The following is a 576,716-nucleotide window of genomic DNA, read 5'->3' as shown; positions in this document are numbered from 1 at the left end:
GCTTGAGTCCAAAGAAAATAAAAGTCCCCAAATGACTGCAATGCAATAATTTCTCAAGATGTTTCTTGAACTTATAATCCTGATAAATACAGGAAGAAAGAACCGAACAGAAAGGGCCGGGCACTGCAACGCGAAGCTGGGTAGAAACAAGAAACGATAGCCTCCATTCAAGACGACTTATCCAGTGTTTGTTCACTCGTCTGTTTTCATCTGCCGAACTGTATAACGTGTGTTCTGTGTTTCATATAAGTATGTCTGAGAGAAAGCCGAATTATATGAAGGAAATATTGCTCTCAGATGCGTGGTCTATTAATAATCCGACATTTAAAACTTTTGACAATTTAAATGGCTTTATGATTTATTTTTCAGTAATTTTTTCCCATAATGTCATTCCACATTAAGTGGATTATTTATTAACGTAAGTGGCGCTGGCTACTTGACCTGGAGGTCCTCTCTTCCCAATGGAATAATTGAATACTTTCATTCAAGCGTAAATGTAGCAACATCCAATAGGACAAGGCGTATATCCTGGTAATTTGTTTCCTTCGTAACAGAGAGCCGGTCTTTTCTGAATTACACTGATATGAAAATAATTGAAATTTGCCCCCATCAATATCCACGCCCCAGACGCTAGGCTGATTTGGGTGATTAGTATTAAGTTAGGGTTTATGAATGCTCCGTGGTAGACGTATCCATGCAACCATCGTGTATTACTAATGAATAACAAAGAATTTAGCAATTTAAGCGGTCCTAACTCTCTGTTCATTCAATGTAAAATAGATAAGCCACTTTTTCGGTAAACGCTCTAAAAAGGGACCAATTTTCATATCATCAAACGACTATTTAGGAACCGGATATAAGGCCTCGGACGAAACACTGTCATCTAGAGAGAATTTACTTCTTCTTTTTCTTCAGTCATTGTCCCGTTCACAAGCGGGGTCAGCTCATCGTGATCGGTTTCGCCATTTGGCTCTATTAAATGCCTGATTTGGATGGAATCTCGAGACTTTCAAATCCCCATCCAGCGTATCAAGCCACCATTGTTTCGGCCGATCTTTTGGTCATTTCGATGTTCAGACCATCTAGAGAGAATTTACGTTTCCTTTAATATCTAGTACTTGGAGATGCTAACTCTTTCTAACATTCTAACGAAGAAGGCGAGTTGAACTTTAACGTCTTGATATTTTGCAATTTTGAGTTCCACCCGGAAACAGTCTGAACTTGTGCAATTCAGAGGTACCAATTATTTATTTATTTATTTAATTAACGGACAACAAACAGAGAGAATTTCAATTAATTATTGTCCTCAGGAGGAGGAGAAAGCAAAAAACTTATCCTACATTGAAAACTATTTAAAGTAGGGAAGTTAAAAGGACCAAGCTGTTTTGCATTATAATTTCGGCAAAGCCTGGGAATCGGGGAATGAAAATAGACTTCGAGCTCCGCGAAGGGCACGTTGAAAATATCTGCGTTACGTGTGTTATAAGACGCAGGACGGCAGGTGATCTCGTCAGCGGCGGAGCAGTCCATCAGGCCCGAGGAAAGTTTAAAGAATGTGCATAGATCCAGATAGGATCTACGCTGTTGTAGGAAGGGAAGGTTTAGAAAGCGGAGGCGGGAGGGGTAATCCACACGAGGGAAGCTTTTCTTAAAGAAGAGAGAACGGGTGAATTTACGTTGCACATTTTCAAGGGCAAGACAATCACAGTTACGAGTGGGTGACCAGATCACGGAGCAATACTCGAGGGTATTCCTCACAAGGGAATTGAAGAGAGCTAAGGAGGGTTGGATGGAGTCAAAATCAGAAGAGGAGCGAAGAATAAAGCCTGACAATTTTGCTGCTCGATTGATAACATCGAGGCAATGGGTGTCAAAGCGGAGCTTATTGTCGAAAGTGACTCCGAGGTCTTGAGTGGAATTTAAGCAGGATAAGGAATGTCCGTTAAGCGAGTAGGAGAAAGAAGTCGATGAGGATTTTAGGGAGTAGCACATAGAGTGACACTTTCTGACGTTTAGCGCTAAACCATTAGTCGAGCACCAACGAACCAGAGTGTCCAGGTTATTCTGAAGGGAAACACAGTCCATAGGCGACGATATAGCGGAAAACAGCTTAAGGTCGTCTGCATAGAGCAAACAGGGACAAGTAAGGAGGGGAGGAAGGTCGTTGATAAAAAATAAAAATAGCAAAGGACCCAGAATAGACCCCTGTGGGACGCCAGAAGAGGGGGAGAAGGAGCGGGAAGTACAGCCGTCAAAAGAGACGCGGCAGGATCGGTTGGAAAGGTAAGAGGCAAGCCATAAAACTAGTGGTATGGGAACGTTTAGGGACGAGAGTTTGGATAGAAGTATCTTGTGATTTACAGTGTCGAAGGCTTTCGCGAAGTCAGTGTAAATGGTATGCACTTCTTGCCGTGAATTTAGACATTTGGCGACAAAGTTGGTAAAGTCAAGCAGGTTGGAGGCAGTGGACCTACGTTTAACGAAGCCGTGTTGTTCTTTCACTATGTGTTGGCCAAAGTGGGCGGACAACCAGTCGCTGACATATCTTTCCAGGATTTTGGAACAGGTGGAGAGGAGGGAAATGGGACGGTAATTCTCGGCAAGCGAACGATCGCCACTTTTGTCAATGGGGATAATGAGAGCCTCTTTCCACAAGCTGGGAAAATGATTCTCTTCAAGGCTTTTGTTGAAAATAAGAGATAGGGGGAGGGAGATGGACTTACCAGTTTTGATCAAAAAGACGTTTGGAAGACCATCGTAGCCAGGTCCGACCTTGGCATCAAATTCGCCAATGAGGTATTCGACAAGGATAGGACTAAGAAGGGGAATGGTAGGCGATGCGGGGCAGGCTACATCTACTATCGGGAGGGATTCGGAGGAAGGAGGAGGAACATAGACTGACGAAAAGTAGCGGCTGAGTAAATCACAAGATCGTTGGGGGGAGTTAGCTGAGAAGCCAGAGAATTTAATGGACGGAGGGGATAACTGGGCGGGGCAGCGGGAGTTGCGAATGTGGGACCAGAAAGGTTTCAGATTTCCGCGCTTTAGTGAGTCTTCCACGCTGGACAAATATTCCTGTCTGGACTTACGTATTAAAGATTTGACCGAGGAACGAAGGGATTTGAAAAAAACTAAGTCAGCAACATTTCTAGAAGACAGGAACTTCTTTCTCGCAGTCTGTTTTTGACGTAATTTTTTGCGAATTTCAGTGGTGAACCAGACGGGGTAAGAGCGTAAGCACTTAGGAGAGGAGGGAACATAACAAGGAAGAAGATCAGATAAAATGGTATAGAAAGTGTTGAGTGCTTGGTCACATGTAAATGGAGAGAGCAGGGGGACCCAGTTGAGCCTTACGAAAGTTGAACTTGGTAGGCTTGCGAGCGACAGGAGAGTGGAGTCGGATATCTGAACATCGAACTCGAGAGCAGGATGATGGGCGTCAGGGGCAACGTAAGACGGAGCATGAAGGGATTGGGAAAGATAACGTACAGGAAGGTTAGAGAGGACAAGGTCAAGAGTGCGATCTAAGTGGTTTCTAGAAAGGTTAAATTGGAGGGCCCCACAGGTGTACATGAAAGTGGATAGAGGAAGGGAAGGGTGGGTCGAGTTATTAGGGAGGGAGGGAAGGTCAGGTGTAACGGGCCAGGAGAGCATAGGAAGATTAAAGTCACCACAGAGGATGAAAGGAAGTGAGGGAAACAAAACGGTTAGGGCCTCTGATAATCTGTCGAAGAAATCCTCGTACAGAGAAGGCGGGCTTAGGCAGGGAAAATATACACACGATATGATAATGGGACATACGTTTGGCGGAAGGGCACGTATGGTAACGGAATCGTAGGAGGAGGAGGAGGAGGAAAAGATGATTTCGGCACGGAGAGGGGACTTAACAGCTATTAGGGCACCTCCGCCAGTTGTCTTGCCAAGCGCAACGCAGTCTCTGTCACAACGAAAGACAGAGTAACCTTCGAGGAGCTCAGAATCTAAAATCCTGTCATCCAGCCAGGTTTCAGAAATGCAGATGACATGATGTTGGAATGCTAAGGCAGACAGTTTGAAATCCGACAGCTTGATCTTAGACCCCTTACATTTTGATAAAATAGCGTAAAGTTATTGGAATCATTCAAGTTCGGCGAAGCAGGCGGGCGGGCCGGAAATTTTCACGAATCTTAGACCTCTGATAAGGCTTAACGAAGACCCCCTGTGGCCAAAAGGAGGATTGGACGATAGCATCGAAGTCATGGGGATATGTCACTTTGAAGGAAGCTATCACTCGTTCAGGAGAGCCATCCTTTGTCAGCTTCACACAGGAAAGAGGTGACAAAGTTGAGTTGCTTTTGGTTCTGACATAGGCCAGAATTTCGTCGGGCGTAGTGGAGTACGCTAGCCTTGACACGAACAGCTGTTTCGGTGGCGAGGCGACCTTCAATTGGGGGCCGTTCGGACGACATGAGGTCGGAAGGGCCTGCGGTTCAGCGGTGGCGGGCGTCGATGATACACAGGAGGAAGCGTGCGGTGGTGCTAATGTAGCGACTGTAGGATAAACGCCAGAACTTCGTAGCGCATCCGATGTTGCGTAGGGAACTTGTCCCTCGGATGGAGGATTTTTCAGTAGGCTAGCGGACGTCATCGGGTTAATACTATCTTTTATGGACACACTGGAATTAAGCGAGGCAGATAGAGGCAGAGAATTAGAATTAATCGACCGGGGCGACTTAGGTATGGTGCCAGTTTTGTTGGCTGCAGTCGCCGGCGAGGTATAAGCAGAGCCAGTCAGCGGCATCTCAGGAGCTGAGACTACGTTGGTGCTCGATAAGGCAGCAGCTTGCGGGGGCAGAATTGTCGGCGATTTTGAAACTGCAAGTTGAATCGATGCCAAAGTCGCCGTGTGTTGATGCAGCAGCTGAATTGCATCCGATAACGTGGTACCGCAGCAGGCGTTACAGCCATAGGTAACGTTAGGGGAAAATTTAGCCCGAATGTCTATAAACGCAAAGGGAATACCCAAGCACTCGGCGTGGAAGGTCGCACCACAGTACCCATCGCAGTCTAAAAATTTGGAGCGAATAGATTCCGGCTCCTTACAAATGGCACACAGAGTACCATAAATCGGTGAGGAAGTTGCCATAATAAATTTGAAAAAAGTTGATTAAACGCACAAGCCACGGGAGTGTAGTCACAATAGTTTATCGATAATAGTAATATGAAGTTCAATTGAGAATGAAATTACGCGCACTAAATCACTGCACTTCAAACTAAAGGTAATTGACCGGGGAACAGTAATTCCAAAATTAGATGCAAAATATTGTTTTCGGAAGAAAATTTTAAGTCTTCGAGAGCACACAAGAAGCGCGAGAATTAGCCGTTTCACTTGCGCGAGGTATTGATACAACGCACAGCACCAGGTTTCTCAGGGAAAGGCTCAGAGAATAAGGCAAAAGGAAACAGCAGAGTAATCGCGATAAAAAGTCTGTTTAGCACGTCCGTTCGACTCAAAGTTCACAGGAAAAAAAAAAAAATTATGGTACAATCGTCCAAGGAGACCGCAGTCGCCTAGAGAACTGCACTTTACTATCAAGAAGTTCTTTGAAATTCGCCCAATCTGTTTTTCCAGGATTCCATCTTTATATTACAGACCGATCCCCCATAAGAATGTAGCTAAATTCTAAGTAACAGATTCTGACAGTAAGACAGGATCCAGCGCTCTTCTAGTTCTTGTTTCGGTGGAGGACACTGAGAATCATTGGTTAAGTGCACTGAGGCAAATATTATGTTTCTCCTTTGCCATTAACTTGGTATTGTAAACTGATCGCAGCTGGATGCATAATGGTCCCAGCATGATTATTTTTAACAATTTTGACAACAGGATATAGGATCTCTGACTTTTGGATCTTTCCTTGCAGATTAACTAATAAAATACCACAGATTTGCACCAAAAAGATGTTGCCATGCTGCAGGTTGATTTGCCCAGTCTTCATACATTTTGCTATATGTGGAGTCTTATGTGATGGAAAATAGCTAGAAGAGTATGCCCCGGTCAATTTAGATCCCACTGGTGTGACCTGGTTACTTTCACGCTTTAGCACGATATCGTCAATCACTCGGTCCATTTATGATCGATTTCCCTGAAAATTGTCTTATTTGGTTGTACAACAGTGTTCATATCCTCTAGTTTTGCTTTAGTGTCTTCTCTGATTCGCTGTGTCCAGTTAGCACAGATCTGATTCCACCAATCGGTATCGTAGTAGCTCCGTTCGCATCTCTAGCTTCTCTTTCCCCAGCTTCTTCCATTGAAGATTTGGGAGGAGGTTCTATGTTATCTGACTGTATGTGATTGTGTGATACTGACATTTTATCTTTCGGTTCAATGAATTCACGCAGAAAAAACTACTTGCCTTACCATGACTTCATTAACAATAGTAGGGTTTGTAGGATTTCCGCAAAACTTTCCAGTATTGTGTTATGCTCACATTGTTGCAAAATATTGTACTTCCAAGGTGAGCTTAAGGGGGCTTTGCAGACAATTTTTAAAATACAGTAATATACTATTGTTTATTTTCATCTTGGCTGGCTATCGCTGCTTCTTTTTCAACCATAGATATTTCCCTTATTATTTTTATTTCCGTATTATCACAAACTCGGCAGATGTCGGATTTTACCTAATACTAGTGTTAACTGCTGAGCATTTGGATTGGGATGATCCTCCGTACTTCAAAGGTAAAGGCTGGTGGTGACCGATGGTAGGCTCCGTCGAGAATTCCCCGCAGCATCGAGCACGTGCCCAAAATGGTGTAATTCCGCTTGGTTTGAACCAGACAGTGTGAGAGTTCCAGGATATCAAAGGAAGTCGTGAGGGATTTAGGTACAATACCTGTAGCTGGCAATATTATAGGAACTTCAACCACAGCGACCCGTCTTATCAACTACATGTTGTAAGCGGAACTATTAAGTACTGGTTGCGGCTAATACTGGTAAACCGGATATGTTTCCTTGACAGATTTTGATAGATCATGGATTACATACAGTATTATATCTGTTCGTGTATTGCGCCGGTGCCATTACAGTGCAGCCAGGAAAGAGATGGTCCAACGTCTCTAATGCTGTTCCTATCATTCACTGGTCGTTCTTCACTCGCTTTTTCATTATGAGCTTTTTGTAAGCTCGGGTGGCATCCTGAATGGCACGCATGAATCCCTCCGCCTCAGCAAAGAGCTCTCCAGCACACAGGCATCTGTTCGACAAATGACCACTAGAGGCAGTTCACGTGTTTATTATGCATGCGGTGATGTTGTGCTGCAACGTCAACAACGCCCCTGTTTCCGATACCACGAGGCAGGTTCATTCGCTCAACGGCAGAGTTTGGATTGAATTCGGAATTTCAACACAGTAGTCAGCACCCGACGTTTGACGTATTTCAAATCGGTCTTCATCCACGGCAATATTCCAAAGGCAGAAAACAGTGAAGAGATAGCGAACTTATTTTATTTTTCTCCGAGAGATGCAATTTCAACACCAGCTTACAGGTGGCAGGAATTTGGACAGCAGAACAAATCAAATCACCAACTCGATCATGACTTTCCTGGCAAGATTATTGTCTGGCGCAGTAAGAACTTTGACCCTATAGTGAGATGTTTCAAGCGGAACAGTAAGCTGTGACATTGTTGGTTGAAAAATCTGCCATCCGCTGTAATGCACGCTATCGAAGCCGACGTATAGTCTGAATACGGGCTCCATCTCTACTTGGCTGTTAAAATTTCCAAGTGTGATCTACCAAGGGCATGCTTCTAGGGCTCCTTCCATTACCTTGTAAAATGTATCCTTCTCCGACTCTGTAATCCCTTCTGTATAGGCGTAAATGCTAATGGAATTTATATTTAAAAATTCGCCTCATAGGCACAAAATGCGTAGCTATTTTTTTTTATTTATGCAAATATCGGACGAGTCTCAGTTTGATGATTTATTCCCCTCTTTCTCTCAACAATAACGCATAGAATATCGGCAGTGGCGCGAGATACTGAAGCCCATTGTCAGTACTGTATTTATTAATACTTGGCCTCAGTCCCTTGCACGACTGCATTTGAATTCGTTGTAACCAGGCCTGAGGAATGTGGAAAGGGGCGATTCCCCCGAAGCCGGAGTTTTTTTAAGGGGCCCGCAGTAGAAATTGCGAAAAAAGGAATAATCCACATAATTTTCACCATGGGTCCATTTTTATGATTAATTTCCACCCCCGGGTCCGAGTTTCCTTTATATGGCCCTGGTTGTTACTCATTCTATAGCCTACCTTTATTCGAGAAAATACTGAGATCACACAACAACTCGTGACTTCTTTTTTTGTTGCTGCATCGGTGGCAAGTACGCAGAGCAGTAGTTAGCTGGTGAAAGGTTCCGTTGCGGTTCTTCGTTTCAGGCTGATTCCAGTTAACCCGTCGGGGAATCCCGTCCCCACGTACTCGAGGAGGGTGATCAGACCCGAGTCTGCTAGGGACTCACCTGAAGTGGCTCTGCCACGATGCCTCACCGGAGGTTATCTGGTACCATGGGAACCGGGATGGACCTCTGAGAGCATATGCCCCAGGAGAATTCCTGGAGGATGTGTTCACGGCCCGGTTATTTACGGTTGGCGTCCTAGTGGGAGTTTCATGGTGGTTGGGCTCAAGCGTGGAGTTGCGCTGTGCAACTCGGGTGCCGTATCCCTTAGTTGCGGCAGAGGTGTTAGATAGGCTTCGCGTCCAGTGGTATGAATGCTGAGCTTGCACTTAGTATAAACCAGTACCGCTGTGCTAGTCATGGCGGGGCTCTGATTGTCGTCCCAAAATCAATCCGTGTCCGATGAGGACCGTGGGATTATGCCTACACGGCAGGTACTCACGTTAAACCCCCAGAACTTTCATGCATCGGTGGCATAAACCGCGATCCATTCACGTTTGGTTTCCCCAGCTGTCCTGTTCGGCCCATTTCAGACTTCTAGCCTTCTAGTTGAGCAATGACCCTCGTGAGATACCATTATGTCGGAAACTTCCCTGAAACATATATATATTTTTGAGAAGCCATTATTGGCAGACGGGTTTTCTGTCACTAGTTTATAAGAGAATGGTGAAATTCTTTTAAGCCTACTCAACTCTTTGGTTGCTAGGACATGGGCAGTGTGGAATGGTGCTGATTTGGTTAGCCCCCAGGCACCTTTTAAGCTGGGTGGCAACTACAGAATTTACTTTATTGTCCAGATATTCGGGTGATTCAACAGTAGAAGTGGCAGGGTAATCGAAAACCGGTCTAACCACTACTTGAAACAGTTTAACCGCTTCTTTGGGTTTGAGGCCACAGGAGAAGCCCGTAGAGAAGTTGATAATTCTTTCCACATTTATCGCCTTTCCGATTATATTGGTGGTGCGACTTTTCATTGACAGAGAAGCAGTTATTGTCCTACCCAAAAAAAAATTTGCCTAAGCAGGGTTCGGTTGAACAAAATGTGACATGGTGCGATTTTGCTTTTTTTGAAAGTGATTACACTGAACTTGTCAAGAGGTACGCTAAGGTAGGTAAAATTAAAATCGTGGTTGAGGCGATAGAGGATAGTATACAACATAAGAAACTTTTTGAATTTTTGATTTCAGATTACTACAACTGGAGATGTGCTTCCTACCAGCAACCGAGCTTTTTTTTTGAGGAGCCCACTTTGACCGTGAAAATACAATAAATATAAGCGATTGACAAATTCGTTATCTCAAAATTTTATATTATATTTCAAGACTCCGATAATAAGACGTAAGAAGATTGAAAAGATTATATTTACTTTTCTTGTCGAAAAAAATTATGAAAAATCTAGCGTCACATAGGAAAACCCCCCGCGCACATAGGCAGTAGTTGGGTCGGCTTAAAGAGGATCATACCTCTTGCATTTACCTCAGCATCACGGACTATTATCTCGAGGGCCAGGTTAAAGAGGATACATTACTAGCGGAAATTTGCCATTTGATACCAAAGGTGTCTCCATTCAGGAAAAAACTGCCAAACCTACTGCTGGATTCATGACTTAACAAAACCCAGATACCCAGGAAAATCTAGGGAAAGGTGAAAATGTATAAATGAATTAACCGTAAGACGCAACAAATTAGAGAACGCGGTTATTAGACTCAGACTAGTGGAGCTGTATTGAAATGAGTCCAAAATTAAAAGAAATTGTGGAGCTTCAGAGAAGAAAAGCAAATTGCACTTCGTGGTTGCTTTCTGTTCCGCGATTTGATCTTTGCTGCAAGAGCCGCTGTCACAAAAGAACCAAACGTTTTTCAGCCATTTTAGGGCTCCGATATTGCGAGAGGAGGAGGATCAGCAGCAGATTGGTCTACTATCGCCACCAACTCAATGGAGTATGTCAGCAACTGATCCTTCGAAAGGCCAAAGAGTCTCCACTTGAAATATTTGATAGTGCAATAACCCAATTTAAATATTGGCCTCAATACGCCTTAGAGTGCCTTATTTCTAAACCTTAAAAATTCTGCCTTCGCCAGGGATTGTTATCCTGATTTTGAATCTGCTGAGTCTAATATAATGGTGGTCAAAGGGTAGTATAGGTCCCAGGGCGAAACGTAGATTGGTACCCACGATGGAGCATAAAACCTGGGAAATGCCTGCTGAACCAACACCAACAGCTCTACTACCAAACCCTATCTCCACCTCCACGTGGTGACCGCTGGGAGCTCTTTCTTAACGAAAAGCTGCAGACGGAGAAGGATGAAGGCGAGTCTCCCGCGCCTAAAAACGGGACAAATTGTACCAACTGGTCCTCCAGGTTGGGGGTTGGGTAGGGCTGACAACCCTACACGGAAAACAACTGGTTACGAAGCCACAACAGGAGCCTCGGACAGGACGGACTTTAAAACGACGGACCCGGCAACGACAACGGATCAACGATTTGCGCATTTTCTCATGAAACGTGCGCTCCCTGTACAGAGATGAAGCTGATGAGCAGCTAGCCGATACCCTGTCCCAATATAGGGCTGATATAACAGCGTTACAGGAGATGCGATGGACAGGGACTGGTTTCCTGGAGAAGAGCCACTACACCATATATTATAGCGGTCATCCAGTAAACCATGTGCTCGGAGTAGGTTTCCTAGTCAGCCAAAAAATGAAACCTGCTGTTATCGGCTTTGAAAACATAAGCGAACGGCTATGCACTCTGCGCTTGCGAGGCAAGTTTAGAAATATAAGCCTCATAAACGTTCACGCCCCTACAGAGGAGACTGCAGAGTCGGAGAAGGATACCTTCTACGAGGCAGTAGAACGAACCCTCGAAGCCTGTCCCAGATATGATATCAAAATCATACTTGGGGATTTTAACAGCCAAGTAGGGAAGGAGCCCGTATTCAGGCGATACGTTGGCTCCCATAGCTTACACGAAAAAACAAATGATAACGGACTGCGGATTATTCAACCAGCAGGGTCACACGAAATGGTTGTTGGAAGTACCTGGTTTGCGCAGAAAGCGGTCCACAAACATACGTGGGCCTCTCCAGACGGGGCCACTTTCAACCAAATTGACCACGTGTTGATCGAACGCCGCCACCTCTCAGCCTTGATGAATGTCAGAACATATAGGGGGGCCAATATAGACTCGGATCACTATCTCGTTGGCATGGTGCTCCGAGCTCGAATAACAATACCGCCTAGAATCCCCTCTGACAATCAGGTGAGAGTGAACACTGAAGCCATCCACAACACAACCCTCCGCGACACCTATAAGAGGGAAATGGATGCCGCAATAACCGCAGTCAATAGAGGACCTGGAGATGACGCATCAACAAATGACCTTCACAATCACCTGAAGAATGTTATTATGGATACGGCCACAAGCATACTTGGCCCCAGCCGCAAAAGGAGTCAGAACGGCTGGTTTGACGATGAATGTAAGCTAGCAACGGAACGGAAGAATGCCGCATACCGAGTAATGTTGCATTCTCAAAGAACGCGGGCACGCGCGGAGACTTATCACGAACTCCGTCGAGCGGAGAAGCGACTTCACAGACGGAAAAAGGAAGCCTGGGAGAACCAACAAGTCTGTGAACTAGAAAAGTACAGGGAGCAACCGCACCAGGCGCGCAAGTTTTACCAACAAGTCAGCAGGATGAAGTCTTACACACCTCAATGCTCATCCTGCCGAGACAAAGAGGGAAATCTGATTTCCGACAGAATAGGCATATTAGAGCGATGGGTTGAGTACTTTGATGAACTACTGAACAACCACAACATCGGGGAGTTGGAGGTCCCGCCAACTGAAGACGACGGACAAATACTGCCACCACCAAGTTTAGGAGAAACAGTCCGTGCAATTCATCGGCTAAAAAATCATAAGTCGCCAGGAGCCGATGGAATTACAGCCGAATTGGTTAAATATGGAGGCGACCAATTACACCAAGTGGTTCATCAACTTGTGCTCAAGGTATGGGACAGCGAATCAATGCCTGACGATTGGCAGCGAGGCATTATCTGTCTCATACATAAAAAGGGAGATATCACACAGTGCAGAAATTATAGAGGTATCACGTTGCTGAGTACCATCTATAAGATATTCTCCACAATCTTGCTAGGCCGGATAGCCCCATACGCCCAGAACATCAGTGGCCCATACCAAAGAGGCTTCACTCCAGGCAAATCAGCAACAGATCAGATTTTCTCTCTGCGGCAAGCAGAGGTGAAGCAGCGTCTGACGATTTGCCTCTGTCCAGGTAAGAAACAGTAAAGCCATCATCGCTTGACTTTTTTGAATGGGAAAACTGTTGGAATATGGACAACAGTTGCACCATCTGTTCATCGTCTTTAAAGCCGCCTATGATAGCATAGCCAGGGTAAAACTGTACACGGCCATGAGAGAATTCGGTATCCCGGCGAAATTAATAAGACTGACTAGGCTGACCCTGACCAATGTGCGAGGCCAGATAAAAGCAGCAGGATCACTCTCAAGACCATTCGACATCAACAACGGTCTACGACAAGGGGATGCGCTATCATGCGTCCTCTTTAACCTGGCCCTCGAGAAAGTGATCCGTAATGCTGAGGTAAATGCAAGAGGTACGATCCTCCTCAAGTCCACCCAACTACTGGCCTATGCTGACGATATCGACATCATGGGAAGAACCACCCGAGACGTACAAACTGCCTTCATCCAGATCGAGCAGGCGGCGCGAGATCTTGGGCTGCACACCAATGAAGGCAAGACAAAATATATGGTGGCAACGTCAGCACCGAAGACGAATCAACCAACAACATCAAACCGCACTGGTCAAACACAAAGAAGAATAAGGATAGGAGAATACAACTTTGAGACCGTTGACAATTTCTCCTATCTAGGGTCGAAAATCACAACCGATAACAACTACGATGATGAAATCCGCGCACGGTTGTTGTCAGTCAACAGAGTCTATTTCAGCTTACAAAGACTGTTCCGCTCGAAACGTCTCACCATAGGGTCAAAGCTCTTACTGTACAAGACTATGATCTTGCCAGTCCTTATGTATTCCTCGGAAACTTGGGTTCTTAGCAAAAAAAATTGCGAACTCTTGGCCGCGTTCGAGAGAAGAATCCTCCGAAGAATTTTTGGCCCCCTACATGAGGATGGACGATTCCATAGCCTACACAATGACGAAATCTATGAGCGATACCATGACCATCCGGTTGTGGATAAAGTCCGGCTCAACAGGTTGCGGTGGGCGGGTCACTTAATCCGTATGGATGAGGATGATCCCACCCGGAAAGTCTATAAGAGCAATATCTATGGTAGAAAAAGAAGACGAGGCAGACCCTGTCTAAGATGGAGCGATGGCGTAGGTCAGGACGCCAGACAGCTTTTGGGAATATCGAATTGGTGGACCTCGGCGCAAAACCGGGATGTTTGGAGTTCCTTATTAAGGCAGGCCTAGACCGGATAACGGTTGTTGCGCCGTTGATGATGATGATGATGATGATGATGATGAGTCTAATATCCAAATTCCAAATTTTAGACGAGACCTTCAGTTTTGACAATTTATTGTTTTGATCTAGACATATTTATAAAAACCCTCGATTCTCTGCTTATTACCAAACTTTAATCATATAATTTCCTTAAGCAAAATTGCGATTACTTTAAAGTCATATGATGCATGTGCTTTTCATTAATTTTTTAGACGTCTTCTCACCGAACTTTTCATCAAATCACTTATTCTGATAACACCTAGCGATACAAAGAATATCCAGTTGACAGATACATCTATGTCTTCTATCTCCTGCTCGTTGATTCATTTAGCGGCATGAAAGATAGTGAAAATTAGTAACGGAAAACAATCTGTTTATAATAACCAATTTTCTGGAGGATTGACATGGTTAGATCGTACACTTATTTCGGAATAAGAACTTTCCCACCACAAAAGGATTTATTCGCTCCTAACGAAGCCTCCTTCACATGGTGTTTCAAACTTTTACCATTACTCCTAGGTCTGCTATCGTAAGAAACGAGATTTATTTCCAAAATAAATTTTCGTTGGTAATGTTAAATTAAATTTCGCCTGCATCAGTTGACGAAGAAAACTTGGAATTGAAAGTATTATTTTGCTTCTGCTTCCACTTTTATTCCACATGGCATTTCGATTCATTGTGTAGAATGGCATAGACTTCACGGTCTTTGTCTGTAAATATAGTAACCTTCCTTCGCTACTCCTTTGCCGAATGACTGAATAGGCAAAATCTTAAGAACACAGGGAAACGTAACGAAGAAAAAACGATGGAGTTGAATACATGAAACCCCAAACCTAACCTCTGCGCCGCCAGTCGAGCTGAAAGAAGTTCATACATTTTCAAAATCCTCAAAATCGAATCTTATATCTAAATCTGGGCTTAGAATCGCGTTCAACCATTATTTATTCGGGATTAGGATAAAATCCCCTTAAAACTGAAACTTCCCTTCGCATCTCAAGACTGCTCGCATCTTTAGTTTTTGGGCAGAGAACAGATTTTCAATGTTTCAGATGCGACACGGCGAACTGGCATAGCGGGAAACTGGAAGATTTGTGTGGTAGAGGGTTGGATTTCAGAATATTCTGTGTTTTTGCTGAAGGAGTAGGTACGCTATCACATGATGATTGTACTTGGACGTAGATATGTAGGCCTATAAGCTTCGGTATGCATGGATTTGTTGCCGTTCCACGGGAAGTAATCCTTAGAAGGCGGAAACTTTCGTAATTAACAGCCTCCTAAGTATTCAACACCTCTTTTAACGCAAAGTAGTTGGTGAGGTCATTCAACGTAAATTGATGTATGTGCAAAATTTTATTCAGATTTATTCAAATTCATGCTGAAGCGCTTTGAGGGGTAAACAGTATTTATTCTTTTGGCTATACTATATGTGTACTGTCACATGAAAATTTAAGATTATGGGTGCCAGACATAGTTTTAAAGTACTGGGGAAGCAACGGAGTTGACATAGTATCATTCTTGACATAGTAAATGTCAAATTAGGGCGTACTTTTCTACCACCACCTGAAGGACCCAAAAGTGTTGAAGATTCAATTTTTCTCTTGTTGATTATGATTACATATAGAGAGAGAGTTGCTATAGAAGCATTGTGAAAAGTGCTAGGCTTGCACATTTAGTCCTTCTTGGGGCCTATTTGGAAATCAATAATCCAAAATAGATTCGGACGCGATGGTAAATTGTCTGTAAAGCCCAGAACTGAGCGGCATCCTAAGTAGAGTTCGGTGGGGTTTACTACTGTCATAAATGTACCCTGCAATTGCAGGAAGCTAAATAAAAGGTCTCAAACTGAAACTGCATCATCAAACAGAACTACTAAATTTTCCTGAAGTAGTAGGAATTGTACATATTCTGGTGAATGGTATGACTACAACCAGAGAGCACCATGTAAATATGTGCAGGGAACAGTAAAGTTATCCTTCCCGTGCTTGCAATTTCTGCTGCATTCGAGAACGAAAACGAATAGCCTCGTGCTCATTCCCGACACTTCTTTCCATCATACGAACGTTCATGCTAAGCCGTTTAACGTGAGGAGCTACTGCGTTATTTCTGGAGTAGAGTACTAACAATGGTTATTACCCACCTGTTTTATTACCGAATAATATTGTTAAAACGACGGAGCGTACAACAGCGCTTTCTACTCCCTATAAGTAAGCGAGTATGATAATGTGGGCTAGGGATCCAGCACAGTACGGCAGGACTACGACGGTATGGCGTAACCGAATCCCAAATTGCATAGTCCTTGTTGTTGCTTCCAACTGCGATATTTGTTTAAATCGAGGACAAAGTATATGAACTGAGTAGCATGCAATGTATGCGAAATTCTCAGAGCAGGATCGGTTTTGTGACAAAGAACGGGTATTTTCGTTTGTTGAATTGAAATTTCAATTTTGTGAGGTACAATAGGACTGAAAATGTGGAAGTTGAACAAGCATTGCATTGCTTGTCGATATCAGGGATAACCGTTTTTCGTTCCAATTCTAAGGGATAAACTCAAAAGGATTACCTTTTAAATGTCGATTTCAAAACTGATGAAGTCGCATAATGCAAACGCATGCAATGTGTAACAAATAAGTTCCCTAACTCCCGCATTTAAGAGAATAAAGGCGATTCAGCAATCAAATTTGAAGGACAGATTCAGGATATTGCCATTTTCGATGCTCACCTGAATACTGCGGAGAACCCTTTGAAGATGTATCTCAAGTCGGCAACCGTGGATATTCTGGTTCCGCCAAATCTGTCAAATCATTTTTGGGACTCAAGTTTAAGAAAAAACTGAACCCACGATTTCCTATGAACTAAGGGTTCTTGTTCCAAAGACCACTAGCAAAGAATAGCTGACGGTTTCGTCCGGGGTAGTAGCAACTCGCCAGACGTTGCCTCATCAAATTAAAATCGACCATCGTAGTGGAAAGAATTTATACTGAAGTCGAAACGACAAATTAGATCTACTATAACTCTCTTAATAATAATGCAATTTTCACCAAACAGCAGGATCATTCATTATATTATGCAATTCAGAATTCATGATTCTAGTATGAATTTAAGAAGAATCCTTTGTTTTGCGCATTGGGGCCTAATGGCATTATAATGTCTTATTTCTTAGAAAATGACAGGGAGGAGACGATTAAGGTCATTTCGGAGTGTCAAATATTAACCGATATATTAATGTGGGAAATATGTGGTCCTGGACACCATCACATGGTAGAAAAGGCAAGGGGAATCTCTACGCCATGTTATTGCCAGGTTTGGAAACGTTAAATGGCCGCCCAGATTGCGCAATTCGAGCCTGTAGACTAGGTGTGACTATGTGAAAGATTGCTCCCCCTCGGACACCACCTTGTCGTGGTGGGGGAGCCTGTAGTAGTTTACTACTACACTAAGGGTGTCCAAAAATATGAATATGGAAACGATGGATATAAACTCTCCAAGTGGTAAGAAGTCACAGACTTCGAATCCACCCGCGACCATGAGCAATCATGTCGCGGCCGAGGCGCGGATTTTGGAGGCCTCACCACGTTCATATTTGCCTATAGAGCAATCTGTAGAAGGCATGCTTTCCGACTCAGTGGAAAGTTTGCATTTAGTGCCTACGGCGAAGTTAGCCAGAAAGGAAAGTACGGAAACTCTCAAATTGGGAGAAACTGGAAATCCGACTACGGCCGGCCCGTCCGCGGTACTACGGCCCAAATCTACCCGCAAGCGGAAGAGAAAGGCCCGGCAGAAGGGAACTGCGGCCACTAAGGAGGGGGGACTACAGGCTGAATTCTACCTGTCAGAACCTTCTCCGCCATCCTTATTGGGAAGACCGGAAGAACGGGAAGCTGGTGACGTGGACGCTCCTGGTTCAACGCCTGTATGTGGAAATGGATCCAAGCGGTCCGAACACCGTGAACCTGGAAAGGCCCTAAGCCGACGGCAGAAGAGAGCACTGCGAAGGAAGATGAAGCACCTTGGGAATGAGGACATGGACGTGGCTGTACCACTAGGCGCGGTAACGCCCAGAAAAATCGGACGCAAGGTAGCGGAATCTCCGGCGGAAGGTGGGGATAAACTGGAAACCCCGGTAAAATCCACACTGGACGCACCAGACTCTTCAGTCAGCGGTAATGCGCGCAAGAAGCGTAAGACCAACACATCTGCTGTGGCCGACGCTTTATTGTGCTCCGCACCAGGGCTTACATCCACGCGTCTCGCGGGGATTAGGACCGGTGTGCCGGGAGGTGATCAAATCAGCGAGAGATATCTCAATGAAGCTGGTCCCTCCCACAGGAATACGAACACGAAGGCGGGAAGGAAGAGGACGTATGCGCAAGCTGCGGCCTCTGTTCTGACTGCTGCCGTGGGAGTTTCCTCCAAGGATGGAAAAATGTCAGAGGGACAATTTACCATCCTCCAGGAATGCCTGTGGAAGAAAATGATGGAGCCTGGAACGAAGCCACGATTTAACGATCAAGGTTTTCGTGATGGGCTTCTACATTTGGAGTGCGCTGACGAGGCTGCCTTAAAGTGGTTCCAGCAGGTAATCCCAACTTTAAGTTCCGGCGGTCGGTCCAAGTTCACTATTCTGAACACTGAGCTACACAGGACAGAACATGTCGGATGTTGGCTACCGGGCCCTCGAAGGAAGGCAGAGGACATCATCCGCTTGCTGGGTGAACAGAACCCGGGCATGGACTTTGGGCACTGGAGGGTAAAGTTCATGAATGCCAGGAAGGACCAATCTACAAACGTGGAGGGCTTCAACTTGGTATTCGAACTGGACCAACAGAGTCTGAATGTGCTCAGGGGAAGTCACCATATGGTGCTCCACTTTTTCCTATATAGACTGAAATTCAGTCATATCAGGAAACTGTAGGGCATCATCTCCATTTTGAGAGCGAAGAACAATGATGGTCTTCGACTCACACAACATAGAGCAAATTGCAGCATCTTCGGTGCGCCCTCCCACAATGGAGACGTGCGCGGAGGATAGTGCATACAGGGGCGGAACCCCCGTATGGGGGCTCGCACTGGGGAAGGGACTACAGAGTGAATCCTACCTGCTAGTAACTTCTCCTACACCTTCAAAGGAACAAGCGGAAGGAAGGGAAGCCAGAGACGTGAACGAAACTGACTTGATGCCAGTTCGAGTGATCGAATCTATGCAACCCGGACACCGCAAACCAAGTAAGGTGCTAAGTAGAAAACAGACAAATGCTCTGCGGGATGAGGTGAGATCTTTCGTGGATGAGAACATGGGAATTGCGGTACTCCCAAGTACGGCTTTTCTCAGAGAAATCAATCACGAGGGGATCGAGTCTCTAGCGGTACGGTGTGGGGGAAACCCCATCATACGCGGACTGCCGCATATGCTTCTAACTGTTTTCCATAAGACAATAGACTAAGTTTATGTCGAAAAACATAAAGATTGGTCAAATCAACCTGCAGCATGCCAAAGCTTCCTCCTACCTGTTGGCAGCGAGAATGACTAAGCTACAGCATTTCCCCTATATCTTTCTGGTGCAAGAACCATGGGTTCGATTTAACAGAATCTGTGGTATTGGATCAGTAAAGGGGGCTAGGATCTTCTACGACGAAAGATCCATAAGACCGAGAGCTTGCGTCCTGATGTCAAGACGGTTAGAGGCAACTACGCTGAGACAATATTGTTCCCAGGACTTAGCTACGGTCATCATACAATACCAGATAAATGGCGAGAGGAAAAGCATCATAGTTGCCTCCGCTTATTTACCCTATGATTCTTTGTATCCTCCACCGACGCAAGAACTTAGGGATCTGGTGGCGTATGCAGAATCAAGTGGTCTCGAACTCTTAATAGGTTGCGATGCGAATGCTCAACATATTTGTTGGGGCAGTAGCAAATGCAATCCAAGAGGAGAGAAGCTATTTGATTTCATCACTTCAGCTGGTCTTATGACTGCAAACGTGGGGTGCGCCTCTACGTTCGTGGGACCGAGAAGAAGCGAAGTAATTGACCTAACAATCTGTACCCCAAAATTGTTAGAGTTGATTACAAACTGGCGAGTGCTAGACGAGGTCTCACTGTCAGATCACCGATATCTAGAATTCAATCTGACTATTGCGGGCGAACAGTCTGCAGTACAAAGACGGAACCCTAGGAAAACGGATTGGGCAAAGTTCAATGAACTTCTTGGCAATAAAGTACAGTTCCCTAGGCGACTAAGGACTCCTTTGGTGCTGGAAGATGAATTGAAAGCTCTAAACTACACACTTTTAGAGTGTTATGAAGAGGCTTGTCCTATTTCCCGAGGCCAAAGCGGTAAAACAGTTCCTTGGTGGAACCGAGAACTGCAAAAACTCAGGAAATCAACCAGGCGACTTCTAAATCGTGCTTGCAAAAGTAACAAGAACGAGGAGGGGGAGTTTACTGGGGGGAACCGCAGCTCCGAGCACTCACGTTATTGTTAGGCCCATTGTACTATTCCCGTAAATCGCCTATTCAATGGCTTCCCGCCTACGGCGTTCATAGGCTTTAGCGAATCTGAGAAAATTCTCCAGAGGCAGAGAGTGGGTGCAGATTCTTTATTGATAAAAACCTTACCAAGGTGTCTTCGTCTGAGATCTGAGGAAGCGGGGCAGCTGCATAAAAAGTGCAGGGCCGTCTCTTCCTCCTCCTCACATTGGCTGGACATAGCCGAAATCACCACCCTAATCTTTTCCACATGGTGGTTTAAGGAACAGTGTCCCGTTAAAAACCCTACAAGGGTTTTCATGTGCCACTTCTTAAGGGACAACAAAAATGCCGCTCTAGTGGCCCTAGGCTCCTTCACAAGGATTTTCGCTTGCCGACAAGAGTCCAAATTTCTCCACTCGGTTGCGTGAATCCTTGCAAGACACACAGTATTGCAACGAAGGTGTGGCGGCCTAGTTCAACAGCCTGACTCAACGCTTGAGCCCACAAGGAGCTCTGCCAGTGAAAATATGCTGTGGAAGGGCTATGCTCGTTTCCATGGTTCTAGATAACCTCCGGTGGGGCTTCCTTGCAAGTCACTTCAGATGAGCTCCTTGCAACCCTCCTCGAGTATGTGACCATTCTATCTTTTATCAAATAAAATAGTGTTTTTCGCATCATATAACATAATAACAGCACGATTTCTTTCAAACTTTCTAGATAGTTGCCCTATATTTCTGTCAAAATTTGAATGAATTCGCAGGAGGTTTCTAGTAATTTTGTAAAATACATTTTCGTTTTGTTCGTACCCTACGGTGGAAAATTTTAGAAAGACACCTCCACTCCAAATTAGCCGGTAGAACGACCGAGTTAGAACGGGCGCGTGTAGGATCCCAACCTACTAAAAACCAATAACGATCCTTTCCAAGAATGGACATATGGTTTACGTCGATATCCTCCGGGAAGTGAAAGCCGATCCGGAGTTGATCGACTTTCACGGTGGTTTGAGTCGTACCAAGTGAGCGCAGAAAGGGAACCTGATGTTGGGGCGAGATAAACCCAGGTTCGGCCGTGCGCCGGTTTAAGGGTTAAGTATCTCCCGTTAGATGCTTCAAGTGCCTCGATGCATTAGTTGGCAAAATTGTGTGTAGAGAAGAGGGCCATCTTATGAAAGATTGTACCGGAGATCCACAATGCATGTGTTGCAAAGGGAAAGGGAAAGGGAAGGTGAACGACTGACACCTTGCAGGTGATGGCATGCCTGCGCAGTATAGGAGGGAACCGCATCTTAGGGCTAAATAGGGTTAACATGAATTAACCTCTACCATTGTGAGATAGTTCAAGACCTGTTTTCGCAGACCTTTCGAGGGTCGAATGTGTACGTGGCGATAATCTACGAGTGTTTTCAAAATTACCGTTGTATTACGTGGATAAAGATATATTGTACTACGTGGATAAAGTACGGGCATGTGGAAGGCAAGCCATATAAGAAACAAAGGTATTCCGGGGGCCGACTTTGTAAGAACAAAAGTCCATATCTACAGCTGTAAGCCCCTCCTAGTGCAACAATAGCGCATCATGAGGAGACGTTAGATAACTTGGAGTTCGAAGTTAAAGACCGTAGCTCTTAAATTATTGCTGGCGTTTTCAACGCGTGGACCTTAGACTTTAGAAGCCGAATGATAAATACAAGGGAACGAATCCTACTTGAAATCTCCGCGGAGCTGGACATTGTACCCGGTAAAGTTGGATACGTCCCCACCTTCTGATGCAGAGCGTTAGGCTTGTACATCGATCTGATTAACTCCAGCACATTGTTAGTCTGAAGGATAATCTGCCGGGTGAGCGAACATTGCAGCCACAGTGCCCACTAGGCCATTTTTATCCGATAAGGATAAGAGGGAACCCTAAACATGAGCAGATGGAGAAAAAATACGGTGAACTTCAAAATAGCTTTAAGAAGACTATACGGCAAGTTAAGCAGAATTGCTATAGCCAGCTGTGTCTGACCATTAACACCCCTCACGAGATATTTGCGATCACATTTGAGATCCTCCGCAATCTGGTGTCCAATTCTACAGCCACTGCTTCAGTTTCCACTCCCCTGACCAACGCAGAGACAAATTCGCTTTTGTCGAGCACATAACGCTCGCCATGGCTCGCAGTCAATAGAGACAGTAGAGCCTCCAATCCATTCCAATCATTGACCTGCTTCCACCACAGGATCAAAGGTCTTACTGTATTAGAATCCTCCGAAGAATTTTTGCCCTCCACATGAGGATGGACAATTCCGTAGCCTACATAACGACGAAATTTATGAGCGATACGAAGACCGTCTGGTTGTGGATAAAATCCGGCTCAATAGGTTACGGCGGGCAACCCAATCCGTATGGATGAGGCAGGCCTAGACCGAATACCGGTTGTTGCGCCATAGATGATGGTGAAGATTTACAAATCTGCAGGTTGTTAGTCCACGGATTTCTATCCCTCGCTTTTGGAGACCTAGGCCCCTTTCTAGATTTTCCACATTATTCCCTTTACCGATGGCCCATGTGCGGCTAAAATGCCTTAATCAGACTGACGAAAAATTTGCTACAAGGTGCAAGTTCTGCTGTGATACAACATACCTGCGTGGGTGATGTTGACAATGCAGGAAGTACTGCTCTCCCCAGCGGGCCAATCTAGTCTGCTTTGTGACATTTATCTAGCATTTATAGCGATCAAATTATTGTTGATTCTGATTCGCCAGATGTAATTCACACTCTCATAGACTATCACTAATCATCCCATTAAATTTAATTTTGTGTTTTTCTTATAACTGGAGAACCGGTACCAGACAGAATATTAACTCAAAAATGAGGAAAATTTCAATAGGACAATGCTACGCCAACGGACACGAGAATGAGTCTCTCTATGACAAATTGAACTCAGTCCTAAAAAGGCTCAATTTCTTAACCTTCAGAGTAGACTTGACAGTAGATGGCCGGATTCCAAAAGCTGGTTCTGGCCACACCATTGTGGATCTAGGTCCTCGGCAAGCCAGTCTGTCAGCCTCCTCATTACCAGCGATGTTAGAGTGCGCCGATACCCACATCAGAAATGTTTCGTTCAGTCGGCCAAGTTTCAGTAGCACCTGATGACAACTCCACATCAACTGGCTTGATATGTCGTTGCTATTTAGTGCTGATAATGCCGCCCGACTGTCGGAACAGATTCGAATGGTGCGACCCCTCCATTTTTGTCGCAGACATTCTTCTGCTGTCGATGAAATGGCATATATCTCCGCCTGGAATATGGTCGTCATTTTTCCAAGGGGTCGGGCCAGTTCTATAATCGGATTACCCGAGAACACCGCCGCGCCCGATCCGTGAAGATTATTAAGTCTGTAATCTGAAAAGGCTCACGGCCATTTGTCAAGCATTCTTCTCTTTCGGTGATTACGACAGTGTATGTCTTTTCAAAGACGATTTTGGAAACCACGTGGTTGGTCGTCATCAGAGCTACACGGATGTTTGTCAAGGAATTTCCAGATAGACGCATGACCGTTTGATTGGCCGTCTTTCCACGCCCCAATGATATCTAGCCTATATGCGTCCTTGGCTGCTTTCCGTTTCACCTCCAAGTGAATGATTAAGGATAGCTTCAAGTGCCGCAACCGGCGTGTTACTCATTGCTCCAGTAATACTAAGGCAACCAAGTCTCTGAATTTTCGTTAGCAGCTTCCTGCTGTTAGCAAAATTCAGTCTCGGCCACCAGACGATGCATGCATACATCAAAATGGGTTTTATTATGGTTGTAATTATTACGGCTAGGTCGTCCGCAAATGCTTGCGCCAAGACTTTTTTGTCCTCCAGGAGCCATAGCAGGGTATCCATTACCAAGAGCCATAACAGTGGAGAGGGAACCGGTCCCCCTCCCAGCCCATAAGACATCCTGCTTTAATAGACTTCTGGCCGACCGATATGTGGATTTTTCTCCACTCTAGCATGTGAAGGATCAAACTGATTAGCAGCAGTTCAATTCCATGCTTTCTTGCCGCATCACAAATTGTCGCAAATGAGGCATAATTGAATTCGATGATTGTTGGCCCCGATATTAGATTTTGGATGCTGCTTGGGGAGTGCACTTCAAGCAAATGGTTTGCCGTTTCTTCATTACTTTCTGTGTACCTCCCGTTCTGTAAACGTAAATAACCTAGTTTCTGGCTACGTTCTTTGACCAGGACCCGCTTCAGCTTTGAGGTTGCCTCAAGAAAGTTAGTATCTTCGCAAAAGCATCTCCATGATGATCGTTTAGCTGATCTTATGCTCTTCTTTAGAGCCTTCTGTGCCTCTTTATAGCGATTCCAGCTAGCGTCTGAATCACACTTCTGAGCATGATTGAGGAGCATCCTTGTCGTTCTCCTCTCTCTGTTTTGCCAAATCCGAGTTCCCCCATGGTGTTTTAGCCTTCTTTGGCATCTTGATTGGATGGCTTTCTTCGAAAGCTTCTCTCATGCTTGTTATGATCATCTGGGTTGTCTTTTCAATTCCAGCAATGGATTTGATGCCCATTACGAAATCAATGCGTCTGTGATCCGAGAGTGTGATATCGTTTGATACTCTCCACTCTCCGACCAGAGCCGCGAAGGTCAGGGGATGCCATCGTGATGTCGATGACCTCTCGCCTGACCACGTTGAAGAAAGTGGGTTCATTACCCAGAATAAGGATATGCAAATCGGTTTCTACAAGATACTTCAGTAGTCTCGATCCTCTTTCATTTTTGTTGAAACTTCCCCCATATCTTACCCCTCACATCTTAACCTCTGTGACCATGCAGCCCTCGGCACGGTAGTCACACCTTGACTTGGGGTTTTGATTACCTCTTGGCTTCAGGTGTCACTTCCCGTTTCCTGGAGGATCTTCCTTACTGAGCTCCCTCACCACGACAAGGTAGATAATCGCCGAATGGAGATTAGTAGACTGTGTAGTGAAACCAATTTGCTGAGCGAAATTGACGGTTTGACCGTTTTAAGGCCAGGCGGTTCAGTTAATTTAATTATTCGAAATGAAATACCAAATTATCTATTTTAAGAAATGTATAATACATAGTTTATGCACATATGTGATCCAATGTAGAAGTTCACCCCCTCCTTGACTACCGTACGATTCTAAAGTAGAATTTGATTCACAAAGCATATAATTAGCGCCAGTAGTACTGACTTAGGTGAATATTATTTTTCAAGCGAAGATAATTCATATGCATATTTCTAAATTAGGACAGCACACCTGCAAGCACCTACATTTATCATATGTTGGAAAAGCAACCAAGAGCCGGTACCGTAAAGACTATTTTCCGTCGCTAGGCTGGTGTAATGCCAGAAACGAATTAAAACAAGAAAATTTAATTAAAACTCTGTGTTCGCTAAGACACGAACAATTATTCCGTATTTCACTCAACATCAACATGTACTAGTAGAGAAGAGTTTTATTATTAAAATTTCATCCATGTTTCATCCTTTAATAAATTTTAATTTTCATCTTTATATCCATACAGTGTTAAAGTATGCATGCATGTTTCAGTATATGTAGATTGTGTGTGACGAAGAAAAGTTCTCACAGGCACTTTTATGTGGTTAGAATCCTGTGCTGTGCAACACATACATTTGTACTACGGACGAGGATACGCCACCCCCGTTTTCATATTCATATGCATAATGCGGGAAACGAACCAGAGAGAGATTATCACTGACAAGCAAATTTGTCGAAAGGTTTGAAGGTGGGTGTCTAATTCATATGTGGCTTCCATTTCTGAAGATAATCGCTTCACATCAACACCCAAAAGTATTTCGATGCCAAAGCATGAGGGGATGTCGCGACGTTGCGGGGGCTCTCTTTAAGGATTAGCACCAATTCCAAGATGGGGAAGAAAATTCGTCTTTATTATATCCAATAGCTGGTTAGTGATGGTATATATTTCCTTCATGTATATCCGATTTCAATCTTTTTATAAACATTTGGCCTTACTTGACTATTTACTTGAATGATACACTGTCATGGAGTTCACTTCAAACGAAGTCATATGAAACTTTCCTCCAACACCCCGTTCAGTGAACAGCCTATACGTAGAGTCTTCTATATTAAAAATTAGATATGGATGTGTGTATGCGATAGCTGGATAGGTAGGTCTAACCATGTGTATCCTTTCATGTCTACACTGTTGTGAAACCTTGTTAATTAGTCAGTCGAACTTGCTCCGGCTATAATGAGCTAATTAATCCTGAAAGCATCAGATTTCCCAACAACTCCATGATTCCGGACAACATAAATACTCCAAGGAGTACATACTACATTCTACAATGTCGCATCGCAGGCTAGGGAATACACAGTCTTACACTACACACACACATAATTTACAACGCACTTTCATCAGAAGAGTATCATTTTTACTCCACATTCCTTTACGAACAAGACATAAGACTAAGATCCGATGGCTGGATCGAATGAAAGGACTGCGAATATTATCCGGGCATTCTTTCACTCACTTGAATTATGGACAAATACAATAAATAAAGGTTTTCATTCGTTTTGCAACCATGGTCTCGGATGAAAAAAGGAAAGTACTCTGAAAACTACGACGCTAGAAAGCCCATTAGTTTTGCTAGTTTAATCGAGCGGTTCCTTTCAAGCGTGGCGGAAACCCGAAGCTCCGTCCAAGCTCTTCTCCGTTTCCATTCTCTTCGAGGGCATAATATCATCTATAGCCGATTAAACTTCTGTAAGAACTGATGCTTATTACATGAGACATACTTAAAACCTAATGTTAATAAAATATTTCCTAGCAAAGAGGGCTTTTATGCTCACAGACCGGCTACGGATGGAGTTGCTAGAGGCGATGGAGTAGCCATGAATAGAAGACGCTCCAAGGGCAGTTTGGACGCTTTCCAGAAAAGTTATTATTTAAGGGTATTTTTGGCGAACAGCATTCGTTTCATGTAGACATCTAAAAATTCCTCTATTCTGAAAAGTTGTTCGAGTTATTTGGCAAATATTACATGACCTATTTGTGTGACTCCTCAACAATGGCATCAATCGTTTTTATTTTTCCGGTGGAATGTCTTCCATCTCGTCATCGTAGGGAAATGTATGCATAGATCATAACGTTACACCGGAAAGAAAAACACTTGATAATAATTAAAATGTCATAACGTTATTGATATTCATCTACGAAAATCACTCAACCCAAATAAGAATAATAATTGTTGGCGCGGCTGAGTCGACTAGTATTTGACATCCAGTCAAACCCCCCCTGTCACCAGTGAGATTCTAACCCCATCCGAACACACTCATTTCAAATGCTTCTTAAAAATTGCACTAACCCGTGTCTATGCCACCAATAAATTTGCTGCCAAAAGTATTATAATTTAGCTTAGTTTTATGGGGGAGCAACTGCTCCAAACACTGAGATTGTTTGTTAGGCCCATTGTATTAAAATTGCCTATTCAACGGGCACTCGACTTCTGTCAATCTCAGAACATCCTCTAGAGACAGAGAGTGCACAGGTTTTTCGTCGAAGAAAATTTTACCGAGATATCTGATATCTGAGGAGACCCGACAGTTTCATGTGAAGTGTGGGGCCGCCTCCTCTTCCTCCTCAAATTGGTTACATATAGTTGAGACGACGACCCTAAATTTTCTCATGTGGTAGTTTAAGGAGAGGTGTCCCGTTAAAAGCCTTAGTAAGATTCGTAGATCCCACTTGTTAAGGGACAGGAAAAATGCCACTCGAACCGTCCCGGATTTTTTCATGAAGGTTTTCGCCTACCAGAAAAAAACCAAATTTCTCCATTCGACTACGGCACCCTTCAGAGTAGACTTGACAGTGGGTCTGGATGGTGTCAGCTGCAACGCTACCACCCCCGAAGCGCCCTCCAGTTCGATTTTGCCTGTTCCAAGAGCTTCGTCGAACTTCCCGATGTTCACCCTCGCAATATTCCACAGGCAGAGGGAGCGCGGGGTTGGTGCACACCGGCAAGTAGAGTCAACCATTTCGAAGGCGATGTACTGGTGGTCAAAGGGTAGTATAGGTCCCGGGGCGAAACGTGGATTGGTACCCACGATGGAGCATAAAACCTGGGAAATGCCTGCTGAACCAACACCAACAGCTCTACTACCAAACCCTATCTCCACCTCCACGTGGTGACCGCTGGGAGCTCTTTCTTGACGAAAAGCTGCAGACGGAGAAGGATGAAGGCGAGTCTCCCGCGTCTAAAAACGGGACAAATTGTACCAACTGGTCCTCCAGGTTGGGGGTTGGGTAGGGCTGACAACCCTACACGGAAAACAACCTGTTACGAAGCCACAACAGGAGCCTCGGATAGGACGGATGTTAAAACGACGGACCCGGCAACGACAAAGAAACAACGATTTGCGCATTTTCTCATGAAACGTGCGCTCCCTGTACAGAGATGAAGCTGATAAGCAGCTAGCCGATACCCTGTCCCAATATAGGGCTGATGTAACAGCGTTGCAAGAGATGCGATGGACAGGGACCGGTTTCCTGGAGAAGAGCCACTACACCATATATTATAGCGGCCATCCAGTAAACCATGTGCTCGGAGTAGGTTTCTTAGTCAGCCAAAAAATGAAACCTGCTGTTATCGGCTTTGAAAGTATAAGCGAACGGCTATGCACTCTGCGCTTGCGAGGCAAGTTTAGAAATATAAGCCTCATAAACGTTCACGCTCCTACAGAGGAAACTGCAGAGTCGGAGAAGGATACCTTCTACGAGGCAGTAGAAAGAACCCTCGAAGCCTGTCCCAGAGATGATATCAAAATCATACTTGGGGATTTTAACAGCCAAGTAGGGAAGGAGCCCGTATTCAGGCGATACGTTGGCTCCCATAGCTTACACGAAAAAACAAATGATAACGGACTGCGGACTATTCAATTAGCAGGGTCACACGAAATAGTTGTTGGAAGTACCTGGTTTGCGCGGAAAGCGGTCCACAAACATACGTGGGCCTCTTCAGACGGGACCACTTTCAACCAAATTGACCACATGTTGATCTAACGCCGCCACCTCTCAGCCTTGATGAATGTCAGAACATATAGGGGGGCCAATATAGACTCGGATCACTATCTCGTTGGCATGGTGCTCCGAGCTCGAATAACAATACCACCTAGAATCCCCTCTGACAATCAGGTGAGAGTGAACACTGAAGCCATCCACAACACAACCCTCCGCGACACCTATAAGAGGGAAATGGATGCCGCAATAACCGCAGTCAATAGAGGACCTGGAGATGAAGCATCAACTAATGATCTTCACAACCACCTGAAGAACGTTATCATGGATACGGCCACAAATATACTTGGCCCCAGCCGCAAAAGGAGTCGGAACGGCTGGTTTGACGATCAATGTAAGCTAGCAACGGAACGGAAGAATGCCGCATACCGAGTAATGTTGCATTCTCAAAGAACGCGGGCACGCGCAGAGACTTATCACGAACTCCGTCGAGCGGAGAAGCGACTTCACAGACAGAAAAAGGAAGCCTGGGAGAACCAACAAGTCTGTGAACTAGAAAAGTACAGGGAGCAACCGCACCAGGCGTGGAAGTTTTACCAACAAGTCAGCAGGATGAAACCTTATACACCTCGATGCTCATCCTGCCGAGACAAAGAGGGAAATCTGATTTCCGACAGAATGGGCATATTAGAGCGATGGGTTGAGTACTTTGATGAGCTACTGAACAACCAGAACATCGGCGGGTTGAGGTCCCGCCAACTGAAGACGACGGACAAATACTGCCACCACCAAGTTTAGGAGAAACAGTCCGTGCAATTCATCGGCTGAAAAATCATAAGTCGCCAGGAGCCGATGGAATTACAGCCGAATTGGTTAAATGTGGAGGCGACCAGTTACACCAAGGGGTTCATCAACTTGTGCTCAAGGTATGGGACAGCGAATCAATGCCTGACGATTGGCAGCGAGGCATAATTTGTCTCATACATAAAAAGGGAGATATCACACAGTGCAGCAATTATAGAGGTATCACGTTGCTGAGTACCATCTATAAGATATTCTCCACTATCTTGCTAGACCGGATAGCCCCATACGCCCAGAACATCATTGGCCCATACCAAAGAGGCTTCACTCCAGGCAAATCAGCAACAGATCAGATTTTCTCTCTGCGGCAGGCGATGGAAAAACTGTTGGAATATGGACAACAGTTGCACCATCTGTTCATCGACTTTAAAGCCGCCTATGATAGCATAGCCAGGGTAAAACTGTACACGGCCATGAGAGAATTCGGTATCCCGACGAAATTAATAAGACTGACTAGGCTGACCCTGACCAATGTGCGAGGCCAGATAAAAGCAGCAGGATCACTCTCAAGACCATTCGACATCAACAACGGTCTACGACAAGGGGATGCCCTATCATGCGTCCTCTTTAACCTGGCCCTCGAGAAGGTGATCCGTGATGCTGAGGTGAATGCAAGAGGTACGATCCTCTTCAAGTCCACCCAACTACTGGCCTATGCTGACGATATCGACATCATGGGAAGAACCACCCGAGACGTTCAAACTGCCTTCATCCAGATCGAGCAGGCGGCGCGAGATCTTGGGCTGCACATCAATGAAGGCAAGACAAAATACATGGTGGCAACGTCAGCACCGAAGACGAATCACCCAACAACATCAAACCGCACTCGTCAAACACAAGCACGAACAAGAATAAGGATAGGGAAATACAACTTTGAGACCGTTGACAATTTCTCCTATCTAGGGTGGAAAATCACAACCGATAACAACTACGATGATGAAATCCGCGCACGGTTGTTGTCAGCCAACAGAGCCTACTTCAGCTTACAAAGACTGTTCCGCTCGAAACGTCTCACCGTAGAGTCAAAGCTCTTACTGTACAAGACTATGATCTTGCCAGTCCTCATGTATTCCTCGGAAACTTGGGTTCTTAGCAAGAAAAATTGCGAACTCTTGGCCGCGTTCGAGAGAAGAATCCTCCGAAGAATTTTTGGCCCCCTACATGAGGATGGACGATTCCGTAGCCTACACAATGACGAAATCTATGAGCGATACCATGACCGTCCGGTTGTGGATAAAATCCGGCTCAATAGGTTACGGTGGGCGGGTCACTTAATTCGTATGGATGAAGATGATCCCACCCGGAAAGTCTATAAGGGCAACATTTATGGTAGGAAAAGAAGACGAGGCAGACCCTGCCTAAGATGGAGCGATGGCGTGGGCCAGGACGCCAGACAGCTTTTAGGGATATCGAATTGGTGGACCTCGGCGCAAAACCGGGATGTCTGGACTTCCTTATTAAGGCAGGCCTAGACCGGATACCGGTTGTTGCGCCGTTGATGATGATAATGTACTGGTGATTACTTGCCGAAAAGTATTCCAGGAGTCGCCATCCGTCTACCGATGGTGTCAGAGATTCCGACGCAAAAATGATGTCAGGGATGCTTCCCTCGCAGCCAGGGCACGGAAACGGGAGCGTGGATACGGTGTTTAAAATGTCTAGCCCGGTTCCGCCATTTCCAGGATCCGTTTCCCTCTGGAGTCTGGCTGAGGTATGCCCCATTCAAGGGGCCTAGCTTTAAAGTCATCGCCTACCAGGATTTGCCCCTCCATGCCTGAAACGTGTCCTACAGAGCATCCATCCGGTGCCGAAAGTCCGGCATCGTCTCATTTGGCATCGAATATACGCTGAAAAACGTTATCCCTAAACACCGGATCCAGACAAAGCCAACTCCTTGGTGTTGGGCAAGGACACGAAATCGAACGTCGTTCCGAACCCAGATGGCAGCGGTACCCGATAAGTCGAGATGCCATGAAGGCAGATTTTTGTTTCGGTGTTGCTTCCTGATTAGCATTAGATCAGCCTTCATTTAAGCAGTACAATGCGGGTCATTCTTTTCGCACCCTAGCTCTTTCCAATTCCGCCCTAAAAATTGGACACCGTCCCGAGCCTGCAGTGTGTGCCACGTTTTCACCAAATGCGCACGATCCCTGCAGAGAACGCAACTTTTGCTTTCAATGCAGGTCTTGCTTGGTGACCTACCTGATCGCATCTCTGGCATGCTGTCCTCCTGTCCGGTCCCTTGCAAGTTGCTGATGTGTATCCATAGTCCAGACACATGTAGCACTTAATGGGGACTATCCGCATTGGCGCCCTGCATACTACCCATTTAATTTTGATTTTCCCGTTGCTAAAGAGTTTCCTAGAGCATTTATAGAGGTGATATCTATCCGGGGACTGCTTACCTCTGGACATTCACGCTTTAGGGCCTCTTCCACTTCGATCTTTTTTGATGGGGCAGTCAAGATCTCGGATTTCTAGAGAGCACATAGGCTCTAGACTAGAAACAAGAGCCCTCTCCCCCAGTAACAACTTCACCGCTTCGCAGAACGAACTCTTGTTAGTAGTTTTCGGGCCCAATTCGACGAGGGCTCCGCCATCCTTTGCTTCCCGTATGGAAGATTCCGCTATTGCATTGTCTTCGGATTTCATCCTGCAGCGGATTTCAGTAAAGACTTCCGCAAATGTCTTACTTTCCGTCGGAATAATGAGATGAGCCGACGGTCTAGACCTTGTCTTCGTTTGTTCGTCTTTTCTGCTACTGGTTTTTGATTTGTAGCCTCCTGTCTTTGGACAGACGGGTCTTCGGCGGCGTAGTCAGTTGTTGCCTTTTATTCTTCTTTTTTTGGGTCTTGGAAACTACTTCGATTAAGTCTCCTTCAGCCACGTCGTCCTCTTTAGGCGTTGCAGTGGGCTGTCTGCGATCCGTTTGGCGCTAGCAGTGTTCTCAGCAAGAAGTGCGACTGTTTTGCTTTTCAATCGTCTTCCGCTGCTCTCCACATTCGCTTGTGGAGGAAGATGCCACCCGGCTGCGAAATGCGAGCTCTATATAGTAGATCTAATAAGGGTCTCAAAACGGTGTAAGTTTTATCCTGTTTGAGAGTTTTCTTGTCCTACGCGGTGAGAACCAGATTAGATTTAACGCAATATTTGCTTTAACTATGACTTCACTCATTGATCTTAATAGAAATGGGACCCCCTTTTGCAAGGCGGTTTCGTTGAATCAGTTTATAAAAGCAGTATAGGGGGTTGAATTTCCGTAATTTGTTAAGGCTATTTTTGTACATCACTAAGGATGGAACGAGCTGTAGGGTAAATGAAAGCGAATACAGCATTCTATGAGCAGTAGGCCTTAGACCTTACTTTACCAAAGGAAGTCAAATACGAACCTTCTTCACTGAATATTTCGCAGTCGGGGATAGCTGGTTGAATCGGACGAAATCTCAATGATATTCGGTTGTGCCAATTCCGGCGGCTATGATACAGCGGACTTGTTGGCCCCCACCCAAGAATCTAAACACGAAAGCTAATTAACAAGCTGGAGCTAATACTAAATACAAATTTGGGCACCATCTGGACCATATCTCTGCAATAATGATAACTAGAAGGGAGTACAAAATGAAAGGTGAGAAGTCGAGATCACCCGACAAGTTCGGAATGCTCCGAAGCTCAGCAATGAAAATACTAAGGTAGCATAGAATGGGTTAAAGTTATCAAACCGAGAATCCTACCGAAGTCGATTTCGAAGCAAGAAATAGAAAACCAAGCTCAATGGGTGTGTACATAGACATACATCAGCCTAGCGTCATATGCACTGCATACACTGTTCGCGTGTAAAAATAGAGGCAAATGCAAATTGCTCGGAGTTGCCAAAGAAATGGACACCGATAGGACATAAGTTTGCTGCCTGGTAAGGAGTAGTAGCTGGATGGTGTTAACTCAAACATACAAAGGATCAAGGCGGCTAGCAAGTCACAAGCTCCTCCCTTGTCATACCAAATTCGGAAAAACAGACAGTGAACTCCGTAACACATAGGCTGCCCCTATATTTCTAAATAATAATAACACCACGGAGGACTACATTGCGTCCTGAAGAAATAAATCAGTTCTATAATTGACCGAAATTCTAGAAGATTCCTTATTTCTAGGTATTCTAGCCTTGTTTTTGTATTAGGTATTCTCCCAAATGTGTCATTGTTCTCCGAACAAAATCTGCAGACAGTGCAGCCTAAATAACCTAAAATAACCTATGAGCATTCCTAATTTGATCTTAAGGATCTCCTTGGTAAGATGCAAACAATACAGTATCCAGACAAATTTATCAAAACATTCCTATATCAATCTTGAGTTCATCTGACCAGATCAGTGTGCTTGGATAGACGCTTGGCTGTCAATTAGAGTAACAATGTTCTGCTCCCACAATTCCCTTGGAAGTTAAAGTAGGCACATCTATCTGAACCGAACGTTCCCGCCAGATATGTTTACTTAGTAGTTCAAAGTACTTTTTCCTTGGAGCAATGACCCCTTCCCAGTACAGTAGACACTTGTCTGCTCTCCCAATCTAAACAGTTTCAAGAATTTGGAATGGAATTTGGAATTAGAATTTGGAATATTACTGGCTTAAGAACTTAAGCGAAAATATGTACGTAATTTGGCATACATTTTATGAAAACCAGTAGCTTACATAATCCTAACGGTGCGTTGGTTGAGAGGTTGAGCGTTGGCCTCCCAGTCTCGGGATACTGAAACTGAAGCGCAACCTGACTGTGTGGATACCTTCCACCAAGGAGTGAACAGGAAACACTACATAATCGTGTCCTTCTGAATTTCCATCTGGAGACCTTGCAGCGGAAGTTGGCGGAGTTCCAAGCACAAAAGGCTGCATATTGACTTACATTTCAAGAGACAGCTCCTGATAGACTCCTAGCGCCTATGAATATTTGTAAGTGCTACCTCCTCTAGGAGATAGATGCTTTAAAATAAGCTAGTGAATGTATATCGCACTAAAAAACAACCAAGAACTGTCCACAGGATGGAATACTTTCAAAACTATTATGGAAAAAAGTACAGAGTTATATGACTATACCGCGTGATCCGTCTACCTAACGCAGATCGCCATAGTGCCTTTCACTGCAAAGCTAAAGCTAGAAAACTTGAGCGAGATTAGGCTACAAAGTAGGACCAATAATTATTGACAGAAAATGGAGGAGGATAAAGAGGAAGCCGACAAATGGCAGGTAGTGGTAACAACAACTTTAAGGAGAAACGTCAACATCTTATAATCTGTCAAAGATAAGTCCAACGAATGTAATGTTAAAAGTTGTGTAATCTATGGTTAAATTGGCTTTGAAGTGAAAGAAAATTTCAGCCTAGAGTTCATAGTCAATTCAACATTCAACGGAAAGGGATGGAATAAAAATATTTTTTTATGGTTACCATTTACCCAATGGTGGAGTATAGCACGTTACTTGAAATGAACTTTAGCATTTCCGACATCCGCACATCTCCTCTGCTATACTGAACTGATCGACGCCTTCGATGCTGTACCCATTAACGCAAATAGAGAGAGGGCGATAACTAGTTCCTCTGGAATGCCTGAATATTTTATTTTTGTCATCTTTGCTTCCACTACCTACTCTACTAATTCTTGAGAGTTCAGCCGAACGCAGCAGACGTCTTTGGACAGCAGCAGAGTGGTAAAAGTTTTTGAGAATTTCTAATAACCATTTTTTATTTCTTTTTACAGGAGTGGATATTTTTTAGGTACCTTTTAGTGATAAGCGTGGATAGTGTTAAGTTTTTGTGAATAGAAAATAGTTTTGTTTTTGAAGAGCTTTTTCAGCAGAAATCGTAATGGAGACGAGGGCCCAGAAAGCCCCAGAGGTCCGATTACTATCGGACCAAACCCAAGAAAAGAGTTTAATCGCCAGTCTGTAACGCAGTCTGGAAGAAATTAACAAGCAGCTAGCCGCTGCAAGAATTGAGATAGAGGAGCAGCGGAAGCAGAACGAGGGTCTGACAGCCCTCATCAAGAGCTTGCAGGAGTCAATGGACCTGCAAAACCGGGAGAAGAAAGAAAACGGCAAGCATTTACGTATCGAGAGTCCACAAGTGTCGGACTCTGAAAGTAACTCCTCACCGGAAGAGGAGATGTCCACCCACAACACGGACAACACCGCCACCGAGGAGGAGGAAGATGTGGACTTTCCACCTCTGCCGCCACCGAAACCAGTGCCAACTCTTCCGCCCATTTTTAAAAAAGCAGTAGTGAAGTCACCGGAAAAGCCAAAGCCTTCAGGACAGGAAAGTCCTAAGGCTAAAGAAGCCGAAAAGGGTACGGTACCCGCGATTTTAAGGCAGTCATCAAAATGGCCAGCCATTGAGAAAGAATTGAGAAAAAGGAAAATTAATATCCTTCACACGAGGGGGATACGCCTGGGAGTGAGAATAACTCCAGACCACCCGAGCGACCACCGGAAGATCAGCAAATTTTTTAGAGAAAGTGGAATTCAATTCCACACATATCTTCTCCCAGAAGAGAAGAACATTAACATTATAATCCGGGGGCTCGAGGGAATAGCGCGGAACGAACCCTCCAGACTATTAAAAGTGTTAATGCCGAAAAATGAAGCCGGCATATACAATGTCAAATCGATCTGCCACTTGGTTTTGAAAATCGAGTCCCAAAAACCGAGGACTTCGCAATCGCAGTGCCATAACTGTCAGCAGTTTGGACACTCTGCGAACAACTGTTTCGCCGACGCACGTTGCGTTAAATGCGAGGGATCGCATCACTTTTCAAAATGCGAGAGGAAACAGGAGCAGAAGGCAACCTGCACCAACTGCAAAGGGGATCATCCAGCCAGCTACGGCGGATGTCCAAAAAATCCTAAAAATATTAAGAAAACCTTCGCCCAGATGGCGAATTCTAACCCTTCTCCACAGGTATCACAGGTAACACAACCAATCAACAAACCGACAGAAAAAACCCCAACAGCACCAAAAACTCCCTCTTCCACAGCGAACCCGAACCCCGTACAAATGGATCAAGTGCTGAGCAGCATGCAAGCACAGATCCAAAACATGATGGAGTCAATGATGACCAAAATGATTCAAAACCTGTTTAGCTCGCAGATCCCTCTAGGCAACCCAACTAAGAACCAGCATGGTAAGCACTAAGCTTAACATTATCTCGTGAAACGCAAATTCCGTAAAAGGAAAAATCGGGGAATTGAAAGAATTCCTTTACGAGGCAGAAGTAGACATACTACCCAGCCAGGAAACGTTCCTCAAACCAACAGACCCACTTAAAGTACCCAACTACGAAATATATAGAAACGACCGACTTACTGGCCGTGGAGGAGGAACCGCAGTCCTCATCAAGAGAAACATCACCGCCTGGAAACACCACTCATCACTGGAATGGAAGCTACAGTCATCGAGGCAAGGACAGGACCAGCTGATGTAAAAATTATATCAGCCTACCGTCCACCATCAGCAGATAATTTTTCAGAGGACCTTCAACTGCTACTCAACTAGGACAACGCGTCATCGAGACTGGGGAGCAACCCGAAACACCAAAGCGGGGAGAGAACTGCTCACTTTCCTAAACGGAAACGGAGCAACTATTCACGCACCAGAGGAACCAACACATTATGGACGCAGCATGACCGGCACCATAATCGATGTGGCTCTAACAAAGAATTACAACAACCACATCACAATTAACGTGTTGGACGACCTCTCGTCGGACCACAAACCGGTGCTATTTTCAATATACAACATATATATTGAAAATCCGCCGAAAATGATCAAAAGCACCAACTGGGACACTTACTGCCACATTCTAAGACAATACACCACAACGACAAAACTGGAAACATCGGAACAGGTAGAGACAGAAATTCAAAACCTAACCGCCCAACTAACTTCAGCCAAACAGGAGAGCTCAACGGAGACAGAAGCAAACGACCAACAATACTACCGGCTCCCAAGAAATATTAAAGAAAGAATAAGGGAGAGAAATCGTATCAGAAAAAGAGGAATAATGACAGGAGATCCCAATCTGAAAAGAGAAGCAAATCGGCTTGCTAACGTCATTAGAGATGACATTGACCGATTCAGGAACGAACAGTGGGAATACTTCCTCTAAAACTTAGAGCCGGGAAACAACAACTCCTGGCGGCTCAGCAAATATTTTAAAAGAGGCTTGAGAAGGCAAATGCCTACAATTCATGGTCCCAATGGCCTTGAATTCTATAAGGAGGGAAAGGCCGAAGCGTTCGCGGACTCACTCGAACTCCAGTTCAGGGAGAACGCTACATCGGACGATGAATCTGAAGAAGATTACGAGTCAGAAACAGAGACACAAGATGACTCAACACAAAGAGAAGACTGGGAACTGCAAACAGACCAACTGGAAGTCTAAACCATCATCCATGGACTAAGCAGCAAAAAAGCCCCAGGATGGGATATGCTTACAAACGAGTGCATCAAGAACGTACCGAATAACATCGGCGAATCAATCACCGCAGTAATAAATGGAGTACTCCGTCTCAGAACATATCCAAAAGCATGGAAAAAATCCATCATCACCCTTCTGCCGAAACCGGGAAAGAACCTAACCTTCCCACAGAACTGGAGACCCATCAGCCTACTTCCAACAATTGGAAAAATTGCAGAAAGGATAATACGGAGCAGACTGCCGGATCAACTCAACGAGCTCAACATCATCCCAGAGGAACAATACGGACTCCAACGAGAGTATTCATGCGAGCTTCAACTGGCCACAGTAGTTCAGCACATTCGCAGTGGATTAAACAAGCGGAAATCGACCGGGCTAATAATGTTCGATATATCGAAAGCTTTCGATAAAGTCTGGCACGCAGGGCTCGTAGCCAAACGGAAGAAATTCACTGATAGGACTAATCCAATCCTTTATTACAGATCGAAGTTTTAGGGTGGCACTGGAGGGGCACCAATCAACAGAAAGAAGAATAGAGGCAGGAGTACCCCAAGGATCGCCGCTTTCACCGCTGTTATACACAGTATTCACGGCGGACATTCCAAGACAATTCAACCGCTTCACAGGGATCTCCTTATTCGCGGACGACACATGCCTCTTCCACACTTCGAAACAGGCACGCCTCATCACAAGCAATCTTCAGAAGGCAACCAACACAACGTTGGAATACTTCAAAAAATGAAAGATAAAAATAAACCTGGAGAAGACCCAGGCAATCTTCATCACAAGAAAGAGAAAACAGAAACCGGGAAAAATCAAAATCGACAATCAGCCCATCGATTGGAAACCAACAGCGAAATATTTAGGACTGACTTTCGACAGCAGACTAAATTGGAAAAAACACATCAAGTCGAAACGCGAAGCATGCACAGGTACATTGAATTCCCTTTACCCTTTAATTAGATCTAAGAAACTAAACATTAAGAATAGACTTTTAATTTATAAGCAATTAATTCGCCCATCTCTGCTATACGGGAGCAGTATTTTTTTGCCAAACGTGTAAGACATATAAAAAACAACTGGAAATATGTCAGAATATAGCTGTAAGAAAAATTGTTTAATGTCCCGCATTATATAAGAAATCTAGACATACATAGCGATCTAAGATTAGAACCTATAGATAAGTATCATATATTAAAGATAAAGCCCTGAAATTGTAAAAAAAAATGATTCCCACAAGAATAAAACCCTAAATATTTTAAAAACAGAAAATCAAAAAAAAATGAAACTTATCCTAGTTTAAGGGCACTAGTCTTCTTCTTTTTCTTCTTTTTCTTCAGCCTTTGTCCCGTTCACAAGCGGGGTCGGCTCGTCGTGACCGGCTTCGCCATTTGGCTCTATCGGATGCCTGATCTGGGTGCAATCTCGAGGCTTTCAAATTCCCATCCAGCATATCAAGCCACCGTTGCTTAGGTCTCCCTTTTGGTCGTTTACCATCGACTTCGATGTTCAGACCAATCTTTGCAAGTGAATTCTCGTTTGTACGAATTGCGTGACCATACCATCGAAGACGCCTCTATCGCAACTTTTCCACGATCGGTGCAACCCCATAACGATCGCGGATATCCTCATTTCGGATGTGATCTAAACGTGTGACGCCACTAGTCCAACGTAGCATCTTCGTCTCCATTACCGCAAGACGCCGTTCATTGTCTTTTATGGTCGGCCAACACTCAGAACCATAGAGAGCGACTGCACGGACGACATTGCGGTAAATTTTAGATTTGAGACGTTCGTTGATACGTCGATCACAAAGGACACCAGTTGTGGAACGCCACTTCATCCAGGTTGCGTTAATGCGTGAAGCAATTTCATAACGCAGCTCTCCATTGGCTGATAGCGTTGACCCGAGGTATTTAAATCGCTCAGTTCTGGGCAGATCACTGCCGCTGACAGTGATTGTGCCTGTTTCATGGGGATCGGTCGTCAAAAATTCAGTTTTGTTTAAATTCAATCTGAGACCGTGTTGCATGAGGCGATCATTCCATTTTTGAACAAGTTGCTCGAGATCATTTTTGCTATCAGATGCTAGGAAAACATCATCTGCATAAAGCAGTGTGTAGGGCGCTGGACGTTGGATATCCCGTGTGCCGGTGTCCATAACAAGGACAAAGAGGAGTGGTGAGAGGGCACTTCCTTGATGAACTCCAACAGAGACACGAAGCGGTTTTGATACACCCGCCATACTTCGAACTTTACTTTTCGGATCGTGGTAGAGCAATTGAACCCAGCGCACGAGTTCTTCTGGCACGAAGTGTTGTCGTAAAGCATACCAGATGAGTTCGTGTGGTACACGGTCAAACGCTTTCTCTAGAAATATCGGTGTCACTAAATCCATTTCTCAAGAGAGCAAAACAGTGTGTCGGCCCAGGGACTCGTTTGGTGGTCATCCTACCCATACTGTTACTTTTTCATTACGATTCACACTTGAGTGCATGCTCCCACACAGGTCGTGCTTATAATAGGGTAGAGCAAACTTCTCCGCCCAGGACATCATTCCTGCTAATTATACGCCGGCATTAGCCCTAGAATACGGCTATGTTAGCGAAGGCATTTTTCCCCCGGGCTTCTGGCCATCAATATCTAAAGATCGCAGTGTCTCAGTAGTGGGAGCCTTGGCTACTGTGGGATCAAATGGCATAAGGTGCAGCGATCAATTGGGAGCCGACCGGAAGTTATTATCATCTCTAAACAAGAATGAGAGGGTCAAGTCTAACCCAGAACTTACCAATTTGGTGGATAATGTTAGCCGTATTAGATGGTTTTAGAAAGGAGACTGTATGTTGGAGCTCAAGAAGTTCAAGGATATAATAGCAGAAAAGTTCTTAAGTTAAACTGAGAAGTCTTCAGGACAGGAAGCCAAAATCAAGGCTGGCAGGTCGGAGATCTTTATAGTCTGCAAGGAGATAGATGAGGTCACCGCAGGAGGAGGTTTGCGAGGCTTTGGAGACGGAGTTCGACCTTATTGCACTTCCAGAGTCAGCGGTTAAGACGGCACGGAAAGCCTACGATGGGACAAAAACCGCCATCATCAGTTTACCAGTGGAGGCAGCACTCAAACTGTTGGCAGCAGAGAGAGGGCCATTTCAGCAAGAACTGTACAGCAGACCCGAATTGCTTATTGTGCAAAGAGAAAGCGGAGGTCAACATCGGCGCATTGCAGACAGCAGCAGGTACCAGGAATTTAGGAGAGCCCTCACCGCAAGTTGCAGATGAGGTTGATATAAATCAACCTCAACCACTACCAGCAGCTAACTTAATACATGGAATTAAATTAATAAAATCTGCTTGCGTAGTTTGTACCGTAGGTAATGCGCTGTACCTGGAGAAAAGATTACAAAAAAACTCCAATCGTTGTATATTGCTTATTTGAGCGAAAGGTTGAGAGGTGGGGTGAGAATGGAAGTGGATGAGGAAAAGCCGGAGCCGTTTTGTTTGGGTGGAAGTACATTATGAAAACGGCGATAGCGATCGGTGTAAAGGACTACTCTACCTTCTCTGTCTAACAGTCGGTTATCACTGTTACAGGAAAGAAGGAGTTGCGGGAATTATTTCTTATGGAGGAAATATTTCTCATCGAACTCGATCTGCAAACATTCGGAAATTAGAGGAATGAGATGTAATTGACACCTCTCTAGGAATTTGACTACGTATCTGGCTATTGCGGTATCGATGCGCGGCGTATAGGAGAAATCATGGAACATTTGGTTTTTTAAATATACAGTGGCGGAAAATTTGTCTTTCCTTGATGCGTAGCCTCTACATATGTCTAGGGGACATACCGTCCAGAAGATGTCTAAAGCAGAAAATTGAATTTAAACAAAACTGAATTTTTGACGACCGATCCCCATGAAACAGGCACAATCACTGTCAGCGGCAGTGATCTGCCCAGAACTCAGCGATTTAAATACCTCGGGTCAACGCTATCAGCCAATGGAGAACTGCGTTATGAAATTGCATCACGCATTAACGCAACCTGGATGAAGTGGCGTTCCACAACTGGTGTCCTTTGTGATCGACGTATCAACGAACGTCTCAAATCTAAAATTTACAACAATGTCGTCCGTCCTGTCGCTCTCTATAGTTCTGAGTGTTGGCCAACCATAAAAGACAATGAACGGCGTCTTGCGGTAATGGAGACAAAGATGCTACGTTGGACTAGTGGCGTCACACGTTTAGATCATATCCGAAGTGAGGATATCCGCGATCGTTATGGGGTTGCACCGATCGTGGAAAAGTTGCGAAAGAGGCGTCTTCGATGGTATAGTCACGCAATTCGTGCAAACGAGAATTCACTTGCCAAGATTGGTCTGAACATTGAAGTCGATGGTAAACGACCAAAAGGCAGACCTAAACAACGGTGGCTTGATACGCTGGATGGGATTTTGAAAGCCCCGAGATTGCACCCAGATCAGGCATTCGATAGAGCCAAATGGCGAAGCCGGTTACGACGAGCCGACCCCGCTTGTGAACGGGACAAAGGCTGAAGAAAAAGAAGAAAGCAGAAAATTTTGACCTTTGGTGTAGTGAGTTTAGTAAATCGAAGGAATGGGAATTGAGTTGATATTGAGAGACAGGTTTTTTGCTACAGAAGACATTTTCGGAGTCATCCTCATTTTATTCCCGCGGAAGACAATGGTTGAAGATTGAGGGTACGTTCCACTTGGTAAAGTATCGGTAAAGCTCGTCAAAATAGAAATTCAGACGAGCTTGCCCGCAGATTATGTCCTTCATTACGGTGTAAACTATGAGGTCATCGGCATATTGTAGGATCTTGATAGGACTGGTGCAAGGAACGGGCTTGGGAATGTTCGCTGGGAAGAGCGAGAAGGGGTTGCGTAAGGGATGGAACCTTTGGGATTTCAGTAGGGCTGGTATATGACGAGAAGAATTGTTGCTAAAATTTGACTTTGGATTGCAGGCCACCTAGAAGGCTAAAGATTAGCTTGCAGAAGTGCGGGTGAAAATTAAGGATGTTGCTGAACTTATATACTAGTCTGTATTGACATAATTAAGACTTGCTTTTTCTTATCGCTAGTAATATTTACTAACCTCACAAATGCCGAACCACGTGTTCCCTTCATCAGTGCTACAAGTTTTCTCACATTTGTCGTTCGAAATACCGCGAGATTACACTTAGATGGTCCATATTGCCATACGTAGTCGAAAGCTTTCTTTGTATCCAACAGACAGGCTATTGTGGGTGTTTTGCTGTTAATCCCGAGTAAAATATCGTACAGTGCTCATAGATGATTAATTTGACGGTCCGTTTGCAGATTTTGGCGGAGATTGAAAGAATGGAGATGGGCTTGTAGCTATCAGGAAGGAGAGAATTTTCATTTTTCTTTTGGATAGAATTTTTTTCAAGCACATTTCCAGTTCGCGGGAAAGTGGGAGTCCAGTAAGCAATGGTTAATCAGAGAAGCCAGGAAGGGACTGATAGTCGCAGAGCATTTTTTGAGGATAATGGTTGGAATTTTATCCCACCCAGTCGACTTTTTATTTTTACTCTGCTGAATGGATATGTGGATGAGTTTTGGATTTGACGACGTTAATTGGTGAGATAGAGCCGGTAAGTCTGGGTGCCAAAAATGGATGCTGGAATAGACTGGATTGGTTGCTTGTTTCGGAATATGATGTAGTGTATTTTAAAGTTTTTGATGTATTAACTTCGGCTTCGAAGCGAAGAGTGTGGAATGGTGGGCTCAGGAGGACATTTGCTTTTTCAGGAGGAAAAATTTTTTGGGGCAGGATGTCATTGCGACTGGCAGCTTTACCAAATCCCGGGGTGACCGGAGTTTTCTGTATATATTTGGATTGAGTTCAATATTAGACAGGTAGTTATGGATATGGTTGGTACACACGGTGGGCTCCTATCACGGATAGAAGAATCGAGATAGTGGATCTCGTTTTTTAGAATGGAATACTACGGAGAAAATTTATTTTTAAGTAGTCTCCGCCCTAGGGTCTGCTGTAATGCATGTCTGAAAGCATATTGCCCGAGAGGGATATAAGGTTTCGATAGTCGAAGGTGCAAGCTGGCAAGCTCGTTCCATACTTCCTGAATAGCCTCAGTGTAATGACAAACCGTGCTATCAATGATATCATTTGAGACTCGGTTATTTTGAGGAAGTTGGATTTGGAATAGTTTGTGTCTAAGTGATTGGTTAATAAGCCGCCAGTACGCGTTTCTGAAATCAGGTGCTGTTAAAGGCAGTGGTCGCATAACTCTATCGGGAGTTTGAATATTAAGAATAATGGCATATTCACTGATGTCAGGTACGTGTAAAATGGGAGATGTTACATGCAACAGGATTTAATGAAGGCAGCGGTGAAATTCACGACTATTGTTGTTTATATAGAAGTGAAACCAGAAAGTATGTCTGGCGTTTAAGTTGCCTCCCAAGACTAGCGACCAGGATTTTCTAGTTGAGCGAAGTTGATCCTCACGGAAGGATATGATGGTGGAGAGGTCGTTCGGTTTAAAGAACTTATTGGGACAGTATAGGGAAACGATGTATGTGAAGTTAGACGGTTGACGGTTTCCATTGGGGCGATAGTCACCTGGAAGGATTTAAGGCAGAAGGAGTTATGTGGCTAAGAATTTTTTGGAAACTAATATTGCAGCGCATCCTGGCAGGTATGTGATTGATAGAATGGGATGATGTCTGTCGGTTTTTAAAATTGGTAAATGAGGGTCTATCACGGTAATGGATCATGGTTCCACACAGGAGAACTATTTGAGAATTGTGTTCACCGAGAAATGCTTCAAGCTTGCGCCTACGAGCTGCTTACAGAATTGATTTCCAACTCAATGATTCTCCATCTTTAGATATTGCTCGGTCGTTAAATGTACAAAAAACCATTCTTGTCGAAAGTGTGCGAAATTGAAGACATAAACATCGAACTGTTGCCATTGCGGCGAAACGAGGCATCGCGTCAGTTACCGCGGGTGTCCTGCAAATAAAGACATGGTTTCCAGAAAGAAGCGGGTGAAATAAAAAAATAAGCAAAGTGACATGAGCCAGCAAACAGTGTAGAAAATGTCACAAAGTTTAACCAAACTGGGTGTTTTTTTTATGCCAAACCTGGTAAAGAGTATCTTCCTAAATTTGTGGCTCTACCTATCTCTAGTCCTTTTTCTGTCAATGCCTTCCATAATTTGGTCGAAGCTCTTTCTTCAGCTCAAAATACTGAACAGCAACAGTTCGCTGCTATCAAACTTATAATGAATTATTGGTTGATTTTCTAAGAGCAGATTTCTCCTGCATTTCAGAACCTCATCTCAGCATAATGTCAACTTCTCCGGATATAACACTATCGGGAATGACTACAACACGGGCCCTGCGTTTTTAGTCAGGAAACACTATGATTTTGAAAAAGTTCTCATAGGGAGCCGTCGATGTGGTGAGAGCGATTTTTCAGTGAAATTCTCCTGTTAAAACGCATGCTTGTCGTTTGGGTTTAGCTCCTTTGTTAATACGATCTTGTCCGGATGTATATCCAAATCCTTTCACAAAATACGTTGCAACGACATGTGAGATAGATATAAAGAGATAGTTCCAAATGAATAGAAACAATGGATATGCGTCTGAAAATCCCAGGGCATTTGGAGGGATGCAAACTGTTCAGAATAATGAGGTTGGAGAATCCCCGTTTAGAAGAGCTAGTCTAAGATTTAGAATTGATCTGAGCTAAATACTTTTGGAAATAACCTGTGTATTTATTTATTTATTTATTTATTTAATGAGGACAATACACAGAAAGCAAATTTCTTATTACATATTGTCCTCAGAGGGAGGAGCAAGTAAATGGCATATTTTGCGCTTAAAGCTAGAGAGGGACATAGAGCCAAAGGAACCAAGCTGTAGGGCACTGTAGGACCGGCAAAACCTCGGGATCGGAGAGTGAAAGTAAATCTCGAGCTCGGCGAAGGGTACATCAAAAATGTCCGCATTACGTGTGTTATGAGACGAGGCGATACGGAAAGTAATATCCGAGTTGGCGGAGCAATCCATCAGACCATTGCAGAGCTTGAAAAGAGTACACATATCAAGGAAGATACGGCGTTGCTGTAGGGAGGGGAGATTGAGGGTGTGGAGTCGTGACGGATAATCAACCCGTGGAAGGTTCTTTTTATAAAAGAGGGACCGGGTGAATTTGCGTTGTACGGCTTCAAGAGCGCGGCCGTCACGGATGCGGTAGGGGGACCAGACTACACAGCAATATTCAAGGATGTTTTTGAGAAGGGAATTGAAGAGTGTTAAGGAGGGCTGCATTGAGGTAAAGTCGGACGAGGAACGAAGGATAAAACCAGACATTTTGGAAGCTCTATTGATGATGTCAACGAAGTGGGAATTGAAACGAAGTTTATCGTCGAATATTACACCCAGGTCTTTGAAGGAGGTCAGTAGTGAAAGGGGTTGACCACTGAGAGAATAGGAAGAGGATAATGAGGACGGTTTAAGGGAATAGCGCATCCAGTGGCATTTGTTGACATTCAGTGTTAGCTTGTTGACCGAACACCAACGGGCTAAATTATCAAGGTTGGATTGTAAGAGAGCGCAGTCCAATAGAGACGAAACAGAGGCAAACAATTTAAGATCGGCTGCGTAAAGCAAATACGGACAGGTGAGGATGGAGGCAAGGTCATTGATAAAAAACAGGAAGAGTAGGGGCCCAAGTGTAGAGATTTCGGGAACACCAGAGGAAGGAGAGAAGGAACCAGATAAGTGACCATGAAAAGAAACTTTGCAGGAACGGTATGAGAGATAGGAGGAAAGCGAGGAGACGACTGAGGGAGGGAAGTCTAGCGAAGAAAGTTTAGAGAGGAGAATGTTATGGTCAACGGCTTGACTTTGGCTTTGGAGAAATCAATATAAACAGCATGTACCTCCTGTCATGAATTCAAGCGTTTAACAACAAAGTTGGTAAAAACCAGAAGATTTGAAGCCGTTGATCTATGTTTCACGAAACCATGCTGCTCTTTGACAATGAGGTGACCGAAGTGCGCGGTCAACCAGTCGTTGACATATCTTTCTAGGATTTTGGAGCAAGAGGAGAGAAGGGAAATGGGGCGGTAGCTCACAGCAAGGGAAGGGTCTCCGCTCTTGAGGATAGGAATGATAAGGGCCTCTTTCCAGAGACGGGGAAAGTAGCATTCGTCTAGACTTTTGTTGTAGATTATACACAGGGGGAGGGAAATGTGTTTTCTACAGTTAAGGGGGAAGAGATTAGGAAGCTCATCGGGGCCAGGTCCGACATTGGGGTCAAGGTTACCAGTGAGGAACTCAACCAAGGAAGGCGTAAGGAGAGGAATGGCTAGTGATTCGGAGGAGTCTGTAGTTATGAAAGGTGTAGAGGATGAAGGGCACGAGGGAGAAAACACTGAAGAGAAGTAGATGCAGAGAAGGTCGCAGGATTGTTGTGGGGAGTTGGCAGTGGAGTCATCGAAGCTGTTAGAAGAGGGGACAGATTGAGTTGGATTATGAGAGTTGCGAGCGTGAGACCAAAAGGGTTTTAAGTTACCGCGGTCAAGGGCAGCTTCGACGCTCAATAGGTACCTTTTACGCGCTTTTCTGACCATTGACTTCACAGTAGATCGTATAGCCTTAAAGTGAGCAAGGTCGGCGTCATTTTTAGGAGCCCGAAACTTCTTCCGCAGTGTATGTTTCAAGCGAATGTTAATATGAAGTTCCGTTGTGAACCAAGTTGGGTACGAACGTAGGCAGGGAGGGGAAGAAAGGACATAACAGGAGAGGAGATCAGAAAGGATATTGTAGAAGGTGTTAAGAGCTTGATCACACGATGAATTACTTAATATATGTACCCAGTTGAAGGACGCTAAAGCTGAGTTCAGACCGTCAAAATTGGCTTTGCGGAAGTTGAACTTAGTGGGTTTACGCTTGGTTTTGGGTTTTGAACGAGGGAGCTCCGCTTCAAATTCAACCGCGGGATGGTGAGCGTCGGTTTTTACATACGAGGATGTGCCAGGAAATAAAGAGAGGGAGAGGAGGAGAGGAAGAGATCGAGAGTGCGGCCCAAGGAGTTTTTGGTGGTATTGAAATTCAGGGCAGAGCAAGTATACATAAAGGAAGAAAGTGCGAGGGAAGAATGGGAGAGGTTGTTGGAAGGAATTGGAAGCCTAGGACGATTAGGCCAGTTGAGCATGGGGAGGTTGAAATCTCCACAAAGGAAGAAAGGGAGGGATGGGAATCTGACGGTAAGGAGTTCAGACAAACTGTCAAACAATTCTTCATACAGGTGAGAAGGGCTAGCACAGGGGACATATACACAAGAAACAATGAACGGGAGGAAGTTGGGCGGGGAAACACGAAGAGCAACACTATCAAAAGGAAAGCCAGAGGAGGAGAAGACAAGTTCAGCGGGGAGTGAATCTTTTATAGCAATTAGGACTCCACCGCCAGTGGACTTACGAGAAGTATCCCGGTCCCTGTCACAACGGAAAGTGGAGTACCCTTCGGGGAGCTCGGAGTATAATATGGTATCGTCTAGCCAGGTTTCGGAGATACAGATGGCATGGTGTTGCTGAGCCAGCGCGGATAAATTGAAGGCCCCCAGCTTGGTTCTTAAACCCCTGACGTTCTGATAAAACAGACGGACAGTGAACATTATTATTAATTAAAAATTATATTTCTATGCAAGCGGGTTTGATGTAACTATAACGACATCTTTTAATTGTTGATGAATCTTTTCTAATTTTTCGAGAGCATAATGGAATATCTCAAATGTGAATGACTATGCTATAAGGAAATGAAGATATGCACATAGATTTGGACAAAACGGGTAGCTTAACGATAACATACCTGCGAGACGGTTTTGCATCTTCTGCAAGCCTAAAACCATCCATTTTTTTCATTCACGGCTATTTGTATTGTCTTTTTAGTCAAAAAACCATTTAAAAGTCGCGCGGCCATTCAATTGTTTGAAGTGTCCCGCCATGCAACGCAATAGCTTGAAAAAAATTTCCCTATTGTTTTATTGTTTGTGAATTGTCTTAAGGAATTGTCTGAACGGAGCGAGAAGTCCATTTTGACCTACCACGAAACGAAGGAAACTACAAACGTAATAATCATATGAATATGAATTATGGCGGTCCATAAATGACAAAGGCACGTTTTAGCAAAACAAAAGGTAGCGCGCTATTTTGCATTTGAAGTGGGTCAAAGAAAATGTTTTCAAATTTTGACAGTTTTGCATATTTTACAAGGCACATAAATCATAAAATGTGACTTCTTGGTCTACTAGGCGATTTCGTAATCTGAAACAGAATTGCTATCATACAAAGAAGATGACTTTTTTATCGGAATAGGAAGCACAACATGAGACGACCGTTACTATGGTATAACGAGGCCAAGTCATGTGCATTGCCATATGCATAATACGCCTGATGAGAAACCATAACCTCTGCATTCGATTCAGACAGTCTAGAGAAGTCAACTACCAAATGAAAACACAACCTTGGGCAAGGTCCTGGAATTGAATCGCCATAAATTCCTTGGGTGTGATACGCGTGAGTACGAGAGGTTTCTTCAATGGAATAGTAACTGGGAGCCCGGCTCTTTATGGGAAATTTTATGCCCCTTGATGCTCTGTAAACAGGTCATAATCGTAAAAGAATCAAAACAAATCGTAAATTCAGAGAATATGGGGTGTAAATTGGTTCAGTGTTTGAATTCCCAAAGCAGAGCCAGGTTCTCCGTGTCAGTGTTGTTAGAATGTAAGTATTCAATCAATTTAACGTAGGTTACTTTGCGGATTGGCTCATGACATTAATATTCATATTTGCAGTCTTATCTGCTCCTGGCCAATTGGTTAAAAGGGATGGAAAATTGTAATAGTGTTGAGGGTTGGAATATTAAATTCGGGAAATTCCACGCGTAGAATTTGTGTTTTTTCACTTCAAAAGCGAGAGAGCAATTCAGATAGTGGGAACATGGGAGCTGGATTGGATTTCGAAATTATGCTACCCTGAATTGAATATTCCATGCCATAGAACCAATATTTGGCAACACCACAAAATATATAACCAAAAGACGATTGCCAGTCACGTGCAATTTCACCCATATCCCATATTTTAAGATTAGAAATCAATGTACCCCTGGACGTGCAAGAATCCGATTTCCTCCAGCCATGCTAAACGATCCGTCATTCACAAACAGTTGGAATGATTAAAGTGAACCCACCCTCCGAAGGACGGTTCCACCTCAGCCATTCCGTCGATCCAGCATCGAAGCACTGTTGTTTCCGTTCAAACTTCAATTTTGATGGATTCGGGTCAATCATGGAGTCACAAGAATGTCTGTTTTTTCAGTTCACCATAATTCGGTATCGGAAAAATATTAGAGTATCGATTGAGCAGCCAGCACGGCTACAGAATCAAGTAAATGTTAATTTATAGCTGTTATTTGATTTTGGTTGTTGGTTGTTGGATGTTGGAAGTTGGAAGTTGGAAGGAGCTGTACTTGAATGCGAGTTCTTGTGTTTCTGACTCAAGAGAAATTTATGGCTACGTTACGCAAGTTGAAATTTTTGGAGAAAATTTATCATGTGGAACTAACTTGATGATTATTGGTTCGGTTGAAGAGCCTCATTCGATTGTATATCACTGGAAACGAGTGGACGTATTGGGTGGCTGTTCAGAAAGTATAGCATAGTCGGTGAAGCCGTCTCCTCTTTTTTATGCTATTATGTACACATGAAAAATATACTAAACAAGCTTTGGGTTTTTTGACAATCCTTTTTTTTTTTGTGCGTACACGGAGGTGGAAAATCTTAGAAAGACACGTCCGCCGCAGCTCTGCCGCTCGAACGGCGGAACTACAGCGGGCGCGTGTGGGATTCACACCCACTAAAAACCACCCTCGGTCTCTCCAGCACCAGCCCCGCGGGACCACCATTGAGATATTACTTCGCAGGGTAGGTTTGCTCTTAGGCACTCATCCTTCTCCTATTTGCGGCTTTCCTCCTTCTTTGTTCCTTCAGCAACTCCTCCTGCATTTCGATGATTGCGGAGCCAACCGCAAGCTACTTCTCCTCGGACTCCAGCATCTCAGTAACCAAGCTCTCCGGGGTCCGGCTCCTGCCCAGCACCTGGTTTAAGCTCCTTCTCTCCATCGCAAATCGTGGGCAGTGAAACATCACATGCTCTGGATCCTCCGGTATGCCATCGCATCTGGGACAATTCGGAGAATCATCCAACCCAAAGCGGTGCAGATACTGCCTGTAACAACCACCGTGTCCCGTGAGGAACTGGATAATGTGGTAGTTGGTCTCCCCATGTTTTCGCTCAAGCCACACCCTAATGCTGGGAATGAGCCTTTGCGTCCACCGACCTTTCGTAGACTTGTCCCATCTGCGTTGCCAGAGATTAAGCGACTCTGGCCTTGCCGCATGTCTATGCTGTGCATGCCCCTCCATATGTCTTGCATTGTACAAGACACTCATTTCTTTTGCCAGAATGTCAACCGGGATCATGCCTGCCACCACCAATACTGCCTCATCTGATGTGGTTCTAAAAGCACTGCAAACCCTCAAAGCCATCCGCCGGTAAACCGAGGTCACCTGCTTCCGTCTCTGAGAGTTTGCAAACGCCTCTGCCCACACAGGCGACGAGTAGAACAGGATGGAGCGCACCACTCCGGCTAACACCAACCTCCGGCAATGTTTCGGTCCGCCAATATTTGGCAACATTTTCGCAAGTGTCGTGGTGGCACCGACTGACTTTTGGCATGCATACTCTAAGTGTTCTCTAAAACTCAATTTGGGGTCAATTATTACCCCAGGTATTTAATAGCCGGCTTTGATACGACCGTATGTCCACCGACCTCCACTTTCACAGTGTTATTTTTTCTGCGGTTCGTTACTAAGACAGCTGCCGTTTTCGCGTCCGCCAAGGTCAGCCCGGCCTTTTCTAGCCAGGACTTTACCGCTCTCACTGTTTCCGTTGCGTAAACCTCCACATCTTCTGGGTGTTTTGCTGCAACAACCACAGCTAGGTCATCAGCACAGCCGACAATCGTAGTCCCCTCTGGGACGGGAAGAGCAAGCACCCCATTATACATGATATTCCACAACAGGGGACCAAGTACCGATCCCTGTGGTACCCCGGCTGTGACAATGTACTCTTTGGAGCCCTCATCCGTCCCGTACCAGAGAGTCCTCTCTGAGAGGTAGTTTTCCACCAAATTCGCTAAGTATCCGGGGACACCTATGACAGCCAACGCCCCTTTAATTCTATTCCAGTTGGCCGAATTGAATGCGTTTTACACATCCAAAGCCACCACGGCAGAGCAGCCGCCAGAAATCAGTGCACCTTTTGCGAGGTTTACCACCATGCCAATTGCGTCCACCGTAGAGTGGGCGCGTCGGAAACCAAACTGGCGTTCCGACAAACCATTGCTGGCTTCGACAGGAGTCTGTTGTAGATGACTCTCTCCACCATCTTCCCCATTGTATCCAACAAGCAGATAGGACGGTACGACGCTGGGTTTCTAGGTGGCTTGCCAGGCTTCGGAAGCAACACCAACTTTTGCTTTTTCCACTGGGCAGGGAATATTCCTTCTTTTAGGCACGCCTCGAAGGTGTTGGCGAAAAGGTCGGGCCTAGTCTTCACTGCCAGTTTCAAAGCTCGGTTGGGGATGCCATACAAACCTGGGGCCTTGTTGTCACCGAACCTACCACATATTTCCCGCAGCTCCTCCACAGTTACAGGCGGTATTATGCCGTCATTTAGTTGGACAAAAATTTGCCTTCCCCTATTTTCGTGGTGAGGGAATAGAGTGGTAACAATCTGTTTCAGGAGGCGCGGACAGGTCACCTGAGGTGATTTCCGCAGCCTTTTCATCACCACTCTGAAAGCCTCGCTCCAAGGGTTTATGTCGACATGGTCGCACAATTGTTTGAAGCAGTTCTTTTTGCTCCTCCGAATGGCTTCCTTTAGGCGGCCACGCAATTGCTTGTGTGCCTCCTCTGGACCGTCGCCACCGGGTTTTCCCCTGAGCCTCTGGCAAAGCTTCCTTGCCCGAAAACATGCGGCTCGCAAACTTGTTATTTCGTTGTTCCACCAGTAGTTGGGTTGCTTACTGGGGAGCAATCGCCTTCTGGGCATAGTAACATCGCATGCTTCCGTCACCCATCGAGTGATCTGGGTGGCTTTCTCTCTAGCTGTACCATTCAGGGATATGTCGGATTTGAGCACCGCGGAAAACGTGTAAAACGTGTCCCCCTCGAAAGCTTTCACTGTCAAGCCAAGCATAACACCCCGCATTCTGCGAAAACTCTTTTTCGAGCTCGATCCACCCTTGATCTCTATGCAGATTGCCTGGTGGTCGCTGTGAGTATAGTCCTCACTGACGATCCTCCAAGCGATTTTACTGGCTAAAGTGGCACTCTAGACACTCTAGACACTAGACCCCAGGCCCCTTCCCCGGAAAGTGTACGAAGACCCAACATTCGCCAGTACCACGTCCAGCTCCGCGATTGCTTCGAGGAGAACACGTCTCCTGACATTAGTTATCCGGCTGCCCCATTCAAGAGCCCATGCTTTGAAATCGCCTCCTATTATGATCGGCCAACGTCCTCTTGCATCCAAAACAAGAGCGGCAAGCATCCGCTCATACTCGACGAGTGTAGCGCTGGGAGCATAGCAGCTGTAGATGTGGATGCCCTTCACCTTCGCTCTGATGAAGCCCTCCTCCGGGTGCTCCATTATTTCCTGGAAGGCTTGTTTTCCACAAGTCCACAGCGCTGCTTGGCCCGTTTGGTGTTTGACCCAAACGCTACCACCGTGGTTTCGGTATGGTTCACTTAGTATGGACATATCGATGTTTTCTCGCGGATGGTTTGCGCGAGTAGATCCTGCGCCGCCTCGCAATGGTTGAGGTTGATTTGTATCAACCTCATCTGCGATTTGTGCTAAGGGCTCTCCTGTATTCCGGGCACCTGCTGCTGCCCGCAATGTGCCGATGGTCCACACCCTCCTTTCCTTTGCACAGTAGACAATTTGGGTCAGCTCCGCAGTCCTTGCTGGTATGGCTTTTCACTCCGCATCTCCTGCATTGCTTTGACCTGTCATTTGGGATAGTGCATGCCTTCGCAATGTAACCAAAGCCAAGGCATCTAAAGCACCGTTTTAACGCCACCTGTTCCCTAAGGCGACACATAACCCAGCCTATTCTCACTGTCCCTGCTGCTAACAGTTTGAGTGCGTTCTCCACTGGTAGGCTGATGATGGCGGTTTGTGTTCCCCGATAGGCTTTCCTTAGCGTTTTCACCACTGACTCTTGTAGTTCCAAGATCGAACTGTTTCTCCAACGCTTCACGAACCTCCTCCTTCGTCGTGATTTCATCTATAACTTTGCAGATTATAGATATCTCCGGCCTACTAGCTCTTATATCGGCTTCCTGCCTTAAAGTCTTCCCGATTTGGCTTAAGAATTTGTCCGCAGTTACATCCTTGGATTTCTTAAGTTCCAACATAAGATCTCCCTTCTGGGACCGCCTAATGCGGCTGACGTTGTCTCCCAAATTGGTGAGTTCGGGGTCTGCCTTCACTTTCCTGAGAATGTCGGCGTATGACCCTTCGCCTCGTTTGGAAATGAAAACCACCTCCGGTCTAATCTTCCTCCGATAATTCCTTTTCCGCGGTTCTACTTCCTCCAAGCTTCCGCATCCGCTTTTGAAGGTCCGATCCCTTTTCTCGAGGTAGCCACTGCAGTATTTTCACTGGCAGTTTCAGACGTACTTTTCATGAATTCCGCCTTTTTGGGAGTTGAGTCCTTTTTCTTTTCGGGGTTTGCTGGCCTGTTGAGTCATTCAGCTTCTCGCGCAGCCTCTTCCCCGGTTTCTCCCCTTTTGTGTTTTGAACCGGCGTTACTTGAGTTGCCTGGTTCACTTTTCCAATCGGCGACTTGCCTACTCGTTCATTCTGGGCCTTGCCGTACGTCAAACGGATGCCTCTTATCATGGCCCTTATATTTTGGTGAATGTTCCTGCGCTTCTTTATAAACTCACACAGCTCCATGATCTTTTTACCGAGGGCAGTAAAGGCAGCTCCAGACTGATCATTGCCCAAAACATCGCTCGGGTGAATCGGCGTCAGTGATTCTTCCTCATCGAAGACTCCCGCTATACGTTTCCCACTGGGGGTAGCGATCGTGGGGGCTTGTGCCCGTGTGGGAGGGGATCCGCGAAAAATCGAGCTCCTTCTGAACGGGTCCATCACTGGAGCCAGTTCAAGTTCCTCCTGTACGCTTGTAACATTAGATGCACGAAGGGACGTGTCTGATGGGAGATTTGGCAACTCCACACAGGACAATCCTAGAACCCAGTGTGCATATAGTGGTCCCCCTAAGCCTTTCAGTTTTAGCCCCTAATAGCAGTTTCATTGGTGAAAATGCTACATAGGCTACTTTATTTCGAAGCGCATCTATTCGTAGGACTCCATAACAAAATCATACCTTTCCTCCGGTATTCACTCAAAACCTCATTAAACTTACATCAATTTCCCGATAACTTACATATGCAGATAAAAGTTAGCATTGCTGGCGAGAATGAACATTCTAACATAATGCTAGCAGCAAGTTGCGCTGCTTTTGATTAATTAAGAGCAACAAATCACAGGGACAACAACTCGCATACGTGCTGGCAGTAAATTGTGGTATGGATTATCGTGCGTTTTGATCAGTTTATCGCCAAATTATCGGACAATAAAATTAGCTGACGGCAATTTATGTCAGCCAGTCGCATGAATCGTGCTCTTGGCGTTTCACCGTGCAGCATTTCGAATGCAAGCCAAGTGCATTTTCACAAGGCATTTTCTGATGGAATTTGATTAGTTGCAGCTACGCGTGAGAGGATTTCATTTGGCGCATCTTCAAAGCGACAGCACCCGGCGTGACGCGCATCACCATGGAATGTTACTTTGAATCTGATAAGAGAAACAAACGATGGTCTTTTACTTTCATTATATCTCCGTTAAATCTAAGTATCTTTTTAAGGCGGGTATTTAGTAATAGTCCAAATATGATCGAAGTTGGTCTAATTCTGAGGTGAACTGTTGGTCTGGTGGTTTGCCTTAAAGTAAAGCATAAGGAACAGTGAAATCCTCATCCTTCCTTTATTCTATCCATTATGGATTTGCCGTCAAGTTAATTTGTCTCCCAGCGCGTTTGCTATCTTTCAACTCTAGGGCTTTTATGTAAAAATCGGCAGACCTTTGCATGCGGAGTTCCTATTTTGGAATAAACTGCATTTTTATAAAGTCATATTTTTTTTACTTTCAAGAAGAATGATAGCTGCATGTAAATCCAAAGTAATTAAGGCCACCGCGTCCTGTCCTGTCTATGATGAACATACATAGAATTCGAGAAACGTGTGTATTTCCTCAGAAAGGATATTTGATTGAACATTCATCCTAGTTGTACCTAGGTCGCAATGTATTTACATATAGGTACATATTATGTCAGATTTTTCGGTTGTGTACCTTCTGAAAATGGGTCCATGAAAGGAATGATCAATTTCCAGATGCCGCTCTCCCACTTTTTGTATTAAATGTCAAAAGTGAAGCCAGCTTTGGAAAGTACTAATCAAGACCTTTAATTTGATACCCCACACAACTATATCTGTGCTAAAAATGTTCACCCCCCTTTTGGCATGTGGCAACGTTGAAAAATGTTACTCGCTGCATGTGTGGGGGTTTACAATTCCCACCCACCCTTTGGTGTCAATAGGTGCAACCGTTTCTGACGAAAATGCATGTGACAGACAGACAGAGAGTAAACCAAACACTTTGATTCCTCACATGTCATTTCACCTATCGAAATAAAGAACACGCGATCTGAATCTGGAAATTAAAAAAAAATACGGAACCGTGTGTCGCGATCGAAAAGGAAGATCCACGATACGTCAGATGTATTGTGAAGCGAGGCCTCTGAGGTTTCCGCCCTGCCTTAACATCCTCAGGCTGGAAACCTAAAAACGGGACAAAATATGCCAACTAATCCTCCAGGCTGGAGTTGGGTAGGGCTGAAAACCCTACCCCAAAAACATCTTGTTACGAAACCACAAAAGGAGCCTCGGATTGGATTGACGACACAACGACGAACCCGGCAACGACAACGGAATAATGATTTGCGCATTTTCTCATGGAACGTGCACTCCCTGTATAGAGATGGTGCTGCCAAGCAGCTAGTCGATACCCTGTCCCAATAAAGGGCTGATGTGACAGCGTTGCAGGAAACGCGTTGGACAGCGACCGGTTTCTTGGAGAGGAGCCACTACAGCGTATATTGGCCATCCAGTAAATCATGTGCTCGGGTAGGTTCCTTAGTTAGGAAAAAATGAAACCTGCTGTTATCGGCTTTGGAAACATAAGCGAACGGCTATGCACTCTGCGTTTGCGAGGCAAATTTAGAAATATAAGCCTCATAAACGTTCACGCCTCTACAGAGGAGACTGCAGACTCGGGGAAGGATACCTTCTACGAGGCAATTGAGCTGACCCTCGCCCACTCTTGTCCCAAGTATGATATCAAACTCATACTTGCAGATTTCATCAGTCAAGTAGGGACGGAGCCCGTATTCAGGCGATACGTCAGCTCCCATAGCTTACATAAGGAAACCAATGATAATGGACTGCGGATTATTCATTTAGCAGTATCGCATGAAATGGTTGTTGGAAGTACCTGGTTTGTGCGGAAAGCGGTCCACAAACATACATGGGCCTCTCCAGACTTTCCACCAAATTGACCGCGCTGATTGAACGCCGCCACCTCTCAGCCTTGATAAATGTCAGAACATATAGGGGGGCCAGTATAGACTCGGATCTCTATCTCGATGGCATAGTGCTCCGGGCTCGAATTACAACACCACCTACAATCCTCTCTGACTCTGATCGAATTACAGCTCAATTGGTTAAAAATTTGGGGCGACCAATTACACCAAATGGTTCATCAACTTGTGCTTAAGGTATGGAACAGCGAATCAATGCCTCACGACTGGCAAAGAGGCATTATCTGTCCCATACATATAAAGGGATATAGGACGCAGTACAGCAATTATAAAGGTATCACATTGCTGAATACCATCTAGAAGATATTCTCCTCTATCTTGCTAGGCCGTATAGCCCCATACGCTTAGAACATCATTGGACCATAGCAAAGAGGCTTCATTCCAGGCAATTCAGCAACATCAGATTTTCTCTCTGTGGCAAGCGATGGAAAAACTGTTGGAACATGGATATCAGTTGCACCATCTTTTCATCGACTTTAAAGCCGCCAATGACATCATAGGCAGAATAAAACTGTACACGGCCATGAGAGAATTCGGTGTGCCGACGAAATTAATATGACTGACTAGGCTGACCCATTCTAAATCAATAACGGTCTAAGACTAGGGGATGCGTCCTCTTCAACCTAGCCCTGGAGAAAGTGATTCGCGATGCAGACGTAAATGCGAGAGGCACCATATTCTTCAAGTCCATCCAACTACTGGCCAATGCTGACGATATTGACCTTATAGGAAGAATAGCCCGAGATGAACAGTCTACCTACATCCAGATAGAGCAGGAGGCGCGAGATCTCGGGGTGCACATTAATGAAAGCAAGACGAAATACATGGTGGCAACGTCAGCACCAAAACCAAAAGAACGAACAACATCGAATCACACTGGTCAAACGAAAACAATGAAGATAGGAGACTACAATTTTGAGATTGTTGAAAATTGCTCACAACCGATAATAGCTATGACGATGAAATGCCCGCATGGTTATTGGCTGTCAACAGAGCCTATTTCAACTTACAAAAACTGTTTCGCTCGAAACGTCTGACCATAGGGTCAAAGTTCTTACTGTATAAGGCTACGATCTTGCCAGTCCTTATGTATTCCTCGGAAACCTGGGAGCAAGGAACCGCGGTTGAGTTGCACAACGTTCGTTTGCCTAGGTGCGATCGCGTAGAGATCGCTAAAGTATTGTTTGCAGTCAAATCTTTCAGTGAACTAAACAAACAAGCACAATCAAAACTCTGAAACTGCGTCATGTGTTCGGAGCAGGTGTTTAGGCAGCAAAATCAAGCGACCTCGTAAATGGCGAAACGTCATCAGGAAGTCCTGGGACGTAACAAAAAGGGGGTGGCGGCTGGAGCCATAGCGAATGGCGCAAGCGTTAAGTTAGAGACGATTCGAAAATTAGCGACGCAGCAAATGCCACCTGTGGACGATTTCGTCAACAGTATTCATAACTACCCTCAATGCATCATCCTCGTTACTCTTGGAGATATCAAAAACATTTACTAAACCATCGGTTGAGCCGAAATTAACGAATCCAGATTCATTGAATGGAACTAATGTCTTTTATGTCATCTTCATGAAGTTCACAATAACCACATAGCTCTTTTTCTCTGACGTATGTCGAAGAACAGTAGGAACGCATCACTAATGACTCCTTCCGATCCAGCGCAAAATATTCGTCCATTTGATTTGGAATCGAAACACGGGATTGGTATCGGTTTAGCATCTAATTCTCGTTGTCTTGAAAAGTCTGAAGTCTGAAAACTGTTCCTTTTTAAATATTTAACTCCACTAATTGTTGTCTAACTAGTTCGCATTATTCACCTTTGATAAACTTCCCTCAGCAATTAACAAAACTTCTATTGAAATTTGAAATGTACCAGCGCCCACTTGGCCAAAAGCATCATTCGCTGCTTGAGTCCGCATCCACCAGTACACCGTCTTCCTTTCTACTTAAGTCCTTTTTTATTTTACGAAAGCAGAAACACCATTTCACTTTAACTACAATTCTACTATCCCGTACAACACAACTTCAACTCCCCGGTTCAGCTGTTCCACTGCAATCGATCAGCCGGTCCTGACTCCTCTAATTTTCATGTAAAATGCATTTTTACTCGCCTCAACCAGATCAACCGTTAGGCCTTGAATCACTCTACGAACCCTAATCTCTAAAAAGGGCTCGCTACAAGACCATGCAGACACAGGACTTCCAACCGTTTATAAATTCATAATATCCGTTATAAGTGGAAGGATCAATGCTAATGATATTCTGCCCAAGAATCAGAAAGGCTGTAGAGTTAGATCAAGGATTATAAAGAGGAAATCTTCGTCGACGATGTCCTCTATTTGGAGCGCAGTGATCTAAAACTATTAAAGCTTTTGATGAAAGTCGCATCCTGTCAGTGCGTACATTTTAGGAAACTAACGTCTCAGGGAGGTTTATTGAGTCCCCTTTTGCTTTGCATGACTACTGACAGATGCTAGATGCTGGTTTTGCAATCAAACATGGCCTACGTGCTAAGTGCAATATTGATATGCTGGTGACCATCTTGGAATTGTGTTGAGCAGACTTGACCTGGTTAGCCGTGATATTCGAATAGAATTTGATCTAGACGAATGTCTACAATGGTAATCAGAAGCGAATGCGGGACATACTTGATCACAAAATACACAAAGTCCTCATCAACTGCAACGTACTTATGCCAACGCCTGATCTAGTCCTTGAAACATTTTTAAAACCCCATATTAGGTATCTCCATTAGGGTCATCTTCGATTTTTCCATTATCTCCTCTCGGTTACTGAAACGCGTTCCTTTCAGTGGTTTTTTGATCCGATGGAAGAGGAAGAAATCGCATGGGGCCAAATCAGGTTGTTTTTAGCCAAAAATCTCGGATAATGATGGCAGTGTGAGACGGTGCATTATCGTGGTACATGATCCACGAGTTGTTCGCCCACAAATGCTTACATTTTTGGCGGACTGATTCATGCGAACGTCTCAAAAGATACAAATATAATAGTATTCCTTGTTGACAGTCTGGCCTTCTTCTTTGACTGGAAATGACGCGGTTTCGTCGGTCTCGGTTCATCCGACTCGCGCCATTCACTTGCCTGATGTGTGGACTGCGTGTCTTTGGCGATGTGCACATGGTCCTTCTTTTGCATGAAATTATCGAAAAACGTGAACACGGTCAGAAACACATGTTCTCAACTCGGCATAACTTTCACAACTGATGATGAAATAACGCCAAAATTTGGCCGCAATATCAGTGACAGTTGAGAAACACACAAATACATAAAAAGAAAGACAGCCGAGTACTAGGAGCGCCACACGGCGATCATTCCGGAAACTTTTTGAGCAAGGTATTATATCCAAGTTACGATAGTTGTGTGTAGCTACAATTATCTCGGAATTGTGGAAGGAACCCATGCTTAAGTTTGAATTCCTGCGAGGTGTGAATCTGATGAAGAAATGGCATCATCGATCATGCAAACGCCCAGCAACAAATAAGGGCTATTGTGTTCGAATTCCGAAAGCATCATTCAAGTTCTGCAGTGGAGTGGATGAACTTACCTCGTGATATCGGAGGTAGGGAGAGCGCAACATCCCCGTTATGCTGAATCGCTACGTGCTTATTTGTATTGTAAGGAGCAGGCGAGTCCCTTGCATACTACTCTTTTTAAGGGAGATTACGAATTGATTTCTCTTAACTTGAAAGACCGACGTTTGAATCCTCTGAGTGGGGTGAAGTCAGATAGATGAGTGAAAATCGAAGGCAATGCACGATAAACAGGTCAGATGCCTCTGGTAGCCATTTATCGATGTCCATTTGCTGGGCAGCTCTTTGCTGAGATGGAGAGATTTACATGTGCCATCATGAAGAAAGAGCGGGTGAACTCATAAAGAAAGACCGGGTGAAGGATGATTAATCCAAAGTGTATCGTATCCATCTTATTTTCACTGGTGCAATACAACGATAGGCTGTACGTAAGGTGGTTTACCAGAGCTTTGCATACAAGCATGGCTGTTCACGGGAACATATCCGATATGAACTGCAGGCAATACTCCATCCATCCATACTCCATGAAGGAACTAGGATGTGGGTTGGGATGGGGGCATGCGGGAGGGGCTTGGGAAAGGAAGCTAGGAGTGGCGCTAAGGATGGGTAGGTTTTGAAAACTGGGATGAGGAGTAGATGCGGTTGTAGAAGATTACTCTACCGCCGGGGTCGAAAAGGAGGTTACGGGACTGGAGAGATAAGAGGATTTGAGGGAACAGATGAGTTCGTAGAAGATTCTCTTCGACGATCTCGATCTACATGACCTGGGAGATAAGTGGATTTGGGTGGGATATGGATTTTTCCAGGAATTTGAGGGCATGACGGGCTAGGACGGGGTCAATGCGGGGCGTTTGAGAGGAGTCGTAGAGGATCTGGTTGGAGATGTATTTGGAGCGGTCTTCGTTCTTGTGGATATTTGTACAGTAGCGGAGGATTCTGCGCTCTTTGCAGCGGAGTCGTTCGATTTGGTGGGGGGAAGCGTCGCACCAGAAGATGAAACCGAAAACGAGGAGGGGACGGATAAGATGTTTGTAGCAAAACAGCTTGACTTTCTGAGGTGTTGGGCTAGTGTATTTTAGGATTGGGTAGAGGGATTTGAAGGCACCTGTTGCACGGTTCAGTGCCTTCGTGATATGTGGGACATGGGATACGCGGGAATTGATTGTCACCCCGAGGTAGGTGACTTCTTTGACGGTTGGGATGGTGTCGTTGTGGATCTTCAGGGATAGGGTTGAAACGTCGTTCCTCATTTTCGGCGTCACCTTAGCGGTACCACGGAATACGATGGTTTCGCATTTTTGTGGATTTAGGGACAGTTTCCAGCGGGTGAAATACCGGTAGAGCTAGTCCAAATAGGAATTCAGGCGGGCTTCACCGGCAGGGATGTTTCTTGTGGAGGTGTAGAGGATGAGATCATCCGCATATTGAAGGATTCGGATTGGATTTGGGTGAGGAGTTGGTTTAGGAAGGTCTGCGATAAACAGAGAAAAGAGGGTAGCAGAGAGGACTGACCCCTGAGGGATGCCAGCCGGGCTAGAATATGGGGTGGAGAGGTGTTCACGGAGTTGGACTTGGGATTTCCACCCATCAAGAAAGCTAAGAATTAGCTTGCAGAGGTGCGCATGGAACTGGAGGACTTCAGACAGCTTCTATGCGAGACGGTATTGCCATACGGAGTCGAAAGCCTTCTTTATGTCGAGGAAACAGGCTATGGTCGGTGCGTTCCGGTTGAGGCCGAGAAAGACGTCCAATTTGAGCACGAGTAGTGCATGCTCGACTGAATGTTTGGGGCGGTTGGCGAATTGGAGGCCAATACCACCATAGTCTCCCTATTCTTGTTAAATAGGTAGGATCGTCCCAGCTTAACTACTTGGCACTAAGTGCGAGTGTTAGACCAAATCCGGCATCTGTCGAGTTTGTTACAACTTAGAAATAATAGTAATTTCGGTAGGATCCGCCCACATTGGTTCATCCATTCTGTTAGTTGGTCAGCTTAGGGTGTTAGGGTGCTTTACATTGTCCTCTGTAAAGGCTTAATGGGAATTTGAATTCGACGCTTCAATGATTCTACTGAATTAAATCCACTCAACTCTTCGACATTTTGATTCAATGATATAATGCAGTCCCGCTCGATGCTATGCAGTTGAATTATGCCATCACAGCCATGCTTAAGAACTTGTAAACTGCTTAGTCTGGTGCTTTTTTCCTATCAAATCAAGAACCTTTTTCACGCTCTAACACCCTCCAAGGGCCTTGATTCTTCCATGTTCGTTCACAGAGTGCATAATACACATGTTTGGAAATAAAAGACAGTGAAAAAACAGAAAATAATATCTTTTGCATAGCACTCCATAAATCTAGTGTGTGCTCAATATTGTTTCGACTCATAAATCATATCGGCATTTGTGCGCTCGTATTTTGTATAAGCGCGCAGCCGGCACAGCTTAAAATCGGGACTGCATGCAAATTCACTCGACATGTCGTTCCATATGAGTATGTGCATAGGCGGCGTGTATGATATACATGTTTTTGACCATTTCGCTGACTCTAATACACCGGCCCCGAACCCAGAATCCAACTCTCGACGTAAGTGCATTTTCAAATAATTTCGTTTTTAAAGCATTCAGCAACGGCGATCTATGGTGCACTATCAGATTCCGAAATGAAATCTAAACGAGAGGACTTGCACTCTTATAAATATCGTCTAGCAGGGTACAGTGATGCTGGGAAATTGCATCAAGGGAAAGATACTTTGCAAGTTGCGATGAACGATTAGGTGAACGAATAAGCAGAGTCAATGAAAATCAACAAGTCTTGTGCGGTGTCCATTAGTTACCCCCACAGCATTAGAACGTGTCAAAAAGTCGCTGCCATTTAAGGAATTTTATGATAAAGCTGTTTTGAAACGTTACTGTTCGTATATCACATCCGTCAAGATTATATCGTCCTTGCAAGTGGCACTGGAATCGATATTCCAGTAGTCTGGTCGTGAGTGACGTGATTGATGAGTGATTGGGAGAGATTTCGCACTGGTTTTTTTTCCATCAAACTTCCGATTGTTGTTAAATAGGGGCTGTCTCTCTATTTTTCTATTGCAATGTACATGATGCATGTAACGCATATATTCACAAATCTATGTATATATGACACCAACCCGAATATAGCTAACGTTACATTGCATGTACGCACATCCTCCTCTCCTCGTCTCAGATGCTGGAGCCAAAAATTTATAAATTTGCAGAGGAAACTCATCCATGTGGCTGGACATAGAAGATTTATGAATTGATCACGTCTCCCACAACCGGTGTGCCGCCATCCTGCCCTGAGCTGCAGGCACTAGTGCCGGAGGAATAGATATATGTAAGGGTTGTTTCCTGTCGGACCATCTCCCTCCCAGTTCGTTTGATAAATGCACCACGACCCTCGTCCTTTTGTATCCAAGGCCAAATGCACTTTAAACCGTACGGTGCATGATGCACATACTCGTTTTGCACCAACAATACACATACCTATCCGACGATTGTAGTGGCAGAGCTTAAAATGTATTTCCATAATTTCCGTGATGGACACGATGCCATGTATCAAAGCATCAAATAATCGATGCCAACCAGTTATTTGGGTATTCTGAGATAGTATCGAATTCCCAAAATTTATTCGTCCCGTCAACTTGTCGAGAGCATGGCACAAAAATTGCAATTTAATTACGAGGCTGACAGCACAAGCGGAAGGTAGATTTTAGATAGGCGAGTGAAAATTGTGTAGAGTTTGGAGCTCAATTAGTGAAATTTGGAAATTGATGTGTGCAGTCAAGCTGCACAAATTGCTTAAAATTGATTTTTTCATCTGTTTTGCACACCCGAACCAAAGTTCTGACTAAACCTGCATATAGGTAAGGTTACTCCTTGTAACTTTTAAAGTAGCGATATAGTTACTATTGTTGCTATATTCTGGATAATTTAGAGACATCCAGACATTTAGGAGAACGTAGACCGTGAGGTCCAGGAGAAAAATATGAAAAGCGACATATCTATGAACTTTAGGTCAGAGAAGGTGTGATCACGGCATTTGGGTTTGCAAGTTTTTCGACCCTGCGTGATAATTCGCTCTTACTTTTTTCGTTCTTTCTTTTCTGGCACCTCTTTGGTAAGCGGTTTTCGCGAAATATATTGGTAATAGATCTCTCCTCTCTTCTCTCTGACACTTCAGTGGATTTGCACTTGGATACTGGCAGACGTACACGCTACTGTTTGTTTCCGGGTAGTTTTACCATACGATTTTTTATAGTCAATTGCTGGAAAATCCTGCGAATTCTAAACCCCCAGCAGATTCTTTTTTCATAATAGTTGACTGGGCCAAGAAGAGCTTGAACGTCTTTTTGGTCATCCGAAGTCCCGAAGCTGGTCCTTCGTGGAGCCTGGTGCCTCCGGCGTTAATTTGGTCGACCAAATAATTAATTGTTCAGTTGTAGAATTGACTTTTATCGATTTATACGTGAAAACTCATTTTCCCCATTCTGCGGAAACTCTATTTGTGTAAACGTTGAACTACTTGGTGCAAGCGTAAATGTTGCTTTGATCTGACTGGTGGCATGATGAGAATGTTTACGAAGAGAAAGTGGCGATTTTTTGTTGCGCAGCCCTAAAAAAATGGCCTATTCTTCGCCTCACTGTGCTGCTTCTAGGTAAGCATTTTATTGAAGTGGATCTCTAAGTGTTTCATACCGCTTAATTGGGGTGAAGTGTTGTGAATTTTCATTTAAGGACAGGCTCTTTCGAGTTACAAGAACTGTGCGTCTAGGTATTACCGGCACAGGTCTAAATGCATTACTCAATTTGCAGTCCTTTGATTTGTTTATTTAGACCACTGCACTGAACAGCTCATAGACTGAGTCCACTTTTTGCAATGCCTTCTGATTCTCGGATCGCTATACATCTGTTTGGTAGACAATAGAAAATAGATGATACGAATTTATCTTAAAACGTAGAGAACCAGAATGCGTTGCAGGATATACTGACGTCTTCTAAGCCGATGGCTAAAAAACGATCAGGGTTCTTCCTGTTAGAACCAAATAAACATACTGCAAAGCTGATCCTCGCAAAAAGCTGGAATGATTACAAGGGTACTGTAGGCATTCTGACTAGCCATAATTAACTAGTCCGACTCTACTTGCCGCTTGTTCTAAATTCAGAGCCATTGACCAAGGATGTCATCAGAGTAGTCGAGGTGTTTGAAGTAAGATGTCTTCGTCCATTCAATTCCCCTACGTCCTCCGGACAGAGTAGCATGAAGAACGTCGCCGATAATAAGAAGAAATAATATCGGTGACAGGATGCAACCCTGGCGGACTCCGCTCTGGACCTCAAAATTCTTCGAAATTTTACCTCGGTGCACCACCTGACATTCTTTTACGCCATCATATGTCGCTCTAATAATAGCTATTACTTTCTCCGGAATGTCCCATTTGCGTAGAGCATTCCAAATACACTTCTTGTTCCCTATCGAAAGTTTTCTCGAAATAGATGAAGGGCAGGTGAAGCCAAAATCTTAACTCCATGCATTGTTCCAAAATGATTCATAGGATGTTGATGTGGTGAATGCAGGATTGGGAACCAGCCTACTCTTTGTCAATCAAGCTTTTAAGAGATTCTCTTTGATGCGTTCTAGAATTATTTTGCCTTTATTTTTACGACAGTGAGGGACACGGGTCTCTTTCTTTGGAATCTTAATGATCATCCCCTTCGTCCACTCTTTGGGAAAGGTCTGGGATTACAATTGTAGCAATATATAACTCTGGGAGGGACCGTCAAGCCAGCAGGTTTTACTCCTTTTGACTGCATTGATGGCCAAAATGATTTGTCTTCTGCTTCGAGGATCAATCAGTATCCGCATGTTACGCACCATCGAAAGATTTGCGGCCACATGCAAGCTCTTTCGTGATACATTTCTAAAATTATTGCGTCCTTCAGCATCTTCCGCTTTCCTGACCAGCGCAATAGCAAATTCTCTATTGTCGCAGCGTACACTACGATGGACTTCTCGAGATTTCGCTCGGTATCGGAGTTCGAACGCGTCACGCCCTCCATTACTCGGAGCGATCAATAGAACCTTCCATTCATCGATCCGCTTCAACAATTCCGCAGTCAGCCAGATCTTATGAGCCCCCTTCGGGAGGAGGCCGACTACCTGTGTAGCACCCCAGAACAAATCATTTTTTATGGCAGTCTAATGCTCACTGATATCTCAGGCGGATTACTCAATATATCTGCCGTCCGGTCAGAAAGATAGCTCTCCCACTGTCGAGCGAGTTGCATCATACAAAGGGTCGATGTTGAACTTAAAGGCTCGCAGCTTTCCAACCTTGCGGGTAGTGGCGGGAACAACACGTAAGCAAACACCTCTCTTGTTACGTACGTCTAGGAGACAATTCCTAAAATTGAATTGGATTCTTCAAGATGATACTACAGGGTAGGAACCCTGTTACGAGGAAGCCGTATCCACTGATCATTGTGCCCCATCTATGAACGCATCAGACATCAGACTTTTAGTGCCGTCTCTCCTCCTGGATTGGTTGTGAGAGTTCCTTAGCTAACAATGATAAGTACTGGTTCAACAAATGGTATTTTGGGCTGATTTTTGTCCAGGTTGTTGTTTATGTTGAACGAAATTTTGCCGATTTCTTTGTTCTATGTTCACTAATTGTGAAGTTGTGTACTGAAGCTCATTGTATACTATAATTATTACGAGAAAGTAGCCTGAAGATAGCTCTTAGATCTTCGATGGCCGACTATGTTTTACTGATCTGGTGTTTCACATCTAAGCAAAATGCCTCTGGTTTTCTCTTCCAGATGTTAAGCATCATAAAAGGTGGAGCTAAGAAAATTAAACACATTACTTTTTTTGCAGATTCGTTTGGATCTTATGTTGTAACGTCCGCAGAAAAATAAAAAGGTGTAGATGCCGATGACTAATAAGTTATCGGAGCAAGAGGGGGGGGAGCTATTGTGTCAAGTCCAGGTTTCATTGCTACTGAGGCCGGGTTGCAATGAACCCTCGAGCATCGCATGCACCTTGTTGAATATAATTTTTACTAAATCGTTCACAGCCTTGTAGTAATTGCATGGATATGGTAGTCATCATGGCATGGTAGTCCGTGCATAAATGAAAAACGAGGAAACCCTTTATATTGTTCAATGTGAGATTATTGAAATCAGGCATTCTTCTCGGCCGCTTTTGCGATCATTTTGTTATTGGAATTTCTTGATGGTTATGAATTTGGAATTTAATCGGCCCAAATGTCTCGTTCGACTATACGAGCCTCCTCTGTCCAATAGTAGACTTATCGCAAACATTTTTCACCTATGCCATTATGTGTGATTTCACTCAAGTTAAAGACCCAGCATTTCTATAGTAAGGAACCCAGCAATTCACATTTGTTTTTTTTGTTGCCTTCATTCAAGACTGAGCTATAGCACGTCAACCACGCTCTTAGTTCACTGAAATGCACTTGAGCTTTATGACTTTCAGGGGCATTTTCACTTCACCTTCACTGTTCCTGGGGCGACTTCCACTATCCTAACTTGAGATGGTGGATTCTACTGTGTAGCATAACCAGCAATCGGATTGTTGCAGTTCCTTAATGCACCACCTAAGTGCTGCCACTTTACCTCCTGATCAACTCGTCCATGGGTAGTTGGCGTCTGTGTTGACCAAGTTGACACATCGGAAATAAGTGTTGACGAAGACTTGAAGCTTTTGAGTAACAGTCGCGGTCACTTTCCATGTGTTACTCCTCTATAAGAATGCAGAAAGAACATTATCACAGAACAGTCTCAACTTGATATTGGTGTAGAAATAACTCCATTTTCAGATTTCAGACAAAACAGCAACCGCGATTATAGATCAAGTTTGGTTCTACCGATGGCAGAATCGCCGCTTTCCAGATATACCAATTGTTCAACGCCCAGTCAGATTGATAATCTTGGTTTCGTTGGTCTTTATCTTCAGCCCAACTCTACTTGCAGTGCAAACAGATATTATCTGCGTAGTCGAGGTTGTAGAGGAAAGATGCAACCTTAACGGAATCCTCTTTGGACCTGAAATTCCTCTGGGATTTTACCTCAGTGCAGCACGTGATATTTTGTGCCATCATGTTGCTCTAATAATGACTATTAATTTTTCTGGAATGCCCTTCCGCCTAGGGCACTCCAGATACACTCCTTGTTTACACTGTCGAAAACCTTTTCGAACTCGGTCAAGAGCAGGTGAAGCCAAGATCTAAATACCACGCACTGCTCCAAAAAGATCCGTAGGGTATTGATGTGGTCAATAATGAAAAATCGAGAGCAGAAATCAGCCTGTTCTCTGTTGATCAAGCCTCCAAGATGTTTCTAGATATGTTCTACTATTATTTTAGAAATGTGTTCATTGTATGATGTATCAAGGCGTTACATTTCAGACACCACGGAACTATCTATGAAACTATTGCAGAGTTTGAAGGGAACATATGCGTCAATTAGAAATCATCAGAGCTGCAGAGAGCACACACCTAGGAAAAGTTTAGGATCAGGATAATTAATAATTAGTCAAAGGGTAGTATAGGTCCCGGGGCGAAACGTGGATTGGTACCCACGATGGAGCATAAAACCTGGGAAATGCCTGCTGAACCAACACCAACAGCTCTGCTACCAAACCCTATCTCCACCTCCACGTGGTGACCGCTGGGAGCTCTTTCTTGACGAAAAGCTGCAGACGGAGAAGGATGAAGGCGAGTCTCCCGCGCCTAAAAACGGGACAAATTGTACCAACTGGTCCTCCAGGTTGGGGGTTGGGTAGGGCTGACAACCCTACACGGAAAACAACCGTTACGAAGCCACAACAGGAGCCTCGGATAGGATGGATATTAAAACGACGGACCCGGCAACGACAAAGGAACAACGATTTGCGCATTTTCTCATGGAACGTGCGCTCCCTGTACAGAGATGAAGCTGATAAGCAGCTAGCCGATACCCTGTCCCAATATAGGGCTGATGTAACAGCGTTGCAAGAGATGCGATGGACAGGGACCGGTTTCCTGGAGAAGAGCCACTACACCATATATTATAGCGGCCATCCAGTAAACCATGTGCTCGGAGTAGGTTTCTTAGTCAGCCAAAAAATGAAACCTGCTGTTATCGGCTTTGAAAGTATAAGCGAACGGCTATGCACTCTGCGCTTGCGAGGCAAGTTTAGAAATATAAGCCTCATAAACGTTCACGCCCCTACAGAGGAGACTGCAGAGTCGGAGAAGGATACCTTCTACGAGGCAGTAGAAAGAACCCTCGAAGCCTGTCCCAGATATGATATCAAAATCATACTTGGGGATTTTAACAGCCAAGTAGGGAAGGAGCCCGTATTCAGGCGATACGTTGGCTCCCATAGCTTACACGAAAAAACAAATGATAACGGACTGCGGACTATTCAATTAGCAGGATCACACGAAATGGTTGTTGGAAGTACCTGGTTTGCGCGGAAAGCGGTCCACAAACATACGTGGGCCTCTCCAGACGGGACCACTTTCAACCAAATTGACCACGTGTTGATCGAACGCCGCCACCTCTCAGCCTTGATGAATGTCAGAACATATAGGGGGGCCAATATAGACTCGGATCACTATCTCGTTGGCATGGTGCTCCGAGCGCGAATAACAATACCACCTAGAATCCCCTCTGACAATCAGGTGAGAGTGAACACTGAAGCCATCCACAACACAACCCTCCGCGACACCTATAAGAGGGAAATGGATGCCGCAATAACCGCAGTAAATAGAGGACCTGGAGATGAAGCATCAACTAATGATCTTCACAACCACCTGAAGAACGTTATCATGGATACGGCCACAAATATACTTGGCCCCAGCCGCAAAAGGAGTCGGAACGGTTGGATTGACGATGAATGTAAGCTAGCAACGGAACGTAAGAATGCCGCATACCGAGTAATGTTGCATTCTCAAAGAACGCGGGCACGCGCAGAGACTTATCACGAACTCCGTCGAGCGGAGAAGCGACTTCACAGACGGAAAAAGGAGGCCTGGGAGAACCAACAAGTCTGTGAACTAGAAAAGTACAGGGAGCAACCGCACCAGGCGCGGAAGTTTTACCAACAAGTCAGCAGGATGAAGCCTTATACACCTCGATGCTCATCCTGCCGAGACAAAGAGGGAAATCTGATTTCCGACAGAACGGGCATATTAGAGCGATGGGTTGAGTACTTTGATGAGCTACTGAACAACCAGAACATCGGCGAGTTGGAGGTCCCGCCAACTGAAGACGACGGACAAATACTGCCACCACCAAGTTTAGGAGAAACAGTCCGTGCAATTCATCGGCTAAAAAATCGTAAGTCGCCAGGAGCCGATGGAATTACAGCCGAATTGGTTAAATATGGAGGCGACCAGTTACACCAAGTGGTTCATCAACTTGTGCTCAAGGTATGGGACAGCGAATCAATGCCTGACGATTGGCAGCGAGGCATAATCTGTCTCATACATAAAAAGGGAGATATCACACAGTGCAGCAATTATAGAGGTATCACGTTGCTGAGTACCATCTATAAGATATTCTCCACTATCTTGCTAGGCCGGATAGCCCCATACGCCCAGAACATCATTGGCCCATACCAAAGAGGCTTCACTCCACGCAAATCAGCAACAGATCAGATTTTCTCTCTGCGGCAGGCGATGGAAAAACTGTTGGAATATGGACAACAGTTGCACCATCTGTTCATCGACTTTAAAGCCGCCTATGATAGCATAGCCAGGGTAAAACTGTACACAGCCATGAGGGAATTCGGTATCCCGACGAAATTAATAAGACTGACTAGGCTGACCCTGACCAATGTGCGAGGCCAGATAAAAGCAGCAGGATCACTCTCAAGACCATTCGACATCAACAACGGTCTACGACAAGAGGATGCCCTATCATGCGTCCCCTTTAACCTGGCACTCGAGAAAGTGATCCGTGATGCTGATGTAAATGTAATAGGTACGATCCTCTTTAAGTCCACCCAACTGCTGGCCAATACTGACGATATCGACATCATGGGAAGAACCACCCGAGACGTTCAAACTGCCTTCATCCAGATCGAGCAGGCGGCGCGAGATCTTGGGCTGCACATCAATGAAGGCAAGACAAAATACATGGTGGCAACGTCAGCACCGAAGACGAATCAACCAACAACATCAAACCGCACTGGTCAAACACAAGCACGAACAAGAATAAGGATAGGAGAATACAACTTTGAGACCGTTGACAATTTCTCCTATCTAGGGTCGAAAATCACAACCGATAACAACTCCGATGATGAAATCCGCGCACGGTTGTTGTCAGCCAACAGAGCCTACTTCAGCTTACAAAGACTGTTCCGCTCGAAACGTCTCACCATAGGGTCAAAGCTCTTACTGTACAAGACTATGATCTTGCCAGTCCTCATGTATTCCTCGGAAACTTGGGTTCTTAGCAAGAAAAATTGCGAACTCTTGGCCGCGTTCGAGAGAAGAATCCTCCGAAGAATTTTTGGCCCCCTACATGAGGATGGACGATTCCGTAGCCTACACAATGACGAAATCTATGAGCGATACCATGACCGTCCGGTTGTGGATAAAATCCGGCTCAATAGGTTACGGTGGGCGGGTCACTTAATCCGTATGGATGAAGACGATCCCACCCGGAAAGTCTATAAGGGCAATATCTATGGTAGGAAAAGAAGACGAGGCAGACCCTGCCTAAGATGGAGCGATGGCGTGGGCCAGGACGCCAGACAGCTTTTAGGGATATCGAATTGGTGGACCTCGGCGCAAAACCGGGATGTCTGGAGTTCCTTATTAAGGCAGGCCTAGACCGGATACCGGTTGTTGCGCCGTTGATGATGATGATGATGAAGATTCTCTTTGAAGAAAATAGAACAAGTGAACTTCCTTTGACTGGTCCAATTGTATGACCATCACAATTACAGTAAGAGCACCCTATTACGTACGGATGAGAAGATGACCGCTTAGTGGACGTCTGTCAACTGGAAGGAAGGACAAAGAATGAAATAAGATGTTATAGAAGTTCCATTGAGGATGAAGATTACATAAAACGAAGTTGCTGTCAAAAGCAAACCGGGATCCTTTGCGTATAGAATGGGCAAGTAAGTGAGGAGGAAAGATTATTTATGAGGAATCAGAACAAGAAAGGATTGAGGAAGAAATCTAGATGAGGGAAGCCACTACGAATGAAGAAACCAGCTACCACTTTAGTAGAACCTCAATCAGGTGAGAATAGTAGATGGAAACCCCTTACGATTGCATTCTTTTCAGAAGTGGGGGTAGGTAACACATCGTTCAATAAGTCCCGAGACTAGCGTAGAAATGACGCTAATAGTGCCATTTATATACCAAGGTTCAGAAGTACCAACCTTCAGATAAGATGGGTCAAAATTTGATGTAATTCGAAACATAACCAAGAAAGCTATAGCGGTTAAACTGACGCTACCTTTGCAATCGTGAAAAAATGGACCAATACGAGTTTCGTGTGTTGATAAAACATTGTTTTCTAATGGGGAAAAAACACTGTTCAAGCTCAGCAATGGCTTGAAAAACGTTATCCGGACTCTACTTCGTCGAAAACAACCATTTGTCGGTGGTTTTCGACGTGAAACGCGGTCGTGCTGATACAAATGATGCGGAACGTTCGGGTCGGCCAAATGAGGGAGTAACTCCCGAAAACACCAAGCAAGTATTGAAAATCGTGATGGGTGACCGCAAAATGAAAGTGCGCGAGATAGTTAAGATGGTGAACATATCAACTGGTAGTGCATTTACTATTTTGCACCAAAAATTGGCTATGAAAAAGGTTTTTTCCAAATGGCTGCCGCGTTTGCTCACAATGGAACAAAAGCAACAACGTATCAATGATTCGGAAAGCTGTTTGGCACTGTTTACTCGCAATAAACAGGATTTTTTGCGTCAATATGTGACAGTGGACGAAACATAGATTCACCATTTCACTCCAGAGTCAAGTCGGCAATCAGCTGAATGGCGTACGACCGGTAAAAGCCGCCCGAAGCGTCCAAAAACACAACAGTCGGCCGGCAAAGTGATGGCGTCCGTATTATGGGATGCGAATGGTATAATTTTCATTGACTACCTCGAAAAAGGAAAAACCACCAACAGCGACTACTACATGGTGTTATTGGATCGTTTGAAGGCCGAAATAGCGAAAAAACGCCCACACATGAAGAAGAAGAAAGTTATCTTTCATCAAGACAACGCACCGTGCCACAAGTCAATCAAAACGTTGACCAAATTCAACGAATTAGGCTTCCAACTGCTTCCTCATCCTCCGTACTCGCCGGATCTGGCCCCCAGCGACTGCTGGCTCTTTGCGGATCTCAAAAAGATGCTCCAGGGAAAAAGATTTGGCTCAAATGAGGAGGTGATCGCTGCTACAAAGGCTCATTTCTTCTCTACTCCCTATTCTAATAAAATGCTAATATCATACCATGATGCGTTAAATAATATACAATATTACCTACTAGTTACGAACAAATAGGATCGTTGTGTATATTAGCGCAATGAAATAGGTTCTATGAGCGATTTGAATATCTCGGATCAATACTATGAGCAATGGTGAACTGTGGCATTCCATAACATCTCAAATCGAAAAGTTCCCGCTGTGCCGTCTGCCTTATCGCTCTCTATGGTTCTAAGTGCTGGTCGATTATAACAGATAATGAATGACTCCCCGCGGTCAAAATTGTCGTGTTGGACCAGTAGTGTATCACTTTATGATTACACCAAAGATCAGAATATCCGCAATTGACATGGGTTTGCATCGATCGTGGAGAAATTACGAAAGTAACGACTTCGATGGTATGGGTATGTAATTCACGCTGATTAAAACTCAGTTGCCCATCCCGGTGGGAAATGATCAAAAGACCGACCGAAATAACGAAATAATACGTTGGATGGCAATTTGAAATCCTCTCGACTCCATCCAGATCAGACCTTTGACAAAGCAAAATGCCCAATCAAGACCCCGCTTCTCAAAAAGGCAAACGTTGAGGAAGTCAAAACCTTTCACACCTGAAGCGGCGAGCTACCGGTTTTCGACTTGTTTGTGTAAAAGAGTGGTACGAGCCCCTCTCCTATTTAGAAGGTACCTTCTAATAGACTTCTGTTGAAACTGATGGCAAGAGGAAGAAAAATGTAATGTTTATATTTTCCAAGAGAACAATTTGGAAACCCACCGCGACCACTACTGCCAACAACAGCGAACCTATCAATAAGAAATTTGACAATGGCAGTAATCAGAATAGAAACTGGAGGTGTATAGGGTGAGACAGGGGAATGGAAATTTGAAATTTTGCTGGCAGGCGAAAATTTTTGTGAAAGAACCCGGGGTTGCTAGAGCAGCATTTTTGTTGTCCCTTAAGAAGCGGGATATGAAAACCCTAGTAGAGTTTTTAACGGGACACTATTCTTTAAACTACATCATGGAAAAATCGGAGTGTAAGGAAGAGGAAGGGACGGCCCTGAACCTAGTATGCAATTGCCGGGCCTCTTCAGAGCTCAGACAAAGATACCATGGTAAGGGTTTCAACGAAGAGTCTGCGCATTCTGTGGAGAATGTTCTCAAACTCGTGAAAGCCTGCGCACGCCGTAGGCGAGAGGCTAATGAATATGCAATCTCCGGGGATAGTACAATGGGCCTAATAAAGGCCTTAGCGCTTGAAGCTGCGGCTCCCCCCATTAAACTAAACTAACTAAACTAGTTGTATCTACATACAAACCAATAATCTTATATTCTTAGGAATAAGGGTTCTAACCTTATCAGTTAACAAACACACTCTTCACGAAGAAATGGATTTAAAATTCTAAATATGTTGATATGATTTTTCTCATTTAATTGGCTACACTTTCTGTGCTACATCATTATAGTGTCCATTTCGTGTTCAGGTGACTTAATTAGATCTTATGCGAACACAGTATGGGTGAACATCTCTCAAGTTGCACTAAAATGCCTGAAAAATCAAAGACCATTCACGAATGCCTTAAATCATATTCTCAAGTGAAACTTCCACCCATTATTTACCTACTAAAAACTGCATGGACTAAGCAGAAATCCCCATATGGGCGAACTGCACGAAACCAACAATTTATGGGGGTTTTATTAAGTGGTTGAGCAAATGCTTGCGATATGCATCGCACTATTGTAAACTGTCCAACAATGGCCAGGCTGGCTGCTGCCGATGGTGATCCTTTTCGCTTTCTTTTTACATTTGATTTTGCATAAATGATGGATGGATTGTGTAATTGAAGCATTTGGCCGCGCGCTCCACTAGCCAACCCGGTCTACATGTGACCATTTTGTCCGGTTGTGGAATTGGCGACGACACGATGTTATCATGAGCACGTTTCCATGCTATTCACTCTATCGACTAGAGCCATCGAATTAAGATTGGGACCTCTGATCCAATTTGTGCGAAATGGTTTGGTATCTAATTTATGACGCTTCGCGACATTATTTAATATATCGGTCTCTGGGTCAATGTTCGCTGGGGTGTTTTTGAGAGTATACCAGAGCAAGTGACAAGTCACTTAAATCTCTGTGACTTGCAACACTGCTTATGGTAATTAAGCTAGTGAAGGATATTTGTGAAAAGATAAGCAAATACATTTGATTTTGAATATTACCCAGTTCTAGCCTATTCACCATCTAATACTAATAATTCGGCACGGTGTCTTCTTTCTTCTTCTTCAGCCTTTGTCCCGTTCACAAGCGGGGTCGGCTCGTCGTGATCGGCTTCGCCATTTGGCTCTATCGAATGCCGTTGTTTAGGCCGGCCTTTTGGTCGTTTACCATCGACTTCGATGTTCAGACCAATCTCGGCCAAGTGAATTCTCGTTAGCACGAATTGCGTGACCATACCATCGAAGACGCCTCTATCGCAACTTTTCCACAATCGATGCAACCCCATAACGATCGCGGATATCCTCATTTTGGATGTGATCAAAACGCCACTAGTCCAACGGAACATCTTCGTCTCCATTACCGCAAGACGCCGTTCATTGTCTTTTATAGTTGGCCAACACTCAGAACCATAGAGAGCGACAGGACGGACAACATTGCGGTAAATTTTCGATTTGAGACGTTCGTTGATACGTCGATCACAAAGACCACCAGTTGTGGAACGCCACTTCATCCAGGTTGCGTTAATGCGTGAAGCAATTTCATAACGCAGTTCTCCATTGGCTGATAGCATTGACCCGAGATATTTAAATCACTCAGTTCTCGGCAGATCACTGCTGCTGACAGTGATTGTGCTTGTTTCAGGGGGATCGGTCGTCAAAAATTTAGTTTCGTTTAGATTCAATCTGAGACCGTGTTTCATGAGGCGATCATTCCATTTTTGGACAAGTTGCTCAAGATCAGATGCTAGGACAATATCATCTGCATAAAGCAGTGTGTAGGGCGCTGGACGTTGGATATCCCGTGTGACGGTGTCCATAACAAGAACAACGAGGAGTGGTGAGAGGGCGCTTCCTTGATGAACACCAACCGAGACGCGAAGCGGATTTGATACACCCGCCATACTTCGAACTTTACTTTTCGGATCGTGGTAGAGCAATTGAACCCAGCGCACGAGTTCTTCTGGCACGAAGTGTTGTCGTAAAGCATACCAGATGAGTTCGTGTGGTACACGGTCAAACGCTTTCTCTAGATCCGGAAATGCAATGTAAAGAAGGCGATGCTTGTCTCGGTGTTTCTCCATGAGTAACCGTGCAGCGTGTATAGCGTCAGTAGTTCCGCAGTTCTTGACAAATCCGGCTTGATTCACGGTTATTTCAACGATTTCGCGAATACGGTTGTCAAGAATGCGTTCAAAAATCTTCATGGTATGGGAAAGTAATCGGATCGGACGGTAATTTGAACATTCTGCTGGACTACCCCTCTTTTTCCATATTGGAACTGTGGTACTTTCTTGCCAGCCAGATGGTGTTCTTCCTTCCTGAATAACCCGATTAAAGAATTCACTGAGCCACAGTGTTGGGTCCCAGCTCTTCGCTTTCCAGAGCTCAGATGCGATGTCGTCAGGCCCTGTGGTTTTCCCCGATTTCATTCATTTTATTGCCTCCTCGACTTCAGTTCCGCTGACAGATAAGTCCTTGAATGTTTTACGTAGGTACCTGTCGTGGAAACTTAATCCTACGGTCTTCTTAATACACGGATTGATTTTGGGACCACAATCAGAGCCCCGCTGTGACGAGCAACAACATGCCAGTCTATCCCAAGTGCATGGCTTAGCATTCATACTGGTGAATGCAAGACCTGCCTAAATCTCTACGGAACTAAGGAGTTCAGCACCTGTGTTGAAACGCAGTACCACGCCGAGACCCGAAGGTCCCTTCTCGCTTGAGCATCACCAACAGCCCCCATGAAGCTCCAACTAGGAGGCCAACCGCAAGCAATCGAGCTGTACTTATATACTACAGGAATTCTCCCGAAGTATATGAGTCCAGGGGCTAACCCGGTTCCCATGGTACCAGTATATCCCTGGTAAGGTTTTGTGGCCGAAGCCACTTCAAATGAGTCCCCGTGCAGACTCGGGTCTGATCGCCCCAATTAAGCCTTGGAGCATTCGGCTACTGCATCACGGCCGGCAAGCCAATGCGATACAGCCTTTTCCGGTGCCACCACGTGGAGGTTCTCCTCGGCCACTTGGTTTTGGTTTAGCCGACAGGGTTGCCGCCCCGTCTTCCTCACCGCCACCTCTGAGCACCAAGAGTTGCGCTGACAGGTGGAACTGGTCCAAACGTCGACAATGATTGTGAAAGTGGAGGATGAGCAAATTCTTCAGTTGAAATCTGCTCGAAGTATTCTCGCCATCTATCCGTTGCGGCAAGTAGCAAGCAAAGCAAAGCAAAATACCGTTCTTGTCATTAACGCAACAGAAGTGTTCTATATCCTGTGTACGTTCGTTACGGCTTTTAGCAAGTCGATACAGATCTCTCTCGCCATCCCGAGTGTCCAGTTTATCATAAAGATTTGTGTAATGGTTCGCTCGGGTGACAGCGACCGCTTTCTTTGCTTCCCGGTTGGCATTCTTATAAATTTGCCAATTAGCAGGCGTTTTACCGTCGATAAATTTGTGGTAGAGGCGTTTCTTTTCACGGACCTTCATTTCAACATTATCATTCCAAAGCCAAGTATCTCGGTTGATGTACCGCTTACCCAGCTTGGTGACCCCGAGGGTTGCAAAGGCCGCTTTATGGATTATGTCTCTCATTTGTGAAATGATTTCTTCTTTCTTCTCACCAAATCGCCACCATTTGATGCGCCGCGAGCCAGTGCGTTTCTGGCGCTGTTTTATCGGTGGCTTAATTCGCAGGACGGCAATCAACGGTCGATGTTGAGGTGCGATGGTCTCATAGGGAACGACTTATGACTTATGTCGGCGTCTTATGAGAATATAGTCGATTTGCGTTTTACTGTTCTCACTATAAAATGTAGGAAGATGAGACAATCATTTGATGAACGTTGTATTCGTAAGTATAACGTCATGGGTGTCCGCAAAATTGATTATATGCTCGCCACCCTCATTGCGCGCTCCGAACCCCTTTCCCCCATGGCTTCTGTTACCGTCTGCCTTTTCACCCACATCACCATTAAGGTCGCCGGCAATAATAATATAGTCATCAGCAGACAGGTGACAAGTCTTTTCATCGAGAAGTTGCCAGAAGGCATCTTTCTCGGCATCAGGTCGGCCTGTCTGTGGTGCATACGCGGTGAAGAAGTGAATAGTGCGATCAGCTGATATAATGGTGAGCTTCATCAGCTGATCATCAAATCGTTCGACTTCTTTAATGGCATCACGGAAACCCTCTGAGATGGTAATGCCAACACCATATTGAGTGTGTGGGGTACCAAAATAGAGAAGTTTATAGCCATTTTTACCGCATTCGCGTTCAATGTCGCAGCTTTTGGCACCAGACCATTGGGTTTCCAGCAGAGCGCAGATATCAATGCACCTTTTCCGAAGGGCTCTTGCGGGTTCCTCCGTCTTTCCAGTTAGGGTACCAACATTTGGCGTGCAGACACGTATTTGTTTTGTTTGTTTTGTTCGGACTAACTTGCTTACGTCCTGACGCCGTCCATGCGTCAAGAACCCTTGCCCATTTCTGGACAGACCGGGGCCCGTCCTGCCGCGTCGACTGAGGTGGACGCCCTAGCATTTCTCTGAGGCTTGTGACTCAATCCGATCATCATGTTTGTAACGACATTTTCTCGGTCGGCCTGTCGCGGGACCTGTCACTAAGAGAGATCAGGTAGGATTTAGCACAGTATAATAACTCCAACTATACTCTATTTATCTCTTTCCCTGATCTCAGCATTCTATTTTTGTTTTACTGAGGGTAGTGCAGAGTACGTTGCCTCAGACCCTCCTCCTTTACCTGGGCTTGGAGCCAGCATACTATCAAAAGAATTATCATGACAACAAGCAAGTTGTATTTGCCGACGGCATTTCTTACGCTCCACACGAATTCATGGCTCATCCTGAGGACGTTATGCATTCTCATAATTTACATTGTGGGAAACCCCACTTCATTATACAACACGGCACTTGCTCATTGCCAAAGTTAATAAACTCTGAGAATTCGACGTCTATTGATTTCTCGCTTCCTCGGAATCATTGCTTACGCTGTCACCCTCAGTTCTACTTTCCGCTTTGCAAGAAGCTTTAATAGCTTTAAGAAGGATGTTCGTCTGAGAAAATGAAAGTTCGAAGGTGGTAAATTACCGGAGGGAAAGTAGACGGTTGGAATCGGGTTGGGGACGGCGAGGGACTGACGAAGAGTTTTCTGCATTTTTGCAATTACACACAAAACTGGTTTTATTTCGCACCAACCCGCAATAAATCTTAACTTCTTCGCCATTTTTCTCTCTATATTTCACCTTTTCCTTGGCCTCCTTCTCAAGGAGGATGACTTCAAGCCGAGAGAGATGTGGACCGACGCGGGTGGGTGGCGCAGCACTGGATGGAGTTAAGTCTTGGTCTCTCGTGATAAATGGGAAGGTCCCGGAATTTATTTTCCACGCCATCATAAATCTCACTTATGTCCCAGTACTGATTATACACCTCCTGTAACCTACTTGCCTCCTCTCCCAGCTCCCATTCTCGAGCAATTTCCAAACTTTCCTGCCCACTTTCCTTCTAAAACACCAAACAAAAAAAATAAGAATGATATCTTGAGAAAGTCCTACTTTTTTCTGATCAGTTGATTGCGCTGCGACTTATAGAATGGATAATCTGTCGTCCTGATCAACGCATTGAATCAGGTTCGAAGGGTTAATGGCAACACTACACTTCACATTCATCACGTCCCAGAATGGATAACAAAAAAGAAAGTAATTCAGGGAAAAATCAAATAGAAGGACAAATGAAAGAAAAAAATGGGGAAACTTTCTCTTCATCTGTCCTTTTCGGCCAGGCTTCCCACTTTCCACCCTGCAAGCAATTCCTCTTGAATGGTTTACGACCGCAGGAACAGACGCACACTAATGAGAAATAAGGACATGTGTACAGTTTGGTGCTTGTGTTGCCGACTGGACGGAAAGCGGTATGGCTCAGAATGCGATGAGTTCTTGAAATTGAATTGCTTCCCGCTCACCTGCATTGATTAATTAATGCAGTGCAGCATGCGTGACCACTTCCAGCATTTCTAGACAAATTAGTCTAATCTCGGTCGCCACCGCATAGTCCATATGTTTAAATCCCAGCACAATTTCCATTAAAACGAATTTTCCCCCGACCTGCGACACGACAACCCATCCACGACTCATCCCGACTAACCCAACTGAAAGAACCAACAAAGCCATCAGCTCCTTGCTGCCGCACGCACACAACCTCGCCAGGCGGGCACGCAGTTCATAAATCATCTTGGATCTCGGAGTCACTCACTCAAGAGGTTTTTTCGTTTTTCCCATCTCCCATTTAAAATGCTTTATGGCCGCTATCCTTCCCTCTTGCGCACTCGCCACGGCCCGGGCCCGGCCTCTTCGCACCATGCTTTATGGCCGCGACCAATGCTTTATTGCTGCCATTAACATGGAAGCGGGGCGTGTGTGGCTGCGAGTGTGTGAAGGCCATAAAGCATTCGCAAGTGGAACAGGGACAGGAAGTGGCCGAAAATGAGTCTCCGCCTTTGCGATTTTTCCCACCTCGCGGGGAGACGGTTTTTCCTTTTTTCCTGGATTTTCTACTCACCCCCGGCCGCAGGAGCAGGACGCAGTACAGCGTCTGTCTCGTTCCACGCACTGAAGGGGATCCCGCGTCCAATGAGGGGCAATATAGCATGGGAAAAAGCACGTGGTTTCCGAGCGCCTGATTCACTGACTGCCAACAGTTTTGACATGTTTATGGGCGTAAACAATATGCAAGGACTCGAGGGGGCGTATGGTGGTGTGTGTGACAAACGACCTCCAAGGAGGGGAGCGAGCACCTCACTCTGGAGAGTTTTCGAATGCGCGTGGCTGGAGCCGGAAGTGGGGAATCTGTTGTTGCTGGAATCCATGCGGGGGGTGAAAGGGGCGGTGGCGACCGCGACAGAAGAGAATAATGGGAAACAGCTGAGCCAGGAAGGGGCCTGTGAACTTGAAAAGTGCGCGGCGTATTTATGAGGACACGCTCGCAGTTCGCTGCAGCGACTGCGAGACCGGGGCCCATCTGGCCACGACACTCGAAACTGGATATTTTGACAAACGGCGAGGCGTCTTCTTGAAATTCCTTGGCAGCGCGGACTAATGATTTTTCTCAGCTTGGTGGCCATTAAATGTGATATTAATTAATTGGACACTTAATTTAATGACATTTTGTGATACAAAACAATCTTTTTTTATTTATTGCATGATTAATTGGTGTTGTCACGCTGCGCCTGAGCGATTATGTCTAGTTTTTGTAATGCTCGCGACTAGTTTCGCTTTGTTGACAAAAAAAAATTAATTCGCTTCACTTTTGGTTTTATTCTGACACCTTTTAGTGTACACGTCCCTCCAAATCGTGATGGATGCCCATGTCGCCCGGCCCAGACTCGGTTTGTTTGTCCGCTGCATGTGAAATGTTTGTCGGAATTAATTGATACTGATATTAGAATAGAGATTTACAATATTTATGGCCTTTTTAAAATACGGTATTTTTTGGGCAGATGACGCTTTGTACGGTCAGCATGAATCACTTGGGCCAACACAATTCCACACAGCAAAATTTAAATAAAAAAGTGATAATTGAGGAGTATTAGATTTATGGAAGTGTTCAAACGCTTTGGAATGCTTAAGCTGCGGATAACTCGGTTGAGCAAATTGAATTGACCCGTTCCTGGACCATTTGCCATGTTCGAAGATGCCCAGCTTAATGTCGTGTCGCGTTTTTGGGTAAATCATATTTTTAAGGTTTTGTGTGAAACAAAACCTTATTAGAATCTAATTCGATGTCTGTCTGTCTGTCTTCTTTTTTTCTTTTTTTTTTCGGCGTTGGAAGGTGGAAAGGTTCAAAACCTACTGCTGGCTCCTGCCACGCAGTTATGTGAGACTTCTACTCACTAAAACCACCTCCTTCTCATTCCACTCTCCCCACGGAACTCCTATCAAGTATTGCATCGCGGGGTTGGATCAGCTTTTAACTGCGGCTCATTATGGTTCTCTCCCTTCTTTGTTTTCGTCGTAGTTCTTCCTGCCTAAGCTGTTGGTGAATAGCTTGCAGTTCCCTTACAACCTGGTTCCAGGCATCCGTTGACTCCAGCATAAACTCCACAATGTTTTCGGGTGTTAAACGTCTGTCTGCGACCGCTTCCATTCTTGTTCGGTGCGCGGTGAACCTGGGGCAATCAAATATGACATGCTCCGCATTTTCAGCCACGTTACCACATCTTGGGCAGCATGGTGATTCGTCGTGACCAAATCGATGTAAATAAGCACGATAACCTCCATGTCCACTCAAGAATTGTGTTAACTCGTAGCTTAATTCCCCATGGTTTCGTTCAAACCATCTCCGAATATCCGGAATGATGCGGTATGTCCAACGACCAGTTTGGGACTCGTCCCATCGCTGTTGCCACCGTTCGATAGATTCCCACCGTGCCAGCTGCCGTCGAAATGCGCTAGACTCTCCAGCTGCATACGTTTTGTCGTAAAGTCGCCGACTTTCCTTCGCCAAGATGTCTATGGGGAGCATCCCTGCTAGTACATATGCCGCTTCTCCTGATGTTGTCCGATATGCACTGCATACCCGGAGTGCACTTAACCGATACGCCATTCCCAATTTTCGGCAGTTCACTTTGTTATTCAGAGCAGTTGCCTAAACTGGAGCTGCGTAGAGTAGCACGGAGCTGACTACCCTGGAGAGCAGAAGACGTCGACTTTGTCTTGGCCCACCAATGTTCGGTAGTATCCTCGAGATCGTTGTAGCGATGGAAGACGCTTTAGTTGCGGCGTACTCAATGTGTCTTTTGAAGTTGAGTCTTCTGTCAATAATTACTCCCAAGTATTTGAGCGATGGTTGGGAGTAAATTGTTTTTCCGCCAACTTTGATTTTTACAGTTGTGTTCTTTCTTCTCTTGCTAATGAGAACTACTTCTGTTTTATGCTCGGCAAGTGAAAGGCCAGAATTTCTCAACCAGGAATTGATCTCCCATATCGCTTCATTTGCATAGATCTCGATCTCGTCTTGGTGCTTTGCAACCACAGTTATTCCGATATCATCGGCGAAGCCAATAGTTGTCACGTTGTCCGGTAGGCGTAGCGTCAACACTCCATCGTACATAACTAGCCACAGCAAGGGACCCAGAACAGAACCCTGTGGCACTCCGCAAGTTGTCGGGGATATATTTTTAGCCCATCGTCCGAGTCGCAATAAAGTCTTCTCCCAAGGAGAAAGTCGACCACAATGCGTACAATGTACTTCGGGGCTTGTATCTTGTCGAGCGCCTCAATGATTTTTTTCCATTTTGCACTATTGAACGCATTTTTTACGTCGAGGGTTATTACTGCACAGCATTTTCCTTCTTCTATTGCAGCCTGAGCCAAGCCAGTCAGCATGCTGATTGCGTCGACAGTTGATTTTGCCTCACGAAATCCGAATTGTTTGTCGAAAAGGCCTCCTTCCTTTTCCGCAACAGCGAGCAGTCTGTTACATATTACTCGTTCAAATAGTTTGCCAATGGTATTGACCAGACATATCGGCCTATATGAGGAGGGGTCACCCAATGGTTTACCTGCTTTCGGGATGAGTATTAGCTTTTGTACCTTCCATTGCTCGGGGAATTCTCCTTCCCTAAGGCATGCCGTGAAAACTTGGGCAAACATACCTGGTGCTGTCCTGGCGGCTACCTTCAGGGCAATGTTAGGAATTCCATCCGGTCCTGGAGTCTTTTTTTCAATCAATCTTTTTGCTGCGTCTAGAACCTCCTCATTTTCCACTATCGGAACTTCGTCGGGATTTAACTGTACTGCAGGCAGACTTGTACCATTCAGATCCACTGGGAATAGAGTGTTCACTATATTCTGCAACAACTCTGGGCAAGTAATCGGTGGGGAGCGCTCGCCTTTTAGTGATGACATCACCGACCTATATGCGCCACCCCATGGGTCGGAATCAGCTTCAGTACACATCCGCTTGAAATGTTCGGATTTGCTCCTTGCGATAGCTACTTGCAACTTTTTCCTCGCATTTTTATATTGCACGTGTAGCTCCTCGAACTCAGGTCGGTTTCTTCTGGCCTGGGAGCGTCTCCTAGCTTTGATACACTTTTCCCGGCATTCCTCAATTTCGGAATTCCACCAAAAATTAGGATTTCGTCTTCGGAAAGTGCTACGTCGAGGCATAGCGGCATCGCATGCCCGCTGCAATTTTTCCACGACCTGTGAAACTTTGTTTTGTGCGCTTCCCGATAGCAATGTATCTTCCATAAGTACCTCCTTGAACATTTCTGCGTCGAACACAATTCTGTCTGTCTGTCTATCCGTCTGTCTGTCTGTCCGTCTGTCTGTCTGTCTGTCACAGCCGATTTATTCGGAAACGGCTGGACCGATCGACAGGAAAATTGGTAGGACTATGTGATCTGCCGTTCCCTTTACATGCAGCAACTGACGCCATTTTGTATTAAGTTTAAGGGGGGGGGGGGCTCCCCATACATGTGAAAGGAGGGTACAACATTTTTTTTTCACAGAATGTAGCCATGTGGGGTATCAAATGAAAGGTCTCAATTAGTACTGGTTCAATATTTGATACTGGGTGAAACATAGGGGAGTGAGGGCTCAAAATACGACCCCCAAAAAGTGTAACAGGTCTCGTTCTCAGAACCTATTCACCCGAAAAATCTGAAAAAAATCGCGATGGTGCATCTCTACGAAATCTAGGCCTCAAAATATATCCGGTTCCGATATCTGCACAAATAAAGTTAATAATAATATATTTCCACATTTTAGAAATTTACCCGCCGCCCCCCTTATGTTCATCCCAGAAGTACAAAATGGCAAATGGCATGCGTATAAAGAAGAACATATTGCACAATTTGGTGAAGTTTGAAGAAAATCAAACTATTATTAACAAAGTTATAGGGGGTGAAACTTTACCTTTTTTTTGAATTTCGTGCACTCTGCAACTTTCATGACGTCATCATCACATATCAATTCGTCAATACCACAATGAAATGAGTTCTTATGAATTCGGTCGCAGAGAATTATTTTGTTTTAGTTTTCTAGTTATTTGTCAACCAAACATGTATGTATGTAGGTATATAGTATATGCGTGCTAATGATCTTTGCGGATAGTGCCTAATTCAGATAGATGCAATATAAGAAGTAAATCGGAAATAAGGGTACGACTAATTTATATACGTGCATATATGTGTACAGTATTGGGAAATAGACAGTTTGTTTGTTTAGGGTGAGCGTAATATCTACGTACTATCTACGTATCTCGTAGTTTGGAAAAATATGAAGGATTATTTTGGATTTGTAGCTATATACGGATAGAAAAATGTGCGTTGAAATTTCTTACATCAGATGAACACAAAACCTTTATACCCGAAGCGCGAGGTTCCGGTATTCCGACTTGTTTATACTTGTTGACATAACTGGATAATGGGAAATGTCTATTCTCGTTTCTACCATTATCTATCATAAAGCAACTGAGTACAAATTTGGGTGGAATATCACAGAATTCGGAAATCTACTGTTGATGGTTTTGTCCCAAAAGAGTCTCTGGTCGACCTGTAAAATAGGCATGCTTGAGGAGCAGGATAGCCAAAGGTCCAGTCGGATGTATTGCACTTGCTGCATAAAGCGAATTAAGCGGAAACGGGTAAATCGGTCAGGTGTCATCCTTACCTAGAACAAATTCATACAACCTTGGAGGTCAGCAAAGGACATGGTCAAACATAAATCGAGTTATGCCCAAATTTAAATTTGAGAGGTACGTGCTCCTTTTAGAGGTTTGTATTGAACAAAACCTTATTAGAATCGATTCGATGTGTGCCTGTCCATCTGTTTGTCTTTTTTGGAGGAGATGGAAATCTTCACAAGTCACTGGTCTGGAATTCTTACCCACTAAAACCAACGGAATAACGATTTGCACGTTTTCTTATGAGACATGCGTTCCCTGTACAGACCGAGGGCTGCTCAGTACCTAGCCGATATCCTGTGCCAATATAAGGCTGATATAACAGCGCTACAAGCCCTCAAACAGCTGTTGGTCTTCCCCTTTACATATGGTCCCTAAGCTAAATGGCGAATGGCGTCCCTGTGGGGATTACAGAAGGCTAAACGCACAGACTGTTCCTGACCGATATCCGATTCCACTCATCCACGACTTTGCGCATCACCTCGCGAATTGCCGCATCTTTTCGACCTTGGACTTAGCCAAGGCATACCACTAAATCCCAGTAGCTCCTGAAGACATTCCAAAGACGGCAATATGCACACCCTTTGGACTCTTTGAGTTCACCCGAATGACTTTCGGATTGTGCAATGCGGCGCAAACCTTTCAAAGGTTCATTCACTCAATCCTGCGAAACCTCGATTTCTGTTTCGTCTATTTGGATGATGTTTTGGTCGCTTCTTCCACTGAGTCTGAGCACTTAGCCCATCTCGAGTGCATTTTTCAACGTCTCCTTGAGGCCGGTTTAGTCCTAAACGTTGAGAAATGCAAATTCCTTCAACAACAGGTGAGATTCCTCGGCCACTCCATTTCCTCTGAAGGAATACAGCCCGACCCAGACAAGGTGCAAGCAATCACAAGCTTCCCGCGTCCAAAAACAGTGAGGGAGTTGAGGAGGTTCTTGAGCATGCTAAACTTCTACCGTCGTTTCCTGCCCAAGGCCGCCCATCACCAGTCCGTTTTGAACGCGTACTTGTCTGGCCCCAAAACAAAAGACACACGAGAGATTGTGTGGTCTGAAGGGGCTGTCTGCGCGTTCAATAAATCCCGACAGCAACTGGCTGATGCTACACTTTTGGCATTTCCTCAGCAAGATGCACCCCTAGCCGTTTTTGTTGATGCCTCTGACATCGCAGTAGGTGCTGCCCTTCACCAAAAGGTGGATCAAGTTTGGCAGCCGTTGAGCTTCTTCTTGAAACAGTTGAATTCCGCTCAACGGAACTACAGTACCTACGATCGCGAACTGCTCGCCGCGTACTTGTCCATCAAATACTTCCGTTTCTCCCTAGAAGGCAGGCCGTTCACAGTGTTCACGGACCATAAGCCTCTCACATATGCTTTGAAACAAAAGCCCGACAAAGCGTCCCCTCGTCAGCTTCGACACCTGAGCTTCATAAGCCAGTTTACGTCAGACATCCAGCACGTGTCCGGCAAGGACAACATAGTTGCTGATGCTTTGTCTCGTGTCTCCGAGGTTAACATCCCCACCTCGCTCGATTTCTCGGCTATTGCCAAGGCGCAGGAGGATGACGCAGCACTTCAGAGCCTCAAGTCCAACCCTAAATACAAATTTCGGGAGTTGCCCATCTTCGGCTCAAACCTCTCGCTCTGCTGCGAAGACTCGGAAAAGGGACCTCGGCCATACATTCGGCCACATTTCGCAAGGAAGTGTTCCACGCAGTTCACGACTTGGCGCATCCCGGCATCAGGACAACAAACCGGTTAGTCACCGGAAAATACTTCTGGCCCTCCATGAACAAGGATATCAATTCCTGGGCCAGAGAGTGCATCGCATGCCAAAAGTGTAAAGTCTCCAGGCATGTAAGGAAAGAAGTGGGCTCATTCCCCCGCACTACCAATCGTTTCCACACGATACACCTCGACATAATAGGACCTTTGCGAGACTCGCACGGTTACAAGTATTGCCTCACAATTATCGACAGGTTCACGCGGTGGCCTGAGGCAATACCTCTGAAAGACATTACGGCGCAATCTTGTGCCGAAGCCCTCTGTCGAGAGTGGATACCTCGCTTTGGGGTCCCTGCAGTGGTCATCACTGACCAGGGAATGCAATTTGAATCCACCCTTTTCTCGGAGTTAGGCAAACTCCTGGGTTTTAAACGCCAGCGGACTACGGCATACCACCCGCAATCCAATGGGATGCTGGAACGTTGGCACCGGACGCTGAAAGCCGCCATTATGGCACGCGACGACCCGTCCTGGACTCAAGTCTTGCTTCTCGTCCTACTCGGCCTTCGTACAACCCGCCGAGAGGAATTTGCTGCCAGCCCCGCGGAGCTGGTATACGGAGAGAACCCAAGACTCCCAAGCGATCTGGTCTTCGACAAGAGATCGGGTCTCACGGAGTCGGGGTTGGTGCGTCTGCTGAGGGACAATCTCCGACGCATCAAAGCGCCACCACCCACTCGACACTCGTCCATACCTGTTTGTTCGCCCAAGGAACTGGACACATGCACGCACGTGCTGATCAGGACAGATGCCGTCCGGAAGCCGCTGCAGCCTCCCTATGAGGGCCCGTACCGCGTTCTCGAGAGGGGGAGAACATTTCTTCCAGCTCGAGATCGGTGGTCACAAAAAGGCGGTCTCTTTGTCCAGGCTGAAACCCGTGTGCGCCCCGAAGCAGCGTCGTGTCCGCTTTGTGGATTAACAGGGAACGAAGTTCCGGGATCCGTCGCCGAAACCCCCTAGGTTTCGTCTGGGGGCGGAGTGATGTGGCGCGGCAGGATCTGCAGCATTCGAAATTTCTTTCGAATGTTGCGGATGCGGACGGGTAGATGGCGCGAAACTCTCCACTCACTCATTTTTAGAACGCACCAAGGGAGTGGAGAATTAGCGGTGGAAAAATGCCGTTGGTTGGGACAGTAAAGACCGCATGGAAATAAGCCGGTCTCTTCTGTTTCAACCGCGACGGTGTAAACACCTAAAGTAATTGGTAATATTTGAAAAGGTTTTTTAAAGTAAAAGGTTTTTAAAGTTAGAGTTTAAAGTTTAAGTTAGTAAATTCGAATTGGTTTTTAAAATGCGTTGGACAGGGACCGATTTCCTGGAGAAGAATCACTACACCATATATTATCGCGACCATCCAGTAAACCATGTGTCAGCCAAAAAATGAAACCTGCTAAGGAGACTGCAGAGTCGGAGAAGGATACCTTCTGCGTGGCAGACCCTCGAAGCCTGTCTCAAGTATGACATCAAAATCATACTTGGGGATTTTAACAGCCAATTAAGGACCTAGGCTTCATTCAGGCCATACGTCGGCTCCCATAGCTTACATAGGGATACCAATGATAACGGACTGTGGATTATTCAGTTAGCAGTATCGCACGAAATGGTTGTTGGAAGTACCTGTTTTGCGTGGAAAGCGGTCCACAAACATACGTGGGCCTCTCGTTAGCATAGTGTTCCGGGCTCGAATTACAACACAACCCAGAATTTGCTCTGACAATCAGATGAGAGTTAACACTGAAGCCATCCACAATACAGCCCTCCGCAACACCTATAAGAGGGAAATGGATGCCGCAATAACCGCAGCCAACAGACATCCTGGAGATGAAGCATCACCAAATGATCTTCACAATCACCTGAAGAACGTTATCATAAATACGACCACAAACATACTTGGCCCCAGCCGCAAATAGAGTCGGAACGGTTGGTTCGATAATGAATGTAAGCTAACAACGGAACGGAAGAATGTCGCATACCGAGTAATGTTGCATCCTCAAAGGACGCGGGCACGTGCGGAGACTTATCACGAACTCTGTCGGGCGGAGAAATGACTTAATAGACGGAAAAAGGAAGCCTGGAACTACCAACAAGTCTATGAACTCGAAAAGTACGGGGAGCAACCGCACCAGGCGCGGTAGTTTTACCAACAAGTCAGCAGGATGAAGCCTTATACACCTCGATGCTCATCCTGCGGAGACAAAGAGAGACATCTGATTTCCGACAGAATGGGCATATCGGAGCGATGGGTTAAGTATTTTGATGAACTGCTCAACAACCAAAATATTGGCGAGTTGGAGGTCCCGCTAACTGACGACGACGGACAAATAATGCCCCAAGAAGCATAGAAGAAAAAGTCCGTGCAATCGACCGACTTAAAAACCATAAGTCGCCAAGAGCTGATGGAATTACAGCCGATTTGGTTAAATATGGAGGCGACCAGCTATATCAAGCAGTTCATCAACCAGCGCTCAAGGTGTTGGACAGCGAATTAATGGCTGCCCATACATAAAAAGGTAGATATCACGTGATGCAGCAATCATAGGGGTATCACGTTGTTGAATACCATCCATAAGATATTCTTCCCTATTTGCTAGGCCGGATCGCCCCATACGTCCAGAACATCATTGGCCCATGCCAAAGAGGCTTCACTCCAGGCAAATCAGCAACAGATCAGATTTTCTCTCTGCGGCAAGCGATGGAAAAACTGTTGGAATATGGACAACAGTCGCACCATCTATTTATCGACTTTAAAGCAGCCTATGATAACATAGCCAGGGTAAAACGGTACACGGCCGTGAGGGAATTCGGTATCCCGACGAAATTAATAAGACTGACTAGGCTGACCCTGACAAATGTGCGAGGCCAGATAAAAGCAGCAGGATCACTCTCAAGACCATTCGACATCAACAACGGTCTACGGGAATGGGATGCCCTATCATGCGCCTTCTTTAACCTGGCCCTGGAAAAAGTGATTCATGATGCAGATGCAAATGTAAGAGGCACTATCTTCTTCAAGTCCACTCAACTACTGGCCTACGCTGACGATATTAAGATTATGGGAAAAAAGACGCGAGACGTACAAACTGCCTTCATCCAGATCGAGCAGGCGGCAATCGAGGCGAGATCTTGGGCTGCACATCAATGAAGGCAAGACAAAGTTTATGGTGGCAACTTTAGTACCAAAAACCAACCAACCAACAACATCAAACTGTACTGGTCAAACGAGAAGAATAAAGATAGGAGACTATACCGAAAATCGCAACCGATAACAGCTACGACGACTGTTGGCAGCCAACAGAGCCTATTTCAGGTTACAAAAACTGTTCCGCTGGAAACGTCTCACTCTCACTCATAGGGTCAAAGCTCTTACTGTACAAGACAATGATCTTGCCAATCCTCATGTATTCCTCGGAGACTTGAGAGAAGAATCCTCCGAAGAATTTTTGACCGCTTATATGAGTATGGATGGCTTCGTAGACTACATAACGAAGAAATCTATGAGCGATACCATGACCATCAGGTTGTGGATAAAATCAGGCTCAATAGGTTTCGGTGGGCTGATCACTTAATCCGTATGGATGAGAATGATCTAGCCTGAAAAGTCTATAAGGGCAATATCTATGGCAGAAAAAGAAGACGAGGCAGACCCTGTCTGAGATGGAGCGATGGCGTAGGTCAGGACGCCAGACAGCTTTTAGGGATACCGAATTGGTGGACCTCGGCACAAAACCGGGATGTCTGGAGTTCCTTATTAAGGCAGACCAGGACCGAATACCGGTTGTTGCGCCCTTGATGATGATGAAGGATCCAAAATTAACAATAATCTGATAAAAATATCCCTATTACATTCGGTTCTAGTGAATTTTCTCGAAAAATTCAGTCGAAATTGCCTGAAGTTCTTATTGTGGCATTCTTTTCTTCTTCTGATAATTGGTCCATTGGTAGTACCGCAGGTCTTATAACTTCGGCTCAATACATTAAAATGTTGTGGACCGTAGGTGACATAGGCTGCCACTCATATAATTCCACATATTTTTGGCTTCTTCGTTAGAGTAAATAAACTTTTTCGACGTCAGTATTGTTTCCGCAGGAAATTATTTTTAATATCATATGACGCTCATTTGATTGATGAGGTATTTTCTCGATTGATGAATTTTAGGGGCGTCTTTATTTCCGTCATACTAATGTAGAGGTGACCCGTCAGACTCTGCCTGACCTCTACCCTGGGAGCAGCATGACCAAAGCCGTTCGCAGATGTTAAACGCTCTATTATATAGTTTACAGAACATAACATGGCTACTAATTATATTGAGCGTAAATCCAAAATATTGAGGGATCCTAATTCCGTAGACGAAATGGGGAGCAACTTGTTTCCTCCTTTTTTGGTCCACGGACCCTTCATTTGGGCTTAGCACTCAAGTTCCCAAGTAGCTTTTGTTTTCGAACTTTGAAAATTAATAATAATATAATAATTTCGATAAATTAAATTGATTAAAAAATAATTCAACTCCTACTTTATTATAAATTAGGATTATATCTTTTTATGTGCCTTGAAAAACGTGATTTCTCAAAAGCCTCAGCATTTTTTGAGTTTAACAGACTTTCGATATTCTTTTTACTATTCTTAAGTTTTAATTTCGCGTTTTAAATTTAAAAAAAAAAGTGTTATTTTTACCGAAATCCTATTTTTTTCACAGAGTGGTTCATTTATCACGTTTTCATTTATATTATTCAAACAAATGAAGAAATCAGCATTATAGTGATTGTGGTCCTTACACTAGGATAGTTGATTTCTAATAAATAACTTTTTCGATTTTCTAAACTTCTTTTTAAAAGCTAGCACGAGTGACCTACCGTTACCATTAAAACACCTGACTATTTAAGGGTTAATAATGGCTACAAAAAACGCAATGACCATGAGGAAAAAAACCTTTTTTTTTAAAAAAAAAAACCATTTATATAATATATATAAATTTGGACGCAAAAAATACAAATACAAATTACAAAATATACTTGCCTTTACAGAACTACAGAAAAGTTTTTTCTATTAAAGAAATTAAAAAAAAAATCTTTTCGGGAAAAGAAAAGTTTTTCACCTTCGGAGATCTTAACTTAAACGTGTCTTAATTTTCGCAAAACATAGAGCGTAATAGCCTGGCTGAGTTTTCTTCGTACCACTTTCTGCTGCGGGTTATAATTAGGTGGCGGTTTCTGACAACCGTCATCCTTTGCCGCATTTTCCGTTGATCATATTTTCCAATGTTGACGTGGTCAAAGGGACACAAAGGGGAATGAACGGGATGACGAACTTTCCAAGCGGCGAGCACAGTCTGTGTCCCGCTGGCGGCTGTTAGGTGTAGAATCTACTCGCAGATGGCGGAGGCTCACCACCTGTGCCAAGTCAAGACGGTTTGGCCCGCCTATAACAAATTTCGATCGCGGGGATTCTTATCCCAGACAATATATTACAAGATTACGGCGATTTGCACGAGATACTCGCCTATAGGGGACCATGGCATCAAACTCTCCATACCTTACAATTCGCAATACCGCAGGTGCGGAAAAGAGGAGAAACTCTACGGCACTTCCTTTGCGATTACCAGTTCTAGCTAGATTCGATAGCTGATAAAGAGAAATAAATTCAGGAAGAACCGGAATTTGAAATATTTGAGGGAGTCCAATAACATGCAATTTCCCAACTTTAGGCACAAATTGACCCCTGCGAATACCAAATCAAAGGTTAGTGAAACCAAATCGCCGAAATGGCGTCTCAGTTGGATGGTCTTAGGACGTTAACAAGGACATCAGAGAAATCAATCGAATGACGACATATTATGACAGCCAATGAGGCAGGTACTTAGCGAACAAAATACAATTGTTTCTTGATCAACGTTGGAGCACTGCATCACGCTGGACACATAATAAGGATAATAGGCATAATAGTACTGAAGTGTAATGATTAGAAGTGTATGCACGTGCTCTGTGTTATTACAAGGTATTGTCTAAATTAGTCTGAAATTCATAGAAGGACGTGGTTTCCGGTTTCAGTGCATTTACAAGTTCTTTCGGGCCGGTTATATCATATATTGTCCAGTTACCGACGATTCTTAGCATATGATCATTTCCGGTTGGCGACTTATCGGAAACTTGACGCTGAATGATCCTCACTTGAGGCGGACGTGCTCTTAAAGTTTAGACAGGCTTGGGAATATAGCCGCCACTGTCAACGAGTCTAGTTGTAACGCCATATATGAGGAATGCCTTCAGTTCCGCGAGGCGATCCGACTTGTTCATCTTCGCTGCCACGTTCATAGTCATCTTCTACGACTATTAGAAAACTATGAAAGGCAAACAGTGTATTGAATCTTCTCATATAATGGTTTGGTGTGGTTTGAGATGACCGATGAATTACACCTAGTCAAATATTAATTCGATTGAACAAGTCTAGCACAAATTGGGTTAGCAGTGGCCGAGCTGATTGAAGACAGGATTCCATCCGCTATGTAGTTATTTAAATTCCCGGTCCGGTATTTGATATGGGCCATTTGATAATGAGAACGATTCCCGTTGGCCTTATCTATGGTGTCGGAATACATTTGAAGGGTTGCTAATAGCATCCGTCTACGGCTCTGTCAAGGATCGCTGATTTTAACAGGAGCTGATCACATGGTTCTTCATGCCGCTGACCGGAGATCTATATATGTACTTCCAAAACGTGGGGAACAAAAGAAAGCGATGGCTCCTGAGGATAGAGCTTGCATCTCCGTTGCAACGCAACCATTTGGGTGATTAAATCGAGGGGTAGGTGCACTGCATAAGTCATCAGCGACATACAAACTCTCCCAAAATCGGAAAATCACGGTTGTCCTCCTATATTAAGTGCAAGGATTGGCGATGTTACAATTTTTTCTTCTGTAGAAACTGTGAACGTCATCGTCACCGCCTTCATGTCAACATGTGGAGCCGAGTAGCACGTTGCACTCAAGGCGTTCTTAATACGAAAGGGCGGTGATAGATAGTAAAGGCATAGATGAGACTTCCTGAACTACAGGTTTGGTGCCCCTAAACTGGGAGGACCCTGTCCAATGCAATGCCTTAAGCGGTTCCAAATCAGTGCTCTAGTGGTAGGGGAAGGCGTATTTAATGGACAGCTGCCTCAAAACAGAAGTGTATGGTAGAAGTCAGTTTGGTAAATTATAATACAAGTGGATTTTGGTTGGTTCAACATTTTCTAAAATAGTACGACTAGTTTTCCAAAAAATCTTCAATAGTTACTTAAAGTACGGAAGGCTAGATAGATTGGATGAGTGTTGATTTTTTTTTTAACTTGAAAATGTTGATTGGGTTCTTTAAATCTCGCTAGTCATTCTACATTCCGTTCATAACGTTAGATTTTATATACATATATTTTTCGCCGTCTCAATTTTTTCCTTTGACTTTATTTATATTCATATTCCAGTGTTTGCAAATGCTTTTACTAATTTGAAAGGTCGTATCAACCGGCGTGATGGTTGTATTGGTTGAGCGTCTGCTTCTCACTGTCGTTGTTCGTATCGGAGAAAAACTAAAGTCAAGTTGCGCTCAGGTGCTGGCAGACTTTCAAGATCAATTTCGTTTTAGGATAGCTTAGCCCTAGTGGTTGATATTTGACAACTCAAATGGTTATTGGCCGTTAGTCATGACAAGGATTTCTTTAAAGTATTGGCAAAATAATCTTTATCATCGGGCTACCCATGTAAGATGATTAGATTCAGAAGTATTCTGAAAAAATGCGAGGATGGAGCTGGCCTTCGGCACCAAACCATTCATTGTTATTTCTTTCTGAAGGACAAAGTCGCAAGAATGCATGTAGGCAAATGAAGAAATTTCAATTCTTGTTGACAGGCTAAAATTTTTGTGTGTTTTTTGGTCCTGAGGGACATGGCTTCTAAGGAGTTAGTTCAAACTATCAGCAGAAAAAAATGGAGTGGTCAGCTTGGTTACTTTATAATAAAAGGGCGCTTCGGATGTAGTTGCCCAGCTTTCTCAAACTTAGGATGAACTCACCTCTAAAAAATTTTTTTAACAAGGAATCTGCTCTTTTTCTGACTCCTAAAGGGGTCCCTATATTCTCGAAAGCCTAGTGACAGAAAATGACCTGAACAGATATACCAGCGAAGGCTGAAATAATCCTGATATTCCATGAGGACTGAGGGCTTCAACGACTGCACCTTCCCCCTCTCCCCCCATTTACATCTGCCTACCTATCTCTTTAACATTCTCAAATTAGTTATCCAAACTTTAGTTTATACCAACTTGGTTAGTTATGGCTGATATTAATTCATAATAATATCCGAAAATAGATTTGAGGCTGAATTGTCACAGACATTTCAAATTCGTTGCCCATTAGACAAATATCAATACATCACATACTCGTAGGTGAAAGGATTTTCATATTTTGGGACATCCCATTCATGTAGATTATGGCGTATTATACACCCACATGAGTATATTATTCTCCTCATGCGAACTAACATATAAATTCTCCATTCGCTTGACTCCATAACGACATGGTTCGAAAGCCTCTCTGATAAATTTCACAAAACATGTCGCTGTCTTCTCTGATTGTAAAAAATGACTTGAAGATGAGTTGTGTGCGAAAATACAATCTTGCATCCATCCCCGTACTATCGACAGATCCGCAGTATACTTATGATCGAAGACTGGGCGGACATGGGGCTTTGTTGGCACCTTTATTCCATATATGATGGAAATCGAGCAAAACACGTTTTTCAATCTGGACGTAATTTATATATGTATCATACGAGCAACCCATTTGGAAAAGAGGGAACCTCCTGCGCAAGGAGCAATTTTGTTGCAACAGAATTTAAAAATATCTTTCACTGAGGACATCTAGTTTTCTTAGGATTTACTTTTGCAGCCACATCAGGCATTAACCTTTGTAGTGTATTTACTTAACATCTTCAACCTAATGCTTACTGGGAAGGACTTATCAAGGGGGCCAAACATGATCCAGTGTTTCCCGCAGGGAATCTGTTTCCGACAATGCTTGCAAAAAGACAAAAGATATTTCGGTCGAAATCCAAAGATGATAGATGTAAGGTGTTGTATCGAAAATAATAATGACATTACGATATCTTTCCTCAGAAATTTATATGTTAGAAATTTATGTTCGCGACGGAGACTTAGAGTGTCTCATTCCGGAAAGCTTTTTCGCAATAAAAGAGGATTTTTCTGAAGCATTGCAATCCACACAAAACTGACATAGAAATTCATAAATCGTCCGGCCCTGTGTATTATTGTCGCACATTTATCATTCCCCAGAAATTCTTCTTGCCGAACTGCTGGAAGCTGGAGCTTAGGGAGTCTGCAGCCAAACGATGATGGTGGGACTTCTTTCACATCGCATTGCACCACAGACTCTTATCGATGTATGAACAGTTTTGTTTTACTTTTGGCATGTAATGCATCTAGATACGGATATTCTAGATTTCATGCTTTTTCATTCATTTTCCTCGCCTTTTCTGGCTGATGCTCTACAACACATCGCTCTCGTGCAGTTGCGCGCTCAACCAAAAGAGAAAAATAAGCGAAAAATCTCCAACGGATTTTCACTAAAGTCATAAATCTTATAACTGGTTCCAAATGTCTAAGAATTGGAAAAAATTTGCTCAGACAATTTTAATACTGCGCAACATAAATCATTGGAGATATCTTCCTATGTGTGATGTCTTACATGTCTGCAGAATAAATGATGCCAAGATATCTTATCTGATTAGAAGAGGGTGTGCTGATAGTGAAATTTCATTGAATACAAGCACGTCCATAACAGAATCTCTCGAAGATGCGGTTGATGTGCAATTATTTATCAATAGCTAGGTTCAGAGCAGATACGGGAATTCCTAGAATATCTAAGTGGTTGACAAAATCGAAGTATTGAATGGTCACTACAAGGTAACATTTTCCTCCACTCATGCACTAGTTTGAAATAAAACGCGACATAATTCCTCTGGTCTGCAGAAGTTCAGACTCCAAACTAGCTCCTGGCAGTATGCGCGGTTATATTTGCTATCTGTATATGTCCTTCTACCTCAGTCGCTAGAGTATAAACCTAATCTTCGAAAAATATGTACATTTATTTCCATAGCTGGCGGGAGCGTCCTAAATATATGTTGTATTTTTCGTCCCTTCTCATAATTATATGTTTTCGAGGCAACAAATGCTAGATAACAATTTGCTCAGTGTGGGCGAAATGGTTGCCCAAAATACATACCTGTTTCTATCATGGCACAGTTTATTTAGAATATATAAAGGTGCACGAACAGCCACTACCACGATTATGACTTTCATTAGCGCCATTATAATGACGCTCATACATCTGCTTCTTTTTCAGACTTTCCATTTTATTTTTCATAATTTTTTTATTGGACTTTTCAAGCCTTATCTCATTTCTCTCGACATTAATAATAATGAGAGCCGCCGCATAAATCATGATTGATAATTTACATGGGCCTCTCACCTGGACATGGGATCTGGGTGTGCTCAAGCACTCATTCTGGGTCTTCATGGAACGCAAGCAGTAACACAACCTTCCAAAGAAGATTTCTGTTTAGGTGTCGTCTTTCAATTTTTGCCTGGATTTATGGTTGATCGTCTGAAAAGTGAAATGGAATAAATCAATCCCTGCACACTTAAAGGTGAAAGGTAGAGAAATTAATGACGGTTGCAAGAAGGTAAAATCGAGGTATTCTCAAAGAATTTTTTCCATGTAATGTTGGTGTGAAATTAGCTCGCAATCACGTATATGTCTAGATGACAAAATAATGGTGTATTGATAAAAATTGAAATTTATTGGACTGCTTAAACAAAAGTAGTTTGTGTCTTTAACTTTTTGGGACACCATGACTCTTTTCAATGACATTTACTTTAAAGCGGGACAATAATCTGTTCAAAAATTTTAATTTCGCCAAATCATCGCCATCAGAAGCCAAGCGAACTTAAGAAAAATATCATCATCATCAACGGCGCAACAACCGGTATCCGGTCTAGGCCTGGCTTAATAAGGAACTCCAGACATCCTGGTTTTGCGCCGAGGTCCACCAATTCGATATCCCTAAAAGCTGTCTGGCGTCCTGACCTACGCCATCGCTCCATCTTAGGCAGGGTCTGCCTCGTCTTCTTTTCCTACCATAGATATTGCCCTTATAGACTTTCCGGGTGGGATCATCCTCATCCATACGGATTAAGTGGCCCGCCCACCGTAACCTATTGAGCCGGATTTTATCCACAACCGGACGGTCATGATATCGCTCATAGATTTCGTCATTGTGTAGGCTACGGAATCGTCCATCCTCATGTAAGGGGCCAAAAATTCTTCGGAGCATTCTTCTCTCGAACGCGGCCAGGAGTTCGCAATTTTCCTTGCTAAGAACGCAAGTTTCCGAGGAATACATGAGGACTGGCAAGATCATAGTCTTGTACAGTAAGAGCTTTGACCCTACGGTGAGACGTTTCGAGCGGAACAGTCTTTGTAAGCTGAAATAGGCTCTGTTGGCTGACAACAACCGTGCGCGGATTTCATCATCGTAGTTGTTATCGGTTGTGATTTTCCACCCTACATAGGAGAAATTGTCAACGGTCTCAAAGTGGTATTCTCCTATTCTTATTCTTCTTCGCGTTTGTGTTTGACCAGTGCGGTTTGATGTTGTTGGTTGATTCGTCTTCGGTGCTGACGTTGCCACCATATATTTTGTCCTGCCTTCATTGATGTGCAGCCCAAGATCCCGCGCCGCCTGCTCGATCTGGATGAAGGCTGTTTGTACATCTCGGGTCGTTCTTCCCATGATGTCGATATCGTCAGCATAGGCCAGTAGTTGGGTGGACTTGAAGACGATCGTACCTCTTGCATTTACATCGGTATCACGGATCAATAGCGCATCCCCTTGTCGTAGACCGTTGTTGATGTCGAATGGTCTTGAGAGTGATCCTGCTGCTTTGATCTGGCCTCACACATTGGTCAGGGTCAGCCTAGTCAGTCTTATTAATTTCGTCGGGATACCGAATTCTCTCATGGCCGTGTACAGTTTTACCCTGGCTATGCTATCATAGGCGGCTTTAAAGTCGATGAACAGATGGTGCAACTGTTGTCCATATTCCAACAGTTTTTCCATCGCCTGCCGCACAGAGAAAATCTGATCTGTTGCTGATTTGCCTGGAGTGAAGCCTCTTTGGTATGGGCCAATGATGTTCTGGGCGTATGGGGCTATCCGGCCTAGTAAGATAGTGGAGAATATCTTATAGATGGTACTCAGCAACGTGATACCTCTATAATTCCTCCACTGTGTGATATCTCCCTTTTTATGTATGAGACAGATAATGTCTCGTTCCCAATCGTCAGGCATTGATTCGCTGTCCCATACCTTCAGCACAAGTTGATGAACCACTTGGTGTAACTGGTCGCCTCCATATTTAACCAGTTCGGCTGTAATTCCGTCGGCTCCTGGCGACTTATGATTTTTTAGCCGATGAATTTCACGGACTGTTTCTCCTAAACTTGGTGGTGGCAGTATTTGTCCGTCGTCTTCAGTTGGCGGGACCCCCCCCCAACTCGCCGATGTTCTGGTTGTTCAGTAGCTCATCAAAGTACTCAACCCATCGCTCTAATATGCCCATTCTGTCGGAAATCAGATTTCCTTCTTTGTCTCGGCAGGATGAGCATCGAGGTGTATAAGACTTCATCCTGCTGACTTGTTGGTAAAACTTCCGCGCCTGGTGCGGTTGCTCCCTGTACTTTTCTAGTTCATAGACTTGTTGGTTCTCCCAGGCTTCCTTTTTCCGTCTGTGAAGTCGCTTCTCCACTCGTCGGAGTTCGTGATAAGTCTCTGTGCGTGCCCGCGTTCTTTGAGAATGCAATATTACTCGGTATGCGGCATTCTTCCGTTCCGTTGCTAGCTTACATTCATCGTCAAACCAGCCGTTCCGACTCCTTTTGCGGCTGGGGCCAAGTATGTTTGTGGCCGTATCCATGATAACGTTCTTCAGGTGATTGTGAGGATCATTTGTTGATGCTTCATCGCCAGGTCCTCTGTTGACTGCGGTTATTGCGGCATCCATTTCCCTCTTATAGGTGTCGCGGAGGGTTGTGTTGTGGATGGCTTCACTGTTCACTCTCACCTGATTGTCAGAGGGGATTCTAGGTGGTATTGTTATTCGAGCTCGGAGCACCATGCCAACGAGATAGTGATCCGAGTCTATATTGGCCCCCCTATATGTTCTGACATTCATCAAGGCTGAGGGGTGGCGGCGTTCGATCAACACGTGGTCAATTTGGTTGAAAGTTGTCCCGTCTGGAGAGGCCCACGTATGTTTGTGGACCGCTTTCCGCGCAAACCAGTCACTTCCAACAACCATTTCGTGTGACCCTGCTAATTGAATAGTCCGCAGTCCGTTATCATTTGTTTTTTCGTGTAAGCTATGGGAGCCAACGTATCGCCTGAATACGGGCTCCTTCCCTACTTGGCTGTTAAAATCCCCAAGTATGATTTTGATATCATATTTGGGACAGGCTTCGAGGGTTCTTTCTACTGCCTCGTAGAAGGTATCCTTCTCCGACTCTGCAGTCTCCTCTGTAGGGGCGTGAACGTTTATGAGGCTTATATTTCTAAACTTGCCTCGCAAGCGCAGAGTGCATAGCCGTTCGCTTATATTTTCAAAGCCGATAACAGCAGGTTTAATTTTTTGGCTGACTAAGAAACCTACTCCGAGCACATGGTTTACTGGATGACCGTTATAATATATAGTGTAGTGGCTCTTCTGCAGGAAACTGGCCCCTGTCCATTGCATCTCTTGCAACGCTGTTATATCAGCCCTATATTGGGACAGGGTATCGGCTAGCTGCTTGTCAGCTTCATCTCTGTACAGGGAGCGCACGTTCCATGAGAAAATGCGCAAATCTTTATTCCGTGTTCGTTGCCGGGTTCGTCGTTTTAAAATCCGTCCTGTCCGAGGCTCCTGTTGTGGCTTCGTAACGAGTTATTTTCCGTGTAGGGTTGTCAGCCCTACCCAACCCCCAACCTGGAGGACCAGTTGGTACAATTTGTCCCGTTTTTAGGTGCGGGAGACTCGCCTTCATCCTTCTCCGTCTGCAGCTTTTCGTTAAGAAAGAGCTCCCAGCGGTCACCAGGTGGAGGTGGAGATAGGGTTTGGTAGGAGAGCTGTTGGTGTTGGTTCAGCAGGCATTTCCCAGGTTTTATACTCCATCGTGGGTACTAATCCACGTTTCGCCCTGGGACCTATACTACCCTTTGACCACCTAACACTCATCTAAGATACCGTTTTCATTATACTCAACACACACTGTCGAAACTCATTCTCCCACCCAACTAACTTCTTAATTTATAGGAAATATTTATAGCCAAAAAGCACTGATTCAGTGCTCAGTCAACACTCCGGTCTGAGTTTTTTCCGCGTGGTAAGAGGCTGCATCTTAACCTAATTCGTTCTTACCCCCACCCACCTTTTTAAGGTTCCGTGCAAAACAAAACCTTATTAAAATCGGTTTAACGTCTGGTTGTCTGTCCTTCTGTCTGTCCGTCTGTTTCTCTGCCTGAAACACGCATTTTTCTCGGAGACGGTTATAGCTATTGACACAAAATTTATTGGAAAGGCATACAGTGAGTTATATCCTCCTACATCGAATTAAAGGGGGGTCCATACATGCAAAAGGGGGTTGTAAATTTCGTTTTCACCAAATGTAGTCATGTGGGGCATTAAATGAAAGGTATCAATTAGTAATTTCCAATGCCGGTCTTAGTTTTGAGGTTTGTTTTAAACGTGGGGAGTGCGGTGGGTCGAAAGTGATAATTTTTTAACGAACCCATTTTCAGAAACTACTGAACCGAAAAATCTGAACAAAAATCACAAGGCTGACACCCCATAGGCTCCGAAATACCATTTATATCAATATCTGTTCAATTAAGTTAATAATAGTATGTTATTATAATTTTTAGTATTTGGCTAGAAAAACCCCTTAACTGCGTAGAGCATGATTCTACCAAGTTTGGTGGAAATTGCACCATTAGTAACAAAGTTCTAATAGATCAAGCTTGTCGCTCCTTTGCAAATTCAAGACTTCGAATGTCAATATCACGTGAAAGTGGATATTTCCACATAGTGTATGCATTTACTACGTATTAGGTACTAATGGGGCAAAAACACACTCAAAAGTTTTTATAGAAAAAACTACAAAACCTTTCATACCTGAAGCAACCAGCTTCTGGTTTACTGATTTGTTTATAAATTTGCTAGTAAACCTGTACCACCTTCATGTTTTTGCAAGTCTAGAACAAGTTGTAGGAGGACAATTCAGAATCATTTCGCGATTTTCACCTTAAACAAATTATATTAATAATTATAGTTAATTAGCAACTTCAAACAACATCAAACTTTTTTGCACCGAATAAGAAAGTAACCAACGATTGAAGTGAATTGAAGGCAACGTTTGGACTCTATACTATACATGACAAATTTCTCAAAGACACCTATCTTGAATTATATCAACTTTTTGCGACAATCTCACTCATAAGAGATCCCAACGATAGAAACATGTTTCGACAGAATGTTCATAAATCTTTCGCCAACATTTGAGAAATTTCCGAGCTATATTTTTCGGGGTGAAATCTCTCAAGGAAAGGTAACCTCACAAAGACTATGGTCCAGTATCGTTTCTCCACAAAAAAGATAGATTTCATTTGAAAAAGCAAATCATCCTCCAACAACATTCTCCCAGACGCATTCTAGGTTGTATCAGATGTAAATCCTCTTAAAAGCACAATAGGAGTTATACAATATTCAAAAGTCATACAGTAATTCGGGGTAAATGTACCAAAGTGTGAAAAGGGAAGTTGGTAAATTTATCAATCGGATAGATTTCATTGCGAAATTTTAGTGACCTTCTAATAGAAACTTGTCCTTTAAGCTGCCGAAATAAAACTGAAAGATGTGACTACACATTGTCGGTTCCATAAGACCGCGAGTCAGTTTGTTTTCGTTCCTTTTATTTTTGAATACTACTTTCCCCTAATAAAATAATCCACCACCATTAAAAATATATCCAGAACAAACGCACATGTAACAACATTCGCTCCAGACTCAACCTCAAACCTTCCTCAAACCATGTAGCTGACATTTAGAAGTTATGTAAATTTTGTGATTTATTAATAAGAAAATATCCTCGTTCTTTGCTCTTTTTCTAACTCAAAAAACTTCATTTCTTGTTCTCTTTCAAAAGAAAGAAAAAGGTTTTATTTTCATTTATTCTTAGTCAGAATCAGAAAAAGGAGTCATTTATCATTTGGTCAGTTTTGTGCGTCTTTACAGTCACCTAGTTCTTGGCCGCCTCGAATGATTCACTGCAGATGCGAACTTGATAAGGAGTCGAGAACGAAAGTCTGATGTGAGGCGGTCTTAATTTTTCTTAGCCTCGTACGAACTGCGTCTATTACTTACCTGTATTATCATTCTAGTACCTGTGCACGCCTTTCGCCGTCTCACGGGGTCATATGTCTCGAATGCTTCTCGAAAGAGGACGCATTTATTTATCCCTGGATAATGGGAATCTTAAACGGGTCCATGGGTGTGTCACCTTCACTCGTTTTCAGAGTTTGCCAGGTTTCGGTTCCCTTTCACCCCCTGCCAGAACGAGCCACTTCAGTGATATAATGTCGGTATTAGCAGGTAATAAAATTTCTGGAAATCTCACTCAGAATGAATGGAATGCGATGCCATCTTGGTTATTTGACTTGTTAACCGCCAAAAGGGTAGATATTACATTGCAGATGGTATTTTGTCTGATGAATTATTTTCCACTTTTTTCGACGTGTTATAAATTTTAATGGTAACTTTTTTGAATTTTTGATTAATAGGAGGCGTAGTGGGATATCCAGGAAGGATAGGGGATTATCTCTGGGTGGTGGATATTATTTTTTCCCAAATTCTCCAAATTGTAAATGCACCATTGATATATTGTGAACGAAGCTGTAGTTTGCTTTCGATATTTTGACAGACCATTATTATTATTCTGTTAAGGGAAAGTCGCACCGCATCCTTGAAGAACTATTGTTCTCCTTTTACTGCTTATAGTGTACCTATTGATCATAGTATCTCAAGCAGGCCTATAACCGTTAGGAACTTTAGTATGTTCCCCACTTCCAGATGTTTCAGCTTTACATCTGGTATTAAGTGTTCTCCCAGATGCCTCGATCTACTTTGCACAAGTGCCGGACACTGTCCCAGAACGTGTATAAAGGTTTCGTCCTCCTCCTCACAAAAACCTGCAGGCAATGCCCGTAGCTATCCCTAGCTTCCCTAGGTGTTAGTTCAGCTGACAATGACCAATGAGAATTCCCACTATGATTCGGAGGTTCTTTTTGGTGAGGTTTAAGCAATCCTTTGTGCGCATGGGTTCGTATCCCCCAATAAGCTCCCTGGACTGCTCCATCCCTGGTAGGCTCGCCCAGTATAGTTCCCTCAACCGTTCCTCTTCATTTCTTAGGATCAGAAGGGTTCTGGATCGTGTAAAGGCGTCCCTGCTCCCTTCTTGGCTAGTTCGTCCGCTGCCTCGTTGATTTCCAACCCAGCATGGTCTAGAACCCAAAATATCCAGACCTTGTTGGACGAGCCGAGTGTATCAGTCTCTCAAGGCATTCCCATACCAGTTTAGAGTTCACCTAGTTGGACCTAAGTGCTTTGATCGCTGCTTGGCTATCGGTGAGAATAGCTATGTTCTGCCCCCTGTAGTTCCTTTGCAGATTAAAGGAGGCATATTTGTCTATGTCGTATATTTCTTCCTGGAATATGCTAGTTTACTTGCCCATTGGCTCAAAGTACATTTTCCTTGGACCAATGACACCGGCATCCGCTCCCTCTGCTGTGAGGGATCCGTCAGTGTACCAAGTAATCAGTTGCTGGTTTAAGCCGTATGTCGCAGCCACGCTCTCCCAGTTTGCCTTGTTACTCCAACATGGTTGAAACTTCTTATCGAAGTGAAACCTCGTTGTCATGTTATCCCTTGGTATCAGTAATTCGGGATACCGCCTAGAAAGAATATCAATCTTCCCTCGATTTAGGCAGCTCGCCGCCTCACTCATACTACCGGCTATTGATCCCCTTGCCTGCATCTGTATGTGCAGATGGAGAAGGGTTAATCCCAGAAGGACCTCCAGGGATGCCGTTGGGCATGTTCTCAAATGCCCACTGATACACAGGCAAGCCAGCCTTTGGAGCTTATGTAATTCCCTGGCTGTTTGTCGTTTCACCTCCATATCATGTAATGTTATGGCTCTCAGGTGATCAAGCTTACGCCTCCTAGTGAATGGTACTATGGTGGTTTTGGCTGGGTTGATCCGCAGTCCCATCTTCCTGCACCAGGCACTAGTAACCCTTAGTCCAGTTTGGATTCTATCACATAGGGTATCTTCATATTTGCCCCTACAGATTAAAACAATGTCGTCCGCATAACCCTGGACTTGTATTCCAGTATTTGTTAACACGTCCAGAAGTTCATCCACTACCATACTCCACATCAGCGGCGATAGTACCCCACCCTGTGGACAGCCTCGAGTGGTGTTCATGAGAATAGAATTTGTACCTGTCGGTACCTCTATTTGCCTGCTTTCTAGCATTTTTCCCATCCAGAGTGCCAGAGTGTTTCCCACTCCTTTACGGCTCAGGGCATCCTGTACCACTGTGTGCGATGTGTTGTCGAATGCTCCTTCGATATCCAAAAACGCGCACAGTGCAATTTCTTTTGTTTCTATGGCGTCCCGTAGTACCTCTGTCAGCTGATACAGAGCAGTTTCAGTTGACCGTCCTGCCCGGTAAGGGTGTTGACAGTGATATAGGGGATTACGCTTTAGAACACTAGTTCTAATAGAGTTGTCTATGACCTTCTCCACCGTTTTGAGTATGGACGATGTTAGGCAGATTGGTCTGAAAGATTTAGGGTGAAAAGGATCCTTTTTACCCGCTTTCGGAATAAAGACCACTTTTGCCCGTCTCCATGCCCTTGGTATGTATCCCAGTGTTATGTTCCCCCCTACCACCCTCAGAAGAGACTCTAAGATAATTCCTAGGCCTCTCTGGATAACTGCTGGGAAAATGCCATCTACTCCGGGCGATTTCAGTGGTTTAAAAGTGCCCACTGCCCATCTTAGTCTAGCTTCTGAGCATACCTCTTTTGCTAGTTTCCAGCTCTCCTTCCTTCCCTTTCTATTCATTGTTGGGGTTTCAGGCAGAATGTTGTCGCCTACCACCGAGGGGTAGGACCCCGGGAAATGAGTTCTAAGAAGCAGGTGTACCTTGTCCTCCTCATTCTCGGTAAATGTCCGATCTTCCTTTTTCAAGCAGACAGGATATTCCCCCATTTTTGGCCACAGCCTTGTATAGCCTGGTTGCTTCTGTGATCTGTTCGATCCCTTCACAGAATTCCTTGAAGCTGTTCCGTTTTGCTTCCCTGATCGCGTTACTATAAGCAGTCAGTGCATTTTTGTACCTCTGCCAGGCCCCGGTGTGTTTTGGCCGATTAAAGAGTTTTCGTGCCTCTGTTCTCATTCTGGCTAGGTTCTTGTTCCACCATGGTACATCCCTTGATTACTTGATTGTCTTAGACGGACAGTTGGCCTCATATGCGTCAATGACGATTCTGTTGAGGTTTTCCACCACCGTTTCTAATTCCAATTCGCTCCAGCTGTCACCGCCCCCTTGAAGGTGGATAATGTTGTTGCTCAAGTGCGCTGCGTAGGATTCCCAATCCGTTCTCTTGGGATTCTTTATTATTCTTTCTATCTCGGAGTTACCCTCAATGTCGAATCTGATTATCCTGTGATCAGACATTGAGGGTTCATCCGACACCCTCCAATTCCTGACCATTCCGTTCATTAGAGTATTTCCTGGAGTTATATCTAGTACATCCTGTCTGGTGCTGGTCACAAATGTTGGAATGTTCCCTACGTTGTATTTTTCTAATTTATTGCTAACAATAAATTCAAGAAGGTACTCACCTCTACGATTGGTCTCGCTGCTTCCCCAGACTTCGTGGTGGGCGTTGGCATCGCAGCCGAGAAGAAGTGGTAACGCCCTCTCCTCGCAATACTTCGTCAGTTTTGCGACTTGTTCCGGTGGATCCCGGATTTCGCCTCTTGGGGAAGTATCCCGATGCCACAACTGCCTCTCGAGTGCTCCTCCCGGCTTCCAATGAGACTTGGATAGCCACAAGGTCCCCGGTTAAGAACTCTGAAAGACATATGTATTTTAAATTACGTTTAAGAATTATGCAAGCTCTTGGTTTTTCACAAAAGGAGTCCCAAATTACCTGCATTCTTCCTCCTGGCAGACGCCGAATCTGCCCCCGGTACACCCAGGGCTCCTGAGCCAGCACTATTCCAATGTTCTCCTTGGAACTTGCCCTTGCAATCACTGCAATGCAGCTCTCGCATGGTGGAGGTTTATCTGGGCTATCTTAGTGCTGGCCATTGGCTCCGTTATTGTTTGGAGCTCTTCTCCACTGCCGGAGTGTCACCCTCCTCCTCCGACATGACACTTTCCTGCGCGTCACTGTCCACCCTGAGCCCTAGGAGTCCTAGGTCTAGGTCGTCCAGCTTCTGCTCTTCACTGGGCAGCAGGTCAATTTCGCTGGTTGATCCAGTCCTTTCCGCCTCTATGGCTTTCGATACTTCTTCAGGAACCTCGGTATGTTTTCCACCCGGTGCCTCCTCTGAGGTATCTTTCCTCGGCTTTTCCCTGTGCACATGCACGGGTAAGTTGCCAAATCGGTAGTTGATATTACAACTCCAACGTTTAATTGCCTTCAGGGATCGGTCATCTATCCCGATCGTGAGGAGTTTACCCTTGCCCTCCACCTTGCTTTTGAAGACTCTCCATAGTCGGGTATGGAGATCTTCATTCTAAGCAATTAGGAGACTCATAAGGTCTTCCGTTTCTATTGTCGCGGCTTTTGGCGCGGCTTCCTGGATCCTGCCTTCACTCCTGACCTGCCCGGGTTTTCTCCCCTCTTGAGTTCAGGTTTGGATTTTTTGGGAGCATTCCTTTCATGCGGGCTGATCTTTGCTGCTCGCCGCTATCTCGGCTCCGGTAGAGATGGCTTAAGTCTATCCTGAGCCTTCTTAAGGGCCTCTTCTGGTTTCAGGCCTTCCTTCAGATAGCGCAGATACCCTTTAACACCGGCGCCACTGAGACCTGTCTCCTTCCTGACGTCTGTTATATTTATCTCAGACGTGCTTTTGTAGGGTCACGTCGTACAGGGTGTGGCTATCACCACTCACTAATGGTCTTGGTAGACGAGAGGCTTGGCCCCTGAAAAGGCACGCATCGTCCCAGAGAAGAGACAGCTCCTTCTTCATCCTCAGAGAGAGATTGGTTGGCCTCAGGGAGCTATGTTCCGCATCAGTCTATCCTGCAGTGCACTGCTTGACCCCCTTGACAGAGCATGTTTGCTTCTACCGTGCCCAAGGATTTATTTATAATTCACAGGAGCCGACTCTAGATGTCAAAACATACCATTGGCCAACGTCACCTATACTTAATCATCCAGGGACACGCGAATAGATTTGCTCTTTTGCCGAGAGTACGCCCGGCAATCACACTCACTCACTGCAATTATTCATTTTCCTACTCATGTAGCATTACCTATCGGAAGTCACATTTCATGCCGCCAATAAAAATCCGGGCCACGTAATAAAGCCGGGACACATAAATCCAAAGTTTATATCGAAATTGATAATAAACGATAATTTGATTCAATTTGATGTAAACGCATAATAATTTTGCGATTATGCGCGAACTTATGCACATTTGCTGATGTGCACTGAAAAGCTTTCGCGCGATTGCAAATAATTGCATTGTTGCACCTCACCTGCCCGGGCATAACGTGCTCGCCCATTGCATGAGAATTGTGCATTGAACGGTGTGCATAGCGTCGTCCCCTCACCCATTCCTTCACCTTGTGCAAGGCCATTCGCTTACTTGACTATTTTTCAGAGTGTTGATGTATTGAGTGCAAAATTGTCATAAATTTTCATGGAGCAAATATAGTGAGTCGCAGGCCTGGGTCGAGATTGAATTATGGCTCTTAGAACGAACCGTTTTTGTTGCCTCCATTAGTTATGGTCCCAAATTGAATACAAATATTAACATAATTAGTTTCTCACGATAAATTAGAAATCCAAATGTTTTAATTCAATTCGGGAAGTTAGATTAAATGGATTGAGTCGCAAACAAAGATGACATTTTACGCAACGAATTCGATATTTTAGGAATTTGCAGGTTCAAGTCTGACTTATGGGTCCGGAAAGTGCTTGAGAGGCACACGGTCAATCCGATGTCATTAGTAATCAACGCGGTGTGCTGATAACCCACTTCATCTTGGGCTTAACCATAAATGCATTTAGAATATTATTATCAGAAATCGAAGAGTGCACTATAGTTTACGGTCCCTGGGCTTTGTGATGTGGTATACTTTTCCTCATGTTTTCCCAATAAATTTACGTCTTTCCGGCATGGACCTAAGCCAAGTTTGATCGAGACAACCTGCCCAGTGGCCTTGTTGGCTACTGACTTCTATTACATGACATGGCAAGAATTGTAAGTGCCTCTTTTCATCAACATATATGTACATATATTGCCAAACCATTATTTTATTTCTTCAATTTGATTGATGCAAGCGCCTTTATTTCCTTGTATGGGGATAAAAGCGCTTTCAAACTGCTAGGCATTTAGAAAGTAAAAGCATCGACAAAGGCTTCAACAGTCTCTCAAATAAGTTAATGAAGAAATGCTGTCCTAACTGAAAATTATCAATAACGGTCAAAAGTGTAGATCATTCTGAATCAGGTTTACTTTTCTTTTTGAATAAAACAATGTGCTAGACATAGTGATGTAAACTTTTTGGCTAGCTGGAACATTTTTGTCTTCTCAATTTTTAAGGTTGTTTTGAAACTGCATCAAAATCATCTTTAGACAATTTGTTTTACCTGTCTCCTGCCTGCTGCTGCCTTAAATCCTAGCACTTTATTCAATTATACCAGCGGCTCCGGGTTAAAGGTAGTTGCCCCACCAAAACATCTGTTTGTTTCCAGGCTTGCGTTCGGCACTTCTATGGACGAGGTACTGGATTACATAAAAAGCAACATCGGTGCACTTTCACCGTCGTCTTGTGTCAAACTGACAAAGGAATGCAACCCCGACCAAGTGATAGCTTTTTTTAAAGTCACTTATCCGTTCAAATGTGACATAATCGGCAATCCTTCTTTCCGACTTGAAGATGTGTTTATTAAGCCGTACAAGCGTGCCACCTCGAGAATAAACTGCAGGTCACCCCACTTGCCTCGGCGATTAATGTAACTAGTTCTGTGTTCACTGACCATCTGTTTTATCAAAGTCTTAGGGGCTTAAAAACCAAGCTAGGGGCCTTCAATTCATCCGCGCTGGTTCAGCCTCATTATGTAATTTGCATTTCCGTTGGGACAGAGACCATGCTGTGTCGGATAAGTCCACTGGTGGTGGAGTCCTAATTGCAATTAAGGATCAACTCCGCACTGAAATTGTCTTTTCCTTCTCTGGCGCAGCATATGATTTCAACCTCCCCATGCTCAATTGGCCTAGTAGTCCTAGCCTTCCGATCGTTTCCAGCAACCTCCTCCAATCTTCTCTTCTACTTTCTTCCTTTATGAATACTTGTTCTGCCCTGAATTTTAACACCTCCAAAAACTTCTTGGGCCGAACTCTCGGTATCTTTCTTTCGAATCTCCCCGAGCGCCACCTTTTCCTACTTCCTTGCCCATCCCCTATGTAAAAACTGACACTCACACCGCCCCCCCCCCCCCCCGCTTGAGTCTGATGCAGAGCTCTACCGCTCAGATGCGGAAACCGCGAGTAATTTTGTAAAATTCAACTTCCAGAAAGCAAACTTTAACGGTCTAAATTCAGCCTTAGAGTCAATCAAAAGGACCATATATTATAAACTTCTATGTGTGATCAAGCTGTTGTCACCTTTTATATCATCCTGTCCAATCTCCTCTCCTGTAACGTCCCTTCTTCTCCTACTTGCTTTCGTTCCTACCCAATTTAGTTCACTACGGAGATCCTTACTAAGATCCGCCTGAAACGTGGTTTACGGAAGAAGTTTCAGACTTCAAAGAATGACACCGAGCTTAGTCATTTCAAGGACGTGCGCTCCACTGTGAAGTGATGATGATGATTAAAATAACGCATAAGAGATTCTTGTTGAGCTTCGAGGCCGCCCTTGCCCGCGGTAATTTGAAACCGTTTTGATCCCACACTCACTATTACCGTAACTCCACCCAAACTTTTCCTTTTTCCATTAGCTTTGCTGATTCTACTGCCAACTACCTACAAAAATCCAGCGACTTTCTTTGTTCTTACTTCTCTTCTGTGTTTACTCCCTTAACCACTGCGTCTACTCTACACCTCTTCTTGATCCAGGCTGCTTGGTATCTCTCTCCATTGCTCTTCACACGCTCTCCTTAGTTAAGTTCCTCATTGGTAATCTTGACACCAATGTTGGCCCTGGTCCCGATAGGCTTCCTAACCTTTTCGTTGTTAACTGTAAACAACACATTTTCCTCCTTCTGCAACAAAAGTTTCGAAGAACGCTACTTTCCTTATCATAGTTAGATCCCCTTATTATTACTATCCTCAAGCGCGGTGACTCTTCATTAGCTGTGAACTACCGTCCTATCTCTATTCTTTTTTTGATCTTTACCAGCTTCGTTGCTAAATACCTTAATTCACGACAGGAAGTACATGCTATTTATACCGATTTCGCCAAAGCCTTTGATACAGTTGACCACAATGTTTTCCTCTCCAAACTCACTCTACTCAACTTTCCCGTTCAATCATCTTTTGACTTGTTTCCTACCTCTTATACCGTTCCTGCAAATTTCTGTTCATTGACACTCATCGTATTCCCCAAGTTTCCATTCTTGGTCCCCTCCTATTCCCGTTTTGTGTCAAAGACTTCCCCTCCCCTTATTGTATGCTGACGACCTTAAATGATTTGCCTCTGTTTCACCTCCAATCCAACCTTGACTCTTTGGTTCGTTGGTGCTTGATTAACAAGGAGGCTCCGAATGTCAGAAACTGGATGTGCTATTCAGCCAAAACTTCCGCAATATTCCATCTCTACTCCCTTGGGGGAAAACTCCTTTCACTACTGATCTCCACACAAGAATTGGGTGTAATCTTCGATGACGAACTTCGTTTCAGTTCGCACTTCGTTTGACACCATTAATCGACCTTCCAAAATGTCTGGTTTTATTTTACGTTCCTCTTCCCACTTTGCATCGATTCAGCCTTCCTTAACAATTTTCAACTCTGTCAGAAACATTTTTGCATTCTTGAATATTACTGTGTAATCTGGCCCCCTTCCGCAACCGTAATAGTGGCGCTCTTGAAACTGTACAACGTAAATTCACTCAGACCCTCTTTTTCAAAAAGGACTTCCCCGGGTGTACTATCTGCCACGGCTCCGCACCGTCAGCCTCCCTAATTTGCAGCAACGCCGCATCTTCCTTGATATGTGTACCCTTTTCAAACTCTTGCCTGATGAACTCTTAATTGCCTGATGAACCGCTTTGTCAACTCCGATATTATTTTCCGCATCGCCTTTCGGAGTACACGTAATGCGGATATTTTTGAAGAACCCTTCAAGGAGCCCGACACATACTTTCACACCCCGATCCCGATATCGGCCCTACAACGCCCTACAGCTTGGGTCCTTTGGCTTCCTTAGCTTTAAGCACATGTTAATCCATTTACTTACTTCTCCCTCTGAGGACAATATTTAATTAGGAATACCATTTTCTGTATACTGCCTTAATCAAATAAATAAATAAATAAGATAATCAATAATCAATCAAAATATCTCACTCAGAGCTGTGTTTGATCACATTTTCCATAAGTTAATTTCGGACATTTGTTTCTTCACCCTCTGAATAATAGCAACTTATATTGTGTATGAGGGGGGGGGGGGGGAGAGGAAAACCCTCTGAGCACTCAGACCCTACTGGTCCATTGTAGTCGAAATCTCAAACAAAAATAAAAAATTAAAGAATAAGTCTGTTAGTGCCACATTCTATTAATTATTGTACCAATCATCTGACGCCATCCCTTGATGAGCCCCTCCGTCTTCACCTCTTGCAGACGACATCTCGCTTGGAACACAACTTGCCGAACTTCTGGTCTGCGAAAAGTTACGAAGCCAGGCGTTCACATATTCGCACAAAGAGATTGCTTCGTTGTGTTTACTGGTTGCTTGATTCTTTCATAAATTCGGGTATTATATATCTCGGGAATCACTTGTTCCCTTCATCAGCGCTAACAAGTAAGAGTTGTAAGCACTGATGAATTGTCTTTGTTAGACCAATAAATAACACTAGCGTATTAAACTATTTCAAATAATTTAATCACTAGAAACACCGCGTAATTACACTTGGGTGAAAGAAAGATGTCTGAATTCGCAGCTAAGAGGATAACAATTGTGACTTTCTTTCAATGCTGGTATGATTCTGAGTGCGAATCAAAATTTGGTATTAACAAAGTCAGCATAGCTTCTTGCATTTTCAAAAGGACGTTCGCGAAAGTTGGGACTCCATGCGTAAATGATACTAGGAAGGTACACAGCCATAAGTCGTCAGACCTTCATTTAGGGTTCTATGGTGTGGTGTTCAATGTTAAGCAGGCAATAGAATGGAACCAAGCTTAACAGGCTCCAAAAGCAAATTCCAAAAAAGCCATAAATGGGCGATGGAATTTTCTCAATACACGGTCTCAAGGTACAATTGCACCTCGTTTCCCTCGACCTTGATATTAAATATATTGCATCGTGCAGTGCTGGCAAGCTTCATGATCACAATGCCCAGTTACATGAGATCTTATGGTTTTTGTTTTTTTTTTTCTCCAATGGATTAAATCTCACACTTGTTGTTCAGAGGTATTCTGTTCGGTTAATGCCTGAATATAGACAACTGCTTTCTCCCCAGATTTTCGCAGGATACATGCTATTCTATTAACAGTACTGACAGTAAAGAATTTTGTCTGCACGCATTCGCCCGGAAAACTCTTTTGAGTCGTGTCCTCTCTCTAGAAATACCTTCTTTCTTTTCGAATATGGTAGTGAATTTTCTGGGTTGGCTTAATGTACGAAAAAAAAGACGCTTTCCAGTTTGTCAACGTCTTACATCATGAAAAGACAGATTACTACGTTAAATTTTTAATTGAAATTTTCTACACAAATACTACGAATTTTGGTTTTTCATAGACAAACCATATTTTCTAGGTCCGTAAGGAATTATTGCTGGCATATAGTTGTAATATTTTCCCCTTTCTTGAAGAAACAAACTTTCGATTTCCATTTTATCAATCATCCAGGCCCATGCGGTGCAGACCGTGCACTGGTTCATGGAAAAATTTTGTGGCGAACGTCATCCTCCTTACGTTACCTGTTTGAATCCAGAGAAAACGTTTGACCACTTGGTAAAATCTATTTCTAGAGAAACACGTCCACTAGGTTAAACTGCTTCAACATGACTAAAGACCAGAATTCTATGTGTGGTAGTTGCACCAAATTGCTTCTGTGTCCGTCGGTGTTTCCAAAGAAACCGCTTTTCACTACTCGCCTTTATTCGCATTATGAGCGGCACCCTTTCTTTAGCGCCTTACAACCAAACTGATATTGAGTAAGATGTCCAAGTTCGATGACCAATCCCAATGAGATCGACGTAATTGCGACAATGACCTGTTCAGAAATAAAAGCTTAAAGTATCTTGAATTAATTTTCTCAGCCAATTCAGAATTGCGCCGTGGAAATACTTTCCACTTCCGTGCAAACCAGACCAAAAATGTTCCACAGCTTGAAACTTTTCCGATCGGGGCGTGGTCGTTCTATGATTCCGAATGCTGAACAGCCGCCACAAGCAATGAATGCCGCATTCCAGTGAGAAGAGCGATGACGAAATTTCCTTAACTAAAAGTGGTCTAAACATCCAAATCGAGGAAAAATGATTTGAAGGTCATGCAAAGTAAAGCTGGTCTGAGCCGGTAAACAATGGTTTTAAGAACTCTAGACTTCACCCGCATCAAGCTGATGATTTAGAAAAGTGGGCCAACCTCCGAGAATAGTTCTTTTATGTGCCTCCTGTTCAATACTTCTTGATAGTAGCAGCAAACCAGGCACAAAGTTGAACACAAGCGTCTATAAGAATCGGGATTCGATCCCGGGGCCTGACTTCAAGTCCAACCAATTGAAACCGTTTGGCAAATTGCATTTATTACCCACTATGGCGTTGATGATAATGATATCAAAGAACCAGATTTGTTTGCTTTTTCTGACATAGGTGGACCGTGACAAATTTTTTGTCAGCTATTGTTATTTATTTATATTCTCTATTGACTTCCATGGATAAATATATTTGAGTTAATGGACTCACGGAATATAAATTTCGGTGTTTGATAACGTAAACCAAATACAAAGTATTACTATGTCCAGAAATTGTTGCCGAAGTGTAAACCTTTGCCTTTTTTATTTATAGGAATGTTTATTTAACGTAATATGTTCCCTGATCACTCCTTTAAAGATAACTCTTATCCTCAATTTCACTTGGACTCTCAGATTGGGTGTCTTCTTAGACAAAAGAGGATGATACTCGCAATGCCACCTACAATCGCAAGCATATTAGTTTCAATTACACCTTTACGAGTGTCGAAATACATCTTAAGAATTAAATTACGCTGAAATATAATCTTCTGAAAACGAGCACAACACGAGAACGATATAATATATTGTACATGCCGGCACGGACAAATTTTCGGAACTTCATTAAAGGAAAATGAAAAATCGCGTGACCTTGTCCAATTAATTTTCCACTTACGTCATCCATAATGTGAGAGTTTTTACTCTACCCGGGCATCGTTGCCGTCATCCAAGTCCTAACGATAAAGGGTTTCCCTTTCCTGAAAAGCCCTCACACCTTTCTCAAATGATATATTTACGCTCCTGGATGCTGAGATTACATCAGCGAGGAACAGTAGGACCTAGAATAAGTGGGTTCGAACTCCATGGAGGGGTTAGCTATTGGGTACTATACGAAACGAAGGATTTGAACGTTTGGGAGTTAATGGGAGTATTGTACAAGAGAAATTTTAGGGTGGTCAATCCTTTTGCGTGTTCTGCAATAATTTTGAACAGCTTCAGGCTATGATTCGTTCAGCACACGCACCATCTCGTATGTGTATACATATGTATGTATTTCTAACATGGCGATTCGTATGTATCTCTAAGTTATATATTGTCCTTTGCTGTCAGATATTCTTTTCTGAATATACACATGTGATATATTCCCAAATTAAACAACTATCAAATTCAAGTTCAGGATCTAAGCCGGAATTAATATCTATTTTTGTTTATATTTGCCAACGTCCTAATTACGAATTACAATTAAGTCGTTCTGATTGTGTGGCTGACTTGCGATCACTGATTTAAAAACGGAAATATTATATATAAGTAGTCAACTCTCAAAGTAAGTCGGGCTATCATGCTTCTTTCCTCATAGCTGGGAAGAAGCAAGGTGCTTCGAATACACTCGTAAATTTATACAAAAATATAAATTTAAACAAGTCGGAATACCGGAAGCTCACGCTTTAGGTATAAAGGTTCCCATGCCAAATTTTATAATTCTGGGATGAATATAAGGGGGGTTGCCGGGTAAATTTCTAAAATGTGGAAATATACTAGCATTAACTTTATTTGTGTAGATATCGGAACCGGATGTATTTTGAGGCCTAGATTTCGTAGAGATGCAGTACTGTAATTTTTTTTCCAGATTTTTCGGTTGGATAGGTTCTGAGAACGAGACCTGTTACACTTTTTGGGGGTCATATTTTGAACCCTCACTCTCCTATGCTTCACCCGATGTTAAATATTGAACTAGTTTTGAAAAGTACTAATTGAGGCCTTTCATTTGATACCCCACATAGCCACGTTTTATGAAAAAAAAAATTGGACCCTCCATTCACATGTATGGGGACCCCCCTTAAACTTAATACAAAATGGTGCCACTTGCTGCATGTAAAGGGAACAGCGGACTCACACTCTGACCAATTTTCGTGACATTCGGTTAAGCCGTTTCCGAATAAATTGGGTGTGACAGACAGACAGACAGGCACAAAGGAGACTCCGCAGCCCCGTAAAAGACCGAGAGAGTCTAATGGGGAACCGGAATCTCCTCGACGCAGCCAAAAACGCAAAATGGAGAAAACGCCTCCACGGCAAATTCGCGAAAGACTACCAGACCCTACGGCGAAAGACGGTAACTGCAATCAAGGTTCCACTTGGACTACGGTGGAAAAGAAGAAAAAGCTGCAGAAGAAAAGCCGGCCCGATGCGCTAATAATAACAAAAACAAGTCAGCTTACATACGCTGATATTCTGCGCAAGGTCAAAACAGACGGCTCGTTAATGGAGCTAGATGAAAGTGTGAATGGCATAAGGCGAACACAGAAGGGCGACCTATTGCTGGAATTCAAACCAAGCAAAAGCAAGTCAAAAGACTTACAGAAAAAATCGAGTCCTCACTGGGTGAGGCAGCAGAAGTGAAGCTCAGTCAAAATCGTGTGGTTATTGAGTGTAAAGACTTGAACGAGATCACAACGAAGGAAGAAACTTGTCAAGCCCTACGATCCCAGTTGAGAATACAGTCGGTCCAGGAGCGAGATATTCTAGGGCTGAGGAAGGCATATGGCGGCACACAAACTACGTCCATAAGTCTAACACTTGAAGCGGCCAAAAGGGCCATCAACGCCAGTAAAGTTCGGATTGGCTGGGTCGTCTGCCGACTACGAGAGCAGATAACTCTGGAAAGATGCTTCAGGTGTTTGGAATTTGGGCACGTGGCGAAAAAATGTACTAGCGTTCACGATAGGTCCAACCTGTGTCGTAAATGCGAAAATAAAGGCCACATTGCAAAAGCCTGCGAAAAAAACCCAATTGTCTGTTCTGCAGGCAAATAAACGACATTGACAGCGCCCATATCACAGGCAGCAGTACATGTCCGGTGTATAGGAAGGCGATTGGCACTATGCGCAAATGAGGTTCCTACAGCTAAACCTGAACCATTGCCAAGCGGTTCAGGACCTGCTCTCCCAGACGATATTGGAAAACAAAATCGATGTTGCTATTATCTGTGAGCAGTACAAAAAAATCTAGACAGTGGAGTATGGGTCGCGGATAAGAGCGGAAAGACAGCGATATGGACATGCAGAAATCGGGCCATGGAAGGAACAACAGCTGTTATGCGGCTCCAAGCCTTACGACAGAGGAGTTCCATTCGTTGGTGGAGAGGCTAGCAACAGATGCACACAACCATAGCCATAAGATAGTGGCTGGAGATTTCAACGCATGGGCTGACAAACGGGGCAGCAGAGAAACGAACGCAATAGGACGTATATTACTCGAAGCTCTTTCTCGTCTGAATCCTGTAGTTGCTAACACTGGATGCGTGAACAGTTTCCGTAAAAGAGATGATAGATGTCTTTTTTGTTAGCGATATTTTAGCCAAGGATCTGCAGTGGTATGTTAGTGACAAATATACACATAGCGACCACCAGACCATCATTTTTGAAACCAGGCATGGTAAACGAATGAAACAGTCTCGGACGAGACCTAAAAGGTGGGCAGCTAATAAGTTTGATGAGAAGATTTTCGAAGAAGTTCTGCAGCAAAATACAGCGCTTGAAGGAAGCGCAAAAAATAAAGCTTTACAGATTGGCAAAAAGCTGCGACGAGTATGTGACGCATCCATGCCAAGGTATGTTGTATCACAGAAGCGAGTTCCGAACTTTTGGCGGAATTCTGAAATCGGAGAATGCCGCAAGGCCTGCCCCAAGGCCAGAAGGCGCAGTCAGCGAAATAGAAACCGATCTGGATACGAGCAACTACATGAAGACTATAAAAACGCTCGGAAGAAATTACATGTGGCCATCATGAAAAGTAAAAGCGAATATTTTAAGCGACTGTGTAATGAAGTTGACACGAACCCCTGTCAAAGGCAAACGCTCCCCACCGATCTCTTCCCCTGCTCTGCTTGATGAAATAGTAACGGATCTTTTCCCACAGAATGTGAGTACCGCTAACCTTCCCACTGTCGAAATAGCCACCGCCGAAGTTCCCATGGTAATCAAAAAGGAGGTCCTCGAAGCTGCGGATAAAATTGTTGGAAATAAAGTACCTGGCTTGGATAGCATCCCCAATAAAGCTCTCAAAGCAGCAGTCAAAATAGGTCCAAATCTATTTGCCGAGGCGTTCACCACATGCCTTAAAGAAGGAGCATTTCCTATACAATGGAAGAAGCAGAAATTAATTCTAGTCCCCAAGCCAAACAAAACTTTGGGTGAAGCTTCGTCCTACAGACCGATATGCCTTCTAAATAATACTGGCAAACTATTCGAACGAGTAATCTATAACAGATTAATTCGAATTGCCGAAAGGATGGCGGTCTCTACGAAAATCAGTTCGGTTTTCCAAAGGAGAGGTCTACAACGGATGCACTTGTCCTAGTAGCTAACACAGCTAAGACCGCACTTGACGAGGGCAAATGTTGTGCAGTGATTACACTTGATGTGAAGAATGCCCTCAATTCCGCTAGATGGAGCAAGATACTTGAGTCCCTAATTAACTTAGGCGTGGCGAAGTACCTGGTGCGTATCGTTGCTGAGATGAAGGAAGGAAATCATACCAAACGACATTCGGAGTCCTACAAGGGTCTGTCCTAGGGCCACTCTTGTGGATTATTATGTATAACGGGGCACTGACGTTAGACCTTCCTACTGGTGTCGCCTCCATTGGTTTCGCAGACGATGTTGGTGTGACGGTTGTTGCACGTCTTCTCGAAGAAGTTGAGCTTTATACAAATGAAGCAGTCTAAGAGATTAAATCCTGGTTAGAGAATGCTGGTCTACAGCTCGCAGAGCATAAGACGGAAGTAGTACTTATCACCAAGCGGAGAAAATGCACTTCCATGAAGATCAATGTTGGAAGGCAAACAATTCATTCCAAGCCTGCACTTAAATACTTAGGTGTAATGATTGACCAGAGGTTAAATTTCAGATTGCATGTGCAGGGTGCAGCAACCAAAGCATATAACATCGAAGGACTGGTAACGAGAATGCTACCAAATATAAGTGGCCCAAGGCCGAGCCGTCGATTCCTTATGTCGAGGGTGGTCAGTTCGATCCTACTGTATGCAGCCCCAGTATGGGAAGATGCGCTGGAAAATATAGCAAATAAGAGAAAGATTGGAGCTGCGTATCGCATAAGTGTACTCCGAACATGTTGCGCTTACAGAACAATATCTAATGAAGCAGCTTGCGTGATAGCAGGAATGGTTCCGATTGAGATTCTGGCGAAAGAAATACAACGACTTTACGACTGAATGTACCTCTCCGGAGAGTCTCCTGCCCGTCGTCGACAGTTCGCACGAACTGAAGCTGTCGAGAAGTGGGACGAGTCAGAAAAGGGCCGCTGGACTCACAAAATCATATGGGATATCCGGAAATGGATCGAGCGTTCCCACGGCGAAGTAGGTTTCGACCTAACTCAATTCTTGAGCGGAGACGGAGGCTATCGAGCATATCTGTATCGATTTTGGCTAAATGATTCGCCATATTGCCCAAAGTGCCTAAATATTGCAGAGGACGCAGAATACGTTTTTTTTTTCATTGCCCCAGATTCGAAGCTCAAAGGGCTACATTAGAAGCTACAACCGGGGAGCACCACTTTACACCCCAAAATATCATGGAACTTATGGTGAAAGCCAAGGGGATATGGACCGAAGTGGAAAAAGTGATTACAGTCATCGGAAAGAAGCTTAGGCAGGAAGAAGTCATCCGAAAGAATGAGCGCGAGAGGAACACGAATATTGACATGAGCGCAGAATAAATTCTGACAGACAGACAGACAGACAGACAGACGGACACCGTCTCGATTCTAATAAGGTTTTGTTACACACAAAACCTTAAAAAGGGAGTACGAAGAAAAATTTTGCTCTTAGCTCGAAGGATACTCATAGTTAGATAGATAGTAAGATATTTATATAAACGGCGTGCATTTAATGATATCAAACTTTATTTTATTGGACAGAATTCATAGTTACCACAACTGTGGAGTACTTTTGTTACATTCATGAAGGCATGAACCGGAGGCATTTCTACTTTAACAATTGAATTTACTTTTTCCTACCATTTACCCTAAAAAAGGATGTGTCAGTTTATCAAATGACCCGTCGTTCTGTGTATTCATTAAAATCTTACTGTGTTTTGGCGGACTTGGAAAAAGATGCCAACCTTTCCCAAATAAATGTGTAAGTTTGATTAATTGAGAAAGAGAAAATTTCACCCTAAGCTCGCCTTATTCCTTGATTCACGGTTGAGTGTTTTTCGGTTGTATTTCCATTACATGAGGAGCGATAAGAACGTTACCAAGTTTTTAAAAAATTCTATACAATATACATACAAACGATAAGAACTGGAATTGGTACAAGATATGCGCATGAGAAAGATATATGAAAAATAAGAAGGGCCGAGTGTCTTGAGAAACGCCATGAAGAAATACTGGCTAGGAGAAAGATTTACGATCAAATTAAATTTCTGACAGGATTTATTACTCTATCTTTTCAGCCTGCTCGGTGCGCACATAAACAACTATGCCACCAATACATCTTTCCCCCAAAAATACGAGAGGAGAGAAAAAGGAAAAAGGGAACAACACACTCACGTTTGCTTTGTATAGTGAAGCAATCACACAAACCAGACATAAATTTCTCAGATTACTTCTTGCAAGGAATCCACATAAAAAGGAGGTTTCTTCTTCGCACATAGGCTGTTCCCTGCTCCCTGGCATTCACCAAAATTCGCGCAAGAAATAGAGATCATTTGTAAGCTCTTTCGGTACTCAAGACTCTCGAGGAGTACCCGTGAAAGCCATGAGGAAAAGTTTTGCACTCCTATTTCACCTATCCATTAAAATGGAGAAAACAATTTACATACGAAATAAACAGACGTATATCCCTTTTTATTTATTATCTGAACACGTGGACATAAATATCAGGGAATTTCCTGTATGTAGTCTGGTGAATTGTAGTTGAATGAAACATCACGACAACGATCAATGATTCAGCGTTTCGTAAACAGTTCTATTTACATAGACAAAGTGGGCATGGTATGCCAGCACTTGTCAATGCTTACGATTTCAGAAAAGGTATACCTAGGAAAGCAAATTTTGCAAAGGTTGCAATATGAGAGTCATTTTGGTATAATATGGCACCCGCCACCCATATCATAAAAAGAAGATAACCTAATCAGGTACCGATGCGCTCAAGGACGGCATTTCTCTTTTTTTATTTCACCTGCAAAAATTTCGAAATTTTTTGTTGGCTCTATTTTCAATCAGGAAAATTCTATACTTTACCAGGACCACAAAAAGATGTGTAATCACAAAAGTGATGAGTACTGACAATGATAGTTTCAGTTCACCGTGTCTGTCGCTAATGAACTACTTTTAAGGACCCTTTGGAAAAGACGCTTGGCAAGTAGCTCCATTGCCAAAAAATAGGACGTGGGGCACAATAAGCCGAACCACGGTTAGGAATTATTCCATTTTGGAGCATAATCCCTCAATATGGTGTCACCATCGCAAAACGCCGCAAAAGAAGTCTACTTGGTGAAGACTACGATGGGTTCAGGCAGTCGCAAAGTCTCTTTCTTTTGTCAACTTAAAGGACGTCCTCCGGCCACTGCTGAACTCAAGGGCTAGAGACTTAGTGCAAATATTATGTAAATGCTGCTTGAAATTCAGCCTCGCATTTACCATCACTCCAAGGTATTTGATTACTGGTTTTGAAGTGGTGATAAGCACCCCCATTTTGATATGAACAGTGATTTCCTTACGTCGCTTCGTAATAAGCACCGTCTATGTTTTGTCCTCTGCGAGTGCAACACTTGCAGCAGCCACTTCTTTATAGCAGCAACTGCTTCGAAAAAATACAATTCCACATCCGCGAGATGTTTTTCAACAACAATCACCGCTATGTCATCCGTATAACTCACTATTGTGGTCTTCCTAGCACCTAGGATGTTAAGGACAACGTTATAAATGATACTCCACATTATGGGTCTTTGTACAGAACACTCGCGAAGGCACTATATCCTGAGGGTCTATTATCTGTGTGGTATCAGAACTTTCTACCAATTAAATATTTGCCGACAAGCGCAGTTAAGTAACTATGTATACCAATCGCCGCCAAAGGCTCCCTTATATAGTTCTAACTGGCCGAGTTGAACGCAGTAACGCAATACCTGCTAAGCCAGTGATCAATTTGATGGCGTCGCAGGTTGATTTGGTTGCACATAAACCGAACTGTCCGTGGGATAAGCCTCCCAGACTATTCCAATACAGAAGTAGGTCTGTAGGAAGAGGGCTCGCCAGGAGGCTTACCAGGTTTTTTCAACACCATTAACCTTTGTCGTTCTAGGGAAGATCTGTTTCTTCAAATATGTTTTAAACAGCTCTGTCTGATCTCGACTTAATAGCCAGCTTAAGACCTTTGTTTAGCATACCGTCAAGGTCCGCTGTTTGGTTGCCTCACAGTCTACTGCAAATCTCCAGTACTTTTTCCGTCGTTACTGGCGGTCTTATAGTCACATCTAAAGATGTCTGCAGACTGTAACCGCTCGTAAGGAAACAAAACTTGAACAATTTTGGGCTGGAGATCGGGACATGTAATTTACAGAGCTGCCTTTAACTCTATCAACACCCTGTACCGCTTCCCCATGGGTCTGTATCCGCTTCTACGCAGAGTTGTCTAAAGCAGTCTGTTTTGCTTCCCTGTATAACTAGTTTCTGGTTTCTTCAAGCTTCCTTATAGACACTTTGCTTCATCTCCTAGTCAATCCTATCCGTTGTTATTTGCTTCAATCGAAATTAAGAATAACTTTTCTGGGTCGGAATTCTGTTTCATAGCCTCGATTTTTTCCCATATTTTGAGGCATTAATAGGGTTCCTTTGGTCTACGTCTTTTGGCGCCTTGGATATTCGAAGTCATTCCATAATCGTTTAGCTTTCTCTAACGGATCCGGCTCTCAATCCTGAAGGAGCTTCCCCTAACCTCTTACATCCGGATGCGGTTGGTATCACTACTGTTTTTGGCGCCCATCACTCTCTGTTGGGCACATCTCTCTGTTTTTTCGTTATCGGTGTTCTAGGGAGCGCTCCTTTGTCTAAGCTACTTGTAGCATTAGATGCAATGGTGACCAAGTTGTCGACTACCGCGGCACTGCAGGGAAGGGATATCGACGCCCGGGGTTGCTTCTCTGCCGTCTGTCTGTTTGGGTTTTTTTTTCTGTTTATAGAGGTTGAAACCATCGACAGCCACAGTGCGGGACTTGAACCCTCTAAAACCGCCTCTCCTTACCCACTGTACCTCACGGAACTATCTGCAGGTATTACATCGTGGGGCGGATTAAAGCCCTGTGGACCTCACCGTAGAAGCAGGTGATAGTTGTTCCGTCCCTACTGCTTTTTCATAAGTACTTTAAACTTCGAAGCTCCTCCGGAGTACGCTTATCCGCTTACTGGATTCCATAATTGTTAGAGTTCGAGCATTTGCCAAATTATCGTCTCCACTTGTAAAGTTCTTCTCAAGAGTGGTTCAAGCTGCTCCCACTCACTTACAAATCTCCGGAATACGAAGAGAATATGCTCTGGGTCCTCAAATTCACTGACACATTCAGGACAGAACGAGGAATTGTCATGTCCGAAACGATATAAACACCGGCGATATGTGCCATACCCGGCGAGAAACTGGTTCAATTGATAGTGGACATTCCCAAGGCGAGATATTTCAAACCGACCTGTGCGTTCTCTCTCTCTCCGTTTGTGAGAATTATCACAACGTTCCTGCCACAGTCTGATTGTGCGCGCTCTCTCTTTCTTTCGTCGCTCTTTGGAATTGTAGTCGCCCCGTAACTTACAACTATGCAGTCCTTCCATCTCGTTAGCCAAAATGTTAATAGGCACCACTCCCGCAACTACAAAAGCTGCCTCGTCTAACATCGTTCGGGTTGCGCTAGTCCAAACGATATACTGCTAATAATTTTCTCCTATACGTCTTAATACTAAGTGCTTGCGTCCAAACTACTGCTGCATAAAAAAGAATGAATGAGCACGCTACGTCTCGCTACAATCTTCTCAGTAGTTTAGGTCCTGCAATATTACTCATTACACGAGGTCCTTTCTGTGCTTTCTCGTTCGCGTGAGTCAAGTGCTCCTCCAAGATTAATCGATGATCTAGCATAAGATCGAGATACGAAACCTTAGGCCTTTTCTTAACTTGGAACAGTTCAGCTCCAGTCTAGTGTTCCGCCAACTCTAACCCATGTGATACCAGCAATTTCTTAATTTGCCTGACGGATGTCCCATATGCCTAGACAACATCCTCAAGATGATTGTCTGTTATCACAATTGTGATATCGCCAGTATTGCCCATAAAGATAACTTCTCTCGGTAGTTTGATGCGTAGCACCGATCTTTGAGGCGCTCCGCAGGTTTCCAAAAGATTTGCTCAGATTTTTCTTTCGCTGTACCTGTTGGCGTGGAACTTTCCTTATGTGTCTCAGCGTACATTTTCGCGTTAAACATCTTTGACCTCCACTGCTTTGCCCGACCTGATTTTGTGACTCTCGGATACTCTATTCTCTTGCTCTGCATTATATTAATCACAGGACTCACTAACTCGTCAGGTGAAGTATGTATCAACGCACTGCTCACGAGGGTAATATCTATCAGTGAGCCTATTTTTCCTTTACGAAAGGTGTAGGCACTTCTGATTTGTGCAAGCACAATGCGCGACAAAGGAAAAGCTTCCAGCAATAACAGCCTCCTGTTATTAGAAACTTTGCTTCCCCACTCGTTCGACCATGCGTTGAAGTCTCCCGCGATGAAAATGAGGGATCGTACGCTTGTGTCTTACACTAATTAATACAATATTCGCTCAAATTCCACACTTGTTGCGTTTGGCGGAGCGTAACAACTGCAGGCATGAATACCCAACAAACTCATTCTCAGGTGTTGCAGTTATTTTTTCGAATGGGTATCTTCCTGTAATCCTTTTTCAGTGTCCTATACCGCCGCGTGTTTTTCTCTGTATGTTCGCTAATAACCGCCATGTTCGTTTTGAGGTCTTGGACCCCAGTGGTTGAATAAACTTAATTTGCTCCCTGTTTTCGGATCCATCCTAGAGATCGGACATTTTCTGCTTCCTGTATAGTGGCTCTCAAACTCTGCCTCTGCACAGCAAGCATTCAGGACCTCTTTCGCGCTTCCTTGCCAGGTGGCCTTTAGCATCACATCATCTGCATCGATCAGATCTATCGTGTTTGCCTATACCAGATTGGGGTATACTACCCTACTCCAGAAAAAAACAGATTGCTGGAGATATTTTACCTCAAAACCTTTGGACCACCCAGTCGACTTTGCCCGCTTCCGACAACTAGGTTGCCCAAACGTATTCTTTCGGCAAGTTTTTTATTGCGTTGAAACTTCCGTCTGGAATTTGAAATTACTGCACGGATTCCATCCATATGTTCTCCTTGATCGTAATCTCTTCGAGATCCCTGAACTCCACAACTACGCTGTGGGTCAATTGCTTCACCGTTACCAGATTGCTATTCCTTAGCACCAACTGTTATGCGCATCAAGCGAGATTAATGTTGATGATTTCACGAGAATTGAAACACATGACTACCAGCCATCACAAGAGGAGAATGAGCTCGGAAGATGATCAAATACCCAATATGAAGTGTCTATGGCTAACCACTTGGATGAAGATGTACTTTGATACTACTTAGACTTCCCCAAAGCCCTCCTCCCTCTTCGCTCGGTTCCCCGCCCTCTTAGTTCGGTCCGATTCGGGTTGGTTTCTCATCTGATCATTCTCTAACCTTCGTACTTATTATAAAAGGCTTGTACAATTGCCAGAGCCACTAAGCCCGGTAAGAACTTCCTCAATTGGGGCAGAATTTGCTCAAATAGAGAACAACAGCAGCGTCAAAGAAATAAAGCCAGGACATTTCAGTTAACCTCGTGAAAAAGAAAAATGTTGAATTCGGAATTATTGCATACGATGAAGCCTTTCCAGCGTATGTCCAAAAAGTACGTGTGCCATTCATAGTCTTCCCCGGAATAAAATCAGAGAACTAAGCTTCGAGAAAATTTCCGGCCCGCCTTCCTGCCTCGCCGAACTTAAATGATTCTCACAATTTTACACTGTTTCATCAAAATGGTCCTTAAACCAAGCTGTCAGGTTTCAAACTGTCTGCCTTAGTATTTCAACATTACGTCATCTGCATTTCTGAAACCTGGTTGGGTGACAGGATTTTAGACTCCGAGCTCTTCGAAGGTTACTCTATCTTTCGTTGTGACAGAGACTGCACTGCGCTTGGCAAAACAACCGGCGGAGGTAACCTAATAGCTGTTGAGTCCCCTCTCCGTGCCAAGATATTCTTTCCCTTCTCCTTCATCTCTGATTCAGTCAGTATACGAGTCATTCCGCCAAACGTATGCCCCTTTATCATATCCTGTTTTATATACAAAATTTTATTTTTTCAAATCTCTCGCTTGGAGTGTATTATTTACTCAATAAACCTTCATATTTGGCGTGAAGCGTATGCACAGAAGTTTGATTACAAAAATTGTGTGTAACCATAAAATATGTAAAGGGGCTTTGTCGTGCCGAAGAAAGAAGGCGGTGGCTGGTAGCTTTATTGCCTATGTATTCCACAATGGAGCCACCAGCATTTCTATTGAAAGACAAAGTCCCCTATCTGCCTGTTGGATACAATGGGGAAAGTGATGGAGAGAGTCATCTACAACAGACTCCTGCCCATTGTCGAAGCCAGTAATGGTTTGTCGGAACGCCAGTTTGGTTTCCGACGCGCCCACTCTACGGTGGACGCAATTAACATGGTGGTAAATTTGGCAAAAGGTGCACTGATTTCTGGCGGCTGCTGTGCCGTGGTGGCGTTGGATGTCAAAAACGCATTCAACTCGGCCAACTGGAATAGAATTAAACGGGCGTTGGCTGACATAGGTGTCCCCGGCTACTTAGCGAATTTGGTGGAAAACTACCTCTCAGAGAGGACTCTCTGGTACGGGACGGATGAGGGCCCCAAAGAGTACATTGTCACAGCCGGGGTACCACAGGGATCGGTACTTGGTCCCCGGTTGTGGAATATCATGTATAATGGGGTGCTTGCTCTTCCCGTCCCAGAGGGGACTACGATTGTCGGCTTTGCTGATGACCTAGCTGTGGTTGTTGCAGCAAAATACCCAGAAGATGTGGAGGTTTACGCAACAGAAACAGTGAGACCGGTAAAGTCCTGGTTAGAAAAGGCCGGGCTGACCTTGGCGGACGCGAAAGCGGAAGCGGTCTTAATAACGAAACGCAGGAAAAATAACACTGTAAAAGTGGAGGTCGGTGGACATACGGTCTTATCAAAGCCGGCTATCAAATACCTGGGGGTAATAATTGACACAAAATTGAGTTTTAGGGAACACCTAGAGTATACATGCCAAAAGGCAGCCATTGCAAAAATGTTGCCAAATATTGGTGGACCGAAACATTGCCGGAGGTTGGTGCTAGCCGGAGTGGTGCGCTCCATCCTGCTCTACTCATCGCCTGTGTGGGCAGAGGCACTTGCAAACTCTCAGAGACGGAAGCAGGTGAACTCGGTTTACCGGCGGATGGCTTTGAGGGTTTGCAGTGCTTTTAAAACCACATCAGATGAGGCAGTATTGGTGGTGGAAGGCATGATCCCGGTTGACATTCTGGCCAAAGAAATGAGTGTCCTGTACAGTGCAAGACATATGGAGGGGCATGCACAGCGTAGAAATGCGGCAAGGCCAGATTCGCTTGATCTCTGGCAACGCAGATGGGACGAGTCTGCGAAAGGTCGGTGGACGCACAGGCTCATTCCCAAGATTAGGTTGTGGCTTGAGCGAAAACATTGGGAGACCAACTACCACATTACCCAGTTCCTCACGGGGCACGGTGGTTGCTACAGGCAGTATCTGCACCGCTTTGGGTTGGATGATTCTCCGAATTGTCCCAGATGCGATGGCATACCGGAGGATCCAGAGCATGTGATGTTTCACTGCCCACGATTTGCGATGGAGAGAAGGAGCTTAAACCAGGTGCTGGGCAGGAGCGGGACCCCGGAGAGCTTGGTTACTCAGATGCTGGAGTCCGAGGAGAAGTGGCTTGCGGTTGGCTCCGCAATCATCCAAATACAGGAGGAGTTGCTGAAGGAACAAAGAAGGAGGAAAGCTGCAAATAGGAGAAGGATGAGTGTCTAAGAGCAAACCTACCCCACGAAGTAATACCTCAATGGTGGTTCCGCGGGGCTGGGGCTGGGGCTGGGGAGACCGGGGGTGGTTTTTAGTGAGTGTGAATCCCACACGCGCCCGCTGTAGTTCCGCCGTTCAGGCTGCGGCGGACGTGTCTTTCTAAGATTTTCCACCTCCGTGTACGCACAAAAAAAACAAAAAAAAATATATATATATATTGACTGTAAAAATAAAATAAAAAATGTAAGATGCCTATTCGAATTGTCTACCCGAGTTTGTATGCCGAAAAATAGCCTAGAGCCTATTTCTGTAATCGTTATCCGTGTCAAGATTATACTGCTCAATTACTATTGGCCATTGAAATCCTTTACTTTACTTTTTCAGGGGATTCCACTGACGTACTGTAAACTAAGTCTTTTCTGTGAACCAAAATGTTAAAGTTACATAGGGTCAACTCTGAACATTTTGCCGGCTAGGGTATCAGATCACAACGACGCTCTGCTTAGCTTATCTTCAGTTAAAGGGGCCATCTCTGAGGTAGTGACTGCGCTGTTTATATCATATGTCTCCGCCCACTCAGTAGTAAATTTTTGAATATGGAGGAGAGCTAACTGCAGAAAAAGATTGTATAGGTGACCCGATTTAATTTTTTCAACAGGTCGTTCTACAAATAGATATGTGAGCCTAATATATCATCATCATCGCCACACTGGTATCCGATCTAGACCAGTATTAGGAAGAAACTCCAGGCATCTCGGTTTTGCCCCGAGTACCACCAATTCAACACCCCTAAAAGCTGTCTGGCGTCCTGACCTACACCATCGCTTCATCTGAGGAAGGGTCTGCCATACGGGTTAAATGACCCGCCCACCGCAAATTGAAATGAGTTGAATTTTATCCACAACCGTAGGTAGTGGAATTTTCTCTTGCAGAGGACCAAAAATTCATCTGAGGATTCTTCTCTCGAACCTAAGAACTAAGAAATCTTCGAGGAGTAAATGGGAACTGAGAAGATCATTGTCTTGTCCAGTATGAGCTTTGACCTTATGGTGAAACTTTTCGAGTTGTAGTTCTCTGTTTTTATTGTTCTCATTTGATTAGTGTGATTTGATGTCGTTGCTTCTTTGTTCTTTGGTTTTGACGTTGCCTACAAGTTGCCTTTATAACCTTAGTAAAAGACAATAAGTTCAGATATACTAGGCTTGAAAACTTTACCACTAGAATTGGTGCGTTCTTCTTATCTTCCTATGGTGACAAACTGGATCTTGATAAGGATGGACAGTATTGTCCATCGCATGGGCAGAGGTTCTGCTCCATTTTCACAGAATTTCTTTGAATTTCGGCCCAAAAACTGCGGCAAGTACTTTTCTTAGTGTCAAAACTTGTTGTTATTCACTATCATCCGGTACTGGTTGACGACGTTCTCTTGACATGACATAGTTCCAGAAACCGGGCTCTGAATGCGACATGGAGTCGGTATTTCTGTACCCTGATGGATTCCGTTCAAAATCCGTGACATGGTAACAGGCGTGGACGATAAATTCGTTGAGTTGATTCATTTAAACCATACGACGCTAAGTCTTCCGTCGCTGATGGTTGACGGCATAACCGCCAAAACATCCAAGGACGAAGGGCCGTTCTGATGCTGTTAAACGCTTCTTAACCGTGTTAGGTACTGTTTTCGTGTCCCTGGGGTCCCATTAAAATTATTTAAAACATAACCAATTTTTTCTACGAGTATTGGCGAAGTAGTCAATCCTGCCCAACGTTGCAATATCCCATGGTTGGAGGGAAGGAATTATGAAACAAGTGGGGAAACCGGAAGCGAGGCACTTCAGATATGAAAGGTTTTGTTTGCTTCTTCTGTGAGTATATTATTGACTTAATTTGAACATATATCAATATGGAGAGTATTTTGAGGCCTGGGCACCATATAGAGGCAGCTTCATTATTTTTTTCAGATTTTTCGGTTGGGTAGTTTCTGAGAATGGGTCCGTTAAAGAAATCATCAATTTCGACCCTTCCCACTCCCCGCCTTTCTCATAAATCTCAAAACTAAAACTGGCTTCGAAGAGTACTAATCAAGACTTTGATACCCCAAATGACTATATTCGGTTAAAAAAATGTTTACACCCCCCTTTTACATGTATGGGGACCTACCTAAATCTAAACGTAGAAGGATAATGCCCACTGCATGTCTGGGGGTCCACAGTTCCCACCTTCTCATCAAATTTCGTGCTACTCGGTATAGCCGTTTCTGAGAAAAGTTCCTGTGACAGACAGACAGACAGACATCATATACAATGATTTGCTTAACCTTCCGGTTCCAGAGGTGATGGGTTACGCCGATGACATAGCACTGGTTGTGGTCGCAAAGCATCTCAAGGATGCTGAGTTGTACTCAAGCGAAGCAATCAGTGTTGTTAAGGCTTGGCTAGAGAGTGCTGGACTGGCACTCGCTGAGGAAAAGGCGGAAGTGGTCCTCATCACTAAGCGCCGCAAAAGGAATTACGCCTGGATTAGAATCGAGAATCGTATCATCACTTCCAAGCCGGCCATCAAATATTTGGGGGGGATGATAGACGGAAAACTTAATTTTAAGCAGCACATAGAGCATACTTGTAAAAAAGCATCCACCACGAGTATGGCTCTCGCAAGGATGATGCCGAACGTAGGAGGACCGCGGCATACTTGCAGGCTGCTCATAGCCAGGGTGGTGAGTTCTATCATGCTGTATGCAGTCCCAGTTTAGGGAAACGCGCTGCAGGTTTTAGGCAATGCATATAAACTGTGTTCTGCCTTCAGGACCATCTCAGACGTTGCAGCGTTCGACATCTCGGGAATGATGCCAATTGACATCCTGGCAACCGAAATGATGAACGTTTATAACACCAGGTTCATCTCTCCTTTATCGCAGGTGAAAAAAACCGAAAGAGAGAGATTCATAAGCAGATGGCAACAGCGATGGGACCAGTCAGAAAAGGGTCATTGGAGAGATCAATTATAATCTCACCCAATTTTTCACCGGCTATAGAGGATACCATCAATATCTGTACAGGTTTAAATTGGACACCTCACCTAATTATCCAAACTGCGACGGGGTCCCAGAGGCCCCAGCGCACGTATTATTCCAATGTCCTAGGTTTGTGGAAAAAAGAAGGAACCTAGAGGAAACTCTAGCTGAAGTGCTATCACCGGAAAATTTTGTCCGGAGAATGGTAGCTTGCCAAGAAGACTGGGATGCGATCAATCGGGTTTGGTTTTAGTGGGTAAAAATCCTACATTCTCGCGTGTCCAGGCCAGAATCTTTTAAAGATTTCCACCTCCTTAAAAAAAAAGACAGACAGACAGACATTGAACCGATTTTAATAAGGTTTTGTTTTGCAAACACACATCAAGTTAACTTTCACACTTTTTCCCCATTTTTGAAAAAGAGAAAAAGCCGCGCCTTTTTCCAATCCATCGCTGCATCCTTTTCTGTAAATTTCTTAAGAAAAAAAAAACAAAATTAATTAATAGATTGCCAGCACAACAAGTATTTCAAACCCAGCCCAATAGTAGCTCCAACCTCAAGTACATACTGTTCAAAGTAAATGATCATGTAGTGGTCATTGCAAAATACTTAATAATTAATAGCGTGTCACTTACATCTGAATATAAGAATCAACAATCGCATTTAAAATATGTTAAACACATGTTTAAAGAGATAAATTGTTTTTGGTTTCCCTTAAATGTATTTTACATCACTAAATTTGCATTAAACATTATAGTACCAACGTTTTTCGTTGTCGTAGGGTTACCAGAAAGGTAAGAGTGAGACCAAGATGCCAAATTGTAGACTAGGTCTCGAGGAAACCCAGTGATTTTTGGAAAAATTATTCATCCGGGTTGGAGACATATAGTGTTCGTCGCAAAAATTATCAGGACTAGCTAGGAGAATAGGAGTTATTCTAAGATTCTATGCAGAAATTCAAATGGGCAAAACCAAGAAAGTCCTTGTTGAGACTGACAAAATTTTAACAGCCTCAAAATGTGGAGCATCTGGGACAAGTTATTAAGTTATTTAATGCAAGCCATTAGTTGAGATTTTTCCATGGAATAAGTTTGGTATGCTATATGTATCTGTCAACCCTCGAAAAAAATCCACGTCTGTAGATATGTACCATATATATGCAATGTCAGTGCAGAGACGCAACCGAAAATTTATTTGCGAATTTTCAGAATGACACAAATCGTATATTGACTACAATTTTGCAATTTTTCGCTATTGTTGCAAGCATTTTAAGACTGCTCAAACGGAGAGCATAAATAAAAACGAACCTCACAGTCAGAGTCAGTAATTTGTCCACGGAGAAACTTTTCCTGCTGCCCCGCACCTTTGGTAGTACTCAAACACGATGTGTACGAAGATCTTTTTCCCAAAACCCTGTGTTGCCCCACGTTGCTGTTGCTGGTACTGCGAAAATGACATTGATTTATAGCGCAAAACTTTATTAATATGAGTTTCATGCGTATATAAAATTGTTTAATGGTTCAATGTAGGTACGCGGCTGGTGGATGGCTGGTGTCTATTTTATTGAGTCTGGTGTATGGTGGATGGCATTATGTATCCAACTCACATACCTACACGTGGTATTGGACATTTATAAATGTAACACCAGAGAGTTTTAACAGTTTTAACAGAGAGATAAATTTTTGTGACAGCACCCAGTTATTTATGAGCTTCCCTATGTATAAATTATATAACACCGTGAAATGAGAAATAAATTATTGAGTCCGAATTAAGGCTATGTAAAACGCTATAAATTTTTATTGTACACCCCCAGCGCACAGCCGGACATGCTGTCATTGCAACACTCTATTTGTCTGAAAAATACATCCATATCAAATAAACTTTAAAATTCTACGCTCCACTTTGGCTAAAGTATGTGTTTCGATGCAAGTCGATTATCCTCCATTTGAATTTTATGAGCACAATTAATTATCACTACACCTACACACGTACTTGCTTACTCACTATGCGGGTTTAGATGCATTTCACCCAAATATGCTGATTTCGCTGAGCAAATTGATTAGGTTCACAGATATCTGAAACTCGGGCAAAGTAAGCACCTCTAGTTAGACTATCAGCTCTGATTTCCTATTGAATACGGAATGCCATTATTAAATATCCAAAAACAGAAAAAAATGGTTTTAATCAATTCTGTTGACAAATGGATACGTATAACTAACTACTAATACACAATTAATGTGTTATGAGGGGTAACAGAAAGGCCAAATACGTAATTCTCTTATACTACAATAGATATATCAGTTCTGTTATTATAGAATGAGAATAATTGAGAAATAAAAAAACTCTCATTTCCTACTAAGAATGAAGAGTTTAATGTTATTCGTCAGAAACCGGAAGCCGATGTCAGTGCAATTTTGTTAAAAAGATTGTTTAATCAGAATTTCAACTTTCATCTTTAAACTGCATTCCAGATGTTTATCGTAAGCAATTTAATAAAGTCAATCTAATGCGCGCACTTGCATATCAACGAAGATATAGCACTTCCAACTACATTAGGATGTACATGCTCATATGCTACCTACATAGTAATATAGTTGACGGCAACTTTCCAATAATTTCCACTGTTCGTATGTATATGATACAGAGTTATTAAACACGATTCCATCCACGTTGAACATCTAACTTCGAAGAGCGGTTGGATGCTTTTAAACATTACGCAATCCTACTTACTAACCAGCTTCACCGGCTCAAATACTGATTCCAAAATGGAAACAAAACAAACTTAAAAATAGCAACAGGACGGACGAGCGCACTAAAAGTTTTACGGCCAATTGTTTGAATATGCGCAGCAATGGGGCATTGAGGAATTTTTATGACACCTGGGACCACACAGAGGTGAGGCGACATTCAAGATTCGGCGTTTGGAGTTGCCTGGGTCCCCCATCAAATTGCAACAAAAATAATTGCGAGACTCACCTGAAAAGTGCTGAATTGCCATGGACTAGTGTGAATTTCAATGAATGAACGTAAAATATTTCCGTGAAATATCGTGGTGAGCTTGTCTGTTTCTAAATATCGAAAAATTCAAAAAGGAGGATCGCAAATCAATGTTTATTTCGGTAACTTGAACATACATATATGGAATTGCGTATGATTGTCGGCCTATCTATACTACCTAAACTTAGAGAAGACAAGAGGGTCAAATGTTGCCCACATTATTTCAGACTGCAGATGACATCAAGAAGCTTCGGGTTCTGTTTGAAATCATATTTCAATCAAATCAAACCCGGATCTTGCAGATATCTTTATGATGACGAACTTGATCTCCCTTGATCTCCCTTTTTCAGTGAGATCGATATGCAATAGGCAATGATGGAACTGCTCCTCCTGACCAACTTTTAGTTCCATTTACTAACTTTAATTACAACACGAGGGGACACTGTCAAAACAATATTCAAATCAATCGATCTGATAGTAGTGGGAAGTTTCTTCCAAGATAGATGCTCGTGAACTTCTATGATTTAAACCATCAGGGCGAACGAACTAGGGAATGACATTGTTGCCATGCCTTTTTTGGTCGATACAATTTCGAGTCTTTGGTTGACAGTTGAATCTTCTATGTATAGTGTTGTTGCTCGGTGGCATACTGTTACGAATCGTGCCCTCATTCTATCGACAAAGTAGATGTTTTCAAAGCGAGCTCTTTCGGATATTCCTAATGTTGAAGCATTTTTCAGGGCTATTAGTAAAAGAAAAAAAGCAAATATAGGAGGGATTATATTTTTCTGCACTTATGTTTGCTAGCGAGTAACACAAATATATAACAGAAATGGAAATGAATCAGCTGATACGAGGAATACTGTCGCCACGCAGAACGTACGCGTATTACAAATTCATTTATAAGATTGTGGCATGATTGGTTTAATCATCAAAAAAGTCAAAATCAAACTCAAACATTCTGGGATGAAATCATTTTCAGAACCCTATAACCAATTTTACTAATGGATTCGCTGGATCATCAATAATAAACTTAACTTAAAAAAGTGACAAACTGTGCAATGTAAAACAACATAATAATATGATATATCATACAGTGATTTATATTAATTCCTCATTCATCTATAACACAACAGTTCTAAATCATACCCTGTCCCTTGGTAAAGTCTTTCTGGAAATGTCTCTATCCTATTCGCTTAGATGTTCTACTCGATTCCATCTTTCGATGTATCCCACTCACTAGGACTTTTTCATTGGTTTTGATTAATTAGGATACTGGCCTTAGTATCCTTCATAGGATTCATTTATAAAGCTTTCGGCTTTGTGAATAATCTCAAAGTCAATCAAAAAGTTTATTGCATACGTGGAAACAATCATCGAAGAAAAGGGGATAATGCCGAGGATTTGGTTCAGGTATGTCGATGATATATTTGCCATAGTTGAAAAGGACAGGGTAGACAACACATTAACAGAAATTAATAGGATACACCCGAAGATCCAATTCACAATAGAAAAAGAAGAACACGGATCGTTACCATTTTTGGACCTACGAGTAACTAACAATAGCGGAAAACTCGAATTCGAGATATACAGGAAGCCAACGGCAACCCAAAGAACGATACCAATAACTTCGGCTCATACCGCAACACAAAAAATGGCTGCCTACAATTCAATGGTACACCGTCTCTGCACATACCCCCTAAACAAAGATGGCTTCCATAAAGAAAGAATGTTCATACTTGATACAGCTATCAAGAATGGTTACACGGTCGAAATAATCGAAAAGCTGATTAAGAGAAAGCAAGACCAGATATGGAAGAACCAACATTCAACATTATTCGAGCAAGAAAGCGCTCTAGCTGATACAAAATGGGTGAGCATACCATTATCCAAAGACTTTTATAGAATAAAATCCCTCCTAGGGAAATACAATATAAAAGTGGTCGGATCAAGCAGAGACGCAACCCTTAAAAGACAATTAGGGAGCGAAAAGGACCCATTAACGGAAGAGGAAAAAAGTGGGATTTACAAGATCAGCTGCAATGACTGCGAGATGGTCTACATTGGCCAGACAAAACGCGTCATCACGACTAGGTTCCAAGAACACCTAAAGGAAGTAGAGAAGGGAGAAAGACGAGGAGCCAACACGGTGCGTTCTTCGGTTGCGATGCACGTCATAGAGGAGGGGCATTCTGTGACGAGAGCAAATCTCGGGCTGTTACGACAAGTGAATAAGCCACACACCTTGGACGCATGGGAGAGCTTGGAAATATTGCGAAAGGATGCGGCAAAATTGATGAACACAGATGGAGGGAATTGTGCATCAAGGCTAATCAAAAAACTCGCTGACAAACACAGGGACCGCACCACCCACTAACTATTGATAATTGATGGCCATCAACCCAAAAGTTATAATATTATCCCTACCTGCATGTGGACCTTTTTACGTTTTTCTTTTTACCTTTTAGAATTTTTACCCACATACGGATCTTTAGCTTTTAAGCAACTTTTTATAACCTGTCCCTACAGAACTTTAATTTGTTTTATTTAAAAATCAGGAAAAACTTTCCAATGATTTAGTAGCTTAAGTACTGAGGAAGAGAGTAAGTAGCTTTCGAAATACGTATTTACTAACTATTAAAATATATTGTAGTAGGAGCAAGCTACGTAGTTTTATTTTTACTTCTATGCTAGTTTGAAATCCACGATGATCTTTAACACTTCAATATTATATTTCCGGTATTTTTCGAAAACATGTTTCGACATCAAATCATCAAATAGAAAGAAACTCCACGTATCCTGGTCTTATGCCGAGATCCACCAACTCGGTATCTCTAAAAGCTGTTTGGCTCCCTGGCCTGTGCTACCCTTCCATTTGAGGGTCTACCACGTCTTATGTTTAACTGAGAGAATTCGAACCATCGTGAATTGGCTTCTGCTGAAACCTCGTTGGTATGTCCCTATAATATACATTCAAAACTTTTTGAGAATTTTTTTATAACTCGCATATAGTAGTGTACTTCTTCCCCAATTTAATCTATCACCCTTCTTGCACATGTTTCTCCGCTGCTAGTCCTCGGGTAATTTTCTATTTGTCTATTAATCCATACTTTTTGAGTGAATTGGCGCACATGATTGTAAATATATGCACTCCCATCCGATCAGACGAAATTCCCTCTATTCTCGATGTTGCTATCATTATCAACAGCAGAATAACCAATGTCCAGCCTAAGTCGGCCTCAGTAAGGATCTTCAAACATCCTAGTTTCGTGGGGAGGTCCACCAATTTAACATCGCTAGCTTACGCCATCGCTTCATCCAAGGTAGTGTCTCCAACTCATCTTTTGTATCATAGATGTTGCCCCTACTGATGATCCAGGTCATCCAGCACCTTCACTCATATAGATAAGATGACCTTACCACCGCACCCTATTAATATGAATTTCATTCACAACCAAGCGGTCCTGACATCTCTCATAGATTTCTTTGTTAGGTAAGGTACGGAACCCCACCCCCAAGTCATTAATGACAACAGAATATTCCTTTGTGGGACATGAATCATCCACTCCTATAATTAGCTCAGAGATTAGATTTTCGTGTGCTAGTTGCAGTCCAGCCTAAAATTAATAGACAAGGAGTAGTCCCCGAGCCGTAATTTTTTGTTTTGAACGTATATATATTTCGAGAGCAACATACCCCCTTCTTCAGTACAAAGCTACTAAAAACAATTGCGATTAATTACTGCGGCGAGACTTATTAGTTTCGCCGAGGAGTTACCTGAATCCATGTTTAATAATCGCGTCGCCTCTTCTCTCAAAATATCTAAACTTCCCGAAGGTCCAAGGCTGTCGTTCGGTTTGCATGACACAAGAGCTTAAGATTTTTCCGCTGAATGGTATGACCTTTGTCGACTATGTGCACTGAAACTGATGATCTCTCGCTCCCTTGTGTTCGTGTGTTCGTTGAATCTAGTTGTTATCAGGAGTTTAGTCTGTCCTATGTATATCTTATTGCAATCGGTGCACGTTATTCTTTAGAGACTGCTTTTTTCGTTCGCTGCTAAAGGAACCGTGATCCTTCCCAGTAAATTCCGCAAGGTGGACAGCAGAAGGTTGACTACTTGCGTTCCCGGTACCACCAACTAAGGTTTTCAAGGAAACCGTGGTTAACATCGAGGCAGGTGTAAAATTCTTGGATAACGACACTAAAGATAAAATTCGTTCGGGTATAAGTAAGATCATTCGGAATAATGCGCCGCCAAAAATTCGTAAACGCGATTTAAAAACAATACAGGAACGTGATAAGCCGCTATATTTTCTCAAGGCGACGTGGGGAATAACGCCGTCTTTATGGACAAAGTCAAGTATGCCAGACTGCCGTTCGGAAACTGGAGAATGGAAACTTCCTCGAATTGCGAAACAACCCGCTTCTCGAATCTATGAAACGGATTGATCGAGCGCTGAAGGCAGCTAGTGTGGCATTTCCGGCCTTTGGGCAACTTCGAATGGCAAATTCTGCACTTCCAAGAATCAGATGTCAACCGAAAATCCACAGGGAAGGTGGTGAGATGTGAGAAATCATTGTCGATTCAAACTCACCGACGTAAACCTCCGCCAAGTGGTTGATCAATGAGTGTCAGGGTAAGTATTCAGTAGCTAACTCCCACTAACTAATGCATAAGCTGCAACGCATTGAAAGGATGGGTAAGGACGAGGTGATGGTATCATTCCACGTGAAGGTTTTGTTTCTCAACAAGCCAGTGAAACAGTTATTTTTCGGACTCGAAAGATGGCTGAAGTTCGAATTTATGTAAATCTTACCAGGTTCTGCATGAACGAAAACTATTTTACGTTTCGAGATAGATTCTCCAAAACCGCTTCCGGAGGAACCCTCATCTTCCCCTTACTCACTGAAAGGTTCATGATATCAATCGAAGAAGAAACTGAGTCAAAAGGAATAATGCCTAACATATCGGAGTTAGGTCAATACAAACTCTAATGAGTTGTATTGACCTAACTCCTTCCTAAATCTAATGAATTGTATTGATCTAACTCCTTCCAATCTTAGAAAAGAATTGTCCTTAAATTAGCAATTAGATGCATATGTGTACTAGAGGTAGAGATGTCCATCGTGTACATCGACTACATTCAATGGGGTCGATGGAAAAAAGACCCCTTTTTAGACATTTTTTTACAAGATACGGGCAATGCATATTAAATGAAAATATTATAATATTATAGAATAATATGTTGAGAATATTTGCTGAAAATTCCAGCGAAAAATATTAAAATTTAAACCGTTAACAGGAAGCCATCTCCAAAAAAAGTCGTTTTGCGGTGACGGTTGTAACCCATGGCTCGATCAAAGGGAGCTAAAAAACCGACGTGATACCATAGGTAAGTTTCCCCAGTAACGCTGTCGAGTTTTCCTTTTTGTAATTGTTTTTCGATTTTTGATAACACGGAAAAGTCAAAAAAGCGATTTTCGCTTAAAAAATCCGCATATTTGCTACTGTAAAATATAAAATAACAACAAAGTTAAAAAAACTCGACAATATTACCTCGTGAATTATACAGGGAAAGTGTGTGCCAAATTTCAAAACGATCGGTGCAATAGATTGTAAATTACAACCGTCACCGACTTTGAAAACGTGAGTGTGGAGAATCGCTTTAAATTTCAATTTATCGAGACCATACCCCTCCCTTAAAATAGTTTTACACAACAGCCAGCATTGAGAGGAACAACGGAGAGTTTTTTCTGAATTTGCCTACTTAATATTGGTAGTGATAGTCGAAAGTAATTAGCAATTTTTAATTTAATAAGCTGGTTCCATTATGCTTCTGTCACTGCCAGGCAATTCTGCAATTTTTCAATTTATTTTTTTCGGAATGTATTTTCTTGTCCGCCTGCAATAGATGTCTTGCTTGAAATACAGATGGATAAAGTGTCCGTGTTCGCCCAAGAGAGCGTTTTTTCTTCTAAAACCACGACGAAAAAATTTGGACTAAAAAGTTTGTCCGGCCATGGGAGATGTTTGCCTACGGAAGTTGTTCGCGACTGGAACTTTCACTGTATTCAAATTGAAAAGACATATTCTGTCGTAATCATCGAAAGGAAGAATAGTCGGTAAATGACCACGAATCTTTTGGTGTTCCACCGGGTCAGTCATGGAAGACGGGTTAGTCGCAGAGTTGTTCTCGGAAAAATGACGACTATATTCCAGGCGGAGATATATGCAATTTTATGTTCCGAAAGTCAGACAGCGTTATCAATACTAAACGACAGCGACATATAAAACTAGTTGGTGTGAAGTTGTCAGCAGGTGCTGCTGAAACTTGGCCGACTGAACGAAACATTCCTGATGTGTGCGGCAGGGCCAAGTAATGACACCCAAAAAGGGAAAAGTTGGAATTTCAATATTGGCATACTGCGAGGGCTACAACCAGTAAAGTCAAGCAAAAGCACGCCTGGGATCAATATATCAGACGTCAGGAAGGAGACTGACCTCAGTAACGCAGGCGGTGATGGTACCTGCGTTATCTGGAGGAAGGCCAAAAACTAAAAGAGGCCCTTAAGACGGCTCATAACAGACCTAAGCCATTTTCGTCGGAACCAGGAAAATGATGAACAGCGGAGATTAGCCTACATGAGGGAATGCTTCCATAAACTCAAATCTAAACGCAAGAGAGGAGAGAGATCTAGCTAGCATAGCTAGTCTAGCTATGCTAGTGCGGTCAAGGGCATTCGACTGGCCATACTGCCGAAAACGCTCACTCGTGAGGAACAGGATACTACTGAAGAACTTATTTTCAGAGAGATGTGCAAGGCATAGACTTGAAACCTTGTGTTTATCGGGATACGTTTTCTATCAGGTCATATTCTGGTGGACTGCACGTCGGGGACACTGCGGAATATTTTAGGACTAAAGTTCCTAAATTGCAGGCTGCTAGGAATGAGATACCAGGAGCACACATGGTCACAGTATTTCTTCCTATAGTCGTAGCAATCGAGTCGGAAGATCTCATGAGCCTCCTACTCGCCGAGAATGAGGACCTCCATACGCGATCAGAAACAAGAGTGAAGTGCAAGGGTAAACTCCTCACGATCGCCGCAGATGACCGATTCCTGGAAGTGACCAAACGCTGGAGCTGCCATATCGGTTATAGATTTGGTAACATACCTGTGTACGTGCACAGGGAAAAGCCGAGGAAAGACTCTTCAGAGCAAACATCGGAGGAAAACTTACCGACGTCCACGATGGAACTTCGGAGGCCATAGAAACCGATATTACTATCTCAATCAGGGAAGTGAACCTGATGCTCAGTGAAGAGAAAAAGCTGGATGTCCTAGATCTAGATCCTCTAGCTCTTAACATCAAGGCGAAGGTGAAGGGTGATACTTCGACAGTGGAGAAGGGCTCCAAATAATAACGGACCCAATGGCCAGCACTAAGATAGTTCAGATAAAACTCCACCATGCGAAAACTGCCTCTGCCGTAATTGCAAAGGAAAATTCCAAGGAGAACATTGAAAATTGCTGGCTTAGGAGCCCCGGGGGTACCGGACTAATAATAAGGAATTCCAGAGGAATGGATTGGGACTCCGATGCAATGCACCTGAGCAATATGGATTGGATCAGGGCCAACGATTATAATTATTATTATACATAAACCACTACCTCGCGACCCGCAAGAATGCTTACCTGGACCACCAGTTAAAGCTCACATTATTGAATGATTTCGCATTGATGAAATTGCGAAATCTCCAGTCTTTCCTTGCAACCCTAAGTAGACAATTCCTTGGTGACCACAAGGAGATCTCTACATGCAGGGTAAGGAAGCTGCTACCCTTTGTGGATGGGTCAAAAAATCTGAACTAGCGGTATTCTACTCCCATTGCTCTTCACACAGCAGCCACGATCTTAGGAGTTTGTGGCATCAAAAGGCGCACCACAGCGCTCCCCGGAACCATTACTGTTAGCTACCTACACTATAATCTCCAAAAGGGAACAACAATCCTTCGAAGTGCAAACAAGTTGGTTGTTATTGTTATTAATAGCCTTAATGACTATTGTTACCTTACCTTTGAATCGCTTTTCGCTACATACTATTTTGGGAATTGCCAGGTTAGGTTGATAGCAGAAGTTGAATGAAAGCCGTGTTTAGATATATGACATGTTCATTTAAATCCAATATCGATCCTGCTTCTCATTGTGGTGTTCGGCACTTGAACATCGCTGGTATTGAAGAAGCTGAGAGACGCCAAGGATCTAGATCCACAAGGGCGGGCTAGTGTCAGCTTGTGGTATCCAGTCAGCCACTGTCAAGTCTACTCACGCAGCCGAATGGATAAATTTTCGTGAAATAACCGAGGACCGTAAGTGCGGCATTTTTTTGTTCCTTCAGAAGTGGAACTTGAAAACCTTAGTAGAGCTTTCAACAGGACACTGCTCCTTAAACTACTGCATGGAAAAAGTTGCGGTGGTGGCTTCGGCTATATGTAGTCAATGTGAGGAGGAAGAGGAGAAGACAGTGCTATATTTCATATACAGCTGCCCGGGCTCCTCAGACCTCACACGACCATACTTCGGTAAGGTTTTTTCCATTGAAGAGTCTGCCATTATCTTCCTCTGGAGAATGGTGTTAGGTGCGCAGAAAACTGCGAATGTCGTGGGCGACAGGCTAATGAATGTTCACAAGCCTGAGTGCTAACTGTATATCCAAATAAATTTCATTTGATTTATATTTTAATAAGTTTTGGAAATTAAAATTTATAAATTTATTCCAGGACATAATTTTGATTCAATAGTTCCAGAAAATTTTTCATGAACTTTACGTAATAATATATTATAATTTTCAGACAATTGGCTGTGCCTACAGTTGGACGTATAAAGGTCTTATTTTCATTCACTCAAGAGACGGAATGATTTGGTAACTTCCCACTGTTCTTTAATTAGTAGTTTTATATTTTTTTTTGAGAATTTCGGGGTCCTAAGTCCGCATCAACTTAATGCCGGACCGGACCAAATGGAGAGCAACTTACTCCCTCGTTTTTTTTTTGGTCCACGGACTCCTCGTTTAGGGCACCCAAAATTTTAGGCCATGACGGCCCCTACCCTGGTAAGAAATCGTAAAGCCGTCATCGCCTAACATTTTTTAGTAGTTTTATGCTCTTGCTCTTCACGCTCAACGCCGATACTATTTAAAATCCTCGGACATCCCTGCTTGTTCCAAACAAACTTGCCATCGATATCATATATGCAAATTCCACGCTTCTATGGCTAGCTGTTTGCAAATATCGTTTCACCGTGATTTTACTTCCTCTTAAATAAGGTCTGAGCGTGTCACAAAACGTGATAGTCATGTGAGTGTTTGATTCTTCTTCATGCAGAGTACTCATTCTCATCTAAATCCAAATATCAATCCCACTATTTCGCCGAAATGTAAACAACCATTTACATATAGATCGCTCCTGACAATGACATTGATGACTTGATTTTGATTTTTGGGTGGCCCACAACTCTACAAAAGACATGGTAATGAGACAAATCAGGACCTAACGTGACATGTGAACAAATATGAGATGAAGGCGAGTCAGACCAAAGCAGAAGAGACGCACGCATGTTTGTCTACACAGTGCCTATCCAATACCCAACTTCTAGATGGCTTAGGCTATCGGGGTTATTTTCATTTGATTTTATTCATGCTATGCACTTCACGTTCTGCTTATTAATTACACTATTTATCCTTACTTTCGCAAATTTTATGACCACCACTTTTCAAATAGCGCGAACTTTGCAGCGAACACCAAGCATTTCGAAGAGGAACGTGAAAAATAATCAACGATTTGTGCGCAAAGGTATTTTATGAACTGTACATTTGAAAAGTAGGAGTAAGACTAAGACTGGATGGAGCGATTGCGGCGCCAATTGTTACTTTCAAGCAGCTACAACAATAGTAGAACAAAATTAACAAAACCAGGTCAACATCCGATAGTAGCTTTCCTTTTGGTTATTGAGAAATCGACTGCAATTTTCCCCAATAAATTTATAAATTTTTGCAGCCATATTACTTGGATGCATATAAAGGACACTATCCCTAAGCACAGGTCATTTACTATATGTCCAAACTGGGACTGCAAACACCAATCTTCGAAAAAACGTCCGAAATTGGTAGTATCTTTATTATCAAACCCTATTTGAGAAGATGTCAGCATATTATGTACGAGCATCTGGTTTAATTTGCCCCCCTAAAAATGTGTGGTTATCTATTGGTTGATATCAAAATGCGACCAGAGTAGATGAATCTCTGAAAGGTTGGTGTCAGATTGCACAGGGCAATAGTTATCCGTGTGAATTCGGGCAGCCCAACAGATGTGCTGTCTTTGGATTATCTTAGGGAACTAAAGGGATTTGGTGGTAAATCTTGGCGAGATACAAGGCCATGACAACACGACAGTTTGCTAAGTAATGTGCGAAGTCTTGGATGGATGAAACGGGGTATCGGTTGGAGGGCCTGCGTATACCCTGATTAGTTCGTTGATTAGTTCGTTGAACTCTTTCCGCGGAACAAAGAGCTTCTGGGGTGGACGACGTCCTTCGAGAAGATTGGGTACTAGTAGTGTTGTAGAGGAAATACTACATTCGGTTGTAATGATGCGCTATTTTTGGAAGAGCGCACGAGAGAGGCTGTTGCTACATATCTATCTCAGTAGTTTATTGTGATACAGGAAGTCTAAGCCTAATACCGGGGCATTGCTGCCAGTCAAAATGAAGCGCCACGAAAATGTCCGACGCAAGCTTAGACTGCCAAGCTTGTAGCCGAAAGTTGTGATGGGCGTGGAGTTTGTTGCCACTAATTGCAGCTGCTAAGGAAATAGTTTGTTGGATCTGGGGACGCGGACGACCGAGAGTTGTGCGCCTGCGTCTACCAGAAAATTGCGCTCACTAAAAGGGTTATACCCTGCTAGACGGCGCGTTGCTGCTGGGTAGACGCCGCCGTGCTTCTGAGCGGACTCATTTCTTTGGGGTCGCGAGAAACGTGCATGGGCTGGTACATTTCGTGGTCTAATCTGCAAACCTACGGTGGTATCAGCACACGCCGAATTTAGATACGGATCGCGGCGTGCGGCTACCCGAACGTTCCACTCTCGAGGAGGAACGGGAGGGGACACATCATAACTTCTGCTATAAAAATGTGCAAATTCGTTTAGAAACCCGATGCGAATCATCAGAACCAAAACTGATAGATTGTGTTTGGCAATATACAAAAAAATAGGAATGTACAAATGATTTGTCGAATTATTGTTACCTGACTAGTACAATCGACTCTAACCCAACTCCCTTCTAACACAGAACCTTACATTTTACACTGGTGGTACTTCACCCGCTCTTTTATCCTGAATTGGCGAACGACTGGTAAGCGCAACCTTCGACTTCTACTTATGGATCCTTTTTTGGCTCAACTTCACTCACCTCAGAGTATCAGTCCTTCAAATTGAGTGCGATCAGACGGCAATGTATCTTACAAATAACTTGCATGTAAAAGACTCGCTCATACCTTGCTTTGAAAAAGAGTGTGTAGCGTGTGGACTAGGGGGTGATATTGAGCCGCGTCGTCAGCTACCCCCTTCTCGGGATGTTACGGAAAAATTCCTCCCTGAGACAAAAGAAGTGCAGGAAGAGTATATGTTCAGCCGTGGATATTCTACTCGTCACATCGATTTTCTCAAAAACGGTTATTCCTGCATTGGTAGAAAGGTAGGAGCTATGAACCCTCTCGCATGCATTGAACAACATCGTTCTACGTTGGGTTTATGGAGCGTCCCGGTACATGCAAAAGGCGTGTGCATAATTTTTTTTGCCGAATATAGTCATGTGGGATATCAAATTAGAGGTCTCGATTCCGACTTTTCAAAGCTAGGACATTTTTGAAATTTGATAGAAGACACAGTCGACGGAAACCTGGAAGTGGTACTTCGAACGAGTTCACAACTACCCTCTCGGATGCAAAGCATTCATTCAGCCGTCGTGAGTGTGGCCACATTGGCCTTAAGCGTAGCCGATTGCTTCCTCAGTTTTACCACTTCGGCGGACTCGCGATCCGCTTCCACGAACACGGACACCTCATGTATTTTAGCAGCAGTCACGCCCAATAACTCCAGGGAACCGCCATCGACGCACGCTATTGTAGTCTTCGTGCTTTCCATCCACAAGGACTTTAGCAACTCAGCGCCAACCTTGTCCTCAATCAGCTGCTTTATCTCCTGAAGTAGCGGTCGCCAAGCGTCAAATCCGTTAGCAAGTGATTCAGTTTGGTTGTCTCACTTACCGACATACGCCCGATCAGCTGGTTCTTGAGTTGGGTGTGGGAGCCTTGGAGAAATAGGGAAGGGGGTGGGCGAAAGCACAACGTGCCGGTTGCACTGCAGTACTCACGTTGTATTTTGCGGACTACAAAAAGGAGCGTTTAACATTTGTGAACTGCTTCGACCACGCTATTCCCAGGGCGATGGTGAGGAAGTGTCTAATTTGCTTCTGCCGGGACAAAACCGTTAGCCGTCTATGTTTTTATTTTATGATCGTTTGGATGCTAAGTCCAAAAGGAGAGCAAGATGGTAGCCATTCGGTCTGGTCCAACAGCAAATCCAGACTTGTGATCCCTCGATTGAAGAATTCGGTGATAATAATGAGTGATAGTGGGCTTGTATCAAACGATAGTGCGATCATAATAATTTCCCTTTTAACAGCTATTGATGGTTATATGACGCATTCCATTCTTTAAGCGTTTCGATCATGAGTTTATATCAGATTGAGATGTCTCTCAGTCAAACAGTTATCCAATTCAGCTTTTCCAAACGGCGGATTCGATCTGCTTCAGAACTTCTTCCAAGTGTTGCCGGTTAAAGTGAGGAAGTATCTATTTAGAAATGGTTCATACTATATGCCACAGGCCTTCTTGTTGAAGGTATTAAAAAAGTGAACTATTTGAGGAACATTCCCAATTGCAACGACTACCTGTATACCTTGTATAGAAAATTCGAATATATGTACATGTGTGTTAGGCGGAATGACATTGGAGCACTGCTAAATAAGCGCCCCAAATGTGTTTGAATATTATCTGCATTGGAAACATAATCCTGGAAAGTCTTTTCTAACGAAGTTCATTACTTTTCTTCTAATTACAAACTGATAACACTGCAACTCATTGCATCTTACAAATTCACAGATACGCCGAAGTGGAGACGGTCCAGTTAATCCAGTTTCCCTTTGTCTGCATTGTAGCCTCTAGCATTGATCGACATCTTCTGTTCACATATGTAACAGCCACTCTTTACGATTTTGACAAAACTTACTTTGAGTAACGACGACTTGGACAGCAACTGCAATTCCGCTGGCAACAGTCTCAACATTTTCCTTGACGTGTCAATCACAGTGTTGACATGGCAGGTACGCTCTAGTGAATTTACTCTTCAGAGAATTGTTGAATACTTCATAAGCTCACTAATGTTTTCCTGATGATGTGTGATACTGTTTTGATGACTTTGTTATCGGAATTTTTCATTCAGAGGGAAATCTGGTGAGCTGCATATAAATGAATGGAAAACTGATATTTTTATAAAATCAGCACTTCTGGAAATAAAGAAACAATTCACTTGTAAACACACGCCTACTCGTGAGGTTATTGAATAAAATTCCTATTGTTCGAAACACTCCTTAAAGTGCACCTACAAAAATTTCCTCTCAAACACCTTAAATAATTAATTTTCGAAAAATTCAAGATTTCCATTACGCTGACAATTTATCAAAGTCAGTAGGAGAAAATGAGTTCTGCTTCGACTGTGGTACCGGCGCTCGGGAAGCCGGAAGAACAAGACATTCCTAATTGCGACCGTACGGACTGTGGAGGAATGAAAACCAAGAAATGGATAAAATCCACGACTTACTATAATTTATGGGAACTGAGAAACGACCCTAGCCAACAAATGGCGAACATTTTTAATTTGAATATATATTGCCAAATTAGTTCACACTTCTTGTAACTATGGTTTGAGAAAGGGAAAGGAGAGGTCACGGATGGTGCTTCGTCTTTCCCCAAAAATAATTGTTGTGCATGGCTAGTAGTATTTCAAGATGGGAATGGTGAGAATAGCAATTATGCGGCTGCACTACAGAGCATTAGCTTTAGATTGTCTACGCACTAATCGTTTTACTTGGGAAGGACACTTAACGTCATCTATCTGCTCTGACTATGCAGGTGTGGAAATTTATTCGAAAAGATCTTTAAAAACTTATATAGGTCCTTATTGTTCTTGGGCGCTATATTGAATATATAAATATTTAAAAAACCATCGCGTTTCCATTACTATATCAGGCAAATTTGCGTAATTTCTTTTTCTTCAGCCTTTGTCCCGTTCACGTCGGCTCGTCGGGATCGGTTTCTCCATTTGGTTCTATCGAATGTCTGATCTGGGTGCAATCTCGAGGCTTTTAAATCTCCATCCAGCATATCAAGCCATTGCTTTTTAGGCCGGCCTTTTGGTCGTTTACCTTTGACTTCGATGTTCAGACCAATCTTGGCAAGTGAATTCTCGTTAGCACGAATTGCATGACCATACCAGCGAAGACGCCTCTCTCGCAATTTTTCCACGATCAGTGCACCCCATAACGATCGCGGATATCCTCATTTCGGATGTGATCAAAACGTGTCACGCCACTAGTCCAACGTAACATCTTCGCCTCCATTACCGCAAAACGCTGTTCATTATCTTTTATAGTCAACCAACACTCAGAACCATGAGGAGTGACAGGAAGGACAACATTCCGGTAAATTTTAGATTTGAGACGTTCGTTGATACGTCGATCACAAAGGACACCAGTTGTGGAACGCCACTTCATCCAGGTTGCGTTAATGCATGAAGCAATTTCATAACGCAGTTCTCCATTAGCTGATAGCGTTGACCCGAGATATTTAAATCGCTCAGTTCTGGGCAGATCACTGTCGCTGACAGTGATTGTGCCTGTTTCATGGGGATCAGTCGTCAAAAATTCAGTTTTGTTTAGATTCAATCTGAGACCGAGTTGCATGAGGCGATCATTTCATTTTTGGACAAGTTGCTCGAGGTCATTTTAGCTATCAGATGCTAGGAAAACATCTGGATAAAGCAGTGTGTAGGGCGCTGAACGTTGCATGTCCCGTGTAACGGTGTCCATAACAAGAACAAAGAGGAGTGGTGAGAGGGTGCTTCCTTGATGAACACCAACCGAGACACGAAGCAATTTTGATACACCCTCCATACTTCGAACTTTACCTTTTGGATCGTGGTAAAGCACTAAATATTGCCGTAAAGCATATCAGATGAGTTCGTGTGGTACACGGTCAAACGCTTTCTCTAGATCCAGAAAGGCAATGTAAAGAGGGCGATGCTTCTCACGGTGTTTCTCCATGAGTAACCGCGCAGTAGAGATTACATCGGTAGTTCCGCAGTTCTTCACAAATCCGGCTTGATTCACGGTTATTTCAACGATTTCGCGAATACGGTTGTCAAAAATGCGTTCAAAAATCTTCATGGTATGGGGAAAGTAACCGGATCGGACGGTAACATTCTGCTGGACAACCTTTCTTCCTCCATATTGGAACAGTAGTACTGTTTTGCCAAACTGATGGTGTTCTTCCTTCCTGAATAACCCGATTAAAGAATTCGCTGAGCCACAGTGTTAGGTCTCAGCTGTTCACTTTCCAGAGCTCAGATGCGATGTCGTCAGGTCCTGTGACTTTCCCCGATTTCATTCGTTTTATTGCCTCCTCGACTTCAGTTGCGCTGACAGGTGGGACTGATCCAAATGTCGGCAATAATTGTGGAAGTGGAAGATTAGCAAATTTTTCAGTTGAAATCTGCTCGAAGTATTCTCGCCGTCTATCCGTAGAGGCTCGACGATTGGTAAGCAAAGTACCATTCTTGTCATTAACGCAACAGAAGTGTTCGATATCCTATGTACGTTCGTTACGGCTTTTAGCAAGTCGATTCAGATCTCTCGCCATCCCGAGCGTCTAGTTTATCGTAAAGATTTTTGTAATGGTTCGCTCGGGTGACAGCAACCGCGTTCTTTGCATCCCGGTTGGCATTCTTATAAATTTGCCAATTAGCAGGCGTTTTATCGTCCAAAAATTTGTGGTAGACGCGTTTCTTTTCAAGGACTTTCATTTCAACATCATTATTCCAAAGGAAAGTATCTGGGTTGATGTACCGCTTACCCGGCTTGGTGACCCCGAGGGTTGCAAAGGCCGCTTTGTGGATCATGTCTCTCATTTGTGAGATCATTTCTTCTTTCTTCTCACCAAATCGCCACCATTTAATGCGCAGCGGGCCAGTGCGTTCCTCACGCTGTTTTATCTGTGGCTTAATTCGCATTCGGGCTAGCCCTCCCGCTCTCCCGGCTTTGGGAGCCTTCAAGTCAGGGAATTCCTTTCACCAACGGGAGGGGAGGGGAGGTGAGGAAGGGAGTTGTTCTTAGTTCAGGGAACCCCTTACCGTCCGATCCCTCTGCCGGTCGAGTTCAATCTTCTTCGTAGTAAGAAGAGCCCGAACATAATGCGCAATACGATTCCAGCTGCCAGCGCTCTTCAGCATCTCTCTGACAATGTTGTGTGGAGAGAGCTCCCCTGTGTCTGCATCAAGCTGCTGGCGGAGGCCGTCCCACCTCTCGCAAGAGAAAAAGGTGTGTTCAGCGTCATCTGCCACTCTATTGCAGAACACACAATCAGGAGATCGCGCCTTCTCAACCCTGTGCAGGTAAGACTTAAAACCTCCATGCCCACTTAGAAGTTGGGTAAGGAATCAATCTCACCGTGATTTCTGTTCAACCATGGATTTAATTTGTCGATGAGCCGCGCAGTCCACTGGCCCCTTGGCTAATTTTGCCAAGAAAGTTGCCACTCGCTAAGGGTGCGTTGACGTTCTTCACGGGCAACCACTTCTCTTAAGTTTTCGCCCTTACGGCGATAGATAGCTTTGCGCTCCTTGGCAAGGAGGGCAACGGGGATCACTCCCGCAATCACCATCACAGCCGGTTCGGAGACGGTGTGATAAGCAGACGCCACTCGCAAAGCTCCCCGCCTCTGCACTTGAACAAGGCGTTTACGATGCACCTCCTTGTCAAGGGCATCAGCCCATACCTCCGCGCCATAGAGAAGGACGGACTGCGTTGCTCCCATGAGGAGACGTCTCCTAGTTGATATAGGGCCGCCGACATTCGCCATTAGCCAACTCAAGGCCGCGATTCCTGCTGCAGCCCTGTTCGCGGCTGCTTTAATTTGCTCGAAGAAGCTCATCTTCGAGTCGAGCATTAAACCAAGGTATTTAATCGCTGGTTTTGACTCTATAGTCAACTCGCCGATCGATATGGGACGCAAGGTCGGGATTCTCCTTCTGGTCAGGATGACTGCTTCGGTTTTTTCCAGCGCAAGGTTGAAACCGTGAGCAGTCATGCATCCGCTTACCCGTCGCATCAATATGCCAAGTCTGCTTTGCGCCTGTTCAACAGTGCGTCCGGGAACAAGTGCCGCAACGTCGTCTGCATAACCGACCAGGCGCGACTCTTCGGGCATGTCGAGTCTCAGCAGACTATCGTAGGAAGCATTCCAGAGGTCCGGCCCTAGGATGGATCCCTGCGCTACTCCCGACGTGATTTCCATCCTCCTCTGGCCCTCTAGCGTCTCATAGAGCAGGGAGCGGTCTTTCAAATAATCCCTCAATATCCGCAAGAGATAGCTTGGCATGTGAAAGGAGTTCTCTAGTGTGCCTAGCATATCTGTCCATCTTACGGAATTGAAGGCATTTCTGACATCAAGCGTTATGAGGAGCACTATCCGACGAGATCGGCGGCTGTGTGCCCCGGCTCGATTAAACGCATCTACGACCTCCATAACAGCATCCACTGTAGATTTCCCTGTTCTAAACCCGAACTGCCTTCCGGATAAGTCCCCGACAGCACGGATCGCTTCCGCGAGTCTACCCCTGATGAGCTTCTCGAGCACTTTTCCGGCCGTGTTAAGCATACACAGCGGTCGGTATGCAGACGGGAGCTCCGGGTCTCCTTTACCCTTACTGATCAACGCGAGTCTGGCCACTTTCCAGCGACAAGGAAAAATGCCCTCCTTCAAGCACGCGTTGAACACTTCAAGCAGCAATTCTGGCCATTGGCGGAACACCAGTTTGTAAACTTCCGCCGGGATGCCATCAGGACCTGGCGCCTTCCTGTTTTTCATTGTGAGAACCGCTTCTTCGAGTTCTCCCATTGTGAAAAGGGGGCAATCCACGACGCTTTCCGCGGTATTTACATCAACCCGTACAGAGTGTCTGGGGAACAATGCCCGCACAATGCGGTCCATCTGGTCGATGCTCAATATGCAGGGCTTCCGCGGAGCCCCGATTTGCCGAGTGACAAGCTTATAGTCAAGTCCCCACGGGTCATCATTCACTTCATTAACAAGATTTTGCCAGCCGCGGGCTTTGCTTTTATTTATAGCGCTGCGGAGTCTCCTTTTTGCTGATCTATATTGTGCCTTTATGGCATATGCCTCCTCGTTGGCGTACAAACGTTGTGCCAAACGGCGGAGCTTATGACATTCCTTCCGTAAGTCGGCAATTTCTGCCGTCCACCAGTACATAGAAGGCTTGTCGCGCCTGGGGCTACTCCTCACACGCCGTCGTTATCAAATTCATCACTGAATTTACGACGGTGTCAGCTGCGACACCACCACCCCCCGGAGTGCCCCCCAGCACGGCCCTACCTGCTCCAAGAGCCTCGACGAACTTTCCGATGTTCACCCTCGCGACATTCCACACGCAGGGAGAACGTCGTGTTGGTGCTCACCGGCAAGTAACGTCAAACACTTCGAACGCAACGTATTGATGATCACTTGCCGAGAAGTCTTCTAGGACTCGCCACCCGTCCACCGATGATGCCAGAGATTCCGACACAAAAGTGATGTCAGGAATGCTTCCTTCACAACCTGGGCGCCGAAACGTTGGCGTGGATCCGGTGTTTAAAACTACGAGCCCGGTTCTCGCCGCCATTTCCAGAATCCGTTTCCCTCTAGAGTCTGATTGAGGCATGCCCCATTCATGAGCCCTGGCATTAAAATGTTGAGGTGCGATGGTCTCATAGGGAACGACTTTGCAATCAGTGACAGTGACGTAAAATGTTGGGGTCTTATGAGAATATAGTCGATTTGCGTTTTACTGCTCCCACTATAAAACGTATTTGTTTTGTTCAGACTAACTTCTTTACGTCCTGACGCCGTCCATAGATCAAGAACCCTTGCCCATTTCTCGACAGGACCGGGGCCCGTCCTGCCGTGTCGACTGAGGTGGACGCCTTAGCATTTCTCCGAGGCTTGTAACTCAATCCGATCATCATGTTTGTAACGATATTGTATGCATTTTCTTGGTCGGCCTGTCGCGGAACCTGTCATTGAGAGAGATCAGGTAGGATTTAGCATAGTGGAATAACTTCAACTATACTTTATTTATCTCTTTCCCTGATCTCAGCATTTTATTTTTGTTTTACTGAGGATAGTACAGAGTACGTTGCCTCAAACCCTCCTCCTTTACCTGGGCTTGGGACCATCATACTATGTTAATGCATGGCGGAGTTAGGCAAATTTTTGTAATATTCCCTCTTATAATATGCTTCTATCATTTACTGGATGAGGTCCAGGATTTCTTAGTATTTTAGTCTACTATACCCTTTACCCGACGGTATGACGAATGATGGTCGTTGCAGAGACAACTTCCAAGCTACAATACTTGCAACAATTCCCGCATTAAGAGAAAACGAGTCCTGCAATTTCTAAGTATATCCACATTCCTTGCGGGTTATATATCTCGAACCGAAACTATAAATTAATAAACTCACATTATAAAGCGCAACAAGATTTATACATTGAAACTTGCTTTCTTGCAGACCGCTTTGGAAGTTCTTGAATACACTTCCCCAAATAAACTTACTCACTCTTTCTGCCGCCATTACAACGCCCTGCAAGCTCTTTCTATTCATAGACAAATACAAAGCGGCCATAAAGTATTTAGTTTCATTACACAGTACTAAACTTGCCCCTAACAATATTGCACATTTCTTAGAAGTATCTTTCGGGCAAAGTTCAAGCATCCGTCTTCTGCTAATTAACCGCACAAACAAAACGCTCCAATGTTGTTAGATATCTTCCTAGTATGAAGCAAGGAGCGGAGGAAAATTGTCGAACTAGGGTCGCCGACGATTCCGTTGGCATAGTGGAAGCTACATGCACACAGGATCAATGCATCCGCTGGAGAAGTCTGCATGAGAGGACTGGTATTGTTGCTTTAAGAACTGCAAAATTTGGTTTTCGGGCGAATAGTATCCAACATATTTTGTCCTTGCAGTTCATTAAATTTCGTGATGAATGGATGTAATAACGTAATGTAAATGAGCTTACGACTATGAATAGACTCTGTATGGACTGATGCAGAATGCTGGTGTTTAAATGCTTTTGTTGACATTAAATCGTTTAACAACACGAATTGAATATGTTCGGATCAACAGTTGAGCGTTGAATACAATCAATTAATCACACGAAATGCAATGTATCTCCGGCTATAAGGAGACATTTTTTTCATATATCTTTTGCTTTGCATGTTCATAGGTTCCAATTACAACTACTATTTTAACTGACATTTCAGAGCGGCAATATGGGTTTCGGCGAGCCCGTTCTACGGTCGATGCAGTAGCAAAAGTTGTGGAATTGGCTCGAAATGCGATGGCCATGGGCAAATGCTGTGCTCTGGTGACGCTGGACGTCAAAAATGCTTTTAACTCGGCCAACTGGGGCTGGATTAAGGGCGCTTTGGCCAAACAGGATGTTCCTAGGCTCGGTTCATCGAGAGTTACTTTTCGGACAGACTTCTCTGGTACGAGACGGACGACGGGCCGAAGGAGTACATTGTGACAGCAGGTGTGCCTCAAGGTTCTGTATTGGGACCGCTGCTGTGGAACATAATGTACGACGGAGTGCTTGGCCTTCGCGTGCCGGAGGAGACAGCGCTGATTGGTTTTACGGACGACCTGCCGGTAGTTGCAATTGCAAAGCATCCCGAGGACGTGGAGCTTTATGCAAATGAAGCCATTCATACCATCAAGTCATGTTACGAATGGCCAAGCTGGACCTGGCGGACGAAAAGACGGAGGCGGTCCTCATTACCAACCGTAGGAAGAACAACATGGTTACCATCCAGGTTGGTAATCGTGAGGTCGTCTCAAAATCGGTTGTCAAATACCTGGGGGTGATGATCGATGCCAAGCTGAGTTTCAAGGGACACTTGGATTATGTGCGAGAGAAGGCAGCAAATGCCAGCTCATCCCTTGCAAGGTTGATGCCTAACGTGGGAGGGCCGAAGTATAGTCGCAGGCTACTCATCGCGGGAGTGGTGAGGTCGATCCTGCTATACGCGGCCCTTGTCTGGGCGGGAGCGTTGAACCACGCTGTCAACCGGAGGAAGATAAGTTCGCCATACCGGCCAATTCCGCTAAGGGTGTGCAGCGCATTTAGGACGGCGTCGACGGAGGCAGTGTGTGTCATCGCAGGAATGATCCCTATAGATCTTCTAGCGGGCGAGGCACACTAACTCTACGAAAAACGGAAGGCAAATCCAGCCGAGGTGAATGCGGATTTCCGAAAAGCCATCAGGAGAGAGTTGTGTAGCAAGTGGCAACAACGATGGGATAAGTCCGACAAGGGCCGGTGGACCCATACATTGATCCCGTGTATCGAGAAATGGGTCAACCGAAAGCACGGAGAATTGAATTACCACCTGACACAGTTCCTTACAGGACACGGTGGCTATAGGTACTTGCATCGCTTCGAGTTGGACGAGTCTACCAACTGTCCTGAATGCGGTGCTACACTCGAGGACCCGGAGCACGTTATGTTCCATTTTCCCAGATTTCTGCAGCAGAAAAGGAGGTTGAACAGCATCTTAGGGGCGGACATCGAGCCCTCCAACCTGGTGGAAGAGATGCTGAAGTCGGAAGAAAACTGGATGGCGGTAAATGAGGCAGTAGCCGTCGTGCAGACAAAACTCCTGGAGTTGGATCGAGCTCGGAAGGCGGCGCGACGGAGACGTGACATGGACGAGCTGGTATAGCGAACCACAGCCTCCCCCGCGAAGTAATACTTCACGGTGATCCCGCAGGGAGGGGCGGAAGAATGGGGATGGTTTTAATGGATGCGAATCCCACACACTGCTGCAATCTAGCGCAGCAGCGTCTTTCTAAGATTTCCACCTCCATCCATAAAAAAAAAAAGAAAACTAACATATGACGAGTATATATGTAGCTACATACCGAAGTCTTCAACCGGTATAGTCTTGAGCATGTTTGTTACACTCTCTTGGATTTTTCCTAAAGTCATGAAATGACGTCCTTTGAGGAAATTTTTCAGTTTTGGAGAAAAACACAGGAACTGAGGTCAGGTGTATATGGGGGCTAGAGAACTACAGAAATGGTCAAAAATTCTGTGACGGAAAGGGTTTTGCCACTTAGGTTGTTGTCACCATGCAGCATTAATTTGTCTTAAATATCTGGCCTCACGTGAATGATCCTTTATCTAAGCCTTTCAAGGATGTTGTTTCAAAAACTTGGTGGCTAGTTTGTCGTGGAGGAACAAATTCTATGTTCCTCTTGTGTCAAAAAATAAATCAGTTTTGATTTGATTTAGGAGAGCTTGCAGTGTATCACTTCTCACGTTTTCAAGAATCCGTAATACATTACCTGTGATCACACGACTAAAGAAGTCTTACTCATTGTTGATTCCATCTAGAAGATCAAGACATTTGTTTTTTTTAACTGTCCTTCTTATCAATTTTTTCGCCCCATTTTGGCACACACCTTTCATTTATGATAATGTTCAGTCAAAATTTGATGAACGGTAAATTTGTTCAAATTGAATTGTTCACTCAACGTTGTTAATGTTAAATGATAGTCTGATCTCACAAGAGTGTTCACACGTTCGATGCTTTCGTGGCGTTTCTAAGCTGAAGACCTTCTGGAACGGTTTTCAAAAGTGATTTGTGTCAGCGAAAAATTTGAAACTTTGTGGGTGAGGCACTCGGATCGTGGTGGCCTATTGTATTCAACTCCCCGTCTAACGAAATATTCAGAATTTGTTTATGTATCGCTGAATTTACGTTAGTAAATGTGATGCTACCCGTTGTAACTGGAGCACATCAGCACCAAAAATCTCACGCATGATGCGCCCATAAGCGGGGCATTCGCATTGAAAATGCTCCGTGGATTCCACCTGTTCATTATAATTCCCTCTTTGAACATATGTCCAGCTAGTGAATTATGGCCTGTCAGAATGCCTACAATACTTCAGCAAGTCTACCTGTTTTTCCACAGGTTAAACTTTGAAGTATCTAGCAGTATTTAGACTCTCTCACCTGCCATTATGGGAAGCTTGTTTCCAGTTGAAGAAGACAGCCTTAGCCAATGCCGCTGATGCTCCAATTGCTTACTCTGGGCCGAGCATGAGGGAGATTGAACCCTCTTTTGCTAAGGCATCCGAGATTTCATTTGCTTCTACACCACTGTGACCAGGTACCCAGGTATCCCAATTCCACCGCATTGATTCTAGAGATAAAGTTCAAACGGCTTCTGCATTTCGGAACGGTTTTCGAGGTCATCAAAGAACTATCCAACTCTCTCAGTGCAGCCTGGATATCGCTGCAAATTTCAATGCGCCTGCCCTTCAACTGCTCGTCAATCATCCAGTTTACCACCCTTAGGATCGCATAAACTCCAGCTTGAAAAAAAGTTGCATATTATCCCAAAAGAAAAGCCCACTTCTTGCCTTTATCCAAGAGGTTGACTCCAGCTCCAGAACCTTGTTCTGTTTTTGAGCCATAGGTATAGAAGACTTCCCATTTATTTCTACCTGTCAGGGTAACTTCATATTTTCTACCAAACAGATGTATGGGGACCCGAGTATCAGAGGGCATTGTAAGAATTGGATTTAGTTCTCCCAGTAGCTCAATGGTTTGTATCCCGTACGTCTGTTGTTTCCCCGAATTAATCAATGAGCTGCTCTTATTGCAGCTGGAGCTGCGCCTGATGTCGTACTAATGACACTGGTAATACCCACCTCACCATATGGTCCCCATGTCTAGGTAACACAGCTCATAGGCTGTGAAAGCACGTTTCAACTTTACCTCTACATGTTTGTTTCAAAGAAGCTGCCCCTGGGAGGCAAAGTCCATCCAGTTTTCTCCTTTTTGTAAATATGGGAGGGTACTGATACAGTTGTAAGCGTTGCAGTGTTGCTAGTCTCATTACATTTCGTATCTTAAAAATAGAGTCGAAGGAATATTAGAGTTTCTGAAATAATAATAAATAATTTTTCGTTGGTATGAATATTTATTCTTGCAAATACCGATATTTCGGGAACCACTTGCTCCCTTCATCAGTGCTTGAAACTTTTAGCACTGATGAAGAACAAGTTTTTATTATTCGTTTTAGGAATGATGGGGTCCTAAGTCCGCATCAACTTAATGCTGGACCGGACCAAATGGGAAACAACTTACTCCCTCTTTCCTGGTCCACGGACCCCTCGCTTAGGGCTTGCACCCAAACTTCTCAAAAAAGTGAAGCGATGGCGGCTTTACGGTTTCTTACCAGGGCAGAGGCAAATCGTCAGACGCTGCCTCACCTCTGCCCTGGGAGCAGCGTGACCGTAGCGGCTCGCAGATGTTAAGTGCTCCTTTATATAATTCGAATTAATAAAACGAAGTGCCGGTCACCGGGGCGGCATCATGGATTCAAATAAGCGATAGTCCAAGAAAGCAACGTTTGGAGAATACATCCTATTTCTATCCTATTATATTTCAACGTTTACACGCACGGTTTGATTATTTTCGCAATATTGGATTGAGCATTGCCATGTTAGAACATCACTTTACTGTTTCTCTCGTTTTATTGACACCGGTTGTCTTTCTATACTGACCTCAAAAGCATCAATTGCTTTCGATTCCGATTGCCTATTATTAACTCACCCCATTTGACTAGCGCATAATATACCACTTCGAAATAGTTCCACTAAATAGTCGTGAATGTTTGGTTTGTATTAATGGTTTGTTGAGAACCTTCACATCTCTCGCTTTTAACTTAGAATATTGACAAAGCAAGGCCTCGGATTCGGTATCTTCGTAAACGCTGCTCTTCCATCCCTATGCAAGACTTGGGGTGGTCATTTACGTTTGTGCATCATCGTTGCCCATTTTTGAATAAGTAGTTCAATTTTATCATTGCTTCCCGGATATTTAAATAATATATTCGTCTTCATTGTTGGGACGATATACTTCGTTTCGAATTATGCATATAATGCAAACGTTGCCCCTTTTTAAGGTCACCCTCTATTGTTATTCTCACCATCTCTTCAAATGGTCATGTTCTGGAGGAGTAATCACTGCTTTTATCTCACACTTCGATACTGGCATTTTCTACTTATATAAAACTGTAGTAACTTTTTTTTTTATCTTTTTGTCAATGAGGCATTAAAAAGTTGATCCATACATTTAAAAATTACTCGAGCTGAACCTACTTTACCGTATTGCATCGTTTGAAGATCTTCGTCTAAGTCTAATCTGCAGAACCTGAGGTAGAGGGCATAACACCCAGAAAAGATCGTCAAGTTTTCAAAAAGTGTAACTATAATGGTATACAGGGAAACAGTGCAAATCTTAATAGCAAGAATTGTGTTGCAAACCTAAAGAAAATAAAAGTTTCCAGTGTCCTGCAAATTATCGAAAGCCTACCGCCCCCTTCTGTGATTTTCTGAGGAAGAACCCACCTGTATAATACCGGGTATTTGACACTATTGCCCCAATAGTCCTTCTTCCTCTTCTTCTTTAGCCTTTATCCCGTTCACAAGCGGGATAGGATCGTCGTGATCGGTTCGAGGTTCAGTCCAATCTTGGCAAGTGAATTCTCGTTAGCACGAAATACGTGCCCGTCGAAGACGACCCTCTCGCAGCTTTTTCACGATCAGGGCAACTTCGTATCGATCGCAGATATCCTCATTTCGAATATGATCAAAACTTGTCACGCCACTAGTTCAAAGCAACATCTTCGTCTCCATTACCGCAAAACGCCGTTCATTGCCTTTTATAGTCGGCCAACACTTAGAACCATAGAGAGCGACAGGACGAATGACATTGCGATAAATTTTAGATTTGTATAATTTGTGTAGTGTATAAGGAATCCCTGGATTGTGTTTGAAATATGCGTCAAAGAACTCGATCTACGTCCTAGAGCTGGTTAGCAGTTGGAATTTCACTCAAGTTTGAACAAATTTGAAATGAAATGGATGGCTTTATGCCCGTTCCCAATCATTTCCATTTATTATAGATTCAATAAATTCAATAGCAATATTATCTCGATGGTTGGAAAGTAACTCAAGTAATGCTCGGCGTGGCGTTTTATACAGAGACGCTCATGCCGATGAGCTTACAACCCGTCTGTAAGTGCTCAATGGAGAACAAAATAACAGAATACTTAGTATAGAATGCAGATAACTAAACAAGACCAAAAGAGCATAAATTAAAAATGCTAGCATTGATGAAGCTTTCTCCTCCTCACAGGAACCTAATTCCGAAACAGTGATCTTGTAGCATTCTTGATGTGCTCCTAAATTCAGGGTACAAAATCTGCAAAATAAAGGAAGAACGCAGTGACGAACATTTACGACAGAAAATCCTGAATCGAACACGAAATGAGACTTGGACCCGCCATCCATAAGGCAGTCAAGGTCACATCTAAATAAGTGATTGGGTGCGAATCGTGGTACAAAATTGTTTCCCGACTCCATTTGATATATGTGAATGAATACGAAATATCGGGCGTATGATAACATACTGAATAAAAAACAGGGGAGAAAAGAGGAAATTATTATAAGTGAGTTTCAGCAAAAGCGAAGATAGTACTTTTCTGACCAGCTGAGAAAATTGATGTCAATTCAGTGAGTTATAACAATGACAGTGACAGAGCGCATTTCAATTTAAAACGACATTCTAAGAAAGAAGAACTGGCGCAATTATCGGAATCAGTACGGTGGCGATAGAAGATGTTATGTATGTACTTTGAGGAGTTCCCAGCTCCTGCAAATAGCTCCACCATTTGAGAAACAAGGTAGGTTGACAAACAATGCCTTAAGGCCCATATATTGCTAGAAGATATAAAGTTAGCCATTAGGACAACAAACAAGGTGCCCGCTGATCAAAATTTAAGAACATTTAAGAAACAAGTCGGGAAACCGGAAGCTAAGCACTTCAGGTATGAAAGGTTCTGTGTATTTCTTATAAAAGCAAACTTAGGGTCAGTATGAGAAGTATTTTGAGGCCTATACATCATGTGCATGAACCACCATATTTCTTTTCAGATATTTTGATTGGGTAGTTTCTGAGAACGATTCCTTTAAGTAACTGACCCTTTTCAGACGCCCGCACTTCTCCCTTTTGCAACAATGTCAAAAATAATACCGGTTTCGGAGAGAGATCTTTCATTTGATACTCCAACTGACTATATTCGGTGACAAAAAATTGTATACCCCCCTTTTGCATGCATCAACGTGGACGGGACTAAAATTGTAAACCGATTTTAATAAGGTTTTGAGATGAGAGCCCTAATAAAATCATCGAAACAAAGCATGAAAGAAATTGGTATGCTACCAGGTAGGATTCCCCCCGGGCCCGGAGTTTAATCGGTGAAATTTCAATAGGAATAATATTCCTATATATAATGTAATATTCCCCCTAGTCCCACATGACTCCCACCCCGAGCCCAGTTCTCCTTTATAATTTTCGGGCCGGGCCAAGATTTTCTTTCTACGGTCCTGCTTATGAGTCTAGAGTGTCACTTATGAGTATCACTTATGAACCTGACACATAAGCGAACTATTGTAATATGAAATTTGACCACCAGCTAACGTCTAATTCCAATCTAATTTTGGCGATGCAACTTAAGGGGGTCATCCCGTGTGTCGGGTTGGAGAAATCGATTTTTTTTTGCATGAATTGTATCTATATATAGTGGAGAATATGTGGGCAAAGGGATTTTCCGATATTCCGAGTTGTTCAGAAATTAGAGTGTTCAACAGGAAAGGAGTTCGCAGCCGCGGCTAGAGTACTCGATGAGAAAGAGCATCGAATCTTTTTTTACCTGAGCCTTATAAATTAGAACACAGGTATAAATATAAAAATATAAGTCTCGTGCTGTTTGTGTGTTCAGTGATTTTTTTAAATAGATCGTACGAAAGGAGATCGCTTTAACGTTCAACGTCATGCTCGCACTAAAAAATGAGTATTTCATGGGAATCGATACTTATCAGAGAAGAAAAAGGATTTCGCATCAACGTCAGCAAAGAAACTTTTAGCAAGCATGAACATGGATGTTCCAATTGCGACAAGTTTTGTATATTGTATATTGGATTTTGCTGGAGTTTTCTCCGGTATTTCCGCAAATTTCTGCAAATAATAAAATATACGTAGTAGTAAAAAAGGAATGCGTAGGACATGTCAAGAAAAGAATGGGAACGCGGCTTAGAAATGCAAAGAAGAATCACAAAGGCATTGGTGGAAAAGGGGCTGGAAAACTTACTGAATGAAGCAAGAAATTTGGGTAACTTTCTTCCATAAATGTTCTACAGACGAAAATCCTCAGCATCAAAATTGTCCAGCGGGCGAGGACAGTTGGTGTAAATGGCGCAAAGCGGAAGCTAAAGGAGAACTGGATAGTTTGAACCACGAGAAGGCACCTTTGACATAAGAAATTCAAAGAGTCATCAAACCAATCTACGAAGATTTGTCACGAGATGATCTGTTGAACAGATGTTTAGGAGCAGAGACCCAGAATAACAATGAGTCGTTAAATGCATTGATCTGGACTTTCGCTCCTTCGCACCTTCATTCTGAGGCCAAGGTCGTAGAAATAGCCACTTTTCTCGCTGTAATTATTTTCAATGATTCAATGGCATTCTCAAAATCCTAGCGACAATGGAACGTCAAGTTGGTCACATATGTCAAGTTTATGCCGACCGCCGTAATGAAGCGCGGATTTGGCGGTCCGAACGACGATGGACTGACCTCGCTAAAAGAGGCAAAATTGAAACCAGAGAGCAACAATCGACCTTACAAGACTTTTTTGAAGAAACGGAGGGTGCTCTCTATAGACCAGGTATAGCAGATTAATGCTGAGTTAAAATTTTACTGTTGATAATCGCATTTAAATTTTCAAATGCGTTTTTCTCGAAACTGCATCTTGAAAATCGGCTGCCACCATAGCTCAAAATCTATCCAACCAAACTTTTTGAAATTTTCACGACTTCTTTAATACATATTTCTACGGTCCGCAAACTACGATAATTGCAATCGGGCGGGTCGTTTTTTTTTTATTCATAAAAAAGGCCGTAAAAAAACAACAAAATCCAAAAAATTAAGTTTAAAAGCTCACCAAAAATTTACCTTTTAATATTTTCTAATCATCCTAGTTTGCGGACTGTAGAATATTGTCCGCATTAAAATGCCGTTTAGTTTTTTTCCTCAGATGAACACAGCGCCCTCCAGCCCTTTTTTGGAGATGGGTGCATAAATTGACACGTATTTCAAAAACTAGCTACGATATTAAGCTGAAAAATTTATCACATATACTAGAGATATCACTAAATATATGGTGAGAAAATCACGTTTCTATCTTTATCCAATCCTCCAAAATAATTTTTCAAAAAGAGGCAAAAAAAACGGCCTTCATACGGGATGACCCCCTTAAGTATCTTTGTCAGTACAAACTGAAAAAACTGCATTGACGCAACGGGTAATGTTTTATTAATCCACATTTAACCTTCTCAACTCATTCAACATTATCTTATTTTCAGGAGCAATGATAACAAAATCACTTGAACTAAATCTATCAATGAATCTTCGAATTTTAAAGAAATCTCCAATTAGAATTATCTAAAAACATTCACACATATATCTTAGCTTTACATAAACATAAAATCAATATCTCGGCAAATCTTCATTTAAACATTTACACGCTTACATATGTGGTAAACGATTTCAAACCAAAATTGCATGTAATCCCAATTAATTTTGATAATCCTTTAAAAACTCTAGAAGAGAAATAGTCAAAACTCTCCCAAAAGAATTCCTGTAAGCTTACCAGGCACCATAAATTTTTAAGAGGGCTGCAAAAAAGAGACCGGACATTGTATAGATTTCCAATGGCTGTTGTTTTTAGCGCTGTATATGTTGAAACGAAATTTACTGGGTGGTTAATTTGGGATAAACAAAAACGTAGATATGTTTCGACATGTTAAGTGCAATGGGTCTCGACCGGTACGAAGGTGTGCACGGAGCAGTTATTTATTGTAGATAAACAACACTTTCAATTTTAAAGGGCACATCGGTGTAGAGAGTGAAAATCCCTGTAACACCATTTTAATTCCCCACAGGTTGTAGATTTCAAGCAGTTTTACAATTTTACAATATTCTTGAGAGTAGAGAGTAGAGTCAAGTATTCTGAGTCAGGTTCAGATGATTAGTATTCAAATAGTTTCATGGATGTTTTTAGAATACCCTAATCGCAATTAACTACTATATCAGATTATGGATAAATATTTTTCAGTTTGTTTAAAGATATGTAAATTTCCTTTTTTAAAGATTATTATTTCGATAAACGCAGAGAATTTTAGTGAAATATATTCCAAATTGCGATTTTATTTTGTGTCACAAATATACTCCTCACGCCTTACTTCCCAACGGTACTGCAACGATCATAGTCAACCACGAGTCGTACTCAACCACAAGTGACTTGGACCCGGAAATTAGGTTCATCGTTTTCGGAGTCTTTTATCGATAAGGCGGAGCATTTTCTGGAAGGTTTAAAAATTATCCCAAGGGAATCTGAGTTAGTAGTCTGGAAGCTCTTGCGGTTTTCATAGTCCAATTGTCCCCACGTGTTGATCGAAGGCCGCCACCTCTCAACCTTGATGAATGTCAGAACATATAGGGGAGCCAATATAGGCTCGGATCACTATCTCGTTGACATGATGCTCCGAGCTCGAATAACAACACCACCCAGAATCCCCTCTGGCAATCAGGTGAGAGTTAACACTGAAGCAATCCACAACACAGTCCTCCGCGACACCAATAAGAGGGAAATGGATGCCGCAATAACCCCAGTCAACAGAGGTCCTGGAGATGAAAAATCAACGAATGATCTTCACAATCACCTGAAGAACATTATCATTGATACGGCCACAAACATACTTGGCCCCAGCCGCAAAAGGAGTCGGAACGGCTGGTTTGACGATGAATGTAAGCTAGCTACGGAACGGAAGGATGCCGCACACCGAGTAATGCTGCATTCTCAAAGAACGCGAGCACTCGCATAGACTTATCACGAACTCTGTCGAGCGGAGAAGCGATTTCACAGACCGAAAAAGGAGGCCTGAGAGAACCAACAAGTCTGTGAACTCGAAAAGTACAAGGAGCAACCGCACCAGGCGTGGAAGCTTTACCAACCAGTCAGCAGGATGAAGCATTATACACCTCGATGTTCTTCCTGCCGAGACAAAGAGGGAAATCTGATTTCCGACAGAATGGGCATATTAGAGCGATGGGTTGAGTACTTTGATGAGCTACTGAACAACCAGAACATCGGCGAGTTGGAGGTCCGGCCAACTGAAGACGACAGACAAATACTGCCACCACCAAGTTTAGAAGAAACAGTCCGTGCAATTCATCGATTTAAAAATCATAAGTCGCCAAGAGCCGATGCAATTACAGCTGAACTGGTTAAATATGGAGGCGACCAGTTACACCAAGTGGTTCATCAACTTGTCCTCAGGTATGGGACAGCAAATCAATGCCTGACGATTGGCAACGAGGCATTATCTGTCTCATACATAAAAAAGGAGATATCACACAGTACAGTAATTATAGAGGTATCACGTTGCTGATTACCATCTATAAGATATTCTCCACTATCTTGCTAGGCCGGATAGCCCCACACGCCCAGAACATCATTGACCCATACCAAAGAGGCTTCACGCCAGGCAAATCAGCAACAGATCAGATTTGCTCTCTGCGGCAAGCAATGGAAAAACTTTTGGAATATGGACACCAGTTGTACCTTCTCTTCATCGACTTTAAATGATAGCATAGCCCTGGTAAAACTGTACACGGTCATGAGAGAATTCGATATCCCGACGAAATTAATAAGACTGACTAGGCCTGACCAAAGTGCGAGGTTAGATAAAAGTAGCAGGATCACTCCCGAGACCATTCAACATCAACAACGGTCTAAGTCAATGGCATGCCCTAGATCTGTGATGCTGAGGTAAATGCAAGAGGTACGATCCTCTTCAAGTCCACCCAACTACTGGCCTATGCTGACGATATCGACATCATGGGAAGAACTACCCGAGACGTACAAACTGCCTTTATCCAGATCGAGCAGGCGGCGAATGGTGCGAGATCTTGTGCTGCACATCAATGAAGGCAAGACAAAATATATGGTCGCAACGTCAGCACCGAAAACTAACCAATCAACAACATCAAACCACACTGGTCAAACACGAAGTGAATAAGGAAAGGAGAATACAACTACCTATGGTCGAAAATCACAACTGATAACAGCTACGATGATGAAATCCGCGCACGGTTGTTGTCAGCCAACAGAGCCTATTTCAGCTTACAAAAACAGTTCCGCTCGAAACGTCTCACCATAGGATCAAATCTCTTACTGTACAAGATTATGATCCTGTCAGTCCTCATGTATTCCTCGGAGACTTGGGTTCTTAGCAAGAAAAATTGCGAACTCTTGACCGCGTTCGAGAGAAGAATCTTCCGAAGAATTTTTGGCCCCCTACATGAGGATAGACGATTCCGTAGCCTACATAACAACGAAATCTATGAGCGACACCTTGACCGTCAACTTGTGGATAAAATCAGGCTCAATAGGTTACGGTGGGCGGGTCACTTAATCCGTATGGATGAGGATGATCCCATCCGGAAAGTCTATAAGGGCAATATCTATGGTATAAAAAGAAGACGAGGCAGACCCTGTCTAAGATGGAGTGATGGCGTAGGTCAGGACGCCAGACTGTTTTTAGGGATATTGAATTGGTGGACCTCGGCCCAAAACCGGGATATCTGGAGTTCCTTATTAAGGCAGGCCTAGACCGGATACCGGTTGTTGCGCCGTTGATGATGATGACATGCATCAGCCGGTCTAGATTTTGAAGAACCAATAACCATAAAATGATTCAGTGGAAGAGGCACGTGCATAACAGAGATAAGGAGATTTATTTCACATAGAGATTTTTACACCGACTGGAGTACTAATTTCATGGGAGCTAGCAAGGAGTTGAAACGCTAATTTGACGCCATAATGAAAACTGCAAAGGTGCATGTTGCCAATTTGGCATTTTAACCCACCGAGCAGCCCACATTTCAACGGACTTTGGTTCATGCTACTTTCCAAGATAGAGGCATATTTGAATAGTTGACTTTTGGCACCTCTGTAAATGATCCTGAAGCTTTTACCCCAGGTCACTTTCTAATGGCTGTTCGTGAGAGTTCTTCTGATAATCTAAGTTTACTTACTAAATGGAAGCTATTTGAGCGTATGAAAAGTGACTTTTGGCCGAAGTGGATCAAGCCGCTTAAAAATGTTCAGGTTAGTCAGATGGTGTTAGCTCAAACTGAGAATGATCCGAAATGGCTTTTGGCAAGAATAGTTGAAGTTCAACAAAGTCCAAATAGTTTGGTGCAAGGAGTGTCCGTAAATTTCAAGGGACATGAAACGACTTTGCGAGGGATAGAAAGATCATGAAGGCGGCAACAACAAAAAAAATGTTTGATTTATGCTGGAAGGATTTGGAGTTGTAGATGAAGTACATGATCGAGATTCAAAACGAGATTTTCCATCGAATTGATCCGTGTAAACAAATCGCAAGCCAATTAAGACCTGGTGGGATTCGTCCTGGCAAGTTTGTTCGGAGTTAATGATGCGCTTTATCACGACATCGAGAGTTTATCATTAAATCAGCAGAAGTTAATGGAAACTATGGACAAAAATACACTAATAATGCTGCCCGCGACTTAAACAATGAACGCTACCGATGACAGAATCAACGAGTAATTGAAGCGTTTTAATGGTAACCTGAATGACGCCGTCAACGGTGTAAATAAAGTGAATTTTTGGTTGATTGGGCCTAACCACGCTCAAATTGATTTACACTATCTTATGACTTACCAGTGGTCGGTCAATTTCCTTGAGGAGATTTATACAAAATATGATTTGTCATTCAGCTTGCTGATACTGTTGGCAAAACTAAGGCAATACTAGGAGGAGCACTTCAAATATTGTATAAATCATTCGAAGGTAACGATGTTTCCTTCACGACCGATTGTTTTTTTCTGAGTGGTGACTTTCGAATTATCGATGACTTCGTTTGTGATTTGATAAAAACGACGGGAATTCACGACATAAGTTCGTTATTCACACGAGCCTGCAGATATCTTAGGGAACAATTTTAATCGCCAGCCTCACTACAAGATTTCTGATGACCTTTTCCAACGAAGCCTCAAGATGGATGAACATACTTACATTACCGAGCTTAACACGTTGTATAACATGCAGTCAAATCCGATGTGCATAAAGGGGGAGTACAGTGCAGAAGGGTCTAAACGAGGTCTATTTTCGGAAATAAATCAGGGCTAAAATTGGCAAATTAGGTATTTATTGTTTAAATAGAATTATTGGCCACATCTTTGGCTTCAATTAAAAAGAAAACATTCCTAGCTTCTTCCTAGCCCTCTCTACGTCACAAAACCGTTTGGCGTGTAAACGGCGTTCATTGGCGGATACTATTGTAGCCCTCCAGTCTGCCGCTTAAAAAACGGCATTTTGAGAAAAATCGATTTAAAAAAAGAGGGAATTCTTTATGAAAATTTAGATAAAATGATTGATCTTCATGAGAGAGAAGTGCCCTTCATTGAACAGGCAGATAGCAATATTGCAAGCAGTTTCAGCTACCACTTTGCCATTGAACAGTGTCTTTGGTCCAATTTGCCAAATCATGCTGTCGAAACTTTCATTTGCATATTAGAGGCTTAGAGGTTTTGATTGGTTCTATTGCAGCTACAACTTCATAGGGAACGACATCCTGGTGCTTGCATTTTTCATTTTTTGCAATAGCCTTGCTGTCAGGAAAAGTGCTGAGGGTTATTATCAGGTTATTACACGGTGGTAATAGGTGGTCATTATGGCCTTCCTCATATCTTCTACTTCGAAATGGTTGCTTCTAATTGCATTTTCAAAATATTTGGACTACACGTCTAACTGCGCTGTGAAGCTGTACTAGTCTTCTCTATATTTTTTAGCCTCAGAGATTGCTTTATGATTTTTTGTGTCCCCATCAGCTGTGTAGTCCAGATAGCCAACACCTGTCAACTCCACTGACCTTTTAAAAATTTCAAGAATGCCTTTGACCACTATTCCTCCACTGCTTCCTCCATAGTTAGCATTGCATTCCACTCCCACAGTCAATTGGTATCGATGAAGTCCTTATATTCCTCAGTGCCAAATTTCTTTTCCAAAATTTCACATGCTTTGCGAAACATGGTACTCACTGAAATGTGTATCACTTTTGCAGTCAGCAGTCCAATAGCAACTGCAACACAAAAAAAGAGACTTTCATCATCCAGGATCCTTCAATTCAAATTGCAATGTTTCCTAACACTAGAAGCTTCTCATATATTTTGACGACTGACATGTGCATGTTCATTATTCCACAAAAAAGTAACACCAGCAAGACCTTTTCCAAGCAACCTCTTAGCAGAACAGAGTTTTAGGCTGACCTCATAAACATTCTTTACAAAGGGGCAAGATTGTATCTCAACAGATTTGCACTTTCCTGAACTGAACTAAAGGTTTATTTTAAATCCTAGTCCACGTTCTTGGGAGATCACGAACTGTACTTTTTCATGACACTTTCGACAACTAATTATTTCCAAAAGAACACTAAATACTGAGGAGAACTCCAAAATGACATAGATGTGATGTGGAAAGAACAAATTCGCTGTTTGTAAGAAGATTTCTTGCAGACGTTTGAGGTTGAGCTTGGTTAGTTTTCTCCTCGTTGTCCTTGGAATGTTGCTTCCCGTAGAATTTTCTTTTTTTGGGGCGTCCTGGGCGTCGGTTGCTTGTTTTAATTCCTTTTCGATCGATCGGCGGGAATTTTTTGAATTCAGCGCTCGGAGTACCCGCGTTTTGTTCGGGAAGAAATGAAGATTTTTTAAGACCAAAAACAAATCGATTTTTTTGACCTTCTACACCATACTCCCCCCTTAATAGGTATTTGGATTGTACGAAGGCGCAAGCTGTTCCACCCGTCACTTCAAGCTAGAGACCACTATGTGGAAAAAGCTTCATGTTACGAAAAAATGGCTCTTTTCTGAACCAATTCTGGAGTCTGCACATACAATATGCGCCGGTGCTCGAAAGGAGATTGTGCTTTCCGGAGCTAGCCTGTTGTCTGTGTCCCCTGAATGCAGCGTCATAGCAAAACAGGTCATTCTCTCGGCAAGGCATTAAACCTTTGGGGAAGTGCATGCAGTATTAACAAAGAATAAGCCCATCTCATTCAACCCTATGCTGGAGGCAGAAAGAGACTATCAACGCAACTGGCTTGATCAAATCAACTAAGTCCTTTACCGACGCAATTGACGAAGCTGAAACTGTGCGAAAGGAATTTGAAATGTCGTTCTGGAGGGAGATTCGTCCTCATCACGCTGCGGTAATTTCATCAAAAGTAACTGACATAGTATTAGTAATTGTAATTTAAGCAATAGTAGTTTCCGCATATGTAAGGAAAAGAGCACCTGCTAACGGGGTATATTTTGTGCGTTTTGAGTCACCAGGTTCGTAGATACTCAGGAAAACAGTTTGAGAATTTTTAAGGCAACAATTAGTATGTTGGATTTTGACAATAAGCAAAAAAAAACCAAATTTTTAAGTGCGGTGTTCAAGAAATGTTCGATTTAATATCAACCAAGTTTCCTCTTTCCATAAAGCTGTAGTGTCTCCCACCCTGAATCTCTTATAGTCATAAAGAACTTTGATTCCGAAAATTTGTTTTATATCTTCACATTTGTAGATACATAGGAAGAAATAATCTGATGTACACTTCAACACACTGGTGACCCTTCCATATATCACAATCCAGGAAGAAGGAATAGTGAATGGACGTGGAGACGTCGTTCATCGTGAAAAGAACCTTAATTTTTCCTGCACACATTGTTCGGATTGTTTGATAAGAATATATTTCACTGGAATTCAATTTTATTACAGCACCAAGAATCTAAGTATGTAAAATGCTTTGTGATCGTTGAAATTTTATGGCTCCTTATTTTATTTAATGGTCAATTTTGACCACATATTCTTCACAAGTATTTCATTTGATAAAATTTATTGGTGTCCAGTGGAAGTCAGTTAATATGTCATGTCATTTCATGGGAACAAACTAGTTCGCATATTTAAATATTGGCAAATATGTGTACATGCATATGCATGTAGGATGTGTATGCATATATGTAAGGCACAATGTTGCTGACTTACAACGTCTGTGATTAATCGCAAAGCAATTCATGAGACCAGCATTCATTACGCCGCATCTAACTACATTTAAATATGCAAGAGCCACATAGGATGCCCGCATAGCATTAACACGTAATCCATCATATTGTAATTGTGCATGAATGGTGGGGTTGATATCACTGACGGATAATAGGCTGACATTTGTAGAGAAAGGACGTGTCTACAAATTAATATTATTATTAAAAAGAATTTAAAATTGAAATTAAATTAATTTTTATCAAGAATATAAAAAGGTATTTATATTACTTAATTAATAATATATAATTTAAAACTTAATTGAAACTAATTTACTTTTGATTTGTTATCTAAGTTACTTTTTCCTTAAACAATTTTGAGAAAAAATTCGTTTTTTTTTGGCTTGGCGGGAATGAGCGGCGAGCCGCCGATGGGTGGCAGACCAGACCGGCTCCCCACCTAAGAGCACTCTGATCGGTCGTGGAGTCCGCAACGAGTAGGATCCAGACTTGAAAAGAGCCAAAGTAAGGATAGCCAATTTGAAAGAAGAAATGACGAGCTGGCGAAGACACTCGAAGATTTGAAAAATCAAATGACAATATTGATCAAGAAAAATGGAAAGCTTACGAAGCAGCTAATGGCTGGGGAGGCGGGCCCGCCGTCTCCAAAGGTAGCCAGGAAAAAAGTGAAGCTTTCTTCGACTACTTCTGCAGCCATGGAGGAACCGGGCTGCCTTGAGGGCGAACAAGTTTTCGGCAGCGAATCTGTCCGTATGGAGGACATAGAAAACAATAAAGCTGACGATACGACAAACAGCGACAACGGTGGCGATGGAAATGTCCCGGAAGAGGGTACCAACCAGGCAAGTTGTAGTAGTGAAGAGGGAAAACTGGGTGAGTTTTTGCTCTATGTTTCTAAAAAATTAAAGAAGAAAAACAAAATTGCAGAAAAAATGTTAACTAATGTAAAAAATAATGCAAGTACAAGTGAAAATTTAAAAAATGGTCCGACCAGGGATGCAATTAGCACCCGAAATAAAGAAAAGGGGGAAAGAGTGCTCCCCATTAATATTTATGAATTAGGTGGTAGAGATTTAGCCATTCTACTTAATGGGAGCGCGGGGCTCTTGAATTTTGTTATAAAAAAGACGGGGGCCGAGAGAGTCCAAGTCAAATGTAACAAAATTGCAGATTACAAAAAAGCACGAGAGGTCCTCGAGCGAGTGAAGGCTCCTCACTTCACCTACACTCCAAAGGAAGAGAAGGTGCAAACCTTCCTTCTGAAAGGCTTGGATGCGAAGGAAGAGCCCGATGAGGTGCTCAAAATGCTCCGGAAAACGGCAACTGAGGTCAAGTTCCTCTCAGTGTCACGCTTTAGTACGAGGAGATCCGTTTTGGAAAAACGAATCCTGCCGCACTTCCTCGTGCAGATAAGCCCGGAGAGCCGGGCAAGCGATCTGATCGGCATCAGGTCGCTTAATTACCAGGCCATTCGTTTTGAGCGCCTGCTAAGGGGCGAAATAATCCAGTGTCGAAAATGCCAGCGTTATGGTCACTCGGCAGTGAACTGTCAAATGATCTTACGATGTGTAAATGGCGGGAAAGACCATACCGCAGCCGAATGTTCGCTGACTGAAGCAGCAGAGGGCAAGGAAAAAACTTTCTGTGTCAACAGCGGAAGCGGAGGGCATTCGGCTTCGTACAGTGGACGTCCTGCATACCGCAATGTTAAGGTCACAAGGCAGCAGGCACTGAGATCGGCCCAAAGGACGAAGGTGTCAGCTACGTTGAACGGTACCGTCCCTTCGGCACCAATCGTCTCGGGGATCCCATTTGCAGAAGTAGTTCGACAAGGGGGAGCTAAGAAGCCCCAACAAGATGCAAGTGGCGGGATGAACACCATCCTCAATAAAATACTAACTATGTGTGAAAACATGCAGCATACGCTACACGTACACAATACAAAAATAAACAGCATAACAGAATATTTACAAAAACAGCATGCCAGCTGCTAGGTCTGCAGTCACAGCGGTACCACTGGATGGTCTCCGGATCATCGCGATTAATGTGAATGAATTCCATCGTAGGAATCCATCGAACAGCGGAGCTCCTTGATTTCGCTGCCAGACAACAGCTTGACATAGTCTTGATTTCAGAAACCCACCCCAGTCCGAGGCATTCGATAACATTCAAGGATTTTGAATTCGTGAAGAACGATAGACGAAATTGTGATGAGGGAGGTGGTACCGGAATACTTGTGGGTCGCCATTATCGTTTCAGGCATATGAATAGGCCAGAATTTGAAACCTTTGAGTGTATCGAAGTCTGTTGTATTTTGTTTTCACTGCCTAGAGGAGGGATTTTATACATTCTGTCAGTCTATGCAGTGGGAAACAATCGAGCCAAGTTCAAGGAGGAATTTCATTCTCTGTTTACGATACTCGAACTGAATAGGCTGCATAATTATTATATTATAGCTGGCGACTTGAATGCTACAAGTAAACAATCCCAGAAGGGTATTCCTCAAATCTTAGATAGAGCAATACCAGATAGAGTATAAATGCGAATTATATGGGTCAGAGAGTCCAACCTGGCCCAGGGCAAATTCCTATCTGGATTTGTGCATTGCTGACGTGCGCTTGAACTTTAATTTTAGGAATCCTCAACGGAAACTACAGACTCTTCCTTACGATAGCGACCATAACGCTATTCCTATTGAAGTTCTGTTTGATGGACGAAGAGTTCGCCTTCTGCCGATGGACAGTGGCGTCCACAGGCTGAACTTTAAATAAACAAATTGGAAGAAATTCCAAGAGAGGTTTATTCGGTGATATCGAGAGGAATGCCCACCTTTTGATGGGGAAAACGATAGTACAATTGCACCAGGTGACAGGAACTTGAGCAACGAGGAAATACTTAAGCTGGAAACAATTGAACAAGTCGTCCCTAAGATTAAACCTCAGAATAATATGGAAGGATATGAAACTGCAGCCATAAAACGGTTGAAAAAAGTGAAAAGCCTTCTGCTCACTCGCGTCAACAAAATCGATCGGAGATATGGAGACTATCATCATCCCATATTGGTTGAGTTCAAATCACTTCTAAAGATCGCGCGGAATCTTATCCGTCAACATTACGTAAATGAAGTAAACTCCCAATGGCGGAAGAAGTTAAAGGGTAATTCACCAAGCGATTCAGATTCCATGTTTACTAAGATAAATACGTTATTCCGGAAGAAGTCACGAGTAACTGTGCCAAGAATTAAAATCGGTGGCAGCGAGATACAACACCTTATTGACTCAGGTATAGACACCAATAGTGTAACTGCTGATGCGCAATGCAATTACATCATGATGGATGATGCTCTGAAACTCGAACTTATAGGGGAGTACTTTGAATCAGTGTATCGGCCGAGAATGGACTTAGAGCCAACGCGACTTTCGGAAATTGTAGAACGAGATGTCCACAATTTCAAATATAGCCTGAACGGCACCACAGTTCTACAGTTTAGCTCTGCGTTGCAGGCTGATCTCATACCGAGTGATAATCTGCTTGATTACTTTGTCTCATGTGTAGAGTTAACTTCCATATTTAGAAGAGTAAACAATAAGAGATCATCCGGTATGGATGGCATTCCCAACGTGGTCCTCAGGCATTTATCAGACATTGTCATTTGTTCAATAATTTATTGAACAATTCCTTCTTTCCAGGACAATGAAAGAAAGCCCGAGTATTCCCGATTTTAAAGAGAGAGAAGGATTCATCCAGCCCTCAAAGCTACCGCCCAATCAGTTTGCTGCCTAACATCAGCAAGGTGTTTGAGGTTTTGATATTGAAAGCCTTGAACGGGCATATAAGAAGAAGAAATTATTGCCGAACGCACAATTCGGATTGCGATCTGGACATTCGACAATACATGCAATAACGAAGGTAACGTCTGATCAGGGATGCAAACTCTACTTATTTATAAGGAGATCTACTTATTTTCGACTCGATCTACTTATCTCCTTATTTTTGCATGAAATCTACTTATTTTTACACGCTATGATTGATTTTTCAATTTTTGCAAAGCGCATAAATAGTCATTGAAGTAGAAGGTTATATTACAACAATTTTCGTTTAGAGTAAAATGGATCTTGATGCTGAACTAAAAACAGTAGCATAAAGACTACCATGGTAGTTCAACGGTCAAGTCTTGTGGCTTGTCACTTGGTTTGTGTATGCATGACATGAGGCCGTGCATGTGTATAAATTGCAGTTGGAAAATGTGTCAAAGTGTGTCAGAGTGTGTCATGACGATTGTGTTTTTTACTTGTTTAACTGTTCGCACTTTGTTTAGCGCCGGTGAGCCGGTCGGTTTCGTTTGAATTCTATGAGATTGGAATTTAAATTTATTCATGTAATCGTAAGCTGCGTAAGAATTGAAAATTAAGTTTAGCATGTAACTGTAAGAAAGATAATTTTAGGCATGAAAATGCAAAGATTTTTCGAAGTAGTTTCGAAAGACCCGCAGCGGGCATCTTCAAGTTCTGAACCTGTCTCGGAAAGCACCGAAGGAATTAATGAAAGTCCGGAAAAGGATAAGGAATGTGAAAAATCGAAAAAGCAGAAATATGAACAAAAGTACGTAAAATACTGGGAAAGTGAATTTAAATGGTTATCTGAGGGAACAAAAGGCTGTCATTATGCATTCTGTAAAGTGTGCTCTGTAGATGTATACATAGGGAAGATGGGTAAAAGTGCAATTAAATCCCATGCAAACACCCAAATACATACAAAAAACGCTGGAACGATTTCATTAAACCTAGTGCAACAAAATATTGAACCATTATTTAGTTCAGCATCCAAGACTGCTGTTATTGATGCCGAGATTATGATGGCAGTATTTGTTGCGGAACATAATTTGGCATTCCAAATAATGGTTCACTTACCGCAATTCGTTAACAAAATTACCCCGGATTCGAATATTGCCAAAAAAGTAAAGTGTTCTAGGACGAAAATGGTAAACATTTTACGGAACGTTTTGGGAATATCTTACATAGAAGAAATTGTTGATTTGTTAAACGCCAATAAATTTTCTTTAATTATTGACGAGTCCATAGATATATCTTTAGTAAAAACCTTGTGCTTGGTGGTTAGAGTATGTAAAAATTTTAAAGTACATGACTTGTTTTTTGATTTAATTGAAGTTGAATTCGCAGATGCTAGTAGTCTGTTTTCTGCTGTAATCAACAGTTTCACGAAGAATAATATCATGTACAAACAAAACATGATTGGTTTCGCAGCTGATGGAGCCAATGTTATGATGGGTAGGAATCATTCCGTATCTACATTATTGAAAGCAGACATAAATGATCTGTTCGTTCTTAAATGTGTTTGTCACAGTTTTCACTTATGCGCCTCATACGCATGCGAAAAACTTCCTGGCGAAGTAGAAGATTTGGCGCGTAATATTTTCAATTATTTGAAGAGTTCATCGAAACGTCTTAAAGATTTTTCTTGCTTACAATATTTTTTTGAATTCAAAGCAAATAAAATTTTACACCCTTCTCAAACGAGATGGTTATCATTATCTGCAGTCGTAAGTCGCTTAATAGAACAGTATGATGTGCTTATAGCATACTTTTCTATTGCAGTCAAAGAGGAAAATCTACAAACAGCTAAAAATATTTTAACGTCGCTGAAAGATCCTATAACTAAATTATATTTATTGTTTTTAGAATTCGCACTTCCTTTTTTCATTAAATTAAATAAACTTTTTCAATCAGAAAGCTCACAGATACATAAGTTGCACAGTTCGGTTAAAGAAATAGTAGTAACATTGTTAGAGTGTTTTGTAAGGAAAGATTATATTACAATGTTTTTAGATAGTACCTCAGAATTTAATCTCCCTCCAGAATGTTTGTTAGATTTGGAAAGTATATACCTCGGTATAAAAGTTGAATGCTTTCTAATTACGAATGAAATCAATGTCATTGAAATAGATACTTTTAAGAATAAGTGTCGTAACTTTTATATTGAGGCCGTTCTGCAAATATTAAAAAGATTCGATGTGAATAACTCTTTTTTTAGGAATCTTTCCATAATCGCACCTGACAATGTATACGCTTGTACCTATAAATCGATAGCTCCACTTTTATAACAAGTCCCACGTTTACTAGCTGACAATATACAAGAAATTGACTCGGAATACCGTACTCTGATAAATTTCGTAAAAGATAAAGAACAAATTTTAGACATTGAAGAATTTTGGCGTATGGTTGCTCGCATTGAAATTGGTAACGAGCAAGCATTCCCGAATTTAGTTAAACTAGTATTTGCTATTTTGTCCTTCCCACATTCGTCTGCAAATGTTGAAAGGGTATTTTCCCAAGTAAATTTTATGAAAACAAAAATCAGAAATCGATTAGAGAATGCAACCATTAAAGCATGCTTACAAACGAAAGGGTTACTAAAACTACAAAACTCTGATTGCACAAATTTCAAAGTGACTACTGAGATGAGAAAAAAGTGCAATAAAGCTATGTACGATATTCCCAAATAACTTAATTTAATTTTTATTGAATTTTTATTTTGTTGGTTCCTTTTTTATTTTGGAATTAAGTTTTGTTTTTCAATGTTGAATGAATTATTTTACATTTTATTTATTGTTATATTTTATCATTAATTCTGAATTATGTTATGTTTTTTGTGTTCTGTACCTAATGCTTTGAATATATTAAAGTTATAAATAATATTACGAATTTTTTTGAGGTAACAGGGCTCTTAATGGCACAAAAATAAATCTACTTATTTTATCATCAAATCTACTTATTTTTTTCCTCAATTCTACTTATTTTATTTTTTTTGAGTTTGCATCACTGCGTCTGATATTTGCTGGCGGATTAACAATGGTGAGTGCGTAGGCGCTTGCCTTATAGACATGGAGAAAGTCTTTGATACCGTCTGGTTGGATGGACTGATTTTCAGGCTCCTGAAGAATGAGTTTCCCATCCACCTCGTAGCGGTGATGTGTAGTATGCTGTATGGCAAGTGCTTTGTCATTACGGACGGAAATCTCACTACTAGCAGAGAATGTCATGTTCTGAATGGATTACAGCAAGGGACAGTGACTGTGCCTACACTATTTGCTTTTACTCAACTCTTTCGAGTTTAATAGATCTCCTAAAAGGTCGTTGATTGCCTTTGCTGACGATCTGATAGCCTACACGGCACACAAGAAGGTAACTGAGGTGCAAGTTGAACTTCAGAAGATGTTCAATGATATTAAGTTCTTCACGACCAGTTGGCGGGTGAAAATCAATGCGCAAAAGTGTGAAACGATTCTGTTTCGAAATTCCTTCGTCAAACTATGAGCACTATGTAACTAATGAAGTGATGTATGCAGCTGCTGCTGTGCCAAAAGTCGACACAGTTATCGTCAGATTGATTCGGTATCATAGTACGATCTGCTTCGCATGGTGAGAACCCTTGGGTTTCGCAGCCGTTCTACCCAAATGATGGGTATTTCGAGAAAACTCTCACGACAGGCTTCATTCCTCCCGAAGCGTTCGTGTATCTTGACAGGAATGGTCTAATTCTTGATTCTGCCGGTGATCCGGTTATGTATCACATACATAGACGGGCCACGGACAAAAGGATAGAATACCCCCCGAATTTGACAGTGGGGGCTCCGGGATTCGACTGGAGATACTCCAGAGCGAGAGCAATTGATATTAAGCGGGATGAAAAAGAGAAATCCTGGTACTGGTGGCTGCGGCATGTCGGTTAGCGGTGGCCGTGCTCAGTTCTGTCATTTGTTTCTTGGTGGGGCTTTGTAAATATGTACATAATGAACGGGTTCTGATTTTGCCTCCAGTTGTAACTTATACATACATACGTTACTATTCTTTGTTTCTTTGTAAATATTACAACTGTTATTATTACCTTTTCTCCTTATGGATGTTATTGTAAAAAAAACAGAAAATATATATAATATAAAATATATAATTATGATAGTTTTAAGAACAATAATTTAAGTTAAAAATATCTTTTGAAGCCACTAAACATTTATTATTACTTTCATATTTCTTTATTTGCCACTAAGGCCAAGAGAATTCTTTCGGGTTTTTGACCATTTCCCGACAACTTATTGTAAAATTAGATTTTTATTTCTTAATGTTTCTCTTCTCTGCCTGTAAATTGTTATTCGAAAACTTTGAGAGCTCACAGTGGCCATTAGATTTAAGTTATTTTTGTTATTTTAAAAGATTGTTTTTTATTGTTCATTTTTTCAATCTATATATTATTGTTACCTATTTCTTAAAAATAAAAATGATTTTAAAAACCAAGCCAAAACCGATATCACTGAGGGAAGTAGAACTCAGTTTAAAGATTTCAATTACCTAATCTTATTTCAATCACTTATCCACTTGATGATAATTTCTATTTATTACCGCGTTCACAAAATGGACCCATTATACATGAAAAAGTGATTACAGCATTTTTGTTTTTTCGCCTCATAGTATAGCACAGGATCTTATCCCTATAGCCGAGTAATACCAAACATTTTTTTCAGTACAAAGCCACACGATGCAACAATGACTTTGAAGACAAACTTTAGTAATTTTTACAGACTTAGCCCATAGATAACAGTTTGAAGTAAATTTTACTTTCAAGGACATTAATGATTGTAATCAGGACCTTAAGATTCTACACAGTCCTCTTCTAACGGCATGATGACCTGTTGTGTAGTTTCCCATAAATATGCATCTAGATGCAACCTCGAAAAATAAATTATGACCTTTCTCCTGGGCACCTGAAAATTGGAAAATTAGATCAGGTAGGCCATAAGAAAAGTTTAAATTAGAGCAGCCTCATTTATTTCGGTTGTCATTGTTTGCACACACGGAGGTTCACAAATTCAACGGTACTCACATTATGTAACAAGTTGGATGTGCATTCAATACATTTTTATTGCTATCAGATAAAAGATGTGCTAAACGAAGGTTGAATATGGGCATTTTTCCTATCGTCATAATGGTCCAAGCGTTTAGTACTATATTACCTGCATAATCTCCGAAGGTCACATTCATGTCACACTTGCCCTAGAATTGCCGCGGTGACATCTGCAAAACAAAACAAGTAAAATAGGAATTGGAATACGGTGATAAGCGCAGTGGTACCCCCGTCACGCCCTGAAGAGACAATACCACCTTTCACTTCAAACTTGGGAGACGGCACTGATATTTGTTATCAAAAGGCGATAGTTTTGACTATCCGAAAATTACGAACGTATGAAAAAAGGACATTCACGGACTTCCTTTGTAACTCGCAATTCCACTACATCATTTATCCAAATATGGCAACATCTTGAAATGGAAGGAAGTGGTGTTGTTTCGTACCACACAGTCATAAGAGCTGTGAGAAATGAATAATTTGCCGGAGACTACCAGGGGGGTATTATCAACGTTGAGAAGTGGAGACTATGGGGAATAGCACTCTTCCTGCGATAAGTTAGGAGGTGGCCAAAATGAAAGGAAAACTTTGGTGGAAAAATGCTTGTGAAAAAACCGTGAATAGGGAGGACAGACCCGTAGCATGGGGGATTACAAGCTGATTTATATGGGATTCCGGAGAAATATGGCCCGAGTGTGTCGGCAATTTTTATTGGGCATTTTAAAAAGCAAGTAAGACATTTCCAAGAGTTTGCCAAGAAGAAATATTTATTATAACATTATGCATTATCCGGCACCTTTTGCTATCTCTCGTCTTTCGGCCCGGGCATGTGCTGGAGTATGCTCTTTTCGCGTTATTAATGCTGAGAATAAGTCTTGAAATTCGGGAATATGAAAAGTAAGCAGTCAGCTCAAGGTGTTAGCGCTTACTGAAGGATAGTTATGATAGATGTTCGTGTTGAATAAGAATGAACGTGTTGCCCCTGAACAAGATCGTATTAACCATTTGATAGCCACTTCCACTCAATTCAACTTGGTAAATATTGACAAAAGGTACGAATAATTATTAGAATCTTTCCAATTACTAAGTGATTTAAATCAGAGTTAAATTGAATATTTCAAAATAAAATATAGCACGTTTCTCCTCTCAATCGTCTCTTCTCAAATTCATAAATTATATGCACAATCCCAATAAGCATTTGTATGTGGTGTGTGCTTTCTCGAAATTTATTCCTGGAATAGTGACGCACAGGTAAAAATGGTTAAAAGCCTATCCATATTTTTCCATCCTCCCCTTATTTGCATACTTCAAGATGTCACTTGTCACCTTGCCTGTCAAAATCAAATCACTTTAAACAACTAACGATAAGACATGATTCGCATTCCTAATTGTGCGTTAATTCAATGCACACGTATCGCTACTGGAAAAACCAGAAAATTGCATTGTTGCACGCCAACAGGCGCTACCTGCAATCCGCAAATCTGACGCGGGAGAATTCTAAGTAGTTTTGCTCAATCAAATGTTTCGTTATCGCAAAACGCTAATACGTTCCGAATGCATTTTGTATGCAAAGCAGATCTGGACATGATCAGCGGGACAAGCGTTGCACACATATGCTCTTCGCGGTACCATATGTTAAAACCAATTAGCCAGGCAGAAGATCTGCGCAGATAACGATGACATATGCAATTGAATTACTAAGTTCTTTTTGTTCTGACCGCTTTCTACAGCGAAACGAATACTGGTCATTCGGATGCCAGCAATTATTTACTAATATGTGGGTAACCTATTTAAGGGGTAACCTACCTATTCGAGGTGGAACATACCTTACAGAGCAAGAGGGAAGGACTCACGTTCACTTCTGTAATTGAAGTACCAGGTGCCCAGAATTTAGGAAGGCGCTGACTTCAATGAAAAAATGAGGTTTATTCAAATAAACCTCAATCATTATAGATTCGCTCAAGATTTACATCTACGAATCCGAGTTGGTGGCAATTTCCACCTCGGATTAGCGAACCCTATAGAAACCGTCACGGTGGCGTGTGGGTTATAGATTCGACTGGTGGAGGAGCGATATGGGCATGCGGTCGACAAGCTATACAATGTACTAGGAATCAGGCATACAGCGGCTTTGTGTGGACGAAAATAAACGGGGTATATGTGTGCAGCTGTTACGCCCCACCAAGCCTGACACTGGCCGAATTCGAGGAAATGCTTGACAGTCTTGTTCTCGACGCAAAGAGTCGTAGTCCAAGGGTGATTGCTGGTGACTTCAATGCTTGGGCCCGTGAGTGGGGTAGCAGAGAGACAGATGCAAGGGGCCGTAGTCTATTAGACGCTTTCGCACAGTTGGATATCATTCTGGTCAACGAAGGATATGTAAACACCTTTCAGAAAGGGGGGTCTACCTCAATCGTAGACCTAACTTTTATCAGCCCTGCACTGGCGCGTGATATGTCTTGGTGCGTCAGCAAGCATTACACCCACAGCGATCACCAGGTAATCTTTTTTGGGCTATGCGTGGAGTCACCTGGCATAAGACCATCATGCCCGAAACTGAGAAAGATGTCAGGCTGGTCCGCTAAAGCTCTGGATGAACAGACCTTCATGGAGGTGTGGTTAAACCAACGTAATAAAGCAGGCACCTCTACGGAAAGAGCTGCCCGTGTGGCCCAATGCATCGCCAAAGCGTGTGACGTGTCCATGCCGAGGAGGTGCTCTTTCTCCAGTAGAAGACCAAACTACTGGTGGAATACTGAACTGGCCAGTCTTCGATCAGCCTGTCACCGAGCCAGAAGAGCGGCTCAAAGAGCGGTAGGCAGAATCGACCAAGAGCAAAAAGAGCGCACCTATAAGGAAGCTCGCCACCCAACGGAGCAAGAGGGAATGCTTTAAGGAGCTCTGTTCAGAAGCGGACGTAAACCCGTGGGGGAGCGCCTATAGAATCGTGATGGGGCGATTCAGAATCCGATCATCCCCGCAGATCACGTGCTCTTCACTCTTGTTAAAAATTATCCAGGGGTTATTCCCTCAACAAGAGGAGGGCATAGATAGCTTCCAGCGACCTCAGAGCGACACGGCAATACCGCCAATCACCAGTGACGAACTGCTGGAGATCTGCGCTAGGATAGGAGATAACAAAGCTCCGGGTCTGGATGGCGTACCGAATAAGGCCCTTAAACTTGCCGTGAAATCCAGACCGGACATGTTCGCTAAGTTGTTCGAAGGGTGCATGTCCGAGGGGATATTTCCTGCATCATGCAAACGACAGAAGTTGGTGCTACTGCCTAAGGCTGGCAAACCTCCAGGTGAGCCAACCTCCTACAGACCTATTTGTCTTTTGGACACTGTGGGCAAAACGCTAGAGCAAGTAATCTATAATAGATTAGTCCCGGTTGTGGAGAGCCAGGGAGGTCTCTCAGATCGGTAGTATGGGTTCCATAAAGCCAGATCAACCATTGATGCCATCAAAAGGGCAAATATTGCACAGTAGTGACCCTGGATGTGAGAAATGCATTCAATTCGGCCAATTGGAACCTAATACGCGAATCTCTGGCGAAGATTGGTATCCCCGCTTATCTTGCAGCTATTGTCAACAGCTATTTACAAGAACGGAGGCTTTGGTATGACAACGATGACGGACCCCTGGGGTACGTTGTCTCCGCGGGTGTCCCACAGGGCTCCGTACTAGGCCCACTGCTGTGGAACATCATGTACAACGATGTTCTTAATCTTCCCCTTCCGGAGGAGGCCACGGTGGTTGTCTACGCCGATGATATAGCGCTGGTTGTGGTCGCAAAGCATCTCGAAGATCCTGAGTTATACTCATGCAAAGCAATCAGTGCTGTTAAGGGTTGGGTAGAGAGTTCTGGTCTGACACTTGCGGAGGAAAAAACGGAAGCGCTCCTCATCACCAAGCGCCGTAAAAGAAATTTTGCCCGTGTTCAAATTGGGAATCATATCATCACTTCTAAGCCTGCCATCAAATACTTGGGAGTGATGATCGATGGGAAGCTTAGCTATAAGCAACACGTGCAGTATGTTTATGACAAAGCATCCACTGCGAGTGTGGTCCTGGCAAGAATGATGCCGAACGTGGGAGGGCCACGGCATGCTTCCAGGTTGCTTATAGCTAGGGTAGTGAGTTTGATCCTGCTCTATGCAGCTCCAGTTTGGGGAACGACATTGCAGGTTACATTTAACGCTAACAAACTGAGTTCAGTCTACAGAAGAACAGCCCTAAGGGTGTGTTCGGCATTCAGGACTGTCTCAGATGATGCAGCATTCGTCATTTCTGGAATGATGCCCATTGACATCTTGGCAGATGAGATGACGAATATATTAAATGCGAAGTCTATCTCTCCCTTATCGCAGACGAAGAACGCCGAAAGGGAGAGATCGCTAAATAGATGGCAAGAGCGTTGGGAACGCTCGGGAAAGGGTCGGTGGACACACAGGCTCATCCCTGCCATCAAGGAGTGGTTGGAGAGACGGCACGATGAGATTAATCTTACTCAGTTTCTCACGGGGTATGGAGGATATCGCCAGTACCTATTCAGGTTTAAACTGGGTACCTCACCCGATTGTCCAAACTGCGACGGAGTCCCAGAGGGCCCAGATCATGTATTCTTCCACTCCCCGAGGTTTGTGGAGGAAAGGAACCTAGAGAAGACTCTAGGAAAGGTGCTCGTACCAGAGAATGTGGTGCGAAAAATGTTAGCATATCAGGAAGACTGGGATGCGATCAACTACATGGTCGTATCTATCCAGAGGAAACTGCGAAAGGCAGAGGAGACTAGAAAAGCGCGGTTACGTACGCCGCGTAGAGATGAAATGGGACCAAGCTAAAATGAGCTGACTCCGCTCCGTGATGTAATACCGTACGGTGGTTCCACGGGGCTTGGGGGGAGTCGGGGGTGGTTTTAGTGGGTAAGAATCCCATAAGCTGGCGTGTCCAGACCAGTGTCTTGTGAAGATTTCCACCTCCTCAAAAAAAAAAAAGTACCAGGTGGAAGTACTATCGAGTGGAACTATTATCATAATTATAACCTTCATGCCGATCTGTGAACTAATAAATTTTCTTATACCTTCGGGGAAAATCACCGACTTTTAGTAATAATTTCATAGAAATTCATACTCCGCAATTCGTATGTATCCAGCCCCATAAGCTGAAGTTCCAGCAGCTCAAAAGTTCACATTTCCAGCTATTCCAGACCAACATGCCTGTACGCATGGCATATTTGCATAACTGTGTAATTTGTATCTACGTAAACTTTTGCACTCTATTGAATATCTGAAAAATAAGGGGTTTGGGCCAATGAAAAAGCATGCAGTCATGTAACTCTCCCAGGACAAATTCTTCTTCACAATAATTCCCTGTTGGATGCTAGATAGATGAGATTTTTATGGAAAATATACCATGGAGAAGAGTTTCGTACACTTCCGATTCGCCTCTTGACTTTCGTCTCGCTGACGCCACACTTTTTCTTCACAATTTTCGTTCTATACAACATAAATCCTTTTTTTCTGACTGAGTATCATGTCGATGACGAAGATTTGTGAAAAAGGAATAACATTTTTAAAGAAAAACTTTTACTTCTTTACTCCTTGAATTGTATTTTTCTTGGATTTGGAGCATACATTTATATTCAGATTTGTTCTCTCTTTTCATTGAAAAGTTTTGGTACAGTCTAGTGAGGGATGTATACAGATTTACACAATAAGAACTCAATTTAGTGGAGAATATTTAAAATCTTCCAATGGTTTGCTGAAAGCACAAAGGAAGTAAACAAACATTAAGCTTATAAATCTAAAAATCGTGACACCAAATAGCTGTAGTGAAAAAAGCCTCCTGTCGAGATTTTACAGGAAACAAGCAAAGGGTCCTTCCAATCTGAATCCAACGACTGCAGTCTCGTGTTTGCAAGAAATTGACTCATCTATCTCCTGGAACAATATGAACGAAAGTGGTAGTATCCACCTTGGACGAAACTGTCAACCAATTATGTTGTAAAAAATTGATGATTGAATGGTATACCCTTGATACGACGTGTTTCGTTATCAAATGATTGCAAACGAAGGACTCCCATAATCCACAAAAAAAGCTATCTCTGCTTCGGCGAGCTTAACCTTGGACCTGGTGATATTTATACATAATGAGTAAATATAAGCAACAAACGATCGCTCCGCTTGCAAGGCTGAGTGGGTCACCTCAGTCTTCATGTAGTGGGCCACCTCAGCCTTGGGAGAAATCGACAGTCATTCTTTTTATAAAAAAGAGCGTTATGCCATTGACATGAAATCCAACTATTAAAAAAATGTGTTGTTATTTCCGAGGCGCATAATGAACAGATTATATATTGTGATGTTGCTCAACAAACTCTTTTATGTCGTGAAATGGACCACGATTATACGTTGTCGGTCAGGCAACGCGTTTAAACTCTTACATGATTTACAAGAAGCTTGCACCCCTCTCAACTGTTCTAGGGTGACGTCGCAACACTGGGCCCTTTTCTTCGGAAATAGCGCTCAAAACCTCAATTTTAATTTCACGTTATTTTGAATTTATTATATGACTGAAGCAATGTATACATTTCGGCAAATCATGAGGTAGATGGGTTTAGTCCCAATTGTTTACTTTTGCCACTTTTAGTCCTTGTCATTTCCCGTTGGTATTAGACTTAATTATTACATGTATTCGAAGTGGCACAAGCAAACATTCGTCAGTTGCCTATCTTTCGCAAGTTCTTCTTCAAATTACTATGGCGAGTTCTAGTAATGGTATGTAATACATTAAAAGACAAATTTTAATGGCGAAAGTAGAGAGAAATTTGCATTCAAATCTGACCAATGAATTTTATTTTTGAATGTGAATATTTCAATTTTGCGCAAGGGGATTTCAAATCCGCCAATGTAGTGTTACAATAGAAGGTCCAAATAAATGAAATGTGAAGGAAGGAAAAAATGCAATCCCCTTGCGCAAAATTTAAAAATTGATAAAAATAAATTTAGTGTGAAAAATTTGTGCTGCGGTTTTGCTCTATTTTAGACGATTCTTGCACTCAAATTTCCATCACAAGAAAGAAAATGTGCGAAATATTTTTCCAAACTAAACAAACATCATTTGAAGATGCTTGAAAGGTCATTTGTCAAAAAGTACCGTCACAAGTTAATTGCCTGAATCCGCGCAACATAACTTCAAAAAATTCTAAATCGAAATTAAAGTGGATAAATAGATGGCTAGAACGGTCCTGCACACTTTAAACCAACCGACATTCAAGAGGTGGTTGCGGTAGGGCGCTATTAGATTTCCAAGCAAGTAGCGAGCAGACGAAACAGGAAAACAGCAGTGTGTTGAAAATCACCCGGATGTTTTAGCTTATGCTATGCAAATGCAATTGAGAGCGAGCGGTAGAAAATTTCCAGCAGACGTGGTGAAGAAAGTAACTGAAATACCAGGATTTGCTCAAAAACATATAAAAGATAAATATGTCCAAAAGTCAACATATTTGTTAGTAACTGATGTCCTGTCTATGATAATTGAAGCTGAATTATCCAGAAAACAATATAACGTAATCCGAAGTTATGCGAAGCAAATATTCCCCCCTTACAAACTTGTCCAAAAAGAAAAATAAAAATGTTATCCAGAAAACATTTCGTTAAAAGAAAGTGAAGCTGAGATACCATTACAATCAATTTTAGACCATACTGCCTGTCGGCTACTGTCACCTCAAAAAGATATCATAAGAAGTTTAGATCCTTGGATTCTCTAACCCTAATTTTAAAGTGGAGTTTCGATGCTAGTTCCAGTCATCCCCAGTACAAACAAAAATTCGTATCAGAACTTGACAACAATAACGATGGATGATAAAGAATAATCTGTGGCACATAAAGCCAGATTCACGATAAATTATGCAATGCCTTAAATGAGACTAAATCTTCTCTCCGATGCAATTTATGCAGTCTAAAGATTTTAACAACTTACAACAAATGTTATTCAGAAGTGTCAATGATGGCTTCTTGTCGTTTGGTCAGTGTTACACTCATGGATAAGAGCATTTGAATTTTTACTGCAACTAACATTACAAATTATCGATTAAATCTTGGGGAATCACAAAAGAAACCGAAGATATTGTTGAGAACAACAAAAAAATCCTTCAAGAAAAATTGAAGGAAAAAGGTCGGTAATAATCGACCAACCAAAACCTGGATAAAGTAGTAGTAACGATGGGAATGTAGTGAGGAAGTTTTTCAAAATTTTGACGAATCCGCAAATACCTCTGGAGTTGAAAAAGAACTTATTAAACGGTTTTATATGATTCTACAAACAATTTGAAGTGAACAAAATTTATTGTTTAGGAACGGCCAAATTATTATATACATACGATTATATGCATGGAACTAGCGAGTCCGACTGTGCATAAGATTTTAATTCACAGCCTAGAAATTATTTCGCACGCATTGTTATCAATCGGATAGCTTAGCAAGGAAGCACAAAAAGCCCGAAACCAATATTTTAAGGCCCCTTTATTACTAAGCTGCGAAAATTACCAACTCTAAAGGGAAAATCATTCGATAGGGATGTTTGTGATACAATATGTTAACGGTGGACTTGGATAAGCTTCCTCAGTACAAGACCTTCAAATCACAGATTCTGATGATTCCGCCTAATTAGATTCAAAATTTATTACTAAATCTAAAAAGAATCAAGTGCAATTAAATATACATTCCTATTTTTCCCTATTTTTTTTTTTTTTGATTATAATCATTTTTTATTGAAATAATCCTTATCTTAATATTTTACTTTACCTAACAACTGAACCAAGCTTTGAAAATATGTTAAATGTTCTAAGGTTTTTCATTTTTATTGTTTCAAATTTCTCCGTTTTACATACATATATATTATGCGAAATTACGTCTTTTTATAGTTTAATAGTTTATCCATGCTTTTATTCCATTATTTATTATTTACAATAAGATTCTAACACGAAAAAATGGTTTTGAAGTTTTGAGCACGAGCGTCCTGTAAAGGCCCCAGTGTGCGTCGTTCAGCTGAAAATAGTGGATTCCATTGCACAATATAAAGCGCAATGGAGTTGTTGGCAGGTGTTTATGTGGTCGGTACAGGAGAATCCAGAGAGGAAACCAGTTTGCTCTCTGCCGATCAACCTTTCGAAGCGGTCCTTGATTCCTTCCAGGCTGATTTTATCAAATGTCTTCGCGACAGCAGAAAACATGCAAACAGTCCTCTAGTTAACGCACTCTAAATGGTTGCCCTTTCTCGGAACCTTGGCAATCATCGCCTTCTACCACTCACAAATGGGTGAAAGTAACAACTCTATACAAGCCGCAGGAGCTTTCCTACAAGGAGATCGCCAAGATCAGCGGCTTTATTTCTTTTGAATGCGTTGATGGTAATAATAACCTTACTCCTGTTTGGAGGAGCAGTCCATGTCGGCAAGTTCCAGTGAGCCGCCATATTATCCACGATGAATGGGACTCCACCTGAAGCTATACGACTCAGAATCATGGTGAAATATTCTTTCCACTTCCTCAAATGCTTACCATCATAAATGCTCACCTCCGCTCGCAGTCAACAACAAACTTCTCAGCTTCTTAACTTCCTTGATCCGTCTCTATATCTGCCCAGTCAGCTAAGACTTGTTATTATATTATATCTCCTCTTGGGAACGTGGCCAGCAATTTTATACACACCAGAGGCAAAGGCATTTTTGATGGCGGCCCAGTACTCAACAATACTCTCGACCGGATTATTTACAGTTTGTGTCGCTTGCGTAGCAAGGAACCTTCTACACTGCTTAACGACAGCGGGATCGCACAGAATTTGGGGGCCGACATTCTGTTCTCATGCGAGCAGATACGGTAACTACATGGAAACGAATTTAACCATCCACGTCCGTTATATTGGGAATCCTGGTTGGTGCGTAGCATCGTACAATTGTGATACTCCCTAACCTTAACCACAGGTCGTCGTCGTTAGCCTAAAAAGCCTAATCAAGTTTGTTGAAATATTGGATTCCTAAATGGCCGAGCAAATTATTACTCTGGCTGAATTAAACGAAAAAGTGTTTTTTTTTTGTTTTTCTGATGGTATGCCAGAAGTTATTTCAACACCTGCCGTAGGAAAAGTATCTAATCGATTGCTGATGACCTTGGGATGAATGCGTGAATGGTGCGGGTGCTCAGTAACTGTTGGAATATGGACAACAGTTGCACCATCTGTTCATCGACTTTAAAGACGCCTAGGATAGCATAGATAGGGTAAAACTGTACACGGCCATGAGAGAATTCGGCATCCCGACGAAATTTATAAGACTGACTCGGCTGACCTTGACCAATGTGCGAGGCCAGATAAAAGCAGCAGGATCACTCTCAACACCATTCGACATCAACAGCGGTCTACGACAAGGGGATGCTCTATCATGCGTCCTCTTTAACCTGGCCCTCGAGAAAGTGGTCCGTGATGCTATGGTGACGATATCGAGATCATGGGAAGAACCACTCGAGACGTACATCCAGATCGAGCAGGCGGAAATCGGCGCGAGATCTTGGGCTGCACATCAATGACAACGTTAGCACCAAAGACGAATCAAGCAACAACATCAAACCGCACTCGTCAAACAGGAAGAATAAGGATAGGAGAATACAACTTTGAGACCGTTTTCAATTTCTCCTATCTAGGGTCGAAAATCACAACCGATAACAGCTACGATGATGCGATGATGATGCGCACGGTTGTTGTCAGCCAACAGAGCCTGTTTCAGCTTACAAAAACTGTTCCGCTCGAAACGTCTCACCATAGGATTAAAGCTCTTACTGTACAGACTATGATCTTGCCGGTCCTCATGTATTCCTCGGAAACTTGGGCTCCTAGCAAGAAAAAATGTGAACTCTTGGCCGCGTTCGAGAGAAGAATTCTCAGAAGAATTTTTGGCCCCCTACATGAGGATGAACGATGCCGTAGCTTACACAATGACGAAATCTATGATCTATAGGTTGTGGATAAAATCCGGCTCAATAGGTTACGGTGGGCGGGTCACTTAATCTGTATGGATGAGGATGATGTATAAAAAGAAGACGAGGCAGACGCTGCCTAAGATGGAGCGATGGCGTAGGCCAGGACGCCAGACAGCTTTTAGGAATATCGAATTGGTGGACCGCGGCGCAAAACCAGGATGTCTGGAGTTCCTTATTAAGGCAGGCCTAGACCGGATACCGGTTGTTGCGTCGTTGATGATGATAAAATGTTAAGGTTACAGCAGCGTGATAATTGGAAAGATGAACATCAACATCCATGACAAACAAACATTAGAGCCTGGGGCAATAAGATCGAGAGGTTGTTCAACCGAATTGACCACTAAACTGTCGAAAACAGAAAGATGTGAAAACCTTATATTCAAAAACAATTTTGTTTAGGAATTTGTGGAGTCCTAAGTCCGGCTGTGGTCCACGGACTCCTCACGAACTTAGGACTTCATTCACGCTGCTGGTAAGACAGAGGTGAGCAGCGTCTGATGAGTTGCCTCTGCCCTGGAGGAAACCACAAGTCTTACTTACCACCAAACTACCATATTTCTCTTCAAGAGAGAGTAGATTTACAGAAAGTGCTGAACGTGTTTTGAGGGTCACTTAAGGGAAATATTATTATGAAAATAACGCAAGCGAAACTTCTTCTACTTGATTAATAATCTCCGCGTTCTAAATATCACAACAACTTTTGCATAGATAAATTTTACGTAATGAACGTACATTATGGTTCCATTCAAAACTATGCCAGGGCATTTCCTTGAGAACCAAGACAATTCTCAAACTCATCTTCCTAGGTATTAGTATCAGCTTGCGAAACTTATTCCCACTGCATTTCAAACTCTTTCTACAATTGGAAAGTGAAAAATACAAACAAAAGTTAGTGTAGAGAACGAAACTTGGACCACAAACGACCACAGGAAAAACGGAGTTGAGTAAAATCGTCGAGGCATAAATGGAGCAAGAACGAAAGACGAGTTCCGTAGTTGGAGTACGAGCTTTGTGTGGAGTTAGCGTTATCCTTTCCATCCGCATACCGTGGCTTAAGGGAAACTTTTCTCATATAAAACCTCCAACGAAGATAAATAGATAATATTATTAATTTTTCTCTGCTGTTGAAAGAATTCATCTCAAAGTTTTTGTATTAGTTTAACAAATACATTCATCTAGAGTAGACGCGTCCTGGCTAGGATTTATGGGCCAAGTCCAGACATTATGTCTGGGTGCATAAACTCCCAGCAGTTCTGAGTGTGGCCAACATTTTACTGATGGAGCTGCCAAGAATTTTATCTGCATATAAGTAGCAGTGGTGTGGAAATTCTACTTAAAAGCTGAGTGGGACAATTTCAGGGGAGCCAGGGTTTGGTCAAACTGACAGGTTTCAGTGTTATTGATGGCTTTATACTATAGCTCAATTAGAAAATCGCCCACTTATTAAGTTCCTATTAAGACCCATATATTTGGTAAAGCCTTGACAAATCCAACATTTCATCTACGCCACTGATAAACAAACACTATCTCACGCTCATAAAACCTGCACTGTTGGTATCACTCCACCCTCAAACAAAAGCTCTGCACCATGTTTACTCAATTCTGGAACCGGGAATGCAAACGGAAGCGAAATGCTCCCGTTCTTATTTCATGGAGCATTTTTCAGGGAGTTTTTCTTTCGTTGACGATCTCGAGGAAATATGTGAATAAGTTGGATGACTCGATGGCACAGCAACGGAAACTATTTCAGATGTTTACAGAACTCTTTTGGGGCGACTTCTGCCGGTTGGAATAAATAAAATTAAGTATTCTTTAGACATTTATTTCTCTATGGAATGAGCAAATAAGGTAGATGGGAAAGTTTAGAAAGGTAAAGGAGATACACGTGTACATCCATATATGGTATACCCAAGATGTCGAATCAAACAAAAACAATGGATCTATCATATGATGTGGCCTTTTCTCTGGCACCAGTTTAGTTAAAGTCAAATCATTTACGTTCTATCTGGTACCTCTTCAACAATTCAAACCATTTTGCTTGCGTTACTAGTAGATCAATTTACGCCAATTAAACAACCTATCGATGTCTGGTCAGAGTATATGGAAAAAGAAACACGCTCAAACTTTTATATTTATTATACTTTGCACGGTAGTTGGAATAAGAAGAATCACAAATCTATCACTGAAAACGGAAGGCAGAGAAATAATAAGGGTGCAAACAACCACAAACAACTTAACTAACCAGAAAGTTTTAAATAATTAATTTGATTAAAATAAAAGCTAAGATAAAGTGGCTATTGAAGAAAACCTGGCAAATTTGCTAAGAACAGACTGAATAGGCAATTGGCAAATTAAACATTTTCAACAACTCCTTCTTTCATTTCATCCAATTAAAGTTACATATATTTTGCAAGCCTGATTCGGAATTTTCCACATCAAATTCCGAATTTTCCAAACAGATTTCAGACTCTTCCAAATTGGTTACAGAATTTTCTATTTGAAGTTCAAACTTTTTCATTCCAAAATCAGAATTTCCCATTTCAAATTCAAAATTTTTTCACTGTTCCACTATAAGGTTTTATACCAACATTTTACTACTTATGAAGTTTAAATTGTGAGGATGCTAATTACTTTCAAACACTTACCCATAGTAAGCGAGAATTCGGGAGCCACCTGAACTGCTAATGGATGAGATTTTATGAGACAGGGCTGCACAGTCCATACTTTTTTCATAATTTTCCACTTTTTTTTGTAAGTAGATACTTCCTTTAAATTTGTCTTCAAGCTTACATTTTATAATACATATGTAAAATAAAAATTTTACTTCAATAACTAAATTATCTTATTTATCCACTTACAGAAAAAAATTAAAATTATCAAAAAATTATGGGTCGTGCAGACCTCTCTCATCGAATTTCCATCCTTATCCAGTGATAAAATCTTGTTGTAAAACTTTATAGTAGAACACTGAAAAAATTCTGAATTTGAAATGGAAAATTCTGATTTTGAAATGGAAAAATCTGAATTTGAAATGGAAAATTCTGAAACTGACTTAGAAAAATCTGAAGTACAAAATTTGTTTGGAAAATTCGAAATTTGGTTTGGAAAATTCCGAATCAGCCTTGCAAGACTTATATGTGTATATCTATGATAACTGTGCAGTTATAATTGCTTAGGAGCAGAACAATACAAGATTTTCATCTATCAATAAGATAGATTGGTGTTCATCATTGATTTTGTTCATGTCTCTTCCTTAGCCACTTATGGAATTGGACCCTAATACCATGCATTTTGGTGTCACTTTCACCTTGATGTGGGAAGTATGTCGTTAGTTGCTTCCATTTGAACCAATACTGAAAATGCAAGCAATTAGCGTCAAAGGATCGATCAAGTACTTGTTTTCAGCTGTGCTATCAAATGTCATGTAAATTTCTCATTCTTTTGTTCTGGTTAGAAACGATATTGAAAATATTAGAATTGCTTACCTTCAGTCGCTTCCAATATCGGCGTAGAAGCTCTTAATTTCGTTCACGTAAGGGCAGTTATGTTAGAAAAGTTCCCGTTTGAGATTTCTTATCAATTCCTGTGCCAAAAATTCGAATCTTGACGGAAACACAGTCTTCACTATTCAGTTCTAACTATTTGCTGCTAATAACATCCCAACACGTATCCAAAGAGAAACTCATTTCTAATAGGGTTTTCGGAATTGCAGACGGCTTTAAGCTTTAAGCCCGTCATCCGAGCTAATTTCTTGGATCATTTTCCTTCTCACGACCGCATTCCTATCCTCACCTTCAATTACCAACCAACCATTCTTGAGAAACTCAACCGCCAATAAACAAGGTGAGTTACAATGCCTCCAAGGGAAATGACGAGCATAACTACTCCTAGAAAATGACAGTCCGTTACACTCCCTCCCCCTCCTATCCAACATATACCATGACATTTTAACCGAAAGCCCTCCCGCCCCCCGCTTAGCAAAGTAGGCTCCTAGAAAAAGAGTCTAACGCAAAAACTGTTTTCCTTTTCTGCTCCTCATTGCTTACAGCTCTTGAAACAGTTCAAAGTTCCCAAGACAAGCAGACAAATGAGAATAGTGCGCTTGTTAGGACTGCTGAAAACTCAGGGTTGCTGTATTGCCAGATAAGTACTCCATTGCTAACATACTCGAATTCCACCATCATGCCATTTGGCTGTGTAAGTTTGTGGTAATATGGTAATGATGGTCAAGGAATATTACACAGGCAGTACAGCAGTAAATTGATCAATACTTAAATTTCCGCTGCAAATTGATATTCGGCAACATCATTGCTCAATTCACCAGAGAATTTTGAGAGCTGTTTTTTTAAAGCGCCTTCACAAGTTTGGACAGCCAAATTCGCCAAGTACAACTAAAACCAGACAGAAATTGGCTATCACGCCGATTCTTAAGAAAGTTGGCTTCTATCTTAGCATGTTGAAGCCATCAAGATATTCACGAAGCCTTTAAACGACATAGAACTCAGAAAGCTTCTATAGATTGTCTATTTTTACTGGGAATTCCGCGGAGCAAATGAAATATGCGATTCCCTGCAAGACTTGATGAAACAACAAAGCCCCGATTCTATGGGCGACAGGCTCTAAAAACCCTTTGCCATGCAGTCATGCAAAGAGCAACTCATTCAAGCAACTCACCTTAAACATTCTTAGTCAACAACCATGCACTAGACCGAACCGTCGGGGCACCAAGCCTAGAGCACTCGCCATAGAGAGTTGCTAGTAATCTACAATAACAATCTTTAATTCGTAAATGAAGGTCACCCTTTTATCATCAGTGTTGACCGTAAGACACTAGCTTTTGTTTTAAAACAAAAACTAGTAACGACATCTCCAGTATATAGGTCAATTCTCCTAAAGAATATTCCAGTTGACAGGAAGTGGCATAGTAGCAAATGTTTTGTCGATAATTGGCGCTATTGACACGCCCGTCATTGTCACCAGCGAGGACTTGACCACCACACAGAAATATAACAAGCTCACTTGCCCTGCTTTCACTGGAATTAGATGGCACTGAGACAACTGAACACTGTAATACTTCCAATGAAACCATTCGCCTCTTCACAGACAAAATGAACCAGCAACAGTTAATTTAGCCAAGCCAGTCAAATCTGGCAGCAGAATGAACTCGACGCTTTCATACTTGTCAAAAAACCAAGATTGGTAGACATCCACTACATGAGCTTTCTTGAAAAGAGCCAACTGTTATAAGAATCAAAAAAGACATCATCGATTCCCCAGCTGAAGTCGCGCCAGGAGATATGAGGCCTATAAAAGCCCACATAGAATCGAAAGAGCAGGCTACTGCCATTGCCAATGTATACAAAGTAAGCTAATGTCAGCGTCTTTTGCTTCGGGCTAGGTTTCACCAAGACTTCCTACTAGCAGCATATGAGGAATTTCCGCAACTTTGTATCAACGAGTAAGGGAGGATCATTCACGCTAAAAACGTGGCTCTAATATTTTAGTGATCTTCGAAAGTGTTACGACCGCTCATTCCTTATACTTGTTTCCCTATTATATATTTATCTAATTTATTTGTCAGTTCCTGTTCCTGTAAGGAAAGTTAAATAAATAATTTTTTTACTAAACTGGTTCATTTTTGGTTTGTGTGGTCGACAACTTGCATTCTACATTGCAAGCTGGCTTGACCCGTGACTCTCCGCCAATGACCATTCTCTTATTAAGTATTCTCGTTTTGAGATGTCCGCGAACTTCAACTGCTGTTACTCTCTTACAAGGTCCTCCCACTCACAGTACAGGTCCTTGTCGTCTACAAGCACGTTTCAGTTGCGTTCTGGCTAAAGGCTCATTCTATCATTTGTTGCTATCACTATCTGCCATAAAGCTAGTGTAGCAATCTTTGATGGATATCTGGTTTACCATATTACTACCAGATATTCATATTGTAGGGTGTAATTGCACAGTAGGTGACTGAGACTACCTGCATGGGAACAGCCGCCTCTTTCACCTGGACATAGTAAGAGAGTCCAATGTAGAGGCACAGCTGCATTTTACTAGAGACAGACCGATGTTAAGGGATTAAATAGAGTTTCCAAGAAACTAACAACAACATAAGAAGAAAGCCTCAACGAAGTCCCCTGAAAAACTTAAAAAAGTTTGAGGAGACTCCAAGAGGATCCACAGACGTTATCTGTAAGAATCTTGGAAATTCTTAAGAGTTCGGGAGCTCAACTGTTTTCAGAAGGGCTGCCTTACATAGTCTGTAAAGCCCACGACTCTAGACAAATTAGGGAGGAGGAGTAGACACCCCAGTAGGACATCAGCCTCTCTGCGCCTGATGACTTCATGATTACGGTCTCAATGCTATGAGTGGAAAACCAATGTTAAAAGCTCAGAAATGAACCAGCACCGAGAATTCAACCCACAACACGCAGAAACTTACACCATGATTCTCAGCGAATTCTGAACAAGAAGAAAACGTAAGATTGCCGTTTAAGCAAAATTAGTAAGAAAACAGGCATATGGCTAATATGACCAGGATCTATCATGCTACAATGATGAAGGTCATTGCCATGAAGAAAGTTAAAAAGGAGATATTGTACTCTCGGTATTATATTGGAGTACCACAGGGGGAACATGTCCCAACTAACAACTCAACAAGATGCTCTAATCAACCATATAGGCTCAATCATCATAAACCTATGTCCTGGTAAAAAGTAGAAAAATTCCCGGACTCCGACTTGGAGCCAGACAGACAACCCCACAAGACAATTTTGAAAAAGAGAAGGAAACTATACCAATGAAAAGGAATAGTAAAAACTACTTCGGACATAAGTAATACAATTATGATGAAGAGCAGAAAGATGGCAGATTATCAATAACAGAGTGATGATCAGCCAAAACCTCAAAATGCAAGAAGAGTAATGGTGGTAGAGAATACTCTATCTTGCTAAAAAACAAGTGGGATAAAAAAGAAGACAAAAATACAAAGGTGGTATTTAAGGGAATAGCTAGGTAATAATATCATATATGCCATACAATGTAGCAGCCCCGCCCCCTCTGCACCACACCCAAGTGTAAGTATATAAGCAGTCATCAGTACCGCGACATTGGATGCATGTAGATGGGTAAGTTAGGGAGGAGGAGTAGACACCCCAGTAGGACATCAGCCTCTCTGCGCCTGATGACTTCATGATTACGGTCTCAACGTTATGAGTGGAAACCAATGTTAGAACTTAGAAAAAGAACCAACCAAACCGCAGAAACTTTTACCATGATTCTCAGCAACTTCTCAGCAAGAAGATAACGTAAGATTGCCGTTTAAGCAAAATAGGGAAAGCAGGCATATGGCTAATATGATCAGGATCTATCATGCTATAATGATGAAGGTCATTGCCATGAGGGAAATTAATAAGGAGAGGTTGTACTCTCGGTATTATATTGGAGTACCCCAGGGGGAACAGGTCCCAACTAACGACTCAAACAATATGTTCTCATCGACCGTAAAGATAAAAAACTCACTCCTTAGCGGAGTACAGGGCACCTACACAGTCAGAGTGTACTTCAGTTTCTCTGTTATCACACTTTATCACTGAGCAAGTGATGAGCTCACAGCAGAAAGACAAGCACAAAATGAAATCAGACACCAGCTAGATTGCGGGGGATAGGTGATGTAAGTAACATCACAAAAATTATATCATCTTAAAGTGCAATATCACATTACCATCACCAAGCGCCATCCAAATATCACCAAATACCACAACATCACTCAGCATCACCAAAATGATGCTGATATTATTATCCGAGTTATCACAATCTCGGCAGATGCCGGATTTTACCTAATACTAGCACTAAGTGCCAAGCATTTAGGCTCGGACGATCCTACCTACTTAAAAACTAAAGAGTTGTGGCCGGTGGTAGGTCAGTGGGGGAATGCGTCGAGTACTCCCCGCAACATCGAGCACGTATGCAGAATGGTGTACTTCTGCATGGATTGAACCAGACTGTGCGAAATATCAAAGGCTGAGCCGATTTCGAATATCCGATTTGGACCAATTCGTGCTATTTTTCGGTGTTCTGTTCGCTAGTTCGGAAAATGATTTCGAATGGATGGGATCTTTGCTTTTCGTCTTGTCTTACATTATTCTTTATTCTTACTTAACTGGCACTGCCGTACATTTTACGCTGTGAACGTAAATGCAAGACAAATATCACTCTAGTGATAAGTATTTGGTAATATCCGCTTCCAAGTATTCACATATGATGTTCGTGATGTAACATCACAGATACGGTCAGGGGAATGGTGCGTGATGTTTGTGATATTGATTTGTGATATGACTTTTCTCCAAAGTGATGTGATATCATGTTACCTACTAAGATTTTATTTCGCGTATTTTTAATTTGGATGATAATAGGATGATTTAAGAGAATTACGTCGGTTGACCATCATGAACAAAGCCGAATTTTTCCACACTCTGAACTTAATCAGGAGGATGGGGGTTAGCAAAAAGAAAACAAGTTGTACAGAACCAGTCACATTAATATAATCCTGTAACAAGCATGTTTGAAAAGCCAATCTTTTCCAATTTCCCGTTGCTGCAATAGCGGCAAAGTGTAAAATTGACAATGGTTTGACCGTATGTACGTACAATCCTTCGTCTAATCGAAAGCGAATCAGTTTGTCGTTATGACAATTATTACATTCAAATGGACAATTCATATAGAATTTAATGAGACCCAATCCACCAAATTTATTTCTAAAACTCCGCTATCTTATTAAACGGCTGTTATTAAAAACGCATCTGAAAATCCGCAAGACTTGAAAGTTTCCTCTGCCGCCATGAAATATGTTAATGGATTTTGGAACGGGGAAGAGTGCTACGTGTGAAAAACAATTCATTTCAATTTTTCACTTTTGGAATATCTGGTGGCTGCGTTTACTACTCCAGCGCGGTTCATCCATCTCGTTCCACAGTTTTTCTGGCCAAATTTGGGTTCGAGAGACGTTCATCGTACGGACTCGACTCAATTCTGAGATGGGAAAATAGAGCAATCTTTCGAAAGAAAATGATGGAGGAAAAAATTATAATTACATTAACGAAATGCGAACATCTGTTGACCACTTACTTCCAACGGTTTTGGTAATCGTTCTTAGCGCTGAGAATCCGATTCAGTTTTGTTTTCCCTTTGTTTTTGAATTGTAATTACAACACAACACATAATTATGTGCAATAAATTTTCCTGGTGGAGCTCTAGAAATCGCTGGGGATCCTTACTGTTGTTATTCATTTCAACCGAACGTAGGATGCTTACGATTAGGCGAGTCTAAGAAATAATTTAAATTAGTTGATTCTGGTGGAAAATTTCCTGCATTGATCCTGGAAACAGAACTAGTCGTTTTTGGTTGCTTGGTATAGAAATCCATGGGAATAGTAAAGGTCACTTAATTCCATTGGAAAACCAAGTTGAATAACATTTCAATCTTTTTCTTCAATATCAAAAAAGCCTCTGCAGCATCACACGTACTTATAGGTCGAGCTTCCGCGATGAGCAGGGTTTTCTCTTTATTGCTTTAGAAAGGAGCAACACGTATCAGGACAAATATTGGCCGAAAGAATTAAGTATCCTTAATAGAAGACGACGACATACACCCTCTTCGCGATAAACACATTTCCGCAATACCACAGGAAGGACGAATGAGGCAAAGTTGGATAAAAATGTGTACGTATGTGAAGATTAGCATCTTGGACAAGAATATTATCTACCATAAATTTCAGAACTTCAATTCGTTTCCCAACATGCCTCTCCTAATTTTACCCTGGCCACATAATGAAAGGTTTGTATAGACATGTTAATACATATGTATATGCGGATATAGCTATCACAATGCGCATACACTTATAGATAAGTATATAAATTGATGTCTTTGACCATTTATCTATTTTTGTTCCACAACTTCTTTTTTCTTGAGTTGATGTATTTCTCCCACGACGACCATAAAACTATTAACGCAATACATTGGGGCGGAATGGTCAGGGGGAGACATTCTTCTCGAGCAAAGCTCCTCGTCATTAGACCAGAGCTCCATCGTCCAAGTTAAGTGGCGGTTATTTCACATGATAAACTGTTATTCATACTTTAAGAAATTTTTATTTCGCATTAAATATTCAGAAAGCTTTTAGGACAATGATCTGAGAAAAACGAAAAGCAATTTCTTCAAACTGAAATTTGTTTTGAATGAGATTCTTAAAACTGAATTGATAAAAATATCTATGGGATGTTTGCTATTATTGTTGGCGAAAGGATAACAGAAAAGAAATGCAGCATCCAAATAATGCTCATCTATGATAATAGCATTTCTTCTCCAATCGAATTAATGATTTTGAAAAAAGCTACACCTTTTGAGAAGAAATTCGATGGAGGTACTTTTATAGGTAATGAAATCTCATGCATATGCATATTGTGATGCATGATTTTATGTGGATAGGCCTGACGAGAGGGGGTAGAAGGTGGATTACCCTTCTGGGCCAGGAGGCCGGGAGGTCCGGAATAGAAATTTCAATGGAAAGAGGGATAATAGCGAGACCAGCACAATTTTCACCCGGACCCAATTTTGGGCATAATTTTCATCCCAGACCGGAATTTTCTCTCTCCACCTCTATGTGTAGAGTTTAAGGCACTCTGATTCCCCTACAGGCGAAATGATTTTTTCTCCAAATATACCATATCATTAAATAAAAAGTCTCGATTATCACTTTTGACACTGGTTACGAAATAACATTACTAACCTAAATAAATTTGAAGTGAGACAGGCGTCATTCTTAGATACTACACAACTGAAAAATCTAAATAAAATTGATAGTCGCCCTATATAAAATCTAGGCCTCAAAATATTTCTGTATCCGATATCTGCTCAAATAAAATTAATAAGAATGTATTGGTTTTTTTTTTATTGTATTTATTGCAAACTCCCTTAGGTTTATATAGGACCATGAAATTACAGAAGCAAAAAATCTTATTATTTTCACCAAAGTGTTATTTTAATACATGCCAAGAGATTACTTTAGATTAGTCTAGAGCCCCGCTCTAGCAAAATTCCTTTGTTAAGCAATTATCAGTGGCCGCTCCGAGGAGCCCAATTAGCGCTGTGGTGTGCCGTTTTGATGCCACAAACTCCTAAGACCGTGACTGCTGTTATGGGAGAAGGGGGCAGAGTCTAGCCGGCTTGAATCTTCAAAGCCAGCCTGTAAGCCTGGAAGAAAAGAAGCTCTCCCACCCTCCAACTAGAAATCTCTCTGAGGTCCCCTAAGAATGGTTTACCCAATGTCCGTAGCCTGATTCTAGCTATAACTGGGCAATCGCAGAGAAAGTGCATGAGGGTTTCCCTTCCTTATCCGCAGCTTCGGCAATCCGAATTGTAGGGTATGTCGAGCCTGGCGGCATGGTCCCCTATGGGCCAGTGCCCCGTGCAGACCGCCGTAACCTTGAATGCAATTGCATGCGTCTGGCACAGGACTTCTCATGATCAGGCTATGTTATAAGCGGACCAAATTCTCCTTAGCTTTGCACAGCTCGTAAGCCTTCGCCATATAAGGCCCGCGACTGCTAGGTAGTACGAGTAGACTCGGCTCTTAACAGCCGCCAGCCAAACACCGATTGTATCCACCGAAGGGCTGCTAAGAGCAGAGCCTCACCTGACCAATCCCTCAGCCCGCTCATTCCCCACTATGTTCCTATGCCTGGGAACCTAAAGGAGGGTGACCTTAAGCGTGCGCCCAGATTGTTCAGCGTGTCTCTGCACTGCCCCACCAGCCTGGAAAATTTCGTCGTTAAGTACAAGGCTTCGATGCCGCGTGGCTGTCGGTCAGAATGGCTATGTTACGCTTGGGGCTCGAATCTCGCTCCAACCATCCACAGACTTCCAATATTCCCAGCACTTCCGCTTGGCCTGGCGAAACCTGGGAGACCATAGGACTTGGATACACTGTGTGTATTCGAGAAATCCCCCGCGCCGACTCCACAGGCCATCTTTGATCCGTCGATAAAGAACACTGAGTCATAACCTTACAACACGCTGCCGGTCTTCCACTTTGCCCTGGTTGGAAAGTCCACAACGGAGTTTCTCGTGAAGTTCAGCTTGCGGGTGGCATAGTCTATGAGGAATGCCCAGATTTCCCGAAGTACTTCGTCTAGGATGTTTCTGCGTCCGTAGGACTTCGCTGCCCAGCATCCGGACTCATGTAGTCTGACGGCATTGCACGTTGCAACGTATATTAATGACGAATTATGTGATACGAATTATTACTAAATTATCATCAGAATACAATATAACCTCGTGTTGCACAAGAAGGCTCTAGATAACCAAACTTGGGTAGTCGTCATTAAGCTCTAGAAAGTGGTGGACATGAGAAAATTGTATTCTCACAAAACGGACGAGTGTTGGTTTCGTCTAGTGCAAAGGAACCTCATCAAGCGTTACCTAACCTTTGCTTTGGGAGCGATTGGGTCGAAAGGGGTTACACTCCTTTATATACATTAGCAACTACAATATGAGTGGATTGATAACCAGGATGAAAATCGCTTTGGTTATGCCTAAACTTGATCGAGGAATTGAGTGTTAAGGGTTGAGGAAGTTCTAAGTCCGCATCCACTTGATAACGGGCCGGATCAAGTGATGAGAAGTTTTCTCCCACTTTTTTGATCCACCAAGCATCCAGCTTTTTAGAAAAAGAACGACTGGCGGTTTCGTCCAGGGCAGAGGCAATTCATGAAACGCCTGCCCTTCCCAGGGAGCAGCTTACTCAAAACGCAACCGAACCGCAAGTAATGGATATTTTGATACAATTAATTCCGATTCCCTAGCTGGTAGACCATAAGCTACGTGCAGATGGAACCGTTAACTGAAAACAACGAAACAGAAAGGTTCTGTCCCGAGTAAGAGAATGAGTACCCGCAAATTGGACCGAGCATAAAGAAGATCACTGGAAAACCCAGGCTGCCATTTTCAAAAATTAAAAAAGTGAAAAAAGTAAAAAGTGAAAGTAGTTGCGAAGTGATGTTAATAGTGCGAAAGAGAAAATATGACACGAATGACAAATCGTTCCTCAAATTGACTTCCAATATATAAATATATTTAATATTCTGTCAATATCCTGTCCATCAATACAAATAGAAGACCTGTAATGACTGTTTCGTCGGTATTAATGGTCACGAGAGATGCGCGAAACATTACCTTTTTTTGGGAGTAGGGTAGGTGAAACACAGAGTGTTACACTATTGCAACAGTACGTTGTCGGACTACCAACTAAACACCTCCCTGTCATCTGTCATCAGAGAACTAGCCTGGAAACGTTTGACATAGTACTTCAGGCTCTTCCGGCTCTGTCGAGTTCAATCTTCTTTGCAGTAAGAAGAACCCGAATATAATGCGCAACACGACTCTAGCTGCCAGCGCTCTTCAACATTTCTCTGACAATGTCATCTGGGGAGAGCTCCCCTATCTCTGCATAAAGCCGCTGACGAAAGCCCTCGCACCTTTCACAAGAGAAAAAGGTGTGTTCAACATCGTCCGCCACTCCATTGCAGAACACACAATCAGAAGTTTGCACCTTCCCAATCCTGGGCAGGTTAGACTAAAAACCTCCATGCCCGCCTTAAAATTGGAGAAGGAAGTAATCAATCTCACCGTGAAGAGCTTCTCGAGCACTTTCACAACTGTGTCAAGCACGCTACACAGCGGCCGGTTTCGTGTGAAACGAAACCTTATTCAAATCGATTCAATAACTGTCTGCCCATCTGTCCGTCTGTCCGTGTTTTCTTTTTGTTTTTTTGCCGATGGAAGGTGGGAAGCTTCAAAAGCTGCCACTGGTTCCTACCACACGGTTATATGGGACTCTCACTAACTAAAACCACCTCCTTCTCCTTCCTCTCTCCCCGCGGGGCTCCCATATGGTATTACGTCATGGGACTGGATTAGAATTTATCCTGCACTCTTGTTCGCCCTCGTGCTCCACGCTTCTTCCGTTTTCCGGCTGATTCCTTCCTTCCTAAGCTTCTTATCGATGGCTGCAATCACCTTTTTGACTTCGGCCCATATCCCCTTTGATTTCACCATATGTTCCATTATATTTTCGGGTGTAAAGTGCTCCTATCCGGCAATGAAATAAAACGTGTTCTGCGTCCTCTGCAAAATTCGGGCATTTTGGACAACATGGCGTATCATCATGCCCAAATCAGTATAGATACGCTCGATAAAATCCGTGTCCGCTGAAGAACTGGGTTAGATCGAAACCTACTTTGCCGTGATGTCGCTTGATCCATTTCCAGATATCGCATATGGACCTCTTAGTCCAGCTGCCTTTCTCTGACTCGTCCCGGGCTTAGGATGGACCCCTGTGGGACTCCACACATCGTTTGATATAATTTCATTCATTCATCTGATTCGCAGCACAGAAGCCTATCGATTAGGAAGTCGGCGACGATACGCAACAGGCACTTCAACCCGCCTAAGTTGATTAGGTACTCAAGTATTTTGCTCCATCCAGCGGAATTGAAGGCGTTCTTTATATGGATTGTGATTACTGCACAGGATTTGTCCTCGTCAAGTGCGACCTTAGCTGCATTAGCCACCGGACTAACTGCATCTGTCATAGACCTCCCCTTTCGAAAACCAAACTGATTCTCAAAGAGACGGCCTTCCTTTTCGGCAACTGGGAGTAATCTGTTGCAGATTATACGTTCAAATAATTTGCCCGTATTATTTAGAAGGCATATCGGTGTGTATGACGAAGGTTAACCCAGCGGTTTGTCGAGCTTAGGTATGACAATAAGCCTCTGTTTTTGCCACTCCGTCTGTGGGTCTGTCTGTCTGTCTATCCCTTTGTCACACGAAACGGCGAGAGTTATCATCACAAAATTTGGTCAGAATGTATGGTCTGTATAATTTCGAACTGAGTTTAAAGGGGACTAGTGAAGGTCAATTTTGAAATGAAATGAAAATGAAAAAGCTCACTTAGTACTTTTGTGATACTGGGTGAAACACAGGTGATGAGTTCTCACTCGCCTGTGTGCCTGTGCTGTGTGCAGTGTGCTCCCAAAAAACAGGTGTCGTTCTCAAAACCTATTGAATTGAAAAAACTAATAAAAAAATCACGGTGAGACACCTATACAAAATATAGGCCCCCAAATACATCGCATTTCTATACCTGCCCAAATAAAGTTTAAGTTTAAAAATTTTGCCGGTTCTAGTGGCATCAGCATAAGTGATAAAATTAGACATAATTCTGAGCAGTTATTAACTATAAAGGACCGTGGAAGCTAGTTGAAAACAGTATTTACAAAGTGTCCTAGGCAACTCTTGGGGTCACCAAGCCAGGGAAGCGGTTCATCAACCGAGATACTTGGTTTTGGAATGATGATGTTCAACTGAAGATCCGGGAAAAGAAACGCCTCAACCACAAGCCCCTCCGCGATGAAACGCTGACCAATTTGCAGATTTACAAGAATGCCAACCAGAACACAAACTAAGGGACCGTTGTTACCCGAGCGGTCCATTACGGTCTTTACGATACACTGACAAGAGAAATCTGTATCGACTTGTCAAAAGCTAACACTTACGCACACATAATATCGAACACGTTTACTTACCGACCGATAAGCTGCAACCGATAGATGGCGAGAATATTTTGAGCAGATTTCAACTGAAAAATTTGCTCATTTCATACTTCCACAAGCACTGTCGATATTTGGAGTGATTCCACCTGTCGATGCGACTCCGTTGGGGAGTTCCGTCCCCACGTACTCGAGGAGGGCGATCAGACCCGAGTCTGTAAGGGACACATCTGAAATGGCTCTCCCACGAAGCCTCACCGGAGGTTATCTGGTACCATGGGAACCGGGATGGCCCTCTGAGAACATATGCTCCAGGAGAAATCCTGGAGGATGTGGTCTCGGCCCGGTTATTTGCGGTTGGTCCCCTAGTGGGAGTTTCATGGTGGTTGTGATTATGCCTACATCGCGGGCAGAGCTCCTCGGAGCTCAAGCGTGGAGTTGCGCTGTACAACTCGGGTGCCGTACCCCTTAGTTGCGACAGAGGTGTTAGATAGGCCTCGCATCCACTGGTATGAATGCTGAGCCTGCACTCAGTATAAACCAGGACCGCTGTGCTTGCATGGCGGGGCTCTGATTGTAGTCCCAAAATCAATCCGTGTCCGAAGAGGACCGTGGGATTAAGCTTTCACGGCAGGTACTCAGGTTAAACCCCCAGGACTTTCGTATCGGTGCGACTGAAGTCGCCAAAGCAATAAAACATATGAAATGGGGCAAAACAACAGGATCTGGTGACATTACATCTGCGCTTTGGAAAGCGAATAGTTAGAACTCAACACTGTGGCTCAGTGAATTTTTCAATTGGGTTGTTGAGGAAAGTAGAAGACCATCTAATTGGCAGGTACCACATTTCCAATAAGGAAATATTCAAATTACTGGCCGATCCATTGCTGCCCTACACCAGAAGGATTTTTTAATTCATTCTTGTCAACCGTATTCGCGACATTGTTCAAATAACTTTAAATCACGCGGGTTTGTCAAGAACTGTGGAACAACTGACATAATACAGGCTGCCTCGTTATTCATGGAGAAGCATCGTGAGAAGCATCGCCCTCTCTAGATTGCATTTCTGGATCTGGAAAAAGTGTTTGACGTGTACCAAACGAACCCATCTTGTATGCTCTACGGCAACACCTAGTGCCAAAAGAACTCGTGCGCTGCGTTAAATTAGTACGATCCAAAAAGAAAAATTCGAAGTGTCACGGGTGTATCATAACCACTTCCAGTCTCTGTCGGTATTCATTACGGAAGCATCCTCGCACCACTCCTCTTTGTTCTTATTAGGGGCACTGTCACACGGGACAACCAACGTCCGAACATCTCAAATTTAAAATTTACCCTACCTCCCTCTATGGTCCTGAGTGTTAGCCGACTAAAAGAGACGATGAAAAGTGTCTCATGCCTGACTATATACGAAATGAGAATATTATAGAATATTATAGAATAATAATATTATTATTAGATTGTGCCGATCGTGGGAAAATTGCGAGAGAGGCTTCTCCGATCGCTTGGTGACGCAATTCGCGCCAAAGAGAATTCACGCGCCAAGATTGGTCGGAACATCGAAGTCAATGGGAAACGACCAAAAGGCCATACGAAACAGTAGTGGATAAATACGCTGGCTGGGGACTTGAAAGTAGACAGACCAAAATGGCCAATCTGATCAAGAGCCAACAGCGATTCTGAACGGAACAAAGGCGGAAAAAACGCCTGAGGGATGTCAAGAAAAACTCTGGCATGCATTATTTAGTTCATTCCAGGATGGCGCGATGGTTGAGGAGGTAGAGCATCTGCATCTCAATCTCGTTGCTCTGGGTTCGAATTCCAGTCGTAATGGGATTGTCTCATTATTGTCTCACTGTTGTGAGCTTATCACTTAAGCACAGTCTGATTGTGCGGATGCCCTGTACTCCACTAAGGAGTGAACAGGGAGAACTTTTTTTCAGGACACCCGTGAAACCTGAATTATGCTACATACGCCTCCTGTACTGTGGATTCCACTGCAAAGCATATTCAACAACGGAGTTGTGGTCTTTTCTTAACATTCGACCTACCCACTGCCACTTCTCTGATCACAATTAATTGATAATTGCGAGGTTAGCAAAATTTAATGGAAATGATAAAATCTTGGCGAAATGATTGTAGATTAAATTCTAATTCCGAAGATCTTTCAATCTTGATCAAATGTAGTCCATAGGTCAGACTGAAAGTGTACGCGGTATTTAGAAATTCTGAAAACTGTACTTTTCCGGGAATTTAGGTTTTGAATTTGGCATAACAACTGAGGCAAACGTATGCGAAATCCATGCTAAAAACTTTACTGTATGTTATATTATTACTAAGCCGGACAAAACGACATACACAAGATGTTACCTCAGTTCGAAAATAGCCCACTCTTGTTGTCCATATTTTTTTTTGGGTAGGGTAGGTGAATGCATTTACGCACACAGTGTTGGACTCCCGATTCGATACGTCGTCGGACTACCAACTAAACACCTCCCCATCGTCAGAGAGCTAGCCTGGAACCGTTTGTCACATTACTTCGGGCTAGCCCTCGAACTCTCCCGCCTTGCGGAGCCTTCAAATCAGGGAATTCCTTTCACCGACGGGAGGAGAGAGGAGGAGAGGAACTGTCAGTTCAAGGAACCCCCTGCCATCCGGCTTCTCCACTGGTCGAGTTCTATCTTCTCAGCAACGAGAAGGGCCCGAACGTAATGGGCAACACGGTTCCACCTGTCAGCAGTCCTCGGCAGCTCTTCGATAATGCTGTCTGGAGAGAGATCACCTGTGTTTAAATAGAGCTGCTGACGAACCCCATCCCACCTTCCACAAGAAAACAAAGTGTGATGGGCATCGTCCACAACTCCATTTTAAAACACACAATCCGGAGAACGCGCCTGAAAACTTCCATGCCCACTTAAAAATTGGGTAAGGAAATAGTCGGTCTCACCATGCTTTCGATTCAGCCACGCACCTAAGTTGCGGAGGAGCCGCGCAGTCCATCTGCCTCTAGTCTCATTTTGCCACGAGAGCTGCCACTAGTCTAGAGTATGTTGCCGTTCTTCGCGAGCAACCACCTCCCTTGGCTCATCTCCCTTGCGCTTGTATATGGCCTGACGCTCCTTAGCAAGAAGGGCAACGGGGATCACTCCCGCAATCACCATCACGGCCGATTCAGAGACAGTGCGGTACACAGACGCCACCCGCAAAACTCCCCATCTCTGTACTTGCGCGAGGCGTTTACGATATACCTCCTTGTTAAGAGCATCAGCCCATTCCTCTGCGCAGTAGAGCAGGACGGACTGCGTTGAACTCAGGGGACGTCGCCTGCTAGACGTAGGACCCCCAATGTTTGCCATTAGCCTACTTAACGCCGAAACTCCAGCCGCAGCCTTGTTCGCTGCTGCTTTGATTTGCTCAGAAAAACTCATCTTTGAGTCAAGAGTCAACAGTCAACCCGAGGTACTTTACCGCTGATTTTGACTCGATTATTGACTCGCCGAACGATATGGGACGCAGGGTCGGAATTCTCTTTTTAGTCAGGATGACTACTTCGGTTTTTTCCAGCGCAAGGTTGAAACCATGAGTAGTCATCCATCCGCTTACCCGTCGCATCAATATGCCGAGTCTGTTTTGCACCTGTTCGACAGTGCGTCCAGCAACAAGCGCTGCGACATCATCTGCATAGCCGACCAGGCGCGACTCTTCTGGCATGTCGAGTTTAAGTAGACTGTCATAGGTAGCGTTCCAGAGGTCCGGCCCAGGGACGGATCCCTGTGCTACCCCCGACGTGACCTCCATCCACCTTTGACCCTCTAGTGTTTCATAGAGCAGGGAGCGGTTCCTCAGATAGTCCCTCAATATCAATATTGTCTAGTGTGCCTAGAATGTCTTTCTATCTTACGGAATTAAAGGCGTTTCTGACGTCAAATCTTATAAGGAGCACTACCCGTCGAGTTCAGCGGCTATGTGCCTCTGCTCGTGGAACGGCGTCCACGACTTGCATGACAGCATCAATTGTCGATCTCATTGCTCTAAAACCAAACTGCCGGGGAGATAAATCTCCGGCAGTGCGTATCGCTTCAGCGAGTCTACTTCTGATGAGCTTTTCGAGCACTTTCCCAGCAGTGTCAAGCATACATAGTGGGCGGTATGAAGACGGCAATTCGGGGTCGCCTTTCCCTTTATGGATCAGCGCAAGCCTCGCAACCTTCCAACGAGCAGGGAAAATGCTCTCTTTCGGGCATGCGTTGAATGCGCCGAGCAGTAGGTCTGGCCGGTGTTGGAATACCAGTTTGTATACCTCTGCTGGAATACCATCGGGTCCTGGCGCCTTCTTGTTTTTCATAGAGAGGACTATCTGTTCCAACTCTTTTATAGAGAAAAGTGGACAGTCCTCTGCGCTCTCCGCGCCGACGTCAGCATCCCATACGGGGTGCGCAGGGAAGAGTGCCCTTACAATGCGGTCTATCTGCTCGGCCTTAAGTGAGCAGGGTTTCCACAGGGCTCCGATTTTTCGGGTTACCAGTTTGTAACCGAGTTCCCACGGATCCCCATTCACCTCGTCGACCAGATCTTACCAGCAGCGAGCTTTGCTCTTGTTTATTGCGCTGCGGAGTCTCCTTTTGGCTGATTTGTACTCCATCATTATGGTACATGCCTCCTCTCGGTCGCCTAGACGTTGTGTTAAACGGCGGAACCTGTGACACTCCTTGTTTGTTGTCCATATTAAGTGTGTGGAAAGGCAACAGGGATTAGCAATGATTGTGTGCTAGGCGGGTAAGGTTGTGGCTAATCGACTGAGGTAACCAGACCTACAGGATCTGGAATTCTACAAGCCAATTTGCTGCTCCCTTTAGACGAGTGCGTAGTTTAATCGGGATAACCTTTATAAACTAGGGGAAAGCCCGCAATTAATTCAAGATAACTTAGGAAATATGCTGGAGGGACTACTTCTGAAGATCCACGAAACTATCGAGATCTAGCTGCTAGGATAAGTGGTCAGTGAACATTTATACTGGTGGATACAAGACCTACCCAAATCTTTACCGAATGAAGGAGTAAGACACCCGAGCTGAAACGCAACTCCACGTTTGAGGCCCGAAGTTGTCTTTGTCTGCGTGATATTCCAACAAATGGGCCAATCGCTAAAAACCTGGATGAAAATTCATGAACCAGGAATTCTTCTGAGACATGTAAATTTAGGGGGCTATACCGGTTCCCAATGTTGCCAGTATACCCTGGGTGAGGTTTCGTTGGCTGAAGCAACTTCAAATGAGCCTCCGTGTAGGCTCGGGTGTGATTGCGCTATATAAGCCTTGGAGCATTCGCCTACTACATCAGGACCAGGAAGTCAAAGTGAGTACAGCGTTTCCCGATGCCACCTTGTGAAGGTTTTCGGTCACTTGGTTTTGGTTCGGCCGACAGGGTTGCTGCCTCCCTTCCTCACCGCCACCTCAGAACAATGGGTGGATGGTCAGCTCAAAAAGAAGATAGGACTGCTTGGAGGATAGAATTGCGATGGCATCTTCAGTCTTTTTTAAGAATGATGAAAACCTAATGCCGTTAGTGGAAGGATTCGGAAGTTTGGTCTGGTGAATTTCGAAAGTGGTTTATGAATATCCAGCACATGCAGTGCTGCATCAGCAAGCGACCGTCTATTATGAAAAAAATTATAAGAAAGTCGTAAGTGTTTACAATGGACTGCGGAAAGGGGGGGGATTCCCCAGGGTCTTTTAAATGGAAAAGAAGGAACTTAAAATATAAGTAAAGTATGAGCAAAAGTCATTCAAAACTTCAAAAATTAGCTAAAGGACGTAATAAGTAAAGCTATCACTTACAGTATTCTCCCAGGCGCTATCTATATAAATAGAGTCGTGATCTCGACATTCCCGAGCGAGTCATTGGTATATGAAAATTGGTTAGCAATGTTTGCATCCTAGGTGCGTAAAGTTATGGCTAATCGACTGAGATAAACAGGTCCTGCAGGATCTGGAATTTCCCAAGCCGATTTGCTGCTCCCTTGAAAGGAGTGCATCGTTGTTTAGTGAGGATAAGCAGCTCTAAACTAGGGGGAAACCCGCAATCAGTTCAAGGTAATTTAATAAATGTGCATGAGGGAATACTACCCTAGTGAGGTTTCGTGGGCGAAGCCACTTCAGATGCGCCTCCGTGCAGGCGGGTCTGGTCGCCTGTATAAGCCTTGGAGCATTCGCCTTCTGCATCACGGCCAGGAAATTAAGGTGAGTACATCGCTTCCCGGTGCCACTTGGGAGGTTCTCCTCGGTCACTTGGTTTTGGGTTTACCGTCAGGGTTGCTGTGCCTCTTCCTCACCGCTACCTCAGAGTACCGGGTAGATGGCCAGCTACCATTGCTTGAAGGATAGGATTGCCATGGTATCTTCAGTTTTTTTTAAAGATGATAAAAATTAATGTTGCCAGACGGAGTCTTTGGAAATTTGGGGTGGTGATTTTTTAAAGTAGATCATCAATATCCAACACATCCAACGCTGCATTAGTAAAAGTTAGAAGTGCAACATTCAATTCCAAAAGAGCCAAGCAGCAAGCGACGAATTATTAGAGAGTCGTAAACGTTTATAATAGATTTTGAATTCTGTGGGCTTATTAATTATAATAAAAATATACACAAGCTTGGTGAGAAGGGCGGATGGAGGGGGGGCAGGGCCCATAATTTTTGCCGGAATAGACATTTTAATGAAAAAAAGTGTAACAGAGAGACCCGCTTCATTTTCAAGTCCGGGAACCGTTCTTCTATATGATTTTCTCTACGCTCTCGGATTTTCTCTCTGCGGCCCTGAACATACCATCAATGTTCTTCCGTTCAATTCAGATAGTCAATACTGCAGTACATTACAGTACGTTTGCTGCAAATAGCTAATATTGAAGTATATGCACTAAAAGTAATACTTAAAATTTTATTGTTCGCATCATTCCAACTTTCACATTACGAACTGGATTTTTTTTTTTTTTAAATTACAAATTCCAACTGTAACAACTTTCCAACTTATAATAAAATGCATTATTACATTTCCTTCCAAACATTAACAAAAATATAGTAAACATCACAATTTTCCCTTAGAACACAACGCACTGCATAAAGGAAAATTCTTCCGGCATCACATTTCACCCATATAAGATGCACTCCTATTCTTGCAACCACGTGGTGAATCAAACACGTGCTATGCCACGCCTCCAACCATATATCAACTTTTAATGGCCGCCAAGCTCCACCCATGGGATTGTTTACGCATTATCTTAGCTAGCCACCACTAGATGACACAGCATACATTTAAAAGATACAACTTTTCTTGCCATTTAACCGGTGATATCTTCGCTGGATAACATTGGTAGGTATGTAATCAAAATGTGAGCTTGGCTGTAAAGCAGAAACTACAAAAAGTTCTTTGTATTTTTTCAACCACACCAGCTACTCAAAGTATAGGGTAAGTATCGGTTTGAGTATTAGATGAAAAGTTAAGGGGAAATATTATGTATCTATTCATTCCGTTTTCTCACATTTAAGATATTTGGTTAGAAAGAGATTAAATTCTTGGAGTTCCAGTGCTTCGATATTGGGAAGTTTCTTGAAAACCCTATGGGATTTTCTAACAAAGGTAAAACTTGCCATACCACCCCCATTACCGAATTATTTATACAATACTCGTAAATTGATTAAGGAAGAATTGTTGGATTGTTTTCAAAAAAACAATGACTGTCTAGAGTGGGAAACACGTCTTTCAAAATTTTAATTTTCACATTTTCACACCGATTGCGGCAGAACATTCAACAATTAAACTACTGCTTTTCATAAGATAATTAAGACACACTTATCATCATCATATCAACTAATTCCAACATTATCTTTACACTTCTTAATCAAATTTTGCAAATCTTGAGGAAATAACCAACGCTGACACGCAGGTAAGAGTCACAATGGCGGTATGAAATCTTCTTACTTCATACTGCCTTTATGACTCGGGGAGGAACGAAAGTTTCAAAATTAGTGTGAACTATGTGTGAAAATGGCTATAGTCTTCTCTATTTTGGTAACCCAAGTACTTAATTTTGTACTGGCATTGCCATTTCTGAGCGTTTCCGTCATGCCATTAAAAAAGTCAAGCGATCAGCTGATCGCACAATTCATTTCATCACTCTATACGCACCACAGACAGGCCAACCAAATACTGAGAAAGGCGCTTTCTGTCAACTAATTGAAACAAAAGCCTGAAATGTACCTGCTGATAACTACCATATATCGTCGTTGCGAGCCAAGTGGGCATATAAAATTAAAATCACGCAAAGAAGGCGGCGTACATACAGTCAATTTTGTGGATACTCACGAGCTTGCCAATATATGCTTTTCCTAATGATTGTCTCATCTTCCTACATTTTATAGTTGGGATAATAAAGCGGAAATCAACTGTACCCTCATAGGATCCAGCCATTTATCACTGTCGTTGATACAAAATATCCCCGATGGAAAAGGTGTGGTCTTCCTTACGCGTTTTCCGACCATTAAGAATATCGAAGAATCGTGGAATCAAGTTAAAAACAATCCAAAATGATTCCGTGCAGCCCTTGGGATGATCAAGCCTAGTAAGCAATTCATCAACTGAAATACCTGGCTTTAAAATGACTATGTCCAAATGAAGTTCCGTGGGAAGAAACGTATCTACCGCGAGTCTCTCGTCACTGGCCAATTAGCAAATTTCCAAGAATGTGAATAGGGAAACAACGAAAGCGATTGCTTTTACCCGAGTGGTCCATTATAAAGCTCTTTACGATAAACTGGACAGTCGAGACGGCGAGGGAGATCCATATTGACTTGTCAAAACCCGACAATAATGCACTTAGGACATCAAACACTTCTTTTGCGTTAATTACAAGAACAGTGCAATCGGGTGAACAAGAAAAGTACAACACCATCTTACGCATGCACGAAGCATGAACGCTTCAATATGGAAAAAGAAACTCTCGGCTCAATCAAAGTTCATCTAGGAAGCACCCTCTCATCATTCCTTTTTGTTCTTGTCATGGACACTGCCATACGGGACATCCAACATCTAGCATCCTACACACTACCCTATGCAGACGATGTTCAACATCTCATAACAAAATTGATCTGGAACAACTTGTTCACAAGTGCAATGACCGCCTTATGAAATGCAATGTTATGCAATGATAAAACTGAATTTTTGACGACCAACCTCAGTGAAACAGACAGTCATTGACAGTGGTAGCGACTTGCCCGCAACTGAGCAATTTAAATTTAAATATCTTGTGTCAATGTTATTAGCCAAAGATCACCTGAGCTATGAAATGGATTAAATGCGTTCTATAACCGGCGTTCTTTCTGATCACCACATCAATGAACATCTTTAACTCAAAATTTATCTCAGTGTCGTCCGCCCCATCCCTTCTATGATTCTGAGTGCTGACTATCAAAGGCAATGAACGGCGCGTCAAGTGGCATAACACGCCGTGATGAACTAGTGGCATAGCATGCCATGATCTTATCCGAAATGAGGACGTCTGAAATCGATCGTGAAAAAATATTGAAAGAGCTATCTTCGATGGTTCGGACATGTACTTCCGGCAGACGAGAGTTGACTTGCTAAGAGTGATCTGACCATCGAAGTCAATGTGAAACGATTAAAACGCGTTCGGAACAACAATGACTTAATACGCTAGATGGTGATTTGAGAGCTTCTCGATTCTATCCAGATCAGGCCTAGGACCGGGCAAAGGCCGAAGAAGAAGAAATCTATTTTCAATTATCATATTGGAACACATAGCAAAACTTTATACTATGTTACTCTAATTTACGCTAGACGAAACAGCTGCCTGAATCGAAACAAAGGTTTGGGGATCATCGAATTTGTGTTCGAAAATCTCACCATAGGAATCAAATTTCACTATAGGAAATGGGAGCAAATTTTGAAATTTGTTCGGATCTTGGTGAAGTTAGTAGACGTATTATAAATATGTAAATAAAGAGGTTGGCATGATGGCTGAAGGGGTAGAACGTCAGGCTCTCAATTTCGTTGCTTTGTGTTCGAGTCCCAGTCGCCATGGGTGTTTGCGTTTTTCTAGTCATTGTCTCGCTGCTCTGAGCTTATCACTTGTACAGCGTTGGGTATGATGATAGTGAAACTGAAGCACAGTCAAACTGTTTGGATGCCCTATACTCCATTAAGGAGTCAACAGGAAACACTAAATGAAGAGTAAAATCCAATTACATGTAGTAAAATTGCATTCCCATTCTGAAATGACAAATGATGCCATTTGATCACTTTCATAGTTTTTTTTAGAGATTGCGGGATTCTAGGTCGGACCCAACCAAACGGAGAGCAATTTGTTTCTACTGCTTTTAGTCCACGGACTTCTCTTTTTAGAATAAAATGTATTCAAAAAGAGGTAGCAAAGACGGTTACGGTTTCGTAGTTTCACCTTTGAATACGAATTTTGAACGCAAGGATTTCATAATCATAACCAAGCGGCAGAATTATGCTCAAAAGCCTGGCGCTTGTTTATTCTAGACAAAATGTCGGAAGTTTTGTATGCATCCGACTTGAATTTTATAGCGACATACCTTCGTATTAGAAGCTTCTTTTTTCTACATTTACTTAATTCTTTGTATTTTTATGTATACGTGACCAACCCTTAAAATTTTCCTGAATTTACGTTGGCCATCATCGTAGATTATAAATCACTTTTCAATTGCATAGTCTCTAGCGCAAGAGGCTGGTTTGCATCTTGGGAAGAAATGATTTTATTCGCGCCATAATCCAGTGAGCACGATTTTTTCTTTGATTTACTGATTCACTAAACCTAAATGTCTTTGGAAACAACAGATCACGTGTATATACGAAAATAGTAGCTCAAAATCTAAATTACTTAAAGATACACAGTTTCAGTTCTCAGACATATCATGCAATATATCATAATAAGTTACATGCTACTCTGTACGTACGTATTTTTGATCTACTATTAATATCTAGATTTGAATAATAATATTATCATAAATATTGTTTCAATTTTTTGCACTCAAAAGATACCCCCAATCAAAACTTACAAAATTTTTCATTGAATCTGGAACCTTTCAATGTTCAGCAGTATCGGCATTACTTTATGCAGAGCTAAACCAATGCAAAAACACTAAGACTTTGTGTTGAATTTCAGATCAGTTGACCGAATTCTATTTAGATGGAAAGCTTCTTCAGATCTAAATTTTAAATATCGATCCAAAAGATAACAACGGGTGTATCTTCTTTTTTTCAGCCTTTGTCCCGTTCACAAGCGGGGTCGGCTCGTCGTGATCGGTTTCGCCATTTGGCTCTATCGAATGCCTGATCTGGGTGCAATCTCAAGGCTTTCAAATCCCCATCCAGCGTATCAAGCCACCGTTGTTTAGTTCAGCCTTTTGGTCGTTTACTATCGACTTCGATGTTCAGACCAATCCTGGCAAGTGGATTCTCGTTTGCACGAATTGCGTGACCATACCATCGAAGGCGCCTCTCTCGCAACTTTTCCACGATCGATGCAACCCCATAACGACCGCGGATATCCTCATTTCGGATGTGATCTAAACGTGTGACGCCACTAGTCCAACGTAGCATTTTCGTCTCCATTACTGCAAGCCGCCGTTCATTGTCGTTTATAGTTGGCCAACACTCAGAACCATAGAGAGCTACTGGACGGGCGACATTGCGGTAAATTTTAGATTTGAGACGTTCGTTGATACGTCGATCACAAAGAACACCAGATGTTCATATAACAACGGATGTATAACATATTGATTTGGAGGATAGTATCGATAGAATGCAAAGAGGGTTAAAAGTCGTTGGCAATACGGAAAAACACCTTGCAAGGAACTGTTTATTACGACAAAAATAAGAAACATCGTTTCTTGCTTTCAAGATGTCATGCACTAATATGAATACAGATAACTGGGCAAAAGTTCTTCAGTCAGAGTAAAATAAATTTGTCTAATTTTCATGTGATGTATCTTCACTTCCTACCATGTTGGAGGACGATTTAACCGACTGCCGATGAGAGATTCATTTTCGATGTATGCAGCATATTTCGTGTTTTCCTACTTAACTCCCTTCAAAATTTCCATTTCTTAGTTTTCAATTCCCAATTTACAATCCAAACATTGCCTCATTTTCAAATAATAATTCAAAAAGATCATTTTTATATTCCATTTTTACAATTTTGTCTATAAAACCCTATCACCTTTTAACTTCCAAATCTTTCAAACTTCTTTTAAAAATTTGGGTACGTTGATATTGTACCTTCTGATGTAGGGACTTTCATTTAATTTGAACTAGGTGTGTGTAGTGCACTCATAATTTTTTATTCTCGCTTGGCTTCCGACTTTGAACGAAATTAAATGGATCACCGTCTACTTCTTCACTCATATTCACTTCCATATTATTTTCGATGACAGTATCGATTAGTACTAGGAAGCAGCTAAATGCTATTAACACAGTTGATCTTGCTGTGGTCAGTTGCGCTGCGAGCACTTGGATACTTAATGATGGCTGCGCTACTCTCAGCATCAATTTAAGCGTTTTGATGATTTTGTCAACATCGAGATTTGCTCCTACTGGTATTCACATTCTACTATAAGCTGTGAAACAAATGATCACTTTCGGCCCCCGCACTTTCCAACAAACGTCAAAGCTAAGACCGGCTTCGCAAAGTGCTGACCTTTCATTTCATGCCCCATCATATTTGGTGAAAAAAACATTTCACCCCCCTTTTGCATGTATGACGGCCCTTCCTCAAATTTGATGTAGAATAATGTAACTCACTGTATGCATGAGCGTTCACAGTTCCCACCTTTCCACCAAATTTGGTGTCAATTGCTATAACCATTTTCGAGAAAAATGCGTGTGACGGACAGATAGACGGACAGATCGACAGACAAATAGACAGACAGCAAACCGATTTTAATAAGGTTTTGTTTTATACAGAATCTTAAAAAGGTTGTTGTCACAAATCTCAATAGCACTTGACTTAGGCCATGTGATGGGTCAGCGCATGCGCCTTTAGATGCGGTTATGTTTAAGGATGAGTGATCCTGAGGCCGAATGGCGGACCGCACTAATTTGAGAAGCAACTCGCTCCGCCATTCAGTAGATGGCGGTCTTAGGACCACTCATAATCGAAAAGTAGTTTTATTAGCTGAAATCAGTCCAAGAGCAAACTTGAGGCATTCGAACAATAATTCATACCCTTGTTTTGAATTACATAAAAATTAAGCAAAATGCCCCTTGTAGCGGCTTTCGGTGACACAGGGTGGCGGCGCGGAGCAGCGTCTGATGAGATCGCCTCCAACCGGCGATCTAAATCGAACAGCCACACAATTTGTGACGGGCAGTGTTCCATCCAGATTGATATATGGATGTATATCTATGTACAGGGTGCGGCAGCATAACTTCCTTCTTCAATAAAAACTATTGTATGCATCCGAAAATATTTATTTATCTTTTATAGTGTAGGTACATGTCTAAAGTTTTCATTTACATTGTTTTGAAGATCAAATCTGTTAGGTGACGTCCCCCGTTCTCCATACATTGCGTAAACCGATTTCTGGCGTTTGTCATGACTCTTGTTAGCATAGCAGGTGTTATGTTGGCAATTTCTTCTTCGATGTTGGTCTTCAAATCTTGTAGGGTTCTTGGACGGTTCACATAAACACGGGATTTCAAAAAACCCCATAGGAAAAAATCACAAGGGGACAGATCGGGAGAGCGTGCCGGCCATTTCGCCTCTAATTGAGATAAGGCGCTCTGGAAAGTGTTCCCTCAAAACAGCCATCGATGCTCTTGAAGTGTGTGCTGTTGCACCGTCTTGTTGGAACCAGGTGTCCCCCAAATCCAAATTTTCTAGCCGTGGGAAAAAAAAATTCTTTAGCATGTTTACATACCGGTCCGAATTCACTGTCACTGTAACTTCATTCTCCTCAAAAAACCAGGGACTAATAATTCCAGCTGAGGAAATTGCACACCACACTGTGACTTTGGGTGAATGCAAAGGCTTTTGATGCAATTCTCGAGGGTTGGTGTCAGCCCAGTAGCGCATGTTTTGTTTGTTAACCGACCCACACAAATGAAAATGGGCTTCATCGCTAAAAAAAAACAATAGCACCCTCGGGAACGACATCAAGAAGAAGCTCACACGCGTTCATCCAAGAATTGAAGTCACGTTCTGAAAGTTCCTGCACTATCGCCATGTTATAGGGATGAAAATGAAGATCATTACGAAGAATTCTTCTCACAGAACGATCGGATAGTCCAAGGGCAGATGCGTGTTTGCGCGCAGAACGCCGTGGCGATCGCAACATTGACGCTCTCACTGCTTCAAGGTTCTCAGGTGATCTAACGGGCCGAGGGACTCCAGTTCATCCTTTTGTCGCACTTGCAGTTTGTCTGAATGTAGTGACCCATGTAACAATTGATTTGCGGTCTGGGACGGGAGCCAACGGGGCTAAATTAAAGCGATTCCGAAATGCACGCTGTGTTGCAATAACCGAACATCCGCTTGAAAAGTAAACCTCAACAAAGACACGCTCCTCACTATTCCAACGCATGATGGCGACTGAACCATATCGGGACAAAACTTTACAGTATCCCCTCTTGAAAGAGACCACTAGCGCTCCGCTATGACATCAACTAACTGAGTGGCGCGCATTTTAAAAAAGGAAGTTATGCTGCCGCACCCTGTACGTTAGTACCAGCCGTATTCAACTTTTTTACCTATATATGCACATATACATATCCTTTGGCGCATGGAGTAAAGTGGATATATTTAGATGCGTGCTACGAATTTAGACAGGTATGTGCGTATATACATGCACGTATGTACACATCAGTATGCGGTAATAGCCATTGTTTGTTGGTTTAGGATGAGCGTAATATTTATGTCTTCAATATGTACATATATCTGAAAGCTTGGAAATATATAAATTAATATTTTGAAATTTTAGTTGTCTGCGAAAAGAAAAATATGCGAAGAAAGTCCTTCACATAAGATAACCTTTATAACTGAAGCGACCAGCTTCCGGTACTCCGATTTGTTTCACTAGATGTGATACCAAGATGTGACAATCGATGAATAGAATCGAATGTTCGTTGCCATAATATTTCGCAATAAATGGCCTCACTACCATCAGCGGTGCATCCATGATTGGATGAGCTAGCAAAGCAGTATTCTGCAGCATTTCCTTAGCTGCGTACGACGCTCGCCAGCCACGCAAACCCCACGACGACGAACACGGTGAATGACATTTCGTTTGCTCGTAACTCCTACTTTAAATTGGGAAGCAGAAAAAAATCGCTGGGAGCCATGTCCGGACTGTAAGATGGGTGGTCAAGTTCTGTGAATCCAGTTGCTTCTAGGACAGTATTCGCAACCTGAGCGGTGCTTTTTACGACTGCCTCACATGCCTGACTCCTTTAGGCAAAAAAAATGAAGCGATGGCGGCTTTACGATTTCTTATCAGGGCAGGGCGTAAAGCCGCCATCGCTTCACTTTTTTTTGAAAAGTTTGGGTGCAAGCCCTAAACGAGGGGTCCGTGGACCAGGAAAGTGGGAGTAAGTTGCTTCCCATTTGGTCCGGTCCAGCATTAAGTTGATGCGGACTTAGGACCCCATCATTCCTAAAACGAATCCTTTAGGCAAGTAATCAATTATTAAAATTCCCTCGCTGCCCCAGAAAATGGTAGCCATAATCTTCGACGCTGACATATCCACTTTGAATTTCTTTGATGGCCTTTCTCTCTTTTTTACCCACTGTTTGAAGTCCGGATCATATTGACAAATCCAAGCTTCATCAACAGTCACAATACGGTTCTAAATTTCGTACAGATTACTTTGACACAATTCCAAAAAATCGTCGTTGCTTGTCGATCGGTGTGAGCGTTTGCGATAGCCAAAGTGCACTAAAGTGTAAATTTTCATGCAAAATCTCTCCAACTCATTCCTCGCTAATTTGCAGTTCTTCCACTATCTGTCACAATTTAACTCTTCGATCGGCCAATACTAATTTTTCGATTTTTTTTAACATTTTCTTCCGTCACTTCACTGGGTGATCCGAGAGTGGGGGGGACATCTTCACAGGACTCTCTTCCTTGTTGAAATAGTCGAGACCATTTTCTAGCCATTTTGTATGATGGTGCATAGTCCCCACCAACCAATGACATTTCTTCCAAAATTTGTTTCGGTGTATCTCCCTTTTTAACAAGGAATTTGATGATAGCGCGATGCTCTGAATTGGGAGAATTCCGAGTTTATGTTGACATTGTGTCTTAGTTTGTACCAGGAATAATCACAAATGAACCAAATAAGGGAAAGAGACTGGTATTTATACTAACAATGAGTCATGTAATTAGTGTTATCAGTAACGAGATGATCATCGGTAACTACCTTAAGTCGCGAACTTATCAGCCGCCCTTCACAATTGTATGAAATGTGACATAATGGAAAATTCTCATTGTTTCTCAGCTCTCTGCTCAGACGGAACAAATGGAACGCCGCTCAGGTAGCAAGCAATGTTATCACACAATTGATTAGCAGCGACATCAAGCGATGGAAGGAGGAGATAGAAACTCCTTAGAGGACTTTCCAATTTGAGAATTGCTCGGTGGAAAAAGACAGTTGGAGAGAACATATCCTGGAAATCAAGGCTACATAGATTTAGGCCAGGGTTATAGCTTATTGGAAACCTTTTAACGCGCCATTTCCCGGCCAGCGAAAATAAAATGCATTTATTAGACAATCGCGATATGTTTCAATCGTTAGTCCATGGAAATGTACATATTTTGATTCATATTTAACAAAACACTCTTTGTTAAATTATCTTTTATAGTATGTTGAAAAAATACCTGATCATTTTTGCGATAGGCTATAACCCGAGTCTTAGGGTAGGCTGCACTCTTTATCATCATCATGTCGTAAAATAAACATGTGCGGCAAAATTTTCAGAAATGTTCTCTTCGGTATTATGTATTATTTGTACGCTGTCAAATTTTCTGCAACCCGTATTTACTTGTTCTTATGCTTTAAGTTACGAACTCTAAAATTAATAGAAATGCGGCCACTGGAATACTAAAATGTTCGACGCTCGAAAGGGGGGAAAGGTTTTGGCAAACATCGCAAAATTTCACAGACTCTCCTATCATGCAGTCAAAAATTATAAAGACCTAAGTCCAACTGCCGATAGACCTTAAAGCAAAGGTCGGTAATCCACAGCAACGAAAGCTGCTCGACAAAATCCCTCATGATATGGGTTGGTATTTGGTAATAGTGAGTTAAACTTCACTTTGTTTTTCGTCGAGCAGGGTGCGGTAATAATACATTTCAATAGTAAAAGACATCTCGTGGGGCAGAATCCTAACAAGAACCATCGCTTAATACTACTTATAAAATGAAGTCGCTCACTTTCAGAGGAAAATTAAAGTCCGAATATGAGTCAAACTTTATTGCCTTTGAATTTGCCTGACTGGAAGAAAAAGTCCAATTTACAGACCACAAAACAACTCATTTACTGAAATCATTCCTGCAGCGAGGATAACTCAATCATCATCATCAATGAACTCCAGAAACCCCGGTTTTGCGTCGAGGTCCACCAATTCGATATCTCTAAAAGCTGTCTGGCTTTCTGACCTACGCCATCGTTTCATCTCAGGCAGGGTCTGCATCCTCTCAATACATTGTAATAATAGCTACCAACCATAGTTCTAAATCTTCGTAAATTTCAAGGGCTTAAGAGATGACTCAAGATTTTGAACTTTTTTCCAGTTAAGTATAATTTTGCTGACGATGGGTAAGTTGGTTGACGATCACCCTCTAGATCTCATTGCGTCCAAATGATATGTGTTTGCGTCACCAATAGGTTTAATGAATGTGATTGTAGAACATACTGAAATATCAAATCACAGTACTTTTGATTCACCTTTCTCTCATGTCCAGATGACTCAGTGGTTAGAGCGCTAGGCTGTCGTAGAGATGGTGCCGGTTCAAATTTCAATGATGGCAGTGGGATTTGTATCGTGGCTGGGTGTTGGATACCAATTGACTCAGCTGGGAGTGAATACCTGAGTCAATTCAGGATAATAATCACGGGCGAGTGCAATGCTGACCATATTGTCTCCTACTGTATACCGCATTCCTGCAGTATACCATTACGGTCTTAAATAAAGTGCTCTAATATACTTCAAGACCCAGATTTAATTGGATTGTAGCGTCACTCCCCCGTAGCTGGTCCAGAGATGGATAGCTTCAGTCTATCCACTGTATCGTCTCAGGGGGTAAGTGAGGGAAGTGCAGGAACTTTGCAGTCTTGCAGATTACTCACTGCGGAAGCTATCCCCACACCTGGCAGTTAGGTAGAAAATGCAAATCCATTTAATGAGAAGAAGGAGAAACCTGAGGTCCGGTACGAATAACCGGTGGGAGTCGTCTGACTTGGTGACTGGGTCGGGATCCCGTAATGAACAGCACGGCGTCGAAACCACTAGTCATGGGGCAGTTCGATGTCTAGGCGCCACGACGATCAGAAGCATTGCTCTGCCTGCTGCAGTTGTTTCACCACAATCTGTGGCGACCACTTCAGCAGGTTCGCGTAGGCAGCGGATGAAGTTGACTGAAGAAATGAACCTCTTCATCATCCTCTCTTACTACGAAATAAGGAGGGGTGGGTACAACATCTTACTGCCCCTTGTTGCACCAGAGATTCGTCGAGCGTTTTCCGCAATTCGCGCACGTGACTGTGCAGCGAGTCGCAGACCAGTACCGCTTTATAACTCGCAGCGACACAATCCCGGCCATCAGCAGGGAGCATGTTGGGCTTGAGGTCACCGCGAAAACTGGTGACCGAAAGTCGATGGGGGCAGAGCCGGTGGCATCAACAACACCATGCCGCACTGCAGGCAACAGTTTCAGTGCTCGCTGAGGTTCAGGACGAATTCCAAAGGGCGTGTATAGAATTCTCGGAAATGGATCCTTTGCATAGACCAGGTATTCCCAGGCTCTATGCGTTTCCAGCAACTCCGGGAATTCTATCTCAAATCAATGATGAGATTGCATCGTGACTGTGTGCTGATATGTCGCTGTTGCAACTATAATCAGTTGCGTATTGTGATGCAGTTACGGCTGTCAAATTGCACGGTCAGAAGATTCGCTTTCGCGTTATTGGTTTGAGTGATCAAAAAAATGCACCATGGAAAATTCGTCTGGAACGTCAGCGGGACTTACTAAGGCAGGAAATTGCTAGACTGATTCAGATCAGCACTGGCAATACCAGGAGACGAGTGAGAAACAAGGTGCAAAGGGTTTACAGAAACTATGCCATCCCCAGAAACATTCTACAAATTCATAACGTCCATTTTTAGTGGAAGGGTCAATGCGCACCCCGAGACCAACAACATCCTGTCGAGGAGCAAAAGGGCTGCCAGGTTGAGCCAAGGGGTTGTAAAGAGCAACTTATTATCGACTTGGTAGTTGTAGGACAAACAACTAGAGGCCAAAGAGATCTCTTTAGTTGCTATATCGATTATGCCAAGGCTTTCGATAGCTTCCCGCATATCTGGCTAATCGATGTCCTATATCTCTATCGCATTGATCCTAAACTAATAAAGCTTCTGGCGTATATCAGTGCATACATTTGATGGTGCTAATACCTCAGAGCCCATCCGTATACGGAGGGGCATCTTCCAGGGGATTTGTTGAGTCCTCTTTGGTTTTGCATGGCACTGAAGCTCCTTTCATGGCTACTCAATGATGCTAGAGGGCATGGTTTTTCAATTAAATATGGCCTACGTGCTAAGTGAAAACTGTCACACTTTATGGACTTAGATGACATCAAGCTGTATGCTGGTACTGACGACCACCTTAGAAGTCTGTTGCGAATAGTGGACATGTTCAGCCGTAATATCCAGATGGACGAGTATCGAACGCCAGCTCAGGTCTGGCCAAGCTCTGGTCAATAAGGCGGATTTGCGCTCAATATAATTCGTAGTTATGTTGTGTTCTGCGAATTACATAAAGAAGCACTTAACATCTGCGAGCCGCTTTGGTCATGCTGCTCCTAGGGCAGAGGTGAGGCAGCGTCTGACGATTTGCCTCTGCCCTGGTAAGAAACCGTAAAACCGTCATCGCCTGACATTCTTTTAAAGTATCGAATCCAAGTCACCCGCAAAGATGGTCACGAGCCGCATGCCGAGACAGACTTCTACAAGTACCTAGGAATTCTGCAAGGAATCCATGCTCGAGTTGGTGATCTGAAGGATGCTCTGCTGTCCGAATTCCTGCGATGTGTGAAACTGATGCTGAAATCGCATCTCTCGGGGAAGAATAAGATAAGCCCATTGAATGTATACACTGGCTTATGCATTCGGAACATTGCCGTGGACGAAGGCTGATCTAGAAAACGTTCAGCAACGGATACGGACTACTTTGTCCAAATTCCGAATTCATCATTCAAACTCTGCCGTGAAGCGGAGGAACCTGTCTCGGTTGGTTGACGTGGTGGCACAACTTCATCGCCAAGTCGACTCGCTGCGCGCTTATTTTTACAGCAAAGAGCAGGCGAGTCCATTGCATGCGGCTGTCTGTAAGGCAGACTGTGGATTGGCTCCACTAATCTTGAAGGATCGATCTTTCAATCCTCTGAGTGGGGTGAAGTCGGACCAAGAGCGGATCGATGAATGGAAGTCGAAGGAAACTATGAGTCACTGGCTTGGGAAATCAAAGAAATTTGGCGTCTCGAGCGGGTGGTTGTAGTTCTTATAATATTGTCAGCTACAGGTATTGTACCCTCACGGCTTCCCTTGATGTTCTGGGACTTTCGCACAGTCTGGTTCAAACCATGCAGAAGTACACCATTCTGCATATGTGCTCGATGTTGCGGGGAGTTCTCGACGGATTCTCCCATTGACCTACAATCGGCCACTACCACCAGCGCCCCTTTAGTTTTTAAGTAGGTAGGATCGTCCGAGCCTAAATTTTTGGCACTTGGTGCTAGTATCAGGTAAAATCCGGCATCTGCCGAGATTGTGACAACTGGCGTACACGATTACTATTATTATTTTTCAGAAATGTTTTTCGGAAATCCCCACTGAACCCTTAAGAAAAGTTCCAATTTTATAATCTTGAAGTTAGTGCTACCCTTTCTTTGAAATATTTTCGTATCATGAGTGTACATAGATACGCATCCCTATATATACTCAAATGATGTATATTTGATGTGATAAATACGTACCAGGAAATATAAGAAACAACTTCAGTTAGTGCTATACCTGCTTGTACTGGAATCGAGCTACGTAAAATGCTAATAAAGGTGAATCTTTGGAAATAACTTGAAAATGGGCGTCTTCCAAACTATATCGCTCCGACTACAATGTTAGCGACTTTAAACAACATTCTCGGGACGACATGAAAAATCGATTACATGGCGAATCCTCGATAACGAACGATTGTAGTTTTATTGAGTTCGCTGATTTACGGAACTACTTCGCAACTTCACAACAACCACACGCTCGACCTCTATTATATGCTCCTCTTTCACTATGGAAAGTGCTGGTGCAGTTCTTATTTTCCTCAACTCTTCATTGATATTTATTCTTTCCAATTTCGAACTCGCTTTAGTGAGATGGCTTTCAGGCTCGCTTCAAAGATTCTATGCGAGTTTCAAACACTCGAAAATTCGCCTTCGAATTTAACATAAATTACGGAAAGGGGCAGATAAGACACTATGGGCTATATTGCTGGATTTTAAGCTTTCCAAAGGGAACATGTGAGAAGAAAGGAATAAAATCAAATAAATGTAAACGCGTTTATTTAAGTGTTTCCATGGATATGTACATACACATGTGCGTAACTTGGATTCAGGATAATTAGACCCTTCCAAGATGTACAGCTTCTTCTTTTGTCAAGCACTTTTCTTCAACACAATCAGTCGATATTGCATTTGCTCTCGTGGTCACTTCCGTTGGGGATGATTATTATGAACTCTTTTTGCAGGCCATGAGTATATGCGTATATGTTTGTGAGCTCTCCGAACCTCATTAATGAAGCATAATACCAAAAAATTGCTCCAGGCATCGCAGCAACCTTAAATGTTTCAAGTTCTTTTCGATAACATTGCATTTATATAAAGCAAGAAACTGTTACGAAATTGCGACCCTACAATTATGGTGGGGATTACAAGACAAAACAAGTGCAACATGCGCTTGGATTTCAATGGGCACTAAACATATTATGATAATCACACATTTATTCAAAATTGTGCATAATAAATTACATGAATTCATACGTATCTGAAAGAGTGCACAGCTATGGATCTGAAGGAGTGTATAAGTGAATGATAGCCTGACAAATAACAATGAAATGCAAATGAGTTCTGCAAGCTAATATGGTAGCCGCAATATCTGGTGCTCATCGCAAAGCAACTCTCTCATTCAATTAACTTGCCATTACGTTTTTATATAATTTTCATAATTGCAGAGTTGAAATTTTATGCACAACAAGAAGATAAATGTTTTAACGATCCAGATAAAAGATAAAAGACTATAAAAACGATAAGATGGTGGTGATGGTATAAACGATGATCTTGGATGGTTGATTTTTATCGCACTCTCTATTTAGGTTCTGTAGCTATGTTTGTAGACGTAAATACGATAATGTGATTGAAGGGCGTAACTAAATTTTCATTAGGTTCGTTCGAAAATGAAGAGGAATGAACTGCAACCATGATTTTCATAGCAGATACCACTGTAGCTGTTGAATCATTCATCTATTGGTAATAGTTAGTTAGAACCCCGTTCACGCCCACCACGAAGTCTGGGGAAGCAGCGACACCAATCGTAGAGGTGAGTACCTTCTTGAATTTATTCTTAGCAATAACTTAGAAATATACAACGTAGGGAACACTCCAACATTTGTGACTAGCACCAGACAGGAGGTACTAGATATAACTCTAGGAAATACCCTAATGAACGGAATGGTCAGGAATTGGAGGGTGTCGGATGAACCCTCAATGTCTGATCACAGGATAATCAGATTCGACATTGAGGGTAACTCCGAAATAAAAAGAATAATAAGGAATCCCAAGAGAACGGAGTGGGAATACTAGACAACGCACTTGAGCAACAACATTGCCCACCTTCAGGAGCGACATCAGGAGCGAACTGGAATTAGAAACGGTGGTGGAAAACTTCAACACAATCGTCATTGACGCATATGAAGCCAGCTGTCCGTCTAAGACGGTCAAGTCATCAAGGGATGTACCATGGTGGAACAAGAACCTAGCCAGAATAAGAACAGAGGCACGAAAACTCTTTAATCGGGCAAAACAAACCGGGGACTGGCAGCGGTATAAAAATGCACTGACTGCGTATAGCAACGCAATCAGGGAAGCGAAACGGAACAGCTTCAAGGAATTCTTTGAAGGGATCGAACAGATCACAGAAGCAACCAGGCTGTACAAGGCTGTAGCCAAAGACGGGGGAATATCCTCTGCCTGCTTGAAAAAAGAAGATGGCGAATGAGGAGGACAGGACACACCTGCTTCTCAGAACTCATTTCCCGGGGTCCTACCCCTCGGTGGCAGGCGACAACAATCTGCCTGACACTCCAACAACGAATAAAAGGGGAAGGAAGGAGAGCTGGAAACTAGCAAAAGAGGTATGCTCAGAAGCTAGGCTAAGATGGGCAGTGGGAACTTTGAGACCACTGAAATCTCCTGGAGTAGATGGCATTTTCTCGGCACTTATCCAGAGAGGCCTAGGAATTATCTTAGAGTCTCTTTTGAGGGTGGTAAGGGGGAGCATAGCACTGGGTTACATACCAAGGGCATGGAGACGGGCAAAAGTGGTCTTTATTCCGAAAACGGGTAAAAAGGATCCTTTTCACTCTAAATCTTTCAGACCAATTTACCTAAAGCGTAATCCCCTACATCACTGTCAGCACGCTTACCGGGCAGGACGGTCAAATGAAACTGCTCTGTATCAGCTGACAGAGGTACTACGGGACGCCATAGAAACAAAAGAGACTGCAATGTGCGCGTTTTTGGATATCCAAGGAGCATTCGACAACACATCGCACACAGAGATACAAGATGCCCTGAGCCACAAAGGAGTGGGAAACACCCTGGCATTCTGGATGGGCAAAATGCTAGAAAACAGGCAAATAGAGGTACCGACAGGTACAAATTCCATTATCATGAACACCACTCAAGGCTGTCCACTGGGTGGGGTATTATTGCCGATGATGTGGAGTATGGTAGTGGATGAACTCCTGGACGTGATAACAAATGGAATACAAGTCCAGGGTTACGCGGACGAAATCGTTTTAATCTGTAGAAGCAAATATGAAGATACCCTATGTGATAGAATCCAAACTGAACTAAGGATTACTAGTGCCTGGTGCAGGAAGGTGGGACTGCGGATCAACCCAGCCAAAACCGCCATAGTACCATTCACTACGAGGCGTAAGCTTGATCACCTGACAGCCATAACATGACATGATATGGAGGTGAAACGAGAAACAGAGGTCAAATATTTGGGAATTAAAAAATTACTCTGGAAGACACTTGTCGGAAACACTTGTCGGAAAGCCACGATGGCTCTGATGACTTGCAGATCCATAGCAGGAAGAAAATGAGGTTGCAGCCCGAAGATACTACTTTGGATATATACTGCAATAGTAAGGCCGATGATTACCTATAGAGCGGTAATCTGGGCAGAAAGAACCGAACTCAGCACACAAGCCAGGGAATTACATAAGCTCCAAAGGCTGGCGTGCGTGTGTATCAGTGGGGCAATGAGAACATGCCTAACGGCATCCCTGGAGGTCCTTCTGGGATTAACCCCTCTCCATCTGCACATACAGATGCAGGCAAGGAGGGCAATATTCAGGATGGCTGGTAGTATAAGTGAGGCGGGGGGCTGCCTAAATCGAAGAAAGATCGATATTCTTTCTAGGCGGTATCCCGAATTACTGATACCAAGGGATAACATGACAACGAGGTTTCACTTCGATAAGAAGTTTGAAATACGTTGGAATAACAAGGCAAACTGGGAGAGCGTGGCTGCGACATACGGCTTAAATCAGCAACTGATTACTTGGTACACTGACGGATCCCTCACCGCAAGGGGAGCGGGTGCCGGTGTCATTGGTCCAAGGAAAATGTACTTTGAACCAATGGACAGGTACACTAGCATATTCCAGGAGGAAATATACGCCATAGACAAATGTGCATCCTTTAATCTGAAAAGGAACTAAAGGGGGCAGAACATAGCTATTCCCACCGATAGCCAAGCAGCGATCAAGGCACTTAGGTCCAACCAGGTGAACTCTAAACTGGTATGGGAATGTCTTGAGAGACTGAACCAACAAGGTCTGGAAACTTTAGGTTTCAGGCCATGCTGGGTTGGAAGGCAACGAGGCAGCGGACGAACTAGCCAAGAAGGGAGCAGGGACGCCTTTACACGGGCCAGAACCCTTCTGTGGAATCGGAAACGGTTTCATGGCTATAAATCTAAGAAATGAAGAGGAACAGTTGAGGGAACTATACTGGCCGGGCCTATCGGGGATGGAGCAGTCCAGGGTGCTTATTGGGGGATATGAACCCATACGTACAAAGAATTACTTAAACCTCACCAAAAAGAACCTACGAATCATAGTGGGAATTCTCACTGGTCATTGTCGGCTGAACTATCACCTAGGGAAGCTAAGGATATCTACGGACACTGCCTGCAAGTTTTGTGAGGAGGAGGACGAAACCTCTATACACGTCCTGGGACAGTGTCCGGCACTTGTGCAAAGTAGGTCGAGGCATCTGGGAGAACACTTAATACCAGATGCAAAGCTGAAAGATCTGGAAGTAGGGAACATACTAAAATTCCTAACGGTTATAGGCCTGCTTGAGATACTATGATCAATAGGTACACTATAACCAGTAAAAGGGGCACAATAGTTCTTTAAGGCCGCGGTGCGACTTTCCCTTAATAGAATAATAATAATAGTTAGAATATCTCCTTTAATTTATTTGATATAAATACGAAAACATTTTAAACATTTTTATACGACCTTGTAGAATGGTATCATATTGATAAAAATATTATTCGCGTGACAGGATTTCATTAATCCACTTCCAATTCAAATGTATGATAGCATTCGAAATATATTTTAATAACTATAGATAGAGTGAAATTTTGATATTCGTTATTCGGTATATCCCTCAATTGAGTCGAATATTTCCGATTTGGTTTCTATTTATATTTTATTATATACTTGTTTACTATCAACGCTTCATTAATCTCCCTCCTTCCTTCCTTCCTCCTATTTGTTGCGTAGATACATTCTTAGGTCAATTTAAAGAGAACCGAAGATCAGATAATACCTGTTCAGTAGATAATGAAGAAGATACCTTGATTATAGTTGAGATCACTTTAAATTGAGTTGAGAAGGGCGGGCCCAAATCAGACTTAACTAAACCATCTGCCATGAAGCTCCCGAATTGCTGTACAGCTTATCTAGAAGTCTATGAAAGTGAAGATACCTTTGATATCTCTTAATTATGGATTGGGCATATGTGTATGCACATAACTTGGTAATTTATGCAAATGATGCATTCCATGCCAATTACATAATTTTTCGCACATTTAGTATTAATAAGAAGACTTAAAAGTATTCATGAAAAGAGGACCCACCAGAGAAGTCTACAAGTGAATTAGCTCCACAACGTACTTTTCCTATTGTTGATAATGAGCATTCTGTTGAACTAAACTCGTTCCGCTTAACACCTGAATTATTGCATAAATAGTAACTTCTGACAGTATTCCAATTAAGGTTGCTATTACAGTCACTTTCATGTTTCTCAACTCGACCATAAAGCCAATTATAATTCATTAACTTTAAGGAAATTGAATTTAATATAACGTTTGTAAATTAAGCGGTGTGGTTACAAAAGACTCAATGAAAGCCGAGAGAATGTGTATGCTCACATTCAATTTTTTCCTCATATTCCTTTATTTACTTTCTTCTTGAGCTGAGGGTTAAAAATATACTAAAAGTATTCCTTGCTTATCATAGAAGGCGACTAAAAAGAAAAAAAAAGCTGAGGGTTAGAAACCTGCAAATTTAGAAACCATCTTTCAATTGGATAGAGTGAGATGGAACTGTGGGACTATGGAGAGTACTCTTACTGGACCCGACAATGTGCTTTTGTACTCTGGTAAGTTTAGGAACTATAGATGCGAAACCAGAGGTACACCATTGCTGGCCACTCCGACAAGAGGCGCTTCTTGACCTGGGACCCGGTTCCTGGCAAAGATTGTAATGCTTTGGTGCATACAGAGGAGAAGGATGCTTTCTACGAATATAGTCTGGCGGACAGGCGGTATGTAGGTATAGTCTTAGTGACTACAACAACGCTGAAACTGTTGTAGATCTCTGGAACCTTCACCGGCTCGTAATTGACAATACGTTGTTGGGTAAAGGCCCTGTCATAACCTCAGTTAGGCTTTAACTGACTAGCAACTAAGATCCAATCATATGCAGCCATACGACTACCAGCAATCGATTTAGAAGTTGCCTTATAAATGCACATGACAAGATTGGTAAAGGCACCCCCTCGAAAGGTAGCGATATCTAATGGCTTCTGACTGCCGCCTGCGCTCTGCGCTCCGGCCTCTCCTCGCAGAGGGTTAGAGTATCAACCCCCCCATTTTTTATAGGTCGTTTTCGTTATTCGGGTGTTGGTCGCCCAGCAGTGGGAGAATGTTCTTACTGCGCAAACCACACAAACTATAACCTCTCCGAAAATACTGACGAACATTAAGCCACCACGAAGCAAAAACAAAACGTCATCATATGACTTGACTGAATGCCCCATTGCCCTGGCAAAGAGAAGTTCAGTGTAGTGTAGACATTGGTAAAAAAATATGCTGCTTTAATTACCAGATTTTATTACCATATACATCATCATAGAAAGCCGATGACCTGCCTCGTGCCTACTCCGCCTGCCGGACAGCGCCAACAGGGAGTATATCTGGAGTGCTCTATGCAGAAGAGACATTCCGAAGAAATTAATAATGATTATCGGAGCAACATATGTCATGTGCTGCAACAAGGTAAAATCTCAGGCGAATTTAAAGTCCAAAGCGGAATCTGGATTTGAAGAAGAAGATATTACTGGGCAGAACATCGAGCGCGTCGAACACTTTGGATATCTAGCTTCTGCCGAAGAGGGTACCAAATTTGATTTTGCTCGGCACATCAACAGCGCTAAATTTGCTTTCTCTCAACACCAATATCAAATTGGGGCTGTTCTGCACCCGTGCATCTAAAAACAGATTTTCACTTTTATTCAAAAGTGCCAAGCTTTCTTGAACTCAAATCTATGACACGTCAACGTGTTACCTTGGACTGAAACACTCGTGGACAGTGTTTCCTGTTCAAGCCTTGGTGAAGCGTAGAGCATTCACAAAGTAAACCTGTGCTTTAGTTTCACTAAAATCACCCTTAACGCTGTGCAAGTAATAAGCTCACCACAGCGAAACAAGCACAAGACGAACACAGATACCCATGATGACAGGGATTTGAACCCAGAGGAATGAGATTGAGAAGCTGACGCTTTACCCCCCTCAACCATCGTCCTATCGCCATTGCCTCACCTAATTAGGGCCTCTCTCGTCGACTCTTACTATAAATACTGCCTTTATAGACTGCGACTAGGAAGTTCCTCGTCCATCGGATTCAAGTAATCCGCCCACTGTAGCTGTGTTCACCTTGACTTTTGACCTGAGATAGAAAAATGTTTGACCTTCTTCGAAATTATGTCTGTAAATCTACACTTGACCAATGAGTCTCGATGCTGTTCTCGATTCTTATGCGGTGCTGATAAATTAAGTCTAAGATGTAGAAACTTTTCTTGGGCGCACGTTCCTTCACAAAAATGATATCAATATCATTCGCATAGGGCATCAATTGGGTGTACTTGATGAGGACGATGAGTTTTTGATCACTTTTCCAATTCCAAGTTAAAGAGAGGCTGTTAGTTGAAGATATTGATGCTTCCGACAGTGTTTTGGTTATGGTCGCCCTAGCTAGTCTAATCAATTTGGTTGAGGTGTTAAATTCTCTCATAGCCGATAAAGCCCTACCCCGCCAATGCCATTAAAGACAGTCCTAAAGTCGACAAAAGGTTGCACCATTTCTGATGAAATTCTGAAATTTTTCCATCGACTAATTACTCATTTATTTATTGCACTCAGTGGCATGCACTAGTCTCCAGCATGGATTCGTTGTAATTGATGGAGCCCTTGATAAAATTTTTCATCTTCACATTTTATTGGCTCTGCTGATATAGGTTTCTTTGATAGCTGATTGCGGTATTGGTGGCAATCTAATTTTTTCTAACATTCATCACCCTCATTTCTTAGTAGCTTGCCGTAACTCCGCTAATCTTAAAATTGACGCTCACCATCCCCCTCTTGAAGTTTTTCTTCTTCTTCTGACTTTGTCCCGTTCACAAGTGGGCTCGGCTAGTCGTGATCGGTTTCACCATTTGGCTCTATCAAATGCCTGATCAGAATGCAATCGTGAGGCTTTTAACTCGCCATCCAGCGTCTGAAGCCACCGTTGACTTTCGTGTTAATCGATCTATCGTACAAGCAACACATAAGATTCCAAAACTCAGCTTCCACAAAGAAGACTTCGTGGCCTTAACCAAAGTTTCTTAGCTCGGGTGATTGGACCGTTGCCCTCCATAATTTATATTAGAGTCAGGATGTTTCAGGGTTTTATGACACCTTCGATATACTGCTTCCCCGCTTTGTTCCTATCTCGGGGCATAAGCTCCGTAGATACACGGTTTGGTTTACATTAGAAATTCCTGATGCCTTACGTGCGAAACATCGATCTCGGCTAAAATATCGTCGCACAGGCAGAGCAGTTGTGGTCCTCCGAGTCTTCCTAATATTTTTGTAAAAAAAAATGCAAACGAAATGTCTCGTTTCCACTTTCGTTAATTTTTAACGAAAGTTTATCTGTAGGTATCTTTCCAGGCAATTGGAAGGAGGCAATCATCATCCCCTTACGCAAAAAAGGCGATGTCACTTTAGCTGAAAACTACCGGCTCAAATCACTCCTTACCGGAAGTTCTAGAAAAATATGTCAAAGACGATCGTTCGTCTTGCTTTGGACATCTCATTGTGAAGGAGCAGTAAAGGTTTCGAAGGGAGCGCTCGACCTAAGCTAATTTAATAATATCAAAGGAGAGAAAGATGTGCATGCAATTTATACTGATTTTTCCAAAGCGTTAGATTCCGTTAATCAAATTCCGCTTCTATGGCTTTCCGCCATCTGTATTCTCCTGGTTAGGGTCTTAATTATATGGTAGGGTGAGTAGAGTCTCCTTAGACAGTTGTAGCTCATTTTTTTTTCTCATCTGGAGTCCCGCACGATATTGATGCATCCCCTGAATTCCTCAACAAAGCTTCCAAATCTGGTGCGACTACTACATTTATGGCTTTACAGGATAATCAGTTTTCCCAGGATTCTTTTTCTGTAAGTGAATTGTTCGTCAGCTCGTTGAAATTTCCGACGTTCATCTTTATAATGTGTGCCTCAGTTTTTTGAGAATGTTATATGACTACGTAGATGCGCAGTATTCTTTTCTTCAATCATTTCGATTGCTTTTCAGACTGATGCCAAAGGGACAGATTCCTTGAGGTATTTAAGGGGCTTTGTTTATTATATCTTCAGCATTAGTGCAATTTGTTTCATTTTTAATTGGTGTACTATATCTAATCCGATTCTATAATCGTTTCCTTGCTATTCGTTTTGAATCGTGTCCCTATTAACCTTAACCTACCGTATGGTGGTGCTTTGCTTCTTGAAGGTCTACTCTAAATCTCAAGCCATCAAGATTATGACCCGAATCAATATCAGCTCCCCTATATATTTCTACATTCATGCGTCTCTGTGTTAAAATGACAGCGTTCGAGTGACACATGATCAATCTGATTGCAAGCGATCCATTAGAAGATATCTAGATAACAAAGTAAACTTTTGTCCGTACAAACCAGATACTTCCAAAAAGCTAAGTGTTCGGAATCAGCTATCATGCCACTTATAGAAAACAAGCTATCACCTGAATGCATACTCCTCCCCTGTCCTGCTGTTGGAGATCTTAAGCACAATTTTAACGTCATTCTACCTCCTCGAAAAAGATTCCCTTGTCATCAAAGGTAGACTCCGTAGAGGCATTATAAGATAAAAATAGTTGTAATTTTTAGGCTAACTAAGAAATATCCCCATTTCATAATATAATATTTCGAATAGCGACTGCAAAAGAAGCTGAGTTCGCTCTTTTCCAAACTGGCATTCCCAATCCAACCTATTTCCTGCAGCGCTGTGATGTCAGCATTATATGCGGACAAGGTATCGGCTTCAGTTTTATACAGAAAAAATTCTATGGGTGGGCGACTAACTCATGTAGTTAGACCGAAATGAGGTTATGAATGGCTGGAGTTCCATTGATGATAGAAGTCATTAACATACGAATTCCTCCAGATAACCATGAAAATGTAAAAAGCATTTGTTGGTTGGGAAAAATCAAAATCCATACATTGGAATATGGCGATTCACTGTAATATAACCAATGAACTAGTCGAACCATAGTCACCTTCCATTAGGCAACCTCTTCTTTCTCTTGCAGAAGCCCATAAATATGGCGGTCAAATTAAATATGGCGGATGAGGTATTTTCATTTTCATTTATAAATGGGGCAATTCACTGCGGGTTTTGAGGTTTTCTAGGTTGAAGGTTAGCTAGTTGCATTCGTCAGTGCTTCACTTTCGTAGTTTGAAAATGAAGAAAATCGTGGAAAGCAAATGTCGGCAACAACATTTGAAGTTCTAGAATACAAAGTGGAGTCTATCGCAGCTGAATTCTATAATCGATATTGATTTTCTGTTTTTCATTATTTGGCAAGGAAGGAGTAGTCCAGAGAGTAAAGGTAAATTCACTTCCATAGTTTGGGTGATATTTGTTTGCTCTCTATGTCATTACTACAAGGGCGTAATTTGCGTGGGTCCTAGATCAAAAGCTACTGGGCCCTATTTCGGTGCGGTTTTTTTTCTATTGAGAGAGAATTTTTTCCGGGCTTTGGTGAACGATGAGTTTTCTTGCAAATTATTCCAGACTTCCTTGTTTAATTGTAATTACCTTATGGATTCAAATATTACTTTATATAATTCCAAAACTCTGATACTAGAATTGTATTAAAGCCAATCATGCAAGGTATGTTATCAGGAGTCGCCAGAGACCAACTGGGACGATTTATTTAAATCCGCCATTGCACAGCCCACGGCTCATCATTCGGAGGATTAGGGAAACAATACTGTCAACAAAACCAAAGTAAATGTGAAAGCAAGTATACTTCCAGTACCTCTTATTCACTAATTTTAAAAGGAAACCAACGTTTATTTTTTTATTATTGTAATTTTTATTTTTCACTATCCTCATTTTCATTTTCAGTTTTGTTCTGCTTATTTTATTCTGACGGAAATAATTTCTCTTTAACATACTACTTCTGTATCTTTTACATTAAATAATTAATAATATAATATCATTTACATCTTATATCCTCAATTTATTTACGTCATTTGTGAATAAACAATCTCACAAAATCTATCTTAAAGATGAGAAAAATTCACAAACTTAATTTAAGTTCTATCTCTTCTTCTGTTGTTATTTCGGGAATAAAACATAGATTTACGTATTTGAGTACAAGTATTTATTTTTTATATTTATTTTCATGGGATGGCCATAATTTGTAATACACTATATTATCGTTTCGTTATAAATTATATTAACTTTACTAGGTACCAGTTATTTATTAAAACAGGATAAAACAAATTGTAAACCAGTGAATAACTAAAGTGTGTGTTTCATAGTTATTGTTTGTGTTTTCCACAATAAACTATGACTCCAAATTTCTGTTTATTTTAGCTTATACTTAGTGTCTAGTTACGTATACATATTGAAGGTGTTTAATTGTTTTTGTTTCTTTTATCTTTTCGGCTTTTTCGCCGGCGATCTATAAATAAGTTCTTTTTCATTTTATAAATAGTTACATTTAATTATTTTACGTATTTCACTTCTATACAAAATTCTGTTTTACTTTGTAAAGTCATTCCTGAAGTAGCGGAGTATTTTCATTAGTTTTTAGTTTTTATTTTCATTATAAACTTCTACTAGTATACATTTAATGTATGCCATTTTAAATTTTTCTCCATTTTTTTTTTGTAAACCTTCATGCACGAAAAATATTTTCTACATTAGCAGGAAAAATTACGTATGTTTACGTTATATGCATAACGTTAAACTATTTGAAAAGATTTCAAAACATTGCCGTTGATTTTTTTTTTTCACTTACACTTATGTGGTAGTCGTTATTTTTTGTAAATTTATCATTTTTTAATGAAAATCAAATCAAAGGCGAGTAATTCTTACCCTGCACATAAAATATATACTTATTTCGTTTTCATTTAAGTACGGAAATGCTTAAATAGGACTTAAATTTAAATAAAATTCACAGATTTTTACGTATTTCAGTTTATATTGCGATCTCTTTAGGATTATTTTTTGTTTTTTATATGAAACTTATTCAATATGTTTACACTGTAAACCTAAGTAAAACTTTTCGAAAAAGATGTTTTCTAATCAACAAATTAAAATGAAACTGGATTTAGACTTCTTTCAGAAAGTAAGGAATCAAAGTGTCGATTTGTAGAGACTCGTAAGCCAACATGTTGAAATTATTAATTCGAAAAAAGTTATATCTGAAGATCAATCTAATTTAAAAATCACAAAAATTGCATACTGGTATGTAGTTTGTCAATTTATAAGGAATACTCGAAAAAGACGGAATTTCTATTAAATGAGCAGGGAATCTCCGTATCGACACTTTTCAACCATAAGACACGGTATTGCACTCTTCTGGCTGCTCATTCTGAGATTGTAACGGAACAAACAATTAATGTTTGCTATAAACAAGAATAAATAAGTTGGCATAAAAATAATGCAAAAATGTAAAAAACTCCAAATAACAAAAAGAAGAAAAATTATTGAAATTACTGGACAGGGTTTTTTCTTAAAGGAAAACGTAACAAAAAAAATTGTTTAACAATGAAAGTAAGAAAAATTTATTACGTCACATTAACTTCTATTATTTACCTCTTCCTACAATGATAATAATCATCAATATGCTTATTCTTACATTTTAACTGAGAGGGGCTTAGAACATTTACGTTTAGTTTTTAGTTCGATATTTACACGCACATATTTGGTACCCTAATTTGTACAACAATTGTAATATTTTAATTAATTTATTCTTAGGGTTTATGCAAAAAAAGGAAAATAAATCTCCTTTTAGTCTAGAGTTACTTATCTTCTAGAGTGTAGTCCAGAAGGATGCTTTACGAAATTAGGTCAATATATTAGTTGATTTTCTTTAATATAATTAAATATTTTATTTTTATTACAGTAGCATTTAATGTGAGCTTCTCTCTCAGTTTGTTCAGTTGTACATTATGTACATCTCCGATTGAATTCCAAGATTCTGTTCACTGCTGTAAGAAATGGCAAAAGAAGTACATTTGTTGCTTTCGGAATTTTCGACGAAGAGACAGCACAGCGAGTGATTCAGTCGCAATTAAAGTTCAAAATACAGGATAGTATATAAACTAACAAATAATGTGGATGATATATGCCAATTAAAATGAAATAAACATTTTTAAGTGGAAGGATGCTTTGAATTTCTAATCGAATCGAAAATTGTTTGGCGACGTTCTCTTTAGAGTACACATTGTAAGCCCATGTATGAATGATTATAACAAGGGCTAAAGTGTTAGCACTAGATATTAGCGGAAATATTTTCCATAAAATGGGGATCTTTTTATTTTTAGGAAAATTTAGTCAAATACACTCTTCCTGACCAAGAGGTCTGATAAAATGAAGGATGATGAGAATAGAACGCTCTACCCCATTGCGCTTCTCTATGTGCGATTAGTTTGTTTAACAGCAAGTGTTCATCTAAGTAATAACCCTAACAATTAGTCCCACAGAGTGCCTTCATTTCAGATTCATTAATTACGACACTGCGTGGAAGGACTGAACATATGCTTCAAATCTATTGTGCGCTAAAGGATTGAGGGAAGCCAGCAGCGCATCCGGAAAAACTGAAATTCTTTTTGGTCATTTATACAATTCTTAGAAATTGTCTTGTATCTTTCACGGAAAATATTTCCATTTATTTAGCTTTCAAATATCTCTTCAGGGGTTTGTGTTGTATGAATCTATGTAGGTCGCAAAATTGATTTACTAATACTGAAGTTTAGTGGGAAATGATGACCTACACAACAATTATTTTGACTATCTAATGATGGTGCTTACAATTATAGAATCACTCACTGCAACTATCAAGCTCTTTTCTTTCAAAGTGCTATTGTTGTTTGCACGAACATCGTCTTACAAATCTTATGAATATGTTTCACATGTTGGGCATTCTTCAATGTTAAAATATAGTAACAAAAAATATAATTCCGTTTATCGACAGTGCTTAAACCTTATTCACAGTTGCATCGAATTAACTAAATTTCAATACTTAAATTATGACAGAAAACAAAATTTCTCCTCAACTAAAACAAGGAAAATATAGGAAGAAAAATTAGTTTATACTAAGCACACGCTACATTTCTTTCGTTTTTGTATTATATGTATATGAATTTCATTAATAATTTAATAGAAACTTTCTTTCCTAGTTTTGATCCGATATGACCTGTGCAGCTTGAACCGCTGCTGCCGCCGCCGCTGCTGCTTTCTGCGCTTGCGCCTGCTTCTCCTGCTCATTAAGCTCCTTAATAGCTTGGATCTCTTTTTTCAATTTCATTCGTCGATTTTGGAACCAAATTTTTATTTGTCGCTCGGTAAGACAGAGGGCATGTGCCATTTCAATTCTTCGTCTTCGTGTCAAGTAGTGATTTGTATGAAATTCTTTCTCTAATTCTAGTGTCTGATATCGGGTGTAAGTTTGCCGGCCACGTCGTCGCAATCCATTTGTACCTGGAAGACAAAAAAAATATACACTCAATAAAAGTGAAACACGTCATTGTATGACTTCTTATGATTAGGTAAATTTTTTTATCCGGCAATACCAGACTACGGATAAATATTTTTTTTTCGACTATGACGTGTAACAAAAACTAAATTAGTACTCATTCCAAAGTAAAGTTAGAATTTGTAAGTTTCAGAAACTAACAATTTCAACAATGCCAGTCGAACTTCATCAAATACAATACGATTTCAAATAGTGATTTAACATCTCTTTTACATCATATTTAGAAATCATGGAAATTCGCAACAACAATAAAGTACGGTTTGGACGTTATTCTTGTTCATTAGAGCGTATTTCATTTAAATAACATTTTAATTAATATTTCGCAGCCGATCGCATTACACATCCCTCAAAGTACCATGACATTCGAGTTCCATACTTAATTCAGATGGAGCGTCCATATTGATTTCAGTTTTTGGTATCTTTTGGCCTTAAAAGATTGTATACCTGCGGAACTCTATCGTCTTCAGAAAATAAACATGTGTTAAGTTCTGACTCTATGGATCCGATTCCATTCAGTTCATGATGGCAGCATCAGTCCCTGGAGGAGGACAAAAATATCACACTGTCAATGCTAGCTCCCAGAAACACGAAGCCTTTATTTCAAAATAAATCGTGTTTTGAAAGTGCTAAATATCTGAAATCCCAACTTATTCATCCATTATTTTTACACCCCTTTTTCATTTCCAAAAATATAATAACACGAAGTAGATGATTTTATCTTAAGGATTGAGCGAGTCCTAAATGAACATTAGCTTAATAATCATTAAAAGTGAACAAACAACACCTGGTTTCCATTTTCAGTCAGGGTTAAAGCAGCACTTAATGAGTTGCATCTGCTCTAGACGAAACCATCAGACATTGTTTTTATAATGAAATAATAAATTTCTGGTATAATATATCATAATCCAAAACCAAATCACAGTAATGATCCCTCAACGATTATTTAAAATTTATATTTTACGGAATCGTGCACTTATACAGCATTTATATATTCATGAGAATCAATTTTATCTTGTTTTACTCTAAATAAAGATATTAATCAACGACAGTCATAACCTTTTCAAGCGTACGTTATTATTAAATCTTCAGTATGGGCAAAAGATGAAAATAAGGAAAATGCCTAGGCATGTTGCTATAAAAAGCTGGTTCATGTTTTACATGACAAAGGTTTTCATTAAAATTCAGCCATAATTCATTTAAAATTCAATAGAAAGCGTGAGATATAGTCAAGCAGTTTTCAATACCCACCTTTTCTTAGAACTGTAAACAATATAAAATGAAACATGAATTATTTGACATTGTAGACAATTCATCCATACTGCATTGTCTACGGTTTTTAGTAAAGTTTAACGTAACTAGTTCCAAACGGAATCGCAAAAAAATATAACCGATAGATAGTAATTTAATTGACACATACAGATATATTTCGAAAATTTGATTACTCAAAACAGTAAATTGAAAGCATTTAAGGAAACGGAATTCATTCTAGAACTTCTTTTAATTTTTCTTTTTATGGATCAATATATGCTTACTAGAACAAATAACCAGCGAGAAGGATTAATTAATTAATTTAATTACTAGAAACACTGCAAAAATGCAGTTAGTCGTATAAAACCTTACTAAAATTAGTTTACAGTGTGTCTGCCACACACACTTTTCTCGGAAACGGCTACACCTATTGTGATGAAATTTTTTGGACATATACAGACTATGAAATCCCATGCATCTAGAGGAGAACATAGTTTCGTGTGGCCTTTAGAGGTAGTCCCCATAAAAGCGAAAAGATAGATTGAATAATATTGGAAAGTTTGTAAGAAATCCTGCTACTGTTAGCAAAGTTATAGTCGATCAACGTAAGGTAGCATAGAATACATATTACATATTAAATCCTTATACACTATGACCTACTAGCAACGTACAAACAGAATCCCTGTGAAACGAAAATTTTCATATCTGAATTTCATAAAGCCCTTCACACTTGAAGCGCTGAACTTCCCGTCTGCGATTTATTTTCTTTTATATTTTTGCAAACTTCATAAACCGCAACATAATGTCCTAAAGGCTTAGGAATAACACTATTTTTTTATCCAAGACTATCATTTGTAGCTACGAAAATACTTGCCAAAACTTCCTATAAATCCTGTAAAATTAATAAATTGTTAGTCAATCTTGAATGAAAAGATTCAGTCAGGTTTTCCGTTGTATGTCAAAAATTAATTTTGGAAAACGATCAAATGAAAACGGAACCATCATTCAAATTATCATCCGATCAGCTCGAATGCTGCAGATCCTGCCGCGCCACAGTACTATAGCAAATACATAAGTTCCCATATTTCAATCCAAATTCCAATTAAAAGCGAGAAGGATCTGATAGAAACAGTCATCCATACAACTCTTTCACTTCAGGCCAATCAGAAGGCTCTGATGTGAGTGCACAAATACCGATCACCTTTCATAAAGTCGAAATTATCTGCTGCGACAAAAGCATTTGGGGAATCGCTACAAAACGAAATGGACGTTCTCATGAATAATTTCCCTGCAAACCTAAAGCGCATCTAGATAATGCCATCCTACAATGTTCAATTATTAGATAAACATTAGCCAAAAAGCACGAACACAAATCCGTAGTCTTCACACTCAGTGAAGTAGCTTCCAGTCCAATTTTTCCAAAACGGTTTTCCGTTGACATAAATTAGTGCAAACATTGGCAGGCAATGATCTTAAGTTTAAAGCTAAAGGCATCCCTAGTGCCATCAGAGACAATCTCAACCATAGAAAAGCGACCCAGAACCGAAAAAGACCAGAAATCTGCACTGGTCTAAACGTCAAAATTGAACCAGTTTGAATATATGGCATTCAGCTATGGGAAAGTACCAGGATCTACGATATCCATATTCAACAACGAGCATAATGGAAGATATTAAGAATGGTAATAGCTGCACCATCGGGGATTAAAAATAGAAACATTCATCACAACCCGAAAGTGCCTTTGCTGGATAATATAATTGAGTTCAGGAAAAAATATTTGATTAAATCAGAAAGAAAAAAATATGTACATAGATGCGTTCAGAAGTCGGACCTTACGATCAGGCAGATTCAGTAAACAATACATGACAAAAAAGTTGAAAATATTATATAATTTTTTGGAAAACATTTCATAAATTCATCAGTGCAAGATCTTCTACTGAAGGATCAAATTGTTCCTGAAATACGGCATATATTCTCAAATAAAGTTATAGGCTCGCTGCATTGAAATGCTCCAACTTTTTAATTGAAGATTCTGCTTCACTATATAAATCCTTAAAGAGCTTCATGGAATGCAAAGGCTTTTGATGTAGTCCTGCGAATAGTCTGCAGGGTTTCTTCTACTTCATCATTCATCCAGTATAAGTCGGACCTTTGAATTTTGGTATGGTGTAGACAAACAATGTTCACTTATCTTGACTTCGGGCAGTCCCCGCTACAACTTATCTATTCGTTCTGGTCCATTTTTTTCTGAAAATGTCAGAATATCAAGTACTCAACACTATTGGTTTTGTAAATCAAATTCAGAATTTGCCAAACTAATTTCAGAACTTTTCAAAGTAACTTCAGACTTGTCCAAGTTAATTTCAGAAGTTTCCATCTCAAATTCAGACTTTACCATTTTCAATTCAGATTTTTTTCAATATTTTACTATCAAGTTCTATACCAACTTTTAATCACTGGACAAGGATGGAGCTGGGATTCTTTGAAGAAAATCTGGGCAGTCCATTAATTTTCTATCATTATTTGCTTTAATGAACTGGTCTAAGTGTGTAATGATTCAATGGCGTCCGACAGGACGGCTAAGTATTTGAAAGCACAACGGCAATTTAAACTTCTTAATATGTACTGTGTTTGTCGGTTGCCAGTGAACATTAATGAGGTTCTTCGAAAAACGGTCGAATTAATTTCACTCACAAGTACATGAAGGTCATGCAAAACTAGCAGACCGAATACCATGGTCCATTAAAATAAAAAACGACTGAAAATTGGTGAGCTGCTGAGATTTTTGTTCAAAGAACCCCAGCCCCATCCTTATCCTGTGGTAAAAAATTGGTATAAAACTTTATAGTAAAATATTGAAAAAAATCTGAATTGGAAATGGAAAAGTCTGAATTTGAAATGGAAAATTCTGGAAATGATTCGAAAAAGTGTAAAGTTAGTTTGGAAAATTTCGAACTTGCCTTGCAAAACCTTTATTTAGATCCTCGACTACCCAGGGCTTTGACTTAAATCAAGTTTCGTAGCGATCATGTTTCTTTTTGTGCTGTTTTGGTACTTCTTCCACATTTTTTTCTTATCGTTTTGTAGCTTCATTGATTTCTGCCTATTGATGTTCTCCTTTTTCTTTCTGTTTTTCTTGCCGTTTCGTAATTTCCTTACTGTCATTCTCTTGTCATATTTTGTTTAATATTTCTTCTATGTTAGTCATTGTTTGTTATGCATTGGAGCTAGAAAACTGTTTCTTTTTATCTTTTCTGACGTTTTGGGTTCTCGTCTCCCTATGAGCCTCCGCAATCGGTAAAGAATCACACTGAAAACTCCGTTCTTCCACGTGGATTCAACAAAATATCAGGACATCACGAAGTTTTCTCTGCAATTTCACTTTTAGTCTCATTGTCGGAACTGCCAGGGCAATATCACCAATTGATACGTGTATGCAAAAACCTGAGACTTCTAAAATAATTTGTACGCGAAACCCCGAAATTTCCGTAATTGGAATTTTTACTAATATTCCCAAAGAGTCTTGTGAATTGCGCACAATATTTTCGTGGACCCGCATCACTGAATTAGATAGCAGTTTTATACAACCATTTATTGACAATTACTTGAATTTCATTCAATTGATTTCGTATCACTTGGTTGCACAAGCTGGAGAGACTCTTAAGGGGGTCTTCCCGTGTGTCGGATCCGAGAAATCGATTTTTTTTTACATCAATTGTATCTAGATACAGTGTAGAATATTTCGCACAGTGATTTTTGATATTCGGACTCGTTTGGAAATTACAGTGTTAAACAGGTAAAATGTCGTATGCCAGATTTATGTGATCGCCGTAAACAATGCACGTATTTACCGGTCCGAATGACGTTCGAATGACTTCGCTAAAAGGGTAAGAATGCGTTTTTTTCGAAACTGCATGTTGAAAACCTGCAGCCATCATAGCTCAAAATCTATCCAACGAAATTCCTTGAAATTTTCACGACTTATTCAGAATACATTTCTACGCTTCGGAAACTAGGATAATTGTGATTCAGTCGCCACTCTTTTTTATTCATTAAAGAAACCGTGAAAAAACACCAAAAATTTACAAAAAAATTTTATATTTTTTTATAATCCTTGTTAGGGAACTGTGGTTAAATCCGCACGCTAAAATGCCGTTTATTTTTTTTCTTCTTTAAGATGATCACAATGCCCTCTAGCGTGGCAGCAGAAAAACATTTTATTTTGGAGATGGGTGTATAAGTTGCTCTTATTTTTATTAAGCATGTTCAAAATATTAATAAATATATGGTGAAAAATTCGTATTTTTATCTTCATCCAGTTCTTCACAAAAAAATTCAAAAAAAGCGAAAATACGACGTTTGCACGGGATGACCGCCTTAAGGCGAACATCAACCCATTTTATACCTAACTTGATATTCCAAATAGGTGCGTGAACACCTGTTCAAAACTACTTTGGTTTTGGAAGTCTTTATAGGGACTTGTGCCATTTGTGATCAGACATCCTAACTAAATATTCTTTCTACTTTTATACGATTTTTATTTTCGTCACAATATACATATTCATATCATTATCATTATGATTTGTTCAGATTTTTCGGTTGAGTAGTCTTCAAAAGTGAGTTTTTTCTCACTTTAAGTTTGTTTTTACCTTCTTACAACTTACTTTCGCAAGTGGTGTCAAAAAAGATGATCCGTTTGAATATGTATTAGATCTAAGTGTAATTCCGCGGTGTTTCGAGCAATTACACTATTTGATATAATTAAGACTTGCTGTTTTCTATTCCTTAGTGATATTTATTTTTCTCGCAACTACCGATGTTTCGGGAGCCATTTGTTCCCTTGTTGACTTGTTAGCATTAATCAAAGGAACAATTGGTTCCCGAAATATCGATATTTGCAAAACCCATAAATATCACTAGCGAATAGAAAAAAGTAAGTCTGAATTATTTCAAATGTATTCCATGCCATAGTTTCTGTACGCCATCAAATTTCATATCAACTGGTATAATCGTTTCCGGATAAATTGCTGGTGACAGAAAAACTGAAGACCGATTTTAATAAGGGTTTATTTTACAGAAAGTATTAAAAACAGAGAAATAATGCCAGTGCCCTTTATTTCATAACTTGTGAACAAAATACAGAGTTTTGATTTGGTCTATATTATTCTAGGATATTGAAGGAGTAACACATTTTCTGTTTGCCACCAAGCAAAGAATTATTAATTAAAGTTAAAGATATTGCGTTCCATTGATCACCATTTTTCTTGTAAAATAAACAATCAAACATGTATCTAAAAAATAGTTATACCTAAAATTAGCAGCCCAACTGTTGGACATATTTTCAGATAGATTGATTTTTTTGAAAATATTCAAAGATTTTAGGATTAAATTCATCGGAACATTTGCTTTGTGCCTATCGTATTACTTCTACACATGTGCATTCATTGGCATGTATAGTAGTATGTGTACGGACTATATCTCGTTCCGACGGAACGATCTTTTAATTGGATAAAAAAGGCAGATAGCGCAGAGCTTGGATGCCACTATAGTACTGATTATGGTTTGTTAAAAGGTATTTCATCGATAATGGATTCCGCCGGTGTTCATGGGGATGCGAGTGAAACATCGAAGAACTGGTGTTGTATTCTCGTTGTTTGAGAAGTGCATATTATAATATGGACCAAGCATTCTCCGACTTACGGTTGAAGTATTTGCAGTCCTTGAATAGTTTGATAATTGCAGTGAAATGTACAGTGACTGTGTAAAACGAAACCGCCATTGGAATGTTCGAATCATGTGATCTCATAAAAATTCACATTTCTGTCCAGTGCATTTTATGTAAGGATCTTTTCTAAAGTGGAGAGTGTATTACATGCTTTTTGCTTTATTTGAGAATGAAGTTTCATGATTGGCTTCTGCTATTGACAAAGTTAAGATTCTCCTCTCTACAAGTTTTTTAAAACTTCACGGGATAACATGCAAAGACCGACTTTTCGTAGGGACTTATCAATTATTGGGTAGCACAAGTGGCTTTAGTGTTTATCTTTTACTTTTACCGAGAGTTCCGTAATCATGGTACACCAAGAAGAATTTGCTATGTTCAGTTTTTCTAACTTTGATTTCAAGAGTTAATTAAAAGTTGCTGAAACTGTTTATGCTCAAAATAATGTCGGCGGTGCATAGTTGATCACAATGTTGTGAAGCGCACTCTTCATTCAGTTCATATGGCACATTCAAGAAAAAGAGTAAATCAAATCAAATCTAATCCTTAACATGTACTAAACTTGTCAATAAAGATGTTGAATTGAAATCACAAGAATAAATTTGATATGTCTTGAGGAAACGTTTGTTTCTGCTGGTTACCTTCAACTCATTTCTGGGGCAAATCTTATTATATATTCACTTTAAGGGTGTGTTTTATGAATCGTATTTTGAATGAGGCTTACATGCTTCCGGCAATGGAAGGAACGCTTGAATTCATTTCAATAGTGTATTTTCAGGGGCGCTTATCGACTATTCTGGCATTCAGGCATTTCCATATCGGAGAGAGTAGCCTTTTGTATGTTCTCACACATACGTACTATGGATATTTCTCTAAAACATACATACATTACCTAAATTTATTCGAACCCTTGTTTTTTGGGGAATTGGTCGGCAAGGTATAAATCAAATGTACGAAATTTGAAATCCCATCTCTTATTGGAATTGCACGAGGGTTGGGGTTCAACTGAATAATCTCAAAACGGCCGAGAGAAAGGTTTTAGGAGCAGAAGAATTGATGTATGCCGCCCCAAGCTTGGTCGCGGGAGAAACACCACAAAAGACAAGACACCACCAACCGCAAGAAATACGATAGCAAAATAAGAGTCATGGCACGCCTTGAAGCTTAGGTAAGCACGAAATGAGAAGTTACCAAACGCGCAGAACATGTGACAGAAATATTTCATCGAAATATGTCCCTTGAGGAACATTATTGAAAGAAAAATTGTCTGGAGAACATCAAAATACTACAAGCGCACACAAGAAGCACACGGCGCGGTCTTTTCCTCAAGTGAAATTTCCCTCCAAGCCTAAGAAATCTTCTTGAGAAAAGTAGCAGAGATACGGCGAGGCAGAAGCAGGAGGAAGCCACCAAAGGAGGTTCAAGCCCCTTTTTCATTCAATGGGGGAAAACAACCATTTTCTGCGTCGATTTGATACAGAAGCGCCCATGCACAAGCGGTGTATTTTCCTATTTAATGGCTATAAATAAATCTGGCTTGGATGGTGGTGTCGCAATTTCTGAATGCGGTTTTCTATGGCCTTTTTATTGATAATGGCTAATTAGATGAGTGTTATTCCAAGTTTGAGGGTCAATTTAATAATAGGCATATATTTTCGTTTGTAGTTCTTTATCATTGTGATCGGAAGCTTTCTTCTTGACAAGGTGGAAGACTATCCTGCTCCTGTCTCTAAAGTCAATGCTGCATATTTTCTTTGTATTCAAGTGACAGCGTCGTTTTCTTCAGCCTAACATATTCACATAAAATGAGTAAATTAGGAGCTAATTTGCTGATTATGTGATGCGTTTTCCTTTTTAGAAAGAGGTACTGTAAGTCTCATAAACTTCTAAGAATGTGATCCTCTTATAAAATCTGTTTGTAAAGCAAGGAATCGGCACCCATTTTATTCCAACAATTTCGTGACAATTATTACTCTTCTTCAGGATATTACCGTGCCCTATTTTAATAATCTTCTTCTCAAACTTTGAATCGAATCGAATCACGTAACAGCGAAGAAAAATGGACATTTTTCCTGGTACGTTTTAATCACGAATGAAAGTATGCCGCACAGTTTAATTTTGTTCCTGGTGTCTTTTGTATTTTACGGATTCTGTTCGTTTTTAAACTTTGCCTTATTCCTTGCATATAAATTTTCAGGGGGTGGAAACTATGAAAGAGAGATCGGAAAAACAAAAGCCATAAATTCTCGCGAAAAAAACTCCAAAGGGAATTAACAAAAAAATTTTAATTGCCTCTTTTAGATAACGTTAAGGGCAAAAAAGACCGTGTCGTGTATGCAGCGTATTCACCAAAGTACTTTATAAGAGTATTATCGTTTCATTTGGAAATCATTTTTGTGACCCGGGCTCCAAAAAAAGGGAGTCGTTCGAAATTGTGTTTGTTTAATTAATTGGCCAGCTTCCGAGGAAAGCTGTGGACTATCGCCCTCTTACATCTCCAGTTGATGATTAAGCCCAATGATTTTTTCCTGAATTCCGGCCTCAACTCAATAAATTAAGAGCAGAGGACGGTGTTGTTGGGCGGAAAATTTGAAAAACTGTAGATGCACTGCTGAAACTACTCCATTCGGTTTTAGTATTCATTACAAGAAATGTTCCTATTTTTGTGGAGAAATTTGTCCAAATGGAATAGGGCGGCTTGCAGATATGTATGTGATATTCATAGGGGGCAAGTTTGGTGCAAGTTCTAAGGACTACTAGACTCTTTTAGAAGGATGCAATCACGAATCAATTAACATGTAAAGAAGTATTATTAGGTTTATCTGTATCTATACCTTTCCGGAATAGTAAAAGTAATATTTAGCTGTTATCGAAAATGAACATGAAGAAGTCCGTAAGCCCATGCTCCTCTGAATCCCCAGTGGAAAGCACGAATTCGTATCGGTAGTACATTCAACATATGTGATGCAATTGCTGCTGTAACCAAGGATGTAAGTCCGACAAAGTAGAGTAGGGGAATCGCTGTTCTACCACAAAAATTACAACCCCCCTTGGCAATATAAAGCTAATAATTCACAGTTGATACCTATGCGATAAAATGTGTTCTTTTTCTGTTTCTGGGGGAGGAAAATGGTCACCAAATGAATCTTTTTTTTTCGGTGTCCGAACGCCGGTTGTTGTTGCTCCTTCTATTATAGTAACACTTGTGAGGATTCTTGCCGCAAGTGATTCCGTTATCGAACCTTTCCTTTTTCGAATTTCCCAACACTGTGTCCTTCATGTTACACCACCCGGGAAAACATGAATTAAAATCCCACAGCAAAAATCTTAGTCATGCCTCTAAGGTGGTTTCATAGTCACATATCTACATTCATATGAGAGCATATTGCTAGGACATGAGATAGCCAGCCCTTCGCGCATTTATTGAACACAGATTATTGACGACCAATTTCCACTCCCTTGACCATAGTGAACTTAATACAATCCCCCAGAGACCAGTAAACTTCATCCAAAATTCAAACATTGTCTGTAATATATTTGGGCGCATTTATGCACTCCCGACTGAAGCAAAGTATGTGTGTGCTATGCGAGATATGAGAATAGTAGTTATTGCAATGTCGGAGCATTCCTTGGACACACAAATGCCCTCAACCACATACTTCCTGCGACCAGATATATCGCTCAGGAGCCAACGCAATTATTATAGTTGTCTGACTCTATTGGACATTTCTTATTTACGGTTGCTATGTATCATTTACCGTATTATGACCAAGGGTAAATTTATTCGAGACTTTCTTTAACTTTATATATGCGTATTTTCGGACGTTGGATGCTGTGAGTATTATCCTACCAAAATGTCTACGGAAGCGAGATAAGAACGTAAGAATATGTGCACTTCCCTAATCTTTATTAATTGAGATATTTTCGAATTGATTGCGTCCTGCGTATGAGTAAAGAGAGTCAATTATCTAGAAAAGTGTAATTAGTATTAATGTAAAGGGAAAATCTCAAATCAAGATGATTCAGGAGTTCACGTTGCTGATGTGCTTCATGACCAAAAAATAGTCGACTTTTGAAGGGTGTGTATTGAATACGACGCACTAAACTTCCGAGTGAAAATAAAAACAATCTGGTGTTTATGGTGAGTTCTTTCTTTACAATCTCTCGTCTGGGAGAGATTTTATTATAGAATGGATACCAAAATTTGTCCATTAAATTTTGAAAGTGTGAGATGATGCAAGTCCGTTATGGTAATACATAATTGTCTAATGTAAAAAAGTCAGGAGTCCCAGGACGTGTATAGAGGTTTCGTCCTCCTCCTCACAAAACCTGCAGGCAGTGTCCGTAGATATCCCTAGCTTCCCTAGGTGATAGTTCAGCCGACAATGACCAGTGAGAATTCCCACTCAGTCTGCTGCCTCGTTGCCTTCCAACCCAGCATGGCCTGAAACCTAAAGTATCCAGACCTGGTTGGACGAGCCGAGTGTATTCAGTCTCTCAAGGCATTCCCATACCAGTTTAGAGTTCACCTGGTTGGACCTAAGTGCCTTGATCGCTGCTTGGCTATCGGTGAGAATAGCTATGTTCTGCCCCCTGTAGTTCCTTTGCAGATTAAAGGAGGCGCATTTGTCTATGGCGTGTATTTCCGCCTGGAATATGCTAGTGTACCTGCCCATTGGCTCAAAGTACACTTTCCTTGTACCAATGACACCGGCACCCGCTCCCTCTGCTGTGAGGGATCCGTCAGTGTACCAAGTAATCAGTTGCTGGTTTAAGCCGTATGTCGCAGCCACGCTCTCCCAGTTTGGCTTATTACTCCAACGTGTTTCAAACTTCTTATCGAAGTGAAACCTCGTTGTCATGTTATCCCTTGGTATCAGTAATTCGGGATACCGCCTAGAAAGAATATCAATCTTCCTTTGATTTAGGCAGCTCCCCGCCTGACTCATACTACCGGTCGTCCTGAATATTGATCTCCTTGCCTGCATCTGTATGTGCAGATGGAGAGGGGTTAATCACAGAAGGACCTCCAGGGATGTTCTCATTGCCCCACTGACACACACGCAAGCCAGCCTTTGGAGCTTATGTAATTTCCTGGCTTGTGCGCTGAGTTCTGTTCTTTCTGCCCAGATTACCGCCCCATAGGTAATCATTGGCCTTACTATTGCAGTATATATCCAAAGTAGTATCTTCGGGCTGCAACCCCATTGTTTTCCTGCTATGGATCAGCAAGTCATCAGAGCCCTCGTGGCTTTCCGACATGTGTCTTCCAGAGTAATTTTTGGTCTAGCTTAATTCCCAAATATTTGACCTCTGTTTCTCGTTTCACCTCCATATCATGTAATGTTATGGCTGTCAGGTGATCAAGCCCACGCCTCCTAGTGGATGGTACTATGGTGGTTTTGGCTGGGTTGATCCGCAGTCCCATCTTCCTGCACCAGGCACTAGTAACCCTTAGTCCAGTTTGGATTCTATCACATAGGGTATCTTCATATTTGCCCCTACAGATTAAAACGTCCGCGTAACCCTGGATTTGTATTCCAGTATTTGTTAACACGTCCAGAAGTTCATCCACTACCATACTCCACATCAGCGGCGATAGTACCCCACCCTGTGAACAGCCTTGAGTGGTGTTCATGATAATAGAATTTATACCTGTCGGTACCTCTATTTGCCTGCATTTTGCCCATCCAGAGTGCCAGGGTATTTCCCACTCCTTTGCGGCTCACGGCATCTTGTTTTTCTGTATGCGATGTGTTGTCGAATGCTCCTTCGATATCCAAAAACGTTCACAGTGCAATTTCTTTAGTTTCTATGGCATCCCGTAGTACCTCTGTCAGCTGATACAGAGCAGTTTTAGTTATAGTTGTCTATGGCCCTCTCCACCGTTTTGAGTACGAATGATGTTAGGCAAATTGGTCTGAAAGATTTAGGGTGAAAAGGATCCTTTTTACCCGCTTTTGCCCGTTTCCATGCCCTTGGTATGTAACCCAGTGCTATGCTCCCCCTTACCACCCTCAGAAGAGACTCTAAGATAATTCCTAGGCCTCTCTGGATAAGTGCTGGGAAAATGCTCCGGGAGATTTCAGTGGTTTAAAAGTTCCCACTGCCCATCTTAACCTAGCTTCTGAGCATACTATCTTTTGCTAGTTTCCAGCTCTCCTTCCTTCCCCTTTTATTCGTTGTTGGGGTAGAACCCCGGGAAATGAGTTCTGAGAAGCAGGTGTACCCTGTCCTCCTCATTCTCGGTAAATGTCCCATCTTCCTTTTTCAAGCAGACAAAGGATATTCCCCCGTCTTTGGCTACAGCCTTGTAAAGCCTGGCTGCTCCTGTGATCTGTTCGATCCCTTCACAAAATCCCCTGAAGCTGTTCCGTTCCGTTGCCCTGATCGCGTTGCTATACGCAGTCAGTGCATTTTTATACCTCAAAAAATATTTACGAGGAGTTTCAATATAATAAGAACTCAGAATTCCCAACGAATACGATTTTACTTGGTACTTTAGTTACTTTTTTGTTTTTTTTTTCAGGTATAGCCTTAGGATGGTAGAGTGTTTTACTGTTTTTATTTGATGTATCAGAATATCAGGTAATTGATGATAATTTTTCTCCTGAAAAGTAGGTTTTGAAATATTTTTTGAATATTGAAGGTTAGGCTCAAATTAGGCCTTGATCGCATCCGAAATGAGGCTATTCGGGATCGATATAGGATTGTACTGATCGTGGAAAAAGGAAAATTTGCGAGAGGGGCATCTTCAATAGTATGGCCATGTAATTCGCGCTAACGGAAATTCACATGCCGAAATTGGTCTGAACATCGAAGTCAATGGAAAATAACCAAAATGCCTTCCGAAAGAATGATGGCTTGATGCGCTAGAAGGTGATTTGGAAGCCTCGCGACTGCATCCAGATCGGGCTTTTGACCGAGCAAAATAGCGCAATCGATCAAGATAAGCCGACCGCACTTCTGAATGAAACAAAGGCTCTAGGCCTAACCTGAGGAAGGTTCAAGTTAAGCTAGTTCTGGAAGTCCTCTCATTTGATACCCGACAGGATAAAAAATGTCATGCCCCCTTCGCTTGCTCTTCCCCTGAAACGCCACATAAAATCGTGCCACTCCCCGCCGATCACTGCATGTAAAGGGGCTCACAGCAGACACGCTCCCACCAAATTTCGTGACAATAGGTTCAACTGTTTCGGAGTAAATCGGGTATGACAGACATGAATCGAAATTATATAATTGGCGAATTTAAACAGTCATTAACGCCAAATTGAAAAAAAATAACTGACTAATGCAATTGCTTTTAAGGATCTTCGAGATCCGTTGTAAGGACATCAAGAATTTGCCGCCCTCGATTCTCAATTACTAGAAAACATCAAGCGATGGTTCGTAGAATCCGAATGGATTAAAGAAAAACTACAATCGACATATAAAAGTACGGACAATGCCATTTAAACGGCACGCCGATGGCTCCTTCAAGAAGATTTTGTCTGGTGCAACACCATCGGAGTAATCGTTGATTGAAAAGAAAAATGACGTAGACGTCAGCCCTGTGCAAATGAAGGTGCTGATCTCCTCAATAGAGTGCGTTTCCGATTGAAGGCATCATCCCTGGCCCCTAGAACAGTGTTATTACCCATTATATCATGATTCTGACTGTTAAACAAGGTAGTAGAAATGAATCGCTTGGGATCGAAATATTGGGTTGGGGAAAAAGTAATGTCGTATTTGTGATCGAATTTTAACGCATTATTTAACATACTTAGAATTATCCGATTTAAGTCATTTTGTTCGCAAACTTGTTGCCATTTAGAAGGCAACTTCAATATCCCCCCTTATAAACCTCCCCCCCCCTTTATTTGCAAAAAACTCAGACAGCCACTTTTCGCAAGCCTCTTTTTAGGCCAACTTAGTAGCACCAAGAGCGTTTTGCATGGACCGGAAGAGATGGTAATCACTTGGTGCCAGGTCCGGACTATACGGTGGGTGCGATAGGACAGCCTATCCGAGCTCACGTAGCTTCTGGCGGGCCATCAAAGATGCGTGGAACAGAACAGAACACCATTCCTATTGACCAATCCTGGCCGCTTCTAGTCAATCGCCGGTTTCAAACGGTCGAGTTGCTCACAGTAGAGGACCGAATTGAGGGTTGGCCAGACCGTTGAGCAGCTCATAGTGGATGACTCCCTTCCAATCCCACCAAACACACAGCAAAACCTTCCTGGCCGTCAATCCGGGCTTGACGATGGTTTGGACCGGCTCGCCGCGCTTCGACCACGATTTTTTCGCTTGAGATTTTCGTACGTCATCCACTTTTCATCACCAGTCATCATCCGCTTCAAAAATGGGTCGAATTCTTTCCGTTTCAGCAGTGCATCGCAGGCGTTTATTCGGTTCAAGAGATTTTTTTCCGACAACTTGTTTGGCACCCAAACATCCAGCTTTTTTTGGAATCCAATCTTCTGCAAATGGTTACAAACGGTTTTATGGACCTTACCCAGTTCCTGGCCAATCGAGCGAATGCTCACATGCCGGTCTACTTGGATGATTTCGACGATTCGATACCAGTACGGGGTGTACTACACTACACCAGAACGAAATCGATCGAACCAACGCTGTGCTGTGCGAATCGTTACAGTATCGGACCCATAAACTTCAAAAATTTTTTTGGCCGCCTTCGTTGCATTTTTACCTCTCAGGTTGTAGAAATGTAAAATATGACGAATTTCTTCCTTGGTGGACTCCATCTTTGACGCGCTATAACTTGAGACTGAAACGTACGATCATAAAACTGTCACAGAAATACCTGTAGCCCAGATTATCGTCTTCAAATCGCCGTATAGTATAAACCGATGCGATAAGTATAACACAAGATATGTTTAAATGTCGCCATCTATTGACAAAATACGACATTACATTTTCCCCAACCTAATGTTTTGACATATTATTTTCAATTTTATTGATAATTATCCTTTCTTTCTACTTGATGTTGGTGACACCTACTGCAGACAACGACCCCGAAATTTGCGACTAATTCCGTTGACAGATAATTGGAGTCAAGTAAGATTTGACACTTTTCATATTAAAACGAGACCAAGATGGAGGAAAAATATAATGGCGAGAACAGAGATCATTATTTGTCTATGTTCAAAGCCCTTTTAGAATGGTGTTTTTGATAAATTGATTCACCTCAACCAATATCTATTAATTATAGTAAGTTTCATGCCCTCTCTACTAGTCCGTATTCATAAAACACCGCCATGATTTCTGTTAATTATCAAACAATAGATCAGAAGAAAATGTAGCTTTCGTTTCAAATCCATGAAAACTCACAGTCTTAATACATGAAGGTTTTCGTTTGCCAAATTGCTTTAGTTGTCATGAAATATTAGCATTCCACATTCATCCCTGAATTTTTGCTATATGGCGACATAGCCATGACATGGCGAGTTCTAGAAAAGTCACTAGCCGTACGGGGTCACGACAGTGATGGCGAAATTTCAGGATACAGCCACGACATTCATTATATCATACACCAGGAATTTTCTAAGGTCGAACGATTCAGACCATTTGTGGTGCTACTGCCAACCATTCCAACAGGACGAAAAAATCATCGAATAGAATTCCGCAAGTCGTTCGTTTCGGGCCAATGATGCCGTACTACCCTCTTATCGTGTCCAAGAGAAGAGCGATTGGAACGCGTACATTTCAAGTGGCCATATAATATCATTTTCCTATTCATTCTTCCTTCACAAGATATATCACCATATTAGTCTGCTAGAATACTCTATGGATATTAAAATGTCTTGGAATTCATATGTTTTGAATTATGATCCCCAAACTTGTTTGGATAATGAATAAATGTCCATTCACTAGTATTGTTAACGTAGTTTTCAAATCAGATATAATATTTCTTGCAGATAGATACAACGGGATGCTTGTTTTCTATCAAATTTAATTAAAACACATTTGTTGCGGTATAAAGTGGGAGGAAACGATGTCAAAAATGAATCTATATGGATATTTCTTGCATCTTGATTAGGCGATATTTTTGAAAACATGGTTTTGACAATTTTGCTATAGTAAATAATCAAAAGTTACCAGAGGCTGCAAGCTTTGATATAAACGTCAATCTTTAAAACAATACATCCAATAAAAGGATAATTCTTATGAGCAGGGGGTAATCTAGCTCGAGTCATGTACACAGAGTCACCGCTTAGACAAGGACCCCTTGTTATCACCACCGGAAAAACGAAGAAATTGAAAACGTTTGCGATTTCTGTTTTGAAACATCGATAAATGTGAATGAATAAAATATGCAAATTTTATAATTCACTTGAACGCTTGTGTACATGCAAAGTACAATGCGTACAACCTACACTCTTATATATAAACCGGCCTTGCATATCACTAATATTATCAGCATCGTAGGCTTTTCTCTGAAGCAATAACCTTATATCAAAGTGTATTTTTGTCGAGGGAGTGATAACAGTTTGTAATATGGAGACATTTTTCTTTTCGACACATCTCATGGCTTCATAGATAGACGAACGGGGCTTGCGGCAAACCAATTCCGTATATTCCTTCACTGAACACGTCATGCAAGTATACGATATATGTACTCAAGAATTTACTGAGTTTATTTTAACATAGGGATATTTGCTGAACGCAAATTGCCAGCCATTTCCAAATCTTCATGGAAATTCGTACGCCCCGTATCTCCGCCCTTTTTATCTAAACCTAACAACGCCAGAGAAATTTTATATCTGAAGTGAATTGAATGGAAAATACGAAATAGGCGCGCGCGGGGGTGCCCCACAGTGCCAATTTGAATCAATCGCATTAGTTAAGTGATTTTCGGATTTTAATAAAATAAAAGCATTTTCCAAACCACATTGAGGGTAAATTTTAAGAATAATGCGAAAACAACCGCAATAGTTCGCATTGTGATAATGGAAATGCACCGCTCGTATGTATTCATAAATACATATATTTCACAGAGTGAAATCTGAATAGTACACCAGGCCAGGCATGCATTCATTTTTAAACCATTTGTATAATAAAAAAGTGAATCGGGTTTCAGGATTTTTATGATTTTTATTGACTGTTTGTGCTACTGCGAAAGATTTTTTATCATTATCGAAATGGATTAGTGAAATGGGAGAAGATTCACTAAGTCTGAAATTTATGTATGAAGTGATAGTGTTGGGAAGGGGAACTGAATTACGTGGTTAAGTAATCAGAAAATCGCAAAGGATGGACATTGTATTGTTGGGAAATCCGATGCAACCTTTGTGGTTGTTTGATATCACGGAACGAGGCTTAGCACGTTGGTTGTATGCTTCACACTTGTTATCAATAGCTAGGTTGCAAGAAAACCAAATAAATTAACCGTTGGCTATTGCCAACCAAGAGGGTGAAGATATACGTCGCATCTGGAAATTGGCATTTGTTTGTCGTTCATGTTTCACGAAAGTGCAACTTCATCAAAGTACTCCCCGATAGTTCACTCTCGCGTCAACTATTTCTCGCTGAATATGCCATTATATAGAAAGTGCATTTATTTTAGAAGGATATAAATATTTGTATTTAATTTGGTAGAAAAAAACCAGTTAAGCAAATATTTCTCAACGAAATTTTTAAAAATCAAAAGACAACGACACCTTATTGAGTTCCATTTACTGCGTATTTATGTGGCTGTCCGCCTCAACTTTACTTTTATTAGTTTCTTTTCATTTTATCAGGAGAAATGTGCCACCGCCAGCTGATGTCAGATTTTAATATATTACAGATGGTAAATGCCATGTAATCAGGCCCTGACGTCCCCACTTAGTAACATAAAAAAGATTGGTCTAGAGCTCTCCCTATTTGGTCAGAGTGCTCGAAGTTCGAAGGACATTTTGAAAACCGTTTCCAGGCGCCAAATTTATCTCATTTTTTGAGACAGTGCTTCGCATACTCCCGTCCAATGATCCTATTAAGAGGAATAACGTCATCGAAAGCATGAGTTCTCCAATAATAAGTAGAATTTTGAGGGTACAGTATATAGGTATTAAAACTAACCTATGAAGTGTGGTTATGTCTGAATGGGTCTATGCTGTCATGAACATTTCTGCTAATTAATTCTCATAAAGAATACCTTTCTATGTATTACTCCTGTGGTATCTCAGTACACCTAGAATTTTCATATACCTTTTAAACCCCAATTTTTAGTAAGCATGAATACCAACTACGTTTTCGTGAGTAACGGAGGTGATCCTCCACAAAAATATTTCGATAAATAGAAATTTATGAGTCCAACGTGCGCTGTCATCAATACTTATTCATCAACTCACTTCTGATCTCGCTTCATATCATTCTTCGATGTTTCAACCGTGCGTCGATAGCTTGCAGTGTAAATAGATATTCATGGTTTGGGTCAGAACTTGAATATGGAAGTCAGCGATGAGGCTACCAGTGACTTTCGTATAGGGCTAGGATTCGGCACTGATTTCGAGCAAATTTCAATCGTATACTAATTATAATACGGAGACCTTCAAAATGCGCCTTACGCCATATTAAATTGGAAGGCATCATTTATAAGGACATCAGTGATGCAATGTTTCAAATCATCGCCTAGAGTAACCAGCTCTTGCTGTTCACTTGGACTGAGAATTTGACTCGGAACTCGGACCCGAATTTTTCCCTACGCCTTTACGCCTTTAATTGGAACCTTATTAGGCAAATATTTAACGAAAGCGTGTTGGAGAGGAGCAGACAGGCGGCTCAATTTGGAGTAGCTGAAAATGTATTAAAGAAGATCATGGATAACTTATTAAGATTCGAACATATAAATTTTGCAGCGGTTGTGATAGATGTTCAAGCGGACCCAACTGGGAGCCGCCAATCGTTTAGTTTGTCCAACGTAAATCTGGTCGCATTCCGGGCAATCGATTTTGTTGATGCCACTTCCCTCATTCTGTTGCAAACAGTTTTTCTGGAGAACCCAGTTTTTGTGTTAGCTGTTGTTTCCTGCTTGTAGCTATCGGCACCATGTTTGTTTTCTCCGTTAACTTTTTAATGTTGCGTTGAATCTATTTATGTCCTCTGAGTTTTCTTGTTGATCGCTTAGGTGCGTCAGTTCCCTCCTCTTCAGTTGCCTTTCCTTTCATCTCATTATATGCTTCCCTGTTTTTTCTTGCAGCCGTTCATCTTAACCGTGCTGAAGTTGTACTTTTTTTTTCCTTTTCGAAGTGTTCCTCACTTAGCGGGACCGTGTACATTCGATTGATCATAGAGTTGAAGGGGACCATTTTTGGACTCCATGAATATTAAAATGGGATGATTACTTGGGTGTAGGTGGTTTTTCTGTGGATGTCAAACTCCACCTTACCGTCCCTGTTTATTTTTATGACATCCAGAAAAAGCAGGTTGCGGTCCACTTCCGTCTCCATTGTGAAGGTAATCTTTTTGTTGATCTTGTTGAAACTTGCCAACACCCCATCCGCTTTTCCATTTTTTGTCATGAAGATTTCGCTGAGTAGTGGTGAGGGGGGGGGGGGGATTACCCATTGCCACTCCTGAAGTTCTCTTGTAGAATCTACCCCTGAAAGTGAATAAATTTATTTCATACCGAACCTCGTTCCTCCATTTAGGCGACCCATTTCTATACAAAAGGTCTCCTTCCAAGTAGCAGAGCGCCTCTTTTACAGGGATCCTAGGGAACATAGTTTTCACATCGAAGGAAACTAGAATTTCGTCGTTTGCCATGTGTTTCGTTGCGTATTTGCTTTTAAGCTCCAAACTGGTTAGTCTCGAAAGCAGTCATTTCACTATTTTCTAAGTTGGCGAGGAATAGGGATAGGGACCGAGCTCACTGGTACGGCCTACTAAAGAAAACGACTTAATATTGTATCGAGATCCCTAGGATGCTAGTTTTCTCCAACTTGAGTGAGCATTCAGGGAATATAAGACATGGACATTTTGGTCCTAAGCGAAAGAAGATGATAGAACTTTCGTGAAACCTTTAGTCGTTTTTGCGGCACTGTGCTTTTGTACGGGAAAACCAAATGGTAGAACACGTAATTTTGTATCGGAGTGCTGATTTCGACTACTGTACAATACGCTCCCTTTGCGTGGAAGCCGGCTTATGATAGAACTTTGATGCATCATTATGCAGTGCCCTGAACGAAAATTTTCGATACAAAGGTGAAAGATGCTATGATCTCAATGCTAAGGTGGTCTCTAACAATTTTCTACGCATGCAATGGGGACACATTGATTTTATGATAATGGGACGAACTAAAGGCAGGCTGAATTGGGCTTGGATAGTTTCTAAGAATAGTGAGTTGAGAGTTAAGCAACAAAGCTTCTCGAATTGTTACATTATTGCTAAAAATGTGACCAAATATAGATGACCCAAAATAAAACTTGAGCTTGCTTTATGCAGCTTCTGTCTAGGCCACGCCATTGGAACAAGCAGTAATTTGGAGGAAAATTACAGGTCGTCAAAAATTAAGTGGATTGAGATTATCGTGTGCCTACCGTACAACATCAGACGAGGTAGCATGAACGATAGCAGACATAGTTCCAATGGATGATCGACCGCCGACGCTCGCTGTCTTCTCAGGAATGTCATTTTTGTCCTCTGAAGTTGATAAATATAATTTCCACCTTGCTTGTATCTGTGTAACTCCTTTTATTGGTTTCTCTTTCTATTCTTTGTTCTTGAGACAGTCCAGATTCCTTATTTTTAGAGTGCATATAGGTCCTAGGTTGAAAGTTACGGCCCTAATGCTTAGAATGCTCAAGACTGTATCACAGAATGTATTCTCCAGGTCAGAGTTTAACCTAAATTTGGCAAGTATTTCGCCGTTTTGAGTTCGCCGGATAAATTTGATATCTACTCCAACATCTCCTGGTTTGGCGTTGTTGGGGATTGCTTTTACATCCGTTTAACTGACGCTGATAGGGGGCCTCTCCTTATTTCATGGAAATTCACCATTCCCATCTGTTTTTCTTATCCTTGGCATCATCTAATATGATTTTGGCTAGTCCTATTCTTACAATTTCTTTTTCGTCTGTTGGGCAGTATTGAATCGCCGCTTCGATGTTTACTATTATGTGCTGTATTGGGAGTCTGCCTTCCTTGAGAGCGTAGTTCATCCCCTTGCTGAGGAGGGTTAGTTCTTCTTCTGGACGTGTTCATAATAAAGTTTGTTTATGGATTCGATATTGTTATTTCCCGTCTCAGTGTTGTCCATGGTGGGGAGTTGTAGCACCTTTAGTTTCTTCGCAGCTGGGGTTTTGGGCAAGCTCATTTCAGAATTAAATTTCGGAAAGAAATTTCTTCGTTTCCTTTCTGTTTTACTTGCAATTGGCAAAGAATAGAGATGTCACTCCAACATGGAAAAGAAACTGGAAATAATCATAACCCAGTAGTGAAAATTGAGATCATAGTTGTGCCCAAATGAACCTTGAGCACTTATGCCTCGAATATTTTTATATATATATTGTTTGGCTATCAATGGTGACACACCCCATTCAAATAAGGGTATGTTCTTGTGAGCGCAATAATTTGATTCCTTATAAACCATCCTTTAAATGGTTAATACGTTAAAACACAGGAGCACCACTTCTAGTGAAAATTCAAACAAATTTCCCAGTTTTACACAAAAATATAGAATATTAAAAAGTAAGTATCTGTACGTTCAATATAAATGACACCTTTCTTTAATAATATTCACAGGAAAGCATCTTTATTTTTGCAGCTGCTAACAGGCAGTGGAATTAGCTAAACCATTACTCAATTCTTTAGACAAATTGCCCAGCAGGACAACCTGACAACAAATTTACCACCAAGGGTGCAACATTTTTCCTCTATTCGAAAAACGAGGCACTCCACAATGATATCGAAAGGACGAAAAGAGTAGAATCAGCTGGAAAGTGAAGGGGAATTCACATAGGTGCATCTTGGGGTGGGATTCACGAAAGGCATCTTCCTTAATTTCTCATTAGACATTTTCTTACTACATAAATTTTCTATTAGTTGTTCTCCCTCTATTTTTTCTCCGTTCATTCACTTTCCGTGAACCCTTTCATTCTCACACCCTCCCTACGTTTCTTCATCTTAAACGTGATGCTTTAAGTTATATGCCAAGAAGTTTTGTAATATAATACCGAGTACATATATTAGAAGTGCAAGTACCAAACGAATCTGCGAGAGCACCAGTTCTAGAGCAGCAAGTCAAAAAAGGGGTGTCTCGGCCAAGTTTATTGCAGGAGCGCAAAAGTTGTTGTGTGTACTATTACCGTGGGTAGCAAATAATTTATACCCTGTGTGTTACTACCGTTCTTTTGTATACACTCCGCACATTGGCTGGAGTCGTGAGAGGGCACAGCCTACAGCTCAGCTGGCAAAGGGACCAAGAAGAACTGCCTCAATACGAGCAGGAATTCTAGGTATTTTATAGATTTATGTATTTTTATAATGAACTTATAAAGTAATTATGTTCGCCTACGCAGGGGCTGAATTATTTGTCATCATGCAGAAAATGAGAAAGGGTGGTCGAACGCTGCCAGGCGGCGTACGGCAGGCGTTAGTAACCTGGCAATTGTTATTTTGTAACCTAACTCATGTTGATTCTCTCAGCTCAGCTTGCTGCTCAATGGTGGCTGTAATTTTAGACAGAGCAAATTTTCTCAAGCCCCGTCTCCACCATCTCCTTGAGTTTGTTCGTTTCATGGTAATTCACTTCGGTGAATTATGTCCTCTTTGTCTCTAATAAACGAAGGATAGTTTTTCACTGAATGTCGACTCTACGACAAAATAGCAGGATGAAGAGGCACAAAATGAAAATCATTTTCTATGATTAAGTGTAGCATTCACCATGATAGAGAGAGCGAAACGAACTTTTCGAGCACACGCCTCAAACTTATAAAAACATCCATAAAGTATACTCGGGTAGTCAAAAACTTTCTATAAGTTTCTATTAAGTTCATAAGAAATTTTCAGGGAAGATAAATTTAAGCCAGACAAAAGCTAAGATTTATGACTTTGCCACATCTTACCGTGTTTTGAGTGAATCCTTTGCAATCCCGTGTAATTTGTGTCGATCATTCAATAGTTAAAGACAATTTAAATAAACATTCATGATTTATTGAAAAATCGTTTTGTAATTGTTTTGTTTATGACTTAAGCATTAACTACTAAAACAATTCCAATATTATTCCTATGTTTTTACATCCTTCGATGTGATTTTATTCCCACGAATCATAAAGCTATTTATAAGATTTCGAACACGCAGACATATAGTATTTCGTTAGCAATATCAGGAAATATGAAGATCTCAACTGCCGAATCTCAACATAAGATTTATTTGTACAATCACAAATCTATATCCTCCCCATTCGCATTCGCTCCTATATGTGATTCGTGCCTAAAGTCAGGATTATGGCATCCAAAAGTGTTTGCAATAAATCACCGGTTAATCAGAAATATTCAAGTCTGTTTGTAATCTTCTTTCCACGCGTCAGTTGATATCCTTCTTTTAGAATTCATCTTGAGTGCAAGCCTTATACCGAATTCTGTTCGTATCTCGAGGTTTTTCTCGTTTCTTATTTTCTTTAGGGAGTAAGTCAGAAAAGTGAGCTGACTATGAAAAGAATAACTTACCGTCAGATTCACGCCCTCAAAACGGGTATTAGATTTTTAGAGGGACGTGTACTTTATGACTTCCACATGGAACATTCAAATGTGGCAATAGTTGTATCTTTTGCTGCACAGATAACAAATCCTGAATAATCACAATCATTATATATTTTGTGAAAGTGTAAAGAGACACTTTGATTTTGAATTAAATAGGGTCCCAGTATACTAATTAGGTTGTTCATTTTTTGCTTGTCTCCTAGAATTCGGGTACCGAGAAAGGGAAGGAAGAGTATATCACTTCCATGATTTATAGATGTTTTTATTATATATGTAGATAATTCTGTTCCACTTAGACGGGCCATTTTTAAGCAAACCATTTTGAATTAGAGTCTGAATTAACATGAGTCATTAAATACTTAACGAATTGTTAAAAAATTAATATTACGTTCTTTATTAATTGAAAAAAGAGTATCTCCTTAATGGTTATTAATCAATTAAAGGGCAAGTGAATGAGAACATAGATACATTGTTATTATTACAAAAAACATATTGATGAACTTTGTGGCTATTAACTTATATATACCACTTTTCTTTGTTGTAAGAAGCGTTCTTGTGCGCACGTCTAACTTGATTACAGTCCCTATCGTTGCCCGGAAACCTTTAAAAATTCTTCATAACTTCACTGAACTTTAATGTTTTGCTTGAGGTCAATTATTGTTATTTCAAAGAAGTTTTACACGCTTTTCAGATAGATCGTTTTCCGTTCATCTTCGGCGATTCGCCTGCAGTACAATGTACAGGAAGGTCGAAGGGACGTTATAACCAAGGAAAATCGCCTTTATCAATGTTCAACTAAAATTGCTGTTATTAACTTCAACGCTAAATTACCATCCAAGTTACTTTAAAAAGATAAAACAAAAAACGTGGAAAAGACTTAAGAGGACAACATTCAGGCTACATAATGACGTAATGATATACAACAGACTTTAAACATAACGCACATGCTTAAGATACATATGTGTGTGGCCTTTATTGAAAATTTTCCTGGTCAACTGGAGTAGTTGATGCTTTTCTTTCAAAGAAATATTTGTGAAACGGCGTTCGGTAATAGTATACTAGATACTAGAAGGACTTTTGAAATACATACATTCAGTAGTGAATTGGAAGCAACATAGAGGATATTTTGAATTACTAAGTTAGTATTATAAAACAATTCCTTACTTCTAAATAGCTTCAGCAAGGAAACTGGGTTTAACAGGGAATACCAGTGTTGACACTTGTACACAGACATCACAGATATAATTGTAAACAGATACGAGTTTGGACTTCTATTTTTTCGATTTGTCTACCGATTTTTTTCCCAGAAATTAATCATCATCAACGGCGTAAGAACTGGTATCCGGTCTAGGTCAGCCTTAGTAAGGAGTTCCAAACTGCCCGGTTCTGCGCCGAGGTAAACCGCAACCTATTGAGCCGGATTTTATCCACAACCAGACGGTCGTGGTATCGCTCATAGACTTCGTCCTTATGTAGGCTACGGAAATTCATACCAGAGCAAAATATTTATTCGTCGCCTTAAAAGGAATTCTTTTGGAGATTTTAATAACATGGAAAAATGGTAGAACCAAACAATATTAAAAAGGAACAGGAAACTTCAATTTTAAAACTTAAGATCTTAGCAGGGGCAATGAAAAGTTAGAAGAAAAAAAACGGGACTTCGCTTGTCGCTGCCAAATGCCACCATCGCTGCTGCCTGCAATGTGGCGATGGTCCACACTCTCCTTCTCTGTGCACAGTAGGAAATTCGCAGTCCTTGCAGATATGGCTTTCCATTTCACATCTCCTACATTGCTTCGACCTTTCATTTGGACTGGTGTATGCCTTCGCAATGTGACCGAAGCCAAGGCATCTAAAGCATCGTTTCAGTGCCAACTGCTCCCTAGGCCGACACATAACCTAGTCTATTCTTAGTCTCCCTGCTGCTAGCAGTTTTAGTGTTGTTTGTACTAATAGGCTGATGTAGGCGGTTTGTGCTCCCCCGTAGGCTTTCCTTAGTGTTTTCATCGCTGACTCCTGTAGTCTGGCAAAATCGAACTGTTTCTCCAACGCTTCACGAACCTCCTCCTTCGATCTCATCTATATCTTCGCAGATTATAGTGATCTCCGGTTTGCTTACCCCTCATGTCGGCTTCCTGTCTTAACGCCTTTCCGATTTGGCTCAAGAATTTGGCCGCGGTTACATCCTTGGATTTCTTGAGCTTCAAGATAAGCTCTCCTTTCTGTGACCGTCTAAAGCGGCTGACATTATCTCCCAAGTTGGTGAGTTCGACATCTCCCTTCACTCTTCTGAGAATGTCAACATATGACCCTTCACCTCGTTTGGAAATGGTAATCACCTCCGGTCTTATCTTCCTTTGATCATTTCTTTTTCGGGATGTCCCTTTCCTCCAGGCATCCGCCTTTAGAGATCCGGTTTCTTTTCCCGAAGTAGGAGCTGCAACAGTTCCGCCGGCAGCTTCAGCTTTAGTCCTCATGTGCTCCGCCTATTTGGGAGTTGAGTCCTTTTTCCTTTTTGGGCTTTGCTGGCCGGTTTAATCATGTAACTTTCCGCGTAGCCTCTTTCCCGGTTTTTCCCATTACACACTTCCCACTGGGGGCAGTGATCTCGGCGGCTTGTGCCAAGGATGGGGCTTGTTCTGAACTGGTCCGTCGATAGAGCCAGCTCCAGTCATCCCCGTATGATTGTAAGATTAGAAGCCACAGTAGCCAAGGTTCCCACTACTGACGCCCTGCGGCCATTGCATGTACATACCCGTAACACATCCGCCGAGCGTTCCTTTATCCGCGTGAGGGGACGTGTCTGATGGGAGATTTGACATCTCCACACAGGTCATGTAGATCATCTATTGATTACTTCTCAAAAATGTTTAGTGTCCTGTTATGCTCACAGCTCCAGCGCCAATTGACTCTCCGGACAGGGTCTTCCTCGTCCACCTACTGCAGCCTGTTGAACCTAATTTTACCCATGATTGCACACTTACGATATCGCTCAAAAAGTTCTTTGCTGTACAAGATGTGAGTGGACCGACCCAATTCGAGTTCGCTGGTCGAAAAGGGATGCTTCACTATCATTACTTGAAGAAATTCGACTGTTCACATTTGCTTATTTGTCCGGATTTGTATTAGCCAATAAATTCGCCGCATATGCTTTTGGTAATAATACTCCACGAAACACATATGGTATTGAACTACCATAACGTAGTAATCATTACTAACTGCCTGAGTCACTAATAAAAGGAATTAGCAGCTCACCAAACCACGGTATTGGCCTAAACCCATTTTTTTTACTAAAGAAAGAAAACGAAGTTGCTATTTTGTTCTTCTTTATACATACACTCTATAAGGCCGAATTGCTTAGAGGCTGTCACAGCGGAATATGGCAGTTCAAACCTCACAAATGACAGAGACATTAATATGAAGACTGGATGTCGAATACCAGTCGACCCAGCTCTGAATGATTACCCAAGTCAAAGCGGTGTAATAATCACAAGCGAGCGTGATACTGACTACATTGCTTCCTAGGGCATCATTACGGGCTTGAAATAAAGTACTGGAATACAAACCTAGATATAAATTGGATTGTTACGCCATGACTGAGGGAGCACTTGTTCGTACTTAATTAATTCTAATGACAATATTAGAAAAAAATGTTTAAATGATGCTTATTTTTGGAATAGGCAGGACAAAATTAACCTTTGGGACCAAATTTTTGCCGACCCTAGCTGGCTCTGGTCTCGCTATTGTGAACCAAGGCCTTTGGTGAGCCAATCTGTCAGCCCCCCCCCCCCCCCCGCCCTCTCTTCCAGTCCCCCACTACCATATCAGTCGTCCAGTCGGCCAATTTTCAGCAAAAACTGATGGCAATGTTAAATTAAATAGACAGTGGGGACAAATTCGAATGGTGTGATTCTGCCATATCTGTCCCCCCCCCTTCGAAGGTTTGGGCCAGTTCCATCAGGTTTTCTGAGAGCAGCTTCGAGCCCGATCCACCATCCATGACTGACATGTCCGTGAAGATTACTAAGATTTATTTACTGAGCAAAGAAATGTATTTTACATGTGTGGTACAAAATATAAATATTCACTTGATACCACAAACGTGGCTAAGAAAATATGTAACGTTAACCTACGGAAATATCCGGCGTAACCATGACATTCTATATAGTGAAAATTTGGTGAATGTTATTGCTCATTTGACATAGCATGTGCTTAAGCCTAAGAATAAATTGGAAGTTACAATTAAATAATCGGACAAAACAAAACAGAACAGCACACCGTACTTCTAAACGAGGAGGTAAGGAGGAGCCTATTCAAAGACAAGAAGAGAGAAGAGACGGGGAGATGTAGGGAACTTGGATTGAAGAACCTAATTGATAAAAAGAGTGACCTTAATTCAGGGGAAAAATTTATAACTAGAGAGATTTTATACTATACAAACTAATTGATGTTGACTGGCCTAATCTAGACTAGGCAATATATAATAAATAGGTGATCAACCGACGTGGTGAATTACTGTCCGAGAGGAGAGCCAGCCCTGACACTTCTGCTCGCCCAACGAGGCGTTATGCGTAGCAACATTTTTGATCAGTAGATTAGGGTTGGACCATCACTTTTTCAGTCTGACACGTGAAAATATGATCAACTGCGGGCAAATCCCGGAGAGGTTGTGCAGGAGAGAATTTTATGTTGTCTTCTGTATTTGGCCCTGCATTTTCTGAGGATTGACCTTTCGAAGCGTTGGAAGGCTTTGGCTACGTTGGGTGACAGCCCAAGTAGGATTTTATATAAGAGGATTTTAGTAGCCTCAAAGAGGAGAGGAGTTTTTTTTAAGACAGCTGGGGCCTTAGAAGCTTTGGCTATAGATGATCTGACTTGGGGGTTATATTTAAGTTTGTTGTTGAGAGAGATTCCCAGGTATTTAATTTAACATTTTGGCTTGAGACGGTGATTGACAATGGGTAGTTGTAGGTTTTTATTTTCTAGCACTGTTCGCTAGTGGCACTTCCCGCTGGTGATTCTGAAGCAAATAGCCTTAGAATTATGAGAATTAACGGTGAGGGCCCACCGACTGAAATAAGGAACGACCCTGTTGGTTAGGTGTTTGAGAGAGAGATGCAAGTGAGAGAGTTCAGGATAGTGTCGTCCGCGAAAAGTTTCCCTCCTGGCACGAGAGGCCCACCGTGTTTGGGGAGAAAGGACAGGCGTGTGGGAGGCTGGGCTGCGGTTGGCGTAGTGGAGAAGTTTATGGGAGTAGCGGAATATCGTAGAGGAAGATGTTAAAAAGTTTGCGACCTAGGATGAAGCCCCGAGGGACTCCCGAGTCTACGTGGAAATCTTATAGAAAGGAAAACTGTCGTAGAGAGAATGGTACTCCCGAGTTAATGATGCCCGCGTTAAGGAATGGGTCTGACTGGAACCAGTCGAAGAGTACTTTACCGTTTACATTGTTAACTGAGTCCCTCCAAGTTACAACGCCTGGCCGAGGAAGAAAGCGTCGAAACTGGCTGCGATTTCTCAAAGCTCGGACAGAATGGAAGTGACCTGACGGCCTGTACCGCCCGGGAAGTAGAGATAACCGATTAGGACCCGAATCCTGTGCCAGCAGCTTCCTGTTGCCTGCAAAGTTCAATCTGGGGCTACCAGACGATGCATACATACAACTACTTTTGATCCATGAAAACTTTCAGCAAGAAATCGTATTTTTAGCCAAAACAAAACAAATTCTAAACTCAGCAATTCAATTATACAAAACTCATGGTTCATTGACTCGGTTATTATCCTTTTGTTATTGTCCAACAGGCGTTCAGTAACGAAAATTGGAGTGTCTACTAACAGTGTGCCAAGTCTCATTTTACAGGAATAGATATTTTTTGAATTGATAGTTCTGTATTCTCTAAAAATCTTCCTAAGGCGTGTTTCGGACATGCAGTAACAGTTTACTATAAACCGGAAGTTGTCGAAGCAATTTGGGAATGCCCAAATAATCACTGAGAAAACCGAAACTTACAAATCTTTTGTCAAAATATATAGCTCAAAATTTAACTCGCATTCCTTCCCCAAAAACTCATCTAAAGCAGTGAAATTTTTAGATTGTCGCAAACAACATTTCATCACATAAATGAAAAAAATTCAAGCAACGAAAAACTTCACAAATCCGTTTAGGTTTAGGTTTCTTTTACTCTTCTATCAACTCATACGGAAAATATATGATTATCCTTCAATTTAAAGCGCGTCATTCGTCTTCAGGGCTTAAATAAATGACACAGTTCTTTATACGCTTGTGTTTGCTTTCCCTATATACATACATTCATACATGCTTGAATGCATATATATATATACGCGAACACTGTTCAGCCCGTGGTGGAAACTTTGGTGCGTGGTGTTGCCTCTCATAGCAAACGTGCACCCAAATCCCATGCATAATTCTTTCCCGGAGAAAAGTTTGTACTTCTCGACATAGGGGTTGGTATTCCATACGAACCGACCAGAGAATAGTAGCAGCAGCAGCAGCTTTGTAATGTAAAATTCACATCCTCTTGAGGATATTAGACGTTCGTTCTGGATGAATTTCGATACGAAACCAAAATACTTATGCAGTCAAGAAGGGCACGGTATCAGCTCCAGACATGGCCCGAGTGATCATGTTTTCATGGGGGAATATGAAGGTCTTTAGAGTGGATTTTTCCTGGAGAGCAGCCATATTTTCACTAAAGAAGACACATTAATGACAAATGTTGAGATGACGGAACTTTGACAATTAATTACAAACTTGCCGCTCAAATTAAACGTTACACAAATTGTGTAGTTAGCTCCCCTTTTCGTCAACGATCGATTTGGGCAAGGGTTTTCTCATTGGCGAGGAAAATTATCTGTGCTCTTAGATATGCCTCTGGCAAAGGGTGGAAAAATAATTTTGGAAGCGTTTAATATAATGATTCGAAATTAGAATGAATGAACGATTGAAAGTGGGCTAACTCTACGAATACATAAACTACACTATTCCATAAAATACTACTTCATTTTCGTTGCAAATTGCGTACCCTTTGAAGTTTTTTTTTCCTCAGAAAAAAGTCAACCGAATCGCACCAGCATCCTTCTAACCACGAAATTGAATTTTTGCACAATAGCAGTTTCAATTTTACTAAGAATGCAGACCCTGTATTGTGTGTTGATGCCTTCCTTGGAAGCACAATAGTCGCAAGACACCTTATTCTTTCAGGTGGGTAGGAGTGCCTCATAATTCGAAACACAATCGCAATTTCCAATTGAAATCTCCTCATCAACAGCCTTTCAATGGAGATTACTATCGTCAAGTAGTATCTTGAGCTTATTGCGATTAAATAGATAGCGGTCGGGGCACATAGTCGGTTTGAGCCTCGAAACGTTCGGCAGGTTAATAGGGCTGGAGCCAGGAGACCGTTCATTCCATACCTGGGAGTAGGTAATTCATGCTGCAGCCAAAACCATGTTTGCATCGAATTTGATTAATCATAAATTGAACGGTATCGAGTGTATGTTCGGTGTTTTATAGCTCGGTATACGTACCACTGCCTATATGTGCAGATGGTGGTAAATACGTAATGTATGTTTAGCATATTATGGCAGAATTATAATAATGTCGGCATATAATTATAGCGTAGAGAATATCCTACGGTAGGAAACTCCGAAACAATGTCTAGATACACAACGCTCCGACAACAATACGTAATATCATGTAATATATTTGGTGCATTTATATGAGCGGCTACGGAGGCTTGTAGTTGCGCATGTATACGAGTATCGTAGATGAAGTGTGTTCGACTCCGGTACAGTTGAAATATGCGAACATGCTGTAGGACTCTCGCTCCACTAGCCTGTGCAGGGAATGGAGAATGGAGAAGCGCAAAACTCTACACAGAAAACGTTAATCTTGCAAATCCAAGTGCTGTATGCGGTATTATGCGAAAATTTATCTGATTTAACACCTAATATACAATAACTTAATATGCACAGTACCCGGTATAATGCATGGTACACGTGTGCATATTGGACGCATAGCGTCCATAGTTTTACTAGGCAAAGCTTCGGGACAAGTATTCTGGATTTGGGATGAGCGCATTGTTGAGCGATTTTTCATTGCCTGAATATACTCATTCGTGGATATTTAAGCGTAACTCTCTCACCAGATACCGTCACACTAGTAGGCGCTTATAACGATGCATAAAGTTTGAAATGAAATGACTCGATGAGCTATAAGTCCGCGTTGGGACAATGGCGAAAATGGACTGAAAGCGCTCCTCAACAACACATCATTGTTTGCAGCTGAACTAGAATTAGCGGCTTTTTCAATTCATTCGTTAGGATGAATAGTTAGGGAAACAATTGGATAAGGGAATCATTGAAGGAATCTGCATTGGTGACGTGCAACAGAAAGGATGGGGATCAGTGCAGCTAGAAGATAAAGAATTTGCATGCACCTCTCCATTTTGCCGCCAAATTTCAATATCTACTGTAACGGTAAGGGATGCATGTATCTTGAAAAGACCAAAGTAGAAGAAGTAAACTCCATCCTCCTAAATCATCTTCATTTCCATTTTTAAGGTTTTGTGTGAAACAAACCTTGATTCACTGTCTGTCACACGCACCTTTCTCCAAAACGACGGAGCCGATTCAAACCAAATTTTTTGGGCCCATAGAAAATATAAAATCCCACGCATACAGCTAGTGGCAGAAATTTAAAGGTGACTCCCCATATATACAAAGGGGGGATGTAACATTTTTTTTCTCCAGTCATGTGGGGTATCAAATGAAAGGTCCCATTTGGTACTTTCCAAAATTGATATTCGTTTTGCCATAAATTGCGTAATGCGAGGAAGGAGCCAAAATGTGCACAACTTGAGACCAACATCCAACAAAAAATCTGAAAAAACTCAGACTGATGCGTTTATATGAAATCTAGGCCTCAAAATATGTTCCATTTTAACTTTTTGAAATTAGCTGAAACACCCCCTTTAAGTTCATCCTAGGGACGCATACAACAGCCAAATTTCGAGGAAATTCGGCTATTAGTATCAAAGGTAGCAGTTCAAACTTATCAATTTCCCGCGAATTTACTTAATCTTAAACCGTGCAAATAAAATACTAACGTCATAATAAACACAGAATAATTAACATTCGCGTGAAATATTAAAACTCCGTTTATGAAAAATCTAATTCTCCCCAATCCTTTTTTGTATTTGTTGTAGGTGAACTTGTTCACATTTGCTAATAATGTTGAACTCGTAGTGTGAAGCATATGAAGTTATCTGTGTAAATGGTTGTTTAAAAAATAGAGCGCGTTTGAGTTTTTAACTATGTACGGACGGTGCTGTCATGCACTCATCGTTCCTCATATAGGAAAACAGAAAACCTTTTATACCTGTTGCGTCAAGGTTCCGGTTTCCTGAGTTGTTCAATGTTAATGAAATCAAGTCTACTGAGTCAGAAGACCTTAAAAAATGGGTAGCAATATTTAGCCTAGATGCAACATTTTAAGAATAATAATAATAATGCATGGCATAACAGTCCAGCTTGCATCTTTGATGAATGGTACACGCAGGCAATTTAGTGCGGATTCACTTGGGTATGATAAAGTTCAAGTGAGGACCATATGAAGGTTGTCAAAATGTTCAAGGAATTTAGCATTGCTAATTACAATCAAATAAGGCCGTCAATTAAAAAATCGAAGTTCAGTATGACAAACTAATTTCGAATCGGGCGGGGATGAAGCAAATATTGGTTATGCCAAAATCACGAAGATTTTCGGAATACAAAATTTAAACCGAACCGGTTGATAGTTCGCTAGAAAGCATGGTATTCGCGGCTGCAATGCGTTCTGTAGTCTTTACAAAAAATGTAGGTAGTTTAACTAAAGATATGGAAAAAAGTAGTTAGAGAATATTTTGCAGTGTCGCGTTTCATTTCAATATAATCAACTCAGGTGACTGCTACGATTTTTCAATTTTTATTTTTATTTTTCTCCACCTGTTAAAATGTAGTTGGCTGCCGCGCTAGTGCAATTTAGGAATACCGCGTCCCGGCAGTTGCGCTGAATGTAGTATCACGTCACGTAGCGTATATGGATTAGTACCTTTAGAGTAGTTTTTAAATCGATTTCCATATTTTTGCAATGTAGAGTTAGTGACAAATTCTAGGATTTGGTGGAAAACGTGAGGCTACTGAAGAGCATAAATTATACAATCAATGGGCATGGGATCACTAAAATATTAACTACGTTTCAAAACTGAAACTGTCTCCAACGTGTGCTGTTTACTACGTATTGCTGGAATCCTTGGATCCATGAGGGGAGAATCAATATAACGAATGCTTTACAACGATGAGTTCTATGTCGTCTTTGGCAATCAGGAAGTTTCTACATTCATTAAATTCAAAAATCGACAGTGGCTGTGCATGAAAAGCGAGTAAGTGACAGAATCTGTACCGAAATGGGCCAAAAAAATCAGTGCAAAACCGTAGAAACGTTGGGAGGATTTAATCGATGCAGACAGTAAATTGGTTACATTTCAATTTCAAAATTGGTACGCGCGGTTCGCCTTTCACGATAGCGGCATGGAAGAAAACAACATTTTGAACATGATATTGAGTGTCTATACATAGAGTGAATTCAAGAGGAGGACGCCCTCTTTAAAAATGTTCAGTTCTTAAACATCTGGTATCAAAATCTATTCCTCTGTGTATTTTCTAGATCTACGGTGGATTTAAAAAATGCATTCAACTCCGCCAACTAGGGTCGCATTAATTAATGCACCTGGTTACTTGGCTTAGCTAATCCAGAATTACCTGTCGGACAGAGCTCTCTGGTTCGGGACGGACGACGGGCCCAATGAATACATCATTATAGCAGGGGTACCATAAGATTTGGTATGGGGCCCTCTGGAACGTGATGTATACCGGGGTGCTCTTGCTTCGTGTAGCAGAGGAGGCCACGTTGGTCGGTTTTGCAGATGACCTGGTCATAGTGATAGTTGCAAAAATCCCGGAGGATGTGGCGGTTTACGTCACCGAATCGGTCATGGCTGTAAGGTCCTGCAATGCTAGGTTGTAATAGATTCCTCGAAAATTTATCAAGACAAATGGAAATACTAGAAAAACCTACAATCGTCTCAGCTGGCAGTTTATAACCGAGAAGATGGTATTTTCAAAATATTTTTCCTTTCTGTTAATCTTATGCAACGAACATTGTCTTTTTCTTCTGATGCATTGTGCTAAAATACGAAGGGGTGCCTCCTCGCCTGAACTACTGATTTTTGGTTTGAGGTGGTTAGTTAGCCAAAGTTCAAATAAAATTAAATGGATTGAGAAGATTAGACATTTGTAGAAAAAAAAAATATATTGCGGGGGCTTCATCGTTCGCTCTTTTCTGAAACAATAAATTGGTCCCCGAAAAACTGTTTTTGTTTTTTTTTGCACCAAATTCTTAACCAAAAAGGAAATAATCTTGTCAATCCGTTCAATTTTACTTACTTCTTTCTACCCAAAATTTATGAAAATATTGGAGCTAGCTTAGAAAGTAATCACAATATTGGATCGCTCATAAGATATCGCATTGTGTGTAACAATATGGCCGATCGTCGCGACAATCGCGCGCATCTCTGGTCGCCGCGATAGATCGCTTCCTGTGTTGCCAAAGGCTTGATTCACTTGCCTAATTCGTATTTCGGTACAATGAACATTGAGAAAGAGCAGAAAACTTCACCAAACATTAAAATCTTCCCCATAATCAAATAACAGCAATGAGAAACGTCACAGATTACCATCCAATAAATACAGCTCCTATCGAGCAGTTGTACTGTTGTCACTTGATTGCGCAACCCAAATATTGAGAACAGAGAACACTGGTGAGGGAACCAGAAGCTGGGCAACTCAGGTAGGGCAGGTTTTGTGTTTTTCTTTCCATGCATGTTTTTTTTCATTAGCGTGCACTTAGAAAGTGAAAACTTTCCCTTGTGTACTTCGAAATTCATGGTGCGATGGCAGAGCTGGTTGAGATCAGCCTCTCGTTTTCAAGCGCCGGGTTCGAATCTCCTGTTACTTTCACAGCATTAAAGTGTGATGATAATGAAACTTAAGAAAATCTAATAGAAAATAAAATAACGATACGAAAAAACCATATCAGGCATGAACAGGGGACATGCATGTGGTGAGTTTTATATTTATAGGACCAACTATGATTGGAATGGTTTAGCAAAACTTAATAAAAACTTTTATCCGTGAGGGAGTACTCCATGCTAGTATTAGATTTTTTAAGAAGGCATTTTTATGTTTTGTTTTTTTTTTTTAAATATTGGTTGGATAGGTTCTGTGAACAAGACCTGACTTACTTTAAGGAACACGGATTTCAAATTGTAACTCCATTATTTTTCCAAGCATATTGAAAATTATGCATATCCAGAGAAAATATTTAATCAGCAATTTCATTTGATATCCCATATGACCATCATTTGTGAAAAAAAAATCATTCTCTTTTGCATGTATGGAGAGTTCTTCTTAAACACAACAGAAACAAGTCGGGAAACCGGAAGCTGGGCGCTTCAGATATGAAAGGTTTTGTTTGCTTCTTCTGTCTGACTACCCACTTTAGTGTGATATTGATATTCAGTTGCAGTAAATTTGCACGGTAAAGTCAACTTTGACCTACGGTAACTTTGTTACGAATAGTATGATTTTGATCAACCATGGGGATAATATGCTTCAGATTATATTTTATACTACTACCAACTTTTATAACTTTGGGATACACTTAAGGGGGGTTTTACTCAATTTCCCCAAAAATATGGTAATATACTATTATTAACTTAATTTGAACGGATATCGATATGAAGAGTATTTTCAGGAAACAAGGCCATATAGAGGCAGCTTCATGATTTTTTTCAGATTTTTCTCAGAATGGAACTGTTAAAGAAATAATCTCTTTCGACACCTCCCACACCCCGCCTTTCTTATAAATCTCAAAACTAAGACTGGCATCGAAAAGAACTAATCGAGACCTTTCATTTGATACCCCACATGACTATATTCGGTGGAAAAAATGTTTACACCGCCCTTTTGCATGTATGGGGACCCCCCCCCCCCTCCTAAATCTCAGCGTAGAAGGATATCATTCACTGCATGTCCGGGGGTCCACAGTTCCCACCTTCTCACCAAATTTCGTGCTAATCGGTATAGCCGTTTCTGCGAAAAGTGCTTGTGACAGACAGACAGACAGACAGCGCAAACAACACAAGCAAGCATTGGACATCTACACCATACCTGCGGTAACTGAGGAGGAGCTTACGCAAATTTGAAGGAGAATTGCTGATAAAAAAGCACCCGGTCTGGATATTGTTCCCAATAGAGCTCTTAAACTCGCTGTTAATACCAGACCCGACTGGTTTATCAGCGTGTTTGAAACATGCATGGTAGAAGGAGTTTTCCCCGACCGGTGGAAGAGGCAAAAACTAGTTTTGCTCCCGAAGCCAAATAAGCACCCAGGACACCCATCATCATACCGACCGATTTGCCTTATCGACATGGCAGGAAAGATGCTCGAAAGGGTCATCTACAACAGACTGCTCCCTATCATCGAATATAAGGATGGACTATCGGAGCGACAATTTGGATTTCGTCAAGCCCACTCAACGATCAACGCCGTAGACGCGACGCGACGTCGTCTAAAAAATACTGTGCCGTGGTTACGTTGGACATCAAAAATGCGTTCAATTCCGCAAGTTGGGAGTTGATAAAAAGCTCACTGGCTAAAACGGGTGTCCCTAGTTATTTGACTAAGCTCCTCAACAGTTACCTTTCGGAGAGGAGGAGAGGAGAGGACATGGATGAGGGATCCAAGCAGTACACCGTCACCGCAGGAATACCACAGGGCTCAGTGTCGAGTTCTCTCCTGTGGAACGTCATGTACAATAGGGTCCTTGTCCTTCCCATGCCAAAGGAGGTCACGATAATCGGTTTCGCAGATGATCTAGCTGTGGTTGTCGTCGCGAAAGAACCTGAAGACGTTGAAATGTACGCTAACGAAATCATTAGCGCCATAAACGCGTGGCTGGAGATGGTTCAGCTTGACCTTGCGGAACAAAAGACGGATGCGGTCTTGGTTACCAATCGTAGGAAGAGGAATACGGTTAATATTCGTGTTGGTGGTCACGTCATCACTTCGAAATCGGTTATCAAATACCTAGGGGTGATGATTGACGCTAAAATCAATTTCAAGGGACATCTGGACTATGCCTGTGAGAAAGCGACAAATACCTGCGTATCATCAAGGTACAGTCGCAGATTACTTGTGGCCGGAGTGGTTCGCTCCACACTATTATACGCGGCACCAGTTTGGGAGGAAGCACTAGCATGTGAGAGTAATCGTAGGAGGGTGAATATGACTTACCGCTTAGTGGCGCTAAGGGTGTGCAACGCCTTCAGAACAATATCAGGCGAAGCAGCGTGTGTTATTGCGGGAATGATCCCGATAGACATTCTGGCAAGTGAGACACGCTGCCTGTACGAGACAAGGAAAATGAATCCTCTTGAAAAGGATGCAGAATACCGAAAGGCGACAAGACGAGAGTCGCTGGAGAAGTGGCACAAACGGTGGGACGACTCGCAGAGGACCCACACTTTGATTCCCCGTGTTAGGAGTGGACCCAGCGACGAGACGGTGAGATTAACTACCATCTGACGCAATTCCTGTCAGGACATGGCGGTTACAGGAAGTACCTGCACACATTCAGGCTGGATGATTCTCCCTTGTGTCCTGAATGTGGTTGCACACCTGAGGACCCGCAGCATGTTATGTTCCACTGTCCACGATTTCTCTCAGAAAGGAGGAGTCTGGAAGACTCACTAAAAACCAACCAAAGCCCGCAGAACATCGTCGGGGAAATGTTGAAGTCGGAGGTAAACTGGTGTGCGGTGAACTCCCCAATCAAAAAAATACAAGAGGAACTTGGAAGAGCGGAGTGCGCAAGGAGGACGCGAAGAACGGAAAGCTTGGTCGCTTAAAGCGCAGTCCACCCCGCGAAGTAATGCTTTGCGGCGGTCCCACGGCGAAGGAATAAGGAGAAAGTGGGGGTGGTTTTAGTGGGTGAGAATTCCACACGCTGCTGCAACCTGGCGCGGCAGTGTCTTTATAAGATTTCCACCTCAATCCATAAAAAAAAGACAGACAGACAGACATTGAACCGATTTTAATAACCTTAAAAAAGGTTTCATACACCAAATATTTCCAACAAATTTCAGAATAATTGGTTGAGCCGTTTAGGGGTAAATTTGTTTGTGGAAACACTTTAAAAAGAGCACACCCACCCACTATGCTGTCCACGCAACGCTCCCTACTTAAATCGATTGAGGTGTATGTTGCGAATGAGCGGCAAACGACTGGAAAGGTGTGAAGGGGGCAACATTTCATCAACTCCACTACAACTCTTTATGAAACAATCAGATGTGCAAACAACCTAAGTTTCTATTAACCTTCCAACACAACATTTCCAAAAGTCACGTGTTTCCGGTATATGCGACATGCCAACATATCTTCTCGTTAAAACTGTATATTATTTTGTCCCAAAAATAATCCAATACACTACAGTAACCTCTCAACTCCTAACAAATCCAATCAATTTTTCCGGCACTAAAACTTCGGTGGTGCATTTGCGTCCACAATGTTCGATTGGCGCTATAAAACCAATTAACTTTCGATTGTTTTCCAAAGTGTAAAAATATGTGCAATTGTGTCTCTACCTACCCCCAATTTAATTGAGAGAATTGTTTTAATGCCTGGGAAGTCACCCAGTAGACAGCATAGTACAGTACAACATATTTCAGCTGACTATATCTTAGGTTGTCCTTACGTAGTGTGCCAGTGGTTAGCAGACAATTTACTCCTTCGAGAGAAATAATCATTGAGAAGAATTTCGATTCGGTTCGTCTGTATATAAACTGTTTCTACGATACTTCTTCTGATAAGGTTGGACGATGCTGTAGACCTGTTATATCCACACCGAGTGATGTGAATACTTTCTCTATGTTGCTAGTTCTATATTAAAATAATGCTTAGATTATAAGTAATTAATTTCGACAAAACATTCATTCTGGAATAAACCAGACTCGTCCTCTGGGGAGATGGTTCAATTATATGCATATATTGGTCATATGTAAAGTATATTTATAGAAATAAATCCATCTTAGTACAGCAAACGCCACACCTAGTAGTGCATTCCCAGTAGCAGTCATTTTAGTAGCACATTGTAATGGTAAATATTAAAAGGACAGTAGAACTTTTGCAAACTTTGAAGGAACATTATAAGATACATTTATCCTCTCACTCGTATCTTATTTTCGTAAAGTAAATTTATACGCTTCTCAGTGTAGATGCGTAGGCTTGCGTTCAGGATATTGGGGGAAAAGAAAGAACTCACGAATTCAGTTGTCGATTGGCTTAATGCGCGATTCGACCATAAAAGTGTGGAGTTGATGTCGCATGGCTTCTATTAAAAGACGCTTGTAAAATTTTGTACCTTCCACGCTCGCTACCTCGGAAAATTGATCCCCATTGGTTTTTTCGCTTAACCGATCTACTTGTACAGGAATTTCGTTCACTCCCATCTTGCAAGCCAGTTCACTATAGACAGGGTGACTTCCTCTTACTTCACTTTCCTCCTTCGTATCACACCATACCCCAAGGACTTACTCCTGCTTCTTTGTTAATGTATTGTACAGTGGCGTAATGGATAGGATAACGGAAGTTTTTTTATTATATATTCTGTAAAATGTAGAGCAGGTTGAAGGCAGGCATAAGGGGGAAGTGAGGTTTTCCTTCTGGGACCTTTCCTCATTAATCTTCTCCAAATTCTACCGACGAAGACGACGACGAGGACAATAAATCACCCCCATACTGCTCGTATTTCGCATTGTGATATATATTTCAGTTGGCCTAATGTGAATAAGGTCGAACTGCCATATACCTACACATATAGGATTTTTCTGGGATACATTTGCAAGAAACATATTTTCTTAATATCTTTCATGGTGATTTACGGTTTCGTATGCGAAAGTACAAAAACTCGATTAAATTGCTAAATATTTTATAGTGGAATTTTATGCTTTCTGCTCTGAGAAAGGCAGAATAATTTTTATAGTGGTAAGAGTTTTATGCGGTGATATGCCTATTCAAATCTCCTTATTGAATAATATATGCATACACATATGTAGCTTTAAAAACACTTTCTCTCAAGAATTAGTCTAATTATTATTTATTAAATTCAATTTTTATGTTCATGTTATTATTACCTTTGAACAAATGTCAAAGTTTGACAATTGTTGTTGAAATTCTATAGATTTTCTAGAACAAGGATATTTGCCTATATTTACCAAATATCCATATACATTCCTCACCTGCAATCAAATATTTTCACCCTAAACTTTCTTCTGTTCTCCTTTCACTACCTGCACCGTTATCCATTTTCTCCTGCACGAAATATATTTCTATATAGTTACCGAGTAGAAAAATACGCGTCCGCAATTTTTGAGAAGTATTACGCTTGGCGGCGGGCGGAAACACCCAATACAAGTAACAGCTGGATTTATGTTGGCGACTTAATTGGCTTTACGAGCACTTTTCCCAGTCTTCAGGAAACAGCTTTATGTAAATTCAAAAGTAATTTTGTTTTAAAAGTTCAATGGGTACCAGCCATCGCCACTCGACGTAACGACAACCACCCTCTGACCCCCGGACAAAAATAAAAAATATATAATGATGATAAAAAACGATAATAAATAAAATGAGCAATTAAAATCGAATTTGAGCAGCATTTAAATAAGGGAATTAGGGAAAGGCTTTTCCACCAAGGAGTGGAAATTAGATTTTTGTAACTAGGTGTAAGCCCATATCCATTCAGTGGTTTTTGAAAGCATATTATATAGCGTTGAGATGGTTGAAAGTTGAAGCTTATCGTTTTGGTAAGATTTCTCGGAGGAGAGCATCCTTTATTGAAGTATAGATACTACAACTTCTTCTGAAAAAAAATGGTACCGCCGGGTGTGTTTTAGGATGCAAGTTTTTGTTCGACTGTGAAGAAAAATTTAATGCCATAACTTGTAAATTGTCTGAGTGAAATTATGCGGTGTTCAGGCAATGAGATGAGGGAGATCATTGCAGATTCTAATTCCCCTACGTACAACATTGCAAAATGGTTGGTCGAGGAATGCCAAAAATTGGGACCCATTAACGGAAACCAATCCGTCAAAAATTCGAAAGAATTGATTGATAGATTGAGTGCAGTGGGGGCTTTGGCGGATAATGAACGCCTAGTGTCATTTGACGTCAAAGCTCTATTTCCAAGTACGCCTGTAAAAGAAGCCATAACAAAATTTGAAGAGTGGCTACTACGTTTTGGTTCGACACCAGAATGGAGGAAAAAGGCTAAACAATATGCGAGGTTGGCTTCCCTCTGCATGAGTGAGAATTATTTCACATTCAGAGGAAAATATTTCAAAGCAACCCCCTCTCCCCACTCCTAAGTGAAATCTTCATGGCATCATTAGAGGAAAAAATGGAGCAGGATGGATTATTGCCAAATATATGGTTCAGGTACGTGGACGACATTTTGGCAGTGATCCCGGACACAAGTATCCAAAATATGCTGGATAAAATCAACACGCTACACCCTAAAATAACCTTCACTCATGAGATTGAAGTTAACAACCAATTGGCTTTCCTAAATTTACTAATCAAACGTCAAAACGGACAATTTACTTTTTCTATTTTCAGGAAACCGACCAGCACTCAACGTACAATCCCGGCCACTTCGTTCCACAGCTACCAGCACAAAATGGCTGCTTATGGCACTATGATCCACCGCCTCCTAACAATTCCTCTCACTGAGGAAGACTACCGGAGCGAAAAACTCTACATCATGGACACGGCTATGAAGAACGGGTACCCCAGCGCCACCATGGACACAATGATTAAGAAACACACCCGAAGGTTAGAACGTAGTAATCTCACTACACTCTATAGCCAACAATTACCCTCAACCGCTCAAAAAAGATCAAGTGTCACTTTCTCAAATCTGTCCGAACACATACAAAGGACATTGAAAATGTTTGACATACAGCTGGTAGGATCAAGCCGTATCTACCAGCTAAAATCCCAGCTGGCGGGGGAAAAAGATCGAAAAACGGTAGAGGAGATGAGCGGCATTTATAAAATCGCCTGCTCAGATTGTCCGAAGGTGTATATCGGGCAAACAAAAATATTGGCAACTACCAGATTTAGGGAGCACATGAAAGAGGCAGAGCTAGCTGTAAAGTACTCCTGAAAACCCACTAAATTTATGGTGGAATGCGACCATAAAGTAAGCGCCGAGGATTTGAAGGTTCTAAGGCAAGTAAGAAAGATTAACCAGCTGGATGCTTATGAAAGCTGGTTCATTACCAAACAACAACAATAGATTTAGAATAGTATAAATAGAACCTTAATGTCTACAGATGAGCAAACTTGTTAGCACTGATGAAGGGAACAAGTGGTTGCCGAAATATCGGTTTTTGCAAGAATAAATATCCACACCAACGAAAAAGTAACAACAACTTTTTATTATTTCAACTTGTAAATTGTTTAAAGAGCAATGCGGTAGCGTGAATTCTGAGGATATTCGCATAACTAGTGATTTATCTTTGTAAAGGGACTAGTAAAAAATGACTGATTAATCGTTTTCTCCATAGTGTTATTTTATAGAACAAATGTGAAGCTAGTGGCGTATAACTCACAGTAAGTAATTTATATAGCAAGAAAATTTTGTGAATCTGAGACAAAAACAGTTGAAGATGAATACTAGTGAGACCCATCATACTTTCTAAAATTTACAAAAGCAATTACGTCAGCACGTACCTCAAGCCGAGGCGCTTGGTAGGACTACTCCTTGTAGTCTGTTATTATTAAGAAGGGCGGGACATTCACTTGCTTTATAATGACCAAAAATGTGTGCACCTGAATCTAGGGAATGTTGGGACCCACGTTGGGCGCCTTCTTTAAAATTCAGGCACACACATTTTTGGTTATTACAAATGGTGTCGAACATGGAACCAACGTTTCTTGGATTCAGGCTCACACATTTCCTAACTTCAGGTTCCTGGAATCAGAGGAAGAGGGCCTACTCTGGCTCATAACTTGGTTTTGTTGTGTCGGATAGAGAAACAAAAGTTCTTCAACATTGGTCCTGGCTAGGCTGCACGTGCACTTCACTTCATCTTTCAAGATTTAGGTTTCACGTCCTTTTTCCCAGAAGCAAGTGTTGCTAAGCCTCAATTTTCCTTTTCCGCCTTGTAGAGTAGAGTTTCCTGTCCTATCCTTGGTAGTATACTACAAGAGCTGGTCATTTGTTTGAAACTTAACGTCTCGTAGGTGATTGTCTTCCAGACGTCCTTGGATCTACGGGCCGTAACGGCTATATATCGAAAGGTATTGGCATCCGAGCTTCTGACGAGTGTCCTTCCCTACCTTTATGTGAAACAGCTTTTTTTGTTTCAGAAATTGAACAGCTTTATGCCGTGCTGTTCCGTCCTCAATGATTTATCGTCACTTTGTTCTCTGATTCCAAACGAAGAAGATTGAATTCTTGCCATCCCTTTTTTTGGTAATTTTATTTACCTAACACTCTGCGACGGGGAGCAACTCGATTGGGGACGGAAGTTTTCTGCACACAACTTGCAACGATTTTATGAGATTGAGATGACATTCTGGCCATCCATGTATTTTGCGGAGGTGAAAGAGGGTTGATAATTTAGGGAGAGAGATGTCCTCAAACTTTATTGTTGAGAATGATCGTTGGTTTGCTTTCGATTATTGATTATTTGTTTTTGATTTTGTTTTATTTATTTTTTTTTTATTTTTTGGTGATTTTATTTTAGTTATTTTTCGTTTTTTCGTATATTTATTGATTTACTGTAATTTCAGTTTTCTTGTTTTGTTTTGTTATGCTTATTTCATTAGGTAATTTCAGTTTCTCCTTTGCGCATTTCTTGTAATTGCAATTTCGCGCCTTGTACGATTTATCACCCTTCAGGCTATTATGGTCCTAACTTAATTTTTACTTTTTTCTCTTCTTATTTGTCATATATATTTTGGTTGACTTTTTCGGAGTGCCAGGCGTGCGGTCCAGTCGTCTTTTCTTTTTGTATTTCATTCCCAGACTTAGCTCGCGTGTTGTTCATTTCGATAGGCGCACGCGAATCCCCATGTTGGTGTATTTCTCAGAACCCGCTGTGGACATGTGAAATTTTGTGAAATGATATGTGAGGGATGGAAGCGCTCAAAATGGAGAGCAACTCGCTCCCACTCTTTATGGTCCACGGACTCCTCTTTTTGGGTTTACAGCAAAAGTTCAAATATGAAAAGAGGGACGAAGACGGCTACGGTTTCTTACCAGGGCAGAGGCAAACTCTCAGATACTGCCTCACTTCTGCCCTGAGAGCAGCGTGACCGAAGCGGCTTGCAGGTGTTGTACGCTCCCTTTTATAATGCGTAAAAAACAAATCTCCCCATAGTTCAGACCAAAACTTGACCGGAGCTAGACAATTTCTTTTTAGGGATTGAGGAGTCCTAAGTCTGCATCCATTTAATGTCGGACCAGACCAAATTGAGAGCAACTTGCTACCGCTCTCGGTGTTAACCCAAAAAAAGGAGTCCGTGGACTATATCTTTTCATTTCCATACATGGTTTCCGAGTAACTTCATTGTCTAACACAATAATTCTCTACCTCACCAGCTCCTAGGATATCCAAGCGCAGAATCTTCATCTTGGTTTTTCAGGTAACGTCCTGTTAACGTACTGTCAAAATCGAAATTGATGGTACATTGCCTTTAAACATGAAAAAGATGAAAAATGCAGTTGAATCATCTTTTCTCGGATATTCTCTCTTGCAAATGCTTATTCTGAATATTCATTGTGAGAGCCTAGATTATCATTCAAAGGACAATGTCATCTATCATTTTTATTGCAGTATATTTACGTCTTCTTTCTTTTCCAGAAGATTAGCTGAATAATTTGTGTCCCTTATTTATATAATCAATGTCTTGCTTTTAAATAATGTATCCCCGTCAGCCCAACTGTTAAACGAAACGTTCAAAATTTATGTATTCAAACAATGGAAACCGGAAAACATACATACATATTCACGAACTAATAATTTAGATAATATCATTTACATCACCAAGTACATAGATTTTTCCAATTCCCTGATAGTTTCGACAGGAATAATACATTTCCAATTTTATACTTCATTTAACACTGGACTAGAAAGAATTACTCGAGAAAGGAAAGCATTTCTAGTCGGTTGTCAGAGCTAAAAAAACAACTTTTATCTTCAAGAATTTTCTCCGAATATATACATTGCTCTTTTATTACAACCCTCATCCAATGTTCATATACATAGATAGACACCATCGAAATTTATTTCGTCTGGATATATCTATGTACGCTCATGTGAGTATATTTATCTTATGAACCCGATTTTCTTTTTCTGATATGAATCTTTCGTGTCCATTGCTTAAATGAAAAATTGCTAAACGAGAAGACGAATTTCATTGACCTCACAACCAAAATCCACAGCAACCGATGGACGTTACAAAAAAGAACTGGGCAATTTGAAGATTATAAAAAGGGCCAATAAATCCGTGAGCGTTGCTCCAACAAGTTCTGGCACGGCATGCGAGTACTTTCGCGCAAACCAACTTCTTGGATGCGATGCGAAAACGGGCCCTTCATACCATATTGCTGCACAAGGGGTTGCAGAGGAGTGTGTATAAATTGAGTACAGCAAGAAGCCAAGTTGTACTTAGGCCCGAATAAATTGCATGCACGACACCGTTGGCAATATTCCTCTTGCATGTCGTTTTCATCTCCTTCGTTTCGATACAAAATTCCAATTTAATTCTACGAGTACAGGCATGTGCGTGGCATCTTCCTGGCAATTATTTTCCATTTAAAAAATGTAATATTTGTGAAAAATTATTCATAGCCATGCCCCAATACCTTGGAGGCTGCAACAGCAGGTTTGAAAAGAAATCCTATTTGGTTATTTTTTCGTGATTGGAATTCGCTACCACTATAATGAATAACCGTTTCATTAGTTTATTTGAGGTCCGCTTGGAGATGCAATCCACTGATTAAACGCATAGTTCTGCTTCTTACCATATGCATGCATTCAATATCTCTAAATTACCATCAAAGGATCACACTTTCGGGAATTTATAAGTTATTACAAAACAGAATACAATTAATATTTCTTTGCAGCGAAGGAGTAAAAGCGGATTTTATGGATTTTACAAAAAAAAAGGAAGTTATATCGAAAAATGAAAAAGAAAATCGAATTTCAAAAATCTTGATCCATATAGAGATTGTATTGAAATCGAAATACCAAAACAAAGGAAGTACATTTTTCTGTGGATTTCTCGCCGATTGTAATGTGTCCAATATTGTCATAGTGCTTGGGCTACTTTTCTGTTTTATCGCCCACACTAATACCACATTCCCTTCGAGTCATTCTTAAAATAACAGCCGACAACAATAACATCTCCCGGTTTTCCAATTGAACTGCGGGCAGGCGTGTTCTGCAACGCCATACAATAATAAAAGTACCCGCCATCACCACCAACACTACCTTCGTTACAGCAACCACTACTACCAATATAGTAAAACTGATGGGATTTAAATTAAGATCATAAATCAAAGGCACAACGTACATAAATTTCTCACTGGCGGGTGTATATGCGTTTTTAATTTTTATTGCACCCAAGTTATTTATGCCGGGGCGGAGAATTATAAAGTGAAAGCCATCCAGCATTTAGTCCATTTGGATCAATGTGAAACCTTTGCAGTGGAGTTTGGTAACCTTGCAACCAGTTTCTCCCAATTTGAATGATAAGCCGATTCGTTGTAGGTGAGGATGAGATGGTGGGGATGATGCCTGACGCATATATCACATATTTTTTATATTTCTAATTGGAAGGTCGTAAATCAATGGATGATGTAAGTGCGCTTTATGATATAAAGTGTGAAATTGCAATAAATATAATCCAATCCATCTTCAAACTAGATTCATAGGAATTTATTGATTACAGGTAATATAGAAATAGTCATCATTTGAGATATTCTAATTAAATTTATAATCATAAATATGAAAATGTTTCAATAAATTTAAGCAATATATATAATATTTCAATTTCAGATAGAACTACACGGTTGAAAATTTCGGTGTTATATCTATAACAATTGAAAGTATGAAGTTCATTCAATTTTTGGTATAAATCTCATTAACTTGAGGCATATGAATCTTGTTCATATATTTTTTTGTTAGAAATTATCAGAAAGTCATATTAAATGGCTAAATATACTCCAGTAAAGCCGGAAAAATCATTTATAGTGGAAATCGAACAATTGTGTATTTAGTGAACTTGTCTTTTTTGAGCCGACTTGAATTAATTTTGCTTATAAAGTGACACCGAATATTTTGTTGTGCGATGGCATTTTATTCGGGAATATTTTTCATTTTGGATTTGGAAGGCGATGGAAAAATAATCCAAGTGATCTAGAAGGTCCCAGACCACGCAATAACGCTCTCTTTTTAAACTTAAAAAAGATTCAGAATTGAAACAGAAGATTTCATAATGTAAACGAGGCAGTCAAGCCAATTTTTGTAATACGTAAGTCAATTTCGCTTACATTCAGATTCCCAGCATTTTAAGCGGATTTATATTTAACACAGTGTTATTTATTAGCTTATAGGTCAAATGTAATGTGATCTATGGTCTTGAAGTCATCGTTTCCTCTCAACTTTGCGGCAACTTATGAATTCTTATCGAAGCATAAACGTTTATATACATTACTTCTGCCACATTTCGCCAAAAAAAAAACAGCTTTGACATTTTCCCTCATCCTTAATCCGAAGTTTTTAAATAAAAATTTGACAACACTAACTATTTCTAACACTTCTACTGTTTCAAGAATGTAGTGCAAAGCATATACTTTCGTAATGTTGCATCCAAAACAACTCCATTCGAATCATATATGTACGTGTTTTGTCATAGGTCCGGAAATGGTAAACCATCAGTCAGAAATAGTAGCTATTACATGTTGATTTGCAATTGTCTATTTTCTCAATTTAGATCGATTATAATTTTGTCATGCTGTGTGCAGCAACCTTTCATTTGTCGAAGTATGGCTGCAGATAAAATCCTGGCAAGCAAGGTCTCTTTGCGGAACTAGATAGACAATTCGACGAGTAAAGTACTATTTGATTTTGTTTGATAAAGTAAATAACAATTGATTTAGAATTTGGGTATAAACAGAATATTCTCAGTAATATTAATATAGGATGAATTTTTGGAAAGTTTCGAGAACAAAGCTATCTATATTATAGCAGTAGGTTCGGGAAAGTCGATTATTGAAGATTACTACGCCGTTGGGACAAAAAAATATAACTTTATCTACAGATAAAGAAATCAATATTAGAATAAAACATTTAGTGTTTGATAATTTATACACCTCATTACATAGCAACATTTTTAAAAATTAAATTGTTCTTTTTGTGTGTGGAGAAAAAAAATTAATTAAAAGCATAATTTTTGACATTATTAATATTTTTGCTCCACACACAAAAAAAAACAATTTAACTTCTAAAAATGTTTGTATGTAATGAGGTGCATTATTTGCAATTAATTTATAAATTATTAAATTCTAAGTTTCCTGTTTCAGATTGTGTTAAAACTAAAGTCAAAAAACGGATAATTAATTGTAAAAGTTCAACTAATAATTGTTTTTAATCGGTAGTAAGCCTATAAACAATAAATTTCCCAATAATTATAACGAATTTGCTATTGGTAAACAAAGAGGAGTTTCATGTACATACATAAAATGATGCCGATATTTATTCTGTAGCTACTTCAAGAAGAAATAATAAAAAGTATGTTTTCTGTAAGAAATGCTTTAAAAATTATAAATACCTATAATTATAGCGGGTATTTTGTATTTTTATATTACATCATTGTCAAATATGTATAATGTAATAAAATAAACGAAATAAACAAAAAGCAAATTTCTTTCAGTTACATACATAACAATCTTCGATCCTGGTTATTACTTTTATAAAGATTCTGTATAAATTATTTAACGGGGCGTATACAATTCCATATACTTTTGTCGGAAGCAAATTACTAAAATATTTTACTAATTTTATACCAACGTGACGTTCAGTGTAAAGTTTTAATAATACATTCAAGTGAATACTATTCATACCCAACGTCGATATTATGTTAGCAGAGTTCATATTTTGGAACGAACGTTATAAATGCCATGGATAATACTAATCAATATATCGGAATTATATTGATTTATAATAAATCCTATGGATTTATATATATACTAAAATCTATAAAATTGAAACCATTTATTTTAACATACAAATACTCATTATTTGAGATATTCTAATTCAGAATATAACCATAAATTTGAAATTGTCTAATTAAATTTAAGCATTTCGTTATAATTCCATTTCAAATAGAACTATAGTTTTAAATTTATCGAAATACTATTTGGCTGTTTTGTCCTCCTGCTTTGAATAGGTATGTGAAGTGAATGTGTCTTGAAAAGCATTAATCATAGCTTTAGTTTTGATCATGCAGTCAGATTCGTCCAACTTTTTGCTGCAACATATCTATGTTGAAAATGTCGGGAGTATCTGATAATTAATATAAAGGAATAATCTCAATTTCAAGATAAAATAAAATGTTAGTAACCAGCCACTGCAACCAACACAGATTCATTTCACCCCGAATTTTCTCACACTTATCTCTGTGTTAAATGTGATCTTATCCAATTAAGTTTTTATTATAACTCTACATAATTCTTGTCACTTGAAACCCATGTTTTCTTTTTATTTAATCATTCTGACCTTTAGGATTCCATAATGCTATACAAACCAACTGATGGTTTTTTATTCTATTCAAACTGGATTCTAAAGTCACCAGTATAAAATTAGCAAATTGTCAACTCATCCAATTAACAAGAACATACAATATAATTCTTTATCGAGCTTTAATTAACCTTAATCAGAAGCTCGCGTCCATTCGCCTGCAAGCTATTTACAAGTAGAAATCGGAAACATTGTAATAAAAAGGATGGAGATAAATGGAATCAAGTAGCCAAGTTCAAAACTATTGCATTGGCATATGGCATCAAGTAATTATGCTATCACGATGACTGACTGATTTCTGTATCGGCAAACAGAATCTTTGTACCAAATAAGTAGGTGCGCATTGAATTCATTGCAATGGCAGCCGTGGTCAATCTGAGTTATATGATAGCATAAAAGATGATAATGGCGATGATCATTAGTGCTGATATTATTGCCAACGACGTTGATTTATGTTTCCACTGAAGATTTATGTGGCCAGGTTCGGTCTTGCCTTGTATGGCAGCCTGTCGTCGATCATGAACGCTGCACTCGTTCAACATTACCGCATCGAATTACCTCGATTCCCTGATTGGGTAACACTCGGGAAAAAATGCCAATAACGGAAAAAATTTTATACGAGCTCCTAGACATTGTTTTTATCATTCCAAATCATATATTATGTATGTGTACCTGAGCGAATGTGTTCACTTAAGGATGGGTCATTCCAGCAAATGCCACCTCAACCTCAACGGCCAACAATGCGAACTTTACAATGTACAAAAACTTGAAAAGGAAACAAGCACACTACTATAGGTAATCTGACTAACAAATGCCTCCTAGGGACAGAATGTGGAGGAATTTCAATGGACTTTCACAAAAGGTAGCAGCACACCATTCTGCAGCCTTCTGTATTGTTTTTCATCAGTTCTTGTTAGTATTTCAGCAAACTCGGTGGATTTCTAATGTATCTATCCATCTGCAGTTCCCTTCTATACGACAATTAAACTGCTGTCTCCACGAATATTTATGCAAGTTCCATGGAGCAGGAATTCATTATAGATTCACTTCGTTGAGCTGTTCTGTTCTTTTGAAACCTCTTCGTAGTGGGGAATGTCTCTTAGATGTTTTCGCAATGATATAGAAAAGCGACGAGTGTTTTATTGGGCTTTTTTGCTTTTCAATGGCAGCCGGGCGATTGCGAGAAAATGAGAAGAGGTTGACCCAATTGCCAATCGCTTCGGTATGGGATACTGGCGTACAAATAAAAGCATTATGGATCTGCAAATATATGTACATATATTGAATCGATAAACAGACAAGTAAGAAGTTCAGTGCATTAGACTTCCTTGTCATCAAATCAGGTCGCAATTTGCGTTTCAATCTCTAAACTAATTTTAGTTAATCTAGTCGTTTCTAGTTTCAGCCGCACTACTCACAGAAGAATAAAAAATGTAGATTTTTCTTTTTGCGAAAAAATACAAACATTGGGCCTATCTACACACCTTGAAGCAAATCCCAAAACGCATCCGAAACAATGCCTCCTTGACAAATGCAGACACTAGGTGGTTCATCAACGCGACATCGATGTTAATTTCGTATACGCTCTTGATCTACCATCATTAGAAGTCCACAACTATTATTCCCAAATTGGCAATATTGCAAAACCATGGATTTGATTTCTAATGCGGTCTCAAAATTTTATAAAGCAATAGACCACCCAACGTGCTCAACAAATCAGGCCGGTTTGACTCACTTTGCCTGGATGCTGCCGGACGGGGTACAAGAATTAGACAATCTTCCATCTAATCTGTGGAGGGAGCAACATCATGGCCATTTTGTGTGTCACATGTGAATTTAATGGCTTCCGTAGTGAAAGAGAAAGAAGACGGAACCAATAAACGATGAGTTATAAGTGGGAACACTTCATTGAACGAAAAAGGGATGGAGTGTAGGATAAAATATGGAAGCCATCGAATTCCATGCTTTGAGATATTGCATTTCGGTGAACAGTACAATATGGAGTGAGAAACACTGGTGTTGGTGTGGAGATGGTCAAACAGATGTCTGCGGAGACCAAATGCATTGTAGAATCAATCGTTTGGCGCACCTTGCTTTTCAAATTCTGAAACTAAATACTTTGTTTGTGGCACGTATCTTGTAAGTTTAGAAATATCAATATTTTTGATGTGATGAGTTTTCCTCACTGACTACACTGATTACAGTGGAAGTCGATAAAGTATAATTTGCAAATATTTTTTTTTATGTCAATATTTTAAGGACAAAATGGACAAGTTTGATGCAGTCGGACTTAGAGAGTCAATTGAATGTTCATTTACAGTAGAATCCTGGAAAACAATATTCAATGATCAAGATTTCACTGCTGATCGCATATGTTACACGACAAAAAAGTTCTCGTGATTTAATTTTAACGGTTTTTTAACATTTTGCTGTCATTATTTTAAAATTTTAATATTCTCCATAAATTCCCTTCTCCAAAGGATAAAAATGAACTTAGAACTCAAACACAATAGAGAAAAAATTTTACTTGGAGTAGTTGACAATCGAACGAAGTGGTTGGGGAGACCATAATTCGTAGGCATGTTGTGCTTGTGAATATATAAAAAGAACACAACCAGCACTTCCTTTTGTCATGTGTTTGCCAAGGAAAAGTGAGACAGAGTTTGAAGAATTGCCTTAACATCTGCCTATAATTGGCAGTTACGCTACTCCCAGGCCAGAGGTCTATTCAGGGTGTCTTAAAAGTTGTCGCTGCCCTAGACGAAACTGTAGTTCATTTTTTTAAGAATATTGTGAACTTTGTCCCAAATAAGGACTTCATGTGCCAAAAAAGGAAACACGTTTTTCTGAATTAGTGTTTCCTGTTATTCAACCAAATAACCAAGGTAGCACTATCCTAGAGTTGTACAAAGCAAAGCACAAGATTGCTGATAAGTTTAAAATGGCTGGAGTGAAAGAGTTACATTTTCTACGACCAGTCAAAAGTCGTAAGCAGTTTGGTAGAATTAGTGAGTGCACTCGGAAAAAGTGGACGTTCGATTACTTTGCCGAACCCAAAGAACATCTGCAAGTTCTATTGCTGAATCCACCGAAATTCCAAATTTTCAATGTGAAAAGTGAACTATAAAATTACTCGGCATATCACCATGGAAAATTCACCCTTCTTAGTTAAAATTTCTCGTTGGCATTTTCTTAACGATGTCTTAAAAGCAGAGCGATTGACGAAATCCAAACAAATTTTCTGCTAGCCGCTGACAGTCGCTTAAACAAAATACTTTTTACCGATAAAAAAAATATTCTCCACCATTTCCACAAACAATCAGTAGAAGAAACATCGTCAACTTCTGAGAAAGGGTCAATAGATGAAGGACATATCGAAAGCCTTAGTGCATGGACATTTCCTAAATATTATACTTTCGGAAAAGTTCTTTTACTTCTTATCAAGTGAAACATTATGGGTACATTAAAATCAACCTAAAAGCTCTTCATTCGAGATAGTTACACTGAAATAAGACTAAGCACCAAAACAATATCAGAATTGTCAATCGCCACTGTCAAAGCAATAATCGCCGCCTGCGATGAGTTACAGGCTTTTCACGAGAGAAACGTATGACAATTAAATTTACTTCATTTGAATGGAATGGACTACTTCATTGCGGTTCCATATTGCAAGGTAGATGACAAATAATCTTCCGAGTTCTTAATTGTCTTCCCAAAGAAGTTTCATCAACAGTTGTCAGTAAGCAGGATCCAGGAATCAAAAATAATCCTAATTATCAATGGTGGGATGCTTGAGGTTCAAACCTCACCAGTGGCGAAGGGATTTGTGTCGAACTACAGCCGACTTATGCTAACTATGAATGAGTCGAATCAAAGGAATAATTATGGAAGACTGCAATGCTGACCACATTGTTCTAGATTATTTCATTCTCGGTAACCTCAATCAATATAAAACCCTCAATCACTCCTGCTATTTCCCAAGTGCCGTCATTATGATCCCCTTACCGATTCCAAAAAAGAATTCTGGTTCACAGAACCCTACAATTTAAGTGCTGCAAATGTATCCAATATGGTTTTTTTGTGGTGCATTCCCATTTCTTTTGCTTCAAAGCTCTTCTAACCTTTTTACGTATATTACTGACATGCGCTTTTCAGACTAGATTTTAGACCAGCGTGATTTCCAAATATTCTTTAGGATGAAAAGTCCATTTTTTGTTCAGTTTTGGAATAAAGCCAACTAAAGCCAACCTCCGCTCTCTTGACATATGCTTCAAGCCTGCACTGCCCCTTACCACCCTCAGGGTGAATCCTAGAATGACTCACAGACTTCTATGGAGTACTCCTGGGAAGGTGTTATTCGCATCAGTGATTCCAGGGGCTTGAAGGTCCCCACTACACTACTCCAGATTTTCAGTCTACCTCTTTCGCTTGATCTTTTTCTTGAAACTTTGTCCTGTTCACAAGCGGGGTCGGTTCGCCGTGATTGGATGCGCCATTTTGTGTTCGATCAAAGGCCTGATCTCGATGCAGTCGCGAGGCTTTCAAATAGCATCTACCGTATCCAGCCACCGTTGTTTCGGCCGGCCGTTTGGCCGCTCAGCACCGATTTCGATATTGAGACCAATCTTGGCGAGTAAATTCTTGTTAGCCCGAATTATATAACGATGTCATCTGCTTCGATTGATTTCAGTGGTTTGGTCCCCACTCCACTACTGTAGCTTTTAAGTACCTCAACCTCTTTCGCCATTTTCCAGTTTTCTTTGTTCCTCTCCTTTCTGTCTGATAACATGCATGTGGTCTTCTCCAAAAAAGATAACATTCTCTTAATAACAATTTCAAAGAAGTTTCTATGAACTGGAAATTCGTATTCTAACTATTGATGTACGATGACTTTGGATAATATTTATAAACACGACTTCTGTAGCTCTATTTTTGTTGTTATTATATCAGCGACTTGATGCATTTTAATTACTGTTTCAAACGAGTAAGAACAATTCTTCAACTGAATTTTATATTTTATATTAATTAGTATTATACTTTATATTTTTATATTGTTTTACATGGGTTATTCTCCAGTCCCCTAGGAGTTATTCTCAGCTACTATTTCTGTTCCGGGATCAATGTGGTTCCTTATTTTTTTGACGTTCCCAGGACTACGAACAGTAGGTATGCTCATGCCCATTATATACATTCGCAGGGGCTCTGAAGCAAACTGATTATGTGTTCAAATTTCCAGTTCCAATTTATAGGCAAGAAAATACCAGAGATATCATTCTTTCGACTAGAGGGTATGACACCTGGGATGTTTTGGTCTCATAGATTTCTAAAATTAAATCACTATATATTCGACTCTGCTGTCAGTCTGGGCTTCATGAATTAGTTATGAACTGTTACAGCATTAATAAATAGCAACAATATTCTTCTTCTTTCCTTGTCAGGAGGCACTTATTTTTCCTTGGAAAAATACAGTGAAAGTAAGTTATCATGAACTTTAGTTTTAATGCTGGATTCCTTATATCCATATTTAATGCTGAATTTCTTATACTACCTTGATTTGAGACGATGTGATTCAAGAACTTTAGAGGAAGTGTCTCTGATTCGAAGAAAACATTTGCAGGTATAGAACCGACGGTAATAATACTACCGAGTAAGGAACGTGTATGACAAAATCTCCTGAGAAGTCCAAGGCGACGAGAGTTTAAGCAGGAGAATTGTCAAAGAAACGTCACACGTATTAAAATCTTATTACGCAAAAACTGCAAGATAGAGATCATTCCGTACGCCTAAAATTTGATACAGGTGATCGTTAAACAGGTTCTAGAATCAGAAAAAGGCTGAATCAGATGTGCTTTGATAGAGTGGCGAATCAGCAATTTCTGCTTTTTCGAGGCATCGGAAATACAGACCGATACACAGTTTTGCTGAAAACATTTTCGATACAAGAGTTAAAGAAGAGGAAACTTAGTCAAATAATTTCCAGCAAGATGATGCCACCTGTCACACTGCGAAAATTTTGTTCGAATTGCTTTCAAAAACATACGACGGTCGGCTAATCTCTGTATGCAAGTAAGTATTTCTTACGGCCTTATATTTTAACTGCATTACCGTCGAGTGATATTGTACAAAGTTCATAATAATTTCGCAAACCACCTTCAAGAATGTATAGGTAATAACGAACAGCATTTATTTGGTGTGCTATTTCACAAAAAGAACAAAACAGACTTAAATTTATCTAGTTTAAACATTTATTTTAATTTTTATCATTTCCTCACTGAAGAGCATAAATACCGATTAGAAAGGTATGCAGTTCCCCTAACCACGAACAAGGTGGTAAATAGATCCTGCATTACTGGAAACTTACTCTAGTACGCGGCCATCGAAAGGTTCAAAATTGATAGCAACTTCCATTGGACAGAAACGGTTCTAAACACAAGCCAATAAAAACTTACTCACAGAACATATGCATCTTCGAAAATTGGATAACATGTGGGATTTCATCCATTTAGAATGAATAATTTATTCTGCATATTGAGCGTGGTGAAGTCTGGATTTTTCACACCCTCATTCATCCATTCCATGAATGTAGATATTCATTTCAATTTTTTCTTAATCCTTGTAATGACATTTATATCCTCTGCTTTTTCAGCAGAAAGAGAACTGTGCGACAAATGTTTTCAGAGGGTGGACTGTGTAAGATTCTTGATGTTGAATTTTCAAATTTCTACATAATTTTAAATGCAAATATTCGCATAAAACGCTCATTGCACGTCGCATTCAGGGATCATTTTTATGCTGGGGTGGAACCCAGCTACTTCAAACCACATAACCATCTGAAAAATGATTTAAAACGGAAACTGGATTATGTGTATTGAAGTTTTGTACCCTCCGTTATGACAGTAGAGTCAACTACAGGCGGGCCCAAAATTAAGTTGAAAACCCTTGCCTAAAGAATCTCTTTAAAGATCCTCTTGAAATCGTATTCACAATCGATATCACGGTTCATATTCGCATTTGCGGACAGGATAAGTTTGCCGTGAAAATAAAACCCATGTACAGGCAATAAGTCACGTATCGTGAAAAGGACTTTATTGCGTTCGAAATGAAGTATTGGTCGAGAGAACATGTTTGCTAGCATTTCAGATGGGCGGTCGACCGGACGGAAGATACATGAACTTAGCACTTTATCAAGGATACGATAGATTAATTTGAAATAGAGGAGGGAATTTCTTCCTGTTTTTTTTTTGTTGACGATGAAGCAAATAGCGAATGATCCAACTACGTATTTTGACCCTAAAATGTTTCCAGTACATCTTGAAGATAGCGTTGAGACAGTAAGTATTATAGTAATGATATTAGAACACAATTAAAAGCTATTAAAAAAGGATATCAGTAGACCAATAAAAGATATTTTTCACTTCTGGTCAGAAATATTTTATTGCAATCTGGTTGGTACCTGATTCAATACATGTTATCATACAAATAGCACTTTTTCTATATATATTACTTTTTAATATAATCAATTCATACGTGGAAGCCATTGCTGCTATCAAAGGGGAAGCGATTAATTTTGAAATGAAATTCATTGGCTATTCTTCCGTTTCTAGTTGAAACTCAAATAAATTATTCTCTGGATCCTACAATCGATGAACAATAAAAGAATTAAAGCCATCCATAAAACCAACGTGGACATTGGAAAATTAAAATCTATTAAAGATCCCCCTTTCCTAAAAGTCTCTGACACTTAGGCCACCGCTCGACGTAATGAATTATCTATTCGTAACTTATTTACTACAGGGTTAAACACTTCGCCCCAACATACGAGTTTAGCACAGTTCCTTCTCAAGTCCTTCCCATACTTGGGAGCAAAGCACAAATGCTACGCATTCTGAATTCGACCAACCGACCGACCCTTTTGTTTGTAATGACATTCTGCATCGTATTTCGAATTCCATTTACTTCAGTCGAAACTATGTGAATGGGAAGCACAAAGTATGTTGGACGGTTGGACGTACACAGGGTACACTACAGTGAACGAACAGTCGAGTGGAAATTGGAAGAAATTATCTTCCTTAGGGGGGTCTTGTGAAATTGATAAATTGTTCAACCATAGTTTTTGTAATTAGAAGACATATTGTGAGCTTTATTGGAATTATATTGCATGACTTTTCAACTATGAAGGTTATTCGCGTCACAGGAATCTATTGAGAGGAACTACGATATGGTTTAGGGGGTTGTTTGGATGCAAGTGCGTTTTGTAAGGTATATTATTATGAATCGTTAACCTTGTAAGGGAGGTGTGCATTCGCTCTTCTACATGTTCAGACTTCAATTGTACATAGCTGTAATTATCTTTCCAAAGTGAATATATATGTATATGGATATACACATATCTGTAAAAATGGATTTGAATTCATAAACTAAAAGAAATTGTTAAATATACGATGTTCCACTAGTTCTAACACATCTATTTATAGCGCTGCGTGAAATTTTCGCCCCTCCCTTTCCACTTTAAAATGATTAAAATAAACTCCACGATTGGTGCAACCCCATTCCGATCGCGGGTAACCTCATTTCGGAGTATCACGAAACTAGCAGAACGCAACATCTTCATCTTGAATACCACAAGACTTCGTTCATTGTCCTTTATAGTCGGCCAACACTCAGAACTATAAAGCGCGACAGGACACTCGTCAAGATACAAGCCAGAGGGGATCCAGTGAGATTTGAACCGCTACCTTCTGTTACGACAGTTTAGGACTCTAACCGCCAATTCATGCATAAATTCAGGACGCTAGTCAATCATGAAATAAATTTTCAACATAGAATTTGCTGAAACAAGATTCGATACAGTGAATAATTTTTAGATTTTGGTTTTTTCAAGAACCTGTTCTGAATTTAATTGTTCGTCATGATTATCTGGGTCAGTAAAAACAAACCTTTATCATTTTCTACTCAGGTTATCAGCTTGGTGTCCCAAGAGATTGTTCATCTGTCAGTTATACATTCACCTTTCACCTGTCAGTAAATCAATAGTTTGTTAATATCATTTCAGCTTGACGATTTCCTTTACGCTACAACTACTGGGCCAGCATGTTTCAAACCAATTTTCGCATGATATAGGAAGAAGTTCAGATTGGCGTTAGTATGGCCTTGATTAGAATTGCCTCTTTAATGGCAGAATATCCTAGGCTCAAGCTAGACCTTCTTCAAATAACGCTAGCATAGAAAATTCAACTAGGCGATCAATTTTTGTTAGTATTAATTTCGACGGTGCGATGGCCTTGTTGGTTGTTGTCCTGGAACCGAATTTTCTAGGCCACAGGTACTGATCTTCATGTTTACGGCTTGCATAGTGTTAGATACAATGATACTGAAAGTAGAACATAGCACCGAAACGGGTTCCCGTCGAAACGTGCAGCGTCCAAAAAGTACGGCGTCGAAACGAGCAGCGTCTAAATGTTCACGTCGAAACGACATGGACCCGAATCTATCTTATGCCTGCATATGGAAGTTTAACCACCTCCACGCTAGCTGAAACATTGACAGACTAGACTTCCCGAGGTAGGCCTACGATATAAATTTGGCAGAGCTACATCAAATATACCTGGCCCTGGAGAAGGGAACAAGTCGTTCCAGAAATATTGATATGTCCCACCATTGGTGGTGACAGGCTCTTTCAAAACCAATATGTCGGCCTTTAAATTACCAGGTATGTTCGATAAACCTGGCTCCCACATTTGAAGCGTGTCGTTCATTCGGTCAAATTTAAATAGCAACTGGTAACAATTCCATACCCCCGCGGGTTGGTATGGTGTTGCTATATAATCCAATTTAGTGACGGAAGGTTTGTTGCAGACACTCTATAATTACAACCGATTATTAACCGTAGGCATTCAAGCCCCCTAATGCTTTCTCAGTGATTTGCAAATGGACCTATGACTGAGTTTCAAGGGCCGCAAATGGAGTGGTTCCCATAGCTTCTTTACTGTAAGACAGGCAAGCTAAAATATACTTCATAGCCTACAGGGCCGATTCCCTATCACTGTCACCCCAAACTGAGTGATTTTTATTCTTTTTCGTGTGCTGCTGTCATATTAAAAAGGTTAGGTTTGGTTGTTCACTCTAGACCTTCCCCTGATATCCCCTCGTTAACTTGTTGCGCCCAGAGTTTTCAGATAATGCCTTCTACTTTACACTAGTCGTCGTTGGTTGAATCGAAACCTGCATATGGCACAAGATAGATTGTATACCCTGGAATGCCCTGTGGAGACATTTGCAATTCAGATATGAGGACATCGCCCGGAAGATCGAGCAAGCCCTGAATACCCCGGTAGCAAGGTGACAAAAGAGGGGTTTCCTGAGTAAGAGCCTAACCGACCTCTTCGGCATAAACGACAAGATATACCGCAACATCGATGGGCTCCGGCGCGACTAGCTGGTGGGGCTTCGGACAACCACCCTCCAGAATGTCCTACCGAATGGCCAAGTAGAGACTTATCCTTCAGCGACATCCGATAGAGTGGAAGAGTTTATCGAAAAACTAAACACTGTGATCGAAGTAGTCAAGGAAATTAATGGTTGTTTTAGACGCGCCGATTCGATGAGTCTAAGTGTCACGCTGGTTACGAAGTACCCCAGAATTTTAGCCGTACTTTATCCGCTTGCCAAAGAATGGACAATCAGATGAGAATCATCGACTTCCTGTGTACTTTTGGATTGCATGGGTATTAGTTTTCAGTAGTCTCCGACCTAACGGAGGAGGATGGCATTTGATTCCTCTAATCGACGTCCCTACGGTCGCCATTGACTACGATCATAAAAGTTATTTTGGGATCAATGAGGACGAGCTCGTATCATGTAACTGTCTCCGCGACGCCATTCTGTGTTCATCTAAAGTGATTAAATGCATTAATGAGGAGTCTAACAGCGAGATTGACATAATATTCGAACTCCAATATAAGTCGATATGCCGTAGTAACAGCACAACTTGAAAGGAGTTAATGACAAGCAAAAGCTGGTTATATGTCACTAACGAAGCTGCAATGATTTCACTAATTTGTAATGGGCAACGCAGCAAACTTGCACTGGCAGGTGTTGTTATCCAGACGGATAACAGCTGTAGCATTTAGTCAGATGGCATATATTCGCGATCTACATTTCCGAAAGCAAAGAATGTTATTTCAGTCTTCACCATGACCATGCGATTGGGAAATTGGATATGATACCGATGAAATATTTCCACTCAATCTCACTATTATTTGCTGAAGTCGGATATAAGGTACTTTGCCCAGTATATACCATGATGGGTCTATGATGCATCCCCACCTCGTCACTACAGGCCTGGGCTATCATTATCGGAGGACTGATAATCAGTTATCGCGACCTAATTTTCGCTGGATGTTCCAGATAGTCTCAGAGCCCAACACAGAATGAGCCCACAGAGACAACGGCTGCATGCCAAATAAAAAATTGCTACTAACGATGGAAACGGTGTTGAGTTTTAATATCTAAAAACTTTTTGCTAGAAATACCGCGAACACGCATCGATTATACATCACATAGGCCCCGATTGCAAAACAAAAAATCTACACTGAAGAAAATGCGTTAGATTCAGGGATCTCATTATGTTAAATGTTGACTCTACTAGTTAAACTAAATTAAACTAAAGGTCACTAACCATGGTTTGCAGTAGGATACAATTGGAAAATAGAATCAAACCAAATGTGTACTATCGCGAACACATTAGGATGCTACCCAATTTGACGAGGTAAAGGACGTCCAACAAATAACATTGTAATTAAAAATGTACTTACATTTACCATATTCACAAAATCAACAAAAGTGAACAATGCTTACCTGAAAAGAAATTGAAAAGATTGTTAGTTCAGTAGAATTGAAGATAACAACTTAAACGAGAGCAAACTACAATTAGCGCAAATTTTGGAAACCATGCTTTTAGTTATATAATTTTAGGAGAAGGAAATGACACATCATTGTACATAAAATGCAGCATTCTCTAAGTTTCAAAGTACAAAGCCCAAGCGACTTGCGCACTATCCACTAATAACAGTAAAAGGGGATTGGATTTAGTCAATCGCAAAAACCAATAATTTTAATAATCTAAAAGTTTCGTCCTTTAGTGACATTTTCTTAGCTTTGTAAAATAGGAAAAACACTGACGGAATATCAACTGGATTAATGCGATTACGAAAAAGTGGTTGTTTCTTGGGACCGATTTTAATTAAATCCCTTCTCAACTTAGGCAAGTCTAGTCCTATTAATGAACACTACTCAAACTACTTTCCTAATATTACCTCTTTTCGAATTTTGTTAACAGTCTCAGAAAATAGAATCACCAAGGACACGTTAACCGAATACGCAAGTGATGCGGAAACTCTTAGCTCTGACTAACCTTTTCTGTTAGCCACAGGCGGAAAATCATCTTCCTACATATTCAAAAGAAAGTCTCAGTGACATAAAACATTCCCAAAATATGCGAAAATATGATTTCATATTTTATTGCCTTTTCAAGTCAACTTTCCTTTTAGACAATGAAACAAGTAAAACTGCGAAAAAAGGAACAACTGTAGCGACTTAGGTGCCAAAGAAAAGGTGGTGAAAGTTTTGACTCAATAGGGAAAGGTATTGCACACAACGAGGAGCATTCACCAATGGGAAATAAAAAATAAGAAAGTATCCTTCGACCCGAAAGTGTTCATTATGAGAAATTCCTCCTGTGGACCTGTCCTGCAATTTTTTAAAGCCATTAGTGAAATTTTTACTAAGCTACGCATTGTCTCCATTCATTTTTTATCGTTTGCGTGCCTACTTTCATATTTTATGGTCATGTAAACCTTTTTAATGTTTCTGATTATCCTTGTCAAGCGCTATAGGATCTGTTGTGTTTTCGAAGTTGTAAAAATTCATCATGCCGAAGAAATGTCTGAAGAAAGACAAATATTCGATTATGTGCATAATATCCCTTACCGATGTGCGGCATGTGGCTCCAAATAGGAATAGGGTTTAGCAGTGTAGATGGTAGACATAAAGGAATGCTGTTAGCTGATCTATTGTTATTGTGTCTAATCACGGCATAGGAAGTATATGGAACACGGGTGGGTTAGAAGTAGTTCATTTACAGTCACCTTTATGTAATCAAACGCAATGACATTATTTTTCCGTTAAATAGTGAAATAGGTGTAACCTATTGACATTGGCAATGGTTGTTAAGTGAAATACATAATCGAGTTCAGGGGATAAATTTAATGTATGAAAGATTGTTAGTGAATTAAGTAACATGAAATTATTGGATACTTATTTTTGTAAACAAATTACCATATCAAAAGTGTGTTGCTTCATTTCCAAGGTTGGATTCAACCCTGCACGTAAGTCATTTTGTCAAATGCTGTGCTAAAGACTCGCAAGAAATCAACTCCGACTTCTTGTCACCTCACGGTCAATTTAAAAACGGTAGCTTAACTTTCATTGGTCGTCACTTGTATTAATTCCATGACACCTCTCCTGCTTTACCCTTCTCCCTGTTTCCACCTTGCCATATTTTCTATTCAACAACATTAAGCCCATAAGCGAACGACTTAACAAACTAGTTTGGTGGCTCCATAGTTGTCGTGGAGTTACGAATGCAATATTAAGGACTTGTAACTGCGGCACAATGGCGAAATACACAACGAAGATTGAACATATACGGGATGGGACATTATGCACATTTATCTGCCTCAAAGGGAAACCTGTCAGCGCATATTTATACACCTCTTCTTTGCTGCAACGTTGCTTAATGTCGGATATGTGAGTTGAGCGGAAAAAAAATGAATATCAAGGACTACCGCGGTGCGGTCGCAGAGCGGAGCCGGCCTGAGGACATTTTGCAATACCAAACACGTCATTAAGTATAAAATTCTTAAAATGGAATTTTAAATCATTATACAATGAAACGAGGAGAAGAATTGCCTGCGCTACATTTCTGCTTTCTCAGATGGGAACAGTGATGGCTGCAGTGCAATGTTCGAACGCTTTTATTATTCTTTGAAAAACTTTTTACGAAACGCTCTTCCAGTGTTTTTGTGTTTGTCCACCTTCATTTCAACGTGGCATACTTTGCCATCGTTTCTTCCGCCATGATACCATATAAGTTTCCGCCGCGGCCAGCAAGTCGCATTTTGGTCGAAAGTAGCTAATCGTGATTCTCATACTCGAACAAGTGACTGAAGTTGATGCAGTTTTCTCAATTTTTTACATTGGGTGTTTTCCTGTTTGGATTTTTGTCAGCACAAGCAACCAAATGAAAGCCTCGTTTTCCCAGTTGGTGTTGCCAAATGGGATATTATTTAAAATCTGGGAGACGATGTAACAATATTCGTTTGCAGTTTCCAGCAAAATTTGGGCTGTTTGATTTTCGAAAAAAAAGCTGTTTCCTTGATCCTGTGAAGGGCGTCAACGGTCGACTTCTTATCCACGATGATGAACAACTGAAGATGTGGAAGGAACACTTAACCGTATCACATCCGGTGAAGTTCCTCCTCTTGTGGATGAATGGGAAATCATTTTTTCGCATTTTAATGAACTCGAACGGAACAAAGCCACTGGGCTTGACAGTCCTTCCGCAGAGTTATTTATCGTTGCATCTCCAGTTACTGCTGATCTACTGCTCGTGCAGAAATCTTGGGAATCCGAGACCTTTCCCAGAGAATCGAAGAAGGGGATGATCGTCAAGATCCCAAAAAACGAGAGCCGTTTTGACGTTGTCAATTGTAGGAGCATCTGCATGCTCGCTACCCTTACAAAGATAATAACTAAAATAATTCTGGAACGCATCAAACAACATCGCGAGAGTTTGTTCGATAGAGAGCAAGCCAGTTTCCGCTCCAAATCCCTTGCATTAACCACATCAACACTCAACGTATAATTTTGGAACAATGAGCAAAGTTTAGATCTTTTGTGATCGGAAGACGGCTAATTGACGAGGCCGCTTTTGGAAATATTCCTATTCAAGCTTCAGTAATGTGATTTTCCGCCGGTTGTGCGGCAAGTCGCGACGTCTTGCTGAAACTACATGTGGCGCAAGTCCACTCCAAAAAGTTACTCGAAGAAAAAGTCAGTCAGCATGATACGGTAGCGATCGCCGTTGGCGGTGCAACTGTTTCCAGCATTGTTGTAAAAGAAATAGAATCCCATCACTCCGTCAGCATGAATGCCGCGCCAAACAGGCATTTTTTTTGGATGTAACTACTCTTTCAATATTTCCGACTCACAACAGAAACGACAATTTTGTTTCTTGACGAATCCATTCGGCCAAAAATGATTCTCGCCTGTAAAGATGATTCTTCTGTGAAATTTCGCATCCGCGGCCAGCTAGTTCAGAGCCTAGTTTGCCAACTCACGGTGGTTTCGCGGGTTAGACGGCAACAATTCTTGAGTGAAGACGATCTTGAAGGGATGTGGGCCAAGATCCTTACGTAAAATACGCCATCTTGTCATTTGTGAGAGTTCCAACTTTTGAGATCGACGTGGAATGTACCTATTCTCATCCTTAGTAACACTGGTTGAAACAGCCGCGATATTTTCTTCGGATTGCTTCTTTCACATTCTGTTTGGTGGCTTCACATCCAAAGAAGTAAATTTAGACTCAAACTTCGTAACCGACTCGTTATTTTCATAACGAATTTTGACAAATTGGAGACGTTTTTGTGGCGTGTATTTCGACATGGTTAAAGGTCAGATCTTGACTATCAAAACGCGCTTAGACACTTGAGGATAAGTTCACGCGTTTGTTTAGGATGAAGTTTCAAAAAAGGGGCGTTCCTATTACTAAGCCTGGTAGATAGGTTTCTTTCAATTTACTAACTCGTTTAAATGTTGAATGACATCTCTTGCAGTACAGTCTGCCACTAAATCTGAATAGACAAGAATTTTGATGATCGACCTCAATAAAGCAGTCTCTATCCCTGTCAGGGAGAGCGATTTACTCGGAATAGAGCGATTTAAGTACCCTGGATTGAGGAACTTAAGTAACAGAAAAGAACAAACGCTAAAGAATTAGAAGACAAAGATACTGGTTAATAGTTTTTCCAGAATGATATTTTAGAAACTCGAATAAAAGATAAACCACATTTTAGCTGTTTTTATTCGCCACTTAAGACTCCTAGCTCATATTTCTATGCTGCAAGCATCAGACCGATTTGATGAGGCTTTATTAACATATATTTACGGTAACTGTGGAAGCCAATTTAAATAACCTACTTGTTCGGATTGATGTCATACCGTTTCAACCTTTTTCTCTAGAAGGTTGTAAGTATGCTATTATCAAATACGGTTTCGTATAATATTGTTCAATTAATCACTTTTTGTCAACTGTGAACTATTCGAAAATTGTTCTGTAATATTTCTTGGTAAATCAGTTCACACATAAGTTGGAATATTAACAGAATAAATGATAATACCTCTGACACATTTAAACAGATCCAGACGGAAAAATTGACAGTTCCCTCTCTATCTTGCTGAATTCAAAAGCTCCCGTTATTTTCAACAGTTACTTTTTAGCTTTAGAAAAGATATGGTTGAATCCTGCAAAATACCAGTGGTAATCATATAGAACTCTACCTGCACCTTTCAAAATTGCATTATAAAACGTAAGAAACATGAATTATACGAATAGCGCTCCCCATATTGGAGAGTATTTGATATCTGTTTTGTAGGGAGAATCCCTTTATGCTCAAAGGTATAGAGTATCTATTATTGAATCAATAGCTTGGCATCTTAAAACTATCAAAAGAAATAGAATACAAGGAAGTGTTCATATTTAGTCCAAAGGATTGCGTGAAACAGATTGAATGGGATTTTGGATTTTATGCAAACATTTCTCTCATAATATCACTCACACTCGGCAGCACCAACTGCCGTATTTCTGGCCTTTTCAACCATCTCCATGAAAAAAGGAACCTAGCAACACGGGAAATAAGGTCGGGGAAGGCCGAGAAGGTTTTTTCTTATTGCAGCATAGACGTTCCGTGTAACCAGAACTAAACAAAACCAAACAAACCATCCGGACAAGAAGTTTCACATTATCATTCCACATTTACCGTGTGCTGGTCGTCGCCATCGTTGCTCCCATCCGTTGTTGTTGTGGCCAACGCAATCTTTTTCCTTGTTTTCCGCCGTTTTCGACGGCGACGTCGGCCGTAGTAATTCCGTTCAATATTATTCCTTTTAGAGACTTTTCATTATTCATTTCGTGCAAGTTTTTGCCGAGATTTCGTTAGACTTCGGACCATAGCAATAGCAGAGATTTCGAAGCCAGTAGTTGTCGCATTTACATTTTAGAAAGACGACCACAACAATAACGATGATGATAACAACAACCGCAACAAAAACAGCACAAACGACGATGATGATGATAAAGTGAACCATGCCTTTTCGACGGCTTCTTAAAACTCTTCGCGATAGTGCTTCCCAGTCCACAAGAAAAACGACTTGCACAGTTCCTTATGTACCTACCGTCCGTCTTATATCTTACAGCTTACTTTCAACGTCTAAGCAATAGCTGGCCGTGCAAGCTAAGCGATTGAGAAATGAAGGGAAGTCGTGTTGTTAAGGTTTTTTCACTTAATTCCTCTTCTTCGATGGGCTCGAAAGATGGGCTCAAGATGGGCCCAGCCATAGGCCCGCGTGTTTATATGTCAACAATATATACTTTACCGAGTCGTGTACAGAATAATTCAAGTCCAACCATCCAACGAAGAAGAGGAGTTCGATCTTGGCTGCTAACGTGTAGATGTTCTTTATGGGCTTTTCTTCGACGTTACTCTTGCAACATGCGGTTACCAGATATATTTGTATATTCTCCAGCGAGTGTTGCTATACCTACCGAGATCGAGATCAAATCAACATGCATTGATCAAATTTAGTGCAGCCAGCGAAATAGTCTTCCTTTATTTTAATGATTCCATATGTTCGACAATGGACCGAATGTGTGCCCATAATACATTCCACTCAAGACAAGTCGTTGAACCGACACTGACCTTCTTTGCAGTTGGTGCCATAACTAAGGACCAACCCGTAGATGTGCTTTATTGAAGAGGAAATCAATTGATTCATGGACGTTCTAGTTAGAAAGGGCGGATCTCATTTACAACAGTCTTTTCAGTCGCAAACGATACCGCTAGGGAACGTGAGCTATGAGTAACAGGGCAAATCAAAATTGTCTTGTTTTAGAAAAAGTATGATTGCCAAGGGTACAGTTTTCAGTAGAAACTCATTGGCCACTTAAGAATACATGCAAATACATTAATCCGCGCTTCAATTCTTCCTACAACGTTGAGAATTCAAACGTCCCAAGAAGATCCATTTGCATACATCTCAGTTTTGAAAAATAGCACCAGAAATGCTTTTGCTACTCCTGTGGGTGGTACGCATTTGAATCAGAGCGGAAAAGGACCATATACTATTTTGAATACATTTTCATGAAGTTCCCTTCACATTTTTTGCAACTCTTTTTACTTGGCTGAGTTCCCAAGAAATACTAGAGAAAAGGTTGTAGGGATAAAGAATCCTCTATGTAAATTTCTTTCCAACAGAGAAACAGAAGAAGGAAACAAAAGTAATTTTAAATTCATCAGAAAAAGGCGGTCCCTATCTGAGTTACTCTGAATGCGAAAAATGCAAAAAGTAGGCTGGAAGAGTACCAAGCTGCCTTTTTAACAAATACGGGCTACATTTCTGCAATAAATTTATTCCAATAATAGTTTGAATTTAATGATTTTCAGCTTGATCAACAAAATCGTGGCATTTACAGTTAACATCAAATCAAATTATACTTCCATCGTGATCATGTACTATTTGTCAAGTCAGGATTCATTTTTTTCATCATACTCTTTAATTGTGGGAATCTCATTTCGATAAATTATTGAATTACCAGCTACAAACCGGATAAATTTAAGTGTCGTATTTCTTTCTCTATTATGCACATAAGCGTGCAAAGCATCCAGGCATACATACGTATATGCTGCATCCATTACGTGTTCTCTTCACCTACCATCTTTCAATACATATGAACTATTGCCTTTCCGGAGAAACATTTTATCTATTTATAACGAGAAAAATGTTCATAATTTTTTGAAGAGATGGGATAGAATTAAACTAGATTAAAGTGGGCACAACCTGGCTATGGTTTGTAGAGGAGGTATACTACCTCAAATACACCATATCCTTACAAGTAGACAACAATGCACATGTATAGTCTAGACCTTGGATTTAAATCGTTAGTTGTAGGTTTTATTTATGGGCAATGAAAAATGAAATATGGATGCTGCACGAAGTTCAATTAAAATCACTTGATAAGATAATTTTTTTACTGACAAGTAAATGAAATTCTATTTTCTGTTGAAAATGTAGTATGATTCATAACTACGTAGTCTCAATCGATCACGCGAGGACGAAGATGCCTTACGGGAGATAAAGCGACAAGTGAATATAAGTAACCAAACGAAAGTAACAACATCTTTTAATAATTCAATTTTAATTGATATTGTAAGATATAAGCTTCAGAGACCACTTGGAATCGGATAATAGAAAAAGTATTCGTTGAAATTTTGCGTAAACACAAAACAGTTATGAAACTATAGATTAAATGATAATTATTTCAGGATAGCCAAATGCATGTGAGTTCCTGATGAATTTTCACCTCAGCTAAAGATGCATCATTTCAATCTAAGTTAAGTTTCTCTACAAGAAATTTATCATATATCCAAGACGTTTATTAATCTTACGGCTAAAATCTATTCTTTTGTATTTGTTTTCTCGTTTCCAGCATGTGGTTTATATCTCCATTTCATGAGACTCAATGCAAAAAAAGTATCCTCTTAACTTTGCATCTCCGCTATCCATCCACGGGTGCACTAAACATAAATACTATGTATGTAAGGTAATTCAAATTGTACTTTATATTACTTCAATTCACTTTGATCACTGTTGAAAATTATGTTTATCTAATCAATCTCTAAATAATATTTCAATTCAACATCCATATAATATATACATTTCTCCCTAAAATTATTGTGCAGTTTCTTCCTAGTCCTTATCAATAAGATATTACAATAACTTCCGCCAAGCTAACGCACATGTTACCGTAAATAATTTCCAAGAAAATCAGAGAGAAAATAACACTTTTTCTAAATGACATTTGCCATCAAATATCCATTTAAGGTGAATATATCAAAAACTCTGAGGGTTTTTTTTTGTGATATACGCAAATGTTCTTTCAAATAGTCTTTTGAAATTCTTTCCTCTTCCGTTTCTTCGTGTTGGAGGTAACTTTGAAAAAAACATGGCAGTGCCCAGGTATGTATGTTTTCATATCATATTTGCATTTAAGCCACTACTTTATTTTCTAATTCGATTCGGAAGCCTGTAAATTTGGTGTCTAGTGTAAGCTTAAAGTTTCATAACATCGTTCGGAATAGCTTTTTGTTTTCCGGCAAAGATTTTATTTTAAATACGATTTTAGGGATTTATTCAATTATTTAATTTCGCGAGATACGAACCAATTGCAGAAAATAAGATGATTATTTGAGTAGTATTTTCATCATTAGTTTGGTCAACTGAAACTGCTCTGTATCAGCTGACAGAGGTACTACGGGACGCCATTGAAACAAAAGAAATTGCACTGTGCGCGTTTTTGGATATCGAAGGAGCATTCGACAACACATCGCACACAGAGATACAGGATGCCCTGAGCCGCAAAGGAGTGGGAAACACCCTGGCACTCTGGATGGGCAAAATGCTAGAAAGCAGACAAATAGAGGTACAAACAGGTACAAATTCTATTATCATGAACACCACTCAAGGCTGTCCACAGGGCGGAGTACTATCGCCGCTGATGTGGAGTATGGTAGTGGATGAACTCCTGGACGTGTTAACTAATACTGGAATACAAGTCCAGGGCTACGCGGACGACATTGTTCTAATCTGTAGGGGCAAATATGAAGATACCCTATGTGATAGAATCCAAACTGGATTAAGGGTTACTAGTGCCTGGTGCAGGAAGGTGGGACTGCGGATCAACCCAACCAAAACCACCATAGTACCATTCACTAGGAGGCGTAAGCTGGATCACCTGAAAGCCATAACATTACATGATATGGAGGTGAAACGAGAAACAGAGGTCAAATACTTGGGAATCACGCTAGACCAAAAATTACTCTGGAAGACACATGTCGGAAACACTTGTCGGAAAGCCACGAGGGCTCTGATGACTTGCAGATCCATAGCAGGAAAAAAATGGGGTTGTAGCCCGAAGATACTACTTTGGATATATACTGCAATAGTAAGACCAATGATTACCTATGGAGCGGTAATCTGGGCAGAAAGAACCCAACTCAGCACACAAGCCAGGGAATTACATAAGCTCCAAAGGCTGGCTTGCGTGTGTATCAGTGGGGCAATGAGGACATGCCCAACGGCATCCCTGGAGGTCCTTCTGGGATTAACCCCTCTCCATCTGCACATACAGATGCAGGCAAGGAGATCAATATTCAGGATGGCCGGTAGCATGAGTGAGGCGGGGAGCTGCCTAAATCGAAGGAAGATTGATATCCTTTCTAGGCGGTATCCCGAATTACTGATACCGAGGGACAACATGACAACGAGGTTTCACTTCGATAAGAAGTTTGAAATACGTTGGAGTAACAAGGCAAACTGGGAAAGCGTGGCTGTGACATACGGCTTAAACCAGCAACTGATTACTTGGTACACTGACGGATCCCTCACAGCAGAGGGAGCGGGTGCCGGTGTCATTGGTCCAAGGAAAATGTACTTTGAGCCAATGGGCAGGTACACTAGCATATTCCAGGCGGAAATTTACGCCATAGACAAATGTGCCTCCTTTAATCTGCAAAGGAACTACAGGGGGCAGAACATAGCTATTCTCACCGATAGCCAAGCAGCGATCAAGGCACTTAGGTCCAACCAGGTGAACTCTAAACTGGTATGGGAATGCCTTGAGAGATTGAATACACTCGGCTCGTCCAACAAGGTCTGGATACTTTGGGTTCCAGGCCATGCTGGGCTGGAAGGCAATGAGGCAGCGGATGAACTAGCCAAGAAGGGAGCAGGGATGCCTTTATACGGGCCAGAACCCTTCTGTGGAATCGGAAACGGTTTCATGGCTATGAATCTAAGAAACGAAGAAAAACGGTTGAGGGAACTATATTGGGCGGGCCTACCAGGGATGGAGCAGTCCAGGGTGCTTATTGGGGGATACGAACCCATGCGCACAAAGGATTGCTTAAACCTCACCAAAAAGAACCTCCGAATCATAGTGGGAATTCTCACTGGTCATTGTCGGCTGAACTACCACCTAGGGAAGCTAGGGATATCTACGGACACTGCCTGCAGGTTCTGTAAGGAGGAGGACGAAACCTCTATGCACGTCCTGGGACAGTGTCCAGCACTTGTGCAAAGTAGGTCGATACATCTGGGAGAACACTTAATACCAGATGCAAAGTTGAAACTTCTGGAAGTGGGGAACATACTAAAGTTCCTAACGGTTACTGGCCTGCTTGAGATACTATGATCAACAGGTACACTATAACCAGTAAAAGGGGCACAATAGTTCTTCAAGGACGCGGTGCGACTTTCCCTTAACAAAAATAATAATAATCATTAGTTTCTCAAATGCCTTTAACATGTGTTAACCTATGCTGGATGGCCGGTGCGAACCTACTAAAATTTTTCCTTTCCATTGTTAACGAAATCTTGAATTGCAAAGGAGTCGTTCGAGCTGAGTCCGTTAATTTATCTTTGGAACGACTTGTTTTCTGATATCAATAGGTTGCATGATACATTGTAGCGTTGTTTTCGATGAAGGCGACACCGAGCTTGATGTCGCCTTCGCTATTTTGTTGCAACTTTGCAAATGCAGCTATCTCAGCACCATCATCAAATTGAGGCTTTCCGGTGATGTTACATGGATGCAGCACTTATGAAAGTTACAGAAAATGATACTCGAAGGATCTGATCCTTTGTTAACTCTTCCCCCGGCCATTGGTCTATTTTGTGCTAATACAGTTTCGAATGAAGAACTACATCGGTGTACAGGCAAGGTACCGGTAGATGTGTTGACTAGAAGGCGGGAGTGGCAATGAATAAGTCGCACATTAAGAAAGGACGACAACAGCCACACAATATTATCCAGATTCGCAGGATGAACACCGAATGGCTCGCCCTAGAAACACATGGCGCATAACAGTGGAAGAGGAGTGTAGGATTCTCGGGAAGACCTGTAGGGAGCTAAAGTATATGAATGAATTTTTTTCAGCCGAATGAAATGTATGGGAAGAAATGACGACTGTGCGTCTGACTTAAAAATGACTATGAGACACCAGTCGTTAATTGACAAAATGAAAACATTAGAAACTCAATTTCTTAGCGCAATATTGGAGTCTTATACTGTTTAATAAATCTCTAATGTTAACGTCCTATGTACTTCGAAAATGAGTGAAGTTATTGCGTTAAGGTTTTCTTCAAATCATTTAGCCGTGAATACTACACATTTTAGTCACTTTGAAGGTCCTGCGCACTATTAAAATCAATTTATTGTTTCTCTTTATGTCTGTTTATCATAGGCACTGTTCTTGCCAACTGGAACTATGGGTGGTACTATGAAGTTCCATACAGTGAATGCAAGCCAGCGAAGGTTCGTCGTCCACGTCCTCCGGTCACGTTACAGCGAAGGACGTCATCGAGAAAAGAAAAGTATCGATGATAGAATGCTAACTTAGCTTCAGGCTTCAAATCTTTCAAAATTTTACTTCGATGCAGCACCAAACATTTTCGGCCGTCATATGTCGCTCTAATAATAGCTATTGGAATCCACCGAATGCCTCTCCTGCTGACTCGAAATCGCTGATGCTAGGATCTCAACTCCTCGATGATTTGAACGATAATTTTTTGATGTGTTCTTTAACTGCAGGGTTTATTTTAATTAGAAAGGAACACACAAATACTCCTCCTCCTCTTATATCATTCACGATGAACATTCTCCTTTAGTATTTAAATGATCATCCCCTTTTTCCACTACCGTGTTAGGTTCCCGAGACTTTTAATGAGCGAAAGTGTGATCCATTTTTTATGTAGGCTAAGCGAATGCATTTACATGCAGAGTAGGGATTGTCTGGAGAGAGATCCCTTGCATTAAAATAGCGCTGCTGACGGATCCCATCCTACCTTCCACAAGAAAAAAGGTATGATGGACGTTGTCCACAACTCCACTGCAAAACAAACAATGAGGAGATCGTGCCCTGCTAATCTTGTGCAGCTAAGACTGAAAACCTCCATGTCACTTAAGAACTGGGAAAGGAAATAGTTAGTCTCACCACGTTTCCGATGTAGCCACTCACCTAAGTTACCAGTGAGCCACGCAGGCAATCTACCACTAGTATCATTCTGCCAAAAACTGTGCTGAACTCATCAGAAACGTCGTCTGCTAGACGTAGTGCCCCCAATATTTGGAATAAGCCGTCTTAAAATCGAAACTCCAGCTGCAGCCTTGTACGTTGCTGCTTTAATTCGCTCAAAAAAACTCATCTTTGAGTCAAGAGTCACTCCAAGATACTTTACCGTTCATTTTGACTCGATTGTCGACTCGCCAAACGACAAAGGACGCAGGGTCAGAATTCTCTTTTTAGTTAGGGTGACTATTTCGGTTTTTTCCAATCCAATTACCCATCGCATCAATATGCCAAGTCTGCTTAGCATCTGTTCGACAGTGTGTGCAGCAACAAGGGCCGCAACATCACCTGCATAACCGAGCAGGCGTGACTCTTCTGCAAGCGTTCCAGAGGTCCGGCCCTAGTATGGATCCCTGCGCTACCCCCGACGTAACCTCCATCCTCCTCTGACCCTCCAGTGTTTCGAAAAGCAGGGACCAGTTCCTCAGATAATTCCTGTAAGAGATAGTTCGACACGTGGAAAGTATTGTCTAGTGTACCTAGAATGCCTTCAATCTTGCGAAATCAAAGGCGCTTCTGACGTCAAGTGTTACGAGGAGCACCACCCGTCGAGTTCGACGGCTGTGTGTTTCCGCTCGACGAACGGCGTCCACGACAGCATCAAATGTAAATCTCCCTGCTCTAAAACCGAACTCCTGCAGCAGGTATCACTGAAGCGAGTCTACTTCTGGTGAGCTTTTTGAGCATACAAAGAGGGCGGTATGAAGACGGCAACTCATACTCGCCTTTCCTTTAGCTGATCGGCGCAAGGCTCACCACCTTCTAATGAGAAGTGAAAATGCAGTAGGTCTGTCCGATATTGCAGAACGCCCCTTTAAACTCTTCATAGCAAAAATGGGCAGTCCTCGGCGCTCATCGCGTCACCATCGTTATCCCGTATGTTCATCTGCTCGGCCTTAAGTGAACAGAATTTCCACAGACCCCCGATTTTTCGGGTTACCAGTTTGAACCCAGTCTCCACGGCTTTCCTCTTGTTTGTTCTGCTACGGAGTCTGTTTTTGACTGATCTATACTCTGTCATTATAGTACATACCTCCTCCCGGTCATTTAGATGTTGGGCCAAGCGACGGAGTTTGAGACACTCCTTCCGGGGATTTGCAATTTCCATCGTCCACTAATATATAGAAGGTTTGCCACGGCAAGATGCCCTCCTGGGCATGGAAGCTCCGCAGGCCGTCATTATCAGGTTCGTAACTGAATTTACGACAATGTCAGCTGCAGTGCCACCACCCCTGAAAATACCGTCCAGTGCGCCCCACTTGCTAAAAGAGTTTCGACAAACTTGCGAGTGTTCACCTTCATGATGTTCCATGCACAGAAAGAGCGCCCGGCTGGCGTACACAGAGAGTTTGTGTCAACCATTTTGAAGGTAATGTATTGGTGGTCGCTTGCCGAGAAGTTTTTTTCAGAACTCGTCAACCGCCCACCAGCGACACCAGTGACACCGACGCGAAGATTACTTCGGAATGCTTCCCTGGTAGCCTGAGCACCGGAATGTTGAGGTGGATCCGGTGTTTCTGTTCTGGGTGAATCATACCCCATTGGCATTGAAGTCACCCCCAACCAAGACCCGCCCTTCTGTGCCCAGCAATCTTCAGAGCATCAAGCCTGCGTTGAAAGTCCGGCATCGTCTCATTAGGTGTTAGATAGACGCTGGAAAATGTTACCGCCAAAAAGCGAACCCAAACAAAGACGTCCCCTCGACCTTGGGCCAGAACTTTAAGGTGGGTGCCGTCGCGAACCCACATGGCAGCGGTACTTGATATGTCAACATCATTTACCAAATCCGGTGTTGGGGATTTGATTTTACCACCACTAGGCTTACCAGCATACAAGAGCCAAATGCCTCAAGAAAGAAATATGGATATTTCGGAAACGGCATATTCCCTTCTTCAATGGTGTCTTGCACTCAGAAAGAGAATAAATATAAATATTTGCGGAAAAAATAAAAATCATATTGGCCAAGGAAATGCCATTTATTCTTCTTGTTATGGAATTTTAATTGTTATTTCACTGTTTCCAGAAGACATAAAGAAAGATTAGTTCCACCATTCTTACATCCTCGTGTATATGATATTTTTTCATCATTTCAAAAAAAATTTCCTTCGAATCAGCCCCATTCCCCCACTTATTTCAAAGCTCATATCGAGGATTTTTAGCGTTGCCCTTTAGTGAAGCAAGAGAGTCGATTCCCACCAAAAAACCCAAATATCTTTAATGACTCGTCAAACCGTTTAGCCGAGTAGGTAAGGTCTTATTCACAGCAGTTTCACGTGACAGTCGTTTCTGCAACATTTCATGCTAATTGCATGTTGAAAAAGTGACAACGCTTCTCAATTTAAAATTTCATGTCAACTTCTTTTTGGCACGATAACTAAAGACTCGAATAGGTCCACACATCACTAAGATTACATCTAAATTCAATTTTCCGAGAAAAAGACACGAAGTAGAAACCTAGCTGCAACTTCGTAGTCACCAATAAGAAATGTTCAATGCACTCTCTAAACTATTCACCGGTAAGCAAAGTGGTGTACTTTTTTGTAAGCGCTCCTATATTCATACATATAAGCATACATTTCGTGAATAGGAGTTTGCAACATAAGTCCCAAAGATCAAATCATGACAACTTTTTCGTGTTCAATTCGAGATCGAGATATATCGGTGCACGGTTTCCTACATGTACCCGAGTGTACCCTATGTCTCCACTATCCCACTATCCCTCTTTGTGCTCGTATGTCTCTTTATGGGAATAGAAGTTTCGAATGTATGACGACCGTAGAATATATTAAATTTTATTTTAGGAAAAACATTCACCACTGTATTCTATGTAGCGCAACTAGTTCGTTCAACTCTAACTGATATTGTTGCTGAAGTGCAGCACGCTTGCTTTTCCTTTTGAATCTCTCTTGTTAGCGCACAAAATATGGAAGAAATCTCCAAGCAGCTTTATAAATTGTCCTGAATTTGCGATACCCACTTCAATATCAAACATCATTTGCGGATAGTTCGCTCCATCGCTTGCAGTTTTCCCGCTCACTTGCCGCAACTGCTTTATGAATTATTCATCTTTCGTCGAATTGTTCCCACCGTCGTTAAGTGCTCGATTCGAGCTTTAATATTGTGAAAATATCTGCAGATCGAGAATCATTCCACATCACAAGAAAAACTTCTCCAATGTGCCCCTATTTACCGCATGTCCTCCTTTAGCATTGATCGATGGATTCATTAAGCTTCATATCGTACGATTTTATGGCCTAAAACTCCTTTCATTTCGCAACACATTAGTCAACTGATTGAACAGTTGCAGCCATAAATAGCTTAAGCAAATCCATCAGCAAAGTCACAAACTGCAAGTTGCCAGGGAGCCATTTATTTGTTCCAATGAAATCCACTGCTCGCTAATTGCTGCTTGGAAATGTGGTAGATGGTAATAATGTGAAGGATAGATAAAAAAATCTTAAGTATTTTATATAAGAAATTTTTTTCTGAAGATTTAGTAAAACATTTATAGCTCGCCGTTTTAAGAGTGGCAACTACAGTATTTCCCTTGATTGTCGCTACTTATTACTCTGATATCAATTACGACAGATCAGACGGACAACATTGTTCCTTATTAGAGATGGTGGGTTTGTAGTTGGTAATATTCTTCAATGGGCACAGCAATGCCTCATCAATATTTGGTTGGAATTCAACAGAACAACACAAAGTGTTTTATATTCCTTTACCGAACTTTGTTTCCCGCTTTCTACATATGAATCTTTTAAAAAGTGTACTTCTAAATGGGCACCTTTGATCATTTCTTCACTCGTATTAATTTAAGATTACAGAGTAAGTAACTTCGAAACGCTGCTGAGTTGCGGAAGCTCAATATCCTTTCACTTTTGGCATTCATTGTAGCTGAGCACGTTGCATTCATTTCTTGCGAAATGAGGTGACATTCCAGCAGTTAAAGTACAAAACAAATGTAACACACAATTACCGTGCCATGGAATAATCTATGGGTTCAAGTCACATTGCTTCATGTCAATAATTGCGATAATTACAACCTCGTTTTCCATTTAGTGCTTGCCTTTAGTGTAGGTAGCGGCAAGCAATAACAAAAAATCCACTGGTAATATAGTGTTTTTGTATTTTCACGTTATGCGATTGGCGCTGGCCTGGCCTGGCCTTTTCATATCCCTTTGGGGCCTTTGACAGGAATCGCATGAGAAGAGTATTTCAAAAGCCGTGTCTGCGCTCGCTGCATTTCGTTTTTGTGAACGCACAAAAAATACTCAAGTGCATCATATTTCATTCTGGATCTGTGGAATCCGAAAGCGCGCACACACCTCTCTATCGCTATAGACAGTATGAACGTGGAGCAGCATCACTACGCTGGACCACTTGCTATTATACGAGTGAGTACGTGTAGATTGGAGAGCGATTTTGAAACCTCTCTGCCGCGAAAATGTCCTGAAATATTGATACCCCGTACAACCCCGTTCTTCAGCCTTCACTATGCAGGCGCATCCCGCACAATGCAACACAGTGCATAGGAGAAATGGCGGTGTTCGGGTTCAGACTAAAGCTCAGCTAAAAGATAATAAATATGGTCGGGCGCGATAACTCGATAATTATGTCCGCTTTTGTTTATTTCGCATATCGATTACCGCCTTTTGTGACTACCCTCGACTGCACTAACTTCATTTTCCACTTTCAAATATTCATGTGTATTCTACCGCTACGTACATATATATGCAGAGCCGGCAACTATTTTCCATTGGCATCGTCATATTTATATGCTACTGCATTTACCCAACTCATATTCTGCAATTTTCCATGTGATACGAGATGGCAGCCCTCCGGCCCCCTGCACATATCACTTTCGGAAAGGATATCTACACAACGACAGTTATTAAGCGATGATTTATCTCGAGGAGGGCAAAGATGACTTTTTGGCTTAAAGCCTAGATGAAATTATATATGTTGAATCGTAGGACATAAAGATGAACAATTCATAGTTTTAATTGCTAAATACATGCCTGTTTCAAAGAATGTTGTAAATGATTATAATGTATATTATTATAACAATAAGAATCTGAATCTTGAAATAAACTTAAGGAACTAATTAGGAGAATTGACATTTGGAGATGTATTTCAAAGTAGGGTAGCAGTTAAAAAAATACAAAAGACTAGTTTCGTACAAAATGCTTCTACTATAATTCTATAACAATACGAAAGCTCACAGTGGCAACGACCCTCCCAGAAAGAGCGATTTAAATATCTCGAATCAATGCTATCAGCCAATGATCGACTGCGCCATTTGCTTCACGCATCATCGATGAAATGGCGTACTTTGTGATCGGTCCATCAGCGAACGTTTCAAATCCAAAATTTACCACAGTATCGTCCAACCTGACCCCTTCTATAATTGTAAGTACTGGTCGACTACAAAAGACAATGACCGACGCCTTCCGATAATGCAGTCGAAAATGTTGCGTTTGACGTAATACGCCATGATCACATCCGAAATAAGGACATCCGCGATAGGTTTGGGATCTTTAATTCGCACTGATGGAAACTCACTTGCCAAGAAAACTGATGGGAAACGACCAAAAGACCGATCGAGGCAACATTGGCTTGATATGCTAGATTTGAGAGCTTCTCGACTCCATCCAAATCGGGCGTTTGATCGAGCGAAATAGCGAAACCGAGTAAGCTGCAGCGACCCCGCTTCTGAATGGTTAATAGGCATAGATAAAAGCTCGTTTTATATATAAAAAAATATCAACTTCTTTATTATTAGAATGTATTTTGTACCATTTTCATAATTTATGTTTTTGTTAGTTAGTAATCTGTAATGATGTATCTTTTCACCCTTCTTTTGGACGTTCACTGAATGTTTGCATGTGTTATATGCAAACGTTGGCTCGTCCTTGTCCCATCAAGATGGAGCAGATTTTCAAGTAAGCATATTTTCACATAATTTTACTTCACATTTCTTCTGGTAGTAAAACCAGTTTTTCTTTAAATATCTTTTATCTGATTTTGATGAAATTTTCCTGATTCTGTGAGAAAGTAAGAAATGAATGGCGAGATTTCTGTGCTCGGACTATAGCTATTACGTATTAGTATTCAAGTATCCTAACTAAATATCCATATTTTCGTTAACTGTTATTGCTTTGAATTTCAATTAGCATTCCACATACATAGTTTTCTGAAGTAATTTTCATTACAATATGGTTACCGCAAACTTTTATGTGGAGCAAAAAGAATCAACTATGGTCACGACGGTTGACGTTTGCTACCGATATCAGGTCTTTCTAAGACTTCCCGAGAGGTTTGCGTTCCTGTACTGTTCTTTGCGATATAGTTCTAGTGCGATTTCAATCTATGCCTATCTATCTTGCCCATTGTCTCAGCCGGTTTCTAATTAACGCGGGTTATTTGATCCTTACGCAGACGTAGTTTCTCTTCGGTATTGTTTCAGCCCAGAGTACCCAATAACCCTTTAAAAACCTTCAGATTTTGGAAGAAACAAGTAAAGCAAATTTTATGCTCAATGAGATAAAGTTCAATTCGACTTATGACAGATATAACGGTGAATGGAGGATGTGGGTGCTTTGTGTAAGACTGGGTTACTTTACCCAGCCTATTCGCGTATTGTACCTCTCAAAAAGTTAGTTTGCGTGAAAATTTCGTCATAGCCAAAGTCATCTGAAATTTTGACGCAATATTCTTGATACTTAGCTACATAACAAATGCAAAAAGAAAGTTTAAAAACGTCGCTCCCCCTTAAGTAAGTGCTCTGGCTCTGGGGGTAGCATGAAGGACTTGACCAAAAAAGGGCTTTACTGTATCCAGATCCGAATGGCAATTATTTTGTCAATACAGATGAATCCAGAATAAAAAGCTGCCCCCTGTTGTCGATGAGGCTTTCCATGTGTTTCTGCATGCGATCCGATTCTAGCTAACAGGTACGAAACTGAAATCTACTTCAGATTTTGCTGTGCTGGCAATACAAGGGAGTAAAATATAATACCAAATAAATGAGGGACAAATCGGACTAATTAAGTTAGAAGTCGTGACAAATTTTTAAAAAACAAATAAATTCATCTTATTTATTCCGAAAAATGAATATAAAAAAGAAGCATTCTTTGGAGCTGTCTCTGAGTACCGGGCCTCTGAAAAGCGAAAAAATATTATCCTCCCAAAGGTCTTGAAATTTTTTTCTCCATATTTTTAAATTTTTTTGTTATGAATCCTCAACATCTCAAGAGCGTTGTGTCAAAGTTTTAAGGCGATTGGAGCAAAACTAAGGGAAATATGAAACCATTCCATTCGAAGATGTAAGTCGTCCAGCCATCTGTTGAACTTTAAGGGGGTCATCCCGTGTGAAGACCGTTTTTTTTGGCTTTTTTTAGAAATTTTTTGTGAAGAACTAGATGAAGATACAATACGAATTTTTCACCATAGATTTATTAATATCTTGAGCGGGCATAGTAATTTTTCCAGTCCGATCGCATAGTTCGTTATTGAAATACAGAGCAATTTATACACCCATCTCCAAAAACAGATGTTTTTCTGCTGCCACGCTAGATTTTAACGTCAAGACTTAACTACAGTCCGCAAACTAGGATTATTAAAAAATATTAAAAGGTAAATTTTTGGTGCCGTGTTAAACTTTTTTTTGTGAATTTTGGTGTTTTTTAAGGCTTCTTTAATGAATAAAAAAAAACTACTGAATGAATCGCAATAATCCTAGTTTGCGTACCGTAGAAATATGTTCTGAATAAGTCGTGAAAATTTCAAAGAATTTCGTTGGATAGATTTTGCGCTATGGTGGCAGCCGATTTTCAACATGCAGTTTCGAGAACAACGCATTTAAAAAGTAGAATGCAATTTTTAGCCTTAAAACCTACCTATGCTATAACTAATCCATAAATCTTAGGTTTCTTCAAGAAACACATGTACAGCCTTGGCTTCAATTCTTGTCCTTTTAGCGAAGTCATTCGGACCGATAAATACGAGCTTCATTACGGCGATCGACATAAATCGGGCATGACTTATCACGTGTTCAACACTATAATTTCCAAACCCCTTAAAGCAATTTTCCCACACTTCACTTTTCAAAGTCGGCGACGGCTGTAGTTAAAAATTGATTGCACCGATCTTTTTGAAATTTGGTACATACTTTCACTGTATAATTCATTCAGGTAACGTCACCACAAAACGACTTTTTTTGGAGATGTCTTGGGACATTTGCTGCTAACGGCTTAAATTTTAATATTTTCCTCCTATAATATTGTAGTATTTTCATTTAATATGCATGGCTTGTATCTTGTAAAAAATGTTTGAAAAAGTCTTTTTTTTGTACCGTACATACCTCCCTCCCCCCTTAATCATTTTAATCCCCATAAAGCAGGCTGTTTGGTTTTTGGAATTTTTGAAATATAAATGGTGTGGTCGCCGATGGATTATATGAAAATTACTCAGTGACAAACCAATGAAATTGTATTATCAACTTTCACAATTGAATTTAGCCAATATTACAAACTATTCATCAAGTTAATCCCACCTGTGACAAAGTAATATGAGTATGTCAAGGATTTAATAAACTACACTGCGGTGACATTAACATACTATGTAAAGGATTCCTTATAACTTGTAAAAGACATAAGTTCGTCGTACTCACTTCTAGCCACCCACAAATCGTCTCAAACATCCCCGAATCATACAGAGGAATAAGGAAGCGAAGTTTGAGGATATGATGCAACTATAACTAGTTCTTAAGTCCTGACATTCAAGGATTTACAATTAAATTAAAAGTCGTGCAAAAGCAGGAATCGGCTGCATAGGAACATCTCCATTCCTACCCTACAATCGCTAAGGCTATGCATGCAAAATACAACTACTTCGACTTCGGCGACGCCACCAAATCTACATGTTCTTCCCACTTTTGTCAAAAACGAGCACAATGAAATTTGCAGTATTTTCAAAATGCTCCTCGAGCCACAATAAGAGGTAGGAAAGTGCATGTAGCAAAAACCGCAATTCATTTGAACATTCTTCAATTGCTAATCCCAAGGAATTTTATGCAGGTTAGAGTACTACGTATCGAGTAGAGAGCGGTGAATGCGGGGCACTGGACTCGTATGCCGACTGCAAAGGTATACCTACTTGTAGGTAGTACTTTTTTGTAGCATGTCGTATGCATATATGTGAAGGTTTAACATCGAGTGTTAGTTGTTCCATCCAGAAGCAAATGGCCACTCTTACTCATTGTACATACGATCTAGTGGTTCTCGGATGCATTTAATATGGTAATGGAATGAGTTAGCTGATTATATTGTGAGGCTCTTGAAGAAAAATGTAAATCTGGAAAAGTTGAAACTGTGAGTGGGTAAATACTTAGATATTAAAATTTTCCTGTTTTCATAACGTTTTTTTCATTTATTTCACGGCAAACAAATTTTTGGTAATGTTACCGGCAATCCTTCAGATAAAAACTACAATAAAATCGAAGACACAAGAGCATGAAAGAAAAAAAAATAAATAATTCAGATAGCATGACGTAAAATCAAAACTGACAATTCCTAGACCAGCCGTGAAATAGCAAGGATGCCTCCCAAAAATTAACAATTTATCCATGAAAAGTATGAGGTTAGCTTCGATTCTAATTTTCGGTTGTTCCAGCAGATGTGATGAAATTCTAGGGCAAACGCTTGTTTATCAACTATTTCCTGCACATTTTCAGGGAACCCCATATCCACGGAGCTCGCAGAAACCACTTGTAAAAGACTTTGGATAATAGGCTCGAAGCTGATACACAAAAATAAGTAAAATATCGAAATGAATACTCAAGTATAAAACAAAAGTCATTACAATTTTTATCTAAGACAGTTTTCTAGTCTCTGCGTACTTCTGAATGCATGTGCATCTTTTTATACAGCCTGTAATATGTAACTGTAACCAGATAAACCATTTAGTAAAAATCTATTTGTTTTCAGGAATAGTTATTGTAGAATTATGGAAGAAATAATAGTTGCTCCATGGGAGAAACAAAATGTATACCTGCCTAGCCCATGTTCGATAATTGGATGTTTTGGATTTCATAATTTCAATACGGCGACCAAGTTTCATACCAACAAGTGCAACGGTTTTCAAATGTAAAGTTCATAGAATGCTTCCAAGTGGTCCCCAAATTGACGTACTAACCACCTTCGACAACCATTATCTTTCCTAATCGAACGAGAACCTCTTTTTCACTTCAGAATTTATTTTATCATGTTTCTAAGTAATTCCCTAACTAAGCACTTCCAATAACGAGTAACGATCTTTGCTTTATACATTATCCTGTTTGTGGTAGCGACGACAGATGGTTTTGCGGTATAGAAAAATTTAAAAAATTTCCAATTTGAGGCTATTTAGCAAATTTTTAAAAAAAAACTAAAAAATTACAACTAAAAATGGAAGTGGTCCCCAATCTTAGTAGTACCCATTCCAAACAACGCTTAATTTTGATGATCGGAGGGACACCGGGTTCAATGAGGCTCTAGAGTGGTTGTCTACGATAGGAAAAATATTATTGTCATATATATAGGCTCTATAATGTTAAACTATTCATTTTAGAATGATGCTTGTGTCTCAGTACATAATAAACTAACGCGAAGAACATAACTTTGACCTAGTACAACTTTGTTAGGAATAGTAGAATTCACACACACTCATGTCCTTTAATTAGCTAAGGGAGCTACTGGTAAATTTCAAAAGCCAATGAGCATTTACTACTTAGTAATCACCCGGCTTTAATATTATATCTATTTTAGAATAGGGTAATGGATTAAGGTTGTCCTACCTGTTGCCCCTTTAATGGGGTTGTTTAGAATATGTTAGATGGTGCTAAGGTAGTTTTCCTCTGATATAATTCTACCTAGGTCATTGCGTTGGTCAAGTTGGTTGAGCATTGGCCATCGATCCCATTGCTACGAATCCCTGTTGCTTATAAATATTTTTGACTGTCTTTACGACTTACATAGTATTAAGAACACTTTTTACACTCAGAGCGCAATTAGTAGAGTGTTTTTAAAATTGTGATTTCGAAGAAATTAAATGACATATTTATTTGCATTTTGTTTTATTTTAAAGCCGCTTCGGTCACGCTGCTCTCAGGGCAGAGGTGAGGCAGCATCTGACAATTTGCCTCTGCCCTGGCAAGAAACCGTAAAGCCGTCATCGCCTAATTTTTTGTAAAGTTTGGATGCTAAGCCCTAAACGAGTCGTCCATGGACCAAAAAAAAAAGGGAGTAAGTTGCTTCCCATTTGGTCCGGTCTGGCATTAAGTTGATGCGGACTTAGCACTGTAGAATTACTAAAGAAAAAAAAAATTCAAGAAAAAAATGCTTCTAACCAGAATGCCAAATGGTTAGATACGATCTTCACCAATTTCTATGACGAACTAGTTGTTAGTCCAACTATTCACGCCAAGAATCTTTTCTCTAATACAGCTCATTATTTCGTCCTTACAGATGAATTTTCATTTATAAATCTTTGTTTTATTCAATCGTACAATAATCAAAGTGTATACGATTTTTTAAATGCTGACTATGGAAGCATTAAAAATTATTTAGATATTGTAGATAGCAACCTCTCGGTCTTCGCTAGATTCAAAAGTATTCATATCTTCCTTCTACAGGATCAGTTTCCACGCCATCAATGTTCATATGCCCCGAATAAAGAAACGTAGCACACTTGCAGAGCCCTGGCTAGACAGACAAACCAAAGAAATAAACTCAATGAGAATAATTCCAACATCGGCAAGGACTCAAGGAAGAAAGATGATGAGCTAGCTAAAGAATTTTCCATTAAATCTCGAGAAGCATATAAGTTATATGTGCACTCAATGGGGGAAAAAATTATCAACGACCCTAAACATTTTTTTATTATAACTACTACAGATTTCCCTACTTTCATGTCCGAAAGCACCACTGTCTCCTTTAGTCCACAGGAAATTTGCAACTTACTTGCAGACCATTTCCAAAATGCAACCCCGAACTCCTATACACCTTTGACTGATTCAAAAGGACATTGCTCAGGCTATACGAGAGCTAAGTATTATAGTAATAAAGGACCCGGGTCTGATTTAATACCTCCTCATTTTCTGAAGCAGTGTTTTGACCAACTATTGATTCCTTTGCATATGATTTTTAATAAATCACTTTCACAAGGTATCTCTTCGTCTGTTTGCAAATGCTCGCATTTCACAGCGGTGATAAGCGATCAGTCGACAACTACCGGGGCAACGCTATTTTGTCAGCAATCCCTACACTTTTCGAAAAGTTGGTTTGTAATAAACTCACGCCCATTGTCAACTTTCTAACCAACAACAACACGACTTTCGAAGGGGCAGACCAACTACTTCAAACCTCCTTGTTTCTGACGTCCTCTGTGAATTAGAAAAGCGATATCAAGTGGATGTAATCTATACGGACTTTAATAAGGCTCTTGATAGGGTCGACCATCGAATATTAAGTAGCAAATTATACAACTTTGGTATATCCAGTCCAGTTCTTAATTGGCTTCACTGCTATCTTCTTGATCCTACTCAATTCGTCAAATACCAAGGTCATATATCTAACAGTGTCTTCGTGTCTTCTGGAGTTCCACAGGGTAGCGATTCGCGTCCCCTTTTCTTCGATATAATCAAACGCGCAAAGGAGATTAAAAATATCTGGGTCACGAAAACCTTATTATAACACTTATGCGGCCTATACTTGAATATGCTTGCGTAGTCTGGAAGCCAATTTATGAGTATCATCGCGATAGATTTAAGTCTATTTAGGAACAATTTACGCTTTTCGCATTGAGAAAGCTTTACAACCCGATAGATTTCCGTAATCTTCCACTTTATGACTACCGACTAAGTCTATTAGATCTAATGACACTGTCTTCTAGAAGAACGTTACTTTGTGCCTGTTTTACTTTTTATGTTATCAGTGGTGTTATTAATATTGATATTATCGCAAATAAAATTACATTCAATGATCAACTGAGACGCACTAGGCATACAACTCTGCTCAAGGAATACCAACGCTCGACCGCCTATGGATGCAACGAACCCATTAAGTTGTTCACTGAGCATACACTATTTTCCAGCCCAATCTAAACAGTCTTTCAAACATAGCTTGGAAAAGGCTTTTTCAATATCCTAACCATCCCAGTCCAAATAAACCAGCCTGCCTTGCCTATGAAAAATAGGATAATAATAATGACAATCACGGCTTCCCTTGAAGTTTTGGGACTTTCACACAGTTTGGTTTAAACCATGCGGAAGTATACCATTCTGCATACGTACTCGACGGATTCTCCCGGCCACTACCACCAGCGCTCCTTTAGTTTTTAAGTAGGTAAGATCGTCCGAGTCTGCATGTTTGGCACTTAGTATATTAGGTAAAACCCGGCGTCTGCCGAGATTGTGATAACTCGGAATTACATCAGATATAATATTAATTATGTTTATTATTACCGAGTTGTCTACTGTCTTTATTTGATTGGTAGATATGGGAATCATGATAAGATGATGAGGAGGAGACAAAATGTCAATCGTAATAGCCTCCAAGCTGGACACTATACTATGGTTATAGTCCTAAACTATACTTCATTGTAAAAAAATGAGTTCACGAAATATCATGGCGGATCTCCGGTGTTAAATAATGCCAACCATAAGAACGAACTGAAATTCACTGAGCTCTCTTGTACCTAAAAACATTTCTGAAAAAGGGACTGTTAACCCCGGCTTATGTGATAATTCGCTAACAGATTCAGGGGTTGGATGGTATTATTTGAAACTGAAATTGAGAGACGAAACTACGAGACCAGTAACAAACTTCCAGTGGTAAAGCGAGAAATTCTTCTTCTTCTTCCTGTGATAATGATCTAAATACATGATGTATCATCAATTGCTATCATAACACAATTAATACATCACTTCGTAAATTAGCGCACGCAAATTAAAACCCAAATAACACTTCAAACCTTTCTCTTTAAAAAGGAAGCATGAAATTTTATATTCATAAGCTGTTATCTAGTAATTAGTAGTTTTCATTCCGTCATGTCTGTACCTTTTTTTTTTTACTTTTTATGTAGAATTTTCTTGTGAATCCTTCGTGAGAACAACTGGAATGCTTTCGAACGTTGTTCATGATTCTCTCGCGGTGTAGCTGTTCTTTATCTCCGACATACACACACTTACTTCTATAAACTTTATTCGATAGTCCTTACCTTATTCATTCTAGGGTGTAAACGGCTTTGTCATTGCTTCCATTTAAGAGGAATCTTCAATTCCATTTCGCCATGTCGAACCGCATTTACTTCAAAACTTCTCAAACTCTACTAATTAGAATTCCTGGCGGAGCAACTCTTTGAACTTAACATTCAGCAGCAATCACCCTACATACTCACGCAGCAGAGACTGCAACAGAACAGCAGACAATCAAGCAAGGCACAAATTAACACAAAACCAACTTAAGACTAAAGCAAAATGAAAATTACAAAATGAAAATTGCAAAATGCAATAAACAAGGATTTCTCACAAGGATAATTCAACAGAAGTCCCGGCACAGGCACAAATACTGCCAATGAATCAAGAAGCTAGGGAACTCCTTGGGAGCAGCAACAGCGAATCCTCAGCATTCAAACATTCAACATTCGCGCACTGAATACAAAGTACAAAAATTTCTGCAACAACAGTTTCGAGAAGGAGATGAGGTGAAGCGAGATGAGACGCACGATAGACTAGTTCATGCAAATGAGCGAATATCTTTGAAAAAATAGTTTGGTTTGCGGTTGAATTAAGGATGCCTTCATCTCTGAGTAATCAAATTCAAGGATGAACGAAAATTCGGGGAGGGTAGTGCAAAGAACTATGTTAAAGTTCTACTAAGAAAGGATTTTAAGCAAATTATTTTTAATATAATATATATAACGTAAAGCATATCTCAAAACAAAGAAAACGAAAGCGCACCCTGATCAGGGTGGTTTAATTCTAAACCATATAATCACAATCAATTTACAATATACTCCTGAATATACATTATTGTGGGTATTCTTCCACAAACATCCCTGAACTACCAGCCAATTGAGGGCCCCCTTTAAATTCACGTGGTGTCGAATAGATTTGTTTCCCTAGGTGGGAACTTTCCTTGTATGGAAAAACTCTGTGAGCGAGCCAAAGGGTTATCGCGCGCTCTACATACAGCAAGTTGCATAATTAATCCGATTTGTAAACGTTATCCTTTTGGAAAGCTCACCATGTTGTTTCCAACTTTATAGTTTTGCTGCTTTCAAGAGCAGTCGTTGTTGGTAGCTCGTTGGCGTTTATTCCTGGCGTCCTTCTCGGTAAAGTCTTCTGTCCACCAAAAAGGATTCGTAATGCAAATAACTTTACCGCAAGAACCATTTCGCCCAGCCGAATGTTAAATCAAGCGTTTGAAAGCTTGAATAAATAAATACTTCTTCATGTCAACGAAAAGAAAAACCACATCGACGACGGCTACGGTAACTACGATGCAGCAGTGGAAGCGATAAGCACGAGTCGTTCAACAACCGTCCAATTAAAATGCACTTTAGATAAAAAGTGCGGCAGGATACAAGCCGCGGGGTCGGAATGGTATAAATGGATGAAACTGCCAAGACAAAAGCAGGTAAAAGGCGAAAACGAGCCAACTGTCCACTATCCCGAATTCCCGGCCCAAGACCACATCACCACTGTTCATATCGGAAACTGCCTGAAACTTTCTATTTTACGATGATGCATGCATGCGAGTATTAACACAACGAAGTGCATCCGAAACATGCATTTTTTAGCAATGAAATTTCAAGGATGTTTTCTTTTTTATGATGAGGAATCGGCTTCATATTATAGACGGCGGTGTCTTAACTTTCTCTAAGAGTCCTTAAACCAGTGAATATTTGGGTGTTCAGAGAAAGGTGAAAGTGAGGTGTATAGAGAAATCCCAATAACAAAAGTAGGAAAATATTCAAAAATTTATTATCAGAGAATGTTTTTCCTCATTTAACGTAACCAAATGTACGTGAATGAAAAATCTATTTATTTGATGAAGATCTTTAGATGAACAAAAAGATATGAATGCGAAATATTTCAAAAAAATAGTCGGATACAAAATAAAGTAGAAAGAGCGCTTCTTTAGCTGAAACCGTGCTCATGGCTTTTTTCTGACATTTTCAAAGTGTGAAATGTATTAGATTTCTTTATCAATGGACTGTGCACACTTCCCAACACTCAATTGCAATTAAATCATAAAGATATATAATTCCATTTGCCTTCAGGTAAAACAGAATGATTTCCTTGTTGAAGCTAAAAGGAATATTCAAATGTATCTATACAGAAATCTACAAGAACCGGTATTAGACTGATTCATCCAGAAAAAAGACGTCATGCTCCACCGCCAGTTATTCCCACATCTCAATCTTTAGCCTTGATTTAAATTTTAGCCACCATAACGGCTTTTAAATTTTAATGGCTTTATTCACCGGCCGGCCCCCGAAAAAAAACTATCTTAACTACACATCTTCATTAAAAAATCTTACCCAAAAAATGGGAGTGATGGTAATCATTAAACGAAATCCACCGCGGACACGGTGGAGAGATCTTTTTCCAGTAAACGTACATATGGCAGCATCTGAGGGTTTTTAATTCCATCAAGTTCCAAATCATAGTTTGAAATTTCTCGCATATGAGATGTAGAAATATGTAAATTTACAAATGGCTTTATTCCGTACGTTTCTGCACTATCGGTTGTATTGGCGGGAAGGTGTGGGATAATAAAAATGTAGAACAAATCGTTGTCGACATTTTTATGAAGGCAAATCCGACATTTTTCGCGAACATTGAAACCAACATGTCCCAAAAAGAAGTGGTGATAATTTAGTGTGTGTAATTGACGAAATTTTGCGAGGTTAAAAGATATGGGAGAGTAATATTTATATGAGGTACCTGATTCGAATACAAACGTGAATTATTGGTTATACTTTGGCGTATCTCCTTGTCCATCACAGTTGCTTGTTTTAAATGAATAAACGGTTTGTAGAAAATATGTCAACCCCCGCAGTTGTTGGTTAGTTATTCAGTTAGTTAGTTATAGATTCTAGCTAAATCCTACGGTACAAAGAAAAACACATTACTTTTCTAGTGAATAAATCAGATCTGGGTTTAATCAATCAGAACCATCTTTTTATCTATTTTTCCTAAAATTATATCAAACAAGGAATCTACACTTTGTCAAGTTGCCGACTTCTTCAAAGCTGAGTTGATTGATTATTTTTATTTTTTAGATTTTGTGTAAAGCAAAACCTTATTTAAATTGATTCAACGTCAGTCTCTCTGTCGCTTCCAACTTGCTCAGAAGGAACTGAAGCTATTATCATGAAAATAATCATAAAATTCATTCATTCATTGCATGTAACGAGTAACACCATTTTCTATTGATATTAAGGAGGGCCAGAATATGGTCATGTGGGGTAGCAAATGAAAGGCGCAATTAATATATCTTCAAGATCATTTGAAAAATATGGGAAGTACTACGCAAAATGCGTTCCCCAAAAAGTCAAGCAGGTCTCGTTCTCAGAACATATCCAACCATAATAGTTTGAGATCCTAGAAACCTTACTAATTATTTGAAAATTAATCCCAGTAACTCGACATATAATATACGTTATATAGCACTTCGACTTCAAATTAAAAACATTCCAGGTGAAATTAGCAATTTTTCAAATTGAATTAACAGAATCAAGTTGAGTATGTAGTCACTTTTGATACATAATTTTTTTTATATTATCTAATATATGATTTGATCCTGTTAATTTGAATTGGAAAACTATTAATTTCAATTGGGAAACAATCTCATTCGGAAAATTGTTAATTTGGTTTGGAATGTCATCAATTTTAGGCGGAAATGATATGATTCCGAGGTTTTCGGGTAATGTACGATTCGGTGCGTCGCGATATTCCATACGAAATTAAACGAAAATATTCGAAGGCATATATACATATGTATGTAGGTACATAGGAAATAGAGATTCTATGTATGAGCGTTGTAAGCAGTATTGTATATACTTGCTTAGGAGGAAAATAATAATTGCATCTTTGGCGTATATGTATATCTATTAATTTTCAAGTAAACGAAGGAATGTTTTGAATTTTCAGCTAAATACCAATGAAATGCATTCATCGAAAGCCTCTGGTATTAAAAAAACACGAAGTCTTTCATACCTGAAGCGTTTAGGTTCCAGTATCATAACTTGATTACATAGTTTTATGTTTGGGTCATATATTTTCTTATCCAACAATCGAGCAAATTTATATCGTGGGTTGAGGAGCTCTCTCCTCCGCTTCCTTTGGTACTCTTCATCCAGTAGCATTCAAAATCAAATAATATTGCCTCCTACCAAACAGATTCCAAATATATACATCATCATCATTATTTTCATAGATATAATTGCGAGTATTATACTATAATGCAAAGCTATTTTTCTTATCCATTCTAGACTGCATTCTTTCTGGTCAAAGTCATAAACTATTAACGTTTTTTATATTTGAGTCCATTATCTTGTGTGATCATTCATTTTCAACTAATTAATAGATTGTTTTCATTCTTGTGCATATAACTACATAAATTTACAGTCTCTGGAATAAACAAATGGACAAGGACCAATTTATGATAATAATCACTTGCCTTGGAAAACCGTGTGACTACTTAATTTTATAGATTTTCTAAGAACTAAGACTTTGCAAGAAGTAGCAGACAATTTATAAGAAAAAGTTTTTTATAAATTTTACAAATATATTTTCTAAGATTCATAGTTGGCTAAGAGTATTATAAATATTGAGGAAATTTGATTTAAATTCAATATAACTTCTTTCTTTTCAACACAAATATCAGAGATGAATGAAAGTCGTTGACACTTTATAGAGTAAACTCAGTCATGCTTTTGATATGACATCCTGGTCACAGACGCAGGTAGAGAAACGGAATTTGCAGTAATGCATTCAAATTTATACTTAATAAAAAATAAAATGAGTAAACAATAACTGAGATCAGGGAAAAAGATAAACGAAATACAGTCTATATGGTTTTATTCCACCATGCTAAATTCCACCTGATTATTCTTGATGGCAATTCGTCCGGGAGACTGGCCAAGAGTACTCGCGGAAGGATGAATTTCGATCCTATAGAGAAATTTCATTTCTGGCTCCTCGTTATCAGATCCTGCCAGAGTACTAAGTAGCAACTTTTTGGTTCCGGCTTTTTGATATAAACTTGGACGAGTTCTTGATGGATCACAGCCTTTTATTCATGCCTTATAGATATCTAACGTCTTCTTTCCACACATCTTGTTGGAAGTTATTTTAAAATAAAAACCAAAATATGCAATATTAGCATCGTAATTATAAAGGACTTTCCATATCACAGAGTAATATTTAACAGACACTAAAATTCTAGAATCGCAATTAATAATATCGATTTAGTGAAGTTTGATGTTCAAATTTGCATTTAAGTAGTGAAAGAAATGTGTATTAGACAAAACATCACTAATAAGGGGATCGCATCGGGGAATGTACTTAAAAAACTAAGGATAACAAACTGGCGAATTCTAAATGGGATAAGTGAATAACACTTTAAACTACGGCAAAATTTCTTAATCGCTTTATCGAGTAATAAAGAGATTTTTGACGGTAAAAAACAGAAAAAGAGCGAAACCTACCATATAAAAGAGTTACGCTGCTTAGCTCACTGGAAAGTCAAAAAAGAACCACGCAAAATAATTGGTGTTGTTCAGTTCCCCAACTCTCAAGAATTCTTTACCCCATGTATTGCAACCTGAGGAGCATTTATGGCATTCATGTGGACTTCACTCTGCAGGCAAGGGGGATCTTCAATATAAAAACTCTCATCTCTAAGCGTTCCGATACCACTTGTTTTAGGGCTTACCTCTTACATTTCCAACCGATCCTTTTTATGGCTGTAGTAAATCCCCCACTCCTTCTCCCATTCATCTGGCGTACCACAGGGTAGATCCCTGGGTGCTTTATTATTTTCTTTTCTTCAACGACCTCCCCCCGCTTCCCCTTACTTGTACCTGTTTGTTCTGTACCGACGACCTTAAAATATTTTCCGCTACATCGTGACCTATGGACTATGTTTGCCTTCAATCTGACCTAGACACTCTGGTTCGTTGGTACTCTGTTAATGGTTTAGCACTAAACGTCAAAAAATCTATGTGCTACTCGCTTAAATGCTCACCCTTTTTCCTTCTCCAACTCTCCTTCTCCCTTCTTTAAGAAAAACTTGCTTCGTGCAACTACCCCTCCCGCCACCGTTTTCTGGACCTCCCCTCCTTACAACAGTGTAGATCCTATCTGGATTTATGCACATTTTTTAAACTTTCCTCAGGTCTGATGAACTGCTCCGTCTCTAACGACATCACCTGCCGTCCTGTGTCCTATGAGACACGTAACGCAGGCATTTTTAACGTGCCCTTCGCAGAGCCCGAAGTCTATTTCCATTCCTCGATTCCTAGACTTTGTCGGCCATTTTGCGGGGTGTTTTTTAGAATTTCACTGAGAGAAAAGTATGCAATATTTTCGATTGCAGTTTTTTTTAAAATTTTAATAACCCTTGGAGTACAAAAAATAGTAATATTTTGTGAAAAAAGGTTACTCAGGGGCTAAATTCCGGCCGGACAATAGCGACAACAATAATACAGGATCTTTTTTTTTCCCTTTTTCTTCAGTTTTTGTTCCAGTAAAATCGGGGTCAGTTCGCCTGGTCGGTAATGTCACTTTTCTCGGTCATGTTAGACCAATTGAAAAGGGCTTTTGTCAGGGCGAATTACATGCCCATACCGTCGAAGACGTCTCTCTCGCAATTTCTCTATGAACAATGCAGCCCGCGATCGCGGATAGCCTCATTTCGGATGTAATCAAGGCGTGTTACGCCACTAGTCCAACGCCACATCTTCGTCGCCATTACCGCAAGGCGCTGTTCATTGTCTTTCATATTTGGCCAACACTCAGAACCATAGAGGGCGACAGGGTGGACAGAACTGCAGTAAACTGTAGATCTGAGGCGTTCGCTGATGTATTAATCGAAAATCACCATTGTCTGATAGCATTGATCCGAGATATTAAAACGGTTCAGTTCCGGGCAGATCGCTGATGTGATAGTGATATTTTCACTGGAATCGGTCTTCAGAAGTTCTATTTGATTCAGATTCTGTCTCAGGTTGAACTGCACTAAACTTTGGATGTCCGCTATGAGAGTATCCATAACAAGGACAAATGGGTTTGGTGAGAGGTCGCTTTCTTGATGAACACCAACAGAAATAAAAAAGTATCCAACCTTTTGTGCTCACCCCATCGAAACAGTAAGTAAGCGTCCATCTATAAACTAATATTTCTCTGGAAATCAACCGTAAACGAACTAAAGGCTCTTTGGCACTCAGTAAAATAACAAGCAGCTGACAGCTTTGATGACCCTAAAACCACTTGGGCACCATTCAAAAAAGTACTAAATCTAGTCCAGACAGAGGAAGAAAAACCTATGGATAAGAGCTACTCACACAAAAACGTACGCTTCCTAAGACCCTAAAGGAATAACAGACACGGAAGTTGCAAACTGAAGGATGAAGACGTTTATTGCGTGCAAATTTATAGATTGGAGAATCCTTCAAGCCTTTAAGTCATAATCTTTCTGATTGTCTTCGGATAATCGCTGGTTTGCAAAACCATTACCATATATGTATGATGATCAGTTTGTCAGTCAGATGAAAAAATTGTGGCAAACTGGTTATAGCAATGACTGATGGACTGAGTATTTATATTTTTAAATAACGTCTGTCAGTCTGGTTGGACTAAATTTAGTGCAGTTGTCATTGTGTTATTGGTCGAAAGATGCCTTCCGAATTGTTCGGATATTTAAATGCATGCGACTAAACACATCAGTCCATCAGTTTTCATCAGTAAATTTTTGATAGATTGACTAATGGCAAACTGATGAGGAACTGACCGTGCGGGGTTGGTCTCAGGGTGAACTGATGGCGAATAAGATACAATAGTGAATTATACTTTTTATACGATGAACAGAAAACGTCATATATATTCAGATTCGAAAACTTAAGCCAGCCATCTACGCAGAGGTAAGGTCAAGGTAAATGATCACCTGGTAAATATGGGAGGACTCAATGAACAACGCAAGTTACACGCTGCTCGGTTTCTGAAATTGGAAGACACGGTCGACCAATCGAGAATAGTGGAAGTTCGAAGTATACCTCTAAGTAATTTTGAAATTTTAACATTTGTTCGCCTTTATCGAAATGGAAGGATTTTTGGATTTAGAGGATTATAAAAATACTGTAGTCAACCGAGTATGCCATTCCATCCGCACCAGATCATCCTGATCTCGGCTACAGATTTCAAACAAAAGAGGTTGAATTCTCGCGTTTCAGTTTTGATTATATTATTTGCTTTAATATTCGAAGACGAAAAGCAACCCATCTGGTGCATTTTCCTTTTTCCAACGGCAGTCGAAACCCGATCCAAATCAACAAATATTGCAATTATTCCCTAATTTTCAGTGGAAACAAGTAGTTGAAATCCCAAATCAACTTTCTCCATACCTTGCAGTACTTGTAGCTATTAGCCAAAGTAAAATATCTAACGGATTAGACAAATCGGAATATCTATTTGTTAATCAGGCAACAATGAAAAGTATCTCTAATGTATAAATTAATGTGCAAGAACATTCTACAACCAATTTAATTCAACAAGGACAAAGACAACTCACCGCCTTGACTTCAAACCTAAACGGTAAAAAATCAGCCGGACCTGACGAAATTCCTAATTACGTAATTAGGCAACTTCCCCGAGTCTCCACGAAATTTTTTCTGGCAGTATTTAATAACTGCATAAATAATGGCTACTCTCCCATCACCTGGAAAGTAGCTAAAATAATTGCGATCCGGAAAAAAAGGCGGCTCTAGTGAGCCTAAAAACTTTAGACCCATATCCTTATTGTCCAATTTAGGCAAACTCTTTGAGAGAGCATGGACAATCGGGCTAGTCCAATATTGCAATCTCAAAGAGATTATACCCAACCATCAGTTCGGGTTCCGCAGCAAGCACGGAACTCAACATGCACTTAGCTACCTTCACGACACTGTCGTAGCAAGACTTAACGTCAATAATAAACCGACCGATGCCGATGATACTCTCATTTTCGCTTCAAGCCTCCACCCGAACAGGACAGCCAAAGCGCTCGAGAAATATTTGAAAGACTTCGACAAATATTACCTGACATGGGGCATTAAAATTAATGAGGCCAAAACGCAATTCTGCACCTTTCGGAGGAAAGCTAGATACCTAAGTTCTAGAGAAATCGATAGAAAAGTTAAACGCTTAAAAATGAAGATCGGAAACACTATAGTGAGCAATTCGCAGACCATTAAGTACTTAGGAGTTAAACTTCATGAACTCCTTAAATTCAAGCCACATCTTGAGCTCGCTATCGGTAGGGCACGCGGTGCACTCAGTAGGATCTACTTTCTTCTTCGAAAGAAGATAGGACTCAGCACCAAGGCCAAACTCACTCTCTACAAGACCCTGATCAGACCCATTATCTGCTGTGAAGCGCCCACGTGGATCACTTGCTCCACCCGAACCATGTCCAAATGTGAGACATTCGAATGCTGGATTTTAAAGTACTGCACTGGTGGTCAGAGGGTAGTATAGGTCCCAGGGCGAAACGTGGATTGGTACCCACGATGGAGTATAAAACCTGGGAAATGCCTGCTGAACCAACATCAACAGCTCTACTACCAAACCATATCTCCACCTCCACGTGGTGACCACTGGGAGCTATTTCTTTACGAACAGCTGCAGACGGAGAAGGATGAAGGCGAGTCTCCCGCGCCTAAAAACGGGACAAATTGTACCAACTGGTCCTCCAGGTTGGGGGTTGGGTAGGGCTGACAACCCTACACGGAGAACAACTTGTTACGAAGCCACAACAGGAGCCTCGGACAGGACGGACTTTAAAACGACGAACCCGGCAACGACAACGAATCAACGATTTGCGCATTTTCTCATGAAACGTGCGCTCCCTCTAAAGAGATGAAGCTGATGAGCAGCTAGCCGATACCCTGTCCCAATATAGGGCTGATATAACAACATTACAAGAGTTGCGATGGACAGGGACCGGTTTCCTGGAGAAGAGCCGTTACACCATATATTATAGCGGTCATCCAGTAAACCATGTGCTCGGAGTAGGCTTCCTAATCAGCCAAAAAATGAAACCTGCTGTTATCGGCTTTGAAAACATAAGCGAACGGCTATGCACTCTGCGCTTGCGAGGCAAGTTTAGAAATATAAGCTTCATTAACGTTCACGCCCCTACAGAGGAGACTACAGAGTCGGAGAAGGATACCTTCTACGAGGCAGTACAACGAACCCTCGAAGCCTGTCCCACATATGATATCAAAATCATACTTGGAGATTTTAACAACCAAGTAGGGAAGGAGCCCGTATTCAGGCGATACGCTGGCTCCCATAGCTTACACCAAAATACAAATGATAGCGGATTGCGCATCATCCAGTTAGCAGCATCACACGAATTCGTTGTTGGAAGTACCTGGTTTGCGCGGAAAGCGGTCCACAAACATACGTGGGCCTCTCCAGACGGGGGGCCAATATAGACTCGGATCACTATCTCGTTGGCATGGTGCTCCGAGCTCGAATAACAATACCACCTAGAATCCCCTCTGACAATCAGGTGAGAGTGAACACTGAAGCCATCCACAACACAACCCTCCGCGACACCTATAAGAGGGAAATCGATGCCGCAATAACCGCAGTCAACAGAGGACCTGGAGATGAAGCATCAACTAATGATCTTCACAACCACCTGAAGAACGTTATCATGGATACGGCCACAAATATACTTGGCCCCAGCCGCAAAAGGAGTCGGAACGGCTGGTTTGACGATGAATGTAAGCTAGCAACGGAACGGAAGAATGCTGCATACCGAGTAATGTTGCATTCTCAAAGAAAGCGGGCACGCGCAGAGACTTATCACGAACTCCGTCGAGCGGAGAAGCGACTTCACAGACGGAAAAAGGAAGCCTGGGAGAACCAACAAGTCTGTGAACTAGAAAAGTACAGGGAGCAACCACACCAGGCGCGCAAGTTTTACCAACAAGTCAGCAGGATGAAGCCTTATACACCTCAATGCTCATCCTGCCGAGACAAAGAGGGAAATCTGATTTCCGACAGAATGGGCATATTAGAGCGATGGGTTGAGTACTTTGATGAGCTACTGAACAACCAGAACATCGGCGAGCTGGAGGTCCCGCCAACTGAAGACGACGGACAAATACTGCCACCACCAAGTTTAGGAGAAACAGTCCGTGCAATTCATCGGCTAAAAAAAATCATAAGTCGCCAGGAGCCGATGGAATTACAGCCGAATTGGTTAAATATGGAGGGGACCAGTTACACCAAGTGGTTCATCAACTTGTGCTCAAGGTATGCGACAGCGAATCAATGCCTGACGATTGGCAACGAGGCATTATCTGTCTCATACATAAAAAGGGAGATATCACACAGTGCAGCAATTATAGAGGTATCACGTTGCTGAGTATCATCTATAAGATATTCTCCACTATTTTGCTAGGCCGGATAGCCCCATACGCCCAGAAAATCATTGGCCCATACCAAAGAGGCTTCACTCCAAGCAAATCAGCAGCAGATCAGATTTTCTCTCTGCGGCAAGCGATGGAAAAACTGTTGGAATATGGACAACAGTTGCACCATCTGTTCATCGACTTTGAAGCCGGCTATGATAGCATAACCAGGGTAAAATTGTACACGGCCATGAGAAAATTCGGTATCCCGACGAAATTAATAAGACTGACTAGGCTGACCTTGACCAATGTGCGAGGACCGATAAAAGCAGCAGGATCACTCTCAAGACCATTCGACATCAACAACGATCTACGACAAGGGGATCATGCGTCCTCCTTAACCTGGCCCTCGAGAAAGTCATCCGTGATGCTGAGGTAAATGCAAGAGGTACCACCATAGGGTCAAAGCTCTTACTGTACAAGACTATGATCTTGCCAGTCCTCATGTATTCCTCGGAAACTTGGGTTCTTAGCAAGAAAAATTGCGAACTCTTGGCCGCGTTCGAGAGAAGAATCCTCCGAAGAATTTTTGGCCCCCTACATGAGGATGGACGATTCCGTAGCCTACACAATGACGAAATCTATGAGCGATACCATGACCGTCCGGTTGTGGATAAAATCCGGCTCAATAGGTTACGGTGGGCAGGTCACTTAATCCGTATGGATGAAGATGATCCCACCCGGAAAGTCTATAAGGGCAATATCTATGGTAGGAAAAGAAGACGAGGCAGACCCTGCCTAAGATGGAGCGATGGCGTGGGCCAGGACGCCAGACAGCTTTTAGGGATATCGAATTGGTGGACTTCGGCGCAAAACCAGGATGTCTGGAGTTCATTATTAAGGCAGGCCTAGACCGGGTACCGGTTGTTGCGCCGTTGATGATGATAATTACGTTAAATATTTAAGCTAGAACGTAATTAATCATGTATTACAAAGTAAGACACTATCGAAAATAAAAAAACTTAAAGGACAAAGATATACTAAAAGAGATTGGAAACTCAGGGCTAGATATGCAGCTTATATAATTTGAACGAGATTTTCTGTTGAATTTGTCGTTTGTATCAAATAAATCTTGGAAGCTGCGCGTGGGGTTTCATCCAATAAGTGCATCATTCATGAAGGAATGACGGGCATCATAAAATTATTGAATCATCCGTTGCAGCTAAAGATCAATAGAAACTTAATTAAAAATATTGAATGGTCACCTAATCTAGTACTGGACCATAAGATGTGAGATCGACTCAGATGTGAATGAGTACCTGAGTCAAATCAGGGTAATAATCTCGTCTTGAATAAAGTGTTCCAATTGGATTGTTGCGCCAACGATTATTATTACTATTCATAATGTTAGTACTTGTCCTAACCACGATTTCAAGCAACTGTGCTTGTTCAAAAGTGAAGTTGCAGCACATTCTTCAAAAAGGGAACTTTTGCAGCCACAACATAACCTCTTACAGTACAAATGGTCACTGAAAGTAAACATAATAAACTTGAATGAAAACCATGGAAGTTGTTAGATCCAATTTATTCGCACATCAAATTAATAATTCACACATCATTTACAATTCGATAATGACCTTCACCAAACCAAATTCCTCAATATTTTCAATCTGCCAAATGAATTGTCAAAAAATATTGGGCGCCATCACACACCATCAACACACACTTCCCACGGAAGTCAGGCATGGAAATGGCGGGCAGCAGAGCCACACACATATCTTCCGAGCGCACCACAAATCCAACCTCCAATCTCCCTACCCCACAGCCATCTGCTGGCTAGCTGATCTATTCCCTCCAACGGCCCGTGTCTATTCCATGCCCAGGCAGCCTCCAATCACGCCATTCCCGCTCCGCTAGGCACATCAACTATCCCCGCCATTAATCACACTCGCAACCAACAATCCGATTCCCTCATGGACTGCCCCTTCGATCCAGACGAACGACCCGCTCGGCCACATTCGTCATCGCGCCGAACCAACACATTGCCAACAGACGCCGCCGCCATGTTTATTGCCACGCGTTTGCTAGTCCAAAGTTTGAGCAGGTAAAAAGTGAGTGATGTTGCGTTTGAGATTTATTCCACTCGGCGGATGAGTTGTGAGTCGAAAAAAGTTCCTATTGAGAAATTATAGAGTTCACGCACGTAAAACCCATAAAGTGCGTCTTGGACCTCGACTTGTGATCGAAATCGAAATTGTGATTGTTGCTCTTCACCAGAAGACGCTGGTCGCCGGCTTCTTGGATGTGGCGCGGATGGCCGGCCACATCCATGGCTGCAGCCGACAGCGTGGTTCAGTGTTGCTTCCGCGTTATTGAGTGTTTTCGTTTATTGATGCCAGTTCAATTAGCATTTAAGTTACCGTTGTCCACACGTTTGCCTCTGTGATAATTAAGGTATTTGCACTTTTTTAAGCCTGAAATCCATAGCATGCCGAATACCCACCCCAGCCCTAATCCTTTCTCCAATGACCCTCGATTTCTACGCATGCTCGGGTCAAGGGGAGTCCAACGTAAAAAACTGTTTCAAAGAAAAGTGAAAAGGGATTCATCAGGAGAACGAAGAGGTTCCTGCTGGAGTTGCCACACTATGCAGGGCTTTGCGTTTACAATCGGCAGATATTTATCTTCGCTTTTGTATCTTTGCGTAGTCCAAAGAAATCAAATGTCCTTTGAGTATTCTCAGGCACCTGAGATTGCATTGAGAGGGTGCCTACCGAGAAGTTGTGCCCAATTGAATATTCCCGATTTTGAAAGGAGTATCGTGGAGGACCTTAGTCAGATTATTACGTGATGCAATTAAAATGCATCTAAATTTGCAAAACTCGATGGGATTCCTGTTGTCATAGCTCTAGTAAACCTGTGCTGCGTTTTATCGAGAGAAAACATCAAACCTTCAGCAGACTCAGAAATCACTTCGTCCTAGATATGAATTTGGAGCCGATATTTTGTTGGGCTCTTGTTCAGCCGTGAACAAAGGGAAACTTATAGCGCTGGCAGCCCCATTATCCATCGCTCCGAGATGTAAAGGTTCCAAAAAGATGTTGTTCCCTCCGTTTCACCCAGGCTACAAATATATACATACAAACATAGAATGCTTTTAGGCGAAATCAATAAATTTATCTTTAGATCAAATTTAGGCCAGCCTGCGGGGGTTTGAAAACGTAAAATGTAAGCGAGATTGCGTAACCGCTCGAACAAAAGCTTTATAGCTATAACGGTGTACATTTATCGCTACGTAACTGTGTTATGAATGCTTGGCAATTGGGAACTTGTACCAAAAAAGGGACTGAGTCGCTGGCTTAGGACCGTGGCGGTCCGCGGAGTGAAAGGTAGGCCGACATTGCGAACTTTAAGTGCCATATCGAATGCCTTTCAGATAAATTTTTTGATGACTTGATAAGCTTTCGAGATTGGATCCTCGTATTTTTCTACCTCCGTTCGAGGTTCCACTTTAAGGAGCACTTAATTAGATTGTGTTTGGTTGCCCGCACAATGAAATTTATTGGAAAATTCTCGAGGTGTTGTTTTGCTCGTTTGGGGTGGGGTTAGGGGCCTGATTCCGAGAACTAATGGTGGATGAGCATCCTGCCATTGAGTTCGGGTTTCGCATTTTTGGATTATATCGAAACGAAATTAATTTGACTGTGAGCCGTTATAAATAATTTAACAAAAGGTTTTCTGAGATGAAAAGGATTTGACTATGTTCAGTAGAAAGCTATAGAAATTCATTTCTACTGAAATGATTGATTATATACAAAAAGTCGAAAGTTTGAAAGGAATCTTTAGACAAAAAAAGATAGATGTAACTGAAGCGAACAAATCCTGCCCACACCCTACTATTATGAAGGGCGCAATCGAAAATGTTTCCATTAATTTCCCATATTAGAATTGGTCGATTTTCCGTAGCACACTAAGCAGAAAACAATTATCTAGTGAAATCGAGTGTATAACAAAAATGATTTAAGGATACTATAAAACCATTATGACCATTAATGTTTGTCACCCTGTTCTATGGAAACAGCGAAGATGGAAAAAATCGTGCAGGGTCTTTTTCTGTCCACCCCATCCGAACTGACGCTGTCGATGAAGGAGTGAAAACTGAGAAATGACCACTCTTCACTACAAAGGAACTAGAGGTGGCGGTCCTAGTTATGAAGGACAAAAAAACACCAGGACCGGATGGTATTTCCAGCGAAGTGTTGAAACTCGTATGTAAATACAAGCCGAATTTGCTACTCGGCATGCTTGACAGCAGTTGTTTTTTCCTCTGGCTGGAAGATTGCGAGACTTATGCAGATAAGCAAGGGCAAGGACGACCCTGAGGTGCCGTCAGCGTATCGTCCGGCTCAGTATGTTAGACACAGCGGAGAAGCTACTCGAGATGCTCATTAAGTCTTGGCTGACTGAGGCAACAATTTCAGAGCGGGGCGATCCACAATTGATGCAATTGAGGAAGTGGTCCAAGTGACAAAACTGGCGGGGTCGCTACTGCCGTCGAGTGGTACTCCCCGTGATCCCAGACCTAAAACGCCTTCAATTCTGCAAGTTGATGCCACATACTTGAGGCACTGGAAAATCATTTCCATAACCTAGAATATTGAGGGACTATTTAAAGGACCATGCCCTACTCTACGGGAAAACAGCGCCGAATGAAGGTGACATCGGGGCAACTCAGGGGTCTATCTATCTATCTACGATGACGAGATGCCTGATGAATCGTATCTGGTTGGGTATGCAGATGATGTTGCGGCACTGATTCCCGCATGCACTGTTAAGCAAGCCCAGCGCACACTAGGAATGGTGATGCGGCGAGTGAGCAGATGAATGGCTATGCATGGACTCTCCCTAACTAGAAAACCGAAGTCGTTGCACAGAGCTAGGGGAGGGTTCCCAGAGTCCCCCTCATTCAGGCTGATGAAACCATGGTTTTACCGAAACCAGTGGTGAAATACCTCGGCATCATGATAGGCACGAAGATGAGCTTTTTCGAGCAGCTTTGCAACGCTAGAATGTTTGCGATTTGCCGGTTAATGTCCAATGTAGAGGTTCCTTATCCAGCAGACGTTGCTTGCTGATGCATGCGGTCTAGTTTGTTCTCCTTTACGGTTTTGAAGTATGGGCTGACTTCCTCAGTGCAAAAATGTACCGTAAACGCTTAGCGCAAGTACAAAGACGAGGAGCTTTGCCCGCTCTGTCCGCATATCATACCTTTTTACAGCCAGCACTAATTCTGATAGCGGAAGTTATTCCGATCGCTTTTCATGCTGCTGAGCGGAGGTTTATATACCTCAGAAAAGGCGAGGGAAAGTGTCGCTTGTGAAGAGAGAGCTCTCTGACCATGGTAGCAATCTTGGGAAAGATAAAACACGTGCGGCCGTGGTTCAAATGAAAGCACGTTGAAGTTGACTATTACATAACCCAGCTTTTCAGTGGACATGAGTATTTTCAATCTTAACTCGTATTTACAGTCTTACACATCGACTGCATTTATTGCAAGGATTTGATGGATGATGCCTGCTACACTTTTTCTTCTGCAGAAAGTGGACGCGCCATCACCTCTCGATGGACGGAAGTCTTGCGTCCCCGGACACCGTAATTAAGAACATGCTGCAGAGCGAGACCACTTGGTGCCAATTAGCACGTTACACTCAAGGCGTTTAGAAGACGAAAAAGAGGGACATGGATAGGAAAGATGCCAGGGTAGCTGAGCCTCCCTGAACGCACGAGGTTTCGCTCCTGACTTTGCATGAGGTAATGTGTTAAACGGTTTATAGTAAGAGTCCTGGACGCTTCAGGGGAGGTGTTCTAGCCGGTAGTCTGTCTGAGGCAGGAGTCCGGCACTTTGTATGTAAATGCATTTCAACTCCCTACCCAAAAAAAACTACCATCAATCTAACTGAAATAAAATGACCAGCTGCTCCATCAATGTATTACTAAGAGAAACTTTTCCCATATTAAATGAATGGCCTCCTGTAAGTCAAAATAATTTAATCATTGGGGTCTAAATTTCTGTTTTTTTACAACTTACTGAAAAATCTGTCTTCCTCCTCAACTACTGACTTTGCGACAACCTCTCTAATACTACAATCTAAGAATGCGCATTACATATTCTCTATCGTCAAACAAACGGAAACTATTATTTTCACAAAGATTTCATAGTGAAATGTTTGAAAGGCAACCTACCAAAACAGAGATAAGTTCGAAAAGATTGAAGCTAGAATTTAGATTGTAAATCAGGTCTACTCAAAAGTTCTAAATTTAAGGGTGTTGAATCTGAGTTTCGGGTCAAGCATATCTTCATGGGAACAGCCTTCAGGTAAACCTCATTATATTGGAAATTATAGTGGATTGACAAAACCAGACAATTACAATTCGGGTTAGAATCTTTCCTTAGCCCTTACGGGGTCTAATGAATTGGTCGCATAAAATAAGTTGGCATGTTGAGAGTCTCGTGGAAACAGCTAAATTATCAGACCGGTCAATAAATCGATGAAATACTGGAAAAACAGTGCATCAGTGTGGTTTGTAGTATTGAACTTTTCTGTATTTTAATGAAACGAAAAGATTATTTTTTGATTAGCGGCGACCCTATTGTATTTATTTGTAGATCAACAATTTGATTGTAAGCACTGAGGGAGGGAGAAACTGGCTCCGCAATATGGATATCTGTCCTTAATAAAAAAAAATCTTTTCGTTTCAGTGTATTAATGACTAGTTTAGTTAGTATTTCTGAAAAGTATAAGAACTTCGGTGTATCGTGCGTTTTTAATAAAAGGAAGAACTGAACAAAATACCAGTTGACAAAATAGCGTAATTTCAGTTTCATTTCGGTGCAAATTTAATCCACTTCTAAAAATATTTAATGACAAGTTCAGCAGCTTATCACAGTAATAAATGTCTTGTGGACATCTTAGCAACCCGCCCACCCCTCAACTTATTTTAAGCAAGGGCTAGACACTCTCCCAGAATATGCATGAAGTTTTCATCATTCTTCTCACAGAATCTGCAGGAAGTTCCCGCAGATATCCGTAACTTCCCCAGGTTGTGATTTAGCCTGCAATGACAAGTGAGAATTCCTATCATAATCTTAAGGTTCTTTTTGGTAGCATTTAAACAATCCTGCAGACGCTCTGGTTTGTATCCCTCAAGAGCACCCAGGACTAACAGATGCCCCTGGATGTTGAAGGAGGTACATCTATCTATAGCGTATATTCCTGTCTGAAATAGGCTAGTGTGCTTACCCGGTTGTTCATAGTACGTTTTCGCTGGGCAAATGATCCCTGCGCCTGCCCCCTCTGTTGTGAAGAATTTTTCAGTGTACAAAGTAATCAGTTACGGGTCTAAGCCATAGCCTATGGCACGCACCATTTTGCATATATTGTATATTTTTATATGTCAATATAAACATTGCTTTTCAGTGTATCAAATTTCATATCTATTGCATATAGTAGTTGAAGTAAACATGATTTTTAAATTTTATCGGGATTAAAAATTTGATTGTAAATAAAATGAACAAAAAATTGAATTTTCACAAAATGATTATGTAGTAACATAAAGGCTACTTCCTCCTCGCAATAGAATATTTATTTCCGAAATTCGATTTTAGTAAAAATAAAGTTTGATTTTCGTTCTAAAAGAAACTAAGCGAAATCAAAAAAGAGAACACAATAACATCCTTTTCTTTGTGTGGACTCCAACAATGAAATGAAAATCAACCATTGGAGACGGCCGAATCCAGTCATTTGGTTGACTGGATTAAGTTGCATCGTTATCTATTCTTTTGAATTATAAAAAAACAGATGATGAACACAAGATCACGACAGACTATATCTACTCTTCTCTGTCAAATCAGCCAGATGACCAAAGACAAATTATTGGGGACAACAAGTCCCAGCCTCACGAAACCATAAAGCCATTTTCGCTTATTTTTGAAGCTTTGGATGCTGAGATTAATGCGAAGGGTCCGTGGACCAAAAAAAGGGAGTAAGGTACGATCCCTTAATCCGTAAACATAACATATTCCAGTTTTATGCTTTCTACCTCCATTTCCTAAGGAATATTCGCCACCAACTAACCTCTTCCTCCCGCTAGTGTAGAATAGACATCTCTAATTCAGCATGTAGAGCGAAATTCGAAATATCCAAAAAGGGGTGTTTCAATGCATTAAAAGACTGCCCAGTTAAGACAGTTTTGCTCACAATAAATCAGGAGCTAACAATTAGCCGATCTACATTTCGATGATATGAAAATTATAGGTTCAATTTAAAAATATTTTTAAAAAAAGACGTTATATCTAACAGGAAGTTGAAATCGAGACAACATCAAGACGTAATGGAAAAAAGGAAAATTTTATTTTTTTTAAATGTCGAATAATGCGTTTTTATTGCCCATATTATTTTGAGGACCAGTTGTCCTCTTCTCAGTGAGTTTTTATCAAAGTAATACCAATTCCAATTATTTTAAGGGTTTGGGATTTCTTCGCCAACAGATTCCTGTTAGGAATTATGTTCTGAAACTTTGTTATAGGCAATGAATATCTAGCCAATTTCAAGGTTAAACATTTTTGAAAAAATATTTTTCTTGGCAAAATAAAGGCCAATAACGTTTCCCAATTTCTTTTATGAGGTCCTTCTATACTATCGTTGCTAATAGATGTCATTAAGCCTATATGGTTCTTATCCGTTCTTAGTTATCTCCCACCTCCATAAATAAAAATGTATACTCAATAGAGTGTCTCTAACTTAAGTTCTTTTTAAGTTAAAACTCAATAACAGAAAGATTTTTGTATTTCTCTCAAGTTGATTTATCAAGGTTCTATTTTATATATATCATACTTAACCTTTTTCGGAGATATTATATTAGAAGCTAAATCAAAATATCGTTCGAATATATCTTACTATTGAAATGAAAAGTAATATTGAAAATCATTCACTTCATTAAACAATTTAATTCATATCTGAAGACATTCTGCTGCGCACCTCATAACGACACCGTGCAATAGAAATTTCGGCCGAAATTAAGTGCCAATCAGTAATAACGTTACATACAATTACTGTTGAAACTCACTTCGAATAATAATGAAAAATGAGGCTTATACCCAAAAACAATAAGCGATCCCATCTTCTGAAAAGGTAAGCAGAAACGAGACACTGGAAAGAACGCTTCTTCACCACTTGATATACAATAACCATTTTTTTTATGTTTGGTTTAAATCAGGCGCGTAATTTAAATTCATAGCTCGACCTCAAGCCAACATTAGCCCCGGCACCCAAGATCGAGATTCGTATGCAACATAGTAGTCTTGATGTTAATTATTATTGCATGCAAGTAGACAAGCATATCAAAACGAAAATTAAAAATCCTTTTTGAAATCTTAATTGTCTATACTGAACTTTTCAAGACATATACGAGTATGAAGCGGGCCGTACAGCGAAACACATTTCAATCATCTAGCCACAGGCAAAACAAAAAATAAAAGTTGATAAAGAAAAACAAAGCAGCCATGATGGATGGAAAAATAAAACATCTCAATTTACAAGATCCAAATATATTCAGCGCGTGAAATTTATTTCAGGAACGATTATAAACTGTGCATATGAAATTAATTCAGCGCAATCGCTCATTCGTTCGGCTATTAACTCAGAGATGGCACGATAGGGAAACCTGTTTTCCCACCGTTCTGGCTGTGTATTGGTTTTTCATTGATGATTCCATTGCTCTTGTTGCGTCCAGATCTAAGAACACACACCCTTACGAAACCGCCATGAATTTCCCCTCACCGTAGGAGGCATTCTGACTAGTTTTACCTGTTCATGCTTTCCGCAAATCTTGTGTGCTCTTCACTATACACTGTCCCGTTCCAACATTCAGAAAATGAGATGCTGCATCTTCATCAACGTTCAATGATGAATTAACCAGACAATTAAATGAATCAACCTCATTTTAGATTCAGTGATTTATAGTCGCCACCTTAGGGTGTTTGCAACTTCCTAGCCACGCCCTTATAACATCATCAAGCTATCTGATCACTACACCTGAGGTTGCCTACATCTTGCGGCAGATATCTATTCGTCTACACGGTAAGTGTTTATTGTGTACTTGAAGAAATTTGATGCGCAGATAAACCCCACACGAAACAAAACAGCAGAACTAATCGCAAGATCATGGAACTCCCCATTTGTGCTTCCACGTCAAACTTTCGTGTTTTTTTCTCTTCAACACTAGGAATGATTGAACAAGAACAAGAAGAAAGAAGTCTCAAGGAAATACCGTCAAAATATGCAACTATAAGTTTATTATAGAATTCGGAGTTGAGGCCATCGATTTACATATGATAATAATGATAGTGATAAGTGTATCGAGTCAATTTTTGGTACCAGGGCCATATGTAGATCCTAAGTTAGAATTCTGGGAAAGAAAGGAGTCATTTAAATGACGAACACCTATTTACTTTAAGGTATCCATTAAATTTTGATATTCTTTTCTTAAACTTAAAGTGTTAAAGCTTTAAAATTATTTTAAATAATTCGCCAAAATATGTTCTTTACCCAAAAAAAAATTTAAATTCGAAAATTTGCAATTTTGGCAGATTTTAACTTGTTTCTTTTGAATTTTCTATTCGTTTTGCAAATAAAAGGTAGTTTTTTTTATATTTAAGGCCAAGCACGATGTATGCGTAGACTAGAATGCGCTGTCTGCGATTAAATGAAAAAAAAAAACAATCTTTTGAACCCAACTTACAATTTCTAATGCGTGCCAAGCACTTTTGTGGTGATTGTAATGTGGTGTAATTTTCGAGTATGGTAACAATTGATTGATTGTCCCATCAAGTGTTGAAAACATTGAGTTCGTGTTGTATTAGCCAAACATAGCTCAACTACAAGAAAGACACTAAATGGTTCCTTGCATCAGTCGTCCGAAGATTTATAGTGGTGATGGTTTTTGGACAGCGTGGCTTTTGCTGTAATCTAAACCGCTATTGCTTATAAAATGAAACCACAACCGCAAATCAATGACTATCGGAAAAGTTTTATTAAATAGTACGATTTATGACAGTGGACTTGATGCAACTGGACACAAAATGTGAAAATTTTTGCAAATATCTAAATATACAAATAAAACCAACAGTTGTCTAAGGTCATGAAAAAACGGAAAAGGATCTCTATAGTATGTAGAAGGACAATTGTATTGCATAAGACAGGCAGAAAACGTTAGCACCATATAAGAATACGATATATTTTCACAGTATTGAAAATTTTGAAGACGCTTATGTTGAAACCACATTTTTTTAATTCATTTGAAAACGTATGTTCACGATTCCATTCTACAATTATAATTAGGATTCTTTCGATAAATTGTCACTTACCCTTGTTACGAAAAATTGTGGGACGAAGTTTTAGTGAAACGTGCTGATTCTAAAATATACTACATACAATATTTTACAAAAATCATTCTTTCAAAAAATGTCTACACTGATGATATATACATATTACTTAAAAAAAAGAAGCATTGGTTACTTGCTTTAGGTGACAAAGTGAATTAATTGTCCTTAGGCCCTCCAAAAAAGATTTGTCCCCAAAGGAAAACCTGCAGAATCGTTATTTGTTATGGCTTTGTGTAAAACAAGACCTTATTCAAATCGTTTCACTGTCGGTCACATGCATTTTTCTCAAAAAATGTTATACCTATTGATACGAGATTTTATGGCGAGATTACAATTGCGAACCCCCACGAAAGTAGTATACTTTGAAAAGTGGATGTACATTTTTTCCCAGGATATAGCCATGGAGTGTTAAAAGTGAAGTTTTTATAAGTACTTAGTTTTAGAATTAGTGGAAAAGGGAGGTAGGGATAACAGTGGTGAAAAAACACAGCTATAAATCAAGGACCCATTCTCAGAAGCTACTTAGTTAAGAGATCTGAAAAACTCGTGAAGCCCTCCACGCCAATATTAGCTCACATAAAAATCATATTTAATAGCATATTTCTAAATTTCTAGTAAATCTATTGGAAACCCCCTTAAGCTAACCTTAGAATCATGTTGCAATGACATAGGTCATAATATGAAGCTTGATTTTGACAAGTTTGGTGTATTGTTCACGTTTTTGCGAAAGATGCAGTCCTTCCTTCGCCTTCTCCAGAAACAATCTTAAAAAGGAATGCATTTTTTAATATGCAATATTCTCCCCTTTTCTTCCATTTTAAGACCCCTTACCTTTCTCAATATAATAATAATAATAATCGTTGGCACAACAATCCATATTGGATCAGGGCCTTGAAGTATGTTAGAGCACTTCATTCAAGACCGTTACGGTACACTACAGTACACTGTAGGACGCAATGTGGTCAGCATTGCGCTCGCCCGAGGTTATTACTCTGATTTGACTCAGGTACTCATTCACAGCTGCGTCGACTGGTATCCGACATACAGCCACGATAACAAATCTCCCTGCCACCAGTGAGATTTCAACCGCCGCCTTCTGCTACGACAGCCCAGCGCTCTAACCACTTCCGCCATCTGGACACCAGACAGGCTGTTTGTCAATATACTTCACCCAATTTCCTTTTCCTCTCCGTATCCTCTCTCAACATTTATTTACATCAACCATTTAAACTTTTTAAAAAGAAAAAGAATCAATCATCTCATTTTATCAAAACTTACAACCTGTTATCTTTCCCAAAAATTTATAAAATTCAGTTATATATTTATGTACAAATGCCCAATTTGTACATAATAACGATGTTCAAATATGTATTATAATCGGTCAAAAGAGAAAATTGACCTTGCATGTAAACTGACTGGTCCCTATATTTCGAAATGCAGCCCTAACCGTTGATCTGGTTGAGGCGAATGAAAATGTATTTTGCAGACCGAGACCGAGTGATCATAGGGCAGCGGAACAGTTGGACCGGTGAGTTGAGTTCGTCAAGATTTTTATGCTTGAGTGTGAATTGTGACATGAATTGTGGATAATCACATTCTAAGTATATTAGAAGAAAAGAAAAGAGAATTTATTAAAAGCGCCCCGTTTGAAAAGCGTGTGCAGCAGGTGGAAGTGGGAAAATCATCCAGGACGGTCACCGGAGTAAGGGCCCCGAAAGCGAGAATTGATGAATTAGGTAAGAAAGAGTATGTAGTGCTCTCTGATTTAGCTGTACGACAGTTCTATTTTTCAAATTGTAAACGTGTTCCTTTACGCTAGGAGGATGCTCTCCTTTTCGTTGTGGATGGTGTGATTCCTCCGATATTCGCGACATTGTGACTACCGTACCGCGAGCGAAAGAGAGGAGAAAATAAATAAGGAACACAGAATGGTAACTGTCGCAGTATATAAAAGGATTGGAATCTGCAGTGAATAGTATTTGTATTATATTACCGATAGCTGGTCAGCACCAGATTCCGCTGCTGGATTCCGTCGATTATTCATCCGCGGTTATTGAGAAAGGTTTCAACTGCAATAATTTTTCTTTTTCTGGCTTTTGAATGTGCTCTTGTGTGCAAGAGTGAAGAGCGTCGGGTTTTCGAAAAGTGGACTTCATCTTTGGAGCTTTCGAATAGCCATTCCGCCTTGGTCTTTTGACCATCGCAATTTCTATTTATCATTACATAGGTTTAAGTCTTATAATTATTAACAAACTTATTGGCGTGCATTCTGTTTTAGAATCTGCCAGTTGTACAATAAAACTTTTTAAAGAAAAAAAATCCCTAAATATGCCCATATTTTCATGCCCGATTTTTAAGCCATCATCATCATCAACGGCGGAATAACCGGTATCCGATCTAGGCGTAAGGAACTCCAGACATCTCGATTTTGTGCCGAGGTTCACCAATTCAATATCCCTAAAAGCTGTCTGGGGTCCTGACCTACGCCATCGCTCCATCTTAGGCAGGGTCTGTCTCGTCTTCTTTTTCTACCATAGGTATTGCCCTTATAGACTTTCCGGGTGGGATCATCCTCATCCATACGGATTAAGTGACCCGCCCACCGTAACCTATTGAGCCGGATTTTATCCACAACCGGACGGTCATGGCATCGCTCATAGATTTCGTTGTTATATAGGCTACGGAAACATCCATCCTCATGTAGGGGGCCAAAAATTCTTCGGACGATTCTTCTCTCGAACGCGGCCAAGAGTTCGCAATTTTTGTTGCTAAGAACCCAAGTCTCTTTTGTTATCTTTTTAAAACGAGCATTTGAGACTCCTCTTTTGAGCACAGTGCTGGTTTGAATTGAATAAATTGTGAGGCACAGCGTTCTAACAAATGATGATAAATGTAGCCAAGATTGATGCACAGTATCTCATCTCCACTATCCTATTTTAGTTGAACTTATTAGCCTCTGCTCGTCATGGTTGTAATGAATTTGGTGAACACAGTTTCATAAGTATTTAATTTATATAAATATCTTCCTAAATAAAGTTGATAATATTATATTTTAGGAAATTTGTATTTTTCGCGTGGCGCTATCTCCATAAGACATCATATGCAGAATGCCAATATTACATGAAAGCACTTCATACACATGAACTTCATTTCACTCACTGCTATATTTAATGCCCATACGTTATGAACATAGAAACTTAACACACAAAACGCTTCATATATGAAACGCACAGCTTCCGGTATCAAATTTGTTTCGGTTAAAATATACAATAAAATAATGCGCTAGTGTCTCAAGAAGAACTTGCACTGACGGAAGGCATAACTGGTTCCCGAAATACTGTATATACACAAACTCCACCACAAACCAAAATTTCTTGTTTTCATACCTGAATACCTGAATTTTAATATTTATAGGTGATTGACATTCAGTTTCCTTTGCGTCAAGCCTAAAGCTGAAATATTACTCAATTTCTCATAGATAATAAAACTTAATTCGCCAATAATATACTAATAAGTGTTAACTGGTTAATGAATGAAAAAGATTGTTTCCGCAATTCTGTTATCTCTGAAACCTTACTCCAATTTATAGCTTTTATTTTTTAGTGATTCACAAACATCTTTGGAATCTGAATTTTAATATTTTTCCCTACATAATTCTAAGTTTTGCAGCATCCTTTCAAGAAATATAGCCATTCCTTATTAATGTTTATGAAAACAGCTAAAACAAATAGAATTAAGCATCAATAGTCATATTAGGTTTCTATCCATCTGCGTTACATGATCAATCACATCATAAATTTCGGTAATTCTGGAAGATTAGGAAATATCTATAACAGATCTATCGGACTCAATTGTAAAAATTTAATCTGAGTGTAATTAGGCGGGATTTCTAGCGATTAATTATTTGAAATAATAAAAACTTGTTTTTCCTGTTGATTTATATTATGCAAGTACCGATATTTCGGAAACCACTTGTTTCCTTCATCAGTGCTAACACAACTAATTAAGTTATATAATTAATTAGATTAGTATTATAGATTTAGATTAGTATAAATATAGTTAATAATACCACTGATGACCAGACTTGTTAGCACTGATGAAGGGAACAAATGGTTCCCGAAATATCGCTATTTGCAGAATATAAATCAACACTAGCGAATAGGAAAAACAATAAAAAAATCAGAAAAGGACTAACAGTTTTGTCCAGGAAAAACAAGTTTTTATTATTTCAAGACCATTTTAATGAAAGAAAAACTAAAGTTTTCCATGAAATTTCCTATGCACAGCTGATCTCGCGGACATTTAATACTCACTTTAGATCAACGGCTTACGCGTTTAGGATTTGTTACCTATAAATGGGAAGCAATATTCTGTAGGAGCATTTCAACATTGAAATGAATATGGACTATCTGTGTGTATGTACATAACGAACAGTTAATATCATCTTAGACCAAGAATTCCCTTAAACCCAATTGTCCTTAGTGCACCGAACGATTGTGAAAGTCACTAGCACATCGTACAACTGCAACAACTTGATCGCAAACCATTTAAACTTGTGCATTGTTGATAATTACTCGGCCAAATTAGTTAATTGCCATTCATGATTAGGACAGGAAACTAGTTCTGATTCAGAGCTTTCCTATATACCTGTTATGCACCGTAAGCGTCTTATCATCCAGTTTACTGCACTAAGAAAATTTTTACTTGCCGCATCAAAGCTAAAAGATTTATTCGTTAGGAAACGGTCTATATTTATTTAAATTTCGAAACTGTAATACGTTTCCTTCTATTGAATTTGTGTGAATTTTTATGTACATGACATATGGAAGTCGCGATAAAACACTTTCATTTTATTCAACATAAATCAAAATAAGTTTAATAAAACCTAATTGAATTAAAACCAATTCAAAACCAATAAATTTTTATAGGTCTACGAAATGTCTGTTGGAATGGTTGTTGCTTACAAAAAAACAGACATTTTTCAAATAAAAGAAAGTTGTAAACAAGATTCCAAACAGTTGATTTGATTACAAACAACCTTGAACTGCTTAAATCGTGAATTTCCTATTTTAGTGGATGCTTTTTTTGAGAAAAAAAAACCGCAGATATTTCGAAAGCGAACAAAGAATCGAAAACAGTAAAAATATTTAAGTGATCACCATTGTACATTCGCAATATATCTACAAAAATCTATAGAAAGGCCAATGTACAAATATATATAATAATCTATATGTACTCCCACTCACCCTATTCTCTTTGATTTCTCATCTACATCGAAAGTAAACTGTATAGTAACTTTGTCGCAGATACAACTATCTATGTATGAAGAAGCACAAGTAAAAGTCTACGACATGCTCCCAAAACGGTGATAAATAACGTCCTCTGGAGTGTTTATAATCGCATTTAGTAATCTTAAATCTCGAAGTTTAATCAATTTGGAGCGTACGTAGCAGATATGTCGTGTAACAGCTTATATCTTGCAGCCTAGTGGTAGTGGATGGGCCCCGCACAGCAACGTCTCGGGCTTTATAAAGATATTCAAGACACTGCCACCGCACTTACCAACTAGCTCATTAATTAATTTATTTCAACCGATGAGGGTTCGTATGAGTCGACGGAACACCATGCGAAATATAACGCCAGCTAAAATATTCACATAGTATCATATCGTGATATGGTTTTTGGTTAACAAACGTGTAATGAGCCAGTGTGTTGCGAGGTGGGCTTATTAATTCAAAGCATCTTAAGCGATGGTTTTTTAGAGGTCACACTTGTGTGGCTTTATCATCTGAGTACAAAACCCAAGGGAGTGAGTGTTTATTGTACAACATCAAATGTAATCATGCATGATTCATAATTTTAGTCTCCAACAAACGGGGAGTATCTCTATCTCTCTAAAATCCAATAAATAATATGCATCTAAATTTCACATTAACCCAAGGCGAAGAAGGTGAGTCATTCATTTATTCGTGGGAAGAATCAAACAACACACATAACAATCTATTCTTGCCTACAAAGCAAATAATGGGAAACAAATTACGAATGAGAAATAGAATAAGCGAATTTCGAAAAATATAATTTCTGGATTACCAATACGTATACGAGCCTGAGCGCTGGCTTATCAAAGCGTCCCGTACAGGCAACATCAAGGCGATGCAATGAAAGTTCCCGTTCCAGTTCAAAGTACTGCCGTATCGTAGCGTTGACATCTTTACAGCATTTAATTGCTTTTGAAGAGCCTTTATGTTACAAACAGAGCGTCACCGAGATAACAAATTGATGTAAATATAAACGTTATTTCGAAAATGTAAGATTGGATAGGACTCTCATTGCAATCAACATGTTGTTGATTTTGTTCTTTCCATCGAACCGAGACTAAACACTCGCTAGTACGAGCCCTGAAGCTTTCACACTTTTCGGATTCTTTGATTCCGATTCTTTGACCGTTGGTGCCAATGTGGAAAGGTAAGGAATCTTCTTTTCTTAAGTTAATGCAGATGCCTTATGTTGTTTTTTACAGTATACCGCCCTCCCAGTTTAGCTGCACTGCAGTTCGCGTGAGGCTGTTTGTCTGCCACCCCAAACGCAATGAAGACAACCAATGATTTATAATTTACAATCTCCCAGAAAAGATTGCGATTGTCATGATACGGATGTATTCCAAAGGCGCCCCCGCCGCTGCTTTGTATCTGAGGATCTGCTCGAACCAACATAAATAAATTAAAGGTCAAGTAAAATGATCCATTGTCAAGGCGACTAAGCCGTCGGCTGGCTCATATCGTTGACTTAGTAGTTTCAATTTCTATATGGAATCCAATGCAAACGTTTAGCATACGAGCTGATAATGGACAGTGCCAGATTTTACGGCGTCGCGTTGATTTTGGTATGTGGTGGCCAATCATCAGAAGCAAGAATAAGCGAGAATTTTCAGACATTTCAAAGCATAGAGACTTCTTGGACAGTCGTAATTTATGGCTACAACTTAGTTTGATGATATGTTAGTTCCTTGTATTTTTCATGTGGGTGGAAAGCCATTGACCGTTCATTTTTCTCCTCGGCCCAGCATAAAAACCAACCACTTTATTCAAACAAGACAGATTAATTGAGATGTTTAGTTACCAATACTAACAGAATTAATTTTAATTTTCAAGTGTAACAGTGCTCAAACAGCACTCTCAGAGGAGGCTCAAAGAAAGTCATGTAGGATGAAGAAGCTGCGTTTAATGAATCTTCATTTTCGTTACTGAAAAGATGTAGGTCGTCATTATAAAAAGTCTGTGTATGAAAAAGTACAGCACTCCTTTCTGGTAAATGTAAAAAAACTAGGTCCTCGTCTAACTTCTGTAAATTTAAATGTTGTTCTTCGATGCCCTCTTGTTTTGGTTGAGGCAACCTTTCAATTCTATCTTTTATACAATGCAATACAATAATTTAAAGTGGAATTTTAGAGGTAAACTTGCAGTATGACACCATTAGGAAGATATTATGCAAATCGTCATCTCTTAGGCATGGAATTGCAAGCAATCTGACAAAATCAATCAATAAATTCACCACGATTTTGCAAGGACACATTTTATACCAATCATAAATTGGGCCTAAATCTATAGGTGCAAAAGAGTTCCAGACGAAGTTGTGACGCAAAGGATCCTCAAGTAAACAAAATCGCATTTATAACTTCAAAAGCCTAAATTGTTGGCAGGGGCACCACAACTTACCAAAGAAAAAAGCCTTAAATGCAGATGAAAGTATATTCATATTGATGAAATTAAGCTGAAAAATCTGAATAAACAACAACAAACAAACAAACAACAAACAAAAATATTTGTTTCCTGTGCGTCCGTTTGAGGAGCATAGCACATCCCCAAGTCTTTTCCTTTCCATTGTCATCTTTTTTTACAGTGCGATGGTCAAGTTGACTGCTTGGAGATTGAATTTCGGTTCGCCTTTGATGTCTGTGTCCGTCTTCGTGCTTGTCCGGCAATTGTAGCCTTATCACTTTCACAAAATTAAGTATTATGAAGACGAAATAAGAAAATAATAAATAAGAATTGTTCCACCAGTTCTGTTTTTCCGGCATTGGACAAATTACAGCACTTAGAAGTTACTTGAATGAACATCGCCCTAAGGTTCCAACTAGCATCTAGTATGTACATTCACATTATCAGTAGAAGAACTGAATTTACGGATGTTGCAATTCACTTAGGAAAAAGTCTGCACTCAACCCCATCGTATCCTCCCCCAGCAAGGCATCAAATCATAAAAGCAATTTCATTATTACCATGACGTGAACCAATGTCATGTGTTTCTCCTGGTTCACTTTGTTAAGAAAGCAGCATCGCCTACGAAGTGCTAATCAAAACAACTGCTTCCATATCCTTGAAGTTTCTAAGCATTTACTAATCAGATTTTCATATATTATATTTTCTTGTTACTATCATTTTTAAGTGACAGTGGTAAGGCTTTGCACTTGACATTTACTATTTTCACCCTCAGTGCATAATATGTCGCAACGAATCTATTAAGCTGACCTAAATAGCATTATCTTAGACCCGACGTAGAAATGAATGCCCCTTCAAAATGTACTCAACTTCTCATGAAGATGAACCTTTTAAATGGCGTCCTTATTTTTATAGCACGCCGCCTCCTATTTCTATCATCCTCTGAGATATACACTATGGTGCCAAACTGGCCCAAAGAATATTTTATACACAAAGATTGCATATGATACTTATTGTGACATTATATTTCGTATAACATATATGTGCTCAAGAATCTATGACAATTGATTTGCTGAATTTTCCAAGAAATATATGATTGGTCTATTGAGCCGTTCTTTCACCAAAACTTTCTGATTGTGATAACGATATCTAAATTTCAGAAAATTGTAATATTGTGTTGCCTATTTGAGCGCCTTGTGGCTAACAAATATTCTTGTGGCAATGTTTAAAAAAATTTCAATTATCAAAATTATATTGATTCAAGGCCAGAATTATGAATGGCACCGCAAAATCCCAGCAATTTTGAAAAATTAACGAGTCATTTGTACAAAGGACACTAAAAACGAAGAAATTATCTGAAATAAATCAAAGCTGAAAAAAAATTAACCCCGGGAAAGCACGTTACCAGTCACCATTAGCCCGTTTACTCAGTACCGGGCTTATGGAAAGCCTTAACGAAGGATCTGGTGTCCTCGAAATCAGATTTAACCGATGGCCACTAAACGGAAAAATCGGTCTGAACCATGTAATTAAAAAGAAAAATCTCACGCTTTCGTTTAAGAATACTAAAGGGAGAAAGAAATTCCTGCCGTAAAGATATCAAAATAGCCCCACTTTAAGGAACCATACATTTTTTGAGAATGGTCACCGCGATTTTTCAACGGAATTAGAGAGAGGGAAGGAGTTATTCCCTTTCCAATATACTCTTCCCATTCTCTCATCTTTTTTTGAGGGGGTAATTTCCCCCGTCCCCCATAAATTCTACACCCTTTCCGGCGATACGTTAAAAAATTCAATCTTTACCATTATCTTACCATTTGAAGATTATTTGTTCTCATGAAACAATGATATATGCTCTCCAATCAGATGGTAAGGCATGGCACCGAGAAAAGCCCACCCACCCATCCACTGGCAGTTCAGGAAATGATGAAACCTGGTGGTAACTCTTTGACTGTAAAAGAATGGATAGACAAGGGGTAGCTTTCTCCAAACTACAATTTTTGATTTTAAACGTAAATATATATTTCGGGAGCGACTTACTCTCTTCATCAGTACAAAGCTAGGTAGGCAGCTTTATATATATTTACATGAAAAACCAAAAATTGTAGTTTGGAGAAAGCTACCCCTTGTCTATTAATTTTAGGCTGGACTACAAGCAGTAAACGAAAATCTAATCTCCTGTAAAGGAATGGATACTATAACCAGTAAAAGGGGCACAATAGTTCTTTAAGGACGCGGTGCGACTTTCCCTTAACAGAATAATAATAATAATAAAGGAATGGATCGCATCCTGTAAATTTCGCGTTTAAAAGTAGCATGGGCAGATCCTGGATATGAATTCTATAGAGAATTGAGAAAGAACTCCAAAAAAGGACATTAATGAGCTGTGAAATCGCATACTGGATGTATGACAATTGATATTGCCAGAATATGTTCCAAACTCCAGGATAAAACATTAAATGAGCCAAAGAGATATACTAAGCTTCCGAATTACCAAAGGTTGATGTAAAACTGGACTAACGTTCCTTGATGAGACTTATTAACTTTTATGAAGAATCAAAAGAAATATTGCTTTTTATTTATCTTATATATATTATTAGTTTAAAAAATAAATAATTTACCAATTTAATACAGAGAGTGTAACAACTATTTTCTTGAATTTTATTTTTCCAAATTATTGGTCCACCTTTGGACTATAATGTATGCATCGTGTTCATTACTCTGTGCCATATAGGGTATCTTAAAAACCTCTGTTTCGTATTGTTGTTATTTTCTTCTCTATTTAATTTTCACTGAGATTGAACTTCAGAGACATTATCATCACATTTAATACTGTACAAATGGTAGACCCATGGCAGCGGGGCAGCACAAAGACGAACACATGACCGACCAGAATTCGAGCCGGCAGCGAGATCAAAAGGCTTATCACTTATTGAATTCTTTTGGTAAACCCCGAGAATGAAACATTAAAGGTGTAAAAAATGCATAGCGAAGTACATATCAGCTTACATTCTCTGTTTACTGGTGCTTAAATGTGTACATATATACGTACATGTAGTAAATTGAACATCGTGGCTCAATATGTAGGTATCTGAATATTTGACCGGACTAGAACTGAGCGATTTGAATATTTCACCTAGTGGCGTGCCACAACTAGTGTTCTTTGTGATCGACTTATCAACCAACGACTCAAATCTAAAATCTACCGCAGTGCCTTTTACTCTCTCGCTCTCTATGGTTCTGAGTGTTCACCAACTATAAAAGACAATGAACGGCATCCCGCGGTAATAGAGATGAAGATGTTGCGTTGGGCTAGTGGTGTAACACGCCTTGATCACATTTGAAATGAGGATATCCGCGAGCGATATGGGGTTGCACCAATCGTGGGAAAATTGCGAAAGAGACGTCTTCAATGATATGGTTACGTAGTTTGCGCTAACGAGAATGTACTTGCCAAGATTGGTCTGAACATCGAAGTCGATAGCAAGCGACCAAAAGGCCAGCCGAAACCATGGTGGTTTGAAACCGTCGATGGGGATTTGAAAGCCTCGCGACTCCATCCAGATCAGGCCTTTGGTAAAACAAAATAGCACAATTGATCACGACGAGCCGACCCCGCTTATGAACGAAATAAAGGCTAAAGAAAAAAAGAAGTAGTAGTAGTAGTAGCGAGAAGTGAAGGCAGAAAAGAAAAAAAAACAAATTTTCACCTCTATCCTTCTTCAACTACCCTTAATTTGTCGTCAACATTCCGAATTGCCGAATTGTGCCAGTTTGTGTATACCTGCCGAGCAAAGTTTTGTCTCTCGACGAAAAGTTCCGTATTATATAAGACGTTGATAAAGGTGTAAACACAAAGAACGTACAAGCTTTGAAGACGATACACGTCAAGGACGTTCGAAAACAGGAACAACACCAGAAATCGTAGAAAAAACACAAAATATCGTATTGGAAAAACGTCGAGTGACTGAAAAAGATTTAGTAGAAGCCCTAGGCTCTTTGGGCAATGTAGGCAATATTTTGACTGAAGTATTGGGTCTCAGAAAGCTGAGTGGGTGAAACCAGTTCGCGTCCAGAAATTGGTCAAGAAGGTGTTAGCATCAATTTTTTGGGATGCGAAAGGAATTTTGTTTGTGGATTACTTGTAAACTGCTAAAACAATAAATTCTGAATATTATTGTAAATTTTTAGACAATCTAATGGAAAAAATTCATGAAAAAAGACCCGATTTGCTGAAGAAAAACATTCTTTTTCATCAGGGCGTGTCATAAGAGCATTTTGACTAAGGCTAAACTCCATGAATTCAAGTTAGAATTGTTGGATCATTCACCGTATTCACCAGATTTGGGCCCTAGCGACTTCCATCTGTTTCCAGACTTAAAAAAATCCATGCGTGGAAAGCGTTTTTCATCAAATGGTATGAAATCATAACAGCTGTGGAAGCGTATTTTGCAGCCCTTCCACTTCAGGGATGGAATTCGTAAATTGGAATCTCGTTGAAACAGGTGTATTGATGTTCACCATACTGAGTAATTAAGTGTATTTCAAACCATAAAATTGTGTTTTCTTATCGAACCACAGAACTTATTGAACAACCTAGTATATACCATTTATATATACATCTGTTCTTTATTATACTTCTATATAATGCTTCACGCTTTCTGATATTCAGATGCGGATCTCCCTCCCTATAACGAGCAAGGTTGTATGTTTCCTTGAAGCTCTTTATAGGAAGAGTCGACTGTAAAAAAGGTTAAAAACCCAAAAATAAGATGTTCTTACCCCTCCATATGGATATATGGATTCTTAGTATCTCAAAATGTTAGCTTTACTAAAGAAGATATTCTATGTTTAATTAGTCTTAGGATGCAAAAAAGTCATACCAAATAGAAAACGGTCTGTTATAATGCTGTTTGAAAAAGGATGATTTCTATTAAACTTTCCAGTATTATGCCTTATAAATTTCTTAGCATTTATGCTCTGCCAATTTTTTTACTCCTAGGGGTTTTCTTTGACAAAATTCTAAAAGATAAGAATATACCATCATTAATGTCATTTGAGTAGATGTCGGAATGAGATGTATTTTGAGAACTAGATCTCGCATATCACTATGATTTCCTGGGCAGATAAATGTTGAGAACACAGACACACATTGAATCAATTTTATTAGAGTTTTATTTGATACAGCTCAAAAAATGTGCCTATCAGATTATCACATCCTTCTTATATAACCAAGGCTCAACTGTACTGTTTCAAAGGCTATATAAACGCTTATATTTCGAATCTTTTATATGGCTATCAATGATTCCAAAACTTTGCGACGGGCATTTTTACAGTGATGTGACTCAGATATTCATTCAAATCTGAATTAGCTGATATCTGACAGCCTGTCACCAGTTAGATTTGAACCGCTGCGACAGCCTAGTGCGAAATTTTAAAGTGGAGTAATAAAGGGATTAAATGAAACATGAATGGAGGAGTTTGTGTAAAGGGTATGAGGGAATAAAAAAATTGGATTATTTACGAAGAAAACCAAATTAGCTCTTGATTGATAGTTTCGTTATTTATGGATTTCAATGATTTTGAAATATACATATTTATTGTCACAATTGCATTTTTCCCTAAACTAATGTGTGAATTGATGGGAAATAAAATGAATATCAAAAACTTTTTCAAGAGTTCTTATAGTGTTTCAACACCAAGGAAACATCTATTTTTGCCATTAACGGCTCCAAATATATCAATAAATATCAAAAGAAGTTCTTTTCCATCGAGAATTAAAAAACCCCAAAATGAATAAATTTTTTCTGCAGCAATCGTTCAAACTATGAAAATGAAGTACCCATATATATCCAAATCCAGCGGAAAAAGTCTGAAACAAAGTCGCAAATGATATAAATCCAAGTTATCCGCCAATGGCTATTAAGAAGGTCGTCTGTCGTAAGCACATCCTTCTCAGCAATACGCAATAGTCAACTTTAAGCCATCCAAGTTAATTTCTTAATGGATAACAACGCGCTCGCGTTTTTCCTATCGGCGTCTCATCAAACAATAAATTCATGTTGATAGTCTCTCTACACAGTTCCATACAATATTCGCCGACAGCTTTTTGGAGGGTCTGCGAAAACTGTAATAGTTGTATTTCATTCCTCGCTAATAAATTACTGCGGTTTTTGTGCCACTATAATAGTTGGCTCCGTGAAAGTTACGAACCGTACATCAGAATTCTGTCTGTTTCTTTTGTATTTAAAAGAAATTCATCAAGTGATTGGGGGATAAGTGTTTTGGCAAAGATAATGAATAAAGTAGTTAGATACACACAATACGATACATTTTCTATCGTTCCAATTGAATTAAACAATTTCATTTTGTTCAAAATGTAAAACCAAACCTTCTTTTCGCAAGGAGGTTATTCAACTGCGGACTTAGAAATCGATAAAATCTGATTCTAACGCTTGTGAGTCGTCCGATTTAGCAGGGTCTTTACTTATTTAGGCAAGATTTTCCACGAACGAAATTAACTGAATAGATTAATATATACATGACAATCTATTGAAAAGTATTACATTTCGGCTTTTATCAGAAGTTTACAATCGGAGCTATTATATGGTATGCTCCCCAAAAAAAGATTTTCGCATTTTGATGCTGCTTCCCAACCGAATCAAATTTCTGATGATCTCAACTCCATGTAGTGGCATCAAATTTCGAAACAAAATGCTTCTCTTGTAAGTACAGACGCTGCTCTGGCGAATCCGTTTCTTACATGTACGTGCGCCTATGTTGGGGGGTAAAATGTAAACGTGTAATTGCGAAACTCGCTTAGCTTTTTTGTCATGCCGAAACAGTATAAAATGCTAATCATTACAACTTGTTCTAACGAACATTGTTAAACTGGGATTCAAATATTCACCGAATGGCGGAACGACGAAGAAATCGACAAGCAGCACTCGAGAGTCAAATGACACACAGTAGCATGTGTAATGCCAAACGACATTAGGTCATATCGTACATTAAATCCTCACGGTTAGTTTGTCGTTTTGTGTTGCAACAATACTATTAAGCGTAAGCTCGATGAGAATATCTGCAAAACTTGTTCGTGAAATGCGCTTATCGCCACCGTCGAGTACCCACTTTAATGTCGAACACTTACACAAGAATTGTTTAAACGAACATAGTACAAAAATACATATGTTATACACAAATAGTTATGCGCTAGAGTAGCAAAAATTCAAAAGTATCTGAAAACAGATTTACCCAACCATATTTGGTGTGCATGCTGATTAGGAGATACGCACTGGTTTTCCCACTCTAATGTGGCCAAAAACAGAAACTGTGATGATTGGAATGTATACTATATAAACGATATATAGATTTCCAAGAAAGTTTAGAAAAAAAAACATGCATGTTCGTACATATGTGTATGCAAAGGAATATTGTGAAATACAAAATCTCCCACTTGATTTGACTTTTGAAAGCATCACCGCACGATGCCAAAGATTTGTGACTATAGCTAATCAGCCATCTCCACAAACGAAGCCGTTCCGTCAAATAGACGGCTTGATCCAGCGGGAACCCCTGCTTGAAGATTAGATGGACATCTTATTTTTAAGTTTATTGCTTGGCTTGTTATTTCATATTGTATAAGGTGGAGGTACTTCAATTCAGTTCTCTGATTAGTGACCACCAAAACAATGATATTTTTTATCGACCTTTTTTAATCGCTGGAAATTCTAAAAGGCATGCATTTTCATATATTTACATTTATTTCGATAACTATTGTTTATAACATTTGATAAAAAATCTTAGATTTACACAACAAAAATTAATTTCGCCTTTGTGGGGCACAGAACCTAACAGGATGAGAGAAAAAGCCAATCGACTCACAGGCGAAGCAGAAGCGGTTCATTCACATGTTAGGCATACATTTCAACTAGCATGCTCGTTACTACATCCAGATCCATATTTTCAGAAGAAATATTTCCAGTTTTCACAAAAGCATAAGTTCAACAATCGGCAGCAACTGTGCCTTTTTGCTCTCTAATAAGTATAAAGAATGATGTATTTACCTTTTTAATTCTATTAGTTATCTTACTTATAACCCATCCGAGTGTTTTGATCTAACGAACACAGAAAACATCTTCGAAAATAAATTAATATTTAAAAAAAAAACAAAAAAAAACATAAGTTCTCAAAAACAATATAAAAAAAATTTCAAAAACCAAAGTTTTCAAGCAAAAAGCAACATATGATAAAAATGTTGAGTGTACAATTGTTGCCTGGGAGTCCTGAATTCAATGTTCCTTAATATTGATTTTCCTGAACTTGGTTTAGCAAGATTTTGTCTCTGTTGGGATATACTAGTTCAAATTTTCACTTCTTTATAATTTTCCGAATTTTGTACTAAATTACCCATTGCAATTTTGGAAGATTTTAAGTTTTCCATTTTAAGGTTCCAATCGAACAAGGAACAAGGTTTCTCAATAAAGTTTGGAGAGAAGGGAAGAAATTGGCCGAAAGGTGAAATGGTTGTCAATAAATAAACATTCTACCAAGGTCGTTTCCTAATAATTTTCAATTGGTTGTATGTAGTGTTCATTTTTGTTGTGTATTCAAAAAAAGTGGAAAAAATAAAGGCGCAAATTGCAATAAAAAAATTTAAATTATACATGAATGCATATAATATAGTTTTACAAAAAATACTTAAAAATAATAAAAATAAATGAATAAATTTCACTTACCTAGCCAATCCGGAAGTAACGAGCCCGCAAGAGATTCTGAGTATCTCTTACCTGAAAAATTAAAAAAATTATTATTTTTTTGAGATACAATATCATTTTTTGGATTTTATTTTATTTCATTTCGTTTTTTATTTGCCAATGAATAACACAATCACACTTAAAATGGATTCAAATTTGAAAAAAAAAAACACAGAATTCTAGATCTCAGTACATGACCGAATACATATAATAATACAGCCGAAAATTGTGGGAATCCCCCTTGGTACTCAGTTATTTTAAGTTAATTATCTGTACAGAACAGAATCTTAGGGGCTGTGAAGAAAGAAAATTGACAAACCGTAGATAGCTTTTATATTGTCTAGATTTAATGCTACCATCTGGAAGAAAATACAAACGGATAAAAACACGGGATCCCTTACCCCTTATGTGAGAATATCCACATTCGCGTGATGCTGCCTTACAAAGTCTTGAATTTGTATAGAAGTGACAACTTTCGCCTATTATAACTTTGTTAGTAATAGTGCAATTTCCACCAAACTTGGTGGGAATACGTTCTATGTACTAGCCTACATTGCTGCATTCGGATTCTAGGATGAACTTAAGAGGGGTTTTGCGGTAAATTACTAAACGTATAGTAGCGTACTATTATTAACTTTATTTGAACAGATATCGGTACGGAGGGCATTCCGGAGCCTAGGCAGCAGCCTATTGATTCTTTTCAGATTTTTCGATCAGGTAGATTCTGAGAATGGGCCCGTGAAAGAAATGATCATTTTCGACTCGCCGCACACCCCGCCTTTCCAAAAGATGACAAAAATACTGCTTCGGAAAGTACTAACCGAGACCTTTCATTTGATATCCCATATGACTATATTTGATGAAAATATGGACACACCATGTATGGGGTCCTTCCTTAAATTCGATGTAGATTGATGTAACTCTCTGCATGCGTTAGCATTCAAAGTTCCCACTTTTCCACCAAATTTGGTGTCAATCGTTTAAAAAAAAATGCATGTGACAGACAGACAAACGCTTATATGCCTATGTAATGGCGTCGGCATGCTTTTCGAACGGGTCATATTCAATAGGCTTGTACCTATCACAGAAAGGGCAGTTCGGATTCCGAGAGGCAAGATCTACAGTCAATGCGGTCGGTATAGTGACGAAAATTGGGGAGCAATGGAAGCCAGATTTATTGGCTACGGAACGATAGTTACTCTCGACGTGAAAAATGTCTTCAATACTGCAAAATGGAGTAAAATAACTGTGGCTTTAGCCAAATTGGGTGGACATAGTCACAGAATTTCTCCAGGGGAGGTTGTTGTGCTATGATTCAGACGACGGACCTAAGATGTATAGGATAATCTGTGGGACTCCACAAGGATTTGTCATCGGTTCTCTCCAGTGCATAATAATGTATGGCGGAACTTTGAAGTTGCAACAGCCCAAAGGAGTGACAATCGTTGGCCTCGCAAATACAGCGGAGTGACTATCGTGGCACAAGATATTGAGCAGATCGAGGTCCTTACAAACGAGGCTAATTTTGAAAATAGATCTTGGCAGACGCTGGTTTGACGTTCGCAAACCATAAAATACTTAAATATCTAGGAGTTACCATTGACCGAAAGCTGAAATTCAAGTCGCATCTTGAGAATTTAACAACAAAAGCTTCCGGGGTTACTAAATTCTTGGCAAGAATGTTGCCGAATATAGGTGGTCCTAGGCAAAGCCGTCCGCTCCTTATCTTGAGAGTTATGAGATCCATCTTGCAGAAAATGCAGCTTCAGTCTGGGTATCGCCATTGAAGCTAGAAGCAAATTGGAGAAAAATTGCAGGTCCATACCGATTGAATGCGTTGCGAACGTCGTGCGCTTACCGTACAACATCAAAGGAAGCAGCATATGTGATAGCAGGCAAGGCCCCCATTGACACCTTGGCGAACGATGGTCGGCGTCTCTATGACCCATCATATGCATTCGGTAAATCCTGTAATTATCTTCGGCAATTAGCACAAAGTGAATCAATTTTGAAGCGGCAAAAAGGATGGGATGATTCAACTAAAGGACACTGTATTCATAGACTCCAGACGTCTCTAAATGGATTACACGAAGGCACGGTGAATGTAGCTACGATGTAACTCAATTCCTAAGCGAACACAGAGGGTACCGTGATTACCTTTATCGCTTCGGGCGTGATGACTCTCCATAATGCTCGACATGCGAAGTGATTCCGGAGGATGCGGAGCATGTTGTTTTTAACTGCCCAAGGTTCGCCGCAAACAGAGCTGAGGCATAAATTGACGCCAGAGAACAGTTGCCATCCGAGAATATCGTGGATCAAATGCTAGCTTCTGAAACAGCTTGGAAAGTGATCCCCAACCTACTGATAAAGAAGGAGTTTCAGAGGAAAGGAGCAAATAACGACACGAGCTGCAGTTCCGAAATGGCAGTTCCACGAGATAAGCGAAGGAGAAGGTGGTTTTAGTGAGTAAAGCCTCAGCGAATAGAGAAACAAGCAAGTTTCCCCATTAACAATTTCTTCAACAAAAAAAGGGATATGGTGTCAATGGTTATATGAAATAATTATGAAGTCTCTATAACGTTATACTCTTCACTTTCACTTCAAACATTTAAATAATTTCCTCCAAAAGAATACCACCATCACTGGTTGTAATTTTTTTTTGGCAACCAGGGCAAAATATACACATAGACTCAGAAAAGTAGCTAGTTAAATACTTGAACAGCACTACCGAACTATCCTTATGACACTCCATTCTTAGCCAATCATAACTAAACTTTCTACTGCACTGAACCTCAGTGTAATTAACTCTGAAATTACGTAATGTAATTCATCTATACATTGATCAATTAACAAGTAATGTATTCATTTGTCAATACATAAATTACATCCGACGGGAACGGAAGATAAAGCACAAGACCGAAAAAGGGATGGTTTGCTAGTTCCGCTCGGAACACATATAGGCGGATGCTAACGTATCGGGATACCGGGTGAAGTGTGTGTCGTGTTCCGGCTGTCCGGCTACTATGCATACGACCCAATGTCGTTTTTCCATATGCCGGGTGTCAAACGGGGCGTGCAGTAGTGGGTGGCAGGTTGCATTAAACAAGACGATGGATGGCACAGAACTCACGTGTTGAGCATTGGACTACAAGATCCTCAATTCCTCCTCGGTGCATATGTTCTGCGAGTATTCTTGTTGTACCCTCTGTCGCCGTCGTCATCGTGGGAAGCACCCCAACAGTGTGTTTAAAGCTGTTTATTCGCACCACCCCTTCTGAACGTCAGTATTACTATCGCGTTGACCGGTTAAGGTGCATTGGGAAAGGGAACGCCGTAGCTTCTGGGGACGGGAAAGTACATTGGATAACAAACGGTTCGTCTAGCACCAGGCAAATGGACACGGGGCATGGGGATATATACCTTATGCGATTGCAAGTTACTTGTCGACCATTCTACAATGTATTTGCCGACGTGTTCGGTATTCCAGCATTTGTCAATGCAAATAAATACACAATTACATACTCAGGTTTAAATAAATACACTAGAACAGTGTCATGAATGGGGTTCGAATGCAAGAATAAATTATTTGGAATTGTTGCTAATAAACCACCCTGCTTTATATGGCCTGCGAACCATCTCTCCATGTGCATTTTATTTCCCTGAAAACAAATTTATGCAACGACAGCTCGACCCGATTGATCCATGGAACGTTGTGGGGATGTTTGTGTCCACGTCCTTCCCGGACACAAATATACAATAATAAGGGACTTTGTGACTTTTTCTCGAGTCGGGTGGACCTTTCCGAGGTATGAGAAGTAGTTAGACGGCCTACCCCGGCACATAAAGTTAGATTGCTGATTGCCTGATTCCGTTGTTTTCTATTTTTTTTCCTTAAATTTAGTTTCTGTCACTCTGCTCCTTTTCGTTATTTATGTCTGCATGTGTTCGTTTATACGTCCCATCTGACGAGTAGCTATATTTGAACGAAATTGAATATTTATGTTTGTAGAAGGATTCGATAAAGTTCAGTTTTGTTTTTTTTTTTGAAAGTATGTATTGTGTTTGGCTATTTTGTACAATTGTTCGAAAAGGACTCCGCTTTGAAACATGTTTCAGAAAATGATTTCTGCAGGTTATAATTTAGCATAAATATTTACTGAAGCACTTATTTGACAATTCATGCGAGATGCAATCTACAGAATACTGAAATCACGGTGTTTCCTGTTTCGGGAGCACAAAAGGGTTGGTGAGAAAGCCAGAAAGGTGTGATTTAAATTTAAACTAGTACTGTTTCATAGAGCCATCTCTGCTTGATGAACTCGTGGAAAGAAGGTCCGAATAGACCCAAATGATACCTCAGAGATAGTTAACATGTACCTGGATTTTACTTCAAATTTTCTTTAATTTTTTCCCGATTATCTATCTCATTTTGAATTCACTCAGCATTCCTTTATCGCTTGATACCTATCTTGGACTGTATTGTGATTTATGGTGAATCTTAAATGCATTGTATCTGATCCCATATATCTCAAGCAACCTTCCTTGCTTTCCCAATCCACACACTTATGAAATTATTTATATTTTTGCGCATCGTTGAAACTGGCCGTCTACCTACTACTCGATTCCATTTCGCGCTTTTGCCGTCGCACTGCCTGCATTTTCCCCACATAAATTTCGCTAATCATTTGTAGGAGGAGATTACTTTCAGACATATGTTTAAACAGAAATGCCATTCGAATACCTAATGCACTCTTTTGAAATTTATTTTGCAAACACGACAGCAAACAGGCTGACTGCGACCAGCAAATGTTTAGTAAGATTCTGATGGCCAAGCAGGTTGACTTACCATCCTTCGTCTGATCTCTGATCCACCTCATGTGATGTGACGTGTGCACAACAGTTGATGTGTTCACTCACTCAACTGATAATGAAAATCATAAAATATGGTGACGCATCAACATGAATTATACATACCACGTGAGGTTTGTGCAAACTGAAAAATGTCACATAAGATACGAAGATACTCAAATGGTTGGGAATCGCGAATTTGTATCGAGGGCCATCAAATGATTGTACGTGTGAAGTTATTCGTTTTGAATTTGGGCTTGAATGTGTCGATATTGTTTCAGAGATGTATTGAACTCCAATATTGGGAACAAATCAATGTTTAACAGATTACTTATCGCTTTTTTTCCATCACGCAAGCTTTATCTTCAAAATTTGACTGCAAAGTATGTATCTATATATAATAATCTATTCCAATCTATTCTTTCAGAAGCAATCAAAGAAAAATTGCTGGTCCTGAATCTTTTCAATTCTCGTATAATTTGTCAAATTTTCTTAATATAAACACACATATCAATATATTTAGAAGTGACATGGAATTGGCTGACCCTGACCAATGTGCGAGGCCAGATAAAAGCAGCAGGATCACTCTCAAGACCATTCGACATCAACAACGGTCTACGACATCATGCGTCCTCTTTAACCTGGCCCTCGAGAAAGTGATCCGTGATGCTGAGGTAAATGCAAGAGGTACGATCCTCTTCAAGTCCACCCAACTACTGGCCTATGCTGACGATATCGACATCATGGGAAGAACCACCCGAGACGTACAAACTGCCTTCATCCAGATCGAGCAGGCGGCGCGAGATCTTCGGCTGCACATCAATGAAGGCAAGACAAAATATATGGTAGCAACGTCAGCACTGAAGACGAATCAACCAACAACATCAAACCGCACTGGTCAAACACGAAGAAGAATAAGGATAGGAGAATACAACTTTGAGACCGTTGACAATTTCTCCTATCTAGGGTCGAAAATCACAACCGATAACAGCTACGATGATGAAATCCGCGCACGGTTGTTGTCAGCCAACAGAATCTATTTCAGCTTACAAAGACTGTTCCGCGCGAAACGTCTCACCATAGGGTCAAAGCTCTTACTGTACAAGACTATGATCTTGCCAGTCCTCATGTATTCCTCGGAAACTTGGGTTCTTAGCAAGAAAAATTGCGAGTTCTTGGCCGCATTCGAGAGAAGAATCCTCCGAAGAATGTTTGGCCCCCTGCATGAGGATGGACGATTCCGTAGCCTACACAATGGCGAAATCTATGAGCGATACCATGACCGTCCGGTTGTGGATAAAATCCGGCTCAATAGGTTACGGTGGGCGGGTCACTTAATCCGTATGGATGAGGATGATCCCACCCGGAAAGTCTATAAGGGTAATATCTATGGTAGAAAAAGAAGACGAGGCAGGCCCTGCCTAAGATGGAGCGATGGCGTAGGTCAGGACGCCAGACAGCTTTTAGGGATATCGAATTGGTGGACCTCGGCGCAAAACCGGGATGTCTGGAGTTCCTTATTAAGGCAGGCCTAGACCGGATACCGGTGTTTGCGCCGTTTATGATGATGATGATGGAATTGGCGCAGCAGTGACATATTGCCCAGGTCTTTATCAAATTAAACACTTCAAAAATCTTTCAATCACCCTTCAAAATTAATATTAAGTAGTGCATTTAGTAATAAAGGAGACAGACAAATGTCGTAGAAATGACTGTTTTAGACAAATATCTGTACTTGTGTCAGGCAAATATTTGTGCCTGTCTAAGACATCAGCCAGGCAAACGTCAAATGTTTGATGTCTAAGCCACACGCAGACATTTGTCTGAAACAGGCGCAAACTATCTGAAGCAAACATTTGTCTGATGGGCAGAAATTTGTCTAACACAGACGCAGACATTTGCCTGTTCGATGTATTCTGCGTCATACGTTCAGATGTATTCTGCGTCATACGTCAGACGTTCGTCTGACTAATGTCAGTCTGATGTCTAAAACAAACATGCAATAAAAAATTTTGCCTGAAGCAAACATTTGTCTGTCTGATGTCTGATTCCGACTCAGACATTGGTCTGACTAATGTCTGTCTGTTATCTAAGTCTGAAAGAGACATGTTTCTGATGCAGAAAAAAATTTCGTTTGAAGACATTTGTCTGATACAGAGTTTTATTTGAAAGTCATTTATACGAGATAGACATTTGTCTGACACGGACACAGACATTTATCTGCCTGGCAAGGGAGCCGGAGACATTTGTTTACGCTGTCATAAGTTAATAATATTGTTTTCAATAAACATTGCAAATACACTAGGTAATAATCTGTCATGACGTTCCCAGTGGGCGTTAGCCAATCTGTCGTGTCGTTCCCAGCGGGCGCACTCCTTAAACATGCATGAATTATAATGATTGGATCCTTGTTACCACTTTCGATCGCGCTCCCATGCCAACATATAGTAGTAGTAGTAAATGAGTACGGTTTAAATGGCGGCGTCCTGGTTATCACTGTTAGTCGCTCTGCTCTCATGGTAGGGGGTATGTGCCAGCATTTGATGAATTCCTCCTGTCCCGGACGAAACTATCAAGCAATATTTTTATAAAAAAGTAGGTGCATTGCCTAAAAAGAGCTGATGTAGTCTGCCATCAAGTGGGTACGGCTCAAAACTCTCTCCTTCTCTCTCCAAAAACAAAATTGTCGCTGCTTCGGCCAGCCTGCGACTTTCACTCACTATTATCCCTACTCATTTCATGTTAATGAACGAAAAAAAAGAAACAATCTACAGTTCTGTACCACTTTCGCTGCTCTAAAGGACTTAGAGGAGGCAGTGTCCAATGATTTCTCTCCGCCCTGAACGGAATCCTCAATCATTATTCTAAGTGAAGGGTGGCCATGGAATTGTTTCCAAATGTGTCACAGAAAGGATTCAGAAAGAAATAAAATGAGTGCCACATGGAAACAAGGCAATCTTTTTACAAGAGATCAAAAAATTGTTTAACTCGATAATCCTAAGCGATATGCAGTATGTATCGATCTCAACTAACCATCAGAAGTTGGGGCAAAACAAAAAATCCATGGAAAGAAGTCTTTCGATGAATTTGGTGGGATCAGAAAAGCGTGGTATACGAGGCGTGATCGAAAAGTAAGATGACTTTTTATTTCTATGGAAAAATATTTATTGATTCATCAATATTCATGTTGTCCCCTTCAAGATTATCCCCCTCAGATGTAATACACTTATTACAGTGATTTTTTCAGTCATTGAACCCTTCTGATAAGCACTTATTGGTATGGCTTTGAGCTCAACCGGCAATGCAACCTTTATCTCTCCAATCGTTGCTTATCTCCGTTCTTTCATGGATCCATTGAGAACAAGAAAAAAAACCATAGGAAGGCCAGAATCCGTCATTATGACCCCTTTAAGCAAGTCAGGATAACCATTTTCTTGGTCAAAATTAAACAGTTTTGGAGCAAATTTCGCTGGCACACGTTGCTTGCAGCGAATCAAATGAGATAGCAACGTCATCAGCGACTCTAAAAGTGATTCGATCCTTCAACACTATTCGGTTTACTTTTTCAACGTTTTCATCAGTTATAGACATTCTGGGGCGTCTCGAGAGAACTTCCTGAAGAATCTTATCCCACTTATAAACATTTTTTTTTCTCTGAGCAACGTCTACCACTATCAACAATGTTTTGGAGCACTTAATTCCATTTGTGCACAAGTTGTCTGGAGTTTCTCACCAAAGCAGGTCTAGACCGGATACCGATTGTTGCGGCGTTGATATTGATGAATGGAGAAAAGGCATGACAAAGGAGCTAATAAAAAATTAGTTCCACTGCAAGACAACACGCGCCCACATGACTGAACTGGTTCAGCCCCTTTAGTAAAATTGAATAAAATTTTCGCAATATTTTACTACTCAATACTAAGCAAAGGATCTTCTTTTGATTCCTTGCATCTGCATGCTTCCGGAATGCGAAAGCGAAGTATACAAATAAACCAAATCAGTAAGAACTATTTTTACAAAACCCTAAAATGAAAAATCAAATATAAAGAGCTCAAAGAAAAGTGCTTTCAATTTTCGGGCTTGTCTGCTTTCTGTGAGGAAAAATTTTTAATTTCAGGTAGTAATCTGAAAAGAAAAAATCAAATATCCAAACTAAATATATTATTTCATATTTCATGATTGATTGCCATGAATCAGACCTGAACCTCCCGGCTTGACACTTTTTCAACACCAAAATATTATAACACCACATTCCAAAAATATACCCCCAAGACAGACCATCTAGAACCAGACTGTACTCCTTGTTACCCCGAAAAGTATTGAAGAGTAGAAGCACAAGAGGAATTACCTTGTCAACCTCCATATTTTACAAAAACAAAAAAAAAAAATTTTAATTCCATTTTACCATAAAAAACTGGTACATTTCATTTCAACCGCTAAAGTGTCATGTTACCAAGATTTATGTGCCATCTTTTTTGTTATACGTTTTGTTTGATCACGCCCAAAAAACTGTGGCCATTGCCTTGGACAAGAAGAAACGGACGAACAGGCTAGCACGTTTCTATGGCATCGCAACCAAGCTATGGTATATTGAAACTTTTGAATTTTCATACCCAACTCTCCGCTACAATGTTTTGGTTCTTGTTCTTATGCGAGAAATATCCGTGCCAAGAAGTGTAACCAAATTTCTGTATATACTGCTTTGAGGCTACAGCTCAAAACTGAGACAACTTGAGTAGTGTAACAAAAAAGGGTTTGTGATTATTTTGACATGAGAGGTGAATGTTACATTGAATGTGGAGAGAAGGAGGAAGGCATGGATGGATGAAATGCAGAGGAGGACGTTTTTCAATGTCCCGAGGATGTCACTTTTATCAAAGTATTTCATATGCAATTTACACAGACTTTTGAAAAATGAACTTAATTTTTTAGTTAACATTTGGTTTGCATTTTTGAGGAGACAATTTTAAGCGCCACAGATACGGTAGAAACATACATACCAGACTAACATATAAGTGGCTTTGTAATGGATTTCAAAAGAAAGTGCTAGATTAACAAGACAGAAGGAAGCTACTTTTAATGAAGGAGCATTTTCCGGATTTATCATTTATCCACTTTGGACATTTTTTCTGCAGATTTACAAATAAGTGTTTGAGCCCTACAAAACTTAATATTAACATGCATATGTATGAACATACAAACTGTATAGAGTTGCTAGTGTATCTTATGGGCGCATTTGTTTGCTGGTGACTCGGTCAGTTAATTCATTTTATTCACACTTTAAAATACCTCGCCGAATCGTCCAGAAAGCAGTGGATATGGGTCTTAGTGTGATATACACCATAAATCACATTGAAGATAAAATCGAATAAAAAATCATTTTGACATTATGAATGTTGTTTCCTTTGCAACACACCACTCTCTTTCTTAGATTGTTTTTTGTTGGCATTTCTCTCGCCTGGTATCTTGCGTATGCGTATGGTCGTTTTGTTATTTTCTTATGTTGCTCCTTTTGGGAATAATGTAACACGATTGTGATACGGGTTTTTTTTTTCTATTAATGTGGAATATCTGAAGTTTCCTTTTTTTCTTTATTGTTCCCAACCTTCTATTTCCCTGTTCCCTTTCGTGTGTCTGAATTCGTGAAGATACATCTATCTGTATTTACATCTGGGTACAAAGAGTGTGACTTAATTTATGGAGATACCCATGAAGGTCGAAAGTTCATCTTTTCACCTGATTTAACTTTTTGATCTCCTCTAGGATTGTAGCCTTATCTATTCCATTAAGGAGGAGATGGATGGTGAATTCAATTTCTATTCCAAGCGATATTGCTCTGAGATGGAAATACGTATCTGTTACTATGTACATCATCAATGGCTTGCGAAAGATATTTTCTTTAAAATTATTCACTTAAATAAAGGAACACATTCCTATCTATTTGTATGATAATCTGACAAACGTTCGGAGACACATAAACCGAAAATTACAATATGTAATAAAGTTATCCGCTTATTTCATTATTTTTTAATTTTCATGTGAACGAAAAACGATGACTTCCATACATCCCAACCGTAAACCATATTTTATCCTCTTACCCTGCTCCCATTAAGCCTTTTACATCCCACTTTGGTTTTTACTCACGAAATAAAAACATGTAATAAAACTATAAACATTTTTTTGTAACGTTCTTCTCACTTCAATTTGCAAACATTAGCACAGAGACTAGTGTAATTTTTATACATAATTTTTTTCGGCGCAATTCGCCTGCCGAATGGTAATTATATTTCAGATACAAACACAACACACAACATTGCAAACAATTGTAACACATGCGAATATAGGGAAATATAGTAAACAAATATTATTGGTGGAAATGTTTCGAAAACTGTTTTCCTCCTCCCGAATATGTTGAATAATTTTTGAGATATGCTTTTACGGTAGATAAATACAACAGCCTGGGATGGGTTCAGGATGCGCAACAAGGGACAAGCTAGTAAGAACGGGAAATGGCGGGAGTGCATAACATTTTTGGGGGCACTTCCACAACTGCTCTGTCTTTACCATAGCTAGGATGTGCAATGGACGCTATACTCCTCTAGTACTACTACGATACAGTGAAATTCAGGCCATACGTTCTCGGGTAAACATATTTAAGTCCTAAATGTAAATAAATTTACAGAACGCAATTTTGTGTTAAATTTGCAAACAAATTGCTGTTATTCTTTGCATATATGGTGTGGTTCCACACAATATAAGTCGGATTGGATTATTTATTCAACTGTTTGTTTTTGCGGATGATTTTATGTGATAGTTACGAACAGATACAGTGACCTTTGAATTTGGCTATTAATTTTAGCAGAATCCATGACACTTTCAAATGTACCTTGTGCGGTGGATATTGGAGGCTAAGGATCTTCGAGCAAATTACTACTTAACATTTTGAAGGTTTTCTGTAGAACAAAAATTATTAAAATCGGTTTACTGCCTGCTTGTCTATCGGTTACAGCGATTGACATTAAATTTGGTGGAAAGGTGGGGGGTTTACGCATACAGTGAATTATATCATACCACTTCAAATTTAAGGGGAGTCCCCATACATGCAAACGGAGGGTGTACATTTTTTTCTCACTAAATATAGGTGAAGCTGGTCTTAGTTTTGAAATTTGTTGAAAAGGTGGGGAGTGCCCTGTCCCGAAAATTATCATTTCTTTCACGGACCCATTCTCAGAAACTACCCAACCAAAAAATATGAAAAAATCAAGAGGTTGCCTATGGTGTCTAGGCTGTTTCACACAAAATATTTACCTTTTGAAATTTTTTAACAGTCCTAGTTCAGGAACGGCAATATACACTACACATTAAATTGCGCCCTCTAGCGTGGCTCCCGAAAAATGCTTTTTTTTTGGAAATGAATTAATAAGTTGCTGTGTATTTTAATAATGAGCGATGGATATCAATTGTTATGTATGTCAAAATTTATGGTGAACAATTTTCATTTGTATCTTATTTACTTCTTCACACTCCTTCCTCCGCCTCTTTCCTTCCTTGAACGTTAATAGTACAATACCGGAACTCATCAACGATAGCAGCCAAATTTTTCTAAGTGTGTTCTTGCGATGTTTTACCCATTTAATTAGTGAAAAGGATTGTACTGTTTTTCTTTTTCACTAACACTTTATTTTAATACGCAAATACCGAAATTTCGGGAACCACTTGTTCCCTTCATCTGTGCTAAAAGACTTCAATATCACTAGTGAATAGAAAAAGGAAGTCATTATTATTTCAAATAATTTAATCGCTAGAAACACGGCGAGATTACACTAAGAGCAATTTCTGTTATCTTTTCCATGGGCCTTTCAGGAACTTCAGTCCCTCACATGTCACATATCAAATTTCACGCATCGGATACATGGTGCGTTATGATTCCACCCGAATCTAGAAAGCTATTAAAAATAGGGAACTGTTTCTTTTTGCTTTAGTAGCTGTTTTCTTTGTTTGCAGATATGCATACTTCGGCGGTTTCGTTTTTCTCATCGCTTGGGTTCTAATATACAACCTAATAAATCTAGTAGCCGGGCCGGGTTCTCGAGCAAAGCAAGGTTCAATAAAGGCACAGTGCGCGTGCTATTGAAAATAAGTACAAATTCATATATATGAATGGTAACTAAGGGCAATGAAATTTCTAGGAAACTTTCTCCCCTCAGTTTGCGGCATCAGGCAAAAGACTACAGCTTCAGAACACCAATTTTCCCCTTTTTTAGATTTTACCCCGTTTAGCAGTGGGGTCGGTTCGTTTAGATCGAATTCGCCACTTTTCTCGGTCCGGGTGGAGTCCAAAATTTTTTCAATCCTCATCAATCGAATCAAGCCATCGCCGTTTCACCCATCCCTTAGACCGTTTTCCATCGTCTTCGATGTTTAGGTTCATCTTAGCTGAATACATGACAAAACCATCGGCAGCCTCTCTGCAATTTCTTTTCGATGCATACGACTCCGTACCGAGTCTAAGTCTATCGCCAAAAGGGTCGATAAAGTGCAATACTTGTGAAGTCAGACCAGATCAAAGGTAGATTAAATGAGAGATCTGTCATTTTGAATAGCTACAAATGCAGAAAGCAGCACATATTCAATAACTTAAGGACATCGATAAGAGCAGACCAGAGCCATAGTCTGAACAGTGCGAGCACAGGCAATGGGCCGGGAGAAACTGTAACTGAACTGAAGTAATCTTCATTTCCTCCCAGCGATGGCCTACATAACGACGAAATCTATGAGCGATGCCATGACCGTCTGGTTTTGGGTGGATGGTTTTGCGGTGGGCGGGTCACTTAATTCTTATGGATGAGGATGATCCAACCCGGAAAGGTTATAAGGGTAATATCTATTGTCGAAAAAAAAAACGAGGCCACAAATGGAGCGTAGGTATTATAGTATAGACCAGAACGCCAGACAGCTTTTAGAGATACCGAATTGGTGGACCTCGACACAAAACCGGGGTGTCTCGAGTTCCTTATTAAGGCAGGGTTAGACCGGATATCGGTTGTTGCGCCGTTGATGATGATGATGAATTGGTGGACCTCGGTGCAAAACCGGGATGTATGGAGTTCCCAATTAAGGCAGGGCGAGACCGGATACCGGTTGTTGCGCTGTTGATGATGATGATGGTTACCAACAAGTAACTTATCCATGTTCATGTCGATGGAACTTCAGTATTTGCGGACAGGCATTCACGGTCAATTTCATCATCGCTTTAGGTTTTTGGGATAGTTCTTCCCTCTTGGGTTATCTCCGGCCACTCAGGATGGTCATTGACCATCGCTCAATCGCATTTTGTCATTACATATATTAGAATGGCAACCTGAACTGTTCATATTGCGGGAATTGCTGATGACCCCAAATATATTTGTTATTTTACTATGATAATCCTGGAGACGATGCCAATAACTTCAAAATTCAATTTAATAGAATAAAGCTGAATTGCTTTCGTGCATCCAATAGATGAACGACTTTCTGAAGGGATATGTAAATACTTCCCCAAAAATTCATCACCTTCAGATGAGGTGAAGCTTATTAGTAGATCTAGAGATTGCGGATTAACATAGTCCATCCTTCCTCCGATTTATCTTAAGAAGAAAATTATTTACCTAGCAGGCATTATCGGTATAAGTGTATGCACTGTATCAGCGAGCAGAGACTAGCATGTTTGGGTGGTGCTTATTTATAGAAAACTCATCGATATAAGTACCTAACGCACATGACTACATATGCATATGGATACATAAATACATGCATATAACAGCAATATTGAATGCCAGCAAATAGATATTCTACGTGAATATATATACGTATGTTCGTTTTTACTATATTCCCTACAATAAACTACAAGCAACATCCCTTACTGAAATATATTGTTGCACATAAAATAGTTTGGAACATGGAACGGGAATTCATTGTGTCCGCATTCACAACCCTTGTAAAAGGTTGTACACTCAATTTATTGTATACAATGTAATAAACTAAAGAAAGAGTTTATTTTATCCTATCGATTTTTACTCAAATTGGGGATTGGAAAATTTTGGTATTGTTTGCTGCTGCTGCGAAATAGATTACCATTGGGCTGAGAAGTGTGAAAATATTGGCACCCCCGAAGTAAATTGATATTAATTGCAAATTTTTGCTTAGAATCATGGGAAGGATATTGGGTTTTAAGGTTTTGTGTAGAATAGTCGCTGACAGTCGGTTTACTGATTAACTGCCTATTCGTTTGTCGGTCTGTCATACATAGTTTTCCGGAAACCGTTGCATGTATTGGCCCAAATTTAGATGAACATATGGATGCAGTGAAATCCCACGTACAGGCTGAATCTTATGTTCATTGGGTAATCATTCTGGAATCATGTTCAAGTATAATTCATTTATTAAGTATTGTCAAAATTACCAATTGTGTAGACAAATCAAACAACTCAAATTATATTGGCTATTACTGAAAAAGCTCTAATTACCCGACCTCGAAGTGTGGTCATCGAAGTCGAAAGTGGTAAGGATTCACCTTTTTAACTTTGTTAGTAAAATATGAAGCAAATTGAATTAATCCCAAATAGATGGAAGCGTTTAGATAAGAACAGTAAATAAACTAGCTGCCTTTTTTCATTTATTACTTGTAACTGTTTTAATTGCAAACTTTCGTCACGATCTCAGCTAATAACGAACTATTTCTAATACGTTACTTTCCAGAACGAACTTGTCGTAGAAATGAATCTTAAAAAATAGTATACAATCCAATCTTTAGCTACGCATGCGTACCAAACAACCACAAAAACTTTCATGCTTCTGGTTTTCGACTTGTTTTCAAAATAATTAGGAGATTGATTTATTTTTCCTACTGGTTTTACCCCACTTCTTCAAGCTGTTGTGTTTATGATTAATTAACTCAGAAACGAATATATCTCTGAATTAATTTCCAGACTTTTTCCAATAGAACTTGTCTATGTCATCACAATTGGATCAGAATCTATGCATATGATTCACATATTGAATTTGGGTTAGGTGAACTGCGACAAGTTTCTGCAAGCTTCAAATTGTGTTCAAATTTGCCACTCAGATATCCTTCTCGTCGTCCTTTATATCTATTGACATTTCTACAATAAGGCCCAATACCCGTATATAAACATGCGCCTATGTAACATATGTCTTTCACTTTACACTGTATAGTACGTCCAAATGGAAACTTTCCACATACAACTCATGTTTTTGTGCTTGAACTTGATGTAGCAGCCAGAACACGGCAGTAGAAGTGGGATCATACTGCTGCAATGGCCACAGTATGTCTCGATGACTAAATAATAAGAAGAAATGCAGACTTGGAGTGATTTATGTGAAATGTGGAAAATTTATTGCAGCAAGCCTTTAACATCGGATTGCTGTTGTGTTAATATGGGCAGTAAACTACGGAGCAAATATGTACACACGAATGTTCTCCCCTACATACACACAATCATATATGCAGAGTTATTTTATGGTTAATGCACTTCCAATAGTACAGTCATATACTGATTCAACTGAAAAAATGCACATTGTATGACTATCATTTGCAGGGGAGATTAATTACAATTAGGCGCAAGGTCACACAACGTTGTACTGCATTGGAATGGAGAAAGCGTAACTGGATGTAAAGTTGTAAACAGATCCGGAGGAGACAAGAATGTTTATAAGAGACACTGGCCAGAAGCACATATATATAAGGTTACATTTGTTCTGGACAAACAGTTGCAACACATTTCGAACTGCATCTTATACAGGCAAAGTTAGAATCAGATTAAAGAACAATTACATCGCAGCAAGGGTTATTACAAAGCTGGTTGCGCTCTTATTATTTTTCGTTCCGTTGAAAGTACACAAACAAACAAGGGGAAGCAAAACTCACTCATGGCCTATGATGTTTGAGGAATCTTGAAAAATTGAAAGTATTTAAATGAATAAATAGTCGAAATATTTTGCTATCCCGTCCTTACGCATGAGGGTTTACAAATCACATCTTTTGTCCTAACCTCATTATCCGTCCTGAACACATATGACACTGCTTCTCTGGTTAGATCATTACCATTTTCAAAATTCGGAATTTCCGATACAAATCATCCCAAATTCTCTACAACGGCAACTGAAAGGTAATGCGCATTGTCACAACCAGCTGGTCGAAGTAGTTTTTTTCAGGCCCCATTGAGAGATTTATAACCCTCCCATCTAGTATTCTTTTACATAAATTCCAACCACATTCATCTTTACCCACAAGAATAAAATCACACCTTTTCGTTTTCATCTTCAATTTCTAAGTTTGAAACTAATGTGGGACTGTGGCCATTTTGTATGCATACTTAATTTTTGTCTGCATCATTTTTTTTTTCCTTTTGATCAAACTCTTTTTCTTTTATAAACCAAAACGATTTTGAATAAGATTAAAAACTGAAGTGGAATGGTGAGGGTTTTGTTTCATCATGATGAATTACTGAACAATTTGGAAACTTGAGAAATGGTAGTTCGCTGAGTTATAGTCGGCTAATAAATAATAAATTAAAATAAATCGTTTTGTCACATCCTTTATTTTTGACGTTGTAAGCAGTATTTTATATCTTCGAATTATATTTAATAGTAAGTTGGTAAACTAACTGAATGCAGAGATATATGACATCATATGATTTATTAGAAGCTTTTTATTATATCTGCTATCTATTATAACAAGACTTTAAGCATATAATTTGCCTAGAGCTGTTCCAAACCTCCAAATGAGAGAAGTTAATCTTATTCACACAGAGATGATCTGGTTGTTCCTCTTACATTAAATTCAACATCACAGAACAATTTTTTAAACACTCACATCACCCATTTATCATCGATCAACGATACAATTATTCCTATCTTTGTGTTCCAATTGCCAAGCCAGTATATAATGTAGTCTACAGATCAGATTAGTACCAAATAATTCTGCGAAGACTAAGAAGTTGATTTATAGAAACTTACAAACTATTTCGGAAGAAAGAAGCATCTACTTTTTCTAGAGACTTTACCTCGTTCGGCAGCGAGATCGGTTTGCCTCCATTGGATTCACCACTTCTCTCACTTGGTTTGTGATCATAATGAGTTATCCCACTGATCCCGCCTAGTATCTTTGTCTCCCTAACCGCGAGAAGGTATTTATTGACTTTGTTGACCGCCCAGCACTCGGATCCGCAGATAGGTAGATTTTGAATTGACATTCGTTGATACGTCGATTGGAAAGGACACCTGTTTTGCAAGACCACTTTATCCAGGTGGTGTTGATTTGTGAACTAATTTTACGTATGTCGCAGTTAACAATTGGTAGATACATTGTGCCGAGGTATTTGAAGCGTTTAGCTTTATGCAACTCACTGTCACTGTCAATGATCACCTAGGATTGACCGTCAAAAATTCTGTTTTATCTTGATTAAGCCGTTGGTCATACGGCATGAAGAGATTATCTCATATTTAGGGAGATAGCTTAAGATCAACTTTGTTGTTTTGGATGTCCAAGGTGGTGGCGTTACTGGCAAAAAGAAAGGAGGATAGCCGAAGATCCTTATTTACCGAATACCGGCAGAGATACGGAGCATTTTATAGTATATATTCCTACTACACTTCGAAATCCGCGCTTCGAATAGCGGTAGAGCACTTCAACCCAATGCCAGATAAATTCTGGTTCAACATGCATACCCGATGTTGAAATGTTTGTGTGAAATCAGGTCGAACAGTTTTTCTAGATCAGGGAATGTAATGCAGAAAGGATGATATTTTTCATGTTAAGCAACTGTGCGACGGATATGGCCTCGGTAGAAATTGGCAAATCCGCCTTAGCTTTCGTGTAAAACAAAACCTTATTAGAATCGATTCATGTCTGTCTGTCACACCCGATTTACTCGGACACGGCTAGGGCTACTGTATGGAATTTGGTGAGAACATGTGGTCTATAAATCCCTTTACCTACAGCGAGTGGAGCCATTTTGTGTTGACATTAAAGGGGATTTCCCATACATACAAAACAGAGTTTAACATATTTTATCACAGAATATGGTAATGTGGGGTATCAAATGAACAGGATCGATTAGAACTTTTGGAAACTGATCTTATTTCTGATATTGGGTGAAACAGGGAGGAGTGAGGGTTCAAAATGTGTGCCCTGAAAAGTGTAACAGGTCTCGTTCTTAAAACCTATCTAACCGAAAAATCCGGAAAAAATCACACTGCCACTCCGATACCTGGTCTAATAAAGCTAATAACAGCATATTACCATATTTTCGAAATTTATCCGAAAAATCCCTTAAGTTTTTCCTAGAGGTGTGAAATTTGGTACCATCATAAGCAATAATATAATATACAACTGTGGAAACTTTGAAAAAAATACAACCAATCTCAGACGTGTACGATATCAGCATTAAACTCATATGAACTGCAGAGTTGGAGGAATATTTTACACTTTTAGGTGTGTACGAATGGACAAACATGCAATTCCTCACATAAGCTGAATACAAAACCTTTATATCCGAAGTGTCCAGGTTCCGGTATTCCGACTTGTTTCTAAACTCTAACGGTGTTCTATCCTCCTAAACAATCTCAGTGTAATCTTGTCGTGTTTCTAGCGATTAAATTATTTGAAATCAACAATGTATACATTTTTAAAATGCCCAACGTTTTATTGACGAGGGACTTGTGATAGTGTTATTTCTTCTTATTAATCTTCGTTTGGATATCGCCGTTCGAAGCCTGGTATAACAAAAGATGAATTGCTTATCGGACTTGTTGACACCGAGAGGTGCATACACCGAGTTGTGAATTATATTCTTTGCCCCAAACAATATTTTTCAGGGCTTGTGATGACCGATAGTCTTATAAGAGAGATGGTTTCGTCTCATCTCTGGCAAAATTGCTACGATTCAGGTCACAGTGACCCAATGTGTTTCTCACGTCGTCTTAACGGCCACCCAATATTGATGTGCAATTGTTTCACGGCAAACGACTTTGCTGTCAATGACAGTAAGAAAATGACGTCTTATGTGAATGTAAACGATCTGTGTCTTACTGTTCGCTCTATAAAATGCAGAAAAACGTGACGTAATCGTCGGCAGGAAGACTACAGGCATTCTCTATAAAGTAGCTCCTTAACGACGTCATCGAAACTCACAAAAATGACAATGGCGATATCATCATCATATTGATTGTATGACCAACCAAAGACCGACAGTCCATGATCGTTTCTGTGACGTTCATGATGAACCTAAATTCTTTGCAGACCGTAGATATTGATGCCTCTCTTTCAAAGGAGTTTCACAAGTTTTTCCTAATTGCCGATGAACTTACCAGTTTCGAGCGTGCAGACACGGATCTTTATTTACCACAACTTTTCCGAAATGGAGTGTGGAAGAGGTTTTAAAAAATTATTAATTAAATGAAATACTAGGATTTTAATAGAACATCAACAATGTACTGGGAAACCTAGTATAAAATCCCTATCTAGACACATCAAGAATCTTTCTAGGAGACCTAAATGCCTCTATGTCTTTTGCAAGCAGGTCATGTTATAAGGCCTCAAGTTTTTGACAGCGTCCCCCTATTCAAATCTGCTGTCCTTTGAGTTGGGGTAATAAAAAGGTTTTCTTTGAGAAAATGTGGACTTACCGGTAAAAAAGCAGAAGATGCCTAAAATCTCTCCCGTTAGCTACTTTACAAGAGAATTGGGAAATGAATCTTTTAGAAGCATTCAATATTTTTCCAAATTACATTGTACCCGTATGTGCGAGTGCCTGAAGGAGGGTATTATTACTAAAATTTCGAAGAATACTATAATCAAAAGGTATTTACAAAGTTTCAATGAATAGTGACATCTTTCCTAGAAGATCACAAGATCGCTTTACGTTAATTCCACGTGATACTACACAGATAGGAAAAGGTTCAAACTTCACGACAAGTCCTGAAAAAAGTTGAAACACATTGCTTGAAGCCGGCAGCGCTAGTATTTACAACAATCCTAGAACTGAGCGATTTAAATACCTCGGGTCAATGGTATCAGTAAATGGAGAACTACGTTATGAAATTGCTTAACGCATTAGCGCAAACCTGGATGAAGAGGCGTTCCATAACTGGTGTTCTTTGTGATCGACGTATCAACCAACTTCTCAAATCTAAAATTTACCGCAATGTCGTCCGTCCTGTCGCCCTCTGAGTGTTGGCCGACTATAAAAGGCAATGAACGTTGCGTTGGATTAGCGGCGTGACATGCTTTGATTACATCCAAAATGAGGATATCCGCGATCGACCGTAGAAAAAATTGCGAGAGCGACGTCTTCGATGGAATGGTCACGTAATTCGCGCTGACGAGAACTCACTCACCAAGGTTGGTCTGAACTTCGAAGTCGATGGTAAACGACCAAAAGGCCGGCCGAAACAACGTTGGCTTGACACAATAGATGGGGATTTCAAAAGCCTGGCGATTACATCCAGATTAGACTTTTGATAAAACAAAATGGTGAAATTGATCACGAGGAGCCACCCCTGCTTGTGAACGGGACAATGGCTGAAGGAAAGAAAGTGTATAAGCTATTGATAAATATGTGCTTATTCCTATATAACCCTGGATCCTTGACTATCCAAATTCACAGCTTTTCCTAATTGTTATGAGTGCAAAAGCTAACTGGCAAGGCATCGAAGTATAGGAAAACTGTAACAACATCAAGGCTGCAAAAATAAAGACACGTATATATGCACTGAATATTGTAGAAAGATTATTAAGCCATAAACTCTGTAAGTTCATCCAAAATGGCTTAAAATGACTCGACTTAAACCCTTCTTCTTGAATACCATCTATTTCCTGCTTTGTAGAATCCCAGAGGAGCAACAGAGAGGCAAATACAATACAGTTAATTCCAACCTGGTCTGAGGTAATTAGAGAGAGGGTAGAGGTAGAGGTAGATAGAGGGATAATGTGGCGCTAGTTAGATTTGCTATTATATAGAGAAGCCTGAGTTAGCTCTATCGTGGCTCTGGCTGGAGTTGCCTCTTCAATGGCCTGTTTGGGCAGCTTTGTCTACGAATTGCCAAGTTAACACTGGCATATCATCGGATAGAGTTGTCCTTTAATGATGTTGCCTAGCATAGTCTAGGTTAGGACTTGATGCTTTTCTCTGAATACAAACTAAACAGGAACATTCTCTCGGCTGCATATAGCACCAAGATAAAAAGTTAGCAAGTCGATCAAAAAATAAAAAGTATTTTTGTTATTTCGCTAGTATTATTTATTTTAATTGTAGCACTGATGAGGAGGTTCCCGAAATATTCTGAAATAGCGACAAAACAAAAACTGTCAACTGTCACTTCAAATAATTTAACCGCTAGAAACACTGCAAAACTACACTTAGATAAAAATGATTTGATTAATTTAGGCCTCGTTCAAATTTACATGTTAAGGAAATTATGTGCATTTTTACTATTCTTTTAGTATGCAGGACTACCTAACTATAGACAAGCGAATGAATGTAGCGCGTGCCTTTACTGCTGCCCAAAATTCATGGTTTAACAGTTAGTTACCTTTCCACGCTTTTCTGATTATCTAATAAGGCAGAAATATGAATTCCCGGACACTATTAGAAAACATTGATCTATGGACATGATAAGATTCTTATTACAAAATGTTCATCCAATCTGACAATCCGCTGAGCGAATTCACGCAAATATGTATCTTATCGTAATAACGACTATCTTATTGGAAAGATAAAAAAATATCTCAGGGTCGAGCCTTAGCTACATTTTGACTTATGTCCAGACTAAGACGGCGCTAAATATAAAGAAAAAATATCCCACAGGTGAAATACAGAGAGCAATGACGCAACGCGCACACTAGCAGCTGGTGGACAGGTAGCATATACGTATGTTGCCGCAACGTGTATGTAACAATACCGTTTTTTTTCGAATGTGGCGGCAATACGAAGCACCAAGGTGCGCTGCAACGGCATGCATAAATATTTCCCAAATTGTGAATACAACACGTTGCTGATGAACACTGAAAGCAACGTGCTAGACACACTCACTGTTCAGTTCGTGGTAGGAAGGAAAGGTGATTATTACTCGCCGGTCGGCGGCCACCGCTCTACCTGCACTCGACTCAGCCTACAATAGCGGACGGACTACAGGTAGGTTACTATGCCACGAACAGGCCGACGAGCACTCAATGCCGCCGGATGATAATAGGGTACACCAAATACAAATGATGATGAGGGCCAAGTTGCTAATGGCAGAAATAGTTTTAATGGCGGTTACGGATTGCCCGCCATGAGTGCAATAAATTATATTTACAGTGCATATCACGAAGAGTAGACGAGGCTTATCTTCCAAATCATAACAAAAAGCAAACTTGAAAATACTGCGAGAAGGATACTCTCCAAAATCAATCAACTCTCAATTTGGTGCGATAAAAAGTATCTTGATATTTATGTATATTCTAATTCAAACAGCTCATTATTTTGATATGTGGCAAAGTCGATGTTTCAATTTTTAAGTCACTCGCTGTAAACACTTATGAATATGGATGGTGATTTCTAGATATTTTTGGGTGTTACGCAGTTCCCTTGGAGACTGCCCTCGCAGCAAAGTAGGCAGGCAACAGAGTCAGTGGTACCTTGGGCTGGAAGATGAACCTGCCCTAGTTCTCGGTCGATATTGCTTCGATTAGTATTCGATAACTAACGTCTCGTTTCTCTAATTATACTTTCTCGGGAAGTGTTCATCTGAAGATATTAATGTGGAATAATTAAATAAAGCGCTTGGAATGCAAGCATTTCTTGGCTCCGAGATGAGAAAGTGCTCCCCAACGATGAACTCGTGCCACCCAGTGCATTAGCGGACGAGTGATTTCCATTGCAACTGTAATTTTCAATTGGAGTTCTGAAGAGTGCGCGGATATGATTGAATGCATGACACACCGATAATTGTTCGTGCCGCGTGCCCTCAGTCCGTTCCTTACTAACCACCGACTGCTGCAACGAGCCAGGCAGGCGTGAATTGCAAATTCATTTGTACCAGCAATAATTGTCGTCGCGTCCCCTCCCAACACAACCCATTCCAACCCGGTCCCGTCCATTCATACCCGCACAGTGCAACATGTGAATGGTAAAACATCTTGTCCCGGATTGTTTATTTTGCTAATGCATAATCTCACTACTCTGCCACCTTCGTGCAAATGTTCATTTCCTCGGCAAAGAGGTGCAGTTGCATCGCGCACGTTGTTGCATCGAGCCCGCGACGGCAGTAGTTCATTCGTAGCTCGTAAGTGGTCATCAAGTACCCATGGCTTGCAGATTCAATGTTAACACTTGCATTTTTACCGGTTGTTTAGGATAGAAGGAGACTATTATTTACAAATGATGGTGATTCAGATTCGTTACTTGGTTTGCGGTTACGTTTTCTTCAGTTTCTCAACAGAAGCAAAGTGGAAATTGTCAGAATTGCTCTACCGAATTTAGCGTTCAGACTTATTTTACTTAAGTGGTGATGGAAGATAAGACATACACAGGCGGCGCGACGGCACGTGATAGAAACTTTAGAGTTTTCACAATTTAAAAAGCTATCGACTCAGTTGATGAACTGAACGTTGTTGCCAATAGTAGGTAACGTGACTACTTCAAATAGAAATTGAGCTGCTGCAGCCAGGGTTGTCGGGAAACTGGGTCATCTATAGTGTCAGATGCTGGACTTGAGTAGTGTTGTGCAAAAATAGTGTATACCTGAAGAATTGCATTCGAATGCTCCTGATAGAATACAGAAACGTACTTCTTTTTCATAGAAGGATACACTTCTCAAAACTTTACGATACCAGTAATATGATTGTTGCAAACACATGAAAATTGTCGTAATTTCAGTTGTAGTGCTTTTAAAAGACGCAGCAGTTTTTTAGAACCATCTTGGGATACAACACAATCCAAATAAACCTAAATTTCCAGAAAAATGCTTCTGCAACGGGGAGACCGCTGACCTATTAAGCGGTCTCCCCCTTGCAGAAGCACGCAAACTGCGAAAGCTATAACATCAAATTCATTTCGAGTTTCAATTTTATATTTTCAAGACAGATTACCAGCATTTTTGAATGAGGAAAAAGCACTGAGTTTTTGAACCGGTTACAGGTATCTCTAATCCTCGAAGAAAAAAAATCTGATTTATATGCTCAAGTGGTTATATCTTTTTGAATTTTTTTTATTCACTTTTATTATTATTATATATATTTATTTTATACGCTAAAATATCCCTAGATTCACAATCAATAGCGATCTTGTATAAAAGTAACTTAAAAATATTTTTTAAATTAACTTCTCTGGAGTAACTCCTAAGAGAAAAAGCGTATTTAAGCCACAAACTACGCACCCAGAAAGGAGCTGTAAGAGCAAAAAATGGTTGTGGGAGGGCAATTGTATGATGATCTTTTCAAAGCTCCGCTATTTTGCGAAGAAAAATTTAAAAAAATTTAATCGTGTGTACTTCACTAGCTACACTTATGTAGTTCAGGATCAAAAATTTGATTGTCCCTAAATGGTGATCCAAAATTTTGTTCACTTCTAAAGAGTCGCTTAATCGATTGATCTAATACCTGTGGACTATGATATAAAAATGTGTTCACAGAAAAATCTTTAAAAAAAACCTTGTTTTAGAGGCTCCAAACAGATATAACCCCTTAAGGATTCCCGTCCCGCATATCGTTAGACTGCGAGTAGATTCGGCGCTTTCTTCTCGTGATAACTAGAAATATTCGAAAAGCAGTACTCCGAATACGAAAGGTTTTGTGGTAACCTTGTATGAAAAATCTTGGGAGCACAATTTTTCCACAGTCTATGTTTTGGGGGTCAGTAATCTCACACGATAAAATCCCTATCGTTCCTTACATACAGTGGTGGAAATATAATTAGAAAGAATAGAAGTTCAGATGTAATTTCGTTTTTATTGGACGAAAATGATTTCTTCAAACGGAAAACCTAACTGTTGTCTATACAACAGTTCTTTCAAGAATAACAATTTTCATAAGAATCTAATAAGGAAAGGATAACTCCGTGTAATACAAAAGAACAATTATTATTCCTGGAATAATAATTAGAAACACTGCCTTATTTTTCAGCCAAAAAGTGTTTGTTAAGAAATTCTTGCTTGATTCCTACTAGTATTTTGCCGGATAACCCTTATTCTTAATAATAGCCCAACAACGCTTCCGCAAGCTGACTACCAAGTCCCGATATCTCTTAAGGATAATGTTTTTCCAAGCTTCTTCAATATTTGTGAGAGTTTGAGCCGAGTTTTTACACTTCTTCTATTGCCAGCCTCGCGCCTCGCTTCTCCTGAGCCCACAAGTTCCCAATCGGATTGAGATCCGGGCTTTGAGTTGAACTTAAAATATTAAGTTTTTGTTCTTCCAACTAACCCTTTACCAATCGCGAGGTGGGCTTTGTGCAGGAAAATATACTAATCGGCACGAACTCGAGGCTTGGAAGTACAGAGGCAGCTTCATGAATATTTTTTAGATTTTCGATTAGTAGTTTCTGAGAATGGGTCCGTAATCATCACTTTCGACCAGCCGTACACCCCGCCTTTCCAACAAATGTCAAAACTAAGTTCGGCTTCGAAAAGCACTAGTCAAGTCCTTTCATTTGGTACTTACCGTGACTATATTCGGTGAAAAAAAAATTGGCAGCCTCTTTTGCAGTATGAGGAATCCTCCCTCCCCTCCTCCCCCTTAATAACAGCGTAGAAGGATGTTACTCACTGCATGTGTGGGCGTCCACAGTTCCCACCTTCTAGCCAAATTTTATGTCCATCGGTACAGCCGTTTCTGAGAAAAGTGCGTGTGACAGACAGATGAACAAACAGACAGACAGACAGCCATTGAAACGATTTTAATAAGGTGTTATTTTGCAAACAAAACCTTAATAAGAAAGCAGCTTTTGAAATCATATATAAGCATGTTATGTTGATCCACAAATCACAATTCATCGTCATATTGAAAATAAATTAAAAAATAGTAAACAAAATTATTCGGAAAATTTTAATTCGAAAATATATATCAACATTAGATATTTAACGAAAATAAGTGAGCTTAATATTGTGATTCTCTGTTTTTTGCATTACAACTTTTGGATAGATAAGCAGATAAGCAAGATCAGAAGCAATTTTGACAAACTATTGCATTTACACAAAAATACTAGCCACCTCACCTAAGAGATTTCCGTGACAGCTTCACTTGCGTAAAATTTTACACAATACGCAATAATATGGACAATATGAATGCGTCCGGTGGGCATAACCATCTGAGCAAGCTTTAAAGAATGAATTACGGAAATAAAAGGTGAAGTTGGAACCCCATATTAACATTCAAATGACTGACTCATCTAGCCTTGATGCGAAGACGGTCACGTTATGGAGATGATATTGTAGTTTCCATTGAATACATTGGAATTAACTAATTTTTTTCGCTTTCGATACAGGAGATATTATCTACTTAGCTGAAATACAACAGACTATAAATCATATAATAGTAACTTTTGGAATCATTTTAATATTCTCTGGTGGATATAAATTATGTTTTCTTCGCAACCGGGTTTGTGTCTTCATGACAGTTTTCAAAAATTTTTTCATATTTCTTCAAAAAAAAGCAAGAGTTTAGTAAGAACTTCGGGCTCAATAGGATAAACATTTAGTAAAATGTACTCTGATGAGTTATTTTTCTATTTTTCAGAAAATCTCATCTAAGTTAAACTTCGAAATTGAAGTCAATTGGTATTCCCATTTCAAATAAAAATGATCCATTTTTCCACCAATTCACTGTGCAAGCAAGATTAAATTTACACGAGCGAATTTCCTTATGCTCGTGACATCCGCATAAAGTGAATGGAAAATGAAATTCAAGGGTAATGGCTAGTCAGTCGTTCACTTGAACATCCGGATGATACCGGTCCGGGTGCCAATGCAAATATTTTTGAATGTTCAACCTTTTCCCTGATTCAGAGTATGAGAGAGAACAAGCACAGAGGGCTCCGGTCGCCTGCAAAGATGATACATGCGTTCATGAAAATTTTCAAGTTTATTAAACTTCAATTAAGGGCGTGCTAATGTCCTCTTGAAATCACTAGCAAGGACTTTTCATTGTTTAGTTATTCAGGGGTCGCACAACGTGAAATTATTGAAGTAAAAATTTGGTTTGAGTGGATACAAGGGATGCTTGGAGCAATTAGGGTGTGGATAAAGTGACTGAGGAATATGTGTGGGAAAAAATAATATTTGACCCTAGTTGGGCTACGGAGTTCACTTCATTTCTACTCGTATGTAGAATTAGATACAGAGTTAATCATTTTGAATTAGTCTGTGGCGTGTTCCGCAAGAAAAGACTTTACCCGGGGGGAAGGTGAACTAATTCTGGATGTGCTGTTTGGTGGCAAAGCTCCCATCTTGAAACCAAGTTTTTGTCTTACAGGTCTTACAGGAGTCTTGAAACCTTAGTTGTAGCACACGATCGCTGGAAATGGTGTTTTATTTGTTTCTATATATATGAGCCCTAAATTGCAGGAATAGCTCACTTAACGAGTAATATCAGAAGAAATGTCTAAATTCGTGAAAATATTATCAACTTTTTCAAAAATGCAAGTCTATGATTGTAAAAGGGGAAACGCTACATAGTTCAAATTTATTTGCCTACTTATACACTTAAAATGGTTCGCGGTATAGCGTTTCGTCAGAGCGGCATAAAGTTGCTGGTTTGAAATTAATTTCTGTTTACTTTAATGGAAGATGTACCGTTACTTTGTATGGCCTAATTTGAGGAAACTTTAAGTGATCATCTCTCAGCAGTTTTCTCTCACTTCGAGTCTAGATCAATTATAATGTGTTCATAATTATACTTGTCACAATTGTATTTTTGTATATCATCCTCGTAGAATAAACCTCACAATTTAGTCAAAATAAGCGCAGAATGGAATTTCCTTCTAAATGCTGTTAATATTTTTCTAATGACACTCATAATTCTTGACAAAAGTTTGGTGCATATTATATGGTAGTGAGGAAACACATAAATCTAACTTAAGATGTATTACCACATAAATGATAATGATTTCATTGCATTCCTTTTGCGTCTCGTAGAGGCAAAAGATATGTTTTCATATAATTCAGTTCTTGGAAAAAAGCAGACGAAAATCCTACCAGCAAATTTATGTTCACTGTAATCATTATATGTTCAAACCGTTTTCGGTAGATTTTTTTATATTTGCAAAAATAAATCCTTTGAGTTTCCTGAGTATCCGTAAGTTACACATATCAGTTATTTGTAAATGCCCCAATAAGAAACAAATTTTTTAATGTTATTATAATAATTTGGGTTTATGCTCCACACAGAAAACCTAACGAAGCCCTAATTTGGCCTAACTGCAGTTACATTTTTCAAATAAAAAGTACCAGGTTCTTTCTCAAAAACGCGAGAAAAACTGAAATTATTTTCATTTCGATACTTAAATTTTCACAAAACTTCCAATAGCATATGTGCTCCAGTGTTCTGCTTAGTGTCACGGCCAATCTTGAAGACATCGAGCCAGGCAGGTGCACACTAAGCACATATTGTAGTAGTATTTTCAAAAACAAATCCATCCGCTGTCTTAAATCTTTATATTTACCACTTTCCTTAGATGATCCGTTAACAAAATAAAATTCTAGAAAATTTACTGCAAAATTTAAAACTCATTTCACCCACATATCACAATTCCAATAAACATGTTTATTTGGACAAAAGCTATACATAATCTGTTACACTTCGTCTGGTTTATTGCTGGACGCACTGAAAACATGGAAACATGCACCATGCTTGCCATCGCATATCGCTTAGTACAAGCTTCAGACAGAAAACTCCAAAATATATTCGCCCAAGCGATTGATTTTGATTCAACCCCAATCAGATTTGGAACTACATATACTGCACAAATAGCATCCAGATTTTTCTATCCCCAAATGTACAAACATACTTACATTACATTAAACGTCGATTTGGCTGTAATAAAGGCGGAATCGAAATGAGGCAATCAAACGTCTTAATAATATGCTCATTTTGGCCCTAGCTCGTAATAACACGATAATTGGAAAATCGAAGTGATGAAATGAAAATGTTAATTGCTCTGGGAAATTTTCTTTTTGGAGTGCTACCTGTGGTGTTTTGATGGCAAATCGAACTAATATCATTTGCTTGTGAAGATTAAAAGATTTTTGATGTCGAAATCTCGTTCAGATTGAGGAAATCTGAGAATTTGTGTTAGAATAGCATCACAGAATTTATGATGCCATTGGAATTCTCTATATTATTTTTACTTTAGTGAGTAAATGACATGTCTGAAAGGAAGCAAAAATAGCGCCCATAAATTAAGGTGGATCATCTAAAAATATTGGCACATATGAAAGTCTTCACTGAAGCTAAACTTCACAACTCATAGTTTCTTACATTGGAGTTTATTTATACCCAATGTGGAAGTATTTTGGGTGGGACAAGGATGTAGATGTTTAAGATCGAGGCTTACATAAAAATTATAAAAAACTGAACAACAGTCTTTCCAGGAAATTTATTACCAGATGCCTAATCTACGCTTCATTCAAAGGTTGCGAACCAGCATCTCTCAGAGAAGAGTTAGCTAATAGTACGTTTTCGCATTATAATATTTGTCACATTTGTGCAATAAATCATCCAAATCGCGCCCCAAATCCAAACAAAAATTCCCATTGAAAAAAAACGTAGACAACAATGTGCAGTCCCTTAATATTTCATAATGATATTAGGAAAGGCTAACTTTATGTCATTCATATTCATACATACACAAACATGAGTATCTTCCTGCACGTATTCCGGTAGAACACAAATTGCAGATATGTTACATATGCGGTTAATACGGTAACACGATTTTGATGAGCTTTTATTTATGTCCTGTGGCGTGCATTTTTAAAAATATTCAACGTACCTGTCCTGTTGGAGGAGTCTCACTCTCGTCTTCCTCTATTTTTCTTCTTTTCAACGTAAACGGACCGGCATGGTGTAGCGCAATGTATGATATGTGATGTACACACATATGACACATATGTTTTCGCTTGGAGTTCGTGGTGGCCTCATATCTTAGTCTCGTCGGCATAATGCCAGGATATCATACATTGTAAGCATTGCTAACAATTATACCGGTGGAATCTCACTCACTCTCACCTGGCTCACCCTTCACTTATTCGATCGTGTTAACGTTTTAGTTTATTAAGCCGGCAAGTAACTTCCCCGTTTTTATCTTCAAGTGGCAAATTTTATGGAAGCACCTCAAAATATTCGGTCGGTACTGGAGCTCTCTCCTATGCTAATTAAGCCAAAAAGAAAAGCGTAAACCTGCACCTCCAGCACATTGTCCGCACAAATAAGCCAATGCATATTCCTCATTGTATGTGTATGCGACCACCACTTCCTTGGTGGTGTAATTAGCTATTGGAATCTGACGAAAATTAATTTTAATTGCATTTTGTTAGGCCATAAATTATGGATGACGATGGTTTGTGTTGTATGCAAGTAGACGTTTGATTTATTCGATCGGATCTTTGGCCCCTACTTGGCATGCTGGCATTGAGGACGGTAATTTTAGGCACCAAAATTTTCAAGAATTCTGACCCCCGAGTCGGAACAGCTAAGCTAAGTTGAAATATAATGGGAATATATACAGTGAGAGTATGCGTTATAGACATATAGGAAAATTCGAATTGTACGGAAAATAAAAAGAAACGAAATTCTCTACCACAACCGTCGTCTGGTTGTGGGTAAAATCCAGCTCAATAGGTTACAGTGGGCGGGTCACTTAATCCGTATGGACGAGGATGATCCAGCCCGGAAAATCTATAAGGGCAATATCTATGGCAGAAAAAGAAGACGAGGCAGACCCTGCCTGAGATGGAACAGGGATATCGAATCGGTGGACCTCGGCGCAAAACCGGGGTGTCTGGAGTTCCTTATTAAGGCAGGCCTAGACCGGATACCGGATTATCTATGAAAATTTATATAAGTAACATGTCCGAAACCGGAAGCTAAATGCTTCAGATATTAAAGGCTTTGTGTATTACTTACCCTCTCCCCCTCCTCTTTTACAAGTGTGGGGACCTCCCCCCCCCTTAAACCAGACAGACAAACGGGGAAACAGACAGGCAGTGCTTAAGGCAGCAATGAATATAGCGCCAAATATGTTTGCCGAGGTATTTACCGTATGCCTGAAATAGGAAGCATTCCCCCCAGGGTGGAAAAAAAGAGGCAGATTCTCATACCCAAGCCAGACAAATCTATGAGTGAACCATCATCTAGACCTATATGCCTATCAAATAATACTGCCAAATTATTTGAACGAATAATCTACAACAGATTACTTCCGATTGCCGAAAAGGAAGGCGATCTCTTTAAGAACCAGTTTGAATTTCGAAAGAAAAGATGTATGACCGGTGCGGTTAACCTAGTGACTAACATAGCTAAAGCCACCTTCGAAAAGGACAAATGCTGCGCAGTGATAATACTTTACGTGAAGAATGTCTTCAATTCCGCCAAATGGAGGAAAATACTAGAGGCCCTACTTAAATTCGGAGGGCCGAATTATTGACTACTTTTTAATTGGTAGGCCTCTGTACTGCCATTCAGATGAAGGAATTAAATCATACCAAACAAGATGCGGAGTTCCATAACATCCGTCCTAGATGACACTGGGCTGACGGTTGTTGCACGACTCCTAGAAAAAGTTGATCTTTACGCCAATGAAACAGTTTACGACATTAAGTCCTAGCTGGAGAATGCAGGCCTGTCGCTCGCAGAACATAAGAAGGAAGTGGTACTTATCACTAACCAAAGGAAGAATACGTCTATCAAGATTAAAGTTGGGAAACAGATAATAAATTCCCAGCCTGAACTCAAGTATTTAGGCATAATGATCTCCCGGAGGCTAAGTTTTAAATTGCGTGTGGAGAGTGCAGCAACTAGGGCATATAATACCGGAACATTGCTGGCGAGAATTTTACGGAATATAGAAGCCGTCGCCTCATTGTTTCAGCTCGATCCTACTATAGGCAGCCTCAGTGTGGGCAGATGCACTGGAAAAGGAAGTAAATAGAAGAAAAAAGGGAGCTGCTTATCGCCTAACCGCACTCCGAACATGTTGCGCCTATCGAACAATATCCGACGAAGCGACCTGTATGATAGCAGGGATGATCCCAATTGGCATTCTGGCGAAAGGATTACAATGCATTTATGATCAAACGCATTTCACCGGAGAACCCATCGGACGCAGTCCGCGCGGAGTGAAACTATCGCCGTGTGGCAGGAGAGGTGGAATGAATCAGAGAAAGGCCGATGGACACATAGGATCATATGGTATATTGGGAGATGGATCGAGCGGCCCCCACGGCGAAGTAGGTTTCGACCTAACGCAAGTTTTGAGCGGACACGGAGGTTATCAAGCATACTTCTATCAATTTGGGCATGACGAGTCGCCCTATTGCCCAATGTGCCCGAATATGGCAGAGGACGCAAAGAACGTATTATTTCAATGTCCGAGATTCGCACTTACCAAAGCCGCATTAGGAGCTAAAATTGCGGAGTACTTCACTCCGAAAACATGTTAAATCTTATATTGAAATCGATGGAAATATGGACTGGCGTCAAGAAGTGATCGAAATTATCCACAAGAAGCGTAGACAGGAGGAAGTCAGTTGGAAGAGAGAACGAGTGAGGAGCACGAGCGCGAATACGAGTATAGGATAAATTCTGATCCAGCCCCGCGACGTAATACCATCCGGGAGTCCCGCAGGGAGAGTGGAAGAATAAAAAGGTGGTTTCAGCGGGTAGGAGTCCCACATAACCATCTGGCAGGAACTTACGGAAGTTTTTGAAGCTTTCTAGCTTCCAAAAAAAAGCGACAGACAGATAGTAAACTGATTTTAATAAGGTTTTTTTTACAGAAAACCTTAAAAAGGAACAAGAGGCAACGATTCCATAGTGTTGAAAACAAGTTGGTCGGGTCGGCTCACCGTTATCAGATGCGCCATTTTGTTTTATCAAAGGCCTGATCGACTTTCAAACCTCAAGTATCGTATTAAGCCACCGTTGTTCCGGCCGGCCTTTTGGTCGCTTACCGTTGACTTCGATGTTCGGATCAATTTCGGCAAATGAATCACGTGGAAAAACCATCGGAAACGCCTCTCTCATTTTTTCCGCGATTGGTGCAACCGCATACCGATTGCGGATACTCTGATTTCAAATGTGATCAAGGCGTATAGTCCAACGCAACATCTTCGTCTCCAAGACCGCGATACGCCGTTCATTGTCTTTTATAGTGGGCCAACACTCAGAAATATAGAGGGCGACAAGGCGGACGACACTGCGGTAAACTTTAGATTTAAGACATTTGTTGATACGTCGGTAACCAAAAACACCAGTTGTGGAACTTCACGTCACTCAGGCTGTGCTAATGCATTAAGCAATATCATAATTTAGTTCTCCATTCATTGGCTGATATCATTGACCGATCAGTTTTGGGCAGATCGCTGCCACTTACAGTGATAATGCCTGTTTCATGGGGATCGGTCGTCAAAAATTCAAATTTATTCAGTTTCATTCTGAGACCGTGTTGCATTAGGCCATCATTCCATTTTTGAACAACTTGCTCGAAATGACTTTTCATATTAGACGAAAACATCATCTACATAAAGCAATGTATAAGGCGCTGGACGTTGGATATCCCATATGACAGTGACAGTAATAAGAAAAAGGCGACTGATGGGATGCTTTCATGATGAACACTACCAGAGGCGGGAATCTGTTTTGATACACCCGCCATACTTCGAACTTTACTTTTCGTATCGTGATAGAGCAATTTAACCCAACGCGCGAGTTCTCCTTTCACTAAATGTGATGAGTTTGTGCAAACTCTTCAAACGCTTTCTCCAGATGCAGAAATGCAATGTAAATAAAGCGATGCTTCTCATGAGTAACCGCGCTGTGTGTATTGTTGTTTAGAATCTGCGGGATCCTAAGTCCACATCCATGTGATGGTGGACCGGACTAAATGAGGAGCAACTTACTCCCAAGTTTTTTAGTCCATGGATTCCTAGTTTGGAGCGTAGCACCCCAAGCATTAAAAATCGAAAAAATCAAAAATTGACTGACAGTTTCGTCCAGGGCATCAGACGCTACCTCATCTCTGCCCTGGGAGCAGCGTGTGTATTGCTTCAGTAGTTTCGCAGTTTTTCGAAAACCCGGCTTGATTTACGGTTATTTGAACGATTTGCGAATCGGTTGTCAAGAATACGTTCAAAAATCTTCGTTGCATAGGACAACAACCGGATCGGACGGCAATTTGAACATTCTGTTGGACTATTATTATCATTAAACTTTGCATGGGTACTCCATTCTCCGCAAGGACATCTATATTATAATATTGTTTTATCCCCACCTTAGCAAATTCAAAGAAACGAAGAGACTAGACATGTCGAAAGCGTTGGTTCGACAGTTGCTGAGAAAGGTTCTTATTTTAAGTGTGCGACTGTCAACTCCCCCAATCTGATCCTTCACAACTGCTGTCAAAACTACAACTAACAATGGAGACCTTTCATTTAAAACTCTACAAACCAATAGTTAAAGAAGGGGAAATTCACACCTTCTCCTTACTTGATATATATTCAAAGTAATTACGATGTTTACAGCTTCAAAATTTGCATCAAATTTCGTATCGAAAATAATTTGCGTATGACAGACAGACAGACGGAAAGACATACAGTTCGCTTGTGCGGAATATTAAACACTCATCACTTCCGAATATTTAAACGACGGGAATGGTTTTGCCTTATAACAATTTATGTATATCCTTCTTAACAATTAGGGCTGAACGAGCCTTAAATTTCTGTATTCAGTTCTTATTTAATGACACAAATTTTGAAATCATTTTAGAATATTTTCTTTTATTCCAGAAAATTGCTACGTAAAATTTCTTCAGGGAATATTTTCTCAACTTTACTTGTCGTTTCCCATTTTCATTCCTATAGCTTGCAGACAGTTCGGTAAGGCTTAAAGCCAACTTGAGAGAATAATTGCCAGGCGAAGTTACCGAGAAGTGATTTAAATTAATTAAATTGTAATTTACTTTTAAATCGATGTACACAAATTGGCACTTTATCCTATGCTTCAATAACATTTGATAACGCCATAAAAATTTGCCTTAACCGTAGTCCCATTTCCACAACAAGAGGCATGGGATGATAGCAGCACGTGCAATCGATTGCACTAAGTCTATGATTGCTCATAATCATCATCGTCGTCTTTCGTTCTTGATGTGATTTGATAGTCGTGAACTCCTTCCACTTACAGAAGATTTTCATTGACGGACGTGATTACAATTGCACACTCAGATTCGTTTGCCTATGTACATATGTATATCTTTTTTGAGGTTTTATAGTTGGCGGTTGCAATTCTATGAAGCCAAGCTGAATATATGATACATTCCTGAACTCAATAGTTTGCTTATTCACATATATATTGCATAGCAGTCACAATCCCTATTTTTGTGAAGTCTTAGGGATCGGAACGCACTGCCAAACGAGCAATAAAAATTATTAGATACTTCATAATTGTCTACCTACCAGGAAAAATATGAATATTCAAATTAAGCCACTTGCAAGTCCATTAAAGTAGGCAACCTTGAACCTAACAAGAGAACACCTACAAATGACCCATTTCCACAAGTAATTACACGCTATTTGTATCCTCTCTTCCTTAGGAGGTAAACGCATATCACCTTCAGGAATCAGTTGGTGGTATTTGCTTATATAACATTAGTGCTCATTATGTCATAAATTTTATGATGTAAAAGTTACGTGATCGCTACAATAAACACCGAATTTTTCCTCAGCGCTGACCACCTCCGCTGCCGCGTCAGTAAGTGATATACGAGAGTGTACAGCTAAAGAACTATCCTCAAGTCCAACGTAGAAGCCTGTGGGAAATTGAAAAGTAAGTGGAGATGTGGTGGTTTTTTCTTGAATTTACAAGGTGCACAAAAAATTTATGAGCGTTTTCATCGATAATGACGAGATTTGCCTGAAGGACCGGCAATATACTTTCCATGTTCACCGCACGTAACTAATTTGTAAAACGGTACGTAAGGAAGATTGCTTGTACAGAAAAACAAATGAAACAACTGAGCTAATTCAGGAGACTCATGCAAAGTTGAATTAGTTACCGATAAGACCTCAGTCTGCTGCTTAGGAAATGTCCGCCTGAGAAGTTGCCATCATTTTGAAGCTTTCTGCCGAATTCAAGTTCGACTGATTGACGGAGACGTTACAACCGAACGGACTTGAGTTTTATTAAAAAAGCTTCAAACAAGATAAAAGAATTAGCACTATAAGCTTTACTTCAAACTCTATGAATAGTAGCTTCGAGAATTTTACTATCTTTAGTTTTGAATGCAGAGAAACTACAAGAACTCTCACCCTGCACCATAGGTAAAAAATTCAATGTCAACTAGAAAAGATATCGTATAAGAAGTCGATTCAGTTGGTTCTTCATTGTAGCCTACAAACCATTGATTCATGACTCCGAAGCTTCCAAATTATTTAAATACTGTTCAGAACCTCGGTGGAGCGGGTCGTCTGAGTCCATAAATTTAAAAATTCTCACATTAATAAAATGCGCCCTGTTTCGTTTTATACTTATCTTAATATCGATCGTTTCTTCATTTTTTCTTCCCCGCCAACTCTTCCAAGATTAAGTGTACGTTGTTGGCTTTTCGGTAAGGTATGCGCTGGCTGCTATTCGATTGTTCTTATTGCCAGATTTCTCCAGGCTTTAGGGTTCTGCTATTATGTTGATATGGCATTTCCTCTCACTCCACTGATTGTTTTCTGACCACAAGTAAGCAAATGGTATGCAAGAATCCTAAAAGAAGGATAGAATCGATCACCAACTCGAGTCGGTGGTGTCTTGTAAGACTTTCTTCACTTTTAAGAGTGGATTTCTTTAACTAATACGACCACCATCATCGGATCATTAAAAGATTTATCTCTTCGAATACAAGGAGAGGAAAATGACTAATGTGAACCTCATTGATGGCAACGGTGCAACAGAATGGCAAAGTGAAAAAAGGATAGGGTGTTGATTCAAGATGAGAATTGGTAACTTACCCTTTAACAGGTTATCTCCATATCTAAAACCGATTTGTTAAGAATTTTCATGTCGTCCACAACGGAACAAGATAAATGAGCATAGTTTGTAATTTTGTGTTAATAGCTCGCGAATTAGCTACATTTCGGTAATTTATTGATGGGCTTTGAGCAAGAAGCGAAATTTTATTGTATCCATATTCATTATCATTTTTTCATTCAATTATATAACTGACTTGATTGGTCATTCTTTGATGTTCCTTGGAGTAGCTGAGAAAATCCAAGAGTAATTACTCTTAACAAAATTTCCATTTAGAGCGTTTGAGTAAAGTTGTATTGATATAAATAGAAAATCAAAACCAGTTTCCTTTTACTTTACTAACATTTTTTTTTTTATTAATTTGCAAATATGCATATTTCGGCGACTACTTGTCGCCTGCTTCAGTGCTTAGATTGTTTGTTGTTCCAAATACTGATCAATCATTCATTAATCTCATAAGAACTTGGAAACTAGGATAGATGCTGGGGAAACATATTGGCGCATGTTAGAAACTCACGAGACTTTTAAAGATAATTACTGACCCAAGTAATTTATTCATGGATTTTCTCATTAGAAAAGAAGAAGCAAAAAAATATTGTTAATTTTCTTAAAATAACGCATTTTAGTAAATTAATCGTTGAAATTGGAGCATACAGTCAAGATAAAGTAAATTGACGACACATTTATTTTGGTATAACATATAACACTTAATGTTCAAGAAAAAAGCTATAATACGAAATATCGGTCAGCATTACAAATCCGTTAATGAAAATGTAAAACAACTTTTCATTAGTGTAAATTATCTTTGGTGTTTATTGATTGTGGAGATGAATAATTGAACGGGAGACTGAAGTATAAATCAAATTTTGTTTTAAATATAAATCAGGTGGAACTGATTTTGGGCTGTTGAATAAAAAGCATTAGTAAAGCTAGTTCAGGTTTTGTTTAACATAGTTAAGGTTTTGTTTAAACCAGAGCCTTATGAATAACGGTGTGCTGTATGTTTGACTAACCCTGAAAAATTCACGACGATTTATCTATATGAAATCAAGGTCTCAAAATACCCTCCACTGTGATATCTATAAAGTTAACAATAAAGTTAGGAATAGTATGTTACCAAAATTTTAAAATAAGCTGAAACACTCCCCTTAAGTTCCTCCCACGAATACCAAATTTCGCAACAGCACAAAAAAGAGTATAACACATAATTCTGAAACATTTCGTGCAAATGTCATTACTAAAAACGATCAAGTTAAAATTATTATTTTCGGGCAAAGTCACCACAAGCTATAGAAATGTGATGCTAATATGTATCCTAAATAACGGAAAAAGTGGATATATAATAATAAAGACCAGTATTTGAAGTAGTCAAATACGTTTCCCCATCTCCTTTTACGGATTTTTGAAAGGAAACCTTGTTAGAATCGATTCAATGTCTGTCTATCCGTCTGTCTGTTTGTGAGACCCGATTTACTCGGAAGCAGCGGAACCTATTGTCACGAAATTTTGTGAGGACGTGTGGTCTCTGAATCCCCTCACAAATTTGTTCAATTTACGGGGGGCTCCCCATACATGGGAAAAAAAATGATGTACATTTTCTTTCATAAAATATAGCCGTGGAGAATTTCAAATGAAAGGGAACAATTAGTACTTTTATTTCTGATTTTGGACGAAACCTAGGGAAGTGAGGGCTCAAAATGTATTCCCCGAAAAGTGTAGCAGGCGTCGTTCTCAGAACCTATCGAACCGAAAAATCTGAAAAAATTTACAATGGTGCATTTATACAAAATCTAGGCTTGAAAATACATCCCATTTCGATACCCGCTCAAGTAAAGTTAAAAATGGTATATTAGGATAGTTCGGAAATTTACCCGAAAACCACCCTTGACTTCATCCTAAAAGTACAAAATTTGGTATCAATATAAGTAATAGTATCATAAACAATTTTGCAAGGAAATTCAACTTTTTTAACAAAATTCTAAAAGGTCAAAATTTTGTATTTCACGTAACTTTACCGCTTTCTAAGACGTATATCAAGTAATATTTTGAATTTGAACTAAGTACGAATGGAAAAATATGCAGGGAAATTTCTCATAGATGATGAATACAAAACCGTTATACCTGAAGCGCCCAACTTCGGTATTCCGACTTGTCAATTGTCAATCAACCGACTTAAAAAATAAAGGTGGTGGTGGGTGTTGATAGGTTATTGGGAAGATCCGCTGAGAACTCCTCACGACGACGGGCACGCTGTACTCCTGCATGGTTCGAATAAAAATATGTGAGAATGGCAAGACATCTAGGCAAGGCGTTAGGAATTTAAATATAATAATCGTCGCTAACGATATCATGCTGTCGAGACGCCAAATTTCTTTGACCCAGTGGCTCATAGTTCATCTTTTCTGTCCATTCATTGCACCGGTACAACGGTGCCCGAATACGAACGAATAAGAAAAAATAATAAGACGTGTTACCTTCGAGCTCTGAGTTTTGATTTTAGAACAAAAACATTATATGCATATTTGCAACGGGTTTTCAAAGAATAACCCGTTTATATTTTTGAATTTAAAACTATTGATTTTTGGACGCGCGAAGTCAACAACTAGCGGTTAAATAACATTTTCATCATATGCAAAAAATATTAAATTAATAAATTAAGACATCAAGACGTGGGCGATAACCCAAACCCGAGAACAGGTAATGATTGTCTGTAAACTACGAGTCCTTAGAAGAACCCTAGACCCATCGAGGAAGAACAGTATATGACAAATTAGATACCATAGGTGGCTGCACCTTCTATATGATGAACTAAACCACGACACCTACAGGTGGATGATAAAGACATTCTTAGTCGCCTACTAAAAGGGTAGGAAGGAAGTAGTTAAGGAGCTAGAAGTCCCATAACTAATACTAGAACTCAGTGAACAACACGAAGAATTGAGCACGGACTTCGAGAAGCTAGAGGCTTATATTGCATAGCTTAGGCTACGTTTTCTACCTTAGAGTCCCAGCTTTCGATTTAAGGACAACATTTCTAATATTGATATTTGCTTACAAACACTGCAAAAATCCGGAAGACAAATCCATGGCGAAATCAACTTTTGATTAGTATTATTTACCTCACACATAAAAACCCAAATCTCAGTTATTAAGTCATTTTTCTAGTAAAGTATAGAGAAATACGCTACAAATTATTCATCTCCCGGTTTTATACCTGTCATATTGCACGTTTGAATTGATCAAATTTTGCCTAGAACACTCACCGGCCGTTTTAAAACAATCAACCTATTTAAAGCTCACCAGCACGAGACTTCATAAGGATGGAATGTATACACACATAATTGTCAGCATGTACTTCTTTGGTTGACTACTGTTCCGTTGTTTGAAAAGAAAGAAGCAAAAAAAAAAGAAAATGAAACGCCATAATGGTATCCCAAAATGATTTAATGATAGTGATAAACCACGTGTGAATTTAAATATCGGGCGCCTGGGTAAACGTAATTTCAAAACTCCCGACTCTGTTTACATTCTCTAGATGGAAAATTAAACTTAAACACTTTCGTACCGGCCTGATAAGAAGGACGGCGATGCCATGTCGAAAATACCAAACACACTTTCTCTTCGGGCTGCTTCCTAAAAGTACCAACACAACTGTTTTCTTGCCCTTATACGAGTATCGTTTACTTTACTTCTTCGTGCACCCTAACTTCTCAGTGTCTTGCTTTATGTGCTTCACAAATAATATGTAATTTATGACGTTTTCTGAATTCCTTGAAATATTATGTAGATAGTGTCTTTGGAATTATATTTAAAATAACACGACTTTAATGACTTAAGTCTTAAAGATACTTTTGGAATTGGATCATGTCGAAGGGGTTGGAAATCATAAAAATCATAACCGCACACATATGTTAATATAACATTAGGTTGAATCCTTTTTTTTAAAGCTTTAAAGTAATTTAACCCATAATCTGATAGTAGGTAATGACAATGTTGGAACTTATGTGGTGTAGGACTACTTTTCCACCTTTTTGTTGTTTCTAAATATTAAATAGACAATAACACTTTTTGTGTAGTTTAGCATTTACCAAGTGTATAGACCCTTTTGCATACGGTTCACAATGATTGAAACATAGATGGAAAATGTCTGGGACACACGAGGAAAATCTTTACCATTATAACTTGTTATTAACTGTTCTGCTACATAATTTGATATTTGTGGGGGTGGGTTTATGTCTGCTTAGGTATTCGGATTCTACAGTACGATTTACACGATCAGATATGCTTGATAACAAGTTTGAGGACTAAAAGGCCTTCGCTTCTAAACTAAATCGTCGAGATCATTGCAAAGCATTAATGATTGGAATTTGCCTAGAAATGTTGTATGTCTCATGTTCACTCCTTTGGGGAATATATGACATCCACTCTATCTTAGATTGCAATGAACTCGGGCGTCAGTTTCATTATCATCACACTTAATGCTATGCAAGTAATAAGCACACAGCAAGGGGATAGCACAAAGACGGACACCAACATCCATGACGTACTAGGATTTGAACCCAGGGCAACGATGCCAAAAGTCTGACGAACGATAATCTCGATCATCGCGTCGGCAACAATGTTCAAAGAAGTAAGTAAGTAAGTATGACCTTCACTTTGAAAGTCCTATCCCAGGGATTCAGTGTTTAATAAAATATTTCAATCACCTACCGATGAACACGCTTTCTGAGGACACCTTATTCCAGCATATGACTAGGGGACAAGATCCTCGTCACTAATCACCCTCATTGAATCAGTTTGAATATTTTACAATTAGATATTAGAAAAATCCCAAGCACTGATTTGAAACTACGATTAGGTCTTTGTACACTAGGGAATGTGAACGATCTTCAAATCTAAGATCAAGATCAAAACATAACTTATCAGCGATATTGATCAAAAACAAAAGTTCCCTTGAAGAAATTAGCCAGACAATATCGATAAACACCGGGTGGCCATCGAAAATGCGTTTGTTTCTTGTACGAAAATAATCGCTGGCCATGTTCCAAAGTTCAACTGACTGAAGAGGGTTGGTGAATATGGAAAATTGAAAGCAGCAATAGCTGTGTTTTGGGGTTAGTACAAGCATTCCAAAGTTTTCACACTTTATATAGCCAACATAAAGGTTTTTTTTTAAAGGCAAGAGACTCTTCAACGGTAGTTGCACATAGCTGCCTCCGCTTTTCGAAGTATTATATCATGTTCCCCCACTTTACAGACATGAAGCATTCTTTCTCCTTAAGTCTATTTTTGTGAGTTTTCTTTGATCAACCTTCTGTTTGACGGTGTCTTCGGTTTAGATGTTTTATGAGTTTCGATAATCTAGCAGTTACTTGCAAAAAGCGACAATTTAAGATCTTGATTGAGTAAGGTGTGTAAGTCAAGTGCTTTGTTATTTCTGGATGTTCTCACTGATTCACCCAACATAAAATATTCCGATTTGATCAGACTTATTGTTTTGGAGGCTAGAGCCTTCCGTGGATAGATGAACTTTTTCATTGAAACCAATGAACCATGTTAAAAATAAAATTGTTTTCAGTGATTTCGTTCCCTGTATTTCGTTATAAATAAAGTTTTCCTGTGTATATTCCGGGGATTTTGAGGCACAATAGGCAGTTTTATTATAAAAACAACACCGTCGTGTTTGATAACGTCGCTCCATCTGCCGCTAACTTTTCGGCATAGAATGAATTACATTTCAGAAATGATACTGTGGCAAAATTTTCTGAAAACATTAATATAGTCCCAAAGTAAAATATGGAAGAATGTCAGATCACATGATCTTGATGGTCAAACAAAAGCACATTACCTGACAAACGGAGTGGGTTTCCCCAGGTACGGAATGGGGAATTTAAATAATACGGGACACGCAACTTTCACACTGGACCTGGATTTTGTCTCTGGGGCCATAGATAGCATTGTTATTTTTATCAAATAAAACTGTGTTATATCCACGCCATCCAATTCAAAGATAGTCATGATTTCTTGATACCTAGAAGTATCGACTAACTACCTCCCTCCCCTTCTCTCCTGGAGAAAGACATTTTAGTTTTAATTAATTGTAGATTATCGAATCTTGAGTAGAAGAATGTTCAAGATTCTCTACCTACGAGGGTTGTTTCAAAAATAAAGTTCCCCACGGTGTAATTATGTCGCGCGTAAGGCTAAGCGTAATCTGGTAACACCGCCTTGTTTGCTGATTCCCTCACCACCAACCCCGACGACAATCGCCCGTCTGCGACGGTCAGTACCGGCCTGACAGCCATCCGAGGTAGAGCTCAATATCGCCGTCATCGCCAGGTGCAAAATTCGTACAGATATCCGATTTTTGCTCGTAAAAAAGCTACCACCCATAGAAATTCATCGCCATGAATTTGAATGTGAACTGCATGGGAAAACGTGTATAAGCATTCAACATGTCGGCAAATGGTGTATTGAGTTCCTTGATAGCCGCTCAAACATTCACGCTGAACAACGGAGCGGGAGGCCGCCGATCTCCGACGAAGTTGAGGCAAAGAGTGACCGAATCATGCTCGAAGAGAATCACGATCCGGTAATTGGCTGCTGAAATTGCTGGGGCTTCTGAACCTTCAATTGACAGGATTTTGACAGAAAAGCTAGACAGCCACAAGGTGTGTGTACGCTGGGTGCCGCACATGCTTTCAGAAATTCGCAAACAGCAGCGCATCAACTGTACATGGGAGTTTTTCAGTGATTTCGACGAGAACACCGAAGATCTTCTAGACACCATTTTTACGCGGGGTGAAACGTGGTGCCATTACGTTAGTCCGGAAACAAAACAACAATCTCGCCAATGGAAACACACCGAGTCACCCAAGCCAAAGAAGCTTGAGCAAAATCTCTCAGCAAAAAAAGTAATGGCAACGATGTTTTGGGGCCGGCGTGGTGTACTGCTTATCGAGTTTATGCCTAGAGGGACCACAATAAACTCGCCAAGTTATTGCGAGACCTTGAAAAAGCTCAGACTGGCAGCGGAAATGCAAAAGAGGATTAGTCGTCAGAAAAAATTCGTCGAAAAAAGTAGCGACTATGTAGAAAAATAGTTTAAAGATCAACGTTTCTAATCGTTTATTTGTTTTTTCAAGTAAAAAATTCCTTGTGCCTTTGGAACCTTATTTTTGAAACAACCTTGGTATGTGCCAATAGATCGTATAAAGCCCAAACCGAAAAGGCATTCAATTCAGACAAGTTTCATAAGCTTCGAAACTGCGATTATGTATATCAAATATATATCAAAAAAATGTCCTACAGTAAAAGATACTAAAAAATAAATAAGTCAGTATCCAGTATCGCACGAACAACGCGGAGCTCCTTTTCCATTACTTAGTAGACCCTTGGCAGTATACAGGTTTGTGGCTTTTCAGCTGCCTCATTGTTTTACGTTTTATCATCTTCACATTATCCCCACGTCTTTGCCTCTTCACACTTTGATCATTTAGGAACAAAAGAAAGTCACCGGGGACTAAGTTTGGGGTGCAGGATGGATGATCATCCATCCTTCCGTGGCGAACGACTTATGGGCCGGGCAATCGCAAGCGATCACTGCGTCCATCAATCTTTATCATAAAAAGCGCTCCAGAATTTCCTCCTAGAAGGCAAAATTTATTGTCTGTTTTTTAAATATAAACGTCGTCAGTTTATTGACATTTTCCAATCATGGCTTACTTTCTCTTTTCCATTTCTTGCTGGGATTTTATATTGATGTTATACTCTTAGAAGTATGGTTCGTCACCGCTAATGGCCCTTTCAAAGTAAATAGGGTTTTGAGGGGAATTTTTTAAATCGGCAGGTAATTTCAAATTTTTTTTTGTGGCTGGAATCGTTTGTTTTTCCATCAGCTACGTGTCAAACGGTGCAATATGAAGTAATAAAACGCCAATTGTACCTGAACCATCGCGCAAGAGACAGATAGGCTTCCTGGTCTTGCATCATCCCTACTGCTTTGACGGATTTCACGAAAACGATTAATCCACTGAAAAATTGTAGTTTTATCCCCATAAGCAGATCTCAGCATTTTATAAATTTCTTGGGAGTTTTACCCAAACTTTGCCAAAAATACAACATTAGGTCGTTGGCTCATTTGCGCATCAATTTCAATCGTTGACGACAAAAAAAAAGCTGCTACTACTCAAACTACGATGCACCAATTTCGCCGACGACTGTTGATGCTCCACAAAATTTCCTTCCAAATGAGTACCTAATGTACGTACATCACATCATGCTCACTCCACAATCTCGGTTTACACGATTGTGGATTTTGCCTTCCAGTGCTACCCAGAAGATGCGCACTGGCTAAGGTTTGTCAATACTAGAAGTTTTTTTCTAGTTGGTTGGTCTTTGACGTATTATTGGAGTTATCCAATATTCCTTAATCACTCTAATAGGTCACAAAAGGGTCCTCAAGAGGAGACGTTTACGTCTAGAAAGTGATGGATAGTTTTCACACGGATTATCCACTTTTTTGAGGGAGGAAGATGTAGAAGATTCATACATTTCCACAACTCAGGCAAATTCCATGATTTTGCACTTTGCTAGAAATAAAATCGGACTATATTTAAAAAACAGTAATATACAAAACCCTAAATGAGTCAACCTATTTATTGACAAACCATTGAATTATAATCAAGATAACGAACACATTGTACTGCGAATGTTTATTACTCGCCACTGGAGCTAGGCGCCAGCACTTTTTCCTAATCTAAATTTTCGATTCGTGCTATGTAGGGAAAAGGGCGCTTACGGTTTATTTGGATGCAGTGTTTAATTATGTAAACACTTGATGGAATTATGTGTTTATGTTAATGAAAAGTTCCTAAAAGAAATGCAAGGTGTTATCACATGACTTCTGTGTTCTTTGTACTTGGATTAATGTTTCCAAATGCTCGATTTGAAATTGTAAATGTAACGTGGGAGCCCTATTTTCATCTGGAAGTGCTATTTTTATATCTACGTTGAACATGCTATTTCAAACCAAAGTGGTGAATTTATCAAAACACAGAGATAGTTCTGTACAAACTGATTACTATTAGGTTGAGAATACACAGTATTTTATATTGATACGTTCGAAAGGAGTTATTAAAGAAAATCAACAATTTGTGGTCTTGGGATGAATGATTATTTTCACAGGACTGGATATACGGAAAATATGTGCACGAGAATGGAGACAAATTCCTCATCAGATTAATTTGGCTGCACTTGAATGTATTGCTCGGTAATCGTAAATTTACTTACGCTATACGCGCGCGTCACATCCACTAAAACAATAACTTATTCTGCATTTCACACATATGCAGATGCACATAAAAAGTGGCCGTGATAGTGGTAAAACAACAACGAATAATTTTAATTAAATTTCAAGCTAGAACATGAATTTATCACCAGAAAAACTTGGAGCGAAAGCTGTACGTTATTAGACATCGCGACTCGGCACAAAGCAACATTTTACGGTTGCATTTTAATTTACTGCAAACTGCATTGGTTTCTAGCGCATTCTAGAATAGATTCATGAAAACGCAAACGTATGTATATGTGTATAATCAAATATGCATGTTGCAGTTTGTCGCAACTGTTGATTAAAGTGACAGTCTCACATTCCCATGAAAAAAAAAAAGATTCACGTGGGCATTTTTTGAGGAATATTTTCCTTCTATAAAATTCCAAAAAATAGCATCAATGAATATAAGATTTTTCATGACCCACTAATAATCAAGTGGCTTCATCCTTAATATCTTTATTACTAATGTTTCATTGTTCTCTTACATTAAACTTTTAACGAAACGCACCTTCATCAACCAACAATTAAAAATATATATGTAAATGTAAATGATGTGAAGGAGCCATTGTTATGTAAATGAGATTACTGTACAGCTTGAAGGAAATAACTCAAAAATACTCAATTAAATCAACCTAAAGCATTAAATCACTTTCGATTTAAACTTGTTCACTTCCTCTTTTAAATAAATATCTTTTATCCAACACATACATCATTTATTTTACCGAAAATTCAAAAAAATTAAAAGCCAAAAAATTTAATTCAAACAACCTTAAGTAGGCACCAAACAATCTAAACAATCCTATTGTGGATGAATGAATAAATTAATAGGAAATAATAAAATTTTAAATTCACTTCTTCGTTCCTTCATCTATGGGTGTAATAATTAAAATTTATCATTTTCAAAGGCCACAAACACATAACCAACGACTGCCGCGCATTTTTTACATTATCTAAAAAAGCTCTTCAACTACTGTACCATGAACGAATGCGTATTAGAATGGATTTGTGGAACACGGAAAGAACAAGGAAGAAAAACCACTTTGCTTATAACCGCATCTAATTGGAATGAATCATATCGGGCTCGAATTAGAGAGAAAAGAGATGCCAATCGGATATAAAGATAGATAACATCCCGTGCTATCTTATTAGTCCCAGACAGTGGTCGAAATGCATTCGCTAAACCTATTGCTATAGGTGTGGATGGCAAATTTCAAAAGGACATCATGAAATAGTAGGACAACGAGAATGGTTCGTACGAAGGCAGAGAAAGTATCAGATTTGAAATCAATTTCAGCTACGAACGTACATATATTCTTTTGCTTGATTCTACAGGTCCGCTTTCTTTGGGTATTCAATACCCAAGCATTTCTTTAACATATCACATCATAATATTGATAGTACTGCGTATATGCCTGCAATTTTTACCATCTTTCCTCGAATAACAATTACAGTTTTTCGAACCTGCAATAATCATGTAGAGTTTCCACCTCAATTGTAACAGTGGATTGCATGCTACTTAATAAAATCACTGGGACATGCGTACGAAAATAAATTTCCGTTTGTGCCTGCTCAGTGAGGAACGTTGGTGAGACAGTGTCTTGCTTTTTTCTCTTCAGTTATGCATGTATGATATAATGAATAATGGCTGTCAAAACTGTTTTCGAAAGGAAGCAAGCATTTTGTGCAACTGCAGGGTGGCAATAAGGTCAACCGATTGGCTATACTCCGTCTGAGTAGAATATGACGAAAATCTCACAGGGCAAGATTGTTCACAATTCCTTGCAATCACATTTTGTGCTTTTAAGTAATTTCGTAATTTCTATGTAAAATTATTCATATTATTATATAAGGTTCAAGAAAATATTTCTATCGAACTCAAATTCAAGGCGAATCAAGTCCCTCAACACCCTCTCAAAAATAGAATAGTTTGGAAATTCAATTAAGATATTGTTTGTAAATTAAAGGAAAAATAAAATTCACAAAAACCATAATAAGACCAACACCCTGCGGCAACGTAATTTAGTATTATTTTCCACTTCAGTCTGTGCAACTCCAACCAAACAACAACAAAGATATCGAAAAGAAAATGCAAAACAATTTTTTAAAAAATCATCGTACGGCCGCGTACATAAATCAAATCGCGCGATAGAATTCAATTAATCTTTTGCAAATTCATCAAGTCTAGTTTAATGCAAATAATTTTACACGATCGTACAGACCACCCGCGACCTAAATGTGACTTTATACTTTTATACGGACGAGATACAATACATGAATTGGGAGGGCTTTATATAGTTCCTCAGTTAAGAAAATCTACAGCTTTTTTCCTTTCGCACTTACATATCATTCAGTTCTGATGTATCTCGATTCTCCCACGAATGTTATAGAACTAGTGCAGCAGTTATGGACAAGTTTTGCTAAGAACATGTTTGCAATAATTCATAATTTACTGACGACTTTCTACAATAGTCACTCAATATGACCTAGAAGAATCGATTAACTTGCGTGCTAGCGAGCCTCGGGTAAGATGGAATATATCCGATTTTAAAGAGACTTGCCTAAGAAATATGTAAGACCTTACTCTGTATCTAAAAATCAAATTTCGAATGAAGAACTGGAGTAAATTGAGTGTTCTGGATATTTTGATAATATTATAAGGGCTATGGAAGCGTTACATAAAAGAGTTTCAGGTCCAAAATGGAGCCTTTCAATGTGCTAATTTTATTTTATGAAGGAACATCAGCCGTTTACTGGATGAGTAACGCTAAAACTGCTTCCACTGTTGTGTCTTCTACCTCAACAGCAACATTAATCTGTAGTGATTTTACTTTAATATGGAATCAACATATGCGAAAAGATTGCCACTACCACTATAGAGGTATCAACACTTGGTCTGACTATTTGATCGAACGAAAAAATAGGTAAAATACATACCTGTGCATGCGTTGATTAGAAGGCAGAAGTGGAAGTGACTAGGTCCAACCTGAAAACCTTCCTATGTCATACAGTAGGACCCACTTTCTCAGCACATCTCACGAATGGCTCAAAGTTAGGTAAAAGTAATGCAGACATTTTGATCGGATGTATCAAAAGGTAGCAAGTGGTACACCGATTTGATGCCCCTACAATCTGTCTGAATATTGCCCCTATAGACTTGCCGGGCCGAATCATCTTCACCCATACTGATTACATGACCCGCCAACCGCAGCTATTGAGCCCGATTTTATCTACAACCAAGCGTACGTGATATCACCGAAAGAGTTTCTTGTTATATAGATTGCGGAGTCATACATCCACACGTAGAACACCAAAAAGTTTCCAAAGGATTTTCTTTTTCAACGCGGCTACAAATTCACAATTTTGTTTGTTAAAAACCCAAGTTTCGAGGTACATAAGAGCTGTAAGATTATTGTTTTGTATAGAAGCAGCTTTGATCCTATGGTGAGACAGCTAGAAACAGTTTTTGCAAACTGAAATAGACCCTGTTCATCAACAACCGTGTTCACGTTTCTTCACCATACCGAGTATCGATTGAGATTTTCGACTTCAAGTAGGAATAATTTCGACAATTTAAAAATTTAAATCTTCTATCTTTATTGTTTTCAATCGACCGATATTATTGCATTTGGCTGTGTGTATTTCGCCTCGCTTTGATTCATGTGCAACACGAGATCGGGCGCCGCTTGCTGGGATCTCAATGTACATTTCGTGTTGTTCTTCGCATTATATCCATATCATCGGCGCAAGCTAGCAGTTGCGGATACTTACACAGACCACCTTTTTGAGGACCATATTAAAAAAAGTCCATAATGTAGCCTTCCCCTGTCTTAGCCCGTTAATGATGGTGAAAGATCTTAAGGGTTATACTGGTGCTTTTGTCAGCTTTCTTACTAGTTTTTCAGAACAACGAATTCTCTCCTGTATATATAAAATTTTACCTAGCTTCAAAGGAGTCAACAAAATGATGGTTAGACTGCCCTTAACCAACATTTCCTAGATATGATGTTTGTTTATATTATTTGGTTTGGGTAGTTTCTGAGAACGGGCCTTTGAAGTAACTGCCCCCATCCTGGCGCTTTTCCTTTGCAACCACTGTCAAAATTAATATCGATTTCGGAAAGTGCTTATCGAGACCTTTCACTGGACCCCACACGACTGTACCTACTTGTTGAAAAAAGTTACACGCTCCTTTCGCATGTATGGGGATTTATCTTATAGACACGGTAGGAAAGATGCTCGAAAGGGAATATTATCACAGCACTAAGCAAAAATTTCACTGGCTAAAACGGGTGTCCCTAGTTTTTTGACAAGGATCCTCGAAACTTATCTTTAGGAAAGGACACTTTGGTACAATAAGGATGAAGGACCAAGCAGTACACCTTCACAACCGGTGTAATATAAGCCTCAGTGTTGGATGCCCCTACTATCGAACGTGTGGGTCTTTATTCTTCCCGTACCGAAGGAAGCCACGATAATCAGTTTCGCAGATGATCTCCGTGGTTGCCGTCGCGAAGTATATACTAGCGAAACCATCAGCGTCATTAAAGTGTCGCTTAGTGGCGTTAAGGGTATGCAGAACCTTCAGGACAATCTCAGGCGAAGCAACGTGTGTCATTGCGGGAGTGACCTCGATGGACTTTCTTTCAACTGAGACACGTTATCTGTACGAGAACTTTCCCCACACTCATTCAGCGAGGATTCAGCGAGATTAACCACCACTTGACTCAATTCCTGTCAGGACATGGTGGTTTTCTGTACTGATTCCGGCTGAATGGTTCACCTTTTTCCCCTAAATGTGGTTGCACACCTGAGGACCAGGAGCACGCCATTTTCTACTGTTCCCAATTTTACTGAGAGAGGAGGAGCATGTAAAACTTTCTTAAAGTCAGCATAAGCCCTCAGAATATCGTCGGAAAAATGGTGAAGGCGAACTCAAGGTGGTGCACAGTGAATTCCGTAATCAAAAGGACACATGTCGAACTTGAAGAAGCGGAGCGCGCAAGGAAGACCCGAAGAACGAAAGGCTTGTTCACTCAAAGCACAGACCTCCCCGCGAAATTATGCTTTACGGCGGTCTCGCGGCGAAGGAAGAAGAAGAAAGTAGGAGTGATTTTAGTGGGTGAGAACACACAAACGTACTGCTGCAACCTGGCACGGCGGTATCTTTGTAAAATTGTCACTTCCATCCACAAAAAAAGACAGACAGACATACAATAAACCTATATTAACAAGGTTTTGTTCTACACAAAAGCGTTAAAAAGGCAATGAACTTAAATGTGACCTTATTATACGTTCCCCATAACTAGTTTTTTTAAATAACTTTAATTAAACTTCTATTGAAATGTTTAAATTAAGATAGTACTGATCATCTGCGTGAATAATTATTATTAAGGAGGTTTTTCCTCAGGTTTTTCCGTCGAATTGATATTTCTGGATATCCTCATAAAATTTCGTGTCAAACGGATTTATTCCATAACAGGGAAACAGTAATTTGATTTTAAAAAAGTTTGATTCAAGTCACTCGTTTTTCCCCGTTCAGAAGCGAGATAGGCTAGTCTTGATCAGTTGCGCCATTTTGCTCGACTCAAAGGCGTGATCCGAATGGAATTGTGGCTTTCAAATCACCATTCAGCGGATCAAGCCACCGTTGTTTCGACCGGCTGGTCGTTTTCTATCCACTTTGATATTCAGACCAATCTTGGTAAGTGTATTCTCGTTACACGACCATATCATCGTAGACGCCTCTCTCGTAATTTTTCCAACAGCGCTGCAACCCCATATCGATCGGGGATATCCTCATTTCGGATATGACCAAGGCGAGGTACCCCACAGGCCCAAGGAAACATTTTCGTCTCCACTACCGCGAGGAGTTGCTCATTGTATAATATTATATATAGTTAGGTAATACTCAGAACCACCATAGAGGGCGACAGAACGAACGATATTGTGCTAAATTTTTGACTTGAGGAGTTCGTTGAAATGTCGATCACCAAGAATGCCAGTTGTGAAACGTCACTTCATCCAAGTTGCGTTGATGCCTGAAGCAATTTCATAACGCAGCTCACTTTTTGCTGATAGTATTGATTACATGGCAATGCTCAGTTCTGCCACTAACAGTGATGGTGTTTTTTTAATTGGGATCGGTCGTCAAAAATTCTGCTTTATTAAGATTCAATCTGAAATTTTTGAACGAGTTGCTTGAGAAGCTAGGAAAATTTCGTATGCATAAACCAGTGTATAGGGCGCTGAACGTTGAATGTCTGGTGTGCCAGTCTCCATATCAAGATCAAAGGGGAATGATGACAGGGCGCTTCCTTGATGAACACTGTCAGACAAACGAAGCGGTTTTGATATTCCCTTCTGATATAGTTCGAAGTTTACTTTTCGGATCGTGGTAGAGCGATTTAACCCAATGCACCAGTTCCTCTGGCACTAGATGTTGCCCCAGAGCATACCAAATAAGTTCGTGTGGCATACGGTCAATCGCCTTCTCTATATCTAGAAACGCAATGTAAAGAGGGAGAGATGCTTCTTAGGGCGTTTCTCCATGAGTAATTACGCGGTGTGATTGCGTCAGTCGTTCCACATTTCTTGACAAACCTGGCTTGATTCACGGTTATTTGAACGATGGCGCCAATACGGTTGTTTCGAAAGTGACTATCGTAATGGATATAGAAAAGTAGTAGATTTACCCTTCCAAACCATACAGCAATGGATAAATTTCCAATTATTCGTAAGAATTGCATTCGATCAATGTAACACTAAGAAGGAATAAAAGAGAAAAGAATGATTAACAACAGAAGGGCTTTAATGAAGTTTCGAGAAAATATTTTTACAATCCGCATTGAATAATTATCAAAGACCATAAAATTATTTGAATCCTATTTTCACGTTCATTACAGATTACCTTCGTCATAGCTCATTCTTCCGTACCAAATAAACAATTTAAATTTGTGAGCGAAACAATGATTTACACTCAACAAGAAAAATATACGAGCGGGCAAGACGTTCAGCTTGTTTATACTGGTGTTGACAATATGTGGAGTATTCAGACATGAGGTTTAATTAGATCTATTTAAAACCTTGGTTTTCTCGGTCTAGTCTTGGCGGTCTGATGACGCGAATACCTTCGGGCGATTTTTAATTGTAGGAAAAGTTGCATTCGGGGTTATTTGTAATGCATTCATTTTTGCACATCATAAAACAAAAGTTTTTAATTACACATGCTTTCAAATGTTGGTTTTCATGTTTTTGTATTATACATAGAATGGTGTGCCACTTGTGTTGCACTCAACTGCTAGACAATGTGCAGAGAACAGCACAATTATGATGAGTAATGCAACAGGCATAGTTGTACGCGCATGCACGCAACATGTACTCTCCGTTTTACGACGGATACAAGTGAGTGATGGTACAGTAGTTATATCATGAAAACAATATTTCATTCCTGAAATGTACTGAGCCAGAATTCTTAACCAGGTGCATCTGATAACTTAGAATTAGAGATTTAATTCAGACATAATGGAAGTTCTCAGTATCAATGTCAGAATATAATTTAAAGTGGTAATAAAGGTAAGCACAAGATGGAATATCGAAGCAAAATCCGTAAAGAATGCAGGGCAGTGATACAATAACTTGATTGACGAAGGAGAAGCTCAAAGCATTTGTTTCCCAATAGTTTTCAGTATGTATCTACACATATGCATATTAAATCTATGCATTGACAAAACCAAATGTATTTAGATATCCAATATCGGCTTGTTTTTGATATATTAATAAAAGTCAAAATTTGCATTTAAACCACCCAAGAGATAGGAACAATTAACTCCTGAGTCAGCAGTGCCAAACCTTGGTGAATATTTCGATAATGAATAATCAGATGTTAGGCCAAACCGAGATATATTCCCTATTTCCCTATACAAACAGAATATAACCTAACGAATGTGTCATAATATTCCACTACGGCAAAGTAAAAACGAAGGGAAGTATTGTTCAGAGCCAACGAGCAGCTAATTTATTGCAGAAGCCAACCTGTATCTAGCAGAGTGTACTTAGTGAAGCACACATTTCTCGTGAATGGAAAGCTTCCATCGGAATTAGCAATAGACTTCAAAACCTCCAAATTTAAGTTGTTTCTTTATCAATTCAAGAGGATATATGATGATATTAAGTTTCCCTGCATTTCTGCTTGTTCTCGTAATTTGTTATTCTAAAATCACACGCTTAGCGAAAAAAAACCGAAAATTTCATTAGACTTGTAAATAAAAAATCCGAACTGGATTAGTGACGAAAGACAAGGCATTTGTTCACACACTTAAACAATCAGAATTTTAGCTGAATAATACTAGAATCTAGCTCAGCAACGACCGACTACGCTCTGTGGTCATAATTTGAATAAATCGCTGGCCGTCACGTCATTAATATTCAAATAGGAAATGAAACATCTCGACCGGCTACCAACACATAAAAGCGTATCTTCAAATTTTGCCTTTATCATGATTTCACACAAGATTTGGATTAAAGATAGATTTCATAAACGGTTATGAAAAAAATATACCAGCGGCGATAGATCCATGCATGGATGGACGTCATTAACCTCCACATCAGTTTTTGGACACACAACTTTCGATGTGTTTTCTGTAGAAATGATTGCTTTTGAGATCAATAAGAAACAGGGTCAAAAATAAACAGTTGATTTGAACAGTATATGAGCAAAACATTCGGATGCTACTATCTGCATTTCTTGCATTAAGTGGCAACTGCAAGATAATCAACAAGTAGGCGTAGTTTAGAATTGGGTTCACTCTAAACTTGCCTTGTATGCATAATGATGAGTCGGTTTTTATTCTTTCATCGCTGCATTCAGAATATGTGAAGGAAACCGAGACCGACGCCATATATATGCTCAACATCCACACCAGTGAGAACTATCAAATTTCCCTGTGTAGGGCATAGTGATCCCTTATGTAAGGTGTAGTGACTGCGCGCTTCTTTACCAGTTTCTGCTGATGTGTATTATCATATTATGATTATTATTCTGTTAAAGGAAAGTCGCACCGCGTCTTTGAAGAACTATGGTGACCCTTTTACTAGTCATAGTGTACCTATTGATCATAGTATCTCCAGCAGACCTAAAACCGTTAGGAACTTTAGTATGTTCCCTACTTCCATCTACTTTGCACAAGTGCCGGACACTGTCCCACTTTATCCAGTATTTTCTAGTGACTTTTTAGCCAAAATCCCTCCTAACCGACTTCGTTGCGTTAGTACCATTGCGTGCAATAAAATGATCGCCTTTCGTAACAAAGTTGAAATATAACAAATTTCTACGTATCCAGTATCCACTGGAACAGTAACTTTCACTTGATTTAGGGATAACAAATTCACCCAGGTTGCAGTTCAAATTTCACTGGTATTGGAGGAATATTTACAGTTGAACCTGGTTATTTTGAACTTCTATATAAGGAAAACTTCTGTTTAGGAAAAGCATTTTCTCACCCTGGCATTGAAAGGACAGGCACCATTATACAAGAAACTTTATTACCTCTCTATAAGAAATTTGTTTTCGCTAGCTTTCACTAGCATTCACTTCTCTACAAAAAAGAGCCAATTATAAGTGACCTCTATAGAAAAAGGATGCTTGAAAAAGGTTGTTCTAATTCCTTCTTTTATTCTTTTGTTTTGTATGTTCTTTACCAGTAGCTGTTCCAAAAATCAAACAAATCAATGGTCTGTGATCTGTCTATTGTCTTCTTTATCAGTCTCACGACTTTCATCTCCCGAGATCGGATTTTGCCTAACGAAGGAGCCATATCTAAGCGAAAACAGTTTTCCTTCAATAATAAACTGAAATTGTGTCGTGAATCGAAATCGCGTAAAGAAGTGCGCCAACAGTATGAAGTATGCGAGTCAACCTTAAGCAAAATTTTAACGGAGAAAGACGCAATCGAATCTAATGTACCGTGGGGCACGGTAAAGTGAACCGATCCTACACAGCTGAATTCCCCGAACTATAAAGGTGCTTGGCAGAGTGAATTATGCAATAGTTGGCTAGAGGGGTTTAAAAGAAGGAACAATTCGGCCTTCAAAAAGATTTGCGGAAAAGTAAAGCTGTAGACAACGACGTGTGTAAACCATGGATTGCTGATCTACCATCCCTTTTGAGTGGTTACTCCCCAGACGATATTTATAATGCTTATGAAACGGCTTTGTCTTACAAATGCTTCCCTAATGCTCCCTTTGCCTTAAAAAATGAGGAGTGTCACGGAGGTAAACTCAGCAAAGAGCCGGTTACTTTACTTTACTGTGGTGTATCAATGCAATTGCACGGACAAACTTCTTTTCTCCTCATTGGCAAGTCTAAATCACCAAAGTATTTTAAAAGGACAACAACCCTCCTCATCAACTACATTCTTATCCCATCAACTAGAAAAACAACAAAAGGGCTGGGATGACACGGGAACTTATCATAGAGTGGATAAAGGGGCTTAACCGATCAATGAAACTCCAGAAACGGAAGATTGTGTTATTCATAGATAATTGCTCGGCGCACATCAATTTTCCAGAACTACAGTATGTCAAAATTCAGTTTCTCCCCGTCAATACCACCAGCAAACTGGAACCTTCGGACCAAGGTATTATACAAAATTTCAAGATTTTGTACAGGAAAGCGGTAGCAACTAAACAAACTAGAGGGCACATTGGAACTACTATTATAGGAGTGTCCATTCTTGAAGCCACGAGATTTGCACGAAAAGCACGATACGGCATGACAGCCACCACAATTTCAGAATGCTTCAAAAAGTCCGGTTTATTAACATTCGTGATCAGTTTACGGTCAAGCATTCGACAATCGAACCTACAGAGGAAACAGCGTAGTCTTCAGTTCTTATTCATCTACCACCTAGGTCCCAAGCTCCTATTTTTGAAGATCTGGTCAATGTCGACAGTAAAGTTTTAGTTACTGGAGACAAAACAGATGAAGAAATTGTTGCACAGTATGCTGACAGCACCGAAGACTCCGAAGAGGAAGATGCTGGCACTGAGAAAGCAGTTGCAAGTGTCTCAATGAAAGAAGGTCAGAACGCATTGGCGACTTAGCAGCGTTTTCTTGAATAATCCTTGAGGGACCCAGCAGCATTCGATACTCTGTATAGTATTTACAGATTTGATGCCGCAACATCGACTGAGAAACAGAAGAAATTCACCGATTTTTTCCATGTGATGTAATTGACATATAAAACCACTTATTTTTTTTTTGACCTAGCATCTCCTTATAAGAAAATTAGGTGAGAAAAAACTGGGTATGAGAAAACCCGGGTTTAGGAAAAACCTCTATCTAAGAAATAACATAATGGCACGTACCCCCCCCCCCCTTTCTTGTTCGACTGTAGTATATTGTCAGAATATTAAATATTAATCGCTCATGCAGATCAATTGCAGCGTAGAGTTCGCTAAGGCCGTTTGAATAATGATACTTTTCAAAAAATTATACTATAATTCGCTAAACAAATTTCGATCTTGTTTCAAAAATCTAAAGAACATATTTATTGGCCTTTTACCCACTTTTTCCAAGTAGTCAAACACTGGATTCAGCAAACGCTACACGCGATCACACTATTCCTGTCTGAATAGAATCATCGTAATTGGTCTGTTACAAGCGCCATGTAGAAAAGAAAAGGAAACGGCCTTGCATAATAGACTGCTAAATCGACCCCAATTGGTCAAAACTGTCTGTGAGTTATAAACGTGAAACTACTGCAATTAATGTAAATAAAGAATTAATGGTAGATCTTAAAATTTCTTCAGTGCGAGAATACTTCTACACCGTACTGTATACTTGCATATCATACTCTATCTGCGACTTGAATGGAATCAATTCCAGGTTTGCAAATTTTATGTTGCACCTGATTATTATTGTGCTGTCTGACGCCCAATAATCGACAAATTTTATTTGTTAAAAAATAGCTGGTTAGATTTATACAGACTAAGAGATCTTGACGAAATAATTTTGTTTGATTAGCAAAATCATTCTAAAATGTTTAAAGCAGTTTTTATATTAACAACCTGTAAAGATAATTAATGTCTAAATTTTATTTGTTGGCCATATTTTTGAAAATGGCACTTTGACTTTCATAAAATGGAATTGTCAGTTTTATTTATTCATTCGTCGTCGTCACAGATAATATTTTGTAAATTTCAAATATATATTTAATTCGGTAAAAGAATATATTACAGAATCAATATATTCTAAGTCCAAAAAAAGGGAAATATAACCTGAACTGTATAAGAAGATCCTATGAAAACGGTCTGAAGATAAGAATATTTGCCTCTGTACCAACCGAACATGGAAAGTGACCACTACTGTTTTTAGTAAGCTTCAAACCTTTGTTAACACTTCTTCCCGCCATGTCATGGGGGTACCTAACACAATGCCGAACGAAGAACTGCGTCAGCGCAGGAGCCAGATACATGTAGACGTGTTTACCAGGAAGCGGAAGTGAAAGGGGACTTATCCACATATTGAGAAAGGGGACAACTTCATTCCTAGCTATGCTGAGCAATGGAAATTACTGTGGCAAAATGATCGACGAGTAGTCGCTCTAGAACTGCATGGCGCAGAACAGTACAGGAAAGGTGTAGGCTTCTCACAGAATCTGATTGTTGTTAGATTCTTGTCTGAAGAAGACTTTAGGCTTATGTCTGCCACGGAGGCACTCACGTCAAATCCCCAAGGTTTTCACTTAATGAGCGCAGAATCAGACATATTTGGTACAAATTAACCTGACTACAAACAGACAAGGATCCTTTCGGCAGCGCAATAGAATACGAATATCAATTTCGAAGGAAAGAAATGTCGTTAGTAAAAATAAGGTTGGGACACCTTTGAAAAGTGGTGAAAATTTCCCGAGTGCAAACGGCTTTGCTTTTCAATTAACCTCAATGAAACCCGCATAATTGCTATCAATAATAGCGACCTGAACAGAGCTAAACGTTTGAAATGACGGTGGTAAGTACGAAGATGTTGCGCTGGATCATATTCGCGATCGATAGGACGCTGCACCTATCGTAGAGAAGTAACGAGAGAATTCACCCAAACACCGCTTTCGATTAGCGAACCAGATCAGGGCACGGGGGAACAAAGCGTGGAGAAGGATAAAGGATAAAGAAGAACAAGATGTGAGATTCGATTTCGTCATTGATAGTAGAATCAGCGTAACGATTATCTCTTTTGACTTTCCCAGCCTTATCGGGAAAATCCGAAAGCATCAAATATATCAAAACCGACAGCGAATTTTCATTTGCTTCTTGTCTGAATAGTTGGAATTAGGACTGTATTGGATGGTTGAAATGGAATGTTACTCGGCTTAATGTAATATATTAGACTCAGATTTATAGATTTTTAAATGAAACCAGTTTATCGTCTTCATAACATACTTGGCCGTCAGACATCATCCTTGTTACACTAACTCATCGGGAACTTGGCTAATTTGCAAATGGCTCAATATGTACCTCAATTTTGCAGAAAAGCTTGTAGTATACATTTTGAAGTTTAGAATGAAGAAGTAAGAAGAAGAAGGTGGGTTCAAAAAGTAAGGTAATTTTTAAATTTCGCGTGATATCTAGTCGATTTTGGATCAACGAATTTGCCTCAAATTTCGTGTACAAAACGGAATCGGGTGTTCCATTCAGCGTTCTGAAAAATAGACATGAAAAGTAGAAAAGCTTATTCAGGAAAATCGAGGAAATGTTAGTGATCAAACTCGCTTTGGGCGTTCCAGCACGTCAACAACTAATGAAAGCGATGAAAAGTCAACAACTGATGAACAGTGAAAATAGTGTTGAAGAATCGTCGAACCACCATTAAAAAAGTTGCTGATGATGTAGGCGTCTTGTTTGGTTCATGTTCAGCAACTTTAACGAATGTTTTGAGCTGTATCAGCGAAGTTTATTCCGAACCTGCTTAATTTTGACCACAAGGGCATCGCTCAAGAGCTACTGGATGATATCAATGATGATCCTGATTTGCTCAAAAGGATCACAACCGGGAATTTGGCCCCCTGCCACTCTTTCCTCTTCTCAAAACTAAACAGGCACAGGAAAGGACGTATATTTGCAACAATTGGGAAAATAAGGACTGTATCGCATAAGCGCTTATCAGAATTGCTTCAAGGATTGGAAAAAGCGCTAACACAAGTGTTATTTCTGAAGGGGATTAATGCTGGCATAAATGCTGATAAATAAATAAATATTTTTTGGTAAACATAAAATGTCAGCTTACTTTTTGGCCACATCTTGTATATTCTGTGAATTTTCTAAAGTCATTGTCGCCAGCTTCTTCTGTCACTGCGGATAATTGTTCAACTGACACCAAAGTTTTTTTCACTTCCAACAATTTCAGATAAAATTTGGATTTATGGGTGAAGTTGCGGGCAGTGTTACCATCGTAAGTAGTGTTTTTCCCATGTCTAATTTAATCTTGTTAGAAGTGAAATTTTTTTGGAGTTTAGAGCCATGAAGCAGATTGCAATTCTTTGCTTCTGTTGATCAGGCTTCCTATTTTCAAAATTCAACATTATAGAAACTGTTAAAAATGCATTTAAAAACATATATAGCAGCGCATATTCAAAGCAATTTGAATTATCGTATTATACTTTCCCATCTAACGCAGGCATAACTACATAGTTCGTGTTTAACTTCAAGAAGACCTAACACATCGTTCAATAAGTCCCGGGACTAGCGTAGAAATGGCGCTAATAATGCCATTTATATACCAAGGTTCAGAAGTACCAACCTTCAGATAAGATGTGTCAAAATTTGATGTAATTCGAGACATAAACAAGAAAGCTATAGTGGTTAAACTGACGCTACCTTTGCAATCGTGAAAAAATGGACCAAAACGAGTTTCGTGTGTTGATAAAACATTGTTTTCTAATGGGGAAAAAACACTGTTCAAGCTCAGCAATGGCTTGAAAAACGTTATCCGGACTCTACTCCGTCGAAAACAACCATTTGTCGGTGGTTTTCGACGTGAAACGCGGTCGTGCTGATACAAATGATGCGGAACGTTCGGGTCGGCCAAATGAGGGAGTAACTCCTGAAAACACCAAGCAAGTATTGAAAATCGTGATGGGTGACCGCAAAATGAAAGTGCGCGAGATAGCTAAGATGGTGAACATATCAACTGATAGTGCATTTACTATTTTGCACCAAAAATTGGCTATGAAAAAGGTTTTTTCCAAATGGCTGCCGCGTTTGCTCACAATGGAACAAAAGCAACACCGTATCAATGATTCGGAGAGCTGTTTGGCACTGTTTACTCGCAATAAACAGGATTTTTTGCGTCGATATGTGACAGTGGACGAAACATAGATTCACCATTTCACTCCGGAGTCAAGTCGGCAATCAGCTGAATGGCGTACGACCGGTAAAAGCCGCCCGAAGCGTCCAAAAACACAACAGTCGGCCGGCAAAGTGATGGCGTCCGTATTCTGGGATGCGAATGGTATAATTTTCATTGACTACCTCGAAAAAGGAAAAACCATCAATAGCGACTACTACATGGTGTTATTGGATCGTTTGAAGGCCGAAATAGCGAAAAAACGCCCACACATGAAGAAGAAGAAAGTCATCTTTCATCAAGACAACGCACCGTGCCACAAGTCAATCAAAACGATGACCAAATTCAACGAATTAGGCTTCCAACTGCTTCCTCATCCTCCGTACTCGCCGGATCTGGCCCCCAGCGACTGCTGGCTCTTTGCGGATCTCAAAAAGATGCTCCAGGGAAAAAGATTTGGCTCAAATGAGGAGGTGATCGCTGCTACTGAGGCTCATTTTGAGTCAAAAGACAAATCGTTCTACAAACATGGCATTGAAAAGTTAGAGAAGCGTTGGAATGATTGTATAACCCTTGAAGGAGATTATGTTGATGAATAATAAAGAATTTTGCCGATAAAATGTTGGGGGGGCAGAGGTGAGGCAGCGTCTGACGATTTGCCTCTGTCCTGGTAAGAAACTGTAAAGCCGCCATCGCTTCACTTTTTTTGAGAAGTTTGGGTGCAAGCCCTAAGCGAGGGGTCCGTGGACCAGGAAAGAGGGAGTAAGTTGCTTCCCATTTGGTCCAGTCCTGCATTAAGTTGATGCGGACTTAGGACCCCATCATTCCTAAAACGATAAACTGTTGTTTTCATAGTTAGTCCCGGGACTTATTGAACGATGTGTTATAATGGTGGGAAGTAGTGAAGATCTTTGCATCGTTACCGTTTTCAGCTCTTCTGATATGATTCCAGACATTTCTTTGCGCCGGCAAAAGAAGCAGATCATTTCATGGGGACAAAGGAAGTTATAAGCACTAGGGAATGATTCCAGATGTCTATGTTACTTTCTTATAGTATTCTTTACTTATGAAATTACTTCACGCATTAACGCAACCTGGATGAAGTGGCGTTCCACAACTGATGTCCTTTGTGATCGACGTATCAACGAACGTCTCAAATCTAAAATTTACCGCAATGTCGTCCGTCCAGTCGCTCTCTATGGTTCTGAGTGTTGGCCGACTATAAAAAACAATGAACGGCGTCTTGCGGTAATGGAGACGAAGATGCTACGTTGGACTAGTGGCGTCACACGTTTAGATCACATCCGAAATGAGGATATCCGCGATCGTTATGGGGTTGCACCGATCGTGGAAAAGTTGCGAGAGAGGCGTCTTCGATGGTATGGTCACGCAATTCGTGCAAACGAGAATTCACTTGGAAAGATTGGTCTGAACATCGAAGTCGATGGTAAACGACCAAAAGGCAGACCTAAGCAACGGTGGCTTGATACGCTGGATGGGGATTTGAAAGCCTCGAGATTGCACCCAGATCAGGCATTCGATAGAGCCAAATGGCGAAGCCGATCACGACGAGCCGACCCCGCTTGTGAACGGGACAAAGGCTAAAGAAAAAGAAGAAGATTGTCAAGGAGGATTTGAAGGTTTATATATGCTCCTTTTTTAGTTGTTTTATCTTTTCTGAGTGAATAATGTTGTCTTTTTGAAAGATGCAATGAAGTTATTATTGACAACACTGTTTGGCATATATTTTCAAATTTGTTTCCGTCCAGAGCTAAAAGCTTAGTTTAATTTGACATTACCCTCTAACTTCAATTTTGTCCTCTGCAAAAGCTCTTCCCCAGAATAAATGCAGTTCGCCTATTCATGTTTTGCTTGCGTGAACAATTTGAAAACAGTTTTCATCTATTTATTATATTATGATATAAGTGTATGCACCTTCCCCCAAAAAATCCTTGGAAGGCACAACTTTCACTGGAACCAACTCTTATTTTTCTAAGAAATTTGCCTTCACAACGATTGCAATCTTCGCGTTAATCTGTAGCAATTTTGAAGCATTGAAATATATATCTTTCAATTCACAAGATCTTGTCTTCTAAACCGTCATCAGTTGCGAGTTGGCGTTATAAATCTTGCAGAATTCTTCATAGACCTCCATTTGTCTTGAAATGATGGTGCCTAAGCCTAAATTTAGTCCGAAAACAATACCCAATTAAAGAAAAAAAAACAAAACAAGCGATGTTACCAATGAAACAAGCTCGAAAAACTAAAGTACACACCAAGCGGGGATACAATTTTCCGGTAGTAAACGAATAGTATTGCAATATAGGAGGAATATTATTGCATTTAATAGGAACCACTTGGGATAATAAATTGGAAACTTGTCGAGGCGGCAAATCAGCAAAAAATCAAAATTAACAACTAAATGCGAAGAGTCCTAGCTTTAATATTTTGTATTTTTCGAAGCTGGAGTTTCCGGAAGTTTTGCGATATCTCCAAACAAAGTTTACGTTTACATAACGGACAGGTCATAGACAGCGTATTAAAAAAAAATGTTTTACAGTGAGCTCTATTTTCCGTTCCTTCCTCACTGAGGAAGAGGACAACTGGTCCTCGAAATACCGGTATATGAGTAATAAAAACTATTTATTCGGCATTTAGAAAAGAAAAATTAGTGTTTGTTTTCCACTTTAGTGGGAAGTCGTCAAAAATTATAACTACGGACTATATAATTTTAAAGTTCTGAGCTGTAAAAAATATACACGACTTTATATGAAAATTAATAAAATTAAATCGTGAGCAAAAATTCACAAATGAAAATTATACATCAACGTTCTGGTCTTGCTATTATAAATTTTAAGACATGATAAAGAAAATAATTATGATCTAAAGATAGAATCAATTCCCTGATTAAGTTTTTACCCTATGTCATGGGTGATGCATTGACTGCGCCAACTGTGCGTCGGTTATATTCTACACTCTTCTGAGAGACTGATATTGATTAATTCAATTCTCCAGTTATTCCCGCTTATTTTTATCTTTATAATAAACTCAAATCTCGTTCGCCGCTAATATTTATGCTATTTCGAGTTTTATACAAAATATTAATTTGCCTAAACACTGTGCCGCGTAGTCAATCAATCACCCCCACAGCTTCGATTTTTCTATCAAACATAATTTTCATTTTTTATTACTATTTGTATACATGGGATCCGTGGATATAAAAGAAAAAAAAATTCTGAATGCTAATGAGGTGCCCACACTGTTTTCATTAAAACGTATGCCAACCTAGGTAGAATTATTCACCCAAATTAAATCAAATAGACAATGTTTCGATATCTGGTGTTGAAATGCCCCTCGACAAAGAGATCAACTGAAAATTGTACAAAAGTTTCTAAAATGTTATAAAAATGGCTCATTGTAACCAGTTTGTTGCTTATCTATTAGATGAAAACTATAACTTTATCTTAGATAGTTTCATCCAAATTAAATTGCGCGCCCAATATTTTCGGAAAACTGAGTACGGGAGGCAGAAAAAGATATGCATAAGGTAAACTGCTCATGGAAAACGTATCCTTGTAGAAGATCTCGTTGAAACTAAGAGAACTTGGACAAGCTGCTTTTCATCCTAACCTTGCATCATAAAGCACAGAAAATATAACATTCTCATTATAAATTTTGGACACGCGCCGAATTTGGCTTAGATTATTATTCATATTTACCTTAATCAATTTATTTTAACTCCCACTTGAAGGTTTCGACACCAACAATGGAAGTCATTAAAAGGCCTTTGTTTTTCGGCGAATTAACCGGGATTTGTGAAATATCAATCCATTGTCGGATTCCGTCGTCATGAGCATAGCACAAAACACTGTCTAACCAGAAGATAGCTTATTGTAGGTTGCAATTATAATCAAGACGATGTGAAGAAATCTGGGTTTGTTCGTTATTATTCAGAATTTCTACGTATATTTCATTAAAAGCTTACAATAAAACGCTCAGAAATTCTAGCCATTTCAAGGTCGGTAAACTTTAAATTTATGCCACAACCTACGTGAATATCGTTCAACTGTGTTACTATCTGCCAGCAGATAGTAGCCCGTGGCCAATTCAGATACAACATCCAATCATCAAATTTCACCGATATTATACGGAAAATAGAAGAAAAATTCAACTGACCTGCAATAGCCATCCATGGATAGAAGGTGTGATTGCTCGCCTGATGTAGACCGGTCGCTGCTGTTTGTGCTGCAGTCGCTCCCGAAATTGTGCAATTTGCATTCCAAGCTGTGCCTGTTACTGCTCCGGCCGAGCCGCCCCGTGATCCTGGGCTTCCACCCGATGTGTCTAAATAGCCACCTACGCGGGAATCTGGGGTGCAGGCTGATGGTCGAACGGGTACAGAACTACTTTGGCCACCGGCCGCTCCGCTTCCGGCGCCACTTGATCCGGTGTTCCAGCCGCCCACCACGTCCTTGTAGCCATTTGTATCGGCTGAATTTGTTTTGGCACAATCTTTGCTGTACGATCCATCGCCATAGATTTTGCTGCAGGCAGCCGTGATACTCGCATCGTACGGGGAGTCCTGTGTCGATCGTTGCAGATGGTGATTTGCGTACGGAGTCATGCCGAGGGAAAGGGGGAATCCCCGATATGCGGCCGCCGCGGCTGTGGCGGTCTGGTCGTGGTGTCCGGCCGTACCCATTCCCATCCCGGTTGCCTGGTGCGGGTGGCCGTAGAAGCCCGTCTGTTCAAAATACGAGTTCATTGTGGCCGTGGAGAGAATTTTGGCGGCTCTGAACTTCAATCAAAACAAACAAATTCGCTCAGGACTCACTCGGGTCCTTTATCGTGCGATCTGCACTTCTTTCGAGGACTCGAACCAATTCACCTCACGTTCACTGTCTTCAAAGGATATTTTTCACACACTCGCCAGTTATCCTCAAACTTTCACACAGCACTGTGGGCTCTGATCGTCAACGATCGGACTGTGTGGGCGCGTTCTATTGGAATTCGACTGAATTCAGGGTCATTTTGATTATCAGCCCGAAATTCTACTCGCTGACGCACCTCAAGCCTACAAAGGGAACAGAACAACTCACGCGGCGGGTAAAGCACCCAAACAAATCTAGTCAGGAAATCACTGAAGCACTTCTCACAGACGTTGTTGCAGGTTCGTCTGCTGTGAGTCGCTCTAGGAAATGTGCACGAAACTGTTCAATCACTGCCCGCGCGGAAACCAATTCCAGAATTCGAGCACAATCGCTTCCTAACCAAACACGGGCAATAAATCTCACGGAAATCGTCAACAAATTGAGCGAGCGGAAGAACGCGACTCGATTAGAAACTGATCGAAGGCTGGCCGTTGCGATCCTCTGATCTGATTATTTATTTCACTGCCGACCTGTCGTCGTTCTCGTCCATAAAAAACCAATAAAATCGCAGTCGCTCTCGCCGTGCCTTCGCACACTCGCCCGGCCGCAATCAAATTAATTTTTATTATAACTTTTATTATTATTTTTACGATTATTTTTATGGGCATGTAAACAAGCGATCATCCCGTCTGATAAACCACGCCACACACTTAGCTGCCACTCGCGGTCACTGTGCAGTCCGCAAGTCGGTATTAGCGAAGGCGGTCAAACGCCGTTCAAAGGAGGAGCCGCAATTGTCAATTGTTTTTGGCTAATTACGTGCGGGTCAAGTCAACTTTTCACTGCCCGAGCATCAAGCAAACGAACCAGGGACGGAGCCGATTGAGTCGACAATGGTCGCAAAGTCGTAAATCGAATCAATTCTGTCGCCACGAGCAGGAGTGCAGCGATTCGACGTCGTCGTCGTTGTGCGGGAATTTCCCAATTGTGAACTGTGGACTACTTGCACTGAGGTAGCGCGCCTGTACTAACCCGCTGCCCACGGACGAATGTTCACTGGAAGGCGATTCTCCGAACTGAGTCCGCCTGGACTGAAGCTGAAACTGATCCGCGCCGCGGCCGCACGCTGTCGGCAGCCGCACGGCCGTGCGTTCAGGTCCGCCGCGCGCTCGGCCCGTCGTTCGTGACTCGCTCCGAGCTGCTTTGTTGTTATTCGAGCGCGCACGTTTTTGCCCCACGAGCCCGGGAACGAGTGCTCCACGCCGCCACTGCCGCCAGGGCCGTCGAGAAGATGGAACACTGCGGCCACACTACGCCCCGCCACCCACACACCCAGCCAGGCGGCTGGGAGGCAGCCTCCGCTCTCTCCGCCTCCCGGCCGAAACTCCTGTTCGACGCACCGCGACGCGCTCCGTCGCGCCCCGCCGGCCCGCGCACCCAGCACCCGACCGATTCCCAAGTGTGCTTTGCGCAATCTTTTATTTCACTTACACCCATTTCCATTATAAATGGGGCCATCTCGTTATGATGTCGTCGTCGTACGTCGTTCTTCGTCGCTATGTGCGCTCGTTCTCGGATTTGTTTTATGTATTTTATGGGACATTTTATGTATAGTGTGTGGCGCTGCGAAATGAAGGACTTGCAATTTGATTCCTTGCGAGACGAGGAAGGGATGCCGAGGAGGAGGCGCAGGCGGCGGCGCCAGGGGAGGGGTTCGAGGCAGCGGCAGGAGCGGGGTCTGGGAGCGTCCCTGCTCTGCTTCGACGTTCCGCTACTTTGGCAGGATGCTGCGTCCGAGATGAAGGACATTTCTCGGCAGGCAGTCAACAATTCAGCGGGTGACAGATTGCGCTGCTGCTGGCGGTTGTTCGGTGATCAGTGGCTGTGGGTTCAGTGCTGTTGGCGTGAGAGTTGGAAGATGCATTTGCCTCGGTAAGATGGATGCACTTTGAGATGCTGCCTGCGAAGATGTGCGCTCCTTGCCGGCGATGCTGGGCGTTTAGCAGCCGATGAAGTCAGGTCTAATGTTTTCATTTGCAATGGCTCTACCGATTCATAGTTGCGTAGTAATTAACTCGATACTATTTTACTTCCCTTCCTCCTGATTAATGTGCATGGCAAGAGCTGCCGTCCTTCAAATTCGTTGCTCTTTTTTACATTATTCTTATATTTAATCAGATCGATATAAGCACAGTTATGGTGCATACGAAGGATTAAGATTAAATAACAATCGAGACACCTCTGCGTCAGCCATCCCCCCTTTTACGGTAGCTGCTCCAAAATTAGAACCTACGAATTTAGGGCAAACGATTTAACCCTAATTTATGACCTTAGAAATTCGTTTTCCTTATGCTTTATTTCCCAATATATAGCCAAATTCCCGTTCTTTTCTTTGGGTGGGGTAGGTCGGCTAAACACTGGGTGCTGAATTCGCGCTACCGTAACCCATTGGAATACCAACTAAACACCTCTCCGGCATCAGAGAACTAGCCAGGAACCGTCTCAACCCATTCTCCCGCCTCAAGGGGCTTTCAAGTTAGGCAATTCCTTCTACCAAAGGAAGGGGAGGGGAGGAAAGGAACTATTAGTTCTACTAACCCGCTGAATGCGTGAGCGTTCACAGTTCCCACCTTTCCCTCAAAATGCGTGTAACAGACTCGGGCAAGTACTATGGCCGTTGTTGTGCTCAGTGGCTAATTTTATAAATTGTTAATTTATAAATTTTAAATATACATAATTAGAAAATGAATCAAGTGAGTCAACACAAAGGAGAAATATCCACCTCGTTGTCGAAGGGTGTCGCGACAGGAGACGGGCAATCTACGACTGATCAATACGCTAAAAGAGGAGTTGTTTAAAAACGTAAACGATCCTTTTAGGCACAGCGGTAAAATATTGAGATCGCTGACAGGAAAAATGATGTCGATCGGAAATTGGAGCATACACCAATTGTAAGTACGACCAAAATCTAAGTTGGAAACGGCGTCAACGCTACAATCAGCGACGAGAAAAACGTGTTCTCAAAACTAGAGGTGATGATCTCGAACCTGATGGTGCTATACGATCTATGTATTTTGAGGTACGAAATGAGCTACACTGCTCCAAGAAAACAAACGCAACAGTAGAAGTAGCAACACGAACGTCCTCAAAGTCACCCGGTAGGAACCCGGACTAGAGGTGATAACACAGCAGTGGATCGCCTTTGAGACGGAAAAGAAACACCAGAGCCCCGCAAACGACATAGGGATACTAATAGAGAATCCCCAGAGCGAACTCCAAAGCGAAAGAATTGGAAAACACAACCGGCGCAATCAATAGTCTTACCTAGTGAAAGTTTACTAAACCATTGGGACAAACGCATCAATGAGTCTACCTGGACTAAAGTAGAGAAAAAGGAAGACCGCAAAAGAGATCGCGGCCAAATGCGCTGATTAGAAAAACAACAAGCGAGCTGACATATGCGGAAATCTTACGGAAGGTTGAGGCAGACAGTTCCCTCCAGGACTTGGATGAACATATGAACAAGATAAGACGCACGCAGAAAAGCGATTTACTCCTTGAGTACTTACTCCTGGGGAGAGTAAGTATTACAATCCCGTAAAAGGTGTACAATAGTTCTTCAAGGACGCGGTGCGACTTTCCCTTAACAGAATAATAATAAGTATTACAATCTCCATAAGAAGATTGGAAGTAAAAGTGAGCCAGGAGTCAATGTTGATTGAGTACAAGGACCTGGATGAGATCACCACAAAAGCGGAGATCTGCGGGGCCTCAACTCAACTTGTACTAGATTCGATCCTTGAGTCCAATGTGATCAAGCTACGTAATGTATGCGGTGATACCCAGACGACCACAATAGCCTTGCCATTCGAAGCAGCGAAAAAAGCTATTGCTGTCGGTAAAATTCACATTGGCTGGGTCAACTGTCGACTGCGAGTGCAGATATCGCTAAGGAGATGCTTCAAATGCCTGGAATTGGGACACATTTCAAGAAACTGTACAAGCAAGTACGATAGGTCTAAGTTGTGTCGAAGATGCGGAGAAGACGGGCATATTGCCAAAGAGTGCAATGCGAAACCTAAATGCCTGTTATGCAGAGAAACACAAAAGAGTAACATCAACTATATCACAGACAGTTACAAATGTCCGGCGTTCACGAAAGCGATTTCAGCTTTTGGTAAATACAGCTGAATACTTGACAATAGTAGCCCAGGACCTGCTATCCCAAAGCATGCTTGAAAATAAAATTGACGTTGCCATCATATGTGAATACTACAAGGATCTCTACAGTGGTGTTTTTATATCGGACAGAAGGGAAAGAACGGCAATCTGGACCTGTGGAAACAGAACAATCAAAGACACGAACAATAGGCCAGAAGGCGAATTCACACGAGCCAAGGTAGGCGGCATTCACATATTTAGTTGCTACGCTGAGCGGAGAGATTAGATTCTGAAGCAAACCATTACAACCCAATAAATATACCGGCGATTTGAACGCTTGAACCGAAGACTGGGATAGTCGCGAAACAAATACAAGGGGCCGCATATTGCTGCAAATGCTGGTGGCGTCAATACGTTTCGGAGAAGAGATATGGGAATCCCACTATGATTTCGAATCAATCTGACGATAACTGTATCGATTCTCGCCACAGCAGCATCTGTATTCCTTAGTTACATAATGTTCATAGTTTGACGAAGCAGTCGTATTAAACCCCGTGCAAGCATGTAGACATTTCTTTTCCTTCTTTTCTCCATTTGACTAGCATTCAAATTAAACCAGATAGGATACCCGTAGGTGAGCACCGGTCTAACCAAAGTAAGATAGCAAATAATCTTAACCTTCCGGCTAAGATATGAAACATAAAAGAGTCTTCGAAGGGACATGAATGTTTTGCGAGGGCTTTGTAGCGTGACTTTAACTGGAGACGCTCGTCAAAAGGCATTCCCAGGTATCTAACGCACTTTTTATGAGGAATGCGCTCAGGTTTATCCTAGTTCGTGACAATGTGAAAATTTTTCCAATTCCTTTTCAAGTTCCTCCTGGCGTACGCCAAGGAATTTCGAAACAGAATCGTTTCCCACTTTTGGGCGTTGACTTTCATCCACCAGCTGTTCGTGAAGAACTTTATATCACTGAACATCTTCTGAAATTCAACATGCACTTCGGTTGCCTTCTTGTGTGCCATGTAGGCTGTCACATCGTCAGCAAAGACAACCAATAGCCTTTTAGGAGATTTATTAAACTCGAACAAGTTGAGTAATTCGACGGCAAATTCTGCGAAAAGTGTAGGCGCAGTCAATGTTCCTTGCTGTAATCCATTCAGAACATGAAATTCTCTACTAATATTGAGACTTCCGTCCGTGATGACAAAGCACTTGCCATACAGCATACTACGCTTCATCGCTACGAGGTGGCTGAGAAACTCGTTCTTCAAGAGTCTGAAAATCAGCCCATACAACCAGACGGTATCAAAGACCTTCTCCATGTCTATAAGGCAAGCGCCTACACGCTCACCATTGTTAATCCATCAGCAAATATCAGACGTTACCTTCGTTATAGCATGTATTGTCGATCGATGCCCAGATCGAAATTCGGATTCAGCATTAGACAATAATTTCTTCCTCTTGATATGTCCGTTCAAGGCTTTCAATACCAAAACCTCAAACGCCCTGCTGATGTTAGGCAGCAAACTGCTTGCGCAGTAGCTCTTAGGACTGGCTAAATCCTTGCCTCTCTTTAAGATCGGGAACAATCGGGCTTTCTTCCATTGTCCTGGAAAGAAAGAATTGTTCAATAAATTATTGAACAAGATGCAATAATTACGAATGGCAATGTCTGGTAAATGTCTGAGGACCACGTTGGAAATGCCATCCATACCGGATGATCTTTCATTGTTTACCTTTCTAAATAAGGAAGTTAACTCTACACAGGAGACAAAGTAATTAAGCAGATTATGACTCGGTATGAGATCAGCCAGCAACGCAGAGCAGTTTAGGATAACTGTTGTGCCGTTCAGGCTATATTTGAAATTGTGGACATCTCGTTCCACAATTTCCAAAAGTCGCGTTGGCTCTAAGTCCGTTCTGGCATAATTGGCTCATGCATCAGCAATTACACTATTTGTGCATATGCCTAAGTTAATAAGGTGTTGCACTCGCTACCACCGATTTTGATGCTCGGCACGGTTACTCGTGACTTCTTCCAGAATAACAGATTTATCGTTGTAAATATAGCATTTGAATCGCTTTGTGAAATACCTTTTAACTTTCCCTGCTATTGGGAGTTCACTTCATTTATGTAATATTGGCGGATAAGATACCGCGTGGTCTTAAGGAGTGATTTGAACTCAATCAATATGGAATGATGAGTGAGGACAGAGGACAGACGACAGGGGACAGGGGATAGAGGTCAGATAAGAGAGGATGGAGGACAGAGAGACAATCGGTGCCGAAGAGACAGTACCGTCCAACAGCGCTGACACCTTCGTCCTTTGGGCCGATCTCGGCGCCTGCTGCCTTGTGACCTTAACATTGCGGTATGCAGGACAACCACGGTACGAAGCTGGATGTCCTCTGCCTCCGCAGTTGACACAGGCGGTTTTATCCCCTCTGCAGAGGCCAACCGAAACAGAAATGGTTTCTCAACCATTGATTCAAAAGAATCTCGACTTGACCAAGACCAAGTTTCTAACAAAAAGAAATAGCGAATTCGATCCAGACAAACCGAATCCACTTCTGAGCGGAATGAAGCAAGAAGATGCAAATGTGAATATTCGAAGGTGAATCAAGAAATCCCCCCGTTGACAATGAAGAAGAATGGATCCTTGATTTAAATGACTATTTTCAATACCCCTTCCTCCCCTATCTTCTATTATAACTGTTATCAAAACTAGAACCTAGATCGAAAAGTATAATACTTATCAACAGTATTTAACCGTCCCTATTCTCTTGGATATTTGGGGATCCCGATAAACCGACTGATGCAATTCGTTGCGTTCAAACTTTCCCTCGCATTTCATCTCAATTGATTAACATAATTAAAAAATTAAATTTAATTAAATTTTCATGGGCACATTTCTTTCCCTTTTCTGTCTTCTGTCCTTCGTATTTTTATTCTTTCCTTTGTTTTGTTAATCATTGATAATTTTGAAGTCAGCGCTGATTGGTGACTCTGAAGATCGTATAATGAACACACCTCTTTATCTATCAATATAATTCTCAACAAAGGACTTCATAAAAAATGTCATGATTTTTGACAAATATTCTTGCTTGCTGGCTCTGCTACCGGAATATTTTGGCATCCCTATCTCATATACTGTTTACTGTGCTGTATTCTATTTTGTTATTATCTATACCAGTAAGGATCCTCCAATTATTCACCCTCTAAAATCCTAAGTAGTTGTCTAATACCAATGGCTAAAGAATTGTACCTACAGCGCCGAAGTTAGTCAATTGCATTTTCGGTGGATTGTTCCATCAAAATATTTCACTCACTATCATGTGCATTCACCGATCGTGGTAGAATATTCCTATGTCCTTGTCCATGGGATATTTCATAAACACAAAATAAACAAGTCGGGAAACTGGAACCTGAACGGTTCCGCGTGTACATGGCTAAATATTGAATTGTACCCTATCTTACAAAGATCCATTTATACAAAAAAATGATCTGGAAAGTAAAAAAAAATTGTACAATCCCCCTTTTGCATGTATGGGGAGCCTTCCTTTAAACTTAACGTAAATTTATGGCACTCACTATGCGTACAATTTCATAGTTCCCATAGGTCCACCAAATTTCGTTGGGATAGGTTTAGCCGTTTTGGAGAAAAGTGCCTATGACAGGCTGACAGACAGACTTTGAATCGATTTTAATAAGGTTGTTTTTTACACAAAACCTGTTTTCCAATTGCGATTGACAGTCCGATGGTCGGGTTGGTTGAGCGTTAGCTTCTCAATCTCATTACCACGGATTCGAATCTCAGCCGTCATGGATGTTTGTGTTCGTCTTCGTGTTGTCCCGCTGTTGTAAGCTTATCACTTGCACAGTATTAAGTGTGATGATAACCAATCTGAAGTAGGACGTCATTGAGGATCAAATAGGAAAAAAAAACAAAGAGACTGTCTGGATGTCCACACTACACACAAGAGACATCCAATTGGGATTGAGTCAATTTGCCAGATCTAAGTTACCAATCATATCATCAATCGGAAAAATGCCAATATTCGGCTCAAAAGTTTATTATTTTCTAAGGAAATGGCTTTAGATTTTTTTCTCTGGGAAGCTAATTCTTTATGTTCAACCGACAACCCTGTAATCTAGTTAATAATCATTCCTTGCCTAAGCAAGTGTAGTTCCAAATCATACATGAGAAATCGTTTCCTTCGGCAACGTCTCCACTGCAATTGACGAGGTGCAAGTCCTGCCTTCTTGGTGTCATTCAAAACCGCTAATCTTGAGCGCCAATTATAGCTGAGGCCCTAGGCCGACGAATGTATGTAACCGGAGGCGAACCAAATGATTAATTGAGATAGTCGTTCTGCAATGACCTTCACTCCTTCGACCATTTTTCGCTCACATTGCCCAGTGGCGATTGAATCGCAATAGAAACCAATTTCAGCTCGAGGGATGGGTGATTTGTTATGTGAGGACTTCAGGCATACCACCGTACTAGGGGGGTAGCTGCAACGGGTGCACTGCACAGGCTGCAGCCATAATGCATCGCCACTACTTCTGTAGCTTTGACTAGCCGAGCGTTGAAATTCGGTGGAATGTTGGCGCCACATCGCGTTCACTTTGGAGGACAGCCCCTCGCCGCACTTGCTTCTGTGTGTGCACATACTTCATTTTCAGTCGCCGCGTTTTTTCCACTCTTTGTTTTATTACTTATTTATATCGCCAAGATTTATGACGTTTTGTTCTCTATTTTCTTTATTTTTATTGCAGTCGTTTTTCTTATCTTCTCTCTTCCCACTTGGACATGCAATGCATGAACGAAATTAATGGCTTTCCCATATGGCACAATGCAAGGCACAAGCTTTTGTTTATGGCATGTCGTCCGTCAGTTCTGCAGGACATTCGGTGTCGGAATTTAACACGCATTCGCCCATTCATCATTATCTGGATGCCATCTTCCTGACCTGCCTATTAATGTATCGTTTACGAATGGTGTGATTATAGTAGTTGCAATGTTTCCTCTATTTGTGGTGGGAGTAGTGTTGATTTAGGTCTTGCGTTCATTGATGAATTGACACGAAAACTCGGGAATTCGTATTATTTACAAGAAGGGATGAAATATCAAAGGCAGTTAGAAAACTTAGCGAAAACGGGTCCTCAGCCACAATTGACCAAAATGAAACAATTCTTTCCCAATCACGATAAGCATATCTGTACCGGAACTCCCACAGCATACCCACGTCCACTTTCAATCTTATTTCCTCGCATACATTTGCTTTGGCTGGAATTCAAACATGTGTGTCAATTCCAAAGAGCATTTGTAAACAAAAATATTGCACGTCTCATTTTCTGAGATTTTAACAACATACTTTTTTTGCCTTCTACCAATCCATTATCGCGTCGCCCATCAATCGAGGAAAGCAAGAAGCGCCAACCGATTCAACATTGTATGCAAATTAATCCCAAGCCGACAAATATATGTTTGCAATCGTAAAAGAATAGAATTTTGATAAAAAGCTGAAAGACCCCACTGGCAGCCACTAGTTTGCCTATTTAAAGATTCTTACTTGCATACACACACATAGTTTGATGTTAGGAATAAATGCCTTCAGCTGATTTGAAGAAAAAATTATAGATTTCTGATAACATGATAACATTTCGTTACGCTTAATTTTTCACACTGTTTATTATAAAACAAACTTCAACTCGCTTTTAAACAAAGATAAATATTTGAAGAATGAAGTCTGACTACTAAGTGGGCCAGCTGGTTACCAAAAAACTGTTAAGCTCTGAAGATGGAAGAAATTCTGCAAGCCCTTTTTCCGGTCCACCAAATCCCAGCTGACGCTGGCGATGAAGCAATGGCTACTGAGGAGTGCCGACTCTTCACTGCAAGGATCTATAGAAGGCGGTCCTATCCATGAAGGACAGAAAGCACCAGGATATAAGCCGAACTTACTACTCAGCGCGTTCAAAGCATGTTTGACAGCTGGTGTTTCTCCCTCCCGCTGGAAGGTCGCGAGGCTTGTCCTGATAAACAAGGGCAAAAACGAATTGCGAGGCACCGTCAACGTATTGTCAGCTCAGTATGTTGGACACAGCGAAGAAGCTGTTTGAGGAGCTCATCAACCCAAGACTGACTGATACAATACGTTCTGCGGGAGATTATACACAACACAATATGGTTTTAGAGTAGGACGATCCACAATTGATGCAATTGAAGAGGTGGCCCAAGTGATGAAACTGGATAAAGCACACAGTCGCCACTGTCGGTCAGTAGTGCTCCTTCCGTTTGTGATATGGTGCCATGAGGCACTAGAAAACCGTTTCCATATTCCAGGCTACCTATTGCGAATATTGAGGAAGTATTAAAAGGACTGTGCCCCGTTCTACGAGAGCCGGGAAAGGCAGCGCAGAATGAAAGTCATATTGGAAGCGACTCAAGGATCTACGCCTTATACGATAATCATTTACGACACTGGGAATAGTGATGCGGCGAGTAAGCAAATGGCAGAACATGGATTCTTCCTAGCTTTGGAGAAAACCAAAGTCGTTGCCCTGGCCAAGAAGAGGGCTCCCAAAGTCCTCCCTATTCAGGTTGGTGAAACCATACTCTTGTCAAAACCGGCGGTGAAATATCTCGGCATCATGATAGGCACGAAGGTGAGCTTCTTCTAGCAGATTCGCAGCACCGCAAACAAGGTTGCGGCTAAAATGTTTTGGATTTGCAGGCTGATGTAAGATGTCGGAAGTCCTTTATCCACCAGACGCCGCTTGCTGATGCGCTTGTGAAGAGATAGCCCATATTCTCTGCGCATGGCAGCAATCTTGGGAAAGAGAATTGAGGGGTATATGGACCGCACATCTCATAAGAGACGTACGGCCGTGATTCAATCGAAAGCATGACTATTTTCTTACCCAGTTGTTCAGCGGACATGGGTATTTTCAATCTTACCTGAGCATAATCGGGAAATTATGACCACCCTTCCTTCCTACCTTTTTTTTCTACAGAATGTAGGAGCACCATCGCCATCATCTCTCGAAGGAAGGGTTTCTTGCGTCATCGGACACCGTAATTCAGGCCAAGCAGCAGAACGCGGACACTGGAGTCGAGGGCACGTTACATTCAAGGTATTCTTAAGGCGGCAAAAGGAAGATGGATAGAAAGGATGCCAGGATAATAGATACTCTCTGGATCTAAGGGCTTTTGATTATATACTGAATAGGCCTGGAATGAAGTAATGTGTCAAATGGTTCCCGGTTAGAGTCCTATACGCTCCAGGGGGGTATTTTAGCCTATCTGAGAAAGGAGTCCGGAACTTTATGTGTCAATGCATTTCACCTTCCTACCCAAAAAATCCTTTAGGTATTACTCTTTGAGGCGAGTTTAGGTTTTCGACCTCATACTTTTAGTTTTTAAACTTTCCTCCTCCTTGCGTCCTTCAGCAAGTCTTTACAATTACGGAGGCAGCTGCAAGCCCTTTGATTTGAAAACCTTCCTAATTATACTTCCCGGGCTAGTGTTTGTTGTCAATGTCTCGTTGAAGTTTCTTGTTTCGTCCATTATCTAACCGAAAGTCATGTAGATACTATCGCGTCTTCCACGATACTGAATAATAAGATAGTTGGTCTCCTCGTGTCTTCGCTTCGATCTTTTTTAGAGTTCAAATCATCAACTTGATCGGACCAATTAGGGGGAAACTCTTCCCCATTTTTGTTTTTTTTTTAGCAAAGCGCCTAATTTTCTAAAAACAGAGAACTAACGATTTCCTCTAGAGCAAAGGGAAGTCATTGGACATTAGGAATGGGCTTATGTATGCACCGATTCTTCAAGGACGTTTGGCATCTACGCCGGCGATTATGTCATTTTAACCTTGCCGCATTCTTGAGTTCTCCGTCCGCACTCATACGTTTCACGTGGTGCTCGCATGAGGATGCTGACTGGGCTCATGCCCACCAAAACCAACACCGTTGTGTAGGCCTCCGCTTCATCTAACATCATTCACATTCATCAATCACAGCCTAACCAAACGCAAAGTCCTTTTCCCGGACGGGATGCACCACCAATCCAATATGTATCACTTTCCACAGCAGAGGACTCAGTACCGAATCTTGTGGTACCTCTAGGTCTTCACCCGTTCCATACCTAAAGTCACCGCACCTTCTAGTTCACCACTATGTTTATTGCATCCAAGGTAGAATAGTTCCGCTAAAAGCAAGTTCTGATAGGCCATTTCGACGATGGGTAAACGTCTGATGTAGATAACTCTCGTCATCATCTTCCTCATAAATCAACACTTAGTGCCGGAAGAACTCGTGCGCTGGGTTAAATTGCATGATTCGAAAAGTAAAGCTCGAAGTGTGGCAGGTGTATAAAAAACCGCTTCATATATCTGTCGGTGTTCATCAAGGAACCGTCCTGTCACCACTTCTCGTTGTTATTGACACTGGCACACGGGACATCCAGCGCCCAGCGCTTTATGCTCATGCCGTCTTTCTAGCATCTAATAGCAAAGATGATCTCGAGTAACTTGTACAAAAATGGAATGTTCGCTCATGCAACACGGTCTCAGATTGAATTTGAATAAAAGAGATTTTTTGTCGTCCGATCCCCATGAAACAGAACTGAACGATTTAAATATCTCGGGTCAATGCCAATAGAAAACTGCGTTATGAAACTGCTCAACGCATTAGCGCAACCTGGATGAAGTGGCGTTCCACAACTGGTATACTTTGTGATCGACGAATCATGCGACTGAGGATATCAGCGATCGATAAAACTGCAGAAGTGTGCTCACGTAATTCGCGCTGATGACAGTTCACTTACCAAAATTGGTTTGAACATCGAAGTTGATGGTAAGCGATCAAAACCGACCAAAACAATGCTGGCTTGATATTCTGATTGGGTGGCTTGATATGCTCATTGGAGAGCCTCACGAATGCATCCAGATCAGTACTTTGGCAGAATAAAATGGTGAAACCGTCATGTTATTTACATGACACGATGGTCCCAAGATATAGGGCGAGGGTTCGAGGTAACGTAAACTGCACTATCCAACAGTAAACTAGAAACAACATGTTGAGATGTAATGATAAGAATGGAAATAGGAGATCAGGTCGATCATCCTGAGTGGTCGACAACGACCTAGAGGGCAGAGCTATCCCAAAAATCTAAACAAATTGGCTAAGTTGACACACAAAGATTAAAGCTCCATCAAAGTGCTCGGTCGACACGTCCTTGCACGCCTCTGTGCTAGCCAGGCTCGGGAATGTGAGGGGGTCCTTTGAGCGCTTTGATCCCTCACGCTTCATTACTAAAAACCAACGTGTCTATTCCGAAGCGTGGGTCCGCACCGGATTCTAAAATCGACATTAATAAGGATTTCGCGACGGCCTATCGAATAATAAACAGAACGCGAACTATTCCGGCTCACAACTTCGTTTGGTGGTGTCGGATAGAGAATCTATTGATTCTCAACATTGTTCCTGGCTAGGCTCCACGTACACTTGCCTTCAGATTTCTAGTTTTAGGTTTCACGCCTTTCTCCCCGGAAGCAAGTGTTCCTTCCCTACCTTTATGTGAAACGACTATCTCTTCGTTCCAGAATTTGAAGAAAATTAAATATTCTTTCTTCTTCGTAGGGATGAAGTGACGGGTGAGATGAATCCTTGATGGAATACGGAGGTAGTCTGCTATATGCTGTGCCGTTCCGTCCTCAATGATTCATCTTCACTCTGTTCTCTGACTCCAGACGAGGAAGATTGAATTCTCGCGATCCCTTTTCGCTTGTTCTTTTTTATTTAATATTCTGCGACGAGGAGCAATTCGATTGTTGTCTCTTCATAAAAAAAAACACTGTGTGTGGAAGTTCTCTGCACACAGTTGGAAAAAAATGTATGAGGTTTGGATGGCTTTTTGGTCATCCGAAAGTTCTGCGGGAATTGAACAGGAGTTGAACATTTAGAGAGGGGAGAGTTTTGGTTTGGTTTTCTTGGAAGGTGGAGGAGAAAAGGAAGAGGTGCTGGAGCGGCAGAAGAAAAGAAGAAGGTGCTGGAGCTGTGCAGAAAAAAAGGGAGAAGGTGTGGAAGCGGTGCGCCAGGAGAGAAAAAAAAGGAGGCGAAGCGGCCCAGACAGGAGGCAAGAAAAAAAGAAAAAGTGACAGTTGGAAGGAAAATAGAAGAATCCGACCCAGAAGACTGACGCCGCATCGTGCTAAACCCTCATTCGAATGTATTGTGAAGGAATTATTCTGAATAAATTCAGGCAGAAGAAGATAGAGTTCTTTGCTTTGTGTGACGGGAGTGATCGTGATTTTCAAACGTTGTGGTGAAATTCCGGAAAAATTTTCGTTAATAGAAAAGGACAGATTTTGAACAGCTAAGAAACGTGCGGATTCTAGCATAATATATTGATCGTTTCTGTAAGCATTTACACAATACGCCTGCTGGACGCCAAGTGGTTCATATTGTGTCCAAGAACGAATCATCAAGTTAGAGTAACATACATTGATAGGAATGAATTAATTTTTTATATAATTGTTTTCTTTATAAAAATTTTTTTTAGAATTTTGTTCACCAGCTTCAATCCGAGCTCGGAGTGACGTCCTGGGTGAGTTATTGTTTTTATTTTTCTTTATTTTCTTTTTTTTTTCTTTTCCTTCTTTGAATTCTATCTATTGTTTATTTTTATTTTCATTTTCTTTGTTATAACTTGTTATTAAATTTGCTCAAACGATGAATAATGATGCATAAATAGTCCAATAGTAGTTTGAGGACTTCCTCTCTTTCGTATCCTCCTTTCTCGGAACTTCTATATAAAGGGACATCCTCAAAATGAATAACTGGCCTGAGGATGTCGAGAAAGGGTGGGAACCTCAGAGGCCGTGCCTCATACAAGATCTGAGGCGGAAGAGACAATAATTGAGACGGTGATCCGTCGTGGATCTTCCCTTTTTGATCGCGGCACTCGGGTCCGGAGACTTACGATCGACCTGATCTCCTATTCCCACTGATATCATTTCAGAGATCAGCGAACGAAATAACTGACCTGCAGTAGGATATTCTCCACTATGCTAAGTGGCACCTAATGTCTCTTGGTGACAGGTCCCGCGACAGACCAACCTAGAAAACGCATTGAGTATCATTGAAAAAATGATCGGGAGCCGACTCCACTTCTGAAAAGGACAAAACCAAAAAAGAAACTTACTGTCAGCCTATAAGGTTATCGCGGCATTCAAGATTTTTCTAATTTCACATAAATAAAGATTTATTTGACGGAAAATTAGTTGTGTAGTTTTCAATGGTGTCTGATTTTGATAGACCGATGCAAGCATCATGAGAAGCGTTGGTAAAAAAAATTGTACAATGCCTAAAAAGTGCATCATCCAAATAAACATAAATCTTCAAGTGATTGAATTCTCTACATAAGGCTGTAAGCTGGAATCAGCCAAACCTACAAAAACGCATTCAAGCTAATTTACAATAACCAGCATCAAATCCCAACTCACAAGCAACACCGATTCATTCTGTCCGTTGACAAATTAACAAACAAACGATAATTCCGTGTGACTCGGGGTAGAAACTCCTAGTCGCCGGTATTCGGTCGTCAGCATCGAAGTCTTCCCTATAACCCTGGAACAAATGACCGCAGTAATTGCATAACCCCATGCAGTAAAGCAGCAAGCATCACCCGGCGTTTCGAATATTGCACACGAACTTTTCTGGACTCTAAAATGCCCCTTGATACCTGAGGGAAGTGAAATATATCATCTCCGCCCTTTGACCTTAGCCCCAATTAAATTTCTAGCCAGTTATGTGTACATAAAAGTTGTATACACCATTTTCGAGTGCACTTCTCCCTAAAAGTGAAGTGCAGTTTGGTTGGCAAATAATCGACACGGACTCCGAACGGCCATAAAACATTTTCCTGGACTGTGTGTCCTTATTAGTGCAGTCAGTGCAAGTCAATCGTCTTCAATAAACAAACCGAACGTCCACCAAAGCGTCCCGAAACGACCAATCTTGTCCGCATTGCCACTTTCAACTCATTTAAATCACCAAAAAGCAAACAATCGGACAATCATTTGCCACGGTCGCAAAAGGTAGGAAAGGAGTCGACGTCGAGGTTCGACCACCATCAAGGCGGCCATCGGGAATCGTTTGCTGCCTTGCAACTATCGGGAGACCCCGTACGTCGCACACCCCGCCTCGTGTGTATCTCCTTCCTCGAAACCAGGTAGAATCGGCTCGGTCATGAAAAGGATCAGAACAATCGCCGAAATGGTCCATAACGAGGTCGTAAAAATTTTGCTACCTAATACACTCGGCGATTTGATGACTTCGAAGATGCCATTCGCGTGCACCCTCCCCCTAGCCCGGTACCAGCTCCATAATCGACTCTTGCCAGGCGAAGCAAAGTGTGCCGTGCCAGGGCCGACTTAGTTCCCAGTTAGGCATAAGGAATTTTTTCATAGTTCGCTTTTCATCTAAGGAGCGGGCGGGCTGAAGGGTGCCTGCATCAAATATGCCAACGTTTACCCACCCACCCCCACAAGACGCTCTACTTGAAACTCGTCATCCTGGCAAGAACACAACTTTCAGTTGAGTTCGGGTGTGTGTATTTCTCACTCACGTCCTGTCTCCTTTGTTCCCGTAGCCAGAAGGACCTGGATCGGCTGCAACTCATCCTGCTCGCACGCTCGGCGTGATGAATATGAAATTGACTCTGTACAAGTTTTTATGGTGTGTTAGATGATTGTCATTTATTGTTAAAGGGACAGAAAGAGATAAAAATAATATGGTACTTGAGTTTATTCTTTATATTCAGAGTAATTCAGAGCCTTTTGTGGAGGCGTCGTTCATTGCCTTCTGGCAACTGGGTTCCGTGTGGTGCTGTCCTCGTCCGACCAGTCCTTTGAAAGATGTTCCCCTTTGGAAGAAAGGCACAGGAAAGAAGCGAGCGATGGGTACGATAGTATATCGCGTTGTAAGACGTTCGAGTTAGACCTGAATTCGAAGAGTGAGTTTTTGCTCGTCCAAGGGCCGACAGCAAAGGAAAAAGAACGATCCACTTGGGACCGGCTCCCCGGCCGCGCACCGAGCGTGAACAACGAGCAAATGCAACTTACAGGCATGGGGCTGAGAGCTCCTCACCAGCATGCGGAAAGAATGATATATTGAAAAGAATGGACTTTTCTTTGGGAGTTTTTTCCTGCTATTTTGCTTTTCTTTTCTTTGAATAACTTTAGAATCGAGTTTGGAGAATGTTAAACGAGTGCACGGAGCACGAAGTGTACGAAAGACCGTCTTAGCGTACTTCTACGAAGTAGGAAGGAAAAGGTTCTTGAACTTAGGGAGTTGCTACTCAAGCTTGAGCTTGGGTCGAGATTGCATTCGTGTGCATGGAAACATATGGGCTTGCTCTTTCTCGATTCATTCGTTCACATTCATCAAGTGGGCTTAGGTGAAAATCACAGAAGGAGGCAACATGCTCCACGCAAATTATACAGGTTAGCGGAGGTGCTTTTAAACTACGACTACCGGCCACTAATTGTACAATTTACCACCCACCATTATGCTGAAGTGGTTTAGCTTGCCCTTGGGGCTGATTTTAAGGAATACTCTTGCGATGCGAGATGTTACCTATAAGATACATTCTGAACCCAAAACGAAAATAATTAAGTCATTTTTTTTACATCCTAAAATTTATGTGTAAAACTCCTACCGTTTGTATGTTAATGTTTTTATGCATTTGGGTTTTGCACTATGAATATTAAAATTAGATTTCGATACAAATGGTTCGTGACGTTGCATGTCTATCACGTTAGCAATTTTAATGCAAGGTTGTGTCGGGAATCCTCGCCGTTTAAAAATTAGGTACTCGTAAACGGACTGATAAGGATAAGATTCCTTTTAGTAAAATGAGTTAAAAATCGTGAGTGAGTAGAGGCCTTTTTAAGGTTTTGTGTTAATTAAAGCTATTTCTAAATTGGTTTACTGTCTGTCACGCGCATTTTACTCCAAAACGCTTACACCGATTCAAACGAAATTTGGTGGACATATGAAATCCCACGCATACAGTGAGTGACACAAATTTGCCTGGTGTTTGAAAAAGAGTGTAAATTGTTTTCTTCCAATGTGCTCGTGTGGGGTATTCAATGAAAAGTCTCAATTAGCACTTACATACGCAATTTCAGCGTGAATTTCAAAATAAAAAAGTAAGAAGTCAAAAGGTATAAACTTGAAGTGAGACAGGACTCATTCTCGGAAAGTACCCAACCCAAAACTCTGAAAAAAATAAGGGTGATGCAGTTGGACGCATCGCTTTCCGATATGTGCTCAAATAAATATACTTACTTTTTGATTTTGACCGCACAACCGCCTTAAATTTATCCTAGAAGTATGCAGTAGCATATAGGAAAATACTGAAAAGTTTCGTGCAAACCTTGCTAGAATCAAAGTTATAGAAGCATCTTAAGTCATAGTAATAAATGTCATAATTAACAAGAGCAATTGGCATGCGGGTGAAATACGAAAGTTTCATAAATGAAATATTCCTTTCCTTTTGTATCTGGTTTAGGTGAATTTCTACAGTGCTTTCAGGAGCAAATTATTTGTGTCAACCATACCTTCACGCCATCGTACCCGGTCCACTAAAATGGGCTTCCTGAGATGTTCTTGGGTAGACCCAATCTTCGGCCGTCTTGCAACAGTGGATTTCACTGCCTGGCGGAGCCTGCAATAAAATTGACACCCATTTCTAATATGCGACCATTGCCATTTCCGTCTTCTGATCTTAGTGCCCACGAGTAACTGACCAGTGCGCAGACCAAATTCTTTGTTCAAGATAGTGTCAGGCTAACGCACTCCGATGATATGCCGCAGACAGGTGTTCAATAAAGCTTGGAACTTTTGAGTGACCGTGGAGGACACTTTATGTGTTACTCTCATATTACCAACCCAGAAAGCAAATTAGCGCAACATTCTCAGCTTGTCTGCATACAAACCAATTAATAAAAGTCTTCGATCATTATAATCAACGGTGCAATAACTGGTATCCGGTCTAGGCCCGCTTTAATAAGCAACTCCAGACATTTCGGTTTTGTGCCGAGGTCCACCAATCCGATATCCCTAAAAGCTGTCTGGCGTCTTGGCCTACGCCATCGCTCCTCGTCTTCTTTTTCTTTTTCGCTCATAGATTTCGTCATTGTGTAGGCTACGGAATCGTCCATCCTCATGTAGGGGGCTAAAAATTCTTCGGAGGATTTTTCTCTCCAACGCGGCCAAGAGTTCGCAATTTTTCTTGCAAAGAACCCAAGTCTCCGGCGAATACATGAGGACTGGCAAGATCATTGTCTTGTACGGTAAGAGCTTTGACTCTATGGTGAGACGTTTCGAGCGAAACATTTTTTGTAAGCTGAAATAGGCTCCGTTGGCTGTCAACAACCGTGCGCGGATTTCATCATCGTAGCTGTTATCGGTTGTGATTTTCGACCCTAGATAGGAAAAATTATCAACGGTCTCAAAGTTGTAGTCTCCTGACTTTATTCTTCCCGTTTGACCAGTTGTTGATGTTGTGGGTTGGTACGATGTTCTGTCTATTAATACAAATAAGGAGAGTAAGATGGCCTGTCAGAAAATCTCGGTTTTATTGGTACCTTTAGTCCAACTCTACTTGCACTTTTTCCAGGGTCCATAATGTGGTGAGAGAACAAACAGATGTCATCAATGTAGTCAAGCTGTTTGAGGAAAGATGCCATCGTTCATTAAAATCCACGTCCTCCGGGCAAGACAGTATGAACAACGTCATTGACAAGAAAAAGAAATAATATCGGTGGCAAGACGCAACCCTGGCGAATTTCGCTTTCGAACTTAAATTCCTCTCAGATTTTACCTCAGTGTAGCATGTGAAATGTTATGCCATCATATGTCACTCTAATAATAATTATTAGTCTCTCCGGAATGCGCCTCCTGCATAGGGCACGCCACATACACTCCGTGTTCACGCTATCTAGAGTTTTCTCGAAATCGATAAAGATCAGGTGAAACGAAGATCTGAACTTCGCACACTGTACCAGAATGGTATTGTAGCTAATGCGGAAGGATCCGGAGTGGAAACCTGCACCTGAATTATTTTGGCCATTATCTTTGCAATGGCAGAAGAGACGCAGATGCTCCTTCAAATGATAAACTTAAGATAGGTCCTTTTTTGGAATTTTAACGATCATCCTCCTCTTTCAATCTCCGGGAAATGCCTTGTTCTCTCAATATTTCCGTACGAGTGGAGCAGCTAATCTGCAGAAATTGCAGGAGCAACGATGAATAACTCTACGAGAAGTGCGTCAAGCGCAGCGGTTTCACTCGATTTAAGCGTACTGATGGCCGAGATAATTTTTGCTTCTGTTTTGAGAACAGTTCCGATCTGCCATTTCTTCCACAAGAGGCGACCCCTCACCGGATGTGATACTGTTAAGAACCGCGATGAAGTGTTCCTTCGACGGTTTCAACTGCTCGCCATATTGAATGTTCAGTCGAAAGTTAACGTTCTTCACTAGAGCATCCAAAAATTCGACACGGTTTGCTCAAGATATCTACCTTCCGATCAGCAGGATTTTTCTCTCACTGTCGAGGGACAGTTGGATCCTAAAAGACGTCGATGATGAACTTGGGGGGTCGCAACTTTCCAACCCTGCGAAATTGGTGGACGCAATACGGAAGTGAACGTAAGTGACCATCAGATGGTGATCTCTTTTGAGACCCCATAGACAGTTCCTAGATCTACTGATGATGGCAAAGTGGTCAACCCGACCTCCCAATTGACCTTATGACAAGCTCTGTGCTTGAACAATGTGCCTCCAATGACGAGCCTGTGGAAGATGCAGAAATCCAGAAACTTCCCACAATTATCGTTACGGTCGCCAAGACCATCTTCCTCCTCTGAATTTGATAGAAAGCATCCTTCTCCACTATACCGGAAATCTCCGTTGGTGCGTGGTATTATACAATTGTAATGCTCCTTCTTCTTTACCTAAGTGGGTTCTTGCGGTATTCCCAGCGTTAAAATTGGGTTCAAATTAAAAGATCGTTTCTTTCCTTTTTCCTCTGGTGTTTTTAATTTTGCTCGCATTTACCGATATTTCGCGAATCACTTGTTCCCTTCTTCAGTGCTACGCATCACTTCTCGTGCATCACATGATATACGGAAAGATTCTTCCATCTCACCAAATTAGGCTTCGAGACAAAGATAGGACTATTGAGTGCGCACCGCGTAATTGTCAAAATAAACAACGCAGGGTAAAGTCCTCTTTAGCTATATTAAATCATAAGAAAAATGAGAAACAAATTAAACTCAGTAACAATACCCTCGGGGCTCTATGGATGGTTTGCAAAAAAATTCACTAATTTAGAAATGCAAGTACAAATAATTTATGACAAAATCAAAACTTATTTCGTATTTTTCTATATTTTGCATCGAGTTGCCCTTCGTCCGGTAGGCTTCCTTTAAATAACCAAATCTTGCATTATTGCAGCAATTCCATTTCGCGTACGTCTCAGTTCACCTTAGCCCGAAACGAAAGCCAGAAATGCATTTAATAAGATATTACATAACCAGGTCTATGGTGAAAACAACAACAAAAAAGTTAATGATTATTATTAAATATTTTAAAATTTCTTTGTTATAATAACATATTTAAATGAACTGTAGGGTTTCGGAAAGTTTAAAAATATGAGAGAGTTATATGGATAAATTTGTCAGAAGATAAATGAAGAGATAATTTGAAAATTAATATTTTAAAATAAATGAATGTCGGAGTGGGAAGTAAAGAACTGAAAATGGTCTTATCAGTTCGCCAATGGACAAAGTAGTATTTTTCGTAAACAGGTCACTTCCCAAGGGGCCGATTGAAATAAGGTATATTAATTGAACGGACTGCCATAATGGTGTGGTTGTGAAGGATCTATTCCATTCTTACCATTGCGAAGAAGTTTCCAGTTAACTGCACGTAACAAAAAGGAGCCAAACATTCTACCAAAATGAGCAGGAAAAATTGGATGATTTCTCGTATTTTAATTTTTATTTTCAGTTAAAGAATAAATTCTAATAATAGAAAAAAACATTTAAACTACTCCCAGCAGATTAATGTAAGCATTTCGAACATGTTTCGCTTCGATGACCGATTATTTGGAAAGTGAGGTAGATATTAAGATCTCTGCAACTGGCTGGTTGGCTGCCCACATAAATCATATACCTGCAGACCCCTTCGCCTTCGATCATGCACATATAACCATTTGCATTGTCAATATAAACAAACCATTTATTTATTGCATTAATTAAACTATCATTAACGTAATGCGAATATTAACTATGTGCACTTCATCACTGTATGAATGCATAAACTGAACGTTGGTTACAGGGACTGGCTGTAATTACAGTGAATGTCAAGCATGTTATTCCAGCAAAAACATTTGTCCCACTCAATTTGGGTAAGCATATTACGGTCCAGGCATAAACTCGCGGCTCGTTTGGCATTACGTTAATATATTTTACGATTACGATTATGGCCCATATAAACCATTTCAGTAATGACCTGAGCACCTAATAAAAATCCAATTTCGAACAGATAAACAAAATAAAAGCTGGCTTCAATCCGAAACGAGATCTTCTCTACTCGGCCGAGGGAATTACAGAGTGTTTTATTTGCCCCAACTCGCTTGAACCCGTATCACGTCTCATTCGAGGAGATACTCTGTCAGTCAACCGGCGAAGAAAGTACACATGGCACAAGGTACAAGTGTAGTAGTCGATAGCCGACTAAACTAACCACAAATAATACGAGTGCTAATAAAAATATCGTTTTAAAAGGCATTAAAATGCCGTAAAAAAGTAGTAAAATCCGGGCAAAAGGGGATGAAAACCGAGTCGGCACTTGTTACGGTAGGAGAGAGTGGCATGGGTGCCAGCTAGTTATAGAGTTACCGGTTTGCATATAAATACGCTGATTTCTGTATACGCCACTATTATCATTCGTATCACCTCATTCCTCAGAATAACTTCTTGCCGGGATATTGGAAGTTCGGAAGCGACTTTGGGGTAGTTTTTTTAATAATACAATTAGCAGACGATTTCCTGAGCTGGAAGAAGAAAATGCGAATTTACAGCAACCATCCATTTAGTTTAAGTGAAAACAAAATCTGCGATTATGATGGGAATCTTGTCTTTATGCATATCGCAAATTTGTTTAATTAATATTTCAAGGACGTTTCATTATAAACATTGAGCTAAATATCTGTTACAACGGTAACCCTCCCACTTATAGACGGAAGTACTATTAAGTTCAAAGGAGTAGCTGAATGTTTGGTAAGTGACAGTAGGTCGAGGATGAATTTTATGATTTCTAGAGAGGATTCCCAGCCCAATCAGCGAATACACACAAATACATACTCACTTTCGGTGTGAAAAATGTGTTAAAATAACTTTATAGGATCTGAAGTCACGTGCGAAAATGGTCTTACTTGTTTGCAAGGAAGAGATTCAGCAAGGAAGCCTCTTGAAATTGTTATTATCATATGAAATAATAATAATCGTTGGCACAACAATCCATATTGGATCAGGGCCTTGAAGTGTGTTAGAGCACTTCATTCAAGACCGTAACGGTACACTACAGTACACTGTAGGAGGTAATGTGGTCAGCATTACGCTCGCCCGAGATTATTACCCTGATTTGACTCAGGTACTCATTCACAGCTGAGTGGACTGGTTTCCGACGTCAAATCACGATACAAATCCTACTACCACCAGCGAGATTTGAACCCTCAGATGAAATGGAAACAAGATAATGCCGAATCTTCAAACCTCTATACAAACATATATATGCTGTTAGCGGAAGCTTGTTATTTTTCATTCAATTGAACCTGGATTTCAACACCGACTCTTTCGGAAAAAGTTTTTGGAACCGGTTATTTTTGGAACTGTTGGTGGGGCAATACTGGACACTTTTTGAGCCAAAAGCTTTAATAAAACTTTTATTTATAAATACGAGCTTCACAGTTTAGATAAATGCAACTCTCACAATTTAGAAACAACTCAACCTCAAATTTGTACTGCTTCTTATCAGGAAGTGGCACCCGACATTATGGATGGGAAACGCTGGACTTAAGGGGGTCATCCCCTCTGGAGGCCCTCTTTTTTGGCTTGATTTAGAATTTTTTTGTGAAGAACTGGATAAAGATACAAATACGAATTTTCCACCATAGATTTATTAATGTCCTGAGCGTGCATAGTAATTTTTCCACCCGGATCGCATAGTTGGTTATTGAAATATAGAGCAATTTATACACCCATCTCCAAAAAAAATGTGTTTTTCTGCTGCCACGCTAGAGGGTGCTGTGATCATCTCAAAGAAAAAAAAAGGAAACGGAATTTTAAGACTTAACTGCAGTCCGCAAACTAGGATTATTAAAAAAATATTGAAAGCTAAATTTTTGGTGGCCTGTTAACCTTTTTTTTGTGAATTTTGGTGTTTTTTTACGGCTTCTTCAATGAATAAAAAAAAACTACTGAATGAATCGCAATTATCCTAGTTTGCGGACCGTAGAAGTATGTTCTAAATAAGTCCTGAAAATGTCAAAGAATTTCGTTGAATAGATTTTGGGCTACGGTGGCAGCCGATTTTCAACATGCAGTTTCGAGAAAAATGCATTTAAAAAATACAATGCGATTTTCAGCCATACAACCTTAACTGGCCATTAATCTGCTATAAATAATCCATAAACCTTAGGTTTCTTCAAGAAACACATGTACAGCCTTGGCTTCAATTCTTGTCTTTTTAGCGAGATCATTCCAACATCATTCGAACCAATAAATACGAGCTTTATTACGGGGATCGACATAAATCAGGCATGTGACTATTTAACACTATAATTTCCGAACGATTCAGAATATCAAAAAATCACTTTGCCCATTTATTCTACATTTTATCTACAATTGATCCGACATATGGGATGACCCCACTAAACAATATTTTTATTTATAAATACGAGCTTCACAGTTTAGATAAATGCGACTCTCATAATTTAGAAGCTACTCAACCTCCAAAACCTTTCATTTTTGCTGCTTCTTATCAGGAAGTGACCGAAGTAGATACGATTTGCAGCCACCTTCATGGAAATCATGGAATTTGTTTCCTACAGCGAAGTGGCTGGTAATTGTTGTTATTGAGCATCAAAACCAGGAGTGTATATGGCGTTTAAATCACAACCACCCAATGCAGAAGTCTTAATCAAATTTTTATTACATACCAGTTTGAGAGCATCAAAGGTATGTATGTTGTGATTAAGAGTATTGAACCGAGAATTGACCCCAATGAAATAAAAGAGGAACTTACTGAAATAGGATATGTCAAATCAGTCAGTGTGAGTTAAGTTGAATCCAGAGGCTCGCAAATTTTAAAAAAGAGAAGTTCACCCGATATAAAATCTTCACTACCTCTTTCACAGGAGAATCACAGTGGAGGAACCAGATAAATGCAATGGTCCTGAACAGTGCACAAACTACCAGGAATTTGGCCACACCAGGTCCTACTCTACATTTTCTAGTGGGTCCGTAATATGCGGGGAATTCCATAAAATGTTCTATACACCAAAAATAAAACAGACACTATAGCAAGAAAATACAGTAACTGTGAACAAAACCATACTGTCAATTATAGAGGGTGCGGACTGTATAAAGTCCTGCCTGTTCAATAATGGGACCAACACCAGATGAACTTTTCGGTTAAGACACAAACGTTGGCTAGCTCCGTTAACTTACCAACTCCATCTATTCGTCCTGGAGTGCGCTTTGCTGACTTAGTGAAAAACCAAGGCCAAGACGAAGCTGTCGCTGACAGTTCAGATCGAGAACAATCTTCGATTATTGCTGCATTGTCCAATAATCGGAAACAGCTCATGAATACTTCAGCACTATGATCCAGGAACTAATAAAGAAGCAAAATATGATATTCAAGATTCTTTTAAATAAAAAATAAATACCATAAGAATTGCTCATTGGAAAGCAAACGGCCTTAGCCAACATAGAGCTGAAGTTATCCTTTTCTTGAAAACTCATGACATTGATCTGTTTCTAATATCGGAAACTCACATCACAGACAAAATAACAAGTTAAAAGTTCCCGGTTATATTTTTTATGATGTTAAACCCCTGGAGAGACAGCCAGAGGTGAGTCAAGAATTTTAATAAAACGCCAACTTAAACACTATCCACCGGAAGTAATAGAGATTTCATTTAAACAACCTCGCTAGTCAGGAGAACTTTTCGTATCATCGGTTTATTGCTCCCCGCGACATAAAATAACTCGGGAGCAGTTTATTCAGGTCCTTAGGACTTTAGGGAACAAATTCATTGACGCTGGAGACTTCAATGCAAAGCGTAAGCACGACTCCAGATCTAATCAACTTTGGAGTATCATAAGGATTCCCACGCCAACGTACAATGGTGCAAACAATTTACGAGCTATCGTCATACCACTCTCCCGCAATTATCACGGTGCAAAATAAGCCAAAGTATAATACAATAACTTTCAGCCTGGACCGACGAACAAATCCATAACTTGGCAAACATTCAAAAAGGAAATCAATAATAGTGTTTTGCTGGACGTTTGATCAAGGAGTAACTCTAACATCGATGAAGTGCTTGAACGTCTGAACAAAATTTTATTGGAAGCCGCCTCTATAGCAACACCAAATACTTCGAAGGGAGCCGAATTCAAAGAAATCTATTCGTCGAAATTTTAAAGCTTTTGCGGGATAAAAGAAGAGTATGGAGCGAATGGTCCCCCCAAGCAAGAAGCAAATTCAATGAAACCACAAAACAGTTTAAATGGGCGCTTATGGATGATTAGGAGTCTGATATTCAGCGATTCCTACGCGGGGTGTTTGCATCTGAATTCAGTGACTGTTCATTGTCGAAAGCTGCCAAAAAAATTAATAGGCCAACGATCAGAGAGTCCCCGCTAAGAACTACCGTAGAAAATTAGGCTAAAGATAATGAGGACAAAGCCAAAGCATTCTCAGCTCATATAGAAGTAGTATATCAACGCCACTTGCCAACTTCCCTTTATTAAAGAAAAGATCAACCCTAGGAAAGTTCCAGGGTATGATTTAGTTAACTCTTTCATGTTGCTGTGCTACATTTTCAATGCTAGTTTCAGAATCAGATATTTCCTAAATTGTCGAAAGTATTCGAAAAACTGCTACTCCAGAAATCTATTAACATCGTAGTTAACGAAAAGCCGAAGCCGAGGTGAAATACAAAGATATTCTCAGTGAGCAACATAAGATCAGAGCAAGAATTTCTCAGGGCAGTCCTGTACTGTACTTTATCTTCACGGCCGATTTTCCTGTTAGCGGTCGTTAAGCACAGCTGGAAAAATTGCGAGAACGGCATCTTCGATGGCACGGTCACCTAATTCGCGCTAAAGAGAATTCACTTACGGAGATTTGTCTGAACATCGAAGTCGATGGTAAGCGACCAAAAGGCCGGCCAAAACAACTATGGCATGATACGCTGAATGGGGATTTAAAAGCCCCGTGGCTACATCCAGATCAGGCATTTAACAGAACCAAATCGCGAAATCGATCAGGACGAGCTGACCTAGCTTGTGAACGGGACAAATTCTAAAGAAAAATAAGAAAAAAAAAGTATCAGTCTTAAGCCCGTATGGACTTGGGTTGAAGGATGGGATTCAACTATGGGGCTCTACTAAACCGCGGTCTCAGTCTAAAATTCTGAAATCTATATCCGGTGCTCCTTGGTATTTCCGCAACGTCAGTCTCCATAAAGACTTAGAGACCAGGACAATAGTGGAGAAAATTGAGTGTTCCGCTAATAAACGCTTAGCTACACTGAAGTGTCACTCCAACACAGTGGCTAAGAGAATTTTGTCTCATCGGAACTCCAAGTGGCTGAAAAGAGCTGATCCTTCAGACCTCAGAAAGGCGTCTGCATTAGCATCAGTTTGAATATTTTCCTCTTTCGAAATCTCTCTTCCGTTCTTCTCCGCTTTTGAGTACAAATACGTGTCTGCACTTCCGCTAATGAGCTCCTGTTGTCGGAGTATAGCTGCTGCATTCAAGTGCGTAGGATTTCAGACCCTTGTCTTTTTGCCCTGCCACGACCCTCTTCAGGCTGCTCTTTGATCACTTCATCCAGTTTTCCGTTCAGGTATGCACTCTTCACCCTGCGCAGCCAGAGTAAGTAGGGCTCGGGCGGTCTCATGTTCGACCACAGGAGCCCTGGCTACGTGCCTCTTTCTTTCAGTCAATATGTTCTGCTGTAGCATGTATGCAACCATGAATTGCTGCTCCATTCCTTCTTGCCGAAGTCTTGTTGTTCTTTTTCGTTCGATTTCTGCCAAATAAGTTTCTCATTGCTGCAAAGTAACTTTTAACTGCATCAGTTACCTGCGTTTTCGATTTTATCAGAAGAATGTGAGCTGGGAAGAGTCGCTGATGAGTGCCAGAATTTACTTGTTTCCGCTTGGAGTTTTCGCCTACAGTGGTCCTCACAAGTCTGAATGGATAATCATCTCTGATACTTCTATCTTTTCTTTACTTCTAGAAAATTCGATCGGTTTATCTTTTCCTTGGTGTAGCTCTCATAAGATGATTCGTCCTTGTATAGAGAGCTGGATATCCTTGTTACCTGTACTGAGTTGGCTATTTTCTTGACCGCAGTCGGATATTGCTATCATTACCTGTCTCAATTACAACCTCTTGTCCTTGGCGAACTTGATGATAATTTTCCAGACTTTTAAAATCGACCATTTTTCATAACACATGACAGATGACCATTTTCAATTTTAGAGCTATGATCTTTCATTCATAAACCAAATAAATTGGGTTGTTTAAATCTCTAATGTTATCGAAGAAGCTTGCATCTTTGTCATGTGGCCTGTTGCTCCCAAATCCACGCACCAAAAACATTGGCCGTCAGTTTGTATCCCCGTACTATCTCTCGCTTTGAAGAGAAATTGCTTCAAGTTGATATCATCATCTGAGCTCCTCGATATTTCCGGCTTGCTCTAGCTTGTTCTTTGGTCCCTTTGTACCATCTTCAGTCCCACTTCAAATGACCTCGTTGCTCTAAGTGGTAGCACTTGTCCTCTTGTGCCGCTATTTTTTTTCCGTCCGAAGTCTTGAACTTTCTTGATTGGGTTCACCTGGATGTGCTTATTTAAGAGCCATTTTCGAAATTCCGCCGCTCTCTGGTCCATGATCTTCCCTCGTATGTTCTTGATTTTAAGGTCCTTTTTGCCACGGCCCTCAAGCCCAGTGACGCAAGTGCTATTCCAGAAGACACAACAGTTTTATAACCACGACCTCCTCATCCTGGAGTAGTTTACGTAATGCTCAGCGCAGCTCGATTACTGTGATGATGGCTTCCATGTTGTCACTCATTGATCCGCCTTTGTATCCTGTATTCCATACAGTTTGCTTCAATATGTATACCGTTAGTATTTTTTCAGTAGCACTTGCCACGCGGCATCTCTCATTTTTGTGTTGACCTTGCACTAACTGATCGTCTTCGTCGCTTATGGTTATTGACGCCTTCTCTTCGCAGTACTCTGCTTTTACCAGCATGGCGCACTACTTGCCAGAGTTAGTCACAAAGGAGAATTGCTTTTAATTTTATTTTCCAGAAAACAAAATTTCCGCATTCAACTATGGAATGTTTGCTTGATGCCTTACTGCATTGTGCTACTTAACTTTGCGTCACTTGAATTTATTTAGAACCACAGGTTGCTCACCAAGTGTGCTGCGCTAAAGTTTTCTCACCGCGGGACAAGACACTCGACTGTTATCATTACAGTGACCAAGGGAATGCTTACATATGCGTTGTTAGAGACCATATGTCATTCAGACCACCTATGACGGTCATAATGACTTTGTTTTTCTCAAAAGCTATCATTCTCTTATGTGTTGGAAATTCAGGTTGGTAATGTAAAATTGCACCACTCACCATCTTTTCACTTAGGTACGACATAGTCTCAGAGCCAAAATACTGCGTAAAACTTTTTGCGGCTTCGAAGTTGTCAGCAACAATCTTACATTGAACTCGTATCTACTATCACTAGGCTTACCAAAATTTGCAAGGAGAAGAGTACTCTTCAAAGTTCCCCGTCCAGACTCAGAATGCCTGATGGTTACTGCAAAAATTCTCCCCTTGGATACCTGGGTATTATACGCAATTATGGGGCACCTAAGTATTATATGGCCACTAGAAGCTAGCCTACCTGCCATCGATTTCTAGGGAAAACCAATAATACAATTTAAATTATTAAATCAATCTTCTACTGTGTTTCTGCCAAGTTAATTTCAGAGAAGTAACCTACTGTCACATTTCAAGCCTATTTGCATTGATTTTTTGAGAAATTACTGCCAAACTCTTACATGGTGTCCCTTACAGGGTGTTGCATAGTATTGTCAGGGCACATCTATATGACGGAAAACGTAACTCGCGTCAAAACAAATCGTAAACCGTCAGTTATACTGTGCCGCCAACAACGTGTCGTAATATCAACAGTCGTAAAATCTTCGGAACGACCTTCATCCCCCTCTGGCGCGTATTTTTGGGTCCCGGCAAGGTCGAGAAGAACTAGTAGCTAGCATTGCTGACTGGGGGCTATTTGGCCGCGGCGCTAGGTCGTAAAGCGTCTTCAACGTGTTTGTGCCTCTCAATTCGACACAGCTACAGGCATCGGGTCTGTTTGTGTCTATTTTACGAGCAATCTAAGTAATCACCCGAAACAGGGAGGAATGAGCTTGTTTCATAGTAAGAGAAAACACTACTAGGAATATCACGAGCATCATCATCATCACCCGGAAAACTGCTGCAAATCCAACCTAGGGTTGGTGTTTTTAAAAGCCAAATGATGGAATTGTTTCCGCCTTTGTTCGAAACCTAACATATGAGGAATATATGATATCAGCAGTTTGGGCTGAATTGTATCGACTTTGCTACCTACTCACAAATAAGTGAGCAATAATTTTCATCGAGTCCCCAAAGTTATTTCAGGTAGTATTGTACACTAGTTCCTGCTCACGCTAAGGAAAATCCAAATATGTTTTATACAATTTTTCGAACGGACGATAAATAACGAATATCGCAATATGAACGACATCACATATTTAACTGTACATACGGACATGGAATTAGCATTTTTGAGTGTGGTATTCACACGACCGGAATATAATTCTGCCAAGAGATAATATTTAGGGTAACCACATTTTCAAATTCTTTTTTGAAGGAAGGCCATGAAATAGAAGTAATTTGATTGCCCTACACCTGTAACAATTAGAAGCGTCAATCAGTAATTGGGGTTGCTTCAGATAAATGTCCAAAGAGAATAGATGTAAGCCTCCCTGGGAAAAATCGATACCTCATCATAACATAGCCCTACCTGACTATACAAGTGTTGACAGAAATCTCAATTGCGCAAATATCAGCATTATATTACCTTAACTTTGTCAACCAAGTCTGGACTGCTTGCTACTGGGCAATCTAAACAGTAACTGGCCGCCGGAGGAAATTTTATGGCGCTTAACGTGTTAAGTACTAAGCGGTCGCAATAAACGCTTTGTTTATTGAAAAAAGCATAAAATCCGAAACCTAATGCAGTGGTTTCATTTTCATTTCCAATTCAATTTTCTCTGGTTTTCAGACTAGCCAAGGGGAAATGGAAAAGGGTTGTGGTAGGTGAATAAGTAAGGAAGTTGTTGGAAGTTAAGGTCTCACGTTTTACGGCTGTTTTATGGACTCCCGGGTGCTTGTAAGACAGTGATAAACGCTTTGTAAAGAATTCTCGTAAAAATTTTTATGATGGTTTAAAAGATTTGGATGGATTTATGGCGTGGCATATTGAAATGGGTAATAAAATGTCACGCTACAGAGAGCCGTTATCATGTGGCCCATGTAGGAGTAGAGATGAATGAAGTGGATCAATTTGGTTTAGTGTCATATAATCGCCGACAACAAATTAGACTTTTATGTATTTGAGGAGATTTGCAGATTAGCCCTTCAGCAGGTGTTTGCGCTTGTTTATTTGTATTAAAAGGGATACAAACGGATTTAGCTGCGTACCATAAAACTGTGCGGTCATCTATCTAAAAATTGAAGTTTGTTTGCAGATATGCAGGCTCGTTCAAGAATAGAAGAGACAATGTGATGTAGAAAAATTTAACTCGTTTTTTTCCACTTTTTAGCCTGATTCACCCAACACTTGTAACAACAGTATACCTACCACAAAGAAAGTGCAATCTCTTTGAGTCATTTTCCCACAAATACTTTACCTCATGACTCTCATTTCCACGGGGGACTCCTACCAAAGCCCAAATAAGTGGCATATGTGGGAGTGGTGTAATATGATGTCTCCCAATTTATTTAATGGATACAGAAAAATCAAATCTTTTCGCTAGATTCATCGCTTGCTTGCCCTTGTCTTGCGGTATATTTGAAAATTATCAGACATTTCTTGTTCACTAAAGTTCTGGATCGACCTTCTTTAATAATATCTTTAATTTCGAGCGAAGGAGCTAAAACTTCACCTGCCAACCGGAAACTTTTGAACGTCTGCTGACTGATTATTGTATGTCCTACCAAAGTTTGTTCAACTGAATAGCCTCGTCCTAATCGGTGGGCCAAGAAGATACTCGACTAGTACATCTGGTCAAGCCCCTTTTCAAGGCCTGCTACCATGTGGGCTGAAAAATTCGTAGGTTAATATAAAATGTTGACACTCAACAATTTCAACGTAGCACTGTCTAGAAATTCAATGACTTGACGGGTTTCATTCTAGTTTAAATTCAATCACAATACATGCAATTTAGAAAGTGTACATTTCGCATTCGATAGTTTGCGATTCATGGTATTTGTATACTCAGTGTGGAGTATCCTTTTCCATTGATCCTCGTGAACTGTATTCCTAAAAATTCTTTATTCTGACTGTTTATTTATTTCGAGTTGCTACCAACTTATTTGACTCCGAATTATAGACACGTAGTTGTTTGTAAAAGAAATTAACTTTAGATGTTAGCCAAGAATAAGGATCCCATAAACCAGAAAAGTAGAAGGTAGTTTCTCGCCGATTGGTTCATTCTATTCCATATTTTTTTTTGTCGCCCTTAGAAATATGCGCTACTTACAAATATGTATGTAGTTGAATCCTGGCACTGACTAACCGAGAAATATTTTCTAAACACAAATGGGGGATTCTGTTTTTCACATTTCAGTCAGTTCATCTACGTCTTTCGCGATGCCCGAGTCTTCCACGCTTAAAAGAAAAACAAGTCGGCAAACCGAAAGCTAGACGCTGCAAGTATGAAAGGCTTTGTGTATTTCTTTTATAAAAACATTTGAGTAGACATTTGCTCCATTAGTATCTAACACGTAATATATGCGTATATCATGTGAAAATTCCCACTTTTGAATTGAATTTGCACAAAAGCAACCTGTTGAGAATTCTCCCCTGGAAAAAGTTTTCAGTTTGTGGATCGAAGATCTTTCTCAAAAAAACCTGCCTCTTATACCCTCAATTCGGTCCAAAGCAGAGTCTTTGATCACTTTCGTTCTATAGAGCCAATCATTGATGAAACCGTGAGTAACAAGGATTTTTTTTTGCCAGCAAAAGTTGATTAGAAAAATTTAAAACGCAGTTCAACCTTCACTACATAGTACTTGTTCGCGGATTTTGAAGCTGCTGCCAGATTTCTCGAAGAACTTGGAAATTTGGTAAGAGAGAAGTGATATCTATCAGATCAGATTTTCAACACAGATGGAATATTTTGGAAAAAGATGTACAAAAAGACATTCATTTCAAAAGCTGAGAGATGCTCCTAGATTGAAAGCCTCTAAAGAACCGCTAACCATTCACGGTGTAGCTACGCAGCTGATGATTTCATGTTTCCCCGATGGTGGTAACCAAAGTTTTAAGTCCAAGAGCGGCCAATGGTAAAGACAAAACTAAATTGCCAGTGTTTTGGAAGGCAAATAAAAAGGCGTGGGCTACAACGAATTTATTCACTCAATGGTTTTTAGAATGCTTCATTCTTAGGGTAAAATTCTAGTTGAAAACACCAGATGGAGTTTAAAGTTCTTTTACTCATTGACAATGCTCCCCCAGTCACCCGAATCCCTTAAAAGATCTTCATCCAAACGTATGTCTTGTTTTTGCCTCCAAACACGACATTCGTCATTTAATGTTGAGGAAAAATTCTCATTAAATGAATGCATCATTGCTGTTGCTAAGTCGGCTAAAAAAATTGCTCAATCCACCTTGAGAGCTTGTTGGAAAAACCTTCTTCCTAAGCTTTTGTCAACTCAACCATGCATTTCTATTCCTAGTTCGAATGAAATTCGAGAAATCATAGATCTGAGATGACATTTTTTGTGGTTATGGCCAAAATATATGCGGCTTTCCAAGTTCAGTAGAAAATGCCCGAAGAATCCGCTTGACAGTCGAAGCGGATCTCAGTTTCTAGACAAATTGTTTACCAGAGCATACACCGACGAATATAGCGATTGTTGTTTTTTCTTGAAGGTCAAACACGGTGTATTTATTCTTTTTTGTATACCAGTAATAGGAGAGTCAGATGCTTCCCTCCGCCTTCATGAGTTAAATATACTTTCCACTGATAATCATCCCACCCCGTCCCTGTAAACATGAAAGAGTTCAATTGGAAGTATCGTCTCTCCTCAAATATCTCGGTTTCATCTTGGGGCTTGTATAAGTAACTCTGGAAGTGATATAAAAAATAAAAGGAGGATCAGAAATTATGTGAGCATAGCCAGACTAACAATCGCAATGTCTATATCACTGACCTGAGCCAACCGTCATTAATAAGGCAAACCCCCCTTTTTTATTTGCTATTGTGGCTTTCTAGCCCTTGATAATCAAACAAAGAACATATATGTTTCAAATTTCAGTGAACAAGAGGCAGTGGATAGGTTACATATTCCACAACGTATCCAATTCAGCAAAGCTGCCAGATAACATCACAAAGCTATGGGAAATACTTGGAGTTGATATACATTTCTCTGGGGAAGTTCCCGATGAATATAATGCATAGGCACAGTCTGTTATTTCTTATTGTAATTTTGTGCAAATTTAATTTTTAATGTACCAACACGATTGCGCTTAAATTGCATCATCATCACACGAAAATAAACATCGAGGATGCAGCGGTATTCTAACTCGCGGAATTCAACTAACCTAGCAGAGTTGAAATTCTGTTCTTCACATGATATCCCTGAAGTTCATGTAATCCTGGTAATATTAGGAGCTCTCACCAGCAAAACCCTAACAACATTGAAAATTATCTTTTCTCAAAAGAATTTACAATATTGATATCAAAGCCGATCATATGCACTTAGAATATAATCAAATGCATTGTGGGGCATTGCTATTTTGCTTTCGAAAACTGTCATTTTTCTAATGGAACCTAAATAATTACCGCTGATTGAATTAAATTAAACTGCCATCTTGTCAACATATTTCAGATGAGTTTATCCATATGTTTCCAAAGTACATGAAAACTCTTTGCGTACAATAATAGAATAATAGATATAAAGTCTGCAGCTGTTGTGCAACTCGTTCACTCCATAATTCTGAATGTGAGCACAAAAAAGAACATACAAGAGAGAAAAGAAAGCATTCATCAATAGCCTGACATTCTTTGGTGTTGGGGTGGTTTTCAGAGTGAAAGCAATTTTCCGAGTTCCTTCTCCGAAAAGGCAAAGAATACCGGCAAAAATAGATACTCTCGAGGTCGATAGCGCCCAACCTGAAAAAAAAAGGAGAAACTTTCTCTAACATGTTCGGGGTTTGTTATCGGAAATTGGCAAGGCATGATGTTTTTCTACGGGCCCTATGTCCTCCATACGATGGCTTTTGGTTTTCCTATCATTACTCCGTATATCCTTTTCGATTTACACTACTAGCACGCTAAATATGGTTTCTTGTAGTGTTGTTACCTTTGTGCATTCGACCAGCGTGTAACGAGCTCAGATACTCGAAATTTATGATTTATTGTCATGCCTGTAAAAAAAGGCGAAGAGAAAAGACCAGAAAAAATTGAAAATGTTGCACTCAGTTCGAGCCTCCGAGAATATAACAAGATTGTTCTTTCTCCTTGAAAACAGTAAAGTAAAAGTCGAGGACTGCCAAGGAAAAACATTTACCTTGTATAGATACAGCTGGTGATTTATTAATTATTTTGGTTTTTTGATAGTTGTTATCACGACTTACATTTAACGCCAGCTACAGATAAAGAAAATATGTCATGGGGGTTTTATTTGAGAAGAAACATTGATGTTTTATATACCTGTGTGCTGTAATAAATATTTGCTGTGAAGGCCTGAAATTAATTGGAAGAGCGCTAAGAATGTGCCTTCTTTCCAATAAATTCAAGGTGATATATATTGTTAACCTTGATTTGAGATAAGGAGTTGATTTTTGTGCTGTTTCTTTTTTTTTATTTGGATTAAAAATCAATTTTCTAAAGTTCAAAATTTATCTCTAAATACATGTGTACTAATTTAAATTATTTTCTTCAAACAAAGCGCATATACATATGCAATTCCAAGAAGTTTACTTACCATTAGGTAGGACATTAACTGCCACTTTTGATAAAAGATTCGATGTACTAAGCAATATAAATTCTCCAGTAAGTACAACCTGTCTGCTTGTGTTGAATAATATATGAAATTAACACAATTTCAATGCATCTCCTATTGAATGAGCAAAAAATACCATTTCACAGTGAGCATACTGGACTTCGTTCTTATTTCTTATCTTCAGAATGTCTTTTTACTTAATTTTTTTCTTGTTGTAAAATATCATTTTTCTACTTCCAGAAACGCCATCATAAGTATCACGTACTTCGAAAGACCATGCAAGATGCATGCAATATGGTTCTAATTTGAAGAACATCTGCTCAAGGGAGTATGGTTGGAGCTGTCTTTAAGTGTTTGATTTAATTGGTTAATGTTTTCGGATGCCATTACTTAAGATTTTTGCTTTCCATCTTGGTTAACAGATTTTTATTTGGCTTAGATACAAGCGTAAATTGTGTTTTTTTTTTAAATCTTTTTAGAGGAGCTATCTTCCATGTTGGACATAAATAATATGATTAATCAGAGATGTGCAGACAGAGTGGATATGATGGACAAATTTGAATTATTTTCATTATAAAGAGAATAAGGAAATTGAAAATAAATGAATAGGGAAGTGAAATAAAAAAAAAGATATTTATTCAATTAGCAATTAGGGTATGGAATGTTTATATTTGAAAGCCCCAGAATATATAATAGAATACATAAAAGTAAAATAAAACCATGACACCTTGCAACCACAATTTTGTTTCCTGATAGTTTCTAAGGTGTGAATTAATGTTATGAGGGCCTCATGCCTACATGTGAATGTATAATCTATGAAAAATTTTCTCTATTTCAATAAGACGCTAATACTTCTTTTTTCTTTCCAGAGTCCCACCATAATATATTGTGGTATATTTCGAACATCAGACAGTGACTGAATAAAACAGTAGACATTAAGTTTATAACCATTAGTGTTTATTATCTTTTTTTCTTTCATATCTGATCGGGTGAATTACAATTTTGTAATGATGGATCATTATAAATTCAAATTTTTTACCATTGGTTTACATAGTCTTAAAATTCTAAATTTCTATAAGTGAAATAAATGAAGATTTATACAGCTACTGGCAACAAATATTACCTTGGTACTGGTAGATGATTCTCTTTTTCTGTTGAATCTGAAAAAATTGAAGGAAATACGTTGATAATATTGTTACTACGAATGAGAAATAAATACATATATATATATAAACTATATAAAAACATAAAAGAATTTGAAAAAAGTGTGTGAATATTATAATAAATTTCGCAAACTAAGGTTCTTACCCTCGTTGTCAAGTGCATAAGAGATTTTATAAGTCTATTGAGATTTTTCTGGACTATCTGCACTTCTCCATTTTAGACGCTTAATTGATACGGAAATGATTGTGACGAAATAGTGCATTTATGGATCTAATAAAATTGGAACTTTCACGAAAGCCGCTCACACGGAACGTATGATATAATTTCAAAAGATAAACTTGAGCAGTGGCCAAAAGGTTTGAAATATTCTAGCGAACATAGCAGGCCTTAAAATTATGATACTAGAAATGTAAATGAAAACTGTTTTTATACTGTCAGTTTCATCCAGTATAGCGAGAGCTCTTCAGATGCTAACCCTCATTATAATTCACGGTGCATACGGCAAAGAACCTCATCGGATTGTTGTTACCAAAGATTAACCTCTTGCTACTTTTAATGATGTCGTTTTAATGATCAGACCAACGAACTTCTCAGTCCAACATCCACTTGATGTCAAACCAGACCAAATGGAGAGCAACTTACTCTATTTTTTTGGTCCATGGAGCCCTCCTTTTGGTGTTTAGCACTAAAGTACTGCAAAAAGCAAAGAGAACTAATGGCTTTGTCCAGGGCAGAAGCAACTCACCAGACGCTGCAACGCCTTTGCCCTGTTAGCAGCATGGTCGAAAGTGTAACAAATGATAACTGCTCCTTTTCATAGTTGAAGTTATTTTATACATATACACCCTATATACCCTGCAAGCTGACAGGAAGCCTGGATCTTTTATCTAACTGCAATTATTGATACCCCCATGTCCCCCCATGTTCTTTTTGTGAGTTTTTGTTCTTTTTGTTAAAATATCGACACCAATTGGTTGGCTATGTACTGATGAAAGGGGTAAGTCGCTCTCGAAATATAAATTTACGTTCAAATTCAAAAATTCTAATTTGGAGGAAACTACCCCTTGTTCATCAAATTTTTTGTGTTTCTTGAAAACTTCTCAATTTCCGGGATGGATTCTTTTCAAAATTTTCTAATTCAATTGCTTTCATCATCATCACTAAGGGCGCGAGAGTCGGTATTCGGGCTAAGTCTGTCCTAGAAACGAACTCCAAACATTCCGGTTTTGCACCGAATTCTACCAACTCTTAGTCTACGCTTTCGCTTCATTTTTTGAAAGGTCTGCCTCTCTTCCTTTTCAATCATAGATATTACCGACTTTTTGGACTAAATCACCACCACCCACGGCAATATATTAGGTCGAATTTTGCTAACAACCAAGCGCTCGCGATATCGGTCATGAAATGGTAAAATCATTGTCTTGTATAGTAGCAGTGTCAATCCTAGGAGAGACGTTTTGAATGAAACAGCCTTTGTAAGTTGAAAAAGGCTCTGTTCACTGCCAACAACCATGCGCGAATTTCGTCATCATAGTTGTTATCCGCTGTTATTTTCGACCTTAACTAACACCCCTTTGCATAAGACGTTTATTGATAGCGAAATGCCTCCAAAGCCATGCTTAGGGTCTGCCCAGTCATACTAATTTTATCTTGCACTTAAATGGAGTAACTCCATTGGGTTTGGTGATTTTCCGCACAACTATTCATCGCTACTCCTGGAGTAGTTTGAACGCCACTACTTCCATTTAAACGGAATTTCTGGATTTTTTTACCATGAACTGGAAAAAGAGGATTATCGTGAAGACTCCAGAAGCGGGCACCTACCTGGAGCATTAGCGCGCTTCCTGTGATCAGGACAATCTAATCGTCGGCCATCTAGGGATAGTGGATTCGACTGCATGGCCTTCCTTAATGTTTCACGAATCCATTGCCAGTTCCGCCTTCCCATCAATGCATCCGTGGGTAACTTACCTGTGCGTGGACGGAATTCATTGTTCGAAATCTTATCAGGTCAGCGTTCGATGATAAGCCGTTTATCCAATGGTAAGTGGTTTGAGCTTTTGAGTAACCAGTGGTCACTTTCCATATGCTACTTCCATATAATTTTTTTTCTATGCCGCTATAGTCCGATGTAGGTCCTTGGCCTCCCAAAATCTGTGTCTTCATTTTTCTCGAGTCCTCCAATTTCGGAACCGGAGCAGAGTATAACTACCGTCTTCGCATCTGTGTCGGGTTTTCCGGTAGTAGCCGCCTGGGAACTTTTCTGTCGTCCATAAACTATACATGACCGGCCTACTAGAGTTTTCATATCTTAATATTGATGGCGCAACTCACTGTTGTACCTCATCTCTGATCTGTCAGACTGAAAACCTTGATTTTGTTTGTTCTTATCTTCAGTCTAACACTTGTCTCTTTTCAAATTCAGGACGAGTTGTCATGCAAGAATAAATATCCACACCAACGAAAAAAAAGCAACAAGTTTTTATTATTTCAACCTATTTATTAGTCTGCAATGCCGCTCTTGCGTAGAACACTCCAGACATTCTGCCTGTTGGCATTATCGAAAACCTTCTCCAAATCAGGTCTACAACTGAAGAGATTCTACTTGTGACTAAGGGTTATAGTGGTATAGGACGCACGCATGTTAAACTTCTATCGTCGTTTCTTCCTCAAAGCCGCCCACCATCAATGGATCCTTAAAGCCTTCTTGTGTGGGCTGAAAACCAAAGACTCCTGTCTGATTGTATGGTTCCCAGAGGCTGTCCAGGCGTTTGAGACCACCAAACAACCGCTGATGGATGCTGCACTTCTGGCATTCCCTCAGCAAGATGCATATCTAGCTGTATTCGTATTCTCGCCAACTTCGGCACTTGAGCTTTCTCTGCCAGTTCACTTTCGACACTCCACAAGTGTCTGGGAAAGATAACGTAGTCGCTGACGCGTTGTCATGTGTTGTAGATCTGAAAATACCCACCACCATCGATTTTCCGGCAATCGCCGAGGCGCAGAAAGAGAACGCAGTTCTTTAGAACTCGAGGACCAACTCCAAATATATTATTGTGTAATCAGGAAATGCAGTTTGAGTCCTCCCTTTTCTCACAGTTGGACAAACTCCTCGGCTTCAAATGCCGCGGGACATCCGCCTACCACCTTGCACCTGCTCGAAAGGTGGCACATGATGCTGAAGGCCGCTATAGTGGCCGAAGGCGACTCTTCTTGTTCGCAGGTCTTGCCACTCGTTCTACTTGGCCTCCGGATAGCCAATCGCGAAAAATTTGCTGCCAGTCCCGCGGAGTTGGTACACGGGGAGATCCTGAGGCTCCCCAGCGACCCTCTTCTCGACATCAGGTCGGGATCTAATACTACCGGCTTGTTGTGTCTGTTTAGAAACGCGGTGTCGGAACTGAAGCTGCCACCACCTGCCAACCATGCGAAAAGGCGAAGCCCTCCAGCGAGGCCAAGACTATTATAATCTCAACGTCGGGAGCACGGTCAAACGGATCGCCTTGGCTCGACTATAGCCTTTGGTCCAGCAAGAAAGCGCAATCAGGAGGAGAGACACGTGACGCGTCCGTTTTGACTTGCGGCAACCAAGTTGAGAAAGACAGACGTTGGTTCTTCGCTGAAACCCCCTTTGGTTTCAGCTGGGGGTAGAGTGTTGTAGCAGAGCGAGCATGCTTGGGTGTCGAATGCACGCAAGTGCGAACCGCGGTGGTCATGACATTGAAAAACAATTTTTGACAGTGAAAATAGTTTTTCGATGGCAGTGCACGGTAGAGTGCAGGAGGGAAGAAAGGTGAGAAATAAATAAATAAAAAAATAGTAAAAACCATAAGCCTGACGTGCTGATCGCTTCGCGTATATTATTAATGTTTTTGTTGTCGTGGAGAAAAAGTGTGAACTATGAGCCACTCACTCGGCAAATCAAAGAAATTTGGCGTCTCGAGCGGGTGAGTGTTGTTCCCATAATACTGTCAGCTACAGGTATTATACTAAAATCCGTCACAGCTTCCCTTGATGTCCAGGGACCCTCACAAAGTCTGGTTCAAACCATGCAGAAATACATCATTCTGCACACGTGCTCGATTTTACGGGGAGTTCTCGACGGATTCTCCCACTGGCCACCGCTACCACCGCTCCTTTACCTTTTATGTAGGTAGGATCAGATTAGGTAAAATCTGGCATCTGCCGAGATTGTGACAACTCGGAAAAAGTAAAATGTTAACTGTTTGTTTTCGATCGCGCACTCTCCGCCCACTTCATTTCCATGACCAATTTTGCTCTCTTTCGCCCTTGGATTTCATTAAGATAGTTTTTTTGAGCGGTGTTGGGTATTATGACCAATTTCACTCAGCTTTTGCTGAACAATTGTTAATTTTCTCTCTCTAGTAATCCTGTTTCTGATTGAAGATTCGTTACGGAGGATGCTAATTGCTAATAACAGTTTGCTCCTTATTGTAATCGTCTGCAATTTTCATTATTTTTTTTCCGCTCCAGATTGCGTCCAGATCTTGAATACTTATTTCCCAATATTCAATTTTTATGCTGTTCCCCTATTACTATGATCCTGAGCTAGTAAAGGCGGAATACCAGCCTTTTCTTCATGATTTAACTTTGGTTCCCTTGTATTTTGTAATTTTCCTAGCTAAAATCAGAACAAAATCTTCCAGAAAACTAAGACTGAACTGAGCTTAAATATGAGTAATCTTCGATATTTAAACCAAGCCATCCACAACACAACCCTCCGCGACACCTATAAGGGGGAAATGGATACCGCAATAACCGCAGTCAACAGAGGACCTGGAGATGAAGCATCAACAAATGATCTTCGCAGCCACCTGAAGAATGTTATCATTGATACGGCTACAACATACTTGGCCCCAGCCGCAAAAGGAGTCGGAACGGCTGGACGATGAATGCAAGCTAGCAACGGAACGGAAGAATACCGTATACCGAGTAATGCGCAGAGACTTATCACGAACTCCGTCGAGCGGACAAGCAACTTCACAGACGGGAAAAGGAAGCCTGGGAGAACCAACAAATCTGTGAACTAGAAAAGTACAGGGAGCAACCGCACCAGACGTGCAAGTTTTACCAACAAGTCAGCAGAATGAAGCCTTACATACCTCGATGCTCATCCTGCCGAGACAAAGAGGGAAATCTGATTTCCCACAGAGTGGGCATATTGGAGCGATAGGTTGAGTACTTTGATGAGCTATTGAACAACCAGAAGATCGGCGAGTTGGAGATCCCGCCAACTGAAGATGACGGACAAATACTGCACCACCAAGTTTAGGAGAAACAGTACGTGCAATTAATCGGCTAAAAAATCTTAAGTCGCCAGGAGTCGATGGAATTACAGCCGAATTGGTTAAATATGGAGGCGACCAGTTACACCAAGCGGTTCATCAACTTGTCCTCAAGGTATGGGACAGCGAATCAATGCCTGACGATTGGCAACGAGGCATTATCTGTCTCATACATAAAAATGGAGATATCACACAATGCAGCAATTATAGAGGTATCATGTTGCTGAGTACCATCTATAAGATATTCTCCTCTATCTTGCTAGCCCCATACGCCCAGAACATCATCGGCCCATACCAAAGAGGCTTCACTCCAGGCAAATCAGCAACAGATCAGATTTGCTCTCTGCGGCAAGCGATGGAAAAATTGTTGGAATGCCCATATTCCAACCATCTATTCATCGACTTTAAAGTCGCCTATAATAACATAACCAGGGTAAAACTATACACGGCCATGAGAGAATTCGGTATCCCGACGAAATTAACAAGACTGACTAGGCTGACCCTGACCAATGTGTGAGACCAGATAAAAGCAGCAGGATCACTTTCAAGACCATTCGACATCAACAACGATCTATGACAAGGGGATGCCCTATCATGCGTCCTCTTTAACCTGGCCCTTGAGGAAGTGATCCGTGATGCTGAGGTAAATGCAAGAGGTACGATCCTCTTCAAGTCCACCCAACTACTGGCCTATGCTGACGATATCGACATCATGGGAAGAACCATCCGAGACGTACCAACTGTTTTCATCCAGATCGAGCAGGCGGCGCGAGACCTTGGGCTGCACATCAATGAAAGCAAGACAAAATATATGATGGCAACGTCAGCACCGAAAACGAACCAACCAACAACATCAAACTGCACAGGTCAAACGGGAAGAATAAAGATAGGAGAATACAATTTTGAGATCGTTGACAATTTATCCTATCTAGGGTCGAAAATCACAACCGATAACAGCTACGATGATGAAATCCACGCACGGTTGTTGTCAGCCAACAGAGCCTATTTCAGCTTACAAAAACTGTTCCGCTCGAAACGTCTCACCATAGGGTCAAAGCTCTTACTGTACAAGACTATGATCTTGCCAGTCCTCATGTATTCCTCGGAAACTTGGGTTCTTAGCTGGAAAAATTGCGAACTCTTGGTCGCGTTCGAGAGAAGAATCCTCCGAAAAATGTTTGGCCGCCTACATGAAGATGGACGATTCCGTAGCCTATACAATGACGAAATTTATGAGCGATACCATGACCGTCAGGTTATGGATAAAATCCGGCTCAATAGGTTACGGTGGGCGGGTCACTTAATCCGTATGGATGAGGATGATCCCACCCGGAAAGTCTATAAGGGCAATATCTATGGTAGAAAAAGAAGACGAGGCAGACCCTGCCTAAGATGGAGCGATGGCGTGGGTCAGGACGCCAGACAGCTTTTAGGGATATCGAATTGGTGGACCTCGGCGCGAAATCGGGATGTCTGGAGTTCCTTATTAAGGCAGGCCTAGACCGGATACCGGTTGTTGCGCCGTTGATGATGATGAATTCTACCAACTGGACGGGATTAAATGAAATCTAAATCTTATTCAAGATCAGAAACCAGAAAGAGGTAAAGTGCGAACATTTGTGGGCACTGTAAATGAGCTCCTGTAATTATCTTTGTCTACAAAAAACCTAAACTCTGGCAAAAAATAAGTTAGAAAAAAATCAAGATCTAATTATTTGGGCCACTATTAAAGATTGTTCGATGGCTTTCATGGCGGCGTTTCAAATCAACGCTGAACAGTAATGTTCATAGTTGGGCCTCATATTCCAGCATCCTTTCAAATATCAGATCCGGTCTGTAACCGCCTAATTATTTTTAGTTCATTTCGAATTTGTTTAATAAATTTTATTGCATGCAGAAAGCCATTTCAATCTAATTGGAGACTTCTCTTAAACCAACTCGTCCCATGCCGCAACTTCTCACCAGCCAGGACGGCCGGTCGTCAGTACGGAAACCAACTTTTATCGCTTCAAGTGCTCAATTCAAGTGGCCGTGAAGTTATGAGACAATATGTCCATTAAATATTCAACCCTAAACTCGTCCAAGTTACTTCCAACAAGATTATCACTAAAACAAGAAACTGACGGTTTCGATGATGACCCTTGTACAAACGCCATTGCAGAGAATCCTTTCCGAAATCCTCCCGAATCACGTTAAGCTCTGCCCTGAGCGTGCCGTAAGTAGATGTCCCGAAGACGACGGAATCCTCTTCAGTTCCAAGTTCGTTTACAATAAACTTCGACATTTCATTGCGAAAGGAATAATAAGGAGGCAGTGCAAGGCTGTGCTGCGGTATCTGTGAACAGGCCGGGCCCAGCCACTCCGCTCCCGCCCCGGACACTTGCTCGTCTTCGCCATGGCCGTCATTACCTCATTCTTGAGATTGCCGACTCCGACTCCGACGAGCAGCAGCGAGCAATAACCGACACTTTTGGTCGCAATTACGATGACATTTACGATTATTTTACGGCCCGTAAAAATCAAAAGGGTAATTTACGGCTCGTATTTGCCACTCGTACTGGGTCTCAGGTCCCGAGCTGGGTGAAAGGCGGTCTGGGGCTGCTTCCGAGTGCGCCACGCGTTTCTTCCGGTCGTCAAATTGTTTGTTTGGGAATTTTACGAGCGATGCAGTTGTAAAGTGGCTCGTAAAATCCGATACGTCTTACTACGAGGTGGCCAGGCCTGTTTGTTTGCTGAGTCCGCATGCAAAACAGACAACGACAACAAACGGACGAAAGCAAATTGATTTAAGCAAGTGGAGTCCGGCCATCGACTCACCTGCTGAGATTTTGCCGTGGCATATGTGCAGATATAAGCAGGATGCAGTCGGGATCCGAACCTGTCTCATCTCACCACACCAGAGCATTAGGTGAGTGTAGTGACATCTACTCCACAAATTGACAATTATCAGTAACAGGTTTTCTTATTGAGTGGAAGAGTCGGCGGGCGTTCTTTGAAAATCAATTAAGATTTACAAATTACAAATAAAGTTTTACCGTAAAAGAAGTTAATATAAGCATAAACAGTTACAAGCAGAAAATGTAGTTCTAAGTTTTGAAGGGCTACAGTTAACCTGAGCTTGAATTATCCAATAAGCTGCTTGAAAATCTAAAATAAAGTAGATGGTAACTCTAGCGTGCTCTTACTAGATCCTTACTAGAAATCAAACCTTGTTAAAATCCCTTAAAGATCAGAAGTTTCTTACGAAGGATAGTGAAAATTAAACAGATTCATTTTTAATTCCTTCGAATTAAAGTGGCATGAAAGCAATTGTAGCATAAATACATATAAAGTGAGATTTTGCTTCTGAATTTGAGTCTGAGTGTTAACTGAACTGAAGAAGTGTCTCCAATTCTTGTCTTGAAATAAATTGTTCTAATACCTTCCAAGGTCTAGTTTATTATAATAATTGTTCTGTTACATACAGCACCATTAACAACGCTGATGCTACCTCCCTTAGTGCTTTAAATCATTATTTTAAGGAAAGCAATTTATAGTCTAGTGCGCTGAATAAGTTCTCCAGATGATTAGTAGCAAGGACTAGAACTTCAGCAGATATGGGGCTCCAGACTTGAGTAAACAACTTGTTGATGAGGCAGGCATTAATACCAAGTCATGAAGCCTGGTCTGATTATGTTTCAGGTTAAAGTTGCATAATTCGGCAAGTTTTCACACGACCTCCTCGCATAGCCGCTGGGCAGTGCATTTGCCTGCTGGCATGTGGTGGTAATACCCGATCAATCATTCAGTCTGCTGTGCTAAAACCAACAGCAAGGACCTCTCCGAGCGCGTCGGCAAGCGGACTAGCGATCTTACATTTGGAATCCACTACTATGGAGCTGAGTGTAGCGACTACCAGCCGTAGTATTCCTAACCTGAAATCGTCGACGTCGGGGGCCCACTCAAAAGCAAGGGCCGACTGGAATGTTGGTCACCAGAAGTTCCCTGGAGTCCTGCTCAAGAGCCAATACCAGAAGGCCATACAAATACTGAGCACGTTTGTGAAGAATAACAAGGCCAGTACTGCCGACGAGCGAGATGAAAGGGACCGCGTAAAATACCACACGATTGTTGAGGAAAATAACAGAAGCAAAAGCAACTCAACTTTGTCACCTCTTTCCTGTGTGAAGATGACGAAGGATGGCTCTCCTGACCGAGTGATAGCTTCCTTCAAAGTCACATATCCCCATGACTTCGATGCTATCGTCCAATCCTTCTTTTGGCCACAGGGGGTCTTCGTTAAGCCTTATCAGAGGTCTAAGATTCGTGAAAATTTCCGGCCCGCCCGCCTGCCTCGCCGAACTTGAATGATACCAATAACTATACGCTGTGTTATCAAAATGTAAGGGGTCTAAGGACCAAGCTGTCGATTTCAAACTGTCTGCCTTAGCATTCCAACATCATGTCATCTGCATTTCTGAAACCTGGCTGGATGACAGGATTTTAGATTCTGAGCTCCTCGAAGGTTACTCTGTGTTTCGTTGTGACAGAGACTGCGTTGCGCTTGGCAAGACAACTGGCGGAGGTGCCCTAGTAGCTGTTAAGTCTTAATCTTTTCCTCCTCCTCCTACGATTCTGTTACCATACGTGTCCTTCCGCCAAACGTCCCTTTATCATATCGTGTGTATATTTTCCCTGTCTAAGCCCGCCTTCTCTGTACGAGGATTTCTTCGACAGATTATCAGAGGCCCTAACCGTTTTGTTTCCCTCACTTCCTTTCATCCTCTGTGGTGACTTTAATCTTCCTATGCTCTCCTGACCCGTTACACCTGGCCTTCCCTCCTTCCCTAATAACTCGACCCACCCTTCCCTTCCTCTATCCACTTTCATGTACACCTGTGGGGCCCTCCAATTTAACCTTTCTAGAAACCAATTAGATCGCACTCTTGACCTTGTCCTCTCTAACCTTCCTGTACGTTATTTTTCCCAATCTCTTCATGCTCCGTCTTACGTTGCCCCTGACGCCCATCATCCTGCTCTCGAGTTCGATGTTGAGATATCCCGACTCCACTCTCCTGTCGCTTGCAAGCCTACCAAGTTCAACTTTCGTAAGGCGAACTTCGAAGGTCTGAACTCAGCCCTGGCGTCAATCAACTGGGTCCCCATGCTCTCTCCATTTACATGCGATCAAGCACTCAACACTTTCTATACCATATTATCTGATCTTCTTCCTTGTTACGTTCCCTCCTCTTCTAAGTGCTTACGCTCTTACCCTGTCTGGTTCACCACTGAAATTCACAAAAAACTACGTCAAAAACAGACTGCGAGTAAGAAGTTCCTGTCTTCTAGAAACGTTGCTGACTTAGTTTTTTTCAAATCCCTTCGTTCCTCAGTCAAATCTTTAATACGTAAGTCCAGACACGAATATTTGTCCAGCGTGGAAGACTCACTAAAGCGCGGAAATCTGAAACCTTTCTGGTCTCAATTCGCAACTCCCGCTGCTCCGCCCAGTTACCCCCTCCGTCCATTAAATTCTCTGGCTTCTCTGCTAACTCCCCCCAACGATTTTGTGATTTACTCTGCCGCTACTTTTCGTCAGTATATGTTCCTCCTCCTTCCTCCGAATCCCTCCCGATAGTAGATGTAGCCTGCCCCGCATCGCCTACCATTCCCCTTCTTACTCCTATCCTTGTCGAATACCTCATTGGCGAACTTGATGCCAAGGTCGGACCTGGCTACGATTGTCTTCCAAACCTCTTTTTGATCAAAACTGGTAAGCCCATCTCTCTTCCCCTATCTCTTATTTTCAACAAAAGCCTTGAAGAGAATCATTTTCCCAGCTTGTGGAAAGAGGTTCTCATTATCCCCATTCACAAAAGTGGCGATCGTTCGCTTGCCGAGAATTACCGTCCCATTTCCCTCCTCTCCTCCTGTTCCAAAATCCTGGAAAGATATGTCAGCGACTGGTTGTCCGCCCACTTTGGCCAACACATAGTGAAAGAACAACACGGCTTCGTTAAACGTAGGTCCACTGCCTCCAACCTGCTTGACTTTACAAACTTTGTCGCCAAATGTCTAAATGCACGGCAAGAAGTGCATACCATTTACACTGACTTCGCGAAAGTCTTCGACACTGTAAATCACAAGATACTTCTATCCAAACTCTCGTCCCTAAACGTTCCCATACCACTTGTTTTATGGCTTGCCTCTTACCTTTCCAACCGATCCTGCCGCGTCTCTTTTGACGGCTGTATTTCCCGCTTCTTCTCCCCCTCTTCTGGCGTCCCACAGGGGTCTATTCTGGGTCCTTTGCTATTTTTATTTTTTATTAACGACCTTCCTCCCCTCCTTACTTGTCGCTGTTTGCTCTATGCAGACGACCTTAAGCTGTTTTCCGCTATATCGTCGCCTATGGACTGTGTTTCCCTTCAGAATAACCTGGACACTCTGGTTCGTTGGTGCTCGACTAATGGTTTAGCGCTAAACGTCAGAAAGTGTAACTCTATGTGCTACTCCCTAAAATCCTCCCCCACTTCTTTCTCCTACTCGCTTAACGGACATTCCTTATCCTGCTTAAATTCCACTCAAGACCTCGGAGTCACTTTCGTCAATAAGCTCTGTTTTGATACCCATTGCCTCGATGTCATCAATCGAGCAGCAAAATTGTCAGGCTTTATTCTTTGCTCCTCCTCTGATTTTTACTCCATCCAACCCTACTTAGCTCTTTTCAATTCCCTTGTGAGGAATACCCTCGAGTATTGCTCCGTGATCTGGTCACCCACTCGTAACTGTGATTGTCTTGCCCTTGAAAATGTACAACGTAAATTCACCCGTTCTCTCTTCTTTAAGAAAAGCTTCCCCCGTGTGGATTACCCCTCCCGCCTCCGCTTTCTAAACCTTCCCTTCCTACAACAGTGTAGATCCTATCTGGATCTATGCACATTCTTTAAACTTTCCTTGGGCCTGATGGACTGCTCCGCCGCTGACGAGATCACCTGCCGTCCCGCGTCTTATAACACACGTAACGCAGATATTTTCAACGTGTCTTTCGCGGAGCTCGAAGTCTATTTTCATTCCCCGATTCCCAGGCTTTGCCGAAATTATAATGCAAAACAGCTTGGTCCTTTTAACTTCCCTACTTTAAATAGTTTTCAACGTAGGATAAGTTTTTTGCTTTCTCCTCCTCCTGAGGACAATAATTAATTGGAATTTTTTCTGTTTGTTGTTCGTTAATTAAATAAATAAATAAATAACAATACAATAAGCCCACCGCTTTCAAACGCAATCGATCACAAGACGCGGTCGAACAAAAACGTAAGCTGAGCACAGAGAGTTTGTAGTTATTAAGAAGACGGAAACCCAGACGAATAGCCAACTCTTCTGCTCCGTATAAATAAAGAGTGCCTTGGGACGCTAGAAAAGGCAGGAACCAAGGCCGGTTCGGAGTCAGGAGCACAAAGGTGAAAAGGTTCCGCATCGCAAAACCGGACGATGACCTGGATGCAGTCCACGTCGTCAACGAGCTATTGGAGGACATGCAAATCGACGGTTGGACGGGGACTGACGAACTTCCTACGCAAGCAGATAATGCTGAGGGTAGCGCAGATAAATCCGCAGCACAATGAGTCTCAGTTAATCTGCTAGTCTTCCTCCTAGAGGAAGAGATCGACGTCGCACGTCGATAAGAGTCCTGGATCAGAGACGACAAATATTAGAGTTTATTCCACAGCACAAAAGATGCTGATCAGGACAGACCAAGAGCATATATCCTCGCGAGGAGGAGTCTGCGAGCTTTTCTGCATCCGGATCTAAGTTCCAGCGACCTAGACGTGGCTAACTTGGAGCAGGCGAGAGCGGAGAACGTGCATATTTCCTCTTTTTGCAAGGTTCACGACCGATCAGCGCCGTCAGAAAAACTACAAGATTTAACGCCCAACATAACAGCAAAGAAAGCCAATCTGTTGAAAGGCTGCGCCTCTAATGCAAGGCATACGTGTTGGGTACACCAACATCCCATTTTCCCCATTGGGAGAAGGTCCTTGGTATTACTCTTAAGTGGTCTTAAGTTTGAGAACTGGGGAGTATCTGACCCGCCGGATACTTTTCTATCTAGATCTCGTCGCAGATGTTCCCAAACCTTTCCCACACCCCAAGTCAAATTATCAAGAAAAAACTAGCCGGCGCGCAAATTGGTAAGATTGGAAAGACAGACAAACTGGAATCAAAGATTGAGGCTCTGGAAAACCATTCCAAACCACCTTTAAATTCTCGTGCCCTGCTAAATACAGTAAGAAAACATTACCGTTGTTGGTGGAATAGAGATTTGTCGACCCTCAGCAAGCTGACCAGGGAGATCTTCAATATCTGCTACAGATACAAATTTTGGCAACCATAGAGGACTGCCTGCAGAAATACAAGTCGGCCATCAAGACTGCCAAGAGACGGTCTTGGTTGGTCTACTTTCAAAACATTGAAAGCGCCAGCAAATCTGCGAGGCTCAGTATCCAAGGAACAGAGTAGCGTATCCCCTCTTAAAAAGTCGGAAAGATCCCAGACAGAATCTTCTGGTGAAATCCTGGAGCTACTGGTTCAAACACACTTCCTCGCCACCGAGAAGGACTTTTAGTCAGAGCCTTTGCCCTGGAGGGTATACCGCCCCCAGCTGTGTGAGACTATCAAATCGGTAATTACCAAGGATAAATTTGGTTAGGCTATAAAAAGCTTCTCTGTGTATAAATCGTCGGGTCCAGATGGTACTGTGGCCCAACAGAGTTAGCAACATTCGAAATTTATTTATGAAACTCAATTTGATGTGAAAATTGATATTATTCCACCAAAACAATTACAAACTACTTTTTTTGCAAATTGAACTTCAATCAATAATCGAATTTATTGTAAGACGTATCGAAACCGTTATACACGCAAAACGTTGGGTACTTTTTGTTCAATTATTTCTATTGTGTCAAAAATAGTTGACAAAGGCTTACTTCGGCACGGAGAACCCCGGTGGTGGCATCCGTCAGTCGAATTAACAACATTCGAAATTTATTGCTAACCCTGTTGCGCCACAATACAAAGCCAGTCAATCTACAGAAGCACCAAGAATGGGTTGTGCCGTGGCTTGCCGAGATTTACCGGAGCTGTATCTGTAAGGCAAGACGAAGTACATGGTGGCAACGTCAGCACCAAAAATCAAAGAACGAACAACATCGAATCGCACTGGCCAAACGAAAACGATAAAGATAGGAGACTACAACTTTGAGACTGTTGAAAATGTCTCCTATTTAGGGTCGAAAATCTCAACCGATAACAGCTATGGCGATGAAATCTGTGCAAGATTGTTGCTAGTCAAAAAAGCTTATTTCAGCTTACAAAAATTGCTTCGCTCGAAACGTCTCACCATAGGGACAAAACTCTTACTGATCTTGCCAGTCATTATGTATTCCTCGGAGTAAAAAAAATGCGAACTCTTGGCCGCGTTTGAGAGAGGAATCCTCCCAAGAATTTTTTTGGCCCCCTACATGAGGATGGACGATTCCGTAGCCTAAATAACGACGGAATCTATGAGTGATACCACGACCGTCTGATTGTGGATAAAATCCGACTTAACAGGTTGCGGTGGACGGGTCACCTAATCCGTATGGATAGGGATGATCCAGCCCGGAAAGTCTATAAGGGCAATATCTATGGTAGAAAAAGAAGACGAGGCAAACCCTGCCTGAGATGGAGCGATGACGTAGGTCAGGGCGTCAGACAGCTTTTAGCGGTATCGAATTGGTGGACCTTGGCGCAAAACCCGGGTATCTGGAGTACTTAACTAAGGCAGGCGTAAACCGGATACCAGTTGTTACGTCGTTGATGATGATGATCTATCTCTTTGGGATACGTATCACAGTCTTGGAGGCGTGCACAATAACCATCATACCGAAAGCGGGCAGTCGCGGTCATCAGTCCGCGAAGGATTTTCGACCAATTAATCTCATCTCTTTACGTGGAAGGCCCTAGTCTCAGCACATCTAACTCAAAGGCGAATCCGCAGAAACTGCAGCGACATATTTTTTTACAATCTTCAAATTCACACTTTAATGAATTATATCCTTATACAGGCGTTAAAACGCCATTAATTGAATTGAAAATTAACGCTACTAAAAGAATTACTTGTTCAAATAGAAACATATGCGGCAAATGCAGCGCAGTTACCCAGTTGCATTTAATTTTATAAATTTGTACTCAACAAGGAATTTTCTTTGAGCTTTCATAACATAACTCTTTGAGTGTGACAACTGGAGGGGTATCTGTGTGTTCACTGCCGTCGCAAAGATAATATCTACAATAATCACGGAACGCTTCAAAGAATATCTCGAAAGCTTGATCGACAGAGAGCAGGCTAGTTTCCTTTTGCATTGACCACATCAACACCCTACACCCTGGAACAGTGCGGGGAATTTAGATCTTTGCTGCACGTGCTCTTCATCGATTTTGAGAAAGCTTTCAATAGGGTGAGCAAGGAGTGTATCTTTTGGAGTTTTTTAACCGGGAGGGGGATTCAAGAGAAACTAATAGCTATTATCAGAGCGACATATGATGGCGCAAAATGTCACGTGCTGCCTCCAAGTAAAATTTCAGAGGATTCTGAAGTCGAAAGCGGTGTTCGCCAGGATTGCATCCTGTCATCGATATTATTTCTTCTTGTAATCGGTGACGTGCTTCGTGCTGCCTTGCCCGGAGGACGAGGAGGAAGTCAATGGACGATGAGATCTTTCCTCAAACACCTTGACTACACAGATGACATGTGTTTGCTCTCTTAAATGGCTCTGGATCTGGAAAAAGAGGCAAGTAGATTTAGACTGAAGATAAACACCAACAAAACTAAGGTCCTCAGTCAGACACCCGTCTGATTCGCAACCTTCGTATCTGCATTAATGGGTAGATCATCGAAGGCGTCGATCAATTTGTATATCTAGGAAGCGTGGTTTGTTTCCCGACGCAATAGCAGTGCTAGATCCGCGTTCGTTATCCTGTCTGAAATCTGGAAATGCAGTTATCTCAACACTGACATAAAGCTGGGACTGTCCGGTGCAAGGGTTCTTTCTGTGTTGCTATATTTGAGTAGCTAGCACATGGAAAGCAAACTCCACTGCTACTCAAAAGCTCCAAGCTTTCGTCAATATCTGTCTGCATGGTATAATTAGAGGACACTGGCCTCACACTATCTCAAATGAAAAACTTGGACAAGATGAAATGGGTCGCCCCGAGGGTACTAAGCGCAGAACAACAGAGGAGGAATGTGAGCGTCTCGGGATGTGCTGGGGGGAGCTGAAGGGCATTTCAGATAATCGCGAGCGAAGACGCGTAAGTATGGTTAACGCGCTATATTCCACCAAGGGGTGAAGGGCAACCATATATTCCATAACAATATCTACACCAACATGTGTCACAGTTGCGTGGAAGCAGCTTTTTTTAGTGCAAGCCTACTACATTGATTCAACTCCAAATCTATTCTGAAAGCCGCTTCAATATCGAAAGAAGCACAATACACTTTGTTTGTGGGTCGTAATTCCTTTCCCCTGGCCTTCACTCACAACATGAATTAATAATTATCTCATTGGCTGACGCTTTCTTTTGGTATTTTAATCTTCTAAATCTGAAAAAATGTCATATACCTGCTCTTCGATTCGTTTCTTACTACTCAACATTCGTAGCTAATTTTTATTGAAACTGCAAGATAATGCATTCGAAAAGAAAAACAAAGTTCAATATCCCTTGGAAAGAAATAACTAACGTCAGTGAGATCAATGGGATACTGCTCAAAGAGCTCATAAATTCAAAATTCACTCCCCAATTTAACCATCGTTGTGGGTATTGGCTCCATCGTGGGGTTTGCCCTAACGATGTGATTTATGTGGTGCAAGAAGATAAGGCACCGGTTCGGGAAGAGCTGCATCGCGTGTAAATTTAAAGTCATGTAATTTGGGTTTCGTTTTAATTCATCGTGTTCGAGGAGTATCGTATCACGATATTTTCGAACCGACGAGTGTTAATTTCCTGCAATTTTGGAGAAACAAAACATTTCCATCTTAAATTTAGTGAACGCTTGAGATGCCATATTAAGATCTCAATCTTCTTCTCTTCCGACACTTGAATGCAACTCGAAAGATTCTATCGTTCATTTTTTCCCGCTTCGGAAACAGCTCTTCGTCCCGGAAAACACATTACTTGTCGTTGAAGTAATTCCTCTGCAATCTGCTTATATGTATACCACACAAGCTCATATCCTTTGTAAGGGGGAAGTACTTTGTCTCTAGAGCGACTAAATTTAAATTCATCCAAGCCCACTAGATTACTTTCCAATATTATCATACTGAGTGAGAGCATTGACTCGCACCGAATCCACATCTTATTTTTCATCATCATCATCAACGGCGCAACAACCGGTATCCGGTCTAGGCCTGCCTTAATAAGGAACTCCAGACATCCCGGTTTTGCGCCGAGGTCCACCAATTCGATATCCCTAAAAGCTGTCTGGCGTCCTGGCCCACGCCATCGCTCCATCTTAGGCAGGGTCTGCCTCGTCTTCTTTTCCTACCATAGATATTGCCCTTATAGACTTTCCGGGTGGGATCATCTTCATCCATACGGATTAAGTGACCCGCCCACCGTAACCTATTGAGCCGGATTTTATCCACAACCGGACGGTCATGGTATCGCTCATAGATTTCGTCATTGTGTAGGCTACGGAATCGTCCATCCTCATGTAGGGGGCCAAAAATTCTTCGGAGGATTCTTCTCTCGAACGCGGCCAAGAGTTCGCAATTTTTCTTGCTAAGAACCCAAGTTTCCGAGGAATACATGAGGACTGGCAAGATCATAGTCTTGTACAGTAAGAGCTTTGACCCTATGGTGAGACGTTTCGAGCGGAACAGTCTTTGTAAGCTGAAGTAGGCTCTGTTGGCTGACAACAACCGTGCGCGGATTTCATCATCGTAGTTGTTATCGGTTGTGATTTTCGACCCTAGATAGGAGAAATTGTCGACGGTCTCAAAGTTGTATTCCCCTATCCTTATTCTTGTTCGTGCTTGTGTTTGACCAGTGCGGTTTGATGTTGTTGGTTGATTCGTCTTCGGTGCTGACGTTGCCACCATGTATTTTGTCTTGCCTTCATTGATGTGCAGCCCAAGATCTCGCGCATCTTATTTTTCCTCAACTTAAAGTCGATAACCTTTTCGAAAAACATCATCTTGAAGAAGGTCAAGGCGCTTTCTACATTGTAATAATTTTATAGATGCGTATATGTCCATACATATCTGTCATCGTTTCCATTGACCTTATTCTATCATCGCAACCACCAGGTTCTCTCTGAATGTGCTTGCAGGTTTGCTCCAAGTAAACTCCTCACGTACTATATCGCATATATGCATATTTTTGGTATATTAGCTGATAAACTTTGTGGGAACTCGAAGTAGGTTCAAAAGTCAAACATCTGACGTCTCATGACCAGTTTTTGAAACAATATGCAAATGGTCCAGTGAAATTAACCCACAACGAAAGTCTAACACATGTACGGGTATGCCATCTCTAGCTAGGATTTTCTCAAAAGGTCGGTTCCGTATTCAAATAAGATTTCAAAAAATGCTGTTTGTAGTCTAGTCGAAAACCGGTGCATCTACCCCCACCGCTGGGTTTTCATCTTGATTTTAGAATCCATTTTGGTTTCTGATCGATTTTCAGGTATATATTATCTTATACATGTCAACTTACATACATACATATGTACTATACGGGAATATACGACATATGCGGATGCTTAAAATGTTGTTCAGATCCAGTATCTATTTTTGATACAAGAATTTCTTGTAGGCATTTCGGAGTGAGTACGAATAGTGAATTGGTTGCTAGTGGATGCTTTGTCAAATTTGAAAATTTATCTATTTCTGGTAACATATGCTCGCCTTGTAACCTCATCTTGTTTCAGACGATAGGAGTGGAGTTGCCGAAGTTGGAAAAATTAATTATAAGATTAAAACTTTCAATGCTAACATAAAATAATACTTTTTGTAAACTACATTACACATATCAACATCATTTCTTGTTGTGGAATCGAATCTATTATTGCCTATTTTTTTTTTATATTATATCTCGAAACGTAGAAGGCCATTACCACATTAAAGTCAATAATCTGACATACGCTGAGGTAAGGCATATAAGACGATAGTATTCCTTCTAACTTTAATTTACTGGAAAATCACTCAAAAACCCCCACAACTGAATTTCATTTGTTAGGCAAAAATACACATGGTTCGTAACATTGCATAAAATTATACTGATAATATTACATTATCAATTAATGAAAACACCTCACTAACAAAAAAGTGGCAGAAAGGAAAAACTATCTTTGACTGATCACCGAGATTGAGCGTTGTTGGCAGTTATTTGTGTTTGTGTAGGTAGAGGACGAAACAGAGACATTTCATTTTACTTTTTTTCTTTTAATTTTTTTAGTTAACTCTAAAAGAGAATGGATAAAGACGATAAATTATAATAGAATAACACATAAAGTGGTTCGAAGCAATACGTAAGTACGTCATAACATTTAAGCCGGAAATATATACCATTGGCAAATGTATCTACTATAACCACCAAAAGAACTATGTGAGGCAGAACACTGCGATTTTAACTGACAGCCAGATCGCTATCAATGTAGTCAAACTCAATGGAATGGCGCACGGTACTTATGACAATAAATGATCTAAAATGCTCGCGGAAAAGAAAGGAAGTAAGTATTAGGGGAATGCTCTCTATGGTTCTGAGTGTTGGCCGACTATAAAAAACAATGAACGGCGTCTTGCGGTAATGGAGACGAAGATGCTACGTTGGACTAGTGGCGTTACACATTTAGATCACATCCGAAATGATGATATCCGCGATCGTTATGGGATTGCACCGATCGTGGAAAAGTTGCGAGAGAGACGTTTTCGATGGTATGGTCACGCAATTCGTGCAAACGAGAATTCACTTGCCAAGATTGGTCTGAACATCGAAGCCGATGGTAAACGACCAAAAGGCAGACCTAAACAACGGTGGCTTGATACGCTAGATGGGGATTTGAAAGCCTCGAGATTGCACCCAGATCAGGCATTCGATAGAGCCAAATGGCGAAGCCAATCACGACGAGCCGACCCCGCTTCTGAACGGGACAAAGGCTGAAGAAAAAGAAGAAGAAGCTCACATCATCATAATCATCATCATCATCAACGGCGCAACACCTGGTATCTGGGCTAGGCCTGCCTTAGTAAGGAACTCTAGACACCCCGCTTTTGCGCCGGAGTCCACCGATTCGATATCCCTAAAAGCTGTCTGGCGTCCTGACTTACGCCATCATTCTATCTCAGGCAGGGTTTGTCCCGTCTTCTTTTTCTACTAGAGACCTTTATAAACTTTCCAGGGCGGACGATCCTCCTCCATACGGGTTAGGTGACCCGCCCACCGCAACCTGTTGAGTCGGATTTTACCAACGGCGATGCTTTTCTCGAGCGCAGCCAAGAGTTCGCAATTTTTCTTGCTAAGAACCTAAGTCTCCGAGCAATACATAAGGTCTTGTACAGTATGAGCTTTGACCCTATGGTGAGACGTTTCGAGGGAAACAGTTTTTGTAAGCTAAGGTAAGCTTTGTTGGTAGTCAACAACCGTGCATGGATTTCATCGTCATAGTGGTTATCGGTTGTGATTTTCGACCCTAGATAGGAGAAGTTATCAACGGTCTCAAAGATATAGTCTCCTATCTAATTCTTTTCATTTAACCAGTGCGATTCGATGTTGTTCGTTCTCTGGTTTTTGGCGCTGCGGGCTAAACTACCACCTGTGGAAGCTGGAAATTACTGACGGCATCCTCTACAAATTCGCTGAGCAAAGCAGGATACCGTATATATATTCTAGAATACCACTTGCGCAAAGCAGTAAATGCACTTGAGAGAATATCTAATACCGAAAGGTCCAAAAATTAGAAGATATTCTAAAATATGGGTCAACCACACATACGATAGCAGTAGGTGTGGTTGATGAGATGTGTAAGTTAATTTCTGGAAATTTAATTCAGTTCCCTTGAAAACCTTTTGTTACGGCGTACATAAATTTTACGATGGTCCTGTGAAGAATGTTAACGGTCAACTTCTCATCCACGATGTTAAGGAACTGAAAAGGTGGTAAGAACATTTCACTACAGTTCTTAACCGTATCCGGTGAGATTCTTCCTCCTGTGGAGGGAACGTACGGATACGGACTGTTCTTCCAAGTAGAAGAGAAATCATTTTCAGTTATTTGTCGCTGCACTTGCAGTTACTGGAAACCTGCTACTTTCACTCGTACACAAATCTTGGAATTCCGAGAATTTTCCCCGGGAGTGGAAGAAGGGGATAGTCACTAAGATTCCAAGGAAGGGTATCCGTGCTGAATGGGGCAATTGGAAATTCACCTGAATGCTCCTTGCGTGCGAAGACAATTCCTAAAATAATCATGGAACGCATCGAAAAACATCTCGAGAGCTTGATCGACAGAGAGTAGGCTGGTTTCCGCTTCAGATTCTTTTGGATTTGCAAAGACCGGCAGGTAGAGTTGAACTGGAGAGAAACACTTATAAAACCAAGGTTCTCGGTCTGATGGATCATCGTACTCTATCTATAGAATTTATATATCTAGGAACCACCAAAATTGATGTTGCCCGACGCATTAACTGCGCTAAATCCACTTTCGTTGCCGTATCTAGAACCTAGAAATGCAATTATTTCAAGATCAAGTTGAGACTGTTCCGTACTAGTGTTCTTCCTCTCTTACTATATGGGAGTAGGATATTGGAAGTGACCCTAATACTATTACGGCACATAGGCCTGACATCGGTACGCACCGATTGGAAGGCAGAAGTGACGTTAAGGAGGCACGGCAATTTCATTGCTGGCTACGCCATGCAGTGGAATCCACTCTCCCAATATGATGGCACCAATGGCACCAAGCGTAGAAGAGTAGAGAAGGAATGCAGGCGTCTCAGAAAGTATTGGGGGAGCGCTATACCTCACCAAGGGTGAATGGCAACTATATCCCTTGAAACATTCCGAAAAACTTGAGCTCCTGCTCCACTCTAAGACGATAACCACTCGTATGCATTTCTTTACATAAAATTTAACCTATCACTGTTAGGGTAAGATAGGAGTCCCACAGAGTAGGTCTTATAATTTGAAGTAAACGTAGTTGGAGGTACGATCGGTGGTGAAATTTGCATCTGTTGGCCATGGCATCCGGATTTGCCGGTGTTCGGCTTCACGCAAGTTTTGCGCTCCTTTGATTAAACATTTCACAACAAGAAGGAGTGTTAATTTGAAAATTAGTAAGTATCGCTCCTTAGAATTTAGTTTGAAAAGAGAAAAAGGTCCAAATGGCATATAACTATGATATGTATATAAATAAAGACAAACAACAGCTATATGTAAACGAGCCAACAGAGAAAATTAACCCATGAAAAAAACGGGGATAAAAACTGAGACATGGATGAAAAACTAGGTTGGAGGAAATAAAATTATTGCATTGGAGTGTCAAGACCTTAAAAGAATTTTAAACACAGCAGAGAATTATCTTTTAGATATGAAAAGCTTGCATTGACATTCTTGGGTGATTGTAGATAAAAATCCGTACTTAAAAGCCTTGGAGGTAAGCAAACGATCCTCAAGAAAGCCCGGAGAAGGTAAGGAGGGTATTACCGGAATGAAATTAGAAAAAATACCAACGAGTATGCATAGAATATTTTCAAAGTTTTTCGCGAAAAGCTTGAAAGTCGGTTTACCAAACATCAGAAATGAATTTTTACCTCTTCTGATTCACGGATAGCGTGCATCTCGAACAAGATTGCGGTGGTGATAGAGGAACTATCAAAAAGATAGGAAGGAGATTAGAGCGGATTTACCAGTGATGGGATTCTCAAGCGGAATATAGAGTGGATATACAAAATATCTTCGTTATCTTTACTCCGTCATAGCTCGGAATTCTGTTCGACTATCATCTTAGAAGCGGATTGAATTTCAGATACAAAAGAAAAGTTATAGATGCTAAAGTGTTGAACCGCACTCCTATACATCAAATACAAATAAAACAATTTGTGTAGGTTCCAAAATCTTAGGGTAAATAGGTATCAGTGGCAGCTCCGGGGAGCCGAATTAGTGCTGTGGTGGGCCGTTTTGATGCCACAAACTCCTGAAAACGTGACTACTGTTATTAGAGCAGGGAGGCAGAGTCCAGCCGGCTCAGATCTTCAGAGCCAGCCCCACTAACTAGACGACGAGATTAACAGACACAGGACTGACTCAAAAAGATCACCATTCACGAAAGAAAGCCGCTCCCCCCCCCTTGCAACTAGAAATCTCTCTGAGGTCCCAAAGAATGATTTATCCAATATCCGTAGCCTAACCACCATACTAGAGCTGGGCAATCGCGAAGGAAGTGCCTGAGGGGTTCCCTCTTCTCCGCAGCTTCGGCAATGCGAATTGAAGGCGGCATAATCCTCTAGGGGCCAATGCCCCATGCAGACTGATGTAATCTTGTATGCATTTGCACGCGTCTGGCATTGGAGCTCTTGAGATCGGGTAGGGCAGGGCAAATCCTCCTTGACGTGGCACAGATGGTCAGCCTTTGCCATCTGAGTTCTGCGGCTACTAAATAGTGCGAGTAGATTCTCCCCTTGACAGTTGCCAGCGAGACAACGACACCGTACTCGCCGAAGGACTGCCAAGGGCTGAGCCCCGCCTGGCCAGTCCGTCAGCCAGCTCATTGCACTCTATGCTCTCATAATCGGGAGCCTTGAGCGTAACACCCAGACTGTTCAGCACGTTTTTGTACCGCCCCACTATTATCGCCAGTACTTCTGCTTGGAATACACTTGCGATACACTGTTTATTCGAGAAAACCCGCGCATCGACTCCACAGACCATCTTTGATCTGTTGGTGAAGAACACTGTGTCATACCCTTCTAACACGCCGCCGGTCTTCCACTCTACCCTAGTTGGAAAGTTCACTGCAAAGTTTCTCGTCAAGTTCAGCTTCCGTGTAGCATAGTCAGTGGGGAATGACCAGATTTCCCGAGGTACTTCGTCTAGGATAACATCCCCCTATGAGCGTAGGGTTTCGCTGTCCAGCACCCCGACTCACATAGTCTGACAGCACTGAACGCTACAACGTATTTATTGTGGAGGTCTAGGGGGAGGAGATGCAGGAGTACACTGAGAGCATCTGCCGGGCAGAACTGCAGGATCCAAAATGGTAACTCGTCAAAATTAAAGATAGATTCCAATTGTCTACAATCTGAAAAAAGAAATTTGATAACGGACAATTTTCAAAATTATTGGCCAATGCTCAAAAAAGGTAAAGCAATTAAAAATAATATTGCGACATAGATTAGTCGGAAGGATAAGGAAACTGGTTTAGTAAAGACCTGACGACTGGAATGAATCGAATCTGAACATTGAGAGTTAACTTTCCAAAGTTTGTTTTGTTGTTTATCTGCTATGTTGCATGGCTGTTCATATGTTTGTTAATTCGGACGGCAACTCTCCAGCAATGCAGTAAGATTGTCAAATATCAAGCGACGAAGTCCGGGTTATTTTGGATGGGGACACTGTATTTCATTTGGCTGCCACACCATGACCCCGAATTGAGATAACGGGGCGACGGAAATGCTGTATTGTGCTGCACTGTTGCTGTAAACGGTTAAACTGTACTGCGGTTCGTAGTCAGTGCATATTTACTGCCGTTACGATGGCATTGTTGGACATGAACTGCATCGTGCCCATATTTATGTTTATATTTCTGGTATAAAGCGTAGCAGTTACGCATAGTATCTCTGCTCGTGTTTTTTAAATTACCCTTCAATAGACACTACACAGTTTTAAGAGCCAGAACATGTCTTTAAATATCATTCACGCCTGCAGAATACACGAATAATAACTGAATAAACTGACACAGTGAAATTAAAATATTTCATGTTATGACTTATCTTTCATTGCCAGGAGTTGATATGAACTCGATTTCAGGCCATACTTTGCATTACTTATTAGCTATTAGCACGTGATCAAGGAGGAAGAATACTCATAAATTTCTGTCCAGCGGTAACCAAAATAATCTCTGGTTGTCACGCGAAACCTAGATGAGATCCTGAAGAGAGGAGGCGCAAGGCTACTGTCACTTGAGTTTTGCTAGCATTTAATAAAGAGTGAATTAGAATTAGTTGGAATTTAGATGATGTTGTAAGCTCACACTAAGGGTCATATGCAAACACGCGTCGCCGTTGCATTCCCATTATGAGTTGGGACAAGCAGTCCACTCAAATTCGTAAAATTATGAGACATTTGTATGCATTTTTCTGAGTGTATTCCACTGCACAGTATCAGTTAATTTCGTAGAATTTGAAATAATGAAAGTGAACATTTGGAGAAGTTAGAATCAATCTTCATCCACGACACTCTTCTGCGAAGGGTGTGCAACCTGAAAAAAAAACGCTATAAATGCTAAGATGGAAGGGCCATAGTTAACGTCCAGGGGGATGCTGGATGAAAAGCCGCGATCCCCTCCGAAATTGCACAGCCAACCCGACTTTTTTAAAGATAATTCCGGCCCTCGAGAAAGCTCCGGACCCAGAGAAGTCAACTTCTTTCCACCCCTTTTCCATGGGTGTGAGTATTTCCGATGTATTCGACACCCATACACAAAACGTTTTCCATATTAAAATGAATTCTTCATTAAATAAGAGTTCTGCTAGTGAATCTTACTATATTAAGATATTATCCACCGTTCCGCATTGCATGCATTTTATTTAAGTTACAAAAGACCACCTTTACAGGTGTATACGGATATGCTGTGAGTGTGGCCCAAAATATATAGGTGTGTAAAGTTCTGATCCCATACGCATTATCTGTGCGTCGCACATAAATCAACCGACATGAAAAAAAATTATCTTAAAGCATTATTAATATCAAGAGCCATTAATCAGAATTTTGGTGCTGGATGCCATCATCAGAATTCGTTCACCCTAGGATTTGAGCTACTTTCTTTGACCAACGATCCGTGAAAATCCCTTCCTATACACAGCAGGCTGAATTTTTCATCTTTTTCACTGAAATGAGTTATTGCGCCTTCTTGGTAAACCATTTTAAATATCTTAGATAAAGTCTGAACCATAATAACAATCACCTTCACCCCAAGGAAAGATGCAATGAGTTATATAAACCGACAAAAAAAGGAGAGAGAACCAGAAAAGTCAAGCTCAAATTGAAAACGGCTTGGATATTTTTTTTCCAGGATTTCCAGGGGTGAAAAGCGGTTACCGAGCGGATTCTTGCATGCCTGATTGCATTTAGGCAATGCCAATGTAGAAAAGACGAAATTTCCAAACAACTATGGCCGCCGGTGCCTATTGTTGAACATTTGATTTATAGCTTCGAGGCAAATAAAGAGGAGTGCTTTTATAAAGGAGTGTAAAATGGATTCCATGGTCCTTGATTAAGACATAGCGTGTTCTATTATGTGTCGCTTGAACCGTTTTCGTGTGACCCTTGATTTGTTCCTTTTCCGACCTAGTCGGTTGGTTTCTACGAATGAAAATAGCAATCATTTTATATTATTCGAGTTATGAATGTAATAATTTTGTTATTTTCATGATTTTTATTGCTTTGTCATTGAATTAACAGCAAAGGGAGGTAATCATTTGCTTATTATATAAATAGTAAGCTTTAGGGCAACGTCTTACAGTAGAAGACTAGGAAACTGAATAAATTTTGTTTGTAAAAAGGAGATGCGACGTATTTAAATTCTACAACGACCAGCCAAACATAGGAAACGAAAACTAATCTAAGGAGGAAGTTCACCACCATTTTACATGATTTTAAGACCAATTTTAAAACTAAAGACAAAAGACACATGTAAAATAATGAAAATAGTCCAATCCTTGAATTTACTTCGCATCAATCTAGCCGGAAGAAGAAGAGTTAATAACTAAACTAGAAACGTTTGAGGTTTCAGGATGTATGACTATAACTATGTGCGGTACGAAAATATTTTGAGATAAATCCTCACCACTCGCTAAAAAAGAAGAGATAGAAGTTGCTATAGTAAAAAGTTAAAGAAACACCTCAGGGGCTATGCAGAAGGATCTGGTTGTTACACACTTGACACTGCTAACTCATAGTATAATCAATGTGTGCTCGCGGTATTTCTAGCCAAAAGTTTTTAGAAATTAAAATGTAAATGCTACATGGGAAAGCTATAATTTCCGCCAAATTTTTGCTATTTTGGAAGAGCAACACTGACACATACTTTAGATACTAAGCAACCACGTAAAACCGTAGCAATATGTCATATCTATGACGTAGGCTAATGAAGTCCTAATGAGACTTTGAAGGCTAAGCTCAAATTTAATATCAATTCAGTGAAATAGCTCCTTCAATAAGAAACCGTTCTCACAACTAGATGGTGATTTAGTATAAAATTCATATGATTTTTAAAAAGTACTAATCTTCTAACGATACTTATTAAAATTCCATGGCAACCATGGGTTCGTTTTACATGTAATAGTGGCTTTAGTGGTGGTTCTTTTGTCATTTTGGAGACCATGACGAAACATGAATTTTTTAAGGAAAAATACCATCCAATTATTATTATTCTATTAAGGGGAGGTCGCACTGTGTCCTTAAAGAACTATTATATGCCTGACTTGCTGTTTCGTCCAGGGCAGATGCAACTCATTAGACGCTGCCTCACCTCTACGCTGGGAGCAGTATGACTGAAGTGATTACCAGGTGGTATTTGGTCCCGATTGTTAATTAAAAGACACCTCATGTGTATGAATTATAACGAACTTAGAAATCCCTCGATTCTAAAACAAATTTTTATTGTACGCCTTTTACTGGTGCCAACTATAGTATCCAAACCCAGCCTATAACTGTTCAGAATTTTAGTATATTCCCTATTTCCAAATCTTTCATTAGTACCGGTCACTGTCCCAGCACACACAGAACCTGCAGGCAGTGTTCATAAATATTTTTAGCTTCCCTAGGTGATAGTTTAATCGGCAGTGAACAATGAGAGTTCCACTATGATTCGAAGGTTCTTTTTGGTGAGGCTCAAACAATTCTTTGTGTGCTTGAGTTCATATCCCCCGATAAGCACCGTGAACTGCTCCTTTCCTGCTAGGCTCGCCCAGTATAGTTTCCTTAGCCGGTTCTCTTCACTTTTTATAATCTGTTTCCGATTCGGCATAAGGGTCAGTTCGTCCGCTACCTCATTGCCTTCCAATCCAACATCGCCTGGAACCCAAAGTATCCAGACCTTACTGAGCGAGCTGAGCGTATTCAGTCTCTCAAGGCATTCCCATACCAGTTTACCGTTCACTTGGTTAGACCTAGGTGTCTTGATCGCTGCTTGGCTGTCAGTCAGAATAGCAATGTTCTGCCCCCCGTAGTAAAGAAAGCACATCTGTCTATTGTGTATATTTCCGCCTGGAATATACTAGTGTGCTTACCTATTGGCTCCAAGTACATTTTCGTTGGACCAATGACCCGCTCCCGCTGCTGTGAGGGATCCATCAGTGTACAAAGTAATCAGTTGCTAGTTGAAGCCGTATACCACAGCTGCGTTTTCCCAGTTTTTCTTGTTACTCCAACATGTTTCAAACAGATTGTAATTACGCGGTATTCCTAACGATTAAATTTATTTGAAATATTGTTAGCACCGATGAGATGATCAAGTAGTTCCCGAAATATCGGTATTTGCAAGGCCAGTAAATTAACACTAACAAATAGGAAAAACAGGTTTTTATTATTTCAAATAGTGTTTCAAGAAGTGAAACCTCGTTGCCATGTTATCCCTTGGTACCAACAATTCAAGGTATCGCCTTAAGAGAATATCAATTTTCCTTCGACTTAAACAGCCCCCCCCCCTCCTCCTTACTGATACTCCCGGCCATCCTGAAAATTGCCTCCTTGCCTGCATCTGTATGTGCAGACGTAGAGAAGTTAATTCCAGAATGGGATGTCGTTGGGCATGCCCAGTCTTTGGAGATTGTGTAACTTCCTGGCTAGTGTGTTGAGTTCAGTTCTTTCTGCGCAGATTACTGCCCCATAGGTAATCATTGGCCTTACAATTGCAGTGTATATCCATTGCTACTATGGACCAAGTCATCAGAGCCCTACTAGCTTTCTGACAAGTCTTTCCGACATGCGTCTTCAGAGTAATTATGCTTTTGTCAATAGAATTCCCACATACTGTTTTACATGAATGTTTGGACATGAAAAACTATTCGCAAAATGGGTGCAAAGTATTTTCGCAACAGTCCAAAACAAACACGGCTCAATGATTCAAAAAGCTGTTTACAACTGTTTGATTGGAGTAAAACGTTATGACACAATGGATAAAACATCGATCACTTACAGTACTCCTGGATCAAGTCCCAATGATTTATCGTCCAAAGCGACTCAAAATTCAAATGTCACCTGGAAACATTTTGACCCTTGTATTTTTTTGACGCTCACGGGAGTTAATACCTTCAGAAAAGAAAAACGATTACGACCTAATATTTTTGGGGCGCTCGAAAGCGGGGTTAGCGCATATATGAAGAGGAAAAAAGAGCTGATTCGTCAAGACCGTAAACCGTGTCACAAGTCCGCCGCAACAATGGCTAATATTCATGAGATGCAAATTAAAGCGTTTCTTAAAGAATAAGACAAATGGTTCCATCAGAAAACTGTAGAAATGTGGACGAAACGTCGGACGTTTTGTACAGGAAACTATGTTGAAGAATAAAACCGAAATTCGAACGAAAAAAAAATGATTTTTCTTCACTAGACCGTGGGACTTCCTAACCATGTAATATGTTTGGAACAGTGGAAATGTTGATTTGAAAATTGACGTACCAGGGTGTTATTTGAATGGTTTAAGATAGTTACATTACACTTGCACCAAAAATATCATCGTCAAGTAGCACTGAAATCAATTTGTGCCTGGCCCAAAATTTGATTTGGAAGAACGTAAACTAAGGTAGCCTGTGAAAGCAAACTTTTTTGAAAATTTTCTTCTGATATGATAGTTAGGCGTCCATTTGACACAAAGTGAGATGACACTGACATCTCCCTCGATGGAGTTCTAACCTTTAGGTAGGAGTTTTGAAAATATGTCATTCATAAACCCATCCCAACTAATTATTTTTAATACTTAATATCCCCCCCCCCCCCACCTTTTTCGCAAACCATTTCGACATCAGCCTATGTTGAATTCCTCCGATTCCTGAGTAAATTATTAAGCATGATAAACTGGAAACTCGGTTGGCACAATTCGAAAAAATAGAATGAAGATTCCACCAATTTTAGTTGACATGAAAAAAAATCAGTTCACCATACAGAGTTCGTATTTGACCATGGTCTTCGAGCATGTAGGTTGTCCTATGTGCCAAAGAAAAGGGTTTCGTGACTTTGCTTTCTAAGTATCATACCACCGTTGACATTGATACATCAGCCGCTGAACGAAAACCTTATATTATCAAGCTTTACAATAAAACGAAAGGCAGCGTTGATGATTTCGACAAACTTGTGGGCCAGTAGCTGTTTTTTTGCTATGTGTCAAAATGGATCCCTAGTGGAATATAAGAAAAAAAAATTTAGACAATGTCTTTTTTTCATAGAAGCTAGTCAATTTTTATGTAATCTGTTTATTAAACGTCGTATAGTAATGCCACATGGCCAAAATGATCATGCAGTTTTTCGTCATGTTCGAAATTTACCAGAAGAGCCAGAACCACTAACTTACAATCAACTTCATTTCGCCTAACACACGCACCACATATAAAGGAACGGTCTTATTTTTTGGAGACAGCAGAAATCAACTCGCTTACCTTACATAGAGAAATTTTTTGAAGGTCGTTAAAGAATGGTCCAAATGGTGTCCGCTCCCTAATTCTAGCTAGAGCAGGGTAATCGAAAAAGATATTTATGATGTATGTCGACTCTGATGGTATGGTCCCCTATTGATCAGTATGTCATGCGGATCGTTGTGATCCTATAAATATTCGCACGTATTTGACTTCTAAAATCCCGTGTTCGAATTTTATCGTTGATTTATCACAAATATCTATCAGAAGTTTACAACTGACAAGAATTGCTAGTGGATTCCGCCCATCATTGAAGCCAGCAGGGAACAAACTACGCCCGTCGGGGGTCATTCAAGAACGAAACCTCTTCTGGTCAATTAATCGGCCCACTCATTCCTCTACCTAACCTTACGGAAAGAGATTTTGAACGAACTGCCAATACTGATCAGTTTGTTCCTGCAAAAACTCACCAGCTTGGAGGTTCGACTGTCACTCAAAATAGGTGTATTTCGCTTAAAGGGGAAGCTTTTTAGAATCGGCTAATTATTGCATGGGTCGATACCTCAACTATCACAGAATAAGCTGAAGAGAGGCCAAAGTGAAATTCGTGGTCTTTTAGTTTTGTAGTGGAAAGCGATTATCGGGTGGTGGTTTGGGGTCCATCACCCCTATCATATCGGAAAGGGATTTTTGAAGCAATTTTTTTCGAACGCGTTTTTCTCAAAATGATATTTTTCAAATTTGTGGTGCTTCTAGCTCAAAAAGTAATAAATCGATCATTATGAAAGTTGGAGCCAACATTACCAAGAATATCAACTAAAAGTTGGTATGAAATCATATTTTGAAGGGTGTCTTTCTTGTATTAAGGGTCATATTCTTGGTAAATAAGTTAGTGATGTAAAATTAAAAGTGTTTTCAGATGAATATTGGCATCGCTACACGTTCCGCAGTTGGACTACTCAAATTACAACCTTGAGTAGAATATTGTGGCGTAACTCTTCTATTTTTAGCTTAGACTTTTCAAAAAAAATCGCCGAAGTTGTACAGAACATGACTGATATAGCGTCCGAATTTGATTGATTTCCGATTAATTCTTCCCACTAGAAAAAAAATTTGAACAAAGTTTGTGAAAAAAAGCATTCTAATGTGGTTTCCCCCATTTATAAGTTGAATCACACCTAGTCCGCCGACAAATCTTCCATACCGCCAGTATCAGGTCGTTTGGTCGGTACAAACATTATCAGAGGTCGACCTCATGGTTATGGGTTTGTTGAAACGTTCATTAAAGTAATTGATTGTAAAGTTTCCGCATATTCCGCCTATCAATCAAAGATGTGTAGCACCCATGGATAGCATATTTCTGATATGGAAATGCTGAAGTACTTCTCAGCGTTTTTACCATTATAGCGTGCTTTGAATAGGTAAAGAATATCTTATATATTCAAGAGGTACATCTATGCTGTTTAATTAAGCGATTTAAAAGTGAAGACGTCAGATCTGTAGAAATGCTATAATTTTGTGTTTGTATGTATATGCCGAGGAAGCACGTACATATACTGCGGCAAGGATAGTGATAGTTACACTTTGTCAGAAGAATACCGAAAACATTCAAAACCTACCCATGCAGTATAAGTCTTACGAAACCAATCTTTGGGACAAATGGAAATATCACAGCAGATAAGTGCTTCTTCTCAATTGAACTAGTAAACACACTGAAAAATTAAAAGTTGACTTACGTCGGAACCCTAAAAATATAAAAAAGAAATCCCTACGAAGTTTTTGCCGGATAAGTCAAGAGAGGTTGACTCTTCTTTATATGCCTTCACAAAGGATATGACACTTTTGTCTCACGTTCCAAAGAAAACTAGAACTGTCATTTTGGTGTCATCAATGCATCATAACGAGGCTTTAGATGATGATACTAGGAAGCTGGAAATAACAGCACATTATAATTTGACCAAAGGAGGAGTTGACTCAATCGATAAAAAATGCTCTGTCTATTCAAGCAGTAGGAAGATCATGCGTTGGCATATAGCAGTATTTTTCAGGCTTCTAGATATTGCTTCCGTAAACTCTTTCATTATTCATCAGTCTTTCTGGGATAATGCTGAATTGACAAGATAAAACTACATAAAAAAACCAGTATGTTTAGAATGCACCAGAAAGAGTGTAATGCACCAGTGCAAAGGGTGAGCACTTGAAAAAAGTATCTTTTGAATATGAGTTGTGGTTTTGCCCAAAAAATAAGTTTTTCGCTAAAATATCTTAACTCAAACTTTCACTGCCTTATATTGTTGCGTTCTTCAGATATATTTATTTCCTTTTGGATAAAGAGTTGCGATTTTGGTTAATTTTTAAATAAAGTTCGTCACATATTCTCCGTTGTTTGTTTCATTATTTTTAGATTATCTTCTAACATGGCTAACAGACAATGTTTCAAGCATATACAAGTTCATAACCAGTCGTTCAACTCGTTTGTAAAAAGGAAATTAAATAGGCGTCTGACAGACGTCACATCTGTTGTAAGCCGATAGTTACGGGTTAACAACGAAAACAATCAAATAATGTGGCCATGCATTAGAGACTATTCATCCTGTTCATAAATTTGTCTTGAAAATGCCAGAGGAAGCATGGAGTGCACTTCTGTCAAAGTGGATTCAAAATCAAGTCAGAACTAGCCTTACATCATTGAGCACCTGATAACGCCAGGACTCTATCATTCCCTGCACTGTTACGCACTTGGTGGAAAGTCGGGTAACGCCCAAACTTAAAAGCGGATTTTTCGATTTGAACTGCCACCAACTTGCTATTATCTTCCCCGCAATATTGTATCTTTTTCAATTTTCCTTTGACTGGAATAGTTTCTTAATCCATTACGCAGTACCAACAATCATTAAAAATCGATTTAATTAATTTGCTATAGTCAATTCACCTCATCATCATCGTCCGCCACGCTCTCGCTCCCCAATCTAAATTCTTTCCTTCTCCCATTCATCTTTTTTATCGACCTCTTCCCATGAGCAGGGTGAGCCTTTAATGGCATCCACCGCTACGGCCCGCTCCCCGACATCCTATCAACTACCCGAAAAAACTAATCTCGGTCCACTGAAAATATACACACACATCCGGCCCGTGCTGAAAAGGATTCATTCAGGGAGCGGCGCTTTCGGGGCCGTGAAAATCCTACATAAGAATAAAACCCCATTCTAAGAATGACTAGCCCCATCTCAGTTGCGCACACTGGCCGTCTATGCGTTTATTTCAATCAGGACCCGGTTTTATATTGGTTATGATCTCGTTTCCACTTACTTAAATCCTCATTTTAGTACAACATTTGATGTCCCATTCTGATGAACATCAAACGATAATGACACCATCTCAGTCGCACGTTACAGCCGCCATAAAAGCCATTCATGGATAAATCTTCACCCGTGCTGCTTGCACCTACGCTACGTCGCCATCTATCGCACTCGCTCGTCGAGAAGGTGTGATTTCGGCATTAGGTCAGCTGCATATTCCGGCCTTTCCAGGGAGGCTGGGCATGGCAATCGTCTCGCCTTCTCGTTCCTACGCCGGGGCGCTTACTATGTGGGACGAAATCCGGTTTGTGGAATGTAATTTTCATGATGGCTTCCGCTTGAAATCCACTTAGGGGCGTGCCCTTGCACAGTGGCGTACGAGAAGCTCCTGGGTAAGTCCCAACATGATACAAATAATGGCTTTTCTACTTACAAGAAATTATCAGAAATAAACACACACTTTATTGGTTTTTCGCGAAAAATTAGGATTTTCCTTGAAACCAATGCACTCTTCACAGGTCCGTTGCACATACACTTGCTCGTCACAGTCAATATTAACTTCACAATTGCCCAGTTAATGTTTTTCGGCAGCAACCACGCTCACCAGAGGCAAGTAAACAACGTTTCGAGTCTTACTTCCAAGCGAAGGCTCACTTCCAACGAGCGCGCTCGAGGCCAGGTCGGCTTATCCCAACAATGCCGGCAGTGTGTCATGTGGCATTCTTCTACTCCCCTTCTACTGCCGCTTCCATGTAACTCAACGTCAAAGAATGTGAAATGCCGTACACTGCGGTGCTGTAGATTTTCCACACAAAGAGTTATTTTCGTGTACGTGTGTGGGTTTCACGGCGGCAATAGCTTTCCGCCGGACCAAGAAAATTTCTCAAATTCTTAGACTAGTCACAGAAAATGTATTAAAATCGTTGGTTTTTTTAGGAGCGAACGCTCTTAATTTACAATTTATTCTCATCAAGGTAATTGCTAATTTTTGCGTGTTAAGTCTTCGTTGCTGGGGGCAGTGTTTAATTGAGAGTTTTCACTTTTCCCTGCTCAACGAGGAGGGGAGCGTACGGGTTTTGAGTTATATGAGCGAGATTTCCATATAAAGTGGCTCATTTACAAGCCATCAATTACCAGAGATTGCTATTAATGTAATCATAACTTAAATGGATCTCGAAATGGAAGTAAATTTTCCTCTTATTAAAAATGAATCCACGGTTTAGCAATCGGAGATAATACGAGTTTTTCTCCAACGCAGCGTGCAATGTATTCATGTCGTTCCCCCTCTCTAATTAATGATTTAATTAAAAACTGACAGACCAAATTAGGCATGTGAATGTTGACCGTGACCATGAAAACTCGGTTTACAATGAAATTCAAATCGTGAACATTTAAATTTACATGGCCTTCGTCGTTTTTATGGTTCCACTGCACTTTCTTATGGAAACAAGTTGGACTAATATCGTGATTAGTGAAAGCAGTGGTTTGTAAAAGAAGTTAGAATGTTTTACTGAATTTGTAACGCACATTCTCTCCTTGTTTGAGTAGAAGTCCGAGTTTTATTTGGTTTTGTAAAAGGGAATTACAGAGCTGAAGTTTCTTGACTGACTTTAGGCTTTAAGCCTTCTATGGTTTTCCAATAAAGATATGGGACTTGACTGCGATCAATAAATCGTCCGAATGCAGGTTTTTTAGAATGTTCTCTCGTTTGAATGTATGAAGCGAAGAAAAAGCAAGAATCATCCCTACCAAATATAAATATCCTACCCCTTAAGTCCTACGCAATACATAGAGTTTCGTCCTGACGGTTTTACATGGGTACTCGTCGTTTAGACCTGACCCCATCGTCTTCTTAACAACGGCATCCGTCTATACTGAGTGCAAGGCTCAGTTCCCATACCGGCGGATGCAAGACCTATCTAAATCTCTACCGAACTAAAGAGTGCGGCACCCGAGTTGAAACGCAACTTCATTTTTGAGGCCCGAAGGCCTTTTGTCCGCATAGACGCAACCATAACCCCGGTGAAACTCCCACTAGGGGGCGAACCGCTAATAACCAGGCTAAAAGTACATGAACCAGGATTTCTCCTGAGGCATGTAAAATCAGAGGGCTGGTACCCGGTTCTCTTGGTACCAGTATACCCCTGGCAAATTTTCGTGGCCTCGCCCGCCGTAAAGAACCATTTTTTCGTGTCTGCCCGTTTTTTAACCTCATCATCCAACCGCTCTAATAATATAATTTAATATTGTCCTGCCTTTCTTCAAATAATTTATAAACATGATTGCATGCGCATCCCAAAAAATACTGACACCTGCCCTTTTGGTAATTTTGAGCCGCTTTCATCTTGTTCTAGCTCAGATTGTTTGTTGGGTTTTCCTGAATGGTCTCATCAATTGTCACATACCGCCTCCCTAATTATCGAAGATTGGGATGAAAGAGTTCTAGGTTATGAGAAAATGCGGCAGAACAGAACATTCGCTGCTCCCAGGGCAGAGGTAAAGCAGTGTCTAATGAGTTGCCTCTGTCCTGGACGAATTTGCAATTGTTTAAATTTTTTGAATTTTGGATGTCAGCCCAAAAGGAGGAATCCATGAACCAGAAAAGCCGGAGAAAGTCTCTCCCCCTTGGCTCGGTTTGCCAGTAAGTGGACGGCGGACTCGGCGCTTCCTCTATTCTTAACCAAAAGAATCTTTCAATTAACATTTTCCCCCCAACACGAGGATCGACGATTCCCTAGCCGAAGTAACGTTGACCTGATATGCTTGATGGTAATTTAAGAGCCTCTGGATCAAGCTACCACGCTGAAACTATAATAAGTGTCCGATTTCAGTTACTTGTGAAGGACTCTCCACAGTATACAGAAATTTATGCTGAAAGTTTAAAACAGCGAATAGGATTATGGAGGGGCCAGAATGGCGAAGGCACCGCAAGCAACCTTATCGATATTTCTTGTGATACATTAAACCGCACTAACGACTTTTGAATTTGGAAACACGTCTGCGCATCTCTCTTCTTTACGGTTTGGATTGAAATGCTTTAACACGTTTCCAGGCACTGGTCCCATTGGATTGTAGTGCTACCAATTTGTTGTCACAATCTTCGCAGATGCCCGATTTTACTTAATACTAGCGCTATGTTCCAAGCATTTAGGCTCAGACGATCTTACTTATTTAAAAGATAAAGTGGCGCTGCTGATGGTGGCCGATTGTAAGTTAGTGGGAGAATCCTTCAAGAACTCCCCGCAACATCGAGGACGTATGCAGAATGGTGTGCTTCTGTATGATTTGAACCAAACTGTGGATTTAGACTACTATCTCGGGGCGTCAAATTTCTTTGATATCCTGAGCCAGTGGCTTATAGTTCACCTTGTTCTCCACGTATTTCCGTTCAATGTTGCTATTATGGGCAGGAAAGCGACATCAATAATATATGACGAGCGACCCGTCTAGTCAACCCATCTGGTCAACAGCACGTCAGGCTTGTTGTGTGGTATGTGGCTATCAGTTAGAACTTGTCGGTCCCAATGCATGCTGTAAGCAGAACTATCAAGTACTGCTTGCGGCTCATATCGGTAAACCGGACATGATCTCGTGATCAGCCTGTACTTGCATGCAAGGCTTTGGTGAATCAACTTACATACAGCATTATGTCTGTTGATGTATTTTATCGGTGCCATTACGCGCTACCGATTATTATTATTATGATTTATTGGAATGGTCTGGCAAACTACCATTTGCCATTGAGGGGGTTATCCCATGTGAAAGTCATTTCTTGGCTATTTTTGGGATTTTTTCAAACAATTGAATAAAGATACAAATGCGAGTTAACCATTTTTCGAGCCCGATATCATAGTTCATTATCGAAGTACCACTTATACCTTCATCTCGAAAAAAGGTGTTTTGTCGGATGCCAAGATAGAGGATGTTCTGCTCATCTTAAGGAAGAAAAACAAATGGTGCTTTAACGTGTGGAGTATATCACGATCCGAAAACTAGGATTATCAAAAAATATCAAAAGACTGGAGGGATATTGAGCTGTGGTAGCTCCCGATTATCAAAATTCAAGAAAAACGCATTTAAAAATTAAAATGTGATGAAAATGATTATGACCATTAATCTACTATACCTGGTCCATAAACCTTCAGTTTCTTCAAAAAAGGTCATGTAAAGTCGGTTGTTGGTCCATGGCTTCAATTCTCGCTCTTTCAACGAAGTCATTTAAGCCTCGTTCGGACGGTGCTCTTCATAATGGCGATCGACATAGAGCTCTTGACTTGTTTAACACTGCAATTTTCGAATAGCGCACTATATCGGAAAACCACTTTGCCTAAATTTAAAATGAGTAAATATAAAAAAAACCAAAACTCCCAGGGGTACCTGGAGAATTACGTGGAGAAACACTGTACAAAATTTCAAAACGATTGGTATAGTATGAGTTATAGCGTACAGGGTCTTCAAAAATACCAAGTTTCAAAAAAGCGAATTAAGGTTTTGCACATTTAAATTCCCTGGCTTAGGGAGATTGAACTCACGACCCTTTTAGGTCGAACTTTAGAACCGCTTCCACGTCTAACAATGTCTAAGAGCGTCCCGAGCACAAAGACAGTATTTCCTGTGAACACCGTACAAGCTTTCATCAATAGAGTGAGAGTTACCGAGCAGGATATAGTCTATCGACAGTGAACCTTCCCACCCGCTATAATTATTCATTCAAGAATTTTAGATCTGCATAATCCTGTCTAAGAAATAAAGAAATAAAATACAGGCTAGAATTTACGACCAACCCTAATGAAACAGGCCCTATCAATGCAGCGGCAGTGACCTGTTCAGAGCTAAGCGATTCAAATACTTAGAATCAATCCTCTCAGCCAACAATAAACTGCGCTTTGAAACTGATTCACGTAACTCTCTCTCTCTCTCTACCGCCTTGGCCGACTCCCTTGCCTGAATATTGACTACCAAAGACAAAGATGGCGGCTCTCGATTGTGAAGATCAACATGTTGAATTTAATTAGTGGGGTGACATGCTACATCCGCAATCGGTTTGCGGTTGCATCCATCTTGGAAAAACAGAAAGAAAAAAAAAGGCGTCTTCGATGGAATGGTCATGTAATTTGCACTGATGAGAACTCATTTGTGATGGGTGTGAATATCGAAGTAGATAGAAAGCGACCAAAAGGCCAACCGAAACACAAGATGGCGAAAGCTTCTTGACTTCATCCGAGTAAATAGGTAGATATCAGTAGCCGCTCCGCTGTGGAGCGCCGTTTTGATACCACAAACTCCTAAGACCGTGACTGCTGTGGTAAGAGTAAGGAAGTAGACGCCGTAATCTTGTATGCATTTGCACTCGTCTGGCACAAGAGCTCTTGCGATTAGGTCTTCATTGACTTGGCGCAGGTGGTGAGCCTCGGTCATCTAAGGTCTCTGGCTGCTAAGTAGTACGCCTTGACAAGGTCGTTCGGCTTTCGGTCAAAATTGCTATGTTACGCATGGTCCTCGAATCATGTCCCATCCAGTATCGCCAGTACTTCCGCTTGGAATACGTACGAGATCGTACGACTCGGCTATATTGTATGTATTCGAGAAGACTCCTGCACTGACTCCAGAGGCCATCTTAGATCCATCGGAGAAAAATACTGTATCGTAGTCTTGCCCTGATTGGAAAGTCTACAGCAAAGTTCCTTGTGGAGTTCGGATTGCATGTGGCGTATTCCGAAGGGAATACCCAGTGTTACTTCATCTAGGATGTTATTATCACCATAGGGCTTCGCTGTCCAACATCCTGACGCACGCAGTTTGACAGCACTGCACGCTTCATCGTATTTAATGTGGAGGTCCAACGGAAGGAGGTATAGAAATATATTGAGAACATCTGCCGGGGGCTGTTGGTCCCAGTAGCACCTGTGCACGCGCTCCTTAGAATCCTATCAAACTTTGCTCTATTATACTTTTTGCTCAGCGTCTGCCATCACACAATAGAACCATACGTTAGGATGGGCCGGAGACCCCACTCCTTGCAAAGGTCCTTTTGCAAGCGTAAAAGGCTACACCGGCCTCTTCAATCCTCACTTCTATGTTCAATCTTAGATCTAACTGAGGATCCAGGATGCTGTACTGTGGAGGAAACAGCCAATCTTTGTTCATTTAGCCTCAGGAGGCGGAATTCGAGAACCCTTGTCTTGATGGTGAGTTGCATCATTTGGTTGGAAAATTGCCGCAGCTTGCAATCCACGGACGGGATAGAAACTACCGAAAAAGAAAAATTTTTCGGATTAGCAAAGAGAAAGGGGAAACATTGTTGATTATAATAAAATAATGGTTGGTGATCGTTTCATTACTGCATGCACGCTGTTCCTCGTCCATTGCTTCTTTCACGATCACGCTCAGTCAATGATCCAATGATATTTGGACGGCCCCCAAGTGATCTACCGAAGCTGAAGCTTTTGTGTAGAACACATCTACAAAAATGGCACCGAATCTACGAGGAAAGTTTAGGAATATATTGGAGGGAAACGGCAACAGAGCATAAATAATTTGAAATTTGAGAATTGTTATTGAATTGATTTTTGACAAATCTTTCTTAAAGTAATTTTCGATTTTAACATGTTTATGTTGCCTATCTGTTGTTGAAAAACGATTTCATGTTCACACCTAGAAACTCAAATGCACTGACTCGAAGCCTAGTTCTCGTCCTTTATAGAACCAAACCGTTTACTTTAGTAAAATGCTGTCTTCTTTTTTGGCCAAGCGAACATTTTAAAAAATACAACTATGTATGAATGGAGAAAAACAAGTAGATAAAGGAGCCTAACATTCTAAGGACTAGATCAAATTGTCAAATTGGAACTGGACATTGGAATTCGTTCTATTACCTAATCCTGATAAGTGTAAGTAATGAGTATCTTTAAATATTCAAACGCAATCATTGGTACGACGGGATCGTTCCCGCCAAAAGCTTATGTTATACATTATGTGGGGTTTTAAAGATGGTATACTTCTGTTCAGGAACTAATATCCATTATAAGATTAGTACCCAAAAATGAGCTTTTGCTTTGAATAGTAGAGTCTATTGTACCATTCGCTCTTAACATTTCTGAGGAAGCGCACAAAAACCAAGTTCGGCGGTGTTGCGTAGATCACATAATTTGTAATATTGTTTATATGTTTATATTTTGCATTGCGCTATTTAATCTGGTGGCATATTGAAAAGTTGTATGACTATTATCTGGCGTAGAAATTAATTAAACTTTTTTTTTTATTTCAATTAAATGATAAGCATGGTCTAGGCTGCCATGTTGATGGAAAACTGTACCGGCGGGATTTGAAAGTCTCCTAAGTAAATGATTTCTGTTTCAAATGCATAATCAATTTCAATTTTGTCGATTCTATGCCTTCACTTTATCAAGAAATAAACACACTTTAGTTGATTACTCCTATTATGGGTATATTTTTTAATCGTATATGCCTATTTCGAACGGCAGTTGTGCCCTTCTTTAATACACTAACCCCTCACGAGTGACGTGGATAGAATCGACAAAATTGAAACTGGTGTTTGTCATAGCCTCCAGATCTATGTCGACATTTATTGAACTTTGAAGGGTTAGTGCACTAAAAAAGGACACAATTTGTGCCCGAAATGGACATGTGCAATTCAAAAACATATTTTTATAATGTAATATTCACTCATTTTGATCTCAAATATTCCGAATGAAATTGAGAACTGGCGTGTGTATCACAGAGAAAACAAAGTACTATATATGTGTACGATTGCGACAGACCGTACGTCGATCGTAAGAAGCGTACATCCAGAAATTCGAAGTCAAAAATGGAACCCTATAAGACTGTCCTTATCATTGGAGAGGAGCATTGTCATTATCACCGGTGGGGTACATAGGCCACGCTAGTTTGTTTAATATTATTTCAACTATTAATAACCAACGAACATGTTGACAATTTTCCCGGCATGACTGAGCAAACCATTCGCGAATAGAAGATTGTTATTTTAGCTTGAAAGGCGAATACGATTTCTCTTAGTTTGCCTTTATTGGAAGTCAGATGCTGCCCTCGCCCCTAAGACTTGTTTTAAGGGGTTATATACAGTTAGAATTTTCATAAAATCGATTTTTTTTTATTTTTTTTTTCTTAATGTACATATATTTAAGAATACACACAGAAAATTTCATATCGTTCCGGTGAATATTTTCGAAGTTACACGCAAATTTTAAAAGGCGTTTCAGAGCGGTTGGAAGCGTAAGGCCGGAGCGGCAGCGCTTACCTGGCACGCTGTCCCTTTTGTGCACCTACCTATTCTAAATGTTCCCTTCTAATGTAATTAGATGGGTAAAACAAGTGTGTTATTGTCGTTTTTATACCTGAAAGGTAAATTTTAATTTTGCTCTCCCCAAACTGGAAAATATTTAAGAGTGGTAGTCAGTATAAGCAGCTAAGCCAAGCAGTGAATTTGTGAGTTCGTTAAAATTCTATTTGTAATTTGAAAATGAAGGCTTCTAGAGAAATGAGAAAATCTCTTAACATACGTAAGTCGAGACCAAAAAAGCGAAAAAATGTTTTTAATCCAAAAACAGCCGAAACGGATGAAAGTAGTTTCAGTGCCTCGGCAAAAAAATTTAAAGAACAAGAGGAAATCTCAGTTCCGCGTGATCCGTTTGTTGAGTATCGCATTTTAAATTTTATAACAGTGAGTTATTAGAAGCTGCCGAAGCGACGGAGAGGTTATTATATGGTCCTGGAATAGACGACTCCATGTAAGTTGAAAAAAAAAATTTTCATCTTATGTGAAGTGCTTTTCAAACTTTAAACGCGTTTTTCTCAAAATGGTGTTTTCAAAGTCGGTGGCCAACATTACTCAAAAACGGCTAAACCGATTGATCTCAAATTTTGACACAAGCTTCTTAAATATATTTTTTAGTAATTGATCGAAGATTTTATCTTACCGATTAATACCTTTTTTTATAAACAATTTAAGGCCGAAATTTTGGCCGAAAATCGATTTTTTTTTCTAGAAACCACCATTTTGTCAAAAAAAATTATTTTGCTTATTCCTTCGATTAATTACTAGATTTAACATTACTTTAATGAAATCTGTTTGGTTTTTTAATTTCGGAGGTTCCAGTTCAGTGATATAGTGGTCACCGCAAAATGTCTTTTTTGAGAGGAGCTCCCGGAGATCAGCTGTAGCTCCTGTCCAAATAAATATTTTTACTAGTTTTAAGTCTGAAAATATCGTTAAAAGATACCATAATATATGTTCTAATATTTAGATCAATAAGTTTAAAAGGTTGCTCAAAAAAAATTCTGGAAAATTCGCTTTTTTTCGGCCTTCTAACTGTATATAACCCCTTAAGAAAAGTGTTACCTAAAATATATTATGGTACATTCCCAGGGATCCTGTTGACTTTCTCATTTTCGGTGAAGATTGAACTTTCAAACCCAAAGGGAACCTGGGATATTATGGAAGAGGTAAGGGTAGACCTACCCTAACAACTTTGATGAAAACTCATGGTGGTCAACTCCCTTAAAAATGTATGATGTAGTGAGAGTTCACATTTCGTTATCGATGCTTCCATTTATGCTACTTCTTATGTGTACTATATTCTGGCAATCGTCCCGCGCATGAAATGAAATTTTGGAATTTCAAGATCATCTTATAATATTTTCAAAAGTTGCAGCCTGAGCTATGAGAACTTAAGTTTAACAAATTGAGAGGCAGACAGTTACTTTTCCGTTGCACTTAGATACGGCCGCAGTGATTCGGTCTTTTTCCTTTTCAATTATTAATTCAAATTATATGTCTGCCTTTGTGATTGATGAGGCTCAAATTTTAAAGGGGGTCAATTGAGTTTAGTTTGTTTGTCATTAAAATTAATGCTGCGCGAATGACAAGTTTGCAACAGGAAAATGAGTACAAAGAAATACACAAATATTCATAATTTAATCAAATGTATGCCGGTTTCATACGTTTGATGCTTGCCACAAACTTTTCGTTTGACTTTGGAGAACCAAACCTTGCCCTTGACACCTTTGCAAGTGCGTTAGTGTGTTCTGAATAGGCAAGGATAATGGACAGGCTTTGCTAAGATGACCCTGTGAATTCCCAAAGAATACAAAACTGCGTATCAAATAGCATCCTTTATTTGCATATATAGCATATAGTTAGCAATTATAGAAAATATTCATATTGATTTTATATTTAGCATCAAATAATAAGAATTTAAGGAGGAAATGAGCATTGCTTGTCTTTTAGAACTTTTGAAACTGTTAATGCCTTTCTAGACAAATATTTCACTAAATAAATTGAGGCGAATTCTACACCTTAACAGATAGTTTAAACATTGGTGTAGTTTCCACAAACTATCTATTCAACATTGAGTATCGATAGAAACACTAATGCGTATAACTTTAAGATATCAAATTTTAGAAGAGACTCTAGACATTCAGTTTCCTTCAACTTAAATATTTTCTTTTCATTTATATTATAATGAAGTAATTTATTTTGATTTAAAATTGCAACAAGTATAACAACGTCTCGCAGATTTGAAATTTGCATTTGAAAAGCAAACTTAGATCTTCAACAGTTTTAAGCATTTGTTTACCTAAAGGCTAGCTTGATTACCGCTTAATCGTGTTATTATTTGATACTAGCGTAAAATCTTCCACTTTTTTTCCGTAGTTTATTAGATTTTTAATGTTATGGGAATCGCTCACTGGATACTTTATTTTTGCCTATCTGTCTTTTAATTTGTTATCTTTTGTTCATTGGTTTTGTTGATATGTATAGTTTTCTTTTTTTTGTGGAAGGAATAATATGAGAGATAGGTGTGAATGGGAGACTCATATGTTCTATCATATTTCATGCGAACATTAAAATGTCTTTATCTGAAGTGAAACTATATATTTCAATTCCTATGTTTATTTCCTACTTATGGAATTCTCGTATGGTATTACTACCATGTTTTGTTCACGATCACCATTTTGTTGGTTTTTACAGGGGGTTTGTGTGCTATTTCTTTCAATTTTATTTTGTCGTAGTGTGTAGAGCAACTTACCATAGCCGTTCCTTCAATTATATGGTATGGTATTATCTATGTTTGATGCAGATGCCAATGCAAGAGGCACCATTCTCTTCAAGTCCACCTAACTATTGGCTTATGTTGACGATACTGACATTATGGGATTAACAATTAGAGATGTACAGTCTACCTTCATCCAGATCGAGCAGGCGGTGATTGGCGCGAGATCTTGGGTTGCACATTAATGAAGGCAAGGCAAAGTACATGGCGGCAACGTCAGCGCCAAAAATTAAAGAACTAACAACATTGAGCCGCACTGACCAAACGAAAAGAATAAAGATGGGAAACTACAACTTTGGGACTGTTGAAAATTTCTGCTATCTAGGATCGAAAATCACAACCGATAACAGCTATGACGATGAAATCCATGCAAGGATGTTGGCTGACAACAAAGCTTCAGCTTACAAAAAATGTTTCGCTCGAAACGTCTCAGCAAACGAGGCCGCGTTCGAAAGAAAAATGCTTCGAAGAATTTTTGGCCCCCTACATGAGGATGGACGATTCTGTAGCTTACATAACGTTGTGGATAAAATCCGGCTCAATTGGTTGCATTGGGTGGCTCACTTAATCCGTATGGAGGAGAATGATCCAGCCCGGAAAGTCTATAATGGCAAAATCTCTGGTAGAAAAAGAAGACGAAGCAGACCCTCCCTGAGATGGAGCGATGCCCAAACAGCTTTTAGGGATATCGAATTGGTGGACCTCAGCGCAATACCGGGATATCTGGAGTTCCTTACTAAGGCAAGCAGACTGGATACCGGTTGTTACGCCGTTGATGATAATGATGGTTATCTGTGTTTCTTGCTGAGAGAATTAATCATTCGTATTCCATTCTTTTTTGAAAGCTCCGTTAAAATTCGAGACCTTCCTAATTAATGCCACTAAAATTGAGGTTCAAGTAGTTGAATGCACAAGTCTCATGAATGTTTTGCAGAAGTGAAACTTCTTCAGTAAATTATGGACATGATTTTAATAATGGCTTAGCAATCCAATTTGGATCTCGACTTTAAAGCGAGTTAGAATGCTTCAATTTAAGACAGTAACGGTAAATTAGGAGGCAATGTGTGTAAATATTGGGCTCACCCGAGATCATTATCTGATTGATTCATTTACAACTGAGTTTACTGGTATCCGATACCCGATCAAAATACAAACCGCTTTGCTCCCAATGAGATTTGAACCGCGTCGTTCTGTCGCAACCGCTGGGATATCTATCCACTAATCCGTTCAGATACATCCCTCATCAAAATATGAACAAAATGACATCGGAATCATCCGACGGGCGCTGAAACAAAGGAATCATATTATCAGCAAGAAATGGACTGGCTCCAAAATATTGGATGTATCACTCTGTGATAAGAATTGTAACTCGCGCCACTTTCTCCTTTGAAGTAAATGTCGATGTTTAAAGTAAAACCCGAAACTGGATCCCTAAAATGAAAGATGGCTACAAAAGCCTCGGGTAGTGCCTGAGAAAGTTGTTAAAAGGCTAAAGAGGGGGTACCGCATGTAGTAGAAAATATCCTTGAAAATCTAGGTAAAAGAAACCAACATGATCAGACAACCAAATAAAATGAAGTTTATTGAATACTAGTTGACAAACTAGACATAAGCCAGACGGTATCAAGAACTCAAATGATATGGTTAGGAAATGTGCAGGCGAAAGCTCAAAAAAGAATTGAAATGAATAGTCTAAACCATAGTCTGAAACCAAATTTGGAGTTGCCCAAATACCAGCCGAGCTCATGAAGGCTGGTAGAACAGAGTCCACCATTCAAATCTAGGAGATCAGCTACTAGGAGCGAACTAACACCAATCAGTTGGCAGGAACGAATTATATGCGAAAACTCCAGAGTAATTTTATTACACGTGTTATGACTAGAAGGATCTGTTGACGAATCTTGGGAGGTAGCTTTGGAAACGGATCATCGCAATGGGCCAATTATTCTCAACGAACCAAAGTACAAAGTGTATATGCGATTTACAGAATAATAACTTATCTATGAATTGCAGCAAAACAAATCCAGTTCATAAAAGCTGCGATGGAAAACAATAAGGTCCAGTGAAAATCTAAGACAAACTGACGAAAAAAATCAAGACTTGAACAAGGAGGCTGTTCCTATATTCTTATATCTGATGATCAAGTACATCCTTAGCAGGAGAAGATGTTGCTCGTAAAATCTCCACAGTGGTGAGGCATAAATATAATCGTCAAGTCAAAAGTACACGTGAAAGAAGCATGCCGAGAGTGTAAGTCAGTAGTAGTCACTGTGTGTGACCATTGTCTTTGGGTTGCTGAGTTGGTAAAGGATTTTCGCCTTTCTGACGCGCTAAAAAAACCTACAGCTTCGTCGTACTAAGGCTAACCAACACAAATACAACACAAATTCTTAGGGCAGAAAAACCCACTCGCAGAACTACACAACTATGTGCGAAAAGCGGCAAATTTCATCTTTCGCACGGAATGGGTTAAACATTAAATGTACTACCCAAACGCGAGAAACGAACTCAAAAAGCAGCAATACATCATAGCTGCTAATAGATCATTTTGTGTGATCCCATTATGAAGTTGAGAAAAGCCAGAAAAAACTATTGGGCGTCTCCAAAATAGTAGTGGCTTCTGGGTTCAAATCTAGATGAGAAACGTGGACAGTAACATAAACATCGGAAAAGCATATCGACGTGCTTGAAAAGGAAATTCTACGAAAAATTGTAGAACGAATGCAGGATCAAATCTTAAAACAAGTGTTTGGCTTACCTTTGCCTTGAGAGAAGCGTAACCGAAAGTGGCAACAGATGAAATTCATTCCTTTTTATATAATCGCAAACACAGCGTGGATGTTAATTATATCTAAGTTAAAACCGCCAATAGTTTAAGCATACGGTAGGCCAAAGTAAAATATTTTGTATGGAATATGGGGGATCCTAGCTCCAAAACTATTTGAGAGCAACTTACTCCAACATTTCTTGGTCCAAGGATCCCTGTTTTGGCATAGTATTAAAACGACTAATAGTTTCGTCTACGGCAGACGGAACTCATCGGACGCTGCTTCACCTCTGCCCTGGGAGCAGCGTGATAGATGAAAATCCCTCCTGGAAGCGAATTATATCAAAGTTAAAATGTCAATAGTTTAAGCCTAAGCTAAGCAAACTATGTTATCGGCTTGGCAAGTTCTTTGTCGACACAACGGAAGGTATGTTTTATGCATAATAAAATGCAGAAAGCTGTAGTATTTTGAACTTATCCTGTGAAATCAGGAATTCGTAATATCCTTAATCATCTCGCACTCGAAAGGCAAAGCTTTCCATTTTCAGTAGATCGGGGAGAAATAATTCATCCGGCCAATATCCTTTCTTCCAGTATTTTTGGCATTGTAACTCGCAAATCCACTTCCTTCCAAATCGTAGAAGTCTGCAGATAAAAATAATCTCAGACGCACAATCGAAAATTCAGTGAATGAAGTACTTAATGAATATTGGAATTTAAATTATCCAGACCATACGACGCTCAATAAATATTTACACAAATTGAATTTCATGGATAACTTTAAGTCTACAAAGTGACTCATACACATATAGGCAGACATATGAATTGGTCAGTGTCAGCATAACTATGTATCTACGTAGGAAGGGTGTCTGTGGTTTGTGGCGTGTGGAATATAGAATACTACAATCTTCATTTGGCTTTATACAAGCGGCGAATAGATAAATTCAATATCTGGTTAACCAGCAAGAGAAAAATTAAATTTGAAATTTATGATGTTCTGATGCAAATAAATTTCTGCCCCGGATTTCATATGTCATGTCTTTTGTGTGTCGTGCTTCGACCTGCCAAGCTGGCAAGCAAACTTGGATACAGCTAGCTGAATGTAGGAATAGACAGTGTTTTCATATATGCTCGATACTTTCCTGAAAATCAAACATTTCGAAGTAGTTTTTCTGAGAATGAACATATTTGAAATTCCTATCTAAATAATATTTAATATTTAAGAAAAAGATTATATTTTTATACTGCTATGATATCTTCACTTCATTTTAAATACTGGTATTATCACAATACTGATAGTATCTTCCTGTTGCTTTTAAACTTATCTATTAAAACCAATAGATTTAACAATATCCAATATTAATTGTAGGATATCAATTCTGATTCCATTTGCAGCCCTTCTCCTAGTCCTGCCAACCCAACTGATGACGACCATCGAACAAACCTCCCCTCCACACTGGTCCTAGTGTATGGTGCATAGGAGAACGGGAAACAAGATGAACTTTAATAATTTTATGTAAAATTATTGGGTGCTGGATATATGTCGAGGCGCGCCTGAAATTGTTGTGCCCGGGACAGTAGCAAATATTTTATTGAATTAAAACGTTCTTTACAACCAGCCTGAGTGAGCGTTGAGTCAAAGATCAAAGGAAAATTGTTTTCATTTCGTGTCCATACATGAAGCACATTTCGTTGCAACTAAGCACGGTCGAAATGCGTCAGACATTTATAAAATTGCATTTTATTTAATTCCGATTACAACACGGTATGAGATGCAGTCAGAGACCGCAGCAAACTGCAATGCACCATGTAGCTTACTGCACTGTACTCGTAAACTGCTGTTGCCTGTGATATGCTATTTTTAACCTCACAAGTGCTTTCAAATCCCTCGAAGTTTATTATTTGCTTGCCAAGTCACGGAGAACGCCATTTAAATGACTGATATATGTATGTACACGTCTACGGATACGTATGTGGTGTTAAAAACGTGGGCATGGATCTTTAGACATGATTGCATTATTTACTTTTGAAGATTCTTTTGTTATTTGAATTGCATTGCGCTGCTTACAATAACCGCGAAAAATAGGAGAAACGTCATCTGGATTGGCAACGAAATAGAAATTAATGCCTACAATCTTGTAAATTTACGACGTAGATTTAGGTATTGGGATATAGTTCCGAAGAAATTGCTGGCTGGTGCAACTGCATTTAAAATAAGTTAATTTTGAATAATTTACCCACTTAATGTCCATTGGGGTAAAAAGCGGAGGCTTCATGGGCAGATATCCAAAAAACCAGGAATTTAAAATAAACTTCACAGCAGAGGTAAATATCTTTCAAATAGTTTATCAAATACTTCATTGCTAAGGAGAATTCCAATGAAGTTCACAATATTTATTACATATATATGTTACATATGTATTCCTTATTCACTCCTTATGGAGCAGGCATTCGAACAGCCTCCTCTTCTTACTTTTTTTCTGTTCCATCTTTCTTAACACTGCTTCAGTTACTTTATCATCTCATTTAATGCAAGATTCGAACCCGGGGTACGAGATCAAGGGGCTAGACCACGTTACCCAAAGCAGAATCACTATGAAATGTTATTTTTCTTATAAGGTTTCAATTGAAGTCTCCACGGCATCACCAGTGCATTATATGGCGAGTTGCATAGAGTTACAAATGCGTTCCTAATAAAACTATGACATCACCCGTGAAGGTGAGTTCAATTTGGAATTGGTAGAAAGAAATTTTCTCAGTTTTATAATGCATAGTCAATTCATGCTCTATGGATTACTTACACGGGATGCCGGTTGTCTGCCCGCTGACGTGCCACTTGGAATACCATAAGCACCTGATGAGTGGCGTACATAATGTTGAAGGAAATCGTGAATCAACTGAAATTGTTGTCAGACTAATGGTGATATTCATTTAATTCATCGTTTGATTCACTTTGATTTCTTGAAGGCCCGATTTTCGCACCAATCAGATGTTATGTTATAGTAGCAAGAATCTGCTAGAATTTCCACAGATTGAAATTTGTCTAGCCCTAGTTCAGCATTGACTAAAATCCTGAGGTAAGCTCCAGTTCAACCAGAATATGACTGATTTGCTTCAATATTTGACGAGTATTTGGCACCCATATTCTGCTAAATGCATGTCAAAATCACAATGACTTTTTTGTTCTCTCCCGGTTTAACCATTATCATGTGGTCCGAAGGTTTCATGATAGCATTTCTCAAAGTTATTGACCACAAATGAACTTCTTCGCAAATGTTTCTTATTTATAGGAAGGATATATGATTATAAGTAAATTATATTTACTGCCGACTTATTCCTGTTTCGTAATGCAAACATTGTGTATTGAGGCTCCATTGAGAATTTGCACCAGTGGCAGTATATACGAGTAAATAACACGGGACAACATTTGACACATTAACACACACAACATTAATTTAATCTTCACTATGTCGGGGTTGAATGGGTTCAGATACACAAGGTAAAGTTCCTGATCGCCTTTACCTCGGCAAAGGCCAGTGATGATCCTTGCCCATATCAACATCAAGTCGACTAGCACCTTCCAGTGTTAGCCTTGGGAGACAATCGTCGTGTGATGAACAAACATGAGCGGCGTCCAGCGAACACTCTAATACAGAGACCGAGAAGCTGGCAAGAGGTATAAATTGCACTAACCCATATGCAATGGAACAAAACAGTGGAACACATTCCCCAGACGGAAAACCAGTTGTCCTGGAAAATCCATCCTCTGAGGAATTGGGTCCTATGGATTCTGAGAAAGACCTTTTATTGCATTTGGTCAATCCTTTTAGTAAGAGTTCGAGGGTTACAAGACCACAATCGATCAAAAATGTAACCTAACCAATAACAAAAAAAAATATTACTAACGCCAAGGAAGGAAGAAAGCCCAAAAGCTATAAAATCAACAAGTAATCTAACGAAAACACCTCTACAAATGGAAAATGAGGAACTGCGCGAAAAGCTCCAAAAGAAATTTATATCACAGCTTAGATTGCAAATTAAAGAACTACAACAGGAAAACGAAATCCGCAAGAAAACAACTCAGGCCAGTTCACTCCCAGCGAAGTTCCAGAGCCCTAGTTTGAATGGACCGAAAGGATACCCACATAGATTAAGAAAGATTGGCCAGAAAAACTGACTGGCTCTTGCAAACAAGAAAAGCGTTTAAGAAGAGAGGCAAACTCATCACCGTAAAACATTAGGCAAAGTCCCGTGAAAAGCAATAAAGCGAAAAATCTAACGAAAATGAAAATGAAACTTCCTCCGCCAATTCGTACTAGCGGAATCGATAAGCGCCAGAAAGTCAAAAGCCGCCTATCGGCAGCCATGATAAGGGAGTACTCAATAGTTGCTCTAAACAACAATATTTGGAAATTACATACTGTATATGCAGACGACTATAGAGCCGTCTCGGAAAAGTTGAACATGAAAAAAATCCATAGGTACACGTATGAAGGCAAAAACAACAAGCCTCCCGAGGTTATGGCTACGGGATTCCACTTAACGTTCCAAAAAGACCATGTTGTAGAGGATCTAAAAGAGAAGGGTTTTAAGATCCTAAATGCTATGAATATATTGAAAAAGAAAGAAAAATTCAATGAAAAGGAAAAAACAGTAATCAGTAAGTCAGCGCTCCCACTGTTCGTGCTTACGTTTGAGAATGAAGACCCAAACAAAATACACAACTTAAGAGTTATCCTAAATATGATGGTCAAAATAGAAGCACTGAGAAAAGTCAGCGACCTAATACCAATACTAATTACAGAGACTATGAAGTAGCGAAAGAATTACAAAAGCTAAGACGCAAAGAACCGCCGCTGCCAAAGTTGGCTGCTCACGAAAAACGACAAACTGAGCTTCGCAAAACCAACCCAACGCTTTTTGTTAGATCCAAGAAATTAGAATACTCGGTGGTAAGGCAAAGCGCACTAACCAAAAAATTGACGATAGTAACCAAATACTGAAAACTATTTTAGATAGACTTGACTTTTTAAATAGAAGACTTGCAGAACAACATAGTAAATAAACAAATTTTTGACACCGACACGTAAGGAGACAAAAATATAACAAGAAAACCAAATGACAAATGTCCTGAAAATGATAACATGGTAGACATATGCGTTATCTCAGAAAGCCACCTGACGGGGCCTACGATCGCTAAAATCCGTGAATTATGTTCATTTCATGCAACGCATCCCAGTCGCCAAGCCAGAAGGGAAACTACAATCTTGGTTATAGAAGATATCAGACATCAAGAAGAATATAAAATTGAAGATGGAAAAATGCAGCTTGTGACTATTGGTGTACAACTATTTAACAAAGCAGTGAAGATCTCAAAATACTGTCTGCCCTGATCCGGTGTTAAAAACGAAGATTTCGCTCGACTCTTTCAGTTCATCGCAAACTCTTTCATGTTAGGAAGTGACTTTTTACTTCGAAAAATGGATTCTGGAGATATAGGTTAACAGCATTCAGAGGCAGAGCATTATTTGAAGTGGGAATAGCACGAAAGTGCAATTTCCACATACTAGCGGACTGAAGTAACATAAAACACACGAGGTCATAGAATTCTTCATAACTAAGGGGATCTCAGACGAACACATCAATGATGTTAATATCCAGGCCAGCGAAAAAGTGAGGAGAAAAACTACCCTCCCACACTCACTAATAGGCAAACAAAATTCAAAAGCGCATCCAAGAAAACGTTTGCATAAATGAAGAAATCAACACTGCTTTTCAACTCGAGGAGGAGATCGATCTGAAAACAATGAAGATACAACAGGTGCTTTGGAAAAGTACGCTGTTCATCATGGACTGAATACTGGATACTGACTGGCCTGCAGAGGTTGGCGAAATAATTGCAGAGAAAAGTAGAACAAGCAAACAATGGCAAAGAAACCACACAAAGGGAAAAACACAGAACTTTCTGACAAAAAAAGCTAAATGCCTTAATTAACAAATATAGAAACGAGTCCTTCAGCAGATATGTCTCAAATCTTGTAGCACAAAAAAACACAGGCTACTCTCTGTGGAAGGCTGTGATCTAAAAACACCCAGACAACAAATTCCATCTAACAGGAAAACGAGCAATGGATTTTTTCTGCACAGGATAAGGCAGACTTGTTCTCGAAGCATCTAGAAAGTACCTTCCAGCCTCTAGATACACAACCATCTATATGCTTAACGCCAGTCAGAAAAGTGGACCATTACCCAATACGCCGAAAGAAATTAAAACAAATGTGCCCCCTAATAAAGCTCCTGGTTATGAACTTATTAAAGGGAGAATACCAAAAGAATTGTCAGAAAAGGTTCTAGTCAAATTATTACTAATAATTAATGCAGCTTTCAGTTTAAAATGCGTCCCTCGACAATGGAAAATGGTCGAAGTTATAATGGTCCCCAAACAAGGGAAGGAGCTAAGTAGAGTCAAATCGTATTGACCAATATCGTTACTCCCTACTACAGACAAGCTATTTGAAAGGCTTCTCCTTAAGAAATTGATTGAAATCATTGTGGATCGACATCTAATACCACCTCACCAATTTGGTTTCTGCGGAAAGCATTCCACAATTAAACAGGGGCAGTGGATTACGAATTCGATAAAAATGCAATGGAAAACAAAGCTCGTGTGCTGAGTCATTTTTTCAATGTAGCCCAGATGTTTGATGAGGTGTAACATCAAGGTCTGTTGTATAAATTGAATAGGGACCTCCCGGAAGAGTTTTTGATCACTGAAAATCATACATATCAGAGCGTCTATTCAGAGTGAAAAAAAGCAGCTGGTGTACCGCAGGGCAGTGTCTTTTGCCGAACAAGGTTTTTCCTATATACCAAGCATTGCTGTGAAGAAGCCAAAATACTGACATTTGCGGACGACACTGTTATCCTTGCCATGAGTAAAACCAAAAGTTACAGACAACTATTGCCAACATTGTAGAACAGATGATATCCAGTACATCTGTCTGTATCTGGAATTTAGCTCGTCCTTCTTTTTCAGGATGGGGGGGGGGGGGGGTTAATTCCCAGCAACAACAAGCTGCTAATTTACAAGCAGATCCTAAGGCCCATATGGAACTGTACCAAAGAATTAAACCTGAAAGTAATACAAAAGTTCCAAAATAAAGTGCTTAGAAGCATAGTAGACACTTCCTGGTTCATTCCTAATGAGGATCTGCAGTTGGTTAGTGAAGTCATCAAAGACCAAACAATTGAACATAGCCACCGACTACGCTCATATGAGAGTAACGAAGTTCGCTTGACTTGCTATCATAAAGGATGCCTAAAGATATAAGCCACTGAAGAACAGCCAGTTCCACAGCGAAGCCAACCAAAGTGGTGGGATTGACCACAGGGTCTTCTCCTAATAAAAACGGAATCCAAATATGCAAAGAAAGATGTTGGATGGAGAATATTAACCTGGCGATAGGTGGCTTTAGGGGGGAAAAATCCCACACTCTAAGGGATCGCGAAACCTGTGGTTAGTCTTTTGAAGATTTCCACCTCTTAAAAAAACAATCTATGTCAACACCTCCCGCAGACTTCCAGAATGTTTGGCTTCACCCTTTATTCCTCCTATCATATAGATATCCGACTCTCGGTCACGCTTCATAATTCCTTGATCCGTAATATTCTGTACTGTATAATATGGTTTCGCTTCATTTAATTGCGATGACAATAGAACTGAATGAGATCAAAGGAAGTTTATTTCATCTGGTTCCCCTAAAAAGGATCTTTTTTGAGTTAAAAAATATCTAAGGCATACTCTATAAGTATGGTGCGTAAACGGGACATCAGATTAAATGGCATGATAAAAACGAATTGAGATTAAACAAACCACGTAGTTATCACTCGAAAAAGAAGACGATGCTTAAGGTTTTCATCGTTTATATTGGTCTCGTGAATCATGAGTTTCGCAAGAAGGTCACCTTATGAAAAAGACGTATTATCTGGTGACTATGGGATGTTTAGGTGTAGCAATTCCCGGAGGGCTTTACGGGCAGACAACTAGTGGGTTTTGCAGCACAATAATGCTGCGCCACTCAATGCCATTATCCACAAACTTTTGGCAAAATACGAAAGGAATACCCTCCTACTGTGACAGAATTCATTTGATTTGACTCCCTGCGATTTCTTACTGGTCAATCGAATAATTACCGGAAAGCAAAAGTCCCTTAGTGTCGATGGAAATCACTTTAGAGGGGATAATAACGATTTTGATGAATAATCTTGTATAATATTTCAAAATTTCTGAATAAATTCCGGGTGGTATCGCTCCGTGTATTAAGAAAAAAATAAAAAAATGAAGAAAAGAAGTGGACTACCACCTCATGCATTAGATGATTCCGGGATTCCATTTACCTTTCCAGAAAAATAGGTCACCCCCCAATAAATAATTGTTGGCTTGTATGTGGCCCCGCATTGTGATCGATTGCGCCTTAATTTAATACATATTTTCGTAAACTGGAAAATGTTCAACTGCATATCTCAGCACAGAGAAAATATTGATCCAAAACGATGCCAACTTGATGATGCTGATGCGGTAGCTGCATTTCCTGATTTTAGGAGGAGAAAAGAAAGCAAATTCAGGTCTATGCTGCGTAAAGGACGCAACACTCTTCACCGATTATGAATCCATGGAACGATATTGGTTAAAAATTTTGTACAAATCCATCAATATATACAATTTCAATAGATAAGCTTCACAGGACACTTTATGTAGAAAAAAGAGTCATTGCCGATAAGGGTCAGACTGGTGGAAGTCTCCAGCAAATATAACCACAGAAATTATGAAACATTTACAATCTTGAGCTAGTGGCGAAGTAGTTCCCATTTTATGTATAAATACTTTTCATACAGCAGACGGGCCCACTATATTTTCATCTTTTACGGCGAAGTTGTTACCGTCGCCATAATCATCCAGAACGAAACATCCGCATAAAGGATAAACCCTCGGAACACCGTAGTGATGGTGGCGCAAGTCTCTTTTCTTCAGCTTGTACTACTGCTTCTTACTGTCGTGTTTATTGCACCCTGATTCACAACTACTAGCACAGTTGGTGTACAGTGCACGTAACCCGCATTCAGCCACTCTCATTTATCGTTTATTTTACTGATCGTAAAAATCAAAGCATCCTCCACTACTTGTTCGCCTGCAACCTGTTTGAACGTGTACTATAATACTCGATGATGATAATAACCATAATAATACTATAAAAGCGATTTCAAATGTCTTGTTAATTTGCTATAAAAAGAATCGTCTCAGAGGACTGGATTCGGGCGAAGTTGCTGTTGGAGTTGTTTGTTTGTTTGTGTTGGCTTCGATATTCTTTTGATGTGCCATTCTTTGGTGGCTGCTTCCTTGGCTGATGACTGCTGGCTTTATTTGTTTGGATTCAAATGGTGCGGCATAGAATTGTACGGGGTTACCGATTACTTGTTGGGGTTTATATGGCTCGTTCTATGTAGTAAATGCTCATGAAAACGCATATAACAAATTTCAAATTAGATTAATTAGCTATACAACACATAATTCTCCCCAAAATACGACCCTTCCCTTTATTGGAGCAAAAGAGGATTGTGTCATTCACAAGTCACTATGTCCGGCACAGACTTTTACATTACGAAAGAACAGAAGGTTCCCCATTTAATGGCAGAGGACAGTACAATGCCTTCCGAAGAGAACTCCTTTCTAACCAATCCCGTGGATTGGTAGAAAACAAGCCAACTGACAACCCTAATGAACAATGCGCTTTTGTGCTAAATTAGATTACGCTGTTGCGAGTGTGCGTATGAACCGTTTCAAGTTTTGAAGCTGAACCCAATGCCAGAATAATACTCAAAGTGAATGTCGAATTTAAGTTTATGTGGGAATCTTTACTGTGACATTTACGATCATTTTACGAGCCGTGTAATGAGCCGTTTTTACTTTTATAGACGCTTAAGCTCAGCGATAATGAACTCACTTACGAGTTCCGACTGTGAGTCGAGTTGTAGTAGGTTAAGTCCCCTAACGACTCTCCAAATTTATTGCTAAATTAGCGTTAAGCCATAACACCGTGTTTTTATTGTATTTTAAAAATTTTATCGTTGTTATGACAGGAAGAAACTGAATATTATTTTCAAATGATGGCAATCAGAATATGTCGGTTATTTTTAGAAGCCAACTTTTTTTTGAAATATCGTGAGCGGCTTCAGAGCGCCTTTTACGCTAGCTTTGATATAAATTTATTAGCCGTTTGTTAAATTTGATTGTCCCGCTCTGGTGTCAGGTACATGCATAAGCCATGTAAATGTATAATATCAGAATTTGTTTAGGAAATTTTTTTTTAACGGCCAGCAAATATCTCAATAATTTTAAAGATTCTTTGGGGGAAGCGTGCTCGTTTGCAGTACTCATTATCATCTGAGAATATTCTAAAGCATATTGAAGAAAATATATTTTAAGCTATAGCATGGTGTGATCATAACCATATGGCATTGAATCTATATTAGCTACATTGACATTAAAAAAAGCAGTGAAAAGGAAATCACGCTGTAAGAACATTACAGCAACTAAATTATTTATCCTGGAGGTTTTTAAAAAAATCTGCGGTAGGAGAGGATGCATATTTGTTGTCATCAAACCAAGCAAGATTTTATGCGTATCAAAAACACATTAGAGGAGGTATGTAGTGCTGCGTAAAAAATAGGTCATTTTCATGAATTTTTTTTAAAGAAAACTACGAAATTTTGTTGAACAATCATTATGCATTTTTCACAAAATGATGGACAATCAAAGTTAATGGTTCGATTTTTTCACTTAACAATTCCGAATACCGGAACGCCGGCGCCCCATGTATACAGGTTTTGTGTCCATCTTATGTGAGCAACTCTCTATGCAAGTTTTTCCATTAGAACATAGCTAAGAATGCAAAATATTCCGTCATATATTGCCAGCCAAAATACATGCATCTATAATACATACAAATTAAAGGCATAAATATTGTGCGCAAAAATGATCTAACGCATATTTACTTACTTAACTTTGTGCACGAAAACATACATACATACACGTCCATCTTATTAAACACTACCCCCCTGCCTCCAGTAATTGATATTCAAATAACTAAAAAGAAAAAAAGAAAAGCGACAGTATCTCCAGTTGGTAATGCGGACTCGCATACAAGCTTTTCGAAGTCGAAGAAAATCTTCTACGAACTCATCTGTTCCCTCAAATCCTCCTATCTCTCCAGTCCCGTAACCTCCTTTTCGACCCCGGCGGTAGAGTAACCTTCTACAACGGCATTTACCCATCCTCAGCGCCACTCCTAGCTTTCTTTCCCAAACTCCTCCCGCATGCCTCCCACCCCAACCCACATCCTAGCTCCTTCCACCCCCCCCCCCGCCCGCTTTTATAAAAAAATTAACGAACACCACTGTTAATTTTTAGAATACCAACTAACTGGCTGCCTTGGTACAGGGTTTCGGCATCCTTCGATTTCATAGTTCCATCAGCAAAATGATACTCCTTTCTGTAGAATCTATTCCCAATCTACCTCTCTCTTTTAGAAATTATTGACAGTACTTGCGAGGGCGATGCTCATACAAGAAGGGACTCCAAGCAACATACGATCTCTTACGTTTATTTTTCGAATAGCCCACTCTTCAGTCTATGTGTCTGTTTGTCTGTCTGGTTGTCTAGCTGCCTATCATCCGTAATTTATTTTGAACCTATTCACCTATTGACACATTTGGATATTGGATATTGGAATTATGAACTTGTAGCATACAATGACAAGCCCGCATCCGACATCCAATATGCCCACATAGCTCTATCGACATATTGTAATTAGCACTGAGAAAGGGAGCACCTGGTTTCCAAAATATCGATATATTCAAGGATATGCCTAATAAAAAAATTATCCACTTTTCATTTATATTAAGTATCAAGAAGAAGGTTTTGACAGGATCACCATTGGTTGTAATAAAGGTCTTAAGAGGAAGGGGCTTCTAGCCAATTTCCCAAAACATAGTAATTTATTATTATTAACGTAATTTGAGTAAATATCCGGATACGGAGAGTATTTTGAGGCCTGAACACCGTATAAAGGCAGCTTGAAGATTTTTTTGAGATTTTTCGGTTGGCTAGTTTCTGAGAATGAACCCATTAAAGGAATCGCCAATTTCGGATCTCTGCAACAAATGTCAAAACCAGGACTAGATTCGAAAAGTTTCTCATAATTTCGCCCTTTTGGTTCGTTTCGGACGACTAACTGTTATATAAACAGATATATATATATATATGCATACATTTATTGTTCACCAATCTTTACAAAGAAATTGACGGATTTCAGTATTATATTTTTTGTTATTGGAACTTTAAACGTGTTTTTCTTAAGACCATGTTTCTCAAGTTGGTGTGTAAGATAACTCAAAAAATACTTTCTTGATCGAGCTGAAATGTTTCACACACCGTTTGTATACTTGCATCTTTTAGCTGAACCTAAAATATGCCACGTTTAAAAAAAAAATTACTTAAAACTTGTAGTTTCTTTAAAGGTGAACATTTTTAAAAAATATGTGGTTTTTAACATTGTTTCAAATATTTCAGATAAAAATTAAGGACGCTAGGTTGCACACCGATTGAGACGTCTTTGGAACAAATGCAAATATTACCGCCATTTCGTTTTTTGTTTAAGAGGAAAACACAGATGAGAGATTATATTTGGAAAGTCTAGGTGCTATTAGAAACTAGGCATACATTGAATTAAACTATTTCCTGTTATTTTGAGGTTTCATCACTAACGAAGTATCGTAGACCAAGAATATTCTTATTATCCATATTCACAAAATCACATAACATTCTTGAAATTTCTCAGCTTCCGATCGCCGACAAGTTCATTCAAAAATATATTTACATTTTCGAAACGCAATATGACCACGTTAGACATGAGCGGACGTTCATACCTATTGTCTTATCCATCCATAGTTGTTTTGTTCTTTATATATCAAATGAATAATGCAGCCCCAAAGGTATCTGTACTGTCGTATACGGCTAGGTACATGCGTGCGGACAAGAAATTGTACAACACAGTCACAATCACTGCTTATCAAATTCAAATGTCTCGAAACGAGCTCCGAATTTATATTGGAGTTTCTCGATATTACCTTCTAACCTTGGTATTGAGAAGAATTAAACAAAATCTAGCTTACCACCAAAAATAAAAGCGTCTTAAGTGTATTTCTGTGTTTCGTTTATTCCAGGTTAAAATTCGATAAGCATAACATCAATGCAAAAATATTGTCGCGATCATGCTATTAAAATGCACCAACCCAAGTCGTGGGCTGGTTGAAAACGAGTCAAAACGTGAGATACGCATTCGCATACGAGGCGATATAGGAAATGTGAAGAAAACATATAAAAAAAAAAGAAAAATAATGTTTGCGACGTCCACAGTTAAATTTATCTTTCGCCATATCTTTTTCGTGACATTTCTCAATTTTAAGCCTACTCAAATTTACAACAAAAAAAAATTATATTTAACGTTTCTGTGTCAGGGAAGTCAAATAATGGTTGTAAATTGTATCTGGGTGTCTTGCTTTTAGGCTCCGTAATTAGCTATATATATATGTACTAATAGTACACCATAGGCATATATGGCGGCCGAAAAATTTTTAAGTACTTTCAATTGTATCTTTTGGCAGCCTGAATAGACCTGACAAAATACCACAAAAGACTTCAAGAAGATAGAGTGTAAATTTTAAAACATACAGAATCCTCTCATCTTATTCAGATAGAGGTCACAATTGTTTCCGCTCTCATTGAAATTATCGTCAATATTGCATCACCTCCTCCTCTTCCGTATAGAAAATGGAGTAGACTTTTCAGAATGATCCCAAGTGGGTTGCAATGAAAAAACAATCTCCAAACGATCCTTAGCACTTTCTCGGAACATGTCCAAGGCATGCTAGCTAAGATGGTTATTCCAAGTTGTCGATAACATTAATGTTTCTCGGTGATTCCATAGTTGAGTAGACAACACGGTCTAGTTTATGACTGGCATAAGTTACCTTTAATAAATTTCCCATGACAAATCTTAGGTACAAGAATAAATTGTTTTTCTTGTTGCTCGATACTGTGTTATTTTACACCCGACATCGGATTCAATGTTCCAGAGGTGTAAAACGATAGCTAAAGATTTTATTGTAAATTAGTATAAATGTATTTTGAAATTATTCAAATGAAATTCGAACGAATTAAACTAATATATGTTGCATTCGTAAATCTTTCGACGGCCAAGGGTATTTGACAAACATGAGCCTAATATATTATGTACATATATCAACATATACATACTTCAAGAACTTTCAATTTGAACTTCGTTATCTTTTAAAGTCGGACTTAATTATACAATACGAAATTTATTTGATTTTTATTCACTATCAAAAGTAAATATTATTAAAGATGCAATATGTTTTTGTATATGTGACCTGCATGCTAGATATTTTATTGGATATTTTATTGGATTTAAGCTGTGTATTATATACTAGGATGATCTGGCGCAGAATCTATGGAATTTCTATGTTGTATTAAATAGCTACCTGGTACTTCCGGCCTGGTAACAGTATAAAACCATTTTCGATTGGCAACGCAGCATGCCATGTGGGCAAGAACTTATTTTTCTAAGTAAATACGTATTGCTAATAATTTCAAATTTGAATCGTTTTCAAATAAATTAAATGATTATTCCTTAAATTCACATCAAGAGATAAACAATCATAAAACACCTCATCGACTATAAATAAGAAAATGTCTGATGAAGTTTGTGTTACAGTGTTTCAGATTTTTGGTTTTTTGATTTACTATCGAGTTTAAGTGCTATTAATAGTGCTAGAATGAAGTGAAAATAATTCATTAGAGACTTTATCAGGCTATAAATACAGATGAAAAATTATTCGCGGCATGTTTGAATCGTAAGTTCGGTCCGGAATCTGAATAAATAATTGATGGGTTATTTCTATCATTGAACTTCTAGACAGATGCTAATTTAATTACTGAAAACCACCTGTACAATGTAAACATCCTGGAGGTTCGAAGGCCTACTCAAAAAGGAACCTAATCCAAAATCGGAAGCTAATATAATTAACGTAATTATGTGTTCACTGCTTTATTGATTTGATTTCATCGTGTAAAATGCAGAATCACGTTTTAGTACTTGAGATTTTATTACCAGATACAACCCAATAATTTGATTTTATTAGACTCCCACGCTGCGTCTTTTACGATGATTTTATTGGATAATAAAAATAACACTTGCCGAGATCGATTGTATCTCACGCCGGACTGATAAGGCAAAGTCGGTGGGAAAACGATTATTTTGATGTCTTCTGTTGTGTTAAGGGCCAGTGGCATTTAAATGGTAATAAAACATTGTTTCCATGATTGATAAAACGAGCGACAAACGCGTGGATAAGAAGTCATAAAACAAAGTCGTAAATGTTTTCCTTGCAGTTGTTGCAAAGCATTCCTTCCTTCCGGAGTATTCTTTCTAATTTCAATAACAACAATAGGGCATTGTTTTTTGGTTCTGGTATGATGTATAAGAGATATCAAATAAGAAATAAAATAGAAAAATCTGAAGTAGGTGTTATCGCGGCTGTACACACAAATTGGGCTACGGGTGCACTATAGTATTAAAATCATTTCTAGTTTTAGCTTCTCGATAGGTAACTCATGATTCGATTCCGTTTAGGGATTTAAGGGAAGGGTCTTTCAGATTTGAAATTTTTTTTTGTGGTATAATGAAAATGCATTCAAACTTGGGGTTGCCATTCAGTATGGCTCCTCCAAAATGGCATGTGCAGAGGCAGACGAGACATCGTCCAGAAACTTCAAGCCTGCAGCCTTGTAATAATAATTAAAAGGCCTATACCTAATTAGAATAAATTTCAACAAAAAATAAATTATTTAGTTATCGCGGCTAGTATCAATTTTCATAGGGTTTTTGGTCGCTGATTACGAATCTGAAGTCAATTTAACAAAATTCAAAATGGCGGATCCAATATGGCGGATTAAAAAAAATGTCTATCTATCAATTGGACCTATCTGTCAATTTGGACGAAATGTCTTTGTCTGTGTTTTCGTTGTTGTCGATTGCAAACTCAACATGGCGGACCAACAAATTTCAACTTATAGATTTTCTTGATCACCGAACGTGAACTTCTTGTCAAAGATGCTACATTATGCTCCCATCAGAATTTTAGTTGGTTATTTCGTATAGGAATGCTTCTTCGATAGGCGACTTTGTGACGTATTGGTTATTTTTGGCATCTGAGCCACCTACATTGCATTCCAACACGAACAAGTATGCAATAGCTTCGACTCTACTTCGTTCCAGTTCATAGAAAGCCACCTGGGGCCGTACGGAGAACTAGCACCTGAAACTCCCGGGCATGAGATAGGTGCAGTTGGGATGCTCGAATTCGCTAAATATGTTTCGTATCAGAATACATATATTAGGCTTTCATTTTCTGTAAGAAACAATCGATTTTTCCGAAAAAAATCCGAAAGATCTTTCGTTTCGGGGCTTTTATAGATTGAATAATATAACATTTAATAGATTATATGAAAAAAGTATATTTAAACATAGTATAATTCCACCAGGAACTATACTATATTTTAAAATTAGATTGTGTCACTGTAGGTCCAATGTCGTTTTTCCTAGTTAATTGTGGTGACGCACCATAATATTACTGTTATTATACAATGTATTATAAGCAAATGATAGCGCATGATGAGTAATAATGGGTGCTATTGTCTGATATTGTCAATTGCTCTGTGTACCAATAACCTTCAATTACGTTATTCTTCCTCATCCATTTCTTTTATTTCTAATTCGATTATAGTAATGCATCTTAATGCTTTCAAAAATTGTATTATCAATTATCATTCTTATAGGTGCATTATAAGTTTATCATAATGAAATTAGCTGAAATTTCACCGAAATCTCAAACATACTTATCCAATTCTACGTGTATTCATTCGATTTAATGTGAAGTAAATTTGTGTTTTATTCATTAAAAATTTAGCGTGACGAGAAAATTGCATTAAAGGGATAATTATACCCTGAAGGTTCAAGTTATGTAACCACACATTCAGATAAAGCCAAGTAAACGGCTGATCAGCTTCTGACTCCACTTCTAAATTACACCTTTCCAAAAACCATTCGATTCACTCAGTGAAATGGACAATAAAGACGCCTCTCAATGTAATTATCTTCTGTCAAACAAAAAGTGTCAGTTATTGCCGTTCGCCACATTATCCGAGAAATAAAAGTACAAAATCAACCATAAACTGATCATATCCAGATCGTCTGCATACGCTCTTTTAATGAAATTAAGCGGTTTATCGAAATTTAGATACACTTGCAATGAATAAATTTTATTGAAGGTATCGTGGTTTCGAGTCCTCCCGATCATTGAGCCAAGCACTTCTGCCAGCCGCTGGATTCCTGCCTTATTTCTACTAAATCAGAAATTCGAAGAAGCCAATGGGGGCAAAAAGAAGAATTAAATTCAAATACAAAATGGGATTTTGCTTCTTCAAGAAGATTTAAATGGCTGTTGGGATGAGAAGAAGACGAAATGGAGAAAATTAAATTTAAAACGCTTGCCTCCTCATATGTATAAGGTAACATCAAGCCCAATCCAGTAAAAAAGGTTAAGATCTCCATGTATGTAAAAAAGACATGAAAGAAATCGTTAAGCAGGCCTTTAAGGCTTGCAAGACAATCGAGCCAAAGTAGTATATCTGAATCAAAACCCGTTTGTAAGATAAGAGGCCATATAGTGTTTCAGCTGGTATAAATGGTCACACACAAAAGACCTTAATCATGTTTTATCCTCCTTATTGCTCTTTTACACGTTGCATATGTTGTTTTCCATTCATGCACAATGTTTAACTTTTATTCGTCTCGGGTGAATTATCTCTACGATCAGGTAGTATTTATCATTTTCAGAAAATGCCCAGACATGACATTTATTTTTGAATATTTTTATTTTGTAAAATTTCTTAGACTATGACTAAGTCTGGACGGACATTGTAATAAGTACAAATGATATTCGTACCAAACACGAGTTGATTTAAGAAAAAGTACGGATAAGAGAATAAGTCGTACTTAACTTGACATGGTCAAAGTTTATCATTGCGCATTATATGACATTGATATTCCTTGCGTCAAAACAAATATGAAAAATTTGTCACAATAAATATAAGATAAAATTTCCTCATGGCAAAACTATGTAGATTCAGATGTGGTAAGATTTTAGCATAAGATAATATAAATAGATTTTCAGACCAATCTTTGGTCTGTATACTCCATGGTTTGGTTTGTTTAATTTTTCACTGGGGTAAGGATTAGGTTTGGCTATGGAATATTCGCAAAATATAGAATTACTTGATGGAGTAGTTCCCGTTCCTCCTTCTATTCATTTAGAATCTTAGCTTTTAAAAAAATTCGACCGGTAAGGCAACTAGTTTTATGATGGGCATTAAAAACTCCAATTCCCACAGCTGTGAGAGTGTTAACTTCTGGTAGAATGATTCTCTAATGTGCCGTAGTTTTTTTCCTGATTATTATGGTTTATTTTAAAACAATGTTTCGATTTATAAAAGACCACTAACATAATGTTAAGGCAATTTCAAAGAACATCTATGCAAAATTGGAAGTAAATTTGTCAAGTAGTTTTGAAGAAAAGATACTAGCGTATCTCAAAAATTTAAAAAAGAAAATATTTTGGAAAATCTCAAACGTTAAAATAGTCCAAAACGGATTAATTATTTCTTCTTCTTCTTCAAAGGCGCGACATGCCAAATCAGCCCTTGGTCGCCAGGATAGACTTCCTCCAGTTGGAAAATTTCAGCAGCTCTTTACTGATCTCGTCCACTGAGTCCTCCCACCGTTTACATTGTTTTCCCACTGGCCGACGTCCTTCCGGAGTACTTTTGAATGCCCTGTTAAGTATTCGCTTCTTTTCCATACGTTCTATGTGATCGGCCCACTGAAATCTTCGTAGTTTTACCACCATCGATGCTGCTGGGTCGTCATAGGTTTGGTACAACTCATTCTTGTATCTAATTCGCCAGACAGTTCCATCTTTTACCACCTCAAGTATTCGACGTATGACTTTACATTCGAATGTGTGGACGGACTTCTTTAACGCCTGCGTTAGAATTCATGATTCCCGGCCGTAGAGTAGCACAGGTCGTAATATGATCTTGTATTCGGAGCTTATTTTTCCTGTCCACTTTTTTACTTCTCATTATTCGTAGGGCTGAGTAGTATGATTTGTTGGTCATCATTAATCAGCCGTTGACTGCCCTCCTGCAAATTAAGCTACCGATAAAACAGCGCCAGGAACGTACTGACTCGCCGCGCATTAAATGGTGACGATTTCGTGAGAATAAAGAAGAAAATATCTAACTTACGCGATTACCCACCATTACGTATGTGGAAGAATCATGAAATCAAAAGAAAGACACGATCCACAAAGCGGCCTCTGCAACCCTCGGGGTCACCAACTCAGTCAAACGGTACATCAACTGAGATACTTGGCTTTGGAATGACGATGTCGAAATGAAGGTCAATGAAAAAAAACGCCTCTACTACAAGTTTCTCGACGATAAAACGCAAGGCAATTGGTAAATTTATAAGAATACCAACCGGGAAGCAAATAAAGCGATAGTTGTCACCCGAGTTGTCCATTACAAAAATCTTTACGATAAACTGGACACTCGGGATGGCGAGAGAGATCTATATCGACTTGCCAAAATGCGAAACGAACGCACACAGAATATCGAGCACTTCTGTTGTGTTAATGACAAGAACGGTATTTTGCTTAATAGCCGTCGAGCCGTGACGGATAGATGGCGAGAATATTTCGAGCAGGTTTCAACTGAAGAATTTTCTCATCCTCCACTTCCACCATCATTGCCGACATTTGGAGCAGTGCCAACTGTCAGCGCAACTGAAGTCGCGGAGGCAATCATACGAATGAAACTGGGGAAAGCCGATCGACATCGCATCTGAGCTCTAGAAAGCGAAGAGCTGGGACTCAACACTGTGGTTCAGTGAATTCTTTAACCGGGTTATTCAGGGAAGTAGAACACCATTTGACTGGCAAGAAAGTACCACTGTTCCAATATGGAAAAAGAAAGGTGGTCCAGCAGAATGTTCAAATTACCGTCCGATCCACTCCTCTTTGTTCTTTTTATGGACACCGTCACACGGGACATCCAATATCCAGTGCCCCATATACTAATTTATGCAGATGATGTTTTCCTAGCATCTAATAACAAAAATGATCTCGAGCAATTTGTCCAAAAATCGAATCTATCTGAATAAAACTGAATTTTTGAAGACCGATCCCCATTTAACAACCACAATCACTGGCAACAGCAGTGATCTGCTCAGAACTGAACGATTTAAATATCTCGGGTCGATGCTATCAGCCAACTGTGCTATGAAATTGCTTCACGCATTAGGGCAACCTGAATGAAGTGGCGTTCCACAACTGGTGTTCTTTGTAATCGACCTATCAATGAACGTTTCAAATCTAAAATTTACCTCAATGTCTTCCGTCCTGTCACTCTCTATGGTTCTAAGTGTTGGCCGACAAGAAAAGATAATGGACGGCGTCTTGTGGTAATGGAGACAAAAATGTTGCGTTGGACTAGTGGCGTGACACGTTTGGATCACATTCGAAATGAGGATATCTGCAATCGATATGGGGTTGCATCGATCGTGGAAAAACTGCAAGATAAGCGTCTTCGATGTATTGTCACGTAATTCGCACCAACGAGAATTCACTTGCCAAGGTTGGTCTGAACATCGAAGTCAACGGTAAACGATCAGAAGGCAGACCGAAACAACGATGGCTTGATACGTTGGATGGGGATTCAAAAGCCCCCCCGATTGCATACAGATCATAAATAATATGGAATTTAAAAGTTGGTATGAAAACATCCGGTTTTCACGGAAACGTAGACCAGAGTTAAGTTAAACCCTAATTGCTACTTCATTCAAAGTAAATTAAGAATCGATCCATGCTGCTTCAAGAAAAAAAAAGAAGAAAAAATCCAGTAAAAAATGCTTGAGCTTGATACTAGAGGAAATTATTATTCTGGCATTACTAGCAATTCTATTAAATAATTTTCAATTTCAAGTAGCTTTAGAGATACAACGGAAAGCTTTAAGGAAGGCAAGCACTTATTTGGCCTCCCAGTTTCAAGACTCCATACTAAATAAAAGTGTTCGGAATTGACTAATAGTAAAACGAGCTACTGCATCCTGCTACCTAAATCAAGCATACAAAACGTACGGAAAAGAACCCATTATGAAACGAATGATTTATGTACAATCAAGTCGTAATGGAAAAGACTTCAAATACAACTTACATAATCAATATAATCCCAAAAGCGAACACTGAAAATCACATGCACAAAACTAGACAGCTGTACCAATTTCACAAACTATTCACGAATTCCTACATGCGAAATCACAGTCAACATTGGGTTTCAGAACTAACCAGACAACTATTCTATTCATTTCGAACTACTTTATTCAACTGCTATTACTAAATCCGCGAAATTAAACGTGTAAACACCCGCATGCAAAATCCAAAACTAACTCTTGCATAAAATCTTTTTAGCCATGAATCCAAAAGTTGCTGTGAACAAAAAAAAAATATTTACTGAAAGGGGTCTTCTCTTTTCATTGAGGTTCCAGGGTGCATTTGAAAATTGCAGAATAGCCCAGCCATAACATAACGAAAAACCCTTAATTTTAAGGTCTCGGCAATTACTGTGAAAGAAGTCATAAAAAACGTTACGCACGGCAAGGATTCATTGTAACAAGCCGCGCCATAAAATATGAAATTCATATATCTTAGTTGAAAGCAAGTAAAAAACGAGGAAAAGATGAACTGTAGGTCTTTGACGAGATCCGTTTGAACGACTGCTTCCAAGGCCGCAACCATGCAAGATAACTACTGCCTCTGGCTCTCAAACTAAGTCTCGGTTAGCACGTTTTATTTTTCGTAAAAAAAACATCAGAGGACAAACCCTTTTGTACCGTTTATCGTGACCTTTGCGATCCTGACCCTTCCGTTATGACGGTAACGTCCTTGAAATGCTTGCGCAACATCAATGTCTTTTGAAATGAATATTGCAGGTGAATACCTGGGCAGGTCGTCTTCCTAAATGATATTCTTTTTCAAGAAATTCATGAATTTATTATTTATGACTGCACGCTCGATTTGGTTATTAACTTTGCAAATCGAATGCAATTTTGCTACATTTGGCTCTTGAGGATCTATCAAAGATGTAAACATTTGGACAATAAACTGGCCAGAAATAATTTGGAAGGCCTCTAGTGGTATCGAAGTCATGAATACTTTTTAACATTTATGACAGCAATTATCATTTGTGAAAAAATGTAAAAAAGTACCTGTTTTTATTTTGGTGTAATCATTAAAGGAAGTTTAGTAAGGTGTGCATAGGCCTGAGAATGTCCACAGGCATTTTACCTAATCTCATTATGCTTGACCTTTTAGCTTGTTACTTTTGGTCTTCAATTGCAAGTATGATTCTGAAAATAGTACTTTTTAGTCATTTTGACCTGTATGAAGCAGAAATAGTAAAATTTGTTCAGAACAACGTTTTCCATTATCTTTTAGACAGTAAATGACAATTTAAATTGATTTTCCTTGGAATTGGAATGTTATTGAAAAGTTGATGTGGACACAAATTTTGAATTTCTATTTGTTAAGTAGATATGTTTTTGGATTACATCTTTCAGTTAATTTTCACCTTACCATCAACCCATTCCGTGTGATCTCTGAAAAAGAATATGGATAGTATCAAGCAAAATGATTTCTGTTATCGGAGCTCCTGAAGAGCAAATCATATCAACTAAATAGCATTAGGGAGATATACGCAAAGAAAATCTCGAAACACTTTCTACATAAATATGAAAAATGCGCATCGTTTAAATTTAAGAGGATTTCAAAAGATGATAGATCAACTCGAAAGTTGAGCATAAAGATATGAATAGGTGAAGAGAGGATAGAATCTCCAGATGGGAGGACCTGCAGTATCAAATAGAGCACAATCTCACAGAAAAAGCAGCTGCCCCAAGCATCCTGAGATGTAAATCCGCTACACCCAATCGTATGGAAATCCTGAGAATAGGAGACCTTTCACAAAGAGTGGAAGAACAGGATTATGGCTAAGATTCTAAAGAACGGTACCCGTTTGGAGTGTGACAATTGCAGGGGTATCTACGTGATCTCTACTGCTGCAGACATAATAGCTAAAATAATCCTGGGATGCATCAGAGAACATCTCGACAGCTTGATCGACTGGCGGCTGATTTCCACACCAAATCTTCCTGCATTGACCACGTCAACACCCTACGGATAATTTTTGAACAATGAATGAAGTTTAGATTCGCTTCACCTTCCTTCACCTGGTTTTCAACGATTCCACTGTGGCAGACTGAGTAACTTCCGTCTCGACCGTGCGCTATTGCGAATTGTGTTGGTCAGGACATCGAAAAACAATTTTTAGGAGCGAAAATTGCTTTTCCACGTCAGTGTAGAAATGGAGTCGAGGAAAAAAATCAGACGAGTAGACATCCGCACACCATTTATTATTTCAATTTTAAAAAGTTCAAAGTAATTTAAGTAGTTTTAGAAACAGCAGTTATTAATTGAATATGTAAAAATGTCACATACTACACCGAGATTCAATCTCATACGAATTTGGGGTCGAAAGTGGAGCTCACCAGGATTGCATTTTGTCGCTGATATTATTTCTTCCTATCATCGTTCTTCATGCTAACGTATTCGGAGAACCTGGAGGAATTCAACGTACAATGGCATCCTTCCTCAAACATCTAGGCTACGCTAATGATAAAACCAATGGGTCATTATACACTCCCTATGTGGGTTATTAGATACATCATCGAAACGTTGATCGATTTGCGTATCTTGGAATCCAGGTTTCTGTCGAATGTGGCACCAAACTGGATGTTGCCGGATGAATTAAATCACTGGATTCGCTTTCTCTGGTTTGTCTAAAATCAAGTGGAGACGGTTTTGTGCTAGTGTTCGTTCTGTCTTGCTATATGAGAATAGCATATGCAAAGTGACTCTCACTGTCCTTGAGATTCTCCCAATTTCCGGCAATACTTGTTTGGGACGTAAATGGAGAACTTAGTCGGCACACAAGCCGGCTACCCATACAAGAGATGATGAAAAGGCGGAAGTGGCAGTAGATAGGCTACACATTAAGGAGGGGCGACAATTGCTTTGTTGGCAGTAGAATCCAATCTTCCAGGATGGCGGACGAATGGATCGCCTCAAGAACACTTGACGCAGAACAGTAGAGGAGGGTATCTCGCAAAGTCGTGGGAGGAGCTGAAGCGCATTTCAGGTCACTGCGAGCGATGGCGCACAAGTGTGGTTAACGCGCCGTGTAGCTATATGGCAGTCATATATATTATCTAGCACACTCAAAGTACCCTCATATCGCGAAGTGTTAACCTACAGCGACTACTACCTCGTTAAAGGAGAGATATCGATACGCTTTGATATTAAAAAGCTCAGAAGGGTTCAAATATGTTGAAACATTAGAATCCTGTAGTCACTAAATCGACATGGGGATAGCAAAAAATTTCATGAAAAGTAGAATTATCGGGCAGGATCCTCAGCGCAAGAGAAACTAATGGTGTGAGAATGTGAGGACATTTTTGTATAAAGCAACAAAGAATTTGATAGGAGATTTAGAGAAAATTGAAAACTGATAGGCCCGATTTTCGGCCCGGAGTTACAAAACATACATAACGATACAACGCGCCCACCCCAATCTAAATGAAGCCGGAAGCGAGACTGTTTTACCACAAATCTTAGCAAAAATTAGTATCAGTATGAGGGTGCCGATAAAATATCTGCAGAATTGTTACTGAAAGCAGGAGGTATAGATATAACATTAACTTTTGAATTAGACAAAGTGTTACATGGAACGATAACAACTTGGAGCAATCGGAAAATATAGTTAGATGGGATAATTGTAGTGGATCATAAAAAAATAGGTGAGTTAATCCTCACTTACTCCGGCAGGACGTGGACAACGTGGTAGGAGGGTAGATAATCAATGCGTTCGAGCCCGCTGGGGAGAATAGCCAGTAGCGAAACAGGTACTGTAGGGAATAGTACATTTCATATTTCAGGTCGGAAGCTGCCATTCATACCATAATCCTCAAGTTCCGGGCATGTGCGGACTATGTAGAGCGGGCGGAAAGCAGGAGAATTCCTAGACGCCTTGAGTGATGTAAAACGGAAATTTTTTGGCACGCCATTGATGGGATTCAACAGTGTTTCGTTTTTTGCTTACCAACTTGATTTTAATGACGCGTTGAACTGGAGGCAAATTTTTTTACTGGCCTCAATGTTAAATTCGACGTTTATTGTTAAAAAGTAAATCGGCGATGCAGAAGTAAAGAAAATTATCAATTATTATCGAGAGAAGGTGGTGAAGAAGAAGGTGGTGAAGAAGAAGAATAAGACAACTGTAAACGCTAGGAAGCGCTGGAACTCATTTTGACATAGACTTTTATAGAAATCAATCAAACGAACAAATATTGAAAATGAATGGAAGAGGTTGGACACACGTGCTTCTGTGCAACGACACTGTTGCATTGGAAAAGTTGAGTAGAAGCTAGAAAGTGGCAAATTTCTGGGTAGGGGCAGACATAAATAGCATACTATATCAATCAATATACCATTGACACAGTTTAATATGACTGTAGCACCTATTCAGAGATTGATTCATGCATACAATGACCTAATAAAATCTAAACGAGATAATGGAAAAATATTGATTTGTAAAATAAACAGTTCACAGTACTACATACGTTTAAAATGTCATATCTGCTATTTTGTCACAATAATGTAATAAAAGGATCAAAGAGAATTTGGCAAAGACAAATTGATGGAAGAACACAGCATATACACACGAAATATACTTTTTAAGTGCCAGTAGATGTATACTCCTGCGTGTACATAGATCCACATGGTAAAAGATAGCGAAGCATGGCATTTAAGTATCGTCCACCATTCTGAACGTCATTGATTTATGCGGTGTTAAATAAAACCAAGTATTGTATGAGGTCTGTTGGATATATTGGATATACGAGTCTCGAAGCTAAATCAGCAATTTATGAAAGCAATCTAAAACCATGTACATTCATGGTCGATTTTGGAGAGCTTTGGAACTGTATGTATGCACATATTTTATCTGAAACCCAATGAATAAAACATCCATAAAATTTGGTCGTACTTGGTTGTACTTATGTGAGTTTTTCAAATTTGTTGCAACATGGGAACATGACATTGAGATGATAATTCACACTTTTAGAGTCAATGTTTTCAATCGAATAAATCAGGCGTCCTGTGTTTCGTTTTCAAATGCTTGACATTGGTGGCGGCGTAAAGTGCTACCACATAATACAAAGAGTTTTTAAATGAATCACCTTCCATACCAGACAACATCTAACGACTTAAAAATACTTTTCAAGTTTAGGCCAGTTGATTTAAAAGCAATGTAATTTGTAATAGTCTCCATTGTAGGCACCCCAAAGAAACTTGGGATCTGGAGGAAATCACCATCCTTCCCTCCCCTCAGCGGGTTTGTTTAGAAAAATTCTGCACTTCCTAACATATTCAGCATACACAATGTGTTGTGGAAAAGTAACTCCAGCTTAAATTGGTGTCAACATTGTTGTTTGATATGACCATTTTTTCGTTCCATATTTGCCTCCAGCGAAATGTTGCGCTAGGCGAGGCTGAATTGAGAAAAGTATATGAGCACTTGCGGAAACAAACCAAGTTTTAGGCCCCCCGAACAAACGGGAAATCTAAAACAATAATCAAACCCCCTGATTCCAACAGAAAATAAAAGTTCGTATTGACTTTTAGTGAAAATCCTGCAAAGTATCTAAAGATACATTAAACAAAATCAGGAAAACTCAACTTTTAAATAGATAAAATCTGATTCGTTTACACACAGGAGAGGGAGAACCACCCTTCATGAGTGTAAGTATGTTTCTAGCTTATTCAGATTGCCCACTTAGCTGTCGAAAGTGATGATAAAGAAGCCTTAGGCATGAATGTACCGAGTGTGTTTGCATATGATAAGGATAATGTAATAATAGAAGACATTAATGGTACTCTGCAAGTCCATTTGAGGCTGAATATAACACAGTTACAATTGGTTTAATCTCTTCAAACTGTTTTTATCTATGGGATTTTTTTGTCTGGCAATGGAAGTATTGTAAGTATGTAGTATCAAGTGTTTTGTAGGCATTTGAATGCAGCAACACAACAAAGATAGAAATGAGTTTGAGTATTTCCAAGGTTTCTTTAGCAATCAAATACACTCCCCGTTAATAATATTGTATCATAAGAAATTACCTGCTCGACAAAATTCATCTAAGAAGAAGATCACTCATTGTTTCGGCATGTGCTATGCATAAATGCTACTATAAAGTGTAAATTTTATACATACTACTGCTTTCTTTACCTTAAATAATCCAAGAGCAAATTTTAAAACTACCCCTAAATAAACATGTTCCATATAGTATACATCTTCGTCGCCTTGACAATTGTGTATTCATTTTTAGACAAACAAGACTCGAATGTCATTTTAGCAATTATATGCTTGGTAGTCAGTCCTTAATCCCCTAAACCTTAATAACCCCATGGAGATACCCACATACACATGCATGGATGTTCGTCATCTACAGTGAATTAGATGATTAAGTAAACAAAGGGTGAAAATATTATGGGGATGGGTTGAATGCAATATTCATATACATATACACATATTATCCCATTACCCCATTATCAGAATATTTAGGGTATCTACTGAAAAATGTCTGGAGGCCAAAGACCAATTTGATCTTGGAAGCCATTGAATAACTGAAAAATGTATGATTGAAATGTAGATAATATTCTCGAAATGACTGAAAGGGAAGGGGTAGAAGGAAAGTGGTAATGATGAAACAGACATCGTCTTTATTGTATTGTTACAAATATAGTTGCATACATATATCATAGTATGTATGAGTTCACCAAAAAACGTAAGCATCCGTCGAACATTGTTGCCTAATATATAGTAGATAACGTGTCGAAACGAAAAAATTCTTAAGCCAGTTGAGACTATTGTTAAATAATGAATAATTACGGAAAGTCTGGACTTAAGTCTTTACTAATTATTAAAATCTTATTAATTTATATAATTCAGCCGAGGAGCAAGGGAGGCAGCAGTAGGCAGTTTGTCCAACTTTTTAACAGCATCTTTAATATTTTAATAGTCCTTCTGAACACTCTTTGTCAAGTTTTTTTATATTGATCGATTTTTATCAGAAATTAAACTTCGATATGCCTTCATGGTTTTGATATTGCCCCTTCCTCTCATACAGATCTAAATACGAAAATAAGTTTCTCCATAAAATGTATTTCGCGGTAATGACAGATGGTTCAAACAAATCGACTGACAATTTCGGAAAACCATGAAAAAGGTAATTCAGCATAACCGAAAATGATTGGCAGGTGTGGTTCGTTTCCTTATTCATGAACATAACATGAGTGTGAATTATTTGCAGGATGAAAACCGCCTGATCAAAACCAATTTTATTTACGTATTGAGGGAGCCTTGTGTCCACATCCACTTAATCATGGATCACGCCACTTGGTGGGAAACTTGCTTTTCCTTTAGTTTTGCGAATACGAACTCAAGGCATCCTCAAATTCTTAACATGCCCTCAAAACATTGGTAGCCAGACACATCATCGAGGAGAAACATGCAATAACGGAGGATAACTTAAGGGTGACTACGAAGGTTAATGACTTTCGCAAATTGGACGCATTATAGAGTTTCATCATCCACAAAACACGGGAGAAAAAAAGAATTAACAGTGATTTAGGAAACGTTAACGCTCGCTTTTTGGGTTAATTAGAAAATAAAATTAACTAGCAATTCAGGTCTAGATTTAGGTATTTAAGGACAAGCTGGATCATAAGTAGTTCAGGCAAAAACTCACTGAAGAAGAGGACAACTGGACCTCGAAATACCGGTATATGAGAAATAAAAAACTCACTATTTGGGATCTAAAAAATAAAATATGCTGAAAAAAAGACACACACAACCGAAGAAATAGAATTGAAGGATATTTCGATCAAAGCAATGCCTACGATGATGTGATCATAGTAATTGATGATGATTATCGTCCTGTGCCTGTTGAGCTTAATTTTATGTTCATTGACAATGTAAATTCGAACCCAGATAATCCAGTTCACTAAAAATCTCATAAAGTGGACCTCAGACCCATTTGATCATATGGCGGACATTACATAAACACATTTAATCTACTTGAGCTCAGAACAACCCGGGGCTAATGCTAATTGTATAAAAAAATTCAGGAATATATCATCCACCTACATTTTCTTTAGTTTATGTGAAGGAATATGCATCCACCACTCTAATTACTTCACTTTTTATATTTTTTCATAGGTTTGTCTTAACTGCATTCATAATGTCAGAATTATTTATTAGCGAATAAAATATCCGGAAACATTTCGAAAAAAATATCCATTTAAATGCATTTATTCTCTTGTGGGGTTGAAACATTTTTCGAAATTTATGTTTACGCTATTCACTTTTATCTTTTTTAATTATCTATACTGTTTGCAGTGACTCCCATTTTAAAACGATTCATATATCATATAACGCCAGGAATGAAGTTATGATCCAATATTTAAATACAGAAATATGTGATTGTAGGATTCCTGCACTTAATGCAGTACTGCAATCATTAAATTGATTCAGTGAAATAAGTAAATCATACTGTTCTATAAATAAGTTCAGTGTAGTTAAATTTTTACATTTACAAACGTAACTTGTATGCTGTCTTTTTTTTATAGGTTGCACTACAATATACTCGTATTGGATTTTTCTCTCTTGCTTACTCACTCGATAAATGTAGCCAAAATTGTGCAATGCTTGAAACTGTAAAATATCCTGGAATTATATTTTATGTAACTTAGTTCAATTTTATAATTGTGTTGATTGCCAATAAAGAAGGGCTGACAAGATTAAAGCAGCAAAAGACTTTCACTTAAATTAGTGATGAATGTTAGAGCTTTCAAACCTACTGAAAATTTGTTTGTTACTGTTGCGAGCTCTAGAACCACTAGAAAGTTTTGTTGCAAAATCTGGTAGTTGGAGAACTATAGTTACCACCTTTATCGGAATAATTGGAATACGGCCAAATTAATGGCCGAATTTGAGATAATTCCAATTAATTTTTCCAACTAAAACAAATCGCAAAAGCAAAGGTCTTCTAATATAAGCCATAAATGTCGAAACCGATCACAACGAATCGACCCTGCTTGTGAACGGGACAGAGGTGAAGAAAAAGAAGAAGAAGAATGGGATGTATTCTTGATGGGGATCATTTGTTCAAACGGAGTGGAGCACCTTCAATCGTCAACCAGCTGAGAACACAGATCCTACGAGGTTACTGTTGGAATCGAAATCTCTATGATCCTAAACATATTTGGATCATGTCCTGCTGACTTTGATCACAATAAAGAATTTAGTGTAAAGTGACACATCCCATGATAGGATCGTGGCATAGACTGCTGAAAGCCGCTTTTCCTAAATATATGTTTGGATTTAGCCAAGACAAGACGCGAATAAACTGAACTCAATACTAGACAGAGATACTAGCCAGGAGAGCTTATCAGTAGGGAGTACATATAATATAAATCCTTCTGCTTGCTAATCTGGAGCAGTGTGAGTTAGCAGCAGTAGTTCAAGCCACTTGTCCTTGTTCTTGTTTCAAGTGTCCCTGACATCACTAAAACAAAGCACGATTTTCAATATGCAGTTTCGAGAAAAACGCATTTAAAAATTAGAATGTGATTACCAACGATAAAATCATAGCTGGCCATTAGCCTCCTATATTTACTCCAAAACTTCGCTTTCTCCATAAAAGCACATGTAAAGCCTTGGCTTCAATTCTCACTCTTTTAGCGCAGTCATTCGAAAGTCGTTCTGATCGGTAAATTCCCGCTTCATTACGGCGATAGACATAAATCTGACATATGACACTTTACCTGTAACAATCTGCAGGAGAATGATTGGCCGGCCATGAGAAGCGGTTTGACCTTCAGAGTCCTCGTTTCTTTGTTCCTCCTTGTTGTATAAGTTTCCAATACAACTCCTTTTGAACACTGTATGATCTAGCCCTTAGATTGAAGGCTTCAGACTATTTACTTGCCTTTTGTTCCAGAGTTTTCCCTGCTGCTTTTCGGAAGTACAGATATACCAAACATAAGCCATATCTACTTTTATCACGCAAGCAAAAAAAATCGTTTCTATCTAATCAGTTATAACACATTTTGTAAAAACCTACGGTTGGTGGCTGTGTTGGTTTTTCAAATGTTTCATGTACTTGTTTTCCAATATTTCGGGGTTAAGGTAAAATAAGGAATTTTTAAGGAGATGGAATGTTACATGTGCACGGACATTTGGTTTTGTCAGCTATTACTAGAAAAATGAACTGGAAGGGCGTTCAGCTTAGTTGACGCGACAGCATCGCTTTCGGTTCTGTCGAGAAATGGGCAAGATATTGTGACGCATGAACAACATCATGGACCAAATAATTACATGTTTGCATGCTAAGTACCCTTCCTGAAAAAACTGGCAATAGCCCTTCTGATGATATTCAATGGAGCGGTGCCGAAAGCAGCGACACAGATCAGGAAAGCGGTAAGAATGGCTATAAACTTTTCTATTTTGTAGCCCACCCACATCTCTGAGGGTTCCCGTGATATTACGTACCACAGACAGAAACGATTTTTATGACCACAAGGGTGAAAAGGCAAACTCCAGCAGATACCATGGTGGGAAAAGTTTGGAGGACGCAATGAGAGTGACTCTATCAAATGCCTGATCTGGATGCAATATCGAGGCTTTTAAATCCCCATCCAGCCTATCAAGCCACAGTTGTTTCAGCCTGCCTTTTGATCGTTTACCATCGAGCAATTTTACCTGTTACCACCACTGAATTCGAGAAGACAATGAAACAAATGAAATCGACGAAGACACGGGGACCTGGCAACATTGCATCTGAGCTCTGGAAAGCGAAGAGCTGGGACGCACATTGTGGCTCATTGAATTCTTCAATCGGCTTATTGAGGAAGGTAGAACACTCTCTGAGAGTCCCTGTTCGGTTTTTCTGGAATTGCTGAACTACCAATGCAATCCACACTGTGCGTTTACTCACGGAGAAACATGGAGAAGCAAAAATTTTCCAGAGTGTCATCCGCCATGTTGCTGTCCATGGTTCTGCGCGTTGGTCGACAATGAAATGGCCTAACATATCATATTCACATCCGAAATGAGGAGGTGGAAAAGTTGCAAGAGATTCGTCTTCGGTTGTACGGACACATGTCATACATAATTAACGCGAAGGAAAACCTACATTGATCTGAACATCGAACTCGATCAGAAACGACTAGAAGGCCGGCCGAAAAAACAAAGTCTGGATACGTTAGATGCTGATTTGGGAGCCTCTCGACTGATTTTATTCAGAGCGGGCATATGCCGAAAAAAATGACCCGACCACACGTCTGAACCGGACAAAGGCTGAAGAAAAAGAATCTGATCACTCAGCAGACTTGTTACCACTGATGAAGGGAACAAGTGGTTCCCGAAATATCGGTATTTGCAAAAATAAAAATATCAACACTAGCGAATAAGAAAAAACAAGTTTTTTTTATTGTTTCAAATAATTAATCGCTGGAAACACCGCATAATTACATTCAGATCAGCAGACCAGTTATAACTAGACTCGAGACGTAGGTTTATGAGAATTACATGCAATCCATCCCTGCAGTCAAAAAGGGACGATTTGGGTTCATGCGATTTCTTTCTATTAATCGAATCAGAAAAATCACTACGGAGAATGTTTCTTTCCAGGATTGGATCAACCGCCGGCATAAATGTTTTACAATTGATGGATATTGCTTTGAATGGGACAATGTTGATTTTGAAAAATAATTTTCTATTTTTTATTTTCTCAATAAATTCTGTTTTACCTTTGAGTTGTGCTCCAAAAAACGTGCATAGAAGCACTTTTACCTGCTTCACGGAGTTTCGAAATTCAGGTACAAGCCATGTTTGCCCCAAAATACTGGTCTTTGTGTTCACACTAAAATATTATATTCAAAAGTGTTAGAATATCTTTTTGTAATAGTTGTTTTCTTTAAAGTTTCATCCGCATGCTTTTAAACCAACATTTCCAAATGCTTGTTTACTGGAGATTGCATCCCGAAATTAAATACTAAATCACAAAATCTACGACGACCATATACAATCTAATATAATCGCTTTCATGTATTATGTTTTTTCGTATATCCAATTCCTCCCAATTTTGCATCTCTATACACTCTTATCTGAAAATTTCCTATAGCATTCACAAGAAAATAGTCTTTTGAGGCGATTCCATTCATTTATATGCAAAACGGGGTTCACCCCTATAAGAAAATGTATTTAATTCAAGGTTGTAAATTACTTTTAATACCCTTCAGGGTGTAATGGAAAATGTTTCGAGTTATTTCTTGGGTGAAAAAGTTATTTGAAAGTTTAAGTTGGAAGTTCAGATTATTTATATTGGATAAGAGGATTATGTATCAAGGAAGCAATGCTATATATCGTCTTATATGGAAGTATATCTGATATCTTTAGGTAGTTTTTAATTTATAGGGGGTTGAGGATCTATGTACATATATGCAATACACTTCTGATAAAATTTTTGGATGAAAAGTAATGGACAATTATATATACCCAATATTTTATCTTCTTCCCTAAATTTAGCTTAATAATTAGCAATATAATGTCTCAAGTCCTGTTTCGCTACTGTTCCTTAAAACTTATTAAAGTGCTTCAGTAGTAACAGTTCAATTGCATGATTACTTGCTATGCTTCCAATCATTCCGTAATTTCAGTTACCGCTTATCCCTGTTTCATATTAATTTTAAAGTAACATGAGAGTTCATCATTCGCGTAAAATATTCTCAACTAATATTACGTTTCACCAAAATTCCTTCACGGAAAATCGTTCATTATATCAAGATTCATATTAAATGCAACCGGCTAAGGTAACTTATTATCTTTTTCACAGTCTTATGCATTACCGCTTTATTGTCTGCAAGGAGGAAACCAAAAATCAAGTAAAGATGAATTTGTATTAATTTCTGGTAACATTTCGGGCTAAGTTACATATGTAATTTGATCAAATGAATAAACTGTACTTTCCAATATAATTTCTACAGCATAAATAAACAATACCTTTTAAATTACAAAAAAAAATGCACTCGAAGGCGTAGTGTTTTGCATTTTTATGTTTAACTCAATTCTACCCTAATTTATAGTGTTATTCATTTGGCACCTGCAATATCGAATAACTTGGGCATGCAGAAGTGATTTGTTGCCAATCAGCACGGTAAAGGAAGTGGACACGCGACGTGTCCATGTATAAATGTCAACGTAAATCTGTTAATAAGACACGTGTTTATGTTAGACACAATCATGTTGATATTGAATTTTATTAATAATTGAATAAGTTTAATTGCTAAATACTTCAAATGTATACATAACGCGAAAAAATTGTAACTCAATAACAACTAATTAAAGAAATCTAAGAAAACCCCTAGAGGAGTAAACCAAAATAAGACATTCTTTCTTTTATCTAAAAATTTACTGTGGCGGCTTGCCAGTTAGATAAATAAATTTCAGATTAAGAATGGGTAGCCCTAAGCAGAAGCTCCCGATAAAATTCGATGAAGCAGTCATTATTATTATTATTATTATTATTTTGCTCTTCATTTCGACCCATAGATGTGTTTCTCCATTTATTTCGCCCTATTAAAAATGTCGTCTTCCATTCCAACAAGGCGGTCATCAAGGGAAGCGGTAGAAGATTTTGGTACAGCACCTGAAGCTGACAATATTATGGGAACTGCTTTATCGAGATGCCAAATTTCTTTGATTTCCCAGGGCTCATAGTTCACCTTCTTCTACACGCATTTCCGATCGATGTTGCTATTATGGCGGGAAACAACATCAATAATATACGCTAAGCGACCCATCTTGTCAACTAACGGCACACCAGGTTTGTTGTGTGGTGTATGCTATCAGTTACAACTAGCCGGTCCCAATACATGTTGTAAGCTGAACTATCAAGTACCGCTTGCGGCTCATACCGGTAAACCGGACATGTTCCCGTGATTAGGCCATGTTTTGATGAATCACCTAACATACTGCATTATGCCTGTTAGTGTATTGCACCGGTGCCATTACAGTGAACCAGAAATAAGATGATCCAGCTCTCTCTCTCTCTAATGCAGAAGCACACATTCTGCACTGGTCGTTCTCCACCTGCTCTTTCATCATGAGTTTTAATAAGCTCGGATAACGACCACGCTGTCTTGAATAGCAGACATAATTCCCTCTGTTTCAACAAAGAGCTCCCCAGCACACAATCATCTGTTCGACAAATGGCTGCCAGAAACAATTAACGTATTTACCGTTCATTACTTTCGTCTTCCATGCATCGATCCGCTCTTGATCTGACTTCACCCCACTCAGAGGATTGAAAGATCGACCATTCTAGTTAAGTGGAGTCAGCCCGCAGTTAGCCTTACAACCAACCGCATCCAAGGAACTCGCCTGCTCTTTGCTGTAAAAAGAGTGCAACGAGTCGACTTGGAGATGATGTTTTGACACCACGTCAACCACGCCCCTAACTCCGATGTCACGAGGCAGGTTAATCCGCTCCGCGTAGAGTTTGGATGGTTTATTCAGAATTTTGACATAGAAGTCCAGATCGGTTTTCGTCCACGGCAATATTCCGAATGCATAAGCCAGTGAAGGGATAGCGAATACATTCACAGCTCTTATTTTATTCCTCCCCGAGTGATGCGATTTCAGTACCAGCTTTATACGTTGCATGAATTCGGACAGCAGAGCATCCTTCAGATCCCAGACTAGAGCATATGTAGAAGTATGTCTCGGTCATAGCTTGAATGTGGAGGTCACCAATTCTATATTCGTCATACGGTTCATGATGATCTTTGCAGATGGCTTGGATTCGACACTTGTCTGATGTAAATTCCATCCGAATATCACGACTAAACATATTTACTATTAGCAACAGGCTTCTAAGGTGTTCGTCAGTACCAGAATACAACTTGATGTCATCTAAGTACATCAAGTATGTCAGCTCGCACTTAACACGTAGGCGATAAGAAGTTGCTCTTTGAAACCCCTTGACACTACTCAGCAGCCTTTCCGCTCCTCGCACAGAATGTTATTGGTCTCGAGGTGCGCATTGACCCTTCCACTAATAATGAACGATATGCATTTGTAGACGGTTGGTAAGCATGTAATCGGTCTTGTGCCTACGGGGTTCTGCACAGTGTCCCTTTTAGAAGCAAGGTAGGTAATTCTCGTAGTGAGAAAGAGTTGAAATTCCTAAGGTCCACTAATAATCTGATTTATGCTATGTGCCAACTGACTATATATACTAGTAAATTTCTTACACCAGAAATTCTGCACCCAATCTAGACCAGGTCCCCTCCAGTTCTTAGAGTTACCTATGGCTCGTCGAACCTCCTCTTCGGTAACATCTGTAAAATTCAGGCGTAGTGGCATAGCCGGTACCTTTGGCGGTGATCCACTCAACATGTTGGGCGAGTAACCCCCAAAGTTCTCCCCAATGTTCTTTCGCTCTCTACTCGTAACTCTAAACACTAACAGAATTAACATCTAAATAAGTTCATTGATTCCAAAATGAAATGTATGATTTTTATAAGATGTCCTTCTTTAAAGTGGAAGGTTACAGTGATTATATTTCTATGTCGTCCTCGTGCGGCCCTGCTACTACAAGAACTTTCATTTTTCATAGAATGCCCCAGATAGCAAAATATTGAAATAAACAAAAGCACTACGGAAAAACCATCTATACTAATAAAAGCAATAAAAAGAAAATCATTAAATAGTTACATTAATGAACCATTAACATGCCAAAATGAAGAAAAATCTCAACTTTCATATCATCGATTTTCTGTTGCCCTATTATTTGAAGATAAATGTTATTTTGTTATTCATTGTCCAATATCCGAACGTTTATCCTTTGACTATCTGAAAAAAGCACTAAATCAAATATACTTTCCGGCGGCGTTCAAGTTTTCAGAAATTGTAACCCCCAGGACCTTAACTTTTAGCGTATTTTTACACTCTCCTAGCAAAATTAAATATTATAAACTCTTGCTGACTAAAGTGTACTTCAGGATGTAGTAGTTCTCGGGCTGAAATTGAAGGACTCAACAATTCCAACTTTCCGAAATAATGCGTTCCTAAAATCAGCATTCTCGGCTATTTTTATAAAATCTTCAAATCGAAGACTAAGGATTGAAAGGTACAAAAGCTGGTTTGAGACCCTTATAAATTTCAAGAGGGCTAAAAAGCAAAAATAATAAAATATATCGCCTCAATATCGGTTAAAATTGTGCAAGAAGGACATGCATAATGGAAAAGAAGAATAACTCAATAATATTTTAAAACATCGCGGGTCATCATGGGATGCCATCCAAACCATGAAATGAAAAAGGAATTAAACCCGCCGTGTACAAAAGGGGAACCGTATCCATTTAATGCGACCCCGGTAGCCTAAAGAGAAATATAAGAAAAACCATCCATTGTAAAGCACGAAGCACGCAAGTTGTTTTTGACTTCACCACATTGTAGTAATAACAATGAGATCAACAACAAAATAAGCAAATCAAAACATGAGTTTGGCTTTTTCTGTGGTTGTTCGCATTAAAATTCTTTAGACAAACGTTCATCCCATGCCGCCTCTGAAGAAAACATGCAGTTTTCCAGCAATGTCTATACAAAATGTTTTATGTATGAGGACTAGAATTCGTTGCATAAAATGATGCTGGTGTTTTGAGAATGTGTTTATTAAAAAATGTTCAATTTATGCTGGTCATGTAATCGAAAGAAGTTTCAGTTGTGGCAATAACCAAAAGTATCCACTTTATCCGATTTTTGAGAATCTTCCAAGATATCAAAGGTTCTTTCCACTGAAGATAGTGGTATATAGTTGATTTTTGGGAAGAAAATAATAGAATAACTCAAATGATATTAATTTGCTTCAAATATCAAATTATATGAGTATAAGAAGTTTATCAGGATTTACTTCGCCTTAAGGTTCTAGACTCCTCCGTAACCTAGATTTACTCGATCCACTCAGCCGCAGAATTTGTTTCGTCAACTATAATATCCATTTATAATTAAAAAAACCTTAAATCCCGGCACTCGTGTCTCTCATTGTGCAAGTTCCCTTCGCAAAATTCAATCGAAATCACACAATAAATTCCTCGTTGGCAAAACCTTCGGCCAGACAGAGAACTATCTCATTACAAATTTCTCATCTCAGTTTCTGGTCCATGAATCTCGTTCCCATTAATTCCACTAGATTAACCTGCAACACCATCTAACCGCTGCTAGTAAAAATGGCTGTTGTGAGATTTATTCGTTTGTCTCGACTTCTTCTCTTCATTGGTTTCAAGAGATTCAAGTCTTGAGAGCATGTGGGCCCCAATTCCATGGGGCTGCCTGGGCCACACACGTCGCATCTTTATGATAGCACTTAGTGAGCCAATAACCCTTATACCCAGAAGATATTTATTAAATTTGTTAAAATCAACCAGAAGGTATAAATGCTAACTTAATTTATTTCTTGTTTTTATTTTTTCAAGATATTTATGGAGAACCAGAAGTGTTCCTTCTGCGGAGGAGACTAATGGACCAAAGGAAGAGTATGAAGTTCTGAAGAATTAAAATTTGTAAAATTTTCCTTATATCTTCAATTTCTAGGTAACAAGCTTGAATTCTGTTGCTTGCAAATGCATATAACTTCATTCCATATTTAAGCAGACTTTGAGAAGTAACAATATTGACGCTACGAATCATTGGTGAAGAACTTATTCCCAAAAACAATCAATATTATATTTTTGATATGAAATGAAATTGGAGAAACTATTTCCGTGAGCAATGTTCACATTATGGATTCTTTCTAAAGAAATTAAAAAAATAAATAAACCTAACTGAGCTTATTTTTGTTATTAATGGGGATGCCTTTACGCAAGCCAAAGGTAGCAAGAATAAATGGGACTTTATGTATAAAGAATATCACGAATAGCCGTGAAGAAAGAAGGATAATATTTCTACCATGCAAAAAAAATCTGCAAGCATTTTAGACTAAACAACGAGAAGGTTGTAGAGACTAACGAAATTTTGAAAAGGACAATATCATTGAAGAATACCAAGGCAGTTTTGGAACCAGTAACTCTAGCACTGAACTGATATTATAAAATTACAACATTGTTTTCTACCAACTGTTTGCATCGATTGTAGCGTCATCTTCAATCTCATACTTGAGAGATACTATTGCCATATAGTAAAATTGATGCAGTTGGTGTTAGGTGCTTCCGACTTACATATTATAGCTGCATCTTCTTCAGAATTACAGAACTTTTAGGGTTAAGAGTTAGGTATAGGTATAAATGTAACAACATCTTGGTCAGTCGATTCAGCTGTGAATGAGTACCTGAGTCAAATCAGGGTAATAATCTCGGACGAGCGCAATACTGACCACATTGCTTCCTACAGGGTACTGTAATCCTGTAGTGTACCGTTATGGACTTGAATGAAGTGCTCTAACACACTTCAAGGCCCTGATCCAATTGGATCGTTGCGCCGACGATTATTATTATTATTTTTCAGGAATCTAATTTTCAAAATCAAGAAAACCAAGATACAACTCATAGTCAATATACGCAGAAATATGTACATATTGCAGTTCAATAGGCATTTGGTTTACTTCGGATGAAACCCTGCAAAATATTGCGTTCTTCCATCTTTAGTTTTTGAACAGTATTGTAATTATTTTCTTTTTTGGTAATTGAGAGAGCGGACATAGCCGCATCCGTTTTCTAAAGACGTCGTTTTGAGACACATAAGGATATCGGCGATGACACAAAGTGCCATTCTTATTTAAATAACGACTTCTCTTCAAGATATCAAGGTTATCAAGGATTCTGTCACATGTAACATTCAACTCCCAGCGCCCGCCATACGTGTAGATGATGATTCACTAATATTTTACAACAAGATGGTCTTAAGAAACTCATTCAAATTTCGGATGATCACCTCATGCAACACACTCTGCAGTTGGCAGCAATTTCAGACAACGATTTCTGTTACTGATAGCCTGCCCAAGAGTACTTTAACAACCTCGAATTGATGCTCTTAGTCTATGGCCAGTTTCGTAGCAATTTTTAGCATATCATCAGTCTATTCAAACACCTGTAATTTTGTGATGGTGGACACCACCAAACCGTTTTGTAATATACTAGTACCTAGGACCTTACTTTCAACGGTTCATCGCGAACAGTTCACTTTTGAGAAAGATACATCGCATATTTGAATAAGATATATTTGCTTACTGAAAATGCACTAAATCAACTACATACTCACAAATTAAACGATCCAAATCAAAATAACGGCTCATAAAATCAATACAGTAAATTCCTAACACATCTATATATAAGTGAATACGTGTTTGTTAAGTGGATGGAAAGGACATTGAAATTCTGGTGGATACATCCCTTATTGTACCCAAGTGGACTATTCAATATTTTCTACACCTAATATTCTTGATATTTTCGAAGAAAAGGGGTTCACAAATAAATAATGAGAAGCACTTGAAAAATTGCAAAGCACGTGTACCACACATAAATGTCGATTGCCCCAACAAAAACATATGTGCCTTTCGGGAATTTCATTTCCGATTTCATTCTCACTGAGAAGGACTCTCCTTTAGGCAGTATCAGAACGTATGAAATATCGGAGCTTAGCTAGTATTAAAAACGGTAAAATTATACATTCAGGATAGCCACACAATAGTATTTTTAATATAAGACCAATTTCGGGTGATTATAGGCAAGCATATTTGTGGTTATAAAATGCGGATTTTATGAAAATTTACTTTAATTTCAAGATAAATTGGTGTTTGGTGGTTGAGTTTTTTCGATAATAGTCAAAATCGCAAAAAAATCAACTTCCTTATTGAGCCCAGGGCTACATAAGCTTCGAAAAAGCTGCAGTCTCTTGAAAATGTTAAAGTAATTAAGTTGGATACATCTCAGTTGCATGCCCACTATGAATCCCATGCTTGCTTGGAACCGACGATGTGGCGACAATTTTTCATCATTTTATGTTCAAAACATTAAATCACCTAATATGAACAAAACTTTCCTGATGTTACAACGAGGATATGGTCGCCATCGTCTCAGCAAGAAGCAAGGGTCAAACTACGCAAGGACTCATTCGCTTGAAACTTTCCTGCCCAGTGACCATTGATATTTATTGCTAACGAACCATTGGCTCGATGAACCGTAGAACATTTTCGTCTTTCCTTTCCACATATTTTTCGAAGAGCTCCATGACTGTAGATACAATATGTGAGCGTACATGTACATGTCGCCCTTTTAAAACATGGTTGAAAAATTTTGCCCTGCGCTTCATTTCATCACGCCGCACCCTCCGGGCTCGCTTTTCGTTATGCAGGTCTTCGCTTGGTGTGGCGGCAAGTTTTATGTTATGACCAAGGGAAATTGCTTGAAAAGTCCATTAAAGATGGTTTATTTACTATAAGCAATTAACTAACTTGCAAAAAGTTCACGATTGGGAGTTTGTTGCGACGAAAAGGAAAGTTGGTCCCTTGTTTGTCTACATTCTCAGGGAAGGTATTAGTTAATTAGAATGACCGTTTTGAATAATTTTAAGTAGTATGTAAATATCTATCGAAAAGTGATGAAACTATCCAAAGTATTACATATATGCATTAATACTATTATATATGTATGCGTGCAATAATATTCGGTTTCAATGCAGTAATTTAAAAGTGCTAATCATAATGGGGCTAACTTTGACATGATCAGATCAGCAAAAGTCAAGTGAAACAATTATAGTTCATACATGCATATAAATGTACACATGAACATATGTGGGATTGAAAGATGAAACCACACAGCATTATAACAACAACTTCCTACCAATAGATTCATCTACAAATTTTCGGCTGAAAGTCTATAAATGTAAAAGTGTTTATGACCCCATAGACCGTCATTTACACAGGTAATCAAATGTATTGTAATACAGCCCAGCCGCCTACAACTACTGATCCCAGGGAACGCATTCAGTAAATTAGTTTTAATGATGCCAACGATGAGGATAATTACCCGACTTGATGCCATAACAGTAAACAAATAGGAGTACATTCCGTAGAGCATAAACATGATTTTCCATCGACATGTACAAACGTAATTAGCGGTTAAGCAGTATTTACTCTAGCACAGGCAAACAGAAAGGCACAATGCCTCTTTATGAATGCAAAATCATGTCTGAGCGGCTGTTATGTAGTTTACGAGTGTTTGGTAAATATTTGATGCAAACATTTGCTAATTTCGTTGTAGTTGCGGAGGTTAAACGCATGTGTCTATATAAACGGTGGGCGGCAATGCAATTATTCTGGATTTTGGTTCCAGTTTCTGGAATCCAAATGTGATTTTGTTTAGGCTTAAGTTCATACTAATCAATAATCTCGGAAAGCAATGGCAAAATTACCGGCACGTTAATTGCATGTTGGCTAAAAATCCGGTTACCCAACCTTCGCAATGGCAGGGAACTGCAAAAAACGACCATCCATCATCTTCGAAATAAACTATGTATCTCCATCTTTTCATAAATTGAATTGAAACCTTACGGTTAATAACACTAGTTTACACGGTTTTTATACTTTCGCCAAAATCACGACTAGTTTAAAAAATATTTTATCATCATCAACGACGCAACAACCGGTATCCGGTCTAGGCCTGCCTTAATAAGGAACTCCAGACATCCCGGCCCCCCGCCGAGGTCCACCAATTCGATATCCCTAAAAGTTGTCTGGCGTCCTGATCTTCGCCATCGCTCCATCTCAGGCAGGGTCTGCCTCGTCTTCTTTTTCTACCACAGACATTGCCCTTATAGACTTTCCGGGCTGGATCATCCTCATCCATACGGATTAAGTGACCCGCCCACCGTAACCTATGGAGCCGGATTTATCCACAACCGGTCATGGTATCGCTCATAGATTTCGTCATTATATAGCCTACGGAATCGTCCAGGACCAGGCCAAGAGTTCGCAATTTTTCTTACTAAGAACCCAAATTTCGGAGGAATACATGAGGACTGGCAAGATCATTGTCTTGTGCAGTAAGAGCTTTGACCCTATGGTGAGACGTTTCGAGCGAAACAGTTCTTGTAAGCTGAAATAGGCTCTGTCGGTTGCCAACAACCATGCGCCGATTTCATCATCGTAGCTGTTACTGCTTGTGATTTTCGACCCTAGATAGGAGAAATTATCAACGGTCTCAAAGTTTTATTCTCCTATCTTTATTCTTCCCATCTGACGAGTGCGGTTTGATGTTGTTGGTTGGTTGGTTTTTGGTGCTGACGTTCCCACCATTTATTTTGGCTTGCCTTCATTGATGTGCAACCCAGGATCTCGCGCCGCCTACTCGATCTCGATGAAGGCAGTTTGTACGTCTCGGGTCATTCTTCCCATGATGTCGATATCGTCAGCATAAGCCAGTTGTTGGGTGGACTTAAAGAGGATCGTACCTCTTGCATTTACCTCAGCATCACGGATCACTTTCTCGAGGGCCAAGTTAAAGAGGACGCATGATGTCGAATGGTCTTGAGAGTGATCCTGCTGGTTTTATTTGGCCTCGCACATTGGTCAGGGTCAGCCTAGTCAGTCTTATTAATTTCGTCGGGATACTGAATTCTCTCATGGCCGTGTACAGTTTTACCCTGGCTATGCTATCATAGACGGCTTTAAAGTCGATGAATAGATGGTGCAACTGGTGTCCATATTCCAACAGTTTTTCCATCGCTTGCCGCAGAGAGAAAATCTGATCTGTTGCTGGTTTTCCTGGAGTGAAGCTTCTTTGGTATGGGCCAATGATTTAATAAATAATAAAAAAGCAAGCATCATTCTATTCTCCTTATGATGAATTTCTTGATTTGATTCTTTTAAAATATAGCAGCTGCAGTCCCCTAATATACATATTTTCGCCCAAAAACCGAAACCCAGATTGTCTCGTTTGTGAGGAATTCGATCTTTTTGATATCTTACGTCCCGGTATTCACTCCAATGGATCGACCGTTTTAGCACTCCACAGGTCGTGCGAGGCGCTTTAAGGCTATCGGCATAGCCTTTCTGAGCAGGAATTCAATATCAATACGCCCTTCATATTAGGGAGTACCT

General features: G+C 40.6%; 1 protein-coding gene and 2 long non-coding RNA genes across 5 annotated transcripts; 1 reads left to right on the top strand and 2 right to left on the bottom strand.

The window, feature by feature from the left end:
• Window positions 1-244,507: 244,507 nt before the first annotated feature.
• Window positions 244,508-446,869, bottom strand: LOC119651306 (homeotic protein ultrabithorax). 2 transcript variants are annotated; one of them, XM_038054833.1, is made up of 3 exons: window positions 445,094-446,869; window positions 378,110-378,160; window positions 244,508-248,313 (listed from the first exon to the last, which is right to left on the bottom strand). In XM_038054833.1, the coding sequence occupies exons 1-3, from the start codon at window positions 445,680-445,682 to the stop codon at window positions 248,009-248,011; spliced, it is 945 nt and encodes a 314-aa protein (XP_037910761.1). In that variant the 5' UTR covers window positions 445,683-446,869; the 3' UTR covers window positions 244,508-248,008. The 2 variants fall into 2 exon arrangements, with proteins under 2 accessions (XP_037910761.1, XP_037910762.1); XM_038054834.1 differs by lacking the exon at window positions 378,110-378,160.
• On the top strand, window positions 352,085-483,248 carry LOC119651307. The gene is made up of 2 exons (XR_005249444.1): window positions 352,085-352,664; window positions 482,870-483,248. It is a non-coding gene; the product is annotated as an uncharacterized LOC119651307 (long non-coding RNA).
• Window positions 483,249-483,564: 316 nt separating this feature from the next.
• On the bottom strand, window positions 483,565-553,815 carry LOC119653183. Of its 2 annotated transcripts, none has more exons than XR_005249645.1 (2): window positions 553,601-553,815; window positions 483,565-483,789 (listed from the first exon to the last, which is right to left on the bottom strand). It is a non-coding gene; the product is annotated as an uncharacterized LOC119653183 (long non-coding RNA). The 2 variants fall into 2 exon arrangements; XR_005249644.1 differs by lacking the exon at window positions 553,601-553,815 and adding an exon at window positions 518,702-519,217.
• Window positions 553,816-576,716: the final 22,901 nt, after the last annotated feature.

This window comes from Hermetia illucens, chromosome 3, assembly GCF_905115235.1.
Source record: "Hermetia illucens chromosome 3, iHerIll2.2.curated.20191125, whole genome shotgun sequence".
Lineage (NCBI taxonomy): Eukaryota > Metazoa > Arthropoda > Insecta > Diptera > Stratiomyidae > Hermetia > Hermetia illucens.
This window is presented reverse-complemented; position numbering and strand designations above follow the sequence as displayed.

Excerpts from the sequence above, each read along its gene's own strand:
- LOC119651306 (XM_038054833.1), bottom strand. The coding sequence starts at position 445,682 with ATGAACTCGTATTTTGAACAGACGGGCTTCTACGGCCACCCGCACCAG. Across the intron at positions 378,161-445,093 it reads TCCATGGATGGCTATTGCAG|GTAAGAGATACTCAGAATCT; the intron begins GTCAGTTGAATT and ends TTAATTTTTCAG. Across the intron at positions 248,314-378,109 it reads GTTACTTCCGGATTGGCTAG|GTACAAATGGATTGCGACGA; the intron begins GTAAGTGAAATT and ends TTTGTCTTCCAG.